Here is a 576,716-nt window from a genome sequence, read left to right on the forward strand (position 1 = left end):
ATAAAACTACGTTCACCACCAGATGGAGGACGTTTTCTTACCAAAAAATGTCTTTTGGATTGTCAAACGTGGGTGCAACCTTTCAGAGGGCTCTAAATTTGGATTTTAAGGAGTTGATCAATAAATTATTCTCATCTACTTGGATGACTTGACTGTCTTCTCAAAACACAATGAAGATCATTTTGATCATCTTGAGCTAGTCTTCAAAAAGTGCTTGGAATTTGGTATTTCATTGAGCCCAAAGAAATGCATCTTTGGAGTCCCGTAAGGGAAATTTTTAGGACATGTAGTGTCTAAAGAAGGAGTCTCAATTGATTCAGATAGTATGAGAGCAATAAAAGAGTTCCCTCTTCTCGTCAACAAGAAGGGCATTCAGTCATTCCCGAGCAAGGTCAATTTTGTTAGCTGTTTCATCTTGGACTTCACCAGAATGGTAAGGCCTATCACGCTAATGCTAAAAAGGACACATTTTAAATGGACCCCTAAAGAAAAAGAGGTGTTTGAGAAAATCAAAGATGTCATTTCATTAGCTCCAGTCCTCTCAATTCCCGACATGTCTAGGGATTTCATAATGTATGTCTTCTCAAGCAATTACAACATTGCCATGGTGTTAACCCAAAAAGATGTAGATCAAAAGGGTGAGAACCCAATAGCCTTCCATTCCAAAATACTAAAGAAGTTTGAGGCCAAGTAAAAATTTGTTGAAAAACAAGCCCCAACCATTGTCAAAGGCCTAAAAAAATTCTGGCATTTCGTTGCCTTCAATAAGACCACTGTATATGTTGCTCATCCTTCAGTCAGAGAGTATATAATGGAAGGAGATATTACGGAGAAAAGGGATAACTGGATTACCAAGATCTTAGAGTATGACATTGATGTCAGGCCTACTAATGTAATCCATGGAAAGGGCCTCTGTGAGTACATAGCCCAGGAGTCTAGCCCTCAAGAAGTCGAGACTATTGCAGAGGAAGTTATGATGGTCTCCTCTGAGCTGACGAAAGCATGTTAGGTCAAGGACCAAAAACATTTCATGATGACTGGAATCTTCCCAACTGACGTTCCCCTTGAAAAGAAGAGATTCTACATGATGTAAAATAGTGGATACTGATTAGTTGAAGGAGCGCTTTTCAAAAGATTTTGATGGGATTCTACTCCGCTATGTAGACAAAGACCAAGCCCATGAGATATAACATGAATTCCATCATGGACTCTCAGGGGGCCACTATTCAGCGCAAACCACTATCATGAAGATTACCCGTGCTGGGTATTTCTGGCCTTTGATGTTTAAAGATGCACATGCTCTAGTGAGGGAATGCAAGGAATGCCAATATTACAGTGGTAGACACAAGAATGAATATCACTTAGGCCAATAGTGGTGGAAGAGCCCTTCGCTTAATGGGGTCTAGATTTCATAGGGATGATTAATCCACCAAGCTCAGTTGGACACAAGTGGATCCTTACTACCACTAATTACTTCACCAAATGGTTCGAAGCTGTACCCTTAAGGAATGCAACATAAACATAAATACTAGAATTTCTAGAGGAACTAGTATGTTGATATGGTCCGCTAAAGACCATAATATCGGATAATGTGTGAGAATTCACAGCTTCCTGAGTAACTCAATTTTCTCTTAGCCAAGGTATCTATCTAAAGACTTCCTTGAATTATTATCCACAAAGAAATGGCCTAGCTGAGTCTATCAACAAGAACTTGATAAGACTCATCAAAAGGATCAGGTTTGAATACAAAAGGGAATGGCATCACCACCTGAGAAGTGTATTATGGGTGGACCAGATCACACCTAAGCAAGTTCTTAAGAACTCTCTATACAAGATGGTTTACGAAACAGATGCCTTATTCCCCATATCAATGGAGATCCTTTCCTTGTAGCTCCTTAAGTCCATGGAGGTGGCCAAGAATGAGCCCATGCAAGTAAGGCTGGGAGAACTTATGGAATTAGAAGACGCAAGGCAAGCGACGTTCAAATCACTTCAAAATTGCCAACAAACTGTCAAGAGGTGGTTTGACAACAAGAAGAGTTCTGACCAAGGGTTCAAGCAGGGTGATCTTGTTTTGAAATATAATGAGAGGGAAGCCAGGCTAGGTCAGCATGCAAAGTTTGATGGCTTATGGGAGGGACCCTTCTGCATAAAATTTTTTAATGGTTTTAATGCATTTGACCTAAAAAACATGCAAGGAGAGTCTCTCGAAATCCTGGTTAATGGGTTTCATCTTAAGCATTTCTACTAAAGCATTAGCATTCTGAATGTAAATAATGTATTTTATGTGTGCCTTTATTTATTTAATTATGATTCTTCATGCATTGTAAGGAACAAGAAGTAAACCATAAGATACACCATGAACAAGCAAAAGAAAGTCATTATATTATATAATAGTATCTTTTGTACAATGCATTGAAAAGGCTTGTAGCCTGTAATTTTGGTAACAGGGTGGCAGATTGTGAAGAAAGGTATGCATGTTTTGATCATCTTCCTCATCCTCCCCCTTGTCCACAAGAAATGTGGAGTCGTCATCATCTTCTTCCATCTACTTGTGGCCTGAGTCACTATTTGACTCCTGGGGTATTGATATAAGCACCAAATTTAGAAGAATATGTGGTGTCAAGATCCGCAAGAAGATATAGTCTCGGAACTCAGTGTACCAAGTTATGCCAGCAGAAGCAGGCATTAGTAGATGGACCGGGAGGAGAAAATCTGTAGTTACTCTACATGAAGGAGATGAGAAGACAATGACATAGTCTTTAAACTGCCTATAAGCGGGTACCATTTCACCTCTTCTCTGAAGGCAATGAAGCGCTGCAAATCTGAGGCCAAGGGAAGACCTCTGAAAGGAACAAAATAATCTACAAAATCCTCAAGGCCACCTAGATACTCTAAAGGGAAGAGTGTCTGAGTCAGCTCCATCATCAGATTGTCATTTCTCATAGCATCCACAAGTGAGGCCATGAAGTGGGAGAAGATATCCATGTTGACACAGTATCTGTCTACATTGTCGATAAAATCTTCCCCAAGCACCCATTTAATAGCAACAATGATCAAAGGGTTATTCTGTTGCGACATACCTTGTAACCTCCGGTCTGAAATGTTGCTTAAGAAAGCGACTTGCGCTTTGCTGCTGGGAAGCCTAACAGGAGTATCCATAACTCTAGACACTCTGTCATTAAGCTAGCTATTGTGCAAAATAATGTTTGAAAAGACATATTTATAGCTAATTTCTAGCTCTGAGTAATATATTAAATTAAGAGCCAATGCCCTCGATCTTCGATGCGACTGTCTTTTCTCATTACTCGCGCAAGTGAATGGAGTTGAGCTTGAAGGTTGCAGATGTCCTATCGAAAGCCTCAAAGAGAGAATCAACGTACTCAAATGCCACACATATATTCAAGCACATCGTGCTTAAACCCAGCAATCCGCAAGACTATTTTGGCTCATGTTAGTTTTGTTGGCTACGCATATTCTCCTTAATAAGGAGATCTGTCCGAACAAGAAGATCATATCAAGTAGATTGGAATGACGACATAGTTAGCTGACATATTTTCAAAAAATGCGAATGGCGGCGCTTCTTTCCATTTTAGCATTAATTTCGCTTGGAGAAGGAGGTGGCATACATGTTGACAGATACCTATCAGAAATGCTCCCTTTTCGCAAATAAATCTAGGCATGTGATACATTTAAGGAAGAAAGCCTCAAAAGTGCATGCCATATTTTCATTTTGCATCCGAAGTGCCAAAGCCCTTTAGAGGTGTTAGAAAATTTTTTTCTATAGAAAAATGGAGATGGAAGCAAGGACTTCAAATCCTTCCCAAGGTGAGATGTGGGTAGATGTGTACGGGGAAATTTCATATGTCTTCCATGCTCTACCCCTAAAACCAGGGTACCCTAGGACTAGACCCAAATCAAAGACATCCACCCGTGATCCCATGGTGGTGATAGACTCATTTGAAGAAGTGATCGAGCTTGACCTACACAAGCAGCCAAGAGCCCTCAGGGAGGCCACGTGTGCAAGAATGTTAAATAATAGAAATGAGCCACAATCTACGATGTTCAAATTATGGAATAACAACATTCCTCAACTCCTGGTCCCTATGGTTCCACATTGTCCAGAATTTGTGGCCACATGCGTGAACAGGTTTGTGCCAGACTCTCTTTCGATACATGGATCCTCTTTGCAGGTCATTATAACCCTATAAGCTATTCGGGACATGCTGTGTTATACTCTAGGCGAGACATTGTTCCCTTTTGTCAAGCCACGCTGAATCGGAGCTCGGTGGTTGAGCATCCAAAGCTCCCTGTTCCCTATAGTGACTTAGGGCAAGATGATCTTAAGGACATTACCTCTACCATTGCGTTCTTGTGCGGCCATGAAAATGACCAAGAAATCACCGCTCCCCTATTGAGTTTTGTTTTCAAATGTCGGAAGCAGAAATAACCATTCCATTTTGACTTCTTTGTTTTGATAGCCAGAGAAATGGTGAGGTAGTTGGCCGAGTTCCAGTAGCCACAACGGTTCAGGTTTGCCTCATTCTTAGTCCATCTATTTGTGCAACAGAATGTCACTTTCTTTAGTCAATTCAAGCGATTGGTTACTTATGATGAGAAAGGAAACAAGATGCTTCTGTCTGCTTGGACACCCATGTTCTTAGCCACCTATGACACATACCAGTTTTCAAATTGTTTCCTGGCCCCCATCCTTCACGATTTTGGTGTTATCCCTAAGGAGCCTCTGGCTTGATTTTCTCAAATTCAGGTAAATTGGATGTGTAATGAATGCCCCCACTCTGATTGGTTCTTGGGTAGAGATTTTTCTTTTATCCTGGTACATGGATTTTTCAAGGAGCCATTCCGCCCGCCTACATATGTTATCGAGAGAACCCTGGCCCTTGAAATATTTTGACAGTTGGTGGAGGTTGAGAAAGCTATAGGGTTAGGAAAACATCATACTTTCATAACTAAAGACCATAAGGCTATTGGCCCCATCATTCTCGAGCGAAGGAGCATCACAAAGAAGGTCTTGACCTCCAAGCTAGTGCAACTCGGCTTGGTAGCAATTGATGATGTATGGAGTTATGACCTAGACATGGTGCCTGTCCAGCAAATACAAAAAAAATGCTATTAAGCATGTGCCATGAAGTTTGTGGGAGGGCCACACTAACCCACCAGTGAATGACCCGAGCCTTTATGTGGGTCCTAGTGATTTTCCCATCATTGAGAACCCCCCATGGTTGAATTTATACACTCCCTAGCAAAGGCATAACCCGGCTAAGCCTATTCCCTGGAAGATGTTGTAGGCCATGAAAGATGATTTTTGGCCTAGAAAGAAGAGGGAGCATTTCTGGATCTACCATCAAGAAACCCAACAACCCAGTGCTAATGTGGGGAACGCTCCTTTGGACAAGCATTTTGAAGATGAATGACAAATGCATGGTGATGATGAAGAAGTGACACACGACAAATTCCCATGTGACAAGTTGTCCCCTGTGGAGGCTCAACGATAAAATGTAGAGGTTATAAATGTAGAAGAGAAAGGTACCGAGGCTAACATTTTAGTTCCTTTTACTAGCTCAGTTCGGAAGCCGTATTCCCAATATTCAAAGAGACTAGTTGAAAAGAAAACCCTCGACCCCCCATCCAAGAAGAAACTATACATTCTGCAAACAAGGGTTCATCTTCTCGAGTCCCTGTGGCCCCTTCAACCTCTCAACAAACAATGACTTCCACGGTTCATGTATGCCCTAGTTTTCCCTTCCTCTCTTCTCAATCTTTGGTCTCCTCAGTGTCCCAAGTTGCACCTATGTCATCCCAGGTCCGTACCACTCTTACATTAGCACCTGCCGAAACATCGGTTGAACCCCAGGTTGCATCAATGCAGACTGCTTCTTCCCTCCCTACCCATGATGTCATTTTCCCTGCAACGTTCTTCCCATGGATTTTCGCTACACCTCCTATTTCACATAGGCTTGGTTTCAGAGAGTCTACTCCTTCCCCAAATATCAGTGCAACATTTGTTGATCCATCTTTTTTAGGAGTCCCACCCTTTGTCCCATGGTTCTCCCCAGCCACGCTAGCACAACCTATTTAAACCAGCTTTGGTGGCCCCATTTCCTCTTTCCACTATGTCATCCCTCTTAGTTTAGCATTTGTGGGTCAAGATATTTCAGCCCTAGATACTTATTATCAACAAGTCACCTACTCTAAGACTGCATGTATTAACTAGACTCACAAGAGGAAGGATGGTGCTAAGCTATCCCTGCCACATGTGCAGACACATTTCAGTGAGGAGAATGATAGTCTCTTCTTTGCAAACGAGTTCCCAAAAGTCAACTTGCCGGAGGCCCAAATGAAGCCAGATGATTACACCCTACATGCTATTGGGGTGGATCTCACAAACTCTACTGCAATGGATAAGGTGGAAATGATGGAAGAAACTTTGAAGGCCGTGTCTTCAAATTTCATCAAGAAGAGCCATCGTCTGGACAAGATGCAAGCAGATCTTAGTCGCCTCAAAGAATCCTTGGACCATCAGAGGAAAGAGGACAAATCTAGGAGTGTTGAAATAAACCGTTTGTAGGGCCTGTTAGCTCAAGCCATTCTAAAAAAGAGAAGCTACAAGCCGCCCTGAATAACATGAGTTCCCAGTTGAAGGGGCAAGAGGCGATAAGGAATGTAGCACTAAAGGAATTGCAAGAGAAAGAACAAGAAATACATCAGCTGAAAGCGGCTTCAAGATATGCTATCGAGATTCAAACTCAGCTGCGGGAAGAGGTTCACCTGAAGGAAGAATACACTCGACAATTGAGTGAGGCACAGGTCATGCTTTCTGAGGAGAGAGAAAATTTTGAAATAGACACGCGCATGATGCAGAGTAGCCTAGAGAAAATTGAGAAGAAATTCCAATATGCAAAGGAATTATTGCAGCAAGAGAAAGATCGCATAACACAACTTCAGGAAGCTTTACAGGATAGAGGTGCCAAGATCCTCACTTTGGAACATCAAGCTGCTCATGAACAAGACAAATGTAAGGAACTGCAAAATGAGATAAGAGTGAAGGATGATGAAATTCTGTGCTTATCTCATCATTGTATGTTTCTCATTGGGAGAAGGTTAACTAGTATTGCCCTTCGCTGCAGCTCGTGCTGAGGTTCCTACATGAAGCACAATATCTCTATACTGGAGCAGGTGTTCTTATTGAAAAATTATGCTTTTCATTGGTCATAAGCTCCCTATGGCCTAGAGCTTGATTCAATTGCTATATGATGCTTCAGATGAGGAGTTGGTAGCAAAGGGAGTTGCAGATCACAAACAATTGATCAGGAGGGCCAATATTTTCATTAATCAGAATAAGGCAGCCATGCAAGTGTCAACAACACTTGATTCTTTGAGGATTTCAATTCCAGATATCAAGCGGCATGTGGAGAAGTTTGTGTTCCTAGGCTTGCCTTCACCCTTTCCTATTGACGGTTATGTTCTAGGGATTGAGCAAGTTATGATCCAAATCGAGCAGTTGTAGCAAGATCAAAATTTCCTACAATGCCTTAGTAGTCCTATCTTGACAGAGGAAGTCGAGTGGCTCCTGCACCCTTTGGCCTAGCTCTATGTTCTCTTGAAGATGGTCCAGGATGAACTGACAAGCTTGCCATTCAATGAAGTGATCTATTTGGACTAGAATTGCCAGATCCTAGAAGCTCAGGTATTACCCTTCAAAGATGATTGGCTTTCATTGGAGTAGGTCTTTGATTTGCTTTTCCCAATTCAAGCATAAAGTCTGGTCTCCAAACTAGCAATTTTGGGTCCTAGCATTCCACAGGCAAAATTCCCCTTTGAGTCACCAAGAAATGTTAATATTCTTTCAAAGTTGTTCATGAGCGGCATTTTGGTTAAGTGTTAGCACCTTCCTTTGTTTTTCAATTTTCTCTCTAGTTCATTCATGCGCGTGCCACATGGTGTCATGATGTTTCTCTAAGAGGCTCACTTTTCTCGCCTTGTGTTGAGAAAACATGGAGTTGCCGCATGGTGCAGGTTTTTTCCTCAACGTATGTTTTCTGGCACCACCATGTTCAGTGTGTTGGCAGTGACACTTGGTGTCTCATTGCTGCATGTGTTGGTTCCATTTTTGCATTTGACTTCGAGTCTCCTCTGAGTTTCTGCATGTCCTCTTTGGTGATTCATGAACTAGAATGCTATTGGCATCATGATTTTATTATTTTGGCAGGTGCAGGGACTGTCATGACATAGTTAGAATAACAACATCAAAGGCCATTTTTTCTTTTTTATTGCATACGTCTCTGTGGATGCCATGTGGGGAGATTCCTGATAGGGAGCGGTTGCTGGGATTTTTCTTGTGCTTTCCTGCTATTTGTTAAGGGCCGAAGTCTATTTATAGGCCCTTTTTCTGTTGTTTTAGGGGTTCAAACATTGATAGAGATTATTAGACTTTGGTTGTGTGAAACAAGCCTTTATGTTAATTATTTTGTGGATGATAAACATATCCGACTGTGCCTATGGCCTTTATGGTTATTTTTATTTGAATCTTAATAGATAAACTTTTGTGCTATGCTCTAATTTAGTAACTTCTATGATATATGTTGTGAGACTCTACGGATTAGACTATGTCATTTAACTTTCTATCTTTTAGATGAATGGTGTAAGTCATATTATGTTGAATGAACCTTGTTTAATTATCTTTTTAAATTGTATTGGGCATATAGATTGTTGAATGGGGCTTAAAACTACAAATACTTCGGTTTTCTATGTTGCAAATATTCTAAAAATATTCTGGCGCATCGCCTAATTAGTGTAGCTTTTAAGTTTTCTTCTTCCCCCTTTTCCCCCCAATTAAATGAAAAACTAACTTCTCAAACCCGAAGGTTATTTAGTGAATCTCACGTAAAGGTCCCCCATCACTAAATTTCCCATAAGGTTGTTAAAGTTTAATGCAAAATTAGTAGTCAACATATAACAATAAAGAACATAAACAAGCAATAAATAAACCATAGATCCACAACACCAGAATTTTTGTGTGGAAACCAGGAAATGGAAAAACCATGGTGGGGTTGGAACCCACAATATTCATATACTATGGCCAGGAGTACATAAATATTACATAAATAGGGAATGCACTTGCATTCAGGCTCATTGCCTAGAGGATACTGCTCAATTACAACAACCTAGAAGGCTACAACCCTCAGGGAAGTCTCACTGACTTACAATTTGATTACAATAATGAAATGAACTCTGAAGTAGCATCTGACAATACATGAATGAGTTCTGGTTAAGCACTAGGTCTTTGACTATACTCGCTTTGCAAATACTCTTTTTTTTTTTTTTTTTTTTGTCTCAGTCAGCTACTAGATTATCTGTGAACCAAATGCACACGTGAAACTATGCTCAATTGCACCAAAAAGGATCACCACAGCAGTAATACCCTAAAAACCAATCAACAATTTAGTCTTATATATACGGTCATATCAAAAGTAATCTCCTCCAAGTTGACTATCAAAAGTGTAACAAGTAGCTTCAAGTCGACTTCAATCTTTAACAAAATATAGCACCAGACCAAAATTTTTTTCCAAAATCCTTTACCAATGTTGTCTTCATCAATTGCACCTCAAATTTAGTCATTGCAATCACCAGAAATTTTACTGGACCAAAACTGCACTAGAATAATCGTGATTTACCAGTTAACTACCTACCAGTTAACTCCTACTTCCGGATAAGAGAAATCATGACCACTGGATGAAATATCCAAGAAGACGTTCCATCAATGACAACCCTAAACCATAAATAAGGCATCAAAAATCACCAGATGAGTGTCAATTGCGAACAATATTCGTAAAGATGAGGTTCTTATAACTCTTAATGATTTCATCGACCATTTGGACATTATTTAGATTTGAGAGGAATTGGTCAACATGATTGACTTGGACATCTGTCTCATTAGGTTGATTGACCATAGTTTCATTAGAGACAATCAAATTAAGAAGACCATAATTGATAGGAATATTTTCTGATATGATCGGGATAACACCCAAATCATGATTCTTTTGTGGGTCAAAAAATCCTACTCCAAACTAAGAAGGTTGTTGTTCCATTTATTGTTGAGGTTGGGATCAAGTGGTGATAGGCATGAATCGTGAGATGAAGAGACGTGATGATGAAAAATCAACACTAAGGTCAAGGATTGGCTTAATTGAGTAATTCAATCAAATTGATGCGCTAGGAGCAATGATTGGACCAAAGATAGATTTATTGGTATATTGGTACTCAAATTGCAATTGGATGATGTCTAAATAAAGCAATGTGACACTGAAGTTACTTAAGGGAATGCACTCAAGAAAAAAGATATATCAATATGAACCAAACCTCTAGTTTGAGGTGATAAGGTCACAATGACACCATGGATCAAACTTAGGACATGATATAGTCAAAGAGCTAATGATAATTGTTGCACAAAAGGATGTAGTGTTGGCAATTGACACTCACCTGGTGGATATTGATGCTTGATTAGTGGTTTAAGGTTGTCATTGATGACAAATCTTCTTGATATTCTTATCTGGTAATCATAGGTCTTGATATCTGAAAGCGAATGTCAACCAATATCCTGTTAACAGGTATTTTAGGTTGAGCAAAGTAGTTTTGGTCCGAAAGCTTTCAAGTGATTGCAGTGCTATGAATCATGCATGGGATGATTGGGTTGAGATAGAGACATCATTTTATCATCGATTTGGTGATCCACATTTGTTTTTGGTGATCCAGTCAAGCCGACTCTGATTACGTGTTACATCATTAGGCCGACTTGATAAATGATTATTGTGTGATTGCGATTATATAAGATCGGTGCATAAGATATTTTTGGTGGGTTGTATGGTTGATATGAGAGTGAGTGGTGATCGATAATCCTTTTTAGCATCGTTTCACATGCGCATTCTTGATCCGATAGCTGACCGAGACAGGAAACATAGCAAAATTGTAGAGAAGATATAGTTAGATATTTCACACTTAACTGGAACTCATCCAGACATTGTTAGATGCTATTTTGGAGTTATTTCATTGTATTTCATCACTGTAATTGATCAATAAGGTAGTGAGCCTTATGGGGTTGTAGCCCTTATTGTAATTAAGCATTAAGCTCTAGGCAGTGTGCCTGAAAGCTTGTGCATTCCCCCTCATGTGATATTGTTTTTCTATTGGCCATAGTGGAATAATATTGTGGGTTCAAATCCCATCATGGTTTTTCCCATTTGGATTTCCACATAAAAAATCTCGGTGTGATGATTTTGTGGTTGGTTGTTTTGAGTTTTTGCATTTTAGTTTCATGCTTATGCTTCTGATGGTTTAAGTTAAATTAGAAAATTTGGTAAGTGGTAGAACACTGATTCACCCCTCCCTCTTAGTGTTCCTTGATTCCAATAATTAGTATTAGAGCCTAGTTCCTTTGAGGAAGATTGACCTCTTGAGGAAGGTCCATGAAATTGAATCAATGGATTCTGGTTTTTAGAGACAACTTAGTGTGGCACTTGAGGATCTTGATGCAACAAGAAATAAGATCAGTACCTTAAAGAGAAACCTGAATGCAGTTGAAGACTTCATTAATTATTTGAAGGATCAAGTGAACTCTACAAGAAACAAGAGGAAAGAGTCAATGGACAAGCTAAAGGAGAAAGAAGATCAATGCATGGAAAATCAGGAAAAAGTTGACAAGCTTGAGAGAGAGAACACTGTATTGAAGAAAAACATGCAATCCATTGTGATAAGGCTGACTAAGGAGATTGAGGGCCGGAAGAAGAATGAAGAGAATTTGACTCAATCATTGAAAGAAAGAGCAGATGAATGCTTCAGGATTACCTATGAGAATGATCAATTGAAGCTTGAGTTGACACAATAAAAGAATAATGGTCAAGAACCTGAAAGACAGATTGTTGCCCTAAGAGATGAAATTTCTACTGCAAATCAATACAAAGATAAATTCAATTCTATCTCAGCAAGGCTTAATGAGATACTGGAAAGTTAGAGACATGGAAAGGACATGCGAGGACTTGGATTTGAGAAAGGGGAATCCTCCGGATCTGGACAAAGCAATGAAAAGCCAAAGAACAAGAATCCTCTGGTAAGACAACTTAATGCTCATAAATTCAATGCTAGATGCTTTACTTGCAATAAATTTGGTCATATGGTGAATCAATGTAGAAGTAGGGTGAATAATAGAATGAATAATATGAACATTGGTCCTACCTTTACCGGTCAGTGTTTCATATGCAATTAATTTGATCACAAGTCAAACATGTGCAAAGTAGTAATGAATAATTTTTAAAACAAGAGCTGCTATGCTTGTGGGATGTTTGGACATATCTCTAACCAGTGCAAGATGAGACCAAATCAACTGAATTTCAGACCCATGCAAAATGTTATTTGCCATGCATGCAATGAAACTGATCACATTGCAAAATATTGTAGAAGCAAAAATGTGAACACGAGTGCTTCGATAGAAAAGAACAAAGTAAATGAGAAAGGCAAGGCAAAGGTATAGGAGATCAGAGACAATCATGAGAAGATGTGGGTCATAAAAGATGAATCCAAGGCAAACAATGGATTTGCACATGAATCCGATGTAGGATCTTCATCCAGTAACTAGCGATTTTTTTCTTAAGGGGAACTTTCTTGTAGATTCTAAGAACCCTCTCTTTGAAGATATGAAATCAATTCTGGAAGATTGCAGAAGGCCTAAATCTTATATCTAGACGTTATCCAAAATATTTAGTGAATATTTGATGCTTTGGTAAGCGACTCCATTAAAAATCAAGGTAACTAGTTGCAACATTTATTATAATGCAAAATTAGGTTTTAGAAGGATAAAAAGGCATTTCAAAGCTTTATTTCTCACAATGTGATCAAGAGAAAGTGCAAAGCAGTAGAGAAAATTAATTTGGTGATCTAAATAGCGGTTACAGTGATCCTAAAGCAAATTTCTATCCCTAATTGCAAATTGAGGTATTTATCCATTTCAAGCTATCAATTTTTGAAAACCCTAAGTTCTCAATGGCATCGGTATCTAGAATTGCTACCTCGCTAGTTGTAGAAATCAAGGATAAGGTTCAACCTGTTTTCAAGAAACATCCTTTCAAATCAGTCAAGGATGACCTGGAAGGAGCATTTTACTCTCTACCCTATGACGTTCTTCATAATGAAGACATCATGGCATATATCCACTGTGATCTTGATGAACTCGACAACACTGACATGTTGACCCTGTACAACAATCATCTAGAAGCCAACTTGGGAAATCTCAAGCCAAAATATAAGCATTTGTAGGTCAAGGGTTTTTCTTAGTTCATATACTTTCCGATATTTGATGAGAAAGAATGGATCCGGTACGTACTCAACATAATTCATGATGAATTTATGTGGTTGGATAAGCCTTACAAGATCACTAAGCAAGCAATCCAGGCCGTGATTTGTCTAAGCACATCAGTGAAGTTCCTAGCTTAAGGAAAATATCAAACAACACTGTGATTGCCACCACTGGTTCGTAATTTGACAACAGAGCTATGGCAATCAATAACACTTTGGATCATGATGTCAAGTTTGCATCAATGGTGGTTGGATATAAAGTATACCAGTCAAGCAGACAAAACTCTGTCTCTGGTACAACAATATAATATGCCTATTAGATGCTGAAGGAAGATAAGAGGTATGATTTATGTACAGTTCTCTTGAATGAGTTACTAAGCAATTTGAAGAAAATTAAACAAGACAAGAAGCACACCTTTAAGTTTGGCACCCTTATTATCTGTTTGGTTCTTTTTTTTTTATGAATGAAATCCTCGGTGTTCAAGGGAAGGTCCAATGGACCTATGACAAGCCAGTTGCTATGCAAATCAAGGAAGGGATTATGGGGATTGGTGATGACACAATGAGGATATCCACTCTGTGGGGTTATTTCAAAAAAATTCAAGCCACAATAAAGAGCAGAGAAAGAATCTCAAAAGAGATAGTGGAGAAGTATGAGAAAACAATTTGCTTCATGGTTGATAAAGACCAATGTATAATGGAAGCCATTAAGCCAAGGATTGTGTGGATTCTTCCAATGGGTTATGAAGTTGATGCTGCTACCCTTGATGCCTATGATCAAAATATGTTGACTCAGTCAGTTGATAAGAAAGAAAGAAGATTCAACACCTTCAAGGAAAAGGACATAGAGTTGCACAAGCAGTTCACTGCACTTGCAAGGAAGAGTAAAGTATCTAAGATGGATGAGGAAGTGGTAGTGCAGATGGGATTTACCTGAGAGGAGGTGAAGCAAGCAAGGGAGAAACATGCTCAGATGGAAGCTAAGGAGGAATCCAAGAAGCCTAAGGCTGAACTAGTTCCCTCTAAATCCAAGCCAAAAAAGGCAAAGTCTGCCCCTACTTTGGTAGTACCATCATCAGGATAAAGCTCATTCGAAAAGGGATTTTGGAAGCAAAAGGAGAATCCTAAACAATCCTTTATTGTTGTATCTCTGATAGCATCTGAGACCGAATCAGATGAAGAATCAGATAAGGCTAAGAAGAAAGAAGAGTTTGTTAGAGTTGTAAGGAAACCTCAGTTTGGTGGAGCCCCGTAGGGTGAATTCACAAAGCTAGTTCCCACTTTTGCCAACGAAGGAATTTGGCAAAAGTGGGAATTTCGGATTTGCCCGTGTTTGAGCGAAATGGAAATGTTTGCTTGGACTACCCCTGGGAGTCCAAGCAAACCAACCTTTTGACTTGGGTTCGCTCAAACATCGGGTGAGTTTTGGGTTCGAGCGAACCCCCCATTCGCTCGAACCCGTGGCGGTTAGGGTTTTTTAATTTTTTTTATAAATATCGAAAATGACAGTTAAAAGGTCATTATCAAATTTGACTTTTTCTGTCTGGTGGGGGTTGGATCGAACCAGTCGTCAGCATCACGTCACCGAGCTTTGTTTGCAGCAGTTAGCATCTTTCCTATTTCAGTTTTTGACCTTTGTTATATCAGGTGCACAAAATAACCCTTTGTTTGGTTTAATAATGTCTTTTTTTATTAAATTTGTAAATAATTTGTTTGTTAATTTTTTTTTTAATTAAATAATTGTATATAGTTATTGTTTTTCAACATTTTAGAAAAATGTTTGATAATTTATTGTTTTTCATTATTTTAGAAAAATGTTTGATAATTTATTGTTTTTCATTATTTTAGAAAAATGTTTAATAATTTAATGTTTTGATTGAAATGTGTCAATTTGTTTTTAAAATTACATAATTGTAAAGATGTATATTTTTTTCAACATTTTAAAAAATTGTTATGAAAAACATAGAAAACTAACCTGTAGTAAATCAGAACTTAGAAAAACATTAGCAAAAAAAGAAAAACGTTAGAAAAATTAATTTAAATAAACATTAGAAAATTTAGATAACAAATTTAAACAAAATAGACAAAATAAATTTCCTCTACAATGCGACCCATTTTCACATCCTATTACACACACAACATGACCCCTTAAGACCACATATGATACTATACATTCCCTTAGGAGGTCATAAAGGATCACATATAACATAGTAGTGTACATGTATGACATTCCCTTTAGGATCACATCTAGTGTCCTAAGGGGTCATACGTGGTTCTAAGGGGTCACACATGTGTTATAACACATGCGTGACCCCTTATAAAATTGTAGTGTGAACGACATACCCCTTAGTCCATCAAATAGTGTCTTAAGACATGCGTGACCCATTACAACCGCATATGACCCTTTATAAAATCCTAGTGTGAACGACATACCCCTTAGTCCATCACATAGTGTCTTAAGGGGTCGTATATGGTCCTAAGGGGTCACACATGCATTAACACATGCGTGACCCCTTAGTAGGTCACATAGGACCCCTTATAACATCCTACTATACATATGACATTCCCCTTAGGATCACATAGTGTCATAAGGGGTCATATGTGGTCCTGAGGGGTCATGCATGTGTTATAACATATGCATGACCCCTTAGAACCGCATATGACCCCTTATAAAATCCTAGTGTGAACAACATACCCCTTAGTCCATCACATAGTGTCTTAAGGGGTCGTATGTTGTCCTAAGGGGTCACGCATGCATTAACACATGCATGACCCCTTATAACATCCTACTGTACATATGACATTCCCCTTAGGATCATATAGTGTCCTAAGGGGTCATATGTGGTTAGAACCACATATGACCCCTTATAAAATCCTAGTGTGAATGACATACCCCTTAGTTCATCACATAGTGTCTTAAGGGGTTGTATGTAGTCCTAAGGGGTTACACATGCATTGACACATGTGTGACCCCTTAGTAGGTCACATATGACCACTTATAACATCCTACTGTACATATGACATTTCCTATGTGTCCTAAGGGGTTGAATATGTGGTCCTAAGGGCTCACGCATGCATTAACACATGCATGACCCCTTAGTAGGTCACATATGACCCCTTATAACATCCTACTGTACATATGACATTCCCGTTAGGATCACATAGTGTCATAAGGGGTCATTGTGGTCCTGAGGGGTCATGCATGTGTTATAACATATGCATGACCCCTTAGAACTGCATATGACCCCTTATAAAATCCTAGTGTGAACGACATACCCCTTAGTCCATCACATAGTGTCTTAAGGGGTCGTATGTTGTCCTAAGGGGTCACGCATGCATTAACACATCCGTGACCCCTTAGTAGGTCACATATGACCCCTTATAACATCCTACTGTACATATGACATTCCCCTTAGGATCATATAGTGTCCTAAGGGGTCATATGTGGTTAGAACCACATATGACCCCTTATAGAATCCTAGTGTGAATGACATACCCCTTAGTCCATCACATAGTGTCTTAAGGGGTCCTATGTTGTCCTAAGGGGTCACGCATGCATTAACACATGCGTGACCCCTTAGTAGGTCACATATGACCCCTTATAACATCCTACTATACATATGACATTCCCCTTAGGATCATATAGTGTCCTAAGGGGTCATATGTGGTTAGAACCACATATGACCCCTTCTAAAATCCTAGTGTGAACGACATACCCCTTAGTCCATCACATAGTATCTTAAGGGGTTGTATGTGGTCCTAAGGGGTCAACATACATTAACACATGCATGACCCCTTAGTAGGTCACATATGACCCCTTATAACATCTTACTATACATATGAGATTCCCCTTAGGATCATATAGTGTCCTAAGGGGTCATATGTGGTTAGAACCACATATGACCCCTTATAAAATCCTAGTGTGAACGACATACCCCTTAGTTCATCACATAGTGTCTTAAGGGGTCGTATGTGGTCCTAAGGGGTCACACATGCATTGACACATATGTGACCCCTTAGTAGGTCACATATGATCCCTTATAACATCCTACTGTACATATGACATTCCCCTTAAGATCATATAGTGTCTTAAGGGGTCATATGTGGTTAGAACCACATATGACCCCTTATAGAATCCTAGTGTGAATGACATACCCCTTAGTCCATCACATAGTGTCTTAAGGGGTCGTATGTTGTCCTAAGGGGTCACTCATGCATTAACACATGTGTGACCCCTTAGTAGGTCACATATGACCCCTTATAACATCCTACTATACATATGACATTCCCCTTAGGATCATATAGTGTCCTAAGGGGTCATATGTGGTTCCCTTATAAAATCCTAGTGTGAACGACATACCCCTTAGTCCATCACATAGTATCTTAAGGGGTCAACATGCATTAACACATGCGTGACCCCTTAGTAGGTCACATATGACCCCTTATAACATCCTACTGTACATATGACATTCCCCTTAGGATCATATAGTGTCCTAAGGGGTCATATGTGGTTAGAACCACATATGACCCCTTATAAAATCCTAGTGTGAATGACATACCCCTTAGTTCATCACATAGTGTCTTAAGGGGTCGTATGTGGTCCTAAGGGGTCACGCATGCATTGACACATATGTGACCCCTTAGTAGGTCACATATGACCCCTTATAACATCCTACTGTACATATGACATTCCCCTTAAGATCATATAGTGTCCTAAGGGGTCATATGTGGTTAGAACCACATATGACCCCTTATAAATTCCTAGTGTGAAAGACATACCCCTTAGGATAATATAGTGTCCTAACATATAACGTGTTAGATCTCTCTATTCTTGAATTTTTTATGTATGTCAAAGATTTAAATATGTACACGTGTTAGATCTCTCTATCTCTCTGAAATATATGTTATCTCTAGATCTGAAATATATGTTCTCTCTCTCTCTCATTGAAATATTTGAAATTTTTACATGTATTTTTTGAAAATGAAAATGATCTCTCTCTCTCTCTCTCATGAAGATTTATATGTATATAATCTCTCTCTCTCTCTCACATGAAAATGATCTCTCTCTCTCTCTGCTTACATATTTATTTTAACTTTATGACATGTACCTAGATAGATGGCATCCTAGGATATACCTTCGCAGGCTCCACATCAGGATCCACCTGCGCAGGCTCCACATCAGGATCCACCATAGCAGGATCCTCCATAGTAGGATCCCCCCTTGCCCGACATTGCTACTATTTTTCATTACAGTGATCGGGAGTTGCATAGGTTGAGGGCCATACTAGATGACCCTCATACTGATGGCATGTACAAGAGTACGTGCACGTCCATTTTTGACAGTTTGTGGACATTGAGGGACCGCTTAGTATCTCATACCTCATTCTCACCTGAGGTTATAGAGGATATATATAGACAGTTGAGGAGTGAGGTGAGGGGTCCTCATTCTTTTGCTGATGTGGTGGGGGTGGTCTTGAAGGAGACCATCAAGGAGAGATGCTTCCCACAATATCAGGAGAAGAGTAAGGTGAGGGGATATCAAGTTACCAGATGTATCGACCCACAGGTTGCATCATTGATTTACCCACGATTCTTAGCAGCCCATGGTCGTTATCCTAATAACGACCAGATTCCATTATACTTTGCACAACAGGTATTTGCTGAGGTTCATTGTCAGATGAAACCAAACTACCTTGATATTCCGGGATATTATGGACAGGGGAGGGGCAGGATTGCTGATAGAGATGCATATCATAGGCATGATATAGCTCCGCCTAGACACATGGACCTTGTTGGCCAGAGATTTCCTGCAGTAGTCCCAGCCATGGCACCCATAGCAGATCATGTTGTGATTGCTTCTTAGAGAGAAGCAATTGATAGGATTGGACAGATTGTAGATTCAGATGATCAGTATATTTCTGCTGGCATCCCCTCCCTAGATGAGGTAGCAGCTATAGTCAGAGGTAGTAGACATGTACAGATGTCACAGTATTTAGCCGAGGACCTACTACATGCTTATAGTTTTATTTCATCTTGACTTGGGATACCATTGGGTGATGTTAGAGAGGAGATTCTCAGAGATGGTCAGGCTACAACGGCATCGACGCATACCCCAAGGCAGTCACAGCATTCTCATCACTCTACGCATGCTCCAGGCACTGACCCACCTACAGATCACTCTGTTGCTACAGAGGAGGAGCTACGAGCTGATCAACTCCATATCACAGATGAGGGTCGATTGGATTCATTTGAGGAGGAGATACGAGGTGATCAGGTACATATCACAGATGAGGGTTTGGACTCATTTGAGGATCAGCTGAGAGATTTGAGCCATACTGGATTTATGGACATGCTACTATAGTCAGACACTTCATCCATGATGCCCACTCATCTAGTTAGCCCCTTGCACTCCTCAGTGATATGTACAGCTAGAGAGAGATATGCAGGCACGAGTGATGTTGTTGATATGATCATGGGACATGATCAGACTATACAACCTACTCCAGGTGATACATAGGTATGTACATGTACATGTGCATTTAAAATTTTAGAAGATATGTATACATACATTGCAAATTTGTACCTGATAAATCTATATATATAGATCTCATGTTTAATAAATAATCTAGAGTTCTAAGTTTTAATTTGTAGATCATTTAAATTGATTGTGGACTAATCCTTAAATTGATAGTTAGCTCATGTCACTCCTTCCTTGAGCTCTGAGCATGTGCGTAGGAGAGATTCTTTAGATGCTGTTAGTGTCTAGGTTAGTTATGGTTTTTGGTATATAGATTTGATGTACATGCACGTCTAGAGAGATAGACATATTATATTTAATATTTAAATAAATTCTACTTTTGCAGGACTCCCCCTCAGATGGTCGCTCAATTCGTAGCTGACATGATCCCTGTTGATTTGCTCCAGACTTTATAGCTCATTTACATTTATCTTTTTATATACTTTCATATTATATATATTCATGCACGTACATGGAGTTTAGACTCTAGATTATACTTTATACCTGGTTTGTGTTTGACTCTAGATTATACTTTATACCTGGTTTGTGTTTGACTCTAGATTATACTTTATACTTTATACATGGAGTTTAGACTCTAGATTATACTTTGTAAGTTTTATACATGTTTGATTATATTAGATTTATACATGTTTGATTATATTCTAGATTTATGTACATGATGTTTGATTAAATTAGATTTAAATACATGTTTGATTAGATTGTATATTTCATGCATGTACAACGACTTGTTTAGACTCTAGATTATACTTTATACCTGGTTTGTGTTTGATCAGATTATACATGTTTGATTATATTAGATTATATTAGATTATACATGAAATGAACAAACTAAACTTAATAGGTCATGTATTGAATAGTTCACATCCAGTACATGTATATTACATAGGTATGTATATTGTAGGTATGTGAGCTTCTAGGTATGTATATTGTAGTTAAATAGTTCACAGTTCATGTACATGTCCTAATTCCATATTAAATATCAATTTTACAAATGTACATATTACATTCTAATTTAAATATTCATTTTTTAATTAAATACAAATACAATTGCATACAATTAAACATGCACATTTAAATATATCCTAATTTGATATAATGTATATAAATAAACTTAAAAAATATTTATCCTTTAGTTTCAAAACAAGTTACTTGAGATTTAGAATTTATCTTGATTGTATTAGATTTACACATACATTTGATTAGATTAGATTTAAATAAATGAAATGATTTTCAAACAAAAGAGTATGTATGAAATGAACAAACTAAACTTAATAGGTCATGTATTGAATAGTTCACATGGTATGTATATTACATAGGTATGTATATTGTAGGTATGTGAGCTTCTAGGTATGTATATTGTAGTTAAATAGTTCACAGTTCATGTACATGTCCTAATTCCATATTAAAAATCAATTTTACAAATGTACATATTACATTTTAATTTAAATATGCATTTTTTAATTAAATACAAATACAATTACATACAATTAAACATGTACCTTTAAATACATCCTAATTTGATATAATGTATAAATAAACTTAAAAAATATTTATCCTTTAGTTTCAAATGTTCAAGTTACTTGAGATCTAGAATTTATCTTGATTGTATTAATTAGATTTATACATGTTTGATTAGATTAGATTTAAATACATGAAATGATTTTCAAATGTAAAAGAGTATGTATGATTATACATGCTTCAAGATTTTCAAACAAAAGAGTATGTATGAAATGAACAAACTAAACTTAATAGGTCATGTATTGAATAGTTCACATCCAGTACATGTATATTACATAGGTATGTATATTGTAGGTATGTGAGCTTCTAGGTATGTATATTGTAGTTAAATAGTTCACAACATGTACATGTCCTAATTCCATATTAAATATCAATTTTACAAATGTACATGTATTGCATTCTAATTTAAATATGCATTTTTTAATTAAATACAATTAAACATGCACATTTAAATACATCCTAATTTGATATAATGTATAAATAAACTTAAAAAATATTTATCCTTTAGTTTCAAAACAAGTTACTTGAGATCTAGAATTTATCTTGAACTTACATTAAAATTCAATTCATGTGGATTACTAAATGTATATATAGTTCATACCACATCAAGTGGTTCACAATGCTCTTCAATAACACTTAATATTTTGTCATGATCTTCACTATCTAGTCTCCACTTTTGAGACCGCCCTCGATGTGGAACTATTTGAAGAATTAGGCCAACAACAATGGCCAAGTGACTATACTGATATACCTTGTTGTCAATTTGGTATTCAGTGAAATGAATCCCATGTTGAACAATTTTAACTTGTTTGAAATATGTCCCTTGCACTACAACTGATCCTGCATGTACATGTATGTAAGAAACATGAGAAATTAAAAAATTTCACATAAGCGATTTGTACATGTACATGTACATATTCAAATCAGAACTCAAACCTGTGGGAAATGACATTCCATCACTCATCTCAGATTTTGATAACTTCTTTCTCTCTTCTATGCAACACAATAAATAATAACTAACACCTTCTATATTTCCATCTTCTGCTATGACTGCAAAAATATCTCCTGTAATTTGACACAAGTTAAATAAATTCTAAGTTATATGTCATTTTTAAGGAAATGTTTACATGTGTATGTCATGTATGTACCTTTTTTAATCAATCCTAAAATATGATCGTAATCACTAGAAATCAAAGGAATGTCTTCAAAGTTTTCATCCTCATTTGAATCCTCGTATGTGTCAGAAACATCTAGTGGCACCATTTTCCATTCACTAACATATCCAAGCTCTTGGTTCTTGCAATCAACATAGTTTTTGAAAATGCATTCAGAACAAAAACATGAATAATCCCTAGTGTATAATGTCCATGGGTGATTATCTGTACTCATGACACAATGCAAAGATCTTGTCCTCTCCACACTCTTGCATCCATGCACTGATTTTCTATCCACATCTGCAAAATGTACATGTAGATCAAGTTGTTAAATTAAAAAAAATGAAATAAAATACTAAAAGAAAACACGTACCGGTTATCTCCCAAAGCACTCTATATGGAATGGGCGTATATGTTCTTGATGATGATTCCCCAGGATTATTAGGTTGCTCAAAGTGTTTCTTACACCATTCAACAACATCATGTGCATTTTCTATACGTTCTCCTGTGTACTTTATTTGATGCTTTCTTAGAGCACGTTTGATACAAGCTCCTGCACCATCATGTTCACCCTTTCCATGACCACTCTCAAAAAAACTCCAAACATGTGGTATTTTGTTAGTTTGGTGATATCCACATAGAGCATAAAATGGCCTTAAAGATTTAAATTGTGTCGCACATCCATCAGACCAAACAAAATGTTTAACTATTGTTATGCCTCTATCTTTCAAATATTCAAAAAACTTCTTAAAGCAATGTTGTACAAAAAGTGTGTCATGCTCCTTATCATCATTGATATAGAAGTGGTACTCTTTCTTAATGACACAATTTTCAAATGTACTATCAACACCATCCAAATTCATCTGTGCATGTCGATAACACACATGCATGAAAATAGTGATTTGCTTTGAAAAGTAATACTCTGATTGAATCTCTTTTTGATGTGCAAAAGAGTAATTCTCTGCGAAGTCAACTACAGATAGAATAGTTCCAAGTGGGAAAGTGTCTCTTAATCTTTTAAATTGTTCTGCTTGCCACTTGGCAAAAAAACCATGGCATATGTATGGTTTTATCAACTTACGAAAATTTTCCATAAATGTTCCAATAGGTATTTCCTCTTCTACATAATCTAGTCTTGTAGATTCCTTTCCAAATTTTGTTTCAAATTTTTTGTACTTGTAACTCTTGCAATTTACCATCTTCCTCATGTTAGTATCTTCATCTCTCAAAGGCAATTTAGCCAAGTCCCCGCATGTTCCACAAATTCCTCTTATGCAATTTATTTGACCGGTTGCATTATCATCTGATTTATCACATAAGATGGATGCTATGAATTGACTTGTTCGTTTAGGAGGAGCATTTTCATAACCATCATAATCTTCTCTAATCTTTCGAAACACCTGATAGTACAAGACAAATTCGATGTGATAACGACAACAACAAGTTTCAAAAACTTTGTTTAACTTCACATAATATGGCCTTAACCGTTCAAACATGGTTTGTCCAATCTTTATATGAGGGTTTGTTTTAGTAAACAATACATACAATTCATGTTTTGTTGTGTCTATCCAATGTTTTACATGGAGATCGTAACAATCAGGACCAATCCTTTGCTTGATAACATCTCTACTATTTGATGAAGGGCGAGTATTATCATTCCAAAAACTTGTCACAAAGTTCCTAACAACATCTTCAATTCTTTTAGAACGAGGAGCTCTACACATAATTGCCCAATTCCCTTCTGAGGTAGTATCATCCAAAATCTTTCTCCTTTTAACATATTTAGATATTGTCCTTCTACTAAAACCAAACTTAGATGACAGTGAAGAGATTTGTCTTTTTTGAGGCAATCTTTCATTTACTAAAGATGTCAACATCATTCTTCTTGAAATGGTCTTATCTAGTTTTCGAGATTTTTTACCAATGTTCACCAAACCTTTCTTAACATTATCAACAATAGATTTTTGTAGCTGAGAAAATTTCCTCTTTTGACTTGTTGTATCTATACCCAACAATTTCATTGGATCTATTAAGTCTTTATGAGTAAGTACAATTGATAACAATTGAGCTTTTTCTAGTGTAGTATCAAGATTGTTGAAATGCGACATTATTTCTTTTCCACTTTTATTCATTGACCTCCTTTTAGTATGTCTGGGTTCTTCACTGAGACGTTTCAACTCATCCACATCCATTTCAAGTAAATGATCTAAATTTTTATAAGAAATATTTCTCTTCACCTGTTTAGCTAGATCCATAATATGCTCATCCATATCAGTGGTAGGAGGTAAGGAGCCTGACCCCTCTCCTTCAAAGGTCTCCATTGGTTCAACTTGGACAATCTCCTCCCTATGTTCATCAACTATATTATGTTCTTCAACAGGTTCGTTTGCCTATTCTGCACATAATTTAAGAGTTTGTGTAAGGTTCTTGAATTAATCAGAGATTATTCAATTAGGATTAAGAATAGGGGTGAATTTGGCTTAAAGCTTTACATGTTAAAATTAGCCCATTCAATTTGATTTATTCAATTTAATTACTTTCAGGACCTTATTGTTATAATTCTAATTAAATTACCTGTTTAGGTTTAAAGTTCAATTTGTTCTCAGGTTAGGATTAAAGTTCAATCTCTAATTTTGAGCACCAATTTAACACATAAAATAAAATTTTGATAAATTAGAAATTCCAATTTTGAAAATTAAAAGTACAAATATTTTGATGCATGCATACGATAACTTAGGTGACCTCATATTAATTTGTTATGGACCATAATGTAAGTGGACTATAATTTGTCACATGTGTGTATATTTAAGACCTATTATTGCATAATAGACCTCCTAATCTGAAATGTTTTTGCATGTACGTGAAGTTGAATATAAATAGTTCACCTAAATTATTCAACATGTTTAATAGGTTATAAATTTATGTCACATTTAAGACCTATAATCAATGTAATAGTCCTAATAGGCCTTATTATTAAAATCAATATGACCACATTTGAAAAAACATTTCACAATTAATATACTTAACTACCCTTAAGACAAATATATTATGTGATATTAAAGGACCTATCACATGAAATTACTTGTACATGTAGATTAAATATTCAATATATATAATTTAGAACCTAGAAATTATGACATAATAGGTCTTATTAATTTTATGACTTAATAGGTCTTATCTATTATAAATGGACTTAATTAAATAGGAGAAAAATGCAATTACACAACAAGCAAGTTGATGGAATTTGAAATTTGCAAATACACATGTATTATCTCAAATTAATTATGCTTTCCAATTAAAACAAAATTATTTTTAATCCTATTAAAAATATTAGATAAAAAATATTGAATTCTAATTAATTGATACGTAATACATATTAAATTAAATAGAAATAAAATTAAAAATACATATTTGCATCATGATATCTTTGTCTTCTTTGTTCTCGATATCTTTCTTCCGTTTCGGGAGAATAATTCCTTGAAGTCTTATTTTGCCTTCTCTTCTTGTTCCCCATGCTTTTACAAAAAACCTTCAAATTATTGCCTTCAAAATAATTTTCAAATGTCTTCTCTCATCCAAAAATGCGAATTATTTTGATCATTTGGGTGATAAAAAATGAAAAAAAATTATGGACATTTATACGATTCCACAAATGAAAAAAAAAACAAAAAATGCGTCGGCCAGAGTTCGAACGAAAGCCGATAGTTAAAAATTGTTGGGTTCGCTCGAACATGACAGTTACAAAAATGTGTGTGCCAAAATCGAGCTCATTGGTTCGAGTGAATGTGGGTTCACTCGAACCATTTTGGGTTCGAGCGAACCTAATTCACTCGAACTCGTGTTCGTTCGAACCCGCAAACTAAGGGTTTCTCCCAAAAATTTTTAGAGTTTTGAAGAATTAATGACTTCGGAGCTCTGGTTCAATGCACGAATGAAATAATATTGATAACCCAAAAATATTAGATGGTAGTACTCGAAGCAAGCTTTCCAACGAGTATAATTTTGTTATATTTTGAATTTATTATGTTCTTGTTTTTTTAATTTTATGGAAAATTGGTTTTTCACCGAACATGAACTTCTCTGTTCAACGCATTGGGAAAAATAAGAAACTAATTCAAATTTTTTTTGAAAAATATCTATGCCCCTGGTATTGATGTCTTCTTTTTAACAAAAAAAATAAAATTGAATTTCGATTTATATAGAACAAGTTATGTGTTCAAACGTAAACCTATGTTTGAATTATGACTAGTCGGACTTCAAAACTTTATAAAATGAAAAATATTGAACATATCACTATAAAACCAAATGCAAGCCTTGGATATTGATGTTACAAACCAAAATTTGAAAGAATTGAGTTTTTATCATTTATAGAAAAAAATTTATGCATTTCGGGTGGCACATCACTCTTAAAAAATGTAGTTTGTTGTAAAAAACTACTTTTCGAGGGAGATGGAAAATTTTTTAAAAAATCCTTCAAAAAAATTTGAAAAAAATGTATATAGAATCTACAAACAAATGCTAGAAATCACTAATTTACATCATCTTCAAATTTTTAATAGTTTAAAAGTTATAGTTCTCGGAAGTTGAAGATTATTTTAAAAATGTACATCTCAGTGTGAAAAGTGGCAAAAAAGTGGGAACCAATATTGTGAGTTCACCCCATAGAGAAAGAAAGCTAAATATAAACCTATCCTTACTAGAAGACCCAAGAGGGGAAGGAAGATTATAACTCAACTTGATAAAGATCTTGAATCCAGTGATCAACAAGGTAGATATACGTTTTTTCCTCCATTGACAATAGATCAATTGATTGATGAGATAATTGTTGATGGAAATTTGAAAAATATTGGAGCATATTATGAAAATGTTGATGAGGCAGATCAAAGAAAAGTTGAAGAAGTTGTTCTGTATTTGCATAAATTTAGCAAAACTTTGATTGAATTGGAGCGTAGTATCCCTAAAGATCTATATAATATTATTGATGCAAGGAGGCTAACTACTAGCAATACAGATGAGCAAATGAAAGAAAGCGAATTGATTAATATTTGCACCTGTATCTCCCAAGATGAAGCCAAAAGACTCATTGAGGAAGAAAATAAGAAGGAATTTAGAAGTAGAAATTGGGTGAACAGGTTGATGATTGGCATGGATGAAGAGGGGAAGAAGGAAACTGAGGATATTTGGAGAAGAATCATGAAGATCCATCCCTTGTACAGTGATACAGTTCAGACTTCCCATCCAGAAGTAAAGGAAGGTGTCTTTGGCGATCAAAAGGATGAAACTTAGACCAAGGAGCATCCAAAATACCAAGGCAATATATCACTTGATATTGAGATCAGTACAAATCCTCTGATGGTAGATAATGTTGGAGAAGTTCCTGAGATTCAAAGGGATGATACCGCACCAAGTGGGAACACCAGTGCACAAGATAAAGGGGATGGTGCTGAGGTGAAGGAGTCTGAGAATTTAGAGGTGCGATATGTAGAGGTAGTAAAGGGAAGGTATTTATTGATCTGACAATTAATACTCCTCCATTCACAAGGACCCTACCCCAAATCTCTATCAATCTTGATGGTCCTCTAGATCTTGGACAAATGTCTCTTGCTGAAAAGCTGATGCTTGCAGCAGCTATACAAGCTCATGCTAGTTAGGATCTAGTCAAATCAGAGTTCAAAGACAAAAAGGTTATTTTGATGTCTGTTGATGTGTTATAGAAGGTGGTTCAGGGTGTACAACTAGATCTCAACTCTAGCCCCTCTGGTAAATTATTACAATTGATTAACAATGTAACTACCAATTTTGATTCTTTGGAGAATTCTACTACTAAGTGAGTATTAGATAGATTCAAGGAAGTAAGAATGAAGACATTCTGGAAAATGATAGAGTAAGATTGAATAAAGGTCTATAGACTATTTTAGATACATTGGTTGAAGGCGGTAAAATATATAAGTTTTGTCTTATTTTGTCAAAGTTCACAATAAATATAGACAATAAAATAACTATTTGCCAAGATAAACTTGCTGGTATTTCACAGTCTTTTGATCCTAATGTATCCCTAACAAATAGTGTAGAAGGGAAGATAATGGCTCTCAATGATCAGATCTCAAGTCGTAATGTGGATAAGGACAAAATTTTGAGGAGAGTCGGTGAACTCCGGAATTTGATTACCCTCCGGATGGACACCATGTTGAGCAATAAGGTTGATTGTATGAAGGCTATGGGATAGCTTGTTCCATCTAAACTAAAGGATGTGAAGATTCATGCATATGTTTTTAGTGCATTCATTATAGTTTTGGATAACTTGAAGAGGGGGTGGGACACTCACCTAGGATTTTTGAAGACTATTTTTGTTGATATCTTCAAATACTTGTAAAGTCTCTTGTAGATATCTCTATATGTAAGTTTTGGACAACACCCCATCTTTGGCATTGCTGTCAAAGGGGGAGAGTAAAGGTAAAAAATGTACAGTAGAAGAGTGTAATGTATAGAGCATGTTAGAGGTTTTAGAATTCTTTGTCTAAGAGGGAGCCTTAGCAATTTTGATCCAATGTATAGGTTTCAACACAGTCATTTTTCATGAGTGTTGCCATCAATGCCAAAGGGGGAGATTGTTGGCAATTGGCATTCATTCGGTGGATATTGATGTTTGATTAATGGTTTAGGGTTGTCATTAATGGAACATTTTCTTGAGATTCCTATCCGGTAATCACAGGTCTTGATATCTGAAAGCAGATGTCAACCGGTAGCTAGTTACTCGATATTTCAGGTTGAGCAGAGCAGTTTTGGTCTGAGAGATTTCCAGTGATTGTGGTGTTATGAATCATGCATGAGATGATTGGGCCGACATAGAGACATCAATTTATCATTAATTTGGTGATCCACATTTGTTTTTGGTGATTTGGTCAAGATGACTCATGATTACACATTATGTCATCAGGCCGACTTGATAAATGATTATTTTATGATTGTGGATATATAAGACCGATGCATAAGATCTTTTGGTGGGTGGTATGGTTGATATGCGAGCTAGTGGTGATCAATAATCCTTTGTAGTGTAGTTTCACGTGCACATTATTGATTTGGTAGTTGACTGAGATAGGAAATAGAGCATAATTGTAGAGCAGATACAGTCAGAGATTTGGCACTTAACCGGAATTGATCCAGACATTGTTAGATGCTATTTTGGAGTTCTTTCATTGTATTTCATCTATAATTGATCAGTAAGGTAGTGAGCCTTCTAGGGTTGTAGCCCTTATTATAATTGAGCAGTGATCTCTAGGAAGTATGCCTAAATACTTGTGCATTCCCCCTCATGTAATATTATTTTTCTACTAGCCATAGTGGAATACTATTGTGGGTTCAAATCCCACCGTGGTTTTTCTCATTTGGGTTTCCACAAAAAATCTTGGTTTTATGATTTTGTGCTTGGTTGTTTTGAGTTTCTACATTTCAATTTTATGCTTATACTTCTGATGGTTTAAGGTTAAATTAGAAAAATTGGTAATCGATAGAACATTGATTCATCCCCCCCTCTTAGTGTTCCTTGATTCCAACATGTAGACTATATTGCAATTATGGAATGTGGGACCAAAAAGGATTAGAAGATTGATTTTTGATTTGATTGGTTTGATGAACTAGATAAAAGGTATAAATGATTGACTAAAAAGGATAACTTATTCATTTGATATTGGATAGTTTGATTGATGATACAATTGGTTGGATAAAATATTGATTTGATTGAAAGATTAATCCTTGATTCAGGCCAGATGTAATGATGACAACGATATGGAGATATCAAGATGCAAAATGATGATAATTATGACACCAAATTGAAAAGATGACCGAGATGACTCAAAAACTAAGATGGTCAAAGGGATGATTCCAAACAAGACCTTGGTAGATGATAACAATGATGCAATGGGAACCAGAAACAAATTTAGGTGATAAGAAAACAAATTGGATTGGTATATCAACCTAAACCTTTGGAAAAATTGGGCAGCATAATGATGAAAAAGGCATTCCCACCACTTCTTAGGTCAAATAAATTACTCTATATAGCAATCCCACGATTTTGATAGAACTTGGCATAAAGGAAGACAAAGAACATCTGTCGCACCGTTTTGGGGTGCAAACCTACCACTTCTAAAATGAGTTAAATTGACTAGGGAAAACTACATACCAATCCAAACACAAGTAGAAAACATCACAACTTCTGTCATCATCTTGCATTATTCTTTCAAAAAAATAAATTGCACACCTACATCATTCAATTTACTTATAGAAAGTAGGTTTTGTGTAAAACCCAAGATATGCAAAACACCATCAATCCCCTTCATTCTACCATAAAGGAATCTAATCTTGAATCTTCCATGACCAATAATATTCATATGAGAGTCATTACCCAGGCATAGCTTTCCACCATTATATTCTTCATATTTCATGAACTAACCCCTATTAGAGTTCATGTGAAAATGTGCAACTGAATCTATTTACCATACATATTCAAATGCATGAGTTTCCAAGGCTACAAAAAATACTTCACTGCCATCTTAAGAGGATTTTTATAGCATTGAATTGAAGGTATTCTTATTATTTTTCCACCTTTTTCTCTTTCTTTCACTCTTTATTGAAATGATTTATTTTGTCGTAGTTCCAATATTTTACCTTGGACTTTTGAAAAATTAAATCTCCTTGAGGATTTGGATTTTGAGTTATTGTGCTTCTTCTTTCCTTTCTCTTTCAACTTGCCTTAACAAAAATGAACTCCTTAGCCATATTGAAAGTTTCTACCTACATCAGTTTAGAAATAAATGATGTAACAACTTCATCCATATTGAAGGTGGTAGTGGTACTTCCAATGACCATCACAAGGTGATCCCACGAGTCCGACAATAAACATAATAGAGTCATGCAATGATCATCTTCCTCCATATTTACACAAATCAAACCCAAATAGGCATGTTATATGCATTCAAATAATCAACTATAGATCCTCCTTCTATTCTTAGAATACAACTTCTTCCTCAGGAATAACTTGTTCACAATGGATTTATCCTAATAAATATCTCCAAGTTTCTTCCATAGTTTTTTCACAATCTTGTGTTCACAAACATTCAATAACATATAGTCATCTACACTAGCGAAAACTTTAAGAAACCCTCCCCTCAAAAATTGTGTAAAACATTGGCGAACGGAGATTAAAAAAATAAAATTTATTGGCGAATTTTTCATTTTTCATGAAAACGTAATATAAATTTGGTTGGTGAATTTCTTGAAATCGGGAAAAATTAGTAGAAAATGTTGATGAAGATGTATCTTTCTTTTCAATTATTAAATAATTATTTTAAACAAACATTTGATATAAACCAAAAAATAATTTTTATGGGCGAAATTTTTGAAATATATAAAACTATAAATTTTAACTTGGCGAATCATGCTTCGAATAAAACAAATAAAATAATTTTACTAGCAAATAATATCACTATTTTTTTAGTCGGTAATATATAATTTTATTAATATTGAAAAAACTTGTACATGGTAGATATTACATTCTAGGTGGATCGAAATCTCAAACCACAAAATCTATACTACCCAACCAACCACTCACATCATAGTACATATTTCAAAACCACTTTATAGATCCCCATCAACAAAAATGGAAGCCTCAGCTTCCCCAGCCAAAAAGACAAAAAGATTCAAAGTAGAAAATGGTGACATATCCATATTCTTAGAGTATATAGAAATACAAAAAGACAAAAATCAGAACTAGAAGGAGAATTCATTCTCCAAACTAGTAAACCCCATCCTACATGAGCTATGCAAAGTGAAACAACCAATCAAAATTGTCCACCGCCTCTAGTGCCTTTATCTTTCATAGGAAATCACGACCCACTATGGTCCAGTGATGATGGTGGCCAAGTGCTTTGTTGTTCAAATGTAGAATAAATGGTTGGCAAATGACTGACTCAATTCCCTCATCTAGTTTGTGGATTTCATTCACCCAAGGGATACCTACACCAATTTCTGCCCAAACCGCCACATCCAAACCATCCACCAGAAAATCCCCATCAAACACCTCTCGTAATAGAAGGAGAATATCAAGTTTTCTACCCCCAAAATCCAAAAGCGAAGCCATAATTTGGAAGAAATGTCTGAGTTGACTTGGTAGTGATTATCATCAATCAAAAAATCATAGGCAAGCAACATTTTAATAGATTCCAATTCCAATTCCTGAATGAAAGGATTGCTATGAAATTTTATAATGCACTTTATTCTAAAGTTTGAAATTGTGCCCAAGAAAGCCATTTGATGTCTTTTTCACCTCAAGCTAATATGATTGTCCATGATCGGCAACCACCAACTCCACACCAAGGCTAGAAATCATCTTCGAGAAGATTGAATGAAAATATGACACAACACCACAAAATATAAGAGTCTCCACACGAGTGACCAACTCCTCGTCTTAAATTCTTAATATCATGTAGATGTGAAATATTAATGCAGGCTGCTCATAACATCAATCTGCATAAATTCTTGTCCCATAAGTGGCACTTTCACAACCATCTGCCACCATGTTGGCTAAACTATTCGCTTCACAATTCTATAAAAATGTGGTTGACCATATACTATAAAAGTAATCAACATTTTATGAATGATAGAATCTCAATACTATTCTCTGTTAACAAAATCCATCATGACGTGAAATTCCCCAAGGAAAGTTTCATAAAAAATTTGATGGAGAGATTACGAAAAATCTTCGAGCCCAATAAACAAAATATAATGGAAAATATGCTATTGTTTTATAGACATATATTTAAATTTTTTTTGGTGTTTCTATATAAACAATCTGAATTGGTAAAATAGAATGGCTTTTTATAATTAAATACATAAATTCATTTTTAATGACATTAACTAATAATAATTCATCTCTATTGCACTCATGATACAATAAAAAAATGCCACTTGTCTCAATTTCGGTCATGCTTTGAACAAATTTTGTTTTGTCAGATCTTAGGCTCAAAATTGAACCTTTTTCGTTGATATTTGATGATCTGATGGTGGATGTGGTTCATAGTCTACAAATGTTTTTTAGTACAAAATTTGAATATAGATTTGCTAGACACTATCAAAATCCATCATTTCATCACAATGGAGTGTGTTGGAAAATCGATATCATATCATTTTTTCACACATTTAAACTCAATAGTTAATATGTATAATGTGGCACAAGTGATAGTACCAACTCACTCCCAAAGCATACAAAGGGACATATGGAAAGAATCAAACAAAGGTAGCATTGGGCATTAAAATGGTTATCAAAAAATTTAAAGAAAGGATGACAGGATAATAATGGATATTATCACACATTGCCAAATTGGGATGGTTGATAGGAAGGTGAGTGCAAGGTAGTTGAGGCTGATGAATAATGATGAACAACAAATACCCTAATCAGTACTGAGAGGGGGGGGGGGTGAATCAGTACAGACAAAAAATTTCTCAATAACTTATCAAGTTAAAACAATACCAACTAGTTGTCTTCATCACTGAACTTAACCATGGCAATACTGGTTAAACACAATAAGACTTTAGACAACGTAAACTGATAAGTCTGATCACTTCAAATACATTCAATACTTGATAAAAACTTCACCCATAAATATATGCATGTCGTATACCAGTAATACCATAACCTATTAGCTCTGCATGCATAATCACTAAAACACAAAATACTTAATCATCACATGAAAAATGCACAACTCATGACACACAAATTTTTCACGTGGAAACCCAAATGGGAAAAACCACGGTGGGGATGAATACCCACAAGCTTGTTTTGAACTCTTTTGAAGCTTGCTCTGTCAGGAACCTAGTCTGGTTAAAGACTTTACAATAAGGTTTTGTTAGGAACCGATCTTGTTAAAGATCACCCGGTTAAGGGATGGGTATATACCCTGTTAAAGGTTACCTCGCTAGAGGATTTGAAGAACTCAATGATCTCGAGTCACCCAATTAAAGGATTTACAATAAGCTTGTTAAAGCTACCCGGTAAAGGGATTTTCCAATTGTTGAAATGGTTAGAAGACAACAGGTAAAACTCTGATCTGATTGCAACACTACATGCCAAGGCAAATCCTTTTCATTTCCTCTCTTCTACAATCACACTCTGCAATTTTCCTCTTATTGGTCTGGCAAGTATCTCATCACTTGGATACACACACACAACATTTGCCAAAAACAAACAATAACAAACATCATCGACCTTATAGACAACAATTAGGTCGGTAGCATAAATGCTAAACCCTAAGAATTTAGGTTTACAATACAAGTGGTCCAATCCTGACCGTCCAAACACTTTTCATAGAGAAATACAATCTTAAACAGATCACAAGACAATCTGCATCATTCATTCTTCACCACATATGGGAATCAGTAACCCATCACGCTCTCTTCTCATACCACTAAGAAGAATGATCATTCCTGAGGTAGACATTTAATGCAGTCGATCTTCACATGCAAGATCCTCAAGGAAATCCTTCACGTGCACAAAACTGATGTGGCACCTTGATCTCATTCACATCTCTTAGCTAACTCATCACAGGATGTCTTTAGTTGCATTGCACAAGCTGGATTGCCAAACCAGAAACCCTAGAGCTGAGACAACTAACTGGTAGTCACACTTAGTGAAACCCCGACACTAGTTCACTACATTTCTTCATACCGGTTCACCAACTTCTTTCAATTTGCATACCGGTGTACATACACTTATTGACATCAATGACAACATACATTATCATCATATCAATATGCCAGTTCATCATATGCCAACAGAGGCTTAGTCAGCCCATGTCAGACTGACAATACTCATTCCTCAGCCTCGAAAGAGTGCCCAAATTCAGAGTTGCAAAGTATTAGCCTCTATTTCCAAGTATTAGCACCAAAAAAATGAGCGAGATACATTAACTTCTATAAAAGGAAGATAGGGGTCTAGGGGATTTACACATCATCTGTGTTTCTGGAATTGTATAAATAGGGAAGAATAGGAGTAAAAAGGTAGTTGGTATGGAGTCCCAAATGCGCCTTATTGCCAACAAGAGGCAAACAACATTTTTAGGCAAAATTATGAATAGAAGGCTCTTAGAGATTCAGAATTATTCTTATTATTTGATCATTAGGGAAATAAGAAGGATACTCAGAGAGGATTTCCTCTTTAGAAAGCATAAATATATAGTTAATACAAGGATATCATGTGTTTTTATTGCCACTTACTTCATGTATATGTTCCCAAGGACAACGTTGTGATGACATGTCAAAAAAATTTCAAGGAAGCTTTTGGTGGGGAACTTGAAAAGTTTATGGAAAACATTTACGAGGACCTCAATATCCCATACCCTAAAGACTAAAATGTCATAATTAGGGATGGGAAACCAATGCCTCAACTTCCAATTTTGGTTATTGAGGACTTGAATGTTTTTCAAGCTAGAAAATTTGGTATTATGCAGAATGCTTGCTTCCTGTTGAAACTTTTTTGTATCATGTATAATGAAGGGGGTGAATGGATCCATGGTTGAATGTGGGCAAATGGAATTGACACCAGTGATAAAGAGGACATGGAAGCCATGAGTTTGGAGGGTCTAGAGGACATAATGAAAGAAGGAGATCTGGGTCCCAACACTCAAGCTGGAAGGAGACACACTCCTTCTAACTTGGATGTCAAGGGCAAAATATTGTCTCTAGGTAATTGGAAACACCATAGAGACTCGCCTAATATTCCACTTTTTTAATCGTCTATAGTCTAGTTGCATGTCCATGTCGTCACTCCTCTATTTTTGGTGGTTCAAAATTATTTTGTGTAATTATCTAGGTTCTTGGGTATGGGTAGTGATGCAGTCGTTATGCCATAAGGGCAATTTTGGTATCAATGCAGTATCATACTATGGATAGATGGTCTGGAACTAGTCCAACCATTCTATAAATTATGTAAAACTTAATACTATTAATATAATAGTTTTGGCTTCGACCTTTTGCTGCAATAATATGCATCCAAAAAAGAATAATTTTTGTCAATGAATTCATTTACTTCAATAAACCCTTGGTTTATTAACATTAAATCCTTTCTCAATTAATAATAATTCATCTCTCTATACTAGTGATACAATAGAAAAGTGACACTTGTTTCAATTCTAGTCATGTATTGTATAAATTTTGTTTTGTCAGAGCTTAGGCTGGAATTGAACCTTCGTTGTTGATATTTGATGATTTGATGGTGGATATGATTCGATCATTGAATTCATGTAGCTAGCCCTGGTGAGTTTAGCTGTAACCTGAGCATAATCTAGGGTTGTCATGATCAGCTCCATGTGTTAGCCATCCCGTTGAAGTGACTTTAAGCCTTTCTATCTTATCATGCATCTTCTTTGATATCAATGGTCCAGATCACCACGCGATTGCGCATTTAGTTCAAAGTGATCATTCACCTTAACTCCACAACCCCACCTACACACATGGCACATGGAACCCATTAAAGTCTGACTCCACTCACGTGGACTATTAAGCTTTTGGGATGTTCAAAGCCATCTGATATACGAGAGATGTGGGCCCGATCTATTTGCCTCATTAGCCATAGTATTCAGCATCTATATCTTGTGTATTCAATGACCTAGATCACCACATAGTTACATGATTAGTTCAAGTTGGTCACCCAGTCTAAATCCATAACCTCGCCTATAGATGTGGCCTATGGGCCCCTCTGAGGACGATGATGCACATTTGGACCAAGAAACGTGTGACATAAAGGATGCCACATAGCATGGCAAGGATGTGGGTCCAACTTACCTGCCTCCTAATTATGATAACAAGTGGATGCCTTCCACAAAATAAATGGCTAGGATCTTTGCACAATTGCATTCTTAGCCAGAGATGCTCGATGGAGCTAACTCCACAGCTCCAAAAAGGTATTACAAGTGGTGTAAATTAAAAAAAAAAGCATCTCCCATTCGTAGTTGCCTAACAAATATTTTGTTGTTGGGATCACAATCATCGAACACAAATTTCAACGTCTAGTTCTCACCATCAAACATGCATACGTGCTTTCACTTAAATTACCTCTTGGGAAAGAGAGTCAAGGAATATATTTAGGGTTTCTATTCCTTCACTGCAATGAGAGGAAATGTGTAAAATGCAAGGCAATGGTAAACTATGCTAGGAGATAAACAAAGATGCAAATGTAAACTAAAAACACTGAAACTTGTAGATCCAAAACTGAGACTGAATATAGAGTAGGGAGGGGAATTCAAATGTGCCCCTGCCAGTGAAATTTGGGCTAACTAAGTAGGACCAAAGCACCACGCCTTGGTCCTGATACTACACCTTGTTGTACTTCTAGAAATTGTTGCCCGATTCTTTGATCTATTGAACTGCCAAAAGAAGTAGGAAAAAAGGGAGGACCAAGGTGCCATGCCTTGGTCTCAGAAAACTAAGATTCACCTTTGATATTGGGTCTACACTTGTGTGTTCTTTCGGCTCCTGAAGATCGTGCGTCCATCAGATCTTTGTACCTGCAACTGCAACTTGAAAAATGGTGTCTAGGTGGTTATATAGGGTTTTGCCTTAGTCAAGCCCCTTTTTTTTGGTGATTTCCACCTCCACAAATAGCCAATGAAAGTTGAAATGTGTGTGCTAGAACCTTGTGTGTATGCAAGATCCTAAATTTAAATCTAGAGATCTACCCTATGCTTGGAGAGTAAAACCCTAAATGAGTGTAAATGTAAATGTAAATGATTCAAATCACAAATGAAATAATGGATCTAAAGCATGAATGTAAATCTTAAAACAAGTGTTGTGAAACTCACATAGAGACATGAAAATAACATCAAAGCATACCGATCTATGCCCTAAGCCTTTTCAGAATTCCAGTTAAGTATGCTGATGCAATTGAGAAAATTCAAAGAAAATTTCTATGGTCAGGGGTTGAGGACAAGAAAAGAATGTCTCTTGTAGCTTGGGATCAGGTATGTAGACTGAAAAGTAAAGGAGGTCTGGGCCTGAGAAGAATCCAGACCTTAAATGAAGCTCTCCTATCCAAGCAAGTTTGGAGAATGTTCCATTCAGATACTGAATGGTGTAAAATCTGGCGAAGTAAGTACTCTCTTCCATCCTCTTCTCTTTCTTCCTTTATCAATTCGAAAATCAGTACTAATGGGTCCCATATATGGAATCATGCCTCTAAGTGTAGAGAAATCATTGCTAAAGGAGTTATATGGAAAGTTGGAAATGGTAGGAGAGTTAAATTTTGGGAAGACCCCTGGCTTTTTGATAAACCCTTGACTGATTTCCTTGGATGGGCCCCTCATTCTCCCTCCTGTATTAGAATTTTTGGCACCTTAGTTGAAGGGTATTGGACTAAAAATAAATGGAAAAACATTGAAAGTATCCACCCAAGCCTCATAAAGCTCAAGATCTACCTGTCTTCGGTCTGGTTGAACAAAGAGGAAGACTCCCTCATTTGGAAATATGAACCCAAAGATATCATTATTGTTTCTTCAATGTATGGTGTTCTCTCCTCCACCCCTCCTATTAATCCTTTCTAGTCTAAAGCTTGGATTAAGGGTCTGACCCCAAAAATCAACTTTTTCTATTGGACTATTCTTCAAAATAAAATATTAACCCTAGATAACCTCAAGGGTAGAGGTTTTGCCTTTCCTAATAGATTTGCTCTATGTCTTAAGGAGGAAGAGTTAGTGGACCACCTAGCCATCCATTGTTCCTTTTCTGCCTCGGTCTGGGAAAGATTTCTTAAAAGTTGTAGCATTGATTGGGTGTTTCCTAAAACTATCAGTGAGTTGTTCTACTCCTAGAATATCCATTGGTATAACTCCTTTTTGAGATCTATGTGGAAGCTATCACTTCCTCACATTCCGTGGGGATTATGGAAAGAAGGAAACAATCGTATCTTCAGGGACACATCCCTCAACCAGGATATTGTGTTCTAGAAAATACAATGGGCGATTGTGGAGAATATTGGGATCACTGGGGGTCGCTGTTTTTCGACCAACCCCCTGGAAGCTAATATTTTAAGTTCCTGGAATTTGAAGAATGCTGGTGGCTCTGACCCCAAGCAAAAAAAAAGACTTGAAGCAAGATGGAAAACTCCCCCTCATGGTTGGTTCAAAGTCAATTTTGATGGTGCTGTAAAAGGTAATATGGGCCCTGAGGGTTGTGGAGCTATTCTTAGAGATGATAAAGATATATGCAAGGAAATTATTGATGTCCCAATAAGGAGTCAAACAAACCACAAAGCAGAAGCAATGGTAGCTCTCCAAGGAATTCTCCTTGCTAAAAGATGGAATTGCCCCTTCATATGGATTGAAGGGGATTCAAACAACATCATTAAATGTCTCAAGGGAACCTCTAAGCCCTCATGGTCAATCAATAATATTATAAAAGCCGCTAGAGACCTTATTAGCACTTTTGAAAAATGCTACATATCTCATATCTACCATGAAGCCAATGGGTGTGTTGACTGGGCAGCCACCGTGATGGTCAATAAAGATGAAATGATTACATGGACAGGAGAACAAGGACTCCTTGAGGATGTCGGACTAATCATTTCTAAGGACTGATATAGTAGCACTCCAAAGATTTTTGAAGGACAAAACAATAATGAAATAGACTAAATGGAGTACTCTGAGTAATTATAATATTGTTAGCACCATTTATTATAATAATCATCCTATCACTTCTCACGCTTTCTAGGTAAATTTGGTAGCTCCGAGAAACTTTATGTCTAAAACTCTCTGCAAGTTTCATTTTTCTACTTTGAACAACGAAAACATGGGCAAAAACAGACGTTGATATGAACCTAGCAGCTGCAAGGAATGGAAGCAAAAGGAGGAGGTCTGGAATATTTTACAGAAGGGTGGGTTTTCTAAATTCATGGAGAGACTCCATGGACGAGATGGCACGGTCACCAGTTTCTTTTGCAAAAACTGGAGAAAGGGAACTTTGAAGATGGGAGACCAATCTATTATCATAGATGAAGATCTTATCACCCAAGCCACGGGTCTTTGAAGGGAAGGAAGCAACTTCTATAGAGATAGAAAAGCGAGTAAGGAGGCCATTGATAGATATCCTGAAACTAAGAAGGAGAAAAAATGCCTGGTGAAGCTAAGTAAAACTTACTATCCCCCTAGGGCTTTTGTTAAACCATGGTGGGAGGTCCTCTTTGTTATAATGTGCTATATTACATTGGATGGTAGATTTAATAAAGTATACGGCTACCATTTTATTTTGCTGAATCATTTTAGGCATGATGAGAAGGTTAACTTTCCTTATTTTCTATTATGCTCTATGAATGCCACCATTAAGGCCTATAAAGAGAACCCTATGGGGGACACTGCCATGCATCAAGTCTTAATGGTTCTTATTTACAACCATCTCAAGGCCAATCAGATTGCTCGCTTGCAGCCCTCTATCGAGTCTGAGGAGGATGGGTCAGATTCTATTTTTTCTATGGATGAGGGTTCCGACAGTGACCCAACGAGTGACTCTGAGGAGAGTTTGGATGACTTGGAATTTGAAATTGGTAAGGAGAGGAAATATATGAAAACTAGACCTTCTTCCTCAAAGGGCAAAAAAACTAAAGGCAAAATCCTCCAGATTAGCTCCTCCTCCTCCTTGGAGGTCTCTGAAGACTCAGAGAAGGAGAAGCCCCAGGGCTCTTTGAAAAAGAAAACTAAAGTCCATACTCAGACTAGAAACAAGCATAAGAGAAAGGTGGAGAATTTGAAGAAGCTAGAGGCTCATAAGCAGGAAAAGATTTCAGAAGCTGAATAGAACCTCGAGAAGGTGACCACTGGAGAGGTTCATAGGGTTGACGACACAACTACTATTGGTGACACTCCAAAAAAGGAACAAGACAACTCTGGTAAGATTGATCTTCCCTCAAACCCTCCTCCTGAGGGTATGAAAGGTTTTATGGACACCATGAAGTGGTTAATAACTAGTTACAAGAAAGCTATGGATGACAACAAGAAGCTCAGCCACAAAATTCAGATTCTAGAGACTATCAACACTGGGGAAGGGAAGACTATGGCTGATTATATTGAGGATCTAAAAAATACTATTTCAAAAGCTGAAAATATAAGGGACTCCTTCAACCCCAAATTTGAGAAAATAGAGAAAGACTTGCTGGAGAGGAAAACTCTTGCTAACACTATGGATCAAACTATATCAGGCACTATCAGTAAAGTTAGAAAAATTGAGGATTGCCTCAAGAGTATTGCAGAGCAAACTTTAGATATCTTGAAGGTTTCTGCTGGCAATACTAAAACTCTCATCAAAAAATTGGACAAGGAGAAGGATACCCAGGATATTGACCCTAACACATGAAGGCACAGGAGATTCTCAAGGACTCAGAACTAGAACCAGAGGTAAAAAGAAAGAAAAGAACTTGGATGATCTCAAAGTTGTTGCAGCCACCTATGACCAGTTGGTGAAAAAGGCGAAGGACCTTCTGAAGAATATAACTGTGTACTGCCTTCCTAGTTTCTTTGTTGTTTCTTTCTTTTGCTGGCTTTTTTGCCAGTCATTTTGTAAGCGGTTTCTCTACTCTGGACACTTTGATGACTTATCTTAATTTCCTATGTTAAAGGTTTCGGGCCCTGAAAACCTATTTTTCTTAATTAATCAGAACATGAAACCATACCAAACCCCAAGGGAGAGGTACAAGCCAATCAATAGTTGGTGATCTCCTATTATTCTTTAATATCTCCAAAGATTTAATTGATGATGAAAATGGTTCATTTAAGGCTTGATAGATGCTTGATTTTATAGTTAAAAACTTCATATAAACCTGCACTTTCACTTCATAATAGGCTCCTTCAATTTCTTGTAGATGGATCCTTGAAATGAGGAAAGGAAAGGCTAAATGTATGAAACCCTAGAATTTGTTTTTGATCATAGGTCGACCTAGAAATGATATTTTTTCACACTAAGTGAGGTTTAACATTATAATACCGCCAAAACATGATCCCGAAATTTAGGGAGAAAAAGTAGGGACCGATGTGACTCACATCAGTTCGACCAACTTTTTCCAAAATTTTTAGGGATGCAAGATATTGTGATTATAAGGTGATTCGTAGGAGGATGTGACGATTTGAGATGTTTTGATATACAAAATTGGGCCTTGAAGATTGAAATAGGACATAATTAGGGCTTTTGATGAATTAATTAATTGAAAGAATAAAATAAAAAAGGGGCACACTTAGGATTAAAGGCCCAATTTTATGATGTGTGAAGGGATAAAAGAAGAATTTAAATTTGATTAAATTAATTAATTGATGCATAAAGTTAATTTGAAATGCAACATGAAAACACAATAAGGCGGGTGCTAAACCTAAGCGTGGAATTGTACCACCCAATTAAGGGTGTACAATTTATGACGCTACATTTAGCCCCCACTTTAGCAATCATATGACACTACGTGCATATGCAAGATAAAGTACATAAAAATTAAAATTTCATGAAAAATGATATATCCATAAGGTGTCGAATGAAGCCCCTAGAGGCATCTGCAGTACACTATTAGGAACCACATCCTACAAAACCACATTGTTAGATAAAATCACAAAATCACAAAATCACCTAAACACTTACTAAGGAAATGATAAAATTTGGGGGTAGCTAGATGTCTTGCTTGCTAATTTAGTGAGTTGAAATAGGGTATCATGTTTACCACATCGAATTGTGAAGGAAAGATGACAAATGCTCACAACAAGGTTTGTTACAAGATCAAAACCAATAGAGAATAATTTGGTAAGAAAGAGAACTAAACCACAATTCCAACACAAGCAAGAGTGTGAGGATTGGAGCTCTCTAATGCAAGATGAAAGATTAAGCAAAAAATGAAAAATTAGAATTTGGAAAATAATTACCTTTTAAGAATTAGGGATCTTTTTTATGAACAAAATAAGGAAGATATCATTATCCAATGACATACACCTTCGGGAATAGAGGGATCTTTGATAAAGATAACATCTTGAAAAAGAAGAGAAGGAAAATAAGAATACCTACCTTCTCCAATGTTTAGGAAAAAGTGGGATTCTTAGTGAAGGAATACACACTTTCATTAAGGAGAGATTATTCATGAAGGATGCATTATTTCAAACAAAGAATAGTTCCTAAAAAAGAACACACATATTCTACATAAGAAATGACATCAAATGAGAAATGCAACTCAACAAAGGAAACATGAATCATTGGAGAAAAGAATAGAGGATTGAAATGCCACCCTTGCCCCCCAAGCATAGAGGTGGGGACATAAAAGAGAGATAATTTATAAAGGAAACATTTTTCTAAAAGAAGGAAAGAGATCCTCATCAAAAAAATGCACATTCACAACATAGAAGGGTTCCTTATAAAAGATATCACTCAATGAAGAAAAGAATTTGATGAATGATTTAAGTCTTCCACACCAAGGAAGAGGTCCCAATTAAGGATATGTACTTAAGGTCCTCATTAGGGATACTTGTTCCAATATGAGAGAGAATTCCCTATAGGAATATACACCTCTACAATGAATAAGTGATCCTTATAGAAGACACTACTTCACAAAGGGGAAAGTTTTAATCTTAAGAAGGAGAGATGTTTGAAATCATTTCTGCACCCACACATAGAGACAAGATATTGTATAGAAATAGGATATTATGTTGCTTCCAAAATATGATTGCATGTGAAATTGTACTATCATGAATGACAATGAGCCCCCAATAAGTGAGTTACCAATGTCACATAATGATGAACAACATAATAGCCACTAATGTTATTTGTAGACATGACAAATTGGATGAGGAATTTGAATATGACATGTTAAATGCTCTACCATCTGTCAGATTAAAACCATGTATAGGATGATAAATATTGTAAAGTCTTGATCAAGAGAGTAGTTTGTAGGAGAATAATAGGCCACTAAGTCATCTCCTCTTGCACATATAAAACCTTAGGAAAGGGATAGGTATAACTCATTAGGGCCTTATTTCTAGAAGAGAGGATATTAGAATGAATAGAAGATAAAGCCTCATAAGTGGGAATTGAAATCTCTTGGGGAGATTCATAAAGAGACTTGTCAATCACCATAATTGCCTTATGAGTGGGATGAGTGTTGAGAGATGTAGAGGATGCTTTAATTGGGATGCGGTTATCATTGCTACTAGATATAGAATTCACATTGAGGGATGGTCTTTTAGATGCTTTGGTGGGCTTGGAAGGATTATATCCAAGTCCAAATGAATCTTCATGTATGTTATTTTCTAAAGGAACCTTAATCCCTTTTTCATTTGTGCCACAACCATTTCCATTATATCCATTCTTAGCTAAAATGTGAAAACCTGGATCATAAAGGGATGCCATATCAAAAAGCAATGGCAGGGCCTCATAGGTCTGGATTCCATAATTAGATGAATAAGAAGAAGATTGTGAAGAATTGTTTAAATTAGAAGCAACCACAAAATTGTTAGTAAGTTCTTTAGATAAAGTGGGTTGCATATTATTTTCCACCACATCATCTTCCTTTTTAGTCCTAGCTTCTCTTGGAGGTACTTTATATTCTGCTACAAAAGTAGGTGTAAAGTTTAAGGACCCCCAATAGTCTTCTGAGAGAACTTTTTCTAGTGAGAAATTATCTCCAGCAGGAGATGGCGATTCAGTGTGAGTTGAAGAAGAATCAAGAGTACTCAAGGAAATAGGCATACTTGAAGATGTAGGAGTATTTTCAGAAGAATTGGAAGTAGTTGAACAAGAAGATGAAGTTTACAATGGAGTTTGTAAATTTGCATCAACAAAAAAAGTATACAGCTGATTGTTGTAGATGAACTTAAGCTGTCTATGCAAAGTAGAAGGGACAACTTTCATATAATGAATCCAAGGTCACCCTAATAAAAGGTTATAATTAAGATCATCGCCCATGACATGAATAGGTGTAGGTTAAATAAAAGGTACCACCTTAACAGGCAAGGTTATAGTACCCAAAGAAGATTTAGCAACATTATCTAAGACAAGAATAGAAAGAGAATTTGGTTTAATAAGAGATGTCTCCACCTTGATCTTATGTAATAGATTAATGCTAAAAACATTAAGGCCAGAGCCATTGTCAACAAGGGTTATTCTTATAGCATTACCATTGATAAGGACCACAATAATAAGAGGATCATATTGATGTTGAATCTCATGGGATGACAACTCATCTTGTGTGAATAAAATTTGAGCTTTAGGTTTGTTTATAGGTTCAATTAAAGAAGCCATATTATTAGGTGTCACTATTCATGGGACATCTAAGTTCTTTAAAGAATCTTGTAACAATCAATGATATGTGGATGAAGTTTGAATCAATTCCAAAGAGATATCTTGGTAGGAGTAGCTGTAAGTTGTTCAATAAGATAATACTCCTTACCAAGAGTTTGGGATATATGGGGTGCTAGTGGAAGAATAGGCTAAGAAGAAGGAAGTGAAGAAGGGATAACCGAAGGAGGATTAGATTACCTATTGTTCCATGTATTATATATGTGGGTAACTAAATTGTAACTTGGGTGATTTTCTTAGCATACTCATAAGGGCTCTTAGTAGGATAACCTCATTGCACAGTAATAATTGTTTTTCTAGGAGTGCAAAAGGAATCATCATTATAACCACCTTGAACCACAAAGAGAGGCTTGTTTAGAGGTTGAGAATTTGGAGAAGAAATAACACCTTGAATAATGAAGAGGGGTTTATTAGGTGTTTCATAACCATTCACATGTATCATATTGATCTAAGATGATTTAGAAATATCAAACCCTTGTGACCTAAGATCATTCTCTTGCTCCAAGGTATTTAGAAGAAGGATAAATATCATTCATATGATAAGTATTATTGAAATAAGTATTGATAGCCTCTTCTTGCACAAAAATGTTATCATGGATAGGATCAATTTTGGGAGATAGACTAGAAGTAGGAATTAATGTTTCATCCCAAGGGGTAAGATTATTGAAACATGGTATAGTATAAGTAGGAAAAATAATATCATCCTCTATCACCAAATGATGTACATGAGAGAGGGACTCTCTAGGAGAAGGATCGACATTACTCTTCAAAGCTTTGTCCCTGAGAGGGAGATCTTTGAAAGAGATATTAATATTCTTCTTGAACTAGGGTGTACTCATGAATAGACCCAAGTGGAGGAGAGAGAAATGCTTCATCTTTAGAAGAAAAATGATTGAAATGAATAGAAGGTGAAGTGTTATTAAGGAAATTGTCAATCATATCACCCATTTTTATCACAATATCCTCTTATTTGAAGAAGGTACTCTTGTGGGGGAGGGACATAATAAGAGAGTAATCAACATCATTCTCCAAAGGTTTATCCCAAAAAGGGAGATCATTGAGAGTTGCTAAAAATATCTTTTTGCACCATGATGTCCCTATTGTTAAGGTCAATTTTGGGAGAGGGAATAACACTATTTATTAATGCATCATCCTTAGAAGGGAGAGAATAAATACATGTGTTGTTGAAATCATCCTCTTGCCTTAAAATGTCTTTAGTAGGATCTCTAGGAGGGAGAGCATCAAGGAAATTTCTTATAATTTCATCTTCTTTCTCCAAGGTATCTTTATGGGTAAGACAAGCTTTAGGAAATGGACAAGCATAACTCATAAATGCTTCATCTCTAGTGGGAAATTATTGAAATTAAAATAGGGTATACTATCACTAGGAAAAGTAAGGACAATATCATCTACTTGAACCAAATGATCCTCATGGGGGAAGTACTTTTTAGGAGAAAAATGAACATCATTCTTCAAAGATTCATACTTAGGAAGGAGATATTTAAAATAAGTGTTCATAACCTCTTGTTTCACTAATGTGCCCTCATTGGTAAGACCAAAATTGGGAGAAGATAAATTAATGTCCATCAATACTTTTTCTCTAAGAGAAGTATCATATATGGAAGGTAAGGTAACATTAAGAAAGGTGTTTATGATATCATTCTCTTTCTCTAAGATAGTTTCATGGGAGGGGCATATTTTTGGGAGAAATATCAACATCATTCTTTAAAACTTCATCCTTAGAACATGGGAGAGTTTTGAAGGAATTGTTGATAACTCTTCTTTGCACTAAAATGTCCTCATGGATAGGAGGATCTTTAAGAGAGGGCTAAATTGAAACAAGGAAGACTAACCCATTACCACATCTATGAAATTAATGGATTATGACAACAATTTTCCTTTTTCAAATGTTAACCTATGCAAAATAGAAAACAATGTTCAATTTTTATGATGTTTTCACCAATGCAAGCACTCAAATTTTAGGGTTTTATTGAAATTAACCTCTAAATTTTTAACATTTGCAAGAAAGTCAAACTTGTAAATGAAAATTTGAATTTTAAATTGTATTATCACTCATTTAATGTGTTTCATGTCAGGTTCACCAAAATATGTAGGGTAAAAAATTAGAATCGGGTAGGCAAAGGCCTAATTCGACTCTCATCCACACATTGGAATACAAAAGATCCTAAGGTGATGATTCACTTTGACTACCTCTTGGGCAAGAGAGTCAACGAATATCTTTAGGGTTTCTATTCCTTTGTTGCAATGAGAGGAAATGTGCAAAATGCAAGGCAATGATCAACTATGCTAGGAGATAAACAAAGATTCAAATGTAAATTAAAAACACTAAAACTTGTAGATCTGAAACTGAGACACTAAATATAGACCAGGGAGGGGAATTCAAATGTGCACTTGCCACTGAAATTTGGGCTGAGGAGGACCGGGGTGCCACATCCTGGTCCCTGATACTTCACCTTGTTGTACTTCTTGAAATTGTTGCTTGAGTCTCTGATCTGTTGAACTACCAAAAGAATTAGGAAAATAGGGAGGACTAGGGTGCCATGCCTTGGTCTCAAAAAATTAATATATGACTTTGATCTTGGGTTTACACCCATGTGTTCTTCTAGCTCCCGAAGATCATGCATTTGTCAGATCTCTGTACCTGTACCTACAACTTGAACAATGGTGTCTAGGTGGCTATATAGGATTTTGCCTTAGTCAAACCCCTTGTTTTGGTGATTTTCACCTCCACAAATAGCCAATGAAAATTTGAAATGTGTAAGCTATCACCTTGTGTGTATGAAAGATCCTAAATGTAAATCTAGAGATCTAACTTACGCTTGGAGAGTAAAACCCTAAATGAATGTAAATGAAAATGTAAATGCTTCAAACACAAATGTAATAATGGATTTAAAGCATTAGTGCAAATCTAAAAACAAATGTTGTGAAACTCACATAGAGATGAAAAAATAACATGAAACCATACCAAACCCCAAGGGAGAGGTACAAGCCAATCAACAGTCGGTGAACTCCTATTATTCTTCAATATCTCCAAAGTTTTAATTGATGATGAAAATGGTTGATTGAAGGCTTGATAGATGCTTTATTTTCTTTTTGAAGACTTCATATAAACCTACACTCTCACTTCATAAGAGGCTCCTTCAATTGCTTGGAGATGGATCCTTCAAATGAGGAAAGGAAAGGCTATATGTATGAAACCCTAGAATTTGTTTTCGATCATAGGCTGATGATCCAAATTATGGATTCGATTGATAACACCTGAGTGAGAACCCGAGATATTGTGGATTTGTCTACACAAACAAGGTAAACTGAAGCAAGCCAAAAAGTAATCCATTCAATTAGAAAATCCAACATATATTATTTCATGAGATTCCAAGGGTCATTGAAACCCCTTGAGAATCGAAACTCAACATTCATATTTGCTTATTACATAATAAAATCCAAAACTACGAAATTTTCAAAAAACTATATCAATTTTTTTTCTAACTCTGACTAGACATAACTTTCTACTTAGGACTCAAAATTACGAGCCTTTTAACTCATTGGAAAGGTCTCCAAGAGTTGAAGGTGAAGTCCTAAAAGAACCTACCTATGGAAAGGTTCTAAACGATAGGCCAAAGTTTCAAGGGCTGAAAATGCCTCGAAGGCCTTCAAAATACCCAATTACTAACAAGTAGAAAAAAACTATAAAAAATATGAAAATATTTTTTTGATATTTCAAATTTGTTTCTAATCATTACTTCCCCGTTGAAAAGCAATGGGCCCCATTGCATCAACACTCTGAATGAGATGAGGAAAACAGAGCTAAAGCTACTCCCGGGTAAACCACTTTCCTTGTTGAGCAATATGCTTTGCTTGAACCACTTTGTATAGATAGATCTACTGTTGTTTGAGTGTTTTCACCATGGTGTCCATAATTAGATCACATTGGAATGGAGAAGCTGCATTTGGATTCAATTTTGTAGTGGAAATTGTTTCTACCACATATGCAACATCTAATAGTGGGGGAAAAAATGGCTTCAAGAATTCCATGTTGAAGACTGGATGAAGACCTAGAAATGGGGGTAAATTGAGCTCAAAAGCATTATCACCAACTTGCTTGATGATTGTGTATGACCCATAATGCAAAGGACGAAGCTTCCTATTGGCACCCTGCAATCGTTCCTTCTGGATATGAAACCACACCTTGTCCCCGACTTGAAAATTATGAGGAGTATGATGCTCATCATGTCTCTCCTTATATTTCTTATTGGTATGCTCCAAGATTTCATGAACTTCTTGTTGTAGATGATGAGTTATGTCAATGAATTATGCTTCTTTATCTTCCTCCTTACCAACATGTGGAACCAGATCAGGTTGAATAAGTGGCATGGGAACATCCATGGTGCAAGTGGTTGATAACCAAGATAAACCTCAAATGGGTTGTGACCAGTCAAACTATGAATTGCCCTGTTGTAGCTATGCTAAACATATGGAAGACTTTCATCCCATGTGGGGGGATGTTTTGAGTGATACATGTGTAGGATGTGAATGATCATCCGATTCACTACCTCTGTTTGGCCATCTGTTTGAAGATGGAAAGCAGTAGACTTTGTTAATTTTGTGTCCATCTTCTCTCATGATGTAGACCAGAACCTACTAAGAAACCTATTGTCCCTATCTGAAATAGTGGTATTCGGCAGACCAAAATGAACCCAAATGTGTTGAAAGAAAAGCTTTGTAGTGTCCTCTGCAGAAATTGTCATTTTACAAGCCACTATTACTGCCATTTTTGAGAACCTATCTACCACAACATACACACAATCGTGGCATCTTTTGGTGGTAGGAAGACCAGACATAAAGTCCATAGAAACTGAATGCCAAGGTTTTTTAGGAACAAAAAATGGCTAACATAGTCCAAGTTTATGATTGGAAGGCTTAGCAATAACACATGTGATACAAGCGTGAATATATGAAATGACATCATTTCTCAACTTTGGCCAATAAAAATACCTCTAAAGTATAGCAGTAGTCTTACCTATGCCAAAATAACCAGCAACCTTACTATAGTGAGCTTCCCATATTAGTTTTTTGCATTCTGCATTGGGCACACAGATTTGGCCAAGGTGAAAAAGAATTCCATCCGGCAAATAGAAGTCATTCACTTGATTTCCCTTTACTAATTGATTATAAACATCTACAAACTCAACATTACTCTCATATAAGCAAGCCCAAGCTTTAGTTTGATGACCACATGAGTCCAATACCATACTTATAGCTGCAATCGGAGGCCTGGTTAAACAATCTGCTACTTTGTTAGTGCTTCCCTTCTTGTGGCGAATATTGAGATAAAATTGTTGAAGTTAGGTTGACCATCGTTGATGTCAATCATTCTACAACTTCCCTTGTGTTTGCAAAATTTGAAGAGGTTTATGGTTTATGTGGATGACAGTCTCCTTACCCAAAATATAATGTTTCCATTGCTTACAAGCTTGAACAATAGCATACAGTTCCTTGTCATAAGTGGCATACCGACACACTGTATCAAAAAAAGTCACTATGATATGCAACTGGGTGACTATGTTGCATGAGGACTGCTCCTATGGCATATTCTGATGCATCAATTTGTATTTCAAATGACTATTGTAGGTCAAGAAGAGATAAAATTGATGCATAACATAACCTTCATTTTATCTCCTTGAATGCTTCTTATTGAGTACCTATCCATTTGAACTTTGCTTGTGTTCCCCCCCCAATGATTGATTTAAAGGCCAAGACAAATGGGAAAACCCCAACACAAATGTACGATAAAAGTTTGCCAATCCAAGGAAACTTCATAACTCTGTGAGATTTCTACGAGATGGCCAATCCTTAATTACTTGTATCTTCTTAGGATCAACGTGGACACCCTCATTATCAATAACATACCCTAAGTATCTAATACTCTGTATACCAAAGGAACACTTTTCTTTGTTTTCATAAAGCCCATGATCTTGTAAAGTTGAGAGAATTTTTTCCACATGTTGCAAATGTTCCTCCCAAGTTTTGTTGAAGATGAGTATGTCATCCGGATATACCACCACAAAGGAATTAGTGAATGGTTTGAGTACATCATTCATCATTCTCATGAATGTCGCTGGGGAATTTGTTAGACCAAAAGGTATCACTAGCCATTCAAATAATCCCTCTTTAGAGTTGAAAGTTGTTTTCCATACATCAGCTGAGTCAATTGGTACTTGATGGTATCCCAACTTTAAATCATTTTTTGTGAAGAATTAGGCCCCTGTAAGCTGTTCCAAAAGGTCATCTATCCGGGGAAGTGGATACCTATTTTTGACTGAAATTTTGTTCAAGGCCCTATAGTCAATACAAAGTCTCCAAGTTCCATCCTTTTTCTTTGCCAGAATAATGGGACTACCACAGGGTGATGCACTTGGATGAATATGTCCCTTCTCAATCAATTCTTGTATTTGCCTCTTAATTTCATTATTTTCTAATACTGATCTGCGATAGACTAGTTCATTGGGTAATGGAGTTCCCAATATCAAATCAATAGTGTGTCTCACTTGGAAATGTGTAGGTACCCCAGTTGGTAACTTAAACAGATTCTCATATTTTATCAAAATCTGATCCATTGATCTTTTCTGCAGTGTTGTGGTGTTTGTGATGACATGGGAATTATATGCTGATTTCCTTTAATCTTCAGAATGAATCATCAATAATATGAATGTTCCTATTCTGGCAACCAACCTCCTACATTGCTTAGCACTAATCAAATATGTAGAGTATGCAGGGATTACCTCTGGTATTCGGTATTTCTACTCACCTAATTTGATTGTCACGCTGCGAGGTCTGAACTCATAAACACCATGGCGCTGGTACATATATGGTTGTCCCAACAGAACATCACAAATTACCTCATCTTTGAAAGGATTTATAGAGTATGAAAGGCAACACTACTGGTGCACTTGAATATCCCTCCCTTGACTTACCCATCCCATTGAATAGGGTTGTAGGTGTGCTGTTGTTTTCAGATTCAATCTCTTCACAGTCTCCCCTGATATTAGGTTCTTTTGACTTCGACTATCAATAATAAAGTGCAGGGCTTTTCCTCTGACCCACATCTGTGAGTGGAACAATATTTCCTCATCCTCCCAAGGCAATATCTTTGTAGTAGATATTGTTGCATATGGATCAGCCTCAATGACCTGTTCATGACTTTCTTCTGTGCAGGATTCTGCCACCTTAGGTTCTGCCTTGTCCTCATGCATCTCCATCATTAAATTTTTTATGGTTCTACAATCTTTTGTGTTATGAGAGGGACTTTTATGGAATTCATACCACATTTTGTTCTCTTGTGCCTTCCTCATACCCCATGCCTTTTTCGGTGGTGAATTGGGAGAAGATTTCTTGGAGGTTTGTTTCCATGTAGTTTTGCCACCTTCAACCTTCCATTTGTTGTTTGTGAAGTTATCCCTCCTTCCTTTCTGTTTGAATTTCTCCTCAATATTTGTAGCAAATTTATATGCACTAGGTAAAGTCTCTATGTTCAGGAATTCCATTTCGGTTTGGATATACCTATGGAGCCCACTTTGATATTTCAGAACTCGGTGATTCTCACAATCTTTGATGCCAAGCTTTGCTACTAAAGCATGAAACATATTAGTATATTCCTGAATAGTTTGGTCCTTTTTTTGTCAAAGAAATTGCCACTGCATATATTTCTATTCATATGTATCTATAGGGAAATATTCTTCCTTTATGTGCTCCATGAATTCTCCCCATGTGGGTTTTTGATAAAAAATAAAAGTACTACCAGTTTCTTCTGGCTTGGATGCTAACTTTGCTTCCCATGAATCTTTCACATGGTTTTCAGCTTTAAGAAGAGAAAAATTTATTTTCTCTTCATCTGAGAACTAGTTGACAAAGAAATACCTTTCCAATTTTGAAACCCAATCGTCAACAACATCCACATAAATCTTTCCTTGAAACGTGGGTATATCAAAATTCACTTGCACCTTGAATGCCATATACCCTGTGAATGGTGGGTTTTCTTGTGACCCATGACTTTCCAACATTTTCTTGAACTGATCCATCATTTCTTCACGTTGGTTTGTTAATGCATCTATAACCAACACTTCGATGTCATTGTCGATCTGCAACTTAGCCATCTGCGATCGTGTGCGTCTCAAAGGATTTCTTGTTTCCAAACCCAATATTTGATAAGTTGATCATGTGTGATATGACAAACAGGAGCGAACTTTCTCTGATACCACTGATCTGAATTATGGATTCAGATGACAACACCTGAGTGAGAACCTGTTGTATTGTGGATTTGTTTACACAAACAAGGTAAACACATAATTAAACTAAGCCAAAAATTAATCCATTCAATTCAAAAATACAACATATAATAGTTCATGAGATTCCAAGGGTCACCAAAACCCCTTGAGAATTGAAACTCAATAGTCATATTTGTTTATTACATAATAAAATCCAAAACTACGAAATTTTCAAAAAACTATATCAAATTTTATCCTAACTTTCTACTCACGACTTGAAATTGCGAGCCGTTTAACTTGTTGGAAAGGTCTCCAAGAGTTGAAGGCAAAGTCTTGAAAGAACCTGCCTATGACAACGTTCTAAAAGACCGGCCAAAGTTTCAAGGGCTGAAAATGCCCCGAAGGCCTTCAAAAAACCCAATTACTAACATGTAGAAAAAAACTAGAAAAAATATGAAAATATTAAATCTTACTCGAGTCAAGATTTTTCTATTAACAATAATCAAGATAAAGCATTACAATCTCAATATTTTATGAACTAATTAATTGAAAGAATAAAATAAAAAGGGGCACACATAGGATTAAGGGCCCTATTTTATGATGCATGAAGTGAATTTAGATTTTAATAAATGAATTAATTAAATGCATAAAGTGAATTTAAAATGCAACATAAAAACACACTAAGGCGGGTGCTAAACCTAAGAGTGGAATTATACCACCAAATTAAGGGTGTACAATTTATGAAACTACAGTTACAATTACATTTTTCATATTAATTCTTGTGCTCTCTATGTGTGCTCCACTTTTATAAGCTATTCTAATTATCTAGAGTTGCAAAGAAGTTTGTTTTGAATTTTATTCCCAAACCCTGACCAGTGTCTATGTTGAAATAACTTAGTTTTAAGTTTTAGGTTTTTTATATATCTTATTAATTCACTCTAGGGTTTCCGATACAAGGTATAGTTGCACTTATCATATTAATTCCTCTACTCTCTTTGTGTGAGCTTCAAATTTCTGAGATAGTTTGATTATCTAGGATCACAGAGGGATTAATTCTGTAGTTTATTTTGAAACCCTAGCTATTGTCTTTATTTGTTTGAGAAAACCCTAACTCTGATAATGGCTAAATCTTCTAGCCTGGGCAAGAGGAATTTATTAGAGGAAATAATTGCACAACTTCCTAGGTCTAGAAACATAGAAGAGGTATAAGATAGGGACTAGGCCTGATGAATTCATAATTTATCATTCTACTGGATTTAGGGATACTCTAATCCCACCATGGGGTTTCAAAATTTGGAGAAGAAGTTACAATAAGAAGAAGGAATGTGTCCCTGTATGCAACATTTAGAATTATAATCTTGCCAGGTTAGTTGTTCCAAATATGTATTTGAACATTAAATTGGTTGCAATTATTACCAATAATTACAAGCCATACACTAGAGAAATTGTGGCCAAGGAAGGTGGTAGATTGACAACAATTACAAAGGAAGTCATTGACAAAGTATTCATTCTTATTCCTAATTTGGATTGGGCTATCAATCCAAAGGAGCTAGAGAGGGAATATAAGAATAATAAAAGGTTATATAGGGAGAAGATTGCCACACTCCAACCTCAAGGCTTGTGAAGAGATCAGAAGCAATTGACTTCAATGGAGGTTGCCCCCTATAGTACTAATTTGTTTGCTGGATACTTCATAGAGACATACTATACTTTGTGTCAAGTATGTGTTGCATATTATAGAAGCATGATCCTAAATTGGATGTTGGTACTCTGTATGGACATTTAGGATAGATATATAAACATTCCTTTTGATTATGCTACTCTGGTGGCTAAGGGTCTTCACAATGCTTTATGTTAATTCAAGAAGGGAAAGTCAATGAATTTCAGGTATTATTCTTTACTGATGCATATTTTCTTGTACAAGGGTCTTAAGGTTTGGCATTCTGACCTTCATGTTACTCTTTTTGTAAAAGGTGAATTACTTATAGTCCAAGAATGAACTTATATTGGGATATGCATATTAATGAGTCCAATTATCTTTACTTTGGCAATAATCTTGTTAGGAAGTTGCTAAGAATTCTTTAAGGAGACGTAAGATGGGGTGTAAGAAAGGAAGTAAGAAATTTTTTGAGGCCTAAGGGTCTTACACCTAAATTGGGAATCCCTCATAATTGAGGATCATGGTTCTACTTTAAGGACCATAATATTATTAGGGTTTTTGGAAGCCTTGTTACTCCTAGGCATTTTCCTATTATTTTCCAAGATATAGTTTCTTTCTTGGAGGTTATGTATCATTTTGCAGAAGTAGATAAGTCCTTAGTTGGAGGGGCTCATAAGAAAGGCTCATTGCTCCCATCACAAGTTGTGGTTGGGATGTACCATTTTACAAATAGGAAAGTATATGATATTCTAGACCCCATGTTGAATAAGTGCAACCTTCCTTGGGCTAAGTATAGATATTATGATTTAGAATGGTTCATTCAAGGCCTTGGGAAGGCAAAACATCATCAATGGGATAATGACAAAGATCTTATTAATTTTTTTGAAGATTATAGTGATGTCATGAAAAGAAAAGAAAGATGGCACACAATAAAATATGAAGAGGAAAAGAAGAAAAGAGAAGATAGCTCATATTCTCTTGCATGGAAAACATTCATAATTCATAAAGCAAGAATGAGGGCCATTTTTGCTACTTATCTTGATGTGGATGCAATTCCTTTAGCTCATGAAAGGCCTAGATTTGTGGTTGAGCCACAAATTCAAGAAGTGAAAGAGGAGAGGCATAGTTCCCCTCAATCTATTGGTTCCCCTTTCAACCCTGCTTCCCCTCCACCATCGCCCCCACCAGGCTGTGATGAGCCTCCATCTGCGTCTATTCTTGCTCAAATTTCAGCACCAGTGTCCCAAGAGCCTCAACCATCTCAGAGGATACTTGCAGAAGATGCAATGAAGAGACCAATGGTTACATATTCCTCTTCCAGTAGGCAATTGTATCAATTTCCAGAGAGCCCTATATTTTTGACTTCTTTATACACATTGTCTTAGGGCAGAGACATTCCTAGTGTTAAATTGACCTTGTAACAACCAAGTTGCCAGTAAGATCTCCTATCTTCTTTGTAAAATTATTCTTATGGCCATCTAGAAATATTGACCACACTGATATTGCTTGATATTGGGAGCTATAACCTAATCCAAAATACAACTCCCGAGCTTGCTCTTCAGTTGCTAAAGATGAGAAGTCTGAAGATTCTCTTCTTATGGAATCCAATACAATTGTAGAATAGAAGTCTCAACCTTCTAGTAACATACATCCACTATTCCTTACAATATGCGTTGCCTCCTCAGGGGTCATCTTCAATATATAAAAATTAACTAAGACTTTGGCTATAGATCGATCATTAACTTATTGGTTCCTCGATGCCAACCTTTTTCTGACCATGATAGAAAATTGCTCCTCTTTGTTCTTTAGGACAAAGTCCTTAAATTATAGGGACTGCATAAACTTATCATCAGACATGAACGTAGAGCATGCCAATCCTCTGATGCCATCTTCTTCCTCTCCTCCTATTTTAAACTTTATGATCATCCTATCATGATGCATCCAAAACAATGTGTGTCCCTTTGTATGTTAGGTCAATCTTTATCATTTTTTCATCTTCCATTTGTACCTTAACTCATATCTCTCTTCTCCTCTAAATCTCTACATTAGAAGCAAAATTTCTAATTAATTCCTCAATCTGATCTTATTTGTGATCGAAGCCTTTCAATTTAACCCCAATCCTGGTGTAGTGAATAAAGTGTTTCGTATCATAGTTTCTTAATTTTTCAAAAGCCATCTGATATGTTAGTAACTTAAAATATACCAAGTCCAATATTTCTTTGCCTATGATCTCAAAATCAAAGAAATATAGATTTGGTGGGATGAAGGAGCTCTTCTTGTTATTTCTTAAATGAATCTTGTCAGATTCATTCAACTGCCAAATGATTTCTAAAAAAGCAATTCTGTGTGGTAGATCTCTAGGCAAAACATGGGGTTTAACTAGTGCATCATAAACTCTAATGATAGTGTAGCTATGGTAGAAAAACCACTCTCCCCAATTATGATGCACTCCTACCTCAGGTGCTTGCTCAAGGGGCATAAAAAATCTCCTAACTCTAGCTACTAAATAATATTTTCTCATAATTCTAAAAGCTAAATTTAGGTCATGGGGCATGCAGTGAATGCCAATCACGTATGGTGAAATAGAAGTTTGTAGATTTGCACAAAGACCATTCCTATGACCTTGAAACATTACAACTCCATCAGCTCCTACACATACCAACTTTTTGGTAATTGATAAGTCATGCATACTGTCAAAATGTTTTAAGGATTTCTTAAATAACTCAAATATATTTTCCACTATGGAATTCTCCTTCATTTTAACAACATGGAGTAAATGAGATTGGCTGACATGTTTCCTTATGATATACACATGCATACATATCCAAGAAGTATTATCTACTATTGTAACTTCATCTAAAGATAATATAATAAAGTTTGACTATTTAATAATTTCCTTTACATCATCTTTTTCCACATCAGCAAGACAACTTGCCCATTCCCATCCACTAGTTTTTGACCAATGTGTCTGCGGAAATATAGGAACATTCAAAAATATTAATAAAGTAGCAAAGTTAGGGTAGTATGACATAGGACAACCATTTTTTCAAAAGATGAAAAACAACACTCAACTGAACGATTTTTGATTTGAATGTTTCTAACATCATATGTTTGAATTGAGCTTCAATTGAACCTTGATGTTTAACATTCTTCTCCTCTCTTTGTATATGCTCTTTATACTATTCTACATACTTAACATGTTTACATTCTTCCTTTGTTTTCCATATAATCATGGATCATTCTTTTCCATGTATGATTTGTTTTCATACACTTTACCGATATGCTTCTCTATGGTGTCCAGTTTTAGCTACAACTTCTTGTCCCTTTTTAGTTTCCAACTATAGATCATACACTTATATTTTGTTGATAGCTCATATTTGTTTGGATTTGGCACTTCTTTAATGAATGGGTACCTTGACACCCAATTCAATTTAAAATTCCTTGCCATTTACCACTCGTGGCCCGATTTTGATTTTCCTTTTCTTTTTCCCTTTTGTGTACTTCCAACAACATCATCTACACCTTTCTCAACATCATCTGGGTCATTCATGTCAACATTGCCTATGACATTGACATCAACCTCAATTGACTTATTTCGGTTATTCTTGGATTCCAATTCCATTGGAACATTAGATGTGGTGTTGGCATCTGTCTCAATTATCTCATTTCGATCTTTCTTGGAGGTTTCTCTAACAATATTTTTTGATACATCTGCAACTATATATATTGTACCTTTATCTGATGGACCACCAATGTTGACATTAAGTATAACCTATGCTTCTATTTATGTGTTTTGATGGCCTCCCTTCAACACTTTTAGGACTCTGGCTGCTCGACATCTCTCAAGAAATACAACCTGAAAGAAATAGAATCTAAGGACTAAGAATATATCCGCTTGTATCCTGATTACTCAAGCAATGAATGAAACCCTACTAAATAATTTTTAAAAATGAACTAAATTCATAAACTCGATGGATAAATAATCTTATAATACCGAAAAAGAAATTTTTACTCTCACTTACAGATTGGTTTGGTCGAAGTCCGTTATACAACAATGTTTGTAGTAGCAAATTGTCTATGATTTGAATCGACTATATAGAGCTAAGAACATAACAAATTGTGTCAATAAAGTACCAACTTTTGAATTTATTTATGCAATTTATATTTGGCGAATTTTATGGGGCATTTTAAAATTAATCTTAAATTTGGGCAAATTTAAGTAGGATTTTGGCATCATTGATTGAAATGGGCGAATCTCCTTAGCTAAAGAAATGATACATTTCAATTTCCAAGGAAATCATAGACCTATAATTACCATTAACTTACAACATGGCTGGCAAAAATGGGTCCTCTTAAATGATAATTTAAAATGATTATTGTATCAAATTGCTTAGCTAGCGTTGGCAAATAAATGGGTGCATGTACATTGGAACTTTCTAAGCTGTTGGCAAAAAAAATCAAAAAGTATGATTGGCCCCAAAAGTCGATGGCGAAACACCTTGCCTATGACCCAAAACACATAAAAAATGGGCGAATGGGAGATAGACCCTCGATCATCATATTCACCAATTTCAAAATCCTCGATCCCGACTATTCGCCACTAAAAATTATGTTGATCTACACATAGTCTACTCAAACCCTTGACTTTTTAATCCATCATATTTCAATCTAATTGATCCATGTTAGTAGGTTTAGAACTAGATATTGTAATAAAACATGATCTACGAGCATATCCTCTATTTTAACATTCATAGTTTAAAGTCACTAGAATTGAAATTCACCATTTTAATTCTATTACATTTTCTAGCCACCTTATTCATACAACAAGATTATAAAAAAATGCTTCTTCAAAATCTCCCACTCAAACAAAGATCAATACAAAAACCCTCTACCCAACAAAGGGACCAAAATTGGTCGGGATTTGGTAGCAACTGAAAGGAAGTAAAGTATGCAAAAAATGCTTTCAACACTAATCATTTAGTGGGGGAGATAATACAATTTTATTACAATCTTTATATATTTATAGAAAAAGAAACATATTCAAATAACATACATAAAAGATAGTCGCCATAACACACATATATACATAGGAAAGACCTTTCAAAAGAGAACACCACATTTCAAAAGCAAAAACCTTATATATTTATATTAAATAAATTAATTTATAGTATAAATAATAGAGGAAAGCTATTTATTAGAAGTATACAACTAATCACTTGAATTTTGGATCAATTTTAGCAATATCATACTACTTGTGGAGTAAATTCTCATACACACTATGAACAAGACATTATTTTTTATAATCTTAAATAGCACCATAGTTGTTTGTTCTTTGTTTTATATCTATTCTAATTTGGTATAATTTTTTGATTTGTGTTTTTGTGTTTTTGATGGTGGTATGTTGTCGGCTTGATTTGTGTATCCTTATGGTTGCATTTTGTATATAGAATTTCAGGTCCCTTCAAAATTGGTTTTATGCTTAATCACAAAAATATTCATTTTATGCATTTTACATTGCATAAGGAGAGATCCCAATATGGATACCAAGATCCATGTGGCACGAGTCCAATGGATGTAAGAAATTCCTTGACATGTAAAATACTTGCATGTATGCAGCAATATTGCATTAAAAGAACTATCATACACCTATAAGAGAATATGCCAACTCCAATGTCCTCCTTGTATGGAAAAGATACCCTCAACATCCACAGTGATACCAACATCTAACAATGATCAATTACCATATATTTCATCAAACTTTCTCTTACACAGTCATAAAGTGTCATATGTCAATACATCATAAGAATGTATCATAAGTTGTCATTAAATATGTCATAAGTTGATAGAGGGCACTAAGATAATTGTATAGTGTGGTCCACCCCATGGAATTCACATTTATTGCTTATGTGTCATTACAATAATCTCCAAGTAGGATGCCACCTCATTGGTAGGTCCCAATAAATGACATGACATTAGTAGGTAATAAAATAAATAAATAAATAAATAAATAAATAATAAATTAAATGTCATGACTTGTAAAGGTTCAAACACCTTAATCCCAACAAAAACTACTATAGTTTCAATTGCAATGTGCAAACTTATGTGCCTCCATGATTAACATTATTGTATAGCTACTTCAGAAACATACATCTTATCTAAAATTATAATTTATGAAGGTACCATAATAATGTGAGCTTCTAACCAATATCCTATTATTGTAGGGAAAACTTATTTGAGATTTTATAGTCTAGAATGGTGGATTAATTTTTCTAACAATTAGGTGATATTGCTAGTAATATGGATTGTTTTTCTTCAAAGACTAGTGCAAATAGCTCAACAAAGAATTTATCTACAACAAATATTTGAGCTGAAACATTAATGCATGTCCATAACTATGTACATGATTCCATTTGAGACATATCCTTGCCATGAAACAACCAATACTTCTAAGTTGAAGTGAGATACATGCACATGTACTTATTTGTAACAAGAAACAAATAACTATAGAAAGATGCTCAATTTTTTTCTCACCCTCTCCCCCATTGGATGATCTTTTTCAAGGATATTACAAAAATAGAAAATAGGATATCATGGAAAAATAGGCATTATCTAATAAAGAAAACATTAGGAAAACTTCATATTTTCCTCCACTCATTTTATAAAGTAATACTAACATTTTTTCCACATGAAAATGTTAGTTCCTTCTTATAGGAAAGGACAACTATTATATTCTTAAATATTATAAATTTAAATTATAATACTTAATTATCAGCTTACACTGTCTAAACTATATAGCATTAAACATTTAGTAATTTTAAATAGTCAAATTATTAATCAATAATTAATATTGTTTAAATTATAATTAATATTTTTTTATTAGCCAATAGAAACTAAGGGGTTGGAACTTGTATTGATAGAAAAAATTAAACATTAGCATAGAGATAAAATACCTTGCCTATGTAGGCTATCCTAGACACCTTTCCTTATCCACTATATTCTTTTATAATATAAAACAAAAAGTCAGCCTATTAAGAGGTAACAAACCACTAAACGACTAGATTCCATAAGACAAAATGGAGATCCAATTGACTATAGACTATAATAGCAAAAAGATCGACACATTACAAAATTAATTGTAGTGCCCAAAAAGTGTAGATGCGACACCAAAATCATCATCTTTCAACTTTAACTCACTTTATCCTCTCCATCCTAGCCTTCATAGGACATCCTTGCTTGCAATGACTATGGTCTTTCCCATTTGGTGTTTCCTGTTGGACATTTTTGCTGCTAGGATATGTTGTTGTCATTGATGTCAATATATTCTTGTGATTCATTTCTCTAGTGCTTGCAAATTGGTCAATTGGGATTTTGGTTTGGTGTATGGAGTATTTATAGTATCATTATATTCTTTTTTATTGGTTTTGGTAATCCGAGAAGCTTAATTGATCATATCATATGATCTCATTTTGCAATTTGTTTTTCTGATCAGTGTTTTATAGAGTTCAATATTCCTCTAGTATATTCCAGTGTGATCAAATCTTGAGTTGAGATTTTGGGATATTATTTGGAATGTTCTTGTGTATCTTCATTGTAGATGGTTCGTGATTTGGTGCTTTGCAAGTTATCTTTATTCATGACAGTTGTTGCTGTTTGAGTGTTCTTGAGTTTCAGACGTTGACATATGAAGATTTGATAAGTGGTGCAACTATTATTGACGATTCTAATGTGCTTGCTCATGTTTCGTAATTGTGTCCTATTTGTTTTGATGATCTGCATTGATCGTTGTGCGAGTTTTTGGTGATTTTGTTGAACTGGTGATATTCTTCATGTTATGTGGCTTTCTTGGTGGTGTAACATGTTGTGGTTGATGTTGGTGTGATTTTCGTTGGTGTTGCATATTTGGAGATTTGAATTAGGTCCATGTTATGTCATGTATATTGAATTATATTGGTCTGATGGTTGATCTTTGTATCGTGTGATGTACTTTTATAATTATGAGTTGAGGGTTTAGCCGACCTTGTTGTCAAGGTTGATGAATTGTATAAGTAGGTGATATTGTCATGCAATTTAGGTATCAAGGTTGTGTATGCCTTATCAAAGAGTGGTGTATGTACAAAAAAGGATTCATCTTTCAATGTCTTGTGTTGAGTAGAGATTGGTGTTGCAGAGTAGACAATTGTGCTTAACTAGAACTATCATTAGGCATTTGCAGATGCTATTATTGCAGTTCAATTCTTCTGGATCGTAGTTCGAATCTTGTTGTAAGTTAGTGAGACTTCCCTGAGGGTTGTAGCCTTTTAGGTCATTATCTTTTGAGCAGTGAGTTCTAGGCAGTGTGTCTCAATGCATGTGCATTCCCCATTGTAATATTTCCACATACTACTGAAAAGTATCATCTTATTGTAGGTAGGTTCTCACTGTGGTTTTTCCCTGAACTGAGTTTTCTACATCAAAATCTTGGTGTTATGTGTTGTGTTATCAATTTTCTTATCTTTTTTATTGATGCAGTTTATTAGATCTATATTTCTGATTAAGTTTGTGAATGCAATGAAAAATCATTCACCCCCCCTCTCAGTTTTCCTTCATTGTTGTTGCCAACAATTGGTATCAGAGCTAGATCGTCCTAAAGAAGCTTAACTGCTTGAGGAGATCCAAGATGGAAACTAGAACTAGATGTGTTGGAGAATTTGAGATTTGATGGAAGTAACTATGCGATATGGTACAACCAGATGAATGTGCACTTGAGATGTCTTGGTGAAGATTACTAGAAGATCACAAAGAATTCTTATTCTGCTCCTCTGAATGGACTGGTTACTGCTGATGAGATCAAGGAAGTTGAACATAACATTAGAGCGAAGGAAGAACTGTTGAGTTCCCTGACTGATTCAAAGATGACAAATGTAATGGGACTTTAGTCTGCACATGAGATCTAGGAGAAGCTTGAGACCCTGTATGAAGGAGATAAACAAGTAAAAGTTGCTAAGTTACACAGTTTGAAAGGAAAATATGAGATGCTGAAGATGGGAGAAGATGAGAACATAAATATCTTAATGGCTAAGGTGAATGACCTTGTCCTAGGTATCAGGTGTGCCAGTGGAACCATAGAAGAAGATGAAATTGTTGCTAAGGTGCTGAGATATTTTCCTCCTACTTATGAAAATAAGGTAGTTGTGAATGATGAGATCTAGAGTGTGACTACAGTAACAAGAGATATGTTGGTTGGAAAGATTGTGTCATTTGAGGTGAGCGAATTTGGTGAATCACATGGAAAGCCTGAGACAAAATTTAGAGCATCTGTATTCAGAAAGTAGAAGTATGATCCTAAAGAATATATAATATCTAGATATGAAAGAGAAAGAAGAGAGATAGAAGAGAAAGAAAGAGAATTGGATGAGCTTGAAGTATTGATTGCCCGGAGACTTCCTAAAGGAGCCTGTAAGTATGATGGAAAATTTCCCTTGAAATATTTCTCTTGCAATAAGGTAGGACATTTTTCTTCTAGGTGTCCAGAGAGAATGACTAAGTATGATAGGCATGATAAATTTGAAAAGCATGATAGAAATAATAGATATGAGAAGCATGAGAAGTATGATAAGACTTACAAGTCTAACCAAAAGTATAAGCATCGGAAGAACTGCTACTATGATGCTAATGAAGGTGCAGATGAAGAATCAGAAGGAGATGAAGTTGTGTTTCTTTCCATTAAAGAATATGGACCAATACCTATTGATTCCACTAGTTGCACTATTGAGGAGAAAGCTTTAGCTACTAAAGTTGAAGAAAAAGATGAATGGGTGATTGACACTGGTTGTTCACATCATATGACTGGTGATAAAAGAAATTTTGTGAGTATGGAAAGATATGATGGTGGAATAGTGAGATTTGGAGATGAAAAAGCCTGTGTGATCTATGGTAGAGGTTCTATTTCCTTTGATGGTAAGCATAATACTGATGATGTCTTGTATGTTGAAGGTTTGGAGAATAATCTTTTAAGTGTTGGACAAATGGTTGACAAAGGCTATGATTTACAATTCAAGAATGGTAAATGCAAAATCCTAAATTCCTTCAGTATAGAAATTGCATCTGGAACTAAGAATAAAGTTATATCTTTCATTTGAATGCTGGTGAAAAAATTTGTTTGATTTCTCGGATTGATGAAAGTTGGTTGTAGCATAGGAGAATGTGTCATGTTAATTTTTATTCAATGATTAAGATCAGTTCTACAAGATGTTAGAGATTTGCCTAAGATTGTTAAGCCTGCTAATCCGGTATGTAAGGAATATCAATTGGGTAAGCAAATAAGAATTTATTTCAAGAGCAAGTAGTATACATCTAATGGATTGCTAGATCTTGTGCATACTAACCTATGTGGACGTACAGATGTTAGAAGTGTGCAGGGAGACATATATTTTATGTTGCTAATTGATGATTATTCTAGGATGATGTGGGTTGTCTTTTTGAAGGAGATATATGAAGCATTAGACAAATTCAAGATATTTAAAGCAAAGGTTGAGATTGAGTCAGAATTGAATGTGAAATGTCTAAGATTTGATAGGGGAGGATAATTTTGTTCCGGTGAGTTTGATTCATTCTATGAGAAGCATGGGATTAGAAGACAATTATCTTCTCCTAGACGCCCACAACAGAATGGAGTTGTTGAAAGGAAGAACAAGACTATTTTGGATGTTGCAAGGACTATGCTGATTGAAGGGAATGTTCCAAAGATCTATTGGAGAGAAGCTATTAGCACTGCTATTTACACATTCAACCAAGTTCATATTAAAGGTGATACCGGTAAGACTCCTTATGGGCTATGGTTTGGTCATGTTCCTATTGTGAGATATTTTAGAATATTTAGTAGAAAATGTTATATCAAGAGAGATGACGACATAGGAAAGTTTGATGCAAGAAGTGAAGGAATTTTTTGGGGATATTCAACAAAGAGAAAAGCCTATCGGTGCTACAATAAGAGACTAAGAAAGATAGTGGAAAGTGAAAATGTGAAGGTGGATGAGAACCTTGGAAAAGAAATCAGAGCTTGCAGATATGATGATGGTCAACAAATTGTTCTAAATCCTATTCAGATTGAAGAATTGAAGCAAAATGATCTAGTAAAGATAGTTAATCCAGATGTTGCTACTTCCGATGGAGAGGTGCAGTAACCTGAAAATAAGTTTAATTAGAAGACTCTGAGGTATGTAAGATTGAATCATTCGAAAAATCAAATTATTGGAGATAAAAATAAAGATGTGATGACTAGAAGAAGGCTAGTTGTTGAAGAGGTATGTTTGATTTCTAAAGTTGAACCTAAAAATGTTGTTGAGGCTTGCAAAGATGAAAATTGGATGAGAGATATGGAAAAATAATTGGATCAAATTGAAAAGAATAACACATGGGAATTTGTGCCTAGACCTAAAGATAAGAATGTTATGGGTACTAAATGAGTATTTAGTAATAAATTTAATGAAGTTGGTGAAGTTGTTAGAAATAAAGCAAGACTGGTATGCAAAAGATATTCACAGAAAGAAGGGATTGATTATGAGGAGAGTTTTTCTCATGTAGCCAGACTTGAAGTTGTTAGACTGTTGCTTGCATATGCTACCTATAAAGATTTCAAGGTGTATCAGATGGATGTCAAGTCAACTTTTCTAAATGGTGATCTTAAGGAAGAAGTCTACATTGAGTAACTTGATGGGTTTTTATTATCAGATGATGGATACATGGTATGTAAACTGAAGAAAGCTCTTTATGGATTGAAATAAGCCCCTAGAGTTTGGTATGCTAGATTGGATAAGTACTTGCTAAAATTAGAATTCAATAAAGGGGCTGGTGATAATAATATGGCTTTAAAGATCGAAAATGATAACATCTTGATTGTTGAAGTCTTTGTTGATGATATTTGTAGGCATCTAAAAATGGTTAACGCTTGCCATTCCATACTTTAACATATCCGCGTGAACTTATTTTAGGGTTTTCACATCTTATTAACACTTCTTCTATGTCATGCATTTGATCTTTATCATTTGTCGACATCTTGTCATTCTTCTACATTTCTTCCCCCTTCAATTGTGTTTCTCGCATTTTCAATTAGGTCTTGTCGACATCATTATGACTTGTAATATTTGGTCATAATCAATCATATCATGTTAGTTGGACATCGTCAACCCTTTGCCATGTCAAATTAGGGTTTTGTCCTTGGTCTTTATCATCTCCTATCATCTTGGTTCAATTATCAGCCATCCTGGATCATGTTGAATTTGTTATCAATCATCATCTCTCATGAATTTGGATCGATTGGTTATTGGTTCTCATCAATTGGTGTCTGTCATTCATCATCTCTTGTCAATTTGGATCGATTAGTCATTGGTCCTCATGAATTGGCGCCTATAAATTTAATCTCCTTGTCAATCTTGATCAATTTGTCATTGATCTTTGTCAACCAATACCAGTCATTTATCAACATTGGTCCTTTATCAACCAAAATCATGATCGAACCTACATTAATTGCTTATTGTTATGACCTAATTGATAGTCCTTTCATTTCTATTTCATCTTCTAGGGTTTTATGATTTATTCATTTAATCCTATTCATCATTTCTCTTCTAGGTTAAATAAATTTATTTATTTAATCCTAAGTCTGCTCTTGTCACAATTAAATATTTATTTAATGGGCTAATTAAATTTCCTCCCTTTTTGTGAATTAATTAATGAATGAAAAATTATTAGTTAATTCACCTAATTTCTATTTCATCATTTCTAATTTTCCTAATTTGCACCTCATTTTCTAATTTGCAAAAATTCAATTTCCACCTAATTATCATCTTCTAGTTGCTCCTATTTTTGTGTTTCTTTTGTCATAAGTTGGAAGCATGATTCTCTCATTCGTCATAAGTGTTAAAATAGCAACATGTCATAACTCTTGACATAGAAAATTGTCCTCACACCTTGCATGGGAAATTCATCATAGTCATGACATAGAAGGTGTCATAAGCCTTCTCTTTTCGAATCAATTTACCATTTTCGAATCAAATTTCTTTTCTCATCCTCTTTCATACTAATTTCATGATTTCACCAATTTCTCTATAAAATAGTCTCTTTCATCAATCTTTTGAAACCACGCTTCTAGTATCCTTATGCTATCTAATTTGCTATCATTTTGTCATCAAATTGCTTTCATTTTCACTTGCATTTGTAGGTGACATCCACATAATTTGAAGGATAAAGAAGAAAAATGGAGGAACAATGAAGGAGATTCCAACATTTTGGTTTGCATTACAGTTTTAGAATCTTGTCTTCATGCCTTTGTTGAATGTGTTAGGAGTGTTTTCATTGCATTTTAGTCTTTGTGGTTGGCTAATTTTGAAAATCATAACATCTTGATTGTTGAAGTCTTTGTTGATGATATTATATTTGGAGGAGATGATTACTTGAGCATGAATTTTTCCAGTGATACACAAAAAGAATTTGATATGTCTATGATAGGTGAGATGAAATTTTTCTTAGGTTTGCAGATTTCATAGACTGGAAAAGGTATTTTTTATATCTCAAAACTAAATAAGTGAAGGAATTTCTGAAGAAGTTTGGGTTACATGACTCCAAACCGGTTGGAACTCCTATGCTAACTAGCTGCAAATTGTCTAAGAATGATGAATCTTCAAAAGATAATCAGAGTTTATATAGATCTATGGTTGGTGGACTCCTATATCTTACTCAGACTAGGTGAGACATTATGCATGTTGTGTGCATAACTGCTAGATATCAAGTTGATCCAAAAGAGAGTCATGTCACTATTGTAAAGAGGATATTCAGATACTTGAAGGGAACTATGGATTATGGTTTGTGGTATCTGAGGAATGATGATTCCATGTTATGTGCTTACACTGATGTTGATTGGGCTGGTGATATTGATGACCAGAAGAGTACCTCTAATGGTGCTTTCTTTTTGGGTAAGAAATTGGTTTCATGGACTAGTAAGAAACAAGATCTAGTGTCCTTATCTACTGTTGAAGCTGAGTACATTGTTGTTGTTGGTAGCTGCACTCAGGTAGTTTGGATGAAGAAAATGTTGAAGGATATCAGAGTTATCTATGATGAGCCTACTGTCATATATTGTGATAATCCCAGTCCTATTAACATGTCAAAGAATCCGGTCCAACATTCAAAAACTAAACATGTGTTAATAAAATATCATTACTTGAGAGAAAAAGTCACTGAAGAGGAAGTGAAGTTGGAATATGTGTCTACAAAGGAACAAATTGCTGATATTTTCACTGAGACTTTTCCTACAGATACTTTTTTCTATTTGAGACACATGTTAGGGGTAGCCACCCCTCCTAATGAGAATTAGATGCATTGAGTTGCATCAATCCAGTGGACTTCACAGTCTTATTCTTTTTATCCAGATTGATGAGTTGGTGCTGATCCTCTGGTGGGGTAGGCTGTTGGATTGGTTATCTGTTATGATGGAGATAATCATGATTTTTTAATCTAAAGGGGAGAGTTCGGTTTTTTATTTTGAGATCTTTGGAATTGCTGTCAAAGGGGGAGAGAAGCATGTGAAAAACTCTTTTATCTGCTTGATCTTAGGGGGAGTCTGTTGGAGATATTTTCTTTCTTTAAATTGATTATTTTTCACATTCATATGTTGCCATCAATGCCAAAGGGGGAGATTGTTGGACATTGTTGTTGCTAGGATATGTTGTTGTCATTGATGTCAACATATTCCTGTGATTCATTGCTCTGGTGCTTGTAGATTAGTCTATTAGGATTTTGGTTTTGTGTATGGAGTATTTATAGTATTATTATATTCTTTTGTATTAGTTTTGGTGATCTGGGAAGCTTAATTGATCATATCATATGATTCGGTTTTGCAGTTTGCTTTTCTGATCAGTGCTTTGCAGAGTTTAGTATTTCCTCTGGTATATTCCTATGTGATCAGATCTTGAGCTGAGATTTTGAGATATTATTTAAAATGGTCTTGTGTATCTTCATTGTAGATGGTTCTTGATTTGGTGCTTCAGAAGTTATCTTTCTTCGTGACAGTTGTTGCTATTTGAGTGTTCTTGAGTTTCAGACGTTGAGAGATGAAAATTTCATAAGTGGTGCAGATGTTACTGATGATTCTAACATGCTTGCTTGTGTTTTGTAATTGTGTCCTATTTTTTTTGACGATCCATATTGATCATTGTGCGAGTTTTTAGTGAGTTTGTTGAGTTGGTGATGTTATTTGTGTTATGTGATTTTCCTGGTGGTGTAGCGTGTTGCGGTTGGTCTTGGCATGATTTCCAGTGGTGTTGCATGTTTGTAGATTTTAATTAGGTCCATGTCATGTCATGTATATCATTATATTGGTCCGGTGGTCGATCTTTGTATCGTGTGATATAATTTTGTAATTATGAGTTGAGGGTTTAGTCGACCTTGTTGTCAAGGTTGATGAATTGTATAAATAGGTGATATTGTCATGCAATTTAGGTATCAAGGTTGTGTCTGCCTTATCAGAGAGTAGTGTATGTGCGAACAAGGATTCATCTTTTGCTGTGGTGTATTGAGTAGAGATTGGTGTTATAGAGAAGATAATTGTGCTTAACCAAAACTATCATCAGGCATTTGCAGATGCTATTATTGCAATTCATTTCTTTCAGATTGTAGTTCGAATCTTGTTGTAAGTCAATGAGACTCCCCTAAGGGTTGTAGCCTTATGGGTCATTATCTTTTGAGCAATGAGCTCTAGGTAGTGTGCCTGAATGCATGTGCATACCCCATTGTAATATTTTCACATACTATTACAGAGTATCATCTTATTGTGGGTAGGTTCCCACTGTTATTTTTCCCTTAACCTAGTTTTCCACATAAAAATATTGGTGTTGTGTGTTGTGTTATCAATTTTCTTATCTTTGTTATTGCTGCAATTTATCAGATCCGTATTTGTGAATAAGTTTGTGAATCCAGTGAAAACTGATTCACTCCCTATCTCTGTTTTCCTTCATTGTTCTTGCCAATGTTTCCATGGTTGAAGTATCCCCACTTCCAATCCCATCTCCCTCCTCATTATCCATAACAATCTCAGCCATGTCAATCCCCTCTTTGACTAAACCCTCTTCCTTTAGATATTTTTGTAGCTAGCACAACTTGCCTTTCAAATCCAAATCAAGTAATTGCTTCAAAAAATGCACACTCCTTGCCACAACCTTTCTGCTTCTGGGAAAGAATTGCATGCTAATAGAGAGAATGAGTGGAAATTTATCCACATCTTGACCCCTTCATTTGATATGATAATAATCTTTTGGTAGAGGCACCCCCACACCAAGGAAATCAGTCTTTAGGACATCCTCTAGCTCTCCTAGGAAATGGCTCCATATAATTTGTTTGATCATACTCTTAACCATATTCTTCAATTCCCCTACATCAAGCATCATGGCTAAAAAAATAAGTAAGGAAACTGTATTGGCCCTATGCCCATGGCCAAATTTTAGACACCTAACCCCCATAATGACCTTTATTGCATGAATAATAAGGTCATGAATTGACTTCAAAATTCATCTCATCCATTTATCAAACACGTCCCCTAGAAAGGCCATTTGGAAACTTTTGCAAACAAGCCTCAAAGGGGTATCCATGGTTTGTCGTCATTCCAGTGGAGCAATGACTCACAAATCCATTGCCAAACTCAAAATAATGACTAAAATCTATCATCACTAGTTTTTTCACACACTTCTATAAAAAACACAAGCCAACATTCATTTCCCATACACCCCTTTCACCTCACATCTACATGCTATTAATTATGATGATGATTTACCCATGATACAAAAGGACCAAATAATCTCCCCTCCCACGATGACAAACTGCCAACTCCTAACCTGTTAGACAATTCAAATACCCATAAGACAACTGAGAGGGGGGGTGAATCAGTTGTCACTAGATTACTGAAACCTTAAGAAATTAAAAATTTAATACCAGAACCTAAAAGATCAATAACGAAATGCACAAACCAAATACCGAAATAACAGATATACCAATTAATTATAAACAATAATCAGAGAATAAATACCATCCACATGACACCAAGATTTGTACATGGAAAACCTGGTAAAGGGAAAAACCACGGTGGGAAGCCGACCCATAGTCAGATAATACTTCTGTAATAAGTATGTGATTACGATTGAGGGGCGTGCACTTGTAGGAAGGCCAACAACCTAGAGAACATTGCTCATCACAAAAGGAGTCTCATTGACTACATAAAAATCTAGACTACAATCTAGAGGAAAGAATGAATTGCAAAGATAACATCACCTATGACTGAATACAGTTCCAGTTAAGCTAACTATCGAAGGTTGAATCCTTTTAAATAAACCCAACTCAATCACCAATGATCGACCAAATCCTCTGCCTGAATGATTATTACATTATTCGCTCCTATTACATTCCATGTCTCTTACATATATGATCTACAATGAGATCTTACATCATGTATATACAAACCCTTAGCCACAAACAATAATGTTGGCCACTAGACAATAAAAAATTTATATAATTACAAAACCTGTCAGCCTGAGATCAAACAAATAATATCCAATCCATAAGACATCTCAGAAACACATCGAGAAGTCCAATCCACACGTTACATTAAGCCGATCCATAACCTAGATAATACTGAGACCCAATATAGGTCCACACATGCTAAATAAATGATCCCAATTAACTAAGTCTTGAACATGATCACCATCAGCATCCTGAATCTCCACTAGAAGCCGCACCAACACCACATAAGCATATCGTCAAATATCTTCAACGAAGCTCTGTCGGTGAAACCCTTACCGGAACAACAAACCAAGCTTGCCAGCAAGAAGGATAGCATTTGATCACCAGATCAAAACCAACTAACTGAATATGAATCTGAGTAGCATGAATAAGCCAATTCCATAACCCAAACATACTAGAGCATATCAGATCATCCTATCTAATCCATCTAGAAACCAAACATCTTATCAGGACAAGAAGGAAAACGGTAAAGCAACCAAAACAACTAGTGTTGACATAATGAAAAAACAACAATGTAACACATAATCAATTCCTCCAAATGGCCAACAATCTCCCCCTTTGGCATTGATGACAACACTAGATGTGAAAAACATCCAAGTGCCAAGAAATGCCAAACAAGTCTCCCTCAATGGAAGACAACCAACAATCTCCCACAGAAAGATATAGCAATGAAGTTCTAAAACAAAGTCCTAACTCTCCCTGTGAATAATATCTCTATAAAGCTCTTTTTTTCACATATATCTCTCCCCCTTTGACATCAATGCCAAAAATATGACAAAAACATCAAAGAATAAACAAAAAACACTGACTCACAAGGCTAACTACTCCCCCTGAGCAATAGAATCCCTACATCAATGTTATTCATTCCAGATTGAATAATATTTCTAATAATGCATACTAGACTGATGCCAAATAACATCAATTAGTTCTCTATCGGAGGGGAAGAAACCCCTAATCTGTCTCTCAGGTACTCAAATGATTCTTTAGGCAAAGGTTTAGTGAAAATATTTGCAATCTGCTCTTTAATGTTCACATAAACCAGTCTAACCTCATTAACCACAAAATTTATTCTTCTGGGAAGGAGTTGCATGTCAATAGAGAGAATGAATGGAAATTTATCAACATCCTGACCCCTTCATTTTATATGATAATAATATTTTGGTAGAGGCACCCCCACACCAAGGACAATATTTTTTAGGATATCCTCTGACTCTCCTAGGAAATGGCTCCATATCATTTGTTTGATCATACTCTAAACCATATTCTTAAATTCCCCTACATCAAGCATCATGGCTAAAAACATATCTAAGGCATCTTTATTGGCCCTATGCCCATGGCCAGATTTTAGACAACCAACCCCCATAATGACCTTCATTGCATGAATAATAAGGTCATGAATCGACTTGAAATTCATCTAATCCATTTATCAGACACCTCCCCTAGAAAGGTCATTTGGAAACTTTGCAAACAAGCCTCAAAGGGGTACCATGGTTTGTTGTCTCTCCAATGAAGTAATGACTCACAAATCCATTGCCAAACACAAAATAAAGACTAAAATCTATCATCACTAGTTTTCTCTCACACTTCTCTAAAAGGGCCAAATTATCTCCCCTCCCACGATGATAAACTTCCAACTCCTAACCTACTACCAATTTGGCCAGATCATCCACCATCTGATTCCCCTTGAGAAAAATATATGTTATTATTGAAGTCATCGACTTTTCTTATCAACTCCCATATCCATTTTAACCATTTTTTGGGTTTTCAATTGGGAATCACTTTTTGCTAAATCTCATTGATAGTGAATAGAGAGGCATCTTCAAGATGTTGATACTTTTCTTTCAGTTCTAAATTACATTGTAATCCTAGAAGAGTACCATGGAATTTAGCATCGTTATTAGTCATTACTCTCAAAAATTCACTTTTCTTATTGAACACTTTTCCATTGTGGTCCCTAGTCACACATCCTACCCCATAGTTCCTTGTATTGTCATTTGAAGCACCATAAAAAAATACTTTCACCTACCATATCTCCAACACAATCCAAACTACTCCTAACCTTGAATTTGAAGGAAGATCAACCTTTTTAGCTGCATGAATGGGTGCACCATAAAACCAAGAAAATCTTTTGTCATCTCATCATCCCAACCTCTGAACATATTTTTACTCAATTTTATCTTTATCATGGTGTTGTTGACTATTTCTACAATCAACATTTTTATTTTCCCAACCAAAAATTTCTTACATATCTCCTTCTCTAGAAAAATACTCCTATTATGTTCCTTCCCCCAAAAAACTTGCCGATGTAATATACCATATACTAGAAAACAAAGCCTTCTAATTTATGGTCAACCACATAAGGAACTAATCCTTAATATCTATAGGAATTGTGCATTGTCAATTTAACTTGGTCAAAAAATTCTTCCAAAATTATTCCACAAACGCGCATGTAAGGAGAAGGTGATCAACATATTCATCGACTTCTTTCCATAATATGCACCTCCCCTATTCTTGTATTCCAATATTTTTAGTCTATCTTTTGTGAGGATATTCATTTAGAGAGCCACCCAAGTAAATACTCCATCCTTGGGGAGATATGAGTGGTGCCAAATTAGATGAAGTGACCAATTTTACTTATTAATTACAATTTCCTTAATCTTATAGATGATATTCACTCTATAATCCCTACACTTCGATCCACGCCATCTAATTTTGTCCTCCTCATTTGATGAGACTACCACTCTATCTCACAAGATATTTTGGAGTTCTTCTTTCTACTCCTCTATGACACTAATCTCTTGGAGTGACCACCAACTACAATAAGTAAATCTGTTGAACTCTACGATATCCACATAGTCCCTTACTCTTCTCCTCCACAATATCCTCTCCATGAGTCTAGTCAAAAGGATTCACTTCTCACATCCCTCACATACCAAGTTATATGTTTAGTGATAATTTTCTTGCAATCCAAAATGAAATTCCAAATAATTGACACATGGGGTGGGTCCATGATGGTGAAAATTATGACTAGGAGATCGAGGTCAAGATATTTCTATCTTAGGATTCGAACCCATTTATGCTCCCCTTTAAAATACATGTTCTAGACCAACTTGATTCCCATAGCCAAATTTATAATTTATATTTGTTTAATCTCTATCCTTTCTATCTATTTTTGGGAACAAAATTTATCACAAGAAATGAGGGAATTTTTGTTATTGCACTAAACCACCAAACAAATCTTATCATTATTTGAACTAGTATATCTTCCACTAATCTTGGCAACTTCATACAAGACATTGAGTATATGGGATTGCTAATTAATTTTCCTTTAGCATTAGGATCCTCCCAATCGAGGTTATCCATTTTCCTTTCTAGGTTATCATCCTACTATTAGAATTGTTGATCAAAGACTCACAATAGCATTTCTTATTTATCCCAACAAATAAGGGCATTCAAAGTCTTTTAGGTAAATTAGCAACTTGTAAGTCCATAATCCTAGATGTGTCTCTTTAAAGACTTGGTTGGGTGTTGAGAAAGAATACCTCTGATTTTCTCCAATTTACGCTATTCTTAGATGCATTACAATAAGAATCTAAAAGAGATATTATAACTCTAGCCTTTCATGTACATGCATGCCTTGAATAACATTGTATAATTTGTGAATTGTCGGTGTTTCACTTTCTTGACCCTTGGAGCCACCTCCATATCTAACCACTTACCTATCCCCCTTTCCACATTGATTCTTCTCCCCAAGGATTCAAAAATTGTGATAAAAAGGAAGGGCATATTAGATCTCTTTGCCTTAGCCCCCTATTAGAGATAAATAAACCTTGAGGTTACTCATTGAAAAGTATACAAAACTTAGGGCTTGAAATACAATTATTAATCTACTAAATTAATCTTTTATGAAACCCAAAACTATTCAACACTTCCATCAGGAATTGTCAGTCAACTTGATCATAAGCTTATAAGATATCCAACTTAATGATCATGCTTTTTACTCAAGACTTTTAAGCTATGTGGATTATTTCGCGTGCTACTATGATACCTTCATTGATGGATCTCCTCGGTAAAAATCCACTTTGTTCTTCTGAAATAATATCTTCTAAGACACCTTTCAATCTATTATCCACCAGTTTTGTATTAATATTGTAAACCTATTACAAAGTGCTATTGGTCTATAATCACTTATCAAATTAGCTTCTTTTTCCTTTGGTATCAAGGCCAAAAGGTATGATTTAACACACCCAACATAGTAGTCTTCTTCCATATTCTTCTACAACTCTAAAAAGATCCATACTTATGATATTCAAAATTTTGGAAGAAGCCCATAGGAAAGCCATTTGGCCTAGGAGCCTTGTTTAGGTTCAGTTAGAAGAAAAAAAATTCAACTTCTTCCAAGGTTACCTCCCTTAATAATCTCTCATTTTGTTTAGGCTTGATTTTTGCTAGGATAATGCTCAACACCTTATCCTTTCTTCCTTATTCACCAAAGAAAACTTGTTAGCAGATTTTAAAAGAAATTTACTACCTCATTGATTTTTTTAATGAATTATGCAACATTTCCATTAGCCTTTGTGATTTGTATACTCCTATTGGTAATTGATGTCTTGTGGAAATACTTGGTGTTCTTGTCCCCTTCCTTAAGCCAAACTTCTATTGATTTTTGCCTCCAGAAGGTTTCTTGTCTACCCAATATCTCTAGACATTCTTGCTTGAGCCTCTTCTCAGATTCAAAATCATCAACACTCATACCACTCTCAATGACCAATTTGTTCAAATCTACCAATTATTTCCTATAAGATGTTTTTGAAAAGAACTTTATTCCATTCCTTCAATTTGTTTTTGACATGATTTGATTTTTTTAGCTAATAGACATAAATAGGATTTATCAACCACCCTTAATTCACTCAACCAATGAGAAACCAACTCTTATAAACCTTCTACTCTCAACCACATGTTTTCAAACTTGAAAGGGAACCTCTGCAAGGGCCTATTAGGGATAAGATGGAGCTAAACATGGTAATGATTTGACCCTGTTAATAGGAGGATGTAAGCATCATGAGAGGTCACTAAATTCTCCCTGTCTCCTACAATTATAAATCTATTTAACCTCTCTACAATGCTGGTGAAGCCTTTTCTCCTATTGGTCCAAGTGAAAATAACTTTTTTTTACTAAATATCCCTCAAATGTTTTTGCCAAACAATTTTTTTGAAATCTAGTTGAACTTGAGACAAATGGGACATTCCCCCCCCCATTATTTAGTGTTGTTCAACATGGCATTAAAGTACCCTACTACTAAAATATTTTTCCCATGTAGATTCTATCACTTAGTAGTTATTCATTTCCACACATCCCTTTTAATTACTATTGAGATAGGTCCATACACATTAACCACCTGATTAATTTCTTCATTTGTAGTACTTTTAGCTTAATTGGTTGCTAGTTATAGTTTTCTTCCACCTGTTCACCTATCAATTTCGCTAGGTTACAAATGATACTTAACCACTCATCCCCATGATCACCCTCAAAAACACCTTCCCATTGTCTCAAATTCTTTAATCTCTTCCTACTTTCTTCTTCACTCTATTTTGTCTCTTGTAACAACACTACATCTAGTTTTACTTGGTCGATTTGACACTTTTTCATTCACCATTTATTAGGGGCATTAATTCCCCTAACATTACACATTAAGGACTTCATTACTCTTTGGTAAGGGTAATCCCCTTCCCAAATCTTAGTTTCATTTTGGACTTTGGAATTCCCTCCCATTTTCATTATTTTTGTGTTAGTTTTCCAACCCCTCTTACCCGTCTGGCCAGTTCTTAGTTTTTTTATTTTGGATTATGATTGGCTCTATTGATATTTCCTCTAGTATCTCCCCTTCCTATACTTCATAATCACTCTCTTATTTTGATTTAGAATACCAACCATGATTTTTATCCACCAAGTTTTCCAAGATATCACTCATAAGCTTAAATCCTTTATCTTATAATTCAACTAACTCAAAATTTATTTTTTCTCCTTCCTTTTGACTAGTCTTCATTTCTTCCTCCACTGAGCTACAATATATGTTCCCCCATTACTCACTTGATTAATTCTTTCTTTCTTAGTCATCTCCACCCCCTCATTTACATAGAATATGATTCATTTATGCTACCTCAAATTGGTCTGCCACTATTGTTACTTTTTCTAAAGGAGCCACCATGTCTCCTTGAAATGTCTCCATTGCCATTTATATTTACATTCTATCCCCTTCTTCATCCTCTACTTGGTGATTATTATCCATATAGTTCTCTTGCTGCTTGAATACTTTATCTTCACCCATAACTTCTTCCTCTAATGGAGATAATATGCTCTTGGGATTTTCTCCCATACCCTTTAAGCCTCCTTCTCATGATTAGGAGGATTCTTCAAAATGATGTCCATTCCCCCCTCTTTGACATCACCAAAATTTTAGGCACTTCTTTCCCTCATACCCTTTGGGTTAGTATTTAGGGATCAATACCAAACCATCTCGCCTTTCAATATTTTTCCACCAAATGCCTTGATCGGATATCATTTCTACTTTTGCTAAGGGTAGGGACAAAGGGAGAATCTTAACACAAATTTTGGAAAGTGTCCCAAAACTTCTATCCACCATCTTCTCATCTGCTTTAACAATTGTTCCTAATTTCTCCCCAATTTTCTTCTATTAAGGGTGGAAATGGGATTCACAAGTTTATACATGCAAACTAGGAATAAAACTTATTTCCAAGGATTACATTTATGGAGATGGATGAATTCAACTGGCTTAATCTCAAGTCTGATATAAAATGATTGAGCATAAGGTGAATTCAATTCTCCTCAATTGAGTTGAAAATGAGCTATGAAAATAATGTAAATTGAATGCAAGATATAGGATTAAAGATGTGAAATTGACAATAATCAACATGCACATACAATTTTAGATAAGATATGAGCTACAATAATTTCTTGCTTGTTGTATGTGCAAGCAAAAAAAAAGGTTAGATTTCAAGTATTTTTTTAGTTTTTTTAGAGTAATTTCAGATTTGTAACAACAAAATCTCCTCTATTATCAATAAAAATCATCATTTTCCTTCTCTAATTTTTTTTAGTTCAATGGTGATTGATTGATTTAAAAAAATATATGTGGTTTGCATGAAAACATTTTAATTTTGTCTCATTCAAAACCTCATTGGTGCAAGAAAATTCATGTTAATACAGGTCATAGGTTATGTAATTGGTTTCTTAATAGATTTAAATTATGAGAATCCCTAATTTTCCTTTACACAATCATTGAAACTAGAACTTTCTGTGAGGCCCTACCCTGACCCATCCTAGCATTTCAGTGATTTTCATGTTGGAACTATTATGGATGCTTTATTTTTATGCATTATGGATATAGAACTTTATATGATCCCAGGAGTTGGATAACATTGATGTATTGATGCTTCATTTCTATGCATTGTGGATATAGAATTTTTATATGATTCTAGAATAGGATAGCATTGAGATGGTGTATGTCATTATTTGATTTGCAGGACTTTATTATGATGCTAGAAATATGATGCATATCTTATGAATGGATTAAGTTTATGAGGATTATGATAACTCTTATGTGGATTTGCTTTGATATATGGTAAATTGATTTGTATGACGTCAAATGTATGTAGAGTGATTGATTTGTATTTATGTGTTTAATATTATATGAGACTATTGGAAAGTACTAATGTGTAATTGAGATGCATAGGAAAATTATCCATGTGACAATGGAAACATTATGGAGAATCAAGCTTAGGCCTATGTACGTTCGTAAAACCAGGGGTTGTCTATTTGGAGAGACAACACCTCGTATGTATTGTATTTTATTCGTAAACGTAAATTTTTGCATGTGTGTAAATTGTATTTATTAAATTGTTTAAATAATTCAAGAGACAATTGCCATGTGTGTATTTGTGATGTGAAATTATTTTTGTAGTGTCACTTGACACATATGTTGTATGTTGTGTTGGCAATTGTCATGTCACCTTTTTGAGAGATTTACTTTTTGTTTAATTGATATATTTCCAAATTATCCTTGAAGGTTCCAAGAAATCTAGGATAGTGAGCCATAAGGAGGGTCAACTCAGAGTTTACCAGTATGTTAACTTTAGGTTGACTTTCAAAGGGTTAAATCAACTCCTAGAGTCAGTTTTGGAGCATTTTTATTGGGCCTCATGGGGTACCTATGGGTGAAGTCCAAATTTGGCCATGTGTCCTTCCCCTAAGACTTGTTTAACCACCCAAAAAAGTGGGTTTTCCTATATGACTGAATTTCATCTTTAGGAGTGCCATCCTTGGTTAGATAACCTTCTTGGTATGTGTCATTCCTCTTCCCCATTACATTCCTCTTCTTGAGGTGCCTTGGTTAGGGAGTGTGTAAGACCTAGGGAAGAGCAACCAATGGGAGCCTCTCACTCTATCCAAGAGGTTGGAAAGAGTGGGAGAAGCCTTCTTAGGCAAGAGATTGAGACTTAGTGAGTTAATCACCCACTCTCCATCTTTGGAGATCTTGCAATTTTGAAAAAAAACCAGTTTTGGAATAGAAATTTTGGCTAAGTGTTGCAGAAAAGATTGGTGGAATTGGGGTTCTCTTCTCCAAGCTATCCCTAGAATACCCTTGGCACATTCAAGGTTGGTGCATTTTCTTACTTGTATGTTTGAAATCTGTTTGCAGGAATGCTTGAATGTAAATGTTGTTTTTCCTTGTCTTTCCTTTGTGAAAATACTATGTGATCTTTCTCTTATTTATTTTTATGCATTTTCTTGTGTTTTGGGAGTATCCAAGGACCCTTGGGAGGGTAGAATGGTCTTTGGGGTGGAAGAAGTTTGACAACCTTAGAGTGAGAGGCTCTCATTATGAGAGTGATCTCAGGGGTTTGTTTGTGTGACCCTTGCTGCATTGTTTTGTTTATGCATTTGGGGGTCATAAGGGGAGAAAGTATGACATGTATGCCTTGGGGGTCATAAGGATGTTGGGTTAAGATGATTTTTGTTGTGTTCTTGGTTTCCCTGAGTTGCCTATGATCTATTATCTTGCAGTTCTCCTCAAAGGTACTCGGTCCACTTCCACCCATGTAAATATCACACTATGTGATGAAGTTTCAGCCTTGGGATGGGAATGTGTTTGCTTGAGTGTAACCCATCTAGGACTTGGTTCTCCAAGCTTGGGGGTGGCTTCTAGTAAGCCTAGGCTAGGAGGTGAGCACCCCATGGTCACAACTTTAAGATTTTGTATGGAGGTTGCTTGGAAAGAAGAAAAGAAAAAAAGAAAGCTAGGAGTTGCTGATTTGTTTTTAGTTGCAGAAAGAAACAAGAATGTAATTTTGTATTGTTGTAAAGAAAGGAAGGGAAAAGAAAGAGTTTTTCTACTGCAAATATATTGTAAAATGAATTACAAATTTTTATTATTGACTGAGCCTTAAGATGTATTTTATTGATGTATGGATCATTTAAAATGAATAAAAAAAAGAAGAGTGCATTTGGTTAACTCTGTTTTGTATAAATTGCAAAAGAAAGGAAATGTTGTATGCTGCTGTCTTTTATTTAAATCTATCTTATATTGAAAATCTATCATCTATTTATCTCTATAATTTATATAAAGAAAGAAAGAAAAAAAATGCAGAAAGTGAAATGATAATGCTTTAAGTGTTTTTTCTGTACTTTTAAATGCTGTTGTTATTTTATTTATTACTGTCATTTTTCTATTTCAAAAAAAAAATGCAGAAAGTTAAAGTAGACAAATTTAAATTTACCTTTTTCTATAGTTAACTATTAGAAGTTAAAATGAAAAGAAATGTTGTTAGATAAGTTTGATAGTTTTAGAAAGTTTGTTTGTTATGTGATAAAAAAAAAAGGATATACATATACAGATTTAGGCATAGCAGAGAAATCTAGAGATTTAGGTAGATAAGAAGGGAAATAAAAAAGGCTTAACCCCTATTCCATGATTGAAATAAAACAGTCTGTTAAAATAGTTTGAAGTTCAGATTTTACCATAGTAGGTTGTTTATATATATATAAATCTATCTATATATATATACCTTTTAAAACTGGAAATGAAAATCCTAGCGAAATCTGTCTTTTAATTGTCTGAATCTTAATGCGGAAGCCATGCATGTTTTCCCCAGGTCATATATATATATATATATATATATATATATATATATATATATATATATATATATATATATATATATATATATGTAGCGTCCTAAAATTGTGACACTTGCAATTTCGACTGCATTTCGGTCTTCACGATGGCGACGCAACACGCAACCTGAATGGAGACCCCAAAACCTGATTATGACACCAAAAACTGCATTTTCTTGCACCCTGGCCTGAACCTCCTTTGCACCCTGCTGTCCCGGGAGGTGGGACCAGAGCGCCCAGCGCCCTGGTCCTCCAGGACCATGGCGCCCAGCGCCCTGGTCCCTGGGTCCTATTTTGGGCCCGGTCTCTTTTGGACTTTGGGTCTTTATGTTTGCAAATTGGAAAATTATCTTTCTTGGTCGGCCTAAGGTCGGGAAAATCAGTCTATCAGCCCTAAATGACAAGTATATAAACTACATTGTCCTCTCCCATTTGGGTAAGAAGGTCATATGTGCAAAAGCGTGGAAACTATACTCAAGCATTCAAGCATTCAAGCATTCCTTCAAGCAATTGATCATTTCAAGTCTCCATTCAAGGCTAAGTGTTGCATTCAAGACAAGGATTCAACCATTGAAGAGGAGATCACTTACAACATACTACTACAACATACAACATACAACATCTATACCTTCACACATAAGGATACAAACATCCTTACAACAAGGTATTAGTACTTGTTTTACATTAAAGACATTTACATTTACAACATTGCTCATTTCTTGGTTAATTCCAAAACCGGGGTTTGACATAAAGGCAAACCCCTAATCCCTAACCCCCCAATCGTCCTCGCTTTTCTGTGTGTAGGTTGCAGGTACGCGGCTGAAATTGAAGATCTGGAATCCTTGTGCAGAGATGAACAGATCCCCCTTCGTTTCACGGATTTTTCGGAGGACCGTGGCGCTCGGGCGCCGTCGTCCCGACAACTTTCGCTCAAATTTGTAGGACAGCACCGTATCAACATTTTACTGCTAATTCCAGGTCCGCAGCTTCAGCCTATATCCCTATCTCAGTTTATAAGCGAATCTTTGTCACTTTCTATGCATTCCTAGCTTAATTCTTCTATGCACATTCTTTACAAAAGAGGGTAGCCTTGCTGTCATAACCCTTGAAACTCATTTAGCATCCAATCTTGCATTGCGTGGGATTGGATCTTGTGGGTTTCAACCCCTCTTTTGAATGTAAAGTCTCTCCCCTAAGTCCCAACCCATCCCTATGGATGTGACTATGTCTATATCTAATAAACTTCCTAAAAGTAGACCTATACCTCCTCGTCATGATGGACTTGGTCTTCTTCCTAAACCAAAAATTCCTCATTTATATGGAGCAGTTCCTCCTCCTTCTTTTTATAGAGAGAAGAGACCTTCTTCTTCTCCTATTATCTAGCCTAAGAGACCACAACCTAAACACCCAAGTAATAAGGATGAGAACATTCCTCCTCCTCAATCTTCTTCACTTCCTACTAAGACTAGACGAAATCGTTCTGCACGTGAACGCCGACAAAAGCGTCATCTTAGAGCTCAAGTAGCTGCTTCTCAAACTTTGCAATCTCCAAAAACACCTTCAACAAGCATTATTCCATTTTCTCCAAAATCTCCAAAACATAAGATGCATGATGGTCTTGATCCTGTGCGAATTAAAGACCCTATTTTTATAAATCTTGATGATGATATAGATGAAAATGTTATTCATGATGAAAATGCTACTTCTCTTGCTTCTGATAGTGAATATGAACTTGTTGATATTGATAACCATTTATCTAATGAATTTTCTAAAGCACTTATCCTAGCTCCTAGACAAGAACAACGTGGCTTGGAACATGAACATAGCCCTTGTTTGGATCTTGTGATAGCTCCATCTGCTGTGTTGAATTTTCCTCCTCTAGCGTGTTCCCTACCTTCCCGAAACATTGATCAGCAAGATCGGGGGGTAGATGACGTGCTAGACTAGTTTCATTAGCATAGCAGATTCTCTCCTCCTCTCTTTTGTTACTTCTTCTATATGTTATTCTCATTCTTCTATTTGTTGTCCTTAGTGTTGTCTACTTGAGGACGATGCAAAGCATTGAGATCTCTTTTGGTCTCTCTCATGTTGACTCAAAAGACACATGTGTTCCCTTCTTCTAGGTGACCTTCCTTGATTGGGGAATGAAGAACAATTATGCATACAGCATACTGACCCCGAGGAAAGCGAAGTCACCTTGTGCTTTGTGTTTTGTGTCTATTATCCTTGGGCTTATCTCACACTTGGGGGCTAAATCCTTGTGATAATGTGCTCCTTTCCCTTCTCATTCCTTATATGTATCACTACCTTAAAGAAATCACCCCCGGTGAGGCATGTGCGATCGCTTTAACGTAGGGGGGCATACATCCCATTCATATCTTTTGAAGATACTTGAAAATTTCTTGACAAATTTAGCTTTGCCTTGAAAATTTTCGATATTTCTCTTGCATGACTCATAGTGAGGGAACCTTACTACTGACAGTCATGGTTCTCCCTCGTGATCTTCCCTTTTACTTTGTCAATCGAAGTCGTAAGATCCTTAGTCCACTGGGGGCTTGGTGTATCTTGCCTCCTTGACGTGGTGAAAGTTTTTCAATGTTGTTTCCTTGTACTTTACCCGAAGTATGAGCGTACGCTTATACTCCCGCTAAAGTGGGGGCTAAATGTAGTGTCCTAAAATTGCGACACTTGCAATTTCGACTGCATTTCGGTCTTCATGATGGCGATGCAACACGCAACCTGAATGGAGACCCCGAAACCTGATTATGACACCAAAAACTGCATTTTCTTGCACCCTGGCCTGAACCTCCTTTGCACCCTGCTGTCTCGGGAGGTGGGACCAGAGCGCCCAGCGCCCTGGTCCTTCAGGACCAGGGCGCCCAGTGCCCTGGTCCCCCAGGACCATGGCACCCAGCGCCCTGGTCCCTGGGTCCTATTTTGGGCCCGGTCTCTTTTGGACTTCGGGTCTTTATGTTTGCAAATTGGAAAATTATCTTTCCTGGTCGGCCTAAGGTCGGGAAAATCAGTCTATCAACCCTAAATGACAAGTATATAAACTAAATTTTCCTCTCCCATTTGGGTAAGAAGGTCATATGTGCAAAAGCGTGGAAACTATACTCAAGCATTCAAGCATTCCTTCAAGCAATTGATCATTTCAAGTCTCCATTCAAGGCTAAGTGTTGCATTCAAGACAAGGATTCAACCATTGAAGAGGAGATCACTTACAACATACTACTACAACATACAACATACAACATCTATACTTTCGCACATAAGGATACAAATATCCTTACAACAAGGTATTAGTACTTGTTTTACATTACAGACATTTACATTTACAGCATTGCTCATTTCTTGGTTAATTCCAAAACCGGGGTTTGACCTAAAGGCAAACCCCTAATCCCTAACCCCCCAATCGTCCTCACTTTTCTGTGTGTAGGTTGTAGGTACGCGGCTGAAATTGAAGATCTGGAATCCTTGTGCAGAGACGAACAGATCCCCCTTCGTTTCGCGGATTTTTCGGAGGACCGTGGCGCTCGGGCGCCATCGTCCCGGCAACTTTCGCTCAAATTTGTAGGACAGCGCCGTATCGACATTTTACTGCTAATTCCAGGTCTGCAGCTTCATCCTATATCCCTATCTCTGTTTATAAGCGAATCTTTGTCACTTTCTATGCATTCCTAGCTTAATTCTTCTATGCACATTCTTTACAAAAGAGGGTAGCCTTGCTGTCATAACCCTTGAAACTCATTTAGCATCCAATCTTGCATTGCGTGGGATTGGATCTTGTGGGTTTCAACCCCTCTTTTGAATGTAAAGTCTCTTCCCTAAGTGAAAACCATCAACCCTAGTGAATCTCCCTTCTCTCTCCTTGGAGTTGGAAGAGGGGAGAGCAACTAGGGTTCGATCGTGATTTTCCGCTTTACAATATATATATATATATAAACCTTATATCAAAAACAAATATATTTAATATCTATTTTTTAAATAAAAAAGGGGGGCGGGGGGTTACTGTGTTGCGGTGCGGCCGACCCACTGTGTTTAAACATAGTGGACAGTGGGGGGCCAAGCCATTGTGGTTAAACACAGTGGACGACGGGCAGCCGAGCCATTGTGTTTAAACACAGTGGACGACATGGCCGAGCCGCCACTGTGTTTAAATACAGTGGACGACACGGGGGCCGCCACTGTGTTTAAACATAGTGGACAACATGGGAGCCGCCACTGTGGACGGCACGAAGCTGCCATTGTGGGTAACCATAGTGGATGGCTCACGACCAACCACTATGGATGCACCCAGAGAGCCTCCTTCGCCCCTTCAAACTGCCGCCCTGCCTCCATGGTCACCGCCTCCACCGTACCCTGCAACACACACACACACACACAAAAAAAAACCTAGAGACAAAACGAAGGGAAAAGAAACGAATTTTAATTGATAAAAATGCAACCCTAACCCAATTTCGGGTTAGGGTTAGCATTTAAAAAATGAAAGTATATTAGAAATGCAACCCTAGCCCATATTCGGGTTGGGGTTAACATATAAAAATAAAATAGAGATTTGAATTATAGTTTTAATTATAACTTTTAAATTTAGGGTTTTTGGTGTAAGATGTAGTATTATAATTAGTTGGTATAGCTGGATTGGTATAAATTTTAGATTTGTTTTTCCAATTGTTTATATATATATATATATATATATATATATATATAAGTGGTTAAGTTGAAACTAATTTTATTTTATTTTATTAATAAATATTAATGAATGCTTAAGTAATATTTAGACCCCTTTCACTTTTAGCTGAAATTAAATTGGGGGATTAATTTTATATAGCTCTAATATCGCAAATATTGACGTAATTTTATCAAGAACTATTAATAAGGATTTTTCATAGATAATTTTTGTATTTAGTTAATTGTGGACGTCAAGTTAAATTTAATTTGGGGGAAATTTGTAGATGAAAATTATTAATTATTTTTATACGAAATTTTAGTCTATGAGGCCATTATTGACCAAATTATTAAATAGTCGAAATTTGAAGGTTAGGGGAAATTAAAATTGACTATAGTGTAAATTATTTTTATTTGGCAAATAACATTATTGAATTTGTAACCTTATTGGTTAAATTTAAATAATGAATTTGAATGCACCCAATTAATTAATTTTAAATTTAAGATAACATTATCATTATTTTGGCCTGGAATGTTTTAAATGCAATTGAGATATTTAAATATCTCTCGACTATGATTGGTGGCAAATTAATTAGGTTGATTTAATTAATTAATTGTGATGATCCTCTTAGGAAATAAATTAGCCTTCACTTACTATTGTCGCCCTATTGATTGAATTAATTATTCCAATCCTAGTAAAGAATACTATCTACATATTAGTTAAGACAAAACTTAATTGACTTCTTTATAAATGTAGATTATTCTATGAGTTTTTGATGTTCAAAAAAAAATTTGTTGTTCCAATTTTTGCCCAAAAGTTTGGGCACAACACTTTCATACAAAACACTGATGTATTGAATGATTCAACTGAGTTGTGATCAAACAAAGATTTCATTTGAAGTACATTGTGAGTTAGAGAAGTTGTTAGCAATTTTGAGAATTTAATGTTCGATGCATCACCTCTTAAGGCTAGAATTTCATTTTACAAGCAATCTCTCCATCCCTTTTACAAGAAAATATTCAATAGTTTTAGGAGATATTTGAAGGGAACCAACCCATAATTTGGAGGTTCATTCCAATTTTAGGCAACCCATAGGCCTAGGAGTGATCCCATGTTGCATGAGATTGTTGAGCTTTAGAGCTTAGCATTAGGTAGAATCCTTTATGACAACGGTTTTTGGCATGTCTCGTAGGAAAGTTTGGATTGTTTCAATTTAAAGCTCTTCCATACATTTTTTATTTGTGGTGTGTAAATTAGTTATTTCAACCTTTTGAGGCAAGATCCATACACACCTAGCAACTCTATAGAGAATATGTTTTAGTTTCGAAGAGACAAGTGTTGATATGTTTCAAAATAATTTTGTATTCTAATTTCCAACTCTTTGAATGAAAAAATATGTTAAGCTTTCATGGATAGTATGTATATCCACAACCATATTATGAAATTGTTGTCCATGAGGCTCCTTATCAGCCATATCCAAGCAACCACAATGTTTGTTTTATTTCAAATAGCCCTGTTACAACCCATCTCCCACCATCTGGACCTTCTAATCCTGATACCATTTCATTGTTCCCAGGAGGACCAATTGTTTGGTGCAATAGTTGGTCTAAAGACCAAAATTTTTAGGATCAACAATTTGAGATGCAAACAGGACAAGTTGACAACAATATTGAATGACAAATTTCCGCAAAAGAGGATTCCAAGTTTTAAACAAGGCGAGTCTCTTAAATATCCCAAATTCAATAGTTCAAGTTTTAAGAGTTCTCCTTCATTTCAAGAACTTATGCTTGAACTAGATTGGCCTCTAAAAGAAGAGCCTCAAATGTTTGCATTCCCAAGTTTTAGGAAATCCATATCAATTTAAGAACTTATGATTAATCAAGAGAAATTTTTTGAAGAACCCATTCAAGAAGCCCAACCAACTCCTTATATTATAGATTAGTCCATAAAAGAAGAAGTTTTTAAATATGATTTCCCAAGTTTTAGAAGTTTCTAGCCTTTGCATGAGTACCAAACTAGACAAGATCAGCTTATTCTTCAAGAGTAGCCTTTCCCAAAGATAATACAACTTCAAAAACCCCAACAAAATCTATCCAATTAGTTTTTTTTCCTAGTACAATCAGCCCATCCATAGATGAACCCAATGATGTCTTGATTTCTCAAGACAATTAGGTTGTAGAACAATAAAATGAGGTGTTTGAGGAGAAAAAAATTGATCTTTAACCTACTGCTATGTTTATACAAGAGGTCCAAAATGATAAATCAAATTTGCTACATGAGGTAGAAGATGTTATAGATGAAGAACTACAGATTCTAGATCAAGAAAAGGCTGATAATTTTCAAGTTCTAATTGATTTTTTTGATAAGTTACCACTTTTGATGAAGGATGAAGACAATAAAATTTTGATCTTAGTTATATCAACTTCAACAGAAAGAAGAGGTTCAAAACTTTGATGGTTTGAATCCTCAAGAGAGATACAACAAGGTAAAAAATAATCCTCTCCCACAACAAAATAAAAATGAGAATGAGGAGGATCTATTATGGAATGATCTTGAGTTATTTGTGTGAAGTTTAGATGTCAAACATTCATCTTTACAAGAATCAAATCAGGAGCAACAAGGTATTGCTAAAGAAATAGTTGTTGATTCTCAGGTTAAAGCTAATTTATCTATTGAGCTTTCCTTATTTGTTAGTAATGATGAAGATAATATATCTGAACAAACAAAGTTGGGAAGATGTGAGCAGTAAGAGCATGAAAATCATAGTTACAAGGTGTTATTGCATGATAAAATAAATGAGGACAACGTTATTGAGAAAGTTCAAGAATGTGGTATACATTATAGTATGGCTAAAATGGAAGAAAATCAGAAGCAGTAAAAAGTCATGGTTAAAGAGACACTTGAGAAAAATGAGCCAACAAAGAAAATTTAAAGTCGAGCATTTCTAGAGGATGCCCAATCAGACATATTTTTAGAATGGAGGCCAAGCATGAGGTTGTAGTTACAGAACAAAAAATACAACCTACAGATCCCCTCCAAGCCAACAATATGTTTGGTCAAAATCAAAGGGTATATGATCTTGCTTATGATTTTTAAGACACGTTGCATTAGTTGCTTGTACTTATAGCCATATTTCATCTGTTTTTCAATGTTTTAGAAGCATACAACTCATCCTTTATTGATGATAAACGGAAGTTATTTAAACCAATCAATGAATGTATTTGTTTGAGACCTTAATAGTTTATTGGTTAGAGTAGGGTAGATTAGCCTCTCATTTCTCCAAGTTCTTTGACACAAAGTTTTTTAGTTTAGTTAGAGTTAGTTTCCACTTTTCTAGGCATTGTTCTATGCTTCTAATAAGAGTTACAAATTAGTTTTGAGATGTTTCATACCATTACTAAGACTTTAATCCCAATGGAAAGGCTAGGCTATTGGTCCTTCATGTTTAGCAAGCAAACACCCTTGAGAGGTTGCCAAAATGTTACCTATTTTCTCTCCTTCTAGCTCAAATAGAGCTGCAATCAGCCCTAGGCCTTATATTGAGGTTTTAGGGAGGTTAAAAGATTAGAAAGTGAGAAAAGTTGTATTAATTACCTTGATGGTGTTTATAGAGACCAAAAGTTAAATTTTAACACTTTTCTTAGTGTTATCCAAAAAGAAGGATCCATGTTGTATGTGATGAAGGAGGTCAAAACCTTATTAAACTCAAAGATTTCACTTTACATGAATAATTGAAGGGGTAAAGTAGTGTTTTGCACGTGTCATGTAAGGCATGCAACAACTCTTCATGTAACATGAACTAGACTAGAGTTTGTTAATGAAGCTTGAGTTATTACATGAAGAAAACCCTAATTTTTGCAAGTTTTCTTGTGTAGATCCATAATGGGGGCCATAAACATGATAATATCTAAAATGGAGAATTGAAGAGTTAGTTAAAAACTTGTTCTTTTATACCTTTGTAGTTTGTCTGAAAAGAAAAGGTGTCAATACAACATTTTTTCTTTTAGTTTTTAAGAGCATGGACAAGTGATCTCAGAGTTTCTCACATGAGATGGGAATCATTGAAGGAGACAAGTTCATTATAACAATGAGACAATCTTGATCAAATCATGAAGTCATGCATGCCTAGTTCATCAAATAGACCAACACATATTCAATACAACAATGTCGAGATAGTCACAATTCCCAAATATGTTGAATGCATAAATAGTGCTTACAATTAGTCATAACAGAGGTTTCATGACCTTCATTTGCACATAATAACAACACTAACTAATAGAAGTACAAGGAATTTAAAGACCCGTGTCATTAATATCACAGATAAATGAGAAGATAATTTTGGGTATCAAGAGTATGGGTTGCAATCATGGGACAACAGAAAGAAAGTGCAGTCCAAATAGAATTAGAAAATGATTCATACGACTAGAAGCTACAAAGATCTAGAAGACAATTCAATGATGTTTGACAATGAGTAGATTTTTATAATAGCCATAGATCACATTGATGTATAAGTGCACAAAGACATCTTGTCAAATATTATGAAAAGATAAGTGCTTTGAAGATAAAAAATCTAGTCATCCACAACAAAGTTACAGAGTCCATGATTTAGACAGTGGTAGTCTTAAGACCTAGTCTCAGGCCATCTTAATCTCTTAATGCAACTTAGTGAATGAAAAACATCAAAGACTATTAGCACAAAAATAGAGTAGTCAAAGGTATCATCATGTTTAGAGACCATGAAGCTCTTTGAAAAATAAGGAAGAGGATAGAGGATAGCAATGAAATGAAATAAGACTTAATGAGGACAAATTGAAATAGTCATAGAAATGAAAGAAAATCACTATCATAGAAGACAAATTCTTAAGGTTTTTAGTTGAAAGATTATGAAAAGATAAGAACAGTGACATGATCTCAATCATAATACATTGTGAAAAATGTATAAAGATATGTTATACAAGCCAATTAGCTTATGCAACATGAAAGGAAAAATTATAGTCACAAGGCACTCATAAAGAAGAAGTTGTAGACGTATAAAAATGACCATATTCCTAAATGAATATTTTATGTTCATTTCTCTATTTAATTAAATCCAATTTAATTAAATTACCCACATTCCTCTATTTTATTAAGTAAATTACTCAATTTATTTAAATTAAATTCACTATACCCATTTAATGAATAAATCATTTTATTCAATTAAATTGCCCCTATCCACTTTTAATTAAATTCAAATTTAATTAAATAATTATCCTAAATTGAATAAATCTAATTTATTTAATTTCCCCAAATTGCAACCAAATTGAATGAAATTCTTTATTTCAATTAAATCCTATTATCCCTTCATCCACTTGCAAAATCCTACATCTCCCACTTGCCTTCCTAAACCCCTTTTTAATCCCTTCTAGACTCTTCTAATCGCTTCTAATTAGCCTAACCCATCTTCTAAACTTTGTCACATCCCTAAGCAAGGGGAGGTCACTTCTCAATTCCTCAAAGTCTTTGATAACCATTAAAGGTTTCAAGCCTTCAACCACTTAATTCCTCAAAGTCTTTGATAACCATTAAAGGCTTCAAGCCTTCAACCACTAAATTCCCCAAAGTCTTCATAACCATTAATGGTTAACTCAAACCCTCTTACATGGTTAAATAATTTCTTTTAACTCAACCTTTATCCAACCCAAGGGTCTCATAACGCCTTTAATGTTTTGACCATGATTATCTCTTAATCATTTGCACAAAGGTTTATCCTTAGATTAACTCTTAATCCATTGGGTAATCTTAACTTAAGCTTAACCCTTATCTCTAGATGACCATGAGGTCTTCTCAGGCATTTAATGCCTCCAACCCCTTCTCTCAACCCAACCCTATGTTGACACTTGTCACCATTTCATTGGTGCAAATTGCAAACATGGATCCCCAACTTTCAAACTCAACCCTTGATTAAACCTTTCAATCCTGACCATCCATTGCCCTATTTTTTCTATAAATAGAGCTTTCATTCCTCCATCTTGGATCATCCTCCAAATTTGTAGTATCACACTTATGCTCAAATATATTCAAGCTTTCATATATCATTTTTATGCTCATCATTTTAGCCTCTCTTTAACTAGGAATTAGTCTAAATATGCATGTTTAGAATACTTTCTTTATCATTTAGCTCAATCATAGACTAAATATATCATGTTAGGATAGTATTTATACTAACCTTGTCATCTTATAATCTAGTTCATTGCATTTTTAGAATCATGCATAGCTTAGAATGCATTTCATTCTAAAATCTATCAAAAACATCCCTCGTTCTTGCATTTGCCATCCCTAAACCATTTTGCTTAGTGATCTGAGAGCAAAAACATTGGTTTGAGGGACATTGTAAGATAGAGAACCATGGGACCAACCTTGGGAAGCTGAGTAATACTTCATTACTCCATAGCTTGCACCAAGAAGTCCTATGTGTGTGTGTGGACAAGTCTTTTGGAATATTTTCTCATATTGAGTTCCATTGAACCGCTTTTCCCGCATACATTTCTGGCGCCCACCGTGGGGCTAGACCCCATATATCAAATCGGTTTTTGAATTTAACCACTTTTGCAGGCATGCGGGAAAAATGAATTAGCGCATTAAGATCACTGTTTAGCACATCCGGTTAACAGCCTAGCGCATCCAGTTCACTGTTTAGCGCATGAAGTCCATCTTTTAGCGCATCAAATCACTAATTTTCCTGTAGGTTTCAGCGCGGGAGAAAAACAAAGCAGCACTTTCGACGCACAGAGTAGTGCATCCAGTAAACAGTGTAGCGCATTGGGGCATTATTTTAGCGCATCTAGGTTATATTGTAGTGCGTACAATCCTTTCTGTAGCGCATCACAAATAGAAAGCAAAAATTAAAATTGTAACCAAAATTAAATTTAGACTTGTAGAAGTCCACCAAAATCCAGATTTTTCTAAGTATTTTATTGGAATTTTTGCAGGACTTTGACAATTTCTTGCAGGTAGAGCTGGATTTTATTTGTGGAATTACAAATAGTTTTAGATTTTTGATAACTTAGTTAAGTTAGTTAAAATTTAGAGTCATTTTAATTCTTGTTGGATAAAATTGAACTCACCTTACTTTGGGCTGTAAAACGAACCACAACAACAATCTTTTCTTACTTTTTCTAGGAAAAACTTTCTCAATTTGGGTTCTAAAAGGAACAAAACAATCTTTATTTTTGCAAGAAAAAGGAACCTCACTTTAATTTTTTTTGTTTAAAATCAAAGAGGGAAGTCCTTCCCCTTTTATCGATTTTTTTTGTTGACCACCAAGATCAAAATTTTGCTTTGTTGACCAAATTATTTTCCTAGATTAGAAAATCATCACTTTGAAGGAAATAAAAAGAACACCATGTTTTCATGGAGCAACAATCTCCATATAGATCTTAGAAAATCATTGACTTGAAAGATAAAAAGAAGCTTGTTTGCCTTGTCTCGAAAGTAGAAGGTATATGCTCTCCCCTTAACTGGGTGATCAAAAAGCTAGCCTACTCTTACGCTTTCAGTCATATTGCATTTAAATCTTTTAGCAGGCCTGCCTTCTCGAGGAGTTGAAATCAACTCTTAAAGCCGTTTATGGCCGGTGTGAAGGGAATGACCTAAGTGGGGAATGACTTTGATGTTAAGAATTCCAACCCACTATAATCAAACGTGGAAAGTGACGAAAGTCCTTTTCAACGGTTGCGCGCAGTGATTAGCCTTCCCCTAGTATCCTTGAGATACATAAAGCCTTTGTTCTAAAGGTTGGGAAGCCTCCTGAGGGAGTTTATCACTGACAGCCGAACGGGAAGCCTGATTACGAACCATAGAAATAGAAGCTTTGAACCGAGTCAGTAACCAGACATTTATAACATCATCGTGCAAGGGTGGGGAAGAATCCGCCCCCAAGATTACTCACCATATATCTCCCAAGATAACTACTCAGCTATGAAGCAATTCACTTTGGGTTAATTTCTGGCAAAAGACAAAAAAATGGGTGCCCTCTAGGGGGTGACACAACTGTTTGAGCTGACAGAGTATCGAGACTAGTGGGCTATGATGTTATTTATGACCCTTGACTAAAGAGTCTTTCTGAAGTGTATTATTCGTATCAAAACCTGTTAAAACATTGGGGATTTGAACACATCCTCGTAGAACATACACTTTTTGTTAGATTAGGCAAAATGGTTGTACTTTTTTTCCTGTGCTTACATTTACTACTTCAGAAAATCACCCATCAAACTTGAAAATTTCACAACAAAAGTTCAAAATTTGCAAAAAAATCAACCAAAAGAAAATCATGGCAGTTTAGCGCATAAGAGCAACTTCTTAGTGCGTGCAGACTTTTTGTTAGCGCATCAAAACATCAAATTAGCATGTTGGTTTCAAACAGTAGCGTTTCATCTCAAGGCAAAAAATGTGAAAACATTTAGCGCATCAAAGAAACAGTTTAGTGCGTAGAAGCATCAGCTTAGCGCGTGGATGCTAAACATTGGCGCATCGGGTTCACAGGTTAACGCGTTGCAGGCCCAGGGTAGCGCATAGATTTTTCAAAACAAATAGAAAACATTTTTGAACATTCAAAACTTTAGCGCGTGTCTGGGGGCAGCCTAGCACGTGTGGTCATTGTTTTAGCGCGTGGGGTAAATTTTGTAGCGCATATAGTCTCTATTTTAGCGCATGATCCAAAACACAAAAACAGAGGGCAAAACAGTGAGGAATTTTAAAATTTTTGAAAACATTTTCCGAAGCCTTCTTCATCAAACATCATTTTTCATCAAACAAGAATAGCAAAAACAAACCGTTAAGACTATTTCTTGAGCTAAATTTGTGTCAAAACAAACGTTGTAAAATCCTAAACGAATCGCACGATAAAACATGTCTATCTTATCATAATTTGGAAACCTCATCATTAGTATCAACAAAATCCTTTACCATCTTATGGATTTTATCTCACAAAAACACTTGTTTAAAATTTTCAAGTTGTCAAAGCAAGTTTCCATATCGGGAGGCTTTTATCCATATCATTTGACACACTTTGTCATGAAGGGGCATCTAAACCTTCACTTTGATAGAGTAAGATTTGAAATTTTTCAAACAAGATCAACTGAATCCAAACAAATGAAAGGAAACCATTGATTGCTCATGTATGACTAATCCTCATATTCTGAGAAGAAAGAAACTTTATCGTAACATCATGTTGAAGAAACAACAACCTAGTTTTTCCAAATTCATCAAGAGAAACAAGTTTTTATACATCAATCGTCAACTATTCAAATCTCATCGGGTATTCCTTCATCACGTCAAACATTATATCCAAAACAAATCCAACGAATTTGACAAAGAACCCTTGAAGACAAGAGCCTACTATCAAAAGTCTGTTTTTAATCAAATCATAAACCACGAAGGAAAAATCAATCCAGTATTCTTGCCCGATGAGTGTATCACTTATAACACATCTCGACCAGAACCACCCACTCCTGAGCAACATATCAACGAGGCTTTTGTCCCTTTCATCACTGAAAATTTCTACTAAAATGCCTGTTACTCGCTCTCAAAGAAACCAACAAAGCGAGACACACGCCGAGTCTAGTATGAATCAAAGATTGTCAAATCCTTTTGAAGTTCCACACTTAGAAGATCCTGAAATTTCTGAAGCACTTCTTCAGGAATGTCAGGAAAACCCTTCATTCCAAAAGCTTGTAGAAAGGCTCATGGAAAATGACAAAGAAAAATATTTGCTCATGCTTACAAGTAAAGGCATTAAACTTCCTGAAGATTTAGACTCAAACATCTGGATCTCGACAATATACATATCAAGAGAAACAAAGAGATGACGAAACTCATAACTTTGAACAACACATACCTGAGCAACACATTCCAGAACAACGCATACCAGAAATGTGTATACCCGAACTAGAAACACCAGAGCAAAATATACCATTTACAACACCTTTTCAGCTGAGAACAAATATAAGGGAAGAACTTTTCCCTCGACAAGACAATATACCTTTGGCTGCCCTTACTCAACAAATGCAAATGTTGCAAAGGCAAATACAGCATATGCAACAAGGTACAACAGTGTGGTACTCTTTAAACGAAATCTGTCCTTATCCATTTGATAGAAGATTGAACATGGTGCCTTTTCCTCCCAACTCAGATGTTCCCAAATTTGATAAATATGATGGGAAAAGTGATCCCCGAGATCATGTTCGAGAATTTTGCACCATGAGCCTTGAATTTGCTCATGATGACACCTATTTGATGAGGTTATTCCCAAGAAGCTTGGGAGGGCAAACCATGGAATGGTTATCCAAAATTACACCACTTGTCAGATCATTTGATGAATTGGTTAACAAATTCATAACCCAAAATTCCTACAATATCCAACATGCCATAACCATGCTAGATGTTTGCAACACCAAAAAAAAGAACAATGAAACATTCATGATATTCCTTCAACGTTGGTGACGTATGGTATCCAGATATCCTCGAGATATTCCCAAAAAGGAGAAAATGGAGATCTTCATCGATAACTTGAATGGTGAAATGAGTTACAAACTAAAACTTCAATGCATACCATCTTTCACTAAATTAATTGAGAATGGCATTCAAGTAGAAGAAGCATGTGTCAAAAAAGGAACACTCAAATTCTACAAGGAAGGAACCAACTCATCAAACTACAATAACCAGAACAACACCAACCTTGACAAATCTTGATTTTGGACTCGAAACAAAAACGACGGCAACAATGAAACACATGATCCCAAATCTAAGCAACTAGTGCTCGCATTATCTGGAAATCCTCAAAACATGAAAAATCCTAAAAATGCTAATCCAAATGCTAACACATATGCATCAAACACCGATCAAGGACAACTCAACACAAACAACACCAATGATACTCAAAGCAAAAACATGAATCCAGGACCTAGCAACAATTCATGCAACAATGCAAACAATTTCCAAAAACGTATCTTCACACCACTAGGGCAGTCACTAGAATCAACATTTAGAGAACTTTTGGCACACAAAATTCTTTCTTTGCCTCCAATCAGCAACTATGAACCTAAAATCAAACCACCTTGGTGGAATGATTCACACTATTGTGATTACCATCGTAACAAGGGTCATCAGACGAACGATTGCATGAGGTTGAAACACATGGTGCAAGATATGATTGATCGAGGTGACTTAACAATAGATGGTCTCAAAACAAATGGTGATCATGGAGCCTTTAAAAATCCTCTTCCAAATTACAAAGATGGAGCTTCAACCTCGGATAATACATGCGGAGCTCGTGTCAACCATATCTACAACAACACCATAAATCACATATCAGCTAAAGATCATCAAGTAAATGTCATCACCATCCGAGATAAGCGTGATCATGAATCTGTCAATGTAACAACCCGAACTCAAAAATATGTCTTGAAAGGACATACCGCACCTATGACTACCACACCAAAAATCCAATATGACTTGGTTAGCCAACTACGTAAAACTCTAGCACAGATATCCATACTGGAATTGCTGAAACTATCACTAAAGCACAAAGGCATATTAGAACAAGTGCTATTGGAAACCAATGTACCTCAAAATTTGGATATAGATAGATTTCAAGCCATGGTCACCCATATGACTGGACCTCATAACCTCACCTTCTCAGAGCATGACGATGCTTCCTTAAGCCATCCGCATAATACTCCTCTCCATATTGAAGTCATTGTTTGCAAACACCGAGTAAAAAGAGTCCTAATAGATGGAGGAGCTAGACTTAATATATGTACTTTAAAGCTTATCCATGCATTAGGTTTCTCAGAAGAGTCTATTGATCCCTGCAAGAAAATTACTATAAAGGCATATGATGATGAGGAAAGGTCCTCTAAAGGAACTGTGATATTACCTATTCAAGTAAGACTAGTGCAAAAGGATACTATATGTCAGGTCTTGGACATAGATCTTACCTACAATATTTTGTTAGAGCGACCCTGGATACATGAAATGCAAGCAGTACCTTCTACATATCACTAGCGTGTCAAATTTCCTTATGATGGACAAGAAGTCTCCATATCTGCTGATCATAATCCATTTCAACATTGCAACGCAATGGGGGCAGTGCAAGATAGTTTAGTTCCTCATAATAGAGAAAAGCAACGATCCTTATCATCAGATCTACAAACAGCAACACCCAATTCCTTATCTAGAGATTTCAAACAGCACATGCAAATCAAAGACCAAGGTATGGGAGAATACTCTTTGGAGCCTTTATATTTGGCCAAATTGCCAACATCACCTCGATCTCATGGATTGCCTACTACATCAACACATCTGGTCACTCAGCCCATCACCAAATTTGATGGTACCTTTATCCAATTGGGCACTGTAGCACATGAATCCGAAGACAAGGACATTCTTAGCTGGTTATACAAAGATGAGAAAGAAGATAATAGAGAAGCTACCTTGGACATTGTTTTACCTACACACCTATATGGAAAAGGATACTTAATCATGCAGCAAATGGGATATGGCGGTAAAGGACCTATTGGGAAATGCAAGGAAGGAGTCACTGAACCTATAAATCTTCCTTCACAACCCAATAGAAACAAAGCAGGATTGGGTTGTGAGCTCACTTTCTTATTAAAAAGGCCACCCCACCTAACTATAAAACCTCAATGGAAAGTAAAGATGAAGTACAAAGAAGAATCCTGGCAGGAAGCACTCTTTGAATCAGCAGAAACAATCCGCAAGGCACGGGAACGTCAAGATCAGAAGTTACATCAGGAAAAGCTTCTAAAACACAAAAGGGCCATATTTGCAACAGTAGCTCATATTCAAACACCAATATCTCAAGAAACAATAAAATCATCTCCAGATACCATTATTCCTCCCCAAGGAAGCACAGTCTATGAACAAATATAGAAAATAGAAGACGGATCTGACACAGAATCAACAAAAACTATCAAAATGGTATCTATCATCAAAGATTTGTTTTCACCATACAACATACCAGTTTACAGCACTGATAGAATTTGGGATGATGCCTCAGAGACTGATTCCGATGAATATGAATGGGGTACCTACTCCAATGCTACTATAGATATCCCTAATGAGACGGATTCTATATTTCTTTCTCAAGAAGAATATAATGCAGAAGATAGACCTCTTGAATTTGGACCGCAGAATATCTATGACGCTGGAGAAAGCAAACAGAAACATTATGAACAAGTCTATGTGGAAGATAATACCATCGAAGACCTCGATGAAATCCTAGAATTCTTTAAAACCAAGCACAACACGATGAAAACTCTATCCTAACACTCACAGTAGCCGAACTTGATCCACCTAATGTTTCCTTACCGCTTGTCTTTCTTGACCTCATCAACTATGATGAACCTGAAATCCATGATATACCAATTTTCCCAGATGATGAATCTATTATCCATTACCTATGTACCGTAAATCCAGAAACAGGCTCTACTAGTGAACAAAGTAACAATATCTACAAACCAGGGAGTGCTGAGTCTCTCAGTCGCAAAAATGAACCAAGTAAAAGATCTGATGCTGAAAACCAGTCAATGGCAGTTCTAGATCACAAAAAAGTAAAAATAAAGGATGCATCGGAAGGTGAAAACCTTTTTAAGGCACCTAACGATGGGAGACTTGACACTCTTCCTAAGCACTTTCATGAGTGATCACCCATATTGATTGAGCCCACTCAATCAATCAACATTGGTACCACAGAAGCAGTTAGAAACCTACACCTTACAGAATCTCTGATAGAGGAAGAAAGATCAGCATTCATCATCTTCTTTAAAGGACAACAAATTAACTTTGCTTGGTCATATGCTGATATGCCTGGAGTGGATCCACACTTAATCATGCATCGCTTATCCATCTCTTTAGGAGTTAAACCAGTCAAACAAAAGCTACGAAAGATGAATCCACAAGTGGCACTCATGGTCAAAACTGAACTAAAGAAATTATTAGATGTCAGATTTATCCGACCCATTGACTATGCAGAATGGATTTCCAACATCATTCCAGTATCAAAACCAGATGGTAGTATCAGAATATGCATTGACTTCAGAGATGTCAACAAAACTTGTCCAAAAGACAACTTTCCTCTACCCAGTATTGACATAATTGTAGATCTCACAGCAGGCCATGCAATGCTCTCACTAATGGACGGTTTCTCAGGCTATAATGAAATCAAAATAGCCCTAGAAGATCAAGATAAAACCACATTCACCTGTCCTTGGGGAACGTACTGTTGGAATGTTATGCCTTTTGGCTTAAAGAATGCAGGGGCTACTTATCAAAGAGCAATGACAACAATATTCCATGACATGATGCACACATTTATGGTAGACTATGTGGATGATCTACTAGCTAAATCCTTCACCAGAGCAGAACATCTTGGCATCCTAACAAAGATCTTTGATCGATTAGAGAAATTCCAAGTCAGGCTCAACCCTAAGAAGTGTGTCTTTGGGGTTACATCAGGCAAGTTACTAGGCTATATAGTCTTAGCTAAAGGTATTGAAGTAGATCCAACAAAGGTACAAGCCATTATGGACATGCCACCACCACAGAATATAAGTCAACTCAGATCTTTACAAGGATGACTTCAATCAATTAGGCAATTCATCGCTCAACTAGGAGATAAAAGTCTACTATTTAACCATTTACTACACAAAAATGTACCATTCAGATGGGAGACCAAGTGTGCAGAATCTTTTTACCAAATCAAACATAACCTGATGACTCCACCGGTTCTAGTACCACCAGTCACAGGAAAGCCACTTATCCTATACATCTCAACAATAGATATATCGCTGGGGGCACTATTGGCGCAAGAAGATCAACAAGGAAAGGAACAAGCCATATATTACATCAGTAGGACACTAAATGGATATGAACTCAACTATACGTTCATTGAAAAGGCTTGCCTAACAGTGGTCTTCGCATCTCAAAAGTTTTGACATTATATGCTAGCACACACCATTAAGCTAGTCGCAAAAATTGATCCTCTCAAATATCTACTCAGCAAGGAAGCTCTTACAGGCCGATTGGCTAAATGGGTCACGATTCTCAGTGAATTTGACATTCAGTGCATAGAAAGATGAGCTATCAAAGGACAAGCAATTGCAGATCAGATGGCTGAAGCACCGCTACCAGGAAAACAAACCATGGAGATTGAATTTCCAGACAGACACGTTCTTTCTCTTTCTACTAAACAATGGACCCTATACTTTGATGGATCCTATACCCAACATGGTTCAAGTGTTGGCATTCTGTTCATCACTCCTGAAAGACACACTATACCAAGATCATATAGGCTTATGTTTCCATGCACAAATAATGTGGCTGAATATGAGGCATTGGTTATAGGCATCAAAATGGCCATAGAATGGAAAATCACAGAGTTACAGGTCTATGGAGACTCACAACTAGTCGTCCATCAAATCAACAACGACTATCAGACAAAGGATGACAAGCTACTACCCTACAAGCAAATGGTGGATGACTTCAAATAGTATTTTATGCACATCACCTTTGAACAAATACCAAGGTTAAATAACAAAGTAGCCGATGCAATGGCTACTATCGCTTCACTACTACGAATTCCAGAGCAACAAAGTCGTTACGAGTTCCTGGTAGAGCAACTGTTCTCCCCCGCCTATGACCACTCTAAATCCCAGGTTATCTATGCCTTGACTGGTTTAGATTCTCTGTTATATGGACCAATATACGACTACCTCAAGTGCAATATCTTACCAATTGACCAATCCCGAAACCAAAAATGTAACTTTATTCGAGAAGCTGCCCATTACACCCTTACCACTGATACTTTGTATCGTCGAGGTCTAGATGGTACTCTTCTTCATTGTCTTGATCGTAATGATTCTGATTCTACTTTACACGAGCTTCACGAAGGTATTTGTGGCACACATTCAAGTGGTACTACTCTTGCTAAAAAACTTCTAAGAATGGGCTACTGCTGGCCTACAATGGAGAAAGACTCATACCACTTCGCCAAGAAATGTCCTAAATGCCAGATCCATGGTAATCTGATACATGCACCAACACAAGAACTGCAGCCATTTACAACATCCTGGCCCTTTTGTCAGTGGGGACTAGACTTAGTTGGAAAAATTCATCCTTCATCTTCAAATGGACACAAGTTCATTATAACTGCAACAGAGTACTTTACCAAATGGATAGAAGCAGTTCCCATGACCACAGTGACTGGGAAACAAATTGCCTCTTTTATCCTCAATTGTCTGATCTGCAGATATGGTATTCCAAGTTCAATCATCATAGATAATGGTCGGCCTTTCAAAAATCAAGATGTCCAAGAACTATGTGAAAAATTCAAAATCCAACATAGGTTCTCTACACCATACTACCCACAGGGAAATGGTCAAGCGGAAGCATCTAACAAGACAATCTTGAAAATCCTAAAGAATAAAGTAAATGATGCAGGCAAAGATTGGCACGTCTAACTCAATCTAGCACTTTGGGCATACAGAACCAGCATCCGCACACCTACAGGAGCAACACCATACTCATTGGTATATGGATCAGAAGCCATTTTACCCTTGGAAGTAGAAATCCCATCTCTCAGAGTCTCTTTGAAAGGCTTAATCCCAGATGAAGAGTATCAAGTTAACTGACTGCAAGAACTTGAACTATTAGATGAAAGATGTCAGCATGCTTATACTCATCTCAAAGCATATCAACAACGCATGTGCAGGAGCTACAATCACATGGTCATCCCCCGCAACTTCAAATTTGGTGACCTAGTCCTCAAAGAAAATCCAAGAAATCAGCAAGATCGGGAAAAGAAAGGGAAATTTGAACCTAACTGGTTGGGTCCCTATGTTATTATATCAGTTCAGCTCACAAATTCAGAAGGAGATGTGCTCGATGAACCAACTAACAACATCCATCTAAAGAAGTACTACACTTTAGTAACCTAGTGCACGGAAAAAGCCAAAAACAAGCAAAAAAAAAAAAAATCAAAAAATCCAGAAAAAACAAAAACATAAAGTACAATAAAAACAAATGGTGAAAACCTGGTAAACAGGCGCTCTTGTGAAAGAATGGCTCCTCTATCTATCTCCATACCATTTTATCCGTCAAAACACTATTGGCCATCGCCCAACACTTAGCAAATATCCATTTAGGACATACTTAGCGTAGTCACTATCCTTGTTTATCCATATATATCCTCTTACCACAAATACACCATGGCTTAGAAATCACTATACATATTCACATCAAGAGGCACACTCAGCTAGGGGCATTCAAATCGTCTAAATATTGCAAACATTCAAGACATCAAGGCTATTTGCAAAACTCAAAAGCATGACATCCAACAAACCAAAAATTACGCTTCATCACAAAACAATTCACAAAAATACCAAGGATGGATGATTTTCTGAAGTACTAGATGTTGCATTATAGCATAAAATCTTGACTAGTTTTGCCTTTTGAACTTTTTCGATTATTTGGATTCTCTTCCTTGTCTCACTAAATGCTTCAAAGCTAGAGATCATGAGGAACTTCCAATATTTTCTTAGTCTTCTGTCTGGGAGGTGATCACTTGTATTGTGTGAATACTTGCCTTGAGACGTGATACATCGAATATCATTGAAGGCCTGATTCCACTTCACGCATACAAATGATCTAATCTTATCTGTTTACGCAATACGCACTCAGGTCATCCTGGTTCAATTATACCTTGACGCTTGTGCTATCTTGCAAAATCAAATATCATGTAAATTTTTCTCAAGTCATTATGGTTCAATTATACCATTATGCTTGTATAAATTTTCAACATATCCTAAACAAATCAATGCTCAATGATGATACCTAAAAAGAAAGCAAACAACATATGGCTATATCGGATGACAAATACACAATGAGGATGCTACCAAAAACATATTTGCATATCATTTTACAATTAGTTGCATATCATTTTACAAATAGTTGCGTATCATTTAACATGTTTGCATATCATTTTACTTTTAGTTGCATATCAAATCATACATCTCATTTTCAAGATACATCTCACAGCATATCCAATCATACATCTCATTTTCAAGATACATCTCACAGCATATCAAATCATACATCTCATATTCAAGATACATCTCACAGCATATAAAAACATATATCCTGCATCATGCATTATATCATATATTTAAGCATTGCATCATCATCACATAAACAAAATAACCCACATAACATGCAACCATATAAACACACCACATAATCAACGACAATGGTGTCATATATATATATATATATATATATATATATCTAAAAAATAATCAAAATGTACAAAATGTATGAACACTGTGTCCAGTACAAAGAATACAAATGATCAAAAATACAACCAAGACCATGTCTCTCAAGTATGACTATCCCCTGACGGAGATGGTCTAGCTCCAGATGTACCCACCCCTGGATCTCCAGGAGGGTCTTGTCTCGGTGGTCCTGTAACACCTCGGCTCTCAGACCGCGACATAGTATCTCGAGATTGACTAAATCTCGACTGTGCAAAGCTCTGTACTCGCTGGTCCCTGGGTACCGCAGCCTCATAGTGTCACCGGTAGTACTTTGCCTCCTGAGCTCTCAATGCTAGCTCTCTTAGGGTGTCTCTCATCGGACCACCCACCGCTGCTCTCTGCATGCTGGATACCAGCTCCACCGCTCGCCCCCTCCTCTCTATCTCGGTGTCCCGCTCAGTAGTCAACTATGCGATCTATCGCTGATATGTCAAAATCTGTGCCTATAGCTACTGTACAGTCACCTGTAGGGTCCGGATCTGCGCATCCTCAATATGTGTAGGGACCCGAACCCGTAGTGGTACCTGTGTAGGGGCAACTCCTCCTACTCGACCTGTCCTCAGTGCTGGAGGTGGGAGCACATCTGTCCTCCTCCTCTGCGCTGGTCGCCTTGCCTCATCAGTACCCCCCACTGCCGCTAGCACCTCCCCCGCTCTCCCCTCTCCACCAGCTCCAATCGCCAATCCACCTCTTCCCCTATCTATCACCCCCTGTCTCACCACTCTCTCCACACCCCTATCTCCTCTCCTCCCTCTACCTCCCCGCCTCCCTCTGGCTCCTCTCCCTCATCCATCTCCTCCATCCTCTCCATCATCATCATCATCATCTCCCTCTCCCTCCTCCTCATTGGAATCAAAAGCTGGCCTCATCTCCTCCGGATTCGATATCCTGGCCACCGCCTGCGCAGCAAACAATCTGGCAAACTCATCGGTCATGCCCACATCCAAAATCTTAGGGGCATAATCCCATATCTGCCCTACCACCCCAACAAACTCCTCCACTGCCACTGCGCTATCAATGGTCGGCCCCCAATCACCTACATCCAGCCTTCGACGTGCATATAGACACGCTCCCTGTGGAATACCCTACTGGTGCCCAAACTGTCCCAAAACTCGAGTCACCACAAACCTCTCTATCACAAACGGGGTCCTCCTGATCAGGTATCTGGTCATAAAAACAAAAGGCATCTCCAACCCGTCCTTTGCCCACACCTCGCATCCTGTATACGGTTGCCAGGTGACCGTATCTATATCATTGAACACTCTCCTCCAATGCTCTAGTTTGCCTAGCTTGCGCTGGACAACTAGACGCCTATATCCATATGCATATGCGCACCCCATGGGCCTGTCTCTGTCTGCTAGTGGCCTCGTTGCTAGAATGTGCTCCCAGCACCATACCTACAACAGTGTCATGCCAACTGACAAGCTGCCGTAACCGAGGTATACCACCTCATGTAAGCCTCTATACAAATGGGCCAACATAGCTGATCCCCATGAAAATCTCCGCCCTTGTGTCACCATCTCCTCCAATACCAACCCCCATCCCACAGAGAATCCCTTTGACCTACGATCATGACAAAGGAATCCACCAATAAACCCTGCTAGTACAGATGGCAGGGGTGCGTAATCCAGGTCTAAGAACTCCTGCCATGGGATCTCATAACCACATACCGTCTCATCATGGAAAATACGGCGAAGAGCCTCTGTACCACCCTCCTGCGACTGCTCATACGGTAGTAGTGCACCTACTATGAGAATCTGTAGGATCCTGTAACAGTCCTCTGGTGTGACTGTCATCTCTTCGGTCACAAAATGAAAGGTGTTTGTATCGCTATGCCACCTCTCTGCCAATGCTGTCAGTAGCCCTCGGTTCACTGTGAACCGAGGCATATCCAAAAGAGAGGTCAACCCACATCTCTCAATGATGTTGAGATCAGCCTAAGACAATCGCGGTATCAATGTCCACGGTCTCGGAAATCTCTCTCATGACTACACCACACCCAATCACTCCTGTCAACAAGCAAAACAAATCCAATATCAGTTTCCACATCAAAACAAAGATATCAAAATCAAACTCACATCAACAACATGACACAATTTTCTCATCTACATCAAGTTCAAAATCCTATCATTTCATATCAACTTGTAAAACAACTCAAGTTCTCAAAAACCATATCAAAACTTGTAACACAACTCAAGTCTCCATAATCACATAAACTTGTAAAAAAACTCAAGTTTCCCACCCATATCAGCTTGTAACATAACTCAAGTTTCCAACCCATATCAGCTTGTAACACAAATCAGGCTTCACACATTGAACTTGAAACACGGTACGCAAATAAATCATATTTTGATCAAAACACCACATGGATATCTATACATAACTTGAAATATCACAAATCAAAACAAGTTATATCAACACTCATATTGGACAAATCCATAAAATCATGACAGCATGACACAACAAATTTACAAACCACATCATCTTGCAAAATTTTTTCTAGATGCGCTAAAACAGACTCCCGCTGTGCTAAAATTCACCCATGCACTAGGCTGTTTTTCCTATGCGCTAATCTATTCACCCTATGCGCTAGACTGATTCTACGTGCTAATCTTTTCGCCCCATGCACCACCTAACCTACCCTATGCGCTAACCCCTACCCATGCGCTAATCTATACCTCCCGGGTGCTACCTATTTGACCATATGCGCTAGGTTAACCCTACGCGCTAAACCCCCTTACCCATGCGAACCTCTGCGGCTCCTATGCTCTAGGTCTACCTTATGCACTACCCTGCTGACCCTATGTGCTACTCGACATTTGCCATGTGCTATTTTCACTAGATGCGCTAACCTATATTTCCTATGCGCTACCCTATTTTATTTCGGATGTACCCCTAAAATAAACTTGATGCGCTACTTAAAAATTCGTATGCGCTAATCTATGAGTTTGATGCGCTAAAACGCTAAAACCAAGTTTTAAAAATAAAAAAATGACTAAAAATGACCAAATCAAAAATCAAAAGAGGGTCAAAAATGTTGACTTATTGGTGGTCCATACGCTGCAGGTCTCCGGTACCTTCAAACGCGCCTGAAACGGTGTCTGGAATACGGAATAGGCATTTTCTCTTCAGACCAATTTCTCTTTCTCCAAAGTCAACAAGGCACAAATGAATTGAATCAAAGCTCTTTTCCCCTTTTTATAGGAGGAAAATTAAATTAGGGTTAGCCAAACGGACCTGTAATATGGTCACGGTCTCCCCTATACCTTACAGGCTATACATTATCAGGAGATGAATCAATTTACACACATTCAACATCGACAAAATCCTACACACCACACAAACTCATCAAATTAAATCAAAAATTTTCAAAATATTGATTCATCTCCTGAGGGGGCATCATCATCAATATCACTCATCAAATCTGGGGCATCACGCATCAAATCAAATCTAGGGCATGACTTGCAAATCAAAAGAGCGACACAAAAGGGCATTTGAACATAAATCACAATAATGCATCATTTTCTTTGAAATAACATGTGCACACACGTCACTTCAAAGAGGGGCAAAATGTAGATGTATAAAAATGACCATATTCCTAAATGAATATTTTATGTTCATTTCTCTATTTAATTAAATCCAATTTAATTAAATTACCCGCATTCCTCTATTTTATTAAGTAAATTACTCAATTTATTTAAATTAAATTCACTATACCCATTTAATGAATAAATCATTTTATTCAATTAAATTGCCCCTATCCACTTTTAATTAAATTCAAATTTAATTAAATAATTATCCTAAATTGAATAAATCTAATTTATTTAATTTCCCCAAATTGCAACCAAATTGAATGAAATTCTTTATTTCAATTAAATCCTATTATCCCTCCATCCACTTGCAAAATCCTACATCTCCCACTTGCCTTCCTAAACCCCTTTTTAATCCCTTCTAGACTCTTCTAATCACTTCTAATTAGCCTAACCCATCTTCTAAACTTTGTCACATCCCTAAGCAAGGGGAGGTCACTTCTCAATTCCTCAAAGTCTTTGATAACCATTAAAGGCTTCAAGCCTTCAACCACTTAATTCCTCAAAGTCTTTGATAACCATTAAAGGCTTCAAGCCTTCAACCACTAAATTCCCCAAAGTCTTCATAACCATTAATGGTTAACTCAAACCCTCTTACATGGTTAAATAATTTCTTTTAACTCAACCTTTATCCAACCCAAGGGTCTCATAAGGCCTTTAATGCTTTGACCATGATTATCTCTTAATCATTTGCACAAAGGTTTATCCTTAGATTAACTCTTAATCCATTGGGTAATCTTAACTTAAGCTTAACCCTTATCTCTAGATGACCATGAGGTCTTCTCAGGCATTTAATGCCTCCAACCCCTTCTCTCAACCCAACCCTATGTTGACACTTGTCACCATTTCATTGGTGCAAATTGCAAACATGGATCCCCAACTTTCAAACTCAACCCTTGATTAAACCTTTCAATCTTGACCATCCATTGCCCTGTTTTTGCTATAAATAGAGCTCTCATTCCTCCATCTTGGATCATCCTCCAAATTTGTAGTATCACACTTATGCTCAAATACATTCAAGCTTTCATATATCATTTTTATGCTCATCATTTTAGCCTCTCTTTAACTAGGAATTAGTCTAAATATGCATGTTTAGAATACTTTCTTTATCATTTAGCTCAATCATAGACTAAATATATCATGTTAGGATAGTATTTATACTAACCTTGTCATCTTATAATCTAGTTCATTGCATTTTTAGAATCATGCATAGCTTAGAATGCATTTCATTCTAAAATCTATCAAAAGCATCCCTCGTTCTTGCATTTGCCATCCCTAAACCATTTTGCTCAGTGATCTGAGAGAAAAAACATTGGTTTGAGGGACATTGTAAGATAGAGAACCATGGGACCAACCTTGGGAAGCTGAGTAATACTTCATTACTCCATAGCTTGCACCAAGAAGTCTTGTGTGTTTGTGTGGACAAGTCTTTTGGAATATTTTCACATATTGAGTTCCATCGACCCACTTTTCCCGCATACAGAAGTCACAATGAATTTAAATGGCAAAAAAGAAACACATAAAGACAAATGATACTAAAGTCAGAATGCAAGGTTAATAGTTATTAACAAGTTGTTGCAGTCAAATCATGGTAGAGGTCAAATGAACTTTCATTATAGCCTTTAACAAGCACAAAGACATATAGAGAAGTTTAGTGAATGACATAAGAAAGGACAATCATAACTCAAGGTATCATCAATATCACATAGTTTTGATATAATCTTAAAGACTATACAATGACAATGAGCTTCATGAAAGGGGTTTGAGATAGTTGCAACACAATGAAATAGAGAGACAAATATGTTGGCATTATGGATGAATTGATTATGTGTTGCATTGATGTCAACACTATTGGACACTTCCGACATGTTTGGATCTATGGAATATGATTGGTTACATGTGGTACGTGCTTCTGGAGCATGCTTTCATCAGTTGGTATTGACTTGGTAATAAGATGCTATCATACACTCTAGTAAACCCTTACCAACACTGGTTTAAGGATCTACCAACAGAGCTTTCACTGAGGATTCTTGACAGGATGCATAAGTGGTGTTGGTGTAGCTTCTAGATGGATTTTAGGATGTTGAAGATATTCATTGATCATGCTTCAACTACTTGAAGACATTGCTTTGGCATGGTGGACCCAAAATAGGTCCAATACCTATCTAGGTTATGGATCAGTATCATGATAACGTAATCTCTACACATTACCAGGATGTTTCAGGATGTTTTATGGATTTTTTATTGTTGTTTTGGTCTTAAGCCGACATGGCATATCATTGTAATATGGATTTATGTAACGATCTTATCGTAATATCTTGTAGGTGGCTGACCTAATTAGTTTAGGCCTTAGGGTTGGTATAAAATGATGTAAGATCTCATTGTAATAGGTGTCATGCTCTTGGAATGAAATATCATATGTGAAGGAGATTTGGTTGATCATAGGTGATCAAATTGGGATTAAGGAAGAGGTCAAAGGCCTCTGGTATTGAGCTTAACCGAGACTGTAATCAGGCATGGTAGAAGCTATCTTTGGTAGTTCACTCTATTGGATTGTTGTCCATTTATCTTGAGATGGTTGTAGCCTCTTTGTAGTCAGTGAGACTCTTTTGTAATGAATAGTATGCTCTAGGAAGTGTGCCTTCCTGCATGTGCATGCCCCTCATTATATCACATACTTTCTATAGAAGAATCATCTGACTGTGGGTAGGCTTCCCACCATGGTTTTTCCCTTTTCGGGTTTTCCACGTATAAATCATGGTGTTATATGGTATGGTTTCTTTGCATTGATTATCTGTTTAATTGTTAAGTTGTATTGTTTACCGATATCTGTTTCTGCCCTACCAATACTTAATCTAGTTAAAGGTTATTAAGTGGATTAAATGATATGATTTGTTAACAACTGATTAGCCCCCCCCCCTCAGTTGTTCACCTGTTATCCTAACAATTGGTATCAGAGCTTTGGTCCCCTTTTGTAGAATCTTAACTGCTTGAGGTAGATCCTATGGCAACTAACACTTCAAATCCACTGAGAACTATTTTCAGAAGAGAAATCCCTAGGCTTGATGGAACAAATTATGGGATATAGAAAATTTGAATGGAGACTCCTCTTAGATGTCTTGGAAAGGATATTTGGGAGATCACTAAGAAAGGATATGCACCTTATGATCAAGCATCTGGCAATCTTGCTCCTGCAGACCTGGTTAAGAATATTGAAAATGATTGCAGAGATAGAGAAGCTCTCTTGTGTGCACTTGCTGATCAACAGATCATGGGATTGACTGATAAATCATTGGCAAAGGTTATGTGGGATAAATTGCAAAATCTGAATGAAGGTGATCCTACTATAAAAATTGCTAAACTTGATGGTTACCGGGTAAGATATGAAAACTTGAAGATGGAAGATAATGAAAGAATTGTTGTGTTTATGGAAAGAGTAAATGAGATTTTTATGGGAGTTCAATGTTGTGGAGGATTTCTAAGTGAAGATGAAATAGTTTCCAAAGTCTTGAGAGCCCTTCCACCGGCTTACAAGATGAAGGCAACTACAATTAATGAGTTGAGAACAATGGCAAACTCTTCAGTTAACAAAGACATTCTGATTGGGAAATTATCTACTTTTGAGCTTGAAGAATTTGGATCTTCTAGAGCTGTAAAGTCTGAACCAGCTTTTCATTCATCATCATCATCATCTACTGCCAAAAGTGATTGGAAAGTCTTATATGCAAAAGAGTTGGAAGACATGAGAAAAGAAAATGAAGAATTTGAAAGACTTGAAGCCTTATTTTCTAGAAGAGTACCTAAAGGTTCGACATGAAGTAAGTATGAAGGAAAAACACCTTTTAAATGTTTTTCATGTAATAAGATTGGTTATTTTGCATCTAGATGTTCTGAAAGGAATGCAAGATTTGAGGAAAGAGTTAAGAAACCATTTAAGCCTAACTAGAATAGATATAGATTCAAGAAAAGTAAACAATGCTACATAGTTGATGAGGAAGGAGTAACTAATGACTCTAGAGATGAACCGACATAAGACTCTGCTAGTGGATCTGATAATAGCAAGGAATGGGTGTTCTATGCTTTAAAGGAAGATGAAATGAAACTGGCTATCAAAATTGAAGAAAAGGCCTTGGTAGAAAAAAATGAAGATAAGGATGAATGGGTAATTCACATCATATGACTGGAGATAAAGGAAAATTTCTGTCCCTGCAAGAATACAATGGCAGTCAAGTCATATTTGGAGATGACAAAGAATGTGTGATCAAAGGTCGAGGTATTATTTCTCTAGATGGTAAGTATAACACTAATAATGTCTATTATGTATAAGGTTTAAAGAATAATATTTTGAGTGTTGGTCAATTGGTGGACAAGGATTTCCAACTTTAGTTTAAAGATAGAAAATGCAAAATCTTTAACAAGACTGGTTTGGAGATTGCAACCGGTATTCAGACTAGAGGTAATATCTTTCACTTGAATAATGGTAATAAGAAATGTTTGATTTTTCATATTGATGAGAGTTGGTTATGGAATAAGATGTTGTGTCATGTTAATTTTGATTGTATTGTTAAGATCAGTTCAACTAAAGCAGTTAGAGATATACCTGAGATTATGAAGCCTCATAATCCAGTATGTAAGGAATGTCAATTAGGAAAGCAAGTTAGAAGTTCTTTTAAGAGAATACATGATAAATCTAATGATGTACTTGATTTTATTCACACTGACTTATGTGATCCAACAAGGACTAGAAGATTTCAGGGTGATAGGTTTTTCATGTTGATTATTGATGACTATTCTAGGATGATGTGGGTGACTTTTCTAAGGGAGAAGAATGAAGCCTTTGAGAAATTCAAGACATTTAAAGAAAAGGTTGAAACAGAAACTGGATTGAAAATCAAATGTCTAAGATCGGATCAAAGCAGTGAGTTCACTTCTCATGAATTTAACAGTTAATGTGAGACAAATGGTATTAGGAGACAATTATTTGCACCTCGGAGTTCTCAATAGGATGGAGTAATGGAAAGAAAGAATAGAACCATTTTGGATGTAGCAATATCTATGATGGTGAAAGCTGAATTGCCTCATATCTACTAGAGAGAAGCAGTGAGTACAACAGTCTACATATTCAACAGAGTTCACATCAAAGGTGAAACCGGTAAGACCCCTTATGAATTATGGTTTGGACATACACCTACTATTAAATATTTCATAGTTTTTGGAAGTAAATGCTATATCAAAAGAGATGATTCAATTGGAAAATTTGATCCTAGATGTGATGAAGAGATATTTCTTGGTTATTCAATTCAGAGAAAAGCATATAGATGTTATAACAAAAGATTGCAAAAAATTGTGGAAAGTGCTAATGTGAAAGTGGATGAGCAGTATAGAAATCATTCTATATCATATGATAGGGACCCGACAGTGGAAATGATCATAATTGAACTGACAGTTCCTCAATCGGTACAGGAAGTTGAGACAGTTACATCGACATAATTAGAAAATTCAACTGTGATTGATGATCAAAGCAGTGAACCTGAAGTTCAAAAGACACCAAGGTATGTAAGATTAAATCATTCTGAAGATCAAATCATTGGAGATAGGAACAAGGGAGTTATGACAAGAAGAACAATGACAAATGAAGAGGTATGTCTTATTTCTCAAGTTGAACCGTCAATTGTTATTGAAGCTTGTAAGGATAAAATTTGGTTAAAAGACATGGAAGATGAATTAGATCATATAGAGAAGAATGAAACTTGGACTTTAGTTCCCCGACCTAAAAATAAGAATGTTATTGGAACTAAATGGGTTTTTAGGAATAAACGGAATGAGGATGGTCAAGTTGTAAGAAACAAGGCTAGATTGGTTTGTAAAGGATATTGTTAAATGGAAGGAATTGATTATGGTGAGACATTTGCACCTGTAGCTATAATTGAAGCTATAAGACTATTTCTTGCCTATGCAACTTATAAGAACTATAAGGTTTATCAAATGGATGTTAAATGTGCATTTTTGAATGGTGAACTTGAGGAAGAAGTATACATTGAGCAACCTGATGGATTTTCACTGACAAATTATAAAGAAATGGTTTGCAGATTGAATAAAGTTTTATATAGTTTGAAACAAACTCCTAGAGCTTGGTATGCAAGGTTGGATAAATATATTCTGAAGCTTGGTTTTACTAAAGGCGGTGTTGATAGTAATTTATATTATAAGATCACTGATGATGATACTCTGATTATTGAAGTATTTTTTGATGATATCATTTTTGGAGGAGAAGACAAATTGTGCATGAAATTTGCTAACAATATGAAGAATGAATTTGAAATGTCCATGATTGGTGAGATGAAATTTTTCTTAGGTTTGCAGATTACTCAAACTGACAAAGGCATTTTTATCTGTTAAACTAAGTATCTGAAGGAATTGTTGAAGAAATTTGGTATGGATAAATCCAAACCAGTAAGTACTCCTATGGTGATAAGTGAGAAGTTATCTCTCAAGGATACTTCTACACTGGTAAATCCGATAAGGTATAAGTCTATGATTGATCATCTGTTATATTTTACTCAGACTAGACGGATATTATGCATGCAGTAAGTATTGCTTCAAGATATCAAAGTAATCCTAAAGAAAATCATGAATGTGCAGTAAAGAGGATATTCTGGTATTTGCAAGGAACAATAGAATATGGTTTATGGTATTCTAAAAATGATGATTTCAATTTATGTGCATAGACTGACTCAAATTGGGCAGGAGATACTGATGATATGAAGAGAACTTCTGGTGGAGCTTTCTTTCTTGGAAAGTAACTGGTTTCATGGATCAGCAAAAAATAGTCATGCATTTCTTTATCTACTGGAAAAGTTGAGTATGTTGCAGCAACAACTAATTGCACTCAAGTCTTGTGGATGAAGCAAATGTTGAAGGATATTAGGGTAAATTGTAGTGAACTGGTAGTTATCTACTGTGATAACTCTACAACTATTGACATGTCTAAAAATCTGGTATTTCACTCTAAGACTAAGCATATATCAATAAAGTATAACTTTTTGAAGGACAAAGTAGAAAGAAAGGAAGTCAAATTGGTATATGTGAACACTAAACCATTGTCTAAAGAATCATTTGAGTATTTGAGAGATAGGTTAGGGGTTTCTACCCCTTCGCCAGAGACTTGATTGATGTAGTTTGTCATTAGTCTGACATTTATTATCAGAGATATATTTTATTCCGGCACTGATGAGTGGTGCTACTACTCAGGGGGAGTAGTCAACTTTGAGATTCAAAGGTTTATATTATTGCTTTGATATTTTTGTCAGATTTCTGGCATTGATGTCAAAAGGGGGAGTGATAGTGATGTAAAAAATAAATTCAAAGATATCATTCACAGTGGAAGAGTTATTGATATTCAGGATATTGTTGGTTGTCTTCCATAGGGAGAGACTTGTTTGGCATTTCTTGGTACTTAGATGTTTTTCACATCTAGTGTTGTCATCAATGCCAAAGGGGGAGATTGTTGGCATTATGGATGAATTTATTATGTGTTGCATTAATGTTTTTTCATTGATGTCAACACTAAGCGATTATGGTTAGTTATTGATAGACAGGTTTTGGTTACCGGTAGAAGATCTAGTGTTACAGAGAGAAGAGACTATCTGTTGGACACCTCCAACATTTTTGGAACTATGAAATATGATTGGTTACATGTGGTACGTGCTTTGGTCAGTTGGTATTGACTTGGTAATCGAATGCTATCATACATTCTGGTAAACCCTTACCGACATTGGTTTAAGGCTCTACAGACAAAGCTTTCACTGAGAAATCTTGACATGATGCATAAGTGGTGTTGGTGTAGCTTCTAGATGGATTTCAGGATGCTAAAGATGTTCTTTGATCATGCTTCAATTGCTTGAAGACATTTCTTTAGCGTGGTGGACCCAGAATAGGTCCAGTACCTATCTAGGTTATGGATCAGTATCATGATAACGTGTTCTCTACACGTTACCAGGATGTTTTGGGATGTTTTATGGATTTGTTATTGTTGTTTTGGTCTTAAGCCGACAATGGCATATCATTGTAATATGGATTTATTTAATAATCTTATTGTAATATCTTTTAGGTGTCCGACCTAATTGGTTTAGGCATAAGGGTTGGTATAAAATGATGTAAGATCTCATTGTAATAGGTGTCGTGGTCTTGGAATGAAATATCATATGCGAAGGAGATTTCGTCAATCATAGGTGATTGAATTGGGATTAAGGAAGAGGTCAAAGGCCCCCGGTATTGAGCTTAACCGAGACTGTAATCAGGCTTGGTATATGCTATCTCTGGAAGTTCACTCTATTGGATTGTTGTCCATTTATCTTGAGATGGTTGTAGCCTCTTTGTAGTTAGTGAGACTCTTTTGTAATTAGCAAATCACTCTAGGCAGTGTGCCTTCCTGCATGTGCAAGCCCCTCATTGTATCACATACTTTCTGCAAAAGTATCATCTGACTATGGTTAGGCTTCCCACTGTGGTTTTTCCCTTTTTGGGTTTTCCACGTACAAATCATGGTGTTATGTGGTATGGTTGGTTTGCATTGATTATTTGTTTAATTGTTAAGTTATATTGTTTACTGGTATCTGTTTCTGCCCTACTAGTACTTAATCTGGTTTAAATTAAGTGGATTAAATCATATAATCTGTTAACAACTGATTCACCCCCCCCCCTCTCAGTTGTTGACTGGTTATCCTAACAAAATAAATACAAGACAATAGTAACCTCAATCACAACATTAAGGAATAATTACATTCCAATATTAAGTAAAGAGTTTCATGAAACCAGGTGAAGGGTTTTGTGAATCTTTTTATATCTTACTAATGTGTTTCCTCTCCTCCCCGCCAATTTTTCACCTATCACCTCTGATCTTGAAATTCACCTTCTGAGTATCCTATGTCACACTATTGACCTTTAACTCCCCTTTGGAGCCAAGATTTGTTACTTCTAGAGTTCCTTAAAGGAGTGTTCCCTCGTTTCCTCTCATCCTGGTGCTAATTCAAGTGATGATCGATGAAACTTAGTGTTTCAGAATTGTCTTTGAGGTTCTCAGAATCTAAAAAGTCACAACCTTGCAATCCTTATGATGATTACTGGTACCTATCGACTGATTGGTCAACTCAGGAACTTTGACACCAATTCCACTAATGTTCAGGTGCCTGACCTTTGCAAGCGACTGATATTCCTCTGAAAGAAATTGATCAAACCAAGTGATAGAATAATTCATGTTTGCATTGAAATATTAGAGGATTTGGGAACTTACAAAATCGTACTTTGAAATCTTAACTTGTCAATCACCGTGCTTTTCACTCTTTCCAAGACCTATTCCTATAAATATTTGCATGCACACATCTGTAATGGAAAATCAAATGGTGAAAGACATGCAAAGGTGGTGGCATGAGTTATAGCATTTAATACTGTCTTTTCTTGCAGAAGGCATTTAATATATTTTCCACTTGCTCATTATGATCTTCGAAGTTGGTTGAAGTAACATATCAACATGCGTTATTCTTCTTAGAATGGTTCTACCCCATAATGATCAGTTTCGTGTTGTTAACCCTGATTTGAATTGGCCAAGGAACAAACAAGGAGACATTATCCTTGGATTATACGCTCTTGTGTGGAAGCACCAAACTTGTTTTGCAGGGTATATGGAGACAATGACATTACTGGGAAAGATAGAATGGGAAGCTGATAATCACAACCATCAATTACAAGAGGAAATTATTGCAGCCATAAATATAGACAACTAGTTCAACAAATGAAGTGGAGAAATGGTACTTCAAGGAGACGACCTTCCAGTGATAATGCAACCAAATACAAAATTCACTAAAAAATCATAGGAATACATACTTGTTGGGTTGACAAACATGGCTTGGCAATGAAAGCGTAGCTATGCTGAATACATGTAGATGATTTTTGTGCTTGAAGAGAAGGAGGAGAATCTTGAAATACATGATGCCTTCCTTTAGAGGGAGCTTGACATATAAAGAAATCCTACTCCACTTTTCATTTGAGTATTAGTTAGAATAGTCAGGATAGGTTTCCAATTTTGGCTTTGAATTATGAAACCATGTAATATTACGTTTTCTTTAAGGTAACTTTAAATTTTTCTTACTAAAAGAGGTTCTTTCCAAGAAATCGTTACCTTTAGGGAGCTATTATATATATATATATATATATATATATATATATATATATATATATATATATATATATATATATATATATATATATATATATATATATATATATATATATATATATATATATATATATATATATATATATATATATATACATAGGAGAAAGAGAGGACCGATCCCCCTTGCACTTTGATGCACGAGTGAGAATCGTAGAACTTTGAGTCTTGGTGCATTTACATCATCTGAGAAGAATATCTATTAGTTTTATATGGCCATTTATCATGTGTCATGAATGGGTGGACTTTGAGTCAACTATTTGTGTTACTATTAGCCCTGTTCTTTCCTTTTGTTCTTCTTTCAGTTTTGCCTTTCCTACTTTTTGGTTAAAAGAATACCCCATAAAAACCCCAATTATATCATAAGAGGGAGTTGTACCTTTAAAATTTAGAGGAAAGTTGCTAATTTAATTAGTGATTTCTCCAACTGTTTGTTGCATATTTGTCTCTATCAATAGGGCACAAAGGGTTTTGTTTTATCTTTTAAAAGGGACAAATCTGGACGCAAACATAATGAAAGTGTTGTCATAAACAAAGTCATGAGCAACCAAGGAGACAATGGCAGATTGGACAACAAAATGATGTAGAGACATTCATAGCAAATGGTAGAAGGATTCACTTTATAGAGCGCCAAATGATTTATAGTAGTCATATAAGAGAGTGCAAACCCCATAGTAGTGAAATATTCAGATTATTATTAGTTTGTGGTAGAAAATAAGGAGAAGACATATATTTTCCCCCAAATCCTCAAAATAGAGATGTAAAGATTGAGTAATGAAAGGCAGTTAGATTAGTCAAGAAAGGATAATAATACAAATTGTTTGAGAAAAACTACCCTTAGAAGAGCTAGATGGACTTCAAGTTAAAGCAAACCTCTAAACAATGCAATCACACTTAAAGGATTATCCAATCAGTTGGATTTGATCATGCAAACAAGTTGAAGATATTATAAAATCAGTAAAGATTAGTCAAAAGTAAGAGATAGAATTTTAAATCATGCTATAGCTTGAGACCTAAAAAAGAAGGATTTTGGGAGCAAATACAATTGTTCTAGATCAATTTGAGGCCCTACATGGGTGGTACATGAGCTGGAAGCACTTTGAGCCCACCAAAATTGAGTTAGCAGTAGTTTCAAGCCCATTTTTTCTTGGTTTTTGGTCTCATTTGAACCAAAGAGCTAAGCCATGCAAATATGAGATGGAATCAAGGAAGAAGACCAAGTTAGAACACGAGATGGAGATAAGTTTGAGGATCTTGCAATAGTTCATCATTAGTTTACCCTTAATTGATTTCAAGAGTTCTTTTGTATAAGTCTTCTTCTATTCTTCTTTCTTTCTATTGCAGTTATTTTCTCTTGTTTACATACACAACAACAAGAAGCAATTGTAACTCAAATTTTTAGTTTTAGAAGTAACTTTCATATTTGTTTCAGCAATTCATTTCAGTTTCAATAAAAAGACTAGAAGTTCTTTCTCAAATATCTCTTGTTTTGGCAATTCTTATGAGTGATTTGATGCATTTTATTGTGTTTTCCTCTACAAAACCTTGAATGTGTCTCATTTATGTGAATGAGAAAATAGGAGAATTCATGCTAAATACAGGTTATGAGTTGTGTTAGCTTATTTCAGTTGTTTGAAGTTGAGAAAGGTTTATTTTCCTTCATGCAAAATCTTAAATAACCTTCTTATAAAACACTCATGTGTTTTGTGACATGTTTTGAGTTTTGAATACAAAAGTCTCTTTATTTAAAGTTGATTGTGAGTTTAGGACAACAAATAGAGTTAAAAATTGGTGCATCACCTCCTACCAACAATAGTTTTTAAATTTCAAAGTAATCTCTCCATCCCTTTTCCAAATGAGTTTTCAATAGTTTTAGGAGGTATCTGAAGGGAACCGACCCATAATATAGAGGTTCATTCCAATTTTAGGTAACTCACGGGCCTATGAGTGATCCCATGTTGCATGAGATTGCCAAGCTTTAGAGCTTAGCATCAGGTGCAATCCTTTGTGACAATAATTCTTAGAGATACAATCTTAAGTGAAATATTCATTAAGGTGACACAAAATTATTTCAATCATTAGATGTTTTAAATGAATCCATGAATTTGTTTCCATATTGGGATTGGTAATTATATGCTTTTGAATCCACTTCTCATCACCCCAACAAATTAAAACAAATCAATTTCAACTATTTTCTTCCAACTTGTGTCGTATTAATCTCTTCATGCTTCCATGTATGATTATATAATATTAGTAATAATTAGCCATTTATATATTCTACCTATAGATGATAAGTATTTTTTGCTACAATAAAGTGGATAACCTTGTATTTTCACACTAGTGTAATACCCTAAAAATGACCATCTAAACCATGGACCCCTAATCTCGACAACATCACCAAGGTCCTAACCAAAGGCAATTAAATCAATCTTGAGCACACAATTAATTAATTCTTTAATAAATAAAATGTCACATGGCACGTGAATTATTCTATATTAGTTAAATATTTATTTAATTAATTAAATCATTCCAAGAAATGATTTTGATCAATTATCCTATTTAATTCATTAAATATCCTAGCATATTTAATTAATTAATAAATTTGTCATTTAATCACAAAAAAGGAATTAATTTATCAGAAAAGAGGAATTAATATGAAAAGCTAGAGTTAAATTGAAAATAAAATAAAAGAATTGAATTGAAAGAGAAATCAAACTTGAGATTTTTTTTTTTAACACAAGGTGGCGGTGCCACTTAATATATTTTATTATATAAAGCTAATTCAAAGAGCTCCCGGAGAAAAGAACCAGTAAGAAAAACTCCGATCCTTGCTCTACAATACATAGAAAGGTTGTGAGATGTAAATCTCAAATATGCCAAAAAATACAATATCTTATAGTGTCCAGAATACCGAGTGTCATAAAACATCCCCCAGTATCAAATGTTTTCTGGAATGTATTGAACAAGATGCAGTCTAAACCAAAACATCACGAGGTCTGTGTACATTTACATAGCAGTCCACAATCTATCTCACTTATGAATTTATCCAACTTACCATCCAGCACACTTCTCAAATCGATATCCCTTCACAATATACAGATGAAGCAAAACCACAGGACCTTGCACTTATAATATCACACATACCAATTTATATCATTACAAAAAAGACCACTGTATAGCTATATGTAATATTATCCTTACCCATATCCTCCAAAAATTTTGCCTTAAGAATTGGATAAGAATCAAAATCACAACTCGGACCCATCATATTAAGTTCCTCCTTGGAACTTCCCATATTTGCCAAATGATCTGCAACTCGGTTCCCTTCTCTATACACATGTGAAATGGTGAAGTTTGTAAATGTATCAATTAGTGTCCATGCTTGTTCAAGTAAATATCTTATCTGCCAATTATCAATATTTCTCTAAATTGAGAACTTGAAATCAGAAAAACAATTAAAAGGAATTTAATCATTCTCTAAAATAGGAACTCAAAGCTTTTGAGAAAAAAAAGTTCAGTTGCATTAAAAATACTCTTTTCTTGAATAAATCAAAGAATTACCTATTTTTATCTCAAGTGCATGGAATTAATTGAATTTTATTTCTAATGCAAACTCAAACTTCTTTTCTGAATGCATTTCAATTAAACTATAATTGGAATCTATCTCAAGGTTAACTGAATTTGATTTCTTAATTATTTCAATTAATCCTAAATTGTTCTTTTTCTTGATCTCTCTTGTGAATTTCTATAAATTCAGCCTTCAGCTCTCATTCAAATCACCCTGGAGGTTTGTTATTATACAGTTTTTGCTCTGGAGTCATTGAAGATATTGTGCTTGCTTTTTGAGATTATTGCATCTTAGTTTAATTTCTTTTTGCATATTTCATGATTTCTTGAATCCTTCATCCATCTTACATCCATTTAGCTTAATATCATGCTCATATAGATTAAATCCTTCGTCTTGGTGTAGTCTAGTCACTAGTTTGCTTATACAAATCTGAGAGCAATCTTATACTCGCATCTTTTAGAAGGAAATTAGTTGATTTGTTATGGTTTTTATTATTCATGCTTATATATGTATAACCATACATGTAATGACTTAATTGAAGTGTTGTGTCTTTCAGCTTACAAACTTATTTCACTTTTTCACACACACATTTCTGGCGCCCACTGTGGGGCAGAAGACTACATTTTTCGGCCTCAGAACGATAAAGAGAAAAGATACCGAACTTGAACTTGATTGATCAAGAAGCAGATCTTACTGATCTAGAACTTGATTGAACTAGACACAGTGAGCGAAGATAAAATTGATCTTGAACTTGATGGATCAAGACATGATGAGCGAAGATAAACTGTCCAGCTTGATTTGATGTGAAGAAACTGAACACCTGCTTAGATTGAGCATGTGATCAAAGATACTCTTTAAAATTTTGATTGAGTTTAAACGAATAATTAGCTTGATGAAAAGTGATGAAATTGATTAATGTTAAGAGACTGAATCAAATGAAGATGAATATCAACTTGAATTGAAGTGATGAAACTAATATGCCCCTAGCGATTGATTTGATTTAGATGATCGATAGATCTCAACTTGATATGAAGCAATGAAGCTGAGATGCCCCTTACCAATAAGAATTTTATTTTTTTTAGTTGAAAAAGATTTTTGCTTGATTTTTGATGAAGATTTGAAAAAATTTCTCAACTTTAAAGATGTGAGGTCATAAGGTCATGACTATGCCCCCTCAAGAGAGAAATCAAAAGATAGTGAGGGTTCATGATTTTAGGCAATTGTTGGCAATGATAATGATTTGAGCACGAAAAGTGATTCAGAGGATCATTTGAAAATTCGGTGTTGATTGATGAGAAATTGAGCCCAAATTGAAGAAAGAATGAGCTTTTGAGGAAAGCACTAAGTGGTCCAAATTGTATTGATATTGACTAGGAGAATGATCTCGAATTTTGATTTCGATCCTGAAAATGGAATCAGGACAGGAAAATAAACTAAGGGTACAATTATCATGTCCATCGGAGCAAGTTGAAAAATTAGGTTTTGGCTATATAAGGGAAGGAAGTGTCATTTTCAATTCATTTTAACCCTCCAAGTTTGAAAATTCAAAAAGCCTTCTGTGAAGAAAAATGGTCATTCTGATCTAGGAGCACCGATTTAAGTGCCAGAGACATCATAATCGACCTCGAAACTATGAGCCAACGGTAAGTTTCCAATCCTATGCCTTTTAATCATTTCATTTTTGAATTTTTTGTTGATTTTTTGAATTTTTAGGCATGTAAAAGTTGGGTTTTGTCGATTTGTCGTGCGAGACAGAATCTTGTCTCATACAAAAAACTGCTATAAATTCTTGTGTCAGTTAAGTCCATTAGTTTTTTCATTTCACACCTACCCTTGTATCATACGAGTATATGTAAAAGAGACCATTTTGTCATCCAAGGGCTTGTTTTGTGTCGTATCAGAGTCTTTTGTCGTCATATACCCATTCTTGAGTCGTACGAGTTTCTGCCTCTACTGTGTTATGTCGTTTGATTAACAGTGAGAATTTTTGAGTGTGCAAACTTGAAAATTTGATTTTGCAATTAATGTATTTGGATTTGTGTGATGTTTTACTTCTCTTATAGCATGATTTGAAATGTTGTCTGATGATCTTTTGTTTGATTCTTGGAGGTTTGACTACCTCATGTTCTTTTCAGATGTGTCTATCCACCAACCATGACATTAGTGCATGAGTTATCTGATATAGACATAGCACATATTGATTTGTGTGGATTGAATCACCTTTTACAAATGCCAGATATCTGTGTTAATCATGGGATGCTCACAACACTAGTAGAGAGATTTCATTTTGAGCATAATACATTTTATTTGTCAGTTGGGGAGATGACTATCACTCCTGAGGATGTATATAGGATTCTCCATATTCCTTTTGCTGGGGATAAGGTGGATTATGATTCAGTGCAGCATCCTGGCCTACTAGCTCTGAGGCAGGTATTCCACGATGCAGACATTCTGACATGGTCTATCAATTGGAATGACATGATGGCCAGGTACAATGAGCAGTTTCCACTGGCATGTGTCTTATCAGGGTTCATCGGTTGTTTCCTTATGCTAGATAGGGGATAACAGGGTTTCTTATATGGCTGGGGCAGGATGCTAGAGAGGCTTCTGGAGCACCCTCAGAGATTAGGATGGGGTTCTTGTATTCTAGCACACATGTATCATGAGATGCATGAGATTGTCTACCGGGAGGGGAAGAGTATGGCTGTAGATGTTTTGATATTACAAATATGGGTCTGGGAACACCTCCTAGTTTGCAGATTGATTGTGGATGATGTTAGAGATCCACAACAACCCATTGCTTATAGATATTATGGATACATTACGCAGCCCCATCTGGGCAAGATAGATTATTGGAGACGACAGCTGGACGACTTGATAGTCATGATATGGAGACCGTAAAGGGGTCTGGAGCCTTCGAATGATTGGAGAGCTATTCGCAGGGACCTATTTATGACCCAACCTCTCATAGGCAGATCAGTGCTAGTGGTCGAGTGGTTTGTTGTATCTCGAGTGATGAGGCAGTATGGTAGACCTCAGGGGATCTTGTAGGAGTTTATTGCATACACACATTATGCAAATGAGGAGAGGCAGGGATGGGTGCTGAGGCTATCATATGCCCTAGGCATGCAGGAGTTGACTGGGTTATAGTGGGTGAGATGGGATTATTTAGATAATATTGTAGATGCGGGGGTATTGCCCCAGTACAAGGATTGGTTTCAACAACACCCTTTCCCGAGATTTACTGATCCAATGAAGCAAGCACCTCGTATAAAGGAGGTTGAGGATGATGCCCCCATGCAGGGATAGGGATAGGGATATAGACAGGGATAGAAAGCCGAGGCTCCAAGGTGGACAAGTGGCGATCCTGTCACTAGCAGCAATAGGGTTCCAGCTGGTGGTAGGCAACAACAGAGAGGAGAGGATGGATCCCTAGGGGCTGTTGGCGTGATACTAGGTGGAGCTAGGGTGATAGAGGGTGGAGGAGAGGAGGAGAGAGCAGCTCCGAGACAAGTGAGACAGAGGAGAGATGAGCAGGGTGGAGCCAGAGGTAGAGATGGAGGCGGTGATGAAGGTGGAGAGCCTGTGAGGGAGCAGGGAGTAGCTGATGTAGTGTGGTCGATGAGAGCACATTTGGTAGGTCTGCACTCATAGTTGACAGTGGCATAGACTCATCTGGCAGAGCAAGACTGACAACAAGCAAAGATGAGGGTAGAGCGAGATGCTTTGCGGCAAGAGGTACTCCATCAGACGAGTCGAGCAACCTACTATGTTGCAACGTATAGCATAGCGGTTCTAGTAGCACAACAATTTGTACCCTACTCTTAGTATATGGCTTGATCTGAGGGAGCTCGGGCACCTAGGCAAGATCCGAGTCAGCAGGCTCCACCTCCTCCACCACCTGGCAATGAGGGAGAGGCAGAGAGCTAGATCTTTTTATGTAGCTCTTAGTTTTTTTTGTACACACCCATTTTTTGTAGCCCTTATGATTTTTGCTCCGATGGGAGTTTGTATATGTCAGTTGATATCATTTTGTACCCTGAGACTTTATTGTTATATATACGAGACCTTGATTTCACTTCATTGTACTTGTGTCGATCGATTATGAGATGTTTTTCTATATGTTTTGCATATCTGTTCAGTATAGATGTATGTAATGCAAATGAATATGGATGTTTGTTTTTGTTTCTTTTCATATGCAAATAAATGATGAAAATGAGTAACTAGTAATGCAAATTGTATTTTTTTCTATGCAATAATATGAATGCAAATGAGTGATAATGAAATGTATGAATCTACATAAAATGCTTATATATGTAGCTAACATCTCAATACACAAGTACTCGATTGGAGAAATGATGAAAAAGAGACCACTTAGCTAAGAAATGATAATGCTTCCAACTCTCATTCAGAAGATAAAGAGGTCATTGTTATCATACCAAAATCATTCTAAATTCACAAAATGCAGAATGAAATGCAAAATGAGATGCAACCTAAACCTAGTCACTGGATTTGAAATGCTTAAGTTTCATCACTAAGCATTAACAAACATAGCAGACATATTAGAGTTCCTTTCTTTTCATGTGCAATATTAATTATCTTGTCCACAATGACGCTTTTTTCGTTCATATCCTTGGACAGATTTCGCAGGGACCCGGATTGCATGATAAAGAAATTCCCTCAAAATGGACAAAGAAATGATGTGAACCTCCTTGTAGCATACAAATAAGTGGAGTCAAGGTATGTGTGGTGATTTCACCTTGTTGTGAAGTCTCTTATCATAGACACCGAGCTGATTAGACATTTCTAGATCATCAGAATCATTCCTACAAGCAGAAAACAAATAAAATATTATGCCCTCAATCCTTGCTCCTCTTAGTCAAGATAGACTTCCTCGAGTTACTTAGAGGGAATAATAATTGAAAACCAATATAAAAGACAACACACAATGAAACTTTCATACATAACTCAAACTGTTTAGTGATTGTTTTTAGTAATGTTGTTTTGTTTGTGTACTTAGTGATAAAACTCTTTAGTAGTCGAGAGATAGGTGAATGACTTGGAATGGACGACCAGGTTTCACTGACGTAAAGTTGACTTGGTTGACACTACTCAGGACATGTAATGTGCTTTGTCGATTAACCTAATACTAGGAAATTGATCAGTTTCAAGCCACGAGGGTTCTAAAAGAACCAGGATGTCACAAAAGTGACTAAAATATGTACAAGCGAAAGCAATTATGCATGAAAGCGGGAAATGCCAATGTTGAGTTGATAGATGGAGCGCTTGAGTACAAGAGGCGCTTGTTTGCTAGGTTTTCACCTACTTGGCAGAGATTCATTTTTTTTTTACCAAGGTGCATGTTTACTAGGTTTTCACCAGGGCATTTTCTCTCTTTCCACCCCCCCCCCCCTTTTTTTTTTCTTTTTTCTTTTTGCTGGACTTTTTATGATTTTTATGAATTTTTTCAGGACATTTTTCAGTTGTACATGTTGCTGGAGTAGAAAATTCTAGGTGGAGAACTTTTTTAAGTGGATGGTTTTAATCAATTCATGGAGTTGTTCTCCTTCCAATGTTGAGAGCTGATAGGCACCAAAGTCAAATACTGCAGTGACGATGTAGGGACCCAACCAGTTGGGTTCAAACTTCCCTTTGTTGTCTCGAAACTATTGATTTTTTAGGATTTTCTCTCAGAACAAGGTCACCAACCTGAAATTCTCGTTGTCAAACCTTCTTGTTATATCCTCTAGACATTCTCTTTTGATACACTCTGAGATGATCAAATGCCACTTGTCGACGTTCATCCAACAATCTGAGTTCTTGCAATCTAGATATTCTATAGTCTTCATAAGTAACAAGACCTTGCAAAGAAACTCTTAGAGATGGTATTTCCACTTCAATAGGTAATACTACTTCAGACCCATACTCCAAAGAAAAAGGTGTAGCCCCAGTAGGTGTTCTGATACTTATTCTATAAGCCCATAATGCAGGATTGAGCTGTAGATGCCAATCCCTCCCAAATTTATTCATTGTTCTGTGTAAGATAGTGAACAGGTTTTTGTTAGATGCCTCAGCTTGTCCATTACCTTGAGGGTAATATACGGATGACCAATGCTGTTTAATTTTAAATTTCTCACAGAGCTCGTCTAGATCTTTATTCTTGAATTGTCCTCCATTGTCAGTCACAATGGATGAAGGTATCCCATACCTGTAGATGATATGGTTTAGGATGAACAAAGCTACTTGTTTACCGGTTGCTTTGATGAGAGAAACCACTTCTACCCACTTAGTGAAATACTCAGTGGCAGTTATGATAAAATTGTGTCCATTGGATGATGCAGGATATATCTGACAAATGAGATCAGAGGCCCATTGCTGAAATGGCCAATGTGTAATGAAGGGTATGAGATCCCTTGCTGGAGAATGTATGAGATTCCCATGTAGCTGACGCTTCTCACAAGTTTTAGAAAACTTTATAGTGTCCTTCTCCATGTCTGGCCAGTAGTAGCCAACCCTTATTAGTTTCCGACCTAAAGTAAGACCATTTGAATGAGATCCACAAATACCTTCATGGACTTCTGATAATGCACATTTAGACTCCTCAGTTTCTAGACACCTAAGCAAAGTACTATCCAACCCTCGCTTAAATAAATCATTAGCAATGATGACGTACCATGAAGCGTTTCAGGTTAGGTTCCTTTTCTCATTACGGGTAAGATTTTCTTGGATAATTTGGTCACGTAGATAAGAGTAAATATCATTGTAGTGGGTCGAGTCATGTCTGATAATAGAACAGACTATCTTGGACTCAGGAGAATCATAGGCAAGGTAATGTAACTCTTCCACCAAGCATTCAAAGCGAAAGGAGGCCGATAGCATCTGCTGCTCTATTTGCTAATCTGGGAATCTGTTGGAACGATACAAAAGTAAAATATTTCTTGAGATCTTCCACCATTCTCTTATAAGGCATCAATTTCTCATCTTGAGTTTGATATGTATCATTTATTTGATTGATGATTAGTTGAGAATCTCCATACATGTGTAATTCAAGAACCTTCCATTCGATGGCTAGCTTGATCCCATTTACCAAAGCTTCATACTCTGCAATGTTGTTTGTACAAGGGAAAAGAATCTTGTAAGCCTTTGGGATTGAATACTTTTGAGGAGTAATAAAAATTATTCCAACGCCAGAACCATTTTGAGTGAAAGACCCATCAAAGAACATCTTCCATGATTGTTGAGTAAGGTGCATTATTGATTCATCTGGAAATTCTATATGCAGCGATTGAGTCTCTTCAAGTGGAGCTTCAGTAAGTTGATCTACAATTATCTATCCTTTGATGGCTTTGCATTCCACATATTCAATATCAAACTCTGTAAGGACCATGACCCATTTTGCCAATCTTCTGGTAAGTGTTGCTTTGCTGAGAAGATATTTGAGCAGATCAATCTTAGCTACTAGCTTGATGAAATGTGCTAACATGTAATGTCTAAATTTTTTTGATGCAAAGAATAATGCCAAGCATGCATTTTCTATTATGGTATTGTTCATTTCATAAGACACCAATGTTTTTTTGATGTAATATATGGCTCTCTCTTTTTTATTTTCATCCTGTTGCACTAGAAGTGCCCCCAATGATGAATCAATAGTTGATATGTATAAGATCAATGGTTTACCCTGAATTGGTGGCATCAATATTGGTGGATTGGGCAGGTATTATTTAATTTGCTGAAGGTGTTGTTCACATTCTCGATCCCAGTTGTAGATTACTCCTTTCCACAATACTTTTGTGAAAGGTTGAGCTTTATTTGCGAGCTAAGAAATAAAGTGTCTGATTGATTGGAGACATCCCTGTAAACTTCTCATTTGACTGATGTTCTTCAGAGGCAACATTTCCATTATAGCTTGGACGTTCTTAGGATCAACCTTGATTCCCTTCTTTGAAATGATGTAGCCAAGTAGTTTACCAGATGTCACTCTGAATGCACACTTTTTTGGATTTAGCCGAAGTTTGAATTTTTCCATTCTATCTAGTATAGGGCCTAGCTCTTGAATATGCATGGATCTCTTCATAGTCTTTACTAAAGTGTCATCAACATAATCTTCCATATTCTTATGGATCATATCATGAAAGATGGTAGTTACCGCTCTTTGGTAAGTTGCTCCCACATTCTTTAGCCCAAATGGCATGACGTTCCAACAGAAGGTTCCCCATGCACAAGTGAAAGATGTCTTTTATTGATCCCCAGGAACTATTTTGATCTGATTATAACCATAGAGTCCATCCATTAGTGAGTACATATCATACCCAACAATCATATTGACTATCATATCAATGTTTGGCAATTCAAAGTCGTCCTTCGAACAAGCTTTGTTGAGATCTCTGAAGTCTATGCAAACCCTGATAGATTTGTCTACCTTTGAAATAGGTACTATGTTTGAAATCCATTCATCATAGTCTATAGCTCTGATAAATCCATGTTTTAGTAGTTTTTCTAGCTCAGCCTTGACTGGCAGTGCCATGTGAGGGTGCATCTTACGAAGTTTTTGCTTGACTGGTTTAACTCCTGGTGTGATAGAAAGATGGTGCATGATAAGATAAAGATCCAGAATTGGCATATTAGAGTACTTCCATGCAAAATTGATCTTCTTTTCTGAAAAGAGATGAGTGAAATCTTTCAATTCTTCTCCTTATAATGATTTAGCTACGTGAATGATGTGTGATATCTCTTGACTCCCAATGTTCAGTGGCTGAGTTAGCTCGATCAATATAGAAGACCTCTCCTAGAAGTGACCTGGTAGTATATCAAGTATCTCACCTTCAGGTGCCTCAGAGAGGTTTTCACCCTTAGGTACGTCCTTTATTTTCTCTTTTTTAGATTCTGACACCACCACAATGTGGTTTTCGCCATCAAATCTTTTATTTTTATTTTTCTGGTTTTTGTGACTAAGATACTTCATATATGTTTCAGTCATGTTTTCACTTCATTCGCTGGTGCAAGAGTCCATGGGTTCAACTACGTTGAGGTAATAGGCTAGTGTGTAGTCATTGGAAAAAGTAGGTACATTCATGGGTTGGTCTTGTAGACTACAGTCAATTAATTCAGGATGTACCAAGGATAGAGTGTGGATAGGTTCAAGGGAGTTCACAGTATTGTTATCACAACTATAGACCAAAAAGTTGAGTTCTAGAAGACTACCTTGCATAAATGTCTTGAGACCAGGAAGAGTTAGAACATGATTATTAAAGTGCACATTAATATTTAGTTGACCTAATCCAATAGACCTACTGGTAGCATCGTTCTCTACGCCAGACTGGACTTCATATCATGGTTCGATAGTAAGAAGATCAGTAGACATATTCTCATCATTACATTAGATGATTCAAAGTTTGATGCTGAGTAGATATTGTCATAAATAGGACTATTGTCAGAGTCATCAAAGTCATCGGATGAAGTTTCTGAGTCTTCTTCAAGTGATTGAGTGAATGTATGTATGGTATCAACACCAACATCTTTAATGTTTCAAGTTCCTTCAAGATTTGGCTCATTTATCATTTGTATCTGACATACCTGTTGACATAACCTTGATGGTTTTGTGAGTCCCTGTCGTCTACTCCATTCAGCTTACTCTGGACTAATGACTGGTTCTGCTTCTGTAGCTACCAATTATTCTTGTGTAGTCCCATACCTGATTTATTCTATTTTATTAGAGGAGTATATAATAGATGAAAAATTTTCTGGTATTCTTCCTTCTTTTAGCCCTTGTTCATAGTCTTCTTGTCTTTGTAGTTTGATTTCCTGTATCTCCTTTTCTAGCTTTAAGCGCATCAGCTCTTGAGTGTCATCTGTGATATCACTAGACTCTTTTGGAGTTTCTATAATGGATGTATTGGAGATGTGGTTTGGACCCCATTCATACTCATTTGAGTCAGTTTCTGAATCATCTACTTGTTGCCTACCAGTGTATGTGATTGGAACTTTCAGGGGTGCAAACAATTCTCTGATTCTTTCTACCTCATCTCTCATATCTTCTAGAACTTCGACCCCTTGTATTATTGTAGCTGACACCATCAGAACTTGAGTACCAACTGCTTCTTCTCTCTTGATTGGTAGTTCCTCTTTTTCTTTTCCACACTCTGCTTGAGTTTGTTGAGTGTTAACTTCTTGTGATATTGAAGGCGATATTTTTTTCTTCCACTTAGGCTTAGAAGCATGTTTTTGGTTTGATGTCTTTTTTGGATTGTACCCCAGTCCAGCCTTATCATTTATAGATTTTGTTTGCAAGTGAATCGGTTCAATAATACCCTCTTGATGTTTTCCCAGGGGACCAATACTTGAATATCTCATGTGTTGGATCATTTTTTAGTCGAGATCATATTGGGTTGGGGAAATCCCATAATGTCATACTTCCTCATTTTGACTATCTTCCTTGAAAAGCCACTTAAGAACAACACTTCTATTTCATTTTCTAGGGAAGTAGAAGACTATATAAAAAGACCATCATATATGATATTCGGAGTTAAAGTCTATGTTCTCATATCCTCTGATCATTTGCCCAACTATTTTAGTGACGGAGGGAGAGAGACTAATGAAAGTACTGGTTCTATCTTGTAGCCATCCATGCGAATATTTATAATTTTCAATTTCTTTTCTAAGTCCTTCATCAGAGCTTCTGGACTTTCATTTGTAGAGGCTTCTCTATTATGAGGCACAAAGGTATCAACACCTTTTGTCAATGCATTACATGGGAGATTTGTATCAGCAGGAATACTGACTTCAACTCTGTTATAAGGAAATTTTAAGCATTGATGGTATGTAGATGGAACTACCTTCATTTCATGATTCCACGACCTCCCTAGTAAGATATTGTATGACAGTGGAAGATCAAGTACTTGGAAAATGACATCTCTTTCTATAGGTCCCACCTTGATTCGTAATAATACCATACCTTTAGAGGTCCTTTCTTCTTCATCATAGGCTTTAATTGTTATTTTCTTGGCTGGATCAATGACATTTTCAGAAAATCCCAGTTGTGTAAGCAGACTGTAAGTACAAATATTCAATCCCGCACCTCCATATATCAAAACACGATTAACTTTGTGTTTATGGATCATGGCTTCAATATGCAATGGCTGGTTATGTGGATGATTTAGAGAGTTCTCATCTTCTTCAGAGAAGGTCAGATGGTGAGGTGAAGTCAGATGACCCACCATAGATTGAAACCGATCAATGTCTAAATCTTTTGGAACATTAGTGGTGAGAAACGCTTTGTCCGGGATCTCTTTATGAGTAAAAGAGATTTTAAGCAATTCAAAGATGGATATTTGAGCATTCGTTCTTTTCAATTGTTCAACAATGCTATATTTAGAGGATGATGATGAAGTTAGCTGTTTAAATTTATCAAATGTTGATTATTTTTGTTTGTTTGATGAGGTTGGTAGGTTTGATGTTGTTTGAGCTAGAGTTGAAGAACTAGCTCCTTGGAGAGTGACTTTCTTTTGAGAACGGGTCATAGCCTTTGCATATCGCGATTCATGTTGTTTGTCTTTGATTATAATTATATTGCAATATTTAGGTTGGGAAGACTCAATCATGTCGATGACATTGTCATTGCTAGTATAAGTGTAATTTACTTTGGCACCTCCTTTTGTTTTTGAGGAATCACCTTGTTTGTAAATAGGTAAAGGATGTTTAAATGCTTTATGATTAGCATTTGTTGGGTGATTCCCGACAACAATTTTACCAGCGTCTATGAGATCTTGAATCTCATGCTTGAGCTTCACGCAATTGTTTATGTTGTGACCTTTGTTTCGATGGTAGTCATAGTATTCATTTTCTCTCCACCATTTTGGTTTGACTTCGGGAACATATGGCCTAGAATTATTTGGTAACATTATCAGATTGTTTGCCAATAAAGTTTTAAAAGCGGATTCTTATGATTCTTCCAGAGGAGTGAATTCACGTCTAGGTTTTGAAAGCCAAGGTTTCTCTTTGAACCACTCTTTTACTTTCTTCAGAGGATTTTCTATTGCAGTTTCAGCTGCTTTGAGTGCTTGCATGCCACTAGCCAAGTTAAATATCGTGGGCTTCGAGTTGGTTTTAACAGTGTCTACCACTCCGTCATTAACAACATTCTTGTTGTTGTCTTTGCCATATTTCCAATACTTATTCTTTTCTTTATAGCTAGATCATGGTTGTGTTTCTTTCCAAGGTAAGATATCTCCTTTCTTTATAAGCACATCTTCCATTCGGATAGCATTATCTACCATTTTGTTAAATCATGGGTGCAATTTCATTTGGATACTATATTTCAATTCTGGGATTAGATTGTTGACGAATATATCCATTTTCTCATAATCTGGAATAGGCCATGAATATCTAGAGAACATCTTTCTCCAACATTGGAGGAAAGTGAGAGAAGGATCCCCTATTTTCTATTTGATATTGCAAAGCTCGATCACAATAAGGTGGTGTCAAATGTTATTGGAGTATTGTTGTAGAAACATTTGGATTAATTCTTCAAAAAAATTTATTCCCTTAGGTAGACTTGAGAACCATTCCATAGCTTGCCCTCCCAAACTTCTCGGGAAAAGTCACATGAGATACGTTTGGTCGTGCATGATCTCCATACATAAAGCACAAAATTCTCTGATATGGTCTTGGGGATCTGAGTTACCATCATATTTGTCAAATTTTGGGATCTCAACTCGTGAAGGAAATGGAGGCATGTTTAGGTTTTTGTTAAATGGAAATCGGCATATTGTCTCCAGAGAATATTGATTTGGGGATTTATCCTTGTTTTTCAGTTCTGTGATCTCAGTTTGTAAGGCTTGTAATTGTTTGTGTACAATTATTATGGGTGATTCTTCCCTTTTAGTGACAAGAGTCTCAACATCATAACCAATAGGAAATTTAGCACCTTGTTTTGCTAGTACTAGAAAATGGTCTTCTTTTTCTCTTAGCGCCTTGTTTTGCTAGTTCTAGAAAATAGTCTTCTTTTTCTCTAGCCATGATAACCTTCATCATTTTTCAAAAATCTTTATCCTTTTCACATCTATGAATATCTTTTTCTGGATGTTCAGAGTCTTCAGATTCACTTGATGAGGAATCATTGTCGGTGTCATGAATACTGAGGTTGTCTTCGTTATTTTGTTCTGGTCTAGGTATAGTGGGAGATAAAGGTTGATAAAAAACTGGCACATCTGATGATGAAGGTTTATGAGTGAGCGGGTCCTTTACGTAAAATAGGTTATCTTGATATGAAAAGGATTCCCCTTTTCCTTTGGCATCTTTCTAAGAGAACTTCTAGTTTGAATAGGCATTTTTATTGACTGATGTGACCTAAAGTTGTTTGTGATACAGAAGTCAAGATCAAATTTAGAGCTAGTTGTTCGGTTAACGTATTGATTGAGAGAAGCAACTAAGATTTAGTCTGGTTTCAAGAAAGATCTATCCTTTATAAGACGTTTATCTAAGTTGATTCGAGAGAAGTGACTTAGACTCAGTCTGGTTTCAGGAATGATCTATCCTATATAAGACATTATCTAAGTGACTTAAGTTTGATAAGTAGTTGATTGAACTAGCTAAAAGATGATCGACAAAATTGTGCAATATAAATGGCAGAGGTACACTGTTTTGATATGTTTATGCTCAGGATGATGATAACCAATTTTATGCTTGTTGTAGACTGTTTTAGGCAAGTTTGATTGTTCTGGACTAACAAAATCAAAGATTCATACGACATGTTTTACAGGACCAGACGATAGTTTGGTAGCTGTAGGATGATGACAATAGTGTTTCGTACGAGTTGCTTCCTAAGACTGTACGATAGATGGGTATGTCTGAAATGACAAACTGATCAATGCAATGGTTTATCATACGACATAAGATGCAGGCTCAAATGACAGTTCCCTAAATAGGACGACAGATAATCAGGATTCAAATGACACAAAATGCACTCTCAAATGACAGACTGTTAGGATTGATGGAATATTGTACGACATAAAATATGAAACAACATGATAAATCAAAAGACTTGTATGATTGTTTACTGGATGGAGGCAAAAGTCTGAGTTTTCAATGACTGAGTATGGCCAGTTTTGAGATGGACTGAGTTTTTGACTGAGTGATGATGACTAGTTTTGACACAGACAAAGTTTCGACTAGGATAGACTAGTTTTGACATGGACAGAGTTTCGACTAGGATAGACTAGTTTTGACACAAACAGAGTTTCGACTAGGATAGACTAGTTTTGACATAGATAGTTTTGATCACTAAGTTTGTTTCTTGTTTTCTCCAGTTTTGGTATTCCATTTTTAGTTTGAGGGATGAAAACACACAAAACAAGTAATATGAATAATAACTCCAATCACAACATGCAAACCCTACGGAAATTGGTGAGAGAAGAAAACCTTTACTTGTAGACTCAGGTACACACCCAATGGCTAATCAGAATATGACCACTGAGTCTCATGCAATGGATTCTCAATGTCATATTAGCCAACTCCAAATGCTAATGGGGTCACGAAATGACAAGTATTTTGGGAGAGTTACTATCTCCCTTGCATAAATATCATCCCCCCTTTCGGAGGTGAACCGAGTAGCTTCTAATTTTAATTGGAACTAGTAAGAGATTGGTTTAGCACCTTGAGGTATAAACTCAATTAAGAGGTCTCCTAGCCTTGAAAACCAAGGTTTAATATACCCAAAGGTAAAGAGGAGAGCTATTCCCAAGCACTGCCGTTGACTTGATTTTCATCAAATCATGTTTGTTTTACAGTGGGTTGGAGTACTTAGCATTTAGTCATTCCCACTTGGGTCGTTCCCCTCTCACCGATCGTAATGGCTACAGATTTATTAACTCCTCGGGAGGGCAGGCTCGCTAAAGATATACAAATCTCAAACTTAAAGAAAACGCTTCAAGGGTCTGGATTTCTGATTGTCTATAAAGACAAGAGCATACTCTCCTACCTCTCATAATTTTATAAAAACACAAAATATAGATTTGTTCACTAACCAGATAGCAAGTTAGGTGCCTAAAAAAAATTTAATGAATACAAAATGTTTTCTCGAATCTCCTCAGGCAACCTGCAAAGACAATGAATCAGTACTCATATTGTCTTTGTGAGACAAGCATAGTCTTCGACAAGTGTTCTACAAAAAACTTATTAGGCTGTGAAAATTTTTCAGACAGACGAAGAACAAGCCAGGGTCAGTGTCACTATGATAAAAATTGAATGAGAAAAATTGACAAAAGAAATCTTCTTTTTAACCCATAAATACAAATCCATATGACAATTCTCAAAGACTCGTACGATAATTCATACAGGATCGTACGATAATTGTAGTTTGTCATCCGACATTGTGGGAAAATTCGTACGACAATTAGCAGAAATTGTACAGACGAAAATTCGAAAAAAAAAAAAAGTGTCTTTGAGGCCGAAAAATGTAGTCTTCTGCCCCACGGTGGGCGCCAGAAATGTGTGTGTGAAAAAGTGAAATAATTCTGTAAGCTGCAAGACATAACACTTCAATTAAGTCATTACATGTATGGTTAAACATATATAAGCATGAATAATAAAAACCATAGCAAATCGACTAATTGCCTTCTAAAACATGCGAGTATAAGATTGCTCTCAAATTTGTATAAGCAATACCAGTGACTAGACTACACCAAGATGAAGGATTTAATCTATATGAGCATGATATTAAGCTAAATGGATGTAAGATGGATGAAAGATTCAAGCAATATGGATTCAAGCAATCATGAAATATGCAAAAAGAAATTAAACTAAGATGCAATAATCTCAAAACGCAAGCACAATTTATTTAATGACTCAAGAGCAAAAACTGTATAATAACAAATCTCTAGGGTGATTTGAATGAGAGCTGAAGGCTGAATTTATAGAAATTCACAAGAGAGACCAAGAAAAAGCACAATTTAGGATTAATTGAAATATTTGAGAAATCAGATTCAGTTAACCTTGAGATAGATTCCAATTATAGTTTAATTGAAATGCATTCAGAAAAGAAGTTTGAGTTAGCATTAGAAATAAAATTCAATTAATTCCATGCACTTGAGATAAAAATAGTAATTCTTTGATTTATTCAAGAAAAGTGTCTTTTCAATGCAACTGAACTTTTTTTTCTCAAAAGCTTTGAGTTCCAATTTTAGAGAATGATTAAATTCCTTTTAATTGTTTTTCTGATTTCAAGTTCTCAATTTAGAAGAAAGAAATAATATCTCAAGTTTGATTTCTCTTTCAATTCAATTCTTTTATTTTATTTTCAATTTAACTCTTGCTTTGCATATCAATTCCTCTTTTGTGACAAATTAATTCATTTTTTGTGATTAAATGTCACATGGCAAGTGGATTATTCTATATTAATTAAATATTTATTTAATTAATTAAATCATTCCAAGAAAATAATTTTGATCAATTATCCTATTTAATTCATTAAATATCCTAGCATAATTAATTAATTAATTAATTTGCCATTTAATCACAAAAAATGAATTAATTTATCACAAAAGAGGAATTAATATGCAAAGCAAGAGTTAAATTGAAAATAAAATAAAAGAATTGAATTGAAAGAGAAATAAAACTTGAGATATTATTTCTTTCTTCTAAATTGATAACTTGAAATCGGAAAAACAATTAAAATGAATTTAATCATTCTCTAAAATTGGAACTCAAAGCTTTTGAGAAAAAAAAGTTCAGTTGCATTGAAAAGACTTTTTTCTTGAATAAATCAAAGAATTACCTATTTTTATCTCAAGTGCATGGAATTAATTGAATTTTATTTCTAATGCAAACTCAAACTTCTTTTCTGAATGCATTTCAATTAAACTATAACTGGAATCTATTTCAAGATTAACTAAATCTAATTTCTCAATTATTTCAATTAATCCTAAATTGTGTTTTTTCTTGATCTCTCTTGTGAATTTCTATAAATTCAGCCTTCGGCTCTCATTCAAATCACCCGGGATATTTATTATTATACAGTTTTTTCTCTGGAGTCATTGAATATATTGTGCTTGCTTTTTGAGATTATTGCATCTTAGTTTAATTTCTTTTTGCATATGCCATGATTGCTTGAATCCATATTGCTTGAATCTTTCATCCATCTTACATCCATTTAGCTTAATATCATGCCCATATAGATTAAATCTTTCGTCTTGGTGTAGTCTAGTTAGTGTTATTGCTTATACAAATCTGAGAACAATCTTATACTCGCATCTTTTAGAAGGCAATTAGTCGATTTGTTATGATTTTTATTATTCATGCTTATATTTGTCTAACCATACATGTAATGAATTAATTGAAGTGTTGTGTCTTGCAGCTTACAGACTTATTTCACTTTTTCACACACAACTAGCACATAAGTACGTTGAGACAATTTACATATGGATACACTAAGAGAAAAATGGGTAGAAATAATAGAAGCTAAATAAAAAATTTGCACACATATAATTATATTATGCTTTGATTTTTCCTTTCTCATTTCATAATTTGAATTAAAAACACATATAGAGATAGGAGGTATAAAAACTCTATCATAATTATATTATGATAGGGTTTTTATACCTCTTATAATAACTGCCTTTACATTATTGGCATTTGATCATTTGATATAAATCGGTAATTGTTTGTTTGCTTGATGCAACCGGTATATGTTTAATTAGATTGTTGTATGATGACAATGTTGTATGTTGTCATTTATGGCAACTAGGTTTTTACAGTTATCTAAGTCCTATAGGTCAACCGACAAGGCTTAACCGGTAAGAAGAGATAATTTTATCAGAACCGGTAATTAGGACTTTAACTGGTAAAAGACAAACAAAGTTATATTCCGACAACCGGTACAAGAAATCTATGAAGAATGTGTTGGGATCCAAGAACACTGAGAGGGGGGTGTGAATCAGTGTTATGCTGGTATGAACAATTTTTATCCTTTTATACCATACATATATAAACCGGTAAACAAATAAACATATAACAAGAAGCAAATAAACCATCCACTTAAATGAACACCACAACACACATAATTTATATGTGGAAAGCCTCAAAGAGGAAAAACCATGGTGGGATTTGTGACCCACAATATCACTTCACTGGCCATATGAAAAGATATTACATATAATAGGGGCTTGCACATGCAGGAAGGCACACTACCTAGAGCATACTACTCATCACTAAAGAGCCTCACTAACTACAAGCTTTCTGCTAAATTAAATTACTGAAAATGAACTCAAGAATGCATCTTCTATGCCAAATAGAGTTTTGGTTCTGGTTGTGCTCTGTAGCGGTTCATAAACCCTTAACTACTACCAGTATCTCTTCTCCTCCAAGAATGTTTTCCAAGCTATCTATATATCATTGCATGATATTACATTCACATACAAAATTATCTCCATACATATATTTCATATTATACAGTTCTGCTATATTCTCCTATATCCACACATTTCATATATATCAAAATAACCTAGCAGACTGACCTATATACCTATTACAAATAATATGCCTTATGTTGGCTTACAATACATTTACAAATGATATTCAATGTCAGCTTTGACAATAATTATAAGATGATTTATTAAGTAAATGCTCCTTTATGTCGGCTTCCAATGAAGTATTGATGTCGGTGTCGGTGTTGGTGTCGGTGCCGGTGTAGCCCTGAATGCTCCAAAGCCGATATCTGTCAGTATATGCCTCCTAGTACTGGTATATGACTTCCATCTGATCTTGTTGCCATCAATGACAAAAAAATGAGTCCAATGAGTGTCAATTGCCAACAATCTCCCCTTTTGGCATTGATGGCAACACTCATGTGAAAAATGGATTCCCTACCCGTATGCCCCCTTGAAAAATACATTCCATCTGATATCCTGATATCCTTCCCATGTGTTTTTATCTGGTTTTCTCTGATATTTTTCACATATATGCATACTCTCCCTTTGACATTAATGCCAAAGAGTGGTGAAAGAATTGAAAGAATTTCAGAATAAATGAATACTGTTAGTTTTACTAGAGCTTAATCATCTTCAAGATTTTTGGGTATGCCTTTTGTAATAACTGAAGATATGTATCCCAGCTAGTTTTGAAAGTATCAGAAATGGATGCTAGTTCACTTAGTAAGTGGGCAAGTGTTTCCTTCTCTTGGACATCTATCTGTGTGGGTTTAGCTATCATGTCCATACACTCTCTCTTATGAACACCCAATGAATCTAATCTAGGACTTACCAGTCCTCTTAGATTTCTTGATCTTCACATGATTTTATCTCTCTCCTTCTAAAAAGAAAAAAATTGGTTCTCCAAGGACAAAATTTATCCATCAACAGATGTGGCCAGTGTAGTCACTTCATCAAAAGAATTAGCAATTTTAGCTATCTTATCATATAACTCCTTTAATCTGCTATCTACATTAGCCATAAGGATTTATATGTTACAACACACTCAATAGATATTTGTACATTGTTTTAAACAAACCTTAATAGGAATAAGTTTGTCCTCAATTTTCTTCTTCTCTGTTTCTATAAGCTTATCAAAAGTTATTCTTTTAGCTGTTGTGAATTTATCCGAAGCCTGTCGATCTGCAATCTGCCTCAGAGATTGAAAATTGTTAGAGATATGCTATGTTAGAGTCTTGAGCTTGCCGAAAGGGCTTGGTCCATCTTCAATCTGATAGTTAGGTATTAATCTGTGCAATACTGTGACCGATTGATCAATTATTCCTTTATCTGTATTACCTTCCTTCAGTAATTTCTGAGTAGCCATCATCATCAATTCAGTTGGACTCAACTCAGAGACTGATTTCTTCTCAACCTGAGAAGTGTCAATTTCCAAAACCTTTGCTGGGGAATCAATTTTAACTACTGGTATGGACTCAGTTGCCTTTACCTTGTCCATCTCAACCTCTTTTGCATGGGTGGCTTCGTCACATGGTGCAGTGTCAGTTACTATCGGTGGAGTATTATCCATAGTATTTATAGTGTCCTATACATTGCCTTGCTAAAAAATGGTCTGTGTCAGTAGAGACTGTGCACTCTCCTTAACTGTCGGTTTTGTCAAAATTGGAGTTGAACTACCCAAAATACCTTTCCCCTTTGATTTGTTAGGAATGGTGGAAGTTGTTGCCCTTGCAAATTCTTCTTGAGATGTGAGAAAATCTGGTTTTTTGAAATAATTTGGTCCACCTCTTACTAGTCTAATTTATCACCTCATTTACTCTCCCCATCATAAGGCTTATCTGTCGGGATTTACTACTGAAAACTGTCCTATTAGCAGTATCTATGCATCTTTTCATTTCTTCATTATTTACAGCACCACACATTTCCAAAAGTGCTACTTCCTTAATCTCCCTATCTCTCTTGACAACATCAAGTCTTCTATCCTCAAGTTTATTATACAAGGATAAAGGTATCTCCTTCAAAATTTCAACTAAGGCTTTCTTATAAATTTCTATATACAACAAAATAGCCTCTTCTAATTCATTTTGCTCATTCTCTTCTAAATCTTCATAATACTTTGATACATTTTTCAATATTTCATCTTTTGTAATTTCATCAATAAGCTTAGCACAGGTTATTGTGCTCTTACCGGTTTCAGTATCATCACCTTTCTTTTTTTTGCTTGTGGTTGCCGGTGTGATTGGTTTCCTCTTTTGCATAGGCTTCATTGCCGGTGGTGGAGGTGCAGTAGGCTTAGTTTCCTTTCTAACAAATTCCTCCTAGGCTCTGCCTTCTTCTTCTCTACCGGTGGTTGTTCCATATTCTTCCCTTGTACCCTTCTGAAAGCTAGAGGTTCATAATCCTTAGAATCAAAATCAGAAGTGATAGGGGAAATGTGAACTTATGGCTTCTTCACTTTTGCAATACCAACCTCTATTGGTTTCGCTGCATGTTTGGATCTTGAACCTAGTTGAGTGTCTATCTTATAAATTACATCTTGTACATATGCATGCATCTTTTCTATTTTCTTCTCTCTTCTCTTCTTGTTAAAACTGGTTTTCACTTCAAGAGCCTTCTCTCCTGCTGTACCAAAATGCTCTGTTTTATCATCTAATGGGGCATCTAACAACATTTTTGCATAGAGTTCAAAAATACTATCATCCACCTCATATCCAATCTCTGTCACCCATATTGTCCTTGGTTCAACTGCTTCCATAAGAGTTTCATTAGTTTTTACCATAAAACAGATATCAGTGGAATACTTCTCCACAATGTTCTTTGATATTCTCTCCCTTTGCCTCATGTTTTCTTGAAATGTCTTGAAATACCCCCAAAGTTTCTCATCTCTGCTAGTACCAAGACCGGTGATTGCTTCCTTGATCTGCATACCTACCGGTATGTCAAGAGCCCAAAGCTTCTTCCCTAGAACGGGTAGCTCATTCAAGAAGTAAAGAATTAAACAAACAATCAAATTTCCATATCTAAAAGTGCCTTTCTTGATTCCTTTGATCTTACCAAGGTTCAACATCAATTCACTCATCATCCACTCACATAAATCATACTTTACATTATTCCTTAACATCTGATATGCAACATGAATCCTTAAAATAGCAACATAATTCAATCGGTTGGATTGAGTTACCTTGTAACGTATTATCATGCTTGCAAATTTTACATCAGTATTGGTGATTGTGCTTATCCTCATTGATCTGCTATCAGGATTTGCACCAGTGAGTTTCTTGACCTCTGTGTTGGAAATTTTCTTGCCAGGTTCTTGTCTGACTTTGGGTAAGCCTGTGACTTCTTGAATAGCCTCCTTTGTGATCATGCAAGGCCTATCTATCCAAATAAATTCATTGTGAACCCTGCTCAAAACATATCTGATAACCTCATCTTTGAATTCTGATATGTAGAGAATACCGGTTAACCCTAGATCCTCAATTGCTTTGTATTCCGGTTTGATGGTTCTGGAGTCTCCCAGTATCACAAATTGATAGATGATTTTAATGTCCTCTGTGCCCAAATCCTCGAGGGTGCAGTGAATATATGCCCTCACATATTCAACATACGATATGCCATTGGGAACCCTAGAAAATGCTCCTGTAGAATCTTCCTTTTTAAAAATTTTGGGAACCTCCTTAAATACTGGCCTTAACCTATTCTTGAATTCTACAATGGAGGTATTTGCAATGAAATTAGGAGCTAAAGATCCAGATGCCATTTCAAAAAATACTTGAAAGTGAACACCGGTGGAAGATTGAGTGCTTCAGATAATTGCTCGAAATTCTTTCACAATGCTTTTGCTCGCTCTTAGCTCGCCTTTTCTTCGCTCTGAATGCTTGGTGAGTGAAAATGATTTCACTTACCCCTTTTTATCAGCAAATAAAACCCTAATTTTCTATAATAAATGCTTCACCAACAGCCCTACAGATGTCGGTTTCACAGTCATGTGTCGGGTGAACCTTCATCGATGATGAAAACAACTCTCCAGATCTCATTAGATCTCTTCTGAGGTAATATGAAAAATTTAGCAATGACTTTTCCAACCCCTAAGGCTTATGCCTCAATTACCGGTGGAATTTCCTGTCGATGGAGGAATACCTTGTTCTACCAGTGGAGTTACTAGTGTAGATCCGTCTCCACTTGGTTCTTCATATTTTCTAACCCATCTCTTGGTGTGATCTTGTTGCATTTCATCTACCTTCTGCTTTCCTTTCACATTATCTTTATCATTATTAACCGGTTGAGTCTTGCTTCTGCAATACTTAGCAATATGACCTATTTTGTTGCATGCATAACATGTAACATTGTTCTTCTAAATTGCTTTGACATAGCCGATATCATTTCTTGACCTACAATGATTGGAAAAATGTCCAAACTTTCCACATGCATGACATTTAACATTCATTCTGCAATCTTCTGATCTATGACCATATTTCTTGCAATTTGTGCATTGATTGGGAACATAATTGTAGTTTTGATTTGCTTTATTTCTACATTGTTTAGCCATATGCCCAAATTTGTTGCAAACAAAATATCTACCATTGAATTTATAAGCATTAGATTTCCTTACCAGTTTCCTCTGTTATGATGAGGTCTGCATACCAGTTGTCTGATCTTCATTTGCAGTACCGGAGCTTTCACCTTGTACAAAATCCAAGTCCTTTACAATCATCAATCTATCTTTGTCTTTTCAATAAGTCATCCAACTGTGCAACACTGATCCTAAACTTTTCTTTATACTCACTTGCAATAGTCAAATCATCTCTCAGAGTAGTTATTTTTCTTTCAAGTTCTTGTTCATTGTTTCGAGAGTGTGTCAAATCATTTCTCAAAAAATTATTCTCATGAGTCAATCTGCCACATTCATCAAATTCATTCTTCAGAGATATAACAAGATTATCTTCTTTCTTCTTTCTGTCCTCAATATCTTTTGATAACCTCATATTCAGATCTTGCATTTCATTCTTCATGAGCATGTTTTCTTGACTTAGTTTCTGACATTGTTCTTTAAGAGCATTCTTTTCATCATCATCCAGTTTTTGCAAAAGTTATTTTCTGTTGGCTTGAGAAGATGATAACCTTTCTTGTAGGGTAAGAATAAATTCATTTGTAGAATTCAATTCTTCTTGCAATTTCAAGTTCTTCATCCTTTCAACATCATAATCCTCAAGAGCTATCTCAAGTTGCTTCTCCATAGCCATGTGCAAAGATTCTAGTTTCAGGATCTTCCTCAAGTTGTTTAGCTTCTTCCAAGGTACCAAGCTCTGATACCAATTGTTGGGATCCAAGAACACTGAGAAGGGGGGCTGAATTAGTGTTCTGTCGGTATGAATAGTTTCTATCCTTTTATACCATACACATATAAACCGGTAAACAAATAAACATATGACAAGAAGCAAATAAACCATCCACATAAATGAACACCATAACACACAAAATTTATTTGTGGAAAACCTCAAAGAGGAAAAACCACGATGGGATTTCTGATCCACAATATCAGTTCACTGGCCATATGAAAAGATATTACATATAATAGGGGCCTGCACATGCAGGAAGGCACACTACCTAGAGCATACTGCTCATCACTAAAGAGCCCCATTGACTACAAGCTTTTTGCTAAAGTAAATTACTGAAAATGAACTCAAGAATGCATCTGCTATGCCAAATAGAGTTCCAATTCTAGCTCTTCTTTGTATCAGTTCATAAACCCTGAACTACTACCGGTATCTCTTCTCCTCCAAGAATTCTTTCCAAACTATCTATAGATCATTGCATGATATAACATTCACATACAAAATGATCTCCATACATATATCTCATATTATACAGTTATGCTATATTCTCCTATATCCACACATTTCATATATATCAAAATAACCTAGTAGACAGACCTATATACCTATTACAAATAATATGTGTTATGTCAGCTTACAATACATTTACAAAAGATATTCAATGTCGGCTTTGACAATAATTACAAGATGATTTATTAAGTAAATCCTCCTTGATGTCGGTGTCGGTGTAGCCTTGAATGCTCCAAAGCTAGTATCTATCAGTATATGCCTCCTAGTGCCAGTATATGACTTCTATCTGATATTGTTGCCATCAATGACAACTAAATGAATCCAATGAGTGTCAATTGCCAACAGAATGAGATGATGCAGTTTTACAACATCAATGAAGGATGATAGATGGAGTTATGTTCATGATCGAATGTGCTGATTCGATCAAATGAAAGAGATTTGATTGATAGAGCAAGTATTCTGACTAATACTTAACCAAAAGTGATGAAAATCACTCAGATCGATAAAATGACACATAATTGGATTTATTATGAATGCAAGATTGTCTAGATGCAATGAAGTTGGGGAATTGTAACAGGGTTCTAGCTAACCTTATGATGATTTTAAATGTGTGATGAGGTATGAGAGGATATATGAATATGGGCTTTAAAGTGTGAAAGATCATTATTGAATTTTGTATTTCTGATAGTGCGATGATTAGAGGAGTTGAGAGATGAAGTCTATGTGATGTTGTAATGTTCTGAAGCGGACCTTATCAGACACTGAAGGTGTTATACTAAGATAATTTGTACTTGTTGTCTCTCTAATAGTTGCAACAAGAAAATCCTCCTGCAAGGTCACTCCTAACAGGGTGTAGTCAGATCCTAACAGTTCTGATCATTAAATCCTCTAACCAGGTGATAGATTAACTTGTGTTTGAAAATCCATGTAACTTGGGTAGCTCCTAACAGGGTTGGTCCTCACAGACCTTTTTGTAAAGATCTTAACTAGGCTTAGACACTTCTAACTGGGTGTTGTATACCTTAACCGATAAGATCTCTATACTGCAGATAGTGGATCTTTGTGGGTACCTACTCCCACCATGGTTTTTCCCAATTGGGTTTTCCACGTATAATCTCTTGTGTCATGTGGTTTATGCTTTATGTGGTGATTTCATACTTGGTGTTATTTCTTATATGCCTATTAAGTTTTAAGTTGGTGAAATTGATAATCAGATTTGTATTGTTTTTACTTGCACTGATTCACCCCCCTTCTCAGTGCCTTATAAGTTCATCAATTGGTATCAGAGCCTAACTTCCTTAAGCCTTAACCACTTGGAAGGGATCTCTAATCCTAAGGAAAATATGGGTGAAGGAATGAGTTACCGAGAAGAAGAAGAGTGATGACAAACTAGCTGAGGAATCAAATTCTTCACCTAGTGTGGAGAACCCATCACCGGTAAACTAAGTTGTTTTTACAACTTGGGGTGATCTTATTATCAAATCTTGAGATGAACCCCTAGATGAAGTACTATAAGTTAAATCTTCATATTCTGATGCATTTTGATGTTTATAAGTCTTTTTTAATCATAACCAGTAAATATCATTGTGTTTTTGCAACCGATAATATGCTTAAGAATGTTTTAAGGCATATTAGGGTTTTCTCGGTTAAAGCATTTAATGTAGTAGTTTGAAAGCATAAAAAGAACATTTTGAATTTCATTTGTCACTTTGCGATCTTGAGAGAATTTGGTGAGCAAGAAGAGAAGAAGAAAGTTTGTGATTGCAATATTCAACATGTCTAGCAGAGATTTGAGGTGATCTGAAGTGCATTGTGAATCGGTGAACGGTGTTGAAGGTTTTGATGGTGTGAAACCCTTGTGTAGAATCGGGAAAGGTATTTATCAGTGAATCTTACTCTTTGCTTTGAAGTTTTGCACATTGTAGTATGGATACTCTGCATCTAATTGATCTAACCAAGAGGCCACGATTGGAGTTTAAATGACATCCTTACAAATAAGAGGAAACAAACCCTGTCGGTGCCCTATCTAGTGTATCGTATGGAGTTTTGCATGTCGAGGATGTTAGATCTTTTTATCACTGCAAAATGGAGGATATGGGTGTTTTAGTTATCTATGAACAATATAGATCATTGTGTGACAACAAGGGCATATTGAAAGAACATTTTAAAAGTATCGTTGAGAAAGGATTCCATCATGCAGTTAATTTCATTAATAATTTTGATGATGAGATAATTAAATTTGTTTTGATTCAAATTCATGATCAGTTTATGTGGTTGGATCAAACATATAAAATTACAAAGGAGGTCATTCATGCATTAACCAGATTCTGCACCCTTACTTAGGTCAATACCTAAGAATTATGTTGAGAAGTTGACAGGATCAAGATGGGATGAAAGATCCATGACAGTAAATAAAATCAATGATCCAGTTGTGAAATATGCCTCCATGGTGATCGGATATAGGATTTGCTATTCTAGCAGAATGAACAATATACCGGCAACAACTATTCATACTGCCTACCAGATGATAAAGGAGAATGTTGACTATGATATGGAAGAGGCACTAAGAATTCAACTGATGGTGAATCTAGAAGATGTGAAGAAAGATAAGAAGATGAGATTCAAATTTCGTCAATTTATTTTGGGATTGTTTTTCTATTTCCAAAATTATTTCCCTGGTATTGGAGATGTTCAATGGATTGAAGGTACCCTACACTTCTTCAGATCAAGAATAGTATTAAGATACTAAAGGATAAATTTGATAATATTTCATGGGGCCACTTCAAGGAATTTCAAAAGAAAATGCATGCTAGATAACGTATACCGACAGAAGTAGTCAACTGGTATGAGAAGACAATTTGTTTTATGGTGGATACCAACACCCGTATGATGGAAGAAGTCATCCATAGAGCCACATGGGCATTACCTATGGGATATGAGGTAGACAGGGATCTACTCATTACTTATTCTAATCGTCTGTTAGAGAAACCGACGGATGTCACTACAGAAAGATTTAGGACTTACAAAGAAAAATCTCTACAACTCCACTCTGAGTTGCAGAAACTGGTAATTGCTAAGAAGGTAAGGAAGAAAGTTGAAGCATTTGTTGAGTAGGCAGGTTTCACAAGGAGCAAATAGTAGCAACAAGAGCTAAGTATGCAGCAGAGCAAGGTGAATCATAAAGTGTACCTACTGGTACCCCTACTAGTTCCCCTACTGGTACGACTAGAGTTGCAAAAGCCAAAGAAACAAAGAAGAAGGTGGAAGAAGATAAACCTAGTGAATCACAAAGAGGGAAACCATCTAAAATTCAGTTCCGGAGGAAGTAGAAAATTATTGATCCACCTACTGAACCAGTTCAAACCAGAAAGAGGAAGAAGCAACAAGCCCACAAACTAGCAAATGATGAAGATTCTATTGAGTCAAAGGAGGATAAAAGAGAACTTAGAGCAAGTGTTAATAAGCCTAAGGCAACCAATAAGGATAAGTCACCTAAGAAACCATTTACATTAGAAGATTATTTCAATAGAATGGTTTAAATAATCAAAGATTATGGGATATACAAAGGTTTAAACACATTATTTGTTCATTTATCTGAAAGTCAACAAAGGGAGATTGAAGATGCAATCATCTTCAGTATGAATAAATATAGCCTAGCTCTTATTGAGGTACAAGGGCAGATTCTCAATTCTTTGTATAATCTTTTTTATGCAAGATGATAAGTACCCATTAGCCAAGACATAGAATTCATTGATTATATCTTTAAGCACCTGCAACTGGAAGCAAGTGAAGAAGATATTGAACAAATAAATGTTAATGCAAAGGCATCTTTCAAATCCAAGAAGAGATTTACAAGAATGTTAATAGGAGAGACCGAATTAGTCCAAAAGGAGACTGAGATTTTGATTAAGAAGGATTTAGGTCTCATCCTGGATGAAGATGAAGAAAAAGATGAATAAGTTAAGGAGGATAGTTATCAAAAGCCAAAGGCAGAAGAACTTCCTAAAGGTGTTAAAATCATAGATTTTGAACCAAATAACAAGTATATGTATGATGATCTGATTGATACTGAACCACTATTCATTCTTGATGATAACATTGGAGATAATGTTAATAATATTGTTGATCATATATATGTATTATATGTTGATGATCAAATGTTTGAACAACATGAGCAACAAGAGGAACAAGTGGAGAAGCAAACTGAAGAAAAGAGCTCTGATGAGCCACCGGTGAACACACAACCTATCGATAATCAAATTCCATTGGTAAGTGTAAATGTTGATGATAGACAAAAGGAAAAGACTGATAAAAAGAGTGATGAGGAAGTATTGGTGAATTTACAAAATGTGGAGACACAACCACCACTGGTCAAGACACCATTGAGGAAGAGAAGACAGAAGAAGATAAGATCGAGAAGGAGAAAACAAAGAAAGAAAAGGTAGAGAAAAAGTTGTCAAAGGAGAAGAAAATAATTGATGATGATGATGATGACTCGGTGAGCATTAAAGGACCAATTGATATGGATAATCTGAGTTCTTCTTAATTGATGGACATTACAACATCAATACAATCTAGAGCTCAAAAGAAGAGAATGATAGAACAACAAAGAGAGGCAGAGACAATCAAGATAGAAGTTGATATTTTGTCTAGTCTCCTACCAGAGACTAATACTAAAAGTTTTGTCACCCCCATTGACAAACTTGGACAATTGGTTACCGATGTCGGAGATCAACTCAAGACTTTTGAAGAAGAAACATACATATCAGTTGAAAATGATTATAAGAAGAAAAGAACATAAATCTTCATGTCTGAGATAGACAAATGTAAGGTAGCACTCATGGTTAATGAAGACTTGTTGAAGAATGCACTAGGAACTTGAGGAAAGATTTTGGCTACTATTTCTAAGTTTTCACTATTTTGTGCTGACTTGAAGGAGAAAAGGGAAGATGCTGAGAAAGAACTTGAAATATTGAGTGGAACATTTAGGTCACTAAGTGACTCAACTATTCTCTTTGGTAGATCAGTTGTAGACTTACATCACAAACTTGAGATGTATGAACATGAGCAGGTCAAATAGGTTACATCACTGAAGGCGCTCCAAACTCAACTAATTCCTAAAGTTGAAATTTTACAGCGAGCATACAAGGAGTCTGAAGCTATTTTAGCTACACATGAGATGAGCATAGTTGACGCAATGGAGGAATTAGTCAGGCAACTAAACACACATGTTGAGATAACCGGCACAATGTTAGAGACATGGGATAATGATCTCAAACAGTTGAAGTTTCATTTCAGTGACACTTTTTATATATGGTCTTAAGCAAATTTTGATGTAAAAATGTATATATCTTCATGTATTTTACTTCTTTATTTGGCATTTTTGTCAAAGGGGGAGTAATAGTGAAGAGTCCAGTCAAAATTTTGTATGCAATGTAAAAAGAGAGTAATAGGAGTAATTGCTAAGGGGGAGTACATGTCATATAGTTAATTTTTGTATAGCACACTTAGTCGATTTTTTTTTTTCTTCTAAGTATTGCCATCAATTCCAAAGGGGGAGATTGTTGGCATTTGATCATTTGATCTAAACCAGTAATTGTTTGTTTGCTTGATGCAACCGATATATGTTTGATTAGATTGTTGTATTATGACTATGTTGTATGTTGTCATTGATGGCAACTATGTTTTTACAGTCATCTAAATCCTATAGATCAACTGATAAGGCTTAACCGGTAAGCAGAGACAGTTTTATTTGAACTGGTAATTAGGACTTTAACTGGTAAAAGATAGACAAAGTTATATTCTGATAATCGGTACAAGAAATCTATGAAAAATGAGATGATGTAGTTTTATAGCAGAAATGAAGGTTGATATATGGAGTTATGTTCATGACCGCACATGATGATTCAATCAGATGAATGAGATTTGATTGACCTAGCAGGTATTCTGACTAAGACTTAACCGATAGTGATGAAAATTACTTAGATTGGTAAAATGACTCAGATTTGGATTTTTTATGTCGGTGGTCGACATAACTAAAGCATACAATGAAAGATTGTCTAGATGCATTGAACCTAGGGAATTGTAACAAGGTTCTAGCCGACCTTATGATGATTTTAAATGTGTGATGAGGTATGAAAGGATATATGAGTATGAGCTTGAAAGTGTGAAAGATCATTAGCGAATTTTGTATTTCTGATAGTGCGATGATCAGAGGAGTTGAGAGATGAAGTCTATGTGATGTTGTAATGTTCTGAAGTGGATCTTATCAGACACTGGAGGTGTTATACTTAGATCATTTGTACTCGTTGTCTCCCTAATAGTTTCAGCAAGAAAATCCTCTTACAAGGTCACTTCTATTAGGTTACAGTCAGATCCTTAAATTCTCAATCATTAAATCCTCTAACGAGGTGAAACATTAAGTTGTGTTTGCAAATCCCCATAACTTGGGTAGCTCCTAACAGGGCTGGTCCTCATAGGCCTTTTTGTAAATATCTTAATCAGGCTTTGACGTTTCTAACTGAGTGTGCCCCTAACTGGGTGTTGTAGACCTTAATCGGTCATATCTCTACATTGCAAATAGTGGATATTTGTATGTACCTACTCCCATCATGGTTTTTCCCAATTGGGTTTTCCACGTATAATCTCTTGTGTCTTGTGTTTTATGCTTTATGTGGTGATTGCATACTTGGTCTTATTTCTTATATGCCTATTAAGTTTTAAGTTGGTGAAATTGATAATCAGATTTGTATTGTTTTTAATTTCATTGATTCACCCTCCCTCCTCTGAGTGCCTTATAAGTTCATCATACATAGATGAGTTGTTATAACAATTCATAAACAAATAAATCAAACTATATTAAATTTAATACCTATAATAAATATGTGAGTTGTGATAACATCTCACTTTTATTCTAGCACACATGCTAATATATGTGAGCACTAACATTAGTTCCTAACACCCCCTTAGTATGAACATGGGTAGAAAGTACATCACATGAACTAAAAATATAATTATGTGCCAGCATATACTTTTAGGTTTGCATACTGCTATCTAGATCTTGCTACAAATGATCACCTACATATGAGAACTTATCCCACTTTAACTTCTAGTGAACTCATCACCAACTAATCACACTTATAGGAAGTTCAACAATAAAATGATCTCTACAATTAGATGATCTCCTATACAACTGCTTACAATATCAATGATGTTTAAATTCTTCGCTTTTCAAAGTTTAACATTTTTAATTTTGGCTATCCAAACTATTGTGGTTCGTGATCTTGATTCAAATGAAAAAACCTTTCATCAACCTTTCATGGTTTTCATATAGGTTTACCACAAACCTAGACATAAACAAGAACACACTCATTTGTTCACCTCATATGGTTGTCTAGATTACCACTAATCATTTAAAGATTTATGAATTGTATTACACTAGGAGGTAACATAAGAAAATAACTCACATAAAAATAACAATTAAAGAAAATTAAAGTCACACAATTTCCACAGTCCATAATGTTAACATTATTCATTTCTAGATTGCACTATGTGATATTTCTACTCTAACTATTTCTTTCATCTAGATGATGGATCATGTAGTATGATTTGAAATATTGATGATGAAAAATATCACTCAGTACAATCTAGAAATGATTAATGCTAATTAAATAAAATTCCACTAATATTAGAAGTAACCTCATTGTTCTGATTAATTAGAAAAATAGGTTTTAAGGACCTGAAACCTTTTACATAAAGATCAAAAGAAAGATCATCAAAAATCAACTAGACCAACATAAAGACAACAAACAAAAGACTGGCAAGAAAGCCAACAACCCGAATGGACAGCAAAAAACTAGGAACAACAAAGTAGAAAAAACCAGAAAGAAAGACCTAGACAGCTAGCAACACCTACAAAGACTTAAGAAGTTCAATAGCCTTGATGACCAACAGGTCATAATTCGCCGAAGCAACTTTGAGCTCTTTGATTTCCTTGTTTGGCTTTTTCTCCCTCTTCTTGCCTTTGGTCCTCATGTGTGGTCCTTGCACACCTTCCATGCCCTCCATGTTAGGTTCCTGCTCTAGGGATCCCTTCTCATTCTCCAGCTTACTAATCAGGATTTTGATGTTGTCAATTGAGGCCTTCAGAATGTTATAACTGTATTCAGAAATGCTTTTGAGATAGGTATCGATTTTGTTGAGTCTGTTTTCAGCTTCCACCATTCTCTGGTCCCTAACTATGTCATTGTTTTTTATTTCCTCCAAGGTCTTCTCCACTTGCTCAAACCTTGGATTGAAGGCGTCCCTAATCTCTTCATCTCTAGAAATAGTCTTTCCCAAATCATCAACATGCTCATCCATGGATTTACCTTCATCGATGCTAATAGTCTCCAGAATTTGAATCCTCTGACTCAGGTTCTTGTTTTCCTCCACAACTTTCTTGTGACTATTTATGAGTCATTCGAGGGTGTCCACAAACCCCTTCAAACCCTCAACAGAAGGGTTAGAAGGGGGGATTTTTTCACCAACCTTGGTCTGATCAGTTTTGGGGTCTTCACCACTGGTATTATGTTCGGCATCACCACCAACACTCTGGTGGAAACCATCCCCCATAATGTCCTCCTCAATGTTTTAGTCTGCATTTGAATCCTTTCTTTTCTCTTTGTCCTCTGTCTCTGGCTCCGAATTGTCCTGCCCTTTCTTCTTTTTCCTTTTCTGAGAAGAAGATTTAGGTTTCTTCTTCTGAGGGGACAAAGAGTCATCCATTTCAAAGTCCTCAAAGACCTCCGAGGAGGACGAAGAGTGAATCAGGAAGACCTTCTCTTTTCTTTTTTCCTTGCCCTTGGAAGAGGATGACTTACTACTCTCCTGTTTTCTTTTCTTACCCAATTCAGCCTCAGAGTCCTCCAGGCTCTCCTCAGTCTCTCTTTTTGAATCACCGGTAGAATCCTCACCCACAGAAAATTCAGAGTCTGACCCTTCCTCCTCAGATTCAGAGACAGAAAGCTGGGGGCAGGCAATTTGATTAGCTTTAATATGTTCATAGATTAAAACCATTAGACCTTGGTGCATAGCAATGTCTCCCTTAGGGTTCTCTCTGTGGGCTTTGATAGTGGCATTCATCGAGCAAATCAGGATAGTGACCTCATTGTTAGTGTCTAATGAGAGGTACAATTTAGCCTCCATCCTTTAATGCCTCCAACCTCCATTTTGAAGTTATCAAAAATAGAAAGTATTCATCACTAAAACAAGATAGTTATTTATAATATTCAGTTGAATTAAAGATATCTAACTATGTTGTTGGTGTAGAATTCTTGAATAGTGTTAATTTCTTGCCTTGAACAACTTAAGCATTTCACTGCTAATATATTCTTGAATGGTGTTGGTGAGTTTTTTGAGAATATTTTCTTTTGATTAAAACTATGGACTCAACACTACAATGTATATCCCTCCTTGAATTGTTAAGTATTTGTGATGAATTCTTTATTCATGGAAAGTTAATAATCTTTCACTACCAAAGAAAACACAAAATTTACATAGTTTTAAAATAAATTATCCACTGAGAAGAAAACACATGAAACCTTGGCCAATCAATTTCATTCTAGTAGATCATTATATCAAACAATGCTTTCTTCAAACAAGAAGAAAATCATGGTCACCATTTTGTTGCTCTTCTTCTATAACAAAGTACTCACTGAATACTAAATATCTCATCGAAACATTTATGGGTTTCATTCCACTATTCATTAGCTTTCTAAAACATTTTGAATTTTGAATTTTCATTGTTGAACAAACAATGAGAAATTTTTGGATGCCCAACTCTGATACATTGAGAGAAAAATGGGGAGATAAAATAGAAAGTAAATAAAAATTTTGCGCACATAATTATATTATGCTTCTATTTTTCTTTTCTCAATTCATAATACAAATTAAAAATATTTATAGGATTTTTCATATCCTATATTATGGGAGAGTAGTTGTACCTCTTATAACACCTCCCTTTACATAAATGAATAGTTCTAACATCTCATGATCAAATAAGATAATTTATATAGAAAACTTAATACCCATAATAATTATGTGAGTTGAAAGAACTAATCCCTTTTGTCAAAAGGCACTTGGTTAAATATCAAAGTACATGTTGCAAGCACCCTGATGGTGTTGAGTTCAAAGCTTCTTCAATACAAATAAATAAAGAAAAAAACTTTCATTTCAGCATACATTTTTTTTCTAATATATGTGAGCACTAACATCAATTCCTAACATACACTATGTAGCAAGCATGGTTTGAGTAGAGAGATTGTTCAATTATGGTAATATTATATAATTTAGCACTATGTGTGATAATGAATGTTTTGTCATGGCTTTATTATATGATTAGATTTGAACATGTAATTAAACATGTGATGATTAGCTTTGATAGAATGAAAAATTAGCTACTCTATTTTGGTTTAAACTCACACATACAACCCTTATTTGGAAACTTTTCATCTTGGACACTTACATGTGCAACTATTATTAGGAAACTTGTTGTGTTGGATTGTGTATATCTAGCCTTTAAATTCATTCTCACCTCTATATATCTGAAAATGGTAGTGTTTGAAATCACTACTAGAACTTACTAAGGGAAGTTGACAAGATTCCCATATTTTTGCATTAATCAAGCCTCGATTCAATGATTTGTAACAAGATTTTTGACATGACAAACATAATACAAATGCCTAGATATGACCTTATAACTACAAGTGTGAATACAATTCTTAAATCTATCTTTATGACTATAGATGCTAGTCAAATGCTCTATATGTTATTGAGCAATATGAATATTTAAGATGTAAGTCAATCTAAAATAAATTAAGGCCTTGTCATTTTATAGATCACTCTTCCATACAATACAAATAAATTAAAATTTGATTTAATAACTAATAACTAATCCAAAGGTTAAATCTGAATCTCATAGCTAAAAGGTTTTAAAAATTGAAATTCAAAATTATATTTATAATCATGAATTATATCCATGTTTGTGTGTGCAATCATAATTCATTAAATTAAACAACAAAATAAAAAAATTAAAATTTAGCATCGCCTCATAGTTACCATTGCATTTAACCATAGATAGTTAGACAACCATCCAACTTAATTAATATTGTTGTTGATGCATGTGACCAAGGACCGTCACAGTCAAAGTGACTACACAAGCCCCAATTACCATCACCTGTATAATTGTGTAGATTTTTTTCCATGTTCAATACCTTATACCATACCTTAGATACATATTTATATCATTGTCTTCATTATTGTCGACTAGTTATATGAAGTAATAAAATGACATGTATACTTTTGGGTTCTTTTGATATATCAACATTTAAACATGTTGGGTGAAAATTTTGTAAACTTGGGGAGGTTTGCAAAATGTGGGTTTCAACGTAGTATGCAAGAAAATATCTCTCAAAAGGCAAGATTCGGTCTCTCCTACTTATAAGGGAAGGCTCCCCCTTTCTACTACAATCTATATCTAATATTATTCTACTTGCTAACTTTACACTAATCCAAGATGATACAACCACTTCAAATCTCTACTTTTAGAGTTAATATTTTCCCAATTCTCTATGTAGAATGGATTTCCTTTCTTGATACCTATAATAGTTCTTACTTGCAGTAATTCAAAAACCTATACTAATTGGAAGAAAAGTGTTCATAAGAGTACAAATCCTCTTGTTGCTTCCTTTTCTGAAAATGACTTATGGGATAGGAAAATAACAATGAAGCTCAAAGTCTTCACCTTACTACTATCCTATACACCTCTTTACAAATAACTCTTTAACCAATATTTTTCCAAATAACAAATGAAGCTCAAAGTCTTTATGTTGCTACTTAAATACAATCAATGAAATTTTTGAAAAGATAATAAAGTAAAGCTCAAAGTCTCTAATTTATTATCCACACACAATTCTACATCCAAATTCTCAAAGTACCACAAAGTCTACTTAGCAAATTTAAATTACTCTTCAATATGTCACACAACTCACACTGCTCATCTCAAACTCTCAATAATATATGGCATAAATGACATAATAACACCTATATCATAAACAAAGATGATTCCAATACAAAGTTGGAAGGCCAAAATTTGTCTTCTTATTTTGATTGAGCTTGCAAATAGTAATTTTAACACAAAAAGTCTCACTTTGGCAGAGTTTTGTTGCATAAAATATTGATTGATATCATTTACAATGAGCACCCTCATATATATGGGTGAGTTACAATGAGAAAAAAATAGGAAAGACTCAACTAATTATGACCAAGCCAAAAGTAGAGTTCGACTTCACTTAGGACTTGTGCAATACTACATGCAAAACTGTGTATACAAAAATGATACTTAAAGTATTGATCAAAATTACAAAATGCCACTACACTAGAGATGCATAAAAATGACTAAGTGTTCAGAGACAAATCTTTACTATGATCATCCTTCTTCAAAAAATCTTCATATTTTTGCTAGGTAGCTTGTATTTCAGAATCATCTAGTGTTCACAACGTTTGACGCCATTGAGGATAGTGGGAAGACTGAATAGGAGTCTTTCTTCTTGAACTTCATCTTTTTCTGACTTGAAGAGGGTGAAGTAATCTAGTAGAAACTGTGACTATAATATATTTAAGAAAAGTCTCTTGAGTTAGCTGAAAAATATCTTCACTGGAACAAGAAGACTGGAAATATTGTCTTCAAAGGTCCTCCAAGAATAGGACTTTTCTTCTTAAAAAAATTACAAGTAAACATTTGTACATCACTTAAAAAAATTACTAAGTGTCGGTGTCAATTGGGTCTATAGGCTCGATTTACACCTAGGATAGAACTCATGAAAAGTTTGGTGCAAATCAGGTCTACACACCCAATTGACAACTTGGAGAGGGTAAATCGAATATAAGTGTAAGTTGGGTATGGAGGCTTGACTTGTGCTTGAAAGGGGTAAATCAATCAAAATGGTGTAGATCAGGTCTATGGACCTGATATACACCTAAGGCAAAAACAACTCGTGTAAGTTAGATTTATAGGCCCAACTTACACCACAAATGATGCAACAAAAGGGGTGGTGTAGATTGGGTCTATGAACCCAAATTACACCATGGTAAGACTTGGTGGAGATGTAGTTCGAGTCTATAGACCCAATTTGCATAGTTAGGTGCATTTTGATCTACAGGCCCAATTTACACCAAAACTAACAACACAAGTGTAGAATTGGGTCTAAATCCCATTTGTCATCAAAATCAATAAAGATGAAATAAAACTAAGTCCTAAAAGGCATTTTGTTAAATCTTTCAAATTGACAACTTTAGACTTCAAATCAAGATGATTTGTTGAGGGCCAAGTCATGAACGGAGACACTGGAATTTTACCTCAATCAATGTGCTTAGAACACATGGGCTACAAAGTGGACATAATTTGTAAGGGTTATCCCACAATTTGAGCAATACAAAATAGAGGATAACAAAACATTATAAATAAGAAATAATTTATCATTATATTCAATCATAAATTTGATAGTTAAATGATTGTCATATGTAATTATGTAGCTAAGTGCTTGCTTGAGTCTTCTTTCCTATTGATGTCATCAATGACGATTTTGTCTTATTTCACTTTCTATGACAAATTGTATTGATATTTCTTGAATTATTTCAATAGTTCATTGATTGCATCCAAATTTACTCTTTAAATAATTTAAAATGAAAGTAATAAGTGGTATAGAAATCTCAAATATGGTCAGGTGGTCTTTAAGAACATCACTAGAATTCACCATTTGGCCATCACTATATAAGTGTCCTATTATCTTGTTAATCAAATTGTGAAAATCCATAATTAAATACACAACAATGAAATTCTTAGTTCTTAGTTCCTTCTTAAAACAAATCAACTCTTAGATTTATTATTTTAGACCATTCCATTAATGTAGATTGATCCACTATATGCAAAATACTTTAAGAAATATGAATTTTGAATTAATCCTAAGAATCTCTTTAATATGTGACAAAATAATTATGTGGAAATATAACTCTTCATCAAATTAAATTAGTGATGTTTTGACGAAGTCAACATCTTCATTGACACTTGTGTATAAATTTAGAGTATCTTTAATGATTATCGATCCACAGGTCAACAAACCAATCCATTGCTTTGTACATTACAAGAAAATTTCATCTCATTTAATTTAACAAGGACCAAACATAGCTTCCAATCAATAAAGAAATGGTCACCCAAACCTAGACAAACTCAAGAAAACAAACAATTACTACACACAAATATTTAGTAAAGTATAATTAACGTAATTTTTTAAAAATCAATGTCTCTAAAAGGTCTTCATTTATGTTCTCTACACCTTAGTCATGTTCAATGTCATTCCATGCTCACTTTTCCTAGGATTACAAAAATTATTGTATAACCTACTCTAGAGGAATTGAGGGAAAACTTACGCCCACCTAAACCTTGTAAGGGATAGTGGGCTTAGGTTATCCAATAGTTTCAAGTTAATGATTGTGTTGATGGGCCTTTTATACTCACCTAAAATGCAAGCTTCATGAAGTAAAACTTCTCCTAAAAAGAGTAAAGACTGTGAAACCTCCACTCTCCAAGGTCCTGTCTGTTGGGTCACAACTATATAGGGATAGTTCAGGGCCTATTTAACTTGTTTTATCAAGGTGGTATGTTGGCTGCAGAAGAGACTTACGTAGATCCACTTAGAAATAAAATGAAAAAGAGATATGGTGCATAGAATAAACAAACATAACCATGAAAGATTGGTAAACTTGAAAGAATTACTTCAAATGAGAGGATATTATCAATAAAAAACTAGATAGAAAGAGGTGAGACTTTCCATGTGTTAACATTATTTCAAGGTGCTCCACGAGCGACTTTTTCCTATCTTTAGGTTGGTCCCACCTCTTTTCGTTCTTCCCTCTCGCACGCATCAAGGGAAACAGTAGTCAACTCGGTGGGGGTTCCTGCTTGCTCGCTTTTCCCTTTTGGTTTTTGCAATAGCGTCGAGCTACCGCGTGGTGTGGGTTCTCATGTAGCAGCATCTCTTCGGTCTCTCCGCCTGCCATTTTTTTATCACGACACTCTTGCCATATGTTCACTGAGCAGAACATCATGGGGCTAACAACTTCAGGAGTGGTTGTCTGGTATGACATGGAGGCATGCCATGACATTCAACAGAAATGCGTTGGAGTCCAAGTGGTTAGAGAGCCTGTGGCTCTATTTGGTTGAGTTTTTACCCTGTAGCAGGGGTTCAGAACTTTTGAAAAGAAAACAATTAAGTTTCTAAGTGGTAAATTTTCAGCCTTTGAAGTTGTGACTATGTTTCTGAAGAGGGTCAATCAAACTGTGCCTATGGCCTTTGTGATGCTTCTCTCAGTATACTTTGATAGTTTTATCTGTGCTTTTTATTAGAATGCTGATAACTTTTGGAATATATATATCTAAGACTTCGCCAATTAAACTATGTTTTGCACTTGTTATCTAGTGAATGCATGATAAATATTCCTTTCTGTTGCAAGAAAATTTGATTGTGTCTTGGTTGTGTTTCTAAATTGAAATTGTAGATGGTTGAATGGGCTCAAAAATCGTATGGATTTGGGTTTTTGTATGCCTATGTCTTCTTAAAATATGCTCTGGAGCTTCACATCAGTAGTTTAGTTTTGCCACTTTAAGCATTTCCTTCTCTCCCTTTCCTCAAAAAACCAAGGAAGAGTCAGCTTCTCAATCCGGAGGTCATTGAGTGAAAACTGCGTAATTGGTCCCCCATCACTGAATTTCCCATAAGGTTGTTTGTTGCCAAGGTAAAATTTAGGGTCAACAGTTCTTTTTCTGGCATGCCCAGTGGGACCATTACTTCAAATATATCTTTGAGCTGGTTTATGAGTCATAGGCCTATCACCAGGAGTCAGACAACTTTAAATCCTCACCTTTTTCCTCCACTGGTGACCGTCCATCCAGCCACAGCTTCATCCTGACAAAGTTTTCCCATAGTCATACACGTTGTGATGGCACATGTTCCCCCCAGGAATTTTGTGACCTAGGATAATGGTAGCCCTCTCATTCTCCTAGTTCCACCTATGGTTTAGGGAGCCATCCCTGTGGCTACACTTAAGGTTGTTCCTAAGTTCACAAGAGAATGTCATAAAACTCCTGGTGAGCACTTGCAAGATGTAGCCACTGTCTGCACTGTCCATGGTATCACTGAACAAAATGTAGCTCTAAGATTGCTCGTAGCCTCTTTCAAGGGAAAAGCTTTGGATTGGTTCAGATCCTTAGGCCCCAACACTATAGGAGATTGGGATCAGCTGAGAGATCGTTTATTTCAGAGATTCTTGGATAAAGCCGACAGATCATCCTTGATGCACCAACTCATCACAATAAAGAGAGCTCCGACCGAAGCGCTAACCGATTTTAATCTGAGATTTCAGCAAACCTAGCAGAGGATACCTTTATTTGCTCACCCTCTAGTGGATATGGATTTCGAATTCTATTTAAAAGCTTTCAATTCTGACATATCAGTGATAATTCAATCTTTAGGAGGCAATACTCTTCCGCAGCATTTGACATAGCAGTCCAAGCTGAAAATAACCTTATCGACACCGGGAAGCTAGCTCCCTGCCCTATAATGCCAGTATTCCCTGAGATGTCCACTCAAGTCTTAGAAGAAGCTACTCCCAGTACATCCACTCCGTAGTCTATGTATTTGTTTCCTACTCCCCAAACCACCTCTCTGGCTATTGAAGTTAGCGATATGAAGAATCTCCTAAGATCCTTCTCCAATGAGATTGTCAACCTAAAAAGAGCCCAGGTCTCACCCTCCAAGCCTCCTTTTCAGCAAAATTTCCAAGGGAATTGACCTCCGTACCAACATACGAATCATCGTGCGGATAAACCTCTTCAACCGAATGGCCAAATAGTCCCAGTCCCCAATCCATTGCAGGTTGTCTACCCAACCACTGGTAGGGAACTGAGTGTGGGCCAAAATAACTTGGCGGACGACACCAACTCTTGGTATTTTCCGTGCAACAATGCTCATGCTCCAAGGAATTTCCCAAGAGGGAATTTGCAGCAGAAGGTGTTAGACCAAAGAAATTCAGGCATCACGCCCGATGAGTCTGCATATACATATCCGGGCATGGATAATGCGGCTTTCATCGCTCAGATGCAAGGGATGTCATTGCAACAAGAAGCAGAGATCGCCCCCAATCATGCGCTTTTTTCATGGATGGAAGATGAGGATGCAATGCTTACCAACGGTGCAACCACCTTCAAAGATGGAGCCCCTCTTGTGCACTCAGATTACAACCTCCGCTCTAAAAGGCGTTTGACCGGGGAAAATGCCAACAGTTTCAGAGCAATGCCCATGGACAAAACCTCAGAACAACCAGTTGTCAACCCTACTTATCCGAGGAAAGATATCATCCCTTATAAGCCAAAGGAGCCGAAGATTCTAACACCCCAAGGGTTAGATGTGGTGGAACAATTGAAGAAGGCCCCAACTCATATCTCTCTCTAGGATCTCTTGAGCATTCGGAGCAAAAGAACAGACTAAGGGAAGCCTTGTCCCATGGCGGAAAAGATACAAGTATGATAGCGCCACAATCCCTAGGTTCAGACGGAATGGATCTGTGACCCGTGGTCGGCAAAGCATGCTCTCAGGTCATATTGACAAATGAAGATTCACCCCATGCTACCCACAGAATAGGTGAGCCTAAACCAAATCCTTTCTACCTCACCCTTATATTTGGGGATAAACTATTGCATAACTCTATGATAGATTCCAGAGCTAGCACTATCGTCATGCCTAAGCAAATTGCTGAGGTATTAAACATCAGATACGAGCCTTTGAATAGGGGAGTTATGCAACTTGACGGGAACAAGGTTTAGATGGTAGGTCTTATTAAAAGCCTTCCCCTGACATTGTTCACATGTCCAAGTGTTATAGTATCTCAAGAAGTAGTGGTCATCAACATCCCGCTTGTCTTTGTTATCTGTCTTTCCTGAGACTTCACTACTAAAATAGGAGGCTACATGTCCTTAGATTGGTCCCACCTCATCCTCCGTACCAAGCATGATGCCAAGTTGAAGATTCTCTCAGAACCCCTCCATGTTGAACATATAGATGACCAGGCCTTGATCAATTTTGAGCCTACACACACTTCCAAATCAAATGATGAACCAAAAGCGATAGAGTTCTTAGAAGATGAAGAAGTAACCAGGGAAATTTAACTTGAGCAAGAAGTCTTCTTGAATGAGTTCATTGATTCAAACCCTTATTCTAACTACCATGCCACCAGTCTTGGTACCTACTGCATTTTTTATGAAGGTCAGGTTATCCCAAAACTAGTTAAAGATCCCTCTACCCAAGAAAATCTATCCTCTGAACTCTAGACCCTACATTTTGATGGTGCAAGATGAAAAGTATGCTTGGGCACTAGAATTTGTTTTACTTCACCTTCGGGTGAGCAGATCCTAAAGTCCTTTCGCTTGGAGTTCGCATGTTCCAACAATGAAGCAGAATACGAAGGTTTGATTCGAGGCCTGATGTTGGCGGAGAAGATGGGTATAAAGAAATTGAAGGTTTTGGGTGACTCAAAACTTGTTGTGCATCAGATTCGAGGAATCTCCAATGCAAAACATGTCCGTATGAGGTCTTACCATCACAGAACTTGGGATCTAATAAAAAAACTTTATATTTTTAACATCCAAAGAATTCCCTGCAAGGCAAACGCATCTGTTGACTGAACGGCTACTATTGGGTCGCATTTTGACCCTACGACGGATTTGCTAATCAACCCCCAAGCAATTGGCGTCATCGTATGACTAGCTGTCCCTGATAATGATACTCACTGGCAGGTTTTTGAGAGCGATGAGCATATTGCTTTGTTCATTCAGAATTCAGGAGAATTTGCAAACCAGTTACAACCCAAGGTTAAAGAAGCTTATGGAGATCAAATCATACAGTTGAGGTCAAATAAGCTCCCCAATGGGTTAGTCACCTTAGAAAACCTTTTCGACCATAACGACACCAAAAATAATAAGCGGAAGCTTACGACTGACAAAGGAGACTATACCGACATGTCGGTAGGTCCTGGTAAGGTACTCAAAGTTAGAAAGGAGATTTCCACCCAAGATCGAAAGAAGTTGGCTCAATTTTGTGACAAATATGTTGGTGTGATAGCATGGTCTTACAAAGATTTGAAGGGACACAATCCTGATATTATTCATCATACTATCGAACTCACAGAAGGAGCCAAACCAGTCCGACAAAAGTAGAGACTTGTTAATCTGAAAGTTGAGTCACTCATGGCACAAGAGCTAAGGAAGCTGATAGAATCAAGAATCATCTATCCCATTAAACATAGTACATGGGTATCCAATCTGGTCCCCGTGAGGAAAAAGAATGGAGATATCAGGCTATGCGTGGATTTTAGAGACTTAAACCAAACATCTTTAAAGGATCATTACCCTTTGCCATCAATGGAGCAGTTGTTAAGTACAGTGGCAAGATCAAAAATGTTCTCAATGTTGGATGGTTTCTCAGGTTACAATTAGGTTCTAGTAAAAGGGGAAGACCAACACAAGACCACCTTTACAACCAAATGGGGAACGTTTGCCTATCAAAAGATGTTTGGATTGTCGAATGTCAGTGCAACTTTTCAAAGGGCAATGGACCTAGCTTTCAAAGAGTTCATTAACAAAATAATCCTCATCTATCTCGATGACCTCACTGTGTTTTCAAAGTGCAAAGAAGACCATTTTGATCATTTAGAGCTAGTTTTCCAAAAGTGTTTGGAGTTTGGAATCTCTTTGAACCCCAAGAAATGTATTTTTGGTGTCCCGCAAGGCAAATTGCTAGGGCATGTTGTATCCAAGAAAGAAGTTTCCATTGATCCTGATCAGGTCAAGGTGATAAAACAACTTCCCCTTCCTGTAAATAAGAAGGGAATCCAATCTTTCCTAGGCAAGGTTAACTTTGTCAACCACTTTATCCCAGATTTCGCAGGAATGGTGAGGCCCATCACGTTGATGCTTAAGAAAGACATACATTTCAAATGGACTTCTGATGAAAAAGACGCCTTCGAGAAAATTAAAGAAGCTATTTGCTCAGCTCCTGTACTGTCCAACCCCAATATGGTTAAAGACTTCATTATGTATGTTTTCTCTAGCCCATACTACATCGCCATGGTCCTAACTCAGAAAGAGTCGGGGACAAGGGGAGAGCACCCTATAGCTTTCCACTCCAAGACTCTAAAAGAATATGAGGCAAAGTACAACTTCATCGAAAAAAAAGCTCTAGCTGTAGTCAAGGGCCTCAAGAAATTTAGTCATTTCATCGCCTGCAACAAGACCACAGTGTATGTCGCTCACCCTTCAATCAGAGACTACATCATGGAAGGCGACATCACTGAGAAGAGAGCGAATTGGATCACCAAAATCTTGGAGTATGATGTTGATGTCAAGCCTACCAAGATAGTCTGCGGCAGAGGTCTGTGTGAGTACTTAGCCTAGGATCCCGAGATAGTCACTAACAAATCTGTCATGGTCGTTTCAGAGCCAAGGGAGACATTCTGGTTAGAGGAGCGGAAACATTTCATGAAGACGGGAATTTTCCCTGAGGGTCTCCCCCTTGAGAAAAGGAGGTTCTATATGTTACAGAATAGTGGTTTCCGATTGATAGATGATGTCCTTTTTAAAAGGAATTTTGATGGAGTCCTGCTCCGCTATGTGAATCAAAGCCATGCTGCCAAAATTTTACATGAATTTCATCATGGTTCATCAGGAGGTTACTTTTCAGCATCGACTACCATTATCAAAATCACGCGTGCTGGATATTTCTGGCCATCTATGTTTAAGGAGGCTCATGCCATGGTGAGAACGTGCAAGGAATGCCAATATTATACTGGCAGATGCAGGAAAGCAACGATGCCACTTCAACCCATAATAGTGGAGGAACCTTTTGCACAATGGGGACTCAACTTCATAGGGATGATCAATCCCCCAAGCTCAGCTGGACACAAGTGGATCTTGACCGCCACGGATTATTTCACCTGATGGTCTGAGGCCGTCCCATTAAAAAATTCATCTGAGTCCGAGATCCTAGCTTTCTTGGGAGATCTAGTATGTCGTTATGGTCCCCCAAAGACCATAATTTCAGATAACGTGTGTGCGTTTGTGGGCTCCCAACTCACCCAGTTTTCTCTCAGCAAAGGTATTTATCTAAATACCTCCTCAAACTATTACCCGCAAGGAAATGGACTCGCGAAGGCTACTAATAAGAATCTTATCAGACTCATCAAGCGGATAGGCTCAGAACACAAAAGGGATTGGCATCACCATTTGAGGAGTGCGCTATGGGCAGACCAGATAAAACCGAAGCAGGATTTAAAAACCTCACCGTATAAGCTAGTTTATGGGAAGGACGCTTTGTTCCCCGTATCCCTAGAGATCCCAGCCTTGAAACTGCTCAAGTCTTTTGAGATAGCAGAAAATGGCCCCATGGACGTGAGGCTAGCTGAAATTATGGAACTAGAGGAAGCAAGGGAAGTTGCATTCGCCTCTCTCCAGACATGTCAGCAAACCGTAAAAACATGGTTTAACAACAAAAAAATTTTTGCCCCGCAATTCCAACAGGGCGACCTGGTTCTAAAATTCAATGAAAGGGCTACCAAGCCCAGTCAGCATGCTAAATTCAATGGGCTATGGGAGGGCCCTTTCCGTATAGCGAGTTGCAAAGGTTATAATGCTTTCAATCTTGAAGATATGCGAGGAGATCTTCTTGTGATCTCGGTTAACGGGTTCCACTTAAGGCCCTTTTATTAGCTTAGCGCCTCTAATGTACATAATGTAATTAGTGTGCATAATGTAATTAGTGCTCTCATGTGTGTTTGTATTTTATTGCTTTCTCGAGTAAGTTGCTAGTTCAAAATGCCATTAAGAAAGAAAGAGACAAGATGCTCAAATATGCCATTATTAAGAAAAAGAAAAATTATCATTTTTTCGAATTCGTCTACAAAAATTTACAAAGTTAGAGAAAGGCCTCTAGCCATATTTGTCAAAATCAAAATAGAAAGAAGTCAAAGCTATCTCTAAGAAAGAAGAGGAAACAAGAGGAATGGAGGCTACGTCATGTTAGAATCATCGTCATCTTCTTGCTCCCCCATGAGGAAGTCGGAGTCTTCAGTATCATCCTCTGTATCATCCCCTCCTGACCACTTCTGGTCCGAAGTAATGTCAGATTCTTCAGCTGTGATCATGAGGACCAAGTCAGGAAGAATGTCCAGTGTCAGAACCCGCAGGAATATATAATCCCTGAAGCTAGTGTACCATTTAGTCCCAGTCGGAACTGGTATGATCAGGTAGATGCGGAGGAGAAACTCAACAGCAAGCTCCATCCTTAGGCGATGAGAAGATAGTGACATGGTTCACAGTCTACTGATGAGTGGATGTCAGGGCACCTCTTCACTAAATGTGAGGAACCTCTATAGGTTTGATGCTAGAGGTAAACCCTGAAAAGGAATATAGTAGGCTATCACCTCCTCCAAACCTCTGAGATAATCTCCTGAGAAGAGAGCTCTCGTAAGCTCTGAGGCCTCATATCCACCCATCCTAGCTTCGAGCAGAGAGGCCACGAAGTGCGAGAAAATGTCCGAGTTTACTCGGTAGCGGTTTGCATTATCTATGAAATCCTCACCAAGTACCCATTTGATGGCGGCGATAATAGAGGGATTCTTCCTCTTCATCATCCTCCATAGCCTTTGATCAGAAATGTTTCCAATAAAAGCAACATGTGCCTTATTGCTGACAAGTCGAACAGGAGTATCCATCTCTGAGAAACCTCGTTGTTGAAGCTGGTGATACAAACAAGAATGTCCGAAAAGACATATTTATAGAAATTCTCAACTCCAGGTGATGACTGATGACAATGCTAGTACTCCCGATCTCCAACACACCCACCTTTCTGCATAAATTGGCACAAGTAAAAGTGTACCTACTGACAGGTCTCCTTAAATGGCAAGCTACCAAGCTGGTACCTCGATTGAAATGGAGATATATCTGAGTGCCACGATTTTGTTAAAGGTACATCATTTTAAAGAAAAATCCCCACAGGACTGCCTCCCCTTGTGCCAGTCCAATTGTCATGAGATTCTCTTAATTAAGGGAGAAATCCTTCGTACAAGCAAATCATTTCAAGTGGCTTCGACTAAAGGTGGGCAACGCAAGCTTTATCTTGGTAATCACAAATGACGATGCCGGTCCTCCTCATAGGTATTCTCAACCCTAAAATGAGCTGGCGTACGCATGAAGTGGGCATCTATTCCTAAGTACTTTTATTTCACGGCGATCTAGGTATGCCATGCATTAAAGGAAAAGGGTCCACCGATTTTACTTTCATTCTATCAACTCATAATTTAGTCAGAGCTAGGCGGAGAATTCAAAAAATAGATTTTCACGAGTAAGAGATGGAAGTTGAACCCTCCTCCTCAGCCCTTGCTCAGGGAGTAATATGGGTCGATGTCTTTGGTGAACTCTCATATGCCTCTCATACTTTTCCACCCAAGTCAGAATATCCAAGGACCAAGGCCAAATCAAAGACAGTTACCCGCAATACCGCAGCAATAATAGATCCGTTCGAAGATGTCACAGAACCAGAGCTCCGCAAGTAGCCTATGAACCTAAGGGAGGTCGCATACAAAAGGATGATCCACCATAGAGCAGATCCATTTTCCACAGCAGCCCATTTCTAGCAAAGTAGAGCTCCTCAATTCATAGTCCCGATGGTCCCACATGGCCCAGAGCTGATGGTGGCGATTGCCAGCAGTTTCGACCCCAGTGACTTTTCTTTGAGGGTGGTTGTATCACCAGATGCCATAAGGGACATGATGTGTTGTCCTATTTTTGAAGCGACGGAACTCTTCTCAGACGCTATCATGAAGGAGTACTGGAACTCAAGAAGAGATGTAATCTCGTTCTGCAACAATGCCTTGAACCGGAGCCAGTCAGCAAGCCCCCCAAAGCTACTAGTGTCTTATAGTGATGTAAGGCATGAAGACCTTAAAGACATTTCATCCATTCTCACCTGGTTGTGTGGTCTTGAAAATGACTGAGAGATTATGACTACAATGATGGGTTTTCTTTTTAAATGCAAAAAGAAGAAGGAAACTTTCCACTTCAACTTCTCTGTACTAATAGCCAGCGAAATGGTGAAACAATTATCTGAGTTCCACCAGCTTCGGCATTTTAAGTTCTCCTCAGTCTTGGTTCACCTACTCCTACATCAGAATGAAGCCTTCTTCAGCCAGTTTATAAAACTGGCCAGCAGCGATGAAGCAGGAAATAGAACGATAGTTTCAGTATGGACACCCGTTATTCTGTACTCCTACGATGCTTATCAATTTTCTGACTATTTCCTATCTCCCGCCTTGAAGGATTTTGGCACCATTCCCAGTGAGCCACTCTCCCATTTTTCACAGGTCCAAATGAACTAGATGAGCAACGAACGACCCCCTGTGACTGGTTCATAGGCCACGATTTCTCTTTTGTCTGAGTCCATGGTTTCATTGAGAACCTTTATGTCTACCTACATATGTCACAGAGAGGACTCTTTCTCTTGAGATTGCTTGCCAGCTAGTAAGAGTGGAAAAGGATATAGGGTCCGGAAAGCACGATACCTCAATAACCGAAGACAACAAGGCTATCGGTCCCATCACCCTGGTTCGGTGGGGTACCGTGGAGAATGTCCTGACATCAAAGCTGGTGCAGCTTGCGTTGTTGGTGATTGATGACTTTTGGAGTTATGACCCAAATGGGTGTTTGTATTGTAGGAAAAATGCAGTTAAACATGAGCCATAGAGTGTAATGGAAGAGCGTGTTAATCCACAGGGGGATGACCCAAGCTTGTATGTGGGTCTCAATGATTTTCCCGTGCTCAAGTACCCCCCCTGGTTGAGTTTTTACTTTGTTTTACAAAGACACAACCTTGCAAAGCCCATTCCTCAGGCTATGCGCGAGACCATGATGACAAATGCTTGGTCGCGGAGAAAACGAGAGGATTTCCGGATCTACCGGCAGGATGAGCGTTTTGACTTTGAATGGTGCTAGTGCAACGGATCTGATGAGGGGACAGACGATAGCTCCCCACGTGGGTATTCATCTCCTGAGGTCACCCAGCAGCGGGATGTTGAGGTTATAAGTATCAAAGAGAAGGACAGTGAACCTATTACTCTCCTTCCTCTCAACGTTTCTGCCTATAAGCCCCACTCCCAAATAGTTAAAAGACAAGCTGAGAAGAGTTTTCAGGACCCTCCTAGCAAAAAGAAGTATTTGGGTTCCAGAATGAAGGGTTCATCCTCTTAAGTTCTAGACAAGCCCTCAGACCCTCCGAGGTCAATGACCCGCGTTGTCCAGGTATGATCCTCTTCTCTATCTTCCTCTTCTCAAGTTGATCTTTCTTCTACTACCCACATCTCAGATATGGATGCTCAGATTCCCACTGCCATTACCCTAGCCCTAGCCGGAACCCCAATTAGTCCCTATGATACACTCCCACGGGTTTCAACCCCGCTTCAAGCCCTAGTCTTTTTAACAGCAACTTTTTCCACCCAGATGCCTGAAGCAACCACCATCTCACGCATGCTCAGTTTTGGAGAATCCACTCCTCCCCCAAACATTGGAAAAGCGTCTTTTGATTCCTTTTTCCTAGGAGGCTCTCCCTTCTTCCCATTATTTTCTCCTACGATGCTGTCACGCCCTATCCAGACCACTTTTGGTGGCCCCATTTCCTAGTTTCCCTTTGCAATCCCCCCTGGTGTTGCATTTGCAGGTCAAGCTATTGCTAACTCAGATGCCTACCAACAACAAGTTGCTTATTCCAAGACCGCCTGTGTTAGCAAAATGGTGAAAAGAAAAGAAAATGAAGGCGCTAGGCCTACTCGCCCACATCTACAGACCCATTTCAGTGAGAAGAAGGATAGTCTGTTCTTTGCAACTAGGTTCCCCAAGATCAATGAGCTAGAGTCGAAAATGAGGCCCAATGATTATGATTTGCATGCTATTGGTGTTAACCTTTTGAATGCTACAATGTCCGATAAGGTCCAAATAATGGAGGAGACATCAAAGGCCATCTCTTCAGATTTCATCAAAAAAAGTCAACGTTTGGAGAAGGCCCAAGCGAAAAATGCTAAACTCTGAGAATCTATAACCCAGCAAAGAAGAGAAGACAAATATCAAAGTGTCGAGATCAATCATTTGTAGGGATTGCTCATGCAGGCCAACTTCGAAAAAGGAAAGTTACAATCCACCCTCAATAATGTGAGTTCACAACTGAAAGGCCGGGAAGCAACCAGAAATGTGGCCTTGAAAGAATTGCAGGAAAGAGATCAAGAGATTCAACAGCTGAAAGCAATCTCTAGAGATGCCACGCAAATATAGGCACAACTCCGTGAGGAGATCCACCTAAAAGAGGAATATGCTCGACAATTGCGCGATGCCCAGGTTACTCTCTCAGAAGTCAAAATAAAGTTTGAAACAGGGTTGCGCGAAAAGGGAGCTAGCCTAGAGCAAGCTAAGAAGAAATTGCAAGACATGGAGCTTCTTTTGCAAAAAGAACGGGATGGTGTTGTGCAACTCTGATAAGTGACACAGGATGGTGATGCAAAGATTCTCGCGCTAGAGAGCCAGGTGGTCGCCGAGCAAAATAAGTGCAGAGAACTGCAAAGTGAAGTAACAACTAAGAATGAGGAGGTCTCGCGATTGCTAAACATTCCTCCCTCTGTGGAGATCTCTCAATATTTTTCTCCTATTCTAACGGACTTATATGTTTCTCGTTGGGAAAAGGTAAAGTTGTACTGCCCTTCATTACAACCTGTGCTAAGGTTCCTCAATGATGCACAATCCCTCCGTGTCGAGGCCAATGCCCTCATTAGCAGTTCTATGCTTATCATTGGTCCTAAACTCCCAGTGGCCCGACATCTTATCCATTTGTTGTACTCTACTCAGGAGGAGAAATTAAAGGAAAAAGGGATTGCGGACCATCGACAATTGATCAGAAGAACAAATGTTTTCATCAACAAGCACAGAGAAATCATGCAGGCTTCGGCAGCTCTTGCACCTCTAGAGTTTTCAATTCCAAACATCAAGCAGCATGTAGAGAGGTTTGTTTCATTGAGGATGCCTTCTCCTTTTCGCGCAGATGGTACTATGCTAGGGATTGAGCAGATATTAAGCCAAGTTGAGCATTCACAACAAGATAGAACTTTTCTGCAATGCTTAGGCAATCATGTTTCAGCGGATGAGGTCGAACACCTTTTACACCCTCTGGCCCAAATCTCTGCTCTCCTAAAACTAGTCCAGGATGAGCCGACATCCTTGCCTTTTGACGAAGTGATTTGTCTGGATCAACACTTCTAGAATTTAGAAGCATAGGTGATGCCCCCTAAAGATGAATGGTTTCCATTGCAGTTGGCTTTCAACCTGCTCCGCCCTATTTCAACATAAGGCCTAGTCTGCGAGCCAGAGTTTTTGGGTTCTAGCATTCTGTAGGCAAAATTCCCCTTTTAGTCGCCAAGAAATGTTAACATTATTTTGAGGTGGTCCGCGAGTGACTTTTTCCTATCTTTAAATTGGTCCCACCTTTTTTTGTTCTTCCCTCTCTGACACATCAAGCAAAACAGTTGTCAGATCGGCGAGGGTTCTGCTTGCTCACTTTTCCCTTTTGGTTTTTGCAATAGCGTCGAGCTACCGCGTAGCATGGGTTCTCATGTAGCGGCATCTCTTCGGTCTCTCTACCCGCCATTTTTTATCACGACACTCTTGCCATATGTTCGTTGAGCAGAACATCATGGAGCTAACAACTTCAGGAGCGGTTGTCTGGTATGACATGCAGGCATGCCACGACATTCAATAGAAATGCATTGGAGCCCAAGTGGTTAGAGAGCATGTGGCTCTATTTAGTTGAATTTTTTCCTTGTAGTAGGGGTTCAGAACTTTTAAAAAGAAAACAATTAAGTTTCTAAGTGGTAAATTTTCAGCCTTTGAAGTTGTGATTGTGTTTCTGAAGAAGGTCAATCAAACTGTGCCTATGGCCTTTGTGATGCTTCTCTCAGTATACTTTGATAGTTTTATATGTGCTTTTTATTAGAATGCTGATAACTTTTGGAATATATATATCTAAGACTTCGCCGATTAAACTATGTTTTGCACTTGTTATCTGGTGAATGCATGATAAATATTCTTTTATGTTGCAAAAAAATTTGATTGTGTCTTGATTGTGTTTCTGAATCAGAATTGTAGATGGTTGAATGGGCTCAAAAATCGTATGCATTTGGGTTTTTCTATGCCTATGTCTTCTTAAAATATGCTCTAGTGCTTTGCCTTAGTAGTTTAGTTTTACTGCTTTAAGTATTTCCTTCTCTCCCTTTCCTCAAAAAACCAAGGAAGAGTCGGCTTCTCAATCCAGAGGTCATTGAGTGAAAACTGCGCAATTGGTCCCCCATCACTAAATTTCCCATAAGGTTGTTTTTTTCCAAGGTAAAATTTAGGGTCAACACCATGCACATGCAAGGTCTACAATCTTACATACAGAAAGAGTTGACTATCAACTTTGTATATCATAATCATGGAACCCACATTACTCATAACAACTATGCTATCCAGAATGAAAAAAGGTATCAAATCAAAGAAATACCAATTTAAATTAATAGGGATCATGAAACATTTAATCCATAAAACAACTTGCATTGATTAATTATGGAAATAATAGGTATCAATGAGCATTGATACTAAGAAAGTTAAACAATTTTTGAAATTTAAATTACTGAAAAAAGAGAATACTATAAATTAATTCCTACATATGGCCTCCAATATTCAATCTTCAGACCCTCAAAATGGCCTAGTTCATTACATTTATAGTGTCCTACTCCATATGCTCTAGGAATGAACTATGGCTATGACCCAATTGAAAAATGGTGGAGGTTGCATTTGACATGCAAGTCACTACTTTTGAACATCACTCAATTGATGCTAAACAATGAGCGACCACTGATTGCAGTAGCAGTTTCATCCAACTGGAGTACAACGATGACTTCAATATGGAGAGGAGTGTTATACGGATGACTCAAGGAAGTATTATCATGCTCTGAGAAGGTGAGATTATGAGGTCCTATCATATGGGCGACCATGGCTTGAAATCTGTCTGCATCCAGATCTTGAGGTACATTGGTTTCCAATAGCGCTTGTTCCAATATGTTTTTGTGTTTGGGTGATAGTTTCAGCAATTCTAGTATGGACATCTGAGCAGGATTTTTGCGTAGTTGGCTAACCAAGTCATATTGGACCTTTGGTGTAGTAGTTGTAGGCATGGTATGTCCTTTTAAGACATATTTATGAGTTCAGGTTGTTACATTGACAGATTCATGATCACGCTGATCCCAGATGGTGATGACGTTTACCTGATGATCTTCAGCTGATATGTGATTGATGGTGTTGTTGTATATATGGTTTATATGAGCTCCGCGTGTATCGTTCGAGGTTGAAGCTCCATCTTTGTTGTAATTTGGAAGAGGATTTTTAAAGGCTCTGTGGTCATCATTTGTTTTGAGACCATCCACTGTTAAGTCACCTCGATCAATCATGTCTTGCACAATGTTTTTCAATCTCATGCAATCATTCATCTGATGACCCTTGTTACGATGGAAATCAAAATAGTGTGAATCATTCTACCAAGGTGGTTTGATTTGGGGTTCATAGTTGCTGATTGCAGGCAAGGAGAGAATCTTGTTTGCCAGAAGTTCTCTGAATGCTGATTCTAGTGATTGTCCCAGTGGTGTGAAGACACGCTTTTGGAAATTGTTTGTGTTGTCGCATGAATTGTTGTTAGGTCCTGGATTCGTAGTTTTTCTTTGAGTATCGTTGGTGTTGTTTGTGTTGATTTTCCCTTGATTGGTGTTTGGTGCATAGGTGTTAGCATTTGGATGGGCACCTTTAGGATTTTTCGTAGCCTGAGGATTTCCGGATAATGCAAGCACTGGTTGCTTAGATTTTGGATCATGCGATTCATTGTTGCCTTCGTTTTTGTTTCGAGTCCAAAATCAAGATTTGTCCAAGTTGTTGTTGTTCTAGTTATTGTAGTTTGATGAGTTTGTTCCTTCCTTGAAGAATTTGAGTGTTCCCTTTTTGACACACGCTTTCTCTACTTGAATGCCGTTTTCGATCAATTTAGCGAAAGATGGTATGCATTGGAGTTTTAGCCTGTAACTCATTTCACCATTTAAGTTATCGATGAAGATTTCCATTTTCTCCTTTTTGGGAATATCTCGAGGATATCATGATGCCATACGTCGCCAGCGTTGAAGGAATATCATGAATGTTTCGTTGTTCTTTTGTTTGGTGTTGTAGACGTCTAGCATGGTTATAGCATGTTGAATGTTATAGGAGTATTGTGTTATGAATTTGTTAACCAATTCATCAAACGATCTGACAGGTGGCCTAATTTTGGATAACCATTCCATCATTTGCCCTCCCAAGCTTCTTGGGAATAACCTCATCAGATAGGTGTCATCATGAGCAAACTCAAGACTCATGGTATAGAATTCTCTGACATGATCACGGGGATCACTTTTTCCATCGTACTTGTCAAATTTAGGCACGTCGGAGTTTGGAGGAAAGGGGATCATGTGCAATCTCCTGTCAAAAGGATAAGGACAGATTTCGTTTAAAGAGTATCATACTGTTGTCCCTTGTTGCACGTCTTGCATTTGTCTTTGTAACTTTTGCATTTGTTGAGTAACAACACCCAAAGGCACATTGTTTTGTCGAGGGAATAGTTCTTCCCTTGTATTGATCCTAGGTTGAAACGGTGTTTGGAACGGTATGTTTTGCTTGGGAAGGTATTGTCTTGGCGTATGTTGCTCTGGTATGTTTTGATCTGGGATGTTTTGCACTGGTGTATGTTGTTCTGGTATGTTTTGATCCGGGATGTTTTGTTCAGGGTCTCATGCTTCCCTTTCTCGTTGTCATTCTTGATATTCGTAATGCTGAGGGTGTGTCCTAAACACATCTGCGTCAAGATTTTCAGGGAGTTTTACTCCTTTACTTGTGAGCATGAGCAAATATTTTTCTTTGTCATTTTCCATGAGCCTTTCTACAAGCTTTTGGAATGAAGCGCTTTCCCGACATTCTTGAAGAAGCTCCTCAGAAATTTCAGTCTCCTTTAGGTGTGGACCTTCAAAAGGATTTGACAACCTTCGATTCATACTAGACTCTGCGTGTGTCTCACTTTGTTGGTTTTGTTGAGAGCGAGTAACAGGCATTTTAGTAGAAGCTTTTAGTGACGAAGGGGACAAAATCCTCTTCGATGTGTTGCTCGGGGGTTGGTGGTTCTGGTCGGGGTGTGTTATAAGTGATACACTCATCAAGCAAGAATGCCAGATTGATCCTTCCTCCATGGTTTATGATTTGATTAAAAGCGGACTTTTGACAATATGCCCTAGTTTTCAAAGGCTCTTTGTCAAATTCGTTGGATTTGTTTTGGATATAACGTTTGACGTGATGAAGGAATACTCGATAAGATTTGAAGAGTTGACGATTGATGTATAAAAATTTATTTCTCTTGATGAATTTGGAAAAACTAGGTTGTTGTTTCTTCAACGTGATGTTACAATAAAGATTCTTTCTTCTCAAAATATGGGGATTAGTCATGCATGAGTGATCAATGGTTTCCTTTGATTTGTTTGGATTCAGTTTGATCTTGTTTTGAAAATTCAAGTCTTACTCCATCAAAATGAAGGTTTAAATGCCCCTTCACGACAAAGTGTGTCAAATGATATGGATAAAAGCCTCCCGATATGGAGACTTGATTTGACAACCTGAAATATTTTAAACAAGTGTTTTTGAGATGGAATCTGTGAGATGGTAAAAGATTCTATTGATACTTGTGATGAGGTTTCTGGATTATGATAAGATAGATATGTTTTATCGTGCAATCAGTTTCGTATTTTTACAACGTTTGTTTTGACACAAATTTGGCTCAAGAAATAGCTTTTAAAGTCTCGTTTTCACTACTCCGCTTTGATGGAAAATGATGCTGATGGAAAGAGGCTTCTGAAAATGTTTTCAAAAATTTTAAAATTCCTCACTGTTTTGCCCCCTGTCTTTTTTTTTTTGGTCACGTGCTAAAACAGAGACAGGATGCGCTACCAAATTTACTTCACGTGCTAAAAGAATGACCACACGCGCTAGGCTACCCCCAGACACGCGCTAAAAGTTTTGACTGTTTAAAATTTTGTTCTCTATTTTGAAAGGTTATGCGCTAGTATGGGCCTGCTATGCGCTAACTATTAAACCTAATGCGCTAAAGTTTGGTTTCTACATGCTAAGCTGATGCTTCAACGCGCTAGACTGTTTTTCTGATGCACTAAATGTTTAACACTGTTTTGGACTTGAGACAAAACACTACTGTTTGGAACAGAAGCGCTAACTTGATGGTTGGATGCGCTAACAGAAATACCTTACACGCTAAGGAGTTATCCCCACATGCTAATATGCCCTGATTTTTCCTTTGGTTGGTTTCTCTGCAATTTTGGGATTTGATTGTGATTTTTTCAGCTTTGATGGATGATTTTCTGAAATAATAAATGTAAGCACAGCACAAAGAAAACAACCATTTTTGCTTAATCTAACAAAAAGTGTATGTTTTGTGAGGATGTGTTCAAATCATCAATGTTTTAATAGGTTTGGATACGAAAAACACACTTCAAAAGGACTCTTTATTCAAAGGTCATAAATAACATCATAGCCCACTAGTCTTGATACTCCGTCAGCTCAAATAGTCATGTCACCCCCTAGAGGGCGCCCGTTTTTTTGCCTTTTGCTAGAAATTAACCCAAAGTGAATTACTTCACAATTGAGTAGTTATCTTGGGAGATATATGGTGAGTAATCTTGAGGGCGGATTCTTCCCCACCCTTGCACTATGATGTTATAAATGTCTGGTTACTGACTCAGTTCAAAGTTTCTATTTCTATGGCTCGTAATCAGGCTTCCTGTTCGACCGTCAGTGATAAAATCCCTCAAGAGGCTTCCCAACCTTTAGAAGAAAGGCTTTATGTATCTCAAGGATACTGCGGGAAAGCTAATCGCTACGCGCAACCATTGAAAAGGACTTTTGCCACTTTTCACTTTTGATTATAGTGGGTTAGAATACTTGGTGTCAAAGTCGTTTCCCACTTAGGTCGTTCGCTTCACATTGGCCATAAATGACTTTAAGAGTTGATTCCAACTCCTCGGGAAGGCAGGACTGCTAAAAGGATGTAAATGCTTGAAGTAAAGAAAACTTTTAAGAGTTGTTTGGCTTTTTGATCACCCAGTTAAGGGGAGAGCATATACCTTCCACTTTCGAGACAAGGCAAACAAGGTTCTTTTTAATCCTTCAATTCAGTTATTCACTAACCTCTATTTGGAGATGTTGCTCCAAAAAAGCATGGTGTTAATTTTACTTCCCCAAATCAGTGATTATTTAATCTAAGGAAATAACCGAGTCAACAAAGCAAAAAGGTTCATTTTTGGTCAACAAAAAAAAATCGGTAAATAAAAGGGGAATTACTTCCCTCTTTGATTGTAACAAAGTCTTTTAGGTGAGGTTATTTCCTTTGTACAGAAATTAAAGATGAATCCTTTTAAACACCAAAGGATGGTGAGATTCTTTTTATTGATCTATTTTTGCAAAAAGAGATTGTTTGTCTTGTTCTTTTTAGAGCCCAAAAATAGGTTTTCTCCTATGAAAGCAAGAAATGTTCGGTTTAGTGATTCTTTTTTTTTATAGCCCAAAGGAAATAAGTGAGTTCAAATTTTTAAAGAATAGAAGAAGCTTGACAATTTAAACTAACTTAACTAAGTTAGTGAAAATTCTAACTATCTTAAATTCTTAAAGTTTAATCTCCCACCTGCAACAATTTTTGTTAGAATCTTGCAAGAAGACAAGTTGAAAATGTTAGATGTTTGGTGGACTTCAACAAGTCTATTTTCCTATTTCCGGTTACAGATTTTGGAACTTTGATTTTTGCCTATTTTTAGATGCGCTACAAAACAAATTGTACATGCTACATAATAGCCGTGATGCACTACAATAAGTCTTCAAAGCGCTACACTGTTTTCTCGATGCGCTACTCTATGTGCCGAAAGCGCTGCTCTATTTTTCATCCGCGTCGAGACCTACAGGAAAAATTTTAATGTCGATGCGCTAATAAATAGATTTGACGCGCTAGGTGATGGACCCCACGCACTAAATAGTGAACTAGATGTGCTAGGTTGTTAACCAGATGTGCTAGGGAATGATTCCCACGCGCTGATTTTCATTTTCTACGGACTTGGAAAAGTGGATATATTTCAAAACTGATTAGATATATGGGGTAGAGCCCCACGGTGGGTGCTAGAAATGTACGCGGGAAAAGCGGGTCGATAGAACTCGAAATGTGAAAAATGGAGCTCTAAGGAGCCTTGCTCACACACCCACAGGACTTCTTGGTGCAAGCTCTGGAGTTAGAAAGCATAACTCAGCTTCCCAAGGATGGTTCCATGGCTCTCTATCTTGCACAGTCCCTCAAACCAATGTTTTTTCTCTCAGATCACTGAGCAAAATGGTTTAGGGATGGCAAATGCAAGAATGAGGGATGCTTTTTGTTGATTTAATATGAGATGCATCCTAAGCTATGCATGATTCTAGAAATGCAATAAACTAACTATAAGATGACAATATTAGTAAACAAATACTATCCTAGTGCTCTCAGATCACTGAGCAAAATGGTTTAGGGATGGCAAATGCAAGAACGAGGGATGTTTTTTGTTGATTTAATATGAGATGCATCCTAAGCTATGCATGATTCTAGAAATGCAATAAACTAACTATAAGATGACAAGATTAGTAAACAAATACTATCCTAGCATACTATATTAGTTCAATGATTTAAGCTATATGATAAGGAACATACTCTAAATTAGCATATTTAGATTAATTCATGATTTAAAAGAGAAGCTAAATGATGAGCATAAAATGAGATATAAAAGCTTGAATCGATTTTAGTATAAGTGAGATGCTAAAGACTTGGATGATATCAAAATGGAGGTGTGAGAGCTCTATTTATAGAAAAAATAGGGCAATGGATGGCTAGGATTGAAAGAGGCAATTAAGGGTTGAGTTTGAAAGTTGGGAATCCATGTTTGCAATTGGCACCAATGAAATGGTGACAATTGTCAACATAAGACTAGGTTGAGAAGAGAGGTAGGAAGCATTAAATGCTTGAGAAGACCTCATGGTTATCTTAGGGATAAGGGTTAAGGTTAAGTTAAGATTACCCATTGGATAAAGCTTTTACCCAAAGGATAAACTCTTGTGCAAAGGTTTAAGGATAACCATGGTCAAAGAAATAAATGCTTGATGAGACCCCTGGGTTACATGGAGGTTGAGTTTATGGAAATTCTTTAGCCATGTAAGAAGGTTTGAGTTAACCATTAATGGTTATGAAGACTTTGGGGACAAATTTGTAAGAGTCCTTCCAAATTTGGGGACATTCAAGAAGTTGGATAAAGGCTTTAATGCCTTTTGAAGACTTTACTCCAAATTTGAGAAGTGACCTCCTCAAATTTAGGGGAAAGGGATAATGGATGGGTTTTGGGTTAATTGATTAGGCTAAGAAAAATTCTAGAAGAATTAGGAATAGGATTTAGGATGCAAGTGGGAGGTGTAGGATTTTGCAAGTGGGTGAGGGAAAATAGGTTTTATTAAAATAAATTGCTTTATTTTAATTTGGTTGCAATTAAATCAATAAGATTTATTTAGTTTAGGATAACTATTTTAATTAAATTTGAATTTAATTAAAAAGTGGATAGGGGATTTAATTGAATAAAATGAATTATCCTATTAAATGGTTTAGTGAATTTAATTAAATAATTTACTTAATTAATTAGAGGAATGCAGATAATTTAATTAAATTGGATTTAATTAAACATAGAAATGAACATAAAATATTCATTTAGGAATATGGTCATTTTTATATGTCTACATTTACCTCTCAAGGTTGCTCATGTTGTTGTCTTGTAGGTTCTTCATGCTATTGTAGAGGTTGGGAAAGTTGTTGTGCAAGGTTTTCTTGCAGCGCTTGCTTGGAGTTTTGTTGCTATTGTTTAGAAAACTCCTCTAACCTTTCACCTACTTATTGTGCTAAGGCCTCTTTGTTTGCTTCATCGTATTTATTCTATTGGCCTTCCTTTAATAACTTGAGGAGTTCCTCTTGATCCTATGGGGTGAGCACCAGGCATTCATCCTGATCATCAAGCTCCATGGTTTCCACTTGTACATCATATACCTATGTTTGAATAAACTCAACTGTTTTCTCCTTATGCTCATCAACAAGTATTTGAGCAACCTGCTCATCTTGAGGAATGGAAGGTACTTGTCCTAATACTTGCTCGGAAGTGGTCTATCTTTGCATGAGATTCTCCTTCTTCTTGTGGGCTACTATTGCAATAGGTTCATCATTCCATGTGAATATGATTCAATGTTATGCACGATCACTTGTTCATGAGTTGGCTTTGTGGGTGCCATAGGGATTTGAGTAGAAAGGGTAAGTTTCTCGACATATTGTCCTTATGATTGATGCTTATGGCATGATAAGTAATCTGATTGTTATCCCATGTTCAGTTGCGGTCTTCAGGAGTTGAGACTCCTTTATTTTTACATCCAATTTTTTCATTAATTCTTCCTTCTCACTAGGTAGCATAGGGGTGGCACAGGGGTTTCTTGGTCCACGGGAGTGATTTTTCTTGATTTATATCTTGTTCTCCTTACATACTCCTTAGTGGATTTTGATTGGGGGTTGCCAAATGCCAAGTGCCTTTCTTCTTTTCTCTTGTGGCAGTTGGTTGGAGCCTAAGATTTAACCATTGTCAACTTCTTGCAACGACCTGTTCAAAGACATCTTCAATTTTTTACATTTTTTTTCTCTGAAAATCTTATTAGTGAAAGATGCCTTTGGTCCACCTACATTTCCTTGTATGCTGGGTCCAAGAGTTCCCCATCATTCCTAAAATATTTAGAAATATTGTCTTTAATGCCAAATTCTCTCATTTGGGATGTTGTTAACTTGTAGAATCCTCTTTTCCTAGCCTCGAAGTTGTCTTGCATACCTTCCCAAAAGTCCTCCAAAGCTTGTATATGCCATTCATATGCTATTGAAACCATTCCTTTGAGTTTTCTAAATGGATCATATATTGGTCGAGCATATTCAAACTCTTTAAAAAAAAATCTTACAACTCCTAAATGGTTGTTTTAGCCATTTGCAAATTGTGGCATTTATAGTATTCGAGGGCAATCAAGAATGTTACTCCCGACTTGTGTTTTAGAGTCATGAGGGATTGGACCCCTACTATTCGCCTTGCATACTCTAGAATAATAATCCTATTGATGTAGTAACGAGGGGTAAGGAAGGGGTTGTCTGTGAATCTTCTCAAGTGGATGTAATTAGAGCGTTGGTTCTAGATGATCCAAGTTCTCCATTCTTTGATTAATTTCATTGCCTCGGGGGATAGCTGATATCCCACATCACCTGTCAATCGACAAATAACCACATATATAAAGGCATCATTGATTCTCTTGAAATGATTATTAGCCTGTTGAATAGACAATTGAGTATAGAACTCCAAAAATTTCTTGTCTCATGGCCCTTCTCCCAATATGCTAGTAGTGTTTAATCCTTGGTAAATTTTGCTCGTGGCTGCTACCCAAATTGCATAAGAAGTCATAAAGAACTTCTTAGTTTGAATCACATTGTACATTTTGTCATGGATGTTGTCAAATATGATCTATGTTCAATCAAAGTGTTCCTTTCCCTTAAGGATGGTGTGGATATAGTGGTACATCCACAAGTGGTAATGCCTATAGTCTTCTTTACCAAAAGCCCTGTTGAGCATGATGATGAGGTCACATTAGGCATCCTTGAAATCAACTCTTAGGATATCATCTGTAGCCTTGAGGCTTGATTTCCTTGATTCCTTAAGCCATACCTCATTTATATTTTGCCTGTTATTCACAACATTTTTGTTAAAAATTTGAATGACTTCCTCTTCACTTGTTTGCAAAACTTTAGCATGCTTTAGGATGTGAAAGGTCATGACAAGCATTTCAGGTGAAAAATCGACCACCACATTTCCTTTAGTGTCTATGCATTTCCTAGTATCTTTATTGTAATGCTGAGCAACTACCAATATTAATTCTATAGATTGGAATTCTTGGGGAAAAATTGTTGCTTCATTAAGTCCCAATCACCTTATTCTCATGTATGCACCATTAGGATCAAGGCTTGATACTTCCCTTCTGATTACCTCTAGTTCAATATCTTATTTCGATGTTGGTGACTCTTTGCACCTCATTCTCAAAATTTGAGACAAGTGTTTGGCCTTGATACTGATATTTCATGGTGATAGGGTTCTTTCAAGCCTAACTTTTCTCTTAGTCTTCTTCCTTGGGGTTGTTGCTTCTTCTATAAGAGCCCTTTAACTGCCAAAACAAAATGTATAATTAGTGCCTTAGAAATCTTCTCAAAAGAAGTGAACTTCGGAATCGTGGGGTTCCGGGTTCAAAAGAAACCTTTAGATAAAGTAGCATGACTTTAGGATCTTGGGGTTCCAGAGTCATCAAAACTTTAAACCAAACCTTCTTTGGGATCCCGGGATCCCAAGGTTTCAAAGTGAGAAGCACCAGAAACTAGCCATTATGGGATCTCGAGGTCCTGAAAGGAAAAAGGGAAGCCACAATCACTTGGGTTCAGGATTCAGGGTTCCGAGAACCTGAAGTTCCAGAGGCCTAAACGAGATAGCTCAAGGGGCACTTTGGGATCCCGAGAACCCAGATTTTTGGAGTGTAAATAAGGGAAGGCTAAAATACACTCTAAAATCTTGAGAACCCAAATTTTTGGAGTGAGAGACTTCAGGTATCAATCAAGTGCGACACATTCAGGATTTTGGGAACTCGAAGTCTTGAAGGATAAAGATCGCAAGGGAAGAGAACCTCTCTGGAATCTCGAGAACTAGAGCTTCCAGAGGGAGAAATCAAACACAAGATAAGGGGTTGGGATCTCAGGAATCCAAGAACCCAAAATTGAAGAAAGGAGGGGCCAAAATATTGAACAACAACTTATTCAAGAAAAACCCTAAGCTAAGAAAATAAATACAAAAAATAGAGAAAAAAACACAAGGGAGGGAAAGGAAACCCAACAAAGACACAAGGCAGGGAGAGGAACGACCTACCTAGAAAAAGGAGGCGAGGAAGACACAAAGCGCACCAAGAAGAATCGCCAGAAGAAAATAATCTCTGAAAAGACTAGATGTGCAAATGAGATAAATGGTCCTAGGTGTTGGATATTAGAGTTGTCAGAATGTGTTGTTGTCATTGATATCAATATATTCTTGTGTTGCAGAGAGTTGGTTGTTGTAGAGAGTTGGTTTTGGGTGATCTATTGCAGATGTGCTGATGCGGTTTATTGGGTTTTGAGATATTTATCTCTAGTTGATTTAGTATGGATTTCATTATGCTATTTGGTGAATTGGTTGAGTTATGTGATCTGATATGGTGACTAGTTTTTCAGTATTCTATGTTGCATAGTTGTGGTATTTAATTCATATTACTCTGGAATGATGATTTCTTGAGTTGCGGATTCTAGAGAATGAACTTGGGACATTCATGTGTGTCCTCATATCAGATGCTTCATGATTTGGAACTTAGCAAGCGTATCTTTCAATTTGTTAGTTGGTGTTCTTGAGCTTCGGTCATGGTGTTAATGATGATTCTTATTATCCGAGTTGTTGTGGTGATTGTGGTGGAATTCATGTTGCTCATTGATGTTCTTTGATCATGTCCTATGCGTTTTGGTGTTCCACATTGATCGTGGTATATGTTATTGAAGATTCTATTGGTCCGGTGATATTCTTCATGTTATGCAACATATTCGGTGGTGTAGCGTGTTGCGGATGATCTTGGTGAATTATTTGGTGGTGTTGCGTGTTAGACGATTTGGTTTGGGTCCATGCTATGTCCTTGCTGACATTGTATTGGTCTAGTTATGGATTTATGTATCATGTGATGTAATTTTGTAATTAGGTTTTATGTGTTGAGTCAACCTTATGGTTAAGGTTGATGAATTATATAAATAAGTGTTGTAATCATGTCAGTTGTGTGTCTATAGTTGTGTTTATGATTTAAGAGAGTATTGTATGTGTGAACAAGAGAATCTATCATTCAGAAGTGTGGAAGAGTAGAGGAGAGTTATTGTGCAGATAGTGTACTTAACTGGAACTATAATTAGGCATTTGGAGATGCTATTCTTTCAGTTCATGTAATCCAAATTGTTGTTTGATCATTGTAAGGTAATGATCCTTCCCAGGGTTGTATCCCTTTCTTGTTTTGAGCAGTGAGCTCTAGATAGTGTGCCTGAATGCATGTGCATTCCCCATTGTAATATGTTTACATACTATTGCAGAGTAGCATCTTACTGTGGGTGGGTTCCCATTGTGGTTTTTCCCTTAACCATGTTTTCCATGTAAAAAATATGTCTGTTATGTGTGTTGTTGATTTAGTTGAGTTTGGTGAAAACTGATTCACCCCCCTCTCAGTTTTCCTATTTCTTTGCTACTAACACTAGGAAGGAGTATTTGTACCCCCCGACAATCATGTGAATCGAGATACGCCTAGGGGTTCTGGGATCCCAAAGTTTTGGAGTGAGAAAGCCACTGACTTCAAAACTCTAGAGTTCCAAAACTCTGAAGGGACAATAAAAGGAACGCAACAAAGAGAACCCAAGATTCCAAGATTCCAAAGTTCTAGGGCTCTGACAAGAAAACCAACAAAGGGGGCTCGAGATATCGGGAACCCTAGACTTTGAAGACACCAACGAGAGAAAAAAACACAAAGGACTTCAAATTTATGGGATTCTGGGACTTCGAGGTCCACAACTAGGCAAACAAAAGGGAATTTTAGGATTTCAGGATTCCAGAATCGTGAAGTTCCAAAAGGATATAGAAAAAATACCTTGGGGTTTCGGGAACCTAAAACTCCAAAAAAATTAACAAAACAAAAATAAATAAGGAAAATAAATTCACTTTAAAATCCCAGGATCCTGGAGTTCTAGAGTGCATAGAAAAGGAAAGACAAAAGCACACTCTGGGGTTTCGGGACTCCGAAACTCCAAAGTAACAAGACAAGAAACAGAAGGAAAAACAAAAAAATAGAAGAGAAAACAAATAAAAAAGGGGAACCCACATCTAGTCATGAAATGGAGGGGGTGCGTATGCAGAGCATAACATATTGACAACAAGACATTGCATTAACACATCTTGATGCATTGCTTGAAGTAGAAATTCATCATTTTGACTTGTTCTTATAAAATTATCACCAAGAACTTATTTGTATATGAGCCACACTTGCAAAGACACACACAAAAATAATCACTACCACACCTCTACAAAGGTTTATAAGAGCACAATTATCCACTACCATCACCACAACTATTATCATCACCACAACCATTCCCCCTATTAATATTATTGCTAGATTGAAGGTAGTCATATAAACATTCATGTACTTCACTTTCTCTTATCATGTGAGTAGGATTCATTTGGTCATACAAATAACTACATGTGATGAATGCATGTGGCTCTCCACTTTTCTTTTTTTTATGCACATAATAGTGATTAGTTATATTTGGAGATATCAAGCTCCAAATAAATCCAACACTTGGTCTCATTCTCGCCACATGCTTATAATGGAAAATTGACACCATATAGATTTAACATCTAACATTTTTTTGGCCACATAAAAAGCATACCATATGCACATGCAACTTGTTAGATATTGTGGAAGGCTTATTTGACACGTTAGTATATAGATACTCATGTAATTATACATTTTATAAACTAGTAATTAGTGAATCGTTTCTATGCCTTTTAACCTAGTCTACTTGTACTCTAGAAATTAAGTAGTTTCTTCTTTTGTTTAATTATGATAACATGAATTCTCTCAAATAATTGTATTATATAATGTACATTCATACATATCAATGAAGGATGAAATATTCCTCAAAGTAACCACATGCTTTTTCTTCACATGGCTTGCCTCTCTTATAAAGCTTCTACATTGACAAACATTAAATAGACATGTCACTATCTCCACTTGTGTAACTACATAACCTTGCTACTACATCTAGAAGTATGTCCTCTAGGGTAAGTGTAAAACGATGGGGAACCACAAAGTGGCCACACCAATTTTTAGTCTTATGTACAAGACAACAAAAAACTTTGTTTCTTTTCTCATATCTCTCTACCTCCTTATATAGCTCACACTCTCCATCTTCCTTAGACTATATACATGAAATAAACATTAAATATAAGTATAATTTACATATGGGTATCTAATTTTTTATACTTCTTAAGTTATATTTAGTATATACAATTTCAAGATCTTTGAGAATTTTTTATATCTCTAGGAGTTATAATGCAAATTATAGGTTTGGGAAGATCTTATAATTTTTTGGACAGACAAATTTTAGTAATCAATAGGATTCTATTATCTTAAATTTATCTAAGAGTAGTTTTAACTATTCAAAAAATCATCAAGCCTCTCCTTAGAAATAAGAGGACCCATTCTTTTTCAAGAAACCAAAAAGGGAGGGGTAAAACTCCCACACCCTCATCAAAAACTAAGATCTAAACATAGGTAAAAACCTCTAAATTAGGAAGATAATCAGGCTCAATTACCAATATTGCATGCCTACCTCTCTCTATCTTTATTTTACCTTCTATCTCTTTCTATCTCTGCATCTATTCCTCTTTGTCTACCTTTATCTTCCACTCTTTGTCTCTATCTCTAGATACCTCTCCCTCTCTCTATCCATCCTTCTCTCTCATTCTCCCTCTTCCTACACACACACACACACACACACACACTTTTCTCTCTCTATCTCTATTATATTATTTGCAGCCACATATCCTTTATCACTATAACTATGCAATAAATTTATCAACAATCCCCACTAGCTTATAAATTTATCCTTTATGTTGCTCCTAAGGTCATATGAATTGACCTTAGGAGCAATATCTACACTCTTCCAACCAATGTAATATTATGACATATTCAATAAGTGAATTACATAAACCAAAATATATATGGAAATCTATGTAGGACGACTCAACTATTTCTCTAGTGTATCTTTCTAGAAGGCTAGCCTCTAGAGCTATCATTCTAGTAGGCAATATTTATGCACTCATTGACAGTGTTCACCTCACCTTGAGACAAGAAGCACATGAAGCCTATATGGTCTCATTACAATAGTTGACTTTTAATTTAACCATATGAGACTTGAACTATGCTAAACAACAACTATATTAAAGAACTAAAAAATCTTCAGTTCAATCCTACACAAAATAACTTAAAGCATTTTTTGCAATGAACCTCTTCATGACACAATAATAGGAATTTGGACAATGGATTCAACCAGGTTTGTACCACTTTATATTCCCATCTTCTATATATATAGATTAGCTTCTCTCATTGTAAGGACACATTTGCTCATTAATACTCTCTCCTTTCATTATTGAAGTATAGGGGTAAGATCTTGTTGACATATATAGGCATGCATACTTCTATTATTGTGATTCACATAGTTTCCATGTAAGCACATTTTAAGCCTTCATTAGTTCTTGGGTAGAAATTTATGATAGATTTATATTTTCATTGATTCTTGAGCTCTGTAAAATAGTTTTGACTCACACAAGTCATTAGTAGGTACATGTATCACTAGGCTACTATATAATAAAGGGAACACCTAGTCTAATATTTTATGCTATCACCTTTGGGTCCTCCTAGTATAATGAGGATGCCACTCTACAAGAAAAGGAAAAGTGATTTAGACACTATCACATAATGGTTTGAGATGAATGATGTTTTTTAGATAAAATTTAATACAGATCATCTATACACTAGATGTATGGAAGTTATTGCTCAACAAGAAAGGGTGAATGATTTGTGTATAATTATACCAAACTCATGCTCATGACATGATATTTTAACATAAGCTTATTTCATTACACAAGCTTCCCTTGTGCAAACAACTCAATATCAATATGGCTTGCACATAGATGAGACTCTAACAAACATGTTTTATGCAAATTTATACAAGCATCATTCCTAACAACTCTACATAAATCTATGCTAGATAGCCATGCATGCCCTATTTTAGTCGATCCGCACAATATTAGAATCATCATTTTTACACAACAACATTGTCAACTCCTACAACATTTCTACATTATGCATAACTTGCTTGTGGAAAGTATATGCATCTAGACATTACATTCATCTTGGCTCTATACACATCCAAAACCTAGTTGCATCTACTCCACATGTTTATGCCAAATAATTGACACCAACTGGTTTTAAATTTTGGTACAATTCTAGCCACATAGAAAATGCACCATATAAACATGACACTTGTTTCATATTTTAGAAGGGTTAGTTGATAGCCTAATGTATAAATACACATTGTTGTATATTATATAAACTATTTTGTTGACTAGTGAACCTTTGCCATGCCTTTTGACCTAGTCTAGTTGTACTCCAAGATGCTCCAACAAATCAAGTGGACACTTCTTTTTTCCTAATCATGGGAACATGCATTCTTCCCAACACACCTATAACATATTATGCATTCACGAATACCAATGAAGGATAACATATTCATCATAATTCTTGAATACTTTGTCTTCTAATGACTTGCTTATCCCATAAATTTCCACATCAACCAACACGGCCTATCTCCACTTAGACCACTGCATAATCTTACTAGTATATCTATAAAGTTATCAATTGATCATAGATGAAAATATTTTCATTTATTATACTTTTAATCATTAATCATTTCCATGACACATAATTCAATCCAACCTAAAATTCAAATCTGTAAAATTCAGATGTGTCGACTCCCACCCTTTCTACTAATTGCTTTAAGTTGACATATATATTTACACATAAATCCACATCCTAAAATCATTCAAATTTTTTGCATAGTTCTCTCTTCAATATCATCAAAGTTTTAGATTAGGTGAATCAATTTTGTGAGATCAAATTTTACAGTCCCAGTGAACATACATTAGCAATTTGATGAGACCAAGAAAGATAACAAGAAGCTCTAAAAATTGAATATGTCATTGACATTCAAAATATCCAAACACTATCCTCTTGTTACGTGAATATGTGGGATCTCCAAACACTGTCCTCCACTCAAAAACACAAAATTATACAAATATTGATATCATATTACATTACAACCTTAGGAGAATTTTTTCTTGATGGATATCAACTTTTACAGTCTCAGTGAATAGATATTAGCAATTTGATGAGACCAAGAAAGATAACAAGAAGCTCTAAAAATTGAATATATCGTTAACATTTAAAATCTTCAAACACCATCCTTTTGTTATGTGAATACACGAGATCTCCAAACTCTATCCTCCACTCAAAAACACAAAATTATACAAATATTGATATCATATTACATTACAACCTTAGGAGAATTTTTTGTTGATGGATACTCCCACATTATTACTGTTGTTGTTGTTTTTGTTGTTGTTGTTGTTGTTGTTGTTGTTGTTGTTGTTGCTGTTGTTTTTGTTGTTGTTGTATTATTGTTATTATTGTTGTTGTTATTGTTCTTATTATTGTTGTTGTTATTGTTGTTATTATTACTATTATTATTAGTGTTATTATTGTTGTTATTATTATTGTCATTATTGTTGTTGTTGTTGTTGTTGTTGTTGTTGTTGTTACAAAACTTGTTACTGCATAGATCTTAATTGGCAAGAGGAAATTGTATTAAAAATAAAAAGATTTACCCTAAACTAAATCAACAAGAAAATTTATGGCAATCCCTTTCCTCTCTCATCCAAAAACTGGAGGAAGGAACTATCATTATTGGGGGAGACTTTAATGCAATTCTAGAAATAAGTGATAAAGTGGGGGGCAAGAGAGGTCCTACATCTTCCCAAGCAAATTTTCAAAATTTTGTGATCAATAATGGTCTCAAAGAAATCAAATCCAAGGAAGGATAATTTACATGGTTGAACAGAAGGATTTTGGTGAACCATGTAGTGGAAAAACTGGATCATTTTTTCCTGGGAGGGGCTTGGACAGATTCCCCCCTCCTTTTTGTCTCAAATATCCAACCGATGGTTTCTTTTGACCATCTACTAGTGGAGCTAATTATATAATTTGATGGCCCTCCCATTAGGTGCCCCTTTAAATTTGAAAAGATGTGGTTGAGGGACGAGAGTCTGCGAGACCTGATTGCGGAATGATGGGTTGAGACTCCTAAGGTGCTTGGTACAATGGCTTTTAGGTTTGTTAAGAAATTGCAATTTGTTAAGTCTAAGGTTAAAGAGTGGAACCAGACTAAATTTGGGAATATTTTTGCTAATAAGCAAGAGTTGGAGGAGAAGATAGCTACATTAGAAGAGACAATAATTCAAAATAGAATGTCCTCGGAGTCTTTTTTGCAGAAACATGGTCTTAAAAATCAGTACAATGAGATTCTGGCATGGGAAGAAATCTATTGGCGGCAAAAATTGAGGGAGTACTGGCTTAAGGAAGGGACAAAAATACTAAATTCTTCCATAATTAGGTCAAGGCCAAAAGATCCTGGAACAAAATCACCTCCATCCATAACAAGGAAAATGTCCTTTTGGAAAACCTAGAGGATATCAACACCGAGGCAATCAGTTTCTTCTTGACTTTATTGTCGAAGGAGGGTAATATAAGTTTAGAGGATCAACAAAATGGACTTAATGCTATTCTGAAGCACAAAATTAGGCACTCATGAAACCTATCCAGTTTGACGAGGTTTGGAAGGCAGTTTTCAGCATGATGGGGGACAAAGCCCCAGGCCTGGATGGCTTCCTGACTTTCTTCTATTAGAATTTTTAGGATTTAGTTGGGAAAGAGGTTTGGCCTCTGGTGGAGGAATCACAGAGAAAGGCGTATGTCACAAAGGAATTGAATTGTACACTTATATCCCTTATCCCCAAAGTGGAGCACCCAACATCTTTTAATGATTTCAGGCCAATCTCTTTGTGTAATACCATTTTTAAAATAGTAACAAAAGTCATTATAATAGATTGAAACCAATTTTAAATCACTTTATCTTATAAGAGTACAGCGGGTTTGTTCCAAGAAGATCGATTGTTGAAGGAATAATAATTGCACATGAAGCCATTCACACTGTAAGATTAGCAAAAGTGGATTGAATGTTGATTAAATTGGATATCAAAAAAGATTATGACATGGTGGATCAGGAATTCCTATTCCAGGTCCTTAACAGATTTGGTTTCTCAAAAGGATGGATTAACTGGGTTTGTGCATGTTTAGATGGAGTTTGGACCTCGGTGCTGGTAAATGGTAGCCCACAAGGTTTCTTCCAAACCTCCCATGGAATCAGACAAGGGGATCCTTTATCCCCCTTCTTATTCATCATTTTGGCTAAAGTGTTGGGAAGATTGATTCTTTCTCAAAGGAATCGAGGTAGTTGGAAAGGGATTCAAATAGCGGAAGGAATGGATCTGATCACCCATCAACAATTTGTGGATGATACCTTATTATGCAGATATTCTTCATTACAAGAGGCTAGAGTAATTAGAAGGACAATAGATACTTTTTGCAAGGCATCTGGTCAACAAGTCAACTGGACAAAATCAAAAGTTCTATTTTTCAACACAAGAGGAGGAAGACAACAAGAAATCATAAACATTCTAGGAGTCAAAGTGGGCACCTTACCTAGAAAATTCTTGGGTATCCCTTTATTTGGGGGGGCAAACTATATGGAATTATGGCATAGCCTTAATGACAATAGTGTCAATCATCTTGAAGGATGGAAAAGTAAATGGCTTACCTTGGCTGGAAGATTAATGCTCCTCAAATCGGTCCTATCTGTCCTACCTATATATTCCATGATGGCTCTAAAGATCCCAGAGAAAGTGATCAGATTCATTAACAGAGGAATGAGAAAATTTCTTTGGAATGGCAAAGAGGCGAGTGACAAGATCCCCTTGATGGTGTGGGACAAAGTCTGTCAACCCAAGTTAACGGGGGGGGTAGGTCTAAAGAAATGGATTTTTCTTAATGAGGCAATGGGAGAAAAGCTAGTATGGTAAATGTACTCTCATCTGAACCAAAAGTGGGTAAAAATTTTAAAACATAAATATCCAAATCAGATGAGCAGGGAACGAATTTTCACCCTTAGAATCCTCCCCAAAGGCTCTGCAATCTAGAATTTCATATGTTCTTGCAAACATGTGATCACTAAGCATATCACATGGGAACTAGGTAAAGGGACAATGGCCAAATTCTAGACGAACTCCTGGGAGGGCAGGCCAGCACTCAACCAAAGGCAAGGTTGTGAGGAAATAAAATAAATTACGGAAACACAGTGGGGTGTGAAGGTAGCAGATTTGATCACTAAGTGTAGGATAAATGGAGTAGACCCCTGGGAATGGAAGAAGCCAAACAATCTTCTGATAAATTCAAACCAAAAGGCTCATTTGAAGTCCATACTACAGGAATATACGCCACCTCTATCAAATAAGGAAGATACGCTTAGATGGTGTGGATCAAAATTTGGGCAGTATTCGGTCAAAAATTGGCTATGGCATTTTAGAAAATTTGGAAGCAAGGGTGGACTTACCAACTAAACTATTGTGGAGCTCTCCTATCCTCCCAAAAGAAGGATCATTCTCATGGTTGGTTTTAAGAAAGAGAATCCTGATTAGAGAAAGACTGTGCAGATTAGGCTTCCTGGGTCCATTTAGGTGCACAATATGTAAGAAAGCAGAAGAAACTCTAGATCATCTACTACTTCAATGTGAGGAGGCATAAAAGGTATGGAAATTCCTTCTTGGTAAACTAAATTGGGCCACCCCGCTTCCTCATTCCATTTTTGACATTTTTACAAGTTGGAGAATACCTTGCCGAAAATCAGTCTTTCCCAGTTTATGGCTAGTGACCCCATCTCTTGTAGTATGGGAAATTTGGAAGGAGAGAAACAAAAGAATTTTCCAAGATAAATTAGAATCTGAGGAGAATTTGTGTGCAAGGGTGGAAAGAGAAATAGCTGAAGCAGTTTTTGTGGTGGCTAGGAATCATAATTTAACAAAACATCCATTCACAAATGAAGATAGAGATATCCAAGCAAATTGGCCTCTGATCCATTGCCAACCTATTAATGGGTCTTCGGGGTTGATCCAGCTTTTTCTTTAGAGAATATTAAATTGGAACCACTAAGCAAATAGTGGATAAAGATCAATTTCGATGGTGAATCAAAAGGAAATCCGGGAACCTCAGGTGCTAGAGTGGTGGCGAGACACAACAGCGGATTTATCCTATTCAAAGGAGCTTAGCAATTGTAGGATGGCACTAACAATGAAGTAGAGGTCCAGGTGGAATTTCTAGCAACAGAACTAGCCTTAAACATGAAAGTTCAATGACTGCACTTAAAAGGGGACTCTCAAATAGTTATCAATGTAATAGCTAAAGGCAACACGCCATGTTGGAAGCTAAATCGATCGGTGGCTATGATCCAAGAGAAACTCAACACATTTGTGGAGTTTCGTGTCTCGCATATTAGGAGGGGAGAAAAAGCAGTGGTAGATTTGATATCAAACATTGGAAGTGAACTGGATAGTTGTGGCCAAATGGTGGAAAGGTGATGGTCGTGTGTGGGAATGGTACTAATTGCAGATTTTTAAAAATTTGAAGTCTTCAACTTGTTAATGTGAGCAAAATTTGGCAAGTACATATGCCAAGGTGGTGACTGCTCTGTGAAGAAGGAGTTGTCTGTGATAGGTCACACGATCAAAGAGAGGGGAGGATGGCAGAAAATCCTGCTCTTGATATCATGGCATCGATGCCTTATCCTTCACACTCATTACCCATCCTATACAATGGAGGCAAAATTTATTACCCTTTGAGTTGTGTGTCAAGGTTTGTTTGAAGTACAACTAATTGTATCTCTATAGCTTTTGTATAACATTGTATTGCAGGAATTGCTATTTTGAAATTGTAGGTGACCATGGAGGCTAATTTCACTCTGCGAACAGACAAGAAGTTGGTGCCCTTTTTGGGCAAGGTATTGGATAAGTAGATGCAGGGGCTTTTCTGGTTTAAGGAGGAGAAGTTGTGAGCGGCAGCTCATCTTACGCTTGCGGAGGAGGTAGCTTATATCTGTCACCGATATCGAACTAACATGGAGGTGTACTCTTTGCTTCTGGCGTGGGCCTGTGAGTTTGAACCGAAGGTGGAAAAGGTAAAACTCACACTGATAAAATTGATCGATGGGGAGTTTTTTATTAACCTGGATTCAATCTTGGAATGGGTGGTACCGTGAGTTGGCATTTGAATCAAGGAAGGGGATGACCAAGAGGAATTGCTTCCTTTTATTTGTGGTCCAGAAGATGCAATCAAAGACTAGTGCCATGAACGTGCTCGAGTGGGGTGGGAAGTGATGAAACTCTGTGAAATTAACCAAATTGGATGAAGTCCTTAAGGCTCTGCATGTGGTGGCAAGGATGGAGGTTTGCAGGGATCTAAGAGATAGATTTTAAGAAGGAAGGGTCATTCAGTTTTTGGCGAGCTTGGAGGGCGACCCTAACTTTTGATGTTTGGACTGCATCCCAAAGATGAAAGCTGAAGTAGAAAAAGGGAAAGCACCAACCTCTGAGGAGGAAAGGGAGGAGGTGACCCAGGGGGATAGTGAGTGAGCAGCCTATTGGCTAGTGTTTTTTATTTGCTCCTAAAATATTTTTATCTGTTAGTTTTTACTCTAAAACTTTTATTATTGCTGGAACGTTTGGTTTGGAGAACCAGCAAAGAACTGGTTTTTTAGTGCTGCTATAAGTTGTAGGGTAGGGTAATTCACAAGTTTGGACTATGGGTAGTATGGGTTTCATATTTTATGTGTTTATGCATAGTGTAAGACTGCAAATTTTGTATATTTAAATTTTCGTATCAATAGAATGAAAAAAATAACCGATCAAAAAAATAAAATAGATAATGTCAATTCTATTATACTTTAATAATTAACATCTATATTTAATTTTCAAGTAATATATTTCAAGAGATGTCCATTTTAAAAAGACTGGTGGACATTTTAGACAACCATGCATGTAAGGAAAAACCCACATGCTAAAAAAGTGAAGAAAAGAAATATGTGCTTGAGTCAACACTGGAAGAAAGCTTACGTAACAAATAGTAACCCTCCAAAAATCTTCAAGCACACAAATGATTTAATTTCCCCCTAAAAAATGTGAAAATAAAAATAGGCCAAGAAGGAAATGACAACTGTAGATGCAACCTAACTGTCAATTAGACATTCAATGGTTAGAAGACAAGGTCCAACTACTACCATATTGTGTTTTAAATCAAATTTAGAAGACAACATCTAGCTACTACCAAATTGGGTTTTGAATCAAAATAAACAGAGAAGTTAATAAAGCATCCCAAAGACCCATGCAAACAATATTTTAATAGAAAAAATACAGCTTAGATTTATGGAGGTTTAATAGTTAGAAAATTTTACATTGCAAGAATTTTTCTGTTTTGAAATTATTTATGGAATACTTTTTGAAATAATAAATATTTAGAAGTTAAACAATCAATAACAAATCTGTACATTAAAATTTCTTAGATAGAATCTTTTAATAAATATAAATAAAAAACTTTTTCACATTTGCATTTGGTGGCCACCATTCAATAAAAGTTCTATTGTTCAATTTAAGTTGTTGGCATGTTATAATTTTCGTGAGAGTGAAAATTATATAAATTAAGTCTTTTACAAACATAGTTCTATGTTATAATTTTGATGCAAGTCAAAGAAGAATAATGGGGGTTTATCCCTAGAAAAGAGACAACTGAAGGAGCAATTATAGCTCATGAAACTATTCACTATATCATTGATTATAACACTCCAACAATGATCACTAAGATGAACATGATGAAGGCCTATGATAGGATGAATTGGGATTTCTTGGTTAAAATCCTCCACAAACTTGTCTTTGCATATAAGTGGTGCAAATGGATTAGGTCTTATGTATCTTAGGTCAAATTTTCAGTTCTTGTAAATGGTACCCCATGAGGTTTCTTTAGATCTAGTCAAGGATTAAGACAAGGAGATCCAATATCTCCATTCCTATTTATTTTAATGGTGAATTAACTAATCAAGGCTATCTTAGGTCATCATATTCAAAGGAAATGGAAAAGTATATATTGAGTTGCTCTTGAGCCTCCTATAGCAATTGTTGTATTAGATAGGTTTTTGTTCAACACTATTTTTAATTTCATTAGTTAGTGTTTCTTTAAGCAATGATAGGAAACCTAAGAAATCCTTTGTTGCACATATAGTTCTAGTGCCATCTTTGAATATACATCCCCAATGATCAATAATTAAGTGAAACTGCGTTTAGGAAACAAAGTTGCCCCATTGAATACCTCAATCGACCTGAGTGCATGATATATTGCACCAACTTTATGGACATAGTGGAGGATAGTTAGTAATTAGTATAAACAATAAGCTACAAAACAAATATTCAGACTCTGAGAACAAATCTAGAAATGAGAATTAGAGAGGAACTCATCTATACAATTTGTTGGGAAATTAATTGTTAGTGTTCAGATAAGCTATTAATGTGAGTTGTTATCACAACTCACATAGCTATTATGGATGTGTGAATAGTTATTTGTTTGTTTGAGTTGTTAAAACAACTCATATAATTATAGATTTGTTTCCTACAAAATAAGATATGTGAATCCTATATATGTGTTATATGTATTGAATTAAAATGAAGAAGATAGCACCATATTGTTTGTGTTTATGTTTTGTAGCTTCTATTTGAATCGGTTCAAATTACTTATACAATTTGAGTCTGAAAGTGTTGGACTATGTCAATAGGTGACCTAGTATTGAAGATGTTTGATGTGGATATTAGGAGAAAATTTAGGATTAGGATGTTGCTCAAAATATCTCCCTAAAATTTGGTCAAAAAAGTGTCGAACACTAACAATAATTGCTAGTTTCTTGGGTTTTTTGCTTCTTCAAATTTTGGATCTCTTTGTCTTGGTCTAGACACTTCCTGAATTTGTAATCCTTTTCTATCAAATCTGAAACTTGCACACATAAGAGAAGCAAATGGTGTTGGGTGTATAAGGGTTTTCTTAGGTCAAACCTTGGTTTTGAATTATCTCTATAATGATGAATGGATATAAAAGAGATCTTACCCCTATAGGGTAGAGGCTAGACCTAAATGAAATGCTGAATTGAATTGTTATAACTTTGATTATGAATCTCCTTGCCTTGAGGTCTCCATGAAAGGTTGATGTTTCTAAGTAGAAGATCATGCACGCCTTTACATAAACTTGATTATGAATGTCATCATGGATGCTTGAAAATCTAAATACTTGACCTCTCCTTCACTGCCTTGAAGATGCTTGATTGCTTGATCAATTGTAATTGAATTGCTCTTCAAGAAATGTAATTGAGATATGTTTTAAATGAGGGGATAAGAATTTATTTTATGCTCAACCTCACAAAACATGTTGAAAATTATGAAGAAGGTTGACATTGAGAGAAATTTCTCGCTCAATATTTTCCAAAAATTAGAGGGTTCAAATTTGAGCCAATTTTGGCTAGAATAAGGTGTTAGACACCCTAGTCCATGATTCCTCTTGAGATAGGATCTAGGTTAGAGAGAAAAAATAGGGTGCTAAGACCTCCAAATTAGGCACTATTTGAGTAGAATTAGGCATAATCAGGGACAAGGAAGGAGAAACACTAAAGTGAGACCCAAATGAGTATGAAATTGAATGAGGATATAATTTATGACACTATAATACTTGTCTTTGTACTTCATTTCTATTGGTTTTTCTATTTGTAAACTTCAAGATAAATTAGTCAATGGTGAGGATTGGGTTACTTCAGTTAGTCGATGGTGAGGATTGGGTTACTTCAGTACAAGGATTTAAAATACCTTCCCCATTTATAATAGGAGGTCCTAGACAATGTGATTGTAATTTGACTAGTGAGTAGACTTGGACTTTGTATCATTGTTTTTCCATTATTTCTTATGTGGTAGTTAGCATATTTTCCTATTTAATGGATGCATACTATTATGGGTTATAGTTATGATGCAATGCATTATCCGATATTATATCTATTTAGTGGATGTATTATTCTTATGGTACATGTATTGATTAATTTGTAATATTGTTTTATGTATACTTTCTTAGAGTGGGACATAATTACGATGAAGGCGTTCTCTATGCAAGCTTTACAAGCTCAATTGGATGATGCGCAGTTGATATCATCTTAGAGGCTTTCAAGATGTTTTAGTTGTTTACAACCGTTAGATGGAAAAGCAACAAAAATGCCACAATTTTATTCAAACTTGGCAAAGATATTAAATCTTAGAATTTTGTTTAAAACAATTTCATTTGATAAAATACAATATTTTTTTATAATTTTAGATACATAAATTCTTTTTTATTTTAAGTTGATTTTTTTGTTAAAAGTGATTTTTTAAATAAAATAGAATATTTTTTAGTTACTATATATCTATTTGTTATTTGCTATTATAATTTTATTTAATTTACTAATCATTTAAATTTCTAATATGAAATTATTTATATGCAAAAGTGAATCAATTAGAATTCAAAGTTAGTTTTAAATTTAGATTTTAATTTCTAACTTATTCTAAAATTATAATCAGTCATTGTTGATTTAATTTTAAATTCAATTTAATTTGTTTCTATGGTATATTTTGGATTTCCTCCCCTTCTTTATTGATATTGGAATTATATAAGGAAATAAATTGAAGGACATTCAATTAGAAAGGCTTTATCTAATAAGATTGAAGTTGTTGTTGTAGAGGTAGTTAATAGTAGATTATCAACCTATGAGTCAAAAGATATCTAGTTCCCTAGTTGGGATGATAAGATGAGGGGTAGATGGTTTGGGCTAAAGACTCCTCCCTATGTTGGTAAGGTGGGTAAAACATCAAAGAAAAAGAGAAGTCAATGCATGTGGGTTCTTCCTAAAGAAGGTTGGTATAAGATGAACTTTGATGGAGCTTCATGAGGAAACCTTGGAGATTCAAGAGTACGGTGTGTAGTTCACTCTTGGGAGAGAATTTTCATTGCCAAGTAGATTAAATTGTTAGAAATGGACACAAATAATATAGTAGAACTTAAGGCTGTAGTAGAAGGGCTTTTAATTTGAAGAGAATTAGGTATTAGGAAGGTGGAAATTGAAGGGGATTCTGAAATTGTTATTAATGCTCTTAGAACAAGAGCAACCACAAATTGGAGTTTGAATTCAATCCTAGGAAAGAAATTAAAGCTTCTAAAGTTTTTTGAAGTTGTTACAATCAATCATATCTATAGAGAAGAAAATGGCCTTGCAAATCATTTGGAAAAATTAGGAGCTGATGGAATAGACAGTAAAGAGATCAAATAGTTTCAGAATAATCAAATCTAACTAGAAGATAAACAGTGTTTTCAAACTCCATGGCAGAGGGCAATAGATCATATGATTTGAATGGGAGTTGTGGTCAAAGAAAATGGTTATATTATACTGAATCTAGTCAATGCATTTTATTTGATATCGAGTTTATATTCAAAGAAGATAATAATAATAAAAGTTTATTTATGATGAAATAGATCTGATTCCAGGCAGACAACTGAGAGGGGGGGGGGGGGGGGCGGGGGTTAACCAGCTGTCTCACAAACTTACACAATTTAAACTTATTCTTAGATTTTATAATTAAGCATGAAAGAATAAATTAGCTACACAACAAGAACACACATAACACCAAGATTTTTGACGTGTAAAACTCGGTCAAGGGAAAAACCATGGTGGGAACCTACCCACAATATGATGATGCTTTGTTAGAAGTATTAGAAATATTACAATGGGGAATGCACATCCATTTAGGGACACTTCCTAGAGCTCACTACTCAAAAACAACAAGGGATACAACCCAAGGAAGAATCATTGTCTTACAAATAGATTCAGGTCACATCTGGAAGATCACGAACTGAAGGATAGCATCTCCTTAATGCCTAGTTACAATTCCGATTAAGCACATAACAACTTTCTTCTTCTCACACTTGTTCTTTACCTCCACAATATGTATTCATTCAACGCACATATATTTAGATTCTCATACATACACACTGCACTCAATTACAAATAAATCAAATTTATTTATATATGACATCAACCTTGTGAAGATCATCAAGGTCGGCTCAACACACAAAACTTAATTACAAAGATATAACCACACACGCTACAATATCACATGCGGACCAAGAAATATCAGCTAAGACATAACACATACCCATATCACAAGCCTCGAATGTGAAACACCTCCAAGAATTATGCATCAAACATCTACAACATGCTACAAGAATCTAGTCAACCACAAATATGAAAAATACTTACATACGGGAGAAAATCATCAATTATGCATACAATGATCAATGTGAACCACCAACACAAAGGTGCATGATCTAGAAACATCCACAAGCATCATGAATTACCACCGCAACATCCGTACAAACATCGATTACTAGAATCACATCATCATTATACCGAACTTCAAGAACACGAATTGGAATGATTGTCAACCTTGAAAAATAACTTGCAGACCTCCAAATCATGAACTAATTGAATTGTAGATACACATCAATGTCCCAAACATACCTCCAAATCCATAGATTAATATATTACAATGCAAAGCAATGAAGATCAAAATACTGAACACTATCACCACTGAACAACAAAAACACCAGCCACAACAAGAATATCCATAACTTACTCAAATATTCATGCAAACCTCTGCAAATTGAACTAAACCAACTACAGAAAATCATCTAAAAACCCTTTAATCCACAAACTCTGGTCATCACCATAGAGAACAAACCAACTCATTGAAATTCACTGCATCACTATCACAGACAAAGAAATATGTTGACATCAATGACAACACATCTCTTAGATATCACTCAAGTGCATATTTGTAGCATACTTCCAACAATATCCCCCTTTGGCATTGATGGCAACATATGATGTGAAAAATAATCAATGACAAAGAAATCAACAACTCTCTCATATTACTCTCTCCCCCTTCATGACTCTCTCCCAATACAATTTTCACATGAATCTATCTCCCCCTTAGACATCAATGGCAAAGGCACATATTTGCACCATAAAACACAAAACACAATAACTGACTCACAAAAATGAGTTACTGACCACTCCCCCTGATTAGCAGCCTCCACTCATCAATCTAGGTCACAAGATATAAATATGAAATGCACCAGACTAATGAATACCAATGCATCTTAGTTCTGATCAGGAGGGGAAATGCTTCTCTTTGAGATACTCAAAATTATCCTTAGGAAAAGGCTTCATGAAAATATTTGCAATTTGTTCATTTGTAGGCACATACTCCAATCTGACTTCCCTCTCATTGACCTTATCTATCAAAAAGGGAAACTTGATTGATATATTCTTAGTCTTTGAATGCAATATTGGATATTTAGAAAGGTTAATTGCACTTGAATTGTCATAATAGATAGAAATAGGCTCATCATACACTACTCTGATATCTTCCAACACATATACCAGATGACTAAAGTGGAACATGAGGAAGCCTCTAGCATGTGAAACCAGAGATGTGCACCGAATCATCAAGAGAAGGCATGATGAGATACTGGGACAAAAGAGGAAGAATAAGAAGTGATGAGTTTACCACTTTGGCAAATCGATTAAGATGATGTCTGGGCTAATGAAGGAGAAGGAAAGGTTAGCATTTCTGACATGGAGTATACCGGGATGAAGATGTAGATTGTTGTATAACAGTTGGAGACTGATGGTGTGGAGTCATCAAGGATGTTACCAATATGCAGGACGATGTGTTGTCAACCAGTAAATAGGAACAAAGTCATGTTCATGTAACTGGTATGAAAGATTGGAGAATATTCAGGTGTTGCAGTTTAGAACATGTATTTATGATTGAAACCGTATCAAGATTGGTGAACCATAGAGAAGACTAATAATTGACTGATATGTGCTCTATGAAGAAGAATGAATACTGGTCCAGCATGCAGGTAGGTAAGTTCACCGGTAAGTTGCAAGGGACAAGCTGAGCCTAGAAGGAACAAGGTATCAAGTTATATGCAGACAAAAGACGTAATGACCTAACCGATAGAATAGTGAAGTGCATAGCTTGAAGGATAACCAGTTATTGCAGGACCAGTAGTATAGAGTGAATACCAGTAGAGTGTTTTTGGTCGGTGCCTTTGCTTGAACTGACAAAGTGGACTGAGGTGGATGCCGACAGAGTTGAAACATAGTCTCCAAGTGGCAAATGTGTAGTGGTGAAGAGTGCATTAGTCAAGTGGTTATCGACTGAGTCCGTGTTTAATGTAGTCGATGAAATTCACGGGTAAGTTGTAGAGGATTGCGGCTCGAAGCAGATCGAAGGACGACTCTTGGTGAGTTGATCAAAGGATGATATCTGATCATCTTGTCGATTTGGAGAAGGAAATTGTTTTTTCATTTAATGTGATTGATAGAAGCAGGTTTGTGTTTGCTAAATATAGCAAACGTGTATTGGAAGAAGCAAGATTGGCAGTGATGGGTGATATGTTGCAGGTTGACAATCTTAGAGAAGAGATCCTATGTGATCTGATACGGATTGAGTCGGTGAAGCTAACCCTTGTGCACCAAGATTTGATTCTTTATTTTGGTGGGAAAGCTTGGCTATAAATATGCAGACATAAGATTGAAGAGGATTGATGTTGCTAGATGTTGTGGTGCCAGATATTGAAGATCATAGTGTAACAGTGCAACAGAGAGTTAATCAATTAGAGAGTTCATCAAAGAACATTGAAGTGATTGAGTCCTTGAGAGATCTAGAAGAAGGGTTTAACTAGTAAAAGGAGCTTTATCGGTAAGAGACAAAGTCACTGTGAGCTGTCATAGAGTTATCAGAGAAGTGTACTGGTAGTGTTTGAAATGGTAAGAGGCAGCAAAGGGTAAAGAAGCTACAAAGCATAACTGTCTGTTATACTGAAAGAGATTGTACCGGTAAGGGACATAGTTCAGAGGTAGAGAAACATAGAAGAGTTAAACCGACAGTGTTCGAACCGGTAGAACGGAAGCAGAGAAGCAGTGAATAGATAAAACCGGTAGAGTGAGGATTCTATCGATAAGTTAGAGGGACAGTGAAGGGAGATCCAATAGAGCTGATGAAAAGAACATAGAGCATCAGATAGAAATATGTGTGAGAGTTACAAAGCTCATTTGTAACAAGGTTATTATTATTGTATTGATATATTTCATTGTAACCATTGAGTTGGAGCTCACAGGGGTCAGTGCTCCTTTGGTTGGTGCCCTAAAATCAGGGGTTGGTGCTCCTTGGGTTGGTGCCCTAAAATCAGGGGTTGGTTCTCCTTGGGTTGGTGCCCTAAACTTTGTATTCAGTTTTATTTGTGAGGCTAGATTGGAGTAGTAGACTCCAATAGCATTTCTCACCAAGGTTTTTCCCATATTGGGTTTTCCTCGTATATCCGGTGTTGTGTGATGTATCCTTGTGTGTGCTTGCATAATTTTCTCTTCCCTTATCTCATCGATATGTCTTCTTGGTCTTTGATATGTTAACCAGTATTCACATTTAGGAGTAAAAAGGGTTAATATTGGAAACCACTGGTTCACCCCCCTCTCAGTGGCATCTTGTGTTCTACAATTGGTATCAGAGCATTGGTTCCCAGTTAGATAATGTTTCTCCAATTTGGGTAGATTCTAGTTTTGAGAATACAATGGTTAAATTTGAGTCAATCCCTACACCAGTGTTTGATGGTTCAAACTATGTTATATGGAGTTGTAGAATGGAAGTCTACCTATCTTTTTTAGGCTATGATGTTTGGATGTTGGTTGTAAATGGTCTTTCTAGTTCTGTCAGTCCTTCCAATGATCCTGAATTAGAAAGAAGATATAGGTGCAATGTTGAAGAAATGAAGGCCATACTCAGTGGATTTTTAGGTGATGTTTCTTCAGAAGTGGACATATGCAAATCTGCTAAGAGCATATGGGATACATTGAAAAAGCGCTATGAAAATGGACCTAGCACTATTGAACCAGATTGTGAAAGCAAGAAGAGAAATGGAATACATGAGTATACAAATAAAGATAGATCAGTTAGTAGCAGGAGAAATGATGAAGAAGAAATCCATCTCTTCATGGATCAAGAGACAGAAAGTAAGATGCACACATCAAAAAGGGATAACACAGATCAATCCTACTGGCAAGATGTGTTTGGCAGTGATGATGAAGATGATGAAGAAGAATTTGAGGCTCAAGTTGATCTTGAAGGTGATTTGGTAAGTGCCCTAGAAGAGGTGAAAAATGTTAGAATTGAATTTAAGAATTACAAAAAATTAGTTCATGAAGATTGCAGCCAGATGAGAATATGTCTTGAAGAGTCAAATAAAAATATCTGCATATTGACAACTCAACTAGAAGAAGCTAAAGGGATGAGTGATGAATTAAAATCAGCCTTTGATGCCAAGAAGAGTAGATGTGATGAGTTGGAGCTATAAGTGGAGACAAAGGATAAAGAATGTCAAAGGTTAAAAGGAGAATTGGAGAATCTCCAAAAAGACCTTGAGAAGTGCCAAGATGAGATCAAGGTGAGGATCCGGTTTGATGGAAACACTAATGCCCTGGATAGAATGTTGAAAAAACAAAAGAACTCCAAGGATACCAGAGGATTAGGATTTGATATTGGTGAGTGCTCCACAAGCAAGGATGTCTCCAATAAAGACATTTAGTTTGTCTCCTCAAATAGAAACAACAAAAGTCAAACCTTCATAGTCAAAAATGCTCCAAGGAAGAAGGTTGACCTAACTATAACTGGCAAAGACACGAGGATGAAGATCAGTGTTACAAGAAGGAATAATGTTGATCTGAAAGGGAAGGGGAAGCTGAGAGAAGATGGCTTCATCAAAAATAAGAAAATAAGAAGACAACCTAGAAGACCTTATGTTGGTAGAAGACCAAGACATATGTCTGTTGTAATTGAGCATCCCAAAATTAGCAACAAAGGAAGAAGGAATGGAGAAAACAAACTGGCAAGACCACCTCATGCTTGGAAGAATAAATTTATAAGTTATAAGCCCTCCTTCTCCGATTACTGTTTTTCATGTAAAGAATATGGCCATAGAGAAGATGATTGTAAAATGAGGTCTAAGAATAAACAAAATGCTTTTCCTAGGAATAACAATTTAGTTTGTCAAAGATGTAATGGATTTGGCCATAGAAGTCATGAATGCAAAAAGAATAAGCCTCAGACATATGGCAGCCCTTCCACTTTCTCTTCCAAAAAAATTGCAAGGTATAGCAACTATGATCAGCATGGAAGAGATAATAGAATGTATGAGAATCAAAGACCGACATAGAACAAAAGGATAAGTGTTCCTGCGAGATCAAGAAATCTATTGGTTCTGGTAGCTGGCTACAACAACATGGTCAAGAGAAGAGGAGCAGGTCAGATTAATAGAAGATCACATGATCATCAAGTTGGCATGAACACAATATGTTTCTACAACAATGCTTCTAGTCATGCTATAAAATTTTGTAGAGAAAGGACCAATCAGCAAAAGAAAGCCAACATTGCTACAGAGACTACAAATGAGAAGAGAAGGGAAATCAAGAAGGTATGGAGAAAGAAGCAAGAGGATATGAACATGGGCAAGCACTGTGCATTCAATGCATAGGTGATATCTCCTAAGGCTTAAAGGAGATACAAGACATTATGGGGAGCTACATGTTGATCACATAATTCACCCCCAAAATTTGAAAAGGACAAATGGAAGGATAGGTTGTCGCTGGTATAAGGGAGAAGATGAGATGACACAATGTGTGTAGTTACTGCTTTGGCTACACATCCACATAGGTGTGATGAATTACTATTGCATGTAAAATTGGATGGTCCAAACTGTTGAATGGTATTAGTAGCATGTGACACAAGAAGAAGGAGTTAGTGGATAGAGTACTCTAGTAGGGATATTGGACCGATAGAGTAAACTGGTATGTATAGTGTGTTACTGGTATGAATGTTAATCAGAACTGCAAATTATGTGAGTCAATATATTTTGGTAACATTGCAGTGGCTCCTGTGGCTTGGATAGATGAAATTATGTCTCAGGTGATATTGGAGAAGTCCTGATTGACAACGTGTTGGTCTGGTAGCCAACCTTATATGCATGCATCATTTTGGGGCAACTGGTTTGATAGTTGACATGATGGTGATGTGGTTTGGCATTATGGTCATGTAAGATCATATCACAAGTTGTGATGGATATCATGGAAGTGGATGTCCATTAATAGATCACATATGCTTAGCTCTACCAATACAAAGTGCATATTGGAGCCCTGATCTAGAACTTGGCAGACAAAGAAGACCTAAGATATATGGTTCAGGGGGAGTTCACAGCTTTACTTCCCTTGATTTTTGAACCATATGCTAGCCAAAGAGGGAGAGTTACCTGCACAGGGGGATAATATACAATTAGTATCAGACTGGTACATGCAATTGGTATCAGTTGGCATCTGAGCCCTCTATCTCAAGTGTTGATGGATGAGATGATGCAGAGTATAATGGTCAAAGAGGGAGAAGCATTCGGTAGAAATTTTTGTCAGTCCCCTTTACCATTGTTGTCAAAGGGGGAGAGGAAACTACTAGTATACCGGATACTACATGTGTTGACATCAATGCCAAAGGGGGAGATTGTTGACATTGTGTTGTCATTGATGTCAACTGGTGAGTAATGTGTTGGTATTGTGTTATTGCCAACCGATAAGCATGTGATCGGTAAGATAGAGAGGATGACAAATGGGAAGTCTATCGAGTTATATGTCTGGTTGAGATTGTGTTTGCTCAGTTTCAGTAAAGTCATATCAGTGTAATGCCAGAAGAAGAATGAGCAACAAAGATCCACTCCCACTAGGCATTGGCAGGTTAAGTACATCAGTCCATCTACTCCCACCGATTAGTGGTAATACTTAGCTTATCTCCCAACATGCATGGAATGCATTATAACTCTCTGGGATAGGTCAGTCAAGAAATATAATGCAGGTCGTTGAAGACATATACTGGATGACCAAAGTGGAACATGAGGAAGCCTCCAGCATGTGAAACCAGAAATGTGCAATGGATCATCAAGAGAAGGCATGATGAGATACCAGGACATAAGAGGAAGAATAAGAAGTGATGATTTTGCCACTTTGGAAAACCAGTTGAGATGATGTCCGGGCTAATGAAGGAGAAGGAAAGCTTAGCATTGCTGACATGGAGTTATACCGGGATGCATATGTAGATTGTTACATAACAGTTGGAGATTGATGGCATGGAGTCATCAAGGATGTTACCGGTATGCAGGCAGATGTGTTTTCAACTGGCAAATAGGAATAAAGTCATGTTCATGCAACCGGTATAGACGATTGGAGAATATTCAGGTGTTGCGGTTCAGAATATATGTTCATAACATCGGCATGTTTCTATGATTGAAACCGCATCAAGATTGGTGAACCGAAGAGCGCACTAATAATTGACTGATATGTTCTCTGTAAAGAAGAATGAATACTGGTCCAACATGCAGGTAGGTAAGTTCACCAGTAAGCTACAAGGGACAAGTTGAGCCTAGAAGGAACAAGGTATCAATTCATATGCAGAGAAAAGGCGGCATGACCTAACCGACAAAACAATGAAGTGCATAGCTTGAAGGATAACCAGTTATTGTAGGATCGGTAGGGCAAGAGGAGCGATAGTATAGGGTGAATATCGATAGAGTATTTTTGGTCGACACCTTTCCCTGAACCAATAAAGTGGATTGAGGTGGATGTCGAAAGAGTTGACACGTAGTCTCTAGGTGGTGAACGTGTAGTGGTTGAGAGTGCATCGATGAGGTGGTTGTCGATTGAGTCTATTTTTAATGCAGTCGGTGAAATTCATGGGTGAGTTGCAAAGGATTGTGGCTCGAAGAATATCGAAGGATGACACTTGTGAGTTGATCGAAGAAAGATATCTGATCATCTTGTCAATTTGGAGAAGGAATTTATTGGTTCATTTAATGTGATTGAAAAAAGAAGGGTCGTGTTTGCTAAATATAGCAAACATGTATTGGAAGCATCGAGATTGGCAGTGATGGGTGATTTGTTGTAGGTTGACAATCTTAGAGAAGAGATCCAATGTGATTTGATATGGATTGAGTCGGTAAAGCAAACCCTTGCGTGCCAAGATTTGATTCTCTATTTTGGTGGGAAAGATTGGCTATAAATATGCAAACATAATATTGAAGAGGATTGATGCTGCTAGATGTTGTGGTGTCGGTTATTGAAGATCAAAGTGTGACAGTGCAACAAAGAGTTAATCAGTCAGAAAGTTCATCGAAGAAAATTGAAGCGATTGAGTGCTTGAGAGATCCAAAAGAAGGGTTTAACCGGTAAGAGGAGCTTGACCGGTAAGAGACAAAGTCACCATGAGCTCTCACAGAGTTATCAGAGAATTGTACCGGTAGTGTTTGAACCAGTAAGAGGTAGCAGAGGGTTAAAAAACTATAGAGCATAACTATTTGTTATACTGATAGAGACTATACCAATAAGGGACAAAGTTTAGAGATAGTGAAACAAAGAAGAGTTAAACCGGTAGTGTCTAAACTGGTAGGACTGAAGCAGAGAATCAGTGAAGAGATAAAACTGGCAGAGTGAGGATTCTATTGGTAAGTCAGAGGGAGAGTGAAGGGAGATCCAACAGAGATGATGCAAAGAACATAAAGCATCAGACAAAGATATGTGTGAGAGTTAAAAATCTCATTTATAACAAGGTGTATTGGTGGGAAAATGGTGAATGATAAATCAAGAAGGAAAACAACCCTTTCCCTCAAAGAGAGATGAGAGTTTTGCTATCGATTACCATTCAAGCACTTTTCACCATTACATTAGAAAGAGGAGAGAAGATAATTCACTAGATTCAAAATCTCCACACAAATATGGTAGATTGAATTCTAAATGAATTGGGAATGCTAAGTTGATCCCCTCTTCCTTGTTTGATTTAGAAAGGAAATTGATTGAATTATGTATTGCAAAAGTGACAAAGAACTTATTATAACTTGAGATCGGAATATGGGATGAAGTTGTGCACCTGGATCTAGAAATAAAATGTTGAGATGAAGCCGCCCTATGAATTTGAGGAAAATATTCCCGAACCATGGCGGTAATGTACATGGTCCTCCGAAAAATCCGTGAAACAAAAAGGGTTTTTCCACCTCTGCAAATGAAGCTCGAATCTAAAAGTACAGTTGCACACCTGCAACCTACACATAGAAAAGAGAGGAAAATGGGTTGGGATTGGGGGTTTGCCTTTAGGTCAAATCCCAGTTTTGGAATTAACCAATTAATGAAAGAAAGTACTTGCAAGTAGATGTAAATGAAAGACTGAATTGTAAATCACCTCAAGGGAGGTTGTAGTACCAATGTTGATAGAAATGCTTGTGTGGAATTGAATGTTGAAATCAATCTCCTCTTCAATGGTTCAATCCTTGATTTCAATGCAACACCTAGCCTTGAAGGGAGACTTGAGAATGCTCAAGGCTAGAAAAGAATGCTTGAATGCTTGAATTCTCTTGATCGCTTGTGAATTTCCCACTCATCCAACTTATTGAACTTCCACCTTATGCAAATGAGAGGACGAATGCCCCTTAAATATATGTTAGTGGATTTGAATTTTGTCACGGGTTGACATCGAGGGAGTTTCCCACCTGAGGCACAACCCATAATGCATGCTCTAGGAAGGGTCCTACCCCAAAATAGGGCAGGGACAGGGGTTCCACGCCCCTATCCTGGGAGGACAAGGGTGCCATGCCCCAGTCCAATGGGGGACAGTGGCACCACACCCCTGTCTTACCCCTTTCTCCATAGCAGAATTCAGTTGAGGTGATGTAGAGGCCAAGGAAGAAGCTATTTCTACAAGCCGAGCAATATCTGGTCTCTGATCAGGCTAGAGGATTCGAGTTTGCATGTGTGAGGACCCTAATGCAGTCGAGAATTGCTAGGGTTGCAATTTTATGACACTACATTAAGCCCCCACTTTAGAGGGAGTATAAGTGTATGCCAATACTATCGATAGAGTACAAGGAAACAAGATTGAAAGACTTCTACCTCATCAAGGAGGCAAGATGCACCAAGCCCCTAGTGGACTTAGGATATTACAACTTCGATTGACAAAGTAAAAGGGAAGATTGAGAAGGGGAGAACCATGACTTCAAGTAGAAAATTTCCCTTCATTATGAGTCATGAAAGCAAGGATACAAAAGATTACCAAGCAAAACAAAGTTCACTAAGTAATTCTAAGTATCACAAGAAGGAAAGAATGAGCAGAGTATATGCCCCCACATTAAAGCGATCACACGTGCCTTATCGAGAGTGATTTATTTAAGGTAGGATACGCCCAAGAGATAGAGAAGAGAGGGAGCATGTTATCGCAAGGATTTATCCCCCAATTGAGGTATAAACCCAAGGATAATGAACACAAAACACGAGGTAGTGTCGCTTTCCTCGGGGTCAGTATGTTGTATGATAACTCATGTATATCATGTATGTATATGCATATTATAATCTTCATTCCCCAAAGAAGGACACTACCTTAGAAGAAAGGGAAGGGCGGATGTATTTTGAGTCAACGTGAAAGAGACCAAGAAAAGATCTCAATGCTTTGCATCATCCCCAAGTAGACATTAAGGGAACAATATAAGAGCATGGATACACTAGAAGAATGGTCACAACAAGAGAAAGAAAAGAGAGAGAGAAAGATCTGCAGTGCTAGTATCGCTAATCTAGTCCCGATCTTGTTGATCACTATTTCGGGAAGGTGAGAAACATGCCAGAGGAGTGACAACGAGCACATCAGATGGAGCTATCAAAAGATCCAAACAAGGATTATGCTCATGTTGTAAGTCACTTTGTTCGATTCTAGGAGCTAGGATTAGGGTTTGTGAAAATTCATCTGATAAATGTTTGTCCACGTCAACATACTCATACTCACTATCATAAGCATTAGGAGTTGTATTTCCATTATGAATAACATTTTCACCCATTTCTTCATCAAAGTTTAGAGAAAGAGGAGCAAGAACACGAATAGGATTAAAAGCATCACATGTTTTATGCAACTTATGATTTGGAGATGTAGGTTAAACATCTTGCTTAGCAGAAAAGGGAATCATGTAAATTGTTAAAGTCTAAGGAGATTGAGTATTGTGAGAGATAGTTTCACAAGCTCGAACATGATGTCTTTATTGGTGTTCTTGTTGTCACTGAGGATTGCACCCGTGATGCTAAGTTCAAAAACAAGAAATCCTGTGAAACATGGAAACACCTTTGAGGTTGTGGGTTGCTCAAAGTGAAGGTGAATCTCTGGAGATCAGGTCGGCTTCCTATTTGGTGAATCTCTTGTAAATAATTTTGATAAGAAAAGGGATAGAAAGGGATAGAAAGATTGTATGTAATGAAAATCTATTCTAATGAAGGTGATGCACCCAAAAACTTATTTGAGATCTGCAACTTGCTTAACTCACAAAACTTTCAACAAATAACCTTGATTGCTTCACAACTCAACTGAACACGTAGATGCATAAACATTTCCTAGAAAGGTATGAATTTAATGCATGCATGAAGGAAAAGAATAAGTTTTCACAACTTCAAGCAATCAAAATCAACTAACACAAACTAGAACCTGCAACTAACACGTAGCTCCTTGCACCACAAATTGACTGAATGAGATAAATTAGAGGATAAAAATCATAGGAAATTATCAAATCATTCATTCACTAGATAATACAAGAAGTACCAAGAAAGAAATCTATTGCTATATTAATAAAAAATAAAGGAGTGTTGCTGTTACAAAACTCAAATACTGTTGAGCTCCAATGCTTTTTTGCAAAAATGTGTATGCAAAAAAGAAAGAACTAGAGGGAAAAAGAATGAGAGAAGGAATATATAGAAATTATGATGAATCCCCTTCAAAACCCTAAAATGATTGCATGAGAAAAGACTTGGGTGAATGTGGCCCAAAAATAGCATAAAAACTCATGCATAATACCATAAAATAATAATCTTTACTTCTCAAAAGGACTGCCATTGGTCCTGCATGAAGAAAAAATCTGCATGTCTAAATGCAAAAAATAGCTATCTCCATGTGAAAGTTGCATGATGAACTGAACTATGACTATATTAAAAAGAAATCCCACTGAGAAAATCTTATGCATTCCCTGGCAACTGCTCTCCATGTTGAAACTTCTGTTAAAAAATGGTTGTGGAAATGATCTCCCTATTTTACGAGCTTCCCAACGGTATGTAACACTTTCATATTCAGACAATCAATAAGCATTTGCATTAATCTTTCATATAGAAATTCATCTCCTTGCTTGGCGGGCTTTTCACCATTCAAACAACCAGTTCTGAGTCCACCGTGCAATTTTTATTATTGCCAGCCACTGGATAGCCTGCATTGACCATGGCCGCTTGCATTAACTATTTCGTTTACTTCCTAGCGGGCCCCACCGTTTGTTGCCAAATCCGCATGATTATCCATCGAGCAATTTTTCACTGCGGTATAGCAACCACCGTCAGATCTGTCGGGAACCTACTTGCTTTTTACCTCTACTTGTTTGCTTTTATCTCTCCTATTGCTCTTTTCATCCTTGGGCCCCATGGGAATGAGCAACGATAATGAACTTTGAACCATTGAACCACTTTGAACCAGTTCAAAGTTCAAGTTCAAAGTTGACTTAAAAAATATAGACATCTGCTTGTCTGTAGACTTTTGCCACATGTCAGCCTCTGATTTTCTCGTGGGTCCACTTTGTCTGCCATCTGGACCTGCCATCTCAACCTAGACCCACCTTGTCACTAAGTCACGACAATAACTAGGCATGCAACTTTTCCTTGCGCCTTAGTGACGACCGTTGAATCTTTCGGACTTGCACGATCTCTAGCCTCTCTAAGAACTTTCTCTTATGCCATGGTGTCACCACGTGTCACTTCTTTTGGATCTAACTCGACACCACCTTAAATGCCACATCATCAGTCTCTATGTTGCAAGGGATAATCAATGAGCTTCATCATCATGCGGTATAGTGACGGTCATTGATCTGCCCTCAAACTACTCGATCTTTAACACCTTAGCCGCTCACCTCCCCTTTGCCTTTTCTGCATGTGCTTTGTCGCCAAGTCGCAAAGGTAACTGGCAAGCTTCTTTCTATAGCGGTATAGCAATAGCCCTTAGATCTTTCGGGCTATTGTTGATCTTCTCTTAATTTGCTCCACCTTTAACCCCGGCTAATCTTCTCTCTTGTTCTGCGTGTCAACATGTGTCACCCCCTAATTGGCTCCGGAGATCCACCTGGGCACCACCTGTCTGTTGGGCCTGCCACGTATCTTTCTCTATTGGATATCCTTGGAACACCCAGTGGGACTACTCCCTCGATGAGCCATTTACCAATCTCATCAAACTTGCAGTTTCATCGATATTATTCTTTCGGCGGAGTTGCTTCTGATTTCTTCGATATACCCTATGTCGATGGAACTGAGCTTTCCATGAAACATTTTCGGGACTCATCATGGACAAGATCTCCTTGATAAGTCACCCATTTGTGCTATGTCACCAGCCACTAGACTGCCACCTATCTTTGGTCTTAAACTCTCTATTCTGCCACGTCATCAATCGCCAAGTCATGATGATTATCTGGCGAGCATCTAACCATCGTGACAGCCGTTGGATCACCCGCATCACAGTTGATCTTTCTTCAACTTTCTCTCTCTTTAGTCTCTTCCTGTCAGCTGGTCACAAAATTACGACACCTTGAGATGCGCACACACGGGGTCCACCAGGCCACAAGATGCCTCTTGCCAAAAGCTTTCAAGTTTTTGACACTTGATATGTGTGCGGCTTTACATTTAAACAATGAAGAGTTCCTCCCCACTACCAATGTGGGATAAGTGCTTTTCACGGCCCCTGTTGTTATATGTGACCTGTACCTAAGCATTAGTCATGAAAACCTTTGAGCCTTTCTTTGCCACTACTTCATTGGGCAACAGAGTGAATTTGGCATTCTTAAATCAGCATGCTAAGCTCAACCTCTTCGGGAGCCCATTTTAACCCACATGCTGCATTGCTTCTCCTGTATTTGCACATGAAGCAAACAAGTTAGAGAAAAAAGGTGTATTTCTGATTTCTTGCTCATGATTTGTACCTTTTCAAAATGAATGCAAGGCTTCATTAGGGCACCAAATTTGGCATGTGCAAAATTTTGGTAATAGTTCTCTCACACAATGATTCCATCGAGTCTTAGTGGAAGGCTGAGAAGGAGGAACACTTGAAAAATTAGGAACGTTTCTCTCCTTGATAGTGGAGGGTTTGGGTTGAGGTATTTTTGGTTGAACAATAGGAGAAGCAGGACTCTTCTCTTGATAAGAGGAAGGAGATGGAACTGCGCCATAAAAAGGAGGAATATTAGGTGTAGGAAGGAGACTGGTTCCATCATGAGGAGGAGGTATAGGTCTAACCTTAAGAGGAATATTGTTTTTCTCCTTAAGAGAAGGTAAAGTTACATCCATAGGGGTAGGTGGACAATCTTCCTTAGGAGGGAGATTAGTTCTATCCAAGAGGGGAAGAACCTCATCTTGAAGAATAATAGGAATGTCAAGTGTTGGCGATCTTGGTTGACTTAAGGATAAAATCATATCATTCTTTCATTTTTGATAAGATTGAAAAAGAGAATTGCTCCTTGATGGAAGAGATTGAAATTGTTTAGGCCAAAAGAAATCAATAGGAACACCAGGGCTTCTTTCAGATGGACGAAATAAGCTATGGTTCATGGTTATGATTTCTCCATTGTGAGGAAATTTAAGACACTTGTCGATTGAAGAAGCAATATCCTTCATGGAAGATAGCCAAGGACAGCCCAACTTCACACGAAATTGCTCAAAAGAAGGTATGATAACAAAGTCAACATCCATGGATTTAGCATGAACTTCAAGAGGAAGGGTGATAGAGCCAATGGTAGGACAAGAGAAGCCATCAAATAACTTCACAATCACATTAGAAGTATCATAGACTGGTTTATGCAATCATAAATTGAACATATACTCTTTAGTTATGACATTAACAATGCAAGAGAGATCAATTAGGGCACCATGACAAGGGATATCCTTAACCTTCACCACTATGTATAAAGGGCCATCGGGTGCTCTAATGGTCTCACTAGGGTCAAATGTAATACAAGGATCCTTAGGCATATCATGTGTTTCTACCATATTAACCAAGTTTGGAGCCATAGAGGTGAATTCCTCAGAAGTGAGAGAATTAGGCACAATCTCAATAACATTAGAGGTATGAGATGGCAAGGGATCAGTGAAAATCTTAAGATTTTGATTAGGAGGAGAAACTGATTTATTCCCTTTATCATTCACACCTGCCACAGATATAGTATTATTATCAATCAAGTCTTGAACCTTATTTTTCAATGCAAAACATTTCTCCGTATCATGACTAGGTTGATGATGAAATTGGCAAAAGGAATTGTTATCAAAATAAGGAGATGCAAGTTTGGAAGGATCAATTTGTTTTATAGGAGGAAGTTCGATAACATTTATGTGCAACACCTGAGACATAATACCATATGTAAAGATTCATTCAAAGGAGTAAATTGTCTTTATCTTTGGAAATATTTTGAAATAGAAGGCATACCTATTGTAGCATTCACATGGTTGTTGTTGATTGAATCATTGAACTTGATGAAGATTTTTGTTGGTTTGCACTTCGTAAATAGTTGTTGAAAACTCTCCCCCTTATCACTCGGAGCCATGAGAGTGGATTGCTCCATTTGACTCACAACCAGTTGATAATTGTGTAGTGTTACACACAATTGCGGAAAGGAAGTAAACTTAGACAAAAGAAGCTTTTCCATGATATGTTTTTGTAAATTAGAAATGAAAATTCTTTGAATATCATTATCAGGTACATGAAAAGAAATTTGAACAGACAAATGCTTATATCTACCAATGAAATCAGTCACTTTTTCTTTAACACCTTATTTACAATGCATTAAATCAGTCAAAGCAATTTTAGGACCAATGTTGTTTTGAAATTGTTGGATGAAAGCATTTGCTAATTTTTGAAAAGAAGTGATAGAATAAGAAGGCAAAGAGAAATACCATTGTAAGACCTTATCTCTTAGTGTTCTTGTAAATAGTTTTGTAAGGAATCGTTGATCATAAGTAAAATCAATACACAAGGTTTGAAATGTTTTGACATGCGTAAGAGGATCACCTTTTCCATTATAGAGTTCCAATTGAGGGTTAGGTGGCATGACTTTAACAATATCAAGAGAAAGTGGGCTCGCAACATCAAAGGTGGGCACACTAAACTTGGATTGACTCATGGAAGCAATTTGTTGTTGTAAGAAAAATAGGGTTTGAGCAAGATTGTTAATTGTCATTTCGGTAGAAGAATTGATATTAGACATAGGTGATTGAGAAGGTGGTGTGATGTTGTTGAAAGAAGGCATGGACTGATAATAATGTGGTGGGACATTATGATAAGTAGGCATTGGTGATGATTGGGTAGGAAAGGGGACACTTAAAGGAGGAATAAAGTTGTTGAAGGAATTGCCCCCTTGTGTCACACTGATTGGTTGAGGAATAATAGGAACACTCATAGAAGACATAGGTAAAGATGGAGGATTAAATGAAGAAGAGGGATTGCCCCCATGGCCTATGGTTGTAGGAATGACATTTTGAGTTGAAGTAGCCATGATATTAGATATGAAAGTAGGAATACTAGTCATAGGATTAGTCAAAGGAATAAAAGAATTGACTTGTGTTGAAGGTTGTGAGTAACCTAGGGTTTCAACACAACTCTTGATAGGCATGACATTAGAATCAACAATATGTGCAATGCCACACAATATATCAATTCCATTCTTATCACTTTGAAGCATGCGTTTAAGACTTTCAATTAATGGAAGAGCTTCACTATTAGGATATTCTTGGGACATCCATTTTTGAAAGCTGTCAAATTGATTGTCCAATGTAGAAAGTTGATCTAAAGAAACCCTAGTTGAAGCTTCTTCTTCATCATGGGATCCATCAATGGGGTGAATAGGCACATGATTAGGATTGGAATAATTAGCATGATCCTCATTAAAAAAGTCACCCAAATTAGGCTCCATCTCCTCGGTAATTAAACCTTGGGAAGCCTTAATTCTAATGCTTCGTCTAACAGGGATAGGATAGGTAGGACTAATAATGGTAAAACTCGTGCACTAGAGGGAAAATTTGAATTTTGAACTGTGGAACAAATCTTACAAAATTGAGTAATGCAAAATTTAAGAAAATAATGATTACACAATTTGAACTTTGTTGGAGGAAGGGAATGACACAATTTCCAAAAATGAAAGGAGATTGGAAATTTTAACATTAGGGCCAAGGAAAATACCACTTATTTTTAAAATCAAGGTAGACAATAATTAACCTCTTAATTTTAAAATTTTTCTTGAAAGTTGAAATGTTGAATTTTGAAGGTATTTTTGATTCTAGAGAGTTCAAAAATCGATAAATTAGCCAATCTTCCGGATTTAGGCTATTAAATATAGTCATAACAGTCTCCCAAAATTTTGGGAAAAAAGACAAGAATCGTGACTGGAACGCACATGGTCCGACCAACTTTTTTCGAAATTTTTAGGGATGGATATTATGATGATTTAAAGATAAACCCCCAAAATTGGCAAATTTTATGATCTCTAGATGGGTGAAATGAAGACACAAATGTGAAAATAGGACCCTATTAGGGTTTTGAAGAAAAAGAGGAATTGAATTGCAATTTTGAAAATGCTCAAACCTAATGGATGGGGACACCTTGGAAAATATTTATAAATCTGAATGTAACTGAAATTGATTTGAAATTCACACAAAATCCAATTAATTTTAAAAATTAGGGTTTGATGACCTAACCACTTAATTTTGAAATTTGAATTTTGGGAAAAGGGGGGGAAATTGAAAATTTGAATTGTAGGATTGAAGACAAATCTGAAAACAATCAGAAATCTTAAAATTAAATGGAAATCCAATTTTTGCACAAGTTCAAGATGTTTTTAGAAAATCAGGGTTTTAACAAGTAACCTCTTAATTCTGTAAATTTTAATTACAAATTGAACAAGACAATGAGGAAATTGAATTTGACAATGAAGACAATTTTCAGATCTAAGATAACCACAAGCAATTTGTACAAATCACAAGTTCAATTTTAATTTTTAAAACTAGGGTTTTTCATTAATTAACCACTAAGTTTGCAGAAAGTTGAAACTTGTAAATGAAAAATATGCAATGTTATTCAAAGGAAAGCATGCAAGACGTTAGGTTCACCAAAATATATTGGTGGGAAAATGGTGAATGATAAATCAAGAAGGAAAACTACCATTTCCCTCAAAGAGAGATGAGAGTTTCGCTATTGATTACCATTCAAGCACTTTTCACCATTACATTAGAAAGAGGAGAGAAGATAATTCACTAGATTCAATCTCTCCACACAAAGATGGTAGATTGAATTCTGAATGAATTGGGAATACTAAGTTGATCCCCTCTTCCTTGTTTGATTTAGAAAGGAAATTGATTGAATTATGTAGTGCAAAAGTGACAAAGAACTAATTATAACTTGAGATCCGAATATGGGATGAAGTTGTGCACCTAGATTTGGCAATAAAATGTCGAGACGAAGTTGCCCTGCGAATTCAACGAAACGTTGCCTGGACCATGGCAGGAATGTACACAGTCCTCTGAAAAATCCGCAAAATGAAAAGGGTTTTTATGCCTCTACAAATGAAGCCCGAATCTGAAAGTACAACTACGCACCTACAACCTACACATAGAAAAGATAAGAAAATGGGTTGGGATTGGGGGTTCACCTTTAGGTCAAACCCCATTTTGGAATTAACTAAGTAATGAAAGAAAGTACTTGAAAGTAGATGTAAATGAAAGACTGAATTGTAAATCACCTCAAGGGAGGCTGTAGTAGCAATGTTGATAGAAATGCTTGTGTGGAATTGAATATTGAAATCAATCTCCTCTTCAATGGTTGAATCCTTGACTTGAATGCAACACCTAGCCTTGAAGGGAGACTTCATAATGCTCAATGTTGGAAAAAAATGCTTGAATGCTCTTGAATGCTTGATCGCTTATGAATTTCTCACTCGTCCAACTTATTGAACTTCCACCTTATGCAAATGAGAGGACGAATTCCCCTTAAATACATGTTAGTGGATTTGAATTTTGTCACGGGCTGACATCGGGGGAGTTTCCCGCCTGAGGCACAACCCACAATGCATGCTCTAGGAAGGGTCATGCCCCAAAATAGGGCAGGGACAAGGGTGCCACATCCCTATCCTGGGAGGACAAGGGCACGACGCCCCTGTCCAAGGGGGGATAGTGGCTCCACGCCCCTTTCCTACCCCTTTCTCCAAGGTAGAATGTGGTCGAGGTGATGTAGAGGCCAAGAAAGAAGTTGTTTTCGTAAGTCAAGCAATCTTCAGTCTCCGATCAAGCTAGAGGATTCGAGTTCGCATGTGTGAGGACCCTAATGCAGTCGAGAATTGCTAGGGTTGCAATTTTATGACACTACACAAGGTTATTGCTATTTTATTGATATATTTCATTGTAATCACTGAGTTGGAGCTCAGTGTAGGGGTTGGTGCTCCTTAGGTTGGACCCTAAAATTAAGGGTTGGTTCTTCTTGGGTTGGTGCCCTAAACTTTGTATTTAGTTTTATTTGTGAGGTTAGATTGGAGCAGTAGACTCCAACAACATTTCTCACTGAGTTTTTTCCCAAATTGGGTTTTCCTCATATATTCAGTGTTGTGTGATGTATCCTTGTGTGTGCTTGCATAATGTTTTAATCCCTTATCTCACTGGTATGTCTTCTTGGTCTTTGATATGTTAACTAGTAATCACATTTAGGATTAAAAAGGGTTAAGATTGGAAACCACTGATTCACCCTTCTCTCAGTGGCATCTTGTGTTCTACAGTAATATGTCACATTTATAAAATCTAGAACTGTCAATTCTTGGTATATCATATATATGATTCTATAAATACTCAAGGGCCTTCATTTTTGTTAGCTGAAATAAATTGCATTCTACATAGCCCAAAAAATAACAGTATTTTAAGCCTTAGTTGTATATTTTATATAGGAGTTGAGAAATACAACCCCATAGTAGCCTGAAGATCTTCTACAAGCCGAATAACCTGTTACAAGGAGAAGCAATGAAGCAAAATCTGAAGAACATACAAAACATAGGAAAGATATTCTCAAAATATGAGAGCTCCAATTCACCAAAAAATGTATTGTGAAAGATAATACAATGAAAAGAAAAATTAATCTCTAATAGGTCAAGAAACCCTAAAAAGGGAAAACCTAAGACTTGCACATAATAATTAATTAAAATAATTAATTATATGCACCTAATGTTAGCTTAAGTGTAAAAAGATAATTGGGAATTTAAAGAATTAAACAAATATTGTTTAATTAATCAAGTAAAGACCCAATTACTCTAACACCCCCCCTTAAGCTAGACTTAGGGGAAGCTAAAACCTAGAACAACTACTGAAAGCATGAAAGATGGTACCCGACAACAAGGCCTGATCAAGTACCCAAATACAATGAAATCTCTATGAAACGAAGACAAAGGAGAAAACCCAGTGGGAAAAAACTCCTCTCCAAAAAGAGATAAAAGAACATACTGAAAGAATAAGAAGGAAGGAAGGCCTCATAAAGACCCCCCAAGGACAACTTCCTTCACCCCAAGCATAGAGCACAACTGAAGATAGCGCGGTGATGCAAAAGGTTTCGTGAAGATGTCTGCAACCTGCTCAGAAGTGGGAATGTACTCCAGAATGAGAACACCATCCTGAATCAACTAACAGATGAAATGCATGTGAAGCTCAATGTGCTTCGTCGGTTGATGCTCTACTGGGTTGCAGGAAATATGAATAGCACTCCGATTGTCACACCAAAGAATAGTGGGACTATTAGGAGGAAAACCAAACTCAGTCATCAACTGTCGAAGCCATAAGATCTCCTGACTAGTGAGCACAATAGCTCGGTACTCAGCCTCTGTAGATGATAATGCATGAGCAGTCTGCTTCTTGCAAGACCATGTGATAGGACCAGAGCCAAGACAGAAAACAAAGCCAGAAGTAGACTTTCGATCAGTGACATCACCCGCCCAATTTGAGTCAGTGTAGCCAACAATGTGAGGTTCCCCTGATGTGTAATGAATGCCATGAGAACTAGTGCCCTGAATGTACCTCAAAATACATTTGGCAGCTTACCAATGACTCTCATGAGGATCATGGGAGAATCGAGAGACAAGACCAACCGCAAAGGAAATATCAGGACGGGTGTGAGTCAGGTACAACAAACTGCCAACCAACTGCCTGTAAAGTGTAGAATCGACTGAAGGAGTGGGACAAGCTGTAGTCAAAACAACCCCTGACTAAAATGGAGTGGGAGCACGCTTGCAATCAAGCATGCTGAAGTGTTGAAGCATGTCAAGAGAATAATTTTGCTGGTAGAGAGAGATCCCATCAGAAGACTGAATCACATAAAGACTAAGGAAATAGTGCAACAGACTGAGATCTGTCATCTCAAACTGATCCATCAAGTCACGCTGAATATGTTGAATCATAGATGATGAGCTACCCGTGATGAGAAGATCATCAACATATAGCACAAGAATTAAGATGTCACCCTCAAGAAGTTGAATGTAGATGGTGTGATCAGAATGACTACGGGAGAACCCAATGGAGAGCAAGAAAGAGTCCATCTTCTCATACCAAGCCTGAGGGGCCTGTTTGAGACCATACAATGAACGCCAAAGTCTGCAAACCAAAGAACTATCCTGCACAAATCCCTGAGGTTGTTCCATGTAGATTTCCTCCTGTAGATCCCCGTGCAAGAAGGCAGTCTTCACATCCATCTGAAAAACAGGCCAACTCCGAGAAGCTGCAAGAGATAGTACAAAGTGAATGGAATTCATCTTAGCAACAAGGGAAAATGTCTCAGAGTAATCAATACCCTCAACTTGTGAAAAACCCTTCACAACAAGATGTGCTTTGTACTTATCAATGGAACCATCAGCAGCATATTTAGTGCGATACAACCAGCGACACCTAACCATCTTTTTGCCCTTAGGAAGAGGACAGAGATCCCAAGTATGATTCCTCATAAAAGAAGAATACTCCTCCTCCATAGCACAATCCCACTCAGGGTAACCTGTCGCCTCTGAAAACTTCTGAGGATCATCTGAAATAGCTTGACTCAAAAGACTAGAACCCACAGTATGAGAACAAGTGCGACGAGTATCTGAAGGATCACCAGCCATAGGACCTACTGCCGCAACAGTAAGGCGAGCCCACTTGGGCATCTGAGGTGGAGTAGGTGGAGGTGGGGATGGTGGATCATCAGCACCATCATCAGAATCATCCTCAAAAAGATCCTGAAGGGGTGCAGTGGCTGGAGTAGGCAGAGGAGTAGACACTGGAGTCGGGGTATCCACTGTGGGAAGACGCTCATCAAACTGAACATCCCGTCGAAACAGAACCTCTTTGAAATCAGGATCAAACAACCTGTACGTCTTAACATCCTCATAGTAGCCAACAAAAATAAGTGGGCAGCTCTTCCGCTCCATGGCTTTCCTCTGAGCATCAGGAATAAAGGCCCATGCCTCACTGCCAAATACTCGAAAAAAGGAAACATCAGGCTTGTCATGAGACCAAGCCTCCTCAGGAGTCATATGTCAAATAGCCTTGTGAGGCATCTGATTCTGAATATAGTTGGCACAATTGATTGCCTCAGCCCAAAAAGATGAATCCATGGACCTGGACTGAATCATACAATTCGCCATCTCCCGTAAAGTTTTGTTCTTGCGTTCAGCGACACCATTCTACTGAGGGGTGTAGGGAACAGTAAACTGATGCTGCAAACCATACTCAATGCAAAAATCTCTGAAAGTCTGATTCACATACTTCCCCCCCCATTATCTGTACGTATCCACTGAATAGAACAACCATACTGCTTCTTGACATATGTCTTGAAGATTCAAAATGAATCAAAGACATCAGACTTGTACTTAAGAAAGTACACCCATGTGCATCTGGAGAAGTCATCAATAAATGTGAGTACATACTTAGCCCCTGAAAAAGGAGTGGGAAATGACATGAGGTCATTGTGAATCAACTCCAAGGGTGCCAAAGCACGAGAGGCTCTCCCCTTCAGAAAGGGATCTTTGTGATGCTTGCCAAGCACACAACCATGACAAACACCATCAGTGCAGGAAATCTGTGGGAGCCCAAGAACAAGTGCTTGTGTACTCATCTGCTGAAGACATCTGTAATTGACATGGCCCAATCGCTCATGTCAAAGCTTACTCACTGAATCTGCATGTGCTATGAGAGATGAACCTGTACCCGAAGAGGGCTCAAATTCATCAAATCTGTAGAGACGAGATGCAGAATCCACACTACCAGAAGCCACAACCAAATCAAGGTCATGGAGGTCCCGAATAACCACATCATGTGGTGAGAACTCAACTGTCTTACCAGAGCCAGAGTGGCAAATCTGATAAATGGACAGGAGGTTCGTCGAGATGTCAGGGACAACCAGAACATCCTGTAGAGTACCCCCATCCAAAGTGACAGAACCTGAACCCAAGATTGAAAGCTGAACTGAGTCACCCACTGCAATCTATGAAATACCACAAGAGACAAGAGAAGTAACCAACTGCGGAGTGTGTGTCATATGGTGAGAAGTGCCAAAATCTAGAATCCATGTGGACCCATAGGTCGAAGCTCTAGCAGTGAGAGCATGACCTTTCCTTGTGGAAGGAGAAAATGCCTGAGGTGAGGAAATGTGATGCTGCTGCATGGCTTCCTCTAAAGCCTCTAATCATTTCCAACACTTGGAAACTAGATGTCCTTCCTTGCCACAAAAACTGCAAGTGTCGGATGATTTCTTCTTAGTCTTGGAGGAAGACTCACCAGACTGTGAAGATTTCCCTTGTTTGGGAGGAAATGGTTTTGAATCAGACTTAGGAGCAGGCTTGGAGGAATTTTCACTACCTGCAGAAGGCTTTTTCGTCTTCGATTTTTGCTTCTATTTCTCCTTCTCCTTAGAGAACTGAGCAACCAATGCTTTGGTCTTGGAGCCTGAGAGCGTATCTAGCTGAGAAAGATGAGACTGCTCACGAGACAATTGCTCACAAAAGACATCAAAGGTAGGCATGGTGAAAATAGTACCCAAGCCATCCATGGTGGAGTAGAAAGCAGAGGCAAAAAACTGAAAGTGACCCCGAAGCTTCAAAAGAATCAAATGAATGCACTCTGTATCAGTCTTGTTCTTTCCACATCCCTGAAGAACAGATCTAGTAGTCTTGAATTTGTTCAAAAAATCTTCAATATTGGGAAAGGAATTAGGTAAGAAAGAAGTCAACTCTGCCTCAATCTGTAATGCCTGAATCTCATTGACCCTCCCGAATAGAGAATCAAACTTCAACCACATATCTCGAGAAGTAAGCAACTCATCAAGGTGAAATAGAAGACTATCGGAGACATGAAAAGAGATCAAACCCATGGCCTCATCCATCTTGTTCTGGTACATAAGAATCTCATAAGGATGTTGTAGGTCTAGCTGAACCTCATCCAAAGAAGCCCACAACCCTCGTGACCTGAGAAGCCTCATGATGCGGGGCTTCTATGTGTGATAGTTGTGTGAAGTCAACAACTCAACTGAAGGATCTGCCATGAGAACAAAGAAAAAACTCTGCACCTGCACCTGCTTGTTGGTTGTTTTTATTAGGTGATCTTTCAGAATAGATAGAAGATGCAGAAGGGTTTGTTTGTTTTGAGATTTTAGGTGTTCTTGATTTCTAATATAAATGATAGAAAGCGAGAAAAAAACACCCCCCCACAATAGAGAAAACCAAACCCTAGTACATAGTAATGAGAAGGAAGTAGTGCATAAGCAAAAAAACTTCAAACTGATATCTCATGTACCTGGTGAAAATTCTAAGAAAAAAGATCACAAATCTGAATAGAGCATGCTGAGAGCTTTCCAATGCCTATTCGTTTTCGAAAAATGGAGTCCGTTTGCCCATTCTACGGCCTCGGAAGTGCAAAAAAGAAGCTCGACTTTGACTGGCAAAAAAAAATTCAAACAGCAGATTCATGAAAAAATTCTACTACCACGAGGTCTGGCTCGGAATCACCTTTCCAATGCCTATTCGTTTGCCAAAATTTGACTCCGGATGCACAATCTAGGCCAAAAAAACCAACCCCCTCTCAAAAAGACTAGAGAGGAGGAGCTGGTGAGAGTCCGAGCGGAGGAGGGGCTCGGGCCGGGAGGAGATGGTGCGGCCCGGGCTGAGTGGAGTGCTTGTCGGGCGGAGCGGAGCTGGGGCGGAGCTCGAGTGGAGCAGGGGTGGAGCGGAGCAGGGGCCGGCCGGAGGCGGCGCGACCCGGCTGAGCGGAGCGGGGGCTGCCGGTGGGTGAAGGCCGGAGCGGGGGGTTCCATAGCCGGAGGTTGCAGCCGGAGCGGGAGCTTCTGTTGTCGGCGGGGGTTTCGTCGCCGAAGGTTGCAGCCGGCGGGGCCTGTGGTGTCTGGAGGGCCGGGTTTGCTGCAGCCGGCGGGGGCGGGGGTGGGGGCTAGGTGCCGGAGCCGGAGCCAAGGACAGCCGACAGGGCCGAGTGGGGCTGGCCTGACAGGTCCGTAGGGTCGTACGGCGCTGGACTGTCAGGTCTGGTGCCCAACACAAACAAAAAAAATAAAAATTTAAACTTTATTTCGCCCTACTCGCCCGGCTTGCCCTTGCAAAAAAATTATTATTTTTTTAATAAAAATTAAAAAAATCCGGCCTGCATGCTGTAAAAAGGCAAAAAAAAAAAAATTGATTTTTTTCTCGATTTGCGTGCCAAGGTCGTACGACCTGGCTAAGAGAAAAAAAAATATCACCCAAATGCTGAAGGGTCAAAAAAGGATAAATTTTATATGACTATAGGGGTTTTTGGGCTTTTTGAGCACGATGGTGAGGTCCGTTTAGGCCCAAAGTGCTCAGGAAAAAAAAAACCCTTAACCTTAAGCACACAAAAAAATACCTAAAACCCTAGATCTGCTTCAAATACAAAATTCTCAAAAAACAGTAACAAGTAGCTGCAGATCTGAGCTTTGATACCATATAGGAGTTGAGAAATACAACCTCACAGTAGCCTGAAGATCTTCTGCAAGTCGAATAACCTGTTACAAGGAGAAGCAATGAAGTAAAATCTGAAGAACATACAAAACACAGGAAAGATATTCTCAAAATATGAGAGCTCCAATTCACCAAAAAATGTATTGTGAAAGATAATACAATGAAAAGAAAAATTAACCTCTAATAGGTCAAGAAACCCTAAAAAGGGAAAACCCTAGGCTTGCACATAATAGTTAATTAAAATAAATAATTATATGCACCTAATGTTAGCTTAAGTATAAAAAGATAATTGAGAACTTAAAGAGTTAAACAAATATTGTTTAATTAATCAAGTAAAGACCCAATTACTCTAACATTTTACATAATAAAAAAAATAAAAATAATAGAAATTGAATTTTGTAAAAAGTTAAAGATACATTCATTTACCATGTGTGCTTAGCTTCTAAGTTAATTGATGCAAGAATATGACTTGCAAGTGTGAGAGGGTGAGATTGTGAGTTTTGAGAGAGCTACAATTAAGATTGAGATTGTTGAAAGAGTGGTTCTCATTTGTATATACACTTCTATAGACTTACAAAATTCTTAGAGACTTACTCTAATGCTTAATAGCATTACATAAGCCTTCATGTATTTACACAATTCCATAGTTTTATTGCAATGATCGAAATGTTTATTACGTGATCCTTTTTACTTTTATGCAATTTGTATTTAACCATTTTACTTATAGTTACTAAGAAAATTTTGTACTTATTGTGAGATTTTTCCAAGATCAAGAGCTCAATGAAAAGTACAAAATAGAGAGACAAAATATTGATAGGAATAAACTATATTCTATCAAGATGAAAATATTGATCAACTAGATTATCAATCAATACATACAATGAATATGAGCTAGCTTATATAGGAAAGGCTATATGGATATGTGAACACACAAACATGACATGTGGCTCAATGAGAAACAAGGGTAGGTAGGAAATAGGTGTGGTAGGTAGGAGAAACAATAAAATATTCCACATGAGGTGGATCACCCACCGAAATTGGAATTATCACTCCACAGTAAGTGGATATGATAGAGTAATAGCAAGATCACACCATAAAATATGGAAATTCTCCTACATACACACTATCCCAATGTGACACAAACACCCAAGTGTCTCATATGCAAACAACTATGATATGCATGTACCTAAGTAAACTTAAGTAAGGTGTAATAATATCCAAGATGAATAAATAATTACACCAACACCCCCCCTTAAGTGCAACTTAGGGGAATCCATGTAAGTCTACAATGCAATTAAGTAATGAAAAATGGGTCCCGACTACTAGGCCATGTTAGGTACCCATGTACAAATGCAAATACACGTAAACCAATGCAATCTCTCATAAAGTGGGAAAAGAGAGAAAAACCCAATGGGAAAAAACCTCCCCCAAAAGAGAAATGAAAACTATATACATAGAAACTCTCAAAGAAGTATGAGAAGGACAAAACCCCATGTGATGAAAAAGCCCTCCATATGAGAGAAGAAGAAGAGAGACTAGGAAGCCCCCCTTCAATGTAGAATCTACACCAATGGTAGAAGCTCGAAGATGAATAAAGAAACTGTTCCACGAACGTCAAACAATGTTCCTCCCCTTGGGAAGAAACAAAACCAAAGGTGTATCCATGAAGTCTCCCCAATCATGAAGGGAATATGTAGGAAAAAAATCCATGATGAATGGAATCTCTGAAGACTGCTCAAGTGTCCCCATGTCAATGATGAAAGATACCCCCTCCAAAGGTGGTGAACTGCTCCACACTACTGAAAAAGGCACTCCAAGATCTAGTGGAGATTAATGTAGAACAATATCCAAAGACTCACATGTCCCCTCTAAAGATAAAGAGACCTCCTCCAACTGTTGTACAAAAATATCCACAATCATGTCAACCTCGAAAGAAGGATCATGTAGAGAATACACAAGAGGGTCAGAGAGTTCCCTCGCAACAATCGAAGAAAGATTATCTTCATCAAAGAGAAGATGAATTTCATCAATGATGTCTCCCAAATCTGCAATGTAGGACTCCACAAACAAACCTACAATGTTTGTCAAGTAGTCATCCCAATGAACTAAAGCTGGAAGACATGAAATATCCTGTTGCACTAAATCACTAGAAAGCAAAACTGACGCAGTAGTTGCATCATCAAGTGAAATAGGTGATGTGATATCAATAGGAGGAGATGAAATGCAAGGCTCAAGAATGGGTTCACATGTGAGAATCCCCAAGTTCAAGTACCAAAAGTTCTCAAAATTTGAATCATCAACATATGAAGAATCAACCTTGTCAATAGGACCAAAATGTGAAAAGGAGTACAACCGAGATGCATGGTCAACCACCCCAATCACAATGATAGCTCTAGTCTCCAAGTCTCTAATGATAACTAAATCATGTGTGAACTCCACACTTTTCTTAGTTTTCCCATGTGTGATTTGATAGATGGAAAGAAGATTGTTTGTCAAGTGGGGTACACACAACACATCATTGAAGGAGTTATCCCTAATAACAATAGATCATTTCCCAATCACATCCATGTATGTATGATTGTCCATTAAAATTTGCGGCATGTGGCAAGGCTCAAATGAAGAGAACATAGAATACAAGGATGCCATATGATGAGAAGCCCCTGAATCTAGAAGTCATCTCCCTAAATCATGACTTGTAGTAGCACAAAGAGCTTGTCCCTTTCCTTTATTTGTCCCACAAGAATGATCCTTCCCTTTATCCTTTTCCTTGGAAGAAGAAACCGATGTAGACATTCTAGAAGGTAGGTTGATTTTGTTCTTCTCAAGAAGATGATTCTGTTAGACAGTTCAAATAACCAAAAGACAACTGAGGGGAGGGGGGGTGAATAAGTTGTCACAGATTACCAGAACCATTAGCAATTTAAACTTTAATATCGGAACCCAAAACATTAATATCGGAATAACAGATAAACCAATTAAACATAAACAATAATCACAGAATAAATACCATCTACATGACACCAAGATTTGTACGTGGAAAACTCGGTAAAGGGAAAAACTACGGTGGGAAGCCTACTCACAATCAGATAATAATTTTGTAGTAAGTATGTGAATTACAATTGCTCATCACTAAAGGAGCCTCATTGATTACATAGAAATCCATACTACAATCCAGAGAAGTGTTGAACTACAAAAGATAGCATCTTATATGCCTGAGTACAGTTCCGGTTAAGCTCAATACCGGAGGACTAAATCCTCTTACATAAACCCAATTTGATCTCCAAAGATCGACCAACTCATCTACCTGAATGATATTACATTATTCACACATTACATTCCTTGACCATGACCTCTAACAATAACCATGATAATCTATAATGAGATTTTACATCTATATATACAAACCCTCGACCATAAACAATCACGTCGGCCACCAGATAATAAACCAATTAAATAATTACAAACCATGTCGGCCTTAAACCAAACAAATAATATCAACACATGACATCCCGGAAATAGGTCATATCCACACGTTAAATTAAATTCGGTCCATAACCTAGATCAACCGGGACCAAGTATAGATCCACATGCCACATCAATGATCTCCATCTGCCAAGTATCGAACATGATCACCAACAACATCCTGAAATTCCACTAGAAGCTGCACCAACACCATTTATGCAATTCATCAAAGATCTCCACCAAAATCTTTGCCGATGAAACCCTCGCCAGAATCAAAAACCAATCTTCTAAGCAAGCAGGATATCAACCGATCTCCAGACCAAAGCCAACTAGCCAAATATGAGCATGAGTATCATGAACAAGTCAATTCCATCACCAAACTATACTGGAGCCTACCAGATCATGTCGGATCCAAGTTAACCATAAAACACTCAGCCTACTGGGACAAGAAGGGTGTCGGTAAAGCATCCAAACAACTACGGTTGGCATCAATGATAAAACATCAATGCAACACATAATCAATTCCACCAAATGGCCAACAATCTCCCCCTTTGGCATTGATGGCAACACTAGATGTGAAAAACATCTAAGTACCAAGAAATGTCAAGCAAGTCTCCCCAAGTGGAAGACAACCAACAATCTCCCACAGATAGCTATGAAAATCAATATCTCTCCCCCTTTCTTTTTTTTCACTTTCTTTTTCTTTTTCACATCAATATCACTCCCTCTTTGACATCAATGTCATAAATCTAACAGAAATATCAAACAAAAAACATAAATCACTGAATCACAAAGCTGACTACTCCCCCTGAGTAGTAGCATCCCACATTAGTGTCAGAATTTATAGTATCTCTAATAATGCATGCCAAACTGATGCCAAACCACATCAATTAATTCTCTATCGGAGGGGCAGAAACCCCCAATCTGTCTCTCAAGTACTCAAATGATTATTTGGACAAAGGTTTAGTGAAAATATCTGCAATTTGCTCTTTAGTGTTCACATAAACCAGTCTAACTTCATTTGCTTCCACCTTCTCCTTCAAAAATTTATACTTGATAGATATGTGCCTTGTTTTTAGAAAGAAATATTGGATTCTTTGATATATCAATAGCAGCAGAGTTATCACAGTGAATAACTACTGGTGCATCACAATCCACCTTTATATCCTTCAACATTTGTTGCATCCATAAAACTTGTGTACAATTAGTAGCAACAACAACATACTCAGCTTCAACGGTAGATAAAGAAGTACATAACTGTTTCTTGCTTATCCATGAAACCAACTTCTTTCCAAGAAAGAAAGCTCCACCAGAAGTACTTCTCCAGTCATCAACATCTCCAGCCCAATCAACATCTATATATGCACATAAAGCAAAGTTATCATCCTTAAGGTACCACAAGCCATATTCTGATGTACCTTGTAAGTATCTAAAAAACCTTTTCACCGCCATCTCATGATTTTATCTAGGATCACTCTGAAATATTGAAACAATACAAACAACATTCATAATGTTAGGCCTAGTCTGAGTCAAATAAAGCAGACCTCCAATCATAGATTTGTATCTTGTAGGATTTACCGGTGCAGAAACATCTTTTCTTGCTAATTTCTCACTTGTAACCATAGGAGTACTTACCGGTTTAGAATCTCCTATACCAAATTTCTTCAACAATTCCTTAGCATGTTTAGTTTGTTAGATGAAAATACCTTTGTCAGTCTGAGTAATCTACAAACCTAAGAAAAATTTCATCTCACCAATCATAGATATCTCAAATTATTTCTCTACATTTTTAGAAAATTCAATGTATAACTTATCTTCACCTCTAAAAATAATGTCACCAACAAATACTTCAATAATCAGTATATCATCATCACTGATCTTATAATATACTGTCAGCACTGCCCTTAGTAAAACCAAGCTTTATAAGATATTTATCCAACCTTGCATACCAAGCCCTAGGTGCTTGTTTCAATCCATATAAAGCTTTCCTTAACCTGAAAAACCATATCTGTATCATCTGATAGTGAAAACCCATCAAGTTTCTCAATATAAACTTCCTCATCAAGATCCCCATTAAAAAAAACACATTTAACATCCATCTGATAAACCTTGTAGTTTTTGTAAGTAACATAGGCAAGAAATAATCTTACAGCTTCAATCCTAGCTATAGGTGCAAAAGTCTCTCCATAATCAATTCCTTTCTTCTAAGAATATCCTTTACAAACCAATCTAGCCTTATTCCTTATAACTTAACCATCCTCATTCAATTTATTCCTAAAAACTCATTTAGTTCCAATAACATATTTATTTTTAGGCTAAGGAACCAAGGTTCATGTGTTATTTTTCTCAATCTGGTCTAATTCTTCTTCCATAGCTTTCAACCAATGTTCATCTTTACATGCCTCAATTACTGATACCAGTTCAACTTGTGAAATTAAACATGCCTCATTAGTTGTCAGTCTTCTTTTTGTTATTACTCCATTGTTCTTATCCCCAATGATCTGATCTTCTGAATGATTCAATCTCACGTACCTAGGAGTCTTTTGACTCTCTGTTCCTCTTCCCTGTTCTTCAGTTATTGTAGAATTCTCTGATGTTGTCGGAGTAACTGGTTCAACTCCCTGTTCTGGTGAAGGTGCTACCAGTTCAGATATAATCATTTCCACTGACGGTTCCCTCCCATAAACTCTAATTTGACTTTTGTTTAGCTCATCTACTTTGACATTAGCACTCTCCACAATTCTTTGCAATATCTTGTTATAACATCTATATGCTTTGCTTTCATTAGAATAACTAAGAAATATGCCTTCATCACATCTAGGATCAAATTTCACAATAATATCATCTCTCCTGATATAACATTTACTACCAAAAATTCCAAAATACTTAACTATAGGTGTATTGCCAAACCATAATTCATAAGGTGTCTTATCGGTTTCTCCTTTGATATGTACTTTGTTGAATATATAAACTATTGTTCTCACTGCTTCTCTGCAGTAGATATGAGGTAGACTAGTTTACATCAACATTGTTCTAGCAGCATCCAAGATAGTTATGTTCTTTCTTTCCACAACTCCATTATACTGAGGTGTCCGGGGAGCAGAAAATTGTCTTCTTATACCATGCTTGTCACAAAAGCTATTCAACTCACTGGATGTGAATTCACCACCATGATCTGATCTCAAACATTTAATCTTCAATCCTGTCTCAATTTCCATTTTCGTCTTAAAGATTTTAAACTTTTCAAATGCTTCAGATTTCTCTCTCAGAAAAGTAACCCACATCATTCTAAAATAATCATCAATGATTAGCATGAAATATCTATCACCTTGAAAAAATTTAACTCTAGCAGGGCCACACAAATCAGTGTGAATAAAATCTAGAACATCATTTGATTTATCTTGTATACTCTTAAAAGAGGTTTTGACCTGTTTACCCATTTGACATTCTTTACATACCGGATTATAGGGCTTCATAATCTTAGGTATATCCCTAACTGCTTTAGTTGAACTGATCTTCACAATGCAATCAAAATTCACATGACACAACCTTTTATGCCATAGTCAACTCTCATCAATCTGTATAATCAAACATGTCTTCTCACTGGAATTCAAATGAAATATATTACCTTTTTGTTTGGGTACTGGTTGCAATCTCCAAGCCAGATTTGTTAATGATTTTGCATTTCCCATCCTTGAACTGTAATTGAAATCCCTTATCTACCGATTGTCCTACACTCAAAAGATTGTGCCTCAAACCTTCAAGATAATAAACATTGTCAGTATTATTCTTACCATCCAGTGATATAGTTCATTTTCCTTTTATCATGCATGCCTTGTCATCTCCAAATCTAACTAGACCACCATCAAATTGTTGCAAAGATAGAAACTTCCCTTTATCTCCAGTCATATGATGTGAACAACCGTTGTCAATTACCCATTCATCATTGTCTTCAATTTTAGCAGCAAGTGCCTTCTCTTTAGGTACATTCTCTTCCAGTGCCAAATCATCTTCCTTGATAGCTAGGAACACCCATTCCTTCCCATTGTCGGATCCACTAGTAGAGTCTTCTATCGGTTCATCATCAAAATCAGTAATGTCTTTCTCATCCGCTATGTAGCATGATTTGTCTTTGTTTTTCTTGTATTTGTACTTGTTCTGATATCCAAGGTTAGGCTTAAATGATCTTCTAACTCTTTCTTCAAATCTTGAATTCTTTTCAGGACATCTAGATGCAAAATGACCAATCTTATTACATGCAAAACATTTAAAAGGTGTTTTTCCTTTATACTTACTTCCTACCGATCCTTTAGGTACTCTTCTAGCAAATAGTGCTTCAAGTTGCTCAAATTCATCATCTTCTCTCTTCATGTCTTCCAATTCTTTTGCATAACAAATTTTTCCAGTCTTACTTACCAGTTGTAGATGTAGATGCATGAAAAACAGGTTCAACTTCACAGCTCCAGAAGGTCCAAATTCTTCAAGCTCAAAAGCAGATAGTTTCCCAATAAAAGTATCTTTGTTGACAGATGTATTAGCCATTGTTCTCAACTCATTAATAGCAATAGCCTTCATTTTGTAAGCCAATAGTAGGGCTCTCGAGACTTTAGAAACAATTTCATCTTCGCTCAGAGTTCCACCACATCATTGAATTCCCATAACAATCTCATTTACCCTTTCCATGAATGCGGTAATCCTTTCATCTTCTTCCATCTTCAAGTTTTCATATCTCATCTGGTAACCATCAAGTTTAGCAATCTTCACTATAGGGTCACCTTCATTAAGAGTCTCCAACTTATCCCATATAGCCTTTCTAGATGATTTGTCGGTTAATCCCATTATTTGCTTATCAAAAAGTGCACACAAGAGGGCTTCTCTTGCTCTACAATCATTCTCAAGCTCCTTGTCCAGGTTTGCTACAGGAGGATTGTCAGATCCCGGATTATAGGGTGTGACACCATTCTATGTAATCTCCCAAATCTCCTTGCCAAGACATCTCAGATGAGTCTCCATCTAAATCTTCCATACTGTGTAATTTGTTCCATCAAGCCTTGGAATATCCTTTCAAAAGATAGCCCTAGAAGAACTAGATGAACTTAAACTGTTAGTCGCCATAGGATCTTCCTCAAGCGGTTAAAATTTTTGTAGAGAGGACCAAATCTCTGATACCAATTGTTAGACAGTTCAAATAGCCGGAAGACAACTGAGAGGGGGGGGGGGTGAATCAGTTGTCACAAATTATCAAAACCATTACAAATTTAAACTTTAATACTGGAACCCAAAACATTAATACCGGAATAATAGATAAACTTATTAAGCATAAACAATAATCACAAAATAAATATCATCTACATGACACCAAGATTTGTATGTGGAAAACCCGGTAAAGGGAAAAACCACGGTGGGAAGCCTACCCACAGTCAGATAATACTTCTATAGTAAGTATGTGAATTATAATTGAGGGGCCAACATCCTAGAGCGCACTTCTCATCATAAAAGGAGCCTCACTGACTACATAAAAATATAGACTACAATCCGGAGAAGTGTTGAACTGCAAAAGATAGCATCTCCTATGTTTGAGTACAGTTCTGGTTAAGCTCAATACCAGATGACTAAATCCTTTTACATAAACCCAATTCGATCTCTAATGATCAACCAACTCCTCTTCCTGAATGATATTACATTATTCGCACATTACATTCCTTGACTATGACGTCTAAGAATAACCATGATAATCTATAATGAGATCTTACATCTATATATAAAAACCCTCGACCATAAACAATCACGTCGGCCACCAGATAATAAACCAATTACATAATTACAAACCATGTTGGCCTTAGACCAAACAAATAATATCAACACATAAGACATCCCGGAAATAGGTCCTATCCACACGTTACATTAAAGTCGGTCCATAATGTAGATCAACCGGGACCAAGTATAGGTCCACACGCCACAACAATGATCTCCATCTGCCAAGTCTTGAACATAATCACCAAAAACATCCTGAAACTCCACCAAAAGCTGCACCAACACCACTTATACAATTCATCAAAGATCTCCACTAAAAGCTTTGTCGGTGAAACCCTCATCGAAACCAGAAACCAATCTTCTAAGCAAGCAGGATATCAACCGATCTCCAGACCAAAGCCAACTGGCCAAATATGAGCATGAATATCATGAACAAGTCAATTCCATCACCAGACTATACTGGAGCCTACCAGATCATGTCGGATCCAAGTTAACCAGAAAACACTCAACCTACTAGGACCAGAAGGGTGTCGGTAAAGCATCCAAGCAACTAGTGTTGACATCAATGACAAAACATCAATGCAACACATAATCAATTCCACCAAATGGCCAATAGCTTCAATTCATCAATATCCTTCTTGTAACAATGTTGTTCATCATGTCTTGACTTCTTGCAATATGCACAAAAAAGATTGTCCTTGTGTGATTTCCTCTTAGGTGAGGATGTAGAATCACCTTGTTGTGGAGAAGATGAGTGTGCTTCATCTTGTTTAGGCTTAGGTTGCTTTTGGTTCTTGCCTTTTCCTTGATTGCTTTGATTCCTTTTATTAGCCACCAATGCTTGTGACTTTGAAGATTTGAGAATCCCCATGTTGGTCAACTTGGATTGCTCAAGTATCAACATCTCTATGAATGCATGAAATGAGGGAGAAGTGTATGAGGAACCTTGAGCTAACCTATGGGTGTGAAAGCTAGATACAAAGGCTGCATACTCTGAAGGAAGCTTGTCCAACAAGTTATAAACCAATTGAACATCTTTTTTGTCAATTCCACAATCCTTTAGCTTTGTTCTTAGCTCATTTGCTTTTGTGACATAATCTTTGATTGTATCAAAATCTTTGGGATCCAAAGTTGTGAGTTCACTATCAAGCTTGTAGCCCTTAATCTTATCAACTTGTCCATATAATTTTTCAAAAATATCCCAAGCCTTTTTAATTGTAGTACACTTATCAATGTGAAAAATGAAGTCATCTGATACATACTTTCTAAGAGTTCCAAGTGCCATAGCATTCTTAGTGAGTCATTCAATTTGTGCATTAGGATTAGCCTTAGGATCAGGTGGTGTTGTTATAGTTCCATTTACATAATGAATGAGTCATTTTTCCATTAGTTTATTCCATGCCTTTATCTTCCATGATGCATAATTATGAGGAGTTAAAAGTAGAAATTTAGGAGATCCCATAGCACCAAAATGAAAAAACACAAGATAGAGAGAGGCACAATCACACAAGACACCCCCCCCAAATTACTCAATGAAGAAACCCCCCCTCCAAAATGATGATTTGACACTTTATACTTAGTGCATATACAATGGGCCACTTGCAAAACAAAACAAGGTGGACTTCTGATTGCAACTTTACAACTGCCTCAAATAGGCCAAAAAAGACTTCAACAAATATTGCAAGTGATCTAACAAAGATCCGAGCAAAAATACAAGTACCAAATAGGCCAAAAATGACCAAATACTGAAAGTGCAATTTCTACTCAAAATCACTACAAACTAATGGCAGATTATAAAAGTAGACGAAAAATTATGCACTTTCAAAAAAAAATGGCACTTGAAAAGGAGGTCGTATGACCCCAAACGAAGCCTCTGAAATTGCAAAATCTGGGATTAGACATGTATAGTCAAGAAAATCTGCAAATTTTGAAAAATCCATTCATCAAAATTAGAAAATTCTTCCACCACTTCGAAGAGCGCAAAAAATTAGCCCCCCCAAAAAAATTGCACTAAAAAAGGAGTCAAAATGAGCAAGTTATGGTCATTTGAAGTCGGACTGCAAAACTGAAAAGCCCATTGGAGAGGGGGTAAAAAAATTCAAAATATTGTTGATGTAGGCTGACGTCAGTAAACGACAGGCTTAAATTTGACGTTCGTATGCCTGTCAAAATGGTCGTCGCTTCCACTGTCTAGGTTGTACGGATGATGACATGGATGTATGAAATATGACGTGTTCTGATTGGCTGCATGCGTGGTACAGGAATGTTTACCGTGGGCCAGTGGTTGCCTGCCACGTGGCGGACGTGGGTTCCACCAAGTCAAAAGCCTACCGGGAGGACAAGCGGCGGGCGATAGCGGGAAGGTGAGCACTGATGAGGGTCGGGCACGGAGTGACACGACAAAGCACAGGAGAAACAACTGGTGGTGAAGTACTGCGTCATTGGTAGGAGCAGAGACCGCTGGGTGGTGCAGAGAACCAACGAACAGGTGGTGTGGGCGACGAGCGGATGGAAAAAGAAACACCAACAGGAGCTTGCCAGAAAAATAGATGGGGCCCGAGCGAAGCCGGTATGGTGGTGGGGCCACAATTAAAAAAAGCTACGAAAAAAAGTATGGAGAGTACAGTGTCGGGGGGGAGTGTACCCCCCCTTAGATATATAATGTTTGATTTTTTTTTAATAAAACAACTTTTACAATTTCTGGGAATTTTTTCTTTTTAAATATGAAACTAAAAAATTAAATTCGCAAAAAAAGAAATTTTTTTAAAAATTTCTTTTTTTTTGCAAAATCGTACCGTTATAAACAAATAGGCGAAAAAAATTTCTCACCAAAATAGGTTGATTTTATAATCAATTTTTATGGAAACAACCACCCGGACTCAATCGTGATGTCCAAATCGCTATAGGATGCCCCCCAAAAATGCAGATCCCTAAATTCAAAAATTGAAGCCTTCAAAATGTCTCCAAAAGACTAATCAATGAAGTTCTTTAAGATCTGATATCATGTGAGATTTTGCCAAGATTAAGAGCTCAATGAAAAGTACAAAATAGAGAGACAAAATATTGATAGGAATAAACTGTATTCTATTAAGATGAAAATACTGATCAATTGGATCATCAATCAATATATACAATGAATGAGTCTGCTTATATAGGCAAGGCTATATGGATATGTGAGCACACAAACATGACATGTGGTTCAATGAGAAACAATGGTAGGTAAAAAATAGGTGTGTTAGATAGGAGAAACAATAAAATATTCCCCATGAGGTGGATCACCCATCGAAGGTCGAATTATCACTCCACAATAAGTGGATATGATAGAGTAATAGCAAGATCACACCATAAAATGTGGAAATTTTCTTACTACACACTATCCCAATGTGGCACAAACACCCAAGTGTCTCATATGCAAACTACTAATGATATGCATGTACCGAAGTAAACTTAAATAAGATGTAATAATATCCAAGATGAATAAATAATTACACCAACATTTATTTATCTTTTTAATTATATCATTATGAAAAACTTATATTTTACATCCCTACCTTAATTATAACTTCATGAAAATTTACAAGAAGCCAATTTGAAATATACCCTTAGTTTGTAGATGCCCTAAAGAATGCAAGAAGTGAATTACAATGGAGTTTGAACAACTTTTAGAAAAAACAAATCAAACTTTTATTTAAGTGCTACAATGGGGTTGGTATGGAAAATTATACACCAGCCATGACGTTGAAGGAGTTAGCATCTTTAGCGATGTTTGCCTGCCCCCCGCTCTTCACTTGTCTTGGCTCATTCAAGACAGACCATGTCTAAGTTCCCCAAATTTAAAACAAAAGAAAAATATTTTAAATTCTTAACTCCTTGTCTTTCTTGCATAAGATTATGAAAAGAAAATGAACAATACGTTAACTTGGAGGGTCCCATTTATTTTAGTAGTCGATTCAATTTACAGTTATATACAAATGAGGCGAACCGTTTAAAGTTAGGCATGGGTGTTCAGTTGCTCCCAGGAAAAACAGGAACAAATTTGCTTATAAATAGATTATTCAAAACCTGGTACCCCCTCCGATTCCAGATGCCCAGAAATCTGCGCCATTATTGTTCGCAACTAGCCGTGTGTATGAGACGGGTACAACGCATAGCCCTCGCCTTCTCAGCTCGCTTATTTCTGAATCCCCTGCGTTTCCTTCCTGCAACAACTTCTAACAGATATTTAGGGTTTCAAATTTCAGTAAATGAATACAGGGGTAATCATTAGGGTTTGAAAGAAATATTACTTGAGTTTGGCCGGAGGTGAATCCTTTGAGGTACGGCGTGCTCAGAACCTGTTCGATAAGACATTGGTTATCAGTTCTAAGCCATGCCTGAAAAAAACTTTGCTAAGGATATGGAAGAGTAATTCAAGTTACCTGAACTTGATCCTGCAGAAATTTTATGTATCCGGTGGCTTCAAGAAGCACAGACGCTGTGTCCGTCTGCGATTAAAGAAAAAAATCCAAAATATAGAAGAAAACTATCAAATTTTGAGAGACGTCGGCAGTGAAAGCTGTAAAGATATCTTAGAATAAAATTGACGAGGCTCCACAGCTCTTTAAAATGAAAAACAGTGTTAGAATTCATAATTATTATCTAAAGAGCAGCGAGCAACAAAGTCGTGGCCAAGTTTTCACCTTTCCGAAAGGCGAGACGAGTTGTTGCAAAGCTGTTATCCGTTCTCCCAGGCTTTCCTTCCTTCCTTGTACCTGGCGAAAACCGTAAATAATCATATATTGTTAAAAATTTATTTTGTGCTCAGAGTTTAGGAGTGCTGGATTTTTAAGGCATGAAAATAGAATTTTATTATGGTTGTGGTAACAGAATTTAGACAAGAGAACGAATTAAACCTTCAATGGCGCATCCGAGGTTCGAATCCTCTTGGAAGGACTTCCTTGATCGCTTTCGAGTAAGGCAGAACTCGTTCTCTTTTGCTCTGTCGGAGGAGAATCTTCCCCCTCGTTTCTGTGTCTCTGAATCGAACATAAAAGTTAACATTAATGTCACAAAATCCTAGAGCTTTTCCGAAATTTTCTTTTAGACTTAAATGTCTTGCCCTTGCTATTCACAAATATATTTTAAACTTACAGTGAATGCCTGAGGGAAATGTATGTTAGAGGCGCCGGCAGCGGATCCTTCGGCAGGGAAAGATACAACATTTGACCACTGAAAAGAAGGATTTGTTGAAGCAGTCTCGACTGAAATGCCGTTCAACCTTGCCATCTCCTCCATTTTCAAGCTACAACCAGCGGTTAAAAAATCTTCCGGGAAAGACTGTCTCTGGTCACCGTCACATACAGCCACGGCAGCAGCTTGAGCTATGGTATAACACACCTCAGATTCCTGCGATGGAAGTTTGACATTTAACTCTGCCTTCTCAACATCGTATTTTGCTGCTTCTAAACCCTGACGGAAGCCATTAGGAGTACAGTGAGACGGTGCTTCTGAAATATTGCAATAGGAAGGCGTCGACCAAGCTACGGCCCCCTCATTTAATGAAGGCAGAATATTTGCGTACAATAAGTTGTCAGACTTCTCATAACTCGCCTGACTGTACGGCTGAAACATTTGATGGCCATGGCGCTCAAAGCTCAACATTTTCGCGTCGGACGAATTGCCATCGCAAAAGCCGTCGCTTCTGTATACGCAAAAGCTCAAAAATATCAATCAAATACAACTAAATCCAGGTATAAAAGAATTGACTGGATCAATCAGAACCCTAAGTACACCACTTACATCCGGCTTCTGTCAGAGGTGTTGCTTTCCAGAAGATAATTCGAATTCTTCAAATCCGACGTCGTCGCAACCGGAGAAAAAAGCCGGCAGGATTCGATACAGTAATCGGATGCACGGAAACGCTTGGTCCAACTTTCGCGAGCGTAGGACGGCACAGAGGCGGCATTCTGCATTTTCTCTCAAGCAGATTACTCTTCAACAAACAGCCAACCGAACTCCAGGTAAAATTGTCCACTATTGTTTTCAATCCAATACCTACCTTTGCTGTTGCTCGATCCTTCGATGTACTGTCATTTTATTTTGACATAAAGATTCTCCCTGTCTGCAAACCAATGAATGATCAGGACATGCTGAAGCTGGAAGCTTTTCCTCCTTGTGACACAGATTGAAAAAAAAAAATCATTTTCCTGGTATCTTTGTCAAAGTGAATTGAAGACCGAACCACCGACTTTCTGAATCGACAGCCTTAATTAAACCTGGAAAATCGAACGATAAGGAGAAAAACCAAAGGAATCTGGATAAAAGCAACACAAGATGAAACAAACCGTCACTAAATTTGCAGAGGGTGTCACCAGTGGGCAGCTTACACGTGCTTCTAAGCAGCGGGTGGCTGCGGTCAGCGGGCAGACGGGGGCCGCAAACTCGTCTCGGTTATCGCAGAGAAACGCGGACATCGGAAGTGAAGATAAGCGCGTGGGGCCCGCCCGGTGGCTTTGACGGAGACCGCTAATGATGGATGTGTCACGTGCGTCGGCATCCATTGCCTGATTCTGCGGGTAATCCACTGGGCTCCACCACCCTTCTACTCTCGATCATCTTTTCCTTCAATTAAGGGATAATTTAGTCGGTCAGCCCCACCCATCAGGTAAAACGTTTATGTCAACCATCATTCAAAATTGAACCTCCTAATGTTGAATAGAATAAAACACATCTGTGTGAAAAATAAATAGTTTTTTCCAAGTTAAATAAACATGATCATTACATAAAGGCTGTGTCTATTTTCACTTCAAAAAAGACAAATCTGTCAGACTAACAAGATGTGTTATGCATTTTTCGTCGTATGATAAAATATCTATGATTGATATTTAAGATGTTAGCTGTGCTGTACACTTTTTGGAGCTAGAGTAGACGCGTCCTTACCCAAACAATTAATTTAGATAAAAGAAATAGTTAGTGTATAGGTAGGGTATTTAGTTAATTATGATTGATAAGTAAGAAGTATATTTTGTAGTTTGTTAAATTATGATATTTATATCAAGATTCAATTACATATTCTTTAATTTCAATTCATTGACTTATATTTCATTAGTACTATTTTGCAAGAACCCATATTTCATGTGATTGAATGGCCCACTTAGCATTCACTGCTGTTACGCTCCCAAGAGTGATTTATTGAGACTTCTCAAGAGGTCAACCATCTCGATAGTAACTTTGACTCAAACACGTTTAACCAACTGCAAGATCAAGCTTGCTTAACGTGTTACCTTATTGAAAACAAATCTACTTTTTGTCACTCATATAAGAAATAGAAAAGGAGATTAGAAAGTTTCAATTATTAATAATCTTGTGACTATTCCATGAGTCTTACTTCAACATCTAAGAGTCATAGAAATATCTCTTTTTATAAATGCATGCATGATATTTCACTCCAACTATATCCCCCATAAAGAATAAGAGATGGATCTTCTCCATAAAAAATAAATTCTTAGTGTCAATTAAATGAGAAGTAATGCAAAATGGAAAAGAACCAAACATCTTTATTTTTATTAAGATATATTACCAAATACTTCAATCAACAAATTCCTCTATAGTAGACAATAGAACAAAATTGAAACGTGCTATCAAATAATCAGTAGGTATAATGTTTTAGTCTTTTTGATCAACACTATACAACTGTCTTTTTTGGAGATTCACTATGTGCAAACTTAGCCAATATGACTATAAATATTTATGTCCATCAATCATTTGATAGCACCTTTAGGTGATATTGCTAGTTTTTTCTTCTTCTTTTTTAATAATTTTTTATTGTTTATAATTTAAGAGGTTCCAATAACTATATAAGAAATAAACAACTTTAAAGTTCTTATAATTTATTATTGATTATCATTTTCAAATATACCCAAGAATGACATTTGATATAATAACCATACAAAGAACAAATTAATAATTTCTTTTAGAAAATATATCTTATGGAAACCCAAATTTTTAATATGTGTATTAAATGATTGTGTAACATTATATAGATGAATATGATAACCATTGACATATTAAAGATAAAAAAAAGTTTCATTATTTTATATCAATCTAAACTATTTCCCTCACGCCCTCTTCCTATTTTAATATTATGAGCATGAATAGTATTAAAAAGAAATCATGATAATACCCACTAAAATTATAAACCACTTTGTGTCATTATAATTAAAGTAACTAGTGAAAGAGAGGAATAAACTTATTTTAAATCTTACTTACATTTATCTTATTAATTAGTCTAAATTTATTCATAGACTAATAGTAATGGTTCATAAAGTAAACTAATGAAAATATTCAATCATTGAGTAGAAAAAATTATTTTCAACAATAACTATTATTAAATATAAAATGTCAAATGCATTCATCTATTTCAATTATATGTAATAGAATGAGTTTTAGTTGCATACATTCTAGAGACTGACTTATGAGAATTTAATGTGAGGGACACATAATTTGGTGTTTACATTTTTTCTCTACATATTTTAACAACATTTATGTGTGGCTTATCTTATCTAGATATTACCTACAAAATAAAATAACTATAGTGAACGTCATTATATAATTGTGCCTTCTTTGGTCTATGATTTTTAATAAAAGGTAAAATAGGTTTTGAAGGGACTTTAGAACCCTTTACACCAACATAAATAGGAATAAATACAAAGTCATAATAATAAATATTTATCACCAATGAACCCAAACACCAACAAACCAAAAACACCTAGACTAGGAATTAGCACAGACACAAAATATGAACTACACCAAACCCACTATAAGTGCTTTAGGATATTGGCAACCACCAACTCCTACTAGAATAGCTTTCTTGAAGTTTGATGAAATCTTTATTTTCTTCTAGTCATGAAGTTTGATGAAATCTTTATTTTCTTCAAGGAAGGACTTCATTTTGGAACTTTTGATCATTGTACTAGGTTCCTACTTTGTCATCTTACTAGAATTACTATAATTTCACTCAAATATTGGATCTCATAACCTTCAACTGAATACTTTAGTTTCCTAGTTAAAATCTTGATACTAGTGGCATTCTTTTAGATAAAACGCCTACTAAGTTGAATGACCTTGTTAAGACTCCCCTTTATGCTAAGTAATACCTTCTCCTTTATGTCAATAAGTTCTTTAGTTATGGGACATTCAAATCCCTACATAGAAACTTTCCTCTCCTTCCAACCTTTTGCAAAGGCTTTGGCAAAAAATAATTTGATGCCTCTAAAGAATTTCTAAATATGATATCAAACCTCCTTTTTACAAAATCCTCCACATACTCTTGTTATTATTCAAATGTCGTTGTAGGATGAGGACTCCACACAATTCCTTTCGCCACCCATTTTGAGGTTAGCTTTGTCAATATCACCTCTACATAAAGATCTTGCATTTATCCACAGATAGCAAAGTAAGCTTTCAAATGCAAAAATATCTAGAAGGAATAAAGTTGGCTATGTACCTTTTATAGTTATAGTTGATTTATGAATGACCATGTAGTCTCTAATAATTTCATTCCTTAGGATGAAAACCATTATTCTTGTTATCCTCAATTTGAGCAGGGTTAAAATTGGGATACCCCTTATGGATTTTGCTTATATCATAGCCCAATTCTCTAAGACATGTTTTTTTAGAAGGTCGTAATTGTTTTCCTTAGTCATGCCAAATCATCTTCTCAAAATTCATAATAGTTATGAGTCATTTTTGTGCCAATTATTTTATTTTTGAATCTTTGTTTTCCCTTGTTTTGTTTAAATTTCAAATATATAGTATCAGGCTTAAAACCCAACACTATAAGTGCCTTTTGGAGTTTTGTCTAGGCACACATGTAGTATCAGGTTTTATACCCAACACTACATAGGTTGTTTGCAAATTGTTATAGTCTTTAATTCGATGCACATGTATATCAGGTTTCAAAACCCAATATACACATCCATACCAGGTTTTGAAACCCGATATATATGTGTTTATTCCTGACACATATGGCATTTATGATACTATAAGTTAGGTTTTATAAAGTATTTTTCTATTTTCTTTCAATCATTTTAGTGATCTTGATCTCATGTGAGAGGTGACATAGGCCAACGAATTGTTCGTGATTCTCATCTTATTTTGGCTTCAAATCGAGTAATTCCTCATCATTTGTTTTCTTGTTTTCATTTGTTTGTGCCTTTAGGTTTTTTCTTTTTCGCTTAGTTTTTCTTTATTTGTTTGAGACCCAATGATTGTGTGGGTAGGCGGGGATTTCATCCCATCCAACACCATTTATTGTTGTTGGGTAGAATGTAATTCTCGTCCCCCTTTTTTCCTTTGCACAAACCATATCTTCAAGCATTCTTTAGCTTGTAATATGGGTTTCAAAACTCGTATTACAAGCGAGTGTTTCTTTAAACTCAAACTCCAACGCTACATGTAGTCTGAACCATGAAGTCCGAACTACATGTGGTTCAGGTTTCATGGCCTGAACTACATGTGTCATTCTTTCTTACAAGTCGAACTACTTGTAGTTTGGGTTTCATTACCCAAACTACAATGTTGTGATATGTTCTATTTCTCTTTTAAACTTCAAGTATAAGCTTGTAATTTGGGTTACAGGACCTTAATTACAACTTGTAGTTTGAACCTTGTGACCTGAACTGCAAGTATTGAGTATTGAAATACTTTAAGCATTTCCTTTATGTGTAGTTCAGTTTTTAAACCTCAAACTGCAAGTAATGTTAACTATCCAAATATGTAGGTCGGGGTTCAAAATCTAAACTACATCCAAGTTGAGTTCTTCCCAAATCTTTATTTTGTTTGCACACACACTGTAAAAGGGGAGTTTTTCTCCCTGATTACAATTACAAATTGGAGAATTCCTCTCACTCTCAGTTTGTTTATTGCATTCCTTTGTAGATTTCAATTCATCTTGACCGAGCCATCCCCAAGCAAGAAAGGGATGAAGTACAAATATGATGTCTTTGAAGGCAGATCCAGAAAGCTTGGTCGCTTCAAATGTGTCTGAAATTAAGGATACTAACATAGGTCATTTTAGTATGGCAAATTTTCTACAAAGAATTGAAGCAGAATCTCCTACTTTGGAGATGAAGAGAGTCATTAGAAGTAGTATTCATAAAGTTTCAACATTTCCTATGTTCACACAAAATATTGAGTTTGTACTTGCTACAATGGTTTATTTTGATGCCACAAACAAATGTGTTAGAGACTTAGATGGAAATGTGGCCATTAAGCTCACTAAGGAGTTCTTAAAAAAGATCTTCATGTGTGTATAGATATTGAATCCTATGCAGAATTTAAGATGGAAAAAGCCATTGAATATTATGAAAAGAACACAAAAGAGTGTAAGAGAGTAATTAATACATAATGGTTGAAAGAACCTAGAGAAAATTACACTTGGTGGCCTAAATCATTACATAGGAGCGACTTTATACACGAAATCAATGATCTTATTATAGTTATTAGTAGGGTTAAGGGTTTACCAGATTCCAACATCTTTCAAGAATGGATGTTTAAATGCATCCAAATCATATTGAAAAGTAAACCCAAAATCTACTGTTGGAAGGAGATCAATGACGTCGTCTACGATCAACTTTCCAAGGTTAACACAACCTTGAAGTTCTACATGGCATCTTATCTAGTCTATGCAACTGCTTCAATGAGACATTTTTTGAGCTTGGTTACAAATAGTGATCATTGGCTTGAGTACCTGTGTATAGATACTTTTCCCAGCTCACATTGAATGAAAGTAAACATCATTTCAGGAGGGTTAATGAAGCCTTCTTTGTAGTTTATATGTGCATGTTCAATAAAGATTTGGCTAAGAAAAGATTGTCAAATGGTCAACAAGTATGGTTGTGTGTTCATATAGTTTATCACTTTCACATACATCTGAGTCGGGTGCCATGATGATCAGCCATACATGCTCCCTTGATACCCCAGTGATAAGATTGTTCTCATGGAACTATGTAGGAAAATCATATTTGTCCATGCATGACAATAAGATGCCCATTAAGACAAGTTTCAAGTTTCCACTCTCTATTGGTAGGTATACCATAAATACCTCTTTCAAGGCCAAGAATATGGAGATTGAAATGCAATGGGTTACAATGAAGAAATTCAAACGTAGGGAGGATTTTGACTACAAAGGAATGAAAGATGGGTTGAAAAGAGCCTATCGTCAAGTTCACAGGGTAGAAGATATTAGGAATCTCGACCATAGTCACCCCACTCTTGATTAGTTGAGAGCTCTCAATCTAGTTGACATTCCTAATGACATGCAAGAAGAAGGTGATGTTCTTGATCCTTCTTATGTAAGTAATCATGTTGCTGATTCACCACTCCCACTAATTCAATGGTCCAAAAAGGAGTCAAAATCAATAAAAAAAATATTTCAACCCATTCTTGCAAACACAAACATTTGGTTGTAGAAGAAAGGGATCAAATTGAAACCTTTTGAGACTGGTTCTGAGAAAGAACATCCGCAAGTCCTATTGGGAGGACTTCTGAGCTAAGAACCAAAATCAAAGAAGATCCTAAGGCTACCAAGAAGACTCCCATAATCAAGTTCATTGTTGGGAAGGATAAGGGCAAAGATATAGGTGAATCCTCTTCAACTAAGGTTTCAAATCAATCTCTACAAAAAGGAAATGAGAAGGAAAATAGAGATGAGGAGATTATTGATGTGGATGAACTAGAGATTGAGCTTGAAGATGAACCAGAGCAAGAACCAAATTAGCAAGTAGAAGAGAACCTCACTACAAGAGAGGACACTACACCAGAATCTTCCCATGGTCTCAACTCCTATTGCTACTATCGTCGCACCTTCCTTGGTCACAATTACAAGTTATCTCTCAACTCCTATGGTTTCATTTCCTCCTATTTTGTCTAATGTTTCTATACAAACAATTCATTTTTCTACTCCTAGTGAGTCTATGCTAGAAACCCCTTATGCTAGTATCAAGAATGTTTTCAGTTTTTTGTCATCGTTCCCAAGTCTATCTAATGTCTCAAATACCATGCAACAAAATATCTTTGACTTGGACATAATTATCAATGATTCTACACATAAGAGTATCATTCCTCCTCCAGTATAAGTTAGTGCCCCATCTATTGTCACCACTGTTGTCCAACATCAAGATGCATCTCAATAGATGGTTTCTTCAGCTCTACCCCCATGGTTGGATTCTACTACAACACAGAGGAAGAAACAAGATGTTTCTCCATATGATTTTGATTTGTCAATTACTTGCCACCAAATGTAAGACGGTCAAGAAAGCCAAAACTTTCTCCCAGATTAGAGTAGATCAGAATAAGATGAAATATGCAGAAGTGGCAAAACCTCCTCTTAATAAAACTTGAGATGAAGTTCAACCAAAGATTATATAGTGAAAAGGATTTATCTTGGTAGGAAAAGTCATGATGGTGCAAAAGATGATGTGTAGTCTTCCCTAGACATTTTGGTGCAAAGGTATGACCAACTCAGAGAAACCAAAGACCACTACAAGCATTGTGTAGAGAAGCTGATTGAAGTATTGATCAAGATCACTAAATCATTTGAGGTTGTGACACTTGTTGAGGCAATAGCTGATGATGAATCATTGAAGAAAGTGATGCATATAGGCGCGTGAGGAAGATTTGTTGGTGAATGGATTGACAAGATGCTTTCTCAAGATACTCATCTTTTGTGTTCTTCCACCAAGCCGATTAGTGTTCTAAATAACATGAAATAAAAATTGGACCAAACATTGGACACCTTTTCACAAGGGCTTCAAGTTTTGGAGAAAGACTATGATGCATGGTTAAAACTTGGAGACTTTGAATCATAAATCTTGGTAGAAGATGGTGTCATTCCTACAAGGTAAATGTACATTGAACAATGTGAGGCCTTAGAATATAAAATGGACACCCTAGAAAATATAATCAAAGATTTGCAGAAGGCACAGAAAGAGTGTGTAGACAAAGGCCTCGAGATCTCAAACAAGATCTCAGAGTTTCCATGTAAGTTGTTTGATGATGATAACAAGATGCTTCTAGTTGATAATATTATTCAAGAATTGAGCCTTCTTGTCAAAATAAAAACTGAGGATAAGGAATTCACTTTAAATTCCATTGACAAGCTGATTGACTTTCAAGCTATTCTAGATGACCTAAGAACAATTATGAAGAAACATAAGAAAGGATACACAAGAATTGAAGATACAATCGTCTGAATCCTTACCATTTCTAAACATACTCAAGGAGCTGATGATTTAGAGTGCTCTTTAGGAGTTTGAATGATTCTTGAAGAAAGAATAAAATGTGTTTCCATGCACTTAGATCATTTTGATGTTCTTAGATATGTACATTGTAGTTTTGTTTTGACATCTTACATGTAATTTAGGAATATGTAATTGCATGTAACAAAAGTACAAGTCAAAGTCGATTAGGACTATACTTTTGAATTATTCTTAGTTAGTTCCTACTTTTTCTCTTATCCCATCCTCTATAAATATGAGGGTGCTCATTGTAAATAATATCTTTAATTTAATGCAATGAAACTTTGCTGAAGTGAAGAGAAAAGTGAAACTTTGAGTTCATTTTGTTATTTTTCAAACTTGATAAAATAAGAGAACATCTTTGGCATTTAGACTTTGTGTTAGATTTATTGTGGTCTATGGTGAGAGTGTTCTTACATAATTCTTATTGGAGAATCTTGTTTCGATTAAGCAAAAGCATTGTGAGGAAGTGTTGTTAAAGAATAGAGAAAATTTGGTTTTGTAAACTGTGTGTTACATTTTATAATTTCTAAGGTAGAACTTGTATGTAGATAAACATTTAAAGACTTTTAGCTTTACTTTGTTGTCATAAGTGAAAGTTTATGAATTTGTATGTAGATATCAATATAAAGACTTTGAGCTTTATCTTGTTATCTTTGGGAAAGTTCATTTTGGTCTTCAAAAGTTATTGATTAAAGGCTGATAGGATTATAGTGTGTTGAAGACTTTGAGCTTCAATGCTATTTCTCATCTTGAGGAAGCAACATAAGACTTTGTGCTTTCATGGAAACTTTGCTTCTTGTTATTTATATATTTCATTAGTACTCTTTTAATTTGTTTCTCAATAAGTTAGATGTTTATTGGTTATTATTTCTCTCAATTGTAATATCTTTTCTGAAAAGAGAAAAGCATAAAAGTACATTATGAAGAAAGAAAATGAGATGAAGTAACACCCAAGCTTTAAATAGGATTAGTAATTAGAGTTTTGTTTTAAGATATTTAGAGAAATAAGAATAAGGGGAGTCTTCCCTTATAATTAGGAGAGATTTAATCTCACACACTGTGGTTGAAACCACAATTTTGTAAACCTCACAAATTTACAAAATTTTCAACCAACAATTCTTAAGTGCTTATAATCGATAATACTTGCTACTTGTTCTAGAATATTGTCTCTATTATTTATTTTGCTATCCCTATATTAAAAACCCTAATTTTTTAAGAAGTCTAAACATTCTCTTCCCTAAAGACATGTTGAAAATGAATTTCTTCAAAATTATTGCTTAGAAAGAGAGAATCTTTATTAAAATTTTCAATATTCCTATCAGCCTATTTCCGCCTCTAACTCCAATAAGCTTTTAATGGGTAGTTGTGGTTGTTTTAAGAATTCTTAGTCTAGTCCTAAGACTTAAAGGAGGTTGAAAATGTTCTCAAAAGGTAAAAAATTTAATAATTGTTTTTCATATGTCAATGATAAATTGTCTTTTACCTTTTAAAATGGTGTTCAACACTTGTTAAGGTTCTAACATACTTTAATTTGTGAAAAGTGTTCAAAATACTTTATTATCTTGCCAAGTCCACATGCATTAGTTTTGGAGAGAATTTTTTTAGTAGAGTTTGAGTTCAATGATAATAGGTCAAGATCCTTTAGGGTTTTCAAATTTCTATGTATTTTCACAATGTTGCATGGTTCTATGGTGCAATTGGGGTATTTTGAAGATATTGTGGAGGATACAATTAAAGATTTGTTCTCCTTTTGCATTTAGTTTTGATTATGCAACATTTTTATTGCATTGTTTTTTCAATTATAGAGTCATGAACGGTTTGTTGCTATTGAGTTGGACATGAGAATGCATCTATAATGATGGAAAGGAGTGTGGGAATGACTATATGGGCCTTGGAGACCAATATCAATCTCCCATGAAAGAGAACGCACATTAAATTATGCCTCTCAAATGCAAGAAAGTCTATTGTATTTTGAGTTTCTTTCACTCATGCTACAATATGAACTTGTCTGTGTGGCATGCAATGCTTCTCATGTTTGCATTCTACTATTACTTTATTTTGATCTGATATTGACTGTATATGATACACTTGGATTATGCATATGTCTATTCTTTTGTATTGGCATTCGTATGGTGCACCCTAATTACAATTTGTAGCGTTGTAAATTGTACGCACTTGCTAGGGTGGTACAATTTCACCCTAGTTTAGCACCTGCCTTGGCGCATTTTGCATTTTGCATGGCATTTCCCCTTTAGCACTTAATTAATTAAATTAATTAGGTCTAAGGTTCTATTTTATCATCTCCCATATCATAAAGTTGGGCCCTTTTCATTAAAGTGTGCCCCTTTCATTTTATTCCTCCAATACATTATTTAATCAAAAACCCTAATTAGGTCCTATTTTGAACTTGGGGGCTTGATTTCGGGGGTCAAAACATCTCGAAATCACTTGTAACTTTGGGATTCTCTCTAAAATCATCATATCTGATGACACTAAAAATTTGGTGAAAAGTTGTTGGGACCATGGCACCCGGCGTGCACATGGTCCCAGACATTTTTCTCGAAATTTTAAGAGCACGATCCAATCATAAAATAAAGCTTAACCCCAAGAAATTGGCGGGAGATTCGATCTCTAGGTCGGCCAAAAGTTGAAATTAAGACCTAGGGTTTCATATATAAGAGCTCTCTTTCTTCATTTGAAAGGATCCAGATTTTGGTTTCAAGGACCTTCTAAGCAGCGAAAGAGAAGATCTTTGAAGACTTTAACAACATTCAACATCCATCCATCAAGCATTCATCAAATTCATTCATCCATTTAGGGCTTTGAAGACATTGAAGAGCAATAAGGGATCACCGACTGAAGATTGGCTTGTACCCCTCCCTTGGGGTTGGGTATGATTTCATGTCTTTGCATAAGCCTCATTATGTCACTTGTATACATGCTTTAGATCTCTTTACATCTTGATTTGGAGCATTTACATTATCATTTACAAGCAATTAGGGTTTACTTTCTAGGTTGCTCTAATTTGCTTACTTGCATTTTAGGATCTTGCACAAACACAAGGTCTGCACACACATTACTGTTACAATACAACTTGGCTATTCGTGGAGGTGGAAATCACCAAAGCGGGGGTTTGACTAAGGCAAAACCCTATATAGCCGCCTACCATACCTTTTCATATATAAGTGCAGGTTTCGGGATTCGGACGACGCCGCAAGTTGCAGATCCGGAAGAAGCAGACGGAGACCGAACAACACACCAAATTTCAGAGAAAAAGACCAGGACAGGGGCGTGGGGCGCCTTGGTCCTGCCAGGACAGGGGCACTGGGCGCCCTGGTCCCTTTGTCAGACAACAATTTTCAGCATTTTTGATAGCTTTCTAGGTTGCAAAACAACAGTTTTCGGAGCAGTTTCAGGGGCAGAATCAGGACAGTGGCACCCGTGCCCCCATCCCGAACATTTTCACTCAGATTTTAACTCCGGGTACACATCTGCATTCTCCTTTTATCCTTGTGTTTACAGCTTTTCATCACTTAATCTCAATCTTGCAATCTTGTTACTAGTTCATACTTGCACTCTAGGGCTAGTAGTTGAACTTGCATCATTTTATCTATCATTTGCAACAAAGGAATAGAAATCCTAATAGGTAGCCCGTGGCTCTCTCTTCCACAAAAAGAAGTAGCCAATTGTGTGATACCTCTAGGCTCTTTCGTATTCCACAAGTGTGTGATTGAAAGTGAGATTAGGGCATGTTTGCTTAGTGTCACTTTTTCCCCCACACACAATTATATTCTTTTGAATGTGTAGATATCATTGTTGATGTTATATATGTTATACATGTATAGTCAATGATGATTATATATACGATGTTATGGCAACATTTTGTTCATACCGATAGTAATGTAAATTTACATGATGATGTATTGATTATGTTTATGATGATTTGATGATGTATCATTACTAGCCATATTATCATGTGACCCCAAATGGGGAATTATTATATATGCACTTCAACTATGTTATACATGTACAAGTACTTGTGTTTTATTGAGTGATGAAGGTACATGGAATCAAATCCACCTTGCTCCATAGATCCTAGTATGCCCATTTCCTGATTGTGGTTATAGGAGATAGCACACAAGTTACTATTGTTACCCAGCCATACCCATCATCATAATTTGGATGATTTCCTTGTTATATATGTTTTCACCATTGGTTACTACTCTAGTAGCATCCGGTATACCCTATCACATATTTATGAAGGGCTCGTAACAACTGTTTATGCATAGCCAGTCATTCATAAAATATCGTCATTTGGATATGTATATTAATGATATTTAATATAATTATAGTAATTTAATACTTAACTCCATAATATGTCTTATATGTATTTAAAACACGGAGGATTGCATGATTTAATGCTAGAGGTTACTGGGGATTTATTATTGATTTTAGTTGTAAGTTAATTTATTATTATTACTATGTTCCCACTTCAAAAGGTGGGTTTATATTGTTGAATTAGATTTCATTTTTTACAGACTTATTTTCTCATTTTGTGATCTCGAAAAAACCCTACACTTGGATTTTGGATCGTTGATTGTGAGAGATTTACTTGGAGAATTTTTGTGGGTAGAATTTTGAAAAAATTATATTGGTGAATGCTACCAGACGTTTGGAGGATTCACCCTCTTTCATTGTGTGTGCAACTCATTTCCATTTTGAATTTTTGAGCAATATCTGAGGTAGGAATTCAATTTTTCTCTTGTTTTTTAATTTGATTGTTCCAAATGATTTTTTGGATGAAATCAAACACTTTCTTAATTCAAACTTTTTTCATTTTACTAATTCCCCAATTTGGTTGAGATAAATTATGAAATTATGGTTTTATAAAATGTTATGTTGTCTAATTTTGTGTAATGTGGATGCAATGTCAATTTGAGAGTGTCTTTATGGTCTTGGGCATATGGGGATCATAAGGGTATTATTGCATTTTGAAAATTTAAGTTTTTTGGAGGTCCATCAATGGTGGATAGTCATGGGACTGGTTTTGGTCCAAATTTGAGAATTGTTATTGTAGACGTCTAAAACTGGTCAACGCTTGCGGAATCATACTTTAACATTTGCGCATTGCCTTATTTTAGGGTTTTTGCATCGCATTAACATTTCTCCTATGATTCGCACTTGGTCTTTATCATTTGCGAGCATCGAGTCCTTCTTCTGCATTCTTCATTTATCTCGCTTTCAAATTTGGTCTTGTCGACAACAATCTTTAATCATGATTTTGGTCAATCTTATCCTGTCGCATCAATGTGCGTATTCATTTGTCATCATTTTGGACATCGTCAATCCTAATTAGGGTTTTGTCCTCTTATCAATCTTGTCATCATGCGATCGATTTGTCATCGATCGTTGTTGTTTTCAATCTTATTATCTTGCGATCGATTTGTCATCGATCCTTGTCTTTTGATTAATTTGTCATCAGTCTTGTTGTCTTGTGATCGATTTGTCATCAATTGTTGACATTTTCAATCTTGTTGTTTTGCAATCTATTCTGTCATCGATCCTTGTCTTCTTGTCAATTTTGTCATTTTTGCGATCAATGTCATTAATCGTCATCTTTCTCAATTATGTCAATTTGGATCAATTAGTCATTGTTCCTCGTCAATTGCGCATTTATTAATCAAATCGTTTGTCAGCATTGGTCTTTTGTCAATTCAGAATCATGATCAAATCGAATCGATATCGATTATCTTTTGTCAAGACCTAATTGTCATTCTTGCATTTTCTAATTCATCTTTTAGGGTTTCATTTTATTCATTTAACCCTGTTTGACATTTCCTCCTCTAGGATTAATAAATTATTTATTTATCCTAAGTCTTCGAGTCACAATTAAATATTTATTTAATTAGCTAACTAATTATTCCTCTTTTTGTGAATTAATTAATAAATGACAAATTATTAATTAATTTACCTAATTTACCTAATTTCTTCTAATTTCCTAATTTTCATCAATTTCTAATTCCTAATTTCCTAATTTCTATTTCATCTAATTTTCAATTCTCTCCTATTTTTCTCCTAATTTCATGGGAATGACATTTCAAGTTGTCATAATTTGTCATAATTGATAATCAATCAATTTTGACATAGAAATTTGTCATAATTTTGTCATAAATTGTCAATCAATCAATCTTGCATAGAAAGTGCAAATTTGTCATAATTTGTCATAATTGACATTCTTGATTTGCAATTTCCATTCGAATCTCTTCATGCTAATTTGATCTTTTCTCCAATTTGTCTATAAATTGGATGATTTTCTTCAATCAGGACTAATCACTTTTTCGAATCACTTTTTCTAATCACTTTGTCGAATCAATCACGCTTCGAGTATTCTTGCGCTACTATCTTGTCTACTTGCTTTCATCTCATGTGTATGCACTTGTAGGTGAGATCCACAAACAAAGCTATTTGAAGAAGAAAGAAGGACAATGGAGATTTTTGGAGGAGACATTCATGTTTGCGTTGGTTTGCATTTGCATTTGAATGTTTTATTTCCCTTTCTCTATTGAATGTTTTTAGGATTTATCACTACAATTTAGTTTTTCGTGATTGAACTAGGCTAATGTTTATATTGCTTTGATGATTTCCACATTTCCTATCTACATTAATTGGTGAACCCGACGTGAACTAACCCCCTAACCATGCTTTTGAGTGCTTTTGAGTTGATTTGCAGGTTAAAAACCCAAGAAACAGGGTAATGCAGGGTTTTCTGGGAACTTCTGCGCTTGTGTGAGACAATTTGTGCCTGTGTCAAGCATTTTGCACCTGTGTCAAGGACAATCTGCACCTGTGTCAAGCATTTTGCGCCTGTGTGAGACATTCTGCGCCTGTGTAGGGCCAGAAATAGAGGTAAAAGGCAATGTTTTTTACTTGCAAATTGTTCTGTTTTGCATGCTGTTTCTACTTTTTTGGTTTTTGGTACTGATTCTCTATGTAGCACCTTGGCATACACATGGCAAAGACAACAAATGAAACTACTAACACGTTTTATGCAGGTTCGATACTCAAAGACTAAACATATCAAACTTCTGACTTGGGTTTTGCAGGTTGCCTTGGACTACAACTAAACTTTGTGTTTGTAATTAATATTTAGGCACCTAGTATGATTTCTAAATAGGATGGAATGAATGTATGTTTTCTTTGATTATTGAGTTTGACATTGGAGTAGGAGACTATGCTCTCATCCTTCTTAGGGTGATCATAAATCCAGATCTTCGATACCATGCTCATGTTTTTTATTGTGTGTCACCTTTAGAGGGCCTGCCTTCCCGACCATTTGCTTTTGCAAGAAAGTGACAATCATGAGAAGGGAACGACCCAAAGTGAGTATAGCTAGAATACCTTGGCATTCTAACTCACTATAAACAAATACTTGATGGGCGAAAGCTTTGAAGGAAGAGTTATGTGGGAATTGTAGTTACTTGGGAAGTGATGACCCTTGAACTCTTTCTCATATAAACATCTAAGTAGGGCCTCATGGTCTAAATCGTGCTTGTGCGACTACATTTGTTTGGTATCTTGGTGGGCTTAATGTCTTAATCATGCTTGCGTGACACCAAGGAGTAACACTTAACAAAAATTCTTACTAAACACCTTGTATTTAGAGGCCAAAAATCCTTCTAGTTGCTTGAGAAGGACAAGTTCAGATACTTGGAAGAGATACTAAGTTCGCCATGGGGAGATTTCCATGGGGACTGATGCTTGGCTGCCCTAAGAAGTGAGTGCCGTGGAGGGGAGCTTGTGGGGTCAAGCATCTATGTATTCTCCTTGAATCCTATAACGAGTCTACCTCTCAAGTACCTAATGTCCTTGCCTACCATAAGAAATGTGTGAATGAGCATGATTGTCTTGAGTCTAAGTTGAAATATCTTGTCTTCTTTATTTGTCAAAAGTTGAGTTGTGTCTCATTTCAAAAACAAGACAAAATTGATTCAAAACAAGGTTAAACACAAGAACATTTCATCCAACAAAGTTCAAAACACCTTCAAACATGGTTGTCAAACATTTTTCAAAATCTTGTCTCAACATTCATGTCACTTAGATTTGGGTTCATCTTAGGTTTGGATTTTGCAAAGTCATTGTCAACTACCAAGGTTAGGTTTCACCTAGGTCATACTCATTTGCATATCAATAAGGGTCATCCATTTGCATGTGTCCTCTTGCATTAGAGTAATACCATTGTCATACATTCATATTTGCATACCCTAGGTCTCTTCATTAAGCTTAGGTCATTATCATATCATATTAGGGTCATTTGCATAGTAATTGTCCCTTTGCATATAGTGTCAAAACTAGGTTTTGTCATACTTGAGTAATGCAAATCTTTGATAAACCCTAAGTTATTGTTAGGAAGTCTAGACCTTGTCAAACTTTTGTCTTTTTGTCATCAATATCATTTGGTCAAACCTAGCTTAGTATCCAAGCATATAGGTGAGACATTGTCAATTTGTCCTATTGTCACTTGGTCCTTTTGTCCTTTGAGGTCTAGACATCATTTCAATTTCCTAAGGGTCTCATTTTTAGAATTGCATTCATGAGTTTGTCAAAATCTTGAAAAAACAACAAAAACATTAAGGTGCATTGTCATCCTTTTTAGGTTGCATTTATCAATCCCATTAGTTGCATTTCATAGTGACATGTTTGTTGAAATGAGGTCTCAACCTTCTTATGAAGCCATGTCATCACAATTTAGAAACCAATCATGTCAATCCAATCTCTACATGTCTCAGAACTTGGATCAAACTTTTTATGATGAAACAAGTCTCCAAATACAAAAGCTAGAGGAGAAACTAGCTCAAGAAACGAAGATATTGGAACAAAGAGTGAAAAACATTGAGAAGAATAGATCACAAATGTCCAAAATGTTTCAAAAATTTCCAGGTCAAAATCCAAAGATTGATTCAATTGATGTAAGATCTCTTCTTGAACGATCAGACATACTAGCTCTCCTCTCACAAATAGAGATGATGAAACAATTTCAAGAAAAGAGACAACAACATTATGTGCCTCCACAACAAGAACAAGAAGGTGTTTACTCTCAATCACATTTTCAACCATCACAACCAATGGTTCAACCAATTGTTCAACAGTTCAAACATTTCCAACAGACACAACCAATTGTTCAACATATACAACAAACACAACCAATGGTCCAATTTCAACAATATGTCCAACCAACTATACAATGTCAACAAATAGTTCAACCAATGGTGGAATATCAACAAGTTCAATCAACATATCAATGTCAACAACCACAACCAAACATTCAAATACAAAGGTTGCAGCACACACCAAGCCAAATTTTGAACATGTCAAACCAATTTGATCAACACCAAGTCCAAAATGAAAACATGACATCAAACCAAGACCAAATTCTTGCCAAACAAGTTCAAATTCTAGATACAACCATGTCAAAACCTCGAAAGAAAGGTGGCTTTATTGCAATGATCTTAAGGAAATTACCAAGTGAGTTCTTTGAGGAAGATCAAGATAATACACTTATGTCTAGCAATGCCTCATCCCCCACAAACAAATTGACTCTCTAGTGGCATCTATCCCTACACCTTTAGAAGTTTCGCAGGAACCTTCCATATTGTCCTCATCAAACAATACACCCAAGGATGAAATTACCCAAGGGCTATCCATAATTGATTGCCACGATAATCCAATTCATGATGCACATCCTTGTCATGTTTCAGAAATACAAGACCCAATGCCACCATTTATTGCCATTACCTATTTTAGAGGACCCCATTCGAAGTCCCTCTTCCTCATGTTCAAGCATTGATTCCTTGCCAGAATCCATCAAAAATGTTCAAAGTGCATTTCCTTCATGCCAAAACATTGATCCCTTGTCAGAATCCTCCATGCATATCCAAAGTCCAACCCCATGTCAAGAGGATAATTTAGAGCATGAAGAAACGTGTCTTAAAATAGATCAAGATCAAGATCTTGAAACTTTATCATCCCATCCAATTGTTGACCAAGATCCCATTTCCCCATACACTCACAATGATTCCCCTATTCTTGTCCATCCTATCCAAAGTCCTATTGACACTCCATGCCCCAAGCAAGATCAAGATATCCTAGTCCATCCAATCCCAAACGATCCCATTCCATTTCATGAAAAAAATGTCCTTTCAAATCCCATTGACATTCCACTTCCTAAGAAAGATCAAGATATCCCTTCCATCCAATATGATGATCCCATTAAAATTCAAGAGCAAAGCAACTTTAAAGAGGATTCCAATGATCTTCCTCCTTGTCAAGATCAAATTATTCCTTTAAATCCTCCACAAGATCCTTTTTTCCCTCCATCTCCACATCCTAATCTAGCATATCCACTCCAAGATCGCATTTCTTTTGATGATCCCATTATTTCTCCTATTCCATCTCTTGAAGAGCCTATCATTGAACCATGTCCACTACACAATCCTAGCCCCTCTCATGATCCTAATCTCCCTCATGATTTGAATGTGTCAGTGCAAGATTTTCATGAACCTTCGACATGCATAATGGGTTCTTCCACTTTGGTGCAATCTGATCCACTTCAAGATCTCATTATTTCTCTCATATCATATCTACCTCATAATGGACTCGCGTCTTCTTCCCAAAGAAAAGAGTATCCTACAGGTCAATATATTCATAAAGGCAAAGGAGTAGATCTCCATAAGCAAGCATCCCTTCATGTTATAGAAAATATTAAGGGTCATGTCTACACAACTCACTCTCAAGACGTTGGTATCCCTCCATCAAAATCAAAACATACACCTTCCCCATCATACTTTCCATCCATCTTAGGTCCTTATATCCCTTTGTCCTCTATGCAAGGTCAGCAAAGGCACACATCCTTGAGTAAATTTCATCCATCCAAAAGCAGTCCATTTCATTCATATCCATCCATGCATTCCTTTCCCCCTCCAAGAAATTTGGATGCCAAGTATAAAAGTCATAAGTCTAGCAATCCACATGTATTCAAGGATCAACATGTCCAATATAATCGACATGTCAAAACAAAGAACAATATGATCTATAAAGAAAAAGAAATATCCAAAAGGCCACAAAGGCCCACTGAGCAAAATAAAGCAAAGTCAAAATATATATGGGTTCCTAAATCCCTTGTGCAAGCAATGTACTCCAAGGAACCACAAAAGCATGAAAAATAAAAAACCATGTGGATCCCCAAGTGGCTCCTTGAAGCACAAAAGCCTAAAGAAACATCCAACTTGGCATCCAAAGTTGCTATTCCTCCATCCAACCCTCTCCAATTTGTTCCTCCATCAGCTTCTTCATCTGTTTTGGGCCCTTATGTCCCAAAATCCATAGCCTTTCCTTCCTCAAAATCTCAATATCCAAAATACATTTTTCCTCCATCATTCCATCACCCCTCAAGGTGTGTGCCAATGTCGATCTTGCCAACATTTCTATCCACTCAAGCACAGTTCTTCCAATACCCTATCCATTATCTAATGCATATTTTCCATCCTTCCATCCCTCTGGTCCAATCCTTTGCATAAATCCTTGCCTTAGTTTCATCTCATTTTCCATGTCCTTATCCTACCAACATCTTTGAGCATACTTTTAAAGGTCATGGTCCATTTTTTTTTTCAAGGCTACTATCCAAACAAAAAGACGCTTGAGTCCTTCTTCCATCCCCTATCATGTGTCCATCTTCTATTAAACAAGTCAAAATACAAAAAAAAAGTGAAAAAAAAAAGAGAAAAAAAAAAGTAAAGCAAAAATAATTCGTCCACTGGTGAAAACCTGGCAAACAGGCACCTTGGGCAAGTACTGTGATGAAAAGCTGGCAAACAGGCATCATGCGTAGTCTATGAACTTCTTGCACACCACAATTGGGGACAGGTTTCCTCCTTCATATCCTATTGCCCTTCATTATCCTATCATACCATGTCATTACCCCTTCATATCCTATTGTCCCTCATGTCCAGTTTCCCTTTCCACCTTTTGATCTTGACAAGGCTGAGGATCTTCATGAGCATCATGCATCTTGTTTGTAGCTTTCAGTCTATCATAGCTTTTGGTCTTTATCCATTTGCTTATTATAACCTTTCATCCATATTCCCTATCTTATTGCAACTTTCTGCCACTATCCCGTATCCTATCCCGACCTTCAGTCCATGTCCCTTATCCATTCTTGGTCTTTCTTATCCTATCCATATCTTATCACTATCCATACACTCTTTTTCATTCCTTGATCTTGATCTGACATAAGGACGCAAAATTTAAACATAGTTTCAAAAACCTCTTGACATGTCCCTCATGCCATGTCACTGCTTTACATTGTCATATCCAGTCTCTTGTCCCATCACACAATAGCCCTTGAAAATTGCAAGCCTTTGTCTTCCCTCTATCCACCATCATTTCAGAAAGCCTATTTATTCACCTGTCATATTCCTTGCCTTGCTAGACACTGGGGGCAAAATCATAAAAAAATTGAAAAATGTCCTGAAAAAAATCATAAAAATTGAAAAATGTCTTGAATAAGTCCCTAAAAAGTCATAATGTCCTGAAAAAAAAAACTCCCAAAAAAATCACATAATGTCCTGAAAAAATACCCAAAAATCAAATAATGTCCTGAAAAAATCCAAAAAAATCAACTAATGTCCTGAAGAAACTCCAAATCCAAAAACAAGCATTTTGCATTTTGTCAATAAATATCCCCTTTGTGCATAGACAGCTCACTGAGCATACCTCCAACGACACGCAATCTAACATCGTGCTTTAATGAAATCACGCATTAATAGATAAACTTTTTCAATCAAACCAGACATTCAAATTGATCACAATTGTCATATCAATCGAACGTCAGCATATTTGTCCTTGTCACTACTATCATTGGTCTTATACAGGGTGTGGTATACTCGAAACCAGACTGTGTCCTGTCTTAGATGGGGTACCGCATTCCCTGAAACTAGACAGCATGATCATCCTATTAGCACTTTCAACTTTTGACAATGAAGATCAAGATGTTTGTTTGACTTGTTTGAATTGGCGAGTCTTATCCTTTATTGATTTATCTTCGATCATGTTCTTATGTTGCTCGATGATGTCACTGAGTGATTTAGAGTGATCGAGATGGTTCATGGTCCCTTTTTTTTTTTTTGTGATTGCTGTTTGTCTGTGATGTGTCTATCTTTTGCAAAAGGGGTTGCATTTCAGCTGTGGCCTTCAATGCCATGATGCTATGCATCCATTTTGCTACATTAAAATAAAGGTTCTCACCTACAAAGTGCATTAGTGAAAGCAAGTTTTTCTTCGTCTCTAACTGTCCTCTATCTCATTTCTTCTTACTAACATTTCTTTCATCAGTTTGGATAGTCAGTTCGGTCTAGTGCTCCGATTTCCCCAAACACATATGTTGCATCCTGCATTCATTGGTTAGTACATTTGCATTACATCAAGCATCATATCAAGCATTTTATCCATTTCATATTATAAATGCATCAAAAACACATAAAAAAATATATTCATACATGTTCCACAATAATACATAAACAATGCATACGCCATCCATACATGGAAAATAAACATAAGTCATAACACATTGCATCCCATCATATCGATGCGTATCATATCATATATCCACATAATATCGGAATACAAAAATTGGACTGTCTGTCCTAAGTATGGCCCGCAGGCTGACTACAAAATGTCAAACTACATCTGTCTCTGTGCTAAGGAGCATGTGCCTCTGTCACTGGGTGCTCCCTCTGTCCTCCTCATCCCTGCCATGTCTCATGGATGATGTCCCTCCTGGTCCTGGCTGTGGTGGTCTCATAGGTCCACTCACCCCCATGCTGCTCAATGACCTCCGAGAGCGTGCCCTGCTCTCTGTCCTCGATTGTGCCCGATATGATACTGCTCTTTGCTCTGGTGGAACTGCACTCTCATATAGTGTCCTCCAATGGCGTATCTCCTCTCTGGTCTCTACCAACATTTGTGCCATCTCTCGTGCACTGGCATCCCTAATCGACCCAATATACTCAGTGACTCTCTATTCTTCTCGTTGTGCCTGAGCTATTGCTGTATCTCGAGCCGCTGTAAGTCTGGCTATCTCCGCTCTGAACTGATCCTGCTCTGTCCTCAAGATGGCATTCTGTCTCTCTAAAGTCGCAATGTGATCATGCTGACTCGCTATGGTAGCCCTGCACATCTCCATCTCCTCTATGCTAGCTGTCTCGGGCTCTATGGGTATATCCTGCAATGACTCCTGATCGGCTACACCTAGCTCATAATCATCATCCCCCTCATCATCCCCCTCATCCTCATCACTGCCCTCATCCTTCTCATCCTCATCATCTCCCTCCTCCTCTCCTGCGAGTGGGAAGTCCTCCTGTCTCCTCGGTATCGAAATATCAGGATCAGTCAATGGCACTGGCCGTCGTCGTGCAAACCATCTCTCATACTCCTCTGTCATCCCAACGTTCTCCACATCTGATCTCCAATCCCACTGTCTCTACTCTAGCTGTGTGAAGTCAGCATATGCTATGTGTGGCTGAATCATACTTCCCCACTGACTCGTCTCTCTTTGAGATCGGGCAAAGTGTGCAGTCCTCCTAGGTACATCCTGTCTCTCTCCAAACTGTCGTCTGACTCTCTCTGGCAGGTACATCTCAATCACTCTCTGGCGATTCACTAGTCACCCAATCAGGTACCTCTCCTGTCTACAATACAATAGCTCATCACTATCATCTGACCATCCAGGGCAATCACAATATGGCCTCCATATGAACTCTCTCAATCTGTCTAGCTCATGTCGCCAATACAATATGTATCCAAATGGACCCTGTCTCAGTGCTCCCCCATAGCAGTACACATATGGTTGGTGTGGTAATACCCATCTCTCTGCAATTGATCGACATATGGCTATGTGCTTGAATGCCCATACCTGTAACAATGTGACTCCACAGCTCAAAGTCTGCACTCCCTGATATGCTATCTGATGCAACTGAAAATACAGCATAGCCAGTACACATGGTCCTCATGCATACACTGTCCCCTCTATCGCCATCCGCTCTAGCACTCTTCCCCATCTAATCGGAAATCCATGTCCTCGTATGTCCCCTACTGGTAGGCATGCTATCACCACTGCTATCACCACATATCGTCGATCATACTCTGATGCCATGGTCTCCCAGCCGATCTCCCTCTCTACGATATCCAGATCATCTGCGTCGCACTCAAATAATCTACACAATGCATCTCTCCCTATCACTAGGTTGTACTCTACCATCTCTCCATGAATCAGAATGTGGAGGATACGCCATACGTCCTCTAGTGTCACAGTCGCCTCTCCAGTCGCCAGATGGAAAGAGGAAGTCTTCGAATGCCATCGCTCTGCCAATGCGGTAAGCAGTCCTGTGTTTGCCCTAATCTCGAGCATGAATGTGATATAGTATATCCCAAGTCCTACTAATGTATCTCTATCCGTGCTCCTGAGTCTATGTCATAACATGAAGCAGTCAGGTTGGTTCTCCCCCGTGATCAATGGATACTGTCGACTCTGCATCACAATTGGGGCATATTTTGTCAGTTTTAGGGTTTGCTCCTATGGGTTGCATTTCCTCATTTCATCCACAAATCAGGGTGTTTTTCATCTATTTGGACCTATCCTATTCTTATCCCCTCTTTTTGGATCATTCACATGCCATTTTTTGACCAAATTAGGGTTGCCAATGCACAATTGTGCCTGTGTGACAAGTCCTGTGCCTATGTAACATAACCTACGCCTGTGTACCCTACACAAGCATAGAAGACCCTACACAAGCGCAGAATTCGCCCTACACAAGCGCAGAAGTCAGTTTCTGCATTCCCTGTGGGCCCCGCAATGTCCCACAAGCGATCAAAATTCCTCAAATTGACAATATGGGTTTTTGAGATACATATAGCTGCTCCTACATCGTCCATACGTGCGTACACGTTCTCCGAGGTGATCTGCCATTGGAATGTTCGCCATCTCTCTGTAAGTGTCCTTTTCCAGAGCAATAAATTCTCCTCTTGGGCTAGTACAAATGAGCAATTTTCCTTCTCCTTGTCTCATTTATAGATCTTTGTCAGTGCATAGATGGATGTGCACCCTCTCCATCTTATGCTGGTCGCGGTCTTTTGCATCATCAATTGCTTGTCCTTTGTGTATCTGATCTCCGATTGTCGCTCTGTTCGATCCTATCATTTTTATCGATCAATTGGCCTCTTTTCTGCATGTTTCCAGCCAATTCCTCGAGGGGGCATGCATATGTCATTGTCATTGTCTAGGGCATTTTCATTATTGTTCTTTGAAACAACGCTTGAAATCGCATTGTCTCAAAGAGGGGCAAAATGTAGACGTCTAAAACTGGTCAACGCTTGCGGAATCATACTTTAACATTTGCACATTGCCTTATTTTAGGGTTTTTGCATCGCATTAACATTTCTCCTATGATTCGCACTTGGTCTTTATCATTTGCGAGCATCGAGTCCTTGTTCTACATTCTTCATTTATCTTGCTTTCGAATTTGGTCTTGTCGACAACAATCTTTAATCATGATTTTGGTCAATCTTATCCTGTCGCATCAATGTGCGTATTCATTTGTCATCATTTTGGACATCGTCAATCCTAATTAGGGTTTTGTCCTCTTATCAATCTTGTCATCATGCGATCGATTTGTCATCGATCGTTGTTGTTTTCAATCTTATTATCTTGTGATCGATTTGTCATCAATCCTTGTCTTTTGATTAATTTGTCATCAGTCTTGTTGTCTTGTGATCGATTTGTCATGAATCGTTGACATTTTCAGTCTTGTCGTTTTGCAATCTATTCTGTCATTGATCCTTGTCTTCTTGTCAATTTTGTCATTTTTGCGATCAATTTGTCATCAATCATCGTCTTTCTCAATTATGTCAATTTGGATCAATTAGTCATTGTTCCTCGTCAATTGGCGCATTTATTAATCAAATCGTTTGTCAGCATTGGTCTTTTGTCAATTCAGAATCATGATCAAATTGAATCGATATTGATTATCTTTTGTCAAGACCTAATTGTCATTCTTGCATTTTCTAATTCATCTTTTAGGGTTTCATTTTATTCATTTAACCCTGTTTGACATTTCCTCCTCTAGGATTAATAAATTATTTATTTATCCTAAGTCTTCGAGTCACAATTAAATATTTATTTAATTGGCTAACTAATTATTCCTCTTTTTGTGAATTAATTAATAAATAACAAATTATTAATTAATTTACCTAATTTACCTAATTTCTTCTAATTTCCTAATTTTTATCAATTTCAAATTCCTAATTTCCTAATTTCTATTTCATCTAATTTTCAATTCTCTCCTATTTTTCTCCTAATTTCATGGGAATGACATTTCAAGTTGTCATAATTTGTCATAATTGATAATCAATCAATTTTGACATAGAAATTTGTCATAAGTTTGTCATAAATTGTCAATCAATCAATCTTGCATAGAAAGTGCAAATTTGTCATAATTTGTCATAATTGACATTCTTGATTTGCAATTTCCATTCGAATCTCTTCATGCTAATTTGATCTTTTCTCCAATTTGTCTATAAATTGGATGATTTTCTTCAATTAGGACTAATCACTTTTTCGAATCACTTTGTCGAATCAATCACGCTTCAAGTATTCTTGCGCTACTATCTTGTCTACTTGCTTTCATCTCATGTGTATGCACTTGTAGGTGAGATCCACAAACAAAGCTATTTGAAGAAGAAAGAAGGACAATGGAGTCACATGAAGGAGACATTCAAGTCTGCATTTGGTTTGCTTAAATTTTCAATCTTGAATGTCTTGTTTTCATGTCTTTATTGAGTGTAATTAGGATTGTTATCATTGCAATTGAGTTTTCGTGATTGAACTAGGCTAATATTGATTTGCTTTGATGATTTCTAGACTCCTATCTACAGTTATAAAAGTAGATTTTCATGATTTTGGTATGATATTCCAATGTGGGATGATAGTATTATATATGTAAATTTTGATTTGGGATCGAATTAGATCCATCCTCATGGTGTTTTGAGCAAATTGGTCAATCATGCATATGTGTGAAATGTCATTGTGAAATATTGTAATTTTGTGCATTAATGTACCTCATTCATTTGGGAATGGGATGAACCTAGGGTTAGGTCCTAGAGTGGGTCTAGGGAGTGGCTCCCAACATTTACTCAACTTATAAGTGGCACACAGACAATCACGTCAGGGAGTTTTAATCAAGTGAAAACATAATAATAAAAATTGGGGTAGATAATTGGTTCTTCAAGCATGTCTTGAGCACTATCATGAGGCCAAGAATGTTCTTGGAAAGCATGCCTACACATGCAACATTAGGACTTGTTTGGAGAGACATTCCCACTCATGTAGCATTGGGACTTGCATGGTCATCATTCTCATTCATATGAGAGAATGCTAGGTTTAGTGTGGTGCATCCTCTTGAGCACCCATGATGACACTCCCTACACCACACTATATTGTCTAGGTCCTAGTAGTTTGAGTAGCACCCAAGATATTTATTTTTGCTTTCTCATTTTAGTTGTTGTGTTGAGATATATGCTCTATGGAAAACTTTGAGTTGATTATTGATGGTGTCTCTTGTCCTTATTGTTGTTATTTGAGGATGCTTCCTCTCCTTTTGATGATTGCTTATTGTTGCTCAAGTACCTTTATTATTATATGTTACTCTATGATGTCAGTGATGCATAGTTGATAGTATATACTATTGATGTTGCATTACATGACTCATGTTGACACATGTTTCTCATGTTGAATGTGTGTTCCATGTTTTGGCATTGTATAAGCCTTCTATCCCTCTTGTATATTGTATGAGTATATGCCCTGTGTAACTTTGGAAGGGTCTTGTGTGACCCTAATCACCTTAATGACATTGTCCTAGTGTTCAGGACACCCTTCCCCATGTTCAGATGATGTTTCAGGTGTTTAGTATTTTGCATGTGCGCCAGTGTTAAGTATCAAGAAGTTGACCTAATCTTGAGGTTTGAGCTTTAGTACTTATTTGTGGGTATGTGCATAAAGATGGTGGTCAGAAAAGTGGACACCACCAAAAAAAAACATGGAAAAACAAGTAGTGCGTACGCGGTTCTAAAATTTGAAATGACCGTGTACGCGCTTAGGTTTGTTGATCCCGAGCCTGGAGAAGGTAGCGCGTACGCGCTGCTTTTAGGAAAAGTAGCGCATACGCGCTACCTTTATGAAAATGAGTGTGTACGCGCTACTTATAGGAAAATGAGCGCGTACGCACTAATAATCCCTAAAGAACCGCGTACGCAGTACCTGTCAAAAAAAGTTTAAAAAAAATCTGGGTCTTATTTTCTCGTGAAAGGCACGTTTTTATTTTGTTTTTTCTTCATTTTCTCTCCTAAACCGTGAACGGGGTGCTAGATTTCTCCTCCAGACACTATGGATCAAGGTTAGTTTTTGTTAATTTTTGTCTTTCTTTCCCGTTTCTTCAATTTGTTTTACATTTTGAATTTAATTTCATTAATTTTTATTAGGTTTTTTCATTTTTTATTTCAAAAACTAGATTCTTCTAATCCACAACAAGAACAACCAAATGCACCTCCTGAAAACCCACAAGATACACCCTCAATTCCTCTTTTTGACCACACACCTGAAACACAGGAGCAATTAATTAATCAGTTAGGACAAAATACATCTAAAATCAATAGACTGATTGATAAATTGAAAACATCTGAACTTGAGCATCATCAATCCCTCGCCAATAGCCTAGAAACATTAGCTAGTGGTGCCATAGTTATTTCCACATAAAATACCAAATGGGGAAACTTTAGGGATAGGTGTCGTTAATTCTATGCCGATGGGCTATCATACGAGGGAGTCAAAAACAAAAATATTAGTAAACAAGAAATATGTGCCCTTTTCGTTGATCCCAAAACTGGTCAGTCGTTACCTCTTAATGCAAAGATGTTTCCCATACATTGGTGTACCAATGTGTAGATGAAGAATCTTTTTGGCAGAGGTGGTGGATGGTCTTTGATGATCCACCTTGTAATAATTATGAGGTGCCATTGTATTTTTTAAGAAAAGTATACTGTGAGTTTGTGCTCAATGTGTGGCCAAACTATTTTGACATGAGAGAGTTCCATGGCAGAGGCGGTGGCTCTACCCAAGATAGACCTGGAGCCCATAGGCGATTACCCGCAGAGAGTCGCCACCCCCTAGCACCCAAACCCAAGGTACATCTGGTTGTCCTAGTAGAGTTGAAAGAGTTGATGGAGCTACAGACTATTCAGGTGGCCAGAATGTTGACTGGTGCCATCATCCAGCATGGGACGTCGTTAGCACACCCTATTGTATTGGACGATGAGCCATTAGTTGCTCCAGGTGGCGACAGAGAGCCCATCCAGCATATGTGTGTCAGTTGCTTGGGGATATGCTCAGGGATAGATGATGCGGCTGGTGCAGATAGATCCACATCTCATTCGTGCATGATTTGCGGGAGTAGATGTCAGGCCCGCATGGCTGAGGATTTCGCACTGACAGATGAGTTGATGGACATGGTGTTTGCCCATCAGCGACAGACACAGGTGTGTTGATTTGAACTTATAGCATTTTATTTATCAAAATTGTAATTACATAAATGAATTTTCATTTATACATCGATTTAAATTGAGACAAATAATATGCATTTCAGGATGCAGCAGCGGTATCCCATACTCCTCCCCCAGTTACTACAACTGTAACTTCGATGCCCGAGATATAAATTTTGTAACATGTTAAAATATAATAGTACACTTTGAATTAAAAAAAATACAAGATATACTAACTATCTTTAATGCTTGGTCCAATTTTTGGTTTGTAAGTGTTGATAGGGGACCAAATGTCCCAGATTGATGACATCACACTCTCAACGATCGATTTTGGCCTACAAGGCTATACGGTATCATATTTTGTACAACCCTTTTTATGTATTGTTTTGATGGAATATGCAAGTCATTTCATTTTAGATTTTTAAAATTATGCTTAATATTTTATCTGTACTAATATCTCATGTTAATTTTGTTTTTTTAGGGTACCCCCTCTGCGTCTAGGGCTCGTTCTAAGAAAAATAATTCCTCAAAGACGCCAAAACGTGGGAATAAGGTAATTGAACATATTTTTAGTTGTACAATTGTTTGAAAATGTTGAAATCAAGTATTAGTTGGGGTTTGCAGGTTGATTAGTGTTTTTGGTCTATTTTACATGTACAATGGCCATTGAGCTATGTGGATTTGTTGAATGCACCTAATTCGTCTGTGGATCAAGAGAGGGCAGAGGTATGTATCTCTACTTTATTTTCTTGATTTCATGATTATATGCACGCGTACATGTGAACTTGTGATATATTATAATCTTATAATTTTTTCATATAGGAAACATCGATAGCTGTTTCACCAATGGTGAACCCTCCTCTGTGCACTGGAGAAGCATCTTAGGATCCAGTACACTTTTGTTTGATATATTACATTAATTGTTTTTAACCTACAATACTTATCATTATATTAATTGTATTTAATCTTTTATCTTTTTATGTATAGGTAATAGCGACAGTTTCTCCATTGATGGTGAGCCATCCTCAGTCCATTAGAGAAGCATCTTAGGCACGGGTACATCATTGTTCTCTATATTATAACTGTTAAGTGTTTTTAATATATTTATGTTAGTACATTGTATTAATTGTATATTTAATCTACAATAGACCCCTTCGCGGTACGGCCATAACATGGATCCTTTTAAGTATGTCTTCAAGAAAACTTCTAAGAGTGACAAGGAGAGGAGAGTGAAGACATTAGCTCCTAGATCAGCCGATGAGGTAATCTACATTTCAATTGCAAAGGAATTATAGTTAAATGCATAGTTATGTTGTTAATTGGGAACTATTTTCTACAAAAGAATTCTAACTTGGCTTTTGAATTGTGGTTTTTTAGCCATCTACATAGCCGCGTACTGCATCGAAGAGGCTTGATTTTGATGATCCACCACAAGTTTAGGATCATATAGTGTTAGTTTTGGTCATAGAATGACCAATACATGTAGATATATTCTACATTTTTATTGTATATCGATTTGGACATGGCATATGCCACATTTTTGTAATACTTGTATTGACTTGGTAGACATGCCTTTTTTTGATATATATAAATGTTGATATTCGATCCAATAAATGTATATTGAGTTCATTATTTTGTATTCATTGTATTTTGTGGTTGTCCTTTTATAAATTTAATTGTCATTTGCCTATGTCATCAATATGAATATAAACAACAAAAATATATGATATAAAACATTGCAATCGTGGAATATGATTTGATAAAATTTCTAAAATGTTGAATTAACCCTACAAAACTCGTTGTATTCAGTTCATTATTGTGTATTTGTTGTATTTGGTGGCTTCCCTTTTATAAATTTAAATGAATATTTGCATATGTAATCAACAATATGAGTATAAACAACAAAAATTAACAATATGAATATAAACAACAATATGTGTTTGGTGCCAGAGCACCCTCACGCTCGCAATGGTCAAATTTTGGTTGTCGTGCGCACAAACCAGTGTCACGAGTGCATCTAGGTGGGAAATTTTATGCTAGGAATGCTCCTGTCATGCATCCCAAAGCGTCGGAACGTCGAGAGTCATACCCTACCGGGAAGATCTCTCAAGTGCACTGAGTCCAAAAAATTGTCAAACTTTGACAGACTATTTCTTCCAATCCAAGAAACATATGATCGATCTGTTTGAACCCGTGGGGTCACGTGAGGCTCCTCTACAATGGCCTATCTCGGTTTTTGATGACTAAAATCCATTTTCAATTGGTAGAATTTTTTCGCTTGCTGCAAAAACCGTCAATTGCATGTAATGCAAAGTTGCAGGATTGGCTAGAATTGATTTGGTTTGCCGTGTGCACAAAACGACATCACAACTGCATCTGGGTGGGAAATTTTATGCTAGGAATTCCCCTGTCATGCATCCCAAAGTGCCAAAACGTCAAGAGTCATACCCTACCGGGGCGATCTCTCAAGTGCCCTGAGTCCAAAAAATTGTCAAAATTTGATGGACTATTTCTTCCAATCCAGGACATATATAATCGATCTGTTTGAACCCGTGGGGTCATGTGAGGCTCCTCTACAATGGCCAATCTCAGTTTTTGGCGACTCAGAGCCATTTTCAATTGGTATCATTTTTTTGCCTACTGCAAAAATCGTCAGTTGCATGCAATGCAAAGTTGCAAGATTGGCTAGAGTTGATTTGGTTCACCGTGTGCACAAACCAACATCATGAGCACATCTAAGTGGACAGGTTTATGCTAGGCATTCCCCTTTCATGAATCCCAAAGCGCCGGAATGTCAAGAGTCATACCCTATCGATGCTATCTCTCAAGTGCCCTGAGTCCAAAAAAATGTCAAAATTTGACGGACTGTTTCTTCCAATCCAGGACACATATGATCGATCTGTTTGAACCTATAGGGCCGCGTGAGGCTCCTCTACAATGGACTATCTCTTTTTTTGATGACTCGGAGCCATTTTCAATTGGTAGCATTTTTTTGCCTGCTGCAAAAACTGTCAGTTGCATGCAATGCAAAGTTGTAGGATTGGCTAGAATTGATTCGGTTCGTCATGTGCACAAACCAATGTCACGAGTGCATCCAAGTGGGCAGGTTTACACTAGGCATGCCCCTATCATGCATCCCAAAGCGCCAGAATGTCGAGAGTCATACCCTATCAACACGATCTCTCAAGTGCCCTGAGTCCAAAAAATTGTCAAAATTTGGCAGACTATTTCTTCCAATCCAGGACACATATGATCGATCTGTTTGAATCTGTGGGGTTGCGTGAGGCTCCTCTACAATGTTTTATCTCAGTTTTTGACGACTCAGAGCCATTTTCAATTGGTAGCATTTTTTTGCCTGCTGCAAAAACCGTCAGTTGCATGCAATCCAAAGTTGCAGGATTCGCTAGAAGTGATTTGGTTCGTTGTGTGCACAAACTGACATCACGAGAATGTCTGGGTGGGCAAGTTTATGCTAGGCATGCCCCTTTTGCGCATCCTAGAGCGTTGAAACGTCAAGAGTCATACCCTACCGACACGATCTCTCAAGTTCCCTGAGTCCAAAAAATGTTCAAACTTTGACAGACTATTTCTTCCAATCCAGGACACATATGATTGATCTGTTTGAACTTGTGGGGTCACATGAGGTTCCTCTACAATGACCTATCTTTGTTTTTGATGACTTGAAGCCATTTTCAATTGGTAGCATTTTTTGCTTGCTGCAAAAACTGTTAGTTGCATGCAATGCAAAGTTGCATGATCGGCTAGAATTGATTTGGTTTGCCGTGTGCACAAAATGACATCACGAGCACATTTGGGTGGGTATGTTTATGCTAGGAATGCTCTTGTCATGTATCCCAAAGCATCAGAACGTCAAGAGTCATACCCTACCAGCGCGATCTCTCAAGTGCCCTGAGTCCAAAAAATTGTCAAAATTTGACGGACTATTTCTTCCAATCCAAGACACATATGATCACTTTGTTTGAACCTGTGGGGTTGCATGAGGCTCCTCTAGAATGGCCTATCTTAGTTTTTGACGACTCGGAGCCATTTTCAATTGGTAGCATTTTTTTGCCTGCTGCAAAAACCATCAGTTGCATGCAATGCAAAGTTGCTGGATTGGCTAGAATTGATTTAGTTCATCGTGTGCACAAACTAAAGTCACAAGTGCATCCAGGTGGCAGGTTTACACTAGGAATTCCCCTGTTGTGCATCCAAAAGTGCTAGAACATCGAGAGTCATACCCTACCGGCGTAATGTACAAGTTGCTTGACAACTTTTTTGACAATTTTTTTGACAATAATGACAATTTTTGCTCAAATTGTATCTAGTTTCAATCTATGACCCCTATGACCCGATAATGACTCAAATATTTCTCCATAATTATACAAGAATCAAGAATGCTCATGATTGACCTTATCACATCACATATACTCAAAACAGTCACAAAACATTGTCATATATTATTCAAAAATTTGCCTCTAAATATGGTCAAATCAGCTCTTGGCTATTTGATTATACAAAAAAATGTCTTACAAATCATCTCATGGGATTTTATACAAAATGTGGCATTACAATATGTGTGATTCAGCTCGTCGCCATTTTAATATACAAAATTTGTCATGTGCATATGTACAAATCAGCTCATTGCCATTTAAATATACAAAATTATGCCCCTAAACATGTAAAAATCAGCTCATGGGCATTTATATATACAAAAAATGAATATAGAACAATTCGTTGATGATATATACAAAATTCTCAAAATCATTCTACTCTAAACCATAGAATCAATCAAGTGAACCTTCAGGATCGGCTCTAACCTGTATTGTGTCAAGTATTGCCTCATGGTCAGATTCACGAACTTTCCATAAAATCTTGTTTCGAGGTCTACCATGATACTTCATCAAATGAATATTTGTTGCAACAACAAGGTTAGAGAAATGAAGAATATGTCTGTGTGTTTCAAAGTCCTCGAACAACCAAACATCAAAATTCTTGATAGGGCATCTCCAATGCCATATTCTTGTCATGACAACAGACCCTATTGGGTACTCAATACCCTCTCCGTCAATGATTGTGGTTGTCAATTTTATTTTTGGCTCAACACAACGACACAAATAGTAATACGTTCCTTCGTCATTGTTCTCTTCTGCAACAACAGCATACACATGACCTACATTTTATAAAGTGTTAATTAATACCCCAAAAAAAGTATGATGTACAACAAAATGAACCAAAAAGAATACTTGCAAAAAGATTAACTAAAAAAATCACCTGAATCCACTAGGCCGGATACATGGTCAAAATCCACCGATGTCTCTATCTGACTCAATTGTAGTGCTCTATGAATTTGATATGTATCAATGGGAACCAACGGTCTACAAGACCATTTGTCAACCCACTCTTGTGATTCACATTCTTCCCACAAACAATACATGCATGAAGAGAAAAAACATACCATCTGTCTTGTATAAATTGTTGGCACATGATGAATTGGCATGTTGATATGATGATAATGTATGTTTTCATTGATGTCAATAAGTGCAAGTGAACCGGTATGCAGATTGGAAGAAGTTGGTGAACTGGTATGAAGAGATGTAGTGAACTGGTGTTGGGGTTTCACTGAGTCTGACTACTAGTTGGTAGTCTTAGCTCTAAGGTTTCCGGTTTGGCAATCTCGCTTGTCCGATGCAACCAATGACATTTTGTGATGAGTTAGCTAAGAGATGAAGATGAGATCGTGATGCCACGTCATCTTTGTGCACATGAAGGATTTCCTTGAGGATCTTGCATGTGAAGATCGACTGCATTAAATGCCTACCTCGGGAATGAACATTCTTCTTAACAGTATGAGAAGAAAGCGTGATGAGTTACTGATTTCTATGTGCGGTGAAGAATGGACGATGCAGATTGTCTTGTGATCTGTTTGAAATTGTATTGCTCTATGCAAAGTGTTTGGACAGTCAGGATTGGGCCGCTTGTATTGTAAACCTAAAAAGCTTAGGGTTTAGGGTTTATGCTACCAACCTAATTGTTGTCTATAAGGTCGATGATGTTTGTTATTGTAAGTTGTTGGCAAATGTTGTGTGTGTATCCGAGTGATGAGATACTTGCCAAACCAGTAAGAGAAAACTATAGAGTGTGATTGCAGAGTAGAGGAACTGAAAAGGATCTGCCTTAGCATATAGTGTTGTTATCGGATCAAAGCTTTACTTGTTGTCTTTTAACCATTTCAACAGAAGGAAAATCCCTTTGTTGGGCAGCTTTAATAGGCTTACTGTAAATCCTCTAACCAGGTGACTCAAGTTCATTGAGTTCTTTAAATCCTCTAGCAAGGTAACCTTTAACAGGGTTTCAACCTTTAACAGGGTATATAGCCATCCCTTAACCGGGTGATCTTTAACAAGATCAGTTCCTAGAAGAACCTTATTGTAAAGTCTTTAACTAGACTAGGCTCCTGACAGAGCAAGCTTCAAAAGAGTTCAAAACCAAGCTTGTGGGTATTCATCCCCACCATGGTTTTTCCCATTTGGGTTTCCATGTGAAAAATATGTGTGTCATGAGTTGTGCATTTTTCATGTGATGATTAAGTATTCTTTGTTTAGGTGATTATGCATGCAGAGCTAATGGCTATGGTATTGGTGACACACCACATGCATATGTTTATGGGTAAAGTAGCTATCAAGTATTAAATTTATTTGAAGTGTTCAGACTTACCAGTCTATGTTGTTTGAAGTCTTACTGTGTTTAACTGGTATTGCCATGGTTAAGTTCAGTAATGAAGACAACCAGTTAGTGTTGTTTTAGCTTGCTAAGTTGTTGGAAAGTTTTTGTCTGTACTGATTCAGCCCCCCCCTCTCAGTACCAGTTAGGGTATCTGTTGTTCATCATTATTCATCAATTGGTATCAGAGATGCTCCAGGTCCTGGGTGATATAAGCTTAACCACTTGAGGTAAAAGATCCTGCCTTAATGATGAAGAGGGAAGGTCCTAAGTTCAATAGAGATAACTTCAAAATATGGAAGGACAAAATGAAGATCTATATCAAGAGTTTGGGTGCTCAATAGTGGAGCTATGTTGAGAATGTCTATGTAACTCTCACTAGCACTTTAACCGATGATCAGAAAAGAGAGATTCAAGAAAATGGGAAAGTCATGGAAGCCCTTATTAGCGGTTTGTCTGATATTGAGTTCATTGATGTACAAGATAAGGACACTCCTAATGATGTATGGGACACATTGGAAACTATTTATGGCGGTGATGAGCATGTAAAGCAAGCTAAGGAAGAAAGCCTTCGAGGAAAATTTTAAGACATGAGGATGGTTGAAGGTGAGACCATTCAACAATATGGCATAAGAATCAAGTCTGTTGTTGGAGATATTAAAAGCACTGGTGGAACAATTGATGATGCCACCATTGTCAGTAAAGTCTTGAGATCATTGTTACTGGTCTATGCAATCAGAGTTGCTTCTATTCAGGAACTAAGGTCTATTGACAAAACCAAGGTACCCTTAGACTCTATCATTGTGAAGTTAACTGCATATGAGTTGAATAGCTATGATGGCAGTGTTTAGAAGACTGAGTCAGCTTTTAGAGCATCTGTTGCACCAACCAGAAAAGGAAAAGAAGCAAGTACCAATTATGAATCCATGCAAAGTAGAGGTATGGATGATGAAGAGATTCTGATGGAGTTTGAAGCTCTTCTTGCCAAGAGACTTCCAAAAGGTACTGGAAAATATAGAGGTAAGCTTCCTTTAAAATGTTTTTCCTACAATAAGATAGGACATATAGCTGTTAATTGTCCTAACAATGAGAATAAGGATAAACAGGAGAGGTTTAGAAAGTATAAAGGAGGAAATAGAAGAAATTGTCTTGTTGCAGTGGATGAAGGTGTTACTGATGAAGAATCTGAGGATGAAGAAAATGAAGACATGGTATTTGTAGCTGTAAAGGAAGAAGTGTCTGATAAGAAAGCCCTTGTCTCTCGCATTGACAACTCTAATGAGTGGATAATTGATAGTGGTTGTTCTCACCACATGAGTGGTGATCAGAGAAAATTTTTGTCCCTAGAAGAATATGATGGAGGTGTTGTTAGATTTGGCAATGATGCACCATGCTTGGTAAAAGGTAAAGGATCCATCTCACTGAATGGAAAGAGAAGTACAGATGATGTCTACTGGGTAGAAGGTCTTAAGCATAAATTTTTGAGTGTTGCTCAACTAAATGATAAAGGACTCATTCTGGAGTTCAAAGGTGGAGTCTACAGTATAATTGGTAAAAGTGGTGAACTTATTGCCAGTGGTAAGTAGACCAAATGTAATCTGTTTCAGTTGAATGCCAAGATAAGTCAGTGTCTGATGGCAAAGTTTGATGATAGTTGGATATGGCATAGGAGACTTTGTCATATGAACTTTGATAATATTGTAAAGGCTAGTAAGATCAAGGCAGTAAGAGGATTGCCTTTGTTGAACAAACCGAAGAATTCTTTGTGCAGAGAATGTCAACTTGGGAAGATGTCTTCCTCAACTTTCAAAGGTAAATATTTTTTAACAGAAAACTTACTTGATCTTGTGCATACTGATTTGTGTGGTCCTATGAAAACTAGAAGTATTCAGGGAGATAGGTATTTCATGATTCTTACTGATGACTGCTCAAGAATGATGTGGGTCACATTCTTGAAAGACAAGTCTGAGGCGTTTGAAAAGTTCAAAGCCTTTAGAGAATTGGTAGAGAAGGAAAGTGGTCAAAAGATAAAATGCCTAAGAACTAATCAAGGAGGTGAATTCACTTCTGATGGATTCAACAAGTACTGTGAAGATAGTGGTATCAAGAGGTAGTTGTCTGCCCCAAGGACACCACAATAGAATGTCATAGCAGAAAGGAATAACATGACTGTAGTTGAAGTGGCTAGAACAATGTTGATCCAAGGAAAGGTTGCTCACACTTTTTGGAGAGAAGCAGTGAGCACTACAGTCTATACTATGAACCGAGTACTCATCAAGAAAGGTAGAGTTAAAACCCCTTATGAGCATTGGACCAGGAAAACTCCCACTATGAGTTATTTTAAAGTGTTTGGTAGTAAGTGTTATATCAAGAGAGGTGAGCATCTGAGCAAGTTTGATGCTAAAAGTGATGAAGGAATTGTAAAGCGGAAAAATCGCAATCGAACCCTAGTTGCTCTCCCCTCTTCCGACTCCGAGGAGAGAGAAGGGAGGTTCGCTAGGATTCGATGGTTTTTCACTTAGGGGAGAGACTTTACATTCAAAAGAGGGGTCGAAACTCATAAGATCCAATCCCACGCAATGCAAGATTAGATGCTAAATGAATTTCAAGGGTTAGGAAAGCAAGGCTACCCTCTTTTGTAAAGAATGTTGTTAAGGAAATTAAGCTAAGCATGCATAGAAAGTCATAAAGATTCGCTTATAAACTGAGTTCGGGTTATAGGATGAAGCTGCGGACCTGGAATTAGCAGTAAAATGCCGATACGGCGCTGTCCTGCAAATTTGAGCAAAAGTTGTCGGGACGATGGCGCCCAGCGCCACGGTCCTCCGAAAAATCCGCGAAACGAAGGGGGATCTGTTCGTCTCTGCACAAGGATTCCAGATCTTCAATTTCAGCCGCGTACCTGCAACCTACACACAGAAAAGTGAAGACGATTGGGGGGTTAGGGATTGGGGGTTTGCCTTTAGGTCAAACCCCGGTTTTGGAATTAACCAAGAAATGAGCAAGAGCTGTAAATGTAAATGACTGTAAAACAAGTACTAATACCTTGTTCTAAGGATGTTGGTATCCTTATGTGCGAAGGTTTAGATGTTGTATGTTGTATGTTGTAGTATGTAGTATGTGATCTCCTCTTCAATGGTTGAATCCTTGTCTTGAATGCAACACTTAGCCTTGAATGGAGACTTGAGATGATCAATTGCTTAAAGGAATGCTTGAATGCTTGAATGCTTGAGTATAGTTTCCACGCCTTTTCCATCATATCGAATGAAAGAGGAAAATGTCATTTATATACTTGTCATTTAGGGCTGATAGACTGATTTTCCCGACCTTAGGCCGACCAGGGAAAGTTAATTTTCAAATTGCAAACAAAAAGACCCGAGCCCTTTAGGAGACCGGGCCCAAAATAGGACCCAAGGACCAGGGCGCTGGGCGCCCTGGTCCTGAGGGACCAGGGCACTGGGCGCTCTGGTCCCACCTCCCGGGACAGCAGGGTGCAAGGAGGTTCAGGCCAAGGTGCTTGAAAAATGCAGTTTTCAGTGTCGTGAGCAAGTTTCAGGGTCTCCATCCAGGTTGCGTGTTGCGTCGCCATCGTGAAGACCGAAATGCAGTCAAAATTGCAAGTGTCGCAATTTTAGGACGCTACATTTAGCCCCCACTTTAGCGGGAGTATGTATGCTCATACTTCCGGTAAAGTACAAGGAAATAATCATTGAAAGACTTTCACCACGTCAAGGAGGCAAGATACACCCAGCCCCCAGTGGACTAAGGATCTTACGACTTCGATTGACAAAGTAAAAGGGAAGATCACGAGGAAGAACCATGACTGTCAGTAGTAAGGTTCCCTCACTATGAGTCATGCAAGAAAGATATCAAAAATTTTCAAGGCAAGGTTAAATTTACCAAGAAATTTTCAAGTATCTTGAAAAGATATGAACGGGATGTATGCCCCCCTACGTTAAAGCGATCGCACACGCCTCACCGGGGGTGATTGTTTTAACGTAGTGATACATATAAGAAATGAGAAAGGAGCCCGTTATCGCAAGGATTTAGCCCCCAAGTGTGAGATAAACCCAAGGATAATAGACACAAAACACAAAGCACGAGGTGACTTCGCTTTCCTCGGGGTCAGTATGCTGTATGATAATTCATGTATATATATCATATGTATGTATGCATAATTGTTCTTCATTCCCCAATCAAGGAAGGTCACCTAGAAGAAGGGAACACATGTGTCTTTTGAGTCAACATGAGAGAGATCGAGAGATCTCAATGCTTTGCATCGTCCTCAAGTAGACAACACTAAGGACAACAAATAGAAGAATGAGAATAAAATATAGAAGAAGTAACAAAAGAGAGGAGGAGAGAGTCTACTATGCTAATGTAACTAGTCTAGCACGTCATCTACCCCCCGATCTTGCTGATCAATGTTTCGGGAAGGCAGGGAACACGCTAGAGGAGGAACATCCAACACAGCAGATGGAGCTATCACAAGATCCAAACAAGGGCTATGTTCATGTTCCGAGCCACATTGTTCTTGTCTAGGAGCTAGGATAAGTGCTTTAGAAAATTCGTTAGATAAATGGTTATCAACATCAACAAGTTCATATTCACTATCAGAAGCAAGAGGAGTAACATTTTCATCATGAATAACATTTTCATCTATATCATCATCAAGATTTATAAAAATAGGATCTTTAACTCGCACCGGATCAAGACCATCATGCATCTTATGTTTAGGAGATTTAGGCTCAATGTCCGGCTGAGGAGAAAATGGAATAATGCTTGTTGAAGGTGTTTTTGGAGATTGCAAAGTTTGAGCTCTAAGACGACGCTTTCACCGGCGTTCACGTGCAGAACGATTTCGTCTAGTCTTAGTAGGAAGTTGCGAAGACTGAGGAGGAGGAATGTTCTCATCCTTAGCACTTGGGTGTTTAGGTTGTGGTCTCTTAGGCTGGATAATAGGAGAAGAAGAAGGTCTCTTCTCTCTATAAAAAGAAGGAGGAGGAACTGCTCCATACAAAGGAGGAATTTTTGGTTTAGGGAGAAGACCAAGTCCATCATGACGAGGAGGTATAGGTCTACTCTTAGGAAGTTTATTAGGTATAGACATAGTCACATCCATAGGGATGGGTTGAGATTCTTCTTGAGGAAAGACATTAGTTTTATCTTTCAAAGGAAGAACTTCCTTCTCAAGAATGATAGGAATGTCAAGTTTAGGTGTTCTAGGTTCACTTAGAGATAGGATCATATCTGTTTTCCACTTTTGATAAGATTTGAAAAGATGATCACTTCGCGGAGGAAGAGATTGGAATTGTTTAGGCCAAAAGTAATCAATAGGAACACTAGAGGTTCTTTCAGCTGGTTTAAAGAGACTATGATTGACAGTAACAACTTCACCATTGTGGGGAAATTTCAAACACTTATGAATAGGAGAAGCAATAGCTTTCATGGAAGATAGCCAAGGATAACCAAGCTTCACACGAAATTGTTTAGAAGATGGAATAATAGCAAAGTTCACATCAAGAGATTTGTTATGGACCTCAATAGGCAATGTAATAGAACCAATTGCAGGAGAAGAAAACGCATCAAATAATTTCACAATCACATCTGTTTTGTCATAGATCACTTGATTCAATTGCAAAGTAAAAAGAAATTCTTCAGTAATAACATTAACCATGCATGAAGGATCAATAAGCACTCCACGGCAAGGTGTATTCTTAACTTTTGCAACTATGTATAAAGGACCATCAGGTGCCCTAATGGTTTCGCTAGAATCAAATGTGATGGAAGGTTCTTCAGGGATTTCTTGCTATTCTACAAAGTTAATCACATTCGGGGTCATAGACACAAGACCATCAGATGAGAGAGAGGAATCATTAGCCTCAATTGCATTAGAGGTATGAGAAGGCAATGGATCAGTGAAAATCTGAAGATTTTGATTAGGAGGAGCTACAGATGTGTTGCCTTTATCATTCACTCCAGAAATAGAGATAGTATTATTATCAATCAAATCTTGAATTTTACCCTTTAAAGAAAAACATTTTTCAGTATCATGCCCAGACTGACGATGAAATTGACAAAAAGCTTTGTTATCAAAATAAGGTGAAGTAATCTTTGCAGGATCAATTTGTCTTATAGGAGGAAGAGTAAGCACATTTTGTTCCAATAACTTATTCATAATACTATGCAATGATTCATTCAAAGGAGTATACTTTCTTTCTTTCTTGAAAAATTTAGAAATAGGAGGCACACCTGATGCTGCATTCACATTGTTGTTGATGATGTTTTCATTGAATTTGATGGAGTCTCTATTCGGTTTAAACTTCCCAAATGGTTGTTGACTGCTATCACCCTTATCACTTGGAGCCATAGGATGTGATTGTTCCATTTGACTCACAGTCAGTTGATAATTGTGAAGAGTGGCGCACAACTGTTGGAAAGAAGTAAACTCATAAAACAGAAGTTTGTCTCGAATATCTTTTTGTAAATTAGAAATAAAGATTCTTTGAATATCATTGTTAGGCACTGGAAAAGAAATTTGAGCATACAAATGCTTATATCTACCAATGAAATCAGTCACTTTTTCTTTAACACCTTGTTTACAATGCATTAAATCAATCAAAGTAACTTTAGGACCTATATTGTTTTGAAATTGTTGAATGAAAGCATTTGCAAGTTGTTCGAAAGAAGTAATAGAATAAGAAGGCAACGAGCAATACCATTGTAGGGCTTTGTCTCTTAATGTTCTAGTAAATAGTTTTGCAAGCAACCTTTGGTCATAAGCAAAATCGGTACAAATTGTTTGAAAAGTCTTAACATGTGTTAGAGGATCTCCTTTACCATTATAAAGTTCCAAATGCGGGATTTCAACATGTTTAGGAGGAATAGCTCGAACAATGTCAAGAGAAAGTGGGCTCGCAACATCAAATGTGGGCACACTAAACTTAGATTGATTCATAGAGGCAATTTGTTGCTGTAAAGAAGAGACAGTTTGTGCAAGATTGTTAATGGTTGCTTCAGTCGAAGAGTTCATATTGGATGTGTTAGATTGAGATGGAGGTGTTATGTTATTGAAAGAAGGTAGAGAGTAAGGTGGTGGGACCCTATGATAATTAGTCATAGGAGATGATTGGACAGGAGGAACACTACAAGGAGGAATGGAATGATTAAATGAATTGCCCCCTTGCGTCATGTTCATTTGTGATGATATAATAGGCACACTCATTGGAGGAATGAATGAAGAAGTCGGATTGAATGAAGGAATAGGGTTAATTGAAGAAGAAGGGTTGCCCCCATGACTGGTGATCACAGGAGGAATGTCTTGTATAGAGGTAGCCATGATGTTTGATGTAAAGGTAGGTATACTAGCAATAGGAGTTGTCAAAGGAATAGAATGATTGTCTTGTGTAGGAGGTTGTGTATACCCTAAGGTTTCGGCACAACTCTTCATAGGCATCACATTTGAATCCACAATGTGTGCAATACCATGCAAAATATCAATTCCATTCTTATCACTTTGAAGCATACGTTTTAGACCCTCAATTAAAGGAAGAGCTTGACTATCAGGGTATTCTTGAGACATCCATTGTCGAAAATCGTCAAATTGGTTATCCAATTTTGAAAGTTGTTCTACAGAAACCTCATGGAGAGCTTCTTCATCATTAGGAGGATTAGAGGAATTACCCATGTCCTCGTTAAAAAGACCATTCAAATTAGGTTCCATCTCCTCGGTAATTAAACCTCGGAAAGACTTAATTCTACGGCTTCGTCTAACGGGAATAGTGTAAGTAGGGCTTATTGTTGTAAAACTCATGCACTAGAGAAGGAGAGAAAATTTTGAATTTAGAGGTAGCAATTTTCAGTAAGATCAACCAATTTTCTGGATTTAAGCTGTTAAATGCAATCACAACAGTCTCCCAAAATTTCGGAAAAAATGTCCGGGACCGTGGCGCCCGGAGTGCAACACGGTCCCTGCAACTTTTTTTGAAATTTGTAGGGATGAAAGGTATGATGATTTTAGAGCTAATCTGAAAAAATTGAGTGATTTTACGATCTATAGATAGTTCAAATTAAAGTTGCAATCTCGAAATTGAACCCTACCAAGATTGTCGAAAAATGCAAAATTTGAATTTTGAAAAAGAGAGGGAAACTGAAATTTTGAATTTTATGATTTTAGAGGGAATGTCAAAAGCAATGCAAATTTTGAAATTCAAAAATTGACGAAATTTGACGCAAAATTCAATTTTGAAAGCGGAAATCGAAGTTGTTGTAATTAAGCACTTAATTTCAAAAGTCACAAAATGCAAGAATTTGAATAAAGCACTGAAATTTCGAATGACTGCAAACACAATTTTCAGATTTATGATAATAAAAACGCAATTTTGACACAAAATTTTAATTTCAATGACTTTTGAATGATTAGAAGCCTTAGACCAAGCAATCGCAAGACCAACTTTGACTGTAATTTTGAAAGTGTTATAATTGATAAAATCAGCCAAAATTCTGGATTTTAGCAGGAAAATACAGCAAGATCTCGCTCCCGAAATTTTGGAAAAAATGTCGGGGACGATGGTGCTCGGAGTGCAACACGGTCCTCGCAACTTTTTTCCAAATTTTCAGGGATGAAAGATATTGTGATTTTATTGCGGAATCCAAAGTTACAGCTGATTTGGAGATGTTTTGATTGGTCAAATTGTCGGACAAAGGTTGAATTAAGAGGGTTTAAAAAATTAGGGTTTTGACACTTAACCACTTAATTTTCAGAATTAAAGCACAAATATGAATTGAAAATTTGTAATAGAAAGGCAGATCTGAAACAGGCATTAACATTTAGACATTTCGCAAGTTCAATTACCAAAAAGAAAATTTAGGGTTTTTATGCAATCACCTCTAAAATTTTGCAAAAGATCAAACATGGAAATGTAATCAATTTTTTTCAGATCTAAGCATGAAAAATCAGAAAGGATGTTCACGTCGGGTTCACCAAAATGTAAAGCGGAAAAATCGCGATCGAACCCTAGTTGCTCTCCCCTCTTCTGACTCCGAGGAGAGAGAAGGGAGGTTCGCTAGGATTCGATGGTTTTTCACTTAGGGCAGAGACTTTACATTCAAAAAAGGGGTCAAAACTCATAAGATCCAATCCCACGCAATGCAAGATTAGATGCTAAATGAATTTCAAGGGTTAGGAAAGCAAGGCTACCCTCTTTTGTAAAGAATGTTGTTAAGGAAATTAAGCTAAGCATGCATAGAAAGTCATAAAGATTCGCTTATAAACTGAGTTCGGGTTATAGGATGAAGCTGCGGACCTGGAATTAGCAGTAAAATGTCGATACGGTGCTGTCCTGCAAATTTGAGCAAAAGTTGTCGGGACGATGGCGCCCGGCGCCACGGTCCTCCGAAAAATCTGCGAAACGAAGGGGGATCTGTTCGTCTCTGCACAAGGATTCCAGATCTTCAATTTCAGCCGCGTACCTGCAACCTACACACAGAAAAGTGAAGACGATTGGGGGGTTAGGGATTGGGGGTTTGCCTTTAGGTCAAACCCCGGTTTTGGAATTAACCAAGAAATGAGCAAGAGCTGTAAATGTAAATGACTGTAAAACAAGTACTAATACCTTGTTCTAAGGATGTTGGTATCCTTATGTGCGAAGGTTTAGATGTTGTATGTTGTATGTTGTAGTATGTAGTATGTGATCTCCTCTTCAATGGTTGAATCCTTGTCTTGAATGCAACACTTAGCCTTGAATGGAGACTTGAGATGATCAATTGCTTAAAGGAATGCTTGAATGCTTGAATGCTTGAGTATAGTTTCCATGCCTTTTCCATCATATCGAATGAAAGAGGAAAATGTCATTTATATACTTGTCATTTAGGGCTGATAGACTGATTTTCCCGACCTTAGGCCGACCAGGGAATGTTAATTTCTAAATTGCAAACAAAAAGACCCGAGCCCTTTAGGAGACCGGGCCCAAAATAGGACCCAGGGACCAGGGCGCTGGGTGCCCTGGTCCTGAGGGACCAGGGCACTGGGCGCTCTGGTCCCACCTCCCGGGATAGCAGGGTGCAAGGAGGTTCAGGCCAAGGTGCTTGAAAAATGCAGTTTTCAGTGTCGTGAGCAAGTTTCAGGGTCTCCATTCAGGTTGCGTGTTGCGTCGCCATCGTGAAGACCGAAATGCAGTCGAAATTGCAAGTGTCGCAATTTTAGGACGCTACAGGAATATTGTTGAGATATTCCACTAAGAGCAAAGCTCTCAAGTGCTACAACAATAGAACATAGAAAATTGTTGAGAGTATCAACATCAGGGTTGATGAATCCCCTAAGGAACCTGAGGAAACCTCCAACGAAGAAGTGGAAGATGAATTGGGTATAGCCTTTTGGGAACTGGTTAATAAAGAAACAAGTAAAGATCTCAGTGTTCCTATACTGGTAGAAGCTGCAGTAGGTGAAGAAGAAGAAGTAAGTGAAGAAGAAGAGGAAAAGCTAGCAAGACCAGCTAGAGTCATTCCTAGGTATGTGAAACTACATCATGATCCAAAGAAAATCATAGGAGATAAAGATGCAGGGATACTCACAAGAAGAAAGGTGAAAGAAAACTCTTGCATGATTTCTGAATTGGAGCCTAATACTTCCAGAGAAGCACTTACAGATGAAGACTGGATTAAAGAAATGGAAGAGGAGCTAGACCAAATAGAAAAGAATGCAAAATGGTCCTTGGTACCCAGACCAGAATACAAGAATGTCATAGGTACCAAATGGGTCTTCAGGAATAAGTTAATTGAATAAGGCATAGTTGTGAGGAACAAGGCAAGACTTGTATGTAAAGGATATGCTCAGGAAGAAGGAGAAGACTATGGAGAAACCTTTTCTCCTGTGGCTAGACTGGAAGGTGTCCGAATGCTACTTGCATTTGTAGCATTTAAGGGATTTAAAGTTTATTAGATGGATGTGAAGTCTTCCTTCTTGAATGGAATCCTAGAAGAGGAAGTGTTTATTGAGCAACTAGATGGGTTTGCCTTATCAAAAGATAGTAACATGGTGTGTAAACTACAGAAATCCCTGTATGGATTGAAACAAGCACCTAGGGCATGGTATGAATAGTTACACTCTCATCTTGTGAAGATAGGATTTCAGAGAACAAGTGAGGATAGAAACATCTACCTAAAATCTGAAGGTGATCAGATTATGATTTGTGAAGTATTTGTAGATGACATAATCTTTGGAGGAGATGATACAATGAGTCATGCTTTTGCAGACGAAATGAAGAAAGAGTTTGAGATGTCTCTGATTGGAGAGATAAAGTTCTTCATTGGTTTACAGATTCAGCAAATGAAAGAGGGTATCTTTATTACCTAGTCCAAGTATGTCAAAGAGGTATTCAAGACCTTTGGCATGGAGGAGAGAAAACTGGTTGGTACACCGATGGTGACCGGCTGTAAATTGACTAAGGAAGATGATTCATCATTGGTAAATGAGAAGGAGTACTGGTCAATGATCGGTAAGCTGCACTATGTGGTGTACAACAGACCAGATATTGCTCATGCAGTGGGCATGGTAGCTCATTTTCAAAAAAGTCCAAGAGAATCCCACTTGATAGCTATCAAGCGGATTCTTAGATATCTGAAAGGAACAATTGACTATGGATTGTGGTATCCATATAATGGTGAATTTAATCTCAAAATATACACCGATGCTGATTGGGTAGGTAATATGGACAATCGGAAGAGCACAACCGGTGGAGTATTATTTCTTGGTGGAAGACTAGTCTCATGGATGAGTAAGAAGTAGAGTTGTACTTCCCAGTCTACAGTTGAAGCAGAATATGTGGCAGCATTTATGAACTGCACTCAAGCAATCTGGATGAAACATGTATTGGAAGGTTTCAAAGTACCTGTATCCGAACCGGTGAATATATTTTGTGACAACACAAGTGCAATAAATATTTCCAAGAATCTGGTATTGTATGCTAGAACTAAGCACATTGAGCTTAAGTATCACTTCTTGAGAGAAAAGTTTCAGAATAAGGAGGTTGTACTAGAACATGTTTCCAGTAAGGAGCAGCTAGCAGATATATTCACCAAGCCCTTACCGAAGACTACATTTACCTATTTGAGAGGTGAATTAGGGGTTTTGTCCCTTCATGAAGTCAACTAAAGTTGTGTGCTCCACATCAGTCAGGTACTACAGTGTCAAATATTTCAGGATTGATGTGTTGAATGATGCTACTCCATAGGGGGAATAACATAGTGGAGAATGGGAGCTTGTGCCTCCACTTTGGCATTGTTGTCAAAGGGGGAGAAGATATCCGATGTATGGGGAGAAGATATTTGATAATGCAGAATACACTAGTCTATGATGTTTTCAGTTTCAATGCTACACTGAGTAATTCCATCAATACAAAAGGGGGAGATTGTTGGCATGTGATGAACTGACATGTTGATATGATGATAATGTATGTTGTCATTGATGTCAATAAGTACAAGTGAACCAGTATGTAGATTGGAAGAAGTTGGTGAACTGATATGAAGAGATGCAGTGAACTGGTGTCAGGGTTTCATTGAGTGTGACTACCGGTTGGTAGTCTCAGCTCTAGGGTTTCCGGTTTGGCAATCTCACTTGTCCGATGCAACCAATGATATTCTATGATGAATTAGCTAAGAGATGAAGATGAGATCATGATGCCACACCACCTTTGTGCACATGAAGGATTTCCTTGAGGATCTTGCATGTGAAGATTGACTGCATTAAATGCCTACCTCGGGAATGAACATTCTTCTTAGTGGTATGAGAAGAAAGCATGATGATTTACTGATTTCTATGTGCAGTGAAGAATGGATGATGCAGATTGTCTTGTGATCTGTTTGAAATTGTATTGCTCTATGCAAAGTGATGCCCTCCTAAATGGCACAATGTTAGTTTAAGATCAATCAACACAAAACACACAAGACGTTAGCGTTAGTCAATCAAAAACCAAACACATGAAGGCATTCCAAAGGAGAAACTAAAAACATGCTAATGAATCTAACTAAAGAAGTAAGACAATGAGATATCTCCAACTATCTCTCAACATGATATTAGTTCTTTCTCCCTTGTTCCTCTCCTCTCCAAGTTCCAAAATAGTGTAGCTCTCAGCAGCTTTTTGCACTATGGATGCTTATGGAGGATTGAGATTGTAGAATAGCTCTAAACATGAAATGAAAAGCTATTTTAATGCTAAAATGATGTGTTTTAACCAAAAAGACAATATTTAGTTATGCTATGCTAAATGCTCTCTAAAATGGCTATAGTCTAAATGCTTACAAGTTTTCAGGATCTGGATTATGAAGGAATGGGCTCTATTTATAGGAAAAATGGAGCAATGGATGGCCAGGATTGAAAGGTTTAATCAAGGGTCAAGCTTGAAAGTTGGGGATCCATGTGCACAATTTGCACCAATGAAATGGTGACAAGTGTCAACATAAGATTGGGTTGAGAGAAGAGGTTGGAGGCATTAAATGCCTGAGGAGACCTCATGGTTATCTAGAAGGTAAGGGTCAAGCCTAAATTAGGATTATCCACTGGATTAGGAGTTAATGCAAGGATAAACCTTTGTGCAAATGATTAAGAGATAATCATGGTCAAAGCATTAAAGGCTTGATGAGACCCTTGGGTTGGGTAGAGGTTGAGTCAAAACAAATGTTTTAACCATGTGGGAGGGTTTGAGTTAACCATTAATGGTTATTGGAGACTTTGTGGATTAAGTGGTTGAAAGTTGGAAGCCTTTAATGGTTTTCAAAGACTTTGGGGTTTTTGGTGGTTGAAGGTTGAAAACCTTCAATGGTTATCCAAGACTTTGGGCCATTTGAGAAGTGACTCCATTTGCTTAGGAATGTGACAATATTTAGGGGATGGATTAGGCTAATTAGGAAAGGGTTAGAAGAATCTAGAAGGGGATTAGATTTTGCAAGTGGATTTGGTGGGTGAGGGAAAATAGGATTTTATTAAAATAAAAATTCATTTATTTCAATAATGTGTGCAAGTTGCATTTGTAGGAAAATGCAAGTGGGGGGGGAGGATAATGATTTAAATAAATGTTAATTTATTTAAAAGAGGAAAAGGGGGATTTTAATTAAATAAATTGATTTTATTTATTTAATTGATTGGAATTGGATTTAATGAATTAATTAAAATAAATTGAATAATTTATTTAATTAATAGAAAAATGTTTGGGGATGAATTAATTAAATATTAATTTAATTAACTGATGGCTAGTGGATTTTTAATCAAATAAATACGAAATATTCATTTAATTAAAATGGACAGATTTATGTGACTACATTTGCCCCTCTTTGAGACGGTGCGGTTTATCGCATCGTTTCAAAGAAAGAAAAACTGGTGTGAAGAAATGCCCCATTAAAATGTTAATTTAATGGGTGGTATGCCCCCTCGAGAGATGGGCCGAAAAATTTCGAAAAATCGGGCGATCTCTCGAAAAAGAATGAAAATTGGCAGGGTGGTAGAAGAGAAGAAGTTAGGTATACTGGTGGAAAATAGAAGAAAAATAGAGTGAATACGGAGAAACAACAAGCCAGCGAGTACCCTAAGGTCATGCAAGAGATACATAGCAGATGTAGTGCGGGGTTTGGATTGATGCTATACAATTGATCAAAATTGGTTGGACAATCTGGTGCAATCGGTTTAATTGCCCCGGTCAAGTCAAAGCATGACAGTTGATGCCAGTTGTTTGCTTGGACAAGATAAAGTCTGAGTAAGTGAATCAAAGTGACCTGATGAGACTTAGGCAATTGATGCAATTGCCCGATGAAGTCAAGGTATATGAAACAAAAATACTCGTTGAGACGTAGACAATTGATGTAATTGTCCGATGGATTGTGTTTGATTGGTTGATCAATTGATAGTGTGTGCGTGTGATGGATGGTTGTGGGGAATCATGGCAGCCCCGTTGAGACTAGGTCATTATGATAAATGCCTGATGTAGTCTAGGATTACCATAATCGATTACCTATTGAGACCCGAAGATACTTGATTAGAGTATTTGTTGATAGTCTAGGTGTGTGGGAGTCGATGTATCTGTGCAGATAGAGTAACTTTCTTGACTTATTGGATGACTTAGGATAGGAAACACAATCCCTCCTATTTAGAGATGGATGGTGATGAACGTGGCTTGATTGGGTTGATTGAGAAACGATGTAGGGTATGTGATGCTGATTATCAAGATGGGGAGGGTGAGGGGGGGTGTTCGATGTTAGATAGAAGAAATGGAGGACTTATGACTCATTCCTATGGAAGAAGAGGAAAATAGATTATGCATTATTATGACTATGTATGCATGATATGTAGCTATTATGAATGTATGGATGGGTGGAATGCAACGAAATGCAATATATACAGATGAGATGAGATGACGATCCATAGTGCTCTTTTTTCATCATTGAGCTTTAAAATGTTGGAAGAGAATACAAGCATCTTGACATAATGATTCAAGATGACCTGAGTATTCCTTACATGGATTTTATATAGCAAGTTAATACAAGCAACTTGATATAATGGATCAAGTTGACCTGAGTATTGCTTGCGGAACAGACAAGGATTATCTCCTTTCGTGTATGACTTGGATCGTCCTCCTTGATCTTAGGCTGATCAGATCCTGAGACAAGTACATACCGTACTAAGAGAATAAAACCTTTATCCAATTTGGAGGAAGAGGAACCAAAGAATGAGCATTGTACCTGCAAACAAACAGTATATATACATAAAGAATAAAGAATAAGGATCCTTGGTAATGGCTCATGCTCATATGGTCGAGGTATACGCTGTAGTCAGCAAGCCGTAGTAATCTATGACTGCATTTTGCATAAGATCACGTAGCTTAGTGAACTTCCCATGTAGACACCATTAGTACATGCCCCAGAACTTCATCGGAAATAATGCGCAAACGATACAAAACAATGCTGAAAGATCCTGATACAGATAAACAAATGAATTACTCACGAATCAACCAAGTATTTGATAGCTTAACAGAATTTTCTTGTCAAAGAAAATGTCATCTTGTCTTTGTTTTGATAAGGAAGGATGCATCCTTGTTTAAGACAGTTTGGATTGTTGATGTTGATTGTGTGGTTGATTGGTAAATGGTCATTGTGTGAGTATTTTATCAATGCTTGTTTTGGTATCTGTATGGATGAGTATGTACAATGTGTTGTCATGTTTTTGTGTGATTTTCGATGGGTTTTTCGATGTTTTTGGATTTTGTGTAATAGTTTTTGAATGTTTTTGGATTTTGTGAGTCATTTTTGAATGTTTTTGGTATTTTCTGGGACATTTTTGAATGTTTTTGTATTTTGCGAGACATTTTTGAATGTTTTTGTATTTTGCGAGACATTTTTGAATGTTTTTGCCAATGAATCACCAGTAATGTAGAATCCACTTCCATCATCTAGATTGTAAGGGCATTGCCCCCAAGTTGGACATGATTTATGAAAAAGCGGGATGCTAGACGCATGAAGTACTTTCTTGGATGACAGATCAAATAACAAGCCATGGTTAGATGGATGGATGTGTGTATGTATGAATGTGATCGCAATGAGCCTGAAAGATACTGGAGCCATTGCCTTTACGAGTGGCACATGTTTGCCAGGTTTTCGCCATCGTACTTACCCAAGGTGCCACTGGAGTGGTTGTTCACCGTTTGGATGCATGATTTTTCTTTACTTTTTTGAATGTTTTTTTTTTGTATTTTCTTCAGGACATTTTCTGAATGTTTTTGGTATTTTTCTGATATGTAGGGGAGCCTGATGCTCTGTACATCTTAGGTATAAAACCATTTGAGGTGCATGCTATTGATTGGGTCTGCGAGTGGTTCTCCTTCTGAAGTAGCCAACTGATATGCCCCGGACCCGAACACAGCAGTGACAACATATGGGCCCAACCAGTTTGATTCAAACTTGCCTTGATGTTCTCTGTTTGGTTGGTTGCGAGGATTTTCTCGAAGAACAAGATCACCTACCTCAAATGTACGAGATCTAACTCGATGATTGTAGCTTCTGCTCATGCGCTACTGATAGGCTTTGAGGTGATTGTATGCAGCGTGTCGCTTCTCATCAAGTAACTCTAAGTCCTGAAGACGGGATACTCTGTATGCTTCATCATCGATGAGATTATGCAAGGAAACTCGTAATGATGGTATCTCAACCTCAATAGGTAGGATAGCTTCTGCACCATAGACCAATGAGTAAGGAGTTGCACCTGTAGGGGTCCGAATGCTAGTTCGATATGCCCATAGCGCTGGATTCAATTGAACATGCCAATCACGACCGACATCATTGACTGTCTTCTTTAGGATTCTCAATATGTTTTTATTGGATGCTTCAGCCTGACCATTGCCTTGTGGGTAATAGGGAGTGGAAAAGCGGTGTTGGATATGAAATTTCTCACAAAGCTCACGAACATCCTGATTTTTGAAAGGAAGACCGTTATCTGTGACAATGGACATGGGCACACCATACCGGCAGATGATGTAGTTGAGGATGAATGAGGCGATCTGCTTGCCGGTGACTTGGGTAAGTGGAACAACTTCGATCCACTTTGTGAAATATTCGGTGGCGGTAATAATGAATTTATGGCCATTGGATGAAGATGGATGAATCTTACCCACAAGGTCAAGACCCCATTGACAAAAAGGCCATGGTGTTGTGATTGGTTGCAGTTCTTGAGCTGGTGCATGTATCAGGTCGCCATGAACTTGACATTTCTTGCATTTTCTGACAAAGTAATAGGAATCCTTTTCCATAGATGGCCAATAGTATCCAGCTCGCATGATCTTCTTGGCTAGTGATGGACCACTTGAGTGAGTCCCGCAAATTCCTTCATGTACCTCTTCCAAAGCCTTTGTTATCTCATCTTGTTCCAGACATCGAAGGAGAGTACCATCAAGACCGCGTCGGTATAGGGTTTCAGCAATAATGGTATATCGAGCAGTTTGGCGAATGAAGGTTTTACGTTGGTTATTTGATTGGTTGGGAGGAAGGGTGTGATCGCGGAGATAGGTGTAGAACTCACCGTACCATGGGGATTCAGAACCGACAAGGCGACATATCATTTTGGATTCGGGGATATCATAAGCGGGAATCCAAAGCTGTTCTACCAAGAACTCATAGCGTGTTGAATTCTGTGGAAGATCTAGGAGAGATGCGATAGTGGCCATAGCGTCAGTAGCTCGATTCTGATCTCTTGGTATCTGCTCAAAAGTGATAGTAGTAAATGATGTCTTTAGAGTGTCCACCATTTGCTTATATGGCATGAGTTTATCATCTTTGGTTTGATATTCATCTGTTGCTTGTCGAATGACTAGTTGGGAATCGCCATATACTTGCAGTTCTTTTAATTTCCATTGTACGGCTAACCTGAGTCCTGTGATCAAGGCCTCATACTCTGCTATGTTGTTTGTGCATGGAAATGTGAGCCTGTAAGACTTCGGGATGCTATCACCTTGAGGTGTGATAAACAGAATGCCTGCCCCCGAGCCGTGCCTAGTGTATGAACCATCAAAATATAGTTTCCATGGTTGTGCTGTTGTGATCATGAATATCTCTTCATCTGGAAAATTGGAAATAAGAGGATGATCACCTGTGAGTGGCGCATCTGCCAACTGATCTGCAATGACCTGCCCTTTGATAGCTTTATGATCTACATACTCAATGTCAAATTCACTTAGAATCATTACCCATTTGGCCAAGCGACCTGTCAATGCTGCTTTACTGAGTAAGTACTTGAGTGGATCAATCTTTGCGATGAGTTGTACCTTGTGTGTTAACAGATAGTGCCTCAATTTAGTGGCTGCTAAGATTACTGCTAGGCAAGCTCGCTCAATAGGTGTGTAATTGAGTTCATAGCCAATCAGTGTGCGAGAGATGTAGTAAACAGCACACTCTTTTCCTTCTGCATTATGTTGTGCTAGTAGTACACCCAATGCTGTACTTGTTGCTGAGATATAGAGCAATAATGGTCTACTTGGATCTGGTGGCATCAGCAATGGTGGATTCATGAGATAGTCTTTAAGCGCCTGAAATGCTTGCTGGCATCTGTCATCCCACTGAAAGCGGATGTTCTTGTGTAGCAGGTGTGTGAATGGGTGACACTTATCAGCCAATTGTGCAATGAATCTGCGGATAGATTGAAGCCGTCCTTGTAGTGTTCTTAGCTGACTGAGATTCTTTGGAGGTGGCATGTCCATGATTGCCTTAACCTTTGCTGGATCGACCTCAATACCTTTGCTTGAGACAATGTATCCTAGAAGCTTCCCGGAGGTCACTCCAAAGACACATTTCTTTGGGTTGAGTCGAACATGATATTGTTCCAGTCTATCAAAGATTTGATCTAAGATGTGGAGATGTCCTTCTCTAGTAAGTGATTTTGCTAGTAAATCATCCACATAATCTTCCATCATAGTATGCATCATGTCATGGAAGATGGTGGTCATTGCTCTTTGATAGGTCGCTCCTGCATTCTTTAGACCAAAAGGCATTACATTCCAGCAATATGTGCCCCATGGACATGTGAAAGCTGTCTTATGTTGGTCCTCTGGTGCGATCTTTATTTGATTGTATCCTGAAAAGCCATCCATGAGTGAAAGCATGGCATGTCCTGCTGTCAAATCTACTATGATGTCGATATTTGGTAGAGGGAAGTCATCCTTAGGACATGCCTTATTCAGATCTCTGAAGTCTGTACAAATGCGGATGCCCCCTTTTGGTTTGCCAACTGGTACAATGTTGGAGATCCATTCTGCATAATCAATTGGTCTAATGAAACCAACATCCAGGAGTTTCTTAAGTTCAGTTTTGACTAGCACGACAATCTGAGGATGCATCTTACGAAGCTTCTGCTTGACAGGTTTGGCTCCTTTTGCTACTGTGAGATGATGCATGACTAAATCAGGGTCAAGCCCAGGCATGTCTGCATATGACCATGCGAAGTTGATCTGACGCTTCTGGAAGAACTCTATGAATTGAGGCTGTTCCTCTAGAGTGAGAAGAGATGCCAGATGTATGATATGAGGGTTTTCAGGAGTCCCCACATTGTATTCTTTGGTTTCCTCGATAAGAATCATTGATCGTTCCTATTGTGCACTAGCAGGGAGAATGTCAAACCCTTCATCCTCAGGCGCCTCAGAGAGGTTTTCACCGTTGGATGCGCTCTTTCTTTTTATTTTTGTCGGATCAAACAGTGCCACAGTGTGGTTTTCACTGGAAGATCCATGTTTTAATGTTATATTTTTGCAGCTGAAGGGTTTGGCATCTGCCCCGAAGTATGCTGCACTATTAAGTTGAATGGCGAATCCAGCTTTGTGATCCCCGCTTGGTAGATTATCCCGTAATTCCAAAAAGTCGATGATAGCCTCATCGTTCTGGAAGAGGTCAAGACATGGGGGATTTGGTTGGTTCCATTCGATGAGTTCAGGGTGTATAATAGGCATTATTTCATCGATTAAGTTAAGTGCAGGAGATGTATCCGTGAGGGTTAAGACAGTGTGGTGAAGGTCGTTGATGGTACTTTCCCTGTCAGAATCAGGCGTAGGATGAGACGTAGGGTCTGTGGAAGATGTTTCCAGCTCAGGTACCCAAGTGGTCTTTATCTGTGCTTCTCTGTAAACAGGGATGTCTTTGCGGGGTGGAGGTGGTGATGTGTCTTCCTCATCTAAAGTTTTAAGTTGCACTGAATCGAATTCCCACTCATGTGAGTCGGTCTCTGAATCACTCTCCAGCATCCGATTGCTATACCATACTGGGATGTCTTTGGAGTTGAACATGACAGGTGTGATTGGTTTATGTATCTTTGTGGTGATCGGTGCTGCAGGAACCGTGATGGGGTTTAAAGGATTTGTTACTGGAAGTATTGGTAATGGTGACTCAGTGGCTTCTGCTAGAACTACTGGTGCCATAGATGTTGCTGCGGGTTCTGATATAGTTGTTGCTGCTATTGGTGTTATTGATGGGATTACTGGTTTGTTTGGTGGGATGATGGGTAGTGTAGATGGTTGTGGTGGGTTTGTGAGCCTCGATGGGGCAGTGGGGATAGTGTTTGATGGTGCTTTGATTATGAAAGGTGTCCTCTTTGCAGTAGGTGGGCAAAATGGTTTGCTGGGTTTTCCTTTGAATCTGAGTTTAGGAAGGATCTATTTTTCAAAGCCTAGGCCTGTATTACCTTTGGGCTTGAATTCTGGTAGCAGAGGTTCATGTCGTCCTTGTTTGCAGGATCCCAAAGCACTTTGACCATCATACCCCATTCTTTGCATAATGAGGAGGCCTTTGCCATACTGTTCTGTAGGAAGTGTAACTTGCGGTTTATCAGTGGTGATGGGATCCTTATAGATCCATTCCGCTAGGTCCTCATCTTGTGTTTCTTCCTCTTGACTCTTTCCAAGGATGAAAGGCGTTAAGGCACATGCTGGCGTGATTAGTGGTTGCTGGAGCAACTGCTGTGGTTTACCATGTGTTCTAGGAGAAGTGGGCATTTGTCCCACACAAAAGAGCTGACTCAAGTTGTATTCTCCAGGACCTTCCTCTGCGACTTTCATTTTAAGCTTTTCTTGCTTGGGTATAGGAGTGTTTGAACTGGCGAGAGAGGCGGGATTTACATATGATGTGGAGGAAATGGCTTCCCTATTATTAGGAACAGTAATCTCTGGTTGATGGCTGATATTATGGCAAAATGCAAAGGGATTTGCATCACCCAGGATTGTGATCTCTACACCGTTATGTGGGAACTTGATACATTGATGGTAGGTAGATGGAACGGCTTGCATGGCATGTATCCAAGGTCTCCCTAATAATAGATTATATGGCAGAGGAAGGTCCAGAACCTGACAAATGATGTGCTTTACCACAGGGCCCACTCGGATTGGTAGTACCACAGCTCCTTTGGATGAACGCTCTGCATCATCATAGGCCTTGATGGTGATCTTCTTGCGAGGATCCACTGATTCTACTGCATAGCCCAATGCTGTGACCAACTGTAGTGTGCAAATGTTTAGGCCTGCTCCATTATCAATCAAGACTCGCTTGATCCTGTGTTGGTTGACAAAGCCTTCAATGTGGAGTGAGGCGTTATGAGGTTGCTGGAAGGAAGAGTTATCACTTTCAGAAAAAGTGAGACAAGGTGATGACTTTAGACTTCCAACCATGGCTTGAAATTGGTCCGTGTTTAGGTTTGCAGGGACTGACGCCTCTTGGAGTGCTTGATCCAAGATTGTTTTATGAGAGGGTGACAGATGCAACAACTCCAAGATGGATATAAGCGCAGGGGTTTTGTCTAATTGTTCCACAAGATTGTACTGCTTTGGGATGGAGGTGGTGCCTTGTGGAGCTGCCTTTATGGTGACCTTGCCACGACGTGTAACAACATTGCAATTTGAGGTGGGATTTTTGAAGGTGATAGTTGCAATTTGTTCACTGGCATCATACAGGTGATTGACAGTGTAATTATACGCAGCTTGCGTATAATCAGTGGTATCAGGACCTCGTTTGGAAGTGGAAGGACCCCTTTGATCTTGCGATGGAAGTGGATTCTTGAACATCTGATGATCATTATTGGTTGTTTTTGGGTCATGCCCTTCAATTTCAATTTCTCCTCGGTCAATAAGATCCTGAATGAGATCTTTCAATCGATGACAATTACTTGTCTTATGTCCTCTTCCTTGATGGAACTCACAATGTTCAGTATCTCTCCACCATGCCGGTTTGACTTGAGGCTCATAATTTGATAACTTAGGTAGAGTGATCAAATTCTGATAAATGAGTTGTCGCATCACTGTTTCAATGGGTTCCCCTAAGGGAGTGTATGTGCGTTTTTGTTTTTGTTGACGAGGTCTTGGTTCATCTTGAGATGTGATGCGACCTTGATTAGGAAGGACATTTGTGTTATTTTGAGGTGGAGGATTTTGTCCTGCAAACCGAACCACAGGTTGTGCATTTTGGACAGTCCGAGTATCCACAACCCCATCATTGACGATATTCTTATTCTTGTTCCAGAAGTTCGGTTTATCGCTATTGAAGCGCGGGCGAGGACCATCTTTGGGTTCATTAAAGATTTTGATGAGTCCTTTTTTGATGAGTGCCCGTTCACACTTTATACCTTTGGTGATCATATCGTTAAAAGAATCTGTATCTTTGACATCCAGGTGAAATTCCATTTCTTCGTTTAAGTTGGAAATGAAAATTTCCACTAGTTCTCGTTCAGGTAACTGAAGAGAACGTCTGCTAGACATTTGGCGCCATCGTTGCAGGAATACTGAGAATAATTCACCTGGTTTTTGTTTGGTGTTGCATAGATCAGCCATGGTGATGTCGCGTTCAATATTATAAGAGTAATGAGATAGGAACTTCTGGATGAGTTCCTCAAATGTTCTTATGCCACCTGGAAGTCGGGAAAACCATGATGTGGTTGTTCCTCCCAAGCTTTGGGGAAAAAGGCGCATTAAGTATGTATCTTCATATGCAACTTCGAGACAAGCGGAATGAAATTCTCGGACATGATCACGGGGATCTCCCTTTCCTCTATATTTTTCGAATTTTGGTGTTTCGAACCCGCGTGGAAAGGGTGGCATATAAAGATTCCTATCAAAAGGATAGGGACAGATGTCGTTAAGTGAGAATTGATTGGTCTTAACACCACTATGAAGTTGTTGGGCGAGATTCTCGACTTGTTGCCGCAACATTTCCATTTCATTTGGAGGAGGAGGTGGTGGGTTACCTCGAGGAATGTTATATCTGACTTGATTTCTACCTCTTTCCTCCTCATGGCGACTTTGTCTTTCTGATGCTTGTCTTAATTGGGCGAGATCAAAGTCTGAGGGGAGTTTGGCTCCTTCTTGAGCGAGTCTTAAAAAGTGAGCATCCGCATTGCTCCTTAGTATTTCATCGAATAATCTGTTAAAATGAGGGTTATGCTGAACCCTTTCGATTGTTGAAGGAGTGGGAGTACTTGGGTTTTCATCATTCCCATTTCCTCCAAGTGCTTCTTGAAATTCATTGAGGTTGTCCTCTTCTTCCTCAATTTCCATTTCTCGTTGCCTTGATCGTGATCGGGTTTGAGCCATTTTGTTTACAAGTTTGGTTTTGAAGTTGATTGAAGATGATAATGAGTGGTGATGAAATGCAAGATTGATTGGTTGGTGATTTGTGTTGTATGGGGATCTCTAGCACTTTTAAGGTAGATATAACCGAAATTCCTTTCTTTGAATTACTTGTTTGTTTGATAAGTTTGGATGTGATAAGGTGTAGAGAAATCTAAGATGTGTTACAGATTTTGACTACCTAGCAATGAGAGGATTCACTCATGAACTAGTTTTAACCTGCGTAGATGTGTCTCTTAGGATGAGCTTATCCTAGATGTAGAAACAATCTAAAAAGTGATGTGATGTGTTTGATTTCAAGCAATATCTAAAAAGGAATCTTAGGACAAGAACCTCTTAATGTTTTGAGAGTTTTGGGATGGATTGATGATGGAATGATAATGTATGAGTAAGATGATGGATGTTTTATTTTTAACTTCAATAAAAACTCTGTGTCACAAATGGGACGAACTCTGTTTCTTCCCTTTCAGGCGTTGGTGGCACTTCTCGAGCTGTGTTGTAGGTGATACAGATGTTTGGGAAGAAGTTGGGATTAATCTTTCCTCCTTGATTTTTGTGATAACTCAGAGCTCTATATTGCATAAAAGCTCTGCGATTCAATGATTCAGAATCAAATTCGTTTGTTTTACCTTGAAGGTATAGACGCATGCGATGTAGAAAGACTCTATGTGAGACAAAGATTTGTCTATTGAGATAGAAGAATTTCCTCCTTTTGATTAAAGCCTTTGAGCTTAGTGGTCTCCTTTTCAAGGTGATACTCTGATGACACTTCTTCTTTCGCAAGATGTGAAGAATGGTCATAAAATGTGATTCTTTGTTGTTTGCACTTTGTTTTGGGTATTTTTTTTTTGGTTGTGTTGACAGATGTTGGACGAATACTTTGTTTTTGGGATTGGTTTTCTGATTTTTCTTTGACAAGAAAACAAAGCAAGCACACAAACACAAGATTGTAGCCTCAAAGGCACAAATGAGTATGGGTCTAGATCAACCCAATCCTTGGACTTGTTTTTGACCCTTCCTTTAGATTTATTTTAAGGTGATCCAAAGCCTGAAGTCGGCTCAATTTGCTCTAGGTCTGTAAAATGAACACACTTCAAACACTCTTTATCCCTAAGGTCAAATGGCCAGTTGTGATAAATTTAGCCCACATCTTGATATTTCTTCGACTTTGGTACTACATACCTTATGAATCCCGCCGTGGCAGGTAAGGATGTGATATACTAAGTCTTGCACGAGCATAACAAATAGATGATCCCTATGATGGGGGAGTCACCACTTTTATCAAGCCACAGGTGACTTTTCAAAAAGCTATGTTTCTACTCAAGGAAATATGTATGGTGAGTATCTTGGGAGCAAAACCTTCTATGCTCTTGCACTAAATTATACCTCAAATATCCTCAATCAATAGAACAGGTGGGCTACTACTTAAAAGTGTTTAGTCATGTTCGATGTTTTTGGACATAAGTTCATTCTGCAGTGACTCACTTAAGAGCCTTGTAACTGGTGGTGGGGCCCATTTGTCCTTTCGGCCAGTTACACTGTAGGAACAGCTATACCCAAGGCTACAGCTTTCGCTCTCACCTGATTTCTATAGCGGCTCGAAGGATTTACCGCTCGAGGTCATTCCCAAGAGTATCGATCTCTTGGCAGGCCTCTCTTAAAAAGATAAAATGTGAGTGTTACTAACACTTTTCTCTTGCACCTAGGACCACGAGAGCCAAGGGAGAGGATAGTGTGTGTTAGAAGTAGGTCCACTCGACTGACTTTTGTGCACAAGCGTGCCAAACACGTAAAACACTTGTTCCTTTTAATCCAGCATTTGCAAATGTGATCTAACTATTTGGAGATGTTGCTCCAACAGCCATGGTGTTCTTTTTAACTTCAAAGCAATATGTTTTGTAATCTAGAAGTTGAAAGTCCTGGTCAACTTAATGAAAAACACGATTGCATGAAGGAAAATTTGTTTTTGCCAAAATAAAGACAAGTGGATTGTTCTTTTTACTGCATCAAAAATTGAAGTGTGGATTGTGATTTTTAAGTCCCAATTGATGCAAGAAAGAAAGTTTGTTTTGTTGATTTTAAGCACCAAAACAAAATGTATCCCTAACTAGAAAACAATGAAACTATTTTTTTGTGTTTTTAAGTTCTTTTTAAGCACTAAATGAAATTTTTTTTTGTGATTTTTGTTGTGTTGTTAACCTGCACAAAGAAAAGAAACAAGTTAATAAAATCAATGCTCAAAGGGGGGCTTCCACAAGCCTAATTTTTGATTTTTCAGTTACAAATTTTACAAATCCTGATCCTGAAATGCCCTGAAATTTGACTAAGTCTGAAATTTGGAGGATCTTCCAAAAACTAGATTTTGCATTTCAACTCCTAGAGGTCTGAAACCCCTCTCAAACATCTTGAAAGTATATATGAAATATAACTTAAAGTATAAGAAAGAGAAAAGATAAGAGGAAATGTCACTTATACTTAAATGTTATATTCCATATATATCCTACCTCCCACAAGCCTAAATTTTTTTTTTTTATTGGTTACAAGGCCTTTTTTTAAACGGTAGCGCTAGTCTGTGTTTTTGCAGAAGCGCTGATTCATGCAATAGCGCTAGTCTGCATGAGCAGAAGCGCTAATTTAAATGGTAGCGCTGAAAGAAGAGAAAAATCCGAGAAGACAAAAGCGTTAGAAGTGTGTCAATAGCGCTGAAACTGTGACAATAGCGCTAGAATGTTTCCAATAGCGCTGAAACATTTTCAATAGCGCTACTTTATGGTCAATAGCGCTAAAAGAAATTTTTCAATAGCGCTAAAACGCGTTCAATAGCGCCGAAGCGCGACCTGTGTGGCAATTTCAACAAGAAAAATGTTAATTTCAAAAAAATCAGATCAGAAGGTTGCGTGTTCGATTCACGTCGGGTTCACCAAATGATGCCCTCCTAAATGGCACAATGTTAGTTTAAGATCAATCAACACAAAACACACAAGACGTTAGCGTTAGTCAATCAAAAACCAAACACATGAAGGCATTCCAAAGGAGAAACTAAAAACATGCTAATGAATCTAACTAAAGAAGTAAGACAATGAGATATCTCCAACTATCTCTCAACATGATATTAGTTCTTTCTCCCTTGTTTCTCTCCTCTCCAAGTTCCAAAATAGTGTAGCTCTCAGCAGCTTTTTGCACTATGGATGCTTATGGAGGATTGAGATTGTAGAATAGCTCTAAACATGAAATGAAAAGCTATTTTAATGCTAAAATGATGTGTTTTAACCAAAAAGACAATATTTAGTTATGCTATGCTAAATGCTCTCTAAAATGGCTATAGTCTAAATGCTTACAAGTTTTCAGGATCTGGATTATGAAGGAATGGGCTCTATTTATAGGAAAAATGGAGCAATGGATGGCCAGGATTGAAAGGTTTAATCAAGGGTCAAGCTTGAAAGTTGGGGATCCATGTGCACAATTTGCACCAATGAAATGGTGACAAGTGTCAACATAAGATTGGGTTGAGAGAAGAGGTTGGAGGCATTAAATGCCTGAGGAGACCTCATGGTTATCTAGAAGGTAAGGGTCAAGCCTAAATTAGGATTACCCACTGGATTAGGAGTTAATGCAAGGATAAACCTTTGTGCAAATGATTAAGAGATAATCATGGTCAAAGCATTAAAGGCTTGATGAGACCCTTGGGTTGGGTAGAGGTTGAGTCAAAACAAATGTTTTAACCATGTGGGAGGGTTTGAGTTAACCATTAATGGTTATTGGAGACTTTGTGGATTAAGTGGTTGAAAGTTGGAAGCCTTTAATGGTTTTCAAAGACTTTGGGGTTTTTGGTGGTTGAAGGTTGAAAACCTTCAATGGTTATCCAAGACTTTGGGCCATTTGAGAAGTGACTCCATTTGCTTAGGAATGTGACAATATTTAGGGGATGGATTAGGCTAATTAGGAAAGGGTTAGAAAAATCTAGAAGGGGATTAGATTTTGCAAGTGGATTTGGTGGGTGAGGGAAAATAGGATTTTATTAAAATAAAAATTCATTTATTTCAATAATGTGTGCAAGTTGCATTTGTAGGAAAATGCAAGTGGGGGGGGAGGATAATGATTTAAATAAATGTTAATTTATTTAAAAGAGGAAAAGGGAGATTTTAATTAAATAAATTGATTTTATTTATTTAATTGATTGGAATTGGATTTAATGAATTAATTAAAATAAATTGAATAATTTATTTAATTAATAGAAGAATGTTTGGGGATGAATTAATTAAATATTAATTTAATTAACTGATGGCTAGTGGATTTTTAATCAAATAAATACGAAATATTCATTTAATTAAAATGGACAGATTTATGTGACTACACAAAGTGTTTGGATGGTTAGGATTGGACCGCTTGTATTGTAAACCTAAAAAGCTTAGGGTTTAGGGTTTATGCTACCAACCTAATTGTTGTCTATAAGGTCGATGATGTTTGTTATTGTAAGTTGTTGGCAAATGTTGTGTGTGTATTCGAGTGATGAGATACTTGCCAGACCAGTAAGAGAAAATTGTAGAGTGTGATTGTAGAGTTGAGGAACTGAAAAGGATCTGCCTTAGCATATAATGTTGTTATCAGATCAAAGCTTTACCTGTTGTCTTCTAACCATTTCAACAAAAGGAATATCCCTTTGTTGAGTAGCTTTAATAGGATTACTATGAATCCTCTAACCAGGTGACTCAAGTTCATTGAGTTCTTTAAATCCTCTAGCAAGGTAACCTTTAATAGGGTATATAGCCATCCCTTAACCGGGTGATCTTTAATAGGATCAGTTCCTAGCAGAACCTTATTGTAAAGTCTTTAACCAGACTAGGCTCCTAACAAAGTGAGCTTCAAAAGAGTTCAAAAACAAGCTTGTGGGTATTCATCCCCACTGTGGTTTTTCCCATTTGGGTTTCCATGTGAAAAATCTGTGTGTCATGAGTTGTGCATTTTTCATGTGATGATTAAGTATTCTTTGTTTAGGTGATTATGCATGCAGAGCTAATGGCTATGGTATTGGTGACACACCACATGCATATGTTTATGGGTAAAGTAGCTATCAAGTATTAAATGTATTTGAAGTGTTCAGACTTACTAGTCTATGCTGTCTAAAGTCTTACTGTGTTTAACTGGTATTGTCATGGTTAAGTTCAGTAATGAAGACAACCGGTTAGTGTTGTTTTAGCTTGATAAGTTGTTGGAAAGTTTTTGTCTATACTGATTCACCCCCCCCCTCTCAATACTAGTTAGGGTATCTATTGTTCATCATTATTCATCACAAATTACTAGTGAACTTGAATTTGAACTCATAAATTAGTGCATGTCACTCGATCTTGCAACTGTACAACAATCTAGAAAACTTTCAATGTTAGATTCAGTGATCAACCAAAAATATCTACAAACCATTGATGTACCTGGATTACCTAGACCCATCGTAGACTTACACCATCACACAATTATTTCTGCATCTATCAACTCAGCACCACCTTCATACTTCAATTCTTCTCTAGCTAGGGCTCTTTTCACACATGCTCTTGCACCATCGTGCTCTCCCTTACCATGTCCAACCTCACTGAAATTCCAAAAATTTTGTACACCACTTGTCATATGCATCCTTGTCAACCAATAAAACATTCTTGAATTGTGCAGTGCAATTATCTGACCATATTAAGTGTTGGTTGTATCATATGTTCCTTTCTCTTAAACTATCATAGAAAACTTTAAAGCATCCTTGTACAAACTCTGATGAATGATTATGATCATCACTTATGTAGAGGTGATACTCTCTTACAACCTTTCTATCCTCCTCTTTTCTATCATCTGCATGCATGAATGCTATGTGTACAAAAATAGAAACTTGTGTAGAGTGATAATACATAGATTGCACTTCATTTTGAGGTTGTAGTGTATAATTTTTAGTGAAATAAATGATAGAGACAATGGTGCCAAGAGTAAATGTGTCCTTACATAACTTGAATTTCTCATCTAACCATCGAGCTCTATCTATATGCATTATGTACTCATAAACTAGTTTCTCTTGAAACATTTTTATAAATTCAGCTACAGATTGTAGCATAGGAATTCGGAAATCATCACAAGACAAGATAAACATACTAGCTCAATCACAAATGCATTCATTGCAATGATCTATCCTAAACAACACTCAATAGAGACATGAAATAAAAACATTCAAAAGCAAAGACATATGCAAACCAATAGCAGATTTGAATGCTCCTTCATGCGGCTCCATTGTTCTTCTTTCCTCTTCAAATGGTTTGGTTGTGGATCTCACCTACAAGCACACACACACAATTGAAAGCAAGTAGACGAGATTTTTTTGATCAAGAGTACTAGAAGCGTATATTCAATAGTCTGATTACCAATTATTTTTGATCGATGAAGATCATCCAATTTATAGAAGAATTGGAGAGATGACAAGATTAGCATGATTCAATTCAAATGGAAATTGCAAATCAATTATGTCAATAATGACAAATTATGACAAATTATGCACTTTCTATGCAAAATTTGTTGATTGATAATTTATGACAAATTATGCCAACTTCTATGTCAAAATTGATTGATTGTCAATTATGACAAATTTATGACAAATTGACATGTCATTTCCATGAATTTAGGAGAGAAATAGGAGGAAATTGAAATTAGGAATTAAAAAAAAATTAAGAAATTAGGAAATGAGGAAATTAGAAATTAGGTAAATTAATTAATAATTTGTCATTTATTAATTAATTCACAAAGAGGAATAATTAGCCAATTAAATGAACATTTAATTGCAATGAGAAGACTTAGGATAAATAAATAATTTATTAATCCTAAAGGAAGAAAATGACACACAAGGTTAAATGATTAAATCATAATACCTTAGAAGATGAATTAGGTCTTGATGAAAGATAATTGACTTGATCATGATTTGATTTTGGATTGATAAATGACCAATGTGATAAATGATTTGATTGAGAAAATGCGCCAATTGACAAGGAACAATGACAAATTGATCCAAATTGACATATTTGAGACAGACAACGATCGATGACAAATCGATCGCAAAATGACAAGATCGAACAAGATGACAAGAGTTGATGATAAATAGATTGCAAAATGACAGGATTGAAAATGACCACGATCAATGACGAATTGATCACAAAATGACAAGATCGAACATGATAACGACCGATGACAAATCGATCGTTAAACGACAAGATTGAAGTATTGATGATAAATTGATCGCCAGATGACAAGATTGATAAGAGGACAACGATCAATGACAAATTGATCACAAGATTGACAGGAGGACAAAACACTAATTAGGATTGACGATGTCCAAAAATAATGACAAATTAGCACGCACATTGATGCGACAGGATAAAATCGATCAAAATCATGACTGGAGATTGTTGTCGACAAGACCAAATTTGAGAACGAGATAAATGAAGAATGTAGAAGAATGACTCGATGCTCACAAATGATAAAAATCAAGTACGAATCATAGGAGAAATGTTAATGCGACGCAAAAACCTAAAATGAGGCAATGCGCAAATGTAAGCGTTGACCATTTTTAGGTGTCTACATTTTGCCCCTCTTTGAGACAATGCGATTTTAAGCGTTGTTTCAAAGAACAATAATAAAAATGCCCCAGACAATAATAATGACATATGCATGCCCCCTCGAGGAATTGGCCGGAAACATGCAGAAAAGAGGCCAATTGATCGATAAGAATGATAGAAAATGATAGGATCAAATGGACTGCCAAGACTGACCGAAGAAATGTTAGTAACTAGAAATTAGACAAAGGACAGGTAGAGATGAAGAAATACTTGCTTTCAGTATTGCACTTTGTAGGTCAGAACCTTTATTTTAATGTAGCAAAATGGATGCGTAGCATCATGGCATTGAAGGCCAGAGCTAAAATGCAACCCTTTTTTGCAAAAGACAGACACATCGCAGACAAACAACAATCACAACAAAAAAGAAAGGGACCATGAACCATCCTGGTCACTCTAAATCACTCAGTGACATCATCAAGCAACATAGGAACATGATTGAAGATAAATTAATAAAAAGATAAGATGCACAAATTCCAACAAATCAAACAAACATCTTGATCTTCATTGTCAAAAGTTGAAAGTGCTGATAGGATGATCATGCTATCTGATTTCAGGGAATGCAGTACCCCGTCTAAGACAGGACACAGTCTGGTTTCGAGTATACCACACCCTGTATAAGACCCATGATAGTAGAGACAAGGACAAATGATTTTGAGGTTGATTGATATGACAATTTTGATCAGTTTGAATGTTTGGTTTGATGGAAAGAGTTCATCTGTTTAAGCGTGATTTCATTAAAGCACAGTGTTGGATTGCATGTCGTTGGATGAATGCTCAGTGTTTTGTCTTATGCACAAAAGGGATCATTTATTGCAAAATGCGTGATGCCAAAGAAATTTTTTTTTGGATTTTGAGTTTTTACAATTTTTTTTGTGTTCATTTTTTTCAGGACTTTTTATGACTTTTTTTAGAGATTTTTTTCAGGACCTTTTTCAATTTTTATGATCTTTTTTTTTTCAGGACATTTTTAAATGTTTTTTGAAGATTGTTTCAGGACATTATTTGATTTTTATGATCTTTTTTCAGGACATTTTTAAATTTTTTTTTGTGAATTATTTCAGGACGTTTTTCAATTTTTATGATCTTTCTTCAGGACATTTTCAATTTTTTTTGTGTGAATTATTTCAGGACGTTTTTCAATTTTTATGATCTTTTTTCAGGACATTTTTAAATTTTTATGATCTTTTTTCAGGACATTTATCAATTTTTATGATCTTTTTTCAGGACATTATTTGATTTTGTATGATTTTTTTTCAGGACATTATTTGATTTTTTTTTTGTGAATTATTTCAGGACGTTTTTCAATTTTTATGATCTTTTTTCAGGACATTTTTAAATTTTTATGATCTTTTTTCAAGACATTTTTCAATTTTTATGATCTTTTTTCAGGACATTATTTGATTTTTAAGATTTTTTGCCCCCAGTGTCTAGCAAGGCAAGGAATATGATAGGTGAATAAATAGGCTTGCTGAAATGATGGTGGATAGAGGGAAGACAAAGGCCTTTTATCATGGAGACAATACGGATGCAATTTCCAAGGGCTATTGCGTGATGGGACAAGAGACTGGATATGACAATGTAAAGCAGTGACATGGCATGAGGGACATGTCAAGAGGTTTTTTTGAAACCATGTTTAAATTTTGCGTCCTTATGTCAGATCAAGATTAAGGAATAAAAAAGAGTGTATGGATAGTGATAAGATATGGATAGGATAAGCAAGACCAAGAATGGATAAGGGACATGGACTGAAGGTCGGGATAGGCTAAGGGATAGTGGCAGAAAGTTGCAATAAGCCAGGGAATATGGATAAAAGGATGCAATAAGCAAATGGATAAATGACCAAAAGCTATGATAGACTAAAAGCTGCAAACAAGATGCATGATGCTCATGATGATCCTCAGCCTTGTCAAGATCAAAGGTGGAAAGGGAAACAGGACATGAGGGACAATAGGATATGAAGGGTAATGACAGGGGTTCGATATGATAATGAAGGGCAATAAGATATGAAGGAGGAAACCTGCCCCCAAGTGTGGTGTGCAAGAAGTTCATAGATTACGCATGACGCCTGTTTGCCAGGTTTTCATCACGGTACTTGTCCAAGGTGCCTATTTGTTAGGTTTTCACCAGTGGATGAATTATTTTTGCGTTACTTTTTTCTTTTGTCTTTTTTTTTTTTTTTTCAATTTTTTTTTTTTTTTTGCTTTTTTGAGTTTTTCAATAGAAGATGGACACATGATAGTGGATGGAAGAAGGACTCAAGCGTCTTTTTGTTTGGATAATAGCCTTGAAAAAAATGGACCATGACCTTTAAAAGTATGCTCAAAGACGTTGGAAGGATAAGGACATGAAAAATGAGATGAAACTAAGGCAAGGATTTATGCAAAGGATGGGACCAAAGGGATGGAAGGATGGAAAATATGCATTGGATAATGGATAGGGTATTCGAAGAATTCAGCTTGAGTGGATAGAAATGTTGGCAAGATCGACATTGGCACACACCTTGAGGGGTGATGGACTGATGGAGGAAAGACATATTTTGGATATTGAGATTTTGACGGAGGAAAGGCTATAGATTTTGGGACATAAGGGCCCAAAATGGATGAAGAAGGTGGTGGAGGAATAGACTTGGGAGGTTTGGATGGAGGAATAGCAATTTTGGATGCCAAGTTGGATGTTTCTTTAGGCTTTTGTGCTTCAAGGAGCCGCTTAGGGATCCACATGGTTTTTGATTTTTCATGCTTTTGTGGTTCCTTGGAGTGCATTGCTTGCACAAGGGATTTAGGAACCCATATATATTTTGACTTTTGTTTTTGAGTAATGGGCCTTTTGGATATTTCTTTTTCTTTATAGATCAATTTTTTCTTTGTTTTGACATGTCAATTATATTGGACATGTTGATCCTTGAATACATATGGATTGCTAGACTTATGACATTTACACTTGGCATCCAAATTGCTTGGAGGGGGAAAGGAATGCATGGATGGATATGAATGAAGTGGACTTCTTTTGGATGGATGAAATTTACTCAAGGATGTGTGCCTTTGCTGACCTTGCATAGAGGACAAAGGAATATAAGGACCTAAGATGGATGGAAAGTATGATGGGGAAGGGATAAGTTTGGATTTTGATGGAGGGATACCAACGTCTTGAGAGTGAGTTGCGTAGACATGACCCTTAAGATCTTCTTTGATATGGAGAGATTCTTGCTTATGGAGATCTACTCCTTTGCCTTTATGAATATCTTGACTTGTAGGATACTCTTTGCTTTGGGAAGAAGACGCGAGTCCATTATGAGGTGGATATGATATGAGAGAAATAATGAGATCTTGAAGTGGATCAGATTGGACCAAAGTGGAAGAACCCATTATGCATGTCGATGGTTCATGAACATCTTGCATTAACACGTTAGAATCATGAGGGGGATTAGGATCATGAGGGGGACTAGAATTGTGTAGTGGACATGGTTCAATGACAGGCTCTTCAAGAGATGGAATGGGAGGAATAAGGGGATCATCACAAGAAATATGATCTTGGAGTGGATATGCTGGATTAAGACAAGGAGATGGAGGAACAAACGGATCTTGTGGAGGATTTAAATGAATAGTTTGATCTTGACAAGGAGGAAGATCATTGGAATCCTCTTTAAAGTTGCTTTGCTCTTGACTTTCAATGGGATCATCGGAAAGGATGGAAGGGATATCTTGATCTGTCTTAGGAAGTGGAATGCCAATGGGCTTTGAAAGGACATTTTGTTCATGAAATGGAAGGGGATCATTTGGGATTGGATGAAATGGGATATCTTGATCTTGCTCGGGGAATGGAGTGTCAATAGGACTTTGGATAGGATGGACAAGAATAGGGGAATCATCGTGAGTGTCTCGGAACAAGGGGTCCTGGTCAACAATTGGATGGGATGATAAGGTTTCGGGATCTTGATCTTGATCTATTTTAGGACTCATTTCTTCATGCTCTAATTTATCCTCTTGACATGGGGTTGGAATTTGGATATGCATGGAGGATTCTAACAAGGGATCAATGGTTTGGCATGAAGGAAATGCACTTTGAACATTTGTGATGGATTTTGGCAAGGACTCAATGCTTGAACATGAGGAAGAGGGACTTCAAATGGGGTCCTCTAAAATAGGTAATGGCAATAAAGTGCATGGTGGCATTGGGTCTTGTATTTTTGAAACATGACAAGGATGTGCATCATGCATTGGATTATCGTGGCAATCAATTATGGATAGCCCTTGGGTAATTGCATCCTTGGGTGTATTGTTTGATGAGGATAATATGAAAGGTTCTTGTGAAACTTCTAGAGGTGTAGGGATAGATGCCACTGGAGAGTCAATTTGTTTGTGGGGGGATGAGGCATTGCTAGACATAGTTGTATTATCTTGATCTTCCTCAAAGAACTCACTTGGTAGTTTCCTTAAGATCATTGCAATAAAGCCACCTTTCTTTCGAGGTTTTGACATGATTGGACCTGGAATTTGAACTTGTTTTTGATTTAATGTCATGTTTTGATATTGGACTTGGTTCAATTGTTCTGACATGTTTGAAACTTGGGTTGGTGTGTGTTGCAACCTTTGTTTTTGAATGTTTGGTTGTTGTTGTTGACATTGATATCCCACCATTGGTTGAACCATTTGTTGACATTGTATAGTTGGTTGGACATATTGTTGAAATTGGACCATTGGTTGTATTGGTTGTATATGTTGAACAATTGGTTGTGATGGTTGAAGATCTGATTGATAGTAAACACCTTCTTGTTCTTGATGTGAAGGCACATAATGTTGTTGGCTCTTTTCTTGAAATTGTTTCATCATCTCTATTTGGGAGAGGAGAGCTGGTATGTCTGATCGTTCAAGAAGAGATCTTACATTAATTGGCTCAATATTTGGATTTCGACCTGGAAGTTTTCGAAACATTTTGGACATTTGTGATCTATTCTTCGCAATGTTTTTCACTCTTTGTTCCAAAATCTCATTTTCTTGAGCTAGTTTCTCCTCTAGTTTTTGTATTTGGAGACTTGTTTCATCATAAAAAGTTTGATCAATATTGCCTTGTTGTTGGGTTGGATAGAATTGTGATTGCCTTGGATTAAAATTTGATTGCATTGTCGGTTGATATGTCAAACTTTGTTGCATCATTGGTGCTTGGAACCTTGTTTCAATAGACATGTCACTATGCAAATGCAATATTTTTGGAATTTTCAAAGACAATATATGATATGCAACTAAATGCAACCTAAATAGGTGAAAATGCAATCTATGGCAAGAATGCAATCTATGTTTTTGGTTGTTTTTCAAGATTTTGACAAACTTTTTGGAATGCAAATCTAAAAGAGACCCTTAGGAAATTGAAATGATGTCTAGACCTCAAAGGACAAAAGAACCAAGTGACAAAAGGACAAAATGACAATGTCTCCCCTATATGCTTGGATACTAAGCTAGGTTTGACCAAATGAAAATAATGACAAAAGGAGAAAAGGTTTGATAAGGTCTAGACTTCTTAACAATGACTTAGGGTTTATCAAAGATTTGGATTACTCAAGTATGACAAAACCTAGTTTTGACACTATATGAAAAGGGACAATTACTATGCAAATGACTCTAATATGATATGATAATGACCTAAACTTAATGAAGAGACCTAGGGTAAGCAATGTATGACAATGGTATGACTTTAATGCAAGAGGACATATGCAAATGGATGACCCTTATTGATATGCAAAGGAGTATGACTTAGGTGAAACCTAACCTTGGTACTTGACAATGACTTTTGCAAAATGCAACCTAGGATGAACCTAAATGTAAGTGACATGCTTCTTGAGACAAGATCTTGAACAATATTTGACAACCATGTTTGAAGATGAGTTTCTGAATCTTGTTGAACCTTTGTTGGATGAATGTCTCTTGTGTTTAATCTTATTTTGAATCAATTTGTCTTGCTTTTGAAATGAGATGAAATTCAACTTTTGACAAGTAAAGAAGACAAGATATTTTAACATAGACTCAAGACAATCATGCTCATTCCCACATTTCTTATGGTAGGCAAGGACATTAGGTACTTGAGAGGTAGACTTGCTATGGGATTCAAGGAGAATACATAGATGCTTGACCCCATGGGCTCCCCTCCACTGCACTCACTTCTCAGGGCAGCCAAGCATCAGTCCCCATGGAAATCTCCCCATGGCGAACTTAGTATCTCTTCCAAGTATCCGAACTTGTCCTTCTCAAGCAACTAGAAGGGTTTTTGGCTTCTAAAAACAAGGTGTTTAGTAAGGATTTCTGTTAAGTGTTACTCCTTGATGTCACGCAAGCGTGATTGAGACATTAAGCCCATCAAGATACCAAACAAATGTAGTCGTGCAAGCACGATTTAGACCAAGAGGCCCTACTTAGATGTTGATATGAGAAAGAGTTCAAGGGTCATCACTTCAGAAGTAACTGTAATTCCCACGTAGCCCTTCCTTCAAAGCTTTCGCTCCTCGGGTATTTTTTTATAGTGAGTTAGAATGCCAAGGTATTCTAGCCGTACTCACTTTGGGTTGTTCCCTTCTCATGATTATCACTTGCTTGCAAAAGCAAATGGTCAGGAAGGCAGACCCTCTAAAGGTAACAAACAATCAAAACACGAGCATGGTATCGAAGATCTGGATTTCTGATCACCCTAAGAAGGATGAGAGCATACTCTCCTACTCCAATGTCACACTCAATAATCAAAGCACAAACACGTTCATTCCAACCTATTTACAAAAATCACTAAGTGCCTAATTAAAAAACACAAACACAAAGTTTGGTTGTTTCTCCAAGGCAACCTGCAAAAACCTGAGTTAGAAGTTTGATTTGTTGTCTTTGACTATCGATTCTGCATAACACATGTTAGTAGTTTGATTTATTGTCTTTGCCATGCGTATGACAAGATTCTGCACAAATCATTAGTACCAAAATCCAAAGCACAGAAAACAAAATGCAAAAACTAAACAAATTTCAAATAAAACACTGCATTTTTACCCTTGTTCTGGACTTTACACAGGCGCAAAACCCATGACACAGGCGCAGAATGCAAGACAAAAGCGTAGAATGTCTTCAACATAGGCGCTGAATGCTCAACACAGGTGCATGATGTAGGACACAGGCGCAGAAGTCTCCAGAAAACCCTGCACGACCCTGTTTTTGGGTTTTTTGGCCTGCAAATCAACTTGAGAGCACTCAAAACACCATAAAGAGGTTAGAAGGTTAGTGTTCACGTCGGGTTCACCAATTAATGTACGTTAGGAAATAGGAAATCATCACAAACAAAGATAAACGCAATAGCTCAATCACAAATGCATTCATTGCAATGATCTATCCTAAACAACACTCAATAGAGACATGAAATAAAAACATTCAAAAGCAAAGACATATGCAAACCAATAGCAGATTTGACTGCTCCTTCATGCGGCTCCATTGTTCTTCTTTCCTCTTCAAATGGTTTGGTTGTGGATCTCACCTACAAGCACACACACACAATTGAAAGCAAGTAGATGAGATTTTTTTGATCAAGAGTACTAGAAGCGTAAATTTGGTAGTCTGATTACCAATTATTTTTGATTGATGAAGATCATCCAATTTATAGAAGAATTGGAGAGATGACAAGATTAGCATGATTCAATTCAAATGGAAATTGCAAATCAATTATGTCAATTATGACAAATTATGACAAATTATGCACTTTCTATGCAAAATTTGTTGATTGATAATTTATGACAAATTATGACAACTTCTATGTCAAAATTGATTGATTGTCAATTATGACAAATTTATGACAAATTGACATGTCATTTCCATGAATTTAGGAGAGAAATAGGAGGAAATTGAAATTAGGAATTAAAAAAAAAATTAAGAAATTAGGAAATGAGGAAATTAGAAATTAGGTAAATTAATTAATAATTTGTCATTTATTAATTAATTCACAAAGAGGAATAATTAGCCAATTAAATGAACATTTAATTGCAATGAGAAGACTTAGGATAAATAAATAATTTATTAATCCTAAAGGAAGAAAATGACACACAAGGTTAAATGATTAAATCATAAAACCTTAGAAGATGAATTAGGTCTTGATGAAAGATAATTGACCCAATCATGATTTGATTTTGGATTGATAAATGACCAATGTGATAAATGATTTGATTGAGAAAATGCGCCAATTGACAAGGAACAATGACAAATTGATCCAAATTGACATATTTGAGACAGACAACGATTGATGACAAATCGATCGCAAAATGACAAGATCGAACAAGATGACAAGAGTTGATGATAAATAGATTGCAAAATGACAGGATTGAAAATGACCACGATCAATGACGAATTGATCGCAAAATGACAAGATCGAACATGATAACGACCGATGACAAATCGATCGTTAAACGACAAGATTGAAGTATTGATGATAAATTGATCGCCAGATGACAAGATTGATAAGAGGACAACGATCGATGACAAATTGATCACAAGATTGACAGGAGGACAAAACCCTAATTAGGATTGACGATGTCCAAAAATAATGACAAATTAGCACGCACATTGATGCGACAGGATAAAATCGATCAAAATCATGATTGGAGATTGTTGTCGACAAGACCAAATTCGAGAACGAGATAAATGAAGAATGTAGAAGAATGACTTGATGCTCGCAAATGATAAAAACCAAGTACGAATCATAGGAGAAATGTTAATGCGACGCAAAAACCTAAAATGAGGCAATGCGCAAATGTAAGCGTTGACCATTTTTAGGTGTCTACACAGATATATCATTTTTCACTAGCTCATATCTCTTCAAATCTTTTCCATCATTAACTCCATATGTGACTATCTTGTATTTTTTGAAAGAAACTAGTTTCGTACCAATTTCATGTGTTCTCTCCAAATGTATGCATCTTGGTAAAAATTGCAAGCCACCACATATAGCACAAATGTGACAAAAAATATCATAGTGCATGAAAAATTCAATATGAATCCTACAACAACACGTGGTGCATACATGATTAATCTTAATATAAAAAGGTTTTGCCATTTCAAAAAATCTTTGAGAAATTCTAATTTGAGGAAAATTTTGAAGGAATCTTTCTTAAAATTTAGTTTGAGTCACATCCAAATAGTGTTTGGCATGTGGCTCACGATTTGTAGACCCAATTCACCTTCTAACAACATCTCTTTGGTTGGGAGAAACTCTTGTGTTGTCATGCCAAAAATTTTCAATTAATGTTCTTAGTGCATCAACAACAACCTTGTCTTTGCGTGTTAGTCTACCCAAGAATGCCCAAAGAGAATTATTGTTAGGTTCCTCTATTTTTTCCCCTCTTTAATGCTTTACTTAATTTTGTTCTACTAATGTTTAATGACTTGTTTTGCTTATCAAACAATATTTTTTTATTTTCTTGCTCATTATGGTTGATGTAATGACACATCGAGTAGCATTAGAATCTTTAGTATGTGATTTTGAACCAATAGCTTGATATGCATCAAATAGATTTCTCACAATAGTTCTTTCACTGTTACTTTCAGATGATCTTAGGCCTAGAATTTTCATTGTCTCTCTAAAATTCAAAATTTTAATCATTTGAATAGTTAATTGACATCTTGTGGTTTGATTTAAGTTTTCAAAATAGTTTTGCCATATTCTTTTAACAATTCTCCTACAAGTTAATTCATTCATTTTATTGGGCATTGGCTTCAATATATTCTCATTAATGTCAATTAGATACTTTGGTTTCCTATGAATGATTCTAGGAGGTGTTAACATCAATGCATTATGTACATTCAATTCATCAAATAGAGAAGGTGTATGTTCATCATTTAATTGATTATTCAATGTGATATCTTCTTCAATTGCATTAGGTTCATACGGTAAATCATATGTCTCTTCTTCAATTGCATTAGGTGCATTATGTTCATTTGGTAAATCGAATTGAGATGTTGAGGATGACATACCTTCTTCTCCCATTGGTCTTATGTCACATAATTTCTTCATACGCTGCCTTTGTCTTTCCTTTTCAACCTCTCATTATTCCATCATTCCTCGCTTGTTCTTTGGTTGATATCAGTTGTCCTAAATAGAATCATATTACATATATATGTAAACAAAAGTTCATAAACAAACAAATAACCATAAATATGCATCTTATCACTATTTTTTGGAATCAAACTATTAAACAATCACAAAACTATTGGTAAAACTAATAAGAACAACAATTCAATCATTTGAAATCATGCAAAAACAAAAAATTCACTTACTTCTATGTATAAACTAGTGATAGAAGTGCAGACATAGTTCCAATGGGGCCTTCAACGACCTCAGAAACTTCTTTTGAGGCCATTGAAGCTCTTGGGCAACTAAAAATATGTCTACATATAATGTACATGCTACATTAATAACCGTGTGTGCGTTGTCAGTGCATAAAATGTTGGCAAGCCCAACGGTATTTTTTTGCCCATTATGTACTAATAAGTAGTGCATACGCTCTCCTAAGCCTAAAAAATGTTATCGCAGGGTAGCAAATAATGGGCTTAGTACCCCGTACATGATTACAAGTAATAAGTACCACACACATGCTATTGGTAGTAGAAAAAATGTGAATGAAAAGGGAGGGAGGGAGAGAGAGAGAGAGAGAGAGAGAGAGAGAGAGAGAGAGAGAGAGAGGGGGGGAGGGTAGGGGGAGGGAGAGAGGAGGGGGTGGAAGGGAGGGAGGGAGAGAGGGAGAGAAGAAGGAGGGGAGGAGGGAGAGGAAGAGATAGAGAAGGAAGGAGGGAGAGGGAGAGAGAGAGGGGGGAGGGAGGGATGGAGGGAGAGAGGGAGAGAAGAAGGAGGGGGAGGGAGAGGAGAGTGGGGAGGGAGGGAGAGAAGAAGGGGTATGCAAGAAGGGAGAGGGAGAGAGAGAGAGAGAGAGAGAGAGAGAGAGAGAGAGAGAGAGAGAGAGAGAGAGAGAGAGAGAGAGTAGGGGGAGGGAGAGAGAGAGAGAGAGAGAGAGAGAGAGAGAGAGAGAGAGAGAGAGAGAGAGAGAGAGAGAGAGAGAGAGAGAGAAGGGGTATGGAGGAAGGGAGGGAGAGGGGGGAGAGTAGTGGGGAGGGAGAGAGAAGGAGGGGGAGGGAGAGAGGAGGGGGTCGGAAGGGAGGGAGGGAGAGGGAGAGAAGAGGGGGGAGGGAGAGAGAGAATAAGGGGTATGGAGAGAGAGAGAGAGAGAGAGAGAGAGAGAGAGAGAGAGAGAGAGAGAGAGACCATAATATAATATGACCCTTAGAACACAATATGACCCCTAACAACATCTAAGGGGTCATTGGGTGTCCTAAGGGGTCATATGACACTATATTATCCCTTAGCACACCATAGGACCTATAACAACACCAAATAGTGTCCTAAGGGTTCATAGAACACCATATGACCCTTTAGAACACCATATGGTGTTGTTATGGGTCGTATGGTGTCCCGAGAGGTCATATGGCATCCTATGACCCCTTAGGACACCATATGGTGTTGTTATGGGCCGTATGGTGTCTTAAGGGGTCATATGGTGTCCTAAGGGGTCACAAGACACCATATGACCTCTTAGGAAACAATATGACCTCTAATGACACCTAAGGGGTCATATGGTGGGCTCATAAAATGATATATTATGTAAAGTTATGAATAGAACATCAGTAGTTTGGTTTTGATATAGCTAAGTTAGACCATTGTCAGCATAAGAGAGACTCCAAGCGAACAAACAATGAGGCTTCGCTAAAAAGCAAGTGTAAGAGCTTGACCTAACCCTAAGAGTACCGCCTAAGTTATAAAACATATGATGCTATTAAATTTGCAAGGTTTTAGGACTGATCACAATTGTGACTATAGGAATTACACACTTGATTTCTTTCATGGGTATGTACCCTTCCAAGCCTTTTGACAAGTGATAATCATCATAGACTACCACTGCCATGCTTACAACAAACTTTAATGCTTTTAGGTGACAAGCATTGTGTAACAACAAGGGAACTCTCACATACCCACCACTATCATTCTCCAGGACATCATCTGTGTTACTCTCCCTCTTTCTCTTCCTACCGGTTGTTTCCTTCTGAAAAACATATTGCTGGTACTCTGACTCATCATTTTTCTTTGTTGACACTATTTTCCACATCCACTCTGCTCATTAAAAACACATTTGAGAAGAATATTGCTGCAGGTTTCCTTGTTTGTCACGGTAATGCACCTGTGGTTCAATTTTAGACCCTATTCCTCCAATTAAATATACACACACAAATCCATCAGTCAATTTTATTAGGAGACCATACATGATAAAAATCAAAGAGGAAGTTGCAAACAAGAAATAAATTCACTTACTTCTATAGAAGTGAAGACACAGTTGCAGTGGGGTATGGAGGGAGGGAGGGAGAGAAGAAGAGAGAGAGGTATGGGGTATGGATGAAGGGAGAAGGGGAGAGAGGGAGAGAGAGAGAGGGAGAGAGAGGGATGGGGTATGGAGGAAGGGAGAAGGGGAGAGAGGGAGGGAGAGAGGGAGGAGAGAGAGAGAGAGAGAGAGAGAGAGAGAGAGAGAGAGAGAGAGAGAGAGAGAGAGAGAGAGAGAGTGAGGGAGACTGTTAGGCCCAATATGGAAAGCTAATGTACTGAGAGGGGAGGGGTGAATCAGTACTCCAAAACTTTTCTTCAATAATAACTTTACTGTTATGCAAAAACAGAATAGTGCAGTAACATAAAATAAAGTTAAAACAAACAGATAACAATCATACATGATTCACTCCATAACACATATATTTTGGTTACGCAGAAACTCTTGGTTAGAGAGAAAAACTACGGTGGGGATGGCACCCACAACTTCACTACTGCAATAATAAAGAATGCTCGGTTAGAGCTACATTTAGCTACTTCTGATAGCATACCCTGTTAGGAGTAACAAGATTTGTTAGATCTACCTTGCTAAAGGATTTTAGAACATTTAATCTGAATGCTGCACCTTGTTAGAGGCTTTACAATTTATAGACTTGGTTAGAGTCTTTTACCCTGTTAAAGGTTTCTCTTTCAATCTTCACAATATTACAATAGAATCATTACAAATATCTGTAACTTTACATCTGAAATGTTATAGCAGATTCTATGTGCTCAGAATAAGATTACCTTGCTTATAGCATACCTCGGTAACCCATATTGTAACTTGGTAAACCCTTTTGTTTACTCTGTTCTTCGACTATTCTCTAAAAACCTTCTCAGTGACCTCTGTGTCTCTGTAACAGTCTTCCTTCATTCATACATGCACACTCAAACCTTTCTCTTTTTCTCATGATGTATAAATAGATCTCTTAAAATGGTGATCTAATTCATTGCTTTGATCTTACAAACAAAATTCCTCGAATGAATAACTAAACAAAATATTTCATTGGTTAGATTGACCTTCTAATCATACACAATCTTCTAGTGCAATTTCCAATGTAATAACGGTTAGATGTGCCTTGATCTTATAACACGTTTTCATATGCATGTCCAGGTTCAATGTATCTGGTAACACGTTTCACTCGGTGAGTATCAACTCGGTGTGTTAACTTAACTGCTCGGTAGTCTCAAAAAGATACTCGGTAGACAGCTTAGTGTATACTGCGTTCTGTGACTGCTTTCTTCTGTAACCAACTAGACTGTGCATACCGACTTCTCTATTTATACCGACTGCATGATTCGGTAGTGCTAACCGACTAGAATATATAGTATGACTTTGAATATAAAAACTAATGGCAATTTGATAAGTAGTAACAATCTCCCCTTTTGACATTAGTTGAGATGTTTGACAAAAAACTACTTTCAAAGTCATAACAAAAATCTATATACTTTGCAAAATGACTACACTTGACAATATATACAATAGTCAATGAAATAGTATATGCAGATATACTCCCCTTATCATTATACTATCCATAACTCTGATTTTGCTTACTTGCTCTGCATACTCTGTATATTCTGCTCAGTATACTCCCCTTGTATACAATACTCAAAACTGTATCACTCCCTAAATATAGTATTACTCCCCCTTTATCTAGTATTACTCCCCCTATGTAGTATTACTCCCCCTTTTTGACAAACATCAAAAACTTAATTTCCATTCGGGGGCGGTAACTGATCAAAAATAGATTTATACTTGTTCCGAGTGTCGGTGAGTGCGACTGAGAGTGCATCCTTTACACTTTCCATTAACGAATTTTGTGCTTGAATATCAGCCAAGAGTGATATTAAGCCATCAAGAGTGCTTCCCTCTTGTGTAGTTGATAGGCGTATAGGTCTGTTAATCTGCTCTTGGACTGATGAGAGATGAGGAAGGAATAATGTCTGGAGGGTCATTATATCCATCCTGATCTTATGCTCTTCATTTCTGAGTTCTAACTGTTGAGCCATGAGCTGTTGAAGTTTGGTGTAAAAATTTTGAATTGAATTAGGCTCGGTGGTCAACTTAGTTGAGAGATCGGTGATCTCTTTCTCAATTGCATTAGTTTTATTCTTGATATCTTTAATGAATAAGGAAAATGTACAAAGTTTCTGAAATAAATAAAGAATATGCTTGAGTTGAGGGGACAACTCAGCAATGAATTTGACAAGCTTAACCTTTCCAATAGCGAGAGCTTTTTGTACCTCTTCAATCATCTTTGCAGTAATCTCTTTATCTTTTAGCTTGCCCAAGTACTCAGATGCATCAACTCTAGATGTTTCTATTTGAGTAAGGAGTTCATCCAGTTGAGTGTGGATGGCTACATCGGTGGACACTGTTGCTGAAGGTAGCATATCTGTTAGCAGTGTCTTTACCTTCTATAGTATTTTATTCTTCTTTTGAATGGCCAATTGTTTTTCTTGTTCGGCCTTTGCTTTGCATAGTTCACCAAAATCAATAAGTGCTTGCCCTTTTAATTTTGAAATATCCACATTGGGCAACACTATCGGTTTAGTCAAATCAACTTTGAAACTATGCTTTCTCACCTTCTTTTCTTTACCTTTGGTCGGTTGTACTAAGACAAGTTCTTGTGAGGCTTGCTAACCCTTGATAGGTTGCTCAGTAAATGCAACACTTTGCTCAGTTCCTGTAGCTGTTGTGGTGACCTTGGGTGTCTCGATACTAGGTGTCTCAGCTGTAACATTTTCAGTGCTTGACGGTGCTTGAGACGTCTGATCTTTAGTTGTATCTTCTACTACTTCAGACTTGTGACCTTTGGTTCCTTGTTCTGTATCCTTAGGAGCTTTGGTAGAGATAGGTGACTTGACCGGTGGATAAGGTTGAACTTGTTCTAAGATAGATTCACTAGATACAAGTTTTGCATAGGTAGTGCCTTCTATCATTTCCTGCTCCGGTGCTTCTGCATCCATGACATCTTCATCAATTTGAATAGTGTCAGCCGGGTCTTGCTTGGTAGCATCAGGACATTGCTCGGTGACATCATGATCTTGTTCGGTGACATCAACAATTTCTATTTGAGATTGTTCACCGACATCCTTTAGTTTGAAGATTTCCTGCCACTTGGCTTTTGTCTCCTTTTCTACATCAATGTATAGCCCATTCATCAATTTTAAGGCTCTCTATTTGACAAGAAATTTAGAATTGTATGTTGTCAAATGCTCCTTAATTTCTGCTATAGACATATCAAGAAATAGATCGACTAGACTTCTTTCTCTTATTTGTTTCTTTGAGTCCATTACATATTTCCATCTGTTATCAATATGTAAGTATAATTCACTCAGAAGTGACTTTACTAGTTCTAATGGAGCTAGCCGAAACTTTAGAAGTGTGTAGGTGACAACTTCTTCAATTTGTCGCTTCTCATCATTATTCCTAGTCTCATACTTGACATATCTAAATCCTACAAATCCACCATATTCTTTAAGATTGGCACAAAAGTTTTCAACACTATGAATATTTATCTTTTTTCTTTTTACAATCTGAAATTTGTTTGCATCATCAGATTCTGTATCACTAGACTCTTTTGCCAGAATGAGTCTCTAAGTAGATTTCTTATAGGTCTTGGTTACCTTGGGAACAATAACACTCTTTTGTTTCTTACTTGGTGATGCAGCTGATGCTCTAGTGTTAGGTCTCTTTGTTGGTGGAGTCGGTAGGGCCTTTGAAATGTCTTGTTTCTTTCTTTTCAAAACTTTTCCATTAGGCAACTTGGTACTTAATGTTATTGCTGCCTCTTGAGCTTCTGATTCCTCTTCGATAGTGGCAAGAGTTCCTTTGATGGGTGTAGAGGAGGATTCTTCTCCAAATTTCTTGGATAAAACCTTGATCATCTTTGTAGCCTTTCTTGTAGCTTTAGGTACTACAATGCTCATTTTCACCTTTCTTTAACTTCTTCATAAGTTCCATACCTTAGCTCGGTAGCATGCCTTGGTAATGAAAGATAGGCATCAATCTATTGTTGTGTGATATCATAGTCAATCTCATAACCCATTGGTGGCAAATATTGAGTCCTTGGTTCAACAACATTCACATAACTGTAATCGGTGTCTACCTCAAAACATATATCATCGTTATATTTCTCTACCAGCTGTGGTGGAATCCGGTACCTATTGTGCATCTTCTCTTGAAATTTGCTGAAGTAGTCAGCCATGATATCATTAAAATTATCTCCCAACTTCTTGATAAAATCATTGATTTGATGGGTGATAGGTCGGTGTAGCTCCCAAACTACTTTACCGATTGAGGGAAAGAACTTCTCAAAGTAGAAAAACATGCATACAAGAAGTGAACCAAATGTCAATGTATTTGCCAAGTTGTTCTTCTTCGGCTTCCTAATTGTGTTCAGGTTCTCAAACAAGTTCTTCAGTAGTACTTCACATAAATATACTTTCATTCCCTTTTTCACTATTTTGTAGGCTAAGTCAACTACTGCACATGGTACACTATTTTCCCTTGTAGATTGGAAGAAACAGTAACCAATTACTCTAATTGCAAACTTGAGTTCTGCATCAATGACATTGTTCAATTTCATTCCTCGATAATCAGATTCTACTCCAGTTAGACTGATTAACTCCTTCTGTGATATCATTTTCTGTGCTCGTGCATGATCATAGATAGGATACCCGGTGATTACATGAATGATTTCCTTGGTGATTTTGAATGGTTGCTCCTCTAGCCACATAAAATCATCATGAACTCTACTTAAAACAAACTTAACCCACTGGGGTTTGAACACACGAGGATAGGCTAGGGCTTCAGTTAATCCCTTGATTTTGATATGCTTGTACTTGCTATCCATTTTGCCATCGGTACAAAGTTCATCATATGTGTCACTAATCTCAACATTACCCAGTTCCTCAATACGACATTTGGTGAAGAATCTAACATCTTCGACTATCAAGACTCGATCCGGGATGAGTGAAAATGTAGTTTTGTCATCCGGTTCAGAGGCGACTTTAGGAGTCAAAGAGTATTTCAGTGAGGGCTTCTCCACATTCTTGACAACTACGGGATCTTGGATCTTAGGTGCCATTGTAGATTTCAGGTAAAAACTTAGCAAACTATCCTTAGGGTTTGATGGTTTACAAACGACTGACGCTTCACACTCAGTAGATACTAGCAATTTGACAAGATCAGAAACCAGCTTAACAATGCGAAGAAATATGATGTAAATACCTTGAAATTTGCTCTGAATGAAGTTTGATCGCCTTGATTCTCTCTTCTTTTCTCTCTTGAAAACTTTGGTGAATGAAAATGATCGTAAAAATACCTTAAGTACACAAAATACCTTATCAGGCTTTGTGCAGGTTAGGTCAAAACATTAAATGCACTCGGTTTACCCTTAATCGATTTACTCCTTTTCTTGTTTTAACCGAGTAACCAACTTTCCTTCATTTACCGACTTGACAGGCTTCCTGTATTCACCGACTTGACAGGTTTCCTGTAAAGTGCTTTTGACTGAATTCCAAACTTACTAATGCATCTTAACTATGCAGATTTTGAATTTAGTACATAATAGAATAGGAACTGTTATGATTTAACCTTTAGAGAATGCAGTCCCTTCATACCTTTGCTGATTAATTTGAAATAGGTGCACCTAACTCGGTAGGTAAGGTGCTTTCTTCATTTGACATGATTTCCTTCTTTTTCCAAATCATCTTAAAATTTTCTTTTATCTCTTCAGTGTCTCTTCTAGGTTGATCTCTGCAATCTCCAGCTAAATGTCCAGTTTTGTGATAATGAAAACATGCCATACCAAGATTTCTCCATGATCTTCGGTTGTTCATTCCAAATCTTATAAAACAATTGGCACTAATATGTCCATATCTTCCACAACATTCACACCATATCCTTGTATTGTAATCCCATGGTACTGCTGCATATTATCGGTAAGGATCTATGTGAGTTCGGTGACCTCTAGCATTTGCTCGGTGTGGACACTGCATGTAGTTCTTTTGCTTAGACCAGTACTTCTTGGTACTATGTCCATATCTATTGCAGTTTTTACAAAACCCTTTGAATTTTGCCTTCTGATAGTTGTTAACAGACTTATTCCTACATTGATTAGATGTGTGACCATATTTATTGCAATTGTAACAATAATCATTGGACTTAGTGATATTCGGTTGCTTACCTTTTCTGATCTAGCATATGTTGGCAGTATGACCTTGATTTCCACAGTAGTAGCAAATAGGCTTCTTCCTTTTGATGTTATTCCTTTTTCCAGCTTGCTTTGATGATTCTCCTCTCTCAGTAGTATGAATTCCTTTCTCGATAGATTATTTTCCTTTGTAACCGAGTCTTGCATCTTTGTTGGGTCTTCTTGAATTCAGTTGCTCATCAAACATATTTGATGCTTCATAAGTCTTATTCAATGTGTAGATCAGGAATTCGATTAACATCAAAGCAAATAGATATTATCTAACCACAAAGCCTAATTGCAATGAAATAAATCCTAATTACAATCAATAGAAGAATTGAAAACAAGACACTCAAAATAAATGAAAATCCATCACCAATGCCTCTTTCAATTGACCTCCATTGTTCTCTTTTCTCCTCCAAATAGCGGATTTGTGTGGATCTCACCTACAAGTGCAAAAGCATGAAGCAAGATTGATTTTGATAGCACGAGGATACTAGAAGCGTGGTTGATTGATCTTTTTTTTGATTGAAGAAACTCATCCAATTTATAGACAAATTGGAGAGAGGACAAGATTAGCATGAAATTGATATTAGAGGCAATTGATTTCAAAAATGGCAAAATTGAGTTGAAGGAAGAAGGTTATGACACCTTCTATGTCATGAATTAGGACATCTTGCCAATGCAAAGGTTAGAGGACTAAAAGCTTATGACATCTTGCTATGCCAACGGTATGATGCATGAGAAATTCATGCTTCCACCGAAGCACAAAAATAGGGAGAGACTAGAGAGGAATTTATTAGGTGGAAATTGAATTTAGAAAATGAAGTGGAAATTAGGAATTAGGAAAATTAGAAATGAGGTGGAAATTAGGAATTAGGAAAATTAGAAATAAGGTGGAAATTAGGAATTAGAAAAATTAGAAATGATGAAATAGAAATTAGGTGAATTAATTAATATGTTTTCATCCATTAATTAATTTATGAAAGAGACCTAGGACTAAATAAATAGATTTATTTAACCCACAAAGAATAAGGAAAGGATTAAATGAAAAAATCGTAAAACCCTAGAAATAAGAGGACAAGGAATTAGGTCAAGATAACAAGAAATTAATGTAGGTTCGATCATGATTCTGACTGACAAAGGACCAATGTTGATAAATGATTAAAATTGGTTGACAAAAATCAATGACAAATTGACCAAGATTGACAAGGAGATCAAATTGAAAAGCACCAATTGACATGATTAAAGAGGACAAGGATCGATGACGAATTGATCGCAAAATGACAAAATTGGCAAGGACAAGGATCAATGACGAATCGATCACAAAAATGATGATATCTGACAAGGACAAGGATCAATGACGAATCGATCACAAAATGATGAGATTGACAAGGACAAGGATCGATGATGAATCGATCGCAAAAATGACGTGATTGACAAGGACAAGGATCGACCAAAATCATGACTAAAATTTGCTATCAACAAGACCTAATTCAAAAGCGAGAAAAATGAGGAATGCAGAAGAAGGATTCGATGCTTGCAATGATAAAGACCAAGTGCGCAACATAGAAGAAATGTTAATGCGATGCAAGAACCCTAAAATAAGGCAATGTGCAAATGTTAAAGTATGACTTTGCAAGCGTTGACCATTTTTAGATGTCTACATTTTGCCCCTCTTTGAGACAATGCGATTCTAAGCGTTGTTTCAAAGAACAATAATGAAAATGCCCCAGAAAATAACAATGACATATGCATGCCCCCTTGAGGAATTGGCTGGAAAAATCCAGAAAAGAGGCCAAGTGATCGATAAGAATGACAGAAGATGATAGGTTCGAACGGATAAAAAATCAGAGGTCGGATGCACAAATTACAAGCAGTGGAAGGCATAAAAGACCATGACCATCATGAGATGGAGAGCATGCACGTTCATCTAGGTACTGACAAAGATCTATATAAGAGACAAGGAGAATGAAAAGAGTTCATTTGCACTGGCCAAAGTGGAGGAATTGTTGCTCAGGAAAAAGACCCTTGTAGAGAGATCGCAAACATTCCAATGGCAGATCACTTTGGGGAATGTGTATGCACCTACAGACGATCGGACGACGCAAGAGCGGCGGTATGTAGCTAAAAAACCCATATGGTCAATTTCATGCGTTTCGCTTGATTGCGGGACATTGTGGGGCCCACAGGGGAAGGAAAAAGAGAGACCCGCACCTGTGTAAACAGGTTTTGTGCCTGTGTAAGGTACATAGGTGTAGCTTGATGCTGCACAGGCACAAGACAGGGTACACATGCACAGTTGTGCACGTAGGACACTAATTTGACCGAAAACAGCACGCGGATGATCCTGAAAAGAGGGATAAGGGTAGGATAGGTCAAAATAGATAAGAAAAACCCTGATTGGTGCATGAAACAAAGAAATGCAGCCCTTAGGAGAAAACCCTAAAACTGACAAATTGTGCCCCAATTGTGATGCAGAGTCAACAATATCCATTGATTGCGTGGGAAAACAGACCTGACTACTTCATGTTGCGACACAGACTCAGGAGTACGGACAAATATACCTTAGTAGGACTTGGATTATACTATATTACGTACATGCCCGAGATTAGGGTAAACACAAGACTTCTCACCGTATTGGCCGAGCGATGGCATTCAGAGACTTCCTCTTTTCATCTTCCAACTGGAGAGGCAACTGTGACACTAGAGGACGTGTGGCGTATCCTCTGCATTCCGATTTATGGGGAGATGGTTGTGTATGACCCAGTAACAGGGAGAGACTCTTTGTGCAGATTATTTGAGTGCAACGCAAATGACCTTGATAATGAGGGAGATTGGCTGGGAGACCATGGCATCAGAGTATGATCAACGATATGTGGCGATAGCAGTGGTTATGGCATGCCTATTAGTAGGTGATAGATGAGGACATGGATTCCCTATTGGATGGGGAAGAGTGCTAGAGCGGATGGCGACGGAGGGGATTGTTGCATCAGATAGCATATCAGAGGGTATAGACTTTGAGTTGTGGGGTCACACTTTTACAGGTATGGGCATTTGAGCACATAGCCATATGTTGGCCGATTGCAGAGAGACATGTAGTACCAAATCGACCATATGTATACTGCTATGGGGGAACGCTGAGACAGGGTCCATTCGGATACATATTGTATTGGCGACATGAGCTAGATAGATTGAGAGATTTCACATGGAGGCCATATCATGATTGTCCTGGATGGTCAGATGATAGTGATGAGCTACCGTATTGCAGATAGGAGAGATACCTGATTGGATGACTAGTGAATTGTCAGAGAGTGATTGAGATGTATCTTCCAGAGAGAGTCAGATGACAGTTTGGAGAGAGGTAGGATGTACCGATAGGGACTGCACACTTTGCCCGATCTCAAAGAGAGATGAGTCAGTGGGGGATGATGATTCCGTCACACATAGCATATACTGACTTCACACAGCTACAACGGAGACAGTGGGATTGGAGATCAGATGTTGTAGATGCTGGGACGATAGAGGAGTATGAGCGATGGTTTGCACGATGGCGGCCAGTACCATTGACGGATCCTGATATTCTGGTACCTAGGAGATAGGAGGACTTTCCACTCACTCGAGAGGAGGATAGAGATGATGAGGATGGAGATGAGGATGAGGGAGATGATGAGGATGAGAGGGATGAGAAGGGAGATGATGAGGGAGAGGAGGATGAGGATGAGGCTGGGGAGGACAATGAGGGAGAGGAGAGTCCTAGGTGCATGTTGAGAGATGAGCCGGATCTAGCAGATCATGAGTCATTGTAGGATATACCCATAGGGCAGGAGACAACTAGCATAGAGGAGATGGAGATATGCAGAGCCACCATAGCGAGTTAGCATGATCACATTGCTACATTGGAGAGACAGAATGCCATCTTGAGGATAGAGATAACTAGGTTGACAGAGGCTCGAGATATAGCGATAGCCCAGGCACAGCAAGCGGAGCAGAGAGTGATCGAGTATGTTGGGTCGATTAGGGATGCTAGTGCACGTGTGATGGCACATATGTTATTAGAGGAAGGATATGAGATGCACCATTTGAGGACTCTATATGAGAGTGCAGTTCCACCAGAGTAGAGAGCAGCGTCATATTGGTCATGATTGAGGACAGAGAGCAGACCACGCTCTTGGAGGTCAGTGAGCAACATGGGGGTGAGTGGACCTAGGAGACCACCACAGCTAGGACCAGGGACAGGAGGGGCTTCATCCTCGAGACATAGCAGAGATGAGGAGGACAGAGGGAGCACCCAGTGACAAAGGCACATGCTCCTTATGACAGAGACATATATAGTTTGACATTATGTACTCAGCCTACAGGTCATACTTAGGACAGACAGTCCAAATTTGTACTCCGATATTGTTTTGATATATGATATGATATGTAGCTATATGATGGGATGCAATGTGTTATGGCTTATGTTTACGTTCCATGTATGGATGTCTTATGCACTATCTATGTACTATCTTTGGAACATGTATGAATGGTGTTTATGCTTTTGTATGGACTTGATATAATGCAAATGTACTAATCAATGAATGTAGGATGCAGCTTATGTTTTTTGAGATCGGAGAACTAGACCGAACGGACTGCCCAGATTGACGGAAGAAATGTTAGTAAGAAGAAATTAGATAGAGGACAGTGAGAGATGAAGGAAAACTTGCTTTCACAAATGCACATAAATAGGTGAGAACCTTTATTTATTGTAGTAAAGCAGATGCAGAGCATCATGACATTGAAGGCCAGAGCTGGAATGCAACCCCTTTTGCAAAAGACAGACACATCACACACAAGGAATGAGTGAAGCATCCTAGGGTGCCTACATCAAGGGTTGAGGTATGTGCGGCCTTCACAAAGTGAACGTACTTATCACAGACACCCAATGATATAGTTGCCCTAGTTTGTGACAAACATTCCACAAACAGCAAACACAATAAAAAAACAAAAGGAAAGGGACCATGAACCATCCCGGTCACTCTAAATCATTCAGTGACATCATCGAGAAACATAGGAACATGATCAAAGCCAAAGATAAATCAGTAAAAAGATAAGACGCACAAATTCAACCAAGTGAAACAAATAGTCTGATTGTCATTGTCAAAAGTGGAAAACAAGAATGATCATGCTGTCTGGTTTTAGGGAATGCGGTACCCCATCTAAGATAGGACACAGTCTGGTTTCGAGTATACCATACCCTATATAAAACCCATGATAATGTTGACAAGGACCAATGGTAATGTTGATGCCATTTGGATTGATGTGACAACTATGATCAGGTTGAATGCTTGCTTGGTCGAACAGTTTATCTATTAATACGTGATTTCATTAAAGCACAATGTTTGATTAATTATCGTTGGAGGTATGCTCAACGATTTGTATATGCACAAAGGGATCATTTATTGACAAAATGCAAAATGCCAAAGAAATTGTTTTTGGATTTTTTTAAGGACATTATTTGATTTTTAGGGATTTTTTCAGGACATTATATGATTTTTAGGGATTTTTTCAGGACATTCTATGATTTTTTTTTGTGGAGATTTTTTCAGAACATTATATGATTTTTTTTGGAGATTTTTTCAAGACATTATTTGATAAGAAAGCTCTAGCCCACATGTAGCAATAACTTCAATAATTGATCATGACAAGGGGCGTGCACCTAATGAAATTTTGAAAGACATATACAACGACCAGGACCAAAACATATGCACAAGGACTGGAAACCTGAGTATGCAAGACAATGATGTTGACCAATCACAGGCCTGGAACAGAACATTGGGTCAGAGCAAGGATAATCGTGATAAACCTGTGGGGGGACAGTACAACTAGGAGTCATGATAAATAATAGAGCAATAGTCTTTTACACATGACACTTGTTTGCCAGGTTTTCACCATGGTACTAGCCTAAAGCGCCTGTTTGCCAGGTTTTCACTAAAGGGCAAATTATTTTTCTTTACTTTTGTTCTTTTCAACTTTTCACTTTTATTTGATTTTATTTTTTTTGTATTTTTTTTTCAGGATCATATTTGAAGAATTACTGACAGAAAACTATGTCCTGTACTTTCGAAGGTGCATGCTATTTACAGGATCGGACAGAGGTTCACCATCTAGGGTTGCAAGCTAATATGCCCCGAGCCATAGGCTGTAGTAACTATGAAAGGTCCAACCCAATTAGGCTCAAACTTTCCTTTGATGATGTCAGTAGATTGTGCATTCTTTGGGTTCACCTTTAGGACCAAATCTCCCACTTTGAAGTGTTTCCCTTTGACCTTCTTATTATAAGAGCGACGAAGATGGTTTTGATATGCTTGCAAATGTGTCAGGGCTATCTGACGTTTCTCATCTAACATCTCAAGCTGATGCAACCGAGAGACTCTGTGCATCTCATAATCAATCAAATGTTGCAGAGAAACATGCAAAGAGGGAATTTCCACTTCCAAGGGTAAAATGGCTTCTGCACCATACACCAAGGAATAAGGTGTTGCGCCAATAGGTGTGCAGATGGAGGTGCGATAAGCCCATAGTGCTGGATTCAACTGTACATGCCAATCTCGACCAGCGTCATTGACAACCTTTTTCAGGATCTTAATGATGGTTTTATTTGATGCTTCAGCTTGACCATTACTTTGTGGATAGTAAGGACTGGAGAAACGATGTTGGATGCGAAACTTTTCACAGAGTTCCTTGACATCTTTATTTTTGAATGGACGGCCATTATCTGTGACAATTGCAAGGGGAACCCCATATCTGCATATGATATAATTCAATAGAAACTTTGAAATTTGAACACTAGTGATATAGGTCATGGGAATAGCCTCAATCCATTTTGTAAAGTATTCTGTGGCCGTGATGATGAATTTGTGTCCGTTTGTAGATGTCGGATGAATCTTGCCAATAAGATCCAATCCCCATTGAGAAAAGGGCCATAGAGATATGACAGAGTGAAGTTCTTGGGCTAGCGCATGAATGTAATTTCCATGTATTTGACATTTGTAGCATTTCTTGACAAAATCATGAGCATCCTTTTCTATAGTGGGCCAATAATATCCAACACGAACCAACTTTTTAGCTAGACTCAGACCATTGAAATGGCCCCTACATATACCATCATGAACCTCACCTAAAGCCATTTGTGCCTCGTCAGAATCCAAACACCCGAGGAGGGTGTGGTCAAAAGAACAACGGTAAAGGGTGTCTGCGATGATGACATATTTGGTAGTTTGGCATATGAAGGCTCAGCATTGGTTAGGGGAAAGGTTAGGTGGTAAGGCTTGGGATTTCAAATACCGATAGATGTCATTGTACCACAGGGAATTAGGACCAACAAGAACACACATCACATCTGCTATCGAAATCTCAAAAGAAGGGACAAGCAACTGTTCGACCAAAAATTCACATATGTCCATATTGTGGGGCATATTTAACATGGAAGAAATAGTTGCCATAGCATCTGCTGACTTGTTTTGTATTCTTGGAACTTGAATGAAATGGATATTAGTAAATTTTGTCTTGAAGAAATCCACCATATGCTTGTAGGGAAGAAGCTTTTCACCCTTCGTTTCATAGTCATCATTCACTTGACAGATGACTAACTGGGAATCTCCATAGACTTGCAAATGTGTAATGTTCCAGTGGATTGCTACTCGGAGTCCTGTGACCAAAGCTTTGTATTCTGCAATATTATTGGTGCAATGGAAAGTTATTATGTAGGATGTGGGAATAGCATCACCTTGAGGGGTGACAAACAATATACCTGCTCTAGACCCAAATTTGGTATGGGATCCATCAAAATATAATATCCATTCATTAGAAGATGTGACAGCAAAGACTGATTCATCTGGAAAATCCATCAACATTGGATGATCATCATGAATAGGTGCCTCTACAAGTTGATCCGCTATGATTTGTCCTTTTATTGCCTTTCTCTCAATGTACTCAATATCAAACTCACTTAGGATCATAACCCACTTTGCTAGGTGACCTATCAAAGCTGCCCTGCTAAGCAAGTATTTCAAGGGATCAATTTTTGCAACTAGCAATGTCTGATGATTTAACATATTGTGTCGAAGCTTCTATGTTGCAAATACCACTGCTAAACATGCCCGTTCAATAGTTGAATAATTCACCTCATAGCCTACTAGTGTCCGACTGATATAATAAATAGCCCGTTCATTGCCTTTCTCATCCTGTTGGGCTAAGAGAACTCCCAGTGCTGTTTCAGTTGTAGAGATATACAATATGAATGGCTTCCCTTCTATAGGAGGCATTAGAATATGTGGTGACAACAGATAATCCTTGAGAGTTTGAAATGCTGATTGACATTGCTCAGTCCATTTAAAAGTGACACCTTTATGCAATAAATGCTGGAAGGGATGACATTTGTTTGCCAATTGAGCTACAAACCGGCGGATTGACTGTAACTTCCCTTGCAGACTTCTTAGTTGACGGAGATTGGAAGGAGGAGGCATAGCCATTATTTCTTTAACTTTTTCGGGGTCTACTTTGATGGCTCTGTGAGAAACAATGTACCCTAATAATTTGCAAGCTGTGACACCAAAGACACATTTCTTTGGGTTGAGTCTGAGCTTGTAGCTTTCCATTCGATCAAGGATTGGGCCAAGGATGGCTAGATGACTATCTCTTGTGATGGATTTGCATAATAGGTCATCAACATAGTCTTCCATCAAAGTATGCATAAAATCATGGAAAATTGTCGTCATAGCTCTTTGATATGTTGCGCCAACATTTTTTAGACCAAAAGGCATCACATTCTAGCAGTAGGTACCCCAAGCACATGTGAATGCGGTCTTATGTTGATCTTCAGGAGCAATGTGAATTTGATTATATCCGAAAAAACCATTCATCAATGATAGCATCTCATATCCTGTAGTCATGTCAACTATGATGTCTATATTCGGCAGTGGAAAATCATCTTTAGGGCATGCTTTATTAAGATCCCTAAAATCCATACAAATCCTAATGCCCCCAGTTACTTTGCTAATTGGTACCAAATTTGAAATCCAATCTACATAATCAATTGGTCTGATAAAGCCCACATCTAATAATTTTTTGAGTTCTATTTTTACTAAGAGAGCCACCTGGGGATGCATCTTTCTGAGTTTTTGTTTGATAGGCTTGGCATTTGATTTTAATGGCAAGTGATGAAGGACTAATTCTGGATCAAGGCCGGGCATATCTGCATAAGACCATGCAAAACTGATCTTCTTTTCAAGAAAGAAATTGACAAAATCTATCTTTTCTTGTTTTGATAGAGAAGCAGCGAAATGAATGACCTTAGGGTTGTCAGGGGTACCCAAATTTATCTCTTCGGTCATTTCCACAAGCAATGTTGATTTATCCTAACTTGATGAGGGTATGTCCAATCTTCCACCTTTGGGTGCCCCAGAGAGGTTTTCACCCATAGGTACGTCTTGTATTTTTACATTTTCATGGTCAGAGAGTGCCTTACGATTTTCATTCAAAGACCCATTCTTTTGATTTTTTACTTTTTCTATTTCTTTTTCATTTTTATGACTAGAAGATGGAGTTGACTCCCCAAAATATGTTGTGGAATCTAAATCAATAGCAAACCCTACCTTATGATCACGTCGTGGTATGCCTTCCCATAGTCCAAGGAATTCTACAATTGCTTCGTCATTTTGAAAACAATCTAATTTGAGTGGTTCTTGTTGGTCATGTTGGATAAGCTGTGGATAGACAAGGGGTAGATCATCATCGGTTTCAAGGAGAGTTAGGGCCGAGATGGTAAGGATAAGAATGTCTGTAGTATCACTGTCTGAACTGCTCATATCTAATTTGGAACTTGGGTCCTAGAATGACTCTATCCAAGCATTAGGACATGTTTTGGGAGGGAGAGTTATTTCATGTTTGTCTTCCATGGGCAAATCATCAGGGTCAAGGAAAACATTTTCAAGGGCATAGGAGCTAGAAGAAAAAGAACTCCACTCCCATTCATTGGAATCAGTTTCAGGTTGGGTATCCTCAGGTGTTGTTTCATCATTAGAGTCACGCCCCTTTCCACACGTGGTCACTTTGGTAGATGAGGGTCCAATTCACAATGGTACAAAACCTAACCCTAAAGTTGGATGTCAGATCTTAGGTATAATAGGTTCTAGTCTTCCTTTCTTATCAGGGCCCAAACCATTGTAGCCATCATATCCCTTTTTCTACAGTATAGTAAACCCTTTTCCATACCGCTCCACTAGCAACTTAACAAGTGGTGTATCAGTTGGATCCTTATAAAGCCAATCTATCACATCATCATCCAAAGTTTCCTTGTTAAGTTCACCCCATTTTGTAAATGTCGTGGGGGGCTGATATTGAATGACTATCTTAGGTTCCTTTTGCAACAAATGTGGTTTGCCATGTGATTTTGGAGATATTGGTAAATTCCCAATGAGGAATGTTTGAGCCATTGAATACTCTCCGCATCCTTGGTCCTGTATCTTCAATTTTCCTTTAACAACATCTAACAATTCATTAGGATCCACATAATTATGTGAGTGGGCCTCTCTATTGACTGGGACTTGTTGCTTCGGGGAATCCTTTAGATTAGCACAAAATTGAAATGGATTACAATCTCCTGGAATGGTTATCTCAGTCCCATTGTAAGGATATTTTAAACACTGATGATAAGTAGATGGAACTACTTTCATTGTGTGGATCCACGGACAACCAAGAATCATATTGTAAGGGAGATCGAGGTCTAGGACCTATAGGAAAGTGTTTTCTGTCACTGGACTCACTCTGATAGGCAATGAAATTACACCTTTAGATGGGTGCTTAGCATCATCATATGCTTTGATTGTTATTCTTCTGGAAGAATCAATGTCATTTTCTGTATAACCAAGACCAATGACCACTCTCAAGGTATAGATGTTAAGACCTGCTCCGCCATCTATCAAGACTCGTCGGATCTTGCAATTATGGACAAAGACTTCAAGATGTAAAAGATCATTATGAGGGAGCTTATTAGGAGAAATATCATTATCAGAAAAGGTGATGTGTTGGAAAATAGCTAGATGTCCAATTCAGGCTTGAAACTAGTCAACATCAATGTCTATCAGGATAGTGGACTCAGTTAAAGCTTTATCTAGGACTGCGCGATGCATAGGGGACATTTTCAACAACTCAAGAATTGATATTTGTGCAGGTGTCTTCCCCAGATGATCTAGGAGATTATACTGACTCATAGGAGTTGATTTGGGAGGAATTGTAGGAGCTCCTTTCAGGACTATTTTGGATCGATGAGTGGTGACTACGCAAGAAATATCTTGTCCCTTTAATCTTATGGTGGAAACATACTCATTTGACGCTCAAAAACAATTGATGACATTGTTATAACCTTTATTTGCATATTTAAGATTCGTTGTTTGGGTAGAGTTTGAAGAAGATGCTTTACCTTTGTCATGTTCAAGCAAAGGAGTTTTGAAAATTGTATGATCAGTGTTAGAGGTCGCGTTGGGTGGGTCTACCTTAATTACTCCTTGATCTAGCAAGTCTTGAATCATATGTTTCAATTGAAAACATGATGCGGTTTTATGTCCTTTTGACCGATGGTATTCACAATATGCATTATCATTCCACTAATGCGGCTTTACTAATGGTTCTTCCTTGATATCTAGTAACTTGATAAAATTTGCTCTTATTAATTATTTCATTACTGACTCAATAGGCTCTCCCAATGGCGTAAACTGTCGAGGAGGCCCATCCCTTGATTGGAAAGGTTTTCATTGCTGGTTTTGTTGCTGACCTTGTTGTTGATTATACTGTTGGTATTGCAGCTATTGAGTAACATTGCTTGCTTGTGTTTGATTTTGTTCCATAGCCTACATATTAGGAGCACTCAATTTCTTTATTATGAACGTGGGTTGATTTGCATTCACTGCTCTTACGTCGACAACTCCATCATTAGTGACATTCTTGTTTTTGTACCAAAATCTATTTTTCTCCCCTGAATTGTTTGTGTTATCACTGTCTTTGTTGAGTTTAATGAGTCCTTTAGCTACAAGAGAAGTTTCAATGTTCATCCCTTTCTTAATGAGTTTCTCAATGGTACTAGGACTTTTCAATTTGAGTTCATACATCATTTCTGGGACCAAATTTTGAATAAATAAGTTCACTTGTTGTTCTTCAGGTATATCTAGGGAAGAATGACTATACAAGCTTCGCCATCTTTGCAAGAAAGTCACTAATGGTTCACCTTGCCTTTGCTTGGTGTTGCATAAATCTGACATGGTCACTTCATTGTCAATGTTGAATGCGAAGTGGGATATAAACTTTTGAGCCAATTCCGACCATGTCTTTATGTTTCCTGGCAAATGCGAATACCAATCCATGGCTTGTCTTGTGAGACTTTGTGCGAATAAGCTCATCAAATATGTTTCCTCATAACTCACTTCAGTACATGCTGTGAAAAATGCTTGAATATGGTCTTTTGGATTGCCGTTCCCTTTATATTTCTCAAAATTAGGTGCCTCAAAATGCTTAGGGAAGGGAGGCATGTACAAGCTCTTGTCAAATGGATTAGGACATAAATCTTGATCTGTGTACAATTTCTTTGTCCCTTTGGTTTCCAATGCATTGACTTGTCGTTGCAACTTCTCAAGCTTTTGTGCAAATGTGTCAGGTATCGAAGATTTTGGAAGTTCATCATTCACTCTTGGGTGTACTTTTTGTCGATACATCCTGCTCTCCATTGGTTGTTGATGCTCAGAAATTGTTGTCTTTGGTGTCTATGGCATATAAATTTCTTGATACAGCTCTTGTTGCTATGGTTGTGCCATGCTTTGACCTTGACCCTTTTGTTGTGCTTCTTGTGGTGGGATCATCGTTTGTAGCCTAGGTTGATATTGCAGTTGAGGGTGTTGTTGATATTGCATGGACATCAGTTGTGGTTGTGATGTATGATAACTTGTTTTGCCTGGCCCATATTGAGGCACATGTTGTTGTTGATGCTGACGAATCAAAATTTGCTGACTTTGTGTCAACTGTTGTTGTCTTGATGTAAATCCCATCATTTGCAAAAAACTTTGTTTGGGAGGTTTATGTTGTTTCTCCTTGAGATGGGGGATGGCACTTGCATTGACTTGCTGTGTTGTTTATCCAATCCATTGTGGTGGTTGCAAGTTTGAATTAACTTGTAATGGTGCAGAAGCCACTACAACGTGTTGTTGAATGTGATATTGTTGTTGTTGTGCATTGCTTGTTTGCGCATTCGATTGTGCCTTTTGTGCATTCCTCAATTGTTGCAACATTTGTTGTTGGTGCACACCACTATTTGTGGCTCTTTGTGTTGCCACTATCGAAGGATCTGTCACAATATTTTGCATAACAGGTACTTGAGTATTTGTCAAACATATTGAACTTGATGGGACATATAAACTTTGTTGCATTGTAGGATTGTTTTGAACATTCGTAAGATTAGGCATTCCAGTCGTAAAGCTTTCTTGCATCTTAGATTTTGATCCATTTGTAATTATTCGAGGAATCATTTCTTGTTGAGGGAAAGCTGTCAACATTTGTGTGGCCATCATTTGATCTTGTGTTAAGGTGTTGTATTAAATAATGGATTATTTATTGTTTTGAATGGTGACTTTTGTGGAATAGTCACTGCCAACGTTTTTGAAGCTCATTTACTCATCAAGGTGTGTTGAATTTCTTGTTGCACATTTTCTTCATTTGGATGTGGAGAGAAACTTAACAGCTCACCGCCTTGTTGTTTTTGCACATTAATTTGCACATTGGAGGAGGTCACATTACTCATCATATCAAGATATTTTTTTGGAAACATCTTAAAGACCTTGTTCAAGAATTTATCCATCTTTTTTGTCAACTTTGGATCTTTAAGGAACATATCAATATCATCGAAAGCATCTGAATTTGATGAAGAATCTAGTAAAACATTTGTATTTATTTCTTGTTGAATGCCTTGATCTGAACCAAATCCTTGTGAAAGAGTTTGTTCCTCATGTAATGTTTGAATTTCATGTTGCAGGTTCGGTTGATTCCAGTCAAAAGGTGCATTTTCCCTTGGTGTTGGTGGAACACTCCCATATCCCAGTTTCATGGGTACAAACACTGGCTCATATAATGGAGGTGGTCCAAGTTGAACCATTCCATATGGTGGTAATGATGTGTTTGACGAACCTTCAATTTGTAATGATTGACTAGGTTGAAACTGTGAGTTTGATACGTTATCAATGGGTTGATATGTTGGTTCGCCCATCTTCTTAGATTTTGACCTTGTTTCAACAGGCATGTCACTATGCAAATGCAATATTTTTTTGGGATTTTTTGATTTTAAAAGGATGATGTATGATATGCAACTAAATGCAACCTAAATAAATGAAAATACAATCTATGGCAAGAATGCAACCTATGTTTTTGTTGTTTTTTCAAGATTTTTGACAAACTTTTTGGAATGCAAACCTAAAGACTCAACCTTAGGAAGTTGAAATGAAGCCAAGACCTTAAAGGACAAAGGACCAAATGAAAATAGGACAAATTGACAATGTCTCACCTATATGCTTGGATACTAAGCTAGGTTTGACAAAAACGATATTAATAAAAGGACAAGTTTTAGACAAGGTCAAGACTTCTTAACAACAACTTAGGGTATCATCCAAAGTTTTGATTTTTTTTTTTAAAGTTTGACAAACCAAATTTTTGAGATTAAATGCAAGAAGGCAATGATTATGACAATGACTTAGGATATGACATGAAAATGATCTAAGGATATGATATGACAAGATGAAGCCAAGACAAGATGACAATACAATGATAAGGATATGCGAAGACCAATGACTTGGAATATGCAAAATGCAACCTATGCAAGACCTAATTTTAGCATGACAAGGATAATGCACGAATGTCACCTAAATGGAAATCTATCTTGGATATGACAATGAAATGCAAACTTAGGGAAATGATTTTGAACCTAAATGCAAAATGAGGACACTTGCAATGAAAAGGGCTAAAATGAAGGGAGGTGACAATATGTCCTAGGACCTAAGTTGGACTATGCAAAACCTAGCCTAAAGTGACATGAATGTTGAGACAAAGTTTTTCAATGTGTTTGAAAGCCATTTTTTGAAAATGTTTTGAACTTTGTTGGATGAATGTTCTCTTTTTAAAACCTATGTTTTTGTTGTTTTTTCAAGATTTTTGACAAACTTTTTGGAATGCAAACCTAAAGACTCAACCTTAGGAAGTTGAAATGAAGCCAAGACCTTAAAGGACAAAGGACCAAATGACAATAGGACAAATTGACAATGTCTCACCTATATGCTTGGATACTAAGCTAGGTTTGACAAAAATGATATTAATAAAAGGACAAGTTTTAGACAAGGTCAAGACTTCTTAACAACAACTTAGGGTATCATCCAAAGTTTTGATTTTTTTTTTTTAAAGTTTGACAAACCAAATTTTTGAGACTAAATGCAAGAAGGCAATGATTATGACAATGACTTAGGATATGACATGAAAATGATCTAAGGATATTATATGACAAGATGAAGCCAAGACAAGATGACAATACAATGATAAGGATATGCGAAGACTAATGACTTTGAATATGCGAAATGCAACCTATGCAAGACCTAATTTTAGCATGACAAGGATAATGCACAAATGCCACCTAAATGGAAATCTATCTTGGATATGACAATGAAATGTAAACTTAGAGAAATGATTTTGAACCTAAATGCAAAATGAGGACACTTGCAATGAAAAGGACTAAAATGAAGGGAGGTGACAATATGTCCTAGGACCTAAGTTGGACTATGCAAAACCTAGCCTAAAGTGACATGAATGTTGAGACAAAGTTTTTCAATGCGTTTGAAAGCCATGTTTTGAAAATGTTTTGAACTTTGTTGGATGAATGTTCTCTTTTTAAAACCTTTTTTGGACAATGTTTGGACTTGTTTAACAAATGATGTTTTGTGACAATTGTATAATTCAACTTTTGACAATCACAAAAGACAAGGTGTTTGGACTTAGACCCAAGACAATCATGCTCATTCACAACAAATCCTATGGCTGGCAAGGGCAATATCTGTTGAATCCTCTAACCATAAAATATAACACTCAGCCAGATAGCTAGACACTTGGTAGCACTGGCTCCCCCTTATAGTGCACTCACTTCTCGTGCATACCAAGCTTCGAGTTCAAGGGGCATCACTTCCCAAGAACTTGCTATCTCTAACTGAGGAGTACATGAGAGGTGTCTTTGGCATGCGCGTATCACAACACCTGAGCCAACAGAGAGAAGGATTTTGGCATTTAAACAAGAGATTCTAGTAAGGGCATCCATTCAGGTGGGCATTGATCTGGTGAATAAATTGTCGCAATACCATTCCAGCACCCGTTGTCTACAACTTTCGTTGCATCCACAATTATTTAGAGTGGTTCAAAAGAGCTTGGCTTTAGCCCGTCACCACTTTGGGTCGTTCCCTCTCACCAATGCCTATGTGAAGTGCCAGGCAAATCGGGAGGCAAGCCCAGTTCTAAGGGTTAAAACATGCAATCAAATTAAAAATAGACAAAGCATGCATGGTGTTCGTTAACCTTTAAGAAATGAAATGTGCAACTACTTTAAAAATTGCAAGCAAGATGTTTTTAGTGAGAATTTTTGACCGCGTCCTGCATAAGATTCGTTAGTAGTTGTATTTTTAGTCTTCATCACACGTAACGCCAAAATGCTGCACAGAGAATTAGTACCAAAGAAAAACTTGAATGCAAGAAATAGAATGAAAACAAACAAATTTGCAAGTAAAAAAAACTGATTTTACCTCTATTTCTGGCCTTACACAAGTGTAGAATGACTCAACACAGGCGCAAAACCCTTTGACACAGGCGCAAAACCCTTCTACACAGGCACATAACTCTTTGACACAGGTGCAAAACCCTTCTACACAGGTGCAGAACTCTTTGATACGGGTGCAAAACCCTTCTACACAGGCACAAAAGTGCCCAGAAAGCTCAGAGTCGCTCTGTTTCTTGAGTTTTTCACCTGCAAATAGCTCAAAAGGCACTCAAAACATGGTTAAGGGATTAGTTCACGTCGGGTTCACCAAAAATGTAGATCAGGAATTCGATTAACATCAAAGCAAATAGATATTAGCTAACCACAAAGCCTAATTGCAATGAAATAAATCCTAATTACAATCAATAGAAGAATTGAAAACAAGACACTCAAAATAAATGAAAATCCATCACCAATGCCTCTTTCAATTGACCTCCATTGTTCTCTTTTCTCCTCCAAATAGCAGATTTGTGTGGATCTCACCTACAAGTGCAAAATCATGAAGCAAGATTGATTTTGACGAGGATACTAGAAGCGTGGTTGATTGATCTTTTTTTTTTTATTGAAGAAACTCATCCAATTTATAGACAAATTGGAGAGAGGACAAGATTAGCATGAAATTGATATTAGAGGCAATTGATTTAAAAAATGGCAAAATTGAGTTGAAGGAAGAAGGTTATGACACCTCCTATGTCATGAATTATGACATATTGCCAATGCAAAGGTTAGAGGACTAAAAGCTTATGACATCTTGCTATGCCAATGGTATGACACTTGAGAAATTCATGCTTCCACCGAAGCACAAAAATAGGGAGAGACTAGAGAGGAATTTATTAGGTGGAAATTGAATTTAGAAAATGAAGTGGAAATTAGGAATTAGGAAAATTAGAAATGAGGTGGAAATTAGGAATTAGGAAAATTAGAAATAAGGTGGAAATTAGGAATTAGAAAAATTAGAAATGATGAAATAGAAATTAGGTGAATTAATTAATATGTTTTCATCCATTAATTAATTCATGAAAGAGACCTAGGACTAAATAAATAGATTTATTTAACCCACAGAGAATAAGAAAAGGATTAAATGAACAAATCATAAAACCCTAGAAATAAGAGGACAAGGAATTAGGTCAAGATAACAAGAAATTAATGTAGGTTCGATCATGATTTTGACTGACAAAGGACCAATGTTGATAAATGATTAAAATTGGTTGACAAAAATCAATGACAAATTGACCAAGATTGACAAGGAGATCAAATTGAAAAGCGCCAATTGACATGATTAAAGAGGACAAGGATCGATGATGAATCGATCACAAAATGACAAAATTGGCAAGGACAAGGATCAATGACAAATCGATCGCAAAAATGATGATATTTGACAAGGATAAGGATCGATGACGAATCGGTCACAAAATGATGAAATTGACAAGGACAAGGATCGATGACGAATCGATCTCAAAAATGATGTGATTGACAAGGACAAGGATCGACCAAAATCATGACTGAAATTTGCTATCGACAAGACCTAATTCGAAAGCGAGAAAAATGAGGAATGCAAAAGAAGGATTCGATGCTCGCAAATGATAACGACCAAGTGCGCAACATAGAAGAAATGTTAATGCGATGCAAGAACCCTAAAATAAGGAAATGCACAAATGTTAAAGTATGACTCTGCAAGCGTTGACCATTTTTAGATGTCTACACAATGTTTCTTTCGATTTCTTCTCTGTTTCAAGTTCATCAGTCAATCTTGATACTTCAAGTTTCAATGTTTGATTTTCATCATTCTTCAGAATTGCTTCTTGATGTGCATAACCTAGTTGATCTGTCATATTTTGTTGAATCCCAATTAACCTTATGATTTCATCATTCTTATCAGATACTAAGACTTCAAGTTGTTGTTTCTCTCTTTGTAGATCTCTTGCTTTATCCTCTGCTATCCTCAATGCATCTAGATTTTCAGTCATCTGTGTACTGAAATGTTCATGTTCTCTTTTCATTTCTTTTAGTTGATCAGCCAATGCTTTGTTCTTTTCTTTCAATGCTCCAATCATTTCTTCAGTCTCTTCAGATATACTATTCTCAGATGATGTCTCAATTTGTTCCACTAACTCATGAGAATCCTGCAAGTCATCAGATAATCTTCTTCTTACTTTCAGAGATTTTTGCATTTGCCTTCGCATGATCAATCTCTTCTTGCATATACACAATCCTCCAAGATTGTTTATAGCCTTCCATTGATAAGATCGTTCTCTTTAGGTAGTTAAACCCTTTTCCAAGATTTTAGCTCTGATACCAATTGTTAGGCCCAATATGGAAAGCTAATGTACTGAGAGGGGAGGGGTGAATCAGTACTCCAAAACTTTTCTTCAATAATAACTTTACTGTTATGCAAAAATAGAATAGTGCAGTAACATAAAATAAAGTTAAAACAAATAGATAATAATCATACATGATTCACTCCATAATACATATATTTTGGTTACGCAGAAACTCTTGGTTAGAGAGAAAAACTACGGTGGGGATGGCACCCACAACTTCACTACTGCAATAATAAAGAATGCTCGGTTAGAGCTACATTTAGCTACTTCTGATAACATACCCTGTTAGGAGTAACAAGATTTGTTAGATCTACCTTGCTAAAGGATTTTAGAACATTTAATCTGAATGCTGCACCTTGTTAGAGGCTTTACAATTTATAGACTTGGTTAGAGTCTTTTACCCTGTTAAAGGTTTCTCTTTCAATCTTCACAATATTACAATAGAATCATTACAAATATCTGTAACTTTACATCTGAAATGTTATAGTAGATTCTATGTGCTCAGAATAAGATTACCTTGCTTATAGCATACCTCGGTAACCCATATTGTAACTTGGTAAACCCTTCTGTTTACTCTGTTCTTCGACTATTCTCTAAAAACCTTCTCAGTGACCTCTGTGTCTCTGTAACAGTCTTCCTTCATTCATACATGCACACTCACACCTTTCTCTTTTTCTCATGATGTATAAATAGATCTCTTAAAATGATGATCTAATTCATTGCTTTGATCTTACAAACAAAATTCCTCGAATGAATAACTAAACAAAATATTTCATTGGTTAGATTGACCTTCTAATCATACACAATCTTCTAGTGCAATTTCCAATGTAATAACGGTTAGATGTGCCTTGATCTTGTAACACGTTTTCATATGCATGTCCAGGTTCAATGTATCTGGTAACACGTTTCACTCGGTGAGTATCAACTCAGTGTATTAACTTAATTTCTCGGTAGTCTCAAAAAGATACTCGGTAGACAACTCAGTGTATACTGCGTTCTATGACTGCTTTCTTCTGTAACCGACTAGACTGTGCATACCGACTTCTCTGTTTATACCATTTGCATGATTCGGTAGTGCTAACCAACTAGAATATATAGTATGAATTTGAATATAAAAACTAATGGCAATTTGACAAGTAGTAACAGAGACAATACACTTATGTGTGCATATATATACTTAATATATTATATATTATTATACACACACACACACACACACATATATATATATATATAAAATATTATATATTATATGTATATACACATATTATATATACAATATCATATTATACACACCCAAAATTTAAACAAACTTAGCACATATGCGCTTCTTACACCATAAGTACCCCATACGTGCTTTTGACTATTTAGGCTTGTAAATAGGCTTGGATGACAAAGCTACGGTTTGGAAGTTTGATTTCCCTCCATTTCTCTCATTTTTTACGTGTTTTATTTTATCAACTTGGTTTATCGACTTTGTCATCATCAGGTTTACACTTCATCAAGTGGGTATTTCTATAATTGCCACCATATTTTCACCCATCTTCCGAGCTTTCTAACCATATAATGTTTTTTAAATTTGAACAACAATAACATATTATTATTGAATTTTGTTTACTAGTGTCTCCATAGTTCTCACAGACATAGGTGTACCATTTTTTTTAATAAATTTTGATATACTTATGCAAATTTTAAAAACTTTATATATTATTGTAGTGCACTTGATTATTTACAATTTAAAAAAATAAAATTGTATTTTTGATTTGTTTAGTGCAACTTATGCTTCGCGCATGAACAGGTACCTAATTTTCAGGATGTGCTCGATTGGAAAATCATAAAAAAAAAATACTCAACAAAAAATTACAAAAAAATACACATCTTCTATTTCTCACTCTTAACTATCTTTCTGCCAAAGGATTTGTCAAAATACTAAATCTAACTATGACTTTTTTGATGCGCACGTCAGACACTATGTTATGTTTTTCAGAAAAAATCAAGGTTTGTTTTTTGTATGCGAAGGATTTGACCCCCTTAATCTTATCCAATTTTGAAAATTTTTAATAGTTTGGAAACTAGATTTAGAGTAATACAATATTTTTCTTTGATTATCTTCATATCTTGAGTGGATTACTTTCAATTTTTTCCTCCAAGTTCAGGTTCACCTGATTTCAGAAAAAAAGTGTCCACTTATACCCCCCTTTTTGACCACCATCTTTGTGCACTTACCCTTGTGACGCATGTGTTACAATTAGTTACTTCAAAAAAATATTTCCATGTATTCCTATGTGTATATTTTTCATATCCTCTAGGGTTCCTTGGTGAGGTACTACATGGCAATTTGGAAAGGTCTTCATAGGTCTATGAAAATTTAAAAAAAATAGGGCTTTGAGTTGTTCAATATTTAATAAATGCATATTTTGAGTTTTAAAATCTCATCTTATGGAAATGTAGAATGCAAGATCAAGGCAATCATTATGAATACTAGTGAAATGTGTATAATGAAGAGTTTCCAAACATTATTAAGCATTTTGGATGCAATAAACAAGTGTGTCTTTTTATTTTATATCAAAAGTCTACAAAAAGAAAGAAAAACCCTTGTCCAAACCTTGTGATATCTTTTAAACCCTCATTTAGCCTTGTACATGCACTCTATCTCTATCCAAGAATAAATTGAACTACCATGAATAATATCAAGAAATTAATAAGGTTTTAAATGCATTTAGATAGGTATTCTTTGTTTCCATTACGATATAAGGTTATATATCTTATCCTTAAGGACTAAAGTGTTCGGAAATTATTCAAAATATTTTAATATTTAATCCAATAGTATCATTGATAAGATTCAAGTGTTAGACTATAGCCAATGAAAATATTTTATAGTCTGTAAATCTAAAAAAATAAGCTACCTTAATCCAAAAAACTATTGAGGTAATCATCTTATTTGTCATGCTAAAAGCAACCACTTTAACATGCTTAATAAACTTATCTTATATGAAAATAAAACATCATAAAATTTATATTATTACACCATAAGATAACAACAACAAAGAAGAACAAATCAATAGCACAATTGAAGAACATCTCATAACACAAGATCTATGTATAGAAACCTTTGTGATAAAAACTCCACCAAGAAGAGAGGCCAAGCATGCATTATCAACAAATATATGAGATTATGATACATTCACTTCCATCACTCTTCTCTCTTCAATTAGATAACACTTTATCACTTGTCCAAATTGTAAGAAATTATTACTTTATACTAACTCGAGGCACAAATTTATAGAAGAGCTAGTGTGAGAAAATCACTAGAGATTCTTGAAAAAAGAGTTAAATACCACCTCCAAAACCATATGCTCCCTTAGTGGGTAGCTTGTAAACTTAGTAAAAACAATAAATATTCACATGGCCTTCACATGGGTTCCTAACCCGTAGCCATATAAAAAATGGTCAAACCCAAGTGCTCCGTAACTCCTCAACATATTCAATGGCTTAGTCGTAGAAAAGGAAAACTTGGGCACCCATCTCTAGGTTGCATGCAATTAACATATGTCAACATACACAAACATGCAAATCTAGGTGGTCCCTACCTATAAATTGGATGCCTAGATAAAATATTCCCCCAAAATGTTATAGAACCATTATCAAAAAGTGTCCACCTCTGTGGAATGCAATTACAATTTTCCATATGTATTAAATAATAAATATTTTATCTCGCATTTCCCCTAGAAAAACTTCTAAATAACATGGAGACAATTGAGAATGACTTAGCAATGAAAGGTTTTTTTTCACCAGCTAACATTCTAACATTTGATACTATTTATTGCAATTACATCCATGATCTATAAATAATAATGAAGTACAATATTAAAGGATCAAGGCCATCTTGCATCAACAAGGGAAAAGTAATCCCTTATCCACATAGGTACCGGTTGATTCTTCAACCTACTCGTATCCTCCAACTAGATACATTCACTAGCAACCAAGGTAACTGCCATCAAGTAAGAATTCCTCACATCCTCCAACATGCCACCTATGCAAAATCTAGGGTAATAATGTAATGTGAATGCAAAATCTAGGTTAAGAAGGTACATGTATGAATTAGCAACTTAAACTAATTATACTATCTGATACATAAACAAAAACTTCAGATCATGTATAGGATTGGAATGAGGACTTAGAGGTACACCTATGCTTGAAGGCAATTGAAACTAGATGGACAATGTCATATGGAATTCCCTTGTCTTTCTAATGAATTTTTGCACACAGATATAGAACTAGATCTCTAAGACACTATACTAGCACTTTGGCACGTTTCAAATTAGACTGGGAGGACAAGGATGCCCTAAAAACCCTTGTCCAAGACAGTGGCACCCCAAATGCCCTTGTCCATGTGTTTTATAATGATCTTTGGAAGGTTTCTTTATCTTTGGATCTTAGTCACTTTTCCGTCTTCTATCTCTGTTAGAAATCTATAGCTAAACACAAATATTCAAAAGGTGATGCATTTATCTTAGGATAAGTCCTCCACGTGTTTATGCAATAACATGATAATCATCATAAAATCCATCGTGATTTATCATAATTGAAACATAATTGAAGTTGCTTTGATGCAAATTTTTGCTTTCTAGACTTAGATCTTCTCTTGAATTGGAATAATTGCTCTTAAAGTTGTAGAAAATGAGATAATAGAATATGATGAAATGAATTAGGAGGGATGTCTTATATAGGGATCTCAACTTAGTAAAATCACCTTTTGGTCAACTTAGAATTGTCATATTTTTGTATTGAGGATAGTTTTAGAAATGGTAAAACTAACATATTACCCTCCCAAAGATTTAGCCAAAAAGTGTCAAACAATGCTGCCCTGAGCACTTATATCCTGGACAATGTTGTCTTGAGCAACTGTGTCTTGGCAAAATAGCCAAATTTTGAGGGACATGAGATAATAGGTTCCTTATACTAGAAACATAATTTATATGAAAATATTAAATATTTAGATGGGCTAAAAGGTGCGTTGAACTTTGCAATGACATAGGACTCATATAAGCATGAGATGAAATAAGATAAAGGCCACACTTAAAATAAGGCCTAATTAATAAGTGTTTATGTAATAAAAAATAAATTTTATTATTTTTATATTCAATTCAATAAATTTAATAAAATATAAAATAAATAAAAAAATTAATTGTTTGGAATTTGAAAATCCCATATGATTGGTAAGTGGTGAAAAATTTGTAATTCAATGGAGCAATTTATAATCCCCGTCCCAAATGCACCCACTCAAATGTTTAAAGTAAAAAGTAGGGGCTACTATTATTCAAGGAAAGATTCTATTTAATCTTGTGCATATTTATTTGTCTTCATAAGACTCCTTGCTCCTCCAAAATAGATCTCAAAGACCCCATGAGGCCACAACCTTAGATTGGAGATTGTTCATATCAAAACTGCTCACATGGGCTTTAATATTTTCATTAAAAATTATGGAGGTTGAATTTCAACCTTCTTCCCTATACACCATGATTGAGCATATCCAAATTCGTTTTTAGCATATATTGGGTATTAAAGCCTTAGAATGGCCTTAAAAAACAAACCTCACCACACTCAGGATATTTTAATGACTAGTTATAGGTAATGTTTAGATATCCTTTGAAAATATCATCCCCATATCTTCTCCCTTTCTAGACTATGCTAGAGTTATTGGTTAAAAAAATATCATTAAGAAGGAATGAGTTGATCATATTGTATAATATTTTTTGAAAAAATTGTAGAGAGAAACTAAATGATTGTATATTGTCAAATAATTTTCCTTTGTATTTTTTGGGGTTCTAATATTTCAAAATGTAAATCATTAAAATTTAAGATGAACTAAGGTAAATAATATTGCAACATGTGTAGTGAAAAACAAAAGTGTCACTACATTAAACATCACCCTTTGCATCAAAATTTTAGGGTGAAACTAACCAATCATTTCCCTACTACACAATTGTCTTAAAATAAGCATGTAATACATTTTAATGACCAATTTTAAATGAATTATCAAATATATATTCATTTCCATAATCAAGCCCATGTTTGCATAAAAAAAGGCTATTAATATGGTGATTTGAAGTTAGTATGTGATGAATAATGATGAATAGTAAATACTCAAAAGATACTGAGAGAGGGGGTGAATCAGTATAGACAAAAACTTTTTTAACAACTTAAACAACAAAGACTACACTAACCGATGAACAACATCACCGATCTAAATCAAGGCAATACCGGTAAAACACAGTGACTGTAAAAGTCATAAACCGGTAACACCTAGATCTTCACAAAACCTAATATCTCATTTCCACTTCACCCATATGCTTAAAACCTAATATCTCATTTCCACCCACCCATATTCTTAAACAGGTAATACATTAGAAATATAATGACCACTGGATCAACATGCATTACCGCTTAATAAAAAACACTAAAACATCACATGAAAAAGCATCACACATGACACACTGATTTTTTACATGGAAACCCAACTGGGAAAAACCACGATGGGGATGAATACCCACAAGTTGTTCTTGAACTCTTCTAAAGTCCGCTCTGTTAGGAGCCTAGTCCGGTTAAGGACTTTACAACAGGTTCTGCTAGGAACTGATCCTGCTAGGGATCACCTGGTTAAGGGATGGCTAAATACCCGGTTAAAGGTTACCTCGCAAGAGCATTTGAATAACTCAATGATTTTGAGTCACCTTGTTAAAGTATTTACAAAAATCATGTTAAAGCTACTCGATAAAGGGATTTTCCAACTGCTGAAATGGTTAGAAGTCAATAGGTAATTCACTGATCTGATAACAACACTTAATGCCAAGGCAGATGCACTTTAGTTCCTTTACATCTGTAATCACACTCTGCAGATCTCTACTCACTACTCCAGTTTGGCAAGAATCAAGTATCTCTTCACTTGGATACACACATAACATTTGCCAACAACCTCACAATACAAATCATCATCGACTTTATAGACAACAATTAGGCCGGTAGCATAAACCCTAAACCCTAAGCATCTAGGTTATCAATATAGTTGGTCCAATCCTGACCATTTAATCACATTGCATAGAGTAAAACAATGTTGTACAAATCTCAAGATGTTCTCCATCATCTGTTCTTCATCACTTCTGGAAGCTGATAACCCATCACGTGCTCTCCACCATTTACTGAGATTTTGCACATTCCTAAGGTGGATAGAATCACTAATCTTCATGCAAGATTCTCAAGAAGATTCTTCACGTGCACAAGACTAACATGGCAACACGATCTCATCTTCATTTCAATGCTAACTCATCACAGGATGTCGTCGGTCGAATCACATAGACTTAGAATGCATCAACCAGAAACCCGAATACAAACTTTCCATATACTGATTCACATACCGGTTCACTTTCTGCATATACCGGTTCATTCCATCATATCGGTTCACACTTCGTCATCATACTGGTTCACTTGCCTATTTTCTTACTTCAATATACTGGTTCATACTTCAGCATATTGACATCAATGACAACATACAATATCATCATGTCATCCAACTCTGCACATATGCCAACAATCTCCACCTTTGGAATTGATGACAATATACAAAGATATCTCTACATCTTCACATCTTCTCCCCAATCCCTTCCATATTATGTGTAACCAATATTACAGATATCTTCTCTGCTTCACATCTTCTCCCCCTTTGACAACAATTCCAAAGTGGAGGCACAAACATCCATGTTCTACTATGTTGCTCCCCCTAAGGAGTAGCATCCTTCAACACATCAATCCTGAAAATATTTTTCAATGCAGTACCTGACTGATGTGGAGCACATACCTTTAGTTCACCTCTTGAAGGCGAAGCACCCCTAATTCACCTCTTCAATAGGTAAATGTAGCCTTTGGTAGAGGCTTGGTGAATATATCTACTAACTGCTCCTTACTGGAAACATGTTCCAATACAACCCCTTTATTCTGAACTTTCTCCCTCAAGAAATGATACTTGAGCTCGTAGTGCTTGGTTCTAGCATGCAATATCGGATTCTTGGAAATATTAATTGCACTTGTGTTGTCACAAAATATACTCACTGGTTTAGATACAGGGACTTTGAAACCACTTAATACATGGTTCATCCAAATTGTCTGAGTACAATTCATAAATGCTGCTACATATTCTGCTTCTACTGTAGACTGAGAGATACAACTCTGCTTTTTTCTCATCCCTGAGACTAGTCTACCACCAAGAAAAAATGCACCACAGGTTGTGCTCTTTCGGTCATCCACATTACTAGCCCAATCGGCATCAGTTAACACTTTGAGATTGAAATCATTACTGTATGGATACCACAATCCATAATCTATAGTTCCCTTTAGATATCTAAGAATCCTCTTGACTGCTACCAAGTGGGATTCTCTTGGACTTTTCTGAAAACGTGCAGCAATGCCCACTACATGTGCAATATTCGGTCTGCTGTGTACTACATAGTGCAACTTACCAATCATTGACTGGTAATCCTTCTCATTCACCAACGCTGAGTCATCTTCTTTTGACAATTTACAACCGATCATCATCGGTGTACCAACCGGTTTGTTGTCTTCCATGCCAAAGGTCTTCAAAACATCTTTGACATACTTGGACTGAGTGATAAAGATACCATCTTTCATATGTTGAATCTATAGTCCAATGAAGAACTTAATCTCTCTAATTAGTGACATCTCAAATTCCTTCTTCATCTCATCTGCAAATGCATGACTCATCTTGTCATCTCCACCAAAAAAATATGTCATCAACAAACACTTGACAGATCAGAATCTGATCTCCTTCTGACTTCAGATAGATATTGCTATCTTCATTTGTTCTTTCAAATCCAATCTTCACAAGGTGTGAGTGTAAATGTTCATACCATGCTCTAGGTGCTTGCTTCAATCCATACAAGGCTTTATGTAGCCTACACACCATGTCACTGTCTTTTGATAGGGCAAACCCATCTGGTTGCTCTATATACACTTCCTCTTCAAGTATTCCATTCAGGAATGCAGATTTCACATCCATCTGATACACTTTGAATCCTTTGAATGTTGCAAATGCAAGTAGCATTCAAACATCTTCCAATCTAGCTACTGGAGCAAAGGTTTCTCCATAGTCTTCTTCTTCTTCTTGAGCATATCCCTTACATACTAGTCTTTCTTTGTTTCTTACCACTGTCCCATCTTCATTCAACTTGTTTCTAAAAACCCATTTGGTACCAATAACATTTTTATGCTCAATTCTAGGTACCAAAGACCATGTACCATTCTTTTCTATCTGGAAAAGTTCCTCTTCCATAGCCTTAATCCAGTCTTCATCTTTATGTGCCTCTTTAAATGTTTTAGGCTCAGATTTAGAAATCATGCAAGAATTCTCTCTGACCTTTCTTCTTGTTAGTATTCCTACATCCTTATCTCCTATGATCTGCTTTGGATCATGATGTAGCTTTACATACCTAGGAATGATCTTAACTGATTCATCTTGCTTTTCTTCTTCATCCTCTTCTTCATCTACATCAACATCTACAGGTGTAGGAGCACTATTACTGGTACTTGGTTGTTTTGCAACTGGTTCCCAGAAGGTTACAACCAGTTCATCTACTGCTCGCTCACTATCGGTTTCCTCAGGTTTCTTAGATGTTTCATCAACTCTAACATTGATACTTTCAACAATTCTCTGAGTCCTATTGTTAAAACACTTGAGAGGTTTTCTCTTGGTGGAATACCCTAGGAATATTCCCTTATCACATTTTGTATCAATCTTGCTTTGGTGTTCACTCCTCTTGATATAACACTTGCTACCAAACACTCTAAAGTAGCTTACCACTAGAGTTTTACCAGTCCAATACTCATAAGGAGTTTTAACCTTACCTTTCTTGATGAGTACCCGGTTCATAGTGTAGACTGTAGTGCTCACCGCTTCTCTCCAAAAAGTGCGAGCAATCTTCCCTTGAATAAGCATTGTTCTGGCTGCTTCAACTACAATCCGGTTGTTCCTTTCTACTAGGCCATTTTTTTGTGGAGTCTGGGGGGTAGACAGTTGCCTCTTGATGCCATTTTCTTCACAGTACTTATTGAATTCTCTAGAGGTGAACTCACCTCCTTGGTCGGTTCTAAGGCATTTGATCCTCTTACCACTTTTCTTTTCAACTAGTGCTCTGAAGGCTTTGAACTTTCCAAAAGCTCCAGACTTGTCTTTCAAGAATGTGACCCACATCATTCTTGAGCAATCATTAGTAAGAATCATAAAGTACCTATCTCCTTGAACACTCATAGTTTTCATAGGACCACACAAATCAGTATGCACAAGATCAAGTAAATTATATGTTGTGAAAGATTTACCTTTGAAGGTTGAGGAAGACATTTTCCCTAGTTGACATTCTCTGCACAAAGGATTCTCTGGTTTGTTCAACACAAGCAATCTTCTAACTGCCTTGATCTTACTAGCCTTCACAATATTATCAAGATTTACATGGTAGAGTCTCCTATGCCATATCCAACTATCATCAAGCTTAGCCATTAGACATTGACTGATATTTGTATTTAGCTGAAATAAGTTACCTTTGGTCTGCATACCGGTGGCCATCAGTTCACCACTCTTTCCTTTTATTTTGCATACTCCATCTTTGAATTCTAGAGTGAGTCCTTTATCATTCAGTTGAGCAACACTCAAAAGGTTATGCCTGAGACCTTCTACCCAATACACATTATCAACACTTCTTTTTCCATTCAGAGAGATGGACCCTTTGCCTTTTACCATACAAGGTGCATCATTACCAAATCGGACTACACCTCCATCATACTCTTCCAGAGATAGAAAATTTCTCTGGTCACCAGTCATGTGGTGAGAACAACCACTGTCAATAATCCACTCATTGGAATTATCAAAGAAGGAGACAAGAGCCTTCTTGTCTAACACATCTTCCTTAACAACTACAAATACTATGTCTTTGCTTTCTTCATCTTCTGATTCATCATCAGTGACACCTTCATCAACTGCAACAAGACAGTTTCTCCTATTTCCTCCTTTGAAATTTTTAAACTTCTCCGGTTTGTCCTTATTATCACTATTAGGACAGTTGACAACAATGTGCCCTATCCTATTACAAGAAAAACATTTAAAAGGGAGCTTACCTCTGTATTTTCCAGTTCCCTTAGGAAGTCTCTTGGCAAGAAGAGCTTCAAACTCCATCAGGATCTCCTCATCATCCATATCTCTACTTTGTCTAGGTTCACAGCTGGTACTAGCTTCTTTTCCCTTTCTAGATAGTACATCAGATGCTCTAAAGGCTGAATCAGTCTTCTGAACACTGCCATCATAATTGTTTAGCTCATATGCGGTCAACTTAGCAATAATAGAATCAATGGATACCTTTGTCTTGTCAATAGATCTCAACTCCTGAATAGCGGCAACCCTTATTGCATAGACCGGTAATAAGGATCTTAAAACTTTCCTAACAATGGTGGAATCATCTATTGTACCTCCTGCACTCTTGATGTCTCCAACAATAGTTTTAATCTTTATCCCATATTGTTGAATGGTCTCTCCTTCAACCATCTGCATGTCTTCAAACTTTCCTCTAAGGCTTTCTTCCTTAGCCTGCTTCACATGCTCATCACCGCCATAGATAGACTCCAGAGTATCCCATACATCTTTAGGATTGTCTTTCTCTTGAACATCTATAAACTCAACATTAGATAGACTGCTGATAAGAGCTTCCATGACTTGCCCATTCTCTTGAATTTCTCTTCTTTGATCATTGGGGAGAGTACCGGTAGGGACAGCATAAGTATTCTGAACATAGTTCCAATGTTGAGCACCCATGCTTTTAATGTACATCTTCATTCTATCCTTCCATATCTTAAAGTTATCTCTGTTGAACTTTGGACCTTCCTTCTTCATCATTAGAATAGGATCTTTTCCTCAAGCGGTTAAGCTTACAACACAGAGGTCCTGGAGGACGCTCTGATACCAATTGATGAATAATGATGAATAGTAAATACTCAGCAGATATTGAGAGGGGGGGTGAATTAGTATAGACAAAAACTTCTTAAACAACTTAAACAACAAAGACTGCACTAACTGGTGAACAAAATCACCGATCTAAATCAAGGCAATACCGGTAAAACACAATGACTATAAAAGTCATAAACTGGTAGCACTTAGATCTTCACAAAACCTAATATCTCATTTCCACTTCACCCATATGCTTAAAACCTAATATCTCAATTCCACTTCACCCATATGCTTAAACAGGTAATACATCAAAAATATAATGACCACTGGATCAACATGCATTACCGCTTAACAGAAAACACTAAAACATCACATGAAAAAGCATCATACATGACACACTGATTTTTCACGTGGAAACCCAATTGGGAAAAACCACGGTGGGAATGAATACCCACAAGTTGTTCTTGAGCTCTTCTGATGTCTGCTCTGTTAGGAGCCTAGTCCGGTTAAGGACTTTACAACAGGTTCTGCTAGGAACTGATCCTTCTAGGGACCACCCGGTTAAGGGATGGCTAAATACCCGGTTAAAGGTTAAAACCTTGTTAAAGGTTACCTCGCAAGAGGATTTGAAGAACTCAATGATTTTGAGTCACCCTGTTAAAGGATTTACAAAAAGCCCGTTAAAGCTACCCGATAAAGGGATTTTCCAACTACTGAAATGGTTAGAAGTCAACAAGTAATTCACTGATCTGATAACAACACTTAATGCCAAGGCAGATCCACTTTAGTTCCTTTACATCTGCAATCACACTCTGTAGATCTCTACTCACTTCTCCGGTCTGGCAAGAATCAAGTATCTCTTCACTTGGATACACACATAACATTTTCCAACAACCTCACAATGCAAATCATCATCGACCTTATAGACAACAATTAGGTCGGTAGCATAAACCCTAAACCCTAAGCATCTAGGTTATCAATACAGTCGGTCCAATCTTGACTGTTTAATCACATTGCATAGAGTAAAACAATCTTGAACAAATCTCAAGACATTCTCCATCATCCATTCTTCACCGCTTCTAGAAGATGATAACCCATCACGCACTCTCCACCGTTTACTGAGATTTTGCACATTCCCGAGGTGGATAGAATCAATCTTCTTCATGCAAGATCCTCAAGAAGATTCTTCACATGCAAAAGGCTGATGTGGCAACATGATCTCATCTTCATTTCAATGCTAACTCATCACAGGATGTCATCGGTCGAATCACATAGACTTAGAATGCATCAACCAGAAACCCCAGTACAAACTTTCCATATATTGATTCACATATCGATTCACTTTCTGCATATACTGGTTCATTCCATCATACCAGTTTAAACTTCATCATCATACCGGTTCACTTGCCAGTTTGCTTACTTCAATATACCGGTTCATACTTCAGCATATTGACATAAATGACAACATACAATATCATCATGTCATCCAACTCTGCACATATGCCAACAGTATGGTTGATTCCTTTATTAGATTTTAGTTTCTCTTAGTAGGAAACAACATTATTAAAATGCACATCTATTTCATGAGAGAAGGATAAATTTTCGTAATAAAATTACAATTACTTAAATGAGAATTGTGATGTATTTCTCCAAAATCAATGCCAAGTTGTAGCTACATTCCAACAAAATATGACTAGCATCTATATTTAATATATTAAAAAGTAGCAAAACTAAGGTCATGAACCTTGAAACAAAATAACCCATAGGTAGCTTCAACAAGCTATTAACAACAAATTAACAATATAATAATAGTAATTCATTCCTTAATATCAAAAAACAATGTAGATTAATAAAACCAACAATAATAAAGTCTTGGAGTTTTAGAAACTAAATGACCAAAAAATAGCTAACAAGAGGCTAAGCAAATAGGCCACCCCAATCCTCGGTGAGGAATTCAAATGGTCCTTGTAGTTTCCATCATCATTACCATCCTTCTTGAGTACCTTCTTCTACAACAAGTATAGCATTGTAGCAAACTTGTGCATCACTTTTGAGTTGAACCTTGAAAGATTCACTACCTTCTTTTCAAGATCTAAAACCTTCACCTTTAGGGCTAAAAGTTCTACAACAGTGGTATTACATTTAGTGCAAGTATGAGCCTTCGCATCCTGGTGGGTCTCTTTAGCTAGGTGAGAATATTTGTAAATGTGTGCCACTTCAGTCAGGTCCAAAGGCATTGTCTTGGTGTTTTCTAGGTGTGGTGGGAGCTCTAGGACTACTTGCCACTCATCTTCTCTGAGCTATCCTTATTATAAAAAACCTCACACTCTTCCTCCATTAAAAAATCCTCTTCATTCTCATCTACATACACCTTCTCTTTTCCTTTGTCCATAGATCTACCTGCAATCTTGTTTGACCTATGAGAATTGGAGCTTTCTGCGTCCTTATTCTTATCCTCCTTGCTAGCCTAGGTCACATCTTCATTGTTGTTAATCTCCTCAATATTAGATTGGGTCATGTTTTTCTTCACTTTCTTGGTCGGTGGAATAGACTGCTTGAGTTTCTCTCTTTTACCTAGATTAATGGAAGTATTTTACTATTTAAGGTCACAGAGCTCTTCAACGGCAAGGTTGTGCATGGAGAGGGGCATTTTAGCAGTGGACTTAATCCCATGGGAGGTAAGTGGGATAGAGGTAGTGGGGGTGGTGAGCAGGGAGGGGGGCTTAGGGATTAAGTTTATTTTTTAGGGGGAGGCTTTTCTAGCACCTATTATTTGTAAGTTCTTCTTTTTTCTCCTGTGAGAACTATGAGAGTCCATAATGGTAGCCATGGGTGGGGAATCAGAATGTGAGGGAGTCTCAACCATAATTATACATTTAGGTGGGCATAGGGCTAAGTGGAAATGGTATAGAAAAAAAATGAGCCCCTAGTGGAGTAGGATGGGATTCTTGTTGAGATTTTGGCCATTTTCAAGGCCTACTTTATGGAATTCTGCAAATAGTTCAAAAGAAAGAATGAAAATAAAATCAAGAAATAATGATGAAAATGATTGAACAACAGGAGATGGTAGTAATAATACACCTTAAATATTCCTACTAGAGTAAATAATTTCATTATCTTCAACATACCTAGTTCCAAGGGCTTGGTAGTTCCTCACAATCAAATCCACCGTGCAATTTAACTAGTTTTTTTCCCTCCTTGAAGAAGAGGGCTAAGCTATTGTTATCGATGAACCTACTCTACTTTTTCCACTTTCTACCCTTAGTAGAGAAACTAGTCACTTTAGCACTGACATCGTCATTGATTTCAAATTAAGTACCACTCATAGTAATTCTTCTATTTTTCCATGACATCACAAACTAGCTAGAAAGGTTCTCATTAAATCTATTAATGGACTCAATAAATTGCAAGAGCCCACCATTTCAATAGATGTGACAAATAGTTTCATCATCCTTAAACTGAAAAATGGGAACTGGGTTCAATCCTTACTCTATCACCCCCATCCCCATAACAATAGCAAAAATCTCAAACTTAATAGTTTTCTGCCATTTCACTAGTTGTCAACAAGAAATTATCAAAAAAGGAAAGATCTAGAAAGGAAATAGGTAGATGGGATGTGTGTTGCAACAATAAACATTATTATAAGGCACTACACGCCTAGAAAATTAGCAAACATGTAAGATATTATAAGAGAAATAACATAACTCAAAATCAATTACAAAATATTCCAATCACATCAAAAGAGAAATGCAAACAAATGCAATAAATGAAGACAAATTAGATGACTAAATAATAAAAAATTATTTAATCGTGAGATGAGAGGGATATTTTGATTTTGAATTTGGAATTGTAGCATTGTAAATTGTACACCCTTAATTAGGGTTGTCCAATTTCACACTTAGGTTAGCACCCACCTTAGTGTGTTGCATTTTAAAATTCTTTTAAGTATTTAATTATTAATTTAATTAAATTTAAAATTCTCTCTCATCATTCCACACATTATACAATTGGGCCCTTAACGCTAAGTGTGCCCCATTTTATTTTATCTCCTTTAATTAATTAATTAATTAAATCCTAATAAAGTCCTATTTCGACCTTCAAGGCTCATTTTCACATATCTAAACACCTTGAATTTATGCACCAAGATGGATTTGACTTTGTAACCATGATACCTTGCATCCCTAAAAACTTGGAAAAAAGTCGACCAGACTGGTGTGTCCACCACACCAGTCCCGAGTTTTTCTCCTTGAAATTTGGGATCTTAATTTGGTGGTATTATTCAACAATTCTAGGTCAGCCTATGATCAAAATTAAAGTTAGGGTTTCATATATATAACCTTTTCTTTCCTTATTTGAAGGATTCATTCTCTAGAAATTGAAGGAGACCTCTTATGAAGTGAAATTATAGGTTTTATGTGGAGCCAACAATCAGAAAATTGATCAAATTGATCAAGTCTTCATAAACCTTTTCATCATCAATGGAATCTTAGGAGATATTGAAGAATAATAAGGAGATCACTGACTGTTGATTGGCTTGTATGCTCCCTTAGGGTTTCTTATGGTTTCATGTTATTTTCATATCTCTATATGAGTTTTGAGATCTACATATCATTCATTTTCAGATTTGCATAGTTTCTTTAGATCCATATTGCATTTGTGATTTGAAGCATTTACATTATGTTCATATAGGGTTTTTACTCCAAACATAGGGTAGAACTCTAGTTTTGCATTTTAGCTTATTGGAATCTTACAAAAACATGAGATTCTAGGGCACACACACTATTCAATACTTTATTGGCTATTTTTGGAGGTGGAAATCACCAAAGCAAGGGGTTTGACTAAGGAAAAACCCTATATAGCTGCCTACACACCATTTTTCAGATTGCGGGTGCAGTTACAGGTTTTTGATGGAGCTACAAACTTTTAAGAAGTCAAAATCAATAGGCACAAATCTAGATCTAGAAGAAGGACTCAGACCTCTAGGACCATAGTGCCTAGCGCTCTGGTCTTGGACTAGAGCGCCCAGTGTCCTAGTCCTCTGCATTTGGTGATAGTTTTTGGCAATTCCCTAGTCCTCTGTATTTGGTGACTGTTTTTGGCAGTTGACATCTCAAGTGATTCAATTTGCAGACCCCTAGTTTGAGAACAAGGATCAGAGTACCCAATGCTCTGGTCCAGCTCAATCAGACTCAGATTTCAGTGATAGGTGCACATTAGAATTCCATTGTTATATTTGTAATCTGTCTAACTTTTATTTTTGTATCTTTCTGTTATTGTTGTTAACATAGTTTCTTTTATACATTTCATTAGCTTAGCTTGTCATTACTTTGCATTTCACTCATTTCCCTTTCATATCAACAAAGGAATAGAAACCCTAAAGGATTCCTTGACTCATTTTCAAGAGGAAGTCAAAGTGAATCACTTCATTAGACTCTTTCATATTCCAATGTGTGAATTAGAGTGGGATTAGGTCTTATTTTACCCAATTCCATTTTCATCCAACACAAGAATAGAAGAATAAAGTTAATTTAATTTATAATCAAAATTATTTAATTAATTTAGAGGAAAGTTAGTAATGTGTTGCGTTGTAGACACCAGGATAATTTTAGGTGTCTACATTTTTTTCTCTTTGAGATAATGCAATTTTGAGTATTATTTCAAAGAAAATATATGTTGTGGTGCCTCCTCAAAAAAATGGGTGAAAATTTTGGAAGTTGAGGCCAATTTGTCAATAATGTGATTTCAAGTCCATAAATGTGTATACATTCAAAATTTGTGTCTGTAGGCTTTAGTTATGACATCCATAAGGTTAATTGCATTGCAAACGATTCATCAACGGTATCCATTAGGTCTCACATACCATATAAATAGGTCCATGTATGGTTTTTCTCCTCATTCGTGCATGTCAATTTTAGAGATTTTGATGAGAGGAGTGAGCACTTGAGTTATCGTTGTAGAGCTATGGTGAGCATCAAATGAAAGGAGAATCAAATAACGTGGGCCAAGATTTTCTTATGAGTAGAGTGGGAAGGGCCAATGATGAGTATCTTATTCCTTCTTATCTTATTGTTATTTATTTTTCTTCATTTTTTGTAGGATGTAGGATGGGTGCAATTATGGTGCACCACAATTGCACTCGTATTCAACACAATTGTGGTTAAAGTGTTGTAATCACAATTTTTTTTGCAATCATTATTAGTGATGCATTTGACTATTGTCTATGTTTTAGCACATTTTTGTATTTATTTTAATATATTTTATATCAAGTCTATCCCACTTCTTGTTAAATCTACCACATTTGCATATTTTTTCATAGATTTGTGTAACTACGATGCATTTATTTTAAGGTTTTAAAATGTAATGTTATGTATGTAAACCCTAGTTTTCTAGGTCAATTAGGTCTAATTGAATCTTGTAGCATAACATAGAGTTTATGTTTGGCCAAAAGAGGATCTCCTAGTACTACATACTCATGAGATTAGGCTAACATGCATGTCATTATGACATCAGGTAGATGAGGGGTAGTGAGCGATTATACATTCCCTAGACCTTTACCATATATGTTTTATTCTTGATATTAGGGAAAAATCAAGCATTGATTATAGCTCTTGTAGAGTGCTGGAATTTGGAGACTTATTCATTTCATCTTCTTATTTGGGAGGAATCAATCACTCTTGAGGATGTGTGGCGTACTCTTCACATTCCTACCCATGGTCAACACTCTATACATTGTTTGATTGTGATAGGGCCCAAGTTAGTATTGATAATTATGAGATTCAATGGGAGACATTAGATGCATGCATGACAGGTTAGTTATTACTATCTATGTTGTTGTGGCTAGGGTATTAGCTCCTGACAAGTATGGACATGGGTTTCTGATTAGCTAGGATTAGGTGTTGGAGATTATGGTCCTTCATGGAATAGTTTACGTTTAAGATGTGTGTGTTCTCGCAATGTTGTATTGATGGTATGATGAAAGAACAAGGATTCAGTCAACTAATGAGAGGGGGTGGTTGAATTAGTAGATAGAAAAAATTGATAATAACTTTACCAATCTCAGAATAAACCTCTCAAAGTAAACTTAGAATTATCAATGCAATATCATTGTTAGAATAAACCAGTTGATTGTTACAATAGATTAATAGTAAACAACTTGAATCTCACAAACATCCAAATACTTTTATTGACATAAGTAAAACTTCATTTCATATTGCTACCGGTTATCATGACTTATCAAAGTAGATTAAGTAGTTAAGAAAATTAACCATAATAAACATAACCACAAAAACATTCACCACTTGACACAATATTCTGACATGGAAACCCAAATGGGCAAAACCATGGTGAGATGAGACTCATAGGATAACTATCTGAACTCTTCTGAAGTTTGCCCTGTTAGGAGCCAAGCCTATTAAAGCTTTACAAAAAGTCTTGCTAAGAACAAATCCTATTAGGGACCACTCGGTTAAGGGATTGACTATAATGCCTTGTTAGAAGCAATACCCTGTGAGGAGTAACCTCGATAGAGGATTTGAAATCCAAGCTAATGGACCACCTGGTTAGAGGATTTGAATAACACCAAGCTTGTTATAGCTTACCCAGTTAGGGGATTTCAATCTGTTGTAATTGTTAGAAAACAACAGGGGTTTGCTGATCTGTTTGAATAGAACTACACTTGCTTGTTCAGATCCTTTTCATGCTCCTATCTGCCTTTACACAAACTGCAAATACATCATCCGGTTCGACAACCACACACTCAACTAAAATTTTTCCAACTCCAAAACTAAACAACTCATCGACCTTATAAACAAATCACTAGGTCGGTAACACAACAAAAACCTAATTCTCTCATAGAGATTACAAAAACATTGGTTCAAGTATGACCGTTGGATTTCGTAACAATCTCTGCATATCATTCAAGAAATCCTTGACCGCTCCTTGATCACCGCTTCATCGAACTCAGTAACTCATCATGCACTTTGCATTACATGCAATATACTTGCTCATTCCCTAGACAAAAACCACTATCTCAACGTGCCAAAAACACTTTGAAACTCTCTTTATACAATATGCATAAGTGTCATAATAATTATTGCTCATCATCATATCATAAACCAATATAACCAATTCACCAAACTTAATTGGTTAGGGTTTATCAAATCAACAGGTAGGGTTTACCGGTTCAACTCTCCAATACTTAGAAATACCAATTCACTCCACAAAATTACCTATCAGTTATAGTTCCCTTTCACAAGCTCTTCCTACTGGTTACAAAACAACATTATAACAATATCATTACTAGTTAATTGACATCATTGATAACATAACATTTCATTAATGCAATCTTCATGCAAATGCCAACAATCTCCCCCTTTGGAATTAATGGCAATACAAATATCAATACCATCGATTGCTGTGATTGTGAATAGGAATCCTGGTTTACATTTTACCATGTACTCTCCTTGTCATCAGCTGGTAGTTGGCTATACATCTTGCCTTTGTTAATCATACAATTTCTCCCACATAATCACATAGTTCTTCTCTCCCTTTGACAACAATGCCAAATTGAAAGTAAAACATGCAATGTAAAACTTCACTGTTCAGTATCAACAACTTGCAACTTGATGCTCCCCTGTGGAATAACTCCACTCCACATCAATCCCGCTGTAAAATTTTCCAAGTAGCTCTGGGACCGATGTACTCTACATCATGCTCAATTCACCTCATGAAGGGGTACAACCCCTAGTTGACTTCTAAGATACTCAAAAGTAGTCTTAGGCAGAGGTTTAGTAAAAATATTTGCAAGATGCTCCTTGGTAGAAACATGCTCCAAGATCACATCTTTACTCTGCACTTTTTCCCTCAAGAAATGATAATTCAATTCAATTGCTTGGTTCATGCGTACAAAAAAGGGATCTTGGAAATATTTATGGCATTGGTATTGCCACATAAGATATTTACATGTTTTGAAAACTTCATCTTGAAACCTTCTAGAATGTGCCTCATCTAGATAGCCTGGGTACAATTCGTATAAGCTACAACATACTCAGCTTCAACAGTAGACTATGATATACAACTCTGCTTCTTGCTACTCCATAAAAAAAGTATTCCTCCAAGAAAGAATGCTCCACCGGTTGTGCTTTTCTTATCATCGACATTACCTGCCCAGTCTACATCTGTGTACACCTTCAAGTCAAAGTTTCCTTCATATGGAAACCATAATCCATAGTCAATAGTACCTTTCAAATATCTGAATATCCTCTTGGTTTCTATCAAATGTGTTTCTTTCAGATTCTTCTGAAATCTAGCAACTAGACCAACTACATGAGCTATATCCGGTCTATTGTGAACAACATAGTGCAATTTTCTCGTCATTGACCTATACTCCTTCTCATCAATAGATGTGGCTTCATCTTCCTTAGACAACTTACAACCTGTAACCATTGGTGTCCAAACTAGTCTACAGGCACTCGTACCAAATGTCTTTAATACTTCCTTCACATACTTAGACTGTGTGATGAAAATACCACTCTTCATTTGTTGTATTTGCAAACCTATGAAAAATTTCATCTCTCCAACTAGAGACATTTCAAACTCACTTTTCATTTCATTTGAAAAGTCATTGCTCATGTCATCATTACCTCCAAATATGATATCATCTACACATACTTCACTAACCAGTATCTTATCTCCTTTAGATTTGAGATATATGTTGCTATCTTTACTGGTTCTCTAAAAACCTATCTTCATCAGGTGTGAATGAATCCTTTCATACCATGCTCTCGGTGCTTGCTTTAATCCATATAATGCTTTGTGCAACTTACATACCATGTCTTTCTCATCAGTCAGAGCATAACCATTTGGCTGCTCAATGTATACTTCTTTCGGTATTCCATTCAATAATGCTGACTTCACATCCATCTTGTATACTTTGAATCCCTTATGTGTTGCAAATCCAAGTAAAGCTATGATACCTTCTAGTCTAGCCACTGGTACAAAAGTCTCACCATAATCTTCTCCTTCTTCTTGTGCATAACCTTTGCAAACCAATCTAGCTTTGTTGCGGACTACAGCACCACCTTCATTCAACTTGTTCCTGAATACCCACTTAGTGTTGGCAAATGCACACTCCAATGAGATATTGTAGGTGATTGAAGGTTTTGTCATTGATGGAAACCTTGCAATCCTATGACACTTGTAAGACAATTTACCGGCACCAACAATGACAAACTTTACACCGACAGTGAAAGGAAGTATATCGGCACCTAGGCCGACAAGAATTTTGTTTATAATATATTTTGTAATTAATTGTAAAATCATTATACACTGACTTGGAAAGTTGTAAAATGACTCATATATGTATGAGATCATTATAGAACATTTTGTAAGAAAGTAGATAGGCGAAATAAGGTAGACCTATTATGCGAATTATAGGTTAAGGGTTTATGTATGAAGCAGATCTAAAATCGGTACTGGATCTAGCATAGTAGATGCTATTTTGAAGCAGTACAAGACATTGGATTTGCATAATCCACTTTGTAAGTCAGTGAGACTTCCCATTTTGTAATTGAGTAGTGAGCTCTAGGCACTTGGCCTTCCTACATGTGCAGGCCCCTATTGTAGCAGTAATATTCTCTTATTGGCCAGTAAGTGAATATTGTGGGTCACAAATCCCACCGAGGTTTTTCCCACACCGGGTTTTTTTGTTAAACTACTATGTTATTGTGCGCTTTTCATGTGGTTGATGTTATCTCTATTTATTGCATTACTTTTTGTTTACCGGTATATAGTATTGATATGCTTTACATGTTTTAAGTTAAGAAAATTCTCAAACCAGTTAGATATTGATTCACCCCCCCCCCTCTCAGTATCTTTGGGAATCCTAACAATTGGTATCAGAGCCTGGTCCTCTATTTTCAAAAGCCTAACAACTTGAGGAAGATCTTGACACTGGTAGAGATGGAAAACTTGATGAAGCAATTAGAAGCAGCTCTCTCAGACTATGATACAGAAAAGTTGAAAAATATCAAACTTGAAGATGATCTAAAAGCTGCACAGGACATTATTCAAGCACTTCAAGAAAATATTACAATTGCAAGAATCAAGAGAAGAGAACTTTGTGAAAATATATAAAATGAGAATGATGAAAAGGAAACTCTTAGTGATCTAATGAATAAGCTGAAACAAGAAAACATGACAACAAAGAATGAGATGCAGGATATGACTATGAGATTTTGTAAAGAAATTGAAGATAGAAACAAGAATGAAGAAGACTTGACTAGAAGATTGAATGATGCTACAAATGAAAACACAAGACTTAGTTTTGAAAATGATATGTTGAAGACAGATTTGATGCATGCACAAAATAACTCAAATGAACTCATGAGATAGAAAGGTATCTTGGAAAGAGAACTGGCTACTGCAAATCAACACAAGGAAAAATTCAAGAAAAGCTCAGAAGAACTTGGTGACTTGCTGAAAAATCAAAAACCAAATGGTGACACTAATGGCCTTGGCTTTGAAGCTGGTGAAAGCTCCAGTACTGCAAACACACATGATCATAGCAAATCGGTAAGACAACCTACTGCTTATAAATTTTATGGAAAATACTTTAACTGTAACAAATATGGTCATAGACTAAATCAGTGTAGATATAGAAATTATCATAACACTAATACACCCACCGGTCAATGTTCCAAATGCAACAAAGTTGGTCATAATTTAGAGAATTGTAGAATGAATGTAAGATGTTATGTTTGTGGAAGATTTGGACACTTATCTAATCAATGTAGAACACAAACCGACATAGGATATGAGAAAGCTATTCATAAAAACAATGTGACCTATTATGCTTGCAATAAGATTGGACATATTGCAAAATTCTGTAGAAGTAAGGCATCACTGACAAGTAATAATGGTGCTAGCTTGAAAGGTAAAGAAAAGGCTGAAGAGGTAAAGAAAGAATTCTCAAAACAATGGATCAGAAAGTCAGATCTAAATGTTGATAGGAATTCTCCTCCACCGATAGAACAAAGTAACACTCCACTGGTAGGAGACTCTTCATCTAACTGAAGAAAATTCCTTTGAGGGTTTAGCAACCAAATGTGAAACATGCTATTATTCCCTCGATTGATGGTGAGAAGTTGAAATTACTTCTGTACCAGCAGATAAGTTAAGTCAGTACTTAACCGACAAGCATTAAATGTGGTGGTTGGTGAAATTAACATTATAAAACAAGTGTTTTGGTTCCATTTTCATTTCAATGAGCATTCAAACCTTCGAGAGTGCAAAAATTCCTGAGCAAAGGCATTCCAAGCAAAGAAGTGAAGCAATTCATCAAGCAATCATTCCTAAGGCAAATAAAGGTATTTATAACCATGGCTTCTTCATCTATTCCTGAATTCATTGCAAACCCTACTATTGTCGAAGTTATTAAACGCCCTAGACCCGTATTCCAATTAGTTCTTGAAATTGCCAAGAAAGATGATAATATTGGTGCATTTTCCCAAATCCCTAAAGGAGTAGTTTTTGCTGAAGAGCCTAGAATGTATATACATTGTCATATAGAGGAATTAGGTGATGAGGAAATTAAGAATATGTATAAATATGTAATTTGTGATGAATCCAAAAATATCAAACCTGAACACAAGATAGTAGAAACCTTAGGTTTCACTAAAATTCTCAGTATCCTGGATTTTCCCAAGGATGTTATAAGGATAGTACTAAGCAGGGTACATGGTGCATTCTTCTGGTTGGACTCAGTTCACAAAATCACAAAAGAAGCAGTAAAGGCTATGACAGGGTTACCTTCCACTGGTAACAAACCTGATAAAACAAAGAAGGTCTCAAATGACCTAGTGATTAACCTAACTGATGCAACATCTGATAAGAGATCCTTAAGGGTAAATGATGTAATGGATATTGATGTCAGATTCATCAGTATGATCTTAGGCTACAAAACCACACATGCAAATAGGTTAAACTCAGTCTCTAGCCTATGCATAAAGAGTGCCTATGACATGATTAATGATAATGCAAAAATAGATGTGTGCGAATGGCTTAAAGATGGACTAATTGACAATTTGGGAAAGATAAAGAAAGACAAAAAGGGAACATTCAGATTTGGAAACCTACTTGTCTATCTAATGCTACACATAACCAAACAAGTACTCGGTATCGGTAACAGAAATCTTGGTTTTGATATACCGGTAGGCAAACAGTTGTCAGTTTTACTAAACAACATGGGAGAGAACAGAGAAAAGAACATAAATGAGTATTTTCAGGCACTAAAGGTCCAAATGAAGACTAGAGTTAGATTGTCACAAGCAATTGTGAACAAGTATAAGGATGAAATCTGTTTTGTTATAAAGAAGGATGAAATTTGGATGGAGGCAGTTATCCCGAGAACCATCTGGGTTACTGAAATGGGGTATGAAACTGATGACCACATAATAGAAACATATGCAAAATCCCTCCTAGAAGAACCTAAGGAATCTAAAGAAGAGGTATTTGGTAGTGCTGAGACTATTGAAAAACAAATTCAATCAAAGAAAAATGTTAAAAAGGTTGAAGAAATAGTTAGAAAGGGATCCAGGCAAGCAAAAGCTATTAAGGAAGATGTACTTAAACAAACTGGTATTACTGAAGATGAGTTAGAAGCACTTCAATCGGAAATTCACCTTTCACTGGTTGGAACTTCTTCAGAAAGTGACATACCAGTTGCATTCAAAAGAGTTGTGAGAAAAAGGAAATCTTCACCGGTATCTTCACCTTCTCCTAGAAGAACAAGGCAAAAACAACAGGTAGTAAGGCCCCCAACAAAGAAATTAACTCCGAAGAAGAAACAGGTGACTCCTAAGAAGACTATAGCTCCTATTGATAAATTACTAGATGAAATTACTGAGGATGGTAAATTGAAAAATATCAAAAAAATGTATAACACATTATTAGCTGATAAAAAAGATAAAGTAGAGAACAATGTAATATTGCACTTAGATATTTTAAGAAATTTTTGATGCAAGTTGTTGATGAAATACCGACAGATCTCTACAATAGACTTGAAGCTAGGAGAGTAGGTATTATTGAACTTGATAAGAAAATAAGAATTGAAAAATTACTTGTTGTACATCCTGTCAACTCACTTGATGAGATAGATAAATTGATCTCAGAGGTGAACCGATCAGTATTTTCAACTGCTCATCAGCATGTAGCACCAATGACAGGGAGAGTGAATGAGGTAACAGAAGAAACAGCTAATGCATGGGACATATTCCTTGTAGAGAAGGAAAAGAAGGAAGAGTATCGAAGCCCTAAACCCATCATGGTGTATCAAAAGGATAAGGGAAAAGGTAAGGTTGGTGGACCACCCAGCATAAAAATAACAGATAACTTATCCCCACCGCCTCTAGATACTCCACCGGTAGTTACCACTGACAATCAACTGGCTAGTGAGAGTATGCACATACCACATGAGGACACAAATCCTGATTCTGAGGTGTTATATACAATGAAAATTGACACTTAGAAAGTCAATATTGTGGTAGATAAGGATTCAATAGGGAAAACAGATATGGCAAATGAGCCACCGACAACAAATAACACAAAAGGTAAATCGGTAGGTGACAACACTGAGAAACAGGCTCCCTCAAAGCAATAGGTTCATGCAGAGACAGTGCCACTGGCAACAACTGAGCAATCTAAACCCTTGCTTAAAGAAATGCAAACACAAACTAACCTACCAGAGGTCACCACAAGCAAAGAAACTGCTCCCACCGGTGGAATACAAATTGTTGGTTCTTCCATTGCAGAAATCAGACCAACAAATGTGACAAAAGTTCTTTTGGATTCTATCAAGAAGATAACAGAGTGTAGTTCACAAGCATACAAACCAATTGATGACACAATTCCAATTTTGAAAATGATAGCACTCAAGTGTAATGTGGATAATAAAGATTCTTTGAATCAACTTGACACATTGTCTAAGTATATTACTGATAACACAGTGACAGTTGAACAAATAAATGAGGAAGCATTCAAGGAGAAACTAGAGAAGGAAAAACACAAATTATTTGAAGAGGAAGTAAAGAAGTGCATGAGACAATTTGACACTCTTTTACCGGCACTATGTAATACACTAAAAGAGTTTAAAACTTTGTACAAAGATACATGCAAAACAAACTTCTTGACAGTAGATATAGACAAGAAGATCAGCAAGGTACAAGAAGAAATAAATCAACTAGCTAATAATTTCATTAATTCATCTGAACCATTATCAATTTTTGAGCAAAAAATAATAGGTTTTGAGGAGGAACTTCTGAAGTTGGAAAGAGAAAAGGAAAGAATAAAAGGAAAGGCAAAAGATCTAAAATGGAGACTTAGTCCAAAATTGGACTACCTCACTTCCTTAAGAAAAGAGATATCTGAGGCTTTAATTCAAGGATAGAAAACACCAGCACAACAAATGCAACACCTCACTAGTACAATTCAGAGGACAAAGGCCGCATTAAAAGATAGCAAACGGTTCACTGAGAGCCTGAATTTGGTATTGGTAGACCTTTTTTAGATTGTAACCAACCGGTTACAAGGATGAAGTTGGAAACCACACTCAATTGACACTTTGACAAACTTTGTCATTGATGCCAAAGGGGGAGTAGTAGTAATGAGAAAAATAATCAGCAAATGGATCATCAGCTCAAGGGGAGCACATATTTTTTGGTACACAATTTTTGGTAAGACAATTCTGGCAAATTCTTTTTTATGACACTTTTTGGATTTTTCTCATGAGTGTTGCCATCAATGCCAAAGGGGGAGATTGTTGGCAAATGCACACTCCAATGAGATATTGTAGGTGATTGAAGTTTTTGTCATTTATGGCAACCTTGCAATCCTATGACACCAAAAAGACAATTTACCGGCACCAGCAATGACAGACTCTACACCAGTACATAGAACACGGACAGTGAAAGGAAGTATACTGGCACCCAGGCCGACAAGAATTTTGTTTAGAATATATTTTGTAATTAATTATAAAATCATTATAAGCCAACTTGGCAAGTTGTAAAATGACTCATATATGTATGAGATCATTATAGAACATTTTGTAAGAAAGTAGATAGGTGAAATAAGGTAGTCCTATTATGCGAATTATAGGTTAAGGGTTTATGTATGAAGCAGAGCTAAAACCGGTACTGGATCTAGCATAGTAAATGCTATTTTGAAGCAGTACAAGACATTGGATTTACATAATCCATTTTGTAAGTTAGTGAGACTTCCCATTTTGTAATTGAGCAGTGAGCTCTAGGCACTTGGCCTTCCTGCATGTGCAGACCCCTATTGTAGCAATAATATTCTCTTATTGGCCAGTAAGTGAATATTGTGGGTCACAAATCCCACCGAGGCTTTTCCCAAACCTGGTTTCCTCATTAAACTACTGTGTTATGGTATGCTTTTCATGTGGTTGATGTTATCTTTGTTTATTGCATTACTTTTTGTTTACCGATATACAATATTGATATGTTTTACATGTTTTAAGTTAAGAAAATTCTCAAACTAGTTAGATACTGATTCACTCCCCCCTCTCAGTATCTTTGGGAATCCTAACACTTAGTACCTATCACATTTTTATTTATAGGTCAGGGTACTAGGGTCCATGTATTGTTCTTCTTAATTTGTTCAAGATCCTCCTCTATAGCTTTAACCCAATGATAATCTCCAAATGCTTCCTTAGCAGTTCTAGGCTCAATAGTGGAGATCATGCAAGAATTCTCTCTAATTCTTCTTCTAGTTAACACTCCAGCATCCTTATCTCCAATAATTTGTTCAGGATTGTGATTGAGTCTCACATACCTCAGAATAACATGATCTTTATCTTCAAGTTCTTCTTCTACATTATCATCATCTTCTTCTGAATCTACCTGTTTCGGTTGAACTGGTACACCAACATTCTCTTTCCCGGTTTCAGATTTCACAGGTTCTAGTTCCAAAAAAAAATGCAAGGATCTTCATCCTTTTTCTCCACACTGGTTTCCACTGAGACTTTAGGATAATCATCCACTTGAACATCAACACTCTTAATTATTCTCTATGTCCAATTGTTATAACATTTGTAGGCCTTACTCTTGGTGGAATAACCAAGAAATATACCTTCATCACTTTTAGCCTCAAACTTGCTAACATAGTCACCTCACTTAATAAAACTTTTACTGCCAAATATCTTGAAATAACTAACACTAGGTGATCTACCATACCAATATTCATAAGGATTCTTATCCTTACCTTATTTTACCAAAATCCGGTTAATAGTGTAGATAGTTGTGCTGACAGCTTCTCTCCAGAAAGTTTTTGCAACACCTCCTTGTATCAACATCGTCCTAGCTGCTTCAACAACTAACTAGTTGTTCCTCTCTGCAATACCATTATGTTGTGGTGTCCTTGGTGCAAAAAGATGCCTTTTGATACCATTTTCTTCACAATATCTAGTGAATTCTTCAGAAGTAAATTCACCACCTTGATCAGTCCTCAGACACTTTATCTTCTTACCACTCTCCTTTTCAGCTAAGGCCTTGAATGACTTGAACTTACTAAATGATTTTGTTTTATCTTTCAAGAATGTGACCCACATCATTCTTGAGAAATCATTAGTGAAGATCATATAATATATGTCACCTTGAATACTTTTAGTCCTTATTGGTCCATAAAGGTCTGTATGAACCAAATCTAACAGATGTTCCACTGAAAAAGATTTTCTCTTGAAAATTGAGGATGTCATCTTTCCCAATGGACATTCCTTACATAGAGCATTAACCGGTTTGTCCAACTGAGGCAAACCTCTCACTATCTTGGACTTACTCACTTTAACAATGTTATAAAAATTTATATGACAAAATCTCCTATTCCAAAGCCAACTATCATCTACTTTAGAAATTAAATAGTTACTGACTTTAGGATTCAGGTGAAATAAGTTACCTTTAGTCTACTTGCCAGTTGCAATCAGTTCACCTTTACTCCCATATATTTTGCACATACCATTCTTAAACTCCAATGGATATCCTTTGTCATTGAGTTGAGAAACACTCAAAAGATTGTGCTTTAGACCTTCAACCCAGTAGACATCATCTGCACTGCTCTTTCCATTAAGAGAAATAGTTTCCTTACCTTTAACCATGTAGGGTGAGTCATTACCAAATCTTACAACTTCACCATCAAATTCCTTCAAAGAAAGAAATTTACTTTGGTCACCGGTCATGTGATGTGAAGAACCACTATCAATGATCCAATCATCAGAATTATCCACGTGAGAAACTAAAGCCTTCTGATCAAATGTTTCCTCTTTAATGGCTACAAACACAATGTCTTCATTAGCATCACCATCAGATTCCTCATCAATGATACCACCATCAACTGCAATAAGAAAATCCCTTTTGCCTTCTCCCTTGTACTTCTTGAATTTCTCTTGCTTGTGCTCATTATCACCATTAGGATAGTTAGCTGCAATTTGTCCAATCTTGTTGCATGCAAAATATTTCTAAGGTAATTTACCTCTATATTTACCGGTTCCTCTGGGCAACCGCTTGGCCAACAATGCTTCAAGCTAAACTAAATTGTCTTCATCATCAACTTCTCTTTTGGATCTAGATTCATAACTGTGACTGACATCTCTACTTTTCCTCATAGATGGGTTAGAAACTGAAGCTCTAAATGACAATTTAGATTTCTGAACAGTACCATCACAACCATTTAATTCAAAAGCAGTAAGCTTACCAATGATGGATTGAAGGGTTACCTTAGTTTTGTCAATAGATTTTAGATCCTGAATGGTTGCAACTCGGATAGTGTAGACCGGTAGCAGGGTTCACAATACCTTACTAACCACTGTGGCATCTTCCACTTTACCACCATCACTCCTGATCTAACCAACTATCTCTTTTATCCTCTGACCATACAGTTGGATATTCTCACCTTCAGCCATCCACATGTCATCAAACTTTCCTCTTAGACTCTCTTCCTTGGCAATCTTCACATGTTCATCACTGCTATAAATCTCTTCAAGTTTCTTCCATGCCTCATATGCAGTCTCCAGACCATGGACATCAACATATTCTACATCAGACAAAGAACTGATAATAGCCTCTAGTTCTTGATTGTTTTCTTGTTGCTCTTTCTTCCGATCATCAGTCATAATCCCACTAGGTGCAACATATTGAGTACCAACATGTTCCCAGTATTGATTTCCAACTCTTGATATAAATTTTCATTCTATCACTCCATATTTTATAGTTCTCTCTATTAAAATTCAGACCTTCCTTCTTCATCATGATCTACAAGATCCAATACCAATTGATGGTATGATGAAAGAACAAGGATCCAGTCAACTATTGAGGGGGGGGTGAATCAGTAGATAGAAAAATTGATAATAACTTCACCAATCTCATAATCAACCTCTCAAATTAAACTTAGAATTATCAATGCAATATCACTGTCAGAATAAACTAGTTGACTGTTACAACAGATTAACAATAAACAACTTGAAACTCACAAACATCCAAATACTTTTACTGACATAAGTAAAACTTCATTTCATATTGTTGTTGGTTATCATGACTTATCAAAGTGGATTAAGTAGTTAAGCAAATCAACCATAATAAACATAACCATAAAAACATTCACCACTTGACACAATATTTTGACGTGGAAACCCAAATGGGTAAAACCATGGTGAGATGAGACTCACAAGATAACTATATGAACTCTTATGAATTTCGCCTTGTTAGGAGCCAACCCTGTTAAAGCTTTACAAAAAGTCCTGTTAAGAACAAATCATGTTAGGGACCACTTGATTAAGGGATTGACTATAATGCCTTGTTAGAAGCAATACCCTGTGAGGAGTAACCTCGATAGAGGATTTGAAATCCAAGCTAATGGACCACCTAGTTAGAGGATTTGAATAACACCAAGCTTGTTAGAGCTTACCCAGTAAGGGGATTTCAATTTGCTATAATTGTTAGAAAACAACATGGGTTTGTTGATCTGTTTAAATAGCACTACACTTGCTTGTTCAGATCCTTTTCATGATCCTATCTACCTTTACACAAACTGCAGATACATCATCTGGTTCGGCAACCACAAACTCAACTAAAAATTTGCCAACTTTGAAATTAAACAACTCATCGACCTTATAAACAAATCACTAGGTTGGTAACACAATAAAAAATTAATTCTCTCATAGAGATTACAAACAAGTCAGTTCAAGAATGACCATTGGATTTCATAACAATCTTTACACATCATTCAAGAAATCCTCGACTGCTCCTTGATCACCGCTTCATCAAACTCAATAACTCATCACGCACTTTGCATTACATGCAATATACTTGCTCATTCCCTAGACAAAAACCGTTATCTCAACGCGCCAAAAACACTTTGAAACTCTCTTCATACAATATGCATATGTGTCATAATCATTACTACTCATCATCTGATCATAAACCAATATAACCAATTCACCAAACTTAATCGGTTAGGGTTTATCAAATCAACAGGTAGGGTTTACCGGTTCAACTCTCCAATACTTAGGAATACTGGCTCACTCCAAAAACTTACCTACTGGTTACAGTTCCCTTTCACAAGCTCTTCCTGCCGGTTACAAAAAAACATTATAACAATATCATTATTGGTTAATTGACATCAATGACAACATAACATTTTATTAATGCAATCTTCATGCAAATTCCAACATGTATTATTATTTGCACTTAGTCGCTTATAAGAGAGGAATTTCAATTAGACTTGGTGTTAGCTTGTTACAGATTTGGGCTTGGGAGTACATTCTTGTGTGTTGGCAAGTTGTAGAGAGGGAAGTTGAGCCTAGGTTGTCCTATGTGTATTGTTATTGAGGTGTGGTGATACAAAGACGCACATATCATACATTATATGGACATCATGAGCTTGACCTATTGATGGAGTTTATTTGAAGACCTTATGAGGATTTCTCTAGATTAGAGGATGATGCAAAGCATCTTCCTTTTTTCAGGTACTAGAGGTATCTCATTGAGAGAACTATACTTTCTTAGAAGATCATTGATGTGCATTTACTCAACCATGTGCTATGTTAGTTTGGGTGGTGACAACATGTTCATGTCTGTACAACTTATTTTTATTGATCTTCATGAGAGGTATCTCATTTGGGGTTAGTCATTGTCCCTCATGTAGCTTATGCAGAGTTTGATAGCTTGGGACCTGTATAGTGGGATTATGGTTTTGATGTGGTAGATGCATTCATGATGCCATAGTATGACACATGGTTTTCTACCCAGAGGCCGATGCCTTTAACATATCTGATAGATCCAATTCCTATTGCAATGGGTAGGAGGTGACAAAGGAGGCTTGGTGGTAGGGGTTGTGGTAGAGGCTGGTGGAGGGTTAGATGCATGGGAAAAGGTAATGAGGGAGATGTAGGAGGAAGGGGGTGCAAGTGGAGATGGAGGTAGTAGAGGAGATATTTTCCTAGTTTTTCTCTAATTTCTGTTGGTGAGGATGTCCCCATGGAGGAGGATGAGAGTTAGGAGAGGTGGGAATAAGAGGATGAGAGATCTAAGGAGGATAGTGTAGGCATCTAAAAATGGTCAACTCTTGTGGTGTCAAACTTTAACATGTTCACATTATCTTCTTTTAGGTTTTCGCATTTTACTAACACTTCCTCTATGTTGCACATTTGGTCTTTATCGTTTGTCAACATCATGTCATTCTTCTTCTTTCTCTTCCTATTTGGTTCTATTTAGTGATTTCAATTTAGGTCTTATCAATGTCATTCTCAATTGTCATTTCATGATCATGATCGACTTTTAATTTTAATCAATCATCATTTATCATTATCAATTTTTGTCAATTCTCATCAATCATTGTCAATTTTGATCGGTTTGTCATTGATCCTTTATCAATCATCCTTTATCAAATAAATCTTGTCAATTTTGATCATCTTGTCATTATTAAATTTAATAAACTTTTGGTCCTTGTGAATTATCTTCTTGATCATGATCGTCGTCATTCATTTATTAGATTAATTATGTCATGACATTGTTTTGACCTATTTCATTCCTTTTCTCCTTTCTAGGGTTTAATAATTCTTTAATTATTAATCCTTTCCAACATCCTCCTTAGTATAAATGAATTTATTCATTTACCCTATGTCTTGTGTCACAATTAAATATTTTATTTAATTGGTTAATTTCCCTTTTGTGGGTTAATTAATAAATGAGAAATTATTAATTATTCTCACATTTCTCTCCCTTAATTTTCTCCTAATTTTGCCATAATTTGTCATCCCTAATTTCATGCTTCCCATTTCCGATAATTTTATCCCACCATTTCTCCACTAATTTGTCTCCACCTTTTGCTCAAATCATGAAGTTATTTTTGTGCTCAATTTGTCATAAATCAATGAGAAAATTGTAAGGCCAATTTGTCATAAATCATGAAGCATAAATCTCTCTTCAATTTTTCATATTTTCACATGGAAACTTGTCAATCAATTTCTCACAAATTTTTTAATATCAATTATCCCTTTTTCAAATCAATTGGCCTTTTTTTAATAAATCATTCTAATTTCATGATTTTCCTCAATTTTGGTCTATAAATTGAGCCTATCTCTTCATCATTTTAACAACCACAATTCGAGTACCCTCATGCTATCATTTTCACTTTGCAACCTTTCTTTCAATCACACTTTTCACTTGTAGGTGAAAGAATAACAATGGAGTCAAAGGAAAGAGATTTCTGCATATGGTTGGTGTTTTTCATTTTTCATTTTGTCTTTCTTCCTCTATTGAATGTGATAGGATCAATATATTAACTTGTTATGTTTTGTGGTTGCATAACTTAGGCTTTGATGCTTTACCTATTTTCCTACCTCACATTTTCTAGTGAACCCGACGCGAACACGCAAAATCTAACAATTTTGTGAGTCTTATGTTTGCATGCAGGTTTTATGTGTGGATTTGTTCTTGCATGCAGGTTTTATGTGTTGATCTATTGTCGCATGCAGGTTTTTTTGAACCAATTTGTTGTTACATGTAGGTTTTATGAGAGGATCTATTGTTGCATGTGGGCTTTAATGATTCTAAACAATGATTTATGCAAGATTTCATAACATGCAATAAACAACAATTTTTCACATAGCCTAATTAGGAGGTTTTAATGAACAACAATTTTTCACATAGCCTAATTAGGAGGTTTTAATTAACAAGAATTCTTCACATAGCCTAATAAGAAGGTTTTAATGAACAATAATTATTTACATAGCCTAATTAGGAGGTTTGAATGAACAACAATTCCTCACATAGCTTAATTAGGAGGTCAATCAAAAACAATCTCTCATTAAAATCTACTAAGGGTTTAAAAATGAATCATCACATAGTCTAATTAGGGGATTGAATGAACAACAAATTCTCATTTCATTTCATAAGGTGTTAAAATGAACCCCACAATCTTCATCTATATTTTTAAGTAGGGGTATAAATTGGACATTTTATTGATGATTTGTGCAGCACCTTGGCAAAATGTTTGAGGAAGACTTATTCACAAACTACTAATGTGTTTGTTGCAAGACACGGTCAATGAATCTTATCAAACCTAAGTGTTTGTGGTTTTTAGAATGGTTGCACACTTCATTTTTGAAGGGTTAATGAATACCATGTCTGCTATGTTTTCTTTCATTCTTCTCATGTGTTTTTACCCTTAGAAGTGGGTTTGCCTCTTGATTTGCCTAGCACTTCACACAAGTATTGGTGAGAGGGAACGACCCAAAGTGGTGACAGGCTAAGGTCAAGCTCTTCCAAACCACTCTAAATAATAGTGTTTGCAATGAAAGTTGTAAGCAATGGGTGATGGAAAGGTATAGTGATGATTAAATTCACCGGATCTATGTCCACCCGAATGGATGCCTTGACAAAAAATCTTTGCGCTTAGAGACCAAAAATATTCTAGTCATTGGTACAAGAGGTTGGACCTCTGATGTTTTTTTACACTTTTACGACTCTTAGTAGAGATACAAAGTTCACCATGGGGAGTTTTCATGGGAACTGATGCTTGGATGCGCTAGAGAAGTGAGTGTCATGGAGTGGAGCCAGTGGGGTCAAGCATCTAAGTATCTGCTTTGAGTAGGCTTAGCTGGGAAACTAAGTGAGATCCAATGACTATTGTCCTTTCCAACCATAGGATTTGTTGTTGAAGGTGCATGATTTTATTGGGTCCAAGTCAAACAAACATCTTGTCTTCTATGCTTGTTAAAGGTTGAATTAAAAGAAAACTCTCAAAAGTGATCATAATCAATAAACAAGCATCCAAAGAAACTTCAAACAAAGTCAAACTTGGTCCAAAGAACTTCAAAGTATTCATCCAACAATTTGCAAATATTTTATCAACATGGCTTGTCAAAAGATTGGGTACCCTTGTTTCAACATTCATGTCACTTAGGGCTAGGTTTTGCATAGTCCAACTTATACACTAATACATTTGGCCTAAAATTCCGACGGAGGTTTTCGATGGAGAAGGTATATTGTGACCAAATTTGATTTTTTTTTGAAAAAATGCCTGAATTCGTCAGAATTCTGACAATAATTTCACATTTGGTTTCGACAGAGAAGGCATTAGTAATGAAATTTGTTTTTTTTTGAAAAAAGTGCCCGCGTTCATTGAAATTCTAACGACCACGGACATTACTTAAAAAAAAATAAGAGGGCAAGTTATTTGCTCAATTATTAATCCTGTCTAGACTTCATTGACCTCTGGCATCCATAAAGACATTGGGCACTATCAGCATCTCCAAATCCAGAACATAAGCATTACAAAGAGGGAAACAAAACCTTCTAGATTGAGGTCACCTAGGATAGGTAGATAGGGCCTCTTACCCACCCCGGCCCTATAGTTTCTTTGGTGATCTCTCAAATGGGCCTATAGTTTTTTCCAGGTGATCTCTAATCCTGAGAATCAATCCCTTAATTTCCATAGTTGGGGGTGGGGGATGCCGCCAAGATCCGGTTCAAGAAAAAAGGTAGGGGTGTGGGGCACAAACCAACTTAAATATGTGAATGTCAGCTTGTCTCTTTCTATGCAAGTGTAGTGACTAGTATATTTGCAGCTCTGCAACCTCTGAGGTAATCAACAATTCATTCACAGGTCTCATTTGATTATCCACAAAATTATATAAGATGTTCATCAATCCCTCTTCTTGAGGTAGAATTTTGTCCAATTGATTGTCTCATTTTTGTGCACTTAGTAGTAGAGACTTGGGGTTTCAACCACAACTAGGGTTGATGTTAAGCTAGATCAGGTGCAAACTCAACTGAATAGGCCTCATCAAAAGAGTATAGAATTAATAAAAAATAAAGCTCAATAGGACAAAATGGTATCTAGGCAAGGAGATCAGTAAACATATAATGTTGAAGACTTCAAATCATAACTTAAAGCTAGGAAACTAGATGTAGCAAGTCACAACAATGCTAGGAATTAGGGTTTAAGGGAGCTTGTTAGGACTTAGGAATTCTATCAGTTAGGCATTTTTTCTTGGCAAGCGAAAGATAGATCAGAGACCCTAGGAAAATTGTAGGGATTGTATTAGGAAAGAAACAAGAAAATAGAAGATAAGAACATTTTTTAGATATTAAACCACACTATCATCTATAATCATGAATCCATCAAAATATAAAAAATATAATTTATCACTCATATATATGATTATGTTGTGTCAATTCTCAAACATTCTTAAATACCTACGACATCGGAGTTATCATCACTATTGTACCTGTACTTATCACTAAACCAATAATACTAGTCTCACATGCATACCATCAATATCCTCAAACCAAAAGACAAATTATGTACATGTCTCCATTGAAGTTAACACTAAAAATACCTATAACCTTATATCAAGAAACACAAAATCTAATACCATCATATCATTCTTCTAAAAACATGCACCCACACATTTTTTCCCCACTAATTCATTAGATGTATCTAACAAATAAGGCTTGAGAATCTAAGAGCGTAAGATTAGATCACACTTGCAATTCAATGCAAATGGTTGATTGTGTAATTCTAAATGCTACAAAATATACTCTCTATTATAGCATTAAATGTTTTTCTAAGGTATATCTATGTTAAGGAAATAGTATGATGCTACATAATACTTTTTTGGAACCTACCATGCAAGGTATTGAAGCATGAAACTTAACTCTTATTAGGCAATCCCCTAGGTTGAATTGACATCAATAAATGTAGATAAGAAGGTGGCTAGGGCTGTCAATATAAGTGACAAAAATAAATATTGTTAAATTGTTTTCTCAATGTTGTTGAAGTTCAATGTTTATTTAAATATTTGACTGTGTCTAAAAGATGCCTTTATGGAAAGCTTTGATTGTGGGGTTGATGATGAGTATCAATAGTTGATTATTGATTATTGTTGATAACTAATTTTAGATAATGAGGACTAATAATCGAAACCTAAGAAACTGTTTTATTTCCATTTGATACTTTGTAATATTGTGTTTCTTGATTATGAGAATACCCTATTCTCACTTTTGGACCACTAGTGTCTTATTCACCAAGCTCAAGAGATTCAATCAATTTCTAAGAATATCCATATTGCTATGGAGAGGGTCCCTACTTATCGTAGGATTCACCAAGGCATTTGTCTCAGTCAGAGATCTATTGATCATTCTATAGACATTATCTATTGGTTTCATGCTAATTTGGATTTTCTTTTAATTCTTTCTAGCCAAAATGATCCACAATCATTAGTAGAACTATTCTAGAGATAGATTAAAGTGGAAGTGGTGTTGCAATGTATAAAATATCTCAAGTCATCTTAATGACAGTTATAGACAAGAGTTATGGCCTTGAAAAATGGGGGTGCCAAATAAATAATTTTTCAACAAACATTTTCAGTTTTCCATTAGGTTTGTCCTTATTTGAATGCTCATTTCAACTTCCAAGGACACTAGTTAGTACTAGGTGTGATGATTCTTTGGTTCCACCAAGATCCCTAATATACTACATTTAGTAAGTTTTCCTTTTTTTGAAAGCTATATAGTGGCTGAATTTGTATCATGTAACAATAATAGAAGGCATTCATCTATACTACAAAGTTTACCTATTTTGTAAACACACTCGATTAAAATAAAGATCATTTTGTTCAGCTATATTGTAATTATCAATTTTGTGTTTTATTTTGTTCAATTTTTACTTTTGGTACAATAAATTTCTCAACTAGTGTATTGTTCCCCAAATTACTAGCCTAATTTAGATAAGTTCTATCACTACCTATTTTCTCTTGCATGTACCATCAAATGCAGTCAGTTATTGTATATTTTAATTAAAGATGAGATTCAATGATATTGAAGAACTAGCTACTAACTCCTCATCTTCCTTCAAGTTGTTGATCTAGGTGGCTTGAGGAAAACAAAGATCAAAGATGATGAACCAATTTGTGTTGATGTTCCAAAGTAACCAAAATAAGTAGTGGGTCCCATTGGAAAGTTCATTTGGCAATTGGACTCCCTTCAAATCCCAGGTAAGTTGTGACATCCCTAAGTTTGACGTGAAAATTTATGTAGATGTTGTTGATGATTATATTTATAAATTGGAGATGTATTTCTTTTTAGATTGGAGAAAATTATGTATGCCCTACTTAAATTAGAATTCTAGATCAACAATGTTGGATTGCTAGCTTGCTAACCAAGGAGGAGTTGAAGGAACTCCACTTGATTTAGTGATGGAGTTGAATTTTAGTTTGGGCAGTTTCATGGAGGTCATCAAGGAAGATTTTTCCAAAAGATACAAATGAAGAAAAGTAAATTTTGTAGCAACTGTGAGAGAAAATTTGTATTTGACTACATCAATACTTAATAACAACTTGAGAAGTTGATTCAAAAAGGTCATATTGACCAACTACTTTTTTTTTGTGGAAGCCCATTTTGTACTTTCCAAAAATAAGATGGGACATGGTGATTCAAATCGACTATTGGGTCCTAATCAAGACCACTATCAACAATAAGTTTTTTGATCCCTCAAATTGTTGACCTCTTGAACTAGCTCTAAGGAGATGAATTTTTCAACAAGATTTCTTTGAAATTATGGAGCCATCAATTCCTTATTGAGATAATTAACATTTGGAAGACTTTCTTTGAGTCCAAGAAGCCCTTTGGCATAATCACTACACCAACAACATTCATTTGGATGATGAATGATGTACCTATATTCTTCATAGGTTGTTTGTGGTTGTCTACTTGGATGACATTCTTATGTTCAAAAAGATATGGGAATAACACGTGAAAAGTTCTTTCGAACTTGCATTGGCTTAATCTTTATGCCAATATAGAGAAATGCTCTTTTAACATGGAGAGGATCTAGTAGTTCAAGTACATTGTTGATGAAGATGGTGTACATGTTGACCTAGAGAAGATCTTGATCTATAAAGCATATATTGTTCCTAGTATTCTCATAAAACTCTTGAGTTCCTTAGGGCTAACCAAATTCCACAGAAGGTTATTTCTCACATTTATTCACATTTCATTGCCTCTAAACATGAAACAAAAGGGGGCCCTAAGAAAAGGTCATATGAATAGGGCCACAACAACAAGCATTCACTCAATTGAAATAGAAGTTTTGTTCAGTACCACTCTTTGTTTTGTCTTGTTTGTAGAAATCTTTTGAGATCAAAATAGATGCCTTAGAGAATGTATGGGGAGAGATCTTGGCTAACATTAGCATCTAGCTACCTACCATAGTGAGATGTTTTCTAACATAGTGTGTAGGCACCTAAAATATGACAGAGATTTATGCTATTGTTTAGGTCTGCATACAATGAAAGGACTACATATTGGAAGGAGACAATCATCCATACTTATCACAAGCTTCTACAAATCATGTAGACTCAAGGTGAGTTACAAAATTACAATCAAAGGTGCTCCATATACCTACAATGGTGAGCCATTTATAACATAGTGTCACCTGAGACTTTTTCTATTTACCATAACAAGATATTTTATAACATAGTGGGTAAGTACCTAAAATATAACAAAGAGATATATGTCTGACTTATCTTTCATCTTCAACTTTGATAACAACACTTGGTTCTTGCAAGCATGAAACATTAGAATGACCTTAACTTAATATTAGAGATCTTTAATTCTTTGACATATATTGAAAATTCACAATTAGGTGGTAGGTTCTTGATTTTCACATAGAAAATGAGCTCATATGCTACATGAGACACATTTGTATTCTCACTAAGGAACCACCAAAGACGATTTGGGACTTTCACTATAGTTGGGTGAAAAGATAGCACTACTACTAATTTTACAAAAATATTCCTATTGTTTGCAATAGGGTCATAGAAGTGTAGTTTCAAGTGACATATGAAAAACAAGAAATTGTAGATAAAGAGAAAAACAAATGACTAGAGCTAACCTCCTCCTCTTAGTTGTCTTGTTATAATTGTTTTTTGTTTTGAGCTATAGTCTTATTTGGACTTTGGGATGTGACTCTTTCCACTTACCTTTATTTTTGTGAATATGCATCACTATTTTTGAAATGATAATATATATCCTCATCCATTAAAAAATAAGTATAATGGTAAAATTCATAGAACTTGTGTAGGGTCCTCCAAGCCTAGAGTAAGGAGTTTGAAGCCTAGATACATTGATTTGGCCTTGTCATGGCCATCAATGAGTGTGAACCCTATATTCACAAATTATGATCAATTTCCATGATACTTTACCTTATCCTCATGGTGTTGGCTCAATTCATATTAGTTTTCCCAAGCCTAGAAGCCAATTAATGTATCCAAGGGTGTCTAGAAGAATGGACTGTATGATCATTGACTTTGTATGTCGAAACCATTATACATGCCCCTACCTCTGCATCATACACATGAGTCAAGGATGATAGTGTGGTGTGAAAACATCCTATATGGATAAGACACAAGAATCTATACCAGATAGTGCTAGGTGAAATGTATTTAATATCTTAGACTTACAGGGACATATGGGGAAGTTTGCACATGTGATGATGCCATGAAAGGTCTAATATCCCTATGTATCAGATAGAGAAAACTAGTGAAAAACAAAAAAAATGCATTGAGAAGGTAAAAGGTTGAATTCCCTAATGTTTGGTGTTGAAGTGATGTGTGGGGACCCTGCCAAGTCAAATACCTTGTTGTAGTTTCAAAGGGTGGAAAAAGAATAAGCATGTTATTTACTATCCTAATAGACCATCCATCATAACAATGATTACCAATGATGTGTGTTGCAAAAAAAGTTCTAGAGGAAGGCTCTTTCTATTGTAATACCAAGTGAGTATTCCTAGACCTTGTGTAGGGTCCTCCAAGCCTAGAGTAAGGAGTTAGAAGCCTAGATACATTGATTTGGCCTTGTTGCCATCAATGAGTGTTGACCCAATAGGATAAGTCTTGAGACTGGCAATTTTGGAAGTGTGGCATTGTTGAGAGCCAACACTTAGGTGTGAACCTCATCTTCACGTATTATGATTAGTTGCCATGATACTTGACCCTATCCTCATGGTGTTGGCTCAATTAATATTAGTTTTCCCAAGCCTAGAAGCCAAGAAATGTATCCAAGGGTGTCTAGAAGAATGGATTGTATGATCATTGACTTTGTATGTTGAAACCATTTTACATGCCCCTCCATTGAGGGTATTGACAAATATTGGGAACGGAATAGTGTGCTTTGTTGAAGAAACATGATGTGAGAAGTTTGATGCAGAGGCAAGGGTAGAACTTAGTATTTCATATTAGGACAACAACCACATTGATTAGGCAAGTCAAATAAGGTCCCTCCAATGTTTAGGATACACAAGGGCAACATTAGTCATGTAAGTATGCATGAGCATGTGAATGGATAGTTACTTTCCTTTTAGACTGATTTGGACAGTATTGAGAGGATCATATAAGGATGACTATCACCATACTCTTGATGACTTCACAACATTGATAATGAATTCACATTAGACACTCATGGATTGCCCCAATTAGACATTAGTCAACTTAAGATATGATACAAGGATTGCATACCACAAAGCCATTACCATATCACCTACTCTAAATCACCACAAAGCCATTAGATATGTTTTGAGATAAAAAAGAAGAGTTAAATGGTTTTGGTTAAATTTGCATTATTTCTATGTTCAAGTAATTTAATTTGGTATATTATACTAAAAAGTGATTTCATAACTAACATTTCAACTTCTATATAACTAGTTCTATAGCCTGATTTTTTTGCCTATGAAGAAAGACCATGTCAAACAATATCAACGAACAACAAAATAAGGAGACAATTGCTAGATTGTGGTCTAACTTGAAAAGAAAAGGTGATGGAAAATGTTATTGTCCCTACAAAATTTGCAAGGGGTTAAAGACTAGAAGACTTCTAATAAAAACAACTAAGAAACATTGTAGGCTACATGGTCACATTGAAGGGGTACATTATTATCATCCATTGGTAATTTTTTCATTATATTGTTTTAACAATTTATATACATAAGAAATCACTTGATGATGATATCATGATCATGGTTTATTTATGTTTATCATTTTTATATAGGTCAAGCACCCCAGAGCACATGATATGGATCAACACAACCTGGAGAATATGGTTTTTGAAGTGGAGGAACATGGAGGTGTGAATATCGAAACTAAAGATAATGATCCCAGGGAAGATGGCGATCATGAGCCACAAAACATAATTGAAGATGATGGTACAAATACATTGATCCATGACATATTTAGTACTGGCACAACTGATCACGATGATGAAGATGACCTTGATGTTGTTCATGATTTACCTCTACTTGAGAAGGCATATGAGGCCCTTTACAAAGGCTCCCAAACAACTCTTCTCTCCGATGTATTGTTGTTGGTGAACTTGAAGGTTATGAATGGTTTATCCAACATAACAATCTTATGTATGTTAAGGTATGTCATATATGTCATTATAGTTAATAAATGGTGAATCATGTACTATTAATATTCTTTATATTAGCAAATTATATTTTTTTTGTTGTAGATTGATAGGTGATTTTTTGTTACCACCATCAAATATTCTACCTCCCTCATACCGAGAATTATCTTCAATTATGAAAGATATTAGAATTGAGTATCAAACAATAGATGCTTGTCCCAATGATCAAATTATATATCACAAACAACATGAATTTTGAACTGAATGCCCTGAATGTTATATCAGTAGATATCGAATAGATCAAATAACAAAAATGGTGCCTCACAAGGTTCTTCGTTACATTCCCATTATTCCACGTATGTAACGATTATTCAAGTGCACTAGCTTGGCACAATTTATGGATTACCATGCATGCAATAGAAGTCAAGATGACATTATTTGAATGCCTACGGATGGTTCATTATTTATGGACATAGAGGAAAAGTGGCCACACTTTAAAGAAGAACCTCATAATCTTAGGATTTCATTGGCAGTGGACGGTGTCAATCCATTTGGAGAGTTGAGATCTGTTTACTCAATGTGGCCTATTTTTGTTATCAACAATAACATTCCTCCATGGATGTCAATGAAGAGGGAGCACATAATGTTGGCAATGATTTTTCCAGTTAATTTATCATTTAATAGTCATCTACATTTAATTATAAATATTACAATAAAATGGTCATAATAATTATGTAATGTTTTTGTTCATTCGATTAGGTAAGTACCAATTTAAAGATATGAATTTATATATTGAGCCTCTTATCAACGAGTTGCTGGAGTTATGGAATGGTGTCACTATGTATGATGTCTCTAGACCAATAGGACAAAGACAATTTCAATTCCATGAGATGCTTGTATGGACAATACACAATGCCCCAGGTCTAACACATTTTTGTGGTATGTTATAGTGTTCAAGTTGCGCATGATAATTAAAATTAAAAGCTCACATGAAAATTTGCATGTCCAGTTTGTGGTCCAAAGATGAAATCTCATCATTAAAAAAGTTTAGGAAAACAGGTGTTTGATGAGTATAGGCACCTTCTCCACAAAAATCATAAGTATCGAAATACTGAAAAACATATTTTCAATGGGAAAGAAGAGAATACATCAAAGCCATGAAGAATGACACCTCACCTGTGGAAGTTGGAATATAATAGAATTAATCATCAAGGTAATGTCATTCCATCTAATGGTTTATGTCATAAAACATATTTTCTATTGTGTTTTGTTTATTGATGATGTGATTGATGATCGTGAAGGTCGTCAAGGCATTAATGACCAGCTTCCTAAGGGACTAAAAAATTATCCCCGATAATTTAGTAGGTTTCTCTACTATGAGCAGTTACAATTTGTGCATTTGTTTGATACTATGCATATTGGAAAGAATATAACATAGACATTATGAAAAATATTGGATGGAAGGCGTGACAAAGAAAAAATTGTCAAAATTTGTAGTGACATTCAGGAATCCAATTATGCAATGAAAAATGCCATTCAATCAAATAGCCATGGAGACTAGATTAATATAAGTGACCTTCCTTGGTTATTAACGGACCAGCAAAGAAATGCTATAAAATAATTCATACAAAAAATTCAATTTCCCACAGGATTTGCTACGAACATAAACAATCTTATATCAAAGAAAAGTGAATTTGGGCCAGGGATGAAAATGCATGATTGGCATACCTGCATTAAGGTAATTCATGTTCTTGTGTATTTACTATATATTTGTATACTGTGCATGTACTTTTCATTGTATTATGTTATAAAAAAATGAAAAGATAATTTTATAATTGTTGCAGTACGTTCTACCTCTATCTCTCCCATACCACTTTGATAATAATGTCAAGCAAGTCATTTATGATCTTGGAAAATACATGAGGTAAGTAGTGATATTTGTTCAATTCGTTGTATAAATATTTTATTTGCAATTTGTTTTACTTGTTATGTAATATATATTTTTGCATCTTGAATATCTTGTAGGTGGTTGTCATGTAAAGAAATTCATAAAGAAGATATAAAATATTGGAAGAGAAAAATTCCTCATCTAATGTGTGAAATGCAAAAGTGTCTGCCTTCATCTTTTTTCAATGCACAAGAACACTACCTCATACACCAAGTTGAGGAGATTGAATTGTGTGGACCTGTACACACTAGGTCAATGTGAATGGTTGAGAGGCACTTGAAATTTTTGAAGGCTTTGGTTCAACAAAGAGCACATCCTGAGGGTTCTATGGTGGAGGGATATATGGTACACCAGACTATGGTGTACATTTCTGAATATCTTCCTAAGTTTTTAGCAAAGATCCACATGGATCGCATTTGGGATCCCAACCCCATTAACAAATTTGAAGGGGAGTACTTGATGAGGAAAGGTAGATTGAGGAAAGTGAGAGGTAATTATAAGATGTTATTGTAGTTAATTAATTCTTAATCTTCAAAATAAATCAATTGTAAGACATCTATTTATTTTTTGTACAATTGGTCAAGAGTGGGATACAGTACATTTGTATATTGCAAATAATCTTGACTAGATGACGGTATGGATTGAACGTTGTCAACATTCTGGTCGCACATTAACACGGGAAGGTGTGGCTTCATTGGTTAAAGAAGCTCATCGTAATGGAGATTTAGATGTTACGCAAAGAGAAATTGATTTAGCATATGGTTTAAGAGATAAAAAGGTACCTATAAACTTATTAATCACCCATATGTTTATCAACTCACGATGCAATAATTTTTACATGTTTGACATATTGTAGGTCAAACACCACAACACTATGTGTTGCAATGGTCATAAATTTCACATCAAAAAGTTGGATGACATGAAGAAAACTTGTGATTTTGGGATAACTGCTGTCTTTGAGGTGACAAATATTTCATCGAGAAACGACATACATCCTCAAGAGTCTCAAAATCAATACTATGGCATTTTGGATGATATACTTGAGTGTGACATTTAATTCCTTCAGATTAGTTTTGTTCGTCATCAAATGGTACAGGCTACGATTGAATAAAAATGATCCTGATAGAACTATTGTTGAAAATGATAATGGTTAATACAAGGTCATTTGAACTAGTTGGGGATGAGCCCTATGTTCTTCCAAGCCAATGTGAGCAGGTATTTTACTTAGAGGTTCCACATAAATCGGGTTCGTCATTTGTTGTTAGACATGATCCAAGAGGAAGGCCGATAAAGTATAATGTGATGGAAGAAGAAGATATCGAAGACGTAGAAGATGATGTAGATGATGATCACGATCGATAATTACTCAATAATGATGAAGAAGAAGAAGTTGATGATGATGATAGTGATGGTGATGGTGATGGTGATGGTGATGGTGATGGTGATGGTGATGACAAAGACGATGATGGTGGTGGTGGTGGTGGTGGTGGTGGTGGTGGTGATGATGATGATGATGATGATGATGATGATGATGATGATGATGATGATGATGATGATGATGATGATGATGATGATGATGATGATGATGATGATGATGATGAGTTGGATGAAGAATAAGATCAACGACATGAATGAAATGTATGAGGTATGCAATTAGTATATTATCTATTTAATATTGATTTCTTGATAGAAATTTATTTGACTTATATGGTTACATAATTAATTCATTATGTTTTGAATTCTAATGCCATTACATAATTAATTCATGATGCACCTTTTAATGTTTTTAATTCATGTTCCACCTCTAGCAAGTCCTAATAGTAGAACTATGCCACCTCAAGGAGATGGAGATAGTGAGAGTGACTATTTATGTGACATTTTAAAACTTTGTGTTTATTTATGGAATTTGGATTGTTTATTAGCTATGTGATGGATGTTGATTTAAAATACATATGTGATGGATTACATGTTTATGATGATACATGTGACATTTTTTGAACTTTGTGTTTATTTATAGAATGTTGATTTATGATACATATGTGATGGATTACATGTTTATGATGACACATATGTGATGCTTATGATGCTCAATTACATATATGATGATACATATGTGATGCTTATGATACATATGTATTTATTTTTTATCAACTTATAAATGTAATTCTTATGATGCTCAATTGATGGTGCTGATTTCATGTATATATTTTGTGTGATGCTGTCACCCTTGGTGGAAACAGGTAATTGACTATAGACATCGTCAACCCATTAGTTGAGGATCCTGCATAGTCTACATAAAGTAAAGGTAAGGAATTAAAATTTTTACAATGATTATGATGACAACATATTTTTTTAATTTAATACTCTTTTTGTCTACAAAGTTCTTGTTGTTCATGTTGTGTACTATGTAATTTTTAGCTAAGATAAGATAATTGAATTACATGTGCAGGAACCTGAACCCCTTTGACGAGGATCCTGCACAGTCTCATGGATCAATAGGTATAAGTCAATACACCCTATAGAAACAATTTATTTTTTAAAAATTACTTGGAAAACAAGCTTCCTCAGTTTTTCAAACCTCGACATTAGCAACAAATCTAATACAGTTATCAATACTTGAGACCCCAGTTGGACTTACTCAAATTTTAATCTCAACATAAACTTTAGGGCCGACTTCTTCATCAACATTACCCTCATTTGCAAAATATCTCTCTCATTACCAACTAACTCTCTCATTTGATGGAGTGTAGGTACCACCAAATAGGTATTTGTCAGATGTGTCTTCCTCAAGTGAGGGAAATGTGGGAATAGAAAATGAAAGTGAGACATGTAGTAGGTCTACAATAGGGAGATCAACTAGAGGTCAAAAGATTAGAAGAAAATTCAATAAATGCATGGAATTTTTCCTTGCTCAAGGGGGGTCATGTTCTTATGATGATGAGACCAAAGGTGACATTGAGGTGCCCTTGAGGTACAAACATCTACAGAAACAATGGGTACCCAAGGAACTTCCTCCAATAAATACCAATTTTTGTGTTAACGATAGGATATATTGCATAGCACCTTCATCGTTACATGGTTTGGGCCTATTTTCCATGGACGACATAAAGGTCTGTTACAACAAAGTTGCTGATTTGATGGAGTTTGTTGGACCTTGTTACAATTACAATAATTGGATGCAGATTGTTCGATATAAAAAAAGTATGTGTAGGTATGCACTATCAGCAAATTATATACAATAGAAAGATAATGATCAAAGTAAACGAGTGGCTGTATACATTGATGGAAGGCCAAAAGCAATAGAGAAAATTGCAGGTTTTATAAATAGTACACGACCTAGGTCAACTAATAAACAACCCAATTGCATATTTGAGGCACACGAAGGAGATCATGCATTCGTATGTGCGATAAAATCAATAAGTGTAGGGGAAGAGCTGTTAATCTATTATAATTTGAATCGTATAGATACAAACAAAGTTACTATCATGGGGGTGGTACGTACTATATACCATTTAAATTAACCAACCTCCAATTAATGACTCCAATATACCATTTTATTATGAATTTTTTTGCTAAGTCTATTGGTTTCATTTCGCTAACGTTATTATACTTTTTCTTTGTCATAGGGCAACATGGATCCATCACATAGCACAGACAGGGATGTAGGTCGTGACACTTCTACCAAGTAGGTAAACCTCATTGTAATTGTACAAACTAGATAGAAGCAAACTGTTACATTATTATGTTCTTTTCTTGAGTGTTTTAGAGTAATTTCATAATTGTTAATGATATTCTTGTCACAGATGAATGTTCAGGGAAAGGGAAAGGGAGCTGCAGTACTTGAGAACCTCTCTAGGGATGTGGACTCAACAGGATTAAGCGATGATGACATCACAAATTTGACAAACCCTATAGAATTGATAAAAAGGTCTATTAGAAAAATTAGTAGAGAGATTGTTGCTTTGGCATCCATGGAGCCTCAGACTGATGAGATACAAGAGAGGGTGCAAAAATTGATGCGGACAACAAAAAACTTGCAAGTAAGTAGTAATGAAATCTTTAGTTATAACAAAAGTTCAATAATGGTTTATATTTTATACTCTTTTATGTCATTAACTAAAATATGTACGTGTTGTTTTTACAGAATTTTATGCGTCCTCATCAACTTGGTGGCCATGACCAGGGTATTGCAGGTAGTTTAGGTGATGATGATTTTCTTGGCTTATCACTTGCTTGGCTTATCACTTTGGGTACCCAAAATACATCATACTTGATATTGTCAATGTTCATAATAAAGGTTCATCCTTGTTTACAATTCTTGTAGTTTTCATATATTTAATATTTTATATATTTAATGTATTATTCTTCAGGTGTTGTTAATATTCCTGTGCAAATGTCATCGGTGCCTCTTCAGAGGTTAGCCCCACCTGTATTGCTGACTGCAATGTCGATAACACGCAACATGTAGACATCCTCTACTGCATGTCATGTTGTCCTACACACTATTGGTAGATCCCTCTTTTTCTCTATCTTCTGTTATGTGTTTATTTCCCTTGAAGCATTCTTTCTTGGGGGCATTTCATAGTGGATTCATTTTCTATAGGAGGAGATGCACATGAGGATGTGCCAGAGGTGATTGCTGCTGATAACATACCATCATTTCTTGGATCTTCTCGTATTGCTAGTATGGGAACGTTGCAAGCTACATTAGTGGTGAGCGATGAAGAATTGATTCCCTTAAAGAAACAGAAGGTTCCAGATACTTTAAAATTATTATTATATATAGTCTAATTGTAATTTACTTTTTGATCACCCATTTTGGACTAATGATCCCATGAATTTTTTGCAGGAAATGATTTTTTTATAAAAATCTTAATGACATTGCATTGCAGATATTTGGGCCCACCATACGTAAAAGGTGGAACATCATATGTGAACTAACCCTAATCCACTATTTTGATTTCATATCATTGCTAGAATAGTTTTCATTTGATCCATTTTTTGAACTATAATAAAGGTAATTTCAGTTCATTTCTGAATCTAACAAGTTTTTTTTTCCTTTAAAAAGTGGAATGACCATGAAAAAAGGTTAAAAGATGAATTGACAAACCATATGGTTGAGTTGTTTGGAAATGACACATTCGACAAAACCAAGCTCCTTGAAAAATCTGGCACATATCTAAAGTATGTGAGGGACCAATACAGGACCCATTTAGAGAAGAATGTAAAGTACGAGCACCCCCATGATTGCAGAGAGGGAGTGGAAGGACCCAATTTTGGATGCCAAGGAGAAAATTGAAAGGAAAAAAGGAAATACACCAATAGACGCCAAAAGAAGGTATGGGATACTATTAAGAATGTAATTATGTACTAATTAATTACTCTTTATATTTATATAATCTAACATATTTCAAACTTTTCATAGAATGAGTGACACATCAAAGGCAACCAAGGCAAGATAAGAAAAGAACAAGCAACACAAACTCAGCTCTGGTGGTTATATGAAACTTGCCGCATGAATTGTAAGTATCAATAAATGAAATATCGCATCAAAATATTTATAAATTGCAAATGATTTTTTTTTAATCAAACAATGCAAGCAAAATTCATGATACCAAGCAAAAATGCAGGGCTTCGAATTCAATAGAGTGCCCACAGAAGATGACAAGAGAATTGCCTACTAGCAAGTATATACAACCGTGGCTGAGTGGTTACAAGAATTGAGTGTGGTGCATCCATCACACAGGTAAATAAGCTAAATGAAAATTGTTTCAAATTAAACACTTTACCAATAATCTAATTGATGTTGAGTTATAACATAAAGTGACTATATTTGTTTTAAATAAGCAAGCAATGATAAAAATGTGCATGACATTGGAATGCAGCCTGCTAATCGTGAAACACGACCTGCACATGAAGGTCTTGATGTGCATCCCAGTAGTGGAGGTATTAATTTTCTATTCAAATTTATTTATGTAATTATTAATAAAATTAAACATCTTAATTTATAATTAGTGTAATAATTATTGTAACCTATTTTGTTAATATTTTAGAGCATGTAGTTGGTGGTGACCAAGTTGAGCATGATATGGGTACACAACATCAGGAATGTGATGTTCCCCAATTAGGTAAAGAGGACCACTATTATTCCTTTAAACAAATTTAATTGCAATTGGTGTTCAACATTAATTTAACCTTTATTATTTCAACTCTAGAGGATCTAGAGGGTGTTCAACATGTTGAGGTTGAGGCTAGACAAAATGATGTGGCCCCATCAGGTAAATAGTGCCACAGTTATGTTCTCTAAATTAATGAAATACTTGTAACAATAATAAAAAATGTTTTGAATTTAAACCATTTCTTTGTTATTGCAAAGGAACCCCCTTCGCTTTAGTGTCCTCGTCCTCAGTATAGGACTAGGCATACATTGAGATCATGAGCAGAGGGCAGAACAACTGAAGAGGGGGGAAATGATGAAGAAAATGATGCTCCACTTATTCTTTTCATAGTTTCAAAGAAAAAATAAATGATTGTAATCTACCTTATTTGATAATGACTGATTTTTATGCGTTAATGAATGTAATTATGTGCTAATGAATAGTTATGAATGATATGTGTTAATTATTATTGATGAATGTTGTGTGTTAATTAACGTTAATCAATGTTATGTGTTAATGAACATTATGTGATATTAATGAATGAATGATATATTTATTAATGGTAGTAAGAATGAATGTTAGATGTTAACGAGGAATTTAGATTGATGTTAGGGGGGGAGGGAGGGGCCAAATGAGCTTCCACCTTCACATGGTTGACCCTATTAAGTACAAAATATTAAACTATTCTCAAAACCAAGCGAAGCTCAATAAGATAACACACTTTTCAATATTTCATTATGTTGCACAGTTAATCTTATTGAATAATTTATATTGAATCTTAATTGTAGGGTCCAATAGAGCCAACACAAACAACAACACCACAAGTTGTTGGGTATAATGAACTCCCATATTGTCTTGTATGTACACTAATAGTTGGAGTTGCTTCTAGTGTTGATATCCATGGCAGGAATGCAAAAGTTATGAATATGCCTCATCCTTGTAAGTTTTTTTATTAGTTGACATTTTCTTTAGCATTTTTATATTTTCCTTATCATTTTAAGTCTAACCACTTTTATATGGTATTTATTGTTCTAGTTTTTTACTATCTGCCAGACATTATTGATACAAGGACTTGCATTGTATCCATTTTTTCAATTAGGTATTATAAAGGGTAGGTTGTATTTGTAAATGTCTCTTTGAGTTCATCCAAATTTTATAACTGTTACCTCACATCTCGTTATTGCTTCATATCTCTATGTTCTATGAGGAGAACACTTATGTTTTTCTTTGCAAATCCTCTAAGATAGTTTATGACTGCTAATAACTATATATTTTGATCATTTTATATTGTCTTAGACCCATGATAGTAGTGATCTTTTTTGCCCTTATCAGCGTATTTGTTATAAGGCTATGGACTGTCAATGAAGTATTGTTGTAGCAGTATTTCATTATTCACTGTGTTGGACTTTGAACTATTTATAAATTACATGGTTGCAAACTATCCTTAGACTTCTAATCCTATGTTGAAGCTGCTCCTTTGAAGGCATTTGGATTGAAATTATAGTCATGATCACTATTCTACTACAATAAAACAGTGTGACAAACTCTTTGATGGCTATCAATACATTATTCATTCTTGTTATATCATATGACTATGAAGGATACCTCCATGATGGTGACTTTTGATCAGTTATAATGCTATAAATTCCAATGTCCTCATTAATATCAAGATTCCTTTCTAAGACTATATTTTTCATTGTATTTACTTTGATGCCACTGTCTTGATGAATGGAAGACTGTGCTTTGCATCTTAAGTCATTGTTTCTCTCTTGGTTGTTTTCCAGTGAATGGACTATGACCTTTTGTACAGTGATCATGGTAATGGTTTTTGCATTTGATCCTCTATACATTACTGATCTCCTAGTTTTGGGACCCTTGGCCATTATAACTGCTGCTTTTATGCGTTTGATGTACCTGACTTTGGGACCGTCCTTTAACTATTAAGTGTGGGACTTTGTTTTCACTGTTGATTGTCAAATGATATAGACAACATTGTGCTTGTGATACTACCATGACTGGGCTCTAACCCTGTATTTTCAAAAAAAAATCCTTCATGATTGTATTCTACCTCCAATATATGGCTTTTGTGCTACTCTACAATCTGGATGACCTTCTTTTTGGTGTTTTCTCACTCTCCAAGGCACTTATTGTGACTCATAACACTATATTTTGCTTGTGACTTCTAATGCTTGTTACAAATATACACTATGCGATGATCTTCCTTTTTGTTTGGGCTTATACTATCCTTTGTCCCATTGATTTCTATGAATGCTCCTCATGTATGATCTTTTCATTGGCATTGTGTTGATACTGGTACATTCACTGTTGCATGCTATTAATCCAGTATGACTGTCCTATAGCATAATTGGGGCTGTTATAGCTATTTATCTCTTATAATAATGTATCAATAGAATAGATGGATATAAAGTTCTTATCTTGCTATAATTGTACATTGGATAGTGTTCTTTGACTCCATGGTTTCTCTGTGTGAGGATTATTATGACTATATGCTTCTATTACTTGGTGATTCATATGGACTATTATTTAGGCATTCTCTTTATCACTACTATATGATCTACATGGTTTCTATCTTATATTTTTCAACCAATCTTAGATTTTCCCTCGATGATCATGTAATTTCTCTCATGGAGGCTCTTACAAGACTGCAATTTTATAATTGTTACCTCACATCTCGTTATTGTTGCAACAAGGATTATGGCCAACATAGGCTATGATTGCAACCTCTCAGTGCCATAGAATCTCTTTGTTCTTAAAGTTGTAGCAGACTATTAGGTACATTCCCTCTTTTGCATTCCAAATTGTAGCGGTCAATGCACATGACCAAATTTCCTTTGATATCTAGAGCATAGTATTAACTTTTAAGTAATAGGGGGAGGAACCAAGTATTCAAATTGGTACCAAGTGATATAATATTACTACTGCTTCTATCTTTCTTTTTTGCTTCATGGTTTAAACTATTCATTTGTTCTTTTTTGCTTCATGTTTTGATCTATTAATTCAACAACTTATTGTTTTTTTCTTTAGTTCTATATACTTTTTTTATGCATCTTGGATTTGCATGTGCATCATAACTCACATCCTCTAACGGATTTTGCTACTACTTGCATCCTTGAAAGTGCATGCAAATTTGCATATGAATCACTATTTTTTCCACCACCAAAATGATTTGCCACATTGGAGTTATGTGCCTCCAAAAGTAGAAACCATGCCTTGGACATATTCAATTTCTCGCCTATACAGTACTACTTTATTGTTATTTGTATTCCCCATAATTTGAGTCTTTCTCATTCTATTTTTTATACGCTTTCTCATCACCTAGACTAATGCATAAATTTATATCATAAGCTAGATAGTCCCTCATTGTTGAAAAGAAAACCTTTGAATAGTAGCATACTATTTTACCATCTTATAACAAGATGGCTCCCATGACATCCTTAGTAGCATTTGTGTAAGCTTCAATGAGAAACAAAGAGTTAGGTAAGGTCAACATTGGAGCATTATGATGTAGAGCATCCACCAATATCAATCAATTAGGGAGATCTTTCTCCCAACTCACTTATTCAATAGGGAACAAACCCCAAGCCCTCACTAGCCTACTAGCCCCTCAAGTTTCTTCAACACTCACTCCTACTCCCTAGTCCCATACAACCATTAACATACATCACATAGGGAATTCTCACCTTGCCCAAATCTATCTTGAGGTCTTCCAACCCTTGAATCATACCAAATCACAAAATCTTACTCCCTCAAGCCCTTCTCCAATTAGGACTCCTAATAGATTTTGGACACAACTCCTAATGCCAAGTAGGCACACATAAACCCAAGAGTACTCAAAGACATCCCCTCATTTTTGGCTTTGGTTTCATCCAATTTGATTTTGTTTTGAAAAAGATATTCTGATTTTTGTAAAGCACTGTCAAAACCCTTCCTAGGGTTAACAGTGAGCATAAATAATGTAATGCATCATTTGTAGCCATAAGAAAACTAGAAAACATGGTGGGAACTTGTAAAATATCACGCCTTTTCATATTTTGGTGTTTTCAAGGGCTCATGAGTAATTTTGGCATGTGCTAGTTGAATGCAAGGGACTGATTTCTGAGCCACAGTCTGAAACATAGTGATTTCATGGAGTTTGAAGTGGTGTGAATGCATCAATGGTTCTTGGGGAGTCTAGTGAAGGGAAAGAGGAATGTGTGAGGGATCCATTGACAAGGGCAAGGGTCACCAAGTTGAAGAACCAATAACTAAGAAAACCTTTGGCTGTCCTAAGTTAATAGTGACTGTGACTCTCTTAGCAAAACTAGTGAGACAACAATTTCTTGTTTGCCAAATAGGTTGTGATGGGAAGTTCAATGGTTGGAGTTTTGGAAAGGTTAGTACGTGGACCCTATAAAGTCCTAGAAGCCTTTTGGAGGCACTAAGGAGAGGGGAGGAAGGCCATGTTCATTATTGTCCCAAGCCTACATGACTGGAACAAAATGATAGCGGTGTAACGGTAAGACTTCCTTTGTACTTTGGTTGGTTGGTTGATTTTATAATGTATATAATAACTGCCTTATCTATGAGTAATTGAAATTTTCTCTTTTTTTTAATTTTCCAATTTTTCATCCCTCTGTCCCATGCTGTTTCCATCCCAAATAGATTGTGGAACATATTCTGCCTTACCATCTCTGAAATGCATCCCACTGTCCCATGTTGTCTCCATCCCAAATAGATTGTGGAACATAACTATTTGTTTTCTTTCATTATTTTTGTAGTCAAGCATTTCTAGGGTTTCTATATTTTATTTTATGTATCTTGTTTTCTCCATTTCTTCTTTCTTTTAAATCTAGGGTTTACAAATTTAAAATTTGAAACATGCTTGCTTTTTTATGTTTGCTAAGGTTTGCTAAGGTTTCCTATTTTTCAAGATAGATATGGCACCCTTAGATAGCCATAGTGGAAGCGAGTCCAAGAATCCTATTATTAGGAAGTATGGCACACTGAGTTCAAAGGCAAGATTGGTGGTGTGCAATTATTGTGGCTTTCAAATAAGAGGAAGCATTGATCACCTCAAATATTACTTTGAACAAATTTCTAGCCATGATGTGCAGATGTATAATTAAATATAACTTAAGGTTATACAAGAGATAAAGGCTCTCCTTGCTAACTATGTAAAGGAAAAAATAGAAAATACAATAATAATTAAGACAACTATAGTTGTGATGAATCCTACTCCTAGATTAGAGATAACTTAGCAAGCCCTTTTCTAGCCAATAGAGGTAGGGCCCATCCACTATATACAGTTCTAACTAATTGCATTTACAAGTATTCTTTTTTCTTTGTAATGTTCCTAATGTGAAACCTTTTCTTGCAAGTACTACTTATAACTAGGAGAAACATCATGAGACAAGGATGTCACCTACAAATTTTTGGTATTATAACATACAATTCAATGTTGTGAGGAACCCATATTAAAAATCGTTGGCCAATGCATAGGTTGTCAAAAAATTTCATAGCATCTAATCCCAATGTATTGAATAGAATCTAGTTGAAGGAAGTCATAAAACATAGAGTGGTGATGGCAGAAGATCAAAAAAAAATTTGGCACAGAAAGGGCCGAAATATTTTGTTTGACTTTGAAAAGTTATAAGGAGTCACATATTAGTCAACTTTATAGTGGCTTCTAACGACTATTTTGAGTTCTTGATTTCAATTGATGGCTCTCACATAATAAAAAATGCTAAGACTTTGTGCAATATCAGGAGTTTCTAACATCTCAGCACCTTGACCTTCTTGCTGATCTTTATCATTCACCCAAAATTTTTGCAAACTATTCTCCCAATAAAACTTGCCAATATAACTTTTAACATAAGCCCTACTGAGTGGATTCCCTATGCTTTCTCTCTTTACGATGTGCCTAACTGACCTATTGTCATGGTCCCTACTTCACTACCAACTTCTACCATTTCCTCCACAAGTAATGTTTAGACAATCATTCTAAAGTGAGGTACCAAAGAGCTACTGATTGTTAAGGCCTCCAAGCTGAATTTATCAAATATGATCCGGATTCCTTGGCCTCCCCTTCAACAAAGATTTTCAATAGAGTTGTTTGTTCAAGGTTTCCCTAATCTTGGTCTCAACATAAATTCATTCTATTCATGGCTCTTGGAATCCCTCCAATCCTAGCAACTATAGGACTATAATGATTGGTTAGACATTTGTCAAAATTTTTGCCACAATGTTAGACATGCAATTTTTTTATGAGTACCTAGAGAAAGGTAATGTTCGAGCTTGTGGGAAAGCTAGCTTCAAGGGAGATTATCAAACCATTGACCACATATTTACACTCTAAGCTATTGTTGAGAAGGCTCACCACCTCTCTTCCATAGTCTTTTGTTGTTTATAGACTTTTTGAAGGACTTTGACTCAATTGGGAGACACTTGCTTTTCCAACAAAAACATGATGTCAGCATTTTGGATTCTCTTATTAGCATTGCTTGTAGGCTTTATGAAATTTATTGGGCAGATTCATGCTTACAATATCTTCAACTTGATGAGGAGAACAATTGGGGTCAAACAAGGGTGTCCTATCTCCAACCCTTTGTAACATCTACATTGACAAGTTGGTGGAGCTTCTTTGACTACATACTCATATGGATGATAGTTGCAATTTTACATGAGGGGTTATTGCTAATATACTTGTTGATGATATTTTTCTTCTCTCTCATTTTGTCAAAGGGTTGCAACATTACTTTCTTTTTCACTCATCTCTTCATTGTTACTTTAGAGTTGTACATGCCATCATCGATCCCTTTTGCCAGCCCCTACCTTCAAACCGCATTCCTGTCATTTTTTATTACCCCTCTCAACCTACCACCTTGGGAATTATGAATACCATTAATAGATAAAATATCAATGTGGCTTCATGTGGGATTCTAAATGGCATTGAAATTCATCCTAGTGTACTTGAAATTGAACTACTTGGGTCTATCTAGTAGGACATGCTAAAAGGGAACCAACAAGCACCATTATAATTGGCATGCGTATTATTATTATTTTCTAAAAATAAATCACCATCAAAATTCCAACATCATCCCAAATTTGCACCGACGACCAAACCATCAGACAAACAACATCCTCGTTGGTACATAGTTCCTGGCAGGCATCAAAATTCTGATGCCAATCGATGAAAAATTTGACAAGGATTTTGTATGTCCGATAACACTCTATTGTCAGACGCTTGTCGTACTCCTTATTGGTGCAAGTTCTTCGTAGGCATCAGAATTCTGACGTCCATCCAATGAGGATGCTTTACGCTTGATGACATTCTCTGGCCGGATGAGCGGTCATGGCCTTCGTCAGAAGAGTTTAGGATGTTGTCATAATTCTGACGTTAGATGGCACTATTGGAATGATCGATGATGAGTTTTTGATGGATTCGTTTATCAGCAGTCCGAAGAAAAATAGTCAAAATTATGACGATAGGCCATCAAAAATCAGCCCCAAATGTACTAGTGTTAGGTCTTAGGACATATTGAAATCTTCCTTCATTTAGTCCATTTCATTGCAAGCAACCTCATTTTGCACTTAGGTTTAAAAATCATTTCCATAAGTCTTTATTGCATTATCATACCTACCCTAGGTTTTCACTTAGATGATATCTTGCATTATCTTTGTCATACCAAAACTAGGTCTTGGCTTAAGTTGCATCTTGCATTATTATTGTCATCCCAAAATTAGGTCTTCACTTAGGGCATAGTATTGCGTTGCATATCCTTCTTGTGCATTATACCATATCATTGCATAGTCCAAAATCCTAGGTCTTCTCTTAGGTTATCTTTTTCACATTTACAGACCATTAGGTCATATCATATCCCAAGTTTTGTCAACATTTTCATTCATACCCTAAGTTCATATCATATCATTAGGTCATATAATAACCCTAGTTCATATCATTGCATAACTTTGGTTTATTTCATGTCCTTAGGTCATTTCATATCTCTAGTTCATAACACATTTTGAGGTGATTTCATAGCTTGGGTTGATACCCTAGGTCCTTGGTCATTAATTATTGCCTTCTTGCATATAGTCCCAAAATTAGGATTTTCCAAACTTGAAAATTCAAATCTCTAGATTAAACCCTAAGTTATTGTTAGGGAGTCTTTACCTTGTCCAAAATTTGTCCTCTTGTCAACATCATTTTGTCAAACCTTAGCTTAGTATCCAAGCATATAGGTGCAACATTGTCATTTGTCCTATCGCCATTTGGTCCTCTTGTCCTTTTAAGGTCTAGACTTTATTTCAACTTCCCAAGGTTACGCCTTTCAAAAGTTTGTCCAAAATCTTAGAAAATAACAAAAACTTAGATTGCATTCTTGTCCAAGGTCACATTTGCATTCCTTAAAGTTGCATTTAGTTGCATATCATTGTCATCCCCAAAATTTCAAAAAGTCCAAAAACATAAGTTGCATTAGTCACATACATCATTTGTAAAATTCAAAATCCTAAAAATACCGCATAGCATACTGACATGCCTATTGAAACAAGATTCCAAGCTCCTATGATGCAACAAAATTTGACATATCAACCGATGATTGGTCCAATAATATCACAATGCAATCCAATTTTAATCCAAGACAATCAAAATTCTATCCAACCCAACAACAAGGCAATATCATACAACCAAACTTTGATCCAAATGTTGGTCCACCTGCAAATATGATACCAGAGTATGTAATCGCTCAATTAGGACTACCACCACACTTTGAATCAAATTCTATGCTAATGCAACCAAGATGTGGCAATGTTTCACTAATGCCACCAATGAATGTGTCACCAATTTTTTATTCAAATAATTCAATTCAAGATGACTTACAACAAAGACCTTTGTCAAATGGCCAACGTATCTTTCATCCTGATTATGGTTATATTTGAGTTCAATCATTACCAGATTTCAAAGAAGATACAGATTTAGATGACGAATTATACATAGAATATGAAGTTAATGAGGCAATGAACAATCCTGAGTTTGTGGAATTTTTGGACCAAGTAATCTTAAGCAATCCTCAAAAATACCTCCCATGCATTATAAGAGACCTAGCCTAAGGTCCTAAGTATCAATCTCTCATAATTGATGCATACCTACAATGGGCCTTGGCATGTGAGAAAGCAAGTTGTGTCCCACAACAAGTTCAAACAAGTCAAGTCCAAAATCATGTTTTTGAACAAGAGACAAAAATTCCACTTGTCCAATATCAGCAACAAATTCAACCCATGTCTAGCAATGGCTCATCCATCCATCAAGAATTTGACCCTCAAGTGGTCTCCACTTCCCCTCCCATTCCATCATATTTTGAAGTTTCACAAGAGCAATTTCAACCATCTCCTCCAAATGATACACCTAATAATGCATCCTCTGAAGGGCTCTCTAGAACATAACATGTTAATCTACATCTTTATATAAATCCCTTGTACTATTTGGAAATGCAAGGTTCATTACCACCAAATGCTTCTCTTTTAGAGAATCTTATACAAAGTCCATCTCCCTAAGCATTTATTCCTTGCCAGAATCCCCCACACATATCCAAAGTCAAACACCATGTCAAGAGGATGATTCAAAGCACAAAGAAATAAGTCTTGAAACGGATCAAGATCAAGACCCTAAAACTTTTCCATTGCGTACTACATTTAACCAAGATCTCATTTCCTTTGATGATACCCCTATTCCTATCCATTCTATCCAAGAACACGATACCTTTCTAAGTCCCATTGACATTCTACTTTCTAAGCAAGGTCAAGATATTTCTTCCATCCTTTTTGACGATCCTATTGAAAGTCACAAGCAAAACACCTTTAAAGAGGAATCCAATGATCTTCCTCCTTGTCAAGATCATATTATCTCTTTAGATCCTCCACGAGATTCTTTTGTTCCTCCATCTCCATGCCTTAATCCTCCATGTACACTCCAAGATCTCATTTCCTTTGATGATCCCTTTATTCCTCCCACTCCATCTCACAAAGAGTCTGTCATTGATCCTGATCCTTCTAGTGATCTTGATCCCCCTCAGGATTCTAACATATTTGTGCAAGATGTTCATGAACCCCCTGCATGTATAATTGGTTCCTCCACTTTGGTCCATTCCAATACAATTCGTGATTCCATCATTTCTTCTATATCACACCCACTTCATAATAGACTCGCGTCTTCTTCCCAGATCAAAAAGTATCATACAGATCATAAAGGCAAAGGGTTAGACCTTCATGAGCAATAAACCCTCCATATCAAAGAAAATATTAATGGTCATGGCTATACAACTCACCCTCAAGGTGTTGGTATCCCTCCATCAAAATCCAAGCATACGCCTTTCCCTTCATCCCTTCCATCCATTTTAGGTCCTTATATCCCTTCGTCCCCTATTCAAGGTCAGCAAAGGCACACATCTTCAAGAGCCTTCCATCCATCCAAATGACCTCCATTTCATTCATATCCATCCATACATTCCTTTCCTTATTGAAACAATTTGGATGCCAAGAATAAAATTCATAAGTCCAACAATCTAAAATATGATCCAAAAAGAAAAGGAAAAATCTAAAAGGCCACAAAGGCCCATTTCTCAAAAATAAATGTTAAAATTTATATGGGTTCCTAAATTCCTTGTAGAAGAAATGCATGCCAAGGAACCACAAAATAATGAAATATCAAAAACCATGTGGGTTCCCAAGAAACTCCTTGAAGCACAAAATTCTAAAGAGGCATCAACCTTGGCATCCAGGATTGCTATTCCTCCATCAACCCCTTCATCAATTTTGGGTCCTTATGTCCCAAAATCCCTATCCTTTCTTCCATCAAAATCTCAATATCCAAAATCCACTTTTCCTCCATCAGTCCATCATCCCTCAAGGTGTGTGCCAATGTTTATGTTGTCAACATTTACATCTACACAAGATCAATTCTTCCAATACCCTATCCATTATCCAATGCATATTTTCCATCCTTTCATCCATCCTATCCAATCCTTGGCCTAAATCCTTTGTTCCATCTCATTTCCATGTCATTATCCTACCAACATCTTTGAGTATGGTTTTAATAGTCATGATCCATTTTTCAAGGCTCTTATCCAAACAAAAGATTCTTGATTCCTTCTTCCATTCCATATCATGTGTCCATTTTATGCTGCAAGTCAAAAAGTCAAAAATCTAAATATTGAAAAAAAGAAAGAAAAAAGTGAAAGAAAAAATCAAAAATTGAAAAAGAAAAAGAAAAAAATAAAAAAAAATAAAAAAAAGAGAAAATAAAGAAGAAAAATAATTCGTCCTCTGGTGAAAACCTGGCAAACAAGTGCCTTAAGGAAGTACCATGATGAAAACCTAGCAAACAGGCGTCATGCATAATTCTCCATGAACATCTTGCATACCATACTTGGGGGTAGGTTTAATCCTATCATATCCTATTGGTCTTCGTTATCCTTTAACCCTTCATTATCCTATTGACCTTCATTATCCTTTCACCCCTCATTATCCTATCATGTCCTATCATCCTTCCATTATCCTATCATCCATCAAGTCTAGATTCCCCTTTTCCACCTTTGGTCTTGACAAGGCTGGGGATCTTCATGAATGTCATACATCCTCTTCGCAACTTTAAGTCTATCACAACTTTTGGTTTTTATCCATTTTCTCATTACAACCTTTCATCCATATTCCTTGGCTTATTGCAACCTTTCATCTTTATCCCTTAGCATAGCACATCCTTACCTTATTCATATCCCTTATCTGTCTTTGATCTTGCTTGTCCTATCCATATCCTATCATCATCCATACACTCCTTTTTGTCCCTTGATCTTGATTCAACATAAGGATGTAAAATGTAAAACATCCAGTTTCAAAAGCCCCTTGGCATGTCCCTCATGCCATGTCATTTCTTTACATTATCATATCCAGTTCTTTATTCCATCCCATGATAGCCCTTGGGAATTGAATCTGCCATGTCTCCATAATAAATGGCCTCTATCTTCCCTCTATCCACCAACATTTCAACAAGCTTATTTATCCATTCGTCATGTTCCTTACCTTGCTAGACATTGGGGGCAAAAACATTAAAAATTAAAAAAAAATCAAATAAAGTCCTGAAAAAAATCCATAAAAATCATATAAAATCCTAAAAAAATCCATAAAAATCAAATAAAGTCCTGAAAAAATCCCTTAAAATCAAATAAAGTCCTAAAAAAATCCATAAAAAATCAAATAAAGTCCTGAAAAAATCCCTAAAAAATCAGATAAAGTCTTGAAAAAATTCCAAAAAAATTGGGAAACATATTGAAGTAATACAAAAATTGAAAAATGTCCTGAAAAAATTCAAAAAAAATGAAAAATGTCCTGAAAAAATCCATAAAAATTTGAAAAATGTCTTGAAAAAAATCCAAAAAAATTGTAAAATGTCCTAAAAAAAGCACAAAAAATAAAAAATTTCAAAAACCCTAAAAATCAGAAAACATCAAAATCCAAAAACAATCGCTTTTGTTCATTTCACCAATAAACTGTCCCTTTTGTACATAGACAAACATTTTGAGTGGACATGAGACAAAAACACATAGAACACTATGCTTAAACAAAATCATGCATTAACAGATGAAATTTTCAATGAACCAAGCTTTCAAACTGATCCAATTGTCTTATCGATCAACCAAAACAACATCAACATTATCAATCCTTTCGTCAACATTATCATGGGTCTTATATAGGGTGTGGTATACTCGAAACCAGATTGTGTCTTGTCTTAGACAGGGTACTGCATTCCTTGAAACCAGACAACATGATCATCCATTCATCACAAAAATTTCATTTTGACAATGAACATCAAAATGTTTGTTTGACTTGCTTGAATTTGTGAGTCTTATCTTTCATTGATTCATCTTTGACCATGTTCTTATGCTACTCAATGATGTCACTGAGTGATTTAGAGTAGCTGGGATGGCTCATGGTCCCTTTTTGTTTTTGTTTTCTATTTGCGGAATGTTTCTAGTATTCTGGGGCAAGTATGTCTTGGGTGTCTGTGATAAGTACGTTCTCTTTGTGAATGCCGCACATACCTCAACCCTTGACATAAGTAATGTCTTAGGTTGTTTTTGACTCATTCCTTGTTTGTGATTTGTCTATCTTATGCAAAGGGATTGCATTATTGCCCTAGCCTTCATTACCATGGTGTGTTGCATCCGTTTTGCAATATCAAAATAAATTTTTTCACCTAATATTGTGCATTTGTGAAAGCAAGCTTTTCTTCACCACTAATTGTTCTTCATCTAATTTCCGCTTACTAACATTTCTTTCGTCAGTCCGTGAAGTCATCTTGGTCTAGTCCTAGCATTATTTTAGATAAATTGGCCTCTTTTCAAAAAATTTCACCCAATTTATCGAGGGGGCACCCTTGTAGCCCACCATTGTTGGGGCAATGTTTTATGCAATTTTTTGAAACAATGCTCAAAATCGCATTGTCTCAAAGAGGTGCATAATGTAGGCATCTAAAAATGATCTACGCTTGTGGTGTCATACTTTAACATGTTTGTGTTACCTTCTTTTTGGTTTTCTCATTTTACTAACACTTCCTCTATGTTGCACATTTGGTCTTTATCATTTGTCAACATCGTGTCATTCTTCAGCTTTCTCTTCCTATTTGGTTCTATTTAGTCATTTCAATTTAGGTCTTATCAATGTCATTCTCAATTGTCATTTCATGATCATGATCGACTTTTAATGTTAATCAATCATCATTTATCATTATCATTTTTTGTCAATTCCCATCAATCCTTGTCAATTTTGATCGATTTGTCATCGATCCTTTATCAAATAAATCTTGTCACTTTTGATCAATTTGTCATTGGTATTTGTCATTATGAAATTTAATAAACTTTTGGTCCTTGTCAATTATCTTCTTGATCATGATCGTCATCATTCATTTATCAGATTAATTGTGTCATGACATTGTTTTGACCTATTTTATTCCTTTTCTCCTTTCTAGGGTTTAATAATTCTTTAATTATTAATCCTTTCCAACATCCTCCTTAGGATAAATGAATTTATTCATTTACCCTATGTCTTGTGTCACAATTAAATATTTTATTTAATTGGCTAATTTCCCTTTTGTGGAATAGTTAATAAATGAGAAATTATTAATTATTCCCACATTTCTCTCCCTTAATTTTCTCCTAATTTTGTCATAATTTGTCATCCCTAATTTCATGCTTCCCATTTCCTATAATTTATCCCACCATTTCTCCACTATTTTTTCTCCATCTTTTGCTCAAATCATGAAGCTAATTTTGTGCTCAATTTGTCATAAATCAATGAGAAAATTTTAAGGCCAATTTGTCATAAATCATGAAGCATAAATCTCTTTTCAATTTGTCATATTTTCACATGGAAACTTGTCAATCAATTTCTCACAAATTTTGTCATATCAATTATCCCTTTTTCAAATCAATTTACCTTTTTCGAATCAATCATTCTAATTTCATGTTTTTCCTCAATTTTGGTCTATAAATTGAGCCTATTTCTTCATCATTTTAACAACCACAATTTGAGTACCCTCATGCTGTCACTTTCACTTTGCAACTTTTCTTTCAATCATGCTTTGCACTTGTAGGTGAAACCCACATAATTTGGAGGCAAAATAATAACAATGGAGTCAAAGGAAGGATATTTCTGCATATGGTTGATGTTTTTGTTTTGAAATCTCATCTTTCTTCCTCTATTGAATGTGATAGGATCAATGTCTTAGCTTGTTATGTTTTGTGGTTGCATAACTTAGGCTTTGATGATTTACCTATTTTCCTACCTCACAGATAGTATCTTTGACGATGATATCTCCAAGGATGGTAAATATTATGATGAGAAGATGCAGGATGTGACAACTGAGAGAGATTTTGAGAAGACACTAGATCCCAGTGTGCTTTGGTTAAGACCTAGAGAGCTTTGATAATAGAGTTACAAGCATAAGTCACTACACTAGAGGCTAAGAGTGACGCACTTATAGATACTCAAGACACTGTTGTTGTTAGAGCACATAGGGTAGATGATACTATGAGGCAACATATTGAGACTATAGAGGACCATGGTGCTAGAGAGTTTTTTGTGCATATGTTTGAGGTTGGATAGGATATCTTTGATATTGGAGGGATATCTATAAGGATATAGTGTCGACAAAACAAAGGGCTCCTAGTTATAGGGCTTCTTGGTCATAGAGTCAATCTTAGTCTAGGAGGACATCTTGCAATGGGGGAGTGTTAGGGTCAATGAGGCCACCTCTCACAGGATAGGGTGAAGCAAGAAATGATGGTAGATAGGCTAGGCCTGGTGATTCATAGAGTCATAGGAGCATTGGTTGATATTTTGCATGCACACTTATTTATTTATTATTGAGGCTGTGAGCTTTTTTTTATGACTATATGATATGTTTATGATTCTATATGCATGCTATCTTTCTATATGAGTTTTATCATGTGATTGGTAGACTATGATGATCATGTGATGTTCTATGATGTTGATGCATATACTATGATGTTGATTCTATGTGAGATGCATATATGATGTGATGAATATTTTTATCTTTCTATGGATGCATATAATGTGATGGAATTTTGATGGTTATATGATTCTACAAGATGAAAATTAATTTTTTACTCTATATAATGTTATGATGCATGTTACTTATGAGGATCCCAAAGTGATGACCTAATGATGAATCTCTTGATGCATAGATGTTTGATTTTTTCATGAATTTTTATGATATGATTATCGTGATTCTTATGTTTGGAAACATAATGCCTCTATGTTATATTATACTTTTATGATGTAATAGAGGGTGAAATTATCTCTCTCTCACCATTCACCTATCCTTCTCATAGGGTCTTCTGACTTAACAGACAACATTAAACATCCTAACCTAGCACATGAGGATGCTAGGTCCAACTTTTAAGAGAGACAAACCCCTCTCCACCCTCTATTGTAGAACACAAAACTACCATTATAATGTCCCTAATATTTCCCAATCCACCTGGTTATATCTTTCAAGAAGGTGGAATGGTAACCATTTACATTTTGGATTCTCAACCTCACAGACCACTCGAGTTTAGATACTTCCTGTCATAGAAATGATAGAAACTCCTATCTTCCTTACCACCTGAACTCCAAACAAATGTAAAAGAAAAATTAATTCATAACACCATTAACAAAATATGAAATACTACTTCTGGAAGAGACCCTATAGGCCAAGCAAACAAAATAGGAAATAAGTTCAGAAAAACCTGAGTAGAGCAGCAAAAATTGAAAAGTCTTTATTCGTTGTTCCTTCAGTCTTCCTTGAACAACATAACATTTATCAATAACCCCTGCCTCATAGCTTACGAGGCATACAAAAACTACAACTTCTGGACACCAACAATCATACCATGACTGTTGGTGTTCCAGTTACAACCATTGAGCATCTTTATTCCATTTATTAACATTGACACCAAAATAGACCCTACAAGAAAATATAATTGAGAAAATACAAAATGGTCACCAAGGACCTTTATTCAAACCAAAAAATAAAACAAGACCCCTAAAACTCCTAGGTGACATTTAGACTAAGTAAAAATGTCAAGTTTATGTATGAATAATGACATGCCCAATGTTTTTGTCCTTTTTAGATGTACATATATGATGAGCTTCTAGAATGCAATGTGATGATATGCTTTATCTATGATAATTTTATGCTATGATATGCTTATTCTTTAACTTGCTTGTAAATGCAAGATGTACTTATTCTTTTTTGTGTATTAGATTACTCAATTGAGGTGATTGCATAGACTAACAAAAGAAATATAAGGTAGAGGAATAAATTAATAAGAGGTGAAGAATAGTTAGTGGTTGGAAGAAGGTGTTGATTGATATCATATTTAGATTGGAATAGATGATATCTTAGTCTTGAGCTTGTATTGTTCTTTCACTTGTGTATGATAATACCATCACTGAGCCTTATTATATGGAAAATAGATATCGTTGCACCAAGGTATAAAGAACCAAGGTGTTGATTCCATCCCTTTGTGTTAACAGACAACTTGCAGACAAGAAATGTTCTCATCCATTCTAGGACTTGTGTTAAATGTTGAGGTATGTATGAAAGTCACATGAATATTGATCCATTCCCTTAGGCTTGCATAGGATATTTGTTGAATGACCGTGCTAACATAGAAACCTAAAACACTCTTGTCCTTGAACTTCATGAAAACATCCCCAAAAACAAAAATTAAAATAGGATCATGAACCATCCTCTCTCCTCTAACCCCTTGTAAATATCCTTCAGTAGCTAAGGAACATTATCAAAGATAAATCAATGAAATATAAGACTTACTTGACCAAACGAGTCAACAACCATATTGATCTTTTGCCAATGTTGATTGTTTGTGTTATGATTATGATGTCTAGTTTAAAAAATGAAATACCTTATATAAGACTGATCTACCTATTTTTTAGTGTATCGTCCTCTCAATAAGAAATTTCGGTAGTTGATAAGGGTTTGTTTGTTTGTTTAGACAACATGAACGATTTGATTGCAGACTATATCGATAGGTGTGTCTTGTTGTTGCATGATTTGTTAAGCTCAATGTTTTGTATGTTTTGTGCTTGTGTCTTCTCAAACACTTGTTTTGCAAGGGATAATTTATTATGGATTGTAAAAGATAGATTGATTTTTTATTTTTTATTATTTTTTAATATTTTTAGGGTTTTGTAGGATTATTTGATATTTTTGGCTTTTTCCTGAGGACATTTCTAATGTTTTTGGATTTTTTTAGGACTTTTTATGATGTTATTGGATTTTTTAAGACTTTTTATGATGTTTTTGGATTTTTTAGGACTTTTTATGATGTTTTTAGATTTTTTCAAGACATTTTATGATGCCTTTTGTGTATCCTTTGGTTTGAAAACCATGATTTAGGATTTTCCCCTAGTTATGCCTAGGAATATTTATTGGGAATTGTTGCTATGGGCTAACTTATTATGGAAATAGATTGTTGACGCTAATGACTGACAAATCTCAAGCAATGAGAAGTATGAATAAGGTTTATTATGGAAGTGGGTTGAAAATGGAGTGTATAATGCACAAACGTGAGATATGGAAGATTATATAGAGTAATGATAGATGGTAGAGCTATCTAGCCTACTACACATGGTGCATATTTGCCAGGTTTTTACCATTATACTTACCCAAAGTGCCTATTTGTCAAGTTTTCAATATAGGGCAAATTATTTCTTTACTTTATTTTTTCATTTTTTCAATTTTTTTGTGTCACATGAGACACTTATTTGTCAGGTTTTCATGATGGTGGTGATTTTTTTCTTTTTTGTATTTATGATTTTTTTTACTTTTTTGTATTTTTCAAGTGATTCCTAAGAATTATGTATAGAATTTGCAATGGTGTATATTGTTCATGGGTTTTGGTAATAGTTCACCTTTTGGGGTAGCCAAATAATAAGCACTAGATCTATATGCTACGATAATGAAATAAGGGCCCAACTAATTAGGTTCAAATTTTCCTAGCTTCTCTATTTTTTAGGTTCCTTTGATTATCTTTAAGGACCAAGTCACCTATCTTGAAGTAGCAAATTCTGACCTTTTTGTTGTAGCTACAATGGAGGCAGTTTTGGTAGGCTTGTAAGTGATTTAATGCATTTTGATGTTTCTCATCCAATAGATTTGTCTCATGCAGTCTAGATACCCGATACTCTTCATCTAAAATTAGGTTTTGCAAAGATACTCTCAAGGATGACAACTCAACCTCAATCAAAAGTATAGATTTAGACCCATATACAAGGGAAAATGAGATGGTTGTGGTAGGGATACAAACACTAGTTCTATGTGCCCATAAGGAGGGATTTATCTGATGTTGCAAACATCATCCAATGATATTAATGGTTTTATTTAGGATTTTCAAAATGGATTTGTTGGATCCCTTGTCTTCGCCATTGCTCTAGGGGTTAGTATGGGGTTGCAAATGGTATAGGTATTAAATTTGTCATAAAGTTTGTGGACATCTTGATGCTTGAATGAGTGATTGTTATTTGTGACAATGGATAATAAGACTCAATGTTAGCATATTATTTAGATGAGGAGGAATTTGGCAAAAAAAAATTTAGTAAGGGTATGTGCAGGATCATGGTGGGCCAAAACAAGCCCTTAAGTGGCAATGAAATTTCACAAAAATAGAGTTAGGCAACTTGACGTAAAAATTTGAATAAGTTATGAACATTATTTTAAAAATATGTAAGAAGAGAATATGTAGAAAATTGAATAAAGTTTCTAAGATAATAGTTGTTTTTTGGAAAAAAAAAATCTATTTGACAAAAAATTGAAATTTCAATGCAATAGTACTAAAAATTCAAGAAAAGATAAGAAATAGGTGTATGTATGACTACCCTAACCACAACCAAATAATTATAGTTTTTTATAATATTTTTAATATAAGTAGAAGACTCATGTCCAAATATGACACATATTTTTTTATAATTTTTTTTGAAGTAAATAATTAATTATGAATTTTTTACTACCTTTTCATAAATTCAAAAACTTGTACGTCTAACCACCTTAACTTGGTCTAAACTTTATGAAATTAAATTCTTTTCTTTTAATCCTATAGTAGACAAAACACAAAATGTGACACATGTTTCAGATTCAAAAAATGTGATACCATTTGAAAGTTATGGGTGTTTTTCAATCAACTTATCAATTAAGACTTTACTCAGAATTCAATTAGAAAATAAATAATAATTATTTATTAAAGTCAAAATAAGGAAAATCTTATATTGTTGGAAAGCTGAGAGTGTCCTTAAAAAACTATTTTTGTTTCATCAATTTCGGCTAAAAAAAAAGTTGTCAGCCACGAGAGTGAAGTCTGGAAAAACAAGGAGTACTAAAAAACACATTTTTTCTGTTGACTTTCTAGGTTTGGCATTTCCTATCCAAATCCCAATGCAATCCCGAGCCGAATACCAAGATTTCAATTTTTTTGTCAGAGAAATTAGATATCAGATATCCGATATCCAATTTTTCTAAAATTTTTATTATGAATAAAATTAATAATATTTTGTATGTTATTATTGTTGTCGATGAAGGATTGCACTCATGAAGCTAAGTATGAAACCCAACAATCCTATGAGATATGGAAACACCTTAAATCCTACGAGTTTCTCAGAGTGGAGGTGAATCTCTATATTATAGGTCGACTTCTTGTATGATGAATCTCCTATAATTTAACTTGTGTTGTGAAAAGGGATAGAAATCTTGCATGTAATGAAAACCTATCCTAACAAAATTGTGTAGTTCTACTTGTTGTCCTAAAACTATAAACAACTATAATAAAGATCAATATTTATCTCACAAATCAAATAAGATCATGAAATTCATTAATATTTTAATATGAAGGCTCGAAGTTCTCCAATATTGTATGAAGGAAAAAATATTTTTCACAACATGCAACTGATTGGAAACCAGATGAACACAACCCACAACCTGAATTTACTATGAAGTCTTCCTCTGCAAAGCATAAACGGGAGGAATCAAAGGATTCGGAATTAAATCATAATAACTCTATCAAATCATTCATCTGGCAATGAAGAAATAAAAATAATTGACAAGGAAATCTTCACTCTCTATTGAAACTAAAAAAATAACTCTATTACAATGTTGAAAACTGATAAAACGCTGAGCTATAATGCTTTTTTTTCTGTATGTGTAAGAAAAGAAGAAAGAACCAACCAAAATAATGAAGAGAAGAGAAGAGTATATAGAAGACACTTCTAAAGATAGAGAGCTAATGATAGTTGAATGCTTTCCTATGAAAATCTGCATGAAGAAATCTTTGGTCAAATTTGCCTAAGAAGGCATGCAAAGAGCATCCAAAAATATGACAAAATAAGTCTATGTTGATAAAAAAATAGCTCTCTGACTCATGGTATATGCAAGTGTAACTCTGACTGATGCATGAGCAGTCAAAAATAGCCCCAAAAAACAATCCCATCTCTAAAATTTGCATGAAGTTCTGAGCTGCCAAATATAGACTCAGAAAAGAAATACTCCATCTCTTAATCTTGCATGAAGTATGGGTATTCTAAATATAGCCAAAAGATATCTCCCCTTTTCTGATTTTTGCATGAAGACCATGTTCTCACTTTTATACTTTAAATAATCTTATTTTAATACTTATTAAAACATTTTTTTTAATAAATATTAAAACAAAATATTTATTTCATTTTAGTTATCCCTTTTATAAATTAATACAAGTTTATTTAAGATTTTAATGGAATAAATATTTAATAGAATTATAAATTATAAATATATCTTTACATTGCTTTTATAACTTAATATATTTTTATTAAGATTTTTAATAGAATAAATCTTAGTAAAAATATGTTAATTATAAAGTAGAGAAAATAAAGGAGCTTGTTAAAGCTCTTGACCTTTTTTGCATGAGGACATATTGCCTAGGTCAAAGGACATGTAAGTCTTGACCATGGCTTACAAAATATGTATCACTTGTTTTAATAAAAAACAAGTAAATACAAGGCCCAACATGAAAATAGGGCATGCAAATAAGTGAATGTTTGAAACCCTAAAAACATTCTTTCTTTTCATTTTTCATTGTCTTTGCAACTTTGTGGAGAAACTTCTATGGTGGATACATGCATGAGCTCTCTGCTAATTTGGATCTTGGTTTGAGGTTTTTAGGGCTGGAACTAGAAGCTTTGCATAATGTCGAGCGTGGTATGCATCTTTTTTACTTCTATTTCTACCATTTATGCTTTTGGAAGGAATAAAAAGGAAAAGTTTTTCTTTTTCATGCATCCATTTAGGGTTTTTGTGCATAAATCTACATTATCTCTGTCTATTTGCAGAAGATTTTATTTTTTAGAATCATGTGTATGTGTAGGGTTTCTGGACATAACCCTAAATACACCCATGGTTCTAAAAAATCATGATTTTTTTCTTTGTGATTCAGCTAGGGTTTATGGTTGTGACTATAGCTCTTCATGCTTTTATATTGGTTGTTCTAAAATGGTTATGAGATTTTGATATGAACTGTGAATTTCATTGCCATGTTTGATCTTTAAGCTTTTGATGGTCCTAAAGACTTATCTCTGCCATGTTCATTTTTTAAGGGTTTTTTACTCCTTCTGTTATAACAGTCTTATGACTATGATTTTAGTCCTTTTTTCAGGCTTTTGTGGACCGTATGTACTCTTTTGAATGCTTAAATACTATTTTGAAACTCAGGGTTGCATATGTTGGCATTACAATAAGTTTGTTGGTATGATGATATTGAGAAGGTTGTTGGAGATTGATGATACAATTGATAAAGGATGATTACTGTCTTAATGATATTATTTTGTCATTGATGTCAAGCAATTGATTTTCTGATTCAGTATGATGTTTCCATATCTTATAGAGTATGTTTTGATGAGTATAAAGATGTCGGTAAGTGACACTAAAAGAATGTGAAAATGAAGGGGAGTAATAAGTTATTCAATGGGCAACTATTACTAAGTTAGACAGTGATGAGATTATGATATTTTGATTGTTTTTATATCCTATATATGTGTATTTGAAGACTGAATAAGAAGGAGAAAAGATTTCATGCAATAGAATGAGTAAAGGTTTGATACTATTCTATCTTACCGAGCAAGGAGCCAGTCGGTAAACTCCAAGGTTATCGGTGTCGGTTAAAGAAGGAAGAAGTCACCGAGCATCGTCAGCAAGCAAAGCTACCGAGATAGTAATTGAGATGAATACAAAATGTCTACCGAGTAAAGTTCAGAATTAACCGAGCAGTAACAGAATGCATTGGATGAATAAATACATTATTAAATGAAGGATGCCAATGAGCTAGAGATTTATAGAAGATTGGAATGTCGTGCAAGAATTTTGTTAAGGCCAATTCAAGAGTTAGATCTACAACATAGATTGAACGGTCATAACTGAGCACAAGTACCAAGGAAGGAATACAAGCTTCAAGGCAAGATAAAACATTTTTCAGTTCAAAGGATTCAATGAACCTAGTCAAGTTTGAAGATTTGATGGCTAATATTAATCATGGGAAATGTGATTAAGGAGATTAAGCGGTTAGGAATTGCTTATAAATAAGGAAAGTTGATGAACAAAGTATGCGGGAAAATAGAAGAACAGTGATGTTGCAGAAGTGATTACAGAGTACAGAAGATTGAAGATCTGATTGAAGAAAAGAGTGAGAAGCCCAACAAGGAGGAAGATAAGTCTTATGACAAGATTATTTTGAGCACATAGAGTTTTCTATAACATTTTAGATGTGAAGTTGCAGATATATTTTATTACTGTCATTTATTTTTGTAAGTGATAGGAAATCTCTTAACCGAGTGGACCTAACAGTCTTATTTGTAAATCCTCTAGCAAGGTGACATTCTAATTGAGTGTTTGAAATCCTTTGACAAGGTCACTTCTAACAAAGTGTGAGATTATCATAGATCTCAGGGAAATCCCTTGATCGGGTCACATCTAGCAATGTGTTTATGTAATCTTTAACAAGATTGGCTTTTAATCGAGCATACTCTAGAAGAGTATATTTTCTTCGTGGGTCTGAAATCCCACAGTGGTTTTTCCCTATTTGGGTTTCTACGTTAAATTTGGTGTTAAATTTTTTTTGATGTTTCAAGTTTATCAGTTTATGAGTTTGAATGATTTACAGGTATAGTTGCATATCAAGTAAGTCCTACGGAGGTTGAATCTGATTAGAACTATTGAATTGTGAGTTTATCTAATTCACCCCCCACCCCCCCTCTCATTTAACTAACAACATATCACATTGAAATCCCCTATAATTGAAAATACCTAACTAGGTATGGCCTTATGCTCTTTGCTTCTGATGGATGCTCATTCACTTTATGTATGGTGATTGTGATTGTGATTCCTCTTTTGATAGTGAACATATTTTGATGAGTTAATGAGCTACATGTGATATTTTGATATGAATCTCTTGATACATAACAAAACTATCTCTCTCTTCTCTTATTTTACCATCTTTATACTTTGCATCATGTCAGCTATATGAGATTATTGTGTGCATCAAAAAATTTTGACCTGAATGTTGCATGCTCTTAGTCTATTAGGTTGCTCATTACATGGATATTATGACCTAGACACTATCATAGAGGAAGGAATGCATATTATCTCTGTCTTTGCACTAATGTATGTCTGCCCATGAAGTCTTGTCACTATCTTCTATTGTGAAGTATGTGGTCTACAACTTGATCATTTTAAACCTGGTAGACATGACTGCTAAAGTGCCTATACAATCTTATGACTATGTTTATATTGCTTCTAGAGCTTCATTGTCTTTTAGTCATTGTTTTGATAGAATTTTAAAACAACTAATCCATGCTCCAGAATGATGACTCTTATTTGATAATGTTTAGAACACATTGCCTTTAAACTAGTTTGCACTTTTAAAATTTATTATTCTTGGATTTGGATCCTATTGTAACCATGTTTGCTATCTTAAAACAACAACATTCATTATTTCTTGAATCCTTTATGTCTTCTTGATATTTTGTCACAAAACCCTTAATAGCTCATACATTTTCAGATTTCCTTCAAATCCCCCCTTAACATTATTGAGGGTTGCTTCTTTGGCTTGGAAGGATTGTGTTTCTTTTAAACTGCTGCAACAATTGTATCCATGGATATCTATTGTCTGTCCTTGAGAAATGAAACCTTCATTTATTGTGTATGTTGCATTGATGTGCTTCCTTTGACCTTATTCTTCTATTTCTGCGATGACTGTAATGAAGGCTCACTATTTGAATAACATGGGAACTTATTGACTTTCTCAATATGGCTTCCCTTCTATTTGTCATAAGATGATTGTACCATGTATTTTAAAGTTTCCCTATTCCAATGAGTTGAGTGTTTACAAAAGCTTGTATCTCTATCATGATTCTCATAATGAATGCTTTGTCCTTTGTTCACCAATCACTGTCTAACTGTATTGTACATCAACTGAGATCTTTGAGGTTATCTTTGTATCACTATTTTCTTTTCATGACTTCCTTCACTATAATGAAGACTAACAATGAGACTTCCCTTGATACTATAACTGATTTACTATCTTTCACAACTTTAGTTAATGCTTCTCATTGTTGATTGCCATACCACTACTTTGACATGCTAGGGCTTTCAATATTTTCACTGTTTTGTTACTACTCTAATGAAATTAAGGTCTTCCATTATGATCAAATACCTCCCTTGTTATTCTGAATAAAATGCAACCACACTTGTAAAATTGATCTTTTATGAAATCCCTTTATTTCTTATACACTTGTTGCACTTACTATGGTATGGCAATTTAAATGTTGTTACTGAATTCAGAAAATGTATTTTCTCTCTCAGTGCTAGTAATAGAAGCTTATTGCTTTCTTTGGTAGATTTGTATTCTTAATTATTTCATTGTATCCTTTTTTTGTCCTTACTATCAAACAATGATGCTCAAGACTGAGAGGGGTCCCCACTAATGTTGCACTTGTATCTATCTTTTTGAAAATTGAAACACCCTAATTTGTTCTTCTGACTACTATGTTTGTCTCAGAACTGTTTCAAAGCTTACAATGGATTGTTCATTAAACTATTGTGACTTTCACATTGTCAAATGTAGACTATCATTATGTATTGAAGAACTGCTCTTATTGGTAACTATTCTTGTGACTGTTACTAGATAGTGATGTGTATATGACTTCCATATTCATTAGGGCTGTGTATAGTGTCTTCAAATGTGACCATGTGTTATTTCACTTCCTTGTATGCTCTGCATTCATTCAATGCTCTTTCAAGTGCTGGTCATAGATATCTCTCTTATTTATGGTTGAAAAATCTGATCAAACATTTCTATCTTTGAATTGTACACTTACCATCACTACAAATATGACATAGGAACTCCTTTTGGTTGCTCTAAATGTTTATTAGGCATTACTATCTTTTCTCTTCATACCTAAGTGTGTGATGTGATTGCTCCAGAATCCTCTATATAATGCCCTTATACTGCATTTGTTATGCATCTCAAACGTGTGGTGACTATAGTCAAGTATGTCTACACTTTTCTTGATGTTTACTTAAATTGTCAAAAGCATAAGTATCCTTTGATCTCATAATAGTGCAATCTTGACATGGACTATTTTTTAATGGATGGTACTTGTATTACCTCTGCCCACTCAAGGTCTGAAGATGGAATTATCTTTATTAATGGTGTTATTGATTGCTTTAGATTCTTTGTCTTTCCATTAGTTCTTGAGACTACCCTTGACAGGTCCAAGGCTACATTATGACTGTTCTTAGAATTTGATTTGTCTTCTTAACATCTCTTCATTCAGATTTGTCCTCTTTATCCCTGTACTTCTGGTTGTCTTTGACCTCTTGAATGCTGCAACTATGAATATCTTTTTAACTTTTCTTTTTAACACACTTGTATCCTTCTCTTTGTTGTTAGACTACTATGATATGTATCTATGGATTGTATTTTATTTTGATGGCTCAATGTGTGCAATGATGTCCATTCTTTTCATGTATTTATATGATATTGCTTCTTCTAAGATCATAGCCATAATAATGAATTCCTTTTTTGAGTTATCATACTCTTCATGACTACAATAATATTCTAAGACCCTATTAAGGTTGTTTAGCCTTTTGATATGCCAATATGGTTCCATTGGTCATAGGCACGTCATCCATAACAATGATCCTAAAAGTTTCACTATTGTGAATGATGAGTCCTTGCTCAATGAAGCAATATTGATATATTAGCATGTTGGGCTCAACCCTTGTGAGAGCCTCATTTAACCTCACATGATTTATGATGAATCAGTAATGCACTATGTATATGTACCTGTATCTCCACATGAAACAAACATGTTAAATAAAACATGATATTTGTTGTTATCTCATGGCATTCTCTCTGCATTGATTCCTTGCTTCTGAATTTGACATACTGATATCTATAGGCATATATTTTGGTATCTTATATGCAGATGAACTATATTCCCATTGGGTTTGAACCTGAAAGTATAATGATCTGCATTTCTCTAACTCAAAATGTAAACTATTTTACAAGTACTCTTGGAATGGGAGTGAAAGAAGTTGGAGTGGATGGGCAGATAAAAGCTTCAACAACTCTTTCTAGTTAGGCTTGTCATTCCAGGCAATGACAGGTCACCTTATTTTCATGTTCATTCTTTTCTTCTATTGTATAGTTTTTTTTCATATTCATATGAAAATATATGTTTATAGCTTAGTCAACTATTCCCACAGCTTGTGTGGGACACCTTACACATTTCTTGTAATACAAAAGTCATTTATATGCAATATTTTACACTGTTATTTGGTTGAAATACTTGCATATGTGAAATAAACTTCAAGTTTTAAAACATGACGTGCACAATAAAGAAACTTTTGAAAAAGAAATTGTGTACCTTCCTTCAAACATAATGCGTAAGACCTATAATAAGGCACCAAATTTAGTTGTAGCAAAATTTAGGTAACAATTATATATTGTATAGTACTAATATATTAATATATAGTATATTAATATACAATATATTAATATATTAATATATAATATATTAATATTCAATATATTAATATATAAAATACATGTTATATATCAATAGTATAATATATAAATCTTTATACTAAACCATATTTTTAATATTTTTATTAATATATTAATAATAAAAGATATTGGATATTGGATAATATCCGATATCTGGTACTTTGTTTAGGATAGGGAGTAGGGAGAGAGGGAGAGGGAGAAAAGGAAAAGGGAGAGAGAGAGAGAGAGAGAGAGAGAGAGAGAGAGATGGCAAGGGATAAGGGGAAAGTGATCTAGATAAGGAGAGAGGGGGAAAGGGAGAGGGAGAGAAGAATAAGGCAGATGGAGAGATAGGGAGAGAAGGGTAAATGGTTTTAGAGAGAGATGGGGGGGAGGGAGAGAAATATCTGATACCTTGTTTAGGATAGGGAGAGAGGCTTGGGGAGAGTGAGATTATAGATGTCCTAAGGGGTCATATGGTATCCTAAGGGGTAATATAGTGTCATTAGGGATCATATGGGGTCCTAAGGGGCCACACATGTGTTAGAACGCCATATGACCCCTTAGGACACCATATGACCCATTAGGACATCAGATTATCGTTAGAGATCATATGGTGTTGTAAGGGGTCATATGGTGTTCAGAGGGGTCACATGGTGTCGTTAGAGTTCATATGGGGTCAGTATTGATAGGGATATATGGTGCCCTAAGATCCCACACATGTTTTAGAACAACATATGACCTCTTAAGACACCATATGACCCATTTGGACATCATATTGTCCTAAGGGGTCATATGGTCTCATAAGGGGTCATTTCGTGTACTAAGATGTTAAAAGGGGTCATATGGTGTCCTAAGAGGTCATATGGTTTTGTTAGGGGTCATTTGGGTTCTTAAGGGCCCACACATGTGTTAGAACACCATATGACCCCTTAGGACACCATAAGACCCCTAACGACACCATATGACCCATTAGGACACCATATGACCCCTTAAGACACCATATGACACATTAGGATATCATATTATCGTAAGGGGTCATATGGTGTCATAAGGGGTCATGTCATGTAATAGGATGTTAAAAGGGGTCATATGGTGTCCTAAGGGGTCATATGGGGTCCTAAGGGCCCACACGTGTTAGAACACCATATGACCTCTTATGACACCATAAGGTCCCTAATGACACCATATGACCCACTAGGACACCATATGACCCCTTAGGACACCATATGACCCATTAGGACATCATATTGTCCTAAGGGGTTATATGGTGTCTCAAGGGGTCATATGGTGTCCTAAGGGGTCATATGATGTCGTTAGGGATGATATGGAGTCCTAAGGGCCCACACATGTGTTATAACACCATATGACCCCTTAGGAAACCATAAGACCCCTAATGACACCATATGACCCCTTAAGACACCATATGACCCCTTAAGACACCATATGACCCATTAGGACATCATAGTCCTAAGGGGTCATATGGTGTCATAAGGGGTCATATGGTGTCATTAGGGGTCATATAGGGTCATAAGGGCCCAAACATGTGTTAGAACACTATATGACCCCTTAAGACACCATATGACCTGTTAGGACATCATATTGTCCTAAGGGGTCATATGGTGTCATAAGGGGTCATGTTGTGTACTAGGATGTTAAAAGGGGTCATATGGTGTTCTAAGGGGTCATATGGTGTCGTTAGGGGTCATATGGGGTCCTAAGGGCCCACACGTGTTATAACACCATATGACCCCTTAGGACACCATAAGACCCCTAATGACACCATATGACCCACTAGGACACCATATGACCCCTTAGGACACCATATTACCCATTAGGACATTTTATTGTCCTAAGGGGTCATATGGTGTCATAAGGGGTCATGTCATGTACTAGGATGTTAAAAGGGATCATATGGTGCCATAAGGGGTCATATGATGTCGTTAGGGGTCATATGGGGTCCTAAGGGCCCACACGTGTTAGAACACTATATGACCCCTTAGGACACCATACGACCCCTTAGACACCATACATCCCCTTAGACACCATTTGACCCTTTCTTCTTCTCTCTCTCTCTCTCTCTACCTTTCCCCTTCCCCCCCTCTCTCACTCTCTCCCTCTTCCTCACCCCTCTCTCACTCTCTACCTTTCCCCTTCCCCCCCTCTCTCACTCTCTCCCCCTTTCCCCTTCCCCTTCTCTCTCCCTCTCACCCTCTCCCTCTTCCCCTTCCCCTTCTCTCTCTCTCTCACCCTCTCCCTCTTCCTCACCCCCCCCCCCCTCTCTCTCTCTCTCTCTCTCTCTCTCTCTCTCTCTCTCTCTCTCTCTCTCTCTCTCTCTCTCTCTCTCTCTCTCTCTCTCTCTCTCTCTCTCTCACTATCCCTCTCCCTATCTCCCGCTTATCTCTCTCACTTTTCCTATATGTAAATAAATTGGAAATCAGATATGTATTCGATATCCGATTACTCTACATTTGGGCGCCAACATTCAAATATTGGGTGCTAAGGGGAATTTTGGTGAAAATATAACAAATATGTTTAGATATCAGATATTCGATATGTGGACCACACAAAATAGGATTGTGGGATATTTTGTGCATTCCAAGCATCCCTACATTTGTGTTGTAGGTGACAAACATAGGTTTTCAAACATATAGTGACAAAATTCTGCTTTTCTGAGATTCTTCTAGATGTAGATTTTGATTTTGGAAATGTTGAACATGATATTCAAATTGGGAATGAAAATGTTGAAATAGATATTGAAAATGTTCAACAAGATATTGAATGTAGGATTGAAAATGTGGGAATTGAAAGTGAAAATGTTGGAATTCACAATGAAGGTGAAAATCTAGGTATTGGCATTGAAGGTGAAAATTTGGGAATTGACATTAGAGGTGAAAATCTGGGAAATTTTGACATTGAAGGTGGAATTGTTCAACCAAGTGAACATTGTGTAACACTGAATTACATGAGAAATGAAGACCCTCTCATGGATGAAAGACAAATTCCAAATTCAAGACCTTCAAGAACCCCAAAATGGCTACTTGAAATCAATGAGAACATTATTGACAATATTGAAGGCAAGAGGTCAACACAAACTATTTGATTGTGGGTTACACAACTTTTCAACGAATATTTTAGCAATAAGACATTGACCGAGCAATGCCAACTTTTTTTTCAGTTGCTAAAGATGCAAAAGATGAGATCATTGCAAGCCAAATTTAAGATTCGTATAAACAAGAAGATGGGAAAAAGTTCTATTATTGTCAAAACTTATTTTAATGCTCTCAATTTTATTGGAAAGAATAGCAAGGAAAAATATAAGAGAGCTACTTGAAGAGTGATTATAACCTCCTTAGTAAGCCATCATTTAAGGAAGGCTCACTTTATGAGACAAACTTGTGTTGATTTGAACATAAATCGTAAAACTTTGGATAGAGCACTTGTAAGAAGAGAAAGACTCGATGATCCCCTTCAAGTTGATACATGGGCTTTTGGTGGGAGGCTTCCACGTGTTGATAAGAAGTTGACCGACAATGAGAAGGAGAAAATTCAACAATTTTTGCACTCTAATTCTAGAGTATCACCCAATGTAAAGAATGTTTTAAAGTTAAGAATTGGCAATCAAGACTACACACCGCATCCTAAACATTTCTTGGAATCAAGCCAAACAATGTTGTACAATTTTTTTTGTAAAACACATCCAATTTTGCAAATATCACAAAGGGCCTTTGAATCTTTGAAGTTATTTTATTGTGTACCTCTTAAGATTTGTAACACTTGTTGGTGCAAATACCATGTGGAGTTTTTAATGTGCCATGAACTTTTATGCTGTATTCATTTTATGATGCATACTAATGATATGTTGTAGGAGTGCAGTGCAATACAATTTTTGAGATCATCAAGAGTCTTGCTAGATCTATTTTTATGTCTTAGAGATGATGGATGTTTTTTTCTATAGAAATGATCTTTTGAATCAGAAGTTCTCACAATGTGGTGGGTTGTCAAATTTTATTTCATGTTTTCATGAGGGAAATGAAAATGAGTTTAGAAAGAATATTGTTGAGAAAAAAAGATACGAGTCAATGAAATATACTTTGAAGCCCAGAGGTGAAGATTCTAGATACGAGTTGGTCTCCAACGAAGTTAGTGTTGCTAATTTTACTTTGGATTTTAAGGAAAATATTTTCTACAACTATGCAAGGCATACCCATAGGTCTCAATGGTTGGATCAATAGTTTAGGATGTGTAAGAACTCTTTCCTGATTGGAACTGTTATATCGGTGGTTGATTTTGCAGAAAACTATACATTGCAACCACAAAATGAGGTGTAGGCTCAATATTACAATTCAATTCAAATTGCTATTTTTGTTCACATAAAATATAGATATTCCTCTGATAGTATAGAAGAGGACATAAAGATAATCAGGGAGTATTATTTTTATATGAGTGATGATAGATCTCACTCCTCTTAGTATGTGCAACATTGTTTTGATATTTTTTTTGAGTTCTTGCAAGAGAAAGGTATTGCAATAGACCAACATCTCATATGGTTAGATAACTACACAGGTCAATCAAATAATGCTCGTATGTTTTATTGGTTGAGTAGAATGCATGTAGAGAGGCGTGTACCTCATATTTGGAGTTTTTTTAAAGAAGGGCATGGGAAGGGGGAGCATGATGGTGTAGGTGCCTGTTTGAAGAGAGCTCTAGTTAAGGAGCAATGAAGGATTTCAGGTGCAAAATTATCTGATGTACATTCTATTGTTGATTAGTGTAGTTCAACAATGTCATGGGGAGGGACTCTTGATTCAATAGTGCATATATTCTTTTGGCTGGTTGAGGAGGGCACAATGGGAGACAGATTGGATTGTCAAACAATTAAAGATTATTCAAAGATGTATTCATTTTGCAGCTCAAATTCAAGTACATGGACCATTTGGACATGAGAATTGACTCATTTTTGTCAATGTTGTGTTTAGTGTGACTGGGATTAGTGCAAGTCAAGTGAGTGGGTTGATACATGGGTTCCATAATATCTAACTCCTTTATCTCAAATAATATCCATGTCAAATGATGACATGGAAAGTTTAGTTGAGTCTGACCATCGTTTAGATCTTCTAGAGCTAGGACATGTTTTGTAGTGGTTGCATTGCAGGGGAATGAAGAGATCAGACTATTGCTTGGCACAGTGTGTATAGGGAAATCAGAAGCTAACACAACTGGTGATAGATGATGATGGGTTCATGTATCCTAAAAGTTCAGTTGTTGTTGTAGGAACTTGGTTGCGAACATACATGATTAGAAAGAATGGCATACTTACATTTGAAGAATACGAGAGACACAAAACCATTCTCATGTATTCAAACCTTATTATCGCTATAAATGTTAAGTTGTTGAAGAATCAAGAAAGACCAAAGAAAAAATAACTATGGACAGTGACTAGTGCTAATCATGAAGTAATATTGGATACTCTTAAGCAAAGAGATGACCCTTCGTGCACACTTGAGTAGGAGGTCTATATTATCTCTTAATATTTTATCATGCATTTCATTTAAAAGAATGATCATAAAACCTGTTCAAGTTATTTATGTGTAGATTAACAATTCTTAAAAATACAGATGTTTTTGATGATATACAATACTAGTGCATCACGATTTTTGCATCAACATAGAGTGTACACTCTATATAATTTGCAAGGATGTATCTTCATGATGTATAATCTGATCTCTTCATTTCTTATTATGCATTTCATTTAAATAATGATCATAAAACCTTTATGTTCAAGTTTTTTATCTCTAGATTATCAATTCTTAAAAATGCAGATCTTTTTTATGATATACATTACTAATGCATCACTATTTTTGCATCAACGTAGAGGGTACACTCCATATAATTCATAAGGATGTATCTTCACGACATATAATCCCACCTCTTCATTTATTATCATGCATTTCATTTCAAATAATGATCATAAAACCATTATGCTCATGTTTTTAATGTGTAGATTAACAATTCTTAAAAATCCAATTCTTTTTGATGATATACAATACTATCGCATCATGAATTTTGCATCAACGTTGTGGGTACACTCAATATAATGATTTGTATATGAGTACATTGATGCAACTTTATTATGATGATATACAATATATTTGTACATGAGTACAAATATATACAATGTATTTGCACATGAGCACACTGGTGTAGTTGTATTGATGATATATAATGTATTTGTACATGAGTACATTGGTGTAATTGTATTGATGATATACAATGTATTTGTACATGAGTACATTGGTTTAGCTATATTGATGATATACACTATATTTGTACATGAGTACATTGGTGTAGTTGTATTGATAATGATGAAAAAAGATGGACTAATAAATCTTGTGTATGGCCCACTTATGTATGTTCATGGATGTCACATATAAGTCTAATGGTAATTATTTGTCTAGAATATATGCAAATATTCATGATCATGATCATTATTGCTTCCCTAAATTCATTACAACTTAATATAGGCTTGTTAGTCCATATTTATCCTTTTCATCCTCATTATCATTTAATATAGGCTTGTTTGATAATTTTTCACACTTAGGACGCTGAAGGGACGACACCGATAAGGTATGGCCATGAGTTTCGATCGAGTGGGGAGTCAAAACAAGAGAATGCCTAGAGTAAGAATGCCTAACCAGATATGTTGGAACTAACGGTTTGCACCCATGATGAGCAGAACAAGAATTTGGCTTCGTGGCAACTTTTCATCGAATGCACCTAACGAATTTTTATCAACTGAAAAATCGTTGCCTTAGAAAAACACTCCCAATCTTGAAAATATGAGAAAAACTATTTTAGGTGGCCCTCACGTGACCCTGTAGGTTCAAACAAATCATTCACAAGTCCCGTGGATTATGAGATATAACATCAAAATTTTGACAATTTTTCACACTTAGGGTGCTCAAGGGACGACATCGGCAGGGTATGGCCTTGAGCATTCGACCAAGTGGGGGGGGGGGTGAAATAGGAGCATGCCTAGGGTAAGAATGCCTAACTGGATGTTTTGGTACTGACAATTCGCACCCACGATGAAAAGAATGAGAATTTGGCTCCATGGAAACTTTTCATTGAATGCATCTGACGATTTTTTGGTCAACCAAAAAATCATTGCCCAATGAAAACCGCTATGAATATTGAAAATAAAAGATAGGCTATTATAGGCATCCCTCACGTGACCTTGTAGGTTCAAATAAATTATTTATAGATGCCATAAATTTTGAGATACAACTTGTCAAATTTTGACAATTTTTCTCACTTAGGGTGCTCAATGGATGACACCGGTAAGGTATGGCCCTGGGCGTTCAACCAAGTGGGGGAGAAAAATAGGAGCATTCTTGGGGTAAGAATTCCTAACCAGACATGTTGGAACCAATAGTTCATGCACACAATGAGCATAATGATAATTTGGCTCCATGGCAACTTTTCATTGAATGCATATGATGATTTTTTGGTCAACTAAAAAATCGCTGCCCTACGAAAACTGCTCTGAATCTTGAAAATTCAATACATACTATTATAGGCAGCCCTCATGTGACCATGTAGGTTCAAACAAATCATTTGCAGGTGCCATGGATTTCGAGATACAACTTGTCAAATTTTGACAATTTTTCACACTTAGGGCACTCAAGGGACAATGTCGGTAGGGTATGGCCCTCAGCGTTCGACTAGGTGGGGAAAAAAATAGGAGCATGCCTAGGGTAATAATGCCTAACCAAACATGTTGGAACTGATGGTTCACACCCACGATGAGCAAAATGATAATTTGGCTCTGCGGCAACTTTTCATTGAATGCATCTGATGATTTTTTATTCAACTGAAAAATTGATGCCCTATGAAAATCGCTCTAAATGTTGAAAATACGAGATAGGATATTGTAGGAAGCCCTCACATGACCCTTTAGGTTCAAATGGATCATCCGTAGGTACCACGGATTTCAACATACAACCTAAAAATTTTCACAAATTTTCACACTTAGAGTGCTCAAGGGACGACATCGGTAGGGTATGGCCCTGAGCACTCGATCAAGTGAGGGGGAAAACTAGGAGCATGCTTGTGGTAAGAATTCCTACCCACACTTGCTAGAATTGATGGTTCATGCCCATGACGAGTGAAACAAGAATTTGGCTTTGTGGCAACTTTTCATTGAATGCATCTGACAGTTTTTAGGTCAACTGAAAAATCACTACCCTATGAAAGCTGCTCCAAATATTGAAAATTCAATATAAGATATTATAGGTGGCCCTCACATGACCTTATAGGTTCAAACAGATCATTCACAGGTGCCATAGATTCTGAGATACAACTTGTCAAATTTTGATAATTTTTTGCACTTAGGGCACTCAAGGGATGGCGTCGGTAGGGTATGGCCCTGAGCGTTTGACTGAGTGGGGGGGGAAAACAAGAGCATGCTTGGGGTAATAATGACTAACTAGACATGTTAGAATTGATGTTACAATGCATTATGAAGCACAATATGCCTGCGTTTAGTGGGAGGTGGAGATATTTTGCATGTGATAATAAAAGAAAGGAAGGTAAAATTTGTATCTTTCAGTAGCTGAATGACAATAATAAAAGTTTATGTTTAGAGTTCATATAGTCAGGTCTTAAATTTAACATGCAACATGTGGAAATGGACCTCTTCACAGTATCTCCTTGCTGAGATAGCTTTAATGATGGCTGATTGGTGTTGAATGCAACCAATGGATTATGAAAAAATTGCATTCTGTTGTAGAAGATGCTTTGATACTTTTCATTTGTCATTACTAAGTATCCATGTTATGATTAATAACAATACCAATATGATCATTAAATTTGGTGAAGTTGCCAAAGGCAACCAAATTTAACACTTAAGATTTAGATGGAGCAAATTATATTGAATCTCAAGATTATACAAACAACATTCTATTGTTCATTATTTAACCATTGTTAATTATTGGATTGACGATTAAAGTTTAAAAGAATGATGCCATGCACATGAACTAGTTATATCGAATCTCAACTTCTATGTATCAAAATGTTGAATAATTACAAGTGTATGTTCATATACAAAAATGGCATAAACACCAACTCAAACAAAATGTATGTCATATATGTAAATGTATGTCCATATACAAAATATACATGCCAACTAGACATGTAAGTATCCCAAAATGTTCTATCACATCCTAAACTACTGATGGATCATCAAAATTGATCCTCTTCGCAACACTCCTCAGCTCTGGAGCATCTTGCACAAGAAAAATCAAACCGCAATTGAGATTAGCTATATTATATAATTTACATTCGAAAAGTTAACATAAAAATAATTATACATTGAACTATAATTGAACTCTAAAATTGAATTCTTGATTTCTTGATTACCTCATCGCCACATTTTCTCTTAAGTTGGGGAGGAGTCCTAAAATACGTCTTTTCTAGAGCAAGGATGTCATCAAGATTTTTCGTAGACAACCTATATATGTTGACAAATATAACAATGATACAAGTTAGCATATAATTGTTGATGATAGGAACAAATTATATCTTCTAAACATAAAATAAAATAAACACATGTACCCGAGGCATCTCTTCTACTTCTTCAGGTATAGTGGGTGCAGTCAACAAGGATGTGAAGCCAACAATTCTCTATACATAAAGATGACAAGTATGTGAATCTATCAATATATTAAGACATGTATAATCATTATAAGTTATTTAAACTCTTAATTGAATCATATTAGCATTCAATTAACTTTACCTTGTCTCTGACTGCACTACCAAAGCCTGGATTGTGTGGTATTGCACTCGTGCTAGTGCGTCCTACAAGAGTAAAATAAGATAAACATGCAAGTTACTATATAATTTAATTAATGACAATTTAAATGACAAGCATGTATGTACAATAAAAAAATGTAAATGGATAGGTGCAATAATATATGTATTGTATAGATGTCAAGGCCAAATAAAATGGCCATCAAGGTGCCTGCAATAAATCCTCCTACGTCATCAACTATTAAATAGACCATGTATATAAACATTAGTATGTAATACTATCTCTTATTAATATTCATTTAAAATAAAATATACTATGGAATTACAAGTCTTACCACTATATTGCCAGTGTATGATGCATGTACCTCCTCATCTCTAGCATGTGAGGACTCCCCAAGGTATGATCTAGTCCCTGTCATCACATATGGTGCATCAAGCATATCACGTGTTAGATATTTTTGGGAAGTTTGCTAGAATAGTGTGTTGTCATTGATGTCAACATATTCTTCTATGTATTCCAGTGTTGTAGTTAGGTTGAATGAGTTGGTTTAGCCCGTGTGTTGCGGATGAGCTGACGTAGAGTAATGGGTTTTGAGATCCTTGTCTCTAGTTGATTCAGAATAAGTTTTAGAGGTTTTCATGTTGATTTGATCAATTTATGAGATACGATATTGAGGATGTTATTCAATTGTTCGTGCTATTCGATATTTTGGTTTGTGCTTCGTATTGCTCCAAAATTGTAATATATTTAGTTGGGGATGTGTGGAATGTATTATGTACATTGATGTGTGTCCTTAATTTTATTGGTTCATTATTTGGAAATCCACAAGAAAATCTTTTAGGTTGACAACCAGTTAAGTTGGTGTTCGTGAGCTCTGGTAGAGAGATGATAATGATTCTGGTAATCCAAGTTGTTGCACTTGTTGTGGTGCAATTCACGTTGCTTGTGAATGTTTCTAGATCGTGTTCTATGCGTATTGATGGTCCACATTGATTATTGTACATGTTATTGAATATTTTTCTTGTTCGGTAATGTTCTTCGTGTTATGTGACATTCTTGGTGATTGTAGCGTGTTGCGAATGATCAAGGCATAATTTTTGGAGGTCTTACATGTTTGTGGTGCTTATTTAGGCCTAGACTATATCTTAGCCAACATTATTTTGGTCCACATACATTATTTTTGATTACGTGAAAAATAGGTTTTGAAGGGACTCGAAAGCCTTTACAAATCAGAACTTGGTCGCTCAACAAAGATGAGAGAGCCACAACCAAAAAATAGAGTACCCTGAAAGATAGTAGGCAACCCAACCAAAGGCAGGGCCAGAAAAACCATCCCAAACAACCAACTACAAGGGCCCTCAAGATTTACAACTGGCCTTGTGGGAATGAAGAGTCATATCAAAAGAAGGCTTGGACATATTTGAATGCTTTCCCTTTACAGTAATCCATCCTTATTCAACTTTAGCTACCACAACAAACCAATCCGAAGATACCAACATTGATCTATCCAAAATGGAAGAAAGAGAAACATTAGAGGGAGCAACAACCATCATGGGCGCAAGACCACATCCAGCAGATGGGTCAACAATTGTATCAACACATGAAGAAGCATTCGACGGGGTAAGAGATAGAAAACCATTTTCAGTAGAAGAGACGACAACATCCTATATCACAACATCTTTAGTCACAGAAACATCCTTTGTGGCATCCAAAGAATCTTTCATCACCATTAAAGAAACCAAACTAGCCATAGTAGAAACCCCAACATCCAGTGACTCTTTAGAAGAGTCCAAAGATTTCTTTATCATGTAATGTTGGTATGAGACCCCTGACCACCATGAGGCCACAAGATTTTTCTTCTGAAGCCCCCAATTCCTAGCTGCATGGACAGTTTTAAAACATCTATGACACCTTAAAGGAATACCTTCGTAATCCAAAGTTTGGACCCAACTGCGAAAAGAGGAATTGGTCCACATGCATTGTTAGAGAATGTATAATTATATTTTTTTAATATGTAGTGTGTGTTGAGCTGACCTCTATTTCATAGGTTGATGACTTGTAGTAATAAATGTAATAATCATTGAGAGGTATCATTCTATGTGCAAATATTGTATCAATCATTTAGTAGAAGGGAATTTGTGTGAAGTTATGCGAAAAAGTATGTTGCAGAGAAGATTTGATAGTGAGCTTAACTGGAACTGTATCCAGGCATGTAGAGATGCTATTTCATCAATTCATGATTTTCTGGATGTAATCTGAATGCTTTTGTAAGTTAGTGAGACTTCCTATAAGGAAATGAGCCTTCCCTAAGAGTTGTAGCCCTTCTAGGTTTCTTGATTGAGCAATGAGATCTAGGTAGTGTGCTTGAATGCATGTGCATTCCCCATTGTAATATTTCACTTACTCCTAATAGGGTATTATCTCATTGTGGGTATGTTCCCACCATGGTTTTTCTCTTAATCAGGTTTTCTACATCAAAAATCTTGGTGTTATGTGTGTTATTGATGTGGTGTTGTTTCATGCTTTAAACTATTAATTATCAAATCTGATTTGTGGTTTAAGTTGTAGTAAGTTTTTGAGCAAACTGATTCACCCCCCCTCTAAGTTTGTTGCATTTTTGCCAACAATTGGTATCAGAGCTAGATCCTCCGGAAGAAGCTTGACTGCTTAAGGAGATCTAGGATGGAAACCTTTTCTTTCAAGAAGGATAGTCTGAGATTTGATGGAATGAACTACGCTCTTTGGAAAATCCGGATGCAATGTCATTTGAGATGCATTGGAGAAGAGTACTGGAAGATTACTAAGAATTTATATAATGTTCCTTAGAATGGTCCTACTACTCCAGATGAGATAAAGGAAGAAAAATTTAATATTAGAGCCAAGGAAGCATTGTTGAGTGCCTTGACAGATTCTAAAATGACTAATGTGATGGAGTTAGAAAATTCTCATGAAATCTGGATAAAATTGGAGACCTTGCATGAAGGTGATAGTCATGTGGATATTGCTAAGTTGCAAAGATTGAAGAGAAAATATGATAACTTGAAGATGAGTGAAGATGAGAACATCACTTCTTTTATGCAGAAAGTGAATGAGCTTGTGTATGGAATAAGGTGTACCGGTGGAGTATTAGAAGAATTTGAGATTGTTGCTAAAGTGTTGAGATCCTTGCCTCCTGCTTACAAACATAAAACTACTATTATTGATGAGATCTGGACTGTGAAAAATGCGAAAAGAGACATGTTGATTGGTAAACTTGTTGCTTTTGAGCTGAGTGAGTTTGGAGACTCTCTTCCTAAGACTGAATCTACATTCAAAGCTACTATTTCTGGGAAGCATAGATATGATCTAGGAGAAAGTTCTATAAGAGTATCCCGATATGATAAAGAGATGAAAGAGATGGAAGATGAAGAAAGAGAACTTGAGGATCTTGAAGAACTTATTGCCAGAAGATTGCCTAAAGGTGTTGGTAAGTATGAAGGAAAGTTACCTCTTAGATATTTTTTATGTAATAAGATAGGAAATTTTGCATCCAGGTGTCTGGAAAGAGATAGAAATCCTAAGAATCCATTTAAGCCATATAAGCCTAAATATTAAAAGAAGTGTTATTATGTTGTTGATGAAGGTGTGACAGATGATGAGTCGGATAAGGGAAATTTTGGAGATGAATTTATGTTCATTGCTATCAAGGAAGATGATCCTATAACTACAGATTCTACAAGCTACATTAATGAGGAGAAATATTTGGCTACTAAAGTTGAGGAGAAAGATGAATGGGTAATTAACAATGGTTTCTCTCATCATGTGACAGGTGATAAGAGTAAATTTGTAAATTTAGAAAAGTATGATGGTGGTATAGTAAGATTTGGTGATAACAAAGCTTGTGTAATCCATGGTAGAGGTTCTATTTCTCTTGATGGTAAGCACAATACTAAAGATGTGTTGTATGTTGAAGTTTTAAGGCATAGTGTTTTGAGTGTTGGACAGATTCTTGATAAGGGATATAACTTTCAATTCAAGAATGGCAAATGTGAGATCTTGAGTAGCTCTAGAAGTGAGATTGCATCAAGTGCAAAGACTAAAGGTAATATCTTTCACTTGAATTCTGGTGGTAAAAGTTGTTTGATTTCTTAGATTGATGAAAGTTGGTTATGGCATAGGAGAATGTGACATGTAAATTTTGATTGCATGGTTAAGATAAGTTCTACTCAAGTAGTGAGAGATCTACCAAAGTTAATAAAGCCTTCTAATTCGGTATGTAAGGAATGTCAATTAGGGAAGCATGCAAGAGTTACTTATAAGAGAAAACAATATAATTCTAATGGATTATTGGATCTTGTACATACTGATCTATGTGGTCCTTTTAGAGTGAGAATCTTGTAGGGTGATGAGTATTTCATGTTGTTGATTGATGATTATTGAAGAATGATGTGGGTTACATTCTTAAGGGAAAAGTTTGAAGCATTAGAGAAGTTCAAGATTTTCAAAGCCATGGTTGAAATTGAGATTGGATTGAAGCTGAAGATCTTGAGATTTGAAAGAGGTAGAGAATTCACTTCCACTAAGTTTAACACATATTGTGAAGAGCATGGAGTTAAGATATAGTTATATGCTCCTAGGAGACCACATCAGAGTTGTGTTATTGAGAGAAAGAATAGAATAGTTCAAGAAGCTAGTAGAACCATGATGATTGAAGGAAATGTTCTGCATATTTATTGGAGAGGTGTGAGTATTGTAGTATACACACTTAACTGAGTAAATGTCAAAGGTGATACTAGTAAAAATCCTTATGAGTTATGGTTTGGTCATGCCCCTACTATTAGATAATTCATAATTTTTGGAAGTAGATACTATTTCAAAAGAGATGAATATCTTGGAAAGTTTGATGCTAGATGTGATGAAGGAATCTGTCTTGGTTATTCCACTAGAAGTAAGGCCTACCGGTATTATAATAAAAGATTGAGAAAGATAGTTGAAAGTACTAATGTGAAGGTTGATGAAGGTAATGTAAGATAGATCAGATCTTACGAATATGATTCTAATGATCAGGATGCCAGTTCAGATAAAGGAAAACAAGTACAGACCCAAAATCAAGTTTATTTTGATATGGAAAATTCAAAGAATGAAGAGAAAGGTGCAAATGCTTGTGCAAAATAAAGAGTTCAAGAGCCTGAAATTCAAAAATATCCTAAAACTCCTAGGTATGTGAGGTTGAATCATTCATAAAATCAGATTATTGGTGATAAGAATAAAGGTGTGATGACTAGAAGAAGGCTTGCTGAAGAATTTTTTTTTTTTTCTAAGATTAAACCTAAAAATGTTGATGAAGCATGTAAAGATGAAAATTGGATTAAAGCTATGGAAGAAGAATTGAATCAAATTGAGAAAAATGATACATGGATTCTTGTTCCTAGACCTAAGGATAAAAAAGTAATGGGAACTAAATGGGTATTCCGAAATAAGTTGAATGAACAGGGTGAAGTTGTTCAAAGTAAAGCTAGACTTGTTTATAAGGGTTATTCACAGGTGGAAGGAATTGATTATGAGTAGACTTTTTCTTCAGTAGCTAGAATTGAAGCTGTTAGATTATTTATTACCTATGTTGCTCACAAAGATTTCAAGGTTTATCAGATGGATGCCAAATTATCCTTTCTTAATGGTGAGTTGGAAGAAGAAGTCTACATTGAGCGACTAGATGGATTCCAGCTGATAGATGAAAAGGACATGGTTTTTCGGTTGAAGCACTAGTACATTCGGGTCAAAATTTCGATGGAAAATCATCGACATTCCGACACAATTTCATTGCACTACCGACAAAAAAAGTCATTGAAAACTTTTTATTGGAAGTTCCGACTATCCTTGTGGTCGTCGCAATTCTGACATCAGCTCCAACCTTTCTGACAGCCACCATGGATGCTCATACCCAGAAAGAATACCGTCGTGATCTCGGTGTACTGTCAGAATTCTGACATCAAAGGGTAAAAATTTCGTCAGAGGAGTGTCATCGGATGCACAACATCTTCGTTGTAACTCTCCTAGAGGCCATCATAATTTTAACCCTTTTGTGTTGGAATTACGACAGCCTCTAGGAGAGTTTCAACGAGGATGTTGTGCGTTCGACGACACTCCTCTATCGGAATTTTTACCCTTTGATGTCGGAATTCTGACAGTAGGCCAATTTTTTGAAAAAAAAAAATTTATAGAAAAAGATTGACATTGGTATCTCTCTTCTATCTCTCTTCTCTATCCCTCTCTACTATCTCTCTTCTCTCTCCCCTCTCTAGGTCTCTTTCTCCATCCCTCTCTTCTACTCTCCCTCTCTACTTCTCTTTCTCTACCCTCTCCAGGCTATTATCTCTTCCTCTCACCCTCTCTCTCTCTCTCTCACCTCTATAGGTCTCACCTTCCATTCCTCCATCATTACCCATGTTGTCAAGTTGCAAGATATTTCCCAAAGTACTTGGTTGCTAGGGTTGATTTGCTTAAGTGTTGGAGTCAGAGTTAGATGAGACCTGCATGATTAAGTTTTATTAAGTGATCAAGTCACCAAGATCTCAATTGCAAACATGACTAGGTTGTAGGGTTTTATGGTAGCATAGGTCAAAATTGAGGTATGGTGGTCAAGAATTACCTTCCAATGTAATTGAGCATCCTGAGACTGTACAGGATCCTTGTCGATCCATGAGACTGTACAGGATCCCTGTCAATCCATGAGACTGTACAGGATCCTTGTCAAAGGGGTTCAGGTTCCTGCACCAACAATTGAGCATCATAAGCATTACATTTGTAATTTGATAAACAATAAATACTGCAGTATCATAAGCATCACATATGTATCATCATATATGTAATTGAGCATCATAAGAATCACATATGTATCATCATAAACATGTTATCCATCACACATGTATCATAAATCACCATCCATCACATAGCTAATAAGTAGTCCACACTCCATAAATAAACACAAAGTTCAAAAAATGTCACATGTATCATCATAAGCATGTAATCCATCACATATGTATTTTAAATCACCATCTATCACATAGCTAGAGGTGCATCATGAATTAATTAAGTAATGGCATTAGAATTCAAAACATATGAATTATTTATGTAACCATATAAGTCAAATGAATTTCTATCAAGATATCAATATTAAATAGATAATATAATAATCGCATCTCATAAATTTCATTCATGTCATTGATTTTCTTCTTCATCCAACTCATCATCATCATCATCATCATCATCATCATCATCATCATCATCATCATCATCATCATCGTCATCATCATCATTGTGTTCGTCATCGTCATCATCATCACCATCACTGACACCATCACCATCACCATCACCATCACCATCACCATCACCATCACCATCACCATCACCATCACCACCACCACCACCATCACCAGCACCATCACCATCACCATCACCATCACCATCACCATCACCATCACCATCACCATCACCATCACCATCACCATCACCATCATCATCACCATCACCATCACCATCAGCACCATCATCATCATCAGCTTCTTCTTCGTGTACATTTCCGTCAAGAACATCATCAAGTAACTGTCGATCGTGATCATCTATATCATCTTCTACTTCTTCGGTATCTTCTTCTTCCATCACATTATACATTATCGGCCTTCCTCTTGGATCATGTCTAACAACAAATGACCAACCCAGTTTATGTGGAACCTCCGAGTAAAATACCTACTCACATTGACTTGGAAGAACATAGGGCTCATCCCCAACTTGTTCAAACGACCTTGTATTAACCATTGTAAATCCATTATCATGTTTGATAACAGTTCTATCAAGATCATTTTTATTCAGTCGTAGCCTATACCATTTGACGAATAGAACTAATTTGAAGGAATTAAAGTCACACTCAAGTATATCATCCAAAATGCCATAGTATCGATTTTGAGACACTTGAGGATGTATGTCGTTTCTAGATGAAATATTGGTCACCTCAAAGACTGCAGTTATCCCAAAATCACAAGTTTTCTTCGTGTCATCCAACTATTTGATGCGAAATTTATGACCATTGCAGCACATAGCCTTGTGGTGTTTGACCTGCAATATGTCTAACATATTAAAATTATTGCATCATGAGTTGATAAACATACGAGTGATTAATAAAATTATACGTACCTGTTGATCTCTTAAACCATATGCTAAATCAATTTCCCTTTGTGTAACATTGGAATCTCCATTATGATGAGCTTCTTTAACCAATGAAGCGACACCATCCCATGTTAATGTGCGACTAGAATGTTGACATTGTTTAATCCACACCGTCATCCAATAAAGATTGTTTGCAATATACAAATGTAGCGCATCCCACTCCTGACCAACTGTACAAATAATTAATAGACCACTTACAACTGATTTATTTAGAAGATGAAGAATTAATTTACTACAATAATATCTTATAATTACCTCTCACTTTCTTCAATCTACCTTTCCCCATCAAGTGCTCCCCTTCGAATTTATTAATGGGGTTGGGATCCCAAATGCGATCTACATGGATTTTTGCTGCAAACTTAGGAAGATATTCAGTAATGTACACCATAGTTTGGTATACCATATATCCCTCCACCACAGAAACCTCAGGATGTGCTCTTTGTCGAACCAAAGCCTTCAAAAATTTCAAGTGCCTCTCAACCATCCACATTGACCTAGTGTGTATAGGTCCACACAATTCGATCTCCTCAACTTGGTGTATGAGGTAGTGTTCTTGTGCATTGAAAAAAGTTGAAGGTAGACACTTTTGCATTTCACACATTAGATGAGGGATTTTTCTCTTCCAATATTTTATATCTTCCTTGTGGATTTCTTTAGATGACAACCACCTAAAAGAGATTGAAGACGCAAAAGTATATAAATGAGACTTTACAAAATAATATACAATATATTGCATAACAAGTAAAACAAATGGCAAATATATTATGTATACAACAAATTGAACAAACATCACTACTTACCTCATGTATTTTCCAAGATCATATATGACTTGCTTGATATTATTGTCGAAGTGGTCTGGGAGAGATAGAGGTAGAACGTACTGCAACAATTATAAAATGATCTTTTCATTGTTTTCTAACATAATACAATGAAAAGTACATGTGCAGTATACAAATATATAGTAAATACACAAGAACATGAATTACCTTAATGAAGGTATGCCAATCATGCATTTTCATCCTTGGCCCAAATTCACTCTTCTTTGATATGAGATTGTTTATGTTCACAGCAAATCCTATGGGAAATCGAATTTATCGTATGACTTCTTTTATAGAATTGCTTTGCTGCTCTGTTAATAACCAAGGAAGGGCACTTATATTAATCTGATCTCCATTGCTATTTGATTGAATGACATTTTTCATTGCATTATTGGATTCCACAATGTCACTACAAATTTTGACAATTTTTTCTTTGTCACGCCTTCCATCCAATATTTTCCATAATGTCTCCGTTACATTCTTTCCAATATGCATTGTATCAAACAAATGCACAATTTGTAGTTGCTCGTAGTAAGGCAACCTACTGAATTGTCTGGCATAACTTTTTAGTCCCTTTGGAAGGTGGCCATCCATGCCTTGATGACCTTCAGTATCATCAATTACATCATCAGTAAACAAAAAACGATAGAAAAATTCAAATTCCAAACATAAACCATTAGATTGAATGACATTACCTTGACAATTAATTCTATTATATTCCAACTTCCATAAGTGAGGAGTCATTCTTCGTGGCTTTGATGTAGTCTCTTCTTTCCCATTGAAAAGATGTTTTTCAATATTCCGGTACTTATGATTTTTGTGAAGGAAGTGCCTATACTCATCAAACACCTGCTTTCCTAAACTTTTTGAATGACAGGATTTCATCTTTGGACCACAGACTGGACATGCAAATTTTCCCTTTGTTTGAAGACCTACAAGATAATGTATAATTCTATTAAATCTGTTAATTTTTATAATTATAATTATCATGTGCAACTTGAACACTATACTGTACCACAAAAATGTGTTAGCCCTAGGGCATCATGTATTGTCCATACAAGCATTGCATGGAATTGAAATTGTCTTTGTCCTATTGGTCTAGAGATGTCATACATGATCACACCATTCCATAACTCCAGCAACTCATTGATAAGAGGCTCAATATATCCATTCATATCTTTAACTTGGTACTTGCCTAGTGGAATGAACAAAAACATTACATAATTATTATGACCATTTTACTGCAATGTTTATAATTAAATGTAGATGACTATTAAATGATAAAATACCTGGAACAATCATTGCCAACATTATGTGCTCCCTCTTTATTGACATCCATGGAGGAATATTATTGTTGATAACAAAAATAGGCCACACCGAGTAAACAGATCTCAACTCTCCAAATGGATTGACACTGTCTACTGCCAATGAAAGCCTGAGATTATGAGGTTCTTCTTTAAAGTGTGGCCACTTTTCCTCTATGTCCATAAATGCTGAACCATCCACATGCATTCGAATGTCATCTTGACTTCTATTGTGTGCATGATAATCCATAAATTGTGCCAAGCTAGTGCACTTGAATAATCATTGCATACATGGAATAATGGGAATATAACGAAGAACCTTGTGAGGCACCTTTTTTGTTATTTGATCTATTTGATATCTACTGATATGACATTCAGGGCATTCTGTTCCAAATTCATGTTGTTTATGATATATAATATGATCATTGGGACAAGCATCTATTGTTTGATACTCCATTCCAATATCTTTCATAATGGCGGATAATTCTTAGTATGAGTGAGGTAGAATATTTGATGGTGGTAAGAAAAACTCACCTATCAATCTACAACAAAAAAAAAAGTTTGAGGTGTTAATATAAAGAATATTAATGGTACATGATTCACCATTTATTAACTGTAATGACATGTATGACACACCTTAACATACGTGAGATTGTTATGTTGGATAAACCATTCATAACCTTCAAGTTCACCAACAACAATACAGCAGAGAGAAGAGTTGTTTGGGAGCCTTTGTAAAGGGGCTCATATGCCTTCTCAAGAAGAGGTAAATCATGAACATCAAGGTCATCCTGATCATCATGATCAGTTGTGCTAGTACTAAATGTGTCATGGATCAATGTATTTGTACCATCATCTTCAATTGTGTTTTCTGGTGCATGATCGTCATCTTCCATGGGATCATTATCTTCAACTTTGATATTCACACCTCCATGTTCCTCCACTTCGAAAACCATATTCTCAGGGTTTTGTTGATCCATACCATGTGCTCCAGGGTGCTCCACCTATATAAAATTGATATACATAAATAAACCGTGATCATGATCTCATTATCAAGTGATTTCTTATGTATATAAATTGTTAAAATGATATAATGAACAACTTACCAGTGGATAATAATCATGTCCCCCTTCAATGTGACCATGTTGCCTACAATGTTTGTTAGCTGTTTTGATTAGAAGTCTTCTAGTCTTTAAGCCCTTACAAATTTTGCAGGGACAATAACATTTCCCATCACCTTTTCTTTTCAAGTTAGACCATAATCTAGCAATTGTCTCCTTATTTTGTTCTTCGCTAATATTATCTGACATGGTCTTTCTTCACAGGCAAAAAAATCAGGCTATGGAAACTTCAGTGCAAAAGCTTCACAAAAATTGCAAATCGAACCAAAACCATTTAACTCTTCTTTTTCATCTTAAAACATTGAACTTAATAGAGAACGTATTTAATGTAGCTGATTGTGTGAATTTTTGAGCATTGTGTCTGCAAATTCTTACTAAAAGTTTGCCTGTTGCAGACTTTCCGAGAGACATTTTTGAGTATTCTAAGCTAAGCATTTATTTTAACATACACTTATTCATCCACATTGCAGGGATAACAATACAAGGCTCACATATTGGTCTAAGAGGATGCCATGGTCTCACAAAGTAACCAAGAACCATATGAAATGATGGTCTTGAATCCACACACAACTAGGGAGGATCCATACGATTATGTATGACTTCCCCCTTGTTTGTTTAATGGGATTAGCCAACTCTAAGACATAGCCGTCAATAATCACTAATAATGTACAAGTGGATCGTAGCTACCCATACAACAAACACTTACCCCTATCCTCAAATTTTCCCAATGTTTGATTCCTTATATACACTCATCCAAGGTTATCTATGTCGATCTTGGTGAGGAATCACATCACAACAAAGAAGGCAACATTTAAAAATAGCAAGAGTTTCACCAAACTACCAAAGATCATAAATATTGAAAGAAAGAAAAAATAGTAACAATAATAAGTCAAATAAATGTGTTCAATTCCAAAAGCAAATCAAACATAGCCACAATAACTACACAATAGAGAAAACTCACAATAGTGATTAAACTAATTCAAACAAGATAAAATAAAATTGTTGGCCCATGCAACAAAGATGAGAGATCATCAATAATTGAAGGAAACTTCACAATCCTTAAAAGTGCACATTACATAACTATACGACTAGAAATTGTGGCTAAATAGAGTGAAGATTCATCACGACTCCAATAATAGTCCCTCATGTGTACATTTGTGGCATGAACACAAAAACTCCCACACGGCATGGCCATGTACCTAATGGAGAAGACATGCCTAGGCTACATGCCCAAAAAATATGACTATAATAATAGTCCCTCATGCATGCATTTGTGGCCTGCACACTACAAATCCTAACATATCATGGCAATACACCTCATAGAGAAGATACACCTAGGGCCACATTGCACATAGCAACGTGCCTCACAAAGAAGACATGCATAGGGCACATGCCACATAGAAATGTGTCTTATGGAAAAATGTGCATGCATGTCATACACCAAAGCTATATGTATACATCATGAGGCACATTCATATGTTATCAAACACAACCTATTGTATCTAACATGAGTTCCTCTCTACATGTGTGCAAATCTTCCAACACTAATCGCCACTAAGAAGGAATAATATAAAATACATCTTCAAATATTTGTGTGTGTGTGTGGAATTGTGTCTTTGAACCCAAATCGCTACCATCAACAACATGTAACCATCACCTACACTATATCAAAACATAAGTATGGTGTGACATCATATCTATTTGCATAATGTCAAAACACATGCAAACATGAAAATCATCATAGCATGACAAAAATCAATCTCCACATGTTGGAACAAAGATATAAATAAGATAATAGGGTAAGAGGAAACTCGTACCAAGAACCACATACCAACTATCAGCAATGCCATCAAGATAAATGTAGGATAGGATACCACTATGAGCCATCCAATGGTCCATTCTATGAGGATAACTAGGGGATACTATCTTTGAAAGGTGTGGTCAATAGAGATAATCCATACTAATGCCACAATATGTCACCATAGATTCTTGAGTTTTCCATTCTTCTACTTAACACCACATTTATTGAGTTCCTCAACAGCGAGGTTGGTTCTCAATAGGATGCACAAACATGTAAACACACAAGCACGGTTTCATCATACTTGTACAACAATACAAATTCATTTTTCTAGTTAATTACTTAGTGTAAAAATAACTCCATTACATAACATAGGGTAATAATCACCATAAGTTTTCAAATAAACTACCCAAACATCAATTGGAGTTACCCTTTCTAAGGTACAAACATAATTTATTTATAACTTCAAAATTAAAATAATCACAATACATCCAAATAAGTTCAATAGTGCATGGAAATAGACAACACGATCCATAATTAAACCTATAAATTACCCTAATTGGATATGCTAATAAAATGGTGTCTCAAATAATAGAGATTACGTTGGACCTATAATAGAGATCTGGACTTTGTTTCATCATACACAAGCATGGTTTCATCATACTTGTATCCAAATACACCATCCATAGATAGGTACTCAGTACCACAATCTCATGGGTACCCTTTTAGCTGAATTTACCCTATATTTAGGTGAATCTGCCCTTGTATCATTCCTTGATCTAGTATGTCATTCCACCAATCAATAATTTTTCCATATTCTTGGGAGAATACACTATCCCTTAGGTGAATATGACAAATCCTAAAATGAATCCTCCTTGTCATCATCCTAAGTCCTCTTTTTGTTAAGTCTTATCCCTTCATCTTTAGGAAAATCCACCTATCCTTATGTGAATCTACTTTCTCTAAGTCCTCTTTTTGTTCAAGAAGACACACTCAAGCCTTCATCACATTCCATAAAAAGAAAATCATTATTCCATATAATTGGAAGGAAATGATATATTGCAAAGATTACTATGAAGGTCTAAAATAGTAAAAGAGATGAGACTAATCTTTTATTTCTACTTACAACAGTGAATTGGTTGAGATATACTCATAGACAAAGTGAATGACATGTATGAGAACAACCTCAATAAAAGTAAAAAGGACAATAAATAGTAGTGATAGATGACAATGCATTGAATGTGCCAAGAAAAAGACAGTGGAAGCCATGGAGAAATCACTATCAAAACAAAGCCATTAAATAAAACTATGTTGGTGCAGCTTGAGAAGCACAGTAGAACAATAAAAAAAGAAAACTACAGGATTCACATTACAATGATGTCAGTGAACAATCATCTCATAGCATGTATCTTCATTGACTTTGGTTGCTATAGAAAAATATAGTGATCATATGCAAATACAATTACATGGTTTGAAAAAGGATACATTACCATATGATATAGGCTAACAAAGATAAAATTTAATATGTACTTGGAAAAGGGTCTTATTAGTAAGACTCATCATTCATATGTTTACTCCAGTCTATGTTTATATTGCATAGAATATCAAATTTGGTGATACTATTTGAATATGTGAGCATATGTTATATGGTTTTGATCATTGGCTAAGAGAATTGTTGCCTAGTAGTTTTCTAACGGCATTGAATATAGTGTCTAAAAGACTTTGGGCTTGAAACACTTTCTAAAGGCATTAAAAGAATGGGTCACTTTATGTCACTAGAAAATGGGAATATATTATACTTAACTTTATTTTATCATCCCATCAAAATTCATTTACAATATCTCAAGCTCTGGCTATGACACACGATAGTTAGGGTTTTTGCTTCTTGGATGAGGAAAAAATTTGGACATTCCATGATAGTTTGGTAAGGAAGTTGATGACTTGTTGAATAGTGAATGAAAGGCATTGGTTTCAGTTACAATGGATATTTATGTGTATCTTTTCATTATTCTCATTTTGTTTCAAGGTTTGAAAAGTAAAAGTTTGTTACCTTGTTTCCCATTGATTGTTATATTTTCAACTATGTAACTGGTAGCCCGTGTCTAATAAATATACAAACTGGTATGTATATTTATTGTATGATTAAGGGTTGTTTTTGTAAAAATCCTCATTACTGTCGTGTCTAAATATTGTTAAGCATTTGGTTCAAAAACATTTTATTAACTCATTTCGAGCTTTGCATGTGTAGTGTCTATTGGGTCAAGGGTTTCATGATCCATAACTGTTGTATTTTGTTAAAAACATTTCTCTGCAACGTTTTCTAACATCCTCCCTGTGTGTGCCAAAATAGGAGCTTTGGAACAAGGTATGGACATCCATCAAAGCATAATCGAAGGGGTTTTTTTGTCAGAAATTAGTTGCAAATGCTCCAATAACAAAAATCGCAAAATGGTGTAGCATACACACGACCTGTGATTAATTCGCAAAAAAAAACCAGTCTCAATATGATTGCAGAAAAAAATTAGTTGCCCTTACCTTGCTTGTGCAGAGATCGCTTTGGCAGGGGGGGGGCAGGGAGGCAAGACGGTCGCTGCTTGCTTCGAATTGCTTCAATCAAAACGAAAATACATTGTGTTTTTTTTTTTTATAAAATGCCCGATGTCATCGGAATTCTGACGAACACGGACATATTTTTTTAAAAAAATCAAATTTTCACACAATGCTCCTTGTCCGTCGGAAACCTCCGTCAGAATTTGACCCCAAATGTATTAGTGAAGAAAGCATTGTATGGATTGAAGCAAGCCCCTAGTGCCTGATACACTAGATTGGATAAGTGTTTGATGAAGCTTGGATTCAATAAAGGTATTGCTGACAATAATTTTTATTTCAAGATTGATTAGAATAACATTTTGATTGTTGAAGTTTTTATTGATGACATTATCTTTGGAGGAAATGATTGCTTATGTAAGAAATTTTTCTAAAGAGACACATAATGAGTTTGAGATATTTATGATTGGTGAGATGAAATTATTTCTAGGATTGCAAATTACTCAGTTGGATAAATGTATTTTTATATCTTAGTCCAAGTATGCAAAGGAATTGTTGAAGAAATTTGGTTTTGAGGACCCTAAATTGGTTGGTACACCTATAGTGACTGGATGTAAGTTGACAAAGGATGATAATTCTCTGAAAGTTAATTAGACCAGATATAGATCTATGATTGGTGGATTGTTGTATTTGACTTAGACTAATTCTGATATAACAAATGTTGTGTGTCATTGCTAGATTTCAAGATGGTCCTAAGGAATCTCATGTTACTGTTGTAAAAAGGATATTTAGATATTTGAAAGGGACAATTAATTTTGGTTTGTGGTATCCTAAGAATGATGACTTTAACTTGAGTGCTTTTATAAATGCTAATTGGGAAAGTGAAGTTGATGATCGGAAGAGTACTTTTGGTGGTGCATTCTTTTTTGGGCAAGTAAGAAGTAGAATGCTATTTCTTTATCTACTGCAAAGGATGAATATATTGTTGTTGCTAGTAATTGTACTCAGGTAATTTGGATGAAGCAGATGTTGAAGGATATAGGATTTGTTTATGATGAGCCTATTGCTATATCCTGTGATAATTCAAATGTTATCAATATTTCAAAGAATCTGGTGTTTCATTAAAAAAATAAAGCATAAATCAATCAAGTTTCATTTCTTGAGAGAGAAGGTGAATGAGAAAGAAGTCATATTGGAGTATGTATCTACAAAGGAACAAATTGTAGACATATTTACGAAGCCTTTGTCTAAAGATACTTTTGAGTATCTTAAAGAGAAGTTAGGGGTGATTGCCCCTCCTAATGAGAACTAAGATGCATAGATTTGCATCAGTTTGGTGAACTTTACAGAGATATTTTGTGATCTAGATTGATGAATGAGGTTGCTACTCAGGGGGAGTAGTCAGTGTTGGTGTTCAATGGTTCAAATGTACAGATTTGTGAAGCTAATTCAAAGGGGGAGTGATTCCTGATTCCTAGGCCTTTGTAATGGATGTCAAAGGGGGAGAGAAGAGAAAGTGAAAAACCAAGCATTTTGAGATTTGTGATTTGATTTGTTTTTCAAAGAGGGAATTGATGTTGGAATCAAGGAGCACTGAGAGGGGGGGGGGGGTGAATCAGTATTCTACCGGTTTTCAAATTTTATAATTTAACTTTAAACCATTAGAAGCATAAGCATGAAACTAAAATGCAGAAACTTAACAACCAATCACAAAATCATAACACCAATATTTTTACATGGAAACCCAAATGGGAAAAACCATAGTGGGATTTGAACCCACAATATTATTCCACTATGACCAGTAGAAAAATAATATTACAATATGGGGAATGCACTTGCATTCAGGAACACTACCTAGAGCTTACAACTCAATCATAATAAGGGCTACAATCCTGGAAGGCTCACTACCTTATAGATCATCTACAGAGATGGATTACAATGAATGAACTCCAAAATAGCATCTAACAATGCCTGGATGAGTTCTGGTTAAGTGCCATATCTCGAACTATATCTGCTCTGCAACTCTACTATGTTTTCTATCTCAGTCAACTACCAGATCAAGAATGTGCACGTGAAATTTACCTGCAAAGGATTCTCTATCACCACTCGCTCGCATATCAATCATATGACACACCAAAAAGATCTTTTGCATCGATCTAATATATCCGCAATCACAAAACAATCATTTATCAAGTCAGCCTGATGATATAACATGCAATCCTGAGTCAGCTTGACTAGATCACACAAAACAAATGTGGATCACCAAATGGATGATAAAATGAGGTTTCTATGTCAGCCCAATCATCCCATGCATGATTCATGTTAGAGTTATCTTGTATTAGCTAATAATCATTTATTTAATTATTAGTCTATTATACTCTATGCTTAAGCTAAACTTAGGCATTTAATAATATTGTAGGTATTTAATAATTATTAAATACTCTTTATCCCTTAAGGGTTTCTTTAGAGTTGCACATCTTTAGGGTTTCATATTATCTTTTCATAAGGATTGTATTGTAATTTTCTTTTTTATTCCCTCTCTGAATGATAATCTTTTTCTTTAGAGCCATTATTGTGTTTTTGTCTCCAATCTTCTGTTGTGATAGGTATTTTGCTTGTAGGTGCTCTTGGGATCTCAGAAGTTGTATTTTATCAACTTCTTCATGGTATTAGAGCCTACATTTGCTACTACTTGTTCCTGATTTTTTTAGAAGTTTTTCTTTGGAGGCAAGGGTTTCAGTTTTTTTTAAGTTTTTTAGTTTGGATCTGGGGTACCTCTTTGTTTTTGGGCACTTTGAGATCAAACAGACCTCACCATTGAGCTTAGAACACCCAAAAAACCCCATTGTCATATAAAATTTGTCCAATTTCGACAACTTTGGCTCTGGAATTTTTTTTCTTATTTTGGCCCTTACAAGGCACATTTTTTGTGAAAAAATTAAAATTTTTTTTAAAAAAATCATTTTCGGCAGTTTTATAGCTTGCCTAGGCCGATTCGTCACCACGACAGTCTGTGCAGCTGTAGGGGGTCTCCAAGACCACCACGATAGGTGGTCTCCCACCGCCCTGTTGGCCGTCACCTCCCGACAGCCGCTATGATCAGCTAAACCCCAGTCGACAACCGCTGCGGTCAGTTAAACTCGGTCGATAACCACTGTGGTCAGCTAAACCCTAGTCGACAACCGCTATGGTCATCTAACTGCCCAACCACTCGCTGCCCGACTGCCCACCGCCCACCACTCGCCGCTCGACATCCGTCGTCGCCTGGAGCTCCACTGCTACCCAACCAGTGAGCCACCTCCGCCCAATCTCCTCCGCTTGCTGCTCCTTGAAAGCTTTTTGATAGGGGGGAGGTTTTTCTGTCATAACTTGGGCAAATAGAGTTGGATATTTGACAACGAATAGGCGTCAGAAATATTTTTTCGAGCTCTATTCATATTGGGAGGTGAGATTTGCTAATTTTTTCATCAAGTACTTATTTTTTGCTGTTAAAGTCAACACTTTTTGTTGCACTCTGAGAGCCATAACTTTGGCAAGCGGACTCCATTTTCGGAAAACGAATAGGTGTCAGAAAGGTCTTGGAGAGCCCTACTCATATTTGGAATTACTTTTTCTAGAAAAATAATCAGGTACACAAGATAGTGTCTGACACTTTTTTAAGCTCTTGTCTTCTTTTCTGGCTATCAGATTGTACTAGTTTTTTGTTTTACATCTTGTGGGGGGCGTTATTTTTACTACTATCTATAATTTAATTCAGAAAATAAGAACACCTAAAACTCAAAAAAAAAAAAAAACCCTTATGCATCTTCTGTCTAGTCTGAAAGATCACTTAATTAAAAAAATCAAGAGTAGGTTCTGGTACAAGTACAAGTAAACATGGTAAATCCTTCAGTTAAGCTTCTTACATCCCATAACTATCACCTCTGGAAAGCTCATATGATGAGGCTTCTTAGATCACGAGGGTTGTGGTCTTGTTTGGATGCAGTTCAGCCTTTGTTGCAGTGTCTATTAGATTCTTCAACACCGGAATAAGATGGATGAGGCTTTGGGTGTCATCTCCTTACATGTTTCAGACAACTTGCTTTTTCACCTTGATGGTTTTCTTGCTCCTTGGGCTATGTGGTCCAAATTTGAAACTCTCTTTGGTACTATCAATGAGTTTAGAGCATTACAAATTGAGGCAGATCTCTCTTCCTTGTTACTTGAGTCCTTTCCTCACATTGAGGACTTTCTGGACAAGTTTAAAACCACAAGACCTATCCTACACAGTTGTGGTAAAAATAAGACAGACACAGAGTGTATCTACCTAATTCTCTCTAAGCTTTGAGGTCCCTATCAAATATTTGCTTCCACATTTTATTCTACTATGGATGCCTTGGGTACATGCTTCACCATGCCTACTTTTGATGTGTTATGTGATTGCTTGAATCGTGAGCAGGCTCACCTATCTCAGTTGGACACTCTCACAGGATCAAAGTAGAAAGCATTGGTTGCTGAGACATCTAAAGAGAACATGAAGCAAAAACCAAAGCCTAAGATGGATTCTTCTAGCAGTGAGTGTCCCTCTAAGCCACCACCTAAGTCTGATTATAAACCGAAGTCCTATCCCAAACAGGAGCACTCTTCTAAGTCTGGTGAGTCTTCCTCCAAGACTAAGAAGAAATCAAATGAACTTTGCAGTTTCTATGGCAAAGAAGGTCATCTAGTTTCTCATTGTTGGAAATGATTAGAGGCTTTGGAGGAAGCCATGCAGTAGCATCATATTTCTACTCCTCAACCTCCATCTTCCTCTTCTACTGGAAAGGACATGCTCTTTCTACATGTTCTATTCTTTCTGCATCCACTTGGATTATTGATTCTGGGGCTTCTCACCACATGAGACACTCACAATAGTTTGTTACCTAACTTGCTCATAGTAATACTTTACAAATTGTAGTTGGTGACTCAGCACAACTTTCAGTTTTAGGTTCAAGTTCTATTCCATTAACAGGTGGTTGTTTTCAAGATGTTCTTTTGGTTCCTGACATTTTGACGAACCTCCTCTCTGTTTTTCAGATTTGTCATTCTGTCTCCGGTAAAACAGTTGAGTTCTCACCACATGATGTGGTTATTAGAGAGCTCCATGATCCTGATTTGGTTGTGTCTACTGGTAGTGTTGATCTTGATTCTCAGTTATACTAGTTTGATGGCTTTGAGAGTCTAGATGGTTTAGGTGTTTCTCTTGTAGCACATGTAAATTCAATGAGCACACTTTGGAATGAGCATTTTGGCCATGTCAATTACAGATACTTACAGTAGATAAGCACACAGGCACTTGTTATTGGGCTCCCTCAAATATCATGTACTGATGGTGTATGTCAAGGTTGTGCACTTGGCAAGCATCACCATGATCATTTTCATATAGGCAGATCCACATGTGCTAAGGCGCCCTTGGATTTGATACACAATGATCTTATGTCATTTTCGACTCCATCTTTTTCAAGGTTCAAGTATATGCTCACTTTCATTGATGACTTCTCCAAACGTACATGGGTGTACTTTCTTAAGTACAAGTCTAATGTCTTTGATTCATTTTGAGTCTTTAATACATTTGTAGAGAAGCAGTTTGGTTTTTCTATAAACATAATACATGCAGATAATGGGAGAGAATATGTGAATCGGGCTTTTACAAATTTCTCCATAGAGCATGGTTTGCAACATCAGTTATAAGTTCCTCACACCCCTCAGATGAATGGTGTTGCTAAGAGAAAGAACAAAACACTACGGGAGATGGCCAATTGTATGCTTCAGTCATGTTCTATGTACCCTGCTTTTTGGGCTGAGGCAGTTAATTTTGCCACTTATATTCAGAATCAGATGCCTCATAAGGCATTGCACCAGTTGACTCCTGAGGAGGCTTGGTCCCACGTCAAGCCTGATGTTTCTTCATTCCAAGTTTTTGGTAGTGAAGCTTGGGCACTTATTCTAGATTCTCAGAGGAAAGCCATGGAGAGGAAGAGCTGACCACTTATTTTTGTTGGCTACTATGAGAATGTTAAGGCATACAGGTTGTTTGATCCTAATTCTTGAGAGGTCCTGTTTAGGCAGGATGTCCAGTTTGATGAGAGCCTTCCTCAGAAGGATTATCCATCACCAAATTATCCCTCACTACCTCCTCCTCCCTCTTCATCTTTTGAGGATTCCTTATTCTTTTAGGATGATGCAGATGATGGTCCACCATCCCCACCACCACCCGTAGCTCAGCCTTTTCCCAAGTGGGCCTGGTTTATAGTTGATATTGTTGGTTCTATGGTAGGTGATCCTTCTAACACTCATCGTACTCATGCACAGACATCTAGTTCTAGTCTTTTGATTCATGCCATTTTGGATGATCTTGGAAAAATTTTAGAGGCGATAGGTCACCCAGAGTGGGATAGGGCCATGGATGAGGAGTATTCTTCTTTGATGAAGAATCATACTAGGGATCTTTGTACTCTTCTGAAAGGAATAAAGTTGGTTCACTGCAAGTGGGTATACCATACCAAGTATGCTGCAGATGGTTCTATTAATAAGTATGAGGCTTGTCTTGTTGTGAAGGGGTTTTCTCAGGTGGAGGGTATTGATAACTCCGAGACCTTTTCTCCTATCGCTAAAATGAATTCTATTCGCTTTGTATTTTCTATGGCAGCTTCAGAGGGATGGACAATTTTTCAGATCGATGTGAAGAGTTCTTTCTTGCATGGAGACCTTTGTGAGGAGATCTATATGGAGCAGCCTCAGGGATTTGTGCAAGATTGCTCTTTGGTTTGCAGACTTCGATGTTAATTATATGGTCTCAAACAGGCTCCTCGGGCCTGGTATGAGAAGATGGATTCCTTGATCTCCACACTCTTTACACATTGTCATTTTGATCCCACAGTATATATTCAACGCTAGGGGGATGGTATAGTTATTCTTCTGCTCTATGTTGATGATATTATCATTACCAGTAGCTCATTCTCCTTGATTCAGGATATTTAAAGAGCCTTGATGGAGTAGTTAAGATGACAGATCTTGGCTTTCTGCACTATTTTTTGGGCCTACATGTTATTCAGTCTTTTGATGGGATTTTCATACTTTGGTAGAAGTATTCTCTTGATATGCTTCACAGATTTGACATTCTTACTTGCAAGCCTACACCCACACCATTTCAGTCAGGTGTTGTTTTGTCCGCCACTTGTTCTACACCTTCCATGGATCCTACCTTATATAGGTAGTTGGTTGGTAGTTTGTTTTACCTGACACATATGCGCCCATATTTTTCTTTTGCGGTTGTTCTTGTCTCTCAGTTCTCCCATGATCCTCATGAGAGCCATTGGCAAGCAACCAAACATATTTTGAGGTACATTCGGGGCATTACACAGTTTGGCATTCACTATACTTCAAGATCCCCTCACATTGTTAGCTTCAGTGACTCAAATTGGGTTGGTGATGCTCATGATCGGAAGTCTACTTCTAGATTTGTTTTTTTCTTTGGTTCTAGTCCTATCACATGGTCTTGCAAGTAGCAATTTGCTATTTCATTATCATCTACAAAGGCTGAGTACTGAGCAATGGTGTTAGCTAGTCAGGAGGTTTTATGGCTTCGACAATTGATGACTGAGTTTGGATTCCCTTGTGATAGTCCCACTATTCTTTGGTGTGACATTCAGAGCATCATTCACTTTTCCCACAACCCAGTGGAGCACCAGAGGTCTAAACACATTGAGCTTCACATGCACTTCATTAGACAATTGATTCAGGATGGCTTTCTCATCTTGGAGTACATTCCTACAGAGGAGAAGGTTACTGACTTCTTCACTAAAATTTTTGCATATCCATGCTATCTTCAGTTGCACTCTATACTTGGGGTGAAGGAAGTTGTCCTTGGGGAGTCTCATTGAGGTCTTCATTCCTTCATGTTTTTTTTGCATGCTTTTCCCATCTCTTTTTGGAGTAGAGTTTTTTCCCATGTGGTTTTCTCTATTTCTTTGTTTCATAGAGATTTGGTTGTGATTGGTTACCTCATTAGGATTTGTTGCCGGGAGCCAAATTTTTCCTTCTTCATGTAGTTGCATTTTGCTTTCCTGCATTTAGTTTTTTTAGCTACTCCCTAAGTTCATGTTAAGGGGTGGTGTTAGAGTTATCTTGTATTAGCTAATAATTATTTATTTAATTATTAGTCTATTATGCTCTATGCTTAAGCTAAACTTAGGCATTTAATAATATTGTAGGTATTTAATAATTATTCTAATTATTTAATACTCTTTATCCTTTTAGGGTTTCTTTAGGGTTGCACATCTTTAGGGTTTCATATTCTCCTTTCATAAGGATTGTATTGTAATTTTCTATTGTATTACCTCTCTGAATGATAATATTTTTTTTCAGAGCTATTATTGTGTTTATGTCTCCAATCTTCTCTTGTGATAGGTATTTTGGTTGTAGGTGCTCTTGGGATCTCATAAGTTTTATTTTCTCAACTTCTTCAATTCATAACACCGCAATCACCAGAAAGATTTCGGATCAAAAGTGCTATGCTCAGCCTGAATTATCGGTTAACTAGCCATCGGTTCACATCCACTTCCAGTTATCAAGACCTATGATTACCAAATAGGAATCTCAAGAAGAGTTGCCATCAATGACAACCCTAAACCACTAATCAAGCATCGATATCCACCGAATGAGTGTCAATTGCCAACAACCGATCCTTGTGATTTTGAGGGAGATTGTTGTGAGTTGATTTCTTTCTTTGCATTGATTATTTTTCATGTTCATATGTTGCCACCAATGCCAAAGGAGAAGATTGCTAGAGATTGTTGGTAAGTTTGCTGGAATAGTGTGTTGTTATTTATTCCAACATATTCTTCTGTGTTGTTGTAGATAAGCTGATATAGAGTAATTGGTTTTGAGATACTTATCTCTAGTTGATTCAGCAGAAGTTTTAGAGGTCTGCATGGTGATTTAATCAAGTTATGAGATCTGGTATTGAGGATGTTATTCAATTGTTCATGTTATTTGGTATTCTAGTTTGTGTTCCATAGTGCTCCGAAATTGTAATATCTTTAGTTTTAGATGTGTGGAATGTATTATGGATGTTGATGTGTGTCCTCAGTTTGATTGGCTCATTACTTGGAAATCCACAAGTGAATCTTTTAGGTTGGTAGTCAATTATGGTTGTGTTCTTGAGCTCCGGTAGAGAGATGATGATGATTCTGGTAATCCAAGTTGTTGCGGTTGTTGTGGTGCAATTCATGTTTCTTGTGAATGTTTCTAGATTTTTTCCTATGTGTATTGATGGTTGACATTGATTATTGTGCGCATTATTGAATATTTTCCTTTTCCAGTGATGTTCTTTGTGTTATGTGACATTCTTGGTGATTGTATCTTGTTGTGGATAATTGAGGCATAATTGTTGGAGGTGTTGCAAGTTTGTGGTGGTTGTTTAGGTCCAGAACATGTCTTAGTCGACACTATTTTTGTCTGCATGCATTGTTATAGCATGTGTAATTATATTTTTGTAATATGTAGCATGTGCCGAGCCAACCTCTATTTCATAGGTCAATGACTTGTATATATGAATGAAATAAGAATTGAGAGGTATCATGCTATGTGTGAATATTGTATCAATCATTCAGTAGCAGGGAATTTGTGTGAAGTTATGTGAAGAAGTGTGTTACAGAGATGACAGTGAGTATAATTGGAACTGTACTCAAGCATGTGGAAATGCTATTTCATCAATTCATGATTCTTCGGCTATAATCTGAATGCTTTTGTAAGTCAGTGAGACTTCTTGTAAGGCAATTACCCTTCCCTAAGGGTTGTAGCCCTTCTAGGTTTCTTTTTTGAGTAGTGAGATCTAGGCAGTGTGATTGAATGCATGTGCATTCCCCATTGTGATATTTCACTTACTCCTAATAGGATATTATCTCATTGTGGGTAGCTTCCCACCATGGTTTTTCCCTTAACCAAGTTTTCCACGTCAAAAATCTTGGTGTTATGTGTGTGATTGATGTGGTGTTGTTTCACTCTTTAAACTATTAATTATCAGATCTGATTTATGGCTTAAGTTGTAGTAAGTTTTTGAGTAAACTAATTCACCCCCCTCTCAGTTTGCTACATTGTTGCCAACAATTATGCACCTCGTAATCAACAGTGTCTGGAGGATAATCAACATGCTCTCCAATAGGACCTAAGCATACTTGATTACACATAGAAAAAGTATGCAACACACAAATATGTGGAGCCAAAGAGGATGTGTTAGTGCCACCGAATCCATCGCTAGCATCACCAAACGGCTGAGCTAGTGCCCCAAGCTGAGAAACCAAAAGGCTACTCAAAGAGTGAATAGCTGATATAGTCTATGATGTTACCTCGACAATAATATCTAGATGTTGTACTAGAGGTGGGCGATCAAGAAGAGGAGGGGTAAAATATGGGCCCTGTAATACTCGAAATGCTCCAGATCTATCTTGAGGCATACCTAAACCCACACCCTAGAAAGGCTTGATGTCAAAGTAGTTGACATGCTTGCTTAAAACAAAATCAGCATACAATTTTTTGATGAAATAAAATGGGACATCAATATTGATGTTGGGTGTGTTTGCATATGTGCATAGTATGTTGACATGATGATATTGTATGTTGTCATTGATGTCAATATGATGAAGAGTGATCCGGTATATTGAAGTAAGCACTTGCAAGAGAACCGGTATATGTGAAAAAGTGAAGTGGTATCTTTGTCCAAGTGAATTGGTATGTTGAAATATGAACAGGTATATGTGAAAATGTGAACCGGTATATGTGAACAAGTGAAGTGGTATGTGTGTCCAAGAGAACCAGTATGTTGGAATGTGAACCGGTATAGGGAATGTTTTGTATCAAGGTTTCATATGGTATGCCTACCGGTTGGTAGTCTTAGCTTCAGGGTTTCCGGTCGAAGTATTCTATGCCTATGTGATTCAACCAATGACATTGTGTGTTGTGCTAGCATTGTAATGAAGAATAGATTGTGTTGCCACGTCAGCTCTATGCGCGTGAAGGATCTTGAATGAAGGAGATTGATCCTATCTACCTCGGGAATGTGCGAAGTCTCTACAAATGGTGGAGAACACGTGATGGGTTATTGCCTCCAAGATGCGGTGAATAACAAACAATGGAGAACGTCTTGAGATCTGTTCAAGACTGTTGTATTCAAAGAAAAGTGTTCAATGGTCAGGATTGAACCGACTGAATTGCTTAACCTAAATGTTTAGGGTTTAGGGTTTATGCTACCGACCTATCTGTTTCCTATAAGGTCGATGTTGTTTTTCATGTTGAGATTGTTGGCAAATGTTGTGTGTGCATCTAAGTGCAAAGATACGTGATTCTTGCCAGACCAAATATGCGAATAGATACCTGCAGATTGTGAGTGCAGAAGGAAGGAACTGAAGCGGATCTGCATTGGCATTGAGTGTTGTTACCAGATCATTGTAATACCTATTGACTTCTAATCACTTCAACAGTTGGAAAATCCCTTAACAGGGTAGCTTTAACTGGTTTGTTGTAAATCCTTTAACAGGGTGACTCAAAATCATTGAGTTCTAAAAATCCTCTAACAAGGTAACCTTTAACTGGGTTTAACCCTTAACCAGGTATGTTAGCCATCCCTTAACCGGGTGATCCCTAGCAGGATTGGTTCCTAACATAACCTATTGTAAAGTCTTTAATCAGACTAGGCTCCTAACAGAGCGGACTTCAAAAGGGTTCAAAGAACAGCTTGTGGGTATTCATCCCCACCGTGGTTTTTCCCAGTTGGGTTTCCATGTGAAAAATATGTGTGTTATGTGTGATGCTTTTTTATTCTTTGTTTAGCGGTAAAGCATGTTGAACCTATAATTCTTTACATTCCTGTTAAAATATTACTAGTGTATGCATATGGGTGAAGTGCAAATAAGATGCTAGATTGTGTGGAAAGCTGAGTTACCGGTTTATGTCTTTCTCTATGCTTAACCGATAGTAATCTAGTTTAGACCAATGTTATTGCTTTCCAGTCAAATGGTAGGGTAGTCTAACCGGTTCAAGAGAAACTATTTTTCACAGTACTGATTCACCCCCTGTTTCAGTACCGGTTTGGTACTAACTGGTCATCATTGATTTATCAATTGGTATTAGAGCTTCCTCCAGGTCCTCTATGTTGTAAGCTTAACCGCTTGAGGTAAAGATCCTACTCTAATGATGAAGAGGGAAGGTCCAAAGTTTAGCAGAGACAACTTTAAAATATGGAAGGACAAAATGAAGATATACAGCAGAAGCATGGGCGCTCAACATTGGAGCTATGTTGAGAATGCTTATGTTATCCCTACCGGTACTCTCACTGATGATCAAAAGAGAGAGATTTAGGAGAATGGGAAAGTCATAGAAACCCTAATTAGTAGTTTATCTAACATTTAGTTTATTGATGTTCAGGACAAAGAGTATCCCAAAGAAGTATGAGATGCCCTTGAGAATATCTATGGCGGTGATGAGCATGTGAAACAAGCTAAGGAAGAAAGCCTTAGGGGAAAGTTTCAAGACATGCGGATGGTTGAAGGAGAGACCATTCAACAATATGGAATAAGAATCAAAACTATTGTTGGAGATATCAAGAGTGCAGGTGGTAAAATGGAAGATTCCACTGTTGTAGCAAAGTTTTAAGATCCTTATTACCGGTCTATGCAATAAGGGTTGCTGCTATTCAGGAGTTGAGGTCTGTAGATAAGACAAAGGTGTCTCTGGACTCCATCATTGCAAAGTTAACAACTTATGAGCTAAATAATTATGACGGTAGTATTCAGAAGACTGAATCAGCCTTCAGAGCATCTGCTGCACCATCCAGAAAAGGCAAAGAAGCTAGTACCAGTGGTGAACCAAGACAAAGTAGAGAAATGGATGATGAGGAGATCGTGATGGAATTTGAAGCTCTTCTTACCAAGAGACTTTGCAAGGGAATCGGTAAATATAGAGGTAAGATTCCTTTGAAATGCTTTTCTTGTAACCGGATAGGACATATTGTTGTAAACTACCCTAATGGTGACAACAAGGATAAACCAGAAAGTTTCAAGAAGTTCAAAGGAGGAAATCGGAGAAATTGTTTTGTAGCAGTTGATGAAGGTGTCACTGATGAGGAATCAGAAGATGAAGAAAATGAAAATATTGTGTTTGTAGCAGTCAAGGAAGATGTGTCAGACAAGAAGGCTCTTGTCTCCCACTTTGATAATTCTAATCAGTGGATTATTGACAGTGGTTATTCTCACCATATGACTAGTGACCAAAGTAAGTTTCTATCTCTGGAAGAGTATGATGGTGGTGTGGTTCATTTTGGTAATGATGCACTATGTATGGTAAAAGGCAGAGGGTCCATCTCTCTGAATGGAAGAAGCAGTTCTGACAATGTGTATTTGGTAGAAGGACTAAGACACAACCTTTTGAGTGTTGCTCAACTGAATGATAGTGGACTCACTCTGGAATTCAAAAATGGAGTGTGTAAAATCAAAGGAAAGAGTGGTGAACTGATGGCTACTAGTATGCAAACCAAAGGTAACCTATTTCAGCTAAATGTTAATGTTAGTACATGTCTTATGGCTAAGTTTGAGGATAGCTGGATATGGCATAAGAGACTCTGCCATGTAAAATTTGATAATATTGTGAAGGCCAATAAGATCAAGGCAGTTAGAGGATTGCGTATCCTGAGCAAACTAGAGAATCCTTTGTGCAGAGAGTGTCAACTAGGGAAAATGTCTTCCTCAACCTTCAAAGGTAAACCTTTCACTGCAGACAATTTACTTGATCTTGTGCATACTGATTTGTGTGGTCCTTTGAAAACTAGGAGTGTGCAGGGAGATAGGTATTTTATGATTCTTACTGATGATTGCTCAAGAATGATGTGGGTCACATTCTTGAAGGACAAATCTGAAGCTTTTGGAAAGTTCAAACCCTTGATAGCACTTGTAGAAAAAGAAAGCAGTAAGAGGATGAAGTGCTTAAGAACTGATCAAGGAGGAGAATTCACTTCCGGTGAATTCAACCAATACTGTGAAGAGAATGGCATCAAGAGGCAACTATCTGCCCCCCGGACTCCACAACAGAATGGCCTAGTAGAAAGAAACAACTAGACTATGGTTATGGCCTAGCTAGAACTATGTTGATCCAAGGAAAGGTTGCTCACACTTTTTGGAGAGAAGCGGTGAGCACTGCAATCTACACAATGAACCAGGTACTCATCAAAAAGGGTAAGGACAAAACACCTTATGAGTATTGGACCGGTAAGACACCAGTGGTAAGCTACTTCAAAGTGTTTGGTAGTAAATGTTATATCAAAAGGAGTGAACATCAGAGCAAGTTTGATGCTAAATGTGATGAGGGAATATTCCTAGGGTATTCCACAAAGAGAAAAGCTCTCAAATGTTTCAACAATAGGACTCAGAGAATTTTTGAAAGCATCAATGTTAGAATTAATGAAACCTCTGAGAAATCTGAGGAAACCGATAGTGAGCAAGTAGGAGATGAACTAGTGGTAACCTTCTAGGAACCGGTTGCAAAACAACCAAGCACCAGTAATAGTGCTCCTACACCTATTGATGCTGATGCTGATGAAGATGAGGATGAAGAAGAAAAGAAAGAGGAAACAACTAAGATCATTCCTATGTATGTAAAGCTGAATCATGATCCAAAGCAGATCATAGGAGACAAGGATGTAGGAATTCTTACAAGAAGAAAAATCAGAGAAAACTCTTGCATGATCTCTGAATTTGAGCCTAAAACATTTAGAGAGGCACATAAAGATGAAGACTGGATCAAGGCAATGGAAGAGGAACTTGACTAGATAGAAAAGAATGGTACATGGTCTTTGGTACCCAAACCAGAGCATAAAAATGTCATTGGCACCAAATGGGTTTTCAAAAATACGTTGAATGAAGATGGCTCAGTGGTTAGAAACAAAGCCAGATTGGTGTGTAAACGATATGCCCAAGAAGAAGGAGAAGACTATGGAGAAACCTTTTCTCCAGTAGCTAGATTGGAAGGAGTTCATATGCTTCTTGCATATGCAGCATTCAAGGGATTCAAGGTATATCAAATGGATGTAAAGTCTGCATTTCTGAATGGAATACTAGAAGAGGAGGTGTATATAGAGAAACTAGATGGGTTTGCCCTATCATAAGACAGTGACATGGTGTGTATGCTACATAAGGCCTTGTATGGACTAAAGCAGGCACCTAGAGCATGGTATGAATGCTTGCACTCCCATCTTGTGAAGATTGGATTTGAGAGAACAAGTGAGGATAGTAATATCTACCTGAAGTCAGAAGGAGATCAGATTCTTATCTGTGAGGTATTTGTTGATGACATAATCTTTGGAGGAGATGACAAGACGAGTCATGATTTTGCAGATGAGATGAAAAAGGAGTTTGAGATGTCACTTATAGGGGAGATTAAGTTCTTCATTGGACTATAGATTCAACAAATGAAAGATGGAATCTTTATCACTCAGTCCAAATATGTCAAAGAGGTGTTGAAGACCTTTGGCATGGAAGACAACAAACTGGTTGGTACACCGATGGTGACTAGTTGTAAATTATCCAAAGAGGATGACTCAAGGTTGGTAAATGAGAAGGAATACCGATCAATGATTGGTAAATTGCACTATGTAGTACATAGCAGACCAGACATTGCACATGCAGTGGGCATTGTTGCACCATTCTAGAAAAGCCCAAGAGAATCTCACTTGGTAGCAGTCAAGCGGATTCTAAGATATCTGAAGGGAACTATTGACTATGGATTATGGTATCCATACAGTAATGATTTCAACCTGAAAGTATTTACAGATGCTGACTAGGATGGTAATGTGGATGACTGAAAGAGCACAACTGGTGGTGCATTCTTTCTTGGTGGAAGACTAGTCTCATGGATGAGTAAGAAACAGACCCGTATCTCTCAGTCTATAGTAGAAGTAGAGTATGTTGCAGCATTTATGAACTGCACCTAGACAATGTGGATGAAGCATGTATTAAATGGCTTGAAAGTTCCTATATCTGAACCAGCAAGTATATTTTGTGACAACACAAGTACAATTAACATCTCCAAGAATCCAGTTTTACATTCTAGAACCAAGAACTTTGAGCTTAAGTATCATTTCTTAAGGGAAAAGGTTTAGAACAAAGAAGTTGTACCAGAACATGTTTCCCGTAAGGAGCAGTTAGCAGACATATTCACCAGAAGTTGTACCGGAACATGTTTCCAGTAAGGAGCAGTTAGCAGACATATTCACCAAGCCTCTACCAAAGGCTACTTTTACCTATTTGAGAGGTGAATTTGGGGTGCTGCCCCTTCAAGAGGTGAACTAAAGGTGTGTGCTCCACATTAATATGGACTTACATTGATATATTTTTCTCAGGATTGGTGTATTGAAGGATGCTACTCCTTAGGGGGAGTAGCATAGTAGATCATAGATGTTTATGCCTTCACTTTGGCATTGTTGTCAAAGGGGGAGAAGATGTGAAGCAGAGAAGATATCTGCAGTATTGGGGGAGAAGATGTAAAGCTCAGAGATATCTTTGTATATTGCCATCAATGCCAAAGGGGGAGATTGTTGGCATATGTTCAGAGTATGTTGACATGATGATATTGTATGTTGTCATTGATGTCAATATGATGAAGAGTGAACTGGTATATTGAAGTAAGCACTTGCAAAAGAACCAGTATATGTGAAAAAGTAAAGTGGTATGTTTGTCCAAGTGAACCGGTATGTTGAAATGTGAACCGGTATATGTGAAAATGTGAACCGGTATATGTGAACAAGTGAAGCGGTATGTGTGTCCAAGAGAACCGGTATGTTGGAATGTGAACTGGTATATGGAATGTTTTGTATCAAAGTTTCATATGGTATGACTACATTGGTTGGTAGTCTTAGCTTCAGGGTTTCTGGTTGAAGTATTCTATGCCTATGTGATTCAACCGATGACATTGTGTGTTGTGCTAGCATTGTAATGAAGAATAGATTGTGTTGCCACGTCAGCTCTATGCGCATGAAGGATCTTGCATGAAGGAGATTGATCCTATCTACCTCAAGAATGTGCGAAGTCTTTGCAAATGGTGGAGAACACGTGATGGGTTATTGCCTCCAAGATGCGGTGAAGAACGAATGATGGAGAACGTCTTGAGATCTGTTCAAGACCGTTGTATTCAAAGCAAAGTGTTCAATGGTCAAGATTGAACTGACTGAATTGCTTAACCTAAATGTTTAGGGTTTAGGGTTTATGCTACCGACCTATCTGTTTCCTATAAGGTCGATGTTGTTTTTCATGTTGAGATTGTTGGAAAATGTTTTGTGTGTATCTAAGTGCAAAGATATGTGATTCTTGCCTGACCAGATATGCGAATAGATACCTGTAGATTGTGAGTGCAAAAGGAAGGAACTAAAGTGGATTTGCATTGGCATTGAGTGTTGTTACCAGATCATTGTAATACTTGTTGACCTCTAATCACTTCAATAGTTGGCAATTCCCTTAACAGGGTAGCTTTAACTGGCTTGCTGTAAATCCTTTAACAGGGTGACTCAAAATCATTAAGTTCTAAAAATCCTCTAACAAGGTAACCTTTAACCAGGTTTAACCCTTAACCGGGTATGTTAGCCATCCCTTAACTGGGTGATCCCTAGTAGGATCGGTTCCTAAAAAAACCTTTTGTAAAGTCTTTAATCAGACTAGGCTCCTAACAGAGCGGACTTCAAAAGGGTTGAAAGAATAGCTTGTGGGTATTCATCCCCACCGTGGTTTTTCCCAGTTGGGTTTCCACATGAAAAATATCTGTGTTATGTGTGATGCTTTTCATATGATGCTTTGTTATTCTCTGTTAAGTGGTAAAGCATGTTGAACCTGTAAGTCTTTACATTCCTATTAAAGTATTACTAGTGTATGCATATGGGTGAAGTGGAAATAAGATGCTAGATTGTGTGGAAAGCTAAGTTACCGATTTATGTCTTTCTCTGTGCTTAACAGGTAGTAATCTGGTTTAGACTGGTGTTATTGCTTGCCAGTCAAATGGAAGGGTTCTCAGTCTAACTGGTTCAAGAGAAACTATTTTTCTCAGTACTGACTGGTCATCATTGATTTATTAGGGTGGTCTATCAAAAACCATCCATCAACGATCCCAATTTTTTTTACAATATCATCATTTTGACACCATTTGATGGAAAGTTTTATTTTTTTCATATCTACGGGTTGTCTAGTGCGGGAATTGATAAACAATGTGGAAATATCAACTTTGGATATCTCAAGCTCCTTGACCTAATCATAGGTCAATCCATCCGCATATCTATTCCTCATGGACTCTCGCCACAAAATAACAGAATTGTGCTCTGCGGTGACGATTTCTACATTGTTTATTATGACATTAAGTGGAGCTAACATTTGGGCTAGATGAGGGATTCTAATATAAATATTTGCAATTCCCCTCAATTGGTTAAAATTTTGACTAATTAAATCTTGAATTAAGGGGGGGAGGGGTTTGGTAATGGAGGGTTTGGCAACAGAGGATTTGGTGGTTGTGGTTGTTCAGGATTGTCATTGTTATCCCCCATTTTACCTGATTGAAATTGAAAATTTGAATTTAATCAAGAAATTTCAAAGAACAATATATTTCAAATGAAAAAACCTAATTTCTATAAAAAAAAATTGAAAAAAAATTAAAAATGCAAAAAAATTGTACCTTTGTTGAAAAATTGACAAAAGAAGCCTTCAAATCAGATATCCACTTAAATCCTATATCGGATTTTGATAGTTCACGTAGCTCATGGGTGAAAATGACCCACGGGTTGTCCGAGTGGGTATAAAAATACCCCCAGAGATTGGATATCCAATACCTATACCTTTTTTCGGGATGTGACATGTCTTATATTTTATATATAATATATAATATATATTTTTTTGATTGGTAATAATGTATGTTATTAATTTAAAGAAAGTTTACATAAATAGTGTCAAAGAGTTCAAAAATCATTTGCAAACCCAAACCACCCTATATTTCCAAACCGCCCTACATTTCCAAACCACTAACCCCACCTAACCATGCAAACCCGCCCTCCAAAATTTCTTCAAGCACTCAAAATTGACTCGTTACAGTAGCCAAAATGTACAAAAAGTAACCATTTTAATAACAATTTTTTGAGAGGAAATGACAAGATTAAATAGGGATTAACCCCACGACCAACAAAAATAATGAAAACACCATAAACACATAGATTGGATGCTACCTAGAGGAACTAGGGTTCTCTCACCTTCTCTTCCTTGCCCTCATTCATGGACCTGCCTCTTCCTCTACTCCAGCTTCTTCCAATTCTCTATCCTCCTCAACAACTCATTGCAACTCCTCCTCAAACTCCATTATGTCTAAGAAAATATTTAAAGCCTCCCACCCAATCCGAGCCTCTGCACTTAAACTTACCCTAGTACGATTATCTTGCCACCTTAAGAAAGGGATGTAATTCTCCTTTGCATAACGATGGTAAGTCAAAATTGCATACATTCCCAACCGATACTCCTTTGGGACGATGGTGTGCATCACCTTCTTTACCAGCTCCACAGAATGCTCCAATTGCAAACCCCATGCCAGAATAAGCAAGTATACATCCATGTTCATCCTGTAATGATGCTCCACCACCCCAATGGATTCACCCAACAATCTATGAATGTACTTCACCAACCTTTCATCCCGATACAGAAACATACCATTTAATCTACTCTTTGAAATCGGCCTGAGGAATGGACACGGTTGTTTCTTTGTCTTGAATGTAAAATTCGCTTCCATTTTTGGCTAAACTGGTTGTCTTCACCTCCACCAAAATCACACAAAGTATTAATTATCCAACTCGAAAGAAATAGAGAATAAAAATGGAAACCTCACAAAAGCAATAAGTTATAATATATAATTATACATTATATTAAATAATATATAATATATTACATATTATATGTAATGTTATGTAATATTACATATATCATATATTATATATTATATATTATATATCATATATTATATATTATATATTATATCTTACATATTATATATATAATATATAATATATAATATATAATATATGATATGGAATATGTAATATATAATATAATATATTACATATTACATATCATATATTATATATTATATATTATATATTATATGTTATATATTATATATTATATGTTATATATTATATATTATATAATATATAATATGTAATATATTATATATTACATATTACATATTATATATTATATATCATATGAATAATATATGATATATTATATTATATAAATTATATAATATATTATATAATATTATAATATATCATATAATATATAATATTTATATTTAATATATATTAAATATAAATATTATATATTATATATGATATATTATATAATTTATATAATATAATATATATTTTATTAATGTAATATTTCATTAATATCGGATATCCGATTTGCTTGGGTTTTTGCCATAGCTAGATGTACTAACATCCAAGCCAAGCAAAAAGTCAACATGGAATTTTCATGTTTTTAGGCAATTCGAGAAGGCATTTTTTTTAATATCGCCACTTTTTGGCCCCTCATGATCTTGCACGTACCCCTATCATAAGTCAGGAGAATGGATCTGATCTACTTTGTAAAATATTCAGTGGTGGTTAGGATAAATTTGTGGCCATTAGCTGAGGTTTGGTTAATATTTTTGATGAGATCAAGTCCCCATTGAGAGAAAGGCCATGGAGATGTTATGGGTTACAATTTTTCGAGTTGGTGCATGAATGAGGTCTTCATGTATTTGGCACTAGCAAAATTTTTTAACAAACTTGTATACATCTCTCTCCATGGTGGGCCAATAATATCCAATTTGCATAAGCTTTTTGGCTAGGGTGAAGCCACTAGTATGGGCTCTAGATATACAGTCATATATTTTCTACAAAATTGTTTGTAGTTCTTCTAATTCGAGACATCTAAGGAGAGTTCCATCTAGACCACATCAGTATAAGGTATTTGCTATGGTAACATATCGAGAAGTTTAATGAATGAAGGTCTTGCATTGGTTCCTAGATATGTGGGGAGAATTGTATTGGTCATGGAGGCGTATATTTCTCTATACCAAGGGGAGTTAAGACCATCGATCTCACACACAGACTTATATAGTGGAAAATCAAAGGTGGGGATCATTAATTATTCCACAAAGAACTCATAGTGTGTTACATTATTTGGCATGTCAAGCAAAGATCCTATTGTAGCCATTGCATCAAATGCCTTATTTTGGAACATGGGTATCTACTCAAACACAATGTGGTCAAAGTACTTTTTAAAACCATCTACTATATGCTTGTAAGACATGATTTTTTCATACTTTTTCATGTAGTCATCATTGATATACTTTAGTATTAGTTGTGAATCGCTATAAACCAAAATATCTTGATTTTCTATTGTATTGTTGTTCGAAGACCTATGATGACATCTTCATATTCTACAATTGTATTTGTGCATGCAAAATTTTGTCTATAAGGTTTTGGAATGGCATCTTCTTGTAGTGTGATATCTATCAAAATATAGTTTCCATTGTGTGGATGCAGTCATTGTGAAAATTTCCTCATCTAGGAAGTCGAATAAAATACGGTGATATGTTGGAATTGGAGCATCTACTAGCTGGTTTTCTATGACTTGTCCCTTTATGGCTTTCTTGTCAACATATTCTATGTCAAACTCACTGAAATCATCACCCATTTAGCTAATCTCCTTGTAAGAGTTTCTTTGTTTAGAGGTACTTTAGGGGATAAATCCTTTCTATGAGCATTATTTTATGGTTTAGCATGTAATTCCTAAGTTTTTGAACAACAAATATGACTAATAATCATGTTTCCTCTATAGGAGTATAATTCAACTCATACCCTACAAGAGTTTTATTAGTGTAATAAATTTCTCTCCTTTACTTCATCATGTTGATTGAGGAGAACTCCTAAGGATGATATGGTAGCTGAGGTGTAGAATATTGAAGGTTTTCCTTCAATGGCAAGCATCAAGATCGGTGGAGATAGTAGATAATCTTTGATAATTTGAAGGTCTTTTTGGCATTTACCAATCCATTTAAAAGGGACACCCTTGTAGAGTAGATGTTGAAACATATGATATTTATCTGCTAGATAGGTGATAAATCAATGAATGGATTGCAACTTTCCTTGTAGACTCCATAGCTAACTTATATTAGGTGGCGAAATGTCCATGATTGCTTTGACCTTGAAAGGATATACCTCAATCCCTTAGTGAGAGATGATGAATCCTAGGAGCTTCTCGGAGGTAAACCAAAAGACACATTTCTTGGGATTTATTCAAACCTTATATTGTTCTAGTCTATCAAAAATTATTGCTAAAACATCTAAATAGCTATCTCTAGAGAATGATTTTGTGAGCAAGCCATCCACATAATCCTCCATCAAAGTATGTATAATTTCATGGAATATGATGTTCATCACTCTTTGATAAGTTGTTCTTGTATTTTTTGGCCAAATAGCATGATATTCCAATAATAGGTTCTCCACAGATATGTGAAGGAATTTTTGCGTTGGTCCTTAGGCACTATTTTAATCTTATTATAATCTAATAATGCACCTATGATCTAGATAGAATCTTGTATCCTATTAGAAGGTCAACAACCATTTCTATATTTGGCAAGAGGAAATCATCCTTAAGAAATGCCTTGTTTAAATATCTAAAATCTGTGTAGATCACAATGACTCAATTTAGTTTAATGACTAGGACCAAATTAGATATCCTTTTTGTGTAGTCAATAAGCCTAATGAAACCCACATCTAAACTATTTTCAGCTCAACTTTGACCAGTAAGGCAAATTTTGGAAGTTTTTTTCTCAATTTTTTCTTTACTCGCTTAGCCTATGGTTGGAGAGGTAAATGGTGAAGGAATAATTCTAGATCTACTATAGGCATATTGGCATATGAACATACAATAATTCATTTTCCTTGTTGGGAATAAAATTTGTGAAATTCTCCTTTTTTGTTATTTTCAATGATGTTGCAAAGTAGACCATCTTTTGATTCTCATTGTTACCCAAATTGACTTCTTGTGACTAATATTCTAAAAGAGGGGATATTTCTTGACTCATTGGGAGAGGGTCCAACCTTCCATCATCTGGGTCTCAAAGAGGTCTTCACTCTTGAATATTTCTTTTGTTTATACTTTTTTTTTGGTAACCAAAAGGTGCCTTTCAGATTTCACCTAAAGATCGAATATTTTCATTTTTGTGACTAGAAGGAGGACTCGACTCCACAAAGTAAAATGCACTATCAATATCAATGTCAAATATAGTTTTATGATCCCCTAAAGGTATACCACATTGAATTTCTAAAAACTCAGCGATAGCTTCATCATTCTCAAATATATTCAAGATCAATGGATCGCATTGTTCCTAATCAATAATGTTTGGGTAACCTAAAGATATGTTTTCATCAATGTCTATATAGGTTATGGGTTTGACATTTATGGTAAAATAGAAGGGTCTTTTGGATCCCAAAAAGGTACCAATTTAGGCTTGGGTATCCATGTATTTGTCCTAGGGAAGAAAGTTATCATGGTCTCTAATTTTTTTTATTAAATCATAGATATTGGAGGTTCTAGGTGTATCTCATTTTTGTGAATTAGAATATTTCTATATGTAGCTCTCATCAAATGTCTCATCCATCATTAGAAGCACAAATGTATTTATATGCAAGAAACTTAGCACTTGAAGTTCTTGTATCATATGGTGCATACCCTAATCCATTGTTCTTAGGATTTTCCTTAGGTAGAATTGGTTCTACAATTCCTTGTTTATGCACACCAAGGCCATCATGTCAATCACAACACTTCTTCTACATGATAGTAAATCCCTTTCCATACTTTTCTATAGGCAACTTGACCTCTATTTTATCTTCTTCATCTTTGTAAAGTCATTTGAAATATCTTCCTCTAGGGACTCTTCATTTAGTTCACCCCACTTTTTAATAACATTAGGGTCTAGTACTAAATAATGACTTTTGTCTTGCATTTGATTTTATGTGATTACCCATAGAGCCTAGTGAGGTTGGTAATTAGTTCACACAAAATGACTCAATGACAGTGTATTCTCCACACACTTTTCTTGAACACCAATCTTGATATTAGGTAGGGAAGTTGATGGAATGGAGAATTTTGATAATAATATTAGGTCAATGTAAGCTGAAGTGGTTGATGAGAAGGCTTCTTGATTGATAGGGACTTGATTCACGATAGTGTTCTTACAGTTATTCAGATAATGGAAAGGGTCACAATCACTTGGTATAGTGATCTATGCTCTATTGTGTGGGAACTTTAGTCATTGGTGGTACATGGAGGGAATTACTTTCATGGCATGAATCCATAGTTGGTTGAGGAGCATGTTGCACCCAAGATCAAGATCCAAAACTTGGAATAGGGTGTCTTGAACTATTGGACAATTCATAGAAGAAGAGTAATCTCCCCTTTGGAAAGTCATTCTAGATAATCATAGAATTTGATATTTATTTTCTTGGATGTATCTTTACAACCCTCTAAGAATCCCAATGTTCAAACCAGTTTAGAGTGAAAACATTCAACCCTACTCCACCATCTACAAAATTTCATCTAATTTTATGCTTGTGAGTATAAACTTATAAATGAGAGGATCATTGTGAAAAGGTTTATGCATGTATAAGTCATGTTCAGTGAATGTGACATAATGTGTTGTAGAGATATGTCCTAGCATAGCCTAAACTGAATCAATGTTTATGTTGTTTGGAATAGAAGATTCTTGTAATGCCTTATCGAGGTTCATCCTATGATTTGGGGATATGTATAGAAGCTCAAACATGGATCCTTGAGTATTCATTTTTCATAAATGGTTGAGGAAGTCATAATGAGTCATGGGTTGAGCTTTTGAAGTGGCCCCTTGTAGGGTCACTTTGGATCAGCATGTCACAACAACTCAACCGAGATTTTTACTCTTTATTTTTATGGTAGAGACACTATCATCAACTTGTTGAGTATTGTTAACCATGTATTCATAAAAATTCTAACATAATTGGCTTTGTTATGTGGTTTCTTGAACTAGAGGCTTTTTCTTTATCATGGTTTAACAAAGGAAATTTAAATATGGTATGGTACGTGTTTGAAGATCATGAGGGGTTTTCAATTGCTATCTCACCTTGATCTATGAGATCTTGAATTATATTTTTAAGTTTGTAGTAGTTTAAGGTTTTGTGTTCTTTGGCTCTATGGTACTCACAAAAGTCATTTTCATTCCACCAAACTAATTTGAAATGACCTAGTTCATAATGTTTAATCTATGGAAGTGTAATGACATGTGATTGGACAAGATTTTTTAGAGTTGCTTCTATTGGTTTTCCTAGAGGGGTGTATGCTCATTTTGGATAATTGGTGATGGTTTTGGGACCACGTTGTTGATTATTTTGGTTAGCATTAACAAAATGATTATTGTTACATGATTGGTTATTATTTAAATTGTCACATTTGTATTGGATGGTCATCAAAGGCTTATGGTAGGTTTATCTCTATTGACCACCTTAGCATCAACCACTCCGTCATTTGTGACATTCTTGTTTCTAGACCATAAATTTGTTTTGTCGTTGGATGTGTCTATTAGACAAATCTAATATCAGGAGTAAACTGAGAGGGGGGCTGAATCAGTTTACTAACAGTAATCAGAACTATTGCAGATTAAAACCTTTATACCAGAGCACAAAGAAACCAAAACAATGAAAGATAAAACATGAAAGCACAATAGACACAACACCAATATTTTTGATGTGGAAAACTCGGTAAAGGGAAAAAACATGGTGGGAAACCCTACCCATAATTAGATAATACTTCTGCAGAATGTGAATTAATTACAATGGGGATTGCACTTGCAATCAGACCAATAGCCTAGAGCTCATTGCTCATCACAAAAGAGAAGTCTCACTGCCTTAAAAAAGCATTGGACTACAATCCGAAAAGAATGAACTGTGAAAGTAGCATCTCCCAATGCTTAATACAGTTCTGGTTAAGTATAGATATCTACCCTGCAACACAAAAACCCTTTTGTTGAATGATATGTCACTTGTTCACACATAAACCTTCCTCTGATAATGCAAACATAACCATCGATCCCACACCATAACCAATTTAATGAATAAGTCACCTAGATAAATACAGATCATCAACCTTATGACAAGTTCAACTAAACCCTAAACCCATAAACCCATATACAAAAATTACATTACATGATATCACCAAACCAATCTTATGATTTACATTATATAGCATGGACCCAAAATAAATTCCCAAACAATTATACTCATCGAAATCAAGCTAAGACCAATCTCCAACACGTGTCACCAACCGATAGAAATCCTCAGCTCAATAACACATAATATCTAACTAGATCCAAATAGGACCACCATATCAGCACACCAACCAATGTGAAGCCACCAAATAGTTGGGACACGATCAAGAAACACCTTCAGCATGTTAGAAACCATTTCCATAAGCTAGACCAAAATCATCAAATTATATGATCAAATATCACTAACCGGTAAAGCTAACCGATACCAGGAAATACTAACTGGGAACACAAGTGATAGCTTTTAGAGCACCAAATCATGAAGCAACTGAATATGAAAGGAATATAACCATGTTGAATAACCATCCAAAACCAAAACCATGGATCTGATCATACCAGATCAGAATCATAGCCAAAACCAAGATAAACATCAAGTCCAATCGGGATAGCAGAACCATATCCAACTGGGATTCAGTATTGACATCAATGACAACACTTAACCAAATACAACATATTGCCAACAATCTCGCCCTTTGGCATTCATGGCAACACTAAATGTGAAAAACATCCAAGTGCCAAGGAATGCCAACAATCTCCGAAAGACTGATCTGAAACCAATAATCTCCCAAAGAGTGATCTGAAATATATCTCCCCCTAATATTAACATGAATACCATCTCCTCCAAAGATGAACTATTTTTCACATGAACACCATCTCCCCCTTTCACATCAATGATAAAGGACAGATACCAAACTAAAAAGAAAAGTGAACCAAATGGCTGACTACTCCCCCTGAGCAACAACATCATCTCATCAACCCGAATCAGAAAGTAGGTTTGATGAGCTCTCTAGATTGATGCATTCCTGCATCTCTAAGTCTCTTCCAGAGGGGTGGTGACCCCCAACTGATCTATGAGATATTCAAAAGTGTCTTTAGGGAATGGTTTTGTTAGAATATCTACAATTTGTTCCTTAGTAGGCACATAAACCAATCTGACTTCCTTTGCTTCAACCTTTTCCTTCAAGAAATTATACCTTATAGAAATCCATTTTGATATGGAATAAAATACCAGATTCTTTGACATATGAATAGAAGCAGTATTATCATAGTGAATAACAATAGGCTCATCATAACTTACCCTTATATCTTTCAACATCTGTTTCATCCATAAAATCTGAGTGCAATTAGTTGCAACAACTACATATTCAGCTGTAGCAATAGATAATGAAATACATGATTGTTTCTTGCTAAGACATGAAACTAATTTATTTTCAAGAAAGAATGAACCACCTATAGTTCTCTTTCAATCATCCACAACTCCTACCCAATCAAAGTCTATATATGCACATAGTCTAAAATTATCATCTTCTGGATACCATAACCCATAGTTTGTTGTACCTGCTAACAATATCATGAGTTTCTCTAGGATCTGACTGAAATCTAGAGGCAATACAAACAAAATTCATTATGTCAGGTATAGTCTGATTTAAGTACAACAATCCACTAATCATTGATTTGTATATGCTTAGACTTATTCTATAAGATTCATCATCCTTTGACAATTTGCAACCGGTTATCATAGGAGTACCAACAGGTTTGGAGTTCTCAAGTCCAAAATTCTTATGAAATTCCTTCACATACTTAGTTTGACAAATGAAAATACCTTTATCAATCTGAGTAATCTTCAAACCTAAGAAAAATTTCATCTCACCAATTATACACATTTCAATTTCATGCTTCATATCATTAGCAAATTTCATGCATAAACTTTCTTCTCCTCCAAAAATGATATCATCCACAAAGACTTCAATGATCAATATATAATCAAGCTCAATATTATAAAATAAGTTACTATCAACATTACCTTTCCTAAAACCAAGTTTAGAAAGATATTTATGTAATCTAGCATATCATGCTCTAGGGGCTTGTTTCAAACCATATAAAGCTTTCTTCAATCTACAAACCATGTCCTTGTCCTCTGATAAAGAAAATCCATCAAGCTGCTCAATGTAAACTTCCTCTTCAAGATCTCCATTCAAAAATGCACATTTGACATCCATCTAATATACCTTGTAGTTCTTTTGTGCAACATAGAAAAGAAATAGTCATACTGCTTCAATTCTTGCAACCAGAGCATAAGTTTCATCATAATCAACTCCTTCTTCCTATGAATAGCCTTTGCAAACTGTAGGATTTTGCCAAGATCAAAGGCACAATGAAAAGCATAAAAGAGATAATAGAATGACAAGAACAAACTGTATTCTCATCAATATGCAAAATGATCAATTGGATTAACCAATACAATGAATATAGGCCTGCTTATATAGGCAAGGCCATATGTATGTATGAGCACACAAATATGACATGTGGCTCAATGAGAAACAAGGGTAGGTAAGAAATACTAAGGGTAGGTAGGAGAAATAATATAATATTCCACAAGAGGTGGATGACCCACCGAATGTGGAGTGTAACAGCAAAATAAGACCACAAAAGGTGGAATTTCTCCTACAAGCTCTATCCCTATGTGCACACTTCCCTAAGTGTCTCAAATCCAAACTACGAAGAGATGCATTATCCTAAGTTAACTTAAGTAAGTGTAATAATATCCAGAATGAATATTTATTTACACCAACACCCCCCCTTAAGTGCAACTTAGGGGAATGAAGACTCAAGTCAACAATGCAAGATGGGTCCCGGCTACTAGGCCATGATAGGTACCCATGTACAATATGCAAATGCAAGCCAAACTATGCAATGCAATCTCTCACAAATGGAGAAAGGGAGAAAGCCCAATGGGAAAAAACTCCCCCACAAAAGAGAGATGAATGTACAAAAGACTCTCAAAGAAGAAGGACAAAACCTCAAAGAGGAAAAAGTCCCCTCCATAAGAGAGGAAGGAGAAGTTAGCTGACCCCCCCTAATGAAACATCCCACACCCCCAAGAGAGCTCACAACTGTTGGAACTTACTCTCGGTGAAAGGTTTGGTGAATATGTCAGCAACCTGCTCTGCTGTAGGACAATACTGCGAATCAATGACCTGCTCCTGGATGAGCTCTCGAATATAGTGCATATGAATCTCAATGTGTTTGGTCCACTGGTGCTGGACCGGGTTCTTTGAGATTGCAATAGCACTCTGATTGTTGCAATGTAGAACTGTCGGCCGTGGAGTGGTGAAACCAAACTCTGTGAGAATCTGCTGGAGCCAAATGGTCTCAGTCGCTGCATTAACAACGCCTCGATACTCAGCCTCAGTTGAAGAGAGAGCAATAGCATGTTGCTTCTTGCTCTGCCAACAAATGGGGCTCAAACCAAGGTGAAAACTGTAACCGGAAGTAGACTTACGATCATCATGATCACCAGCCCAATCGGAGTCTGTGTAACCAACCAAGCGAAGTCCTGTGCCTGCTGCATAGTGAATCCCATAGTGATGTGTACCCTGGATGTAATGAAGGATGCATTTGGCAGCTTTCCAATGAAGCTCATGTGGTTCCTGCATGAAGCGGGAAACCATGCCAATGGCAAATGAAATATCAGGGCGTGTATGAGTCAAGTAGATGAGACTACCCATAAGCTGATGATACAAAGTGGCATCAACGGGTCGAGAAGAACACTGAGCCTCAAGCTTGACTCCTAAAAGAAAGAGAGTCAGGGAAGGCTTACAATCAGCCATATGAAAGTGTGCAAGTAGATCAAGAGCATACTTGGGCTGCGATAGTGTAATCCCGAAAGGTGACTATGAAATCTCTATCCTGAGAAAGTAGTGCAAAAGATCCAAGTCAGTCATAGCAAATCTGTCATGCAAAGCAGATTTGACCCTGCTAATGATGGATGAAGTACTCCCTGTAATGATCAAGTCATCAACATAGAGCACAAGTATCAAGTGAGAGTCATCCTATTGCAAAATGTAGACATTCGGATCGGAATGACACCTGGTGAACCCTGCGGAGAGAAGCAAGGAATCCATCTTGGCGTACCAAGCCCTGGGGGCCTGCTTAAGGCCATAGAGAGATTTCCTTAGTCTACAAACCAAGGAAGTATCCTGGATAAAACCCTGTGGCTGCTCCATATAAATCTCCTCATCAAGATCACCATGAAGAAAAGCACTCTTCACATCCATCTGATGTACAGCCCAACCATGAGCTGCAGCAATAGCAAGTGTCAAACGAATGGAGTTCATCTTGGCTACGGGTGCAAAGGTCTCAGTATAGTCAACACCTGCAACCTGGGAGAAACCTTTCGCAACAAGCCGAGCTTTATACTTATCTACACTTCCATCAGTTGCAAACTTGGTTCGATAGATCCACTTACATTGAACCATCTTTCTCCCCTTAGGGAGATGGACTAAATCCCATGTTTTGTTCCTCATCAAGGAACTATACTATTCCTCCATAGCTTGGTCCCACTCAGGAACCCCTGATGCTTCCCTAAATGTCTGTGGATCAGAAGCGGTAGCAATGAATGCATGTGGAAGATCCTGATGTTGTGATTGAGTTCTCCGTGTATCTGGAGGATCCCCAACAAGAGAACCCACAGACTCAAGTGTCTGTCAAGCCCAACGAGGTCTAGGTGGAGGTGGAGAATGAGGCTCCTCAACTACAAGTGGACCCTGCGGAGGTGTAACCCTGTGAGTCAGAGTTGAAGGAGTCTCATCATCTGAATCACTAACATCAGTATCCACAATGGAGGAAGGTGGAGGAGGTAGAGAGGCTAAGCTAGGAGAGCTTTCCTCAAAGTGAACACTCCTCTCAATGAATACCTCATGTGTCTCTGGATCCATCAATTTGTATGCCTTAACACCCTCAGGATATCCAACAAATATGCAAGGCCGACTCTGAGGTTTCAATGCCTTGCATTTCTGTGGAGGTATGCGAGCCCATGCTGGACACCCAAAGACTCTGAAATGTCTCACAATCGGTTTCCTACCAGCCCAAGCTTCAAAAGGAGTAATACCTTGCAAAGCTTTGTGAGGAACCCAATTCTAGATGTGTGTGGCACAACTGATAGCCTCTGCCCAAAAGGTGGGATCAAAAGAATGGGCATGTATCATACAACTAGCCATTTCTTTGAGAGTTCTATTCTTGTGTTCTGTAACCCCGTTCTGCTATGGAGTGTATGCTACAGAATGCTGAAGATCAATCCCCTCAAATGTACAAAAATCCTCAAGTCTTTTGTTCACATATTCCCTTCCATTATCTGTGCGAAGAATCTTGACCACTTTCCCTAATTGCTTCTCCACATGAGTCTTGAAGTCCTGAAATCTTGTCAAATACTTCACTCTTATGAATGAGAAAGTAGACTCAAGTGAAGCGGGAGTAGTCATCAATGAAGGGAAGAACATAGCGGGCCTTACTAAATGAAGGTGCTGGAAATGGACCTGCTACATCACTATGAACAAGTTGAAGAACTTCCAAAGCTCTCCAAGTTTTCCCTTTATCAAACTTCTCTTCGGGATGCTTGCCCATGGAACAACCTGAACATACACCCTCTGAAAAACTGATTCAAGGTAGACCTGTGACCATGTCTTTATGTAAGGAAGTTAAGTAGCGGAAACAACTTCCTACACTAACCTTGAGAGGAGAGTAATGCAAAACTTTTTCAGATCATTACAACAGTTATAGAAAATAGAAATAGATATAATAACATTCATACCACAACACAATGATTTATGTGGGGAAAACCCTTTCGGGAGAAAAACCCCACCCTCCAAAAGCAGCTCAATATTTTATTCAGCAATCAAAAACAGATTACAAAATACTTGCAGAGCAAGATCTTCGCAGGAGTAGCACTAATCAGAGATTCAGAGGCAACTCAATAGCCATGAGACTCTTACACACAACCTCTATCTCACACACCTCATAAATAGGAGATACAATACAAGAAACCGTCAAACGGTATTAAAAAACCATGGGCTAAAACCACCCAATAAGGTGTAGCCGACCTTATCTCCCTTCTAGATGCCCTATGACATGTTAAAGCACACATCAACATGTGTCGCTCCCTTTTACAGCTCATTTATGTATCCGATACAAATTATTTTTCCTATTTCAAGAGTACAAACTTCCGGAGGCCATAACTTGAGAACCGGGTGTCCGATTGACAAACCGTTTGAAGCGCCGGAAAGCTCATGAAGTGCTCTATCACCTCGTAACCCGCTTCGCCGGTTACGGAAACTTTTCAGGGCGTTTCAGAGCCTCTAAAGTCCCCAAAATTAAGTTTAAACATTTTATTGCACCCCTCCAAGATGAAAACTTTAATATCTTCAAAACTACCTGTGACCTTGCGACGCAACTTTACCGGAATGCTTATCTAGCCAACCAGAAGCTTCAGGGAGAGTTTCACATCATTTTGTGCTCAAATGAAAACTTACTATAAATAGTAATCTCGCATAAATGCAAGATTGAGACACCATTTTTCCCAACAAATCTCCCACTTGTCGAACACCTTGCATGAGCGGAAGGGAATGTCATCACAATGAATCAATTGCTAGGGGCCATAAGGCCCATAGACTCTGAACACCATCTGAACTTCTCTGTGCTCACAGCCTTAGTTAAAGCATCTGTAACATTCATCAAATTTTCCACCTTAACCAGCTTCACCCTACCATCTTCGACCATATCTCTAACAAAATGATACTGAACATCAATATGTTTGGTCTGGGCATGAAATGTCGGGTTCTTAGCTAGGCTAATTGCACTTTGACTGTCACAGTAAATTGTCACTGTACCTTGTTTTATTCCAATATCCGAACACAGTCTCTTAAGCCAAATGGCCTCTTTACAAGCATGAGTAGCTGCCATATACTCTGCTTCAGTAGTGGATAAAGCAACCACAGCCTGTCGCTTACTCATCCAACTAATTGCACCACCAAACAAAGTAAACACATAAGCACTGGTGGATCTTCTGCTATCAATATCACCTGCCCAATCTGAATCCACATAACCATGGATATCAAGGGAAGTCATGTCTCCAACTGAATTACCATGATAACGCAAAGAATACTCTGAAGTACCCTTCAAATATCAGAAGACTCTTTTGACTGCATCCCAATGAACTCTACCAGGATTAGACATATATCTAGAAAGTACTCCCACTGCTTGGGCAATATCTGGTCTAGTACAGACCATAGCATACATCAATCTTCCAACTGCACTCTGGTAAGGCACTCTGCTCATGTCTTCCATCTCCAATGGGGATGTAGGACAATCTGAAACAGATAGTTTCGTTCCAACTGTAAAAGGAACACTCAATGGTCTACAATTCTGCATGTTGAACCTCTGTAACACTGAATTCACATACTTACTCTGGCCTAGCCATAGCTTTCTGTTCGCCCTATCTCTTCTAATTTCCATCCCAAGAATGTGCTTTGCTGCACCAAGATCTTTCATTTCAAATTTAGCAGCGAGCTGAGACTTCAGTTCTGAAATCATACCTTTCCCTTTACCAATGAATAACATATCATCAACATACAATGAAATGAATAAGAAATGATCACCATCAGATTTATAATAAACACAGTGATCTGATTTAGAACGTTCAAATCCCAAACTCAACACATATGTATCAAATTTCTGGTACCACATCCTAGGACTTTGTTTGAGGCCATACAAAGATTTTTTCAATTTACAGACCAAATTACTTTTGCCTTTCACCACATAGTGCTCCGGTTGTGTCATATAAATATCTTCCTCCAAATCACCATGAAGGAAAGCAGTTTTCACATCCATTTGTTCAACCTCTAAATCATAAGCAGTAGCAATAGAAAGCAAAAATCTAATAGACGTCATTTTTGCAACAGGAGAAAATATCTCACCGTAATCAACACCCTCAACCTGAGAGTAGCCTTTTGCAACTAACCTTGCTTTATACTTCTCAATGCTTCCATCTGAACCAATCTTTTTCTTGAACACCCATTTACAACCAACAGGTTTTCGTCCTTCAGGCAATGGTACAAGATCCCATGTATCATTCTTTTTCAAAGCTGCCATTTCTTCCTCCATAGCAATCTTCCAGGATTCTGCATCATTCATACCTAATGCCTCTTCTACAGATTTCGGTTCATCCACACTAGTATTCAGAGCAAAAATACATCTCCAATCATCAGGTGAATACCTTTCAGGTGGTTGTCTATGTCTTGTAGACCTTCGAACAGGCTGAGTTGGAGGTTCTTCCTCCTCTTCTGAAGATTCAGAGCTAAACGAGCTCTCCTCAAATTCTTGCCTATCTAGGGGTCTCGATTCAACTCTTTCAGGTGTAGAAGGAAGTTGAATCACATCTTCTTTTTTAGTCTGTTCTGGCTGCAATGTAACAGAAGGAGACTTAATTTCTCTAAAAATAACACTTCTACTGTGAATTACCTTTTGTGCAACAGGGTCCCAAAGCTTGTATCCTTTCACACCATAACTATACCCGATGAAGATACATTTCACAGCCTTGTTCTCCAACTTTGTTTGCTTCTCCTTTGGCACATGTGCATATGCCTCGCAACCAAAAACTCTACGATGTCTCAATGAAGGCTTGTGACCTGACCATGCTTCCATAGGCATTTTATCAACAAGAGCTGATGTAGGAGACCTATTAATCAGGTAGCACGCAGTGGCAACAACTTCAGCCCAAAACTTTTGTTCGAGACCAGCACCACTCAACATACTCCTAGCCTTCTCCATCAGTGTCCTGTTCATTCTTTCTGCAACTCCATTCTGCTGTGGAGAATACGGAGTTGTCTTCTGCCTGTTAATTCCACAGTCTTTACAGAATCTATCAAAATCATTAGAGCAAAACTCACCGCCATTATCAGTTCTCAAACATTTTATTTTCTTTCCAGTCTGCAACTCAACCATTGCTTTAAATTCTTTAAAATGACTAAACACTTCAGATTTACTCTTTAGAAAATATACCCATGTCCTTCTACTAAAATCATCAATAAATGAAACATAATATGTGGATTTTCTAATCGAAGAGACATCTACTAGACCAAACACATGAGAATGGATAAGGTCCAAAACACCACAAGTTTTATGAGAACTCGAGTAAAACTGAACACGGTTTTGTTTTCCATAAATGCAATGCTCACAGAAATCAAAGTCAAGATTACAATCATTCAAACCTTCAACAAGATTTTTATTTTTCAAGGTCCTTAGACCCTTTTCTCCAATGTGGCCAAGTCTCTGGTGCCATAACATAGTTTTCTCTGCAGGTAACTTTGCTTCAGACGAAAGTGCACCCTTAGGTACCCAAAAACCATTTCCATCTGCTGAAGGTGAAACCTTCAAATCTTCCAGTGAGGTATCCACAGATTTACTTTTTACAGAAGTGCTATTACACTCAACAGTGTATGCTTCAAGCTTATACAAAGTGCCAAACCTGACACCTCTAGCAACTACCATAGCACCCTTAATCATCTTACATCTTGCTTCAGAAAAGACTACCTGCACACCCGCATCTATCAGTTTGCTCACAGATAACAAGTTTCATTTTAATCCAGGGATATGCAGCACACCATTAATCCTTTTTATTCTACCATCAGAAAACCTGATTCTAACTTTACCTCGACCAACAATGTCTAGATGTGAATCATCACCCAATTACACCTTACCTCCATTAAATCCTTCATATTCAGAAAACCAATCTCTATTGGAAGTCATATGAAAAGATGCACCTGAGTCAATTAGCCAGGCATCATTACCTGCATGAGTCGCCAAAGCCGCAATAAAGGCATCGCCATCTTCCTTGTCGGACTCAGAATCAGAATCAAACTTTTTCTTTTTCTTCTTCTTTTCTTCTTTGCAGTCCTTACGGATGTGACCCGGTTTACCGCAATTCCAGCAAATGACTTTGGACTTTCCAGGAGATTTCGATCTCCCTTTGAATTTGGACTTGCCGTGCTTCTCATTCTTCTTGCCTTTCTCCTTAGGTCTTCCATGAATGGTTAGGGCTTCCTTTGAACTGATGGATACCTTCCTTCGCATCTCTTCACCGAGTAGGGCACCCACCACGTCTTCAGATTTCAAAACAACAGAAGTACTACCGATAGCCATAACAAGAGAATCCCACGAATCAGGCAAAGAACAAATCAAGATCTGACATTTCTCCTCCTCATCCATCTTAACACCGATGGATACTAATTGAGCCACAATCATATTGAATGCTTCTAGGTGGTCTGCAATTCGTCCACCCTCTTCCATCTTCAAGGAATACAATTTCTTTCTTAAGAAAATTTGATTTAATAAAGATTTCACTTGATACATCTCACCAAGCTTAGTCCATAGCTTCTTTGCAGAGTTTTCTTCATGGACATTGATTAGAACAGAGTCTGCCAGGCACAGTCTGATTAGACCCTTGGCTTTTCGGTCCATAACATCATACTGAGTTGCTGCAGTAGGATCTGAGGGTCTTTGGACATTCGCATCAACAGCATCCCAAAGATCTCGATCTATTAGCAGATCTTCCATCTTCAGCTTCCACATCTCAAAATTACTTCCATTAAATTTCTCCACCTCTATTCTCCCTGACGAACTCACCATCTGAATATTCCTGCAACAAGATCAAAAAGTGTCTTCTGCACAAGCTCCCACTCAAATCTGGATTAGTTCAAAAAACCCAACTGCCCACAATTGAAACCAAAGGTGATCAAGCTCTGATACCACTAGTAAGGAAGTTAAGTAGTGGAAACAACTTCCTACACTAACCTTGAGAGGAGAGTAATGCAAAACTTTTTCAGATCATTACAACAGTTATAGAAAATAGAAATAGATATAATAACATTCATACCACAACACAATGATTTACGTGGGGAAAACCCTTTCGGGAGAAAAACCCCACCCTCCAAAAGCAGCTCAATATTTTATTCAGCAATCAAAAATAGATTACAAAATACTTGCAGAGCAAGCTCTTCGCAGGAGTAGCACTAATCAGAGATTCAGAGGCAACTCAATAGCCATGAGACTCTTACACACAACCTCTATCTCACACACCTCATAAATAGGAGATACAATACAAGAAACCGTCAAACGGTATTAAAAAACCATGGGCTAAAACCACCCAATAAGGTGTAGCCGACCTTATCTCCCTTCTAGATGCCCTATGACATGTTAAAGCACACATCAACACGTGTCGCTCCCTTTTACAGCTCATTTATGTATCCGATACAAATTATTTTTCCTATTTCAAGAGTACAAACTTCCGGAGGCCATAACTTGAGAACCGGGTGTCCGATTGACAAACCGTTTGAAGCGCCGGAAAGGTCGCGAAGTGCTCTATCACCTTGTAACCCGCTTCTCCAGTTACGACAACTTTTCAGGGCATTTCGGAGCCTCTAAAGTCCCCAAAATTAAGTTTAAACATTTTATTGCACCCCTCCAAGATGAAAACTTTAATATCTTCAAAACTAGCTATGACCTTGCGACGCAACTTTATCGGAATGCTTATCTAGCCAACCAGAAGCTTCAGGGAGAGTTTCGCATCATTTCGTGCTCAAATGAAAACTTACTATAAATAGTAATCTCGCATAAATGCAAGATTGAGACACCATTTTTCCCAACACTTTAGTGCTTAGCTGTTGAAGATAGCGGTAGTTGAGGTGACCAAACCGCTCATACCATAGCTTACTTTCTGAATTTGAATGAGTAAGCAAGGCCCTAGAAGGTGAACTTGGCACAAAGTGGGAGAATGAATAAAGCCTTGAGTTGTCATTGACTTGTCCCACTGCTACCAAGGCATAATCATCAAGTTCCTTTACCACAAACCAATCTAGCTTTATTTCTCACAACTTGACCTTCCTCTTTTAATTTATTCCTAAAAACCCATTTAGTTCCAATAATATTATTATCTTTATGTCTAGGAACCAATTCCCAAGTCATATCTTTTCTATCTGATCTTATTCCTCTTCCATTGCTTTCCTCCAATTATCATCCTTACTTGCTTCAATAAAAAATGTCGATTCAGTTTGAGAAATTAAACATACGTCTTTAGCAATTAACCTTCTTCTAGTCATCACACCTTTCCTTTTATCTCCAATGATCTGATCTTTAGAATGATTCAACTTCACATACCTGGGTATTTTCTGAATATCTTGACTTTTTGATTCTTTCTTCCCTTCATCAGTCACTGTGGAATTTTATGATGTTACCGGGCCAATAGGATCTATGTTCTGAACTAATTCTTGCACTATCGGTTCTGATCTAACAAATTCATCTTCTGGTCCATAGTCATATGATCTGATCTAATTATTATCTTGCTTATCCACCTTGACATTTATGCTTTCCACTATCCTATTCAATATTTTGTTATAACATCTATATGCTTTTCTCTTAGTGGAATAACCCAAAAATATACCTTCATCACTTCTAGGATCCAATTTTACTAATGCATCATCTCTTCTAATATAGCATTTACTTCCAAAAGTTCTGAAATATCTGACAGTAGGAGTATGACCAAACCATAATTCATAAGGAGTCTTACCGGTATCACCTTTTTATGGGTACTCTATTGAAAGTGTATACAATGGTATATTAGGCAATTTGGCTTCCATCATCATTGTCCTTGCAACATCTAAGATAGTTTTGTTCTTCCTTTCCACTATTCCATTTTTTTGTGGGGTTCTAGGTGCAGAAAATTGTCTTTTGATTCCATGCTTCTCACAAAAGTTGTTGAACTCACAGGATGTAAACTCACCGTCTTGATCTGATCTTAAACATTTTATCTTCAATCTTGTTTCTATCTCAACCATAGCTTTGAAAATTTTCAATTTCTCAAGAGCTTCATATTTTTCTTTCAAAAATGCAACCCACATCATTCTAGAATAGTCATCAATAAGCAACATAAAAAATCTATCACCTTGAAAACTTTTAGTCCTTGTTGGTCCACACAGATCCATATGAATAAGATCAATAATTTCATTAGATCTATCACGTATTCTTTTAAAAGATATTCTACCTTGCTTACCCATTCGACATTCTCTACATATGGGATTGTGAGGTTTAACAATCTTGGGCAAATCTCTGACATCTTGTGTTGAACTGATCTTGAGTATGCAATCAAAGTTTACATGACACATCCTCTTATGCCATAACCAACTTTCTTCAACCTAAGCAATCAATCAAGCTTTCTCACTAGAGTTTAGATGAAATATGTTTCCTTTGGTCTGCGTTTCAGATGCAATCTCCAATCCAAATCTATTGATAATCTTGCATTTACCATCCTTAAATTGCAAATGAAATCCTCTATGCACAATCTGACCTACACTCAAAATATTATTCTTAAATCCTTCAACATAATAAACATTGTCAGTATTAGTCTTACCATCCAAGGATATTGTTACTTTGCCTTTGATCCTACATGCCTTGTTGTCTTCAAACCTAACTAGTCTGCCATCAAATTCTTGCAAAGTTAAGAACATCCTCTTGTCACCGGTCATGTGATATGAGCATTCACTGTCTATAACCCATTCATCCTTTTCTTCAATTTTAGTAGCTAAAGCCTTCTCCTCGGTATGAGTTGCTTCAATGACAGATTCCAGAGAATCATCCTTGATAGCGATAAAGACCCAATCTTTACCAGAGCTTCCATTACTGGATCCACTTACAGGATCATCATCACCATCATTAGTAATACCAAAATCATCATCACCAGCATAATAACATGATTTATCCTTATTCCTTCTAAATCTGGGTTTGTTCTGATATTTTGGATTAGGCTTATAATTCCTCATAAATCTTTCTTGATTCCTAGAAACTCTCTCAGGACATCTAGAAGAAAAATGACCAATCTTATTGCATGAAAAATATTTATAAGGCACTTTTCCTTCATACTTACTTCCATCTAGTCCTTTACAGATTCTTCTAGCAATTAGGGCTTCCAACTCTTCAAGTTCTCTATCTTCTCTCTCAATGTCTTCCAAATATTTAGCATATAACTCCTTCCAATCTATTTTCTTCTTACCGAAGGTAGATGCTTTAAATGTAGTCTTTGTTTTAGTAGAAATTTGATCTCCAAGTTCCTCAATCTCAAAAGTAGTCAATTTCTGAAGTAATATATCTCTTGTGACAGGGGTACTTGACATTGTCTGAAGTTCATTAATTGCAGTAGCCTTCATCTTGTAGAGTTGGAGGTAGAACTCTCAGAATCTTTGACACAACCTCTATTAATCTTCGAGGATACAGTTAATACTAAGAGGGGGGGGGGGTGAATTAGTATTAACAACAAATTAAAATTTGAAACTCAACCTTATAAAACTTTCACCAAATCAAACAATATCCAACAACAAAACCATTTATCAGTACTAGTATCCACTGATAATATTATGCTAATCTGATTTATCAAGTCTACACATTAAGTGTTCATTAACCATGCATTAACTAAAAATAAAACATAACAACACATAAATACAATCACCATATGAACACCATGTTTTTCACGTCGAACCCAAATAGGGAAAAACCATGGTGGGAATTGGTACCCACAAAAATTGTGCACTCTTTCGAAATGTGCCCTATTAGGAGCCTATCTTGGTTAGGAGCTTACAAAGAAGCCTTGCTAGGAGCAGACTATGTTAGGAGTCACTCGGTTAAGAGATTTAAATGATGAGCCCTGTTAGGAGCTTTGACTTTTTAGAATCAACCTCGCAAGAGGATTTAACACTCAGATGTTGAGCTACCCGGTTAAGGGATTCACAATGTAAGGCATGTTAGGTCCTAACTGGTTAAGGGATTTTGACTATTGCAACTATTAGGGAACAACAGTGAATGATCTGGGTATAGCACTTAACTGCTTGCTTGATCAAATGCAATTCTGCTCCAAATCTGCTACACTCTAGTTTGGCTTCACACTCTTCTCAAAACCACCGACACAACAAACATCAACTAAACTAGCATAAATAACCTTTACAACTTAGTCAGTTACAAAACCCGAAGACTTACAACATAGATCATCAGAGATCTTTACAACTCATTATAGATCGTCATATGGATCATTATAATCAATTACAGTCATTGAATGATCACCACACCTCGATCTAATACTCTTTCAAACCCTTAGCTCATTCTGCTAAGCACTTTGCACATTCCCAAGAAATTCACTCTTGATCATGCAAAAACATCATTCGAACACTTCACGCGGGTTGTGCCACATCACCTCCAACATGTGAACTTGATGTAGATCACTGCCAAACCAAAAATCATTATTGGTTAGGATAATTATCATGACTTCAGGTAACCAAAACATGATGCGGTTCCAGTCAGATACATATTACAATGATACAAACTCACATTCCAAACTACAACACTTCAATCATCACCAATCACTAGATCTAATCAAAACATTTCATCGTTTACCGGTTAAGGTCCTAATTCCTAGTTTCATGTTTCTTTATTGGTAGACCAAAAAAGACTAAGATGACAAAATACAACATAGTAAACATCTGTTTCCATCAATGATAACACAAATAACTGATCAAAGTCATCCAATCATGCAATCTCTTCATCACAAATAGTCCTTTACTGATTCAGTCATCATTCTTCATTTGTATCAGTTATGCCAATCATGCCAACATTCTCCCCCTTTGGCATTGATAGCAACACCAACATATTCAACTAAAATCATCCTGCTCAATTCTGGAACTTCTCTACTGTACTTCACTCTTCTGTCAATTCTTCTCTTCTCCACCTGGAACTAAATCTTCATTTCTTCTCCCCCTTTCTGTTACACATCTTCTCCTCCTTAGGCTAATATATTTATTCTCCCCAATCATATTTCTTATTCTCCTCCTTTGACAATAATTCTAAAGGTGCATATGCATCGCCGATCATCAAATCTACTGCTGCTATCTTCAATATCTTTGCAAATCTCATCTAAGCTTCTCCCCCTACAGAGTAGCCAACATTTTATATCCATAGTGAAATTTTTTCAATAAGCATACTTAATTGATGCATCTCCTACATCCCATTTTTTCTCGTGTAGGGGTCTGACCCCTAATTTACCTCTGAGGTACTCAAAGGTAGTCTTCGGCAATATTTTTGTGAAAATGTCTGCTTGTTGCTCTTTGCTTGTCACATACTCCATTCTGAATTATTTTTCCTGTATTCTCTCCCTTAGAAAGTGATATTTTAATTCTATTTGTTTAGTTCTTGCATGTAATATAGGATTTTTTGAAATATTAATTGCACTTGTATTGTCAGAATAAATAGTTACTGATTCACATATATCAAGTTTAAAACCTTCTAACACATGTGTCATCCAGATTGCCTATGTGCAATTCATTGATGCTGCAACATACTCTACCTCTGTTGTTGACTATGATACACATGTTTTCTTTTTACTTGTCCAAGAAACCAATCTACCTCCAAGAAGAAAAGCTCCACCAATAGTGTTTTTCCTGTCATCAATGTTGCCTACCCAATCTGCATCAGTAAACACTTCCAAACAAAAATCATTTTTATAAGGATACTATAAGCCATAATCCACCATGCCTTTCAGATATCTAAATATCCTTTTCATCGCTACCAAGTGAGTCTCCTTGGGATCTTTCTGAAATCTAGCAACCAAACCAACAACATGTGCAATATCAGGCCTACTGTGAACAACATAATGCAACTTACCAATCATGGAGTTATATTATTTTTTCATCAAGAGAGGGTGAATCATCTTGTTTAGACAATTTACAACCTATCACCATCGGAGTACCAACCAGTTTACAATCCTCCATGCCAAATGTTTTCAACACTTCCTTCACATACTTACTCTCACAGATAAATATTCCACCATCCAATTGCTCGACCTGCAACCCAATGAAAAACTTAATCTCACCAATAAGAGACATCTCAAATTCTTTATTCATCTCCTCAACAAAAGCCATACATAAATCATCATCACCTCCAAAAATTATATCATCTACAAATACTTCAGCTATCAACACTCTGTCTCCATCAGTCTTAAGATATATGTTACTGTCCTCACTGATACACTGGAATCCTATCTTGATTAGGTGTGCATGCAATCTTTCATACCATGCTCTCAGTGCTTGCTTCAATCCATATAGTGTCTTATGTAACTTGCAAACTATATCTTTATCCTCAAACAAAGAAAATTCATCTGGTTTCTCTATGTACACTTCTTCCTCAAGGATGCCATTAAGAAAAGTAGATTTAACATCCATCTGATAGACCTTAAAGACTTTAAATGCACCATAAGCAAGTAACATTCTTACTCCTTCCAATCTTGCCACCAATGCAAAGGTTTCTCCATAATCTTCTCCTTCTTGTGCATAGCCTTTGCATACCAACCTTGCTTTATTCCTCACAACCTTGCCTTCTTCATTCAACTTGTTTACCACATGATCCCAATACTGAGCACCCAATCCTTTCATGTATATCTTCATTCGCTCTTTCCATATCCGGTACTTGTCCTTGGTAAACTTGGGACCCTCCTTCTTCATCATCTTTCTTCAGGATCTTTCCCTCAAGTTGTTAAGCTTTCTGCACATAGAGGACCAATGCTCTGATACCAATTGTTAATCTTAGAGGATTTGGCTAATACTGAGAGGGGGGGGGGGGGGTGAATTAGTATTAACAACAAATTCAAATCTGAAACTCAACCTTAAAAAAATTTCACCAAATCAGACAATATCCAACAACAAAAACATTTACCAGTATCGGTATCTGCTGATAATCATCTGCTAATCTGATTTATCAAGTTTGCACATTAAGTGTTCATTAACCATGCATTAACTAAAAATAAAATATAACAATACATAAAAAAATTCACCATATGAACACCATGTTTTTCATGTGGAAACCCAAATAGGGAAAAACCATGGTGGGAATTGGTACCCACAAAAATTGTGCACTCTTTTTTAATGCACCCAGTTAGGAGCCTAGCCCAATTAGGAGCTTACAAAGATGCGTTGTTAGGAGTAGACCCTATTAGGAGTCACCTAGTTAATGGATTTAGATGATGAGCCCTGTTAGGAGCTTTGACTAGTTAGGATCAACCTCGCAAGAGGATTTAACACTCAGATGTTGAGCTACCCGGTTAAGGAATTTTGACTGTTGCAACTATTAGGGAACAATAGTGAATGATCTGGTATAGCACTTAACTGCTTGCTTGATCATATCCAATTATGTTCCAAATCTGCTACACTCTAGCAAATCTCTCACACTCTTCTCAAAACCACCAACACAACAAAAATCAACTAAACCGACATAAATAACCTTTACAACTTAGTTGGTTACAAAACCCTAAGACTTATGACATAGATCATGACAAATCTTTACAACTCATTATAGATCATCATATGGATAATTATAATCAATTACAAATCAATTATAGTCATTGAATGATCACTGCACCTCAATCTGATACTCTTTTAAACCCTTAGATCATTCTGCTAAGAACTTTGCACATTCCCAAGAAATTCACTCTTGATCAAGCCAAAACATAATTCAAACACTTCACACGGGTTGTGCCACATCACCTCCAACATTTGAACTTGACGTAGATTGCCGCCAAACCAAAAATCATTACCTAGTTAAGAGAATTATTTACTAGTCCTTAATCCCTAGCAAAAATACAACAGAAATCATAAAAATGACTTCTGGTAACCAAAACATGATGCGGTTCTAGTCAAATACATATTACAATGATACAAACTCACATTCCAAAGTACAACACTTGAATCATCACCAATCACTAGGTCTAATCAAAACATTTCCTCATTTGTCGGTTGAGGTCCTAATTCCCAGTTTCATGTTTCTTTACCGATATGCTCTTTTCAACAAACCAAAAAAGACTAAGATGACAAAATACAACATAGTAAACATCAACTGACATCAATAACAACACAAATAACTGATCAAAGTCATCTAATTATGCAATCTCAATCTCTTCATCACAATGTCATCACAAACAGTCCTTTACCGGTTCAGTCATCATTCTTCATCTGCATCAGTTATGCCAATCATGCCAACAACCTCATCCTCAATATCTGATCTGCCATAGCATTTGATTCCCATGATAATCTCATTCACTCTATCCATGAAAGAACTTATCTTCTCATCTTCTTCCATCTTGAGAGTTTCATATCTCACCCATAAACCTTCAAGTTTTGGAATCTTTACTGCTTGGCCACCTTCATAAAGAGTTTCAATCTTTGTCTAGATCTGCTTTGCATTCTCCAATTCTATGACATTCAATAACTTTTCATCAAATAGGGCACTTATCAATTCTTCCTTCACTCTAACATCATTTTCAGCTCTCTTCTATTCATCAGCAAGTGTTGGTGTTCTAGAATTAGGATCATGAGGTATATACCCTTTCTCCACTATCTCCCAAACTTCAAATCCAAAACTTGTCACATGAATCTTCATTCGCTCCTTTGATATTTTATAATTTGTACCATCAAATATAGGACTCTCCTTCCAGTAGGGATTGAATGTAGAGCTAGATGCAGTTGCCATCAGATCTCCTCAAGTGGTTAAGCTTCTTCAGAGAGGACCAGGCTCTAATACCAATTGTTAGATAGATTTGATACCGGGAGTAAACTAAGAGGGGGGGGGTGAATCAGTTTACTAATAGTAATTATAACTATTGCAGATTAAAACCTTTATATCGAAGCAGAAAGAAACCAACACATTGAAAGATAAAACATGAAAGCACAACACACACAACACCAATATTTTTGACGTGGAAAACCTGGTAAAGAGAAAAAACACAATGGGAAACCCTACCCACAATCAGATAACACTTTTGCAGAAGTATGTGAATTAATTACAATGGGGATTGCCCTTGCAATCAAGCCAACAACCTAGAGATCACTGCTCATCACAAAAAAACAAGTTGCATTGACTTACAAAAGCATCAGACTACAATCCAAAAAGAATGAACTGTGAAAGTAGTATCTCCTAATGTTTGATACAGTTCTAGTTAAGCAAAAATATCTGCCCTGCAACACCAAAAACCTTCTGCCGAATGATATATCACTTGTTCACACATAAACCTTCCTCTAATAATGTAGACATAACCATCAATCCCACACCATACCCAATCACATGAATAAGTCACCTATAAATAGAGATCATCAACCTTATGACAAGATCGGCTAAACCCTAAACCCATAGACCCATAATTACAAAAATTACATTACATGATATCACCAAACCAATATTATGATTTACATTACATAGAATGGACCCAAAAAAAATTCCGAAACAATTATATTCATCGGAAATCATGCTAAGACCGATCTCCAACATGTTTCACCAACTGGTAGAAACCCTCAATTCAATAACACAGAATATCTAACCAGATCCAAATAGGACCACCATATCAAAACACCAGCCAATGCAAAGCCACCAAACAATTGGGACACTATCAAGAAACACCTTCAGCATGTTAGAAATCATTTCCATAAGTCGGACCAACATCATCAAATCATATCATCAAATATCGCTAACCGGTACCAGGAAATACCACCCAAGAACATAAGTGATAGGTTCCAAAGTACCAAATCATGAACCAAATGAATATGAAAAGTATATAACCATCCTGAATAACCATCCAAAATCAAAACTAGGGATATGATCATACCGGATTAGAATCATAGCCAAAACCAAGATAAACATCAAGTCCAACTGGGATAGGTCCAACTAGGATAGCAGAACCATATCCAACTGGGATGCAATGTTGACATCAATGACAACACTTAACCAAATCCAACATATTACCAATAGTATCGAGATTATTTGTGTTCTTATTTTCTTTGAATTAATTTATGAGTCCTTTTACAATTAGTGCTTTCTCAAATTTGATTCCCTTTTTTATGACCTCATTGAATATGTTTAGACCATGTGCTTGTAGTTGGAATATCATCTTTGGATTCAATTTTTTGATAAATATTGGGACTAGTTCCTTTTTGGTAGGGGGCGTGAGTGTTTTCTTGGAGAAATCCTCCATCTTTGTAAGGAGGCAAAATATTCCCCACACTTTTGTTTGTTATTGCAAAGGTCAAGCATTATTATTTCATATTTAGTGTGTGTTAGAAATGCAAAATGAAATTCTTGTCCAACTCATTCTAGGTTTGTATGTTATGTGAAAAGTGTGAGAACCATTCTATATCTTGACCTCCAAGACTTTGGGGAAAGAGGTGCATAAGATATGTGTCATTGTATGCAACCTCAAGGCAAGCAATAAATAATTCCTTGATATTATCTCTAGGGTCTCTCATTCCCTTGTACTTATCAAATTTTGGTACTTCAAAGTTCTTTGGAAAGGGTGCATGTATAATGTACTATTGAATGGGTAAGGACATAAGTCCTCCATGGTATACATTTTCTTAAGTCTACTAACTTACATGCTTTTTATTTATTGTTGTAAAGTATAGACTTGTTGTGCTAGGATGTTCGTCGCAGACAAAGGAGCATGAGTGTTATGCAGAAGATGAGAGATTAATTTTTGGTTAGGATCCACAAAAGGATTCTTGTTTTGATAAATGGGTGCTTGGTTAAAAGTGTTTTGATTTTCTATTATGATGAAATGTGTTGAATCCTTCCATAGATGAAGATTTTAGGTTGGATGGAGGTGCATGCATGTATTAGGAGAAGTAAATATGGTGCTAGTTTGAGGGTTGGTTGTATGTGTTAAACAAAATCACATTTTGTGGAAGGGGTGGAATTATTTTTTATTGGTTAAGATTTTGGTTGAGTGGTACACTATAAGAGGTAGAATTTTTATTGTTGGTCAAAGTTTCTAATGGGAGTGTTGTGTTTGTTTGGGATACAACTACTATTACTGTAGGTTGGGAGGTAGAGATATTAGTGTTGTTTTCTTGCAAAGTGGGAGGTGGTATATTAGTTGAGTTTTGATTGTTATTATTTGGGAAAGTGTTGTTCGATGTCGAGATGGTGTTTTTGATTAATTAAAAATAGGTTTTAAGGGACCTGAAACCCAGTTACATATGAAAGATATTTAGGAAAGAAACAAAACAAAATGGCTACAAAAAACTAGCAAAAAGACCAACAACAGAGAAAAGGACAGCAAGAGGCCAGCAAGAAATTGGCCCCAAGCCTAGAATAAACATAAATTTAGAAATTCTTCATGGTTTCTTCTGCATCCTACACCAAAAGCATCATTGCCTTGGCTACTTCCCTCAAGTCAGTATTTTCCTAAGCAATCTAGCTTTCTTTCATCTTCATATCCTTCTCCGCCGTAGTCTACCTGGTTCTGTGCCTAGGGGTCTGGTGGCTTAGGCTAGAAGTAGGAGCATCTTCAATAACTATCAGGTTCTTCTCCTGGTTTTTCTTTTCCAGATGATTCACCAGTGCATTCATGATCTGGGAGGAGACTTTAAGAACCTGGAGGCTATGGTCCATATGACTTTTCAAGGCTTTCTCATTTCTAGCCATCCGGGCATTGACATTGTCCTTATCCTCCTCCACCCGTTCCTTCATTATTTTGATGATGTCCTCCAAATGTTTCAGGTTGTCTTTTATCAAATCTTTCTCCAGCCAATCTTCCATTTCCATTTCATCCCCTGCTTCACTATTCTCCGTCTCCTCTTGCCGCTTCCCAGAGTTGGACATGTTGATCAGCTTGTTGATCTTAACTTCCACCTCCCTTTGTTTACCCTGCATGCTGGTAATGTTTTCCACCACCCACTTTTGAAAATTGAAGAATTCAAGGGTGCAATTGTGGGCGGTATCCACATTAGGGTTTTCACCTTCCTTAGGCTTCAAAGCCTCTTTCTCAGTTTCCAAGCCTTCAAGGTTAGGTTGACAATTCTCAGAATTACCCCCTTCCTCTCTTTCCCCATAATTCTCCTCCTTGTTAATTCCCTCTTCTTCCTCACAAGGCACATCCTTTTCTTCCTGCACAATTTCAACCTTCCTTTTCTTATGGGTAGGGGTGCTGGTCTCCCTAGTCGAATCAGAATCTCTGCATTTCTCAGAGATCTGAGCATTGATGACTAAAGGGTCATCCTTGGTAGCCCTAGTCTTATCCTTCATATATTCATAAATTAGCAGAATGATTCCCTGGTGCGCTAGAGGGTAGGAGTTGGGCTTTTTAATATGGTCGGCCAGGCTCTCATTTAGAGAACAGGCTAAATAGAAGGGCAAAGATATTTTAGCCCCATGGTGGAAGTGGTTCAGGATGGCGAAATGATAATTGTAAATTTTTGTAAACCTACCATCCACAGTTAAATATTCCATTAAAGCCCTAAGAACTTTTTGCCAGAAAGGTTTTACCTGTTGGGGGGTGAAGTATGATATGTTGTCCTTCTTCGCCAGGTTGCCCTTCTCGTACTCCATCTTAGGGAAATTTTTGAAGGCCTCGGTGGCGTACTTTCTATCCCTGTAGAATTTTGTCCCCTCCATCTTTAGTCCCGTGACCTCCAAGATCAAACTTTCTTCGATTTGCCAGATTTCCCCAAACAGGGTAGCCCTGTTATTGCTCCAGCTTTTAGCGAACCCGTGAGACACAGAGTTTCTACTACCATGGAGCTTCTCCATATAATCAGTGAAACCATGTTTGTGGAGCCTTCTCCACACCTTTCTTTCGCTCTTCTAGTGCTCACAACCTAAAGGTTCATTCCTATTAAGGTTGCCTCCCATTCTGCTTTCCTGGTAACAATGTCCTCTATTACAACTTTTGGCCTGCAGGTAAAACTCTGAATTTTTGGTTTCCCCTTGTAAAGAATCTTTCACAATATTGAGATTGCCACTCATGTTCATACGAACCTGGCTATTATTATACTTACCTTTCACACACATATGATCTTGGTTATGATGCCAAGAAACACTCATCATCTGGCAGTTCATCCGCCCCCAGAATCTGTCATTGGTACTCGTACCCCAGAAATCAATCATGATATTAGCTTGATCTATTAAGGTGATCAAAATATAATTGTTCCTTAATCTCCCACTTGATGTGATCTTCCCCTATATATTTGATGCCCTTCTCCAATTTAACCCCTTCATTGGCAAGGATATCCGCTACCTTGTTACCCTCTCTAAATGTGTGGGTTATAATAATGCTAACATAGTTATTAAGGATAGCTTTAGCATTTTTAATAATATTGGCAATATTCCAAGAAACTGAACTATTAGCTTTGAGAGCTTGTATAATATTTAAAGAATCCCCTTCGAGCCAGATTTTTTAAAATTTGAATTCCTGAGCGAACTGGAGACTCTTAAGCATGGCCATAGCTTCGGCCACATGGTTATTTTGGGTTCCAAGAGGGGAAGCAAAAGTAGCAATACAACTTCCTTGAGCGTTTATGATAACTCCACCTCCACCAGCCTTTCCAGGGTTCCCTTTGGCTGCCCCATCAAAATTAACCTTTATCCAGTCATAATCAAGAAACCTCCAAACAATATTATCTCTCTTCTTCTTGTTGTCCGATCTGTAGACCTTATGAATTAGGTTCCATTCAGTAAGAATGTCTTTTTCTATATCATTCATATCAATAATAGCCCATTGCTGATTATTCTTGTGAGGGATGTTGATGTTCTCCTTTATAGCCCTACATATTTTATCAAAGACTACCTGAGTATTACACTTATCTTCCCTAAATATCTTGTTATTCCTTTCTTTCCAAATGCCCCAGCATATCATGGGGAGGGTCAAAGACCACAGGTTCTTAATGATTTGACATTTGGTAGGATAATTCCATTGCCATATGATATCCTTAATGCTTTTGCTCATGACCTAGTTAATTTTCCATTTTTCCCACATTTTACACCAAATTTCCTTTGTGAAGGAACAATGAAAAAATAGGTGATCAACTGATTCCCCCTCCTTCTAACAGAGATCACATCTATTAGGGAATTTGAAGCCCCTTTGGATTAAATTATCAATAGTAAGGGTACTATTATGAGAAGCAAGCCAAAAGAAAATGTTGACTTTAGGGATCAAGATGTTGTTCCAGACTTTGCTCCAGATGGGATTGCTAATTTGAGAGAAAGTGTTTTTATAGGAAGAAGCAACTGTGAATTCACCTTTAGGATCACTTTTCCAGAAGAAAACATCATCATAGTTTTTGTTAGGGGAAAAGGACAGCAACTCTTTCTAGAGAGAGGAAAAACCAGGATGGATGTCCTCAAGTTTAACCCACTTATTCTCCTTCCAATAGTCACAAACCATCAACCCAAACCTCCTTTTACATTCTTCAATAGCTTGACTATTGTTTTGATCAAATAGGGCTTCATTCTTCATCCAGGGGTCTTCCCAAAACCTTATTCTGTCACCTTTTCCAAGGACCCATCCGGCTCCAACTTTTGCAACTTTTATGGATTTGGTTACACTATTCCATATGAAGGATCTAGCCAGGATATCCTCAGAATTAAGGATTCCTTGGATAGTCTAATTCTTAATGTATTTGTCAAACCAAATTTGGTTCCAGTCTTTCTTAGTGTCATAGGCTCTCCATAACTACTTGGCAAGAAGAGCTTTGTTAAAAGTTTTTATAATTTTAATCCCCAACCCTCCTTTGTTCTTTGGTCTACACACCTTGTTCCAGGAAATCAGAGGTATTCTCTTCTTTTCTTCCACTCTTGACCATAAGAATCTCTTCTGAATTCTTTCCATATCTTCAAAAATTCTAGCCGGAATACCAAACAGACTGAGGGCATGAACAGGGAGATTTTGAAGGGTAGCTTGGAGGAGCTGCATTTTCCCAGCCCGAGATAACATTGAGCCTTTCCATCCTGCAAGTCTCTTATTAATTTTATCAATGATCATATTCCAAAAGGAATTTGGGGGTGCCAACCCTAAAGGAAGACCTAGGTAGGTGGAAGGCAGCGATTCCACTTTGCATCCAATAATATTGGCAATTTTCTATTGTGTTATGACTGGAGTATTGAGAAAGTACATAGCTGATTTGTCCCAATCAACTTGCTAACCAATATCATACATGGGTGGTTTGGGTGTGTTAATGTGAGTAGTGTTGTGGGAAGTGCTGACCAATATCATACTTGTGATCAATTATTGGGATGAGGATTAAGGATGTGAAGATCCTATATTTTGTAGTGTGGCGTATGTCTCAAGTTCTTTTACCATGGACACGTTAAATTCAAAAGGAATTTTTTCTCCATTTTGTATAACAAATAGAAAATATCTATTTGGTGTTAGCAGATAAGAGTTCATTCATGATCACAAGCAAACATGGTGGCCTTGGGACACACCATCCATTTCTTCTTGGGTTATACCTTTCTCATTATTTTGAAAAAAAATTAATCACTAGGGGGTGTCAATAAGGCTCCCCTTTGAGGTGTTTGGTATGAACTTGAAGATGAACCAAAATTTATGGTGCTACTAAGGTTATAATTGTGATCAAAAGTTGGGTCCATTTTCTTTTTGGTTTTCAATCATGTGTTTATTGTGAAAGATTCGGGGATTTGTATCCTTTTGGATTGTGGACACGCGTTAACCATACAATACTTTGTGATTCACTTAGTGTTGTCTTAATGGATGCAAAAGATGGTGTTAAAGTTGAGGATATATTAAGATACTTTGAAACTACGATAATACAAGTAACCTATACTATTTTTTTTTTCTTGAGATTTTTGGATTTTGAGGGTGAAAATGCAATTAAGAAAATGACAAATATACCCTATTTTTATAGGATTTTTGAAGTTTGGAGATGAAAATACAACTAACAAAATGAAAAATAGACTATTTTTTGGGGATTTTTTAAGTGTAGGTATGATACATAAGAATGGAACCAAGTAGCTAAGATCTAATCCAACTCTCATGTACATACATTGGAATATGAAAGAGCCTAGGTAGATATCTCACTTTGACTACTTCTTGTAGAGGAGAGAGAGTAAAGGAATATCTCTTAGGGTTTCTATTCCTTTATTGTAATATAGGGGAGGTTTTCAAAATACGATGCAATGATCAACTATGCTAAGAGATGGACATGTTGGCATTGCATGAAGATTGCATTGATGAAGTATAGTATTGTCATTGATGTCAATAGTAACCAGTAATGAAGTTGTATTGCAACTGGTAATGATGCAGTAAAGCAACTGGTAGTAAAGCCCCCAAGGCAACCGATATTGGTATTATTATTGAAGCAGAGATCAATCGGCAATCCTAACCAGTTGATAAGAAGAACCCTAACTGATGGAGCTTGGAGAATCGATTGTCATTATCTATGAGAAAATGATGATCGGAGATGAAGATGCCATGTAAGAATGATGCACATGATGAGTTTCAAAGTGGATTTGGCATGTGAAGATAACCGTTTATTTTGGGAATGATCAAATGCATAACATGAAGTAAAAAATGCATGATGACCTACATGATCCAATGTGCGGTAATCCAGGAGTGGTTGAAGTTGTCTTGAATAATGTGTAGTTGATTGCTTTGTTATCCAATGTTTATGATTGAATCGATATGTTTGTAATCTCTATGAGATTTGTAGGTTTTGTGTTGTGTTACCGACCTATTGTATTTTCTTATAAGGTCGATGATTTGTTTCAATATTGTGTTGGCAAATTTGGTAAAGTGTGGAAGAGTGATTTTTGCCGAACCAGAAGGTGTGTCTGCAGAATGTTGTGAAGGCAGATAGGAGTAGAAAAGGATCTGACTAAGCAAGGTAGTGTTATTTCTAGAGCAGCAAAGAGCCTAATGTTCTCTAACCATTACAACAATTAAATCCCTTAATCGGGTAAGATTTAATATGCTTCTTTTTTAAATCCTCTAACAAGGTGATCCGTTAGCTTGGATTTGAAATCCTCCATTGAGGTTACCTTTGACAAGGTATTGCCTTTAACAAGGTATTGTAGTCAATCCCTTAACAAGGTGGTCCTTAACCAGATCTGTTCTTAACAGGGCATTATTGTATAAGCTTCTAACAAGGCTTGGCTCCTAACAGGGCAAACTTTAGAAGAGTTAAAAATACTTGTGGGTATTCATCCCCACCATGGTTTTTCCCATTGGGTTTCCACATGAAAAATCATTGTATCAAGTGGTGAATGATTTTGTGGATGTGTTTTGATATGGTTGATATGAATAACTGATAAAGACACTTAGATATATTTAGATGACCGGAAATGATCTATTACTGATATTAGTGAAGTGGTTTAATGTTTTGATTAAATGGTATTTGAGTTTCGGATCTATTGCATTGTATCATTGATGTTTTGGTCAACCGGTAAAGTTTGACAATGCAGTTGCAATTTTGATATAGTGACTGAACCGGTTAGTTTAGCAAGTTGTTTCTGAGTCAAAAGTTTAGTTTATTTTCTATCTACTGATTCACCTCCCCCCCCCCCTCAATAGGTGACCGGATCCTTATAGTTTCATCATATTATCAATTGGTATCATAGCTTTTCAGGTCCTCTTGTGTTTAAGCCTAATAGCTTGAGGAAGAGATCTAGGAGAACATGTTGAAGAAAGAAGTTCTGAAGTTCAATAGAGAAACCTAAAGAATCTGGAGTGATAGGATGAAGATCTATATCAAGAGCTTAGGAAGTTAATAGTGGGAACATGTTGTTACTAAATATAACTTGCCTAGTGGGATTCTGATAGATGATCAAAAGAATGAGCAATAGGAGAACAATCAAGCATTGGAGGCCATCATCAATTCCTTGTCTGATTCAGAATATTGTAATACTCATAGATTGGATACTGCATATGAAGTGTGGAAGAAACTAGAAGATATCCATAGCGGTGATGAGAATGTTAAGATTGCCAAAGAAGAGAGTCTGAGAGGTAAATTTGATGATATGCAGATGGCTGAAGGAGAAAATATTTAACAATATGGTCAAAGGATCAAGGAGATAGTCAGAGAAATCAAAAGTGTTGGAGGTACAGTGGAGGATACCACTATGGTTAGCAAGGTGTTGAGAACCCTTCTACTAGTCTATGCTATCTGACTTACAGCCATTCAGGAACTCAAGTCTATTGATAAAACAAAGGTAACTCTTGATTCTATCTTTGGTAAATTAACTACATTTGAATTAAATGGTTTTAATGGAAGTGTTCAGAGATCAGAATCTACATTTAGAGCCTTCGTTTCAACCCCACCGGTAAGGAAAATAAGAGAAGTGATCTATAGTCACGAGTCTAGATCTAGTAGAGAGGTAGATGATGAAGACAATCTAATTGAGCTTGAAGCATTGTTGGCCAAGCTATTACCCAGAGGTATCGATAAGTACAGAGGTAAACTACCTTTGAAGTGTTTTGCATGTAACCAAATTGGATATATTGCTGCTAATTATCCAAATGGAGATAATGAGCAAAAATGTGAGAATTATAGAAAGTATAAAGGAAAAGGTAAAAGAGATTGTCTCATTGTAGTGGATGGAGGAATTACAGATGAATAATTTGAGGAAGATGCAAATGAGATCATTGTCTTTGTTTATATTATAGATAGTGGTTGTTCACACCACATGACCAGTGACTGGAGTAAGTTTCTTACTTTGAAAGAGTTTGATGGAGGTGTTGTGAGATTTGGGAATGACTCACCCTGCATGGTGAAAGGAAAGGGATCCATCTCTTTGAATGGTAAAAGCAGTGCAGATGATGTCGATTGGGTTGAAGGATTGAAACACAATCTTTTGAGTGTGCCCAACTCAATGACAAAGGTTACCCACTGGAATTCAAGAATGGAGTCTGCAAGATTTATGGAAGCAAAGGTGAATTGATTATAACCGACAAATAGACTAGAGGTAACTTGTTTCATTTTAATTTTAAAGTCAATAGTTGGCTTTGACATCGGAGATTCTGTCATGTAAATTTTGATAACATTGTAAGAGTCAATAAGTCCAAATCAGTAAGAGGTTTTCCACAGTTGGACAAATCAGTGAATGGTTTGTGCAAGGAATGTCAATTAGGGAAAATGACATCCTCAACCTTCAAGAGAAAATCTTTCTCAGCTGAACATTTTCTAGATTTGGTTCATACCAACCTTTGTGGACCAATGAGGACTAGGAGTATTCAAGGTGATCGATACTTCATGATATTTACCGATGATTTCTGAAGGATGATGTGGGTCACATTCTTGAAAGACAAGACATAAGAATTTATCAATTTTAAGGCATTTAGAGCCTTAGTTGAAAATGAAAGTGGAAAGAAGATAAAGTGCTTAAGAATTGATCAAGGTGGTGAATTTACTTTAGAGGAATTCACTAGATACTATGAAGAAAATGGAATTAAGAGGCAACTTTCTACACCAAGGACACCACAACAGAATGGTATTGAAAAAAGGAACAACTAGTCAGTAGTTGAAGCTTCTAGGAATATGCTAATTCAAGGAGGTGTAGCTAAGACATTCTGGAGAGAAACTATAAGCATAGTTGTTTACACAATGAACCGGATATTTGTTAAAATAGATAAGGACAAAACTCCTTATGAGTACCAGTATGGCAGATCACCTAATATCAATTACTTCAAAAATTTTGGTAGTAGACATTTTATCAAAAGAGGTGATTATATTGGTAAGTTTGATGCCAAGAGTGATGAAGGCATATTTCTTGGTTACTCCACCAAGAGCAAAGCTTACAAATGTTACAACAATCGGACTAAGAAGATCATTGAAAGTGTTAATGTCTGAGTTGAAGAATTTCTTGAGAAATCAAGAGAAACCATTAAAGAGAAGGAAGAAGAAGAACCTTACACATTGTTTTTGGAATCAGAATTGATAAAGCCAGAAGTTGGAGAACAGAAGCCCCAGTTCAACCAGAACAGGAAGGTCCAACAGAAGATGAATAAAGTGAAGAAGAATAAGAACCTGTAAATCAAGATCATGTTATTCCAAGGTATGTTAGACTCAATTATAGCCCCGATCAGATTATTGGAGACAAGAATGCAGGTGTGCTAACTAGAACAAGGCTTAGAGAGAACTCTTGTATGATTTCCACCATTGAGCCTAGAACTGCAAAAGAAGCCTTTGGAGATGAACACTGGATCAAGGCAATGGAAGAAGAACTTGACTAGATAGAGAAGAATTGTACATGGTAATTGGTACCCAGACTAGAGAACACAAATATAATAGGTACAAAATGGGTATTCAAAAATAAATTGAATGAAGATGGAGTATTGGTTATCAATAAAGCCAAACTGGTATGCAAAGGATATGCACAAGAAGAAGGTGAAGATTATGGTGAGACATTTGCACCAATTGCAAGATTGGAAGGAGTAAGGACTCTACTTGCATTTACAACACATAGAGGATTCAAAGTATATCAGATGCATGTTAAGTCAGCATTCCTAAATGGAATATTGGAAGAGGAAGTCTACATTTAACAACCAAATGGTTATGCTTTAACTGTAGAAAAGGACATGGTGTGCAAATTACACAAGACATTATATGGATTAAAGCAAGCACCAAGAGCATGGTATGAAAGGTTAAACTCTCACTTGGTGAAGATAGGTTTTCATAGAACCAATGAAGATAGTAACATATATCTCAAGACAAAAGGAGACAAGATATACTTGTAAGTGAGATATTGGTGGATGATATCATTTTTGGAGGAAATGATGATATGTGTAATGATTTTTCTAATGAGATGAAGAATGAGTTTGAGATGTCACTGGTAGGTGAGATAAAATTCTTCTTACGTCTGCAAATCCAACAGATGAAGGAAGGTATTTCATCACACATTTAAAATATGAGAAAGAAGTGTTGAAGACTTTTGGAATGGGAGACTATAAACCAGTTGGAACACCAATGGTTACAGGCTATAAATTTTCTAAGGAAGATTATTATGCATCAGTTCATGAAAAGGAGTATAGGTCCATGATAGGTGAATTGCATTATGTTGTCCACAATAGACTGGACATTTCTCATGTGGTAGGATTGGTTGCCAGATTTTAGAAAAGCCCAAAGGAAACACACATGGTAGCAACCAAAAGAATTTTTTAGATATCTGAGAGGCACAATTGATTATGGATTATGGTATCCTTATGTAGGAGACTTTGATTTAAAAGTTTATACAGATGCAAACTAGGAAGGCAATGTTGATGATAGGAAGAGTGCAACTGGAGGAAATTTTTTCTTGGAGGCAGACTAGTGTCTTGGAGCAGCAAGAAACAGAGTTGTATCTCTCAATCTACAACAAAAGATGAATATGGTGTAGCTTATATGAATGTACCCAGGCAATTTGGATGAAACATATTTTGGAAGGTTTCAAGTTGAAGATATCAGAACCGGTAAGGATTTTCTGTGATAACACAAGTGCTATAAACATTTCTAAGAACCCAATTTTGCATGCTAGGACAAAGCATATTGAGCCGAAGTATCATTTCCCAAGAGAGAAAGTGCAAAGTAAAGATGTCTCATTGGAGCTTTTATCTACTAGAGAACAACTAGTAAATATCTTTACTAAACCTCTACCTAAGGCTACATTTGAGTATCTTAGAGGTAAGTTAGGGGTTGTACCCCTACATCAATTCAATTAGGTAGATGGGGAAGCTATCAATCCTGGAGTCTATTGAAAATATTGAAGTAGGATTGGTGAAGAGTGGAGCTACTCCAGAGGGGGAGCAACTAGTTGCATATCGGTGGAGCATGCATGAGAACCAAAATGATTTACCTTCACTTTGGCATTGTTGTCAAAGGGGGAGAACAAATATATATGATTGATAGCCAATTTCTAGCTGAAGACATGGAGATACAGTTGAAGGAGAGTATATGGAAAATGTAAACTAGGATTCCTATACTTGTGTAAATGCTTTACTCTCAATCATCACAATCAAAGGGTATTGATATTTGTATTTCCATCAATGCCAAAGGGGGAGATTGTTGGCATTGCATGAAGATTGCATTGATGGAGTATAGTATTGTCATTGATGTCAATAGTAACTGGTAATGAAGTTGTATTGCAACCGGTAATGATGCAGTAAAGCAACTGATAGTAAACTAATGAAGGCATCGGTATTGGTATTATTATTGAAGTGAGATCAATTGGTAATCCTAACCAATTGATAAGCAGAACCCTAACCCATGGAGCTTGGAGAATCATTTTTGATTATCTATGACCAAATGATGATTAGAGATGAATATGCCATGTAGGCATGATGCATGTGATGAGTTTCAAAGTGGATTTGGCATGTGAAGATAACCATTTATCTTGGGAATGATCAAATGCATAGCATGAAGTGAAAAATGTGTGATGAGGTACAAGATCCAATGTACAATGATCCAAGAGAAGTTGAAGTTGTCTTGAAAAATGTGTAGTTGATTGCTATGTAATCCAATGGTTATGATTGAATTGATATGTTTGTAATCTCTATGAGATTTGTAGGTTTTGCGTTGTGTTACCGACCTATTGTATTTGCTTATAATGTTGATGATTTGTTTCAATATTGTGTTGGCAAATTTGGTTAAGTGTGGAAGAGTGATTGTTGTTGAACCAGAAGGTGTGTCTGGAGAATTTTGTGAAGCCAGATAAGAGCAGAAAAGGATCTGACTAAGCAAGGTAGTGTTATTTCTAGATCAGCAAAGAACTCGTTGTTCTCTAACCATTACAATAATTAAATCCCTAAACTGGGTAATCTTTAACATGCTTCTTGTTTAAATCCCCTAGCAAGGTGATCCATTAGCTTGGATTTCAAATCCTCCATTGAGGTTACCTTTAATAGGGTATTGCCTTTAACAAGGTATTGTAGTCAATCCCTTAACTAGGTGGTCCTTAATCAGATCTGTTCTTAATAGGACAATATTGTATAGGCTTCTAACAAGGCTTGGCTCCTAATAGGGCAAACTTCAGAAGAGTTCAAAATACTTGTGGGTATTCATCCCCAGCGTGGTTTTTCCCATTTGGGTTTCCACATGAAAAATCATTTTGTCAAGTGATGAATGATTTTGTGGATGTGTTTTGATACAGTTGATATGAATATCTGATAAAGCCACTTAGATATATTTATATGACCGTAAATGATCCTAAATGAGCTATTACTAATATTAGTGATGTGGTTTAATATTTTGATTAAATGGTATTTGAGTTTCAAATCTATTGCATTGTATCATTGATGTTTTGGTCAACCAGTAAAGTTTGACAGTGCAGTTGCAATTTTGATACAGTGACTAAACCGGTTAGTTTAGCAAGTTGTTTCTAAGTTGAAAGTTTGTCTGAGTGAAAGTTTAGTTTATTTTCTATCTACTGACCTCCCCTCTAAATAGTTGACCAGATCCTTATAGTTTCATCATATTATCAGAACAATGAAGCAAACATTTAAACTAAAAATGTAGAATCTAACTAAACTGAAACTGAGAGACTGAGTACAAAGCAGGGAGGGAATTCTAAATGTGCACCTGCAACTGAAATTTCGAGCTGACTGGGTGCCTTGGTCCCTGATATTGCAGGAATCTGAAACTGATGGATCTAGGATTCTGAAGACCTGAAATGCAAAACTGGCAAAAAATACAGAAAAACCCAGAGGACCAAGGTACCACACCCTAGTCCTAGATGGACCGGGGTGCCATGCCCTAGTCCCTGAAGACTAAGGTCAAATTCTGAGGCTCGATCTGCATATGTTTGTTCTGTCGGTCCTGAAAATCACGTGTGTGTTGGATTCCTGTACCTACACCTACAAATTGAAAACTGGTGTCTGGGTGGCTATATAGGGTTTTGTCTTAGTCAAACCCCTTGTTTTGGTGGTTTCCACCTCCACAAATAGTCGATAATGTATTGAAAATGTGTGTGCAATAATCTTTTCTGTATACAAGATCCTAATCGAGAGTGATGAAGAATCTAGAGTTCTACCCCACGCTTTAGAGAGTAAACCGTAAATGAGTGTAAATGTAAATGTAAATGATTCAAATAAAAAATGCAATAATATATCTAAAGCATGAATATAAATATGAAAATTAATGTTATGAAGCCTATACAAAGACATGAAAATAACATGAAACCATGTCAAACCCTAAGGGAGAGGTACAAGCCAATCAACAGTTGGTGATCTCCTATTACTCTTCAATGTCTCCAAAGCTCCTAATTGATGTTGAAAATGATTGTTGAAGGCTTGATAAATGCTTGATGAATGCTTAATTTTCTGATTGTAGACTCAACATAACCTGCACTTTCACTTCAGAAGAGGCTTCTTCAATTGCTAGAGAATCAAATCCTTCAAATGAGGAAAGCAAAGGCTATATGTAGGAGACCCTAACTTTGTTTTGAGTCCTAGGACGACCTAGAAATGGTATTTTTTGCAAAATTTTTGTGGAAGCAAGATATTGTGATTTTAAAGTCAGTTCCAGTATATGGGAATTTGAGATGTCTAGATATGCAAAATCGGGCCTTGAAGGTCGAAATAGGATAGAATTAGGGTATTTGATGAAATGATTTATTGGAGGAATACAATATAAAGGGGAACACTTAAGGTAAAGGGCCCAATTTTATGATGTGTAGAGGGATAAAAGAAGACTTTAAATTAAATTAAATCAATTAATTAAATTCTTAAAGGGAATTTTAAATGCAAGATGCAAACACACTAAGGAAGGTGTTAACCTAAGCGTGGAATCATACCACCCAATTAAGGGTGTACAATTTACGATGCCACAGTAGGGATGAAAATGCAACTAGTAAAATGACAAATGCACTCTATGTTTTTTGGATTTTTTATTTTGAAAATGTTTGAATGCAAACCTATGAGTGCAAACATAAGTGACTAAAATGAAAATCTAGACCTCCAAGATCAAAATCATGTGGGATGAATTTGATAAAGTCCCACCTTTCACCAGAATTATAAGCTATAGGCTTGACTTGTTGATGGAAAGGATAAAAGAGAGTACGTACAAAAAATATTCTCTAACAATGACTAAGGTCAAAATCAATATTTTTTTTCTAAATTTCCAAAATTGTTTTAAGACTAGTCCACTAAATGATGAGATCTAAGATGTGAAAAATGATAACCTATGTTGGGGAAAGAGAATTGAGAATACAATTTAAGATAAATGTAATTTTAAGAATAAAGATTTCTTAATTGCATTGTAGCTAATTTGCAAAACCTGGAAAGTGATAAAACCTGCAAATTGGCAGTATAATTTATAAAATAAATCTGTTAAGAATTAAATGATTGCATGATAGATCAAACAAATAAAACATGAATAGAAGCAATTGTAGTTAGAATAATAATGATTTCAATAAAAATTTCACAATTGCATCACTATGTAACCTGTAACCTACAAGATCCAAAAACTCACAAAACAAATCAGATTAGGGCATGAATTCATGTCAGGTTCACTAGAATGTATGACCAAAAAAATAGAAATCATGTAAGAGATTATAAGAGCAGCCAAAAACCTCAAAATTAATTGCAAAAATATTATAATCACATCAATAGAGAAATAAAAATGAATGTAATAAATGAATTCACAAAAGCAACATGAAATACAAACAAAACTAGCATCCTTGCATAAAGTCTCCATTGTTCTTCTCACTTTTTTGTTGTATGGATTTGGCTCTTAGGATTGTAGCATTTAATTTAGCAATGTGATCACACAAAAAATTGAAGACTATGGTTGTTTTTGAATAAGGATGAAGATTGCATTTATAGATTCTTGAGAAATCAATCAAGGATTCAAATATGATGAGAAAGATGGAAGATCAATGGTTGAGGTTTGTTGAGAGGAATTGATGAGGAGTTAATCGAATTTATGATTGGATATGATTGCTAGGTTAACTAACCTTAATGGTCTATTAAGAGAATGTTTGAGTTGTTAAGTGTATTGATGAATCTGTTAGAAGAGTTGATTGCAAATGGAACTCAGAGTCAGTGGTAGTTAAGAGGATGAATTAAGTAGTTATTTAAATAATAAAAAATAATTTAAACATGTGCATTAGGAGAAATAAATAAAATAAATATTTTGGTTATTTTAGAGGAAATTGATTTTTGAAAGGTAGATAATTAAATAAATTAATAAATTTATTTAATTTTAGAGGACCTAGTTAATGAAACAATTGAAGTAATTATTTAATTATGAGAAGGGAATAAAGAAATATCAAATAAAATAATACAATTTATTTAATTACAATGCATAATGGGGGTAAGTAGTTAAACAATAAGAAATATTTAATTAAGATGAGAAGGTGAGTTAGATGACTAATTGTAGCATTGTAACTTGTAAACCTTTATTGGTGGGTCCAATTTCACACTCTCCTAGCACTCATTTAGTATTTCCCATTCCTCTATGCATTATAAGAACTTTATGGCAATTAATTAATATTTAGTTCAATAATATGAGTCTTATTCCACTTAATAGGATCATTAAGATTAATGCGATGGCGGAGAGGAAGAGAGAGCATCTGAAAAATGGTTGGGAAGCTATGGTGAAGTTGCAAGCAACGATCTCGGAAGAGAGGATCCCATTGTCAATTCAAAAATTCAAGTGGAGGAAGCAGTAGATTTGGTTGAGATTGATTTATTTGATGATATAGAAGAAGATATAGATTTATGGGAGAAATTGGCCATCATTTACAAAATTGGTGGTCCAAAATTTGCGAGAAGGCGGATTAAATCCTGGATCAACGAAAATTGGAAATCTAAGGTAGTGATCAAATTTATTCTGAAGGGTTTCTTCATTGTTATTTTTGTAGAAGTGGAGGATAAGGAGAAAATTATTCTCCATGGGAGATGGTTTATTCACAATCACCCTTTATATATGCAATCGTGGTTCCCAAATTTTGACCTGGTTTCTTTGGTCTTGTATGATAGACCTATTTGGATCCGTCTATATAACCTATCGAATGAATATTGGGGTGAGATCAGTTTGGAGAGGATAGGTAGAACGTTGGGTAATTTACTGTAAATTGATGAAGGATTGGTGGAGAACTATTCATATCTATATGCGAGAATAAAAATTATGGTAGTGAAGAAAATTCCCTCCAAATATTTTTTTAAGTCGGTTGGTAGGAATTGGTTGCAGCAAATTGAAGTGGAAGAGATTAAGTGCTATTGTGGTTGTTGTGGGAGTAGGAATCACATGGTAGAAGAATGCAGAGTCTTTGATAGACCAACAAGGAGATGGGTTCCAAGACCCAATAGATAGGAGACGGTTGCAAAGGTAGCTACACCTCAGAGGAAGGAGACTAATGTCCCCTCACGGGATATGGTCTCCTTTGGTTTGGATGGCTCCAAGGAAAGGAACAATGATAGAGACATCTCTAGAGGGGATGGTGGTCCTCCCATTAATAAGGTCTTAGACCAAGGTGGGTCTAGAAAATCCCACGATTATTGTATGGGTGTGCTAGATACGAAGGTCGATTATGACTTGGGGTCAGAAGAGGAGATTGAAAAAGAAGATGGATTGGATATTTTAGATCTGAGGTGTATCACTAAATCGGCAAATGCCATGCTAGGGAGATATAAAGGAAGTAAACGCAAAAGGAGCAACAAACAAAAGTGAGAAGATAGGGTGAAGGAGAAAGGTATCGTCGGTGTAATTGATTTTATGAAAAGATCCAAGGGAGGTAAATCCTCTCTTGGAGTATCATGAGGATCCTTACCTAGAATGTTAGAGGCCTCTCGACTCTTGACAAGAAATGCTTGGTTAAGCATTCGTAATTATGCTTCAAGAAACTAAGTTGAGTATAGATGCAATTATGCTTCAAGAAACCAAGCTGAGTATAGATAAAGCACTTAGTGTTTTGCACTATCGTTTGAGATGGGAAGGTTTTTTCTAAGAAGCGAGGGGTTCAGCAAGGGGATTGGGGATTCTTTGGAACCCTCATGTGGTGAAAGTTTTCCCTAGAGAAATGCCAGATTATTGGATGATCTGTAGAGTGAAGGCTTAAGAAGATTCTGCAAAAATTCATTTCAGAGATGCAACATGGGTTTACCCCAAGAAAAGAGATCCCAAATAGTATTATACTAGCCACAAAGACTCTTTAGTCCATGAGTAAAGAAAACTTGAAAGGGATGGTGGTCAAACTAGATGTTAGCAAGGAGTATGAATGGGTTGTCTGGGATTTTCCATTGAGTATATTGGAGGAGTTTGGATTTCATAGGAGATGGCTAGATTGTTTGAGACATTGCATCTCTTCCACTCATTAATTTGTCCTGGTCAATGGATCGATCTGTGGATTTTTCAAAGCTTCCAACGGGTTGAGACAAGGTGATCCCATGTCTCTGTCTCTTTTTGTTCTCATGGTAGAAGTTTTGGGTAGGAACATCAAGAAGAAATATTTGATGGGATGCTAGAAGGGTATTCGGGCTCATAAAGATTTAGAACCAATAACTCATTTGCAATTTGTGCATGATACTGTACTATTTGGAGAAGCTTCGGAGCAAGAATTTGTGGTGATCAAGAGCACATTGGAGAATTATGTGGACGTATCAGGCCAATGTATGAAGAAGGCAAAGTCACAGGTGTTTTTTGTCAACACGAGCAAAAGGATTCAGAGAAGGATTGCTAAGTTATTGGAGTTTCATATAGCGACCTTTCCCTTGAAGTACTTGGGAGTTCCTCTTTTCCTTAAGATGCAGTAATATGATATTGTGGGAGGAGACCATTAATAAATGTCAAGAAAAAGAATCTATTTGGAATAACAAGTAGTTGTTGCAGGTAGGTAGAATTCAAATGATCAAATCAGTGTTATTTGTGGTCCCTCTCTATAGCATGTCTTGCTTTAGACTTTTTGTTCGAGCCATTGGAGCATTGGATGGACTGCTCAAGAAGTTTTTATGGGAAGGGTCAAAGGAGGATAAGAGAATCTCACTTATCAATTAGGACATGACCTACTTGTTGAAAGAAGAGAGAGGGGTTGGACTAAGGAAAATGGATGTACAAAATATAGCACTAGGAGCCAAATTGGCCTGGAAGATGTATAAGTACCCGCATAAGACATGGTGCAAAATCTTGAGGAAAAAATATTTAGACTCGGACAAGCCAGAAAGAATTTTCACTCTGGCTAATTCTGACTCAAGGTCAACGGTTTGGAGGGTTCATTTGGGAAAGAAGGAGACTGATTATTGATCATTTATCTTTGAAAATTGGTAATGGAAGGAAGGCATGGTTTTGGAGAGATTCTTGGAATGGTGAGAAAGCCTTGATTGATTATATAAAAGATAAGGAATGGATATACAAGGTGGAGGGGAGAATAGGAGAACTGGTTGTAGATTACTTTGAATTCTATCTGATTATATTTTTTTGAGTAAAATGGAAGTCGGTTGGATCTAATAATGATGAGAATTTTAGATTTTTCAGCGAATAGTTGAAAAATAGAATGGTTATCTACTCGGGGAGGAGGATTCGTTGGTATGGTGTGCTACAAAAATAGGCAAATATATGGTGAGTCTGGGTTATGTAGTTCAAAGGAGAAGACTCAGGGATATGAAATGGTCATCTCAATTGTGTTGGGATAGAAGAGTTTTACTGAAAGCAGGAGCATTTTTATGGATTGCTCTTCACAAAAGGATCCTAACAAAGAGCATATTGGGATCTATAGGTATTGCTAGTCTGAATATGTGCTACATATGTAAAAGGAATAAGGAATCAGAATATCAACTCCTTCTTTGGTATCTGGTTGCAGTGGGATGCTGGGATTCTCTTCTAGAAATGTTAGAATGGAATACAGTGAGAAATTGGATGTTATTGGATTTCTTGCTAGCCTAGCCATTGGAAGGTAAGCACTCAAAATGGCAAGATCTTTGGGTGGTAGGGCCATCCATGGTTGCTTGGCAATTATGGAAGGAGAGGAATATGAGAGTTTTGAGAGATGAGGAGTTGCCAATTGAGTTAATTATTGACCGAATTAAAAGAGGGATGGAGGAAGTAGTGAAAGGGAAATTGCAAGGGAAATGGATGAAAATCTATTCTAAATGGGACAAAGTGATGGAGACTAAATGGGACTTGAAGGACTCTAGATCATTTGCAATATCATTAACAAGATGGCTAGAAGGAAAGAAGCTCAATGGAGAGAACCTCCCCTGGGCTGGCTTAAATTAAATTTTGACAGAGCTAGTAAAGGGAATTTGGGATTGGTAGGGTATGGTGCAATTCAGAGGAGTGAATCAGGTAGGATTATTTCTGCAGTCATGGGTTTGATGGGCTTAGCTACCAATAACAAGGCATTTGTATGTGCTCTTGACAAAGGATTGAGGATGTGTGTGGAGAAGGGAGGTATGGATATTCTAATCAAGGGAGATTATCAAGTGGTGATTAATGGTGTGATGCAATCCAGTTTCTGTAGCTGGAAACTTAAGAAATAGTTGCCTATGATTAAAGAAAAGTTGGTCAATGTCCTATAATATCATTTATCTCATAAATACTGAGAAGGAAATAGAGCAACTGACTAGTTGGCAAATGAAGGGATTATAATTGGTAGAGAGGATATCCACTTGGATAAGATATCTTTGCAAAATAAGTTGAGTATTATTCTAGGAGAGGACAAAGTAGTAATCCCTCGTGAGGGGATTGGATAGGAACTATCACATCAAATGCACAGGTGGCGGGAATCAAGACAAGCCCGTGCTGAGATTTTTGTCATCGATATCAGAGTCTGGCTCTTTGACTAAAGTCTCTGGATATGGTAATATTTATACAAATTTAGTATGGTTTAGAAGGGGTTTAGAATAGAGTGCTCCATCAGATCAGTAAGACGGATGGGTCAAACATCCGTAGAAGATTTCTCTAGAAAGAGGCAAATTGTCTATAAAGGTAGAGGAGGTGGTTATGGTCTTGGAGAAATAAAAGAATGAGCAATATGGCTGAAGTCTTTGGTGTTAAATGTTTGTGTCTTGAGCATAAGGGGTTGGAGGAAATGTCGGAGGAACAAGTAAATCTCCTTTTCAACAATGCAAAGGACAAGGAAAAGGAGACTGTGATTCAGAGTCTAGGGACCGAATTTTGGAGTGATGGTCATCTCCATGCCGGGGTGGTAATGGAGAATTTGTTTGATCTGATTATGCAGGTGATTGGATATCCCACCTCTGCTAATGTGATAGTGTGAAGAATGGTGTGGGAGGATCTTACTCAAGCGGTTGTGAGGGCCTTGGGCAATGTCAAGGCTATTTCGTACTCGGGGTGCATGATAGGCTTTTTGAATTTAAATGTGGAAGGGAACAAGAAGAAAAGACAGAAGGCATGGACTATGTTCAAAGAAGAGGTGGTCAAGAACTACAATATGGATAAGTTTGAAGAGTTCATGAGGGAGAACAGGAATATAATGCCTGAGAAGGTGATTGCTAGGATGGTAGAATTAGGTAATGGGATAGCATATTTGTATAACCGAGAGCTTAGCTCTCATCTATATGTAATGTCTTTTGGCTCTAATAGAAAGGAAACTGTGCCCAGGACAGAAATTTCTTTAAAAAAATGAGTCTTACCACTTGAATACATCATCACACTCTTATTTGGTCCCTTAATTCTAGGTGTGCCCTTTATATTTTAATTATTTTAATTTATTTTTATCCTACCCCATTTCAAATCTCAAGACATTTCCATTATCTAAACATCATATTTATTTGCACAAACTTAATTCTAGCATTAAAACCCTATTATCTTGCATCCCTATAAGTTTGAGCTAAAAATATCAGGACTAGGGAGAAACTACCACATTAGTCCCACACGTTTTTCCCTAAATTTTGGGAGGATATTAAGATGATATTACCCTATCCAAACCTATAGTTGGTTCACCCTTGTCCCTAAAAAAAAACACCACATTTGGTAAGAACGGGTAGTTAAGTCTCAAAATCCAAGATCTCAATTTATATGCAGAAACAGTAAGACCAAGGAAACCAGAGTGCCCTTGTCCCAATGAATCAACCTAAAATTGCAGTCACGGGTGCACCTCTATATTTTCTACCCATTTTTATACTTGTCTTTAAGTTTCTATTTCAATATCAAATAGTACAATCATTTTGAGTTTCCATTTCATGCATTTACCTGTCTAGCCTTGTTTTTATATTCAATTTCCATCCTTTCAATTAATCATTTTCAATTCAAACAAAAGGAATAGAATCCAATTACTATTCAATCTTCTTCCTAATATTATTGATGTTGGATCTATTGGTTTCACTTTCCTTTTAATGTAATGTGTGTGAGAATTAGGTCATTCCCTAGTTTACATAACTTCACTTGTGAAACATTAATTTCCAACCAATACATTTTGGTGAGCTTTACCTTGCATTTTTTTAATTTCCATATTCATTTCAAAAAATAAAAATATTCTTTAATAATTGTGTGTGTTTATATTTGCATGCACTAGATTATTTCATTTCATTGAAAAAGTTAGGATTTAATGTCAAAATTTTATTTACAAGACTTTCATGCTTATGATAATCCATTTGCTTATGATGACTGTTCTTTTAAGACATATAGTAGAGAAGAACTTGATGAGGCTCTTGATGATTTCCTTTATCCTAAGCCTTCTAAACCATCCTTTTGCCAAAAAATTATCAACATAATGTGTATGCCATTTTGTAGTGATGATTTGGATAACTTGGATAAAGCCCTCAATGACTTCACCTCTATTAAATCATCTTCTAAATCTCCAAAAACTCATAAGGACATAATCATGCATGAAAATCCACTTTATGAGGCTTTACCTTCTACCAATCCTATTCATGAAGAAGCTTTTGTGATAAAACAAGTTGATGTGGTTGGCAGTCCTCTTAATGGAGCTTTAGGTATTCTATTCAATCCAAATTCATCTCATCTACAGATGAGACCCTAATGAACCATGATTGTTCCTCTCCTAATGTTTCTCTTATTCAAGTGGATAATTTGGTGCTAGAAGAGATTGTTAACAGTTATTTTACAAATCTTCCTCTAAAGGATAATTTTTTTTAAATTGATGTTAATCTTTCTCCTAAAATGTTTCTCCCATAAGGATGATATCATAAACAACATCCTTAATGTAACCTTACCTTGCATACATGGTATTTCTCCTCGCGATGAAACATCAATTGATAAATAGTGTTAATACTTCTCCCAAAGTTTGTCCTACCCATAAAGATACCTTGGAGCAAGAGGATGAACTCGTTATCTCTTTCCTTGATGAATCCTTTGAGAATAAAAAAATTAATCATGTAAATGCTATTTATCTTTCTAATCATGAGAAGCCTAAAATTTTCACTCAACGTCAAAATCAATTTATGATTGATGCCAAGAAACTAAAAATACATCTTGGCTATATCTTAAGAGTTGCAAAATACTTAACTAAAACAAGTAATATGGAAAGGAAAATCTCACAAAAATATGGTATTGAAGTGCCTCACATATATAACACTAGAAACAACAAGAAAGATCCCAATGTTCTTCTCACTTCCCTTCCTTCCCCTCCTCATCTTAAGCAACATGTTGATAAGGAACTTAATTTTGTTGAACAAGTTCAAGCAACCTTATCTAAGATCCCCCTTTGGGACTTGATTCAAACTTCACCTTCATACCATGGGTTGATCCAAGAATCCTTCAAAAAGGTAGTTTCTCAGCCTTCTACTAAACCAAATGATATTATATTCTCAGAAGATAAATTTCCTTCTTTAGAGGTTGAAAATAAAGATGATTCTCTTATGATTACTCCTTTCATTTGTGAACAAAACATAAGAGGTACCTTTATTGATCCCATGCATTTGAAGATGCAAACCTTATCACTTAAACCTTTCCAGTTGTAGTGAGAATTCTGATAGTTATCCATCTTCTGTATATCTACAATGAGTAGTTCGATAGTGATCCATTTTTGTAATCAGGTAGTGAGCCACCCCTTTGTAAACTCAAACTATAACTAGCTATATTCTCCTGAGAGTTAACACTCTCCCTGGTTTTTCCCATTTGAGTTTTCCATGTATAAAATTAGATGTTTATCTTGTGGTTGTGTTATTCATGTCTTTTCTGCATTAACTACTTTATATTGGTCAAGTGTGATTGATAATAGTTATAATTGGTGAAAAGTTTATTGTTTTTGAATATGTGGGAATGTTGATTCTCCCCCCTCTCAGTATTCTAGTGCTTACAACATTATCAACAATTGGTATTAGAGCTTTGGTCCCTTGTTTGGAAAGCTTACCCACTTGAGGGAGACCCATATTGGCTGAGTCATGGCACCTATATACATAGAAGAATATTTTTCAGATGGATGAAGATTTGGAAAGCATTGAATTAGAGAATGAAGAATTGAAGGAAAATGTGAAGATAGAAAATGAATGTGTGTGGAAGCTGAGAGAGAAAATCTGAAAGTTCAAGTTAAGTCATAAAGAGGTTGACAATCAATTAAAATAGGTGAATGAGACTATCAAAGATCTGATGTAGAAGATTGAGGAAAAGGACAAGATAGAGCAGCTCCTTAAAGAGACACTAAACTTGAAGTCTAAAGAAAGTGACAAGCTTGAACAAGAGGTGAAGAACCTGAAGGCAGAGAATAAGATGTTGGATATCATTGGCATATGATGAATTGATATGTTGATATGACGATAATGTATGGGTGCTCAACACTGGAGCTATGTTGAGAATGTATTTTTTACTCCCACTGGCACTTTGACTGATGATCAAAAGAGAGAAATCCAGGAAAATGGGCAAGTCATGGAAGCCCTTATCAACAACTTGTTATATATTGAGTTTATTGATGTTCAAGACAAGGACACACCTAAGGATGTATGGGATGCACTGGAAAACATCTATGGTGGTGATGAGCATGTAAAGCAAGCTAATGAAGAAAGCCTTAAATGTAAATTTGAGGATATGAGGATGGTTGAAGGTGAAACCATTCAGTAGTATGGTATTAGGATTAAGACTGTGGTTGGTGATATCAAAAGCACTAGTGGAACTATTGATGATACCACCGTTGTTAGTAAAGTCCTTAGATCATTATTACCAACCTATGCAATCAGAGTTACTGCTATCTAGGAACTAAGGTCTATCGATAAGACCAAGTTATCCTTAGATTCTATTATTACAAAATTAACTGCATATGAGTTGAATAGCTATGATGGTAGTGTTCAGAAGACTGAGTCGGCCTTTAAAGTATCTAATGTACCATCTATAAAAGGAAAAGAAACTAGTACCAGTTATGAATCCAGACAATGCAGAGATATGGGTGATGAAGAGATTCTGATGGAGTTCGAAGCTCTTCTTGTTAAAAGACTTCCGAAGGGAACCGGAAAATATAGAGGTAAACTTCCTTTGAAATGTTTTTCCTGCAACAAAATAGGACATATAGCCATTGACTATCCTAACAATGACAATAAGGATAAACCGGAGAGATTCAGAAAATATAAAAGTGGAAATAGAAGAAATTGTCTAGTTGTTGTGGATGAAGGTGTCACTGATGAAGAATCAGAGGATGAAGAAAATGAAGACATAGTGTTTGTAGCAGTAAAGGAAGAAGTGTCTGACAAGAAAGCTCTTGTCTCTCGCATTGACAACTCCAATGAGTGGATAATTGATAGTGGTTGTTCTTATCATATGAGTAGTGATCGGAGAAAGTTTCTGTCTTTGGAAGAATATGATGGTGCTGTTGTCAGATTTGGCAACGATGCACCATGCTTCATAAAAGGTAAAGGATTCATCTCACTAGATGGTAAAAGCAGTGTAGATGATTTCTATTGGGTAGAAGGTCTTAAGCATAACCTGTTGAGTGTTGCTCAACTAAATGACAAAGGATTAGTTCTAGAATTCAAAGTTGGAATTTGCAATATAATTGGGACGAGTGGTGAAGTTATTGCAACTGGTAAGCAGACTAGAGGTAACTTATTTCAGTTGAATGCCAAGATAAGTTGGTGTCTAATGGCTAAATTTGATGATAGTTGGATATAGCATAGGAGACTCTGTCGTATGAACTTTGACAACATTGTTAAAGCTGGTAAGATCAAGGTGGTAAGAGGATTACCATTGCTGGACAAACCTGAGAATTATTTGTGCAGAGAATGTCAACTTGGGAAGATGTCCTCCTCAACTTTTAAAGGTAAGCCTTTTTCAGTAGAAAATTTACTTGATCTTGTGCATACTGATTTGTGTGGTCCTATGAAAACTAGAAGTATTCAAGGAGATATGTATTTTATGATTCTTACTGATGACTACTCAAGAATGATGTGGGTCACATTATTGAAAGACAAGTTTGAAGCATTTGGAAAGCTCAAAGCTTTTAGAGCATTAGTAGAGAAAGAAAGTGGTAAAAAGATAAAATGCCTGAGACCTGATCAAGGAGGAGAATTCACATCTGATGAATTCAATAAGTACTATGAAGATAACGATATCAAGAGACAGTTGTCTGCCCCAAGGACACCACAACAAAATGGCATAGCAGAAAGAAATAACAGGACTATAGTTGAAGCAGCAAGATCAATGCTGATCCAAGGAAAGGTTGCTCACACTTTTTGGAGAGAAGCGGTGAGCACTGCAGTTTATACTATGAACCAGGTACTCATCAAGAAAGGAAAAGATAAAACCCCTTATGAGTATTGGACCAGGAAAACTCCCACTGTGAGTATTTTAAAGTGTTTGGTAGTAAGTGCTATATCAAGAGAGGTGAGCATTTGAGAAAATTTGATGCAAAATGTGATGAAGGAATATTTATGGGATATTCCACTAAGAGCAAAGCTCTCAAGTGCTACAACAATAGAACATAGAACATTGTTGAAAGTATCAATGTCAGGGTTGATGAATCCCATAAGGAACTTGAGGTAACATGCAGCAAAGAAGTAGAAGATGAACCAGGTATAGGCTTCTGGGAACCAGTTAAGAAAGAAACTTGTAAAGATCTTAGTGTTATTGTACCGATAGAAGCTGCAGTAAGAGAAGAAGAAGAGGTTAGTAAAGAAGTAGAAGAAAAGATAGCAGATTGGGCTAGAATCATTCCTAGATATGTAAAGTTCCACCATGATCCAAAGAAAATCATAGGAGATAAAGATGCAGGGATACACACTAGAAGAAAAGTGAAAGAAAACTCTTACATGATTTCTGAATTTGTACCCAAGACTTTAAGAGAAGCTCTTACAGATGAAGGCTATATTAAAGCAATGGAAGAGGAGCTAGATTAGATAGAAAAGAATGCAACATGGTCTTTGGTACCCAGACCAGAACATAAAAATGTCATAGGTACCAAATGGGTCTTTAGGAATAAGCTAAATGAAGAATGCACAGTTGTCAGGAACAAGGCTAGGCTTGTATGTAAGGGATATGCTCAGGAGGAAGGAGAAGACTATGGAGAAAATTTTGCTCTTGTGGCTAGATTAGAAGGTGTTCGAATGCTACTTGCATTTGTAGCATTTAAGGGATTTAAGGTCTATCAGATGGATGTGAAGTCTTCTAATCTGAATGGAATCCTAGAAGAAGAAGTGTACATAGAGAAACCAGAAGGGTTTGCCTTATCAGAAGAGAGTGACATGGTGTGTAAATTACACAAAGCCCTGTATGGACTAAAACAAGCACCTAGGGCATGGTATGAAAGACTACACTCTCATCTTGTGAAGATTGGATTTCAGAGAACAAGTGAAGATAACATCATCTACTTGAACTCAGAAGGTGATCAGATTCTGATTTGTGAAGTGTTTGTGGATGACATAATCTTTGGAGGAGATGATAGAATGAGTCATGCATTTGTAGATGAAATAAAGGAAGAGTTTGAGATGTCCTTGACAGGAGAAATAAAATTATTCATTGGTTTACAGATTCAACAAATGAAAGAGGGTATCTTTGTTACCCAGTCCAAGTATGTCAAAGAGGTATTGAAGACTTTTGGCATGGAGGAAAGCAAACCAGTTGGTACATCGATGGTAACTGGCTGTAAACTGACTAAAGAAGATGATTCAGCACTGGTAAATGAAAAGGAGTATCGATCAATAATCGGTAAACCACACTATGTGGTGCACAATAGAACAGATATTGTTCATGCAGTTAATAACTCATTTTCAAAAATGTCTGAGAGAATCCCACTTGGTAGCTGTGAAGAAGATTCTTGGATATCTGAAAGGAACAGTTGATTATGGATTATTATATCCATATTGTATCAGTATCAAAGTATATACGATGCCAATTGGGCAGGTAATATGGATGACCGAAAGAGCACAACTGGTGGAGCGTTCTTTCTTGGTGGATGATTCGTATCATGGACAAGCAAGAAGCAGAGTTGTACTTCTCAATCTATAGCTGAAGCAAAATATGTGGCAGTATTTATGAACCGCACTCAAGCAATTTGGATGAAACGTGTATTGGAAGGTTTCAAGGTACCTATATCTGAACCGGTGAACATATTTTGTGATAACACAAGTGTAATAAACATTTCCAAGAATCCAGTATTGCTAGCTAGAACTAAGCACATTGAGCTTAAATATCATTTCTTGAGAGAGAAAGTTCAGAATAAGGAGGTTGTATTACAACATGTTTCCAGTAAGGAGCAACTAGCAGATATATTCACTAAGTCCTTACCAAAGACTACATTTACCTATTTGAGAGGTGAATTAGGGGTTTTGCCCCTTCATGAAGTCAACTAAGGTTGTGTGCTCTGCATCAGTCAAGTACTAAAGTGACAAATCTTTCAGGATTGGCATGTTGAAGGATGCTACTCCTTAGGGGGAGCAACATAGTAGATTTTGGAAGCTTATGCCTCCACTTTGGCATTGTTATCAAAGGGGGAGAAGATATCTAATGTATGGGGAGAAGATATCTAATAACGCAGATACACTGGTCTATGAGGATTTTAGTTGTAATGCTACACTAAGTATTGCCATCAATGCCAAAGGGGGAGATTGTTGGATATCATTGGCATATGATGAACTAGTATGTTGATATGATGATAATGTATGTTGTCATTGATGTCAATAAGTGTAAGTGAACCGGTATGCAGATTGAAGAAGTTGGTGAACTGGTATGAAGAGGCATGAGGAGATTTAGTGAACAGGTGTCGTGGTTTCACTAAGTGTGATTACCGGTTGGTAGTCTCGGCTCTATGGTTATCGGTTTGGTGATCCATCTTGTGTGATGAATTGATGATACTCTGTGATGAGTTAGCAAAGAGATGTGATCGAGGTGCCACATCAGCTTTGTGTGCGTGAAGGATTGAGGCATAAGAAGATAGACCGCATTTGAAGTCTACCTCAGGAATGATCATTCTTCTTAAGTGGTATGAGAAGAGAGCATGATGGGTTACTGATTGCCATGTGCGGTGATGAATGAACGATGTAGATTGTCTTGTGATCTATTTGAAATTGTAATTCTCTGTGCAATATGTTTGGACGGTCAGGATTGGACCGCCTGTGTTGTAAACCTAAGATACTTAGGGTTTAGGGTTTATGTTACCAACCTATCTGTTGTCTATAAGGTCGATGATGTTTGTTATTGAAAAGTTGTTGGCAAATGTTGTGTGTATGTATCTGAGTGAAGAGATACTTGATACTTTCCAGACCAGTAAGAGGTAAACTACAGAGTGTGATTGTAGAGTAGAGGATATGAAAAGGATATGTCTTGGCATGTAGTGTTGTTATCATATCATAGTTTTTCATGTTGTCTTCTAATCATTTCAACAGATGGAAAATCCCTTTACCAGGTAGCTTTAATAGGCTTATTGTAAAACCTGTAACTAGGTGACTCAAGATCATTGAATTCTTTAAATCCTCTAGCGAGGTAACCTTTAATAGGGTTTCAACCTTTCACAAGGTATATAGCCATCCCTTAACCGAGTGATCTCTAATAGGATCGGTTCCTAGCAGAACCTTATTGTAAAGTCTTTAACCTAACTAGGCTCTTAACAAGGCGAGCTTCAAAAGAGTTCAAAACAAGCTTGTGGGTATTCATCCCCACCGTGGTTTTTCCCATTTGGGTTTCCACGTGAAAAATCTATGTGTTATGTGTTATGCATTTTTCATGTGATTTTTATGAAGTATTTGGTTGAAGGATTATGCATGCAGTGTTAATAGGCTATGGTAGTTTTTAGTATACCACATGCATATGTTTATGGGTGAAGTTGATGTTGCATAATGGATCGTATTTGAAGTATTCAGACCTATCAGTTTATGGTGTTTGGTGTCTTACTATTTTTAACCGATATTGTCATGGTTAAGTTTAGTAATGGTGATAACTAGTTGGTTTTGCTTTAGAAAGATAAGTTGTTAGGAGAGTTTTTATCTGTACTGATTCACCCCCCCCATCTCAGTACCGGTTGGGGTATCTGTTGTTCATCATTATTAATCATAATATCCTTGATAGTAGTAAGATCTTGGAAGATTTGATCAGTATGCAACAAGGTACTTCAGATAAAACTGGACTTGGTTTCCAAATCGGTTTGTGCCCTAATCAAAATGATAAAGAAGTAAATAAAGAAGTCAAAGTTCAAGTAGAGAAGAAGCTAGTAGATGAGAAGAACTCCCGGAATCAAAAATCAAATGCAAGAAGACCACCCATTTGACAACCTAATGCACAAAGGTACCCATATTTTAATGGCTATTATTTTAAATGCAATAAATTTGGACACAAGGCAATAAACTGTAGAAGTATTCGGTGTTATGGTTGCAAGATGTTTGGACATAAAGCAAGTCTTTATAGGAATCATGTTGTGAATTAGAATTATAATTAGGTTATTGCAAACAAGAAGAGTTACAAATTTCATGGATATTGTGACATTTGCAATAACTATGGATATAAGGCCAGTAAATGCAAATACAAACCACACCTGGTAAGATCTGAGAGGAAGATTGTTGGTTGTTTCAAATGCAAGAAGAACAGACATTATGCTAATCAATGTAGGAATGGAAATGAGGAAAAATCTATTGAGAAGAATGTGATGAAGAATTATGAATCAAAAAAGGAAAACTTTATCTGGAGAAAGAAGAGTGAGAACAAAGGAAGTGAGCCTAAAGTACCAGAATCTGATGTAGGCACCTCTTCCTCCTGTAATTAAGCTTAGAGCTTTGGGTCAGGGGGAGTTTTTTATCTAAAATAAAAATCCTCTATTCTTCCCATCTGAATGGATCATGTCACTAACCTAACATGACAATGCTTGAGTGGTATCTGATAATCAAAGGAATCTTGATGACATCATAAAAAAGACAGTTCTTGGCGGCAAAACCCTAATGACGTATCTTTAGCAAGATAAGTATGAGTTTTTGAGTTCATTTCTTACACATCAATTATTTGCTTGAGAATATTGTGAATAGTAGAGCATTAGTAGGGTGAGAAGAAACAACAATCATGGAAGGAAAATTGATCATCAAAGAATCTAGAAACGAGGAATTTTAATTTGTGGACAAGGTTATCCTAGACAAGTTTAGCTTGGAGAAGATGAGAGTTGTTGAAGCAGGTTTGAAGAATGATGAATTGCAGAAGGTCAAAGAGTTGGAAGGAAAAGTTCTAAATCTTTGGATTGAATTCCATTGGTTTGATAATACAAAGGTTGTCAGGGTAATTCTTAGTCATGTGCAAGATAATTGGATCATATTGGACAAACCCTATCCAATCATGAAGGAAATCATTTCTAGGGTCACCGGCTTGTGCGAAAGTAGAGAACAACTGACAAAGAAGTTGATCTTGAACATAGAATTGGAAGCCCTAACCGATGTATAGGGTGATCAGTGAGCTCTAATCATTAACATAATCATCAACCCTATGGTGAGGTATGTTGTCTATGGTATCTTTTATAAAATCTATTTCTGAACTAGGGAAGGAGCCACCTTGGCTATTATGGTATATATGACACATATGCTTGTAATGGAGAACACATCATTTGACCTATGTGAATTTATGAAAGAATTATTGTTTGAAAACATTAAGATTACAAAAGAGAAGAATTATTCTTTCCAGTTTGGGTCATTGATTTTGAGTTTGGTTATATACTGTTCATAATCTCTTCTTGCAAAAGATAATGTTATTTGGGAGTCTGGTGTTCCTATTTCAAAATAGATATTTATATATTTGAAATTTTTGGCTAACAAAGAGGAAGTTTGCAATGGTTATTTAAAATCATTTATGGATATGTGGAGAGTTGGTCAGGTTTCTATGTATTTCTCTTCCGGATCTAGAGATTCATCCTCAAGAGAGAAGAAAAGGAGACAACTAGTTCCTACTAGTGTTTCAAAGTCAAAGAGAAGAAAGATGGAGAATGTTGTGGTAATTAAAGATCCATAATCTCCTACAGCTAAAGAAGTTTGGAAAGTTAGTGAACAAGAAACTGGAGACTTAGATGATGAGTCTGATTTGCTAAAACTAGTTGACAGTGTAGATGGAATTCAGAAGATTGGTGTGGAATGGCTGACCTCAGTTGAGCTAGACAGAATTGAGAGAATTCTGATGAAGCATTTGATCTAGAACAACATCAGTCTAGAAGATATCAATAATCTGCTTATGAAGCCTTTGAATGAGGTCCTAAAAGAAAGAATGTTTGTGCAAGAAAAAGGCCTAAATATGCAGAGTATGTTGAATGAATGCATTGATGCACAAAAGAACTTGTCAATATGTATAGAGGAATTGAGAGATTGTATTTGCAATGCTAGTAGAGTCTACAAATATTGATCTCTTGGTCGATAGTTGATGTGAAGCACAAAGTTAAGATTGATGCTATTGAAGATGAACTGACAAGTCTAGGAAAGTCTTTTGATTTTTTGAATGATAAGGATGGTGAATAGAGGAAAAGAGTCAATTCTCTTCAAGATGAGCTCCTTCTATTGCAAAGGCAAAAAGAAGACTTTGTGAGAATGTTTTGGAAGGTTAAGGAAATTGTTGAATCTAAGTCAGAGCACTTTTTGGCATTCCTTGAGAAGCCTTGGAGAATCCTTGTGTAACAATCTAAGTATGAACCCTTGGAGAAGCCTTGTGTATCATTTGTTTCAAGACTCTTCTAAATCAATTCCTGCCTTTTCTTATAACACATGTCTTGATGATGATGGTTGTTCTTTAGACCTTGAAACTAAGAATGAAACCTCTACTATAGACATTTCAACTCCTCTATATTATTGTAAATATGGATGCAATGGACATGATTTAGGATGTGTGCAATAAATTCTTTGGGCTAATGAGAAATCTACATCATACTTTTCCAAATAAGTTCTAGGTTTCCAACCTCCTCCTTTGTCGACATCCCTTCAACCATTGTCTAAGGAATCTTCTTACAACTTTTTCTCACAACAAAGTATTTTTTATGATCTCCTTAGAGCCAATTTTATTTCTCTACCTTTGAAAAATCAAAGAAATAAATTTTATAATAAAATCAACACAATCCTTCTTTTTGCAAGTATCATCAAATCCATGGCCATTCCACCAGTGAATGTTATGACTTCAAAGATAAAATTCAACAACTTATTGTAATTGGTACCACTCAAATACTAGATGACAATGAGTTGGAGTCTCATCTTATCCCTTCTACATAATATTTAGGTTCTAATTATGTTGCTCCTCATTATGTGACTTTGCTAGCTTACTTATTGGGAGCTCATTGTCATTCATGGTGGTATAATTTTAGTTGCAATAATACTTAGGTAGAAACATAATAACATATTTATTCTTGACTCCATGCTTGGGGAACAAGAATATTTTCTCAAATCTTCCCCTTTTTTAAGGATCCACTTTTCTTTTGTGGAATTTGTGTCTTCTATATGGATCTATTCATGATTGTATAGGTGGATGTACCTACTGAAGATCTCCTCCCTCTTCTTGGAATATCCCTAATGAAGATATTATCATTACTTTCTAGGTATGTATCCTTGAATAAGACCTCTTACTTAGTTTTGGAAGTCTATCGAATCTTCCTTCCCTCTAAGCATGCAATTTCTCCTTTATCGAATTGCATCTTTCATAACTTGACGTCATTTCTTGGATAGAATTGGTTTTTTGTCATGCAAATACTCTCTTTGTTTGGATGTGCATTCCTTGGTTAGTACATCTTCCTTGATTGAAATGGTATGTCCTTTTATGAATAATATCTCCTTGGTGATAAAAAGTGTACAATCCTTCACTAAGAATCTAGCTATCCTAGCAATTAAAAAATTGTTAATTCTTAGTCTCCTTCCATTGAGAAGATGTTATGTTTGCTAAAGATCTCCTCCTAGAGGTAGATGTATTTATGAAAAAATGTCTTCCTCCTTTGTCAATCATGCATCCCTAAAAAGGATCCCTTTCAAATGTTGCAAGACATCTCTTTTATAACTATCTCTTCCTTGTCTCAAAAGAGTTATGCCCTCTCCTAGCTTGGATTGCATGTACATTGTTGCCTAAAGGATATCTCCTTGGTGGTGAGGGTGATTATCATTTTTTTAATCTACCTTAAGATAACAACATAGGACTATGTTGCATCTTAAGGAGTATATATATGTGACCTCCTAGTTGCATTTTTTAGTTATCATTATCAACTATCAGTTGTGGAATTGTTGCATACTCATGTTTATTCCCTATCTTATCTATCATTTGTGGGATTGCTAAAAGATCATGATTCATTCTTATTTTATCTATCTTTTATGGGATTGTTTCATACTCATGTTTAATCCTCATATTATCTATTTTCATATAGGTTGTTGCATTCTCATTTTCATTCCTAGAACTTGACACCTCGACATGTTACCTAGCATAACACAATTTGCTAGTCTGTCGAATCCATGCTCCTTTGTCTATCTTCCATGAACCCATAACACAACACACTTTTCGAGTGTTGGACCATGGTCTCTTTTCTTTTGAATTGGTGTACATCCTTGTTCTTTCTATAAGTCCACTTATGCTCTTAGGATAACATGTCGGGAATGATATTAGCAGTTGAGACATTTTGATTATCAAGGTCTCTTCAACTAGTTTACTTGCAATTTTTTTTTTATAGTAAGAACATTGTTTTCTTTTGTGTATACTTAAAGGTTACTTGCATGGATTTATAGGATCCTATGCTTGGGGGCTTTTGCATCCCTCAATGGTAGTTTTCTCCTATCCCTAGCTTGTATTGCTCTCAAATTCTCTATATCTTCATTTCTACTTTACCGAGATATGACTATAAGATCATACTCTGCTAAAGTGGGGGCTAGATGTAGCATATTAAATTATACACCTTTATTGGTGTGACCAATTTTGCACTCTCCTAGCACTCATTTTAGTATTTCTCATTCATCTATGCATTATAGGACCTTTATTGTAATTAATTAATATTTAATTCAATATTATGAGTCTTATTCCAGTTTAATGCATGATCACACTCTTATTTGGGCCCTTAATTCTAGGTGTGCCCTTTATAATTTAATTATCCCAATTTATTATTTATCTTTCTCACATTTCATATCTCGGGACACATTTACCTTATCATATTTCTTTAGACAAACTTAATTCTAGCATTAAGACCCCATTATCTCACATCCCTAAAATCTCAAGCTAAAAATGTTAGGACCAGGGTGAAACTACAACATCAGTCCTACACTTTTTTCCCCAAATTTTGGGTGCATATTAAGATAGTCTTACCCTATCCAAAATTATCTTCATGCAAAATAATATTAATTCTAAGTTCTCCTAAAGGTGATTTTATTGTGAAATCCCTATATAAGGCATCCCTCTCAATTTATTTTCACATCTCATTATTGCATCTCATCATTATGCTATCATTCCAATTCAAGAGCATCACTTCAAGACAAAATCTAATTCAAGGAGTAGAAAAATACATCAAGGCATCTTCATATTATGTTTAAAATATAATTTCATGATGGATTTTATGTGATTTATCATGTTATTACATCAAAAAATGGAGGACTTGTCCTAAGAGAATTGCATCACCTATTGAAGATATAATCATTTACATTCAATCATTTCAATTCCAAATCTAGCATCTACCCTCAAGAGGCATGCTTTAAATTCTATTTGTACTTGAATTCAATTATGGTTAATTCCAAACCCAGGGTTTGACCTAGGAAAACCCCTATTCACCACCCAAAAACCATTTTTATCCTCTTTTGTGCAGCTACAGGTTGTCAATGGAGACACAAAGATAGGAGGACACTCAATAGATTTATATGGACCTATACCAAAAAGTAAAACCTAAAAAAAATAGAATAGGGAGGTTGGTTTTACCTTATCCCTAAAAAACACCAGATTTAGCAAGCATAGGAAGTTTAGTCTTAGAATCTAGGATTTCAGTTTGTGAGCAAAAACAAGAAGACCAAGGTGACTAGAGAACCCCTGTCTCAAGGAATCAACCCAAAATTGTAGTCACAGTAGTCACAAGTGCACCTCTCTATTTTCTACCTATTTCTATACTTTTCCTAAAGTTTATGTTTCAGTATCAAATAATACAATTAGTATAAGTTACTAGTTCATGCATGTAACTTTCTAGGTTGGTTCTTTACATTCAATTTGCATCCTTTCAATTAATAACTTAAAAAAAAGGGAGTAGAATAAAAATAGTATTCAATCTTCTTTCTAAGAGAATTGAGGTAGGATCTATTAAGTTCACTCTCCTTTTGATATAATGTGTGTGAGAATTAGGTCATTTCCTAGTTCACATAACTTAACTTGTGAAACTCTAATTTTCTAGCTAATACACTAAATAATTAGACATTATTTAATCATGAGATGAGAAGGAAACTTTGATTTTAAAATTGGAATAGATGGATAAATTTAATTTAACTAAACAATCAAAATTATTTAATTTTATGTGTCTATAGGTGTCATGCCTGTGAAGTGTGTACCTATTATACCTGCAGTTGCAACACAAAACACTTAATAAATCATTACAAGCAATGGTTAGAAAATTAATCAACGAAAGATAAAACCATAGCTAATCGATCTATTGCCTTAGAGTAAATGTGAGTATGAATTTTTGTCTCAGATATGGTTATGCAAATTCCAGTGACTTGACTACACTTAAATGGAGGATTTAAATGATGAAGATGCATAATCTAGCAATGATAGCATGATTAAGCTACATGATTTCATGATTATTCTAGAAAATAAGCTAGAATGAAGATGCAATTAAGCTAAAATTGAACATGATAACAATGCTAAGAATGATTTGCTAAGAGCTATATGCCTATAGTAACAATGCTTAAATGCAAATGAGATGGGTTGATTATTGCTCCAAAATAGGGTCTAATTATAGGATTTCCAAGGCTAGGGGTGAGGTGGCAGGAATCAATGGTCAAGATTAAGTCTGAAAATATCAATGGTTAAATTGGAGGTGATTGGAAAAGAGGTTGGATTAAAGGGGACAATTGGAGGTTGGTAGGAGAAGGGGTTGGATGAAAGGGGACAATGTCATATCCATGGTGACAAGTGTCAAGAAGCTTCTAGAAGAGGTTGGATGAAAGGGGACAATGTCATCTCCATGGTGACAAGTGTCAAGAGGCTTCTAGAAAAGGTTGGATGAAAGGGAACACTTAGTGACAAGTGTCACAAAGATTCTAGAAGAGGTTAGATGAAAGGGAACACTTAGTGACAAGTGTCACAAAGATTCTAGAAGAGGTTAGATGAAAGGGAACACTTAGTGACAAGTGTCACAAAGATTCTAGAAGAGCTTAGATGAAAGGGAACAATTAGTGACAAGTGTCACAAAGATTTTCTTATGAGAGGGTAAAGTGTTCAAGGAAAGGGGACATGTGGGTAAATGGAATGGGTAGGTTAGGTGGTTAAAAGTTAGGAGAATTGAATTTTAAAAATTCAAATAATAGGAAAAGGCAAATTAATTTCAACAACTCATAATTCATTTTCTTTAATTAATTAGAGGATTAGAAGAAATGAATTTGATGGGGGGAATTAATTAATCAAAGGGGATTATTGAAATCAACCTATTAAATAAATCCTTAGATTTATTAATAGGTAGTTGAATGGGAGAATTTAATCAAATTGATAATGAATTCAATTAAATTGGGGAGGGAGTTTGATGAAAATATGAGTTCTTCGATTAGCTTGATTGATTAGATTGATAAGATCGAGATTCATTCTGGTTTCAAGAATGACATCTCTTGTATAAGACAAAGATGATCAAAGCGTCTCATTTTAGGAAGGATACATCCTGTATAAGACATGATCAGAACGTTTGGTTTCGGGAAGGATACATCCTATATAAGACATGAATCAGATTGTCTAGTTTCAGGAAAGATACATCCTGTATAAGACATGATAGAATTGATTAGGTTTGATTGATTGATTTCATTTGATAATAAAGAATTGACAGTTTGTTGATATCGGGTTGCAGAAAGATTCGTATATATTGATGTTAATTCTCTTGAGAAAGATAGCATAAGATTTTCATTGGGTCGACAATATTTGAAGAGATACAAGTCATTCGTTTGATTGCGTATACACTTGTGATGATACATTGATGATTCCTACGATAGATTTAACCTTGGATGAAAGGAGCATGCAGGATCCCATGCAAGAATGAAATGGAAAGCTACAATTAGACCAATCATTGGATTATTGCTTTTTGTCATCATTGAGCTTTTTGAAATGTGGGAAGTGAGTGCAAACATCGATGGTATAATTAAACCATGATGACCTGAGCACTATTTTCCTAGATTTTGATATAGCAAGTTAACACAAGCATCGAGGTATAATTGAACCAAGATGACCAAAGTGTTGTTTGCATAAAACAAGCAGTATTAATCATTTTAATATGCAAATCAGAAATATCTTCAATTATACTCCGATGATCATGTCCCGAGACAAATTTGCACATATTAATGATTAATTTTCAGACAACAGAGAAGAAAAATATCATGTTCCTTCCTTGTTCCTCTAGTCAAAGACATCTTGGAGTCACTTAGAAATCATGATAGCGAAAATCAATATAGAAAAGTTGAACAATCATGTTAAAATCATTATCCAAAAGATATTATCCACTAAAAAGTGTGTGATGTGCTTAGATTGACTTTGTGATAGCTTGATAATTGATAGTTTGATCTTGTGTTCAACGTTGGATATGTCTCAGTTTTCGCTTGATAAGAGTTGTCTAACTGTTGTTCTACTTGTTTGGTTAAGCTCAAAATGATCAAAACGTTTTGCCCCCAGCTAAGTGTAGGGTTTTGTCCCAAGCCTAGAAACAAATTCGTTATGATATACCCAATGATCCAAACCATGGTGAGAGAGCAGCTGCGATGCCTGCGTATGTACAAAAGCTTTATGATGCATATGGATAGCATTGATGGATTATGAATGCAAGCGTAAAGATACATGAACTAATAGATGGAAGAGTTAGCAGATGGATAGCGCCTATTTTCCAGGTTTTCACCATCTATTTTTATTGCGCTTTTTCTCATATTTGAATTTTATTTTTATTTTTTTCACTTTTTTTGATTTTTCTTCTTTTTCAAACATAATTTTTTTTTAGATGCATGCTATTGATAGGTTCCTCGAGTTGATCTTCATTCTGTATTGATAGCTGATATGCTCCTGACCCAAATACTGTTGTGACCACAAATGGACCTAACCAGTTTGGTTCAAACTTTCCTTTCTTTTCTGGTCGATCATTATCAGTGATAATGGTCATGGGTATTCCATAGTGACAGATGATATAATTCAAGATAAATGCAGCAATTTGTTTTTCTGTGATATTTATGAGAGGTACTGCCTCAATCCATTTTGTGAAATATTTTGTAGCTACAAGGATGAATTTGTGACCATTTGATGAGGAAGGATTTATCTTTCCTATGAGATCAAGACCCCATTGATAGAAAGGACAACATGTTGCTAAAGCATGAAGTTCTTGTGCTGGTGCATGAATCAAGTTCCCATGGATCTGACATTGTTTGCATGTTATAGCTATCTAAAAAGAATCTCGTTCCATAGTCAGCCAATAATATCCCAAGCGTATGAGTTTTTTTGAAAGGGTAAGATCACTTGAATGAGTGCCACAAATGTTGTTATGGAATTCATGTAAGGCCTTCTCAGATTCTTCTTGTTCGAGACATCTTAAGAGAGTACCGTCTAGACCTCGTTTAAATAGGGTATCCACTAGAATAGTAAAATGGGAGGATTGGCAAATAAAGTTTCTCTTTTGGTTTTTTGATAGGTCGGGGGGTAGGGTATTGTCTTTCAGGTATGTGTAAGTTTGGCCATAGTGGGAGGAATCATGCCCAACAAGGTGACAAAGAGTTTGGGAATTAGGACAATTATGAGCAGGGTAAAACAATTCTTCCACCAAGAATTCATAACGTTGTTGATTTTCTTATGTCTGAAGGAGAGAAGAAAGTGTAGCCACGACATCTACTGCTTTGTTGTCATTTCTTGGAATCTGCTGGAAAGTTATTTCTACAAAGTACTTCTTGATATTATCAACCATCTTTTTATAAGGCGTCAATTTTTCATCTTTTGTTTGATAGTCATCATTAATTTGATTGATGATGAGCTAAGAGTCTCCAAAGACTTGTAGTTGTGTAATATTCCATTCTATAGCCATTTTGATACCTGTAAGCAAAGCTTCATATTTTGTTGTATTGTTGGTGCATGGAAAGCTTAATTTGTATGCTTTTGGAATTGTATGACCTTGTGGTGTGATGAATAGAATACCTGCTCCTGATCCGTGTTGTGTTCCATTATTGATGCTTGCTCCTGGACTGATATTCGGGTGATGTATTGTAAGATATGGATCGAACCCTGGAATGTCTGTATATGAACAGGTAAAGCTGATTTTCCATCTTTTGAAGGGTTCAAAATATTTCTGCCTTGCTAGTTCTAATAGAGAAGTTGTTGGATGTAGATTAGTTATGCCAATTGTAACTACCTCTACTGGTTCTATTATAATAGATAACTTCTCTTGATAAAATTCAGGTAAGGTGTCAAATCTCCCATCTTTCGACACCTTGAGAAGGTTTTCACCATTAGATGCATCCTTTATTTTTACTTTTTCCCGGTCTAATGTTGCCAAGAAATGGTTTTCAGCATAAGACTTGATATTGTTTTCTTGATTTTCATTTTTACGACTAGGAAATTTAACACTCATTTGACATGAAGATACGTTAGCAGAATCCCTGGTGAAAGTTGTTGCGGGTTTGATTTCATTAAGATATAAGGATATGGCCTAGTCATTCGGTAAGGTATCAATGGTAGTATGTCCTTTATTTTCCCAGTCCATAGGTTCAGGATGGATTAAGGATAAAGGATCCTCATATTGGATTATGTCAAATATATTAGGGGTCATGATAGCGATGTCAAAGCTTTCAATATGTATTTCCATGTCTAGAATGATACTCTCGTCAGAATGACCTCACATAAGAAACTCCTGATCGTCCTTGGTTAAGTCCATGTCAATCGAATGTGATTCTGATTCAAGTAGGCTAGTTCCTAATGTTTGTCTTGCATACATGTGAACTACATCGACTTCTACATCTTCTTCTTCCCTTTCAATTTCAAGTCGCTCTTGTTTTTTTTTCCATGATAGCAAATATTCTCCGGTCCCTTGATCTCTTCATTGTATTTGTTTTTCCATGTTTGACAAAATTGATGCAAATGATTGTTCCTTGGATTGTGTGCTTGAAGCTACTACCTCTCTGTTATGTGAAACAATGACCTCTTGAGCTGATTTTAGATTATTACAACACTACAATGGATTTGAGTCTGCTGATATTGTGATTTCATGTCCATTGTATGGAAATTTTAAGCACTAATGACATGTTGATGTAATAGCTTGTATGTCCTGAATCCATGGTCTTCCCAAGAGTATATTGTATGGTAGGTCCAAGTCTAGAACTTGGCATGTTGTGTCTTTTTGCAAAGGTCCCACTCTGAGGAGTAATACCACAATTCCTTTAGAGTAATATTCTTCTTCACCAGAGGCTTTTATTTTTATCCTTTTCCGGGGATCAACTGTATCTTCTGAATAACCTAGAGCATAGACAAGACTCAAAGAGAAAATGTTCAAGCTAGCTCCCCCATCTATTAGGACTTGCTTAACATGCATTCTATGAATGAGGGCTTCAATTTGCAAGAGAGCATTATGGGGATGCTGCAATGAATTAATGCTTGGATATGATAGAGATGAGCTTTGAATAGGATCCTCTGAAATAGGTTTGATGGCAATTATGGATATCCCTTGGGGAACTTCATCTTTGGATATATTCTTTGGTGATGATGCTATGAAAGATTCATGCAAGCTTTCAGGAGGTATAGGAATAGATGCCTCTGGATAATCAATTTATTTATGGGGGGATGAGCCATTGCTAGACATATGTGCATGATTTTGATCTTTCTCAGCCAAATCCTTTAGAGATCTCTTTAAGAGTTGCATAAAAGAGCCACCTTTCTTCAGAGATGTGTTTGGATCCTTGTGAAGTTTGGACATAGTTGGATTTTGATTTTGGATTTGTTTGATATGTTGACTTGTTACTTGTATTTTTCTTTGGTATGCCATGTTGATATGATTTTCAACTATTTCAAATGTTCATGTTTCCATTTTAGGGGTTCAATTGTCTAAATGTTGTTTTGATAAGTGATCAACTGTCAATGTAAATGTGATAGCATGATATGACATGAAAAGATGATTCAAGTGTTTAAAAGTTTGCAAGTTTTTCGATCTTTGGTTTAGGAGTGCAATGATGATGATTTGATAAGAACCAATTCCAGTAGGAATGATATATCCTATTATGTGGGACAAGATTATCCTGACCAAATGTTTTAGTTTCATGATAAAGGATGATTGATCCTGATGAGAAACTATGTTTGAGTGATCAGTTTATCAAAGAGGGTGATAATGCACTTTGAGATGTTTAGATCTTGAACTTGTTGAGGGTGAGCACTTGAAAACCTTGAGGTGTTTATATTCTAGAGTCTGATTTTGATGGATGATAACTCGACCAAGCAAACCAAGAAGACAATTTAAGCACAAAACAACAGATAAAATGTGTTTATGAATACTGCAAATTGATCAAGCAAAATGGAAAACCTGAAAAAGTCATGCAAAGTGGTAGCTTTGGATTGATGAAAACATAGACTCGTACGACAATACTTCATGAACCATATGACAAAAGATACAAGATCAGACAACAAATAAAAAATTTGCTTTGAAAAAGAAGAGACTCGTACGACAAAAATTTATGAACCACATGATAAAATAGATTCCTCATACGACAAATCACCTGACTCGTATGATAGAGAACAGGACAATGAAAAATATGTTTTGTTTTGCTGAATTTTGATTAGTGAATTTTGATGTTTTTCTTATGTTTTCTAGTTTTAGATGTCTAATTTTTCAATTTAGGGATGAATACATAGCAAACACATGATGTGATTAGTGACTCTAAGCATGCTAAACCCTAAGGAAGTTGGCTGAGGAGAGAAAACATTTGCTTGCAATCTTAGGTACACACCCAATAGCTAATCAGAATACGGTCGTTGAGTCTCACGCAATGGATTCTCAACGCCATATTATCTGACTCGAAATGTTAATGGGGGCATGATATGGAAGTGTCTTGGGAGAGTTACTATCTCTCTTGCACAAAGATTATCACCCTTTTGGAGGTGAATCGGGTAGCTTCTACTTTAATCAAAACTAGTAAGGGATCCGCTCGGCACGTCGGGGTATAATACTCAATTAAGAGGTCTCCCATCCTTGAAAACCAAGGTTTGATATACCCGAAGGTACGGAGGAGAGCTATTCCCGAGAACTGTCATTGACTTGATTTTCATTAAATCACATTTATTTTATAGTGGGTTGGATTACTTGGCGTTAGCCATTCCCACTTAGGTCGTTCCCCTCACACCGACTGTAATGGCTTTAAGAGTTTTTAACTCATCAGGAGGGCAGGTCTGCTAAAGATATGCACTAATGAAAGCAAAATATGAGTCTAGCTTTCTGATCACCTAAGAAAGGTGAGAGCATACTCACCTATCATCAAAAACACAAAATACATGATTGTTCAATTTTAGCCAAAATCAAGTGTGCCTAAAAAAACTTTAAGGAATACACAAAGTTTTGTTGAATTCTTTTAGGCAACCTACAAAATAGATCCATTAGTGATCATTGATTGGTTTTTGAATTTGGTATTTGACAAGCGTATCTTTGACAATCATTTTGCAGAAAAGAGTTAGGACAGGCGTGTATTTGGATTACAAATGCATTAAATTTGTATTTGCGAGAATTAGATAGGATATTAGAAAGATATATGCGAGGCTCCAGCCCCACAGTGGGCACCAAAATGTCATTCCTGTGGAATGTGTTGGTATTTTGGTATGGTTTTGTCATTGATGTCGACACCTACTAAACACTTATCAACTCTGGCACTTTGGAGAATCAGCAACATTCACCAGCAAGCAAGTGACTCATGCACAGTCACCAGTATCTAGTACATCGACAAGATATAATGATCACTGGCACTTGGAATGATATGGAAAACACTTGGTAATGTCGAAGACATCATTTGGACATCTTGTCCTAGAGTTTTGTTTATTGGTATATTCACATTTGCATATTTGTTATTACCGGCAAATAGGTCCAGGGTTACACCGGCAGGTTTATCTTTTCCAAATCAGCATGGCATGCTATGGAGATGATTAATTGTTATTGTAAATGCATTAAGCTGACATGTTCAATCGGTTATTGCATTGGATATTGTATTGTTTGTAAAAATTTTTTATTGTAATATCTTATAGAGCCGACCAACTAAAATTGGTCTTAGGTTATGGTATAAATGTAAGATCTTATTTGTAAGATCAAATGTGGAATGCGAAAAAGGATTGTGTGAAGGTATATGCAAGAATAAGCAGAGCTATACATGCAGACATCATTTGAAGATTGAAGGAGGGTTTTGTGAAGACAATCAGAACTACACCAGTACTGAATCCAACATATGAAGATGCTATTTTGTGCAGTACATTCTTATTGGATTTAACCATCCAACTATAGTCAGTGTGACTCCTATTTGTGATTGAGCAGTGAGCTCTAGGAGCTTGCCCTTTCTGCATGTGTAGACCCCATTTATGTACACTTACTATTTGTAGTAGTATCATCTGATTGTGGGTAAGGTTTCCCATCGTGGTTTTTCCCCTTACAGGGTTTCCACGTACAAATATTGGTGTTGTGTTGTGGATGACTTTGTGTTTATGTTTCATACACTAATCCTTACCAATATAGCAATTAATTGTTAAAACTGTCTACTGGCATATTGAACTGGTTTACCAGTATTAAGCATTAAATTGGTTAAGTTGTTTTTGGTTTGAATTTATTTGACAACTAATTCACCCCCCCCCCCTCTCAGTTGTCTTCGGGACCTAAGAATTGGTATTAGAGCCTAGTCCTCTTTTGTAGAAAGTTTAACAGCTTGAGGAGATCCAATGTCTACTAATTATTTCAGGAAGGATAGTCCTAAACTTGATGGAACCAAATACGGCATATGGAAGATCAGAATGGAGACACATCAAAATTGCATTGGAAAAGACATCTGGGATGTTACAAAGAATGGTTATACTGCTCCTACTCAGAGTCAGCCCACTCCACCCAACTTGACTAAAGATGAGGAAAATGATTGCAAAGCAAGAGAAGCACTTTTGAGTGCATTATCAGATCAACAAATCATGGGACTATCAGATAGGTCTATTGCTAAAGCTATTTGGGATCATTTGGAAACACTAAATGAAGGAGATTCCACTGTCAAAATTGCAAAACTTGAAAGCTTCCGGGTCAGGTATGAACATCTGAAAATGGAAGAAGATGAAAGGATTTCTGCTTTTATGGAAAGAGTAAATGAAATTGTTTTGGGTATTAAATGTTGTGGAGGAACCTTAAGTGATGATGAAATTGTTTCAAAAGTTTTAAGAGGATTTCCACCGGCATATAAAATGAAAGTCACTGCTATAAATGAGTTAAGAACAATGCCTAATACATCAGTTACTAGGGATACATTAATTGGGAAACTTTCAGCTTTTGAAATTGAAGAATTTGGTCCTGTTGCTACTATAAAGATAGATTTGGCCTTTAAAGCATCAACATCATCTGCTCCATCATTTGACAAATCTGATTGGAAAGCCTTTTATGCAAGAGAACTTGAAGAACTTGAAGCACTATTTGCAAGGTAAATGCCTAAAGGTCCAGTTGGAAGTAAGTATGAAGGTAAAGCACCCTTTAAATGTTTTAACTACAATAAGATTGGTCATATGGCTTCAAGATGCCCTAATAGACATGCTAGACTAAGAGAAGAAGCTAGAAGAACATACAAGCCTAACCTTCAATATCAGAGATACAAATTTAAGAAGAATAAAGACAAATCTTGTTACATTGTCGATGAAGGTGTGACTGATGATTCTGATGAGGATCCAATAGACAATGCATGGGTTTTTGTTGCTATAACAAAAGATCAACCGGCATCGATAGAACAGGCCTTGACAACTAAATTTGAAGTAAAGGATGAATGGATCATTGATTCAGTATGCTCACATCATATGACAAGAGACAAAGGTAAATTCTTGAACTTTCAATAACACAATGGAGGCTTAGTGAGATTTGGAGATGACTAAGCTTGTTCAATCAAAGGTAAGGGTACAATATCTCTTGATGGTAAGCATAACACTGACAATGTTTACTATGTTGAAGGATTAAAGCATAATATTTTGAGTGTTGGTCAATTAATTGAGAACGGATTTCAGTTACAATTCAAAAATGGAAAATGCAAAATCATGAATAAAACTGGTATGGAAATTGCAACCGGTAATCAGACTAGAGGTAATATCTTTCATTTGAATAATAGTGAAAAGACATGCTTAATTGCACATATAGATGAAAGTTGGTTATGGCATAAGAGACTTTGTCATGTAAACTTTGATTGCATGGTGAAGATCAGTACTACTAAGGCAGTTAGAGATTTACCTAAGATTGTCAAACCTCAGAATATAGTATGTAAGGAATGTCAATTTGGAAAACAAGTTAGAGCTAGTTTCAAAAGTATTCCAGAAAAATCCAATAATGCTCTTGATTTGATTCACACTGATTTATGTGGTCCAGCTAGAACTAAAAGCTTACAAGGTGATAGATATTTCATGCTAATCATTGATGACTATTCTAGAATGTGTTGGGTTACTTTACTTAGAGAAAAATCAGAAGCACTTAGAAAGTTCATACTGTTCAAAGCAATGGTAGAAAATGAAACTGGTAAGAAAATCAAATGTCTAAGATCAGATCAAGAAGGAGAATTTACATCTAAGGAGTTTAATACATTCTATGAAGTAAATGGAATCAGAAGACAACTATCAGCACCTCGAACACCACAACAGAATGGAGTTGTTGAAAGGAAAAACAAAACTATCTTGGATGCAGCAAGAAGTATGTTATCAGAAGAAAACCTACCACATCTATATTGGAGAGAGGCAGTAAGTACATTGGTCTATACATTCAACAAAGTTCACATCAAAGGTGAAACCGGTAAGACCCCTCATGAACTATGATTTGGTAATACTCCTACTCTTAAGTATTTCAAAATTTTTGGAAGTAAATGTTATATTAGAAGAGATGAGTACATTGGAAAATTTGATCCTAGAAGTGATGAAGGAATATTTCTTGGTTATTCATCTAAGAGCAAGGCATATAGATGTTTTAACAAAAGATTGCAGAAAATTGTTGAAAGTACAAATGTAAAACTTGATGAACAATTCAGAGGAACTTCAAGATATATAGACTCTGAACCGGCAACAGAAATTTTGACAAATGAACCCACACTGAATCCACCGGTACAGAATGAAGATCCAGTTACCTCGATATCATCTGAGGATTCCATAGTAACTGAGGAACAACAGCAAACAAAGACACCCCGGTATGTAAGACTGAATCATTCTGAAGATCAGATAATCGGAAACAAGTTTAAAGGAGTTATGACAAGAGGAAGATTGGCAAATGAAGAGGTATGTCTTATTTCTGAAATTGAACCATCATCTGTTAATGAGGCATGTGAAGATAAATTTTGGATTAAAGCTATGGAAGAAGAATTAGAACAAATTGAGAAAAACAACACTTGGACATTAGTTCCCCGACCTAAAGATAAAAATCTATTGGAACCAAATGGGTTTTCAGAAACAAACTTAATGAATATGGTAAGGTTGTCTGAAATAAAGAAAGACTAGTGTGTAAGGGATATTCTCAGAAGGAAGGAGTTGATTACAATGAAACCTTTGCACCGGTAGCTAGAATTGAGGTGGTCAGATTATTTTTGGCTTTTGCAGCACACAAGAACTACAAAGTTTATCAAATGGATATTAAATGTGCATTTTTAAATGGAGATCTTGAAGAGGAAGTATACATTGAACAACCTGATGGATTTTCTTTGACAGATGACAATGATATGGTTTGCAGGTTAAGAAAAGCTTTGTATGGATTGAAACAAGCTCCAAGAGCTTGGTATGCAAGATTGGATAAGTATCTTTTAAAGATTGATTTCACTAAAGGAAATGCAGCCACCAATTTATATTACAAAATAACTAATGATGACATCTTGATTATAGAAGTATTTGTTGATGATATAATCTTTGGAGGAGAAGATGGATTATGTAAAGAATTTTCTATTAAAATGTAGTAAGAATTTGAAATGTCTATGATTGGAGAAATAAAATTCATTTTAGGATTACAGATTTCACAGACTGATAAAGGTATATTCTTGAGTCAATCCAAATACTTAAAAAAGTTACTAAAGAAATTTGGGATGGAGAACTCTAAACCGGTAAGCACACCTATGACAACAAATGACAAATTATCACTAAGGGATGAATCTACATCTATTAATCCAACTAGATACAAATCTATGATAGGAGGTTTACTGTATTTGACACAAACCAGACCTGATATTATGAATGCAATATGTATTGTTTCAAGATTTCAAAGTAATCCTAGAGAAAATCATGAATCAATAGTAAAAAGGATTTTTCGGTACTTACAAGGCACTATAAATCTTGGATTATGGTATCCTAGAGATGAAAACTTTGAATTATGTGCATACACAGATGCAAATTGGGCAGGAGATGTGGATGATAGAAAAACCACCACTGGCAGAGCATTCTTTCTTGGAAATAAATTAGTTTCTTGGTTGAGTAAGAAACAAAGTTGTACATCTTTATCAACAGCAAAATCAGAATATGTTGCAGCAACAACTAACTGTACATAAGTACTATGGCTTAAGCAAATGTTGAAAGACATAAAGGTAAAATGCAAGGAACCTATTACTATCTATTTTGATAACACCGTAGCAATTGATATATCTAAGAATCTGGTATTACACTCTAAAACCAAACATGTTTCTATCAAACTAAATTTTCTTAGGGAAAATGTTGAAGCAAAGAAGATAAAACTGGTTTATGTGAATACTAAAGAGCAGATTGCAGATATTTTCACTAAAACTTTGCCTAAGGAGACTTTTGAATATCTCAGAGATCAGCTTGGAGTCATACCACCACCGGTAGAGACTTAGACAGATGATGATTGTCATCAACCAATAGAATTAACAGAGAAATCTTCTATTCCGGTCTTTGATGGGAAGCTACTTCTTAGGGGGAGTAGTTGGTATATTGAATTGATTGGTATTTTGTATATGAACTTGGCTTGGTAAGATGTTTTGTTGTAACTTTGGCATTTGATGTCAAAGGGGGAGAGATTGGTATGGAAAAACTTTGAAAAACACAAGGAAAACACATGTTGCTCCCAAGGGGAGAGATTGTTGTTTGGGAGAGATTATTACTCTCTGTATCTGTATTTTGATTTCTGGTTATGACCTTTTTCGAGATTGTTGGTTTTTGGTATTTGGCATTTCTGTTTTGGCACTTTGATGTATTTTCCATCTTGTGTTGCCATCAATGCCAAAGGAGGAGATTTTTGGTATTTTGGTATGGTTTTGTCATTGATGTCAACACCTACTAAACACTTATCAATCTCTGGCACTTTGGAGAATCAGCAACATTCACCGACAAGCAAGTGACTCATGCATAGTCACCGGTATCTGGTACACCGGCAAGATGTAATGATCATTGGCACTTGGAATGATATGGAAAACACTTGGTAATGTCGAAGACATCGTTTGGACATCTTGTCCTGGAGTTTTGTTTATTGGTATATTCACATTTGCATATTTGTTGTTACCAGCAAATAGGTCCAGGGCTACACCGGTAGGTTTATCTTTTCCAGATTAGCATGCCACGCTATGGAGATGATTAATTATTATTGTAAATGCATTAAGCCAAAATGTTTAATCAGTTATTGCATCGGATATTGTATTGTTTGTAAAATGTTTTTATTGTAATATCTTATAGAGTCGACCTACTAAAATTGGTCTTAGTTTATGGTATAAATGTGAGATCTTATTTGTAAGATCAAATGTGGAATGCGAAAAAGGATTGTGTGAAGGTATATGCGAGAATAAGCAGAGCTATACATGTAGACATCATTTGAAGATTGAAGGAGGGTTTTTGTGAAGACAATCAAAACTACACCGATGCTGAATCCAGCATATGAAGATGCTATTTTGTGTAGTACATTCTTATTGGATTTAACCATCCAACTGTAGTCAGTGTGACTCCTACTTTTGATTGAGTAGTGAGCTCTAGGCACTTGGCCTTTCTACATGTGCAGACCCCATTTATCTACACTTACTATTAGTAGTAGTATCGCCTGATTGTGGGTAAGGTTTCCCACCATGGTTTTTCCCCTTATAGGGTTTCCATGTACAAATATTGGTGTTATGTGTTGTGGATGACTTTGTGTTTATGTTTCATACACTAATCCTTACCAGTATAGCAATTAATTGTTAAAACTGTCTACCGGCATATTGAACTGGTTTATCGATATTAAGCATTAAATTGGTTAAGTTGTTTTTGGTTTGAATTTATTTGACAACTAATTTACCCCCCCCTCTCAGTTGTCTCCAGGACCTAACAAAGTGTGTACTTTTTATACCTACAACTGCAACACAAAACACTCAATAAATCATTACAAGCAATGGTTAGAAAATTAATCAACGAAAGATAAAACCATAGCTAATCGATCTATTGCCTCCTAGTAAATGCGAGTATGACTTTTGCTCTCAGATATGGTTATGCAAATTCCAATGACTTGACTACACTTAAATGGAGGATTTAAATGATGAAGATGCATAATCTAGCAATGATAGCATGATTATGCTACATGATTTCATGATTATTCTAGAAAATAAGCTAGAATGAAGATGCAATTAAGCTAAAATTGAACATGATAACAATGCTAAGAATGATTTTGTAAGAGCTATATGCCTATAGTAACAATGCTTGAATGCAAATGAGATGTGTTGATTATTGCTCCAAAATGGGGTCTAATTATAGGATTTCCAAGGCTAGGGGTAAGGTGGCGGGAATCAACGGTCAAGATTAAGTCTGAGAATATCAATGGTTAAATTGGAGGTGATTGGCAAAGAGGTTGGATTAAAGGGGACAATTGGAGGTTGGTAGGAGAAGGGGTTGGATGAAAGGAGACAATGTCATCTCCATGGTGGCAAGTGTCAAGAAGCTTCTTGAAGAGGTTGGATGAAAGGGGACAATGTCATCTCCATGGTGGCAAGTGTCAAGAGGCTTCTAGAAAGGTTGGATGAAAGGGAACACTTAGTGACAAGTGTCACAAAGATTCTAGAAGAGGTTACATGAAAGGGAACACTTAGTGACAAGTGTCACAAAGATTTGCTCATGAGAGGGTAAAGTGTTCAAGGAAAGGGGACATGTGGGTAAATGGAATGGGTAGGTTAGGTGGTTAAAAGTTAGGAGAATTGAATTTTAAAAATTCAAATAATAGGAAAAGGCTAATTAATTTCAAAAACTCATAATTCATTTGTTTTAATTAATTAAAGGATTAGAAGAAATGAATTTGATGGGGAGAATTAATTAATCAAAGGGGATTATTGAAATGAACCTATTAAATAAATCCTTAGATTTATTAATAGGTAGATGAATGGGAGAATTTAGTCAAATTGCTAATGAATTCAATTAAATCGGGGAGGGAGATTAATTAAATAATTGCTTATTCAATTAATTATCTTCAGATCATTTTTAGGTGTATACAATAGGTATCATCCAAATTAGTTGTCGAATGTGCCTCCCAATGCTAGTAGTATAAAAAAAAAGGCTAGGTACAAAAAACCTCTTGTTAACTATTGCCATCAAATAATTATTGTATATGGTGAAAAATGGATAGTGAAAAACAACAATATTGAAAGACTGAAAAGGATTCAACCACAAAACCCTAGCCTAACAATGAAAGCAATCCACCATACACAAATGAAGACACCTAAAACCATGTAAGTCAACAAAAATAAACCAAATATACCATGCACATGTCTAGTAGGGTTTCAATCTCCATTTCTTCCTATCTCCATTGATCTTGTTTGATATATTTACTCTCAGATTTTATGTGTGCACAAGAGCTCAACAAAGAATGGATTGTGGTTGATAGCTTGATTGCATCATTAGGGTTGATAATGAAGAAAACATCCTCTTATATAAAAGACACTATAGGAAATGAAGGGATAAGATTAAGAGGTGTAAATATAAATTGTTGGCTAAGATTAAAGGGTAGGTAGAGGAAATACTTAAATGATAAAGGGGGTAGGTAGTGTAGGAATTAAGAGATGAATGACATGTGTCATGGGTAGAAAATGCTAATTAATTAATTAAATACATAAAGATCTATTTAATTAATAGAGGAAGTGGGATCAATTAAATAAATAAAATATTTATTTAATTTAGGAAAAAGATAATTTAAATAAATAAAAGTATTTATTTAAATGAGGAAAGGTTTAGAAGAGGATTAATGAATTAATTAAATAAATAAGAATTTATTTAATTAATAGAATACTTAAGATAAAATAATTCAATAAATAAAATTATTTATTTAATTAGAGAGTACAATTTTAGGTGTCTACAATTATAAATTAAGGTTACTTTGTAAATATGGTGATAAAATGATATCTGAATCCCTTGGAATATATGGGTAGTATAATGGTCATTATTAAAATGACTCTTTGTCATCTTGATGTGACACCAAGTGGGCACCACATTGGTAAGCCATCTAGCAGAGCACCAAGTCACCACACAAGTCCACAACACTACCTAGTATAGCTAAGAAGACTACCATTGAGTCATAGGAGCCACACAACTGGCCCAACAATAAATTGATGTACAAAGAGGGACCCACCCATCACCAAAAAAATGTTGATGAAGCAACCACATATTCATCCTAGACAACATGACCATAAAATTCAAATAACCGCAGATACCCATCCCAACCAACACCGGGGTAGAGAAGGAAACCAAGAAACCAAAACATTAGTTTAATTAACCATCATAGCTATAATTCATGTTCCACTCCTCAAAGAGGAGTCTTTGAACATTTTTTGGTAAGCACCTGAAGCCCGACCAACAACACAAACACACAATAGACAACCCCAAGGTATTCATAGCATTAACAACCCTATTTTCTTCTTTGAAAATGTGTTTTAGCTTTGTGAGAATTTACCAAGATCTAGAGACAATGGAAAGAACAAATAAGAGAGAACAAAATGTGACAAGAATAAACTATATTCCTATCAATGATGCAAAATGTGATCAACTGGATCATCAAGATTGTTACATATAATGTAGATGAGCCCGCTTCTAAAGGTAAGGCTAAGAGACAAGAGAGCACACAATGATGGCATGAGGCTCAATGAGATGTAAGGGTAGGTAGGGGTAGGTAGGAGAAATAGTAAAATATTCCACATGAGGTGGATCACCCACCGAAGGTGGAATTATCACTCCACAATAAGTAGATATGATAAAGTAATAACAAGATCACTACATAAAAGGTGGAAATTCTCCTGCATACACACTCCCAATGTATGCACATCTCCCTAAGTGTCTCATATGCAAACTACAATGTTGTGCATGTACCTAAGTAAACTTAAGTAAAGTGTAATTATATCCATGATGAATAAATAATTACACCAACACCCCCCTTAAGTACAACTTAGGGGAATGCACTTAAGTCTACAATGCAACTAAGAAATGCAAGATGAGTCCGAGCTACTAGGCCATGTTAGGTACCCATATACAAATGCAAATGCAATCTCCCATAAAAGCAGGGAAAGAGAGAAAAACCCAATGGGAAAAAACCCTCCCCCAAAAGAGAGATGATAAAAGCACACAATGCTCTCAATGATGTGAGATACCATGTGATATTATGCTTGAAGATGCAAATATGGAAACATGAAGATGATGCCATCAAAGAATCCATTTAGAATACTGCAGATGAAGATGCCTTTGATTGGGATGTTTCCGAGAAAAATATAGGAGCAATAGCCCCCCCACCCCCCTTGACTAGCGGTTGGAAACACTGCAAGACATGTGTGAAGTGGATAAGAAAAATTTGTTCCCAATTTTTCTTATTTATGAAAAAAAAATTATAAAAAACTTATCAAAAAAACAAAAAAATTAACAAATTAAAAAAAATTAACATTTAAAAAAAAAATTAAAGCCCCTGCGAGGTCCGTAGGGCATCCTGCGTCACCTATGGGTACCCAGTAGGAAGAATTTGTGAGGAGAACCGGTAACCAGTGTAATGATGTAAACCTTATCTATTGTTGTAACTAGTAAACCCTACCTATTGTTTTTGATAAACCCTAACCGATTAAGTTTGGTGAACTGGTTATATTGGTTTATGATCTGATGATGAGTGGTAATGATGATGACATGCATGATTATTGTATGAAGACAATTCCAAGAGATTTTGGAAAGTTGTTGTAATGGTTTTTGTCTAGGGAATGAGCAAATGTATTGCATCTAATGCAAAGAGCGTGATGAGTTACTAAGTTCAATGAAGCGGTGATCAAGGAGCGATCAAGGTTTTCTTGATTGATGAGTAGAGATTTCTATGTAATCCAACGGTCATACTTGAACCGAATTTGTTTGTAATCTCAATGAGAGTTAGGTTTTTGTTGTGTTATCGACTTGATTTATTTGTATTTAAGGTCGATGAAGTTGTTTAGTTTTAAGAGAGTTCACAAAGAGATAGACACAGTTCAGTTGAGTGTGTGGTTGCCGAACTGGATGATGTATCTGCAATTTGAATAAAGGCATATAGGAGCATGAAATGGATCTGATCAAGCAAGTGTAGTTCTATTTAGATAGATTAGAAAACTCCTATTGTTTTTTAAAAATTACAGCAAAATTGAAATCTCCTAACCGGGTAAGCTCTAACAAGCTTGGTGCTATTCAAATCCTCTAGCAAGGTAGTCCATTAGATTGGATTTTCAAATCCTCTACCGAGGTTACTCCTTATAGGGTATTTCTTCTAACAAGGAATTTGTAGTCAATCCCTTAACTGGGTGATTCCTAATAGGATCAGTTCCTAACAAGACTTTTTGTAAAGCTTTAACAAGCTAGGCTCCTAATAGGGCGAACTTCAAAAGAGTTCAGATATAATCTTGTGAGTCTCATCTCACTGTGGTTTTTACCTATTTGGGTTTCCACGTCAAAAATATTTGTGTCAAGTGGTGAATGCTTTTGTGGTTATATTTTCATGGTTGATTTACTTAACTACTTAACTATTTTTTGATAAGTCATGATAACAGGAAGCATTGAGATATGAAGAAGTTGTTTACTATTAAATTGATGTAATAGACAACTGGTTTATCTGATGAGTTTTTATCTTGTCAGAGTTATTATTCTAAGTTTACTTTGAGAGATTGATTGGTGAAGTTTATATTAGTTTTTCTATCTACCGGTTCACCCCCCCCCCTCTCAATAGTTGACTGGATACTTATTCTTTCATCATACCATCAATTAGTATCAGAGCATTACATGTCCTCTAAGGTATAAGCCTAACAGCTTGAGGAAAAGATCTGTTGATCATGATGAAGAAGGAAGGTCCAAAGTTTGACAAAGAAAACTATAGGATATGGAGTGACAGAATGAAAAATTATATCAAGAGTCTAGGAAGTCAGTATTGGGAACATGTCGATACTAAGTATGTTGCACCTACTAGGATGTTGACTGATGATCAGAAGAAAGAGAAACAAGAAAATCATCAAGCATTGGAGGCTATTATCCGTCCTTTGTCTAATGCAAAGTATGTAGATGTTCATGGTCTTGAAACTGCATATGAGGTATGGAAAAAACTTGAAGAGATTTATAGCAGTGATGAACATGTTAAGATTTCTAAAGAGGAGAGTCTAAGAGGAAAGTTTGATGACATGCGGATGGCTAAAGGTGAGAATATCTAGCATTATGGTCAAAGGATAAAAGAGATAGTAAATGAAATTAAGAGTGTAGGAGGTAAAGTGGAAGATTCCATAGTGATCAGTAAGGTACTGAGAACCCTACTAGTGGTCTATGCTATCAGAGTTGAAGCTATTCAGGAGCTAAAGTCCATTGACAAAACTAAGGTAACTCTTGACTCCATCATTGGCAATCTTATTGATTTTAAATTAAATGGTTATGATGGTAGTGTATAGAAATTTGAGTCTGCATTTAGAGATTTTGTTTCTAACCCATCTATGAGGAAAAGTAGAGATGCCAGTCACAATTATGAATCCAGATCCAACAGAGAAGTTGGTGATGAAGACAGTTTAGTTGAGCTTGAAGCATTGTTGGCCAAGCGGTTGCCTAGAGGTAAAGATAAATATAGAGGCAAATTACCTTTGAAATGTTTTGAATGCATCAAGATTGGACACATTGCTGCTAATTGTCCTAATGGTTATAATAAGCACAAATGAGAGAAATTCAAGAAGTACAAGGGTAAAGGAAAAATAGATTGTCTTATTGTTGTTGATGGTGGTATCACTGATGATGAATCTAATGGTGATGTTAATGAACACATTGTGTTTGTATCTATTAAAGAAGAGATGCCAGACTAGAAGGCATTAGTATCCAGGATGGATAACTCTGATGATTGAATCATTGGTAGTGGTTGTTCACATCACATGACTGGTGGTTGGAGCAAATTTCTTTCTCTGAAGGAATTTGACAGTGGAGTTGTAAGATTTGGTAATGACTCACCCTACATGGTTAAAGGTAAGGGAACTATTTCTCTTAATGGAAAGAGTAGTGCAGATGATGTCTACTGGGTTGAAGGTCTAAAGCACAATCTTTTGAGTGTGGCACAACTCAATGACAAAGGATACCCATTGGAATTTAAAAATGGTATGTGTAAGATCTATGACAATAAAGGTGAACTGATTGCAACTGGGAAGCAAACTAAAGGTAACTTGTTTCATCTTAATCCTAAAGGCAACAACTATTTAATTGCAAAGATAGATGATAGTTGGCTTTGGCATAGGAGATTTTGTCATATAAACATTGATAACATTGTTAAAGTGAGTAAGTCCAAGATAGTGAGAGGCTTGCCTCAGTTAGACAAACCGGTTAATGCTTTGTGCAAAGAATGTCAGTTGGGAAAGATGAAATCCTCAACTTTCAAGAGCAAATATTTTTCACCAGAACATTTGTTAGATTTGGTTCATACAGATCTTTGTGGACCAATAAGAACAAAAAGTATTCAAGGTGACAGATATTTCATGATCTTCACTGATGATTTCTCAAGGATGATGTGGGTCACATTCTTGAAGGATAAGACTGAAGCTTTTGGTAAGCTCAAGGCATTTAGGGCCTTAGCTGAGAAAGAGAGCGGTAAGAAGATAAAGTGTCTGAGGACAGATCAGGGCGGTGAATTTACTTCTAAGGAATTCACTAGGTATTGTGAAGGAAATGGTATCAAGCGGCAACATTCTGCACCAAGGACACCACAACAGAATGGTATCACAAAGAGAAACAATCGGTCAGTTATTGAAGCTCTAAGATGATGTTGATACAAGGAGGTGTGGAAAAAATCTTTTGGAGAGAAGTTGTCAGCACAACTATCTACACTATGAACCAAATTCTGGTAAAAAGAGGTAAGGACAAGACTCCTTATGAATATTGGTATGGTAGATCACCTGATGTTAATTATTTCAGAATATTTGGAAGCACATTTTTTATTAAGAGAGGTGATTATATTAGCAAATTTGAGGCTAAAAGTGATGAAGGTATATTTCTTGGCTATTCCACCAAGAGTAAGGCCTACAAGTGTTTTAATAGATGGACACAAAGAATTATTAAGAGTGCTAATGTTCGAGTGGATGAATTTCCTAAAGTCTCTGAGGAAACCAGTTCAGAGAAAAAGGATGAAAATCCTTGCATTTTGTTTTTGGAACCTGAAACTGTGAAATCTAAAATTGGCAAAGCAAATATTGTGTACCAGTCCAATCGGAACAGATAAATTCAGAAGAAGATGATGATAATGAAGAAGCTGAACCTGAAGATAATGATCATGTCATTCCAAGATATGTGAGACTGGATCACAATCCTGAATAAATTATTGGGGATAAGGATGCTGGAGTACTAACCAGAAAAATAATCAGAGAAAATTCTTGCATGATCTCCACTATTGAACCAAGAACTACTAAGGAAGCATTTGGTGATAATCATTGGGTTAAAGCTATGGAGGAGGAATTAGATCAAATTGAGAAGAACAACACATGGACCCTGGTACCCAGACCTGTAAATAAAAATGTGATAGGAACTAAGTGGGTTTTTAGGAATAAGTTGAATGAAGATAGTGTTGTAGTTCGTAATAAAGCTAGATTGGTTTGAAAAGGTTATGCACAAGAGGAAGGAGAAGACTATGGTGAGACTTTTGCACCAGTGGCAAGACTGGAAGGTGTTAGAACTTTACTTGCATTTTTAGCACACAAGAAATTCAAGGTATACCAGATGGATGTTAAGTCAGCATTTTTGAATGGGATACTTGAAGAAGAAGTATACATTGAGCAACCAGATGGCTATGCTCTGACTGATAAGGAAGACAAGGTATGCAGATTGCATAAATATTTATATGGATTAATGAAGGAACCTAGAGCATGGTATGAAAGGCTTCATACACATCTGATGAAGATAGGCTTTCTAAGAACTAGTGATGATAGTAACATATATCTCAAATCTGAAGTTGATAAAATACTAGTCAGTGAAGTATTTGTTGATGATATCATATTTGGAGGTAATGATGACATGAGAAAAAGTTTTGCAGATGAAATGAAAAATGAGTTTGAAATGTCTTTAGTGGGGGAAATAAAAAATTTCATAGGCTTTCAAATACAACAAATGAAGAATGGTATTTTCATCACATAGTCTAAATATGTGAAAGAGGTCTTGAATACATTTGGCATGAGTGAATGTAAACTAGTTGGGACACCTATGGTTACAAGTTGTAAGTTGTCTAAGGAAGATGAGTCCAAATCTATTGATGAGAAGGAATACAGGTCAATGATTGGAAAATTGCACTATGTTGTTCACAACAGACCGGACAAAGCTCATGCAATTGACATAGTTGCTAGATTTCAAAAGAATCCTAAAGAAACACATCTGGTAGCAACCAAAATAATTTTTAGATACTTGAAAGGTACTATTGATTATGGGTTATGGTATCCATATGGAGGAAATTTTGACATGAAGGTGTACACAGATGCAGATTGGGCAGGAAATATTGATGACCGGAAAAGCACAACCGGTTGAGCATTTTTTCTTGGAGGAAGACTTGTTTCATGGAGTAGTAAGAAGCAGAGTTGTACTTCACAATCTACTACTGAAGTTGAGTATGTTGTAGCTTACATGAATTGCACACAGGCAATATGGATGAGGCACATTTTGGAAGGTTTTAAGATGAAGATTTCAGAACCTATAAAGATTTTATGTGATAACACAAGTGCCATAAATATTTCCAAGAACCCTATTTTACACGCATGAACCAAGCATATTGAATTGAAGTATCATTTCTTGAGGGAAAAAGTTCAGTGTAAAGATGTTATCTTGGAGCATGTTTCTACCAAGGAGCAGCTTGCAGATATTTTTACTAAACCTCTGCTTAAGACTACTTTTGAATATCTTAGAAGTCAGTTAGGGGTTGTCCCTCTTCATGAAGTCAGTTAAGTATGATGTAGATTACATCAATCCTAGAGCTACTTGCATAATTTTATAGGAGGATTGGTCTTAAAGTGGATGTATTCCATAGGGGGAGCATCCAGTTGCAGATTGTTGATGATGCACATTAAAATTTGACATTACATGTTTTACTTTCAATTTGGCATTGATGTCAAAGGGGGAGAAGAATTATGTGATTATGGGAAGGAGAACCAGTGACAAGATGAAGAAATAGTGAGCATGGTGAATACTTGGTAATGTAATTTCACATCACACAGCAATCAATGGTGTTGATATTTGTATTGCCATCAATCCCAAAGGGGGAGATTGTTGGCATTTGCATGAAGATTGCATTAATGATATGTTATGTTGTCATTGATATCAATTAAATCGGTAATGATATTGTTGATATTGTTGTAATATTGTTATTGTAACCGGTAGGAAGACTTTGTGAGGAGAACTAGTAACCGGTGTAATGGTGTAAACCTTATCTATTGTTGTAACCGGTAAACCTACCTATTGTTTTTAATAAACCCTAACCGATTAAGTTTGGTGAATTGGTTATATTGGTTTATGATTTGATGATGACTGGTAATGATGATGACACACATGATTATTTTATGAAGACAATTCCAAGAGATTTTGGTGAGTTGTTGTAACAATTTTTGTCTAGGGATAAGAAAATGTATTGCATCTAATCCAAAGTGCGTGATGAGTTACTAAGTTCAATGAAGCAATGATCAAGGAGCGATCAAGTTTTTCTTGATTGATGTGCAGAGATTAGTATGTAATCCAATGGTCATACTTGAACCAAATCTATTTGTAATCTCGATGAGAGTTAGGCTTTTATTGTGTTACTAACCTGATTGATTTGTATTTAAGTTCGATGAAGTTGTTTAGTTTTAAGAGAGTTGGCAAAGAGATAGACATAGTTCAGTTGAGTGTGTGGTTGCCAAACCAAATGATGTATCTGTAGTTTGAGTAAAGGCAGATAGGAGCATAAAATGGATTTGATCAAGCAAGTGTAGTGCTATTTAGATAGATCAGCAAACTCTTGTTGTTTTCTAACAATTACAGCAGAATTGAAATCCCCTAACTAGGTAAGCTCTAACAAGGTAGTCCATTAGATTGGATTTTCAAATCCTCTACGGAGGTTACTCCTTATAGGGTATTGCTTCTAACAAGGCATTTGTAGTCAATCCCTTAACTGGGTGATTCCTAACAGGATCAGTTCCTAATAAGACTTTTTGTAAAATTTTAATAGGCTAGGCTCCTAACAGGGCGAACTTCAGAAGAGTTCTGATATTATCTTGTGAGTCTCATCTCACTGTGGTTTTTACCTATCTGGGTTTCCACGTCAAAAAAAATTATGTCAAGTGGTGAATGTTTTTGTGGTTATATTTTCATGGTTGATTTACTTAACTACTAAACTATTTTTTGATGTCATGATAACTGGAAGCATTGAGATATGAAGAAGTTGTTTACTGTTAAATTACTGTAACAGACAACCGGTTTATCTTATGAGCTTTTATCTTGATAGAGTTATTATTCTAAGTTTACTTTGAGAGATTGATTGGTGAAGTTTATATCAGTTTTTCTATCTACTGATTCACCCCCCCCTCTCAGTAGTTGACCATATACTTATTCTTTCATCGTACCATCAAAATGCAATTCACCTTACCGGATGAGTGTCAATTACCAACAATCTCCCCTTTTGGCATTGATGGCAACACTCATGTGAAAAATGATATCATCTCTAAATCTACTCCCCCTTACCTGTACATCCATGTAGTTCTATACATCTAGTATACTCCCCCTATGATATACATCCATTTTTCACTGTACTCCTACCCCTTTGACATCAATGACAAAGCAGGTGTCCACCAAAAATGTTGTACAAATATATACATACTGGTTCCTATACAAACTTCAAAATGTCAGCATACAAAGTCCTCAAAACTGTGGAGACTGGCATAATATTCAATTGCCTCAGATTTTGTGGGATCCTCCTTCTACATGTTAGATATACACTCTGTCTTGTGGAATAGCAGGTTATCAAGTCGGGGACCAATAAAAATTTTGAGCTCTGTAGCTCTCTTTATTGTGTTGTCCCTTTCCTTCTCTAACCTCAAAATTTGATCCATAATCACCAAAACTGTAGCATCTAAAGAACTTGTTAAATTTACTACCAGACTATAAGAATTAGAGATCTGAATCAAGTTATCTTTACAATCCAAAATTTGCTTCTCTATAGAAGTTGTGAGCTTTGAAAAATCTAGACAAGTCTTGTATACCTTTCCTCCCTCTGCCATTGTGGATGAGCTTGCGCTCTCTTTTGCTTGGAATTTCGGTACTAACTGGTTCAAAACTTCAAAAGTGCTCTGAATCAATTCTCTATCTTTAGAATTCTCTTAGGCCAATTCCTATGTAGCTTGTGCCTGGAGTGTTGCAGTGGCCAAGATTTTCTATGCCGGTGACATCTTATGATAAGGCTTGTCAAAACCGATAGAAAATTGTGGCATTTTCCCTTTGGCTAAGGATGATGTGTCAATTGCCAAGATGGAAGGGAAGTCTGTCACTATCTGTTTGCTTCTGTTAGCTGATGACTTACCCTCTGTACCCTTTACCTCCTGTGCACTGATGGCTTCACCACTTGATGCCTCACTCACTATTGGTACATCATCTAAGACCTTATCCTCTCTACCTATATCCTTTGCAACATCTTCCTCTACATATTATACATTCTCTGCCAGAGGATTCTAAGTAACCTCGGTTTCAAAATTGGAGTCAAAATTGGACTCAAGGTCGGGTCGATCCCCTCTAAGGACTTGGATGATGAAGGCATCACCCAAGGCAAGGAATAGATAAGGGTCTTCCTTGGAGGGATTGGGTATAAGAGGTTACACCCAAGACAGGATTCGAACTCATCTTTGATTTCCTGGAGGGCTTGGGACCAAGGGGTTCCAAGAAGGCGGGCCTCACGGCTGCCTAAGGACATACTTACATATGGCATTATATCCTTTTTATTAGATGGAAATTATGATTATGTTAATTAAACATGAAGTTAGATTATAATTTAGATTACTTATGTATATATATATATATATATATATATATGTTTGTTGTGTTCTAACAATCTGTTTTGCAGGTTAATGATCTCTAATTAGTATGGACACTACAGTGGTATCAGAGCAATGATCCTGCCATCCTGTAGGGTAAAGACGAATCATTTTAGTCAATAAGAAAAATTTGACAATGCATGTATGCTTTGTGTTTGAAGTCATCCATGTGTATACTTCATGTTTTTTATGTGTATGCCCCGTGTTTGTGATTCATATTGCGAGATAACTCAGGTTGAGAAAATTGCCAATTGCTTGAGGACAAGCAATTTTGAGAAGGGTGGACTATCATGTCCCCTTCTGGATCGTTATACATATACGGAGAGAAAGAGAGAGAGGCCCTAAAAGAAGAAATTATTATTTTATATAATGATTACCAACAAAGGAATATTTGAAATTTATCTATTTATTAAATATTATTATTTAATTAACATTTATTAATAGTTATAACTAATAATATTCCTTAAATGATAAGGATGGGTTAAAAGAATACATACAAAGTAATCACATGCTTTTTCTCCAACAAACAAGAATAGTATTTAGACTAATTGACATTAACATTTATTCGGACATTACATCACTAGTGGTCCTCAATTTTGTGGAGTCTCTAAAAGAGACAAAATTGCGAATGTAATCGAAAGACCATTATTATAGATAGGTTCAAGGATTGTGCTTAGCAAGAACCACCATTTAAGAAACTAATTGTATAGTCAACGATCATGATTAAAGACATATAGGGCACTCTAAGAGAATTCACACCGGATGTAAAAATACTTAATAATGTTAATGTATGGATTAATTGAATTAGGCTAGTGTAAAGAAATGGTTAAATTAAGTAATCTATGAAAAAATAAGGAAATATATTTAATTCATTTTAATAAAAGAAATGATATTTAATAATTAATATATTTAAATGAAATGTTATTTAATATTTAAATATATTTAAAATGAAATTAAAGGTAATATTTAAATAAGGAAATATATTTAATTCATTTTAATAAAGGAAATGTTATTTAGTAATTAATATATTTAAATGAAATAATTCTTAACATTTAATATATTTTAAAAGAAATGATATTCAATAATTAATATATTTAAATGAAATGTTATTTAATATTTAAATATATCTAAAATGAAATTAAAGGTAATATTTAATACAAACCATGCATGACTTACAAACAAACCCGCTGACTCCTAAATAGGCTGGTTACTTCCGCACGAAGTGGTGCGTGGGTAACTGCAGCCTAAGCTGCGATTACCCCCGCACCCCTTCATGCAGAAGGGGACAGTGGGGGGGGCGACACAACCCCTCACGGGATATAATAAGGAAATACTGAAAGAGGGCAGCAATAATTATGTTGTTTGGAAATTACTTACAAGTATAGATATGAGATGTTAAGACTGCTAATAATATATAGTATAATGCTATGAGTGCAAATTAAGACTATTAATATGATATATGAGGAAAACGGGAGAAGTGTCTTCTACTGCAGACGAAAGGTAAGGAACATGTGGTTTATTATATTAAATAACATACATATATTAGTTAATGTGTTCTTATTAATATGTAACGTCATTATTATTAATGTGTAATACTCATTAATATTAGTTAATGGGTAATGTGTAATGTTAATTAATAAGTGATGTTAGTTGTAGTCTAGTGTATATATATATATGTCTTAATCAATGTATAGTATTCACTGGTCATAATGTGTAATGTTAATGAATAAGTGATGTTAATTGTAGTCTAGTGTATATATATGTATTAATTAATGTATAGTATTCACTAATCACTAAAAATAGGTAAAAGATATAATTTGTTAATTATTGTATACATAAGTTTGCATATTAAGAAAGATTATGAATACAAAGGTATTTTAAGAAATGTAATGCATATGTAAAAAATGGAAAATTATATATATCTATGCTAATTAAGAATACATTAAGAATTCATGTTAACACAAGGGATAGTTTATGAATTGAAATTGCTATGCAAATGTATGGCTTGGTTGACTAAAACTCAACCAAGAAGAGAAGGATCTGGTCAATTCCCCTTGAGGACTTGGATGATGGAGGCATCACCCAAGACAAGGAAAGGCAAGGGTCTTCCTTGGCTAGCTTGGGTTATACCCAAGATAGGACTCAAGGTCGGGTCGATCCCCTCTGAGAACTTGGATGATGAAGGCATCACCCAAGGCAAGGAATAGACAAGGGTCTTCCTTGGAGGGCTTGGGTATAAGAGGTTACACCCAAGACAGGATTCAAACTCATCTTTGATTTCCTAGAGGGCTTGGGACCAAGGGGTTCCAAGAAGGCGGGCCTCACGGCCGCCTGAGGACATACTTACGTATGGCATTGCATCCTTTTTATTAGATGGAAATTATGATTATGTTAATTAAGCATTGAAGTTAGATTATAATTTAGATTACTTATATATATATATATATATATATATATATATATATATATATATATATATATATATATATATGTTTGTTGTGTTCTAACAATCTGTTTTGCAGGTTAATGATCTCTAATTAGTAGGGACATTACATGCATAACCCATAGGTAGATCCAGATTGTTCTAGGTTGGATTGCCTCCATCATGCATTCATCTTTATTAACCATAAAACAAATAGTATCTTTACATTTTTCTAGAATTTCTTTATGAATTCTAGCCCTGTTCTTCATTTCTTCCTGGAAAGTTTTGAAGAATGCCCATAGATTGGCCTTCTATTGTTTATCACCTTGCTGATATAATACCTAAGATATTTGAGTATCTACCTGTCTATCAAAAGCCCATTGAATCTTCCCATAACTTGGTATCATATTCAGAAAATAAAATGTCAAGCATATGATAAAATAACCATACCAGAATGTGTTTTCTTATCTTGCTTTATCTTCTGAAGATTAGTCATTAATTCCTTTAGCATCACATTGCATAGGTCATAGTGTGTGTCCTCCTTCACCATTTGATGTACAATGAGGATGTTGTTATGAAAGACAAAGTTCAACTGATTTGACTGATAAACTTTGTAACCGATTACCATTACCGCAAATTTCACATCAATATCTTTAATATCATCTACTCTCATTGATCTATCATTGAAGGTGGCACCGGTGAGTTTGCAAAGTTTGGTGTTAGAAAGTTTTGACCTAGGGCTTGGAAAACCTCTGACCTTATGAAGGCATGTGATGTTATTGATGAATTCCTCGGTGCTTTTTTATGGCCGGTCCAATCATATGAATTCCCCATGAATGTGGTTGAGAATATATCTGACCCATTCATCTTCGTCAAATGTCAGAAAATTCATAAATTGGGTAAAACCCTTCTTCTGCAAATGTGCATATTTTGGCTTCAATTGATTATCGGTGATCAGATTTTCAGTAAATACACAAGACATCTCATAACTCCCAATTTCCTCAATATCGTAATGGATGTATGCCCTAATATCTTCAGTGTGAAGAACACCATGGCAAACAATCAAAAATTCTCCCAACGGATCACCTAAAAGAGATTTAAAAGGATGCTTCTTGAATTCATGATGAGGGTGGTTCTTCATTTCCACCACCAAAGGAGTATCAACATTCGATGATGAAGCCATGATAAATATCTAGGGTTTATGCAAAGGGTAAATACCTCAAGATCTTGTCAGATGACGAAATGCTCTTCGAATGTAGATGCTCACACAAATCTCCTTTAGACTCTTGAAATTCTCTTGAAATCGCTTTTCAGAATTCTTGTTCATTGTGTGAAGAAATGACTTAACTTTTTCCCTTTTATCACCATCAACCCTAATTTTCCACTATCATAAATACTACCAGAGAATCTGACCGGATCACATAATCTGCATATAGGTTCCGGTAAATACTTGAAATTGCCTGAGTATCCATTCACAATCACAATTCCCTGACTACAGACCTAATCCAGGATGTTTGCATGATCTTCAATGATTTTCCTACCCCTAAGGTAGAGTGCCTTAGTTACCGAATGAATTTATTGCTTCCGATGCAGGACCTGATGGCTCTATCGGTGGAGTATCTAATTTCCTAACCCATCTTCTCTCATGCTTCTTTCTGATATCTTCAACCTTTTCCTTTCCCTTCTCATCTGCATTTCCATCAACTACTGGTGGATTCTTGCTTCTGCAATACTTAACAATATGTCTAATCTTGTTGCATGCATTTTAGACAATATTGTTCTTCTGAATTGCTTTGTTGTACCCTTGATTTTCTTGATAGCCATATGTCCAAATCTACTACATGCATGACATCTGACATTTCCAAGACCAGTGGATGATGCATTTTCTGATTATTCCTATTTCTACATTTACTTGCTATATGACCATATTTATTGCAAACAAAGAATGTACCATTGAATTTGTGAGCATTAAGTTGTCTTATCGATGATTTTTGGTTTTGGTTGTTGGCATGATTCTGCTTCTGACTGGAAGATTGATCTTGTTGTGCAGTACCAGAGCTTTCTCCTACTTCATATCCAAGACCTCTCCTATCATTAGCATCTCTCTAGCTCTTCAGTAGTTTATCAAGTCTTGCAGAGATGGCTTTGAACTTGTCCTTGTACTCATTTGCAGTGGTCAAATCATCTCTCATGATTATGATCTGTCTCTTAAGTTCCTGTTCATTATTCCGGGACTGAATCAACTCAAGTTTCAACATGTCATTCTCATGTATCAGTTTGTTGTATTCATCTGATCTGTCCTTCAAATCTTGAGCTAGGTTTTCTTCATTCTTCTTTCTATCTTCAATGTCCTTGTACATTCTCATAGTTAGGGCTTGCATTTCATTCTTCAAGATAGTATTCTCTTGAGTGAGTTTTTGACATTGATCTTTGAAAGCATCTTCCTCATCACTACTCTAATTTTTTTGTTGATCTCAAAGTTCCTTCCTCTTGGCTTGAAGAGTTGATAGCTTTCCTTGTAATGAAATGATGTGTTCTCTGGCTTGCCTTAATTTATTCCTCAATTTTTTTTTTCACCTGCTCATTATCAAGATCCTCAAGAGCAAGTTGAAGTTGTTGCTACAAACTGGTTTCCATTGATTCCAGGTTCCGGATCTTCCTCAAGTTGTTAGAATTCTTCTGAGGAACTAGGCTTTGATACCAATTTTTGGAATCCAAGAAAACTAGGGGGGGTGAATCAATGTTATATTGGTAAATGAATTTCTGAACTTATTGTTTATGAACTGGTTAACACAAAATAAAATTGAAGTGCATAAACCAAACAACACATAAAGAAGAAACACCATAACACCAATATTTATACGTGGAAAACCTTGTAAAGGGAAAAACCACGGTGTCGTTGATACCCACAATATCTATATACTTGATCACGGTATACAAGTATTACTTAGAGGGGATTGCACATGCAATTAGGCTCACTGCCTAGAGCTCACTACTCAACAGAAGTCTCACTAACTTACACAACATTACACAATGATTTCACACATAAATGAACTTATAAAGTGCATCTAACTATGCTGGATAAGTTTTGGTTAAAGCTCTATCAACCTCCTCTAAATTGGTTTACTGATACTCTGTTCTACTCTATTCTGCACTACTGATTAGGATTGCGCACATGAAACTATGTACAAAGGATTCCACTCACTAATCAAATCGTGTATCATCAATCTCTAACTAATTCACATCCAAAATCGCAAAATCACTCATATGAAATCCATCGCTAAAATGATCTCCCTTAAATACCCTTTATCTTGTTTAACATGTCGGCCTCAATGAAGAAAATAAACCTATCGGATGTCGGATCATGAAGTATGATATGCATTATCCCGATGATCATAATTAATGTCGGCCTTTACACGCTACCATAAATTTTACAAGTGATTTTACCGAGGTCCCAAAATACCTTAACCGGGTCCTATACTTAACCGAGTCCCAAATACACATTATCAGTACTAAGACTAACCAGTTAACAAGAATAAAGCAAGGTGTGTGTATACCAGTTGTGTATAGTATATATTGGTTGGCCCAATCTATGCAAAATGATAAGACAATGAAATCGGATGAGAAATACCAACACCTGAAGATGAGTTACCATCAATGACAACCCTTAATGTAATTCACCTTATCAGATGAGTGTCAATTGCCAACAAGAGTACCATAAGTTTCGTCACATTTGTTAAACCATTTTGGATTTTTTGCAAGTAGTGATGGTTCAATTTCAAGACCCATATTTACTCTAAACAACCCCAACTTCTTAAGATAGATTGTCATTTTTTACTTCCACTCATAGTAGTTATATGGTGTGAGTATTGGTACTATTGTTTGATCTTTATTAATGCAAAAATGGAGGTTGTTTGTTATACACAAAAAGAGAAAAAAAAGATTAATGCAACACACGAGACACCCCCCTTTTCACTCAATCAAAATAACACCCCCCCCCCCCCCCCCCGGAAAAAAAAAAAGAAAAAAAAATGGCACTTTATAAGTTAGTATATTTACAATTGAATATGACCACTAGATGGGAAATGAAAAAATATGCACTTCTGCAAGAAATGACACTCAATTTCAAGCTATCAATCAAAAGTTATAGCATAAACAAATTCTTGTAAAATGTCCTATTTTAATATATCAACACTTCAAACAATAAAAAACTACACTTTGACGATAACAAAGATGTCCTTCCAACCACTCGTTACAATTGGGCTGAAATATAGAATCCAGTGGTGTTAATTGTGATGGAAAATTGACCTCATGTCAACTCAGGACTCACCCTTTGTCTTCGATAGACAAAAACAAGGTTTTAAATTACACCATGAACTCTAAAAACATTTTTTTTGCCCAAAATAAATTGTTTTCTCTCACACAAATTAAAAAATAATAATGTTGTCCAAGGGGTTGAGCTTAACTGGTTAAAACACTGGGTTCTCACTATGGAGACCCAAGTTCAATTCCCAATAGGGACATCTAAAGTGGAATTCTAAGTTGTGACTCTTGGCCTTCCATAGGATGGGGAAGGTCTTGGGTCAATCTAATCTAACATAACAATAATAATAATTCAAAATATTGCGGCTATGGCCTATTACCTATCAATAATAATAATAATAATGCCTTTGTATAAACTAAATGATTTTGACATCATATGAGAGAGAATAAAAAAATATTATTGGCCAAAATTGAAATTGCCATCAGCAAGGAGGTAAGATTGCTTATTTATCCTTCACCAAATTGATTCAATCCTCCTTCACCAAATTGATTTAATGCTCCTTTTGCAAGCTTAAAGAAGCTAATTCTCTAAAATGGGAGGAACGAAAGCTTGCTGCAAATGCATTTCACATTTTTAGAAAAAACACCAGATTCTAGCACCTTATATCAGCCAAAAACAATCAATATACTTGGTAAAAAGTTTCTTGGGGTGTAGTATGACAATGGGGTAGCTATTTTTGGCTGGTAACAACAAGAATACATCAAAAAAATGATGAAAAATCATGCTCTGAAAGAAATAAAGCCACTCCAGAAAAAAATTATTTTTCCAAAGGCTCTCGTATCCAAATATGGACAATCTTTATACGAAAATGGAGGTTTTGGGGCCTTCTAGACATAATGGAAAGGTCTATTTGGCCTTGTGAGATTTTTCCAAGATCAAGAGCTCAATGAAAAATACAAAATAGAGAGACAAGATATAGGACAAGAATAAATTGTATTCTCATCAATAGATAAATGATCAATAGATCAATAGGTGTTCAATACAATGTAGATGAGCCTGCATATATAGGCAAGGCTATATGGATATGTGAGAACACATGAATGACATGTGGCTCAATAAGAAATAAGGGTAGGTAGGAAATAGGTGTGGTAGGTAGGAGAAGCAATAAAATATTCCACATGAGGTGGATCACCCACCAAAGGTGGAATTATCACTCCACAATAAGTGGATATGATAAAGTAGTAACAAGATCACACCATAAAAGGTGGCAATTATCCTACACACACTATCCCAATGTGGCACAAACACCCAAGTGTCTCATACCCAAACTACTATGAAATGCATTATCCTAAGTAAACTTAATTAAGGTGTAATAATATCCATGATGAATAATTATTTACACCAACAAGCCTCAAAATGCCTCATTTGAAATTTTCCTTCTAGATCTAAGTTGCAAACCCTCGTTTTGTAACTATTTCAAATGATCTCAAAAAAGGATGAAATGGAAACCAATCTTGACTTGCTTGAGCATAGTAGCCTCTCCCTATTGGTCAAGAAAATGTTCTTGGAAATATGACTTTTTCTTAGGAAGAACATCTTCCCAAGATAGAAAATGCCACCTCCCTTGTAGGATGTCGACACCTCAAATCACCCACTCACTAATTTAACTAACTTTATTTAACCTAAGAAAGCTTAATAAAAGTGTAGGAAAATCCTAGGAAATGGGGAAAATATAAACCCAACTAGGAAAATAATTACCTACACAAACATTGGGAACAAGGTGGAAAAAGAAAGGATTTCTCCATCTTCTAGGGGAAAAAGTTGGACAGTGGGTTCAATAGTAGTCGTGGGAGAGACCTATTGAAGAATAATAGGGGGCCTTTCTAGGGGATTAATAGTAGCCTATTTAGGCAAGTTTTCTATTATTTTAAGGATCTCCTTGATGAAAGGTAGTCAATGCCCACATCCATTTGCGAGTGAACTGGATCTTTAAATTTTGGGGTTTGTTTCTTGGGGGCTTTGTAGTCAAAGACAAGATGGCCCAATTTGGAGCAATTTTGGCAAAAAAATATCGTGTTTTCATACATAATGGGTGTTGAGACAAAGATGAAGCTCTGATACAATGTTGAATTTTTTAAAACAATCCTACAAGATCAAATAGAAAACTATAACACCTTCCACAAACGAGAGTAGCAAGAAAAATATGTCATATTCCTCAAGAAAAAAATTAGAGGATTAATTACAATTATTCAATGAGCTTCTAAAAAACTCTCAAATCTAGCTAAACTAGATGCACAAATAAAGCAACTATAAGCACAAAAGCACAACTAAGTGAAATTAAGTGATAAAAACTCAACTAGTTATTAAAATGTTCTAACAATTGATTGCTTCCACTTTCCTAATGTAGACTGGAGGGAGATAAAACTAGGAAGAGTTTTATTAATGCCAACATTCACATAGAAACAAGTAAAAACTAACCTAAAATTAGCTTTGGTCACCATATCAGTTACATCATAGTGATCAAATGAGTTACTAATCTAAATAATATTTATTCATCTCAAAAATCCAGTAGGAGACTAGGCAAGAGGATCCAAATAGGGGCAGTCTTGTTCAGATCTTCAACAGTGTTAGACCCTGGTTTCCATTGGCATGGAGATAATTTTACAATAACATGAAGGCCCCTAAGTGAGGACAATAATAAGGTATTACTCACCTATAAACTTAAAAACAAAAATGCCACCCAATAGGGCACTAGCAAGACACTTCCTCTAAGTTTCCACCTTACAGTAGTCCAACAATGAACCATGTCAATGGTCAGACAAAATGAGAAAAAAATTCAACCAGAGCATTGTTCATGGAGGAAAGAATTGTATCAAATATTGAGTTAGCTAGCTTAATGGAAGTTCCCTCCTCAATTTCAAGATATTTAGGGGGAGCCTCAAGGATAATAGGACCTGACTTTCCCTCAAGAAGAACCTTCTTCCAACCTTTAGAATTTGAGCTATCCACAAGACAACCAAATAGCACAATATTCAAACTTTCAACCACCAAAGAGGGCCCATATTTATCCTCTGTAATCAACCCTTTATCCACATGGATATTGAAAACACAACTCAAAACTACCACTTCAAGAATCTTACAGACTACCAAAGAAGGGTTGGCAGGAGGACTATATAGTACTGCATTTTCCTCAAAAGTAGGTCCCTCATATGAAGAACAAGACAAAGGAGGGTCAATGAGATTATTAGATGGTTCATAGGGTGGGGGGATA

General features: G+C 36.4%; 1 protein-coding gene across 4 annotated transcripts; it reads right to left on the reverse strand.

Moving 5' to 3' along the window:
• Positions 1–243,923: 243,923 nt before the first annotated feature.
• LOC131043614 (uncharacterized) lies at positions 243,924–246,427 on the reverse strand. Of its 4 annotated transcripts, XM_057976846.2 has the most exons (8): positions 246,063–246,414; positions 245,804–245,970; positions 245,156–245,705; positions 244,918–245,040; positions 244,705–244,776; positions 244,444–244,509; positions 244,312–244,359; positions 243,924–244,236 (listed from the first exon to the last, which is right to left on the reverse strand). In XM_057976846.2, the coding sequence occupies exons 3-8, from the start codon at positions 245,663–245,665 to the stop codon at positions 244,081–244,083; spliced, it is 975 nt and encodes a 324-aa protein (XP_057832829.2). In that variant the 5' UTR covers positions 245,666–245,705; positions 245,804–245,970; positions 246,063–246,414; the 3' UTR covers positions 243,924–244,080. The 4 variants fall into 4 exon arrangements, with proteins under 4 accessions (XP_057832829.2, XP_057832827.2, XP_057832825.2 ...); XM_057976844.2 differs by having other exon boundaries at positions 243,924–244,233; positions 245,804–246,427; XM_057976842.2 differs by having other exon boundaries at positions 245,804–246,427.
• Positions 246,428–576,716: the final 330,289 nt, after the last annotated feature.

The sequence above is a fragment of the Cryptomeria japonica genome, chromosome 1 (assembly GCF_030272615.1).
Source record: "Cryptomeria japonica chromosome 1, Sugi_1.0, whole genome shotgun sequence".
Classification (NCBI taxonomy): domain Eukaryota; kingdom Viridiplantae; phylum Streptophyta; class Pinopsida; order Cupressales; family Cupressaceae; genus Cryptomeria; species Cryptomeria japonica.

Coding starts and splice junctions, on each gene's coding strand:
- LOC131043614 (XM_057976842.2), bottom strand. CDS start 245,976: ATGCAGAATGCCGCCTCTGTGCCGTCCTACGCTCGCGAAAGTTGGACC. Junction 245,706..245,803: donor ACCTCTGACAGAAGCCGGAT/GTAAGTGGTGTA, acceptor TTGCGTATACAG/AAGCGACGGCTTTTGCGATG. Junction 244,777..244,917: donor CCTCGGATGCGCCATTGAAG/GTTTAATTCGTT, acceptor GGTTTTCGCCAG/GTACAAGGAAGGAAGGAAAG.